General features: G+C 41.3%; 7 protein-coding genes and 2 long non-coding RNA genes across 63 annotated transcripts; 3 read left to right on the forward strand and 6 right to left on the reverse strand.

Annotated features, from left to right (window-relative positions):
* Positions 1–2,409: 2,409 nt before the first annotated feature.
* On the forward strand, positions 2,410–17,898 carry ACADL (acyl-CoA dehydrogenase long chain). Its single transcript, XM_014882010.2, has 11 exons — positions 2,410–2,529; positions 3,924–4,085; positions 6,562–6,699; positions 7,141–7,305; positions 8,218–8,284; positions 9,547–9,711; positions 10,341–10,442; positions 11,717–11,830; positions 13,948–14,075; positions 16,028–16,114; positions 17,230–17,898. Exons 1-11 carry the CDS (start codon positions 2,456–2,458, stop codon positions 17,321–17,323), a joined length of 1,296 nt encoding a protein of 431 aa, XP_014737496.2. The 5' UTR covers positions 2,410–2,455; the 3' UTR covers positions 17,324–17,898.
* Positions 17,899–18,721: 823 nt separating this feature from the next.
* Positions 18,722–79,442, forward strand: KANSL1L (KAT8 regulatory NSL complex subunit 1 like). 5 transcript variants are annotated; one of them, XM_088167684.1, is made up of 16 exons: positions 18,722–21,258; positions 24,555–25,672; positions 39,959–40,100; positions 43,589–43,786; positions 46,450–46,571; positions 50,835–51,036; positions 61,603–61,765; positions 64,620–64,730; positions 65,124–65,258; positions 67,433–67,557; positions 69,050–69,174; positions 70,019–70,073; positions 75,445–75,557; positions 77,032–77,185; positions 77,749–77,993; positions 78,145–79,442. In XM_088167684.1, exons 2-16 carry the CDS (start codon positions 24,585–24,587, stop codon positions 78,251–78,253), a joined length of 3,087 nt encoding a protein of 1,028 aa, XP_088023810.1. In that variant the 5' UTR covers positions 18,722–21,258; positions 24,555–24,584; the 3' UTR covers positions 78,254–79,442. The 5 variants fall into 5 exon arrangements, 4 of the variants coding, with proteins under 4 accessions (XP_088023810.1, XP_088023807.1, XP_088023808.1 ...); XR_015804751.1 differs by having other exon boundaries at positions 18,726–21,258; positions 24,656–25,672; positions 77,749–78,051; XM_088167681.1 differs by having other exon boundaries at positions 18,724–21,258; positions 24,656–25,672; positions 39,962–40,100; positions 77,749–79,442.
* Positions 79,443–83,378: 3,936 nt separating this feature from the next.
* RPE (ribulose-5-phosphate-3-epimerase) lies at positions 83,379–85,877 on the reverse strand. Of its 2 annotated transcripts, none has more exons than XM_014893530.2 (6): positions 85,718–85,877; positions 85,510–85,589; positions 85,291–85,430; positions 84,580–84,714; positions 84,346–84,432; positions 83,379–83,935 (listed from the first exon to the last, which is right to left on the reverse strand). In XM_014893530.2, the coding sequence occupies exons 1-6, from the start codon at positions 85,837–85,839 to the stop codon at positions 83,813–83,815; spliced, it is 687 nt and encodes a 228-aa protein (XP_014749016.1). In that variant the 5' UTR covers positions 85,840–85,877; the 3' UTR covers positions 83,379–83,812. The 2 variants fall into 2 exon arrangements, with proteins under 2 accessions (XP_014749016.1, XP_088023812.1); XM_088167686.1 differs by having other exon boundaries at positions 85,729–85,853.
* Positions 85,878–86,245: 368 nt separating this feature from the next.
* Positions 86,246–214,856, reverse strand: UNC80 (unc-80 subunit of NALCN channel complex). 18 transcript variants are annotated; one of them, XM_088167674.1, is made up of 65 exons: positions 214,313–214,856; positions 213,011–213,059; positions 205,992–206,148; positions 204,793–205,091; positions 202,169–202,292; positions 200,310–200,383; positions 199,670–199,809; positions 194,742–195,003; positions 188,566–188,700; positions 187,236–187,458; positions 186,160–186,300; positions 183,791–184,059; positions 182,794–183,159; positions 181,896–182,042; positions 179,870–180,017; positions 178,375–178,523; positions 175,857–176,023; positions 175,053–175,154; positions 172,139–172,347; positions 171,513–171,619; positions 170,981–171,080; positions 166,637–166,809; positions 161,080–161,292; positions 158,458–158,593; positions 155,623–155,756; positions 153,441–153,606; positions 149,796–150,002; positions 148,183–148,283; positions 145,072–145,269; positions 143,021–143,128; positions 142,169–142,307; positions 140,740–140,921; positions 140,232–140,363; positions 138,936–139,122; positions 137,815–137,943; positions 136,546–136,689; positions 135,085–135,185; positions 133,998–134,084; positions 133,044–133,227; positions 132,339–132,433; positions 131,333–131,422; positions 130,871–130,972; positions 128,976–129,156; positions 127,455–127,723; positions 123,858–123,992; positions 122,498–122,636; positions 120,729–120,825; positions 119,877–120,047; positions 119,537–119,629; positions 117,725–117,760; positions 117,193–117,411; positions 114,278–114,478; positions 111,911–112,034; positions 109,766–109,891; positions 107,803–107,926; positions 106,872–107,078; positions 105,202–105,386; positions 104,230–104,395; positions 102,532–102,711; positions 100,989–101,127; positions 98,866–98,922; positions 92,326–92,407; positions 91,728–91,839; positions 90,437–90,618; positions 86,246–89,404 (listed from the first exon to the last, which is right to left on the reverse strand). In XM_088167674.1, the coding sequence occupies exons 1-65, from the start codon at positions 214,402–214,404 to the stop codon at positions 89,135–89,137; spliced, it is 9,963 nt and encodes a 3,320-aa protein (XP_088023800.1). In that variant the 5' UTR covers positions 214,405–214,856; the 3' UTR covers positions 86,246–89,134. The 18 variants fall into 18 exon arrangements, with proteins under 18 accessions (XP_088023800.1, XP_088023799.1, XP_088023793.1 ...); XM_088167673.1 differs by having other exon boundaries at positions 137,815–137,946; XM_088167667.1 differs by having other exon boundaries at positions 137,815–137,946; positions 158,422–158,593; positions 170,921–171,080; positions 172,133–172,347.
* A 6,616-nt stretch (positions 214,857–221,472) lies between these two features.
* Positions 221,473–446,506, reverse strand: MAP2 (microtubule associated protein 2). Of its 29 annotated transcripts, none has more exons than XM_088167702.1 (16): positions 446,412–446,506; positions 446,186–446,246; positions 398,599–398,657; positions 351,539–351,604; positions 291,731–292,016; positions 271,973–272,086; positions 269,695–269,772; positions 254,114–257,908; positions 253,658–253,864; positions 253,123–253,257; positions 248,930–248,991; positions 243,373–243,526; positions 240,898–241,241; positions 226,989–227,070; positions 226,370–226,482; positions 221,473–225,755 (listed from the first exon to the last, which is right to left on the reverse strand). In XM_088167702.1, the coding sequence occupies exons 5-16, from the start codon at positions 291,990–291,992 to the stop codon at positions 225,540–225,542; spliced, it is 5,562 nt and encodes a 1,853-aa protein (XP_088023828.1). In that variant the 5' UTR covers positions 291,993–292,016; positions 351,539–351,604; positions 398,599–398,657; positions 446,186–446,246; positions 446,412–446,506; the 3' UTR covers positions 221,473–225,539. The 29 variants fall into 29 exon arrangements, with proteins under 29 accessions (XP_088023828.1, XP_088023829.1, XP_088023815.1 ...); XM_088167703.1 differs by lacking the exons at positions 446,186–446,246; positions 446,412–446,506 and adding exons at positions 319,096–319,155; positions 445,848–445,900; XM_088167689.1 differs by lacking the exons at positions 446,186–446,246; positions 446,412–446,506 and adding exons at positions 319,096–319,155; positions 445,848–445,900 and having other exon boundaries at positions 254,114–257,920.
* On the forward strand, positions 310,387–325,908 carry LOC148223143 (uncharacterized). The gene is made up of 3 exons (XR_015804753.1): positions 310,387–312,057; positions 317,015–317,128; positions 325,551–325,908. It is a non-coding gene; the product is annotated as an uncharacterized LOC148223143 (long non-coding RNA).
* A 1,113-nt stretch (positions 446,507–447,619) lies between the features above and the next one.
* Positions 447,620–453,735, reverse strand: LOC148223144 (uncharacterized). The gene is made up of 3 exons (XR_015804752.1): positions 453,535–453,735; positions 451,722–451,978; positions 447,620–448,019 (listed from the first exon to the last, which is right to left on the reverse strand). It is a non-coding gene; the product is annotated as an uncharacterized LOC148223144 (long non-coding RNA).
* A 26,684-nt stretch (positions 453,736–480,419) lies between these two features.
* FRZB (frizzled related protein) lies at positions 480,420–499,561 on the reverse strand. The gene is made up of 6 exons (XM_014892497.2): positions 499,078–499,561; positions 490,295–490,342; positions 486,254–486,319; positions 483,864–484,068; positions 483,569–483,632; positions 480,420–480,537 (listed from the first exon to the last, which is right to left on the reverse strand). Exons 1-6 carry the CDS (start codon positions 499,544–499,546, stop codon positions 480,442–480,444), a joined length of 948 nt encoding a protein of 315 aa, XP_014747983.1. The 5' UTR covers positions 499,547–499,561; the 3' UTR covers positions 480,420–480,441.
* A 12,977-nt stretch (positions 499,562–512,538) lies between these two features.
* Positions 512,539–569,408, reverse strand: NCKAP1 (NCK associated protein 1). 5 transcript variants are annotated; one of them, XM_088167720.1, is made up of 32 exons: positions 569,235–569,369; positions 558,630–558,647; positions 557,397–557,507; positions 547,982–548,068; positions 547,725–547,781; positions 546,578–546,720; positions 546,401–546,491; positions 544,230–544,367; positions 543,539–543,587; positions 542,920–543,076; positions 542,304–542,360; positions 541,684–541,780; positions 541,355–541,461; positions 540,167–540,299; positions 538,901–538,982; positions 538,450–538,508; positions 537,683–537,828; positions 537,035–537,167; positions 535,280–535,399; positions 534,876–535,015; positions 533,575–533,706; positions 531,024–531,242; positions 530,550–530,680; positions 530,062–530,159; positions 526,174–526,267; positions 525,477–525,559; positions 524,938–525,018; positions 521,340–521,433; positions 519,701–519,817; positions 515,920–516,029; positions 514,197–514,286; positions 512,539–513,711 (listed from the first exon to the last, which is right to left on the reverse strand). In XM_088167720.1, exons 1-32 carry the CDS (start codon positions 569,340–569,342, stop codon positions 513,595–513,597), a joined length of 3,399 nt encoding a protein of 1,132 aa, XP_088023846.1. In that variant the 5' UTR covers positions 569,343–569,369; the 3' UTR covers positions 512,539–513,594. The 5 variants fall into 5 exon arrangements, with proteins under 5 accessions (XP_088023846.1, XP_088023845.1, XP_088023848.1 ...); XM_088167719.1 differs by having other exon boundaries at positions 547,982–548,074; XM_088167722.1 differs by lacking the exon at positions 569,235–569,369 and adding an exon at positions 559,008–559,070 and having other exon boundaries at positions 547,982–548,074.
* Positions 569,409–575,426: the final 6,018 nt, after the last annotated feature.

Below are 575,426 nucleotides of genomic sequence, written 5' to 3' on the forward strand. Positions count from 1 at the left end.
CTCTGATATAATAATATGAGATCAGACTCCCAGATGAAAGAACAGGACAGGTTTTCAGGCTGCAACTGGATGCTTCTGTCTGTAAGTACAGACAGATCTGTGTATTGCCAGTGTGTCCCACTGAAAACACTGTCCCTAGTCGAGAGGCATTGCTGCTTCCAGACAGGCTCATCCATAGGAATAGCTATTCCCCTAGTGCCATCTCCTGGCTTAAGGTGTAGGAACGCAGCAGCCGAAAATATTTTTACATATGTTAAAAAGCTTTGCAACAGGTTTAGACTATGGATCAATATAAAAACCACCAACACCACAAGCATTCTTTCAACAGATTTTGTACTCCCAATAAAGTATTAGTTTAGAATTGTGAAGTTTTGAAAAATATCTTCTGGTCCAATCTGCATTGCACTTTGAGACTTGTCAGCATTTGTTTTATTTCTCAACAAACATCAAGGTCCAAAACTTCCTTTTTGTTGATGTGTCATCTTATGACTCCAGATGGTAATTCCTGAAAGCTCCACACCACCACACAGGAAGTGAGGGAAGTATGTAAAACCCCAGTTATGAGAACTGTGTATCATTTTAACCCCATATTTAATGATGTTTGGTAACATACTTTCTAGATATCAGATTAGTTATCAGATCTCTATGCATAGCTAATTATATTATCTTTATCCTTCTCCCCACTTCCAGTGGTTTGCTCTTCCTTAAAGAAATGCCTGCTCTGATATCGAGCCTCCTAAGATGTGATTTGAGTAAAATTTTGCTTTTTTTTTTTTTTCTTTTTTAGTTGTTAATCAGTACAGCTATGAGCATTGCAGTAATTAGAGGAAAGGTAATTCTGGCAGTGGGAGATTGTGACCATTGGCTAATCGACCACCTACTCAAAAGGAAGAACTGCACATGAGGAACAATTTGTATGAGAAATGAGAGATAAAACTAGCAAATAGGGGGTTGAGTACTGATCAATAAAGAGGTTATGTAATAAAATGTATGCCTTTGTCTGTTAAAGTCTGTAAGCAGTGCAAAGCTTTGATGAATGGGGAGCTAGCCTTTGATGGGTTACCACCTAGCTTCCTGCTTTATGCAAATACTTTACTAGAATAAAACAATAGAAATACCTTGCTTCAGTGTGTGAATTGGTGCTGTTCGATGGGCAACATTCAGAACACCTCCATCCTTTGGGAAGGATGATCACAGGGTATAATAATAATAATAATAATAAAATCGATAATCATAAACCACCTAATTTAGAGAACCAGCACGTAAAAAAATAAGAAAATAAAACCACCACAAAACTGTGATAATTGATAAAAGATTCATGTTAATCACAAAAGTATTGGGGTTTGTGTAAACCAGAATACTAAGGTGTGAAGTGAAGCATGGACACTACATAAAGGAACATATATTATTAAATCGTTCTGTTTTAAATCACCTTGTTATGAATATTATGTTTTCCAAATAAGTTGTATCTACTACCAGCTTGCAAAATCAGACTTCCCAATAGCCCTTCCTGCCTTTGTTTGATCAATGCTGCTTATCTCAAGGACCAGACTTCCAGAACTTCTCTGGTGGTTATCTGTGAGACTGCCATCGCCCAGAGGCTTTGTGAATTTGTGTAAGGATGTTTATTTGACCGCCACTGCTTACCTGGCAAAATTATGACATCAAAAAACCAAAAATTATCGATTACAACGAGAAACCACAGTACAAGTAGAGGCTGCAAACCAAGGTTCGGTGGGGTGTGGAGTGGTGTGATCCTCACGTTCCCCAGCGCACTGCTTGCTCTTTCTATATCAAATAAAGCAATCTAAATTTCGTTGAATATCGAGACTTTTGTTTCTCATTTGTAACAAAACCAAAACAACAAACAAAAAACCAAAACAAAACCACACACACACAAAAAAAGCAAGCAAAAAAAAAAAAAAGCAAAACCAAAACAACAAAAAAAGCCCACAAAAAACCCAAAAAACAAAACAACAACAACAAAAAAACCCAACCAAACAAACAAAACTCCCCACGTGCTAAATTCTTTTGGTGGGCAGGTTCTGTGAATCAAGACGCATCGACACCAGGAGGGCCGGGCCCACGAAGGCAAAATGGCGGCAAGGAGCAGCCCTCAGGGGAGGGGGCTCGGCTCCCGCCATGCCGCCCCGGGGAGGGTCAGCTCCTTTCCTGAGGGCTCTGAAGGAGAAGGACGGAGCCCTGGCCCGCAGGGTCGTCCCTCACGCCGGGTGCCACCACACAAGCTGCCTTCAGCGCGCCACCCCTTCGTCCGGCTGTCGCCTTTGCTCCCGTTTTCCTCCGTGACGTGACTGCAAAGCTACACCAAAAAAACATTAATTATACGGACGTTTCAGCGTGCTCCCGCCTCCAGCCCGGAAGACACTGACACCGTAGGTAGGCGGGCGCAGGGATAACTCGCGGGGCGCGCTCCTGTCCCGCCCTGTCCCGTAAGATGGCGACGCGGGCGCTCCGCTTGCGCGGCCTCCTGCGAGCCGCCGGCTGCCGGCCCTTCTCCGCCCAGCCCAGGTGAGCGGGGCCGGCCGCGGGGGGCAGCTCCGGGGCGGGAGGCAGCGATCCCTCAGGGTGGCTGAGCGCCGCTGAGCTCGGCTTCCGTAAGGAGCGGGGTGAATAGCTTAGCCTGAGCTGCTGGGGGCTGTGTGTGTGTGTGTGGAGGGTGGGGATGAGTGTGGTGTGTATATATACGTGTAGCGGGAGCGTTTCGGGCGCTGTATGTGCACGTATGTGTGTGTGTGTGTGGCCGTGCCCTCATCGCAGGAGGCGGCTGGGGCTGGGCGAGCCCCGGGAGCTTCCATCAGCGCATCCATCCCCGTGATCTGCCGACCTTTGCTCCACTTCCCGGCAGCAGCCAGTGCCGTGCTGGCAGCGGGTGACAGCCCGACCTTGCCCGGGCACCGCGTTCCCCCGCCCGGGCTGGGCGGCTGCGGCGAGCAGAAAGGCAGGAATGGGATGGCACCTGCTGCGGACCTTCGGGTTGTCTTTCCCGGGACTGTCGTTGGGAATAAGGGAGCGACATGTTGGATGAAACAAAAGGTTGGGCTTAGATAAAGCTCAACATCATCTTAAAGAGCTTTAAAAATAAGGTGGAGCTCTTGAGAGAGTCGCTGTGTGTCTGGCTTTGAGGGTACAAAATACTAATTTTTTCCAAATATTATTAGAAGTAGAGTCTGTGTTTCAGGGGGATTATCGCACTGGCAGAGCCTGAGTGACTACACGTGGTAATAAATAAAGACTTCTGTCTCTACAGCAGAGCAAATAAGCATAGGCTCAGCTGAGTTCTGTAGGAATACACACAGTTATGTGTGAAGGAACTGAGAGATTAACAAAATAGTTTGAGAAAAGTCAATGCCTTTTCCATGTACTCAGCTCTGTATTTAAAATTTCTGTTTCATGGCAATAAAATAAGAGCAAGTCCAAGAATCCAATGCCAAATATGAGAGGTGAATTTTCATTTCAGCCTTAAAGTAGTATGTCATCCTTGATGTTCCAAACCCCTACAAAAGTGTTGTAACCCCTTCTTTCTCATTTCATAATTATGCTTTCCTTGTGTGGTTTCTACTGCTGACATTTACCACTATTTCAGGGTTTTTTGTTGAAGCATTCTTTTATTTTTACGTACGTTTTCATTAGGATAATTTTATTCTTTTACCTATATATATTTTTTAAAATTTATTTTAAGTGTTAAGGACAAACCAGCCTTGCTTTACCTCCATTAATAGTCCAGTGGAGTGCCGTGTATGTTAGTTCTTTGTATTTATCATGGGTATTGTTTAAACCTAATGGTGTGCCAGAGTTGGGATGTGAGCTGTGTTTAGTAACACGGGAGTTTCCTCCCTTTTTAAAAGGGTTATGCAAATAGGGTGCCTGTGTCCTAACAGATGCATTAATTTGTCTTTTTATAGTCCTCTGCAAACAGAGCAGCAGGGCACAAAGCGCCCGGAACCATCTTCTGCTAAAACTTTGGTTGATATAGGCACTCGGAGGATCTTCTCATCAGACCATGATATCTTCAGGGAGAGTGCCAGGAAGTTCTTTCAGGAAGAAGTGCTGCCTTTTCATGCAGAGTAAGATAACCTCTTAAACATCTTGGTTTGCCAATACTCATTTTTCCCCAAAATGCTTTCTGTGGTGTTACTCTCCATACAACAGGATATAAATGTTATTAGTTTTCACGTGTAAGCTTTCTATTTAAAATTCACTAAATTAAAACAGACCTGTGAAAGAGTTGCATGAAGGAAAATCACACATAATCAAAACTGAATGCATCCTTAGAGCTCCTGTGTGGGCAATCTGGCATTCTCAGCTCAGGCCCATGAGCAGACAAATGCAGTTTACAGTTGCAGCAGCATTTTCCTTCCTCTAAGATTAACTGACACAGATGTTTTTGGGGTAGAGCTGGGGGACAGTTCAGCTCCCAGACTATTGGGAAATAATCACTAAAAAAGGCTTTGATCATGTGTTACTGTCTCTCTTGCAGTGGATTTTGCAGCTACATGCAAGTCCATGTAGCATGGTGAGGTGAATTATGTATTACCAAGAAAGTTCACAAAACATCTTTGTTTGAATTTCTTAATTTTTTGTTTCTTTGGAAATATGTGCATTTTCTGTGCAGAGTAGAAGTGTTGCAGTTCCACTGAACTGGAGCTGGAGGGTGGTTTTAGCCCTTATTTTAGTTGTATCCAATCACATTATAGTGGTAAAAAGGAAAGAAATTAACTCAGGGTATGGTTTTGAACCGAAAGTGTCAAGCTGTATTAGTATCTTAAGCAATTCCTGGTTTACTTGAAGTGAAAACAGCAAGGGATAGTGAAGGGCTTATTCTGAACTTGCTGTGCTAGATGAGAGGATCCTGCCACAGCTCAAGTGTGTATCCACAAATGGCTGAGGTGCCTCGATTGAGTGGCTGGAGCACCATGGCTCTGGAGCAGGAATGAGCAGCAGGAGGCTTACAGCAGGGCTGATGACTGTTTTGTTTTTCTAAATCCTCAAACCACAACCTTATAGTAGTGTGCTCTTCCACTATACAGTCCTATTCTGTCTATATTTTCCCTCATTTTATTTTGTAAGGACTTCCAGGCAAGGTTTGTGTACATGTATTGGCTCTGCTTGAGGTTGTTGAAGATCCTATTTGCCCTCTTGCTGACACAACAATTTCTTAGGGAGGCTGGATCAAAAACTTATGCTCTTGCATCACTTCAGTGGCCAATGAGTCACTCTGTTCTCACACCTTTCAAGCAAACAAGGAGGTTTCAGGCACAGTATATTAGTTGTCTGGGCTGAGGTGAAGAGTGTCAAATACAAATGTAGTATCAGTGAATGTAATTGTGGATTATTGTGAGGAGAAGCAGCTTTCATGCTGAGTGAAGTAAAGACAGGAATGTCCCTGACAGTGGTGATGAGGGGGAAAACAAAGATGGTAAAAAAAAAATTAAAGATTTCCAGTTTAGGAGCAAAAGCTCTGTGAATTAATTAATTACTGGAATGGTATTTAATTAGATTAAATACTGGAACAGTTTGCCCAGAGAAGCTATGGCTGCCCCATCACTGAGAGTGGTCAAGGCTAAGTTAGATGGGGCTTGGAGAAACCTGGGCTAGTGAAAAGTGTCCCTGCACATGGAGGGGGGTCAGAACTGGATGACCTTTAATGTCCCTTCCAATCCAAACCATTCTGTGATTCTGTTTTATATGTAGAATAAGATACTGGATTAACTGCAAGTAAATAGCTATGGTATAGCTCTGCTACACACAGATGTGTCAGAAGAATATCTCTGATATAATCTATTTACCATATAATTTTAAAATTGTGCCTTTTTAAGAAAAAGGCATTTTAAAAAAGAAAACTTGGACATCCAACGTTCTATTGAGTTGCAAACCCCATAAAGAGGCACTAATTTTCCAAGAACAAGTGATTTCTGTGGTGTTAAAGTTTGCAAACTGTCAGCAGATAAGCCTCAACTATTTATTTACACAAACTTGAAAGTACCTTAAAGCAGTAATTTACCAAGATACAGTACTGACTCTAAGAAGTGCACAGGGACAGATTTTTATACAAAACTGACTAATATGATATAATTTGGTTCTGATAAAGCATTTTTCATTGGCACTGAAGTCTTTGGCAAAAGATACTGATGTGTTCTACTCATTTTTATGTGGGTAAATGTGCATTTGTAAATGGAATGTTAGGAGGATAAAGACCTGCCTGTGATTATCCAGATGGTTGGGGCTAAATTGCCTAAATCCCAGTCTGGTGTAAGAGTCATAACAAGTCTTAATGAAATCTTGTTACACGTTGAAAGCAGGAGTTGAAACTTGTTTTACAGTTGGTGTCCCTGTAATGCCAGTGTCATCTGTGGACTTGAAGATTAAAAACTCTGTGATTAAGCCACTGCTTATTGTCTGTGACATATCCTTATCTGTGCACCTTCACACTGTCTGTTGGTGCTCCAGGGTGAAGCAGCAGCTGTGACAGATGAACAGCAGCATGTGGGGGGTTCGGTGGGGGGTTCTGTGCGTGACCCTGGCTTTGTGTCCATTTTGCAGATGGGAGAAGGATGGCCAAGTGAGCAGGGAGCTCTGGGAAAAAGCTGGACAGCAGGGTTTGCTGGGTGTTGCTATTGCTGAAAAACATGGAGGCATTGGAGCAGATATTCTCTCTTCTGCCATCGTCTGGGAGGAGCAGTGAGTACTACATGCTTCAGGAAGAATTTCAATGCTCATGCTGTTTGTGAATGTATTTTTTTTCCCCCATAAGTTATCCTCATTATGGACTACATTTGCTTTCAGAAAATGATGTTATCTTTCCTGTGGAAAGGGTAGTTTACACATATGTAAATCCTTCCTGTTTTAAGTGTTCTGGATCATTGTTTGAGTAACACTGGCTTTGTGACTGGGGGAAGCTTTCTTTTTTTTTTTTTTTTTTTTTTAGCCTGGTAAGTTATTACCCATTTGGCTGTGAAATTAAATTCTATACATAATGGTAAAAGTGCCAGAAGATTTCTGAAACTTCTCTGTAGTGGGATTTTCTTCATTATTGGGTCTGTGTTGTAACTGTGCAAGTTCAGTGTTCAAGTCTTTGGTAGTACTTTTTTCTGAACTTCCCCCCCTCCCATTTTTTTCCAGGATGTATGTTAACTGTACAGGCCCAGGGTTCAGCCTTCATTCAGATATAGTCATGCCCTACATTGCAAACTATGGCTCTGAAGAACAGATTAAACACTTTATCCCCCAAATGGTTACGGGCAAGTGCATTGGAGCTATTGCCATGACAGAACCTGGGGCTGGCAGGTAAGCCAAATACTAAAACAATGGTCTCAACATTATTTGCTGTTGATTTGTCAAGTTGAAAAGCATTCTGAGCCTCCTGGTTAGTTACTTTACAGATTAGACTATCCTACATTATAGGTAAGACTTGAAAAACCTGTTAAAGATTACTTTATTACAGCTTTGTCATTTCAAGACAGTAGCTCAGAATCTATTTCTATATTGTCCCACTCTGAGCAAATATGTTTTTTATTTGCTTTTGCAGTCTGAGTTTATAATTACCAACTTGCTTGTCATATGAACATACTTACAACTTGAAGCATAGTCAGCAGGAAATTACATACCTTGGTAAAGAAGACTTGACCTTACTATTAGCTTTTTCTGAACAGAACACATTGTTTTTCTTTCCTCTGAATCCTTTCAGAGAAATGTCTCTCCTTGCACATGTTTGGAGTAGACACTGCTGATCTGATCTGACCAGTTTCCAAAAGAGAGAGAGACACATGGAGTGCAAAACCTGTGGGTGTCATGTTCCTACAAATGGCAGATGTTGCTCATGGCTTTTCACAAAGCCTCCTGATCAGGATTGAGCCTGTGTAGAGAATGTGGTTTTATCTGGCATTTGCTATGGATGTGTTGTGTTGAGGTGGACGCTGACCTGTTGATGTCAGTGCTTGTATTACACCACCTGCCACAAGCAGAGATGGGGAAATGGGGCCTCATGCTCCTGTATGGTTGCATGGATTTATCATCCTTTTCCACAGTGTGCTTGTGGTTTCTGTTACACTCAGCTATTTCACAATGTCTCACTATTCTTTCACTGAGCCCATGTCTGGATGATATAAAATCTGCCTTATTTTGTACTGGATAGAATTCAAGATACAAATTGCAGCTCCTGGAATGGTTTTTTGAAAGACCTTTTGAATTTCTTTTTAGTGACTTGCAGGGAATACGGACATATGCAAAAAAAGATGGAAGTGACTGGATTCTTAATGGGAGTAAGGTAAGGGCACTGGCATACATACTGCTCATAGGCTTTAGGAACTGAATACATGTAGCTGAATGCAGCAGGATGTTCTCTGCTCTCAGCATCTCCTCCCAATCCTTTTGCTTTTGCTTTGGGATTTTTGTGTGGGTTATGTTTTATGGTGGGATTTTTGTTCCAGTTACTTTTTTCTAATAGGTCTTGAGATATGTCTGTTGCAGGCAATTTACAAACTGATTTATAGGAGGGCTTGTATATTCGTTTTTTTCCCCTAGCTTTCAAATAAGCCTATTAAAAATTATTATTTTTTATTATTAATTATTAATTATTTTCCCTTAAATTGTGAAGGAAAGGGAAAAATGTGCTCTGTAGTATAAGCAGTATGGTTCTTGGTATTGATGTTTAACAATAAAATATATACACTACTGCTGTGAAATCTTCCGTGGCCTGAGTAAAAACTTGTGTTGCCACAATGCAAGCTGTGGAATCTTTATTCAGGAGCTTGCTTGTCTTGTTAGAAAAAAACCCAAAACAGCTGCAATCAGATGCTCTCACTGTGCTGTCAAGCTGTGGCAAAGCAGTTTTTTCATTAAAAAAAAAAAAAAAGAAAAATAAGAAGGCAGAAATAGTGTTGAGGTGGGAGGGTTCAACAGACCATTTTTTGAAAGCTGTGAAACGTTTTAGTCTTCGTTTGTACTGCTGCTGCTTACATCGTACTGATAGAGACTTCTGGTCTTATCAGAATTTCAGTGGTGAGAATGTGTGCAAGCAGATATATATGTATAGGTGCTAAAAAGGTGCTCATGCCACTCAATTGAAGCCAAACAGGACAGAAAGCTTTCTTTTGCTGGACTTAAGATGGATCCATTTGACAGGCTCATCAGCTGCTCTGCAGGCTAATAGTAAGCAGTTCTGACAAAAAGCCATTGATAGTTTTGAGTGTTATGCCTTACTAATTTAATTTCTAGAGGAGAGAACCTCTGTGTTTATTTAATTATCTACATTTGATACCATATTCCTTCTTTATCATGGGACAGACAAAAGAAACAGATCTGTGCATTCTTTAACTTCACACTTCTGCCCCACACAATACTTCTCAAATTAATGTCTGCCTTGTTCCAGAGCACTTAATGTCAAAAGCTTGAAATTCTTCTGGACAATTGAACCTTGCCTTTCAGTTCACCTTTGAAAGTGTCAATGTCATTTTACTTTCTGCTGCTTGGTGATCTCTTCTAACCTCTATGCACCTTGCTTTTTACTGAGTTGCCTTTTTTTCCCAGGTGTTCATCACTAATGGTTGGATGAGCGACGTGGTGATCGTGGTTGCAGTTACAAACCGGGAGGCCCGATCCCCCGCTCATGGGATCAGCCTTTTCCTGGTGGAAAATGGAACAAAAGGTTTCATCAAAGGACGCAAACTGAACAAAATCGGCCTGAAAGCTCAAGTGAGTTCATACAACCTCTCATGCAATAGGCTTGGAGAAAGTCTAAACCCACTTAATGCCTGGAAACTGCTAAATAAATGTAAGATGGAACTGTGGTTCTATTCTAGTTGTTAGAATTCAGAGCACAAACATGCAATCATGTATCCTGATTTTGCCTATGGAAGTCTGAAGCGTGTGATGTGCGAGGAGAGGCTGAGGAAGCTGGATGCATTTACTCTGAAGAAGCCTGGAAGAACAGGACCTTACTGATGTGTTTATCTATAGAGATGGTGGGGCCTGATCCTTCTTTGAAGAGCAGAGTGAAAGGGAGAGTGGCAAAGGAGACAAAGTTACAGTAAGGAAAATTCTTAGCAGGTGTCAGGAAAAATCCACCAGGATACTTGCACAGAGGCTGAGAGGTCCTGGAGCCTTCATCTTTGGAGCTTTGGAAAGTTTAACTAGGCAAGGTCCTCAGCTGATTGTTTTTCTGGAGCTGCTCTGAGTAGGATGTAAGCTAGATGACTTCTGGAGGATCCTTCCAGGCTAAATCTGGGATTTCAAGTTAAAGTGCACAATGGCAAGAAAACAATAGGGAAAATCTAGTTTATTGAGAATGTCACTCTCAACTGTTGCATTCCAAATCCTCTTAGGACACAGCAGAGCTGTTTTTTGAAGATGTGCGGTTGCCAGCCAGTGCCTTGCTTGGAAAAGAGAACAAAGGCTTCTACTATCTGATGGCAGAGCTCCCTCAGGTAAAGGAATGTGAGTGTTTGCTGTCTGCAGGAAGAATACAGACACAGTTCTTGTCATTAGTCCTGAAGTTCATGTATTGTGGTGAGCCACCTGGGTTGCTGAAGTGGGTTACCTTTGTAAAACCCCAAAACATTTCTATGGGTTAAACTCACAGGAGAAATAGCGACCAGATATTCTCAAGAGGTCGAAATTACACATTTTACTGGCAAAATATAGAAAATCAAGGAAATTTGACAAAGGATGTAATGCAACATCCAATTAACATAAAACACCTTAGCATTAACTTAGTCTGTTTAACTTAGCAACCTTTAAACCTGCCCGATGTTACATTACCCAAAACGTTCCATGAAAAGAAAATTAGAAAAAGAAAGGGAGAAAGATAGATAGAAAAAAAATACAGAAAAACACACATATAACTACCAACACTCCTGAGTTCTGGTGATAATGAGGTAGAGACTCCAAGAGGACACTGCAGGGCTGTGATGCTCTAGGGTTGGGCTGGGGCTGGTGGTGTGCAGAGCAGGACCCAGCCTGACCCCCTACCCTCACACATGTATCCCAAAATGTCTTGAGACATCAATCTTTTCCAGTCTCTGACAGTCTTGTGTGCAATGTTTTGTTGATATTGCTGAATTTTTTAACTGAAGCACACAGTGCTAGGTGTAGAATTCTTTGGGCAATGCTGGAAGTTTTGATATCCCACCAGCTCAAAGACAGATGTCTTAATCAACAACCCAGCTATTAAAAACCTGAGAGTAGTGTATTAAAGGGAACATACCACAGATTTCTTGTGCATTTCCTTGTAGTATGGAAGCACTTTGCTTAGTAAATTAAGTATAGCTTGGACATTTCTGGTTCGTTTGGCATTCTCTTTCAAGAAACAAGCAGTGCTGTTCTAGCTTTTCTGCAAGTAAAAACATATTAAAGAACTCTGTTCATATAACAAAGTAAAGAAATTGTTTAGCTGCCAAAATACCTTGCTGGTTTATAACTCAGTTTATGAAATTTTTGGAATTATTTCAGAGGACAAGGAGGCATTTTTTCAAAATATGTCTGTGCTTTTGTCAAAATACTTAAAAGTGAGCTTTAGATAGCAAGGCATTTGTCCTACTCATTAATTTCAGTAATGCATTAAGTCTGTTTTGATATTTTATGTGACTTCTGCTCCCACTCCCTTAATGAACCACACTGAACATCTGTGTCCTAATTGTGCATCTGATGTGGAGAAATGTAGGATTAATTCAACTGGATTCTGTAATTTGTGTTTCAAAAGGAAAGACTGCTAATTGCTGATATGGCTCTTGCTGGCTGTGAATTCATGTTTGAAGAAACAAGGAATTATGTGAAGCAGAGAAAAGCTTTTGGGAAGACAATTGCACATTTGCAGGTGAGTAAGAACTGAGCTGCTTGTGTACAGATTCTAGTGTGTGTTTGAGTCCAGCTGAGTATGTGAAGTAATGACCAAATGAAAATCACTGGGCTGTTTTGAAAGGGTCACTTGGTCATTTTCAAAGCTTTCACTGTTGGGCTGTTGCTGTTTTTTGCCCCTGTGCCCATTGTTCATTTTTGAAATGCAAAAATAGTAATTTTAAAGAAGCACCAGAAAAGCCTTAATGTAGGCATATTATGACTTAGGGAGGTAACGTCCCAGCAGTGCTGCTTCTGAGAGGGAAATAGGTTGGCAGGAAGTATATCAATTCCCTTCTTGATCTTGGGCTTGCATTTTACTGCCAGAGGTTCCTAATCACAGGGTCCTGTCTAAAAATACAAATACACCTGCCTGTAGTTGTCTGTGCCTGAAATCCTGGGGGCTGCCTGTGCAGGTACTGTCTTCCTCTGGACACAGAGCATTGCAGAAAAATGATTTTGGAGAATGTTGGAGCAGGGGACTCCCAGCAGTGACCTTGTTGCCCGAGTGGTGCAGAGGTGCTTCATGAATGTTGTAATGAGATTCCTCAGCCAGCAGCAGCCTGAGTGCTTGTGTGACTGCATGAAAAGCTGTTGGGTCATGCTCTGTGGGCAGAGCTCACTCCTGATGGGGGTAGGTAATTGAGTTTTGAGATGTTTGTGCCTACACTCTTCAGCTGCAGCCATAAAATAGGTGTTGCTTTCCACAGGATTGCTTTACTACAGTTTTCCTGACAATAACATTAACTGTTAGGGCTGAAGGAGGCCAAGCTCCTGCATGTTTGGTTTATAGGATAGAACTGACTCATATGGGCTAAAGATGTTGGCTGCCTCTTTTTTTGATATACTTTTGAAACAATTAACAAAAAAATCCATTTCTACATCTTGACACTTTATTTGTCAAGCTCAAATCTTAGTTGTGAAGAGCATCAGAACTGAAGCTTTCAGAGGTTGGAATGCTAGATATCCTTCAGGGGATTATGATCTACATCTGTTTTTAAAGTTAACTTTCAGGAATCCATAATTCCACATGGAATTTAGTATGTGCACTATGCAACTGAAACACAAAATAACTATATTTTAACTTTTTTTTTTAATGTAGATGGGGGATGCTTCCTATTTGTAGTAGTTTACTGTGCAGAGATCTCCAAAATAATCTCCTTTTTTAGGCTAGGCCACCAGCAGGCCACTTTTAAATTTCATAAAGTATAGTATTTTTGCCAAAATAATGAATTTCTGCATATCTCTTCAATTTCCTTTTTTTGTTGCTGATGACTTGAGTGTGCATATTATAAATAATCCTTTCCAATTAGAGCTCTGCCTAGGGCTAATTCATTTAGCCATGCCACATTACAGCATTTGAAATGAATTCTTTCCTTGTAGTAGTACACTGGTCCAGTATATTTATTGTCAAGGGAAGCAAGATTTTTTTTTTTTTAATACATATTTCTAGAACTGAAATAAGAAAGAACTTTCATTAGTGGGTGATGTTTTTATCACCCTCCCTACCAGAATAACAAGAAGGTGGTCAAATGCCTGCCTGGTCTGGTTTTACATAACCTTCTGATGGATTTTACTTCTTCTATCTAGACCTCTTTTCCAGTGTGACAGAACTCGGTGCTGAAAAGCTTTCTGATGGTTTAAACTTTCTTTTAATTTTTTGCTTCAGTCTCTTTGCATGTGGCTTAAACTCTGAAGAATACATAGAAAAAACATTCAATAGATGGTGAAATGTTATTAATTGGGAAAGTTCATGGCTATACAGAGTAAAAGGATGTTCCCTCACAAGAGGGAGCAGAGTGTGACAGAGCACTCCAGGCCTCCTGCCACATGCTCTCTAGGAATTTGTTTTCCCTTTCTCTTGTGCTTTTTCTCTTAAATTTGTGTTTTGAGTTGACTTTGAGAAGTAAAGAGCAGTAACTTTGTCTAATAAGACAGGTGAATACAAAATTGTCTGGCAAGTATGGTGTGTCTTCTGATGTTTGAAACAGCGATTTCTAACAGCAATTCTTTTGGAAACTGCTGCATTTTCTACTTAAAGTATTAAACTGCACTCTATTTCTTTCCTCTACCCTCTCTATCCACTTCCAAAACAAGACAGTACAGCACAAGTTGGCCGAAATAAAAACGCAGATTTGCGTGGCCCGAGCTTTTATGGACAACTGTTTGCAGCTGCACGCAGACAAACGGCTGGACTCCGCCACAGCCTCCATGGCTAAGTACTGGTACGTGCCTGCTGCCACCTGCAAGTGTCACTTGCAGGATGATGTGGTCGACAAAAATCCAAGTTACTTTGAAAACCAGGGGTGGTTTACCTGATCGATTTCAAAATAAAGGCATACTTTTCAAATAGGCTTCCATTAACAACAAGATCATGCCTCTGCTTTAGCTTTAAGTAAAAGTGAGTGCTCTGTTGGTATTTAGACAAAAATTTGCATTTTATTGTTAGCAATTTGTTGTTGGGTGTTTTTTGGTTTTCTTTGTTGTTTTTTTTAATGGGGTATATGGTTTGCTTTGTTTTTGTTTTTTTTTAAAGCAAAAATTTGGAGCCAAATTTAAATAGATTTGAAGCTCTATGATACTGTTTAGTTAATGTTACTTAACAATAGCTGTTTGGCCTAGCCAGTTTTCAAAGCTATCTGGTTTTGGGAAGAAATAGTTGGCTACAGCTGTAGCTGTAACTGTGACTGAACAGTGTCCTTTATTGTCCAGAACTTCTTCTCCCTCACCCCATACTTGGTGGTGGTATATGTTAGCTTAGTTTTACCAGAGAAAAACAACTGGAAACACCTAAGGCAGTGGTACATGAATTTATAGAGTTTTAGCTTGTTGCAAAGATGGGAGAAAAAAAACCACACGAGACATGAACAAAGAAATGTGTGGAAGAATCACAGGCTTACAGGTTTTACACTTTTCAAAATAAGTGTGGAGGAAATGAGCAGAAATATTTACAATGGAAGGAAGAGTTTTGAGTGGTATTCTTGGCAGTGATTGCCTAGAAGTACCAGGTACAGAAGCAGAGGCATTCAGTTTTGAGGAGGAGGAAACAACTAATGCCAGCTGAGATATGCAGACTCATTTCCTCAACAAATTTCCCTAAACAAGGCTTTTGAAACTCCCTCACTTTCACAGCTGTTTACCATCATGATTTGTTGTGGATTTTCTCTTTCCCCAGTGGAGTCCCTGTGACCCTTCCACTTAAATATTCTAGAAAATGCTTGTATATAGAATTGCTTTATTCTCTAATGTATTAGGAGAGTCTCCCTAGTCTTGAATTTTCCTTCAAACTTTTTGTATAGTCAATGACTTGAGTTAGAGCTTTAAAGGATTTTAAAACCAGGTTTGTGCATCTCTTTTTTTTTCATACCTGGAGAAGTCTGTAGGTTTGTTTTGGTTTGGTTTTTCTTGTGGTGACAGGTTGTGGTACATACCTAAGATAATTTGAGAATATATTTCGGAAAGACAGTTGCAGTAACTCACTGCTGCAGAATTACAGTTGGTACAATAAACTGTAAGGATTTAAATGAATGAAGGGATGGTTTGGGGAAAATGATTCCATTTTTCCAGGAGAAAGCAATTGGCTTGTCATTTTAATTTCTTCTGTTGCCACTGAAAGCTGTATGCTTAGAAAGTGGTTTTTTACATCTCTTCTAACTACAGTTTGAGCTTCCAGTCCAATTTAGGTTTTTTTGCTATTAAATCCATATTTTGCAGTCAACAAATGCTGTTGGAAAATTACAGTGTGTCTTAGAATTGAAGTCTATTGCAGAAAAGGCTATTGGAAAAGTTTATTGCAGAAAATAAATTATGCCCAGGTGATGGCTCTGCTCAAAGAGTATCCTGGTGTGCTGCTAGTGGTAGTGGTGGGGGGAAGCCTGGTTTATTCTTAATTTCTGACAAAGCTGAGGGATTTGACAAGAAAAGAGACTCTATCAACTTGCTTCACAAAAGAATTCTCTTGGCCTGTGAGAAAGGTAAAGAAGCCTGTCTGTTTTGAAACCTTTCCTTTTCTGAAAGCTGTACCATAAAGGGAACAAACCTTTAATGCATTCAATAGAACAGTATTTATTTCTTACTCATCATGTTATGTTTTTGTCCTGTTAACGTATATTTATCTTTTGTAATGTTTTGCAACATCATGTCCTTCTAAAAGCAGATTTTCCTTTTGATCCTTTAGGTGTTCTGATCTCCAAAACAGCGTAGCCACTCAGTGTGTACAAATGCATGGAGGATGGGGGTACATGTGGGAGTATCCAATTGCAAAGTAAGTATAACATTTCAGATTGTATGATGAAAGATCACCAGCAAAGTTAAATGAGGCACTTCCTTTGCATCTGTGTGTTTGGTATTTAGTGTTTAGCAGTGATTCACCATTGCTTTTCCCATCAGGTTTCATTGAAAGGGAATCTACTGTACAGAGGTCTGCAGGAATTGTTTTGATTCTCCAAATAACTCATAAGCTGTCCAGCAATTATTGTCTGGTTTTTTTTCCACAAAAGATAAGTTGGTTTTTTAGAAGAAAAAAACAGAAGCAAAACTATAAAAGTAGAAATGAGGGGAGCTAGTTTGTTTTATCTGAAATTAATTGCATATAGGTAAAGAAAACATGTTGATCAGATACCAATGAGTATCAAATTGTCAAATCAAGAGCATAACTGGCTTCATTCAGCTTTTTTTTTGCCTTTTAAAATAAAAAAGTTATGAGATTTATATGTAGAAAAAGGAATTTGCCATTCCCATTTTTTTTCTGACTTTATAAATTTAGAGACATTTATGGAGCTTTTGTATATATCCTTGTGTATTATCTGTGAAGTTACAGGCCATGTGACACACTAAGTAGGGATTTTGGTGCTGTTTTTTATTTAAAAAATCAAAGAGATGGTAATTTGACAGTAGAAATAGCAAAAACAGAACTGCTGTGCAGTTGTCATAAGTAAGCTAATTTTTTTAACCAAGTAGATTTAGATGTTTTTTAAAATTTTAAATAGATTGAGTATGAAGTGTTGCTTTAAAATAACTTGTTCTTCCATGTTTTCACTGAGTGTAATTTGTGAGTGATCTGCACCATCTTATTAAAGGAAGGCCAGCAGGCTGGGTTTATAGGGCTTTATTTTTTTGTTTAATTAGAGGTAATAGTGGAGACTTTACACTATAAACAATCAAGGAAGATATACTGACCCAGTTCCTGATTGGTGCACAGCACCCTGGAAAGTTGTAATATTCTAGTTAAAGCCTGTTAGAAAACAAGAATTACTTTGTCAATGAGAAGAGTATACATTGAAAAGAGGGATCTAAAGATAAAGTGCTTTTTTTTTTTTTTTATTGTATGTTCATTCTGAGGTGATGTTTGTAATATTTCCTTTTTTTTTCCTCCCTCAGAGCTTTTGTGGATGCCCGTGTTCAGCCAATCTATGGTGGTACCAACGAAATAATGAAAGAACTTATTGCTAGAGACATCGTCAGTGACAAGTAGGGCAGATGCTCACTACTTTGCAGAGTCGTGCAGAATCCTTTTCTATATTAGTATATGGCATAAAAAATCAGACATCAGAATGTAAGTAAAATAAATGCGCTGTATCATCTTCTAAATTTAAAGGAAGTGACACTTAGAGCACATGTTAGTAATAACAGTGTGCTCACATGCAGGATATTTAATATTTAATGAATATGTTATCTTTGTACAACACGGAGTACTCTGGGTGCTGAGAGTTGCAGTAGTGAAAGGCAATTTTATCTCTGGAGCGTTGAGCAGCTTGGTCTTGGGACTTGCACCCATTGTATTGAATCCAAACCTCACTTTTCAGAATCAAATCTCGAGAGAAGCCATATTCTTAACAAATGGACAAAATTAAATATTGATGTAACTTTGAATTTGTACTTCCCCTTGAGAAGCAGAACTTGACACTCTTGCTGTTGTTGCCATACACCTGCTCCCTGTGCAGCAGCCACCTGCTGTGCAGCTTACCTCTGTGTTTACACCTAACCCGGAATGCCTTATTTTAATTACTTTGGTCAAATATAATAATAAAGCATTTCTATGCAATCTCACGCTTGCCTGCGGTTACTTCAAAGCCCGCAGAAAGGGAAACGGGGCTTCTTCCTTTGTGCCCGCGTTCACCCCAGGGCGCTGAGGGGGAGTTCGGAGGGAGGGAATGCGATGCAGGTGCACTCGAAGGCTTTTTATTTGCGATGGTACCTTGGAACGTGTGTGTTCAGGAGGGTTTTTGAGCTCTTTACCCATGCTGGGCTTTAAGAGCTGAACCTGGCCGGAGCGAGTCCCCTCCCCTCCCACACGGCCCGGGCGCGCGGGGTGGGGGGGGAAGGGGAGGGCGGTGTCCTCGCGTCAGGCGGGGCCCCGCCAATGGCGGGCGGCCACGCCCCCAGCCCGAGCCACGCCCCCCGGCGCCCCGGATTGGCCGCGCTCCTCCCCTGAGGAGCGGGGGAGGCCCCGCCCCGCCGCGCTGCGCTTTAGCTGGGCGCGGACTCTTCAAGAGCGGCAGTGTGAGCCGTGGCGGGCGCCGTGTTGTGCGAGGTCGCGGCGGCCGCGGCGGCGGCGGCGCCGCTGCGGAGAAGCCGCCGGACGCGGAGGCAAGCGCGGGGCGCGACGCGGCGGGGGCGCCGTGAGGCGCAGGGGGCACGGAGGGGCCGGGCGGCGGTTGGTTCCCGCGGCGGGAGTGGCGGGTGCGCATGCGCGGGGTGGGGGCGGGGCGGGGGTAACGGTCCGTGCGCGCGGCGGGGCGGGGCCGCTGGCTGTGAGGCGGGGGCGGGGCCCGCGCGCGGGCAGGGGCGGGGCCGCTCCGCGCCCGCCCCGCGTGTCGCACCCGGGATTTAAAGAGCGGATCGGAGCTTCCCTCTGGTAATCGCCCTCTACCTACGGCCGAGTATTCATCCCTTGGCCTCGGAGTGACCCTGGGCGAGGCTTCCCACGCTGCGGGCCGCTTACAGGGCCGGACGCTTCCGATGAAGTAGTTGGCAAAGCTCTGGGGAGCAACTCAGGTCCAGGTCCCTCGAGCTGCCTTGAGATTTCCTCTGTGCTCCTGAGCTAGTTTCCATCCACTTCTTGCAAGCTTCCTGCAAAATTCCTGTAAAATGAAGTATCTCTCCCCACCAAAATGTAGCAGTGAATGAGGTATTCCGTACTTACCCTTCTTTAATGGGAAGCAAATTAAAAACTTGAATTTTCAATTTCCAATTTGCGATGCGAGCCAGTTAAAAAAAAATCTAAATTATTAAAATACGCCTTTTGTCAAAGGGTAAATACATCCTTTTTGTGCTTATTTCAGTACTAGAAATGACACTGGATAAAGCCTGATGGATATACCAGCTCAGAAAGCAGTCTGTGTGTGCCTTAGGACTCTCCTGATACATTGATCCATGGTTTGAAATCCTGGGGAATGTTCTGAGGAGCTTAAATTCCAGTCATCTTAATTAGTGTCATAAGAACTGAGTGAGTCTCATTTAAGACCATGTTTTCTAGCCCTCTCTTCAAAGGCTGAAATTCAGAAGTATCACTGAAATGTTGATATGAAATGAAAAGTATCAGAAACTATTGCAGGTATTTATGTTAGAGACATAGTCACAACCTACTTACAGAGGCACCTGTTGTACTGCAAAAAGCATTTAACATATATTAAAAATTACTTCAGATGGTGCTTTGCAGATATGCTGTTATAGTCTGAACAAGAATTAGTTGATGATGATAATAATAGTAAACTTGGAAATTATATTGATTCTCTGTTCAGAAGCAGATCTGAACAAGGAGGAAAACAAGCCTGTTCAGAGATTTTAATGAGTCATGGATTTTATCATAAATTAATACTAATGAGTCCCACTTGAAGTGCCTCCTTTTTGATGTTTTTTTATGATTGAAACTTTGGGTGGTCTGTCTTAAATGGAGATCTCTTAGTGTTCAAAGAGAGATCCTTTTTGGGGAGGGATGTTGTGCTGTTTTTTGGTGAGGTTTGGGTTTTTTTCCATAGTAGGAGGAAATGATGTTTATATTTTCTGGGTTGTAAAAACACTGGAGTTGCAGTTTTTTCTGGAAAGTTGTTCCTGCACAGTGAGCACTGCTGAACGTGGAGGCTCCCCACATAATCCTGTTTGGGTTTATGGGTTTTTTTCCAATCTATTAATAGAACAAAACACTAGAATGCTTAAATACACATCATGAGTAACTACTCGGCTTTTGAAGTGAAAACAAAAGCTGCCAACTGAAATTATTTTTTTTTTCACTCTTAAAGGCTGGTCCCAGGTGTTTTAAATATGGACTTCTTCCCTTTTTCTTTCATACTCCTAACCAGGACATGCCCAGTGGGACCAATATCTTTTTTATGGTCGTTGCTGCAGACTATTCCATGAGAAAATGCAGACTATGCTATTGAGCTGCTCTTTCTATTCTTAGAAATCGCTATGATCCTGTAGGTTTTCCAAAAATTGGGAGTGGTATTTAAAGCTGAGGGATGCCTCCCAGCAGGCAAGGCTTGAAGAAGCTGCCCAGGGACAGGTCCTGTCCATTGCACTGGGCTGAGGCAGCACTGCAGCAGTGCCTGTCTGCCAGGACACTTTATTTTTGTCCAGTGATTATCAGGAAGGCTGCCCAGGAGGAGCTGGGGATTACAGGACAAACAGCACAAAGCTATAGGAAACCATGTTTTGACAGTTATGTTGCAGTTTGCTTTTGTAGCTGCCCTCTCTTGTGTAGGTTGACTCTAAGAGGCTTTAAAACAGGTTGAAATACAGTATTTTTGAGCATTCTTGCTGAGATTAATTTCGGGTGTTTCACCAGAGGCTGTCTGCTCTCAGGGACTTTGCTTTGCTTTTGAAATGCCATCTAGGCAAGGAATAAACAGTAGAAGTTGGCTTATGTGAAACTGTTAATCTGTGAATAAAGTGGAAACAGCCGTATTAATTTGAAATGTTGTTTGTAGGCTTCTGAGTTTCAAAACAAAAAGAAATAATAAACGTAAAAATCTCCTCCTGGTCTCAAGAAATCTCTTATTAAGAAGAAAATTTCAGGTGTTTATGATGAGGAAAGATGACTCAATTTACAAGGAGAGAAGGCTGCTACAGAGGAGCCTTAAAAAGCCTCATGCAAGTGGAGTTTTATTGTCATTGGAAACGAAAAGATCACAAACAAAAAAATCCACTAAAAGACAAAGCAATCCTCCCCCCAAGCAAAAAAATCCCCCAGAACACTGTCTGCAGTGTTGTGTAACCAAAGTGATAGTGTTATGCAAGGGGGAGAAGAGTCAAAAAGTGAAAGGACCGTAAACAAAAGCTGGGAAGGGAGGGAATGCCACCCTGTGTGCTGGGTTGTAGCTGGGTTCTGCTGTGTTTTTTTTTTAATAGGGTGCTGCCAATCACCAACATGAAGACGCTAGTTTCAGGATTCAGGCAAATTCTGTTGAGGTAAGCCTGGTAGGAAAAGGGTGTAATGAAGAAGTGTCAAGGGAGGAGGAAGAAATGAGGAGAAGCAGAGCAGCAGGAGTCGCTGGGGATTAGGAACCTGTGGCTGCAGTGGTGGCAGGGAGTAGGGTGCAGGTCGGGCTGTGGTAAACTGCAATTGCCAGCTCTGTCCTCCTGGGTAATTAAGGCATTAGGGGAGGATAAACACAAAGTCACTTTAAACGTCAGTTGCTTTACTGTGTGTGTCTGGTACTTGTTTCTTCCCTTCCCCAGTACTTACTTAATGTCAGGTTTTCTTTTTACAGTACTTTTTAGTCTTTCAAGTGGAGTGTTTATTCAGTAGATGAAAAGCAAACTGTTTGCCACTTTAACAGAATTTCAGCTCTTCTGGTTTTGAAACCTCAAGTAATACACAATGAAAAAAAAAAATCTGTGAAATGATTTTCCTATGACAAAAAAGAATGAAAATACTCTTCCAGTATACCATTTACCATATATATACATATACCAAGTACTTGTCTTCCCTCCTTATTTGCTTTTAATTTTTCCCCCTTTGAAGATAGCAGATTTTCTTTGGAAACTCACTTCCAATACGGGTTGAATGAAATAATTTTCGCAGCTTTCTGCCAAAATTAAATAAAATGTGTAAAAATGTAAATTATGTAATTTTTGTCAAGCCAAGTACTTGTACTAATGTTTGTTTATAATTTTTTTTGCAGCTGATGCTTTGTTTTGCTCCTGTACCTATGACATTTTTGTGTGTTTGTTTGCTTGTGTGTGAACTTCTTGGAGAAATGCCAAGGGCTGGGCACTGTGTCAGTACCAGCTTTTTAAAGTTCTTTTCTATGTCACTGTAGTGAGGTGAGCACACCTGAGTGCCTCACATTGTATGACAATTTCCAAGTTGCTGCGTAAGGGGTTAATTGAGTGATTTCCCTTTTCAAAAGCATTTTACTTATTTTTTAGCTACATTGTAGTTTAAGCATACTTGGTCAGGCACTCTAAATTAGTTAGTGATTTGTCAATGCTCTTGAGTTCAGTGTCTGTGCTCCATATGAGGGTACTTTGATTTCTTAACCTCTTTCCCCTAGAAGAGTTAAAAGAAGTCCTCCAGATGAAAAAAAAAATGGATAATGGAATTCATTGTAATTTTGGAAATTTGAGACTGTACCAGAAGGGTATGTGGTATTTGAGGGAATGTGATGGAGTTAAAACACATCACTATAAAGTTTTGTGCTGCCATTTCTTTGAATAACCTCCATATTCATACAGGTATGTGATCCACATATCCAAACTACTTTTTTGCTTGAACAGCTCCACTGTGTGTAGATGTTTCCTGGGTTTCAGGAGTAGCAACCTGTGCCTGTTAAGCCACTCAGACTAAGGGAGGTGGATGGTAAAGTTGGAATATTTATAAATACATTGCTAGGTGCATGTAGATACCAGGCTGATGGTGCTCTTCTTGGAGAGCTTCTTGGAATTCTCAGGGATATGTCAAACACAGGGACTCCTGAGCTCACATTAACCCCACAGAGGAACTGTTCAGTTCTCTGCCCTTATATTTTAGCCATGCTCATTTGCTCTGACTTGCTGTGGTTATTTGCCATTATGTTAGGGTCAGAGAGGCACTGGTGTCTGAATTCATACTCCTTTGGATTTACAAATTCACAGGCTGCTAGCTTTCACAAGAGGAAAGACATGAGTCAGCCAGGTGCTGAGAGCATTGCTGAGTCACCAGAGCCTTTAGGATTCAACAGTGCATCTCCCTGTCTGATCCTAGAATGGGCTCTTCCTGAACTCCTATCCCCTGGGGGGACTTCGTGCTGAGCTCTCCTTTAGGCTGAAGTTACTGGCTTATTTATAAAGGTTAAAATCCTGGGGATTTTAATGGCATCGTTTACTATTAGCAGTAGGACCACCAAACCTGGTCCCAGTGATGCTAGGAGGGTGATGTACAGAGATGAAAACCTTTTGGATGAAGTACACACAAAGCAATGGAAGGTGAATAAAGTGTACAGAGAGTGGTAAGGCAGTACTGGAGCATGTGGCTCTCTGTGTTTTGCTTTATGTTTTGAGGGTTAAAGACAAAGTATCCAAACTGGTATTTCTCAGCTCCCTCGGTTTCCACATCTCACTTTAATGTTTGCACCTTCAGTGTAAAAAACCTGTAGTTATAAACAAGCTAAGGCTTCAGACAGATTATTTACTAAAATCCATATGTGGCAGTCTCAAAATCATTGACCCCTTCTGAGATCTGTGCATTGGAAATTGCTGAGCTAGGCAGTTGCTGTGGAGATCAAGGAAACCGGAGACATGAAAAGGAGGGCAGTGGACGTGCTGCTCAACTAGTGCACTTCACCAGAAGTTACTGTGGCATTACTGTGCTGCACTCACTTTTACTGCTGCTCTCTTAAGCTTTCTGGTTTTGTTTCTGGCTTCTTAATGAAGAGCTGATAGGAACTTATCTTTCAGACTTCTGCAGGTTCAATTAAATCATTCATTGGGTTTATTTAACCATCTCCTAAACAAAGTTGTAAGTACTGTGCAAGTGATTCCTGTGTGGAAAAGATACAGTATGACTTGGCAGCATAGCTGCTGACAAGAAGGGGTGGAGATTGACATTAGTCTTTTGATCCCAAAGTCTGGGAACCTTTTGTTAATTGGCAAGCCACAAGCAAAAGGATTTGTCAAGGAGAATGTCTTTTCTCAATTTGTTATGAAAAATAATCTGTATGTATTATGCAGACAGTGCCTTGTGAATAAAGAGTGGTATACAAAGGCACAGGAAATAATTCTTTTTGGTAGGAGACTTCAGAACTTAGAGTTTTCTGTTTTGAAAGCATTATTCTTGTTGATTGGTTTCTAATGTGTATTTATAAGAATATATAATAGTTAATCAAATGCTTGCTTTATATAGATTTACAGAAAATATGTTTTTTGCAATAATGCCAGTCACAGTCATGTTTTTCAGTTTGGGCAAGGTTAGATGACAGACCTGAACTTTTTGGGTCTTATTTCTCAGGCTGGTAGAATTTAAAATAAAATGAGGTATGAACAGTCATTCCCCTGAGACATAAAGGCTTCCATTGCACATGGAACATCCTCTGAGTGAAATAAAGGAAAAACAGAAGGAGTGTTCTTGTTTGACTTGGGAGGCTACATAGTTTGTGTTCTTTAGATAATATCCTTTTCTACGGAATTTTTGAATGATGTTGAAAGAATGAAATATCTAACTGAGTTGTTGTATTTGTACTGTGTCATGAAAATGAGGAAATTTACATGGCCCATGTTATTTTCAGGTTTGCTGTAAACTGCCTACCGTAGCTATAATGACACCAGCCCTCAGAGAGGCAACAACAAAAGGTCATGGTATCCACTTGTCACCTTCTTTGTCCTCTAGAGCTATGGAGTCTGATACAACTTTGTGCATGGAAAATTCCAGAGCAGTGGAAGAGAAGATAAAAGAGGACTCCATCGCACAGATTACGTGCTCAGTCCTGGGGTTCCCCACTGCTGAGCCCAGCCTCAGGAATGATATCTTCAGTGTGCAGCATTTTGGTTCCCCACCATCCTCCAAGTGCTATCAGTCTGTCTTGTTAATGAGTACAAATTCTGCGTTTAGCAACAAAACTGGTAAGCAAACGAGAGCAGGAGAGCCTGGCTGCTCCAAGATGAGAAAGTCATTACATAATGGTGCTGACACATCATTTGGTCATATTGGTCATTCAGAACCTGAGCAACAGGTCAAAGGGGCAGCGTTTTTAGAGGCCACATCTCCGAACTTGGCGGGAATGCAGAGACTTACAGGTTCAAGCGTAACTGAATCCAGTAATGCAGAAGAAATGCAACTTTTAAATGGTAAATGGTACAAGAAGAATGGGGTTTTGGGTAGGGCTTTGGAAGTCTGCACTGAAACAATAAAAGGGGATTTATTACACCAAATTCTTCACGGGCCTTCAGAAGGGATTTTGAGCTGCACCCAGGAGGAGGTGTACGCTCGCTTACTCCAGTGTGTCACTAAGCAACAAATGGAAATCAGTCGAGCCAAAAGAACTCAGAAGCGTTTACAAATGCTCCTGGCAAAGCATGTTATCAAACACTGTGATCAGCAGCTGAAATGCTTTGTGAAACATCAGCTTCAGAGAATGAAGGTTTTCCATGAGCCAGCTAGATTTTTGAGCAATAGCTCCCTCAGATGCACTGAAGGTTGGCCAGAAAACAACACAACTACTTCGGAGAGTAGTTTGAGTGTGGATGTACAGAACGGAGTTAGCGTTGCACCGGGTGAAATCCGTGGCTTTGCACTTTCTGCTGGAGGGCTGCTGTCTCGTGTGGAGAAGGACCTGGACTCTGATGCAACATGTAGCAGCTCAGATGAAGATGGTGAGGAACAGACTGTAAGAACAACTGTGGAAGCGTAAGTGTTAAATTCCTGGTTAGACTCATGTGCTGCTTACTTAGAAATCAGGATGGAAGGGTCTAGACTTGCAGATTCCATCTTGTGTGAGTAACCTCGCTCAACAGTCTTACTGAAATCAGCAAGACTGACAGTGTGAGCTAGGTTTGGCAAAAAGTAAGAACTTCTCATTAATGCATTTAAGGAGCTTTCCTAGACTGCAGAGAACTAGAGTTTGTACTGCACTCTTACCACTTTGCATTACATCCATACTGCTAATACTAGAATGGTGCTGTAATCAAATAGTGATGGCTGTAAATACTTGGGACCAGAATGAAAATTATTTTAATTTTACTCTGGAGTTATTAAGAATTAGTCAGTATTAGGATCTTGAAATCCACTATGTTGTGATAAAGAGTAAAAATTTAAAATGGTCATCTAATGCAGGTATCAAGCCACCCAGTATTTGGTGGTTGTTATATTTTAAAAGTTTGGTTCTTTAACTTTTAATCTTAAAAATATTTATTTACTTACTGAAGTCACTCTACAACTATGAATGTAGCTAGCAATGGTGTTTTTATTATGGCTGGTATCTTTTTCAGGAAGAACCAGAGGGAAATTCATATCATTAACTAGTAGGGCCTTAAGTTGGCAGAAATCCTGTCAATACAAATTACTATGGCTTTGAAAATCAGTGGTGAGTAAGAGGAGGTAGTAAAATTGCTCTCTGATGATGGTACAACCTTTTTTTCTTTCTTTTTTTTTTTTTTTTTACCTTTACCTTGCTACACTCTTAACACAATATCTTCAGTCAAGAAACTTTAGAAAGCAGTGAAAAGACAGCTGCTTTTCTCTTCCCAAAGCATGTCTTAAGGTTTGTTGGGATATAATAGTCAGGGCTGTGATACATGGAAGAGGGCTGCACACAAATGCAGCAGCTTGGCAGGAGCTTCATGACACCCACATTTCTCATGGGCTCTTAGAGATATTTAGGACAGGGCTTGTATTTACCAGTCTTTCCTTATACCCTCTGCTGTTAGAGAGTGTCTAAAAAAAAGAAATTAAAAAATACTTAAGAACACTTACTTTGCATTCTGCTTCCTGAAAAGCATAATGCTCAGAAGAAATCAAGTAAGCTCTGAAATTGGAAGAGCTTTGCCCTGTTACATGTTTATAGCTTCAGTCCAGCAAGGCTGTATCAAATCTCTGCTGTGTTCTGCTAAGCTCTGTAGGTCTGAAAAACAGAGGAGAAAAGGTTTTCCTTTTCTTTTATGTATTGTCAGAATGGTAAATACTATGTTGTAGTCCAGCAAAGGCATAATGACTTGTCAACTAAGTTAGGAACACCTTAAATATATTTGAGTTTGCAAAATAATTACTCTTTTGATATATTTTAATAAAAAACAACATTAGGCTCTCCCCAGCATAGGAGAATCCACATTCTTCTCCTAACTGATGTACTTGAACTGAGTAGCTCTGGCTCTAGGATTCTTATCTTGGGATTACATGAACTGAAAAAGAAAACTCTTGAGAAATTCTTGATTCTTGAAGGGTGGTGGATAGTGTAAAACTTGGACCAAAGTTCCGTGGTTGTCTTTTTTCTTCCTGCCAGGGACACTTGAATTTCTAACTCTCCTTTGCCAGTCTTTTACCTTTATTCCTTCTTGTGGCTTTTGGTCGTTATCTTTGCACTTAAGGCTTACTCAGTTTACTTTGTTGCACCGATGAAAAAATCCACAGAGGATTATGAAGTTCAAAGCCATCACCTTTGGCTCAGGAAATCCCCAAGCTGGGAGTGCTGGCAGCTGAGGGAACGTTCAGGAGAAGAGCTGCTCCCTCCGTGCCTGCACTCTTGTTAACGTTGTTCTCTCTGCTTTTGCTAAGAGGCAGGAGGACTGGGTAAGATGATCTGTAGTCTGACTCAGTGTGGCCCTTTATTTTGGGTTGTTTATTCTTCTCCCTTTTTTTTATGTCCTTACTGCTGAGCAGTTGTTCAGCAGCAGAGGCCTTGCTACGTTGGCAGGGAAGGAATCCACTGGCGTTTGAGGTGTGCTGCTGGGCCAGAAGCTCAGAGTTAAAAGTACTGCCTGATTTAAGCAAAAGACTTGTCTGTGTGCCTAGGCTGAGGCAATGCTTGAATTAACATTGCAGTGAGGACAGGCTGTCTCTTATTTGGATTTATCATTATCTTCAGCTCAGAATGTTATTCTTCTTCATTTCTCAAACCTTCCTAAGATATGCCTTTGTGGATAAAATGCTGCCCATCTTCTTCTAGGTAACAGAGGTAAATCAGTTATTCACCAGTTCTGCTGGTGAGATTTGCTGTTTCCTGAGCTTGGCCACTTTAAGGCCCTCTGGATTGCCTTTCATCTGGACAAAAGAAACAAAGTTAATATCTATTTTTATTTCTGCTGAGTGGATTTACATGCTTTGAATTGCCTTTCTCTCCGAGGGAATTGGCTGTAAGTGCTTTGCAGAAACAATGGGATCATGTAGGTGAGACAATACTAATTTCCTCACCTGTGTGGAAATTTTTATTTTTCATTGTGAGGGCTTTTACTCTGAATTCCTCTGTGATACTCTTCATAATACTTAACTCTAGATACCATAAGATTCAAGTAATGTAGTGATGAATGGAAAGAATGTTTTGGTTTTGCCCACATCTCAGTATACTGATTGCATTTAACTTGAGGGTATAATCACGCTGATCATTGTTGTGACTGTGGTGTTTTTCATTCTTCTTGGGGGGGAGGAGGTATCAATCCGATTTGCAAGGCAGGGAGGAACCTGCAGTTAGTGTGTCTACGTGAGAGCAGTCTGTTTCCCATCAGGAGGGAGAAGCTGATTCCAGCTCCAGTTCCTCATGCTAGATAAAAACCCTGAGTTATTTTTAGCGTTTTGAACATGTTCAGTCTCATTATCCTGAAAAGAGTTCTTCACAATGAGTATTGACATAAGCTCTTCTGAGCAGTATCTCAATGCTTTGTGGCTCGAGTAAGATTGTCTTTATCCATCTATTTCAATACCTTTGTTGTTCAGTTGCAAATAGCTGTTGTAAGCTATTTAAACCATTGTTCCTGCATTGCACAGATTCTGTCCTCAAGACAAGAAAAATATCCTTGCTCTGCTGGTGAAGGCACTTCACAGTACTTACCAAACTTCTCTAGTTCCTAGAGTAATTGGAAAGGCTCATCTCATTTCAAGAGCTTAATCAAAACATATTTTATTCTTTTGAGTGTCTACTAAAAAGAATTATGAAAACCCAGTTGGCTGTCTTCAGGATCTTTGTCATTTTGCTGCTGTTATCAGCTCATGAATGTCTTTAACCTGTCAGTTTTCATAGCACCACATTTCCAGCAGTAATTTTTGGTGTATTTTAGTAAATTCCATGCTTTGGGCATAGGAAATGCCCCCTGCCCAGGGGATGTGGTAGTCCTTCTCTGTAGTTTCTCAAAGGCAGCTTTTAGGTGCTGCTCTCTGGCTCGCTGTTAGGTGTTGGAAACCAGAGCAGACAGAGTGCCCAAGAAGGCAACACAAAGCTGACCATGAGTAATTCCTTCAGGGATTCATAACTAACTCTTGATATGCAACATGGACAACATTTCACCAGCTGAATTTACTTGAAACTTGTTGATCTTTGTGGTTCATGAAGGTGAAAAATTATACATAGAAATAGTCATAGATTTCAAACAAGGTGAATTGGATGATGATGTGAGCTCACAGTTTTTCAACAACAAAGCTCCTGCTAGGTCAACTCCACATTCTTATTGATGTATTTTGTGTCTATTCATGGTGTAGTAGGAAATACAATGTACCACAAAGAACTCTGATGCTCAGGGGGTCATTTGGGAAACCTTTAAAGTTGCAGAGTTTTTCTTCTATGTACACTACATTTGTGATCTTCCAGAATCAAAAAGATACATCAGTGTGGTTCTTTGAAGAAACAGCTGCTCACTCCATCAAACAGTAATACACATGTCTAATTGATTAGATGGAAAAACTGCTTGCAATAGATTTTTCTGCAAAATAAGTAGCTTTTTCTGCTCATGACAAGTCCTGTGCCTTGTTTTCCCAGTTCTCCTTTCCATATCCAAATGCAATCCTTTTGCATCGTTTGGTGGGATTTTCCCTCTGAAATGTTTTCATTTTCCTCTGACTTCTGAAAGACATGTTTTACTGATTATCCTCCAGCAACCTCAAGCCTGACGAAGACACACTGTTATATTTTTCCATGCCCACAGGGTTTGTTGTGCCTGGAAACCTTTATAATGAATGTGAAGAGATAGTAAATTTTTTTTTCCTTTTTTTTTCCCCCTTTAGATTGCTAGTTGAAAAGAGGAGATGGAAAATCTGCCTTTAGTACAAACATGTGATGGGGAGGAGAGCATTAAGGCAGAGAAAATACAGGAAGGAAGAAAACATTATGACTAGTATCTCCAGATCTAATCTGTTTGTTCTGGATTATTTTCCATTTTTTCCTAGCATTTTTTCTTGTGGCTAACTGAGCAACATCATTGCAATTTTGCAGGCCTGGCTATACACAGCACTGCTAAAGGGATAGAGTTTATTGCAACTCTTTGAGCCACGTTATTAAAGAGAGGCTGTTTGTTTTTGCAAGGTCAGGTCCTAATTTTCCACACTGAGCTGTAATTTCACTTCATACCTGATATGAGAACTGAATTATGAGTTTGGAAAAGGGAGGAAGAGAGTCTGCCAGCATAAAATGCTGCTCTTAGCCATAAACCCCACTTGTTTCCTGGTTTTAAGACCTTTTTAGTTTATAAGTCCAGGAAATGTCTTATTTGCATAGAAGATTAATATGAGGGCTTTTGAATAAGTATAAATTCATTGGTGCAAATAATATGCTGATTTAAGAATATCTTTTTCAAGAACTCCATTTTCTCAATTCTTGGCTCTTATCACTAAGATGTGAGAGGAGAATGAAAGAAAAGATAGCTTTACATTACCTTCTCTTTTAATCTAAGGATACATGTATTATTTCAGAATATATTTAACCTCACTTGGTTGAGTTTCCATAAGATGAATTTATAACTTCTTTAGCGTCCCACATGCAATTCCTATTTTGCTTTAGAGATCTCATGTGCAGCAATATAAACCTGTTGTTGAGCAAAACTTTGTTCTCACAATACCAGAGTAATGCTCTTGTGAGTGGGGATCCTGATTTCTAACCTGTAATTACATTAATATCTTTGCAGCTGCTGAGGGCAGACTGAAAGGTTTTAGTGAAAGGCAGAAGATTTGACAGGTTTTAACCTGCAAGGGAAACTTGGATCTGAGAGTCTCAAATCTTTTAATTTAGATGGGTGTTGAATTCATATTAAATAAAAACTTGGCATTGCTCTTCTTAATAACTTTTTAATACACAGTCAAGATAGTGTAGAATAGCAAATCTAATAAGCAGGCACATGTGTATGCATATATAACCTTGTATGCTTAATTAAATTGGAGACAGGAAGAATTTGGTGTTTGATGTCAAGTGTTGATTAATCAGTGTTTTATGGCTAGCTTTTTTCTTTCACTAAGCTGTAAAATGTGTTTGTTTTAATTAAAAGATTTGTTTATAAACAACAATGAATGTCTTTATAACTTCTTGTAAAGCAAGCTAACATTGATTTAGTGAGAATCTACTTCAAAGGGATACACCCAGTGCCTTTGAAAATCAGCATACGTGGGCCCTGATACAGGAAATAATTTAAGTGCTTTCCTTTTCACATGAAGTAAAGTGTGCATAAAGACTTCCCAAAATAGGAATGCTGTCCTGTAACAGAGTTTCATTCATACTGCTAAATATGGGTTAGGAATGTGATGTTAGATGTTGGATTTAAATATATTGACCTGTACTCTCTTTTTCACTGAAATGGCTGTAAATTATTTTCTTTTCATCCACACACTTTGCCTAGCTCTTGTGAGTCAAAAGAAGTTTTTCGTTCGGGAATTTAAATCAATTCAGTTTTCAGTTAGCAAACTTCTGGTTCCTGATTCTGGTGTTGGAAAAACAAATAAACCTGAAGGTCTGTGTTTGAATATGTGTGTACTGTACACCATGTTGTCGACTTCCCCACCTACCACAGCCCCTGCTGACTCCCCTGGCAGTCCTGGCTGGGACAGTTTTCTCCTTCTCTGTGGGACTCTAACCCCTCTACTGTCAAAAGCTGCTGATTTCCAGTGCATCTGGCATGAGCCTTCCAGGTTCAACTGTTAGTTGTCCAAAATGTCTCAAAAAGAGTATGGTTTTACACATTTTACATTTGAATCTGATCCTATATATGCATATATATATATATATATGTATATACACATACATTATATATATAATATACACTGACTTATAAGATGGAATTGGAGCTTACCCAGTGGTGAATACCATACCCATCTTTTCCTTGTAATAATATCCATACGAATTTTGGGCTAAACTTCAGTGGCTGAACAGCATTGATATGCTTCTGGTGTGCTGTCATAATATTCCATTTGCACAAATCTTTAAAGGAATGTGTTTTGTAAGTTCTGTCTTATTTCATGTTGAGCATAGGCTACCGACATAGCACGACTTGGTTCCTTTTGTGAAGGGCAGTTGTGTAATACTTAGAGAGAATTTCTAGGTCCGTGTTCCTGGTGTTTTGTTGTTAATCTATTGATGTTGTGCCATTTCAAAGGCAAGAAAAGAAGCTTGTTTCTAGGCAGCCCTGCTGTTCTTGAAGTTTCTTTCTCTTCGTTTTAGCACTGCCTGCTACTCTGCTTCACGTTGGACTGATGTGCAGCATGTTGGGGTGCTGGACCATAGAACAGAACCTTAACAATTAATACTGAATACTTCTAACAAAAGCTATTGGCAGGTACTCAATTTACAGCATGTTTGGGGTTTTTTTTTAATTTTATTAAGAGGAAATACTGCTGGTTGTTTACCTTTGGCAGGTTTTTTCCTTCTGGGCAGTTAATATTCTGCCTGACTCCACCTTCACTAACCCATTTGGCCTTTTATAATTAACTCAGCTCTAAAGGATTACATAAACAGAACTGGAGGTGAAGAGCAGCCTACCAGGTTGTGAAGGCAGCCACTGGAAAGAGTCAACACTCTAACAGATCCTTTAAGAAGCTGAATTTTTAATTTATTCTGTCCTCAAATTGAGTTAACAATTCAGTGCAAGTACAACAGTTCAGTTTGCAATATAAAACAGCAGCAGTAGTGTGATCCTTTGGAGGAGCCCTTTAGCAGGCAAATGGTGTCTGTGGCATCTCATCAGTTTGGAAGATGTGATTTCTCAGATGAGGGAGCATATATAGTGCACCAGTGAAATTTTATGAAATATCTCCCTTGCTAGGGTATCTAAGCACAGAGACTTTTCTTTTTCATATTTTTTTCTCTGAATATTGATTTTCCTCTTTTATCCTTCCCACTGTCCCTTCCTGTTTTGTGGAAGATTTAAAAATTTGATTCCATTGCTACTTAATTTTTTCCCCCATGAATTTTCTCAAGAGAAAAATCACAGCTATGGTTAATAATTTCAGGTGTTACTGCATAAAATCCTCAGGCTTGATGGCATAGCAGAAATGTCCAGCTGGATACAATTTTTTGGTTTGGGAAAATAAGAAGTGTTATACATACTGGTATCAACATGCATTATTGGATGCAATTCTGAAAATATTAAATGGCCTCAGTGTGTCAGGGATGGTGGGACCAGGCATGGATTCCAGAAATTATCATAATAAGCAGTTGCTGATGTCTGTAGATGATAGGGAGAACTATAACCCATGTTTTGGGAAACTGTGGAGTGTTTCAGAAGAAAATGTCTGCCAGGTGAAAATTCCTGTTAAACACCAAAGGGGATAGCAACCTGGTAGGATCCAGAAGAATGACTGGCTGCAGATGTTCACAGAGATTGCAAGCGAATTTTAAGCACCAGAGAAATTCCCTTGATTGATTATTTGGAGTAGGAGTAGGGGATGGGGAGTGCATAGCTTGGTTTGGTGTTGGTTATTCCAAAACTGAAGCATGCTTCTCGTGGATAATCTGAGCAAAGGCTCAGCATGACCTGCCACAGTAAATAGTGGGTTTTTTTGTGTAATGTTGATGGGCCAAAATCGTTACAAAACAAAAAAAGTTTGTTTTAATATTTTGTACAATCAGGAATGCATAGAAGAAGTTGCATTCATAAAACAGCACACACTGGTATTTTTAGTTATGTAGTTATTAGGGGTTTAACAGTTAACTGATCCAGGGGAATTAATGCTTCAACAGCAACTGAAGTTAGTTCATTCTGAAAACAAACATTATATAGGTGTGCTGGAAGAATTAGTCCTTGAGACAGCATTTATAGGTCATTTAATAGTTGGACATATTTGTTCAGCTATTACAAGTGTTGGTGGTTTTGGTTGGGAGTGGGCACATACTTTTATCTAAAATACAAGTATATCTGAATTCACCTAATTTGAATATTTTATATTATATAATCTTCTAGTCTTCCTAGGTAATATCTTATTTACTGTCAGTATCTGCAGAGAGAAGAAGAATGGACATGTTGAATTTCTCCACCATGCTGACCAAAGATATCAGGAGCCCTGGGCCCCCATTAGTGGCTTGCAAGAACATACTTGTATGCAGGACAGTTGCTTTTTGGGCTTTACCATGATATGGTCAGAGAACTGAGTGTAGTGCTGGTGTATAAAATTAGGGGCAGGTGAGGAATTTCACCTTCACTTCACTGGAGCTTATCAGCTCCAGTCCTGGAGGGACTCCTACCACACTAGTGTGCTGTGGAGCATTTGTGATACAGTGCCATGTGGAGAATATTTTGTATTTTTGTACAACTGAGCGAGCTTCCCAAGAGAATTGAAGGATGAGTGATTTTTTTTTTCCCCAATGTTTCATGAAGTTCGTGGTGAGTCATATGATGTCTGGATGGAACTTAAAGACTGGAGAAACTTCTGATTTCTTACTGCTTTTCAGTTTCTGGAGATCAGTCCTTCATAAAAACAATAAACTTCTGCCATATTTTCAGTAACTCCCACTAAAGAGAGTGATCAGCTCTTTATCCTGAGGGTAGAGTCACTCCGTGTTTTATGAGCTTCTTGCTCCCAAATACTTCACTGCTATGTGATTGGGCAGTAGGGCTCTGTTAGCCCAGGAGTTCCCAGTGAGAGGAGATGAACCAGCAGGGATGGTAGAGGCCATTTTAGGAATGTATCTTCTGTAAACTGGGTGCCAGAACCATGTGGATTAAACCAAAGGGAACATCACCTAGCAGAAAAAGCAAAATACCCCATGTTGGGAGACTGAGCAGAAATGCAAGGGTGAGGGGATGTCAGGAACAACTGCCCTTCTTATGTTTAATGAAGAATTTTCGAATTGGAGGATATTTTTTCCACCCACACTATGCGAGTGCCTTGTTGTCTGGCTTGTGTGATTTAAGTGTTGTTAGTTGAAAATGTTGGTGTTTTTAAAGCCTTTTGAAAGGTGACTGTGTCATTGCATTGTCCAGTGTTAAAAATGTTGAGTTTTGGTGTGGGTCTGTTTCAAGCATGCTCCTTTCCTGTTTAGCAGGAAGCATCCTGTCATTGTCCCTGTAGACATGTCATGGTAGGGCATGTTACTTGTTCTCGCTGGAACTTACAAAGGTGGAAGGCTTTAGTTTGCTTTCAATTTTCAGCATATAAGATAACTTGTCGAGAATTTTGCCATGGTCACAGAGCTGCACACTCTAAAATACTCTTTTTATGTTCATCATGTATTGCTTTGACCAACCTTCCTGGATACTTACTGTCAATCCCAGATCCTGTGTGTTTTGTGCATTTTAAGCACCACCATGTTTCTTCATCATTTATGAACTGTTTTCAGACTTACTGTTTTGTTTGCTTATAAAAATAAAATATGCCTTTGAGGTTTAAATTCCACCTCTTCTTGTCTCCTGTAACCAAAAAAATCCCAAACCCATGCACAACCTCCAAACAGCAGTGTGTGTAGCTCAGCAATTTTATCTTGGTTAGCAGCTCCCTTTTGCACTCAGATAGGTTGCCTGCATTTGTTTTTTTAGGACAAGCTGATCTTAGCTATTGAGAAAACATAAATCCCACCCAAAACACAATGGAGGCACTGGAAATACTGAGAGTCTTTTGTATTCTGCAGTATTGGTTTGGTTATGTAAAAACATGGTTTGCTCTCAATGTTTCTCTTTGAGGGAAGGTGAGAGTGCTAAGGGTTATGGCTGAAACTTCCTTCCGTTCCAGCAGCAGTACCGACTGTAATAGCAGTACTTAGTGCTCTTTGCTTGCCTCTTCTGTCTCAGCAAAAGCCACTAGGTTTGATGAAATGCTTATACTGCCTCTGCTGTTGCTGATGATCCCCAACTGAACACTTTTCCATACTTTGGGATGCCCTGGTACAGCCTGAATGTCTGTTCCTAGCTACATTTTTGATCATACCTTGTTTGCATTTGTGTCTGTGCCTTGTGCCTTGTTTGTTCTGCTGCATTTCTTTTCTTTCCTTCTCTTTTAAGTCGTGCAGGATTGATCTGTAGACCAACCAAGACAGAAATGCAGGCAGGTATTTTGCATGGAAACAAGCTGCCCCTACTGCAATTCCAGCATGTTTTCCTAGGGCAATTTAAATGAGATGTTGTATTGATACAAAATCCATATTGCTCTATTCTCTTCCAATTCTGATAATCCTCGATGAATGTAGCAGATCAGCTGCCGATTAAGAGTCACTGCAAGAGCAGTAAGTTTATATGCAAATTTAATATTCCACTGTACTGCAGTACTGAACATGAGAAACTTTACCAGTGTAACATGGTTTATGCTGAGTTGCTAGCAGAAGAAAGATTTTGGAATTCCTTTAGAGGATGTATGATCTTAGAGTCAAAAGCGCGGAAACCAAGTAAAGATCCTTTGTGAAAGGAGCACACAGGAAGTGGAACAGACAGAAATATATTTTTTCTTGTTTCATTCCCAACAGAAAACAAGAGCAGGAGCTTCTACTTTAGCACCTGCTTCTGACTTCCTCCTTCAGTGACAGGCCTGGTTATTTTTGTAACTGTGGTTGGGTTTTTGGTGGTTTGGTTTTTCTTCCTTCTCTGGTTTGCAGAATTAATGAATTCTCTGAAGCAACCTTGAAGCAACTTCCTTTTAATGAGTGATTGTTAAGCTCTACTATCTAGCATCCCAGGAACAGATTTACCCAGGTTTGGGTTTTGTTTCAAGGTTGGTTTGGGGTTTTTTTGTTGCAGAAATAGGTTATAATTTGTCACTGGAGCAACCTTTGCAAGCGAGCAGCTCACTTCAGGAAGTTGAGGATAGCTCATAGTGATTTTATCTTCCTTGAGAGTTACAAGCTTTACTAAAAGATTTGTAGAGAAATAGGCTTAGAGGAAAAGATGGTTAAAAATAATGCAAGATCAAACAAGTAGGAATGACAGGGGTGGGAACAGAGTTCAGCAATGCTTCTGTCTCTTACCCTGTCTCCAACATATCAAAACTGGAGAAGGGATGTAGACTTGCTTCAGTCATGCTGCCCCTAAAATTTAAATTAACTGGGAGCAACTCTCTAATCCATGTCACCGTGTAGCTGCCCAAGTCTTTGAGCAAGCACTGGGCATGGAGCACCCTGGGCTAACAAGATGGAGAAGCTAAAATTGCTTCCTTTGGCCTGAGCATAAAATGTTTGTGCTTAGTTTGGTGGAAACCTTTCCTTAGAGTGGGGCCTAAGGACACTGTTACACAGTGTAATTAAATGCTGTTATTTTAATTATATAATAGAATTTAAAGCCTTAAGAAATACTTGCATAGTGTTTTAGAATGAAGCAAAAATGTACTTAATGTGTTTACCAGTGAATGCAGTTGATTCGAGATTCAGTCCTATGTCTGAGGGGAAAAAAAATGCAACCATTTTTTAAAAACAACTTGTGATGTAACTTTGCAGGGGATTCTTGTGTATGTGTATGACAGTAATACACAGAGGTGACAGCATTTAACATTCCTTCTCCTGTCAGCTGTGGTTCCATACTGGTTGTGGATTCCCTTGTGCCACACTGAGTTCATGCAGTGTAGGTGACATAAGACCAGTTCTGTCCATTCGGCCTCTTGTTTCCCAGCTGTGTACAGGACACCTTATTTTCCTTCTCATTTACTTCCCACTCCTCCTCAGTCTGTTTGAGAGTAGATCTCCTTTGTCTCAGACTGCTGCATCTAGTTTGGGAGGTGAATCTGTGTGATTTATTTCCTTTCACTTCGGCTTTCTTTTTACAATGTCCTGGTTTGTGAGGTTTCATCGTTCATTTGTTCAATTGCCTTTTGAGAAAGGAGCAGAAATAAACATGTCAATACTCCTGTTGGGTTTTTCAAAGTTATCCTCTTCATTCCTCTTTAGTTTAGCTTTTTTTTTTTTTTTTTGTTAAAATTATCAACTCAGGGAATTTTATAGACTCATTAAGCAGCTCTTAGGGCTAGCTTTTTGCCAGACCAGGGTCCTGAGACAAGTCTTAACTATTCCAGCCACCACGCTTGTGTGAGCACATTTAATTAAAAACTTGGAATTCAGATTCCCTCCCTTTCCCAGCAAAGTGTATTTTATGACTTTCAGGAGCACAAACATGCAGAAGCTGTTCTTGTCAGGGAGACCTGGTTAAAGCATAAGTAATTGGGACTTTCTACTCTTTGCTGGTAATAATGGGAAGATAAAGAGAAATAAAAAGAGTTCAGAAAAATAGATTTTCACAAGATGACATCATATGCCTTTTTTTCCTAGGAGAAAATTACTCGCAGAATATGTAAAATACAAGTAATTTATAATATATATTTACAGAGTTCTTTGAGTTTCTTTTTGATAGTAATCCACATTGCTTCTTCGTAGAATTTGTATTTAAATAGGACGTTTCAATCACCATAATTTTGTATTTTCATTTTTTCTGTGTATGAGAGAATTTAAGCTGGTGATAAATTATGTGGGAGGATAATTTGTGTTAAAAAGGGATAAGATCTATATATTTTAGAAGTGACCTACCAGAGACTGTGTCTATCCTTACTATTTATGATAGCTAAACTAAACTGAAAGTTCTGAAATTTTGAGTTATATTATGTTTTATAATATTAGCCTTGAAACTTTTAGAATTCTCAAATTTGATGATTCCCAACTCGTTCCAGGACATGTTTAGCATCTTCTGCTGTATTATCTTTCTTTGTTGTTGACACAAAATTCTGCATGAAACAATTACATTTGTATGATGTTCCTATGCCAGTTCATTGGCATCTGCTATTTCTTGTATCTTTTGTGATACTTCAGTGCTCTTCATTGCCTGGAAAGGAGATCATGTATTTTGCATGTGCAAAAGTTGCAGTGTCATCAAGGATCTAGATCCAGTAATTCTCCCAATAACTTGAGGAAAAACACTTACTTGCTAGAAGTTTGATTTTTGTTTTTGAAGTTTTTTAAAATTAGCTGTGGTAAACTACTTGACAGCTTCGTTGGGGAAAAAAACACCAGTTGCTTTCTGTAAATAAATGAACTCAGTTAAATGGTAGGGTAGTAGTAGAAGTTACAAACTAAAATACTGCATTGTCTCATCTGTGTTGCTTAAATTTATAGAATATTAAGATTGTTTGTTACATGGTATGGTTTCCTCATTGATTTGTTTACTATGTAGGTTGAGTAATATTTGCTGATACCAGTGATGAATTTAGCATAGTAAAATTAAGGTGTTGACAATGTCAAGTACCAGGAGGCATATTTTTTTGTTTTGCAAAAAGGATCTATTTTAAAAAGTAGTAAAAGTGATCTGACTAAACTAAACTAACACAGGTATTTATAAAATAGCTTGAATAAACAAAATTTGAACTACTTAGTTGGAGTTTTTTTGGGCAGTGACCTGATATCTAGCTGGTCATTGCTGCATGATGTTTTATTAGATTCCAGTTGTTAGCAAGCAGTATTTGTGAAAGCTTGTGGGAGGAAGTCTGGTGTAAGAGTTTGGATTCTTGTTGGTGGAGTTATTGGAATTCTTTACACATCTGTAATGAGCCTTAACTGATGTAGTTGGGTAGTTTATCCAGCTCTGAGTTTTATAATCCAGAACAAAAAACTAGTTTAGTGTGGGAATAGCCAGTGAGCACGGATTGTACTGGTTTGGGCAAGTTCTATTGCTGCAGAAATAAGCTGATGTGAAACTGGATGGGTATAATCAGATATCTTCTGAAAGCAACTGAGATGCTTGCAACATAAGGCAGAGCAGCTGTCAAAAATGTTCTTGTGCAAATGTGGTTATCTTTATTTTTGGACTAACCAGCATTTTGTCTTCACAGCAGCTATACTTCTGAATGGAAGTGGCTTGCAGACAGAGCTAGAATTGGCAGCCGTTGGACATGGCTTCAAGCCCAGATTTCAGAACTAGAATACAAAATCCAACAACTAACTGACCTTCACAGGCAAATACGTGCCACCAAGGTATTGTGTGTAAGCTCATAAACGGGCTGTTCAAATCATCTTTTGACAGTGTTTCTTGTAATATTTGTGTATGTGGTTCCTTGTTGCTGTTCTTTTTTCTGCCCTAGACTTCTTGTGTCTGTGCAGGCTATGATCTGCAGAGTTTAATGGGAAAGACATCAGGAGCTAAAAACTATTGTACCTTAAAGGCACGAGTACAGGACTGTGATTTGGGATCTCTTACCTTTGTGTCTGTTCTAGTGACTTTGTTAGTGGCTTTCAGGGGCTCAGCACACAGTACTGTATTTATCACTCCCTGTGCAGGAGAGGCAAGATTGCCTTTTCAGGTGGGATGGTTGGTTATTTGTTTTTGTGTTGCAGGCTTTCAGGGTGGGTTTTTTGTTACTTGCAGTGCATGTTTATTCTGAGGATTAGATGGTTAATGTTTGTACAGCACTTTGAACAGGTCAAAGATTAATAATTACTAAAATTCCAATGTGTGTAATTCATGTACTGGTTTTTGTAAATTGAACTGCCTAGACAGTGGGAAAGTGACATTCCTAAAACATTAGTAATCTAGCTATCAATTTAATGGGTTCCTCAGGTCATTCTCACATCAAAGAAGCCAAACTGTGCAAGGTGGTGTGATAGTGAGGGGTTTTAGAGCAAGGCTCTTTGACTCTTCATCAGTGATCCTCATGCAGGTTCTCTGGTGTGTGTTAGGGTCAGATAAACACAACTGAGAGGAGTGAGAAGATGCTTCAGAATTGGTGGCTGAACATGAGACTTAGAGAGAGTTTAAAAGGAGAGGAAAATTACCTCCAAGAGAATTTCCCATCTTCTCCCTTTGCCCCTCAGAGCCCTTCTTTTCATATCTAGCTTGTCCCAGTCAGGTTTTTCTTTACGAAGAAATGAAGAGCCTTTGTTTAAGGGTCTGTGTAAGGAGATTGTATATTTTGGTGAAGTGTGAGAATGCCCATGGTTTGGTGGTGTCCTAAGTACCAGATACATGCACACTCTTATACCCAAAAGTTCTCAGCCTTTATGATGCCTTAGGTCAGATGAGCTACAGAAGATTGAGAAATAAATATCAGAGAAATAAGAGGAAAAACATTATTTTAGTCACGCATTTTCTGTTGATTTGGAGCTAAGTCATCTTCCTGGTAGAGATTTTTAGTGACATTCCTTTCTGAAGCTCCAAGCCCATTTTAGCAGCTGTGGTATTTAGTGTTTGGCATTGTGTCCCATCGTGAAGGCAGGCACCTTTTTCACAGGCAGGCACATTTTCTTCAGATGGGATTTTTTTTTGCGTACGTGTTTATAGTACACCAGTGCAGCAGCTACAGTAGGACATGTGGGCTGATAGAAGAGCTCTTTGTTTTCATTTAGTGGCTGCAAAGGAATTACACAATATCATTAGGATCTGTATGCTGTTTAATGATTTCAGAGTGTTTTTGATGTGCTTTGAGTGGAAAAAAATGTGATTCCTAGCCAGGGAACAATGATTTCAAGCAAAAGGCCACTCCTTGAGCACCGTAGCACAATAGGAAGGGGGATGAGTAACTTGTGGGCTGTTTCCTGGCCTACTACAGAATGTCTTCTCCATCTCTACAGACACAGAAGTAGCACCTCAGGATCTTCTGAGAGTCCTTTCATTAAAAAAAAAAAAATCTGTATCTGCAAAACAAAACAATGACATTTGGGGAGGAAGGCAGTCATTGCCAAAACCTACTGATTGTAGCCCATTAACTTCAAAAAATAAAATTCCATTGGAAGCATGTGTGTGTGCATGTCCCTCTTCTCAACACTTTTAATGTGTGTCCTCCCATTCCTCTGACCTCACAATTTTGGTTTTAGACTTTATAGACTCTCTGTGGTTGTGACCTATGATCGTTTTACTAAAAAGACCTAAAGATTCAAAGTTGTAAAGGAGTTTAAAGCTATTGAAGTAGCTTATCCTTCTGTTGTAGCACACAAAAATTAGTTCTCTACTTGAATTTCCTGGAATTTACTGCCCCTACTATGCTGCTGGTCTGGATTTGTGTCCATCTGCTGTAAATGGAAGAGTGCAGGTGATGATCTATGTGGACACTGACTTGATGGACATTCTCTGTGACCTTTTTAGGCATTAAACCAAGTTTTCAAGCACCTTTGTTTATTTTTAGAGAATATTCTCAGCTTTAAATTTATAATTTAAACAATGGAATAATTGAGGCACAGTGAGACCAAGACAATTTCACTTTTTCTCCTGGTCTCCTCTTTGAAGTCTCTCTGAGACTTGCTTTTCTGTTTTAAGGCCAGTTGTTGTTGAGGCATTATTAAAGGTCTTGCTGAAACTACAGAATCCTTGGTTTTCCACAGCCACAACCTAGGTGAAGTCTGTCTTGCTTTAAGAAGCAGCAATACAGCTTCCTTGTGTTCACATTATGGCAGTCTTCCTTGTTCTTTGGTTGAGTGGAATATTCTCATTAGAAGGACAAATTTGAGGCAGAATTGTAATGATCCCATTCTTTTAATATCTGCTGGATATTTGAGTAACAGTTAGTACTTTAAAGCAAGTAAGTTCTTTCCCTTTTTCTTTGGAAAAAGCCCTGGGGAGGTTTGATAACTGTTTCTGGTATTAAATTTATTTGCTCAAGATAATAACAAACCAAAGAACTATTTGAGGACTGGGTTTGACTGTCACAAGGTTATTTTTGCTTTTATTTTGTTTAACATTTTAAGTTCTTAAACCAACTGATACAGTGTTAGGACTGTGCTAGAGACTTCTATTTTCTCATCTGTCACGTGGAAAGCACAATAGGGGTATTATTCTTCTGGTTCCATTTATGAAACTGTTATTTCCTTACCATATAAAGTTATATTTATCTTATTAGGTGACATTCTAGATGGTACACCACTTCTGATACCATATTTGTGCAGATGGTCTTGAAAAGTAGTGACAGTGCTAGAATATTTAGGATAGTTACTTCTAATTATGAAACTCTAAAAATGCTCACCTTAAAAAAAATCAGTTATTGAATTGTAAAAGGCTTTTGTTTAGAATTGTGTAATTTCTGCTACATAACAGCCTTGAGAAATAGAAGAGAAATAGAGTTCTTTGAAATATCTCCAGCAAAGTTTATCGACTACAAAGACTAAAACCAAGTTCTAATCAAAGGATGATCATTTTTTAAAGAAAAACCTCCTCTTAAATCAGCTGGCAAATTATCATATAACATTCTAATAAGTATGAATTTCTGATTTGAATTTTGGAACAGATGTTTAAGCAGTGGTATAACACTGGAGCTATTGCTGTTACAAGGAGTAGCATAATTGATGCAGTTTTAAAAAAAAAATATGCCTAGAATTTCCATATTTTAGCTGTGAAGTGTATTTAAAATCTAGTCAAGTGCTTGAAAATTGTCAGGAGGATTTAAGAGGAATGTGCCAGGTTTGACTGCCCTTTAAAAATTGTTTAGGAGGGTTAATCTGTTGTCAACCAACTGTGTTCAATTGCTGTTGTCTAGGGGATGGTGGTCTTAGAAGAATTCCCATTTCCAAAAGACATTTTGAAGAAGCAAATACAATTGACAGACCAAGGAGCTTTATTAAACACCACAGGGAATTCCCAAGCTGCCATTGAGAGACAAGATTCTTTGCAGGACCACGACTTTGAAATGTCACCCAGCAGTCCTACTCTGCTTCTACGGAACATAGAAAAACAGGTAAAGTTGTCACTGAAGCCAAATGATTGACTTCAGAAACAGGCAGGTTCCATGGTGATGACTTCCAAAAAGAAAGTTATTTTACAGTCCTGGGATTGGATGGTGATTAATGGAAGGGCTTCAATAACTCCACTGTACACCAGCTTTACAAATTAACCTTTTATTTCTGACGTGTCTGTGTTACCACATCGTTTACCTCCAAGCAGACTCACAACATCCTCTAAGAACCATCCACAAACCTGCTCCTGCTTTACAGTGCCTCAGTGTAGAGTTTCCACTCTAGGTTGTTTCAGGAAATGCTTAATGTGAAATGAAAGAGAACAGCTGACATTGGAGATATATTGCACTTGAAATTAAAGAAAAAAAAAGCCCCAGCAGAATCCAGTTGTTCATTTGCCTTTTCAAACATTGTAGGACTCTGGTTTGTAGCTGAGGAATTCCAGGCACAATGGAGATGTACTTGTGAGCTGGGTTTAGCTTTGCACTGTACAAAATGGCTGTTTCCATGGTTGATTCTATGTAGGCTCCAGCAGGGTTTTCCTTTGCTTGAAAGGATGTGGTAGGATCACATTGCTGAAGGAGATACTGGAAATTTGTTTTTCAGAATGAATTTATTCAATTTGTGTAAAACAAACCTGACAAAGCCACTGTGGGGGATTAATTTGTTGCTCTGCTGCTCTACATAAATTCCTGGTCTTACACACATTTTTTGATAGGGATATAAGTAGTAGCATTAAGTAGTAGTGCCTGTTCCTGAATCTCTATGCCTGTTTTTCTTATTTGATAATCATAATTTCCTGTTCTTAAAATGCTTTCCCCTGGTTGATAAATCTTACCCACCACGGGCAGGAGTGAGGAAGCAATGAAACAGGAAATTTGTATGCTCAGTGCTGACAATTGCATAAGGTAAACCCAAAAAGCATTTTTAGACTGTGATGAATGGCCCCTCTTTTAAGTGGTGGCTTGGAGAATTAAACACACTTTTCAGTAAAACTTTGGATGATTCAAGGGATGGTGGTCTGTTTCCTGGTCCCCAAGTAGCCACAAAGTTGGTCTGAAAATGACTTGGACATCTCACACAGCACATTGGAGTTCCTCCCTTTTACACCACTAAAAGCCTTGGGGTTTAATTTTCTTTTTGACTACAGTTCTGTTCTTAACTCTGAAAGTCTGAGCTACTTGTTCAGTGTCAGGAGCAGCAATGCTGCAGCCTGAGGTACATCTACAGATATTCCCACAGAATTCCTTAGTCCAGTATTAAAGTATTTCTTTGTTAAAAATAAGAAATTTTACATGTGAACCAAAATAAAAGTCATGTAGAATGACAGTGACTAAGGCTGGCAATTTTTATTAATACTCTTTTCAAGTCCTTTTCATAGCTACATATATGTTTGTCCTTGTGTTTTGGAAGTCTGCTGTTTTTTTAATGCTCTTATATTCAGTAGAGACTACTGAATTCTGCTGAGATTTTTAAATCAATCTGCTAACTATTTTACTGATGTCTTGTTTGCTTTGCCCAGTTGTTTTATAATTGACTTGCTATTGCTGTGCTTTAATATCCATCCTTGAATTTTTTATTCTAATGTGACATTTTTACCTGACTACATCACTTAAATATTAACAGAAAATATGTCAGTTGTATTAAAATAAAAAAAAAAACCTTCGTCTTTCTGCATAAATGTAAATGTAAAATCAAAATGTAAGGAAAACTTACTAGATAACCTCTAGCAATTCATGTTTTAAACATTCTTAGTTCTGAATGAAAATCCAGCAAAGTAATGCAAAAGGTTGGATTTTTTTAAAAAAGGAATATGCCATTTCAGATACATTTAATTGCTGTTCAGTGTGCAGAACAGTTTCCTCTAAGCAAGCTATATTTATTGTGAGAATAGCATTTAAGGTCTGACATTTAAAACAAAAAATCATTGTGAAATGTTTTTGGAGTCAGTCCACAATTCATTGCTTTGCAAGGAGTAATTCTTAGTCTTAACAAATTGGCTACATTTGTTTCATTTGTTTGTGGTCAGTTTTGAAAGTCAGGTTTTTTTGCAGGAGGAGGGGGGTGATTGCCTCTTGCTGCTATTTTTGAGGATACCAGATGATCTTATCCATTCTGTCTGTCCTTACAATAGTCCTCAAGTAGTTACACTTCCTTTTATAAAAACATCTTTGTCAAACTCTAGTAAGCAATGAAGAGGATTCTTTTAAGAACAAAAATACTTCCAGTGAACAAAATGTACAATGGAATAGACATTTGACCTTTTTTTTAAACCCAGTTGAAATGCTTGTCAAGTGGCCAGTTAGCAGCTCTAGCTGCAGCTGTTGTAATATCAGCTATAAAATATTCTGCTGTCTTTTTCCTTTTAAAGACCTTTGATTACAATACTAAGATCACTAATGCGTTTGGGGTACAAGTGTATAAACAATGTTCAGGGTTGTGCTGGTTTTTCTTGGTGTTTTATTCGGGTTTTGGTAGAGTTGAACATAATAATTGTGAAAGAAAAACAATGCCAACACAGTTAATCACAGGAAGAAACTAAATATGATTATTCCATGATGTATGGGACTGAAATCCTAAGTAGGAAGAAAGAACTCAGGACCTTTGAGCTATTGAGTCTGGATAAAAGTCTGACTACCACTAATTTTTTGGGGTTTTTTTCCAGAGTGCACAACTAAGCGAAATCATCAGCAGCCTAATTGCTCCACTCAATCTGTCCCCAGCCTCTTCATCTCTTTCATCCAAGACCTGTAAACACAGACAGCTGGTCAATGGCATCTCCTTCAGGTGGGTGACAGTGGGATAGTTTGGTTTTGGGGTTTTTTTTCTGGGAATAACTTCTGGTAAAGTTATCTGTATGGGCCTAATATCATTACAATATTAAGGAAAAGAGAACTGCTTTCTGCAGGCTTCAAGAAAAGTCAAGTCTTGATTGTAAGGTTGAAAACAGGGTTTTGTGTTGTTCCTAAAAATACCATAAATGTATAGTCATTATAACTACATTTAAGTACTGGGAAGATTAATCTGTGAAGTAGTGAAAGAATATAAGAGCACATTTATTGTGATTGTTTAAGTCTTAATGCATTCTGTCATAACAAGTGCAGCTTTATTTCTGGAAAACTGGCAAACTAGATTAGTAGAATACTTAAGCAATGTCATGTGTCTCAGCAGGGGTCAGTGTCAGGGTGGTAACTTCATTAATTTTAAGCAGATCAGTCTTCAGTAAAAGGCCAAGTTTATCTTTGCCACCCACGTTTTGGAGGAGTTTGGAGATACTATTTTTCATTCAAGGTATTTTGTTCTGGATGGACATACCTTCCAAGATGACTGTGGGTTGAAATTAATATTTTAGAAAAATGTTTCTCAGTGCTAGTCCATACTACTTCGTAATTCTATCTTTTATTCAAAGATTTTAAGTACAGTACAGGCTGTAATAAATATTAATTTCAAAACAATTAAGGTAATTGAATTCAGTTACAAATGGTCTAGGTATGTCAGATAATTCTCCTGAGATACTTGTAATGCTATTTTTGAGGATGCTGTTATTCACAGGTCTTAATTAAGATCAGGTGGATGAAGAAACTGTTCCCAACTGGAAGTGGGGTGTTTATGGCAAAGTGTGCAGCAGGACATAATTCCCTGGCTCCTGACTCCAAGAAGAGCTGGCCACAGCATCTGTTTCAGCTTTGCTGCAGAGGCTGCAGCCTCCCCCAAAGAGATTACAGTGAGCAGCTTTTTAGCTGCTGTCTGTTCCACAGTGATTGTGTGATTCTGCCCTAAATGTAAAGATGAAGGGATCCTGGCATGTGATATCCCTGCTCCTGGTGTATCAGTTGTTTACAGAAGGAGAAAATCAGGTGGTTCCTGTCAGATGTGGACTAAAAATAGCCTTGAAACAGGAATTGCTAATAGAGATGGGTATATGGAAGAAGAGAGTAATTTAGGCTGTGTCTTGAATCTGACTTTTTCATGAGGAAGAATTCTGCTTTGAAAAGTCTTTTTAGGAGTATATGAAGTTAACTTCATAGTGAGAGACTCTAATGATGTAATTTCAAGCTAATTCTCTTCTTATTTATTAGTCACTGTCCAAAGTTAGTCTTTCCATTTCAGGAGTAACTCATTGTTTGCTTATGGGTCACTCTCTGAGGTTGGTTGTTTTCTACTCATCACCTAAAAAAGTCTAAAGAAAAATGTTTGGACTTGGAAGGTTTTCTCAGTGCTGTAGCTCCAACCTGGAGTTTGGCAAGTTAGGTGTTGGAAGGGAATCGGAGAGATTTTAGGGCTTTCTAGATGCTGTCTTAAACATGAGTTAAACAGTTAATATTTCACTGCTTATGAAGAGATTTGAAATCTGCCAATAAATACTGTTCATTAAAGATGCATGAAATAAAGTGGCTATCATGAGAATCCTGCAGGGAAATTCACTGCCTCCTACTTCTTGGAGTTTTTTGAGTGTGTTTCAGTTTTTTGGTGGTATTTTGTTGTTGTGGTAGCTGTGTGTTCAATTAATTGAATTAACTTATTAGTTAATAGTTAACTTAATTCTTAGCTCCTTCTCCCTTGCGTTTTCTAGAGTTCATTCTGACTATATTCAGTATTTCAGAAAGCAGAAATCAAAAGGAAAATAAGGGGTTTTTTTTATTTTTGAGAAGGGAAAAACAGATGATAGCAATTTTCACTTAAGTAAGCTCTTGAAATTAGTTGTAGGCTGTTAATGTGAAAAACACAATTTTACATTTTTGAAGTAGGTTTAAGCATGAGATGCTGTGGGGTTGCAGCACAGTTGGTTACATGAGCTGTTCACAGTGGAAGTGGAGGTGCATGGCCAGTTCCTGGTTGACTGAATATGGGCAACCTTGAATTGCCATTTGTCAAGGCCTAATGACATTAGTGCCTTCCTTCTTTTGTGTGCCTTTTCCTTGCTCAGTTGAATTTAGGTGCCAGGATTAGCCCAAAGCATTACATGAAGGTAGATGCTTATAGAAGCAGTTCCCTAAGCTGGTGATAGCCACTTTATTATGCAGGAAGGAAAAATTTAATACTTCAAATAGGACAAATAGTGCCTGTTTGATGGCTTATGGTGCAGGCTTGCATCTGGAAGTAAGGTCAAGAGCAAGAAAGGCAAACCTATGAGCTTTAAAGGAGCATTCTGGCAAAGGAATGACTTTCACATCTGGCCATGGTTCGTTTTGCTCTTCTGTAGAGTCACATTTTGAAAACTGCTCAGACTAAGATCAAACTACATGGGTAACTCAAAGCTTCATTGGGAAACCTTTTGCACAAGTGGCAGGAAAACCCTACTGCCATGTGCTGGAGCTCCAGGCCACGAAGATGAGATGTCTCTTGTGAGACTGAAACTGGAGCAGTGCATTACTGCAAGGCACAGGAGAGTAAATAGAGCAGATGTCAGAGGCTGCAGAGAAATTACCAAGGGCCTCAGCAGACCACCAGAACAAAGGCAGGAATCACAGAAGTTGAAGAGCCAGGCTGAGGAGCTTTTTGTTCTAATTTATCTGTCAAAGTTGTTCCTCACTTAAGAGAGAAGTATGTGGAAATCCACAACTTGAGCTTGGGACCATCTGACTTAAAAAATCTTTTTTGAGAATTCAGAGAGTATTTTAAGAAGTCTTTTCCATGGACTGTAAACTTTGTATTTCTTTCTCAAGCCTTAAAAATGCAGTGTTGATATTAAGAATGTCATGCCCCAGTATTGTCAATATTAAGAATGTCGTGCCCCAGTATTTTGGGCTGTTTCTTGGCACTTACTGGTATGTTCCTTTAAATACTTTGTATAATCCCTGTGTTAATTAGCATGTTGTTTTCATGTGTCTGTGTTGCTTATTGGATTATATTGCTGTGTCAGGAAGACAGCTCAAATTCAATCCTGTGAAGCTTTGTAAAGCTCCAACACAGCATGGGTTGGTGTTTAATCACACTTCCATAACAAGCCCTTTCATTTAATAAAAATGTACTGTTAAAAGAATACCACCTGTCAAAAAAGATTTGTAAGTGGCCTTGTAATAAATTCATTTTCGTATTCTATTGTGTCCCAGCTTTACTAATAAAACTGTGACTTGTCATAACACAAAATAATCATTTGTGCAGATAGATGACCTGTTATGAACCAAGGCCAAAATGCCTTGTGTAGTTGCACTGCTCAGACAGTCCAGAGTTGTGATCAAGGTCTTCACTATTGTGAAAATAAAAGCACACTGGAGTGCTTTCTGCAGCAAGCCTTCAACTTTGCAGGCAGATGTTGCTAGAGCAACAAAATAAAATCAGGAATACCTATAACAGGGAAGTTCATTCTTCCCATTGAGTCACTCCCACCCAAATGGGAGAGTGTTTTAAATTCTTATCTTGTGGTGTTGTCTGTTGTGGTCACCAGACATGCTGTAGGTTGGTGAGAATGGTGTGGGGTTGTTCTACACATACATGCAGGGGCTTCCACTGCTTTTGGCCACGTCTTTGCACTTGATTTTGACTCTCTACTCTTGAAGTTGTAGAGTTCCTAATTTTGATACAAATGCTTCAGAGTGAGTTGCAACCTTATGTTGAATGACCACTGGTTTGTAAAGCTTTACTTAGATTTCAGTGTTGGAGCAAAACCAGAAAATCTTGTAAGTATTAGGACAAAACTCCAGGTCTCCTGTCCATTAGCATGACTGCTGTCTAGAATGGAATGTCAGTATGAAGGGAAATATTAATTGTAACTTGGAACTCATATATGTTAAAAATATTAGAGAGTTCTTGAATTAGTGAAAAACAAAACTCGATATATGCTTGAGGGCTTAACTTCATTTTGACATTTGTTTCCATGAGCAGAAAGGTGAAGAATGATAAACTCCCTTTCATGACATGGAAGTAATTAACTAGCAAACAAAGCACGTACACAGTTGTCTGAAACAGCTTGCTAAAACCTTGTGGTGTTTATAAAATTCTCTTAGAATTAGATAGCTAATGCTAATCAGTGTGTGAAATCTTGGCCTGTGCATGTAGAGCATATCTGACATTTTGTATTTCCTCTCCTCATTTTTCATGAAACTGCAGAGCTTCAGACAATAGAGAGGTATCCTCTTCAAGCAGCTGGCTGCTTGACCATCAGCACATCAAGAAAAGAAGAAGAGAGAGGACAAGACTCAGATCTGTCTCTGTGAATAATGTGAGCACATCTGCCCGAACAAGGCCACTTCATAGTTTCCAGAAGAGGAAACTCTACAGAATGCATGGTGCCTGTCACTGGAATCAGCAGGTAGGCCCTTGCCTCTCTGTTTGGGAGAGAAAACCCAAGAGTCCCACTGCTTGAGCCAGCATGTGTCTTGTGTGGTGTGCCAGAGGAATAATGCACCTTGTTCTGGTTATTGGTTGTGTTCAGTGGCAGTACTGGATGTGTCTGCAGGAGCTCAGAGTTAATGAATTGAGCATAAAAATTAAAGATAGCTCAGAGTCCTGCTTATCAAATCAGTTTGTTCTATGGCTGTTTTTAAAGCCCTCGTACAATCTAAGAGACAATTTGAGAGTGCTTTGAGAGGCCTGACTGCTGAGGAGAGAGGCTACAGTGTAAAGCATCTGCCTCCTTGTTTACAGAATATTTGTTTTAGCTACAGGAAGGTTTACACAGCTGGTGGCACATTATTTTCTAGGAAATCGAATTGCAGTGTCTTAATCTTGTTGCCATTTTTTGCTGTTTCTGATTAGTTATATTGCCTTTTTCATGATACTTAAAGAATGCTTTAAAACTCTTAGAATTTTCTCTGTTAAAGAGGAATTAATATTTTAAAACTGGAAAAAAACACATTGTCTTGTGCAGGGCAAGGCTATCTGCTTGCATCTGATATTAATAGCATATTGCTGGTAAGAATATATAATGAGTTTAGCTGTGGTGCTTAAAGAAACGGTCTAATTTGGGAGCAGAGACAGTATGAACTCATTCTTCAGAGCAGTGCTAATCCCAGGAGGTTTTAATTTCTTGATTTTACTTTGCCTTTTTAAAAGTAAGTGTAGTATTGAGGGAAATCTCCATGTCTCAGCTAGCTGTCTAGGATTTACTAAGTGTGCCAGTGGTCTGGGGAGCAATTTCCCATGCAAGGATGTTCTGTGCTGATTCAGCTTTCTCTGCAAAATGGCAGAGGTGTCCTAGTTTTAGCAAGATCCTTTATTGAAAATCTGTCCAGTTTCTTACTCGTTTGAGTTCCCAGCTTCCTGGCAGTGGGGCTTAAAGACTTGGCAGCCTGCCTGGAAGGTTTGGGCCAGAGGGGATGGGGGTGGTGAGTGAGTCTGGGAGCTCTGCCTTTTCCTAGGTACTTAGCCTTTTCATCTTCCTTGCATTGACCAAGGAGACTGCTGTGCACTTGGACTTGCTGTTTGCCATTCAGTTCTGTCACAGAGCTTGGAGGTCTCGTTCTGTGCTGATGCCACCAGCTGCTTCTTGCAGCTGTGGAGAGAGCCCCTTAGCAAGAGGCTCCAGGACTTTCCCTTCCTCCTTCTTAAACACGAAGGGTTTTCCCTCCGGATGCAGTTTTTAAATAACAGGCCTTTCTGGAAGCCTCTGTCTTGCAGGTTCAAGTATTTCATATTTCTACAAGCACTGCCTATGTCTCTGTGTTCTGAGAAATGGGCCAGAGTTAGTGAAGTTCCAAGAATATCAGTAAAGGCTTGTGGTCAGAAACTCCATGTCTGTAGCCTAACAGCAGGAGTTCAAGGCACAGTTTACATTTTTACCTTCAGCCGAGATATAGAGCTTAGCTGCTCTGCATGCTTGATAGTTTACCTTGACTTGTAGGCTGCAAAGAAAGATTTATAATTAACCTTTGGCTGTAGACTGTAAGCAAAAAGTACATTTTTAGGTTACTAGTTAAGGCTTCGAGTATGGGAGCTGATGTAACTGTGTGTCTTCTCCATGCTTTTGACATCCCTGGTGCCCGGTTAGCTTATATTAACCCAGCTTCAGTGTCTGTACCAAAAGTGCAGAGATGTCCCAAAGACAGTGGGGTAAAACACCTCTGTAGGGAATGCTGTTTGTGCTTATTGCAGCTCTCAGCTCAAATCCTGTGTTTAGACCCTGCTTTTGAATGTTCTTTCCATGAGGAAATTAACCAAGAGGCAGTGTGGAGAACTACACCATGGGCTACAGACAGATTCTGTAGCTCTTGTTCCTTGAGAAAATAAGAAATTATGGCAGCAATCGAGTTGTCAACTTCAGTCATCATGCAAGTGCCAAACTCAATTAAGTTTTGAGAATTAAGGTGAAGCAGAGAACAAAGCCTCTCACACAGTGTTGGCTAAAAACAGAGGATCAGAGATTCTGCTAGGGAACTAAGTGACAAAATTAGACTGGACATTTGTAGCACATTGTGACAATCAAACCTAAATGGATATCGAGGCTTTAAATTAAGAGTCAGCAGCAATGTATCATTTCATTCAAAAAATCTTATTCTAACAGGCCCTGTCACTTTCTTAGTCCTGCACTTGCTACACTTGGTTACCCAGCTGTTGATGAGATTACACATCCTGTAATGGAAGAGTGCTGGCCATCAGCCCAGGCTGGCTTCTGAATTAGGCTGATGTCTAAGGGTAAGGATGCAAAATGGGGAATGGTTTCTAGGATTGATATCTAGTTTTCTGTGAAAATACATTTATATTCCCCAGAGTAATGCAGCAAGTTTCCTCTGGTCTTTCATAGAAATAACTAGTAATATTGAAAATAGTTGGATTTTTAATGTAGCATTAGTGTGCCTTCTCTAGCAAGTGCCTCTCCCATATTTTCTCAAATTTGACATTTTTCTCCTGGTACCACAATCTGTGAGGACCTCAATTTCTTTAAGATCACTGACATGAAAACAAGCTGGGAGTCTTGCAGCAGATGTGGAATTAACAAATTCCAGCTTGCCAAAATCAGAGGAGAAAACTGAATCTTCACTGGTTTGAACAGCCAGTGAGCAGTGCCTGGCAGTGCTGAGGGAAGATGCTGCTCTGCAGAGTAATTTGAGCAAGATGGTGACTAAAGAATTATGACCAGAGAATCACAGCAAAATGCAGACCTCTTTGTGTGGGACATTAAGAAATGCTGGGATAGCCGTGAGGAATTTACACTTGGGTTTTCATTGTGATCACTGGTTGTGGCCTTTGTGCATCTGAAGGGCATTCAGAGTGTCATCCCTCACATCTCTTCAGATCTGTTTGGGAAGCTCGTTTTCCCCCTTCCTCCCCCTAACATCCATGTTAGGAAAAGTAAAGTATGAAACTGTGAATTGCTATGCCATCTGTCGGTTCATAAGGTCACTGGGAAGACAGCCACATTTTTTCTCTTATCTGCTGCCATGCCACATACATTTACAGTGAGTGTGGATGACCTAGAAGCCTCCCGTTGCCTGTGGAAAGATGCCCTGTATTGTCCTCTGCTGTTCCTTTTCTGAAGAGGACTACACCTTCCCCTGCTGTGCTGCTTAAATAATACTTACACAGGGTAGTATCTAAAAGAAAACACAGAAGTCCATGAAACTCTAGAAGACCTTCCAGACTGACAAGACAGGCTGCAGATAAATAAAACAGGATGCAAGGTGTTTGGTTTATATGTCACCGTCCAATATCCTCAGGAAGTTGAAACATCCTTTGGGGACAAATCCGCTTGTCCCCTAATTCAGAACGACTAAGTACCACAAGATGATCCCTGAGTCATCATTTGGCCCTGAAAGCTGTTTTGTATCTTTCTTCTTTATCTAAATAGCTTTGTAAGAGCTTAGGCCGTTTCTTGATTGTGAGTCATGCACAACAAACCCTGGGATTGCAGTCTGTGCTTCAGTCTAGAGGACATGGTTGTAGTGGTGCATTTCTTCAGCATGAGGTTTGAGTGAATGAATGATAAAGCTTGCATGCAGGACAGCACAAAGGAGTAAGCTGCAGGTGTGTTCTAGTAGGAGACAATGTTTGCAGGTGGGAGTTGGAAGTCTTGAGAGTGCTGTGTTCAAAATGTTGGATCTGCCCCTCCTTTGCATCGTTAACAGATGGCAAGTCAAAATCTCAGGGTCATTGTCTTCTCCTGTAAAATGTGTGTTGTGTAGTTTTAATGCTAAGAAAGAAAGCCAAAAGTATCTAAACATTAAAACCTAGGAAGTCTGTAAGTAGCAGATCAGTGTCAGGACTGTAAGAACACAAACACCTATTGAATAATTTCTCAGTGGTTGTTGTATTTATAACTGCCTCCCTCCACCCCCTAGATTCTCCAGTCTAATGCCTTGTGCTTCTGTAAATGCTTTTCCTATTGTAAGGAAAATTGTAGCTCTGTCTCCTGCAATTCTTTTCTCTGCACTTGAAGGAACTAAATCATCTGTGACATACTAAAAGTTTTAAAAGCAGACAAGTCTTGTACTAATCAGAAACTCTCAGAGAGGTTTGCTTTGCTGACATGCCCTCATGTTTTCTTTTTGCTATTTTAGCTGTGTGACTTGCTGCTGCAGGATTTTTTTAATAACAAGGATTGTGTTTTGCCAGTGTATTTTGTTAGTTTCTCATTTAATATCCTAACAAAGGATATTAGTTCCACTTTTTTCAAGTCATGTTTTGCCAAGAGATGTTATGAGGCTATGTAGACTTTTAATCTATAAAAACTTTATACAGCTCTAAGTAAAGGTAAGAGACAATAGAGTAGTGAGATTGGGGTACTGTCAATTTTGTTCCTGTCTGTTCCTTTGCAGAGATGTAGAGCATGGTGGGGTTTTTTAATCTGAAAATTCTCATTGTAATTGTATTCCATCTGCTGGAGAAAGAATTGCTTGGGGGACTGAGGCATGTGGATAAGTCAAATTTCCAAAGGTGCCAGCACCCTGAAAGTTGGGAATTGAGGTACAAAAGCTTACATTTTGGATACCACAAGGAAACAGTTGGTATAATGTTGACAACTCTTGCAGTTGCATATTGCCACATTTTCTTCTCTGCAGTCTCAACTGGGAGTTAAGTAAGAGCAGAAGAATATCTGCTTTCATTTAGTGGTTTGAAAAAAAAAAAGTAAAAAAAAGTGAATGCTTGTCCAGAAAGCTCCAAAGCAGACAGGAGAAAAGTATTTAAATTCTAGGGTATGAGTTTCTTATTTTGTTTTAAATCTCATGCTGGTTCTATGATTTTTGTATTCAGGAGCATTCCCAGTCCATGTCTATTGCCAGTGGTACTTTTTGTTGATGCCACTTGATAAATACATGTGGGTCTTTCCCCAAGTCTTGTTAATTTTCAGGGCTTTGGAAAGAGTGTGTATATATTTTTATTTTTATATACATACACACACACACATATAATTTGTATTATATCCAGCATCCATAGCCTTTATCTTACTTGCTAAATGTATACTATTTGCTAGGGGTCTGTACTGTCTGTACTGGGAGGAAAGAAGTTGCACTGAGTGGAGTCTACTGATTGTCATCCACTTCTTTGGTATCCCTAGATACTGGCTCCACCACCTGCTTCAGCATAGTTTCCTGGAACTGCTGACTTGTGAAAAAATGTTCTTTTGTTGCCAAGTCTCCTGCAAACTGGTTCAATGCAAATGGTGTGGTACCTCTGTGGGTATGTCAGTCTTGTGGTCAGGGAAGGGGAATCCCTTGGTTACCAAATTTGTAAGTGAAAATAATGAAATGGCTACTTTAACCCTGGAAGTTAAAAAAGAAGGCCTTCTGTTAGTTAAATATCAATGAAACTTGAGTGGCAAAAATAGCATTCAGCTATTCTGAATGTGTGACAAGACTTCTGTCTCTGAGGGAGGGAGGCATGAAGGCAGAAGGGACAGAATGGACACCTCTATCTTTGCAAGCCTGGGATACTGTCAGTAGAACTAGAGCCATCCTCTGAGATTTGTGGCAAGCCAGTAAGCCTGTGAATTCTTTTTTTTTTTTTTTTGTCAGAATGGAAAACCTTCATGCTTTCCACAGTCTTGCACCTTCAGTGTAGTGACATTTCTGTAGTGTTTTACTGATCACATCTAATTTCTGCATGGTGTTTTTGAGAAGATATCCCTGTGGATTAACATATCTTTCTTTCTTTTGGTTTAACTGGTCAAAGATTGGGCACTAATGTTGATTTTTCAATTGATTTTCTAGTTTAACAAAACATCTTTGTTTCAGGATGTAGAAGACAGCATGCACTTCTACAGAGCAGGTGAAAGTCCTGTTGGTTTATTGCAGGATTAAAGAAACTAAACTCCATGTATGCTTAGGAGAGGTGGGTGATCTCTGAGAACATTAGAACCTATCACTCCTTGTAAGATACTGACCAAAAAATCTGAATTTGTGACAAGTTAGATGCTGAGTAAGTTTTCATTAGTGTTTTATGAAACTCCCCATTCTCCTCCTGGAAAAAATTGGTCTCTGCCATAGGATCTGCCACTGTATTGACAGCTTTAGAGGGGCCAAGGCAGATGAATTTGTTTACATCCTGGGGCAGCTGGCATTCCTGTACCTGCCATACAGGAAGGTCTGTCCTTTTTACTTCTATGAAAACTTCATCTGGAAGGGAGGGTCTGGCATATGGCAGGGGTGTGTGTCAGCACCATCTGTTGTGCACCTTCCCATGCTGGGATGTCTCAGATGCTTTGCCCACCCTCTCTGCCTTTACCTGTTAATAAGAAAGAAGCTCTTGGAGGCTTCCAGATTAACCTTTCACTGTCTGTGTATTGTGTGTTGCACAAAAACACTCTGCACCTGCACATTGACTTTGTGAAACGCAAGGTTTTGTGGAAGTGGGACACAGCTCTGCTCAGAGCAGGTTGTTGAGTGCAGAAGAAGGAGGCCATGGAGGAGTGGGCTGTCCTTTAGGCAGATGCTAAAGCATTGAGACAAGCAGTTTTATTCCTTTGATCTGTACATAGCACAGGATTAAAAGTTGGTATGTTTGGTGTTCAAGGGGGAGTTGTCAGCCACCCAAACTCTCTTGAGTCCCATCATTAAATCTCTGCAGTTTAGTTGGCTACCCATTTACTGAAGAACAATTTTGAATATTGAGGAAGATAGCTCTTCTTTGATACTGCTGAAAACTTCAGAGAGTGTGTTTGTAGAGAGAATAAATGCTTTTTCCTTGCCTTTTTGGGCTTAATAAGAGTAATCAGGAGCAGATGTGACAGGTATTCACCAGAGTGTATTTTAATTAATTTAACTAACTTACTGGATTCAGACACAGTGGCATAATTGAGCTGTGACTCTCTGTACTGTTACACTTGGGCATGTTTCCAAAAACGGTAGGAGTTTTAGTGATCTGTAGCTGCAACCACAAAATGAGGGTTCACTTCACAGTTTTTAACTGGGAGCACAAACTTTTTTCCTTTCAATTATGGCATGTTTCACAGACTCTCACTTTTTTCTCTGCAGAAGGATGGGATGCCAGTAGAGTTCAGCCTTCTGACCCTTCAAGAATAGAGGCTTGAGCCAATTCTATTTTGTCTAATGCATCAGCCTGTCACAAGCAAGTGCGAATTGTTTTGAATATCAAAATTAATTACTCTCTCTGTTTTCTTTAATCCAGAAAAACAGTACTAAGGGGGAAAAATCCAAGTTCAAAATTCATAATTCTCTAGAAAATTAGAGTCTGTTAGTTGACACCATTCCATTTCATAAGTTTCATAAGTTTAAACCAGAGCTGCTATTTCAGTTGAATATTTAAAGCTTGCACACCCCTCACTTCCTCTTAAATACAGTGAATTTTCTCTAATACAATGAATTTTATGTAATATTATCCTTCATATCTGCTTGAGCTCAGGAAGCATGAGGTTTTGTATTTCAGTAATGAAGAAAAATGTTTCAGGAGATGTACAAGGTGTAGTATAGCAAAGGGAAAGGGAAGATTGATAAGAGTTTTGTAATCTCTCGTGGTTCAGGTTTGCTGTAGGGGCCTGTCTCCTAAAAGCTGTGTGCCATGATATTCCTGTGTCATTGCTGTGGCTGAATGGAAATATATTTGGGCATGTTTTCAGCTGGGTTTTGGTGGATTTTTTTTGTTGCTGTGTTAAAGTTTCAATAATTGACTGCTGTAAAAAGCAGTTGGTTTGTAGATTACATGCTTGCAATGTCAAACAGAATACAGAGTTTAGTTTTCTAATAAACAGTTCTTCCATTTTATTTCAATAAAAGTTGAATCACTTTCTTTGAGTAAAATGCTTTAATTCCAGTGCTAAGGGCTTCTGAAATTTTTTCATTAAAAGTTGATTAAGTCAACATTTCTGAGAAACATCATTTTTTCACCAATTCAGCATTTTCTGGTGGAAGACTACTCCATCAGAAATTTAAACCAGATCTGGTAGCTAGGAACACAGACACTGACAAATTCCTTAGCATTTTTTCCCTAGTAGCTTCACTGGCATTTAAATGAATTTTCTCTTCCTTCTATGAAGTCTGTATTTTCTTTTGGATTACAAACTGGCTTAATGAAAGATTTCATTACTTAGGTGTTGATGCCAGAGCATCCAAGGTACAAATTCAAGCATAAGGTTTTATAATTCCCACCACAGGCAAGTTGAAGAAAAGAATTTTCCATTTACTGATATTGGCAAATGGATTTTAATATAGCTTCAAAATGGATTTTGACTGTGAGGTTGTTAGACCATGTATGCATGGTTTTGAGCTGGCTCAGCTTTAATAATCTGGATGTGTTTGGGGCTAAAGTAAATTAAAGCAATAAAAAGTGAGTAAGGACTAAAGGTGTGGATGTCAGAATGTCTTGGTCTTACCTATATACTTTCTAGGTAATTTTACTGATTAGTTTTGGGGAATTTCTTTTTAAAGAATGAGTGAGAGATATATCTACTGTAATTATCTACTTCTATTAAAAAAAAAAAAAAAGACAGGCAGAAGTGGTGCAGCTTAAAGAGTAGAGATTTAATAAGTTACTTCATTTCTCACACTCAAATATCAAGAGGAAATATGCTTTTGTGCATTTTTGAAAGGCAAGCCAGTGCATTGAGGTAGAGCAGCTACCTAAAAGCTCTTTAAGCTTTAGTGTAATGACCCATATAATGGGAAACATTAAGTTTGCTTTAGCATTTATCCCTCTAGTATTTCCAAACACAGGACCCAGGTCTGCCAACACTTTGTGGATGTTTAAAGTTTAGCAGATGAAGAGTCCCATATATCTGTCACAGGAAAATAGCAGAACATTGTTTTGAAGGAGTCCTGGGCTAGGAAAGAATTCTTTCCAAATTGAAAGCACTTGTGCTTACACCTGTGTATGGAAATCAAGGTGGGTTTCAGACTGTTAATGGTTTCCTGGGGAGGGAAAGTTATGTACAAGAACCTCCCCCCACCATCACTGTGTTCTCTGCTCCAGCATCATAATTTTAATCATAATCATTGATTTTAATAGTTTCTGAGATACAGTACCAGCATAGAGAACTCAGTAAGTGAGAAGAAAGGAAGAGATAGAAAGGGGAACTTCTTAACACAGTGTTTTCTGAGATAATGTGGGTTGTGAATACTGATGCCATGTGGCAGAAGGACTGCTTTACTAAGTGGAGGGTAGATAAAATTGCTGCATCACTAATTCATGAATGGCAGTGCTAAAGTGCAGCCTGGAGTATTTCAGGCAGGAGAAAGAGTTTTCTTGGATTCAGAAAGCAGTACAGAAAATACAAGTAATCTTCTTTGATAGCCTTGCCTTTGATGCTACACATTTCCATAAAAAGTCATGAGAACGTGTCATATTAATTCTTACAGTTTTTTACAGTGGAGCTGTTTCCCAGGGGTTGATAAATGTGATTGTTGGCACACGGATAGGCCGAGACCCCCTAAGTACTCCAGTGTCCCTTTCTCACCCTTCCTATTTGCAAGATCTTACAGCATTTGGCAAAATACCTGAAATTATACAAGGCTTTAAAAATGTCAGTTTCTTTGGGCTTACTACCACAAGTATCCAGTAAGAAAGTAGCTTATGCCACATTATTGCCCTGAAGTACTTTTTGTAGCACATTCTGAAGCACAGACTACTAATTGCTGCTGTGTCATCCCATTTAATTCTTCCCTTCTATCATTCAGAACTCAGTCTATGGCCTGCACTCTGCTGCTTATTCCTGCCCATTTTCACCCTGCCTTTTGCCTCAGTCCTGCTACCTCACATCTACCAGTTCTGTGCCATCCAGCATTTTACCTTCTGTACTTTAACAAGCTTTGCAGCCAAGCAGCTACATTAATCTTTCTTTGCACATCTCCACTTTCTCGTAATTCCTGTTACTAATCAGTTCTTAGTGCATCCCTCTTCGTGTTTATTGCTGTATCTCTTCTTTCTGTTGCTTATCTGATGTTTAAATTATAGCAAGGTAAAGACTTGCCTTTTTGGTTTGTGTAAGTATACAGTGTGCTCAAAATGTTGAGTATAGTTTCTTGCATTGAAATGTGTGTGCTCAAGGTGCCTAGAGATACTGATGCTAAGAATCTTACTAAGGAGATAAATGAATGAGACCCCTCTGTTTAGTCTGGTGCTAGGTTTGTTTGTGCATTTATATCATGCATTTATATCCTGGAATCAAATTTTAAGGGGTGTTTGTTTGCCATCTGATAGATCAAAATAACGATTGAGAACAGTTACATTTTATCTGAAAGCTTTGGCAGCTGTTTCCTGATCCTAATTGAAGGAGCAGTTTGTATTCTTTGTATTGTGCAGTGCTGTCCATATTAAGTGAAGGTAAGTCGTGTTTAGACTATGTGGAGATTGTTGGAATATTCTTCCCATTCACATATTAAAATGTCACTCACTGAGTTGTTGATTTGTTGGTTTTTTTTCCCTCTTCTGGTCTAATTCGAAGGACATGAGTAAAGGAAAAGTTAACCTTTGTTTCTGTGTTTTCTTGCAGACTTTTCCATCTAGAGATTCCTCCTTTCCATATAAAAGTCAGTTGCCATGTGTGGTGCCTGCCTCCAATTTCAGTAGCAGTGAGTACAGCACAGAATCTAAAATCCTAGATTATGTGCAAGAGCTGGACTCTTCCTTCCATCCAGTCTTATCATTTCCTTCAGGTAAGTAATGCCAGGACTCTTAACAGAGTGGTTGTGCTTGTGACAGCTGTAGAGGTTGTGACTAACTTGTCTTTTCAATGATTTTTAAGACTTAGTTCTTTTAACAGAAGACTTCACACTGTCAAAATACATGAGTTTAGACTAAATGAAAATCCTGACTTCATCCTGACTTTTGAAAAACACACCTTCTAGGTTTCTCATACCAGCAATGTGCTTACAGCCTGGAAAGACTGGTCATGAAAAAAGGTGTGCTTGGGTGTTTCATCGTGTGTCTGATTGAGTCAGTGTTAGTCCATTTGCCAACATGCTACCATAACATGGTTGTGTTGTTTTCATAAGTGACTTTCTTTCTCTTTAGGCCCTTTGGACTAGGTCTAAAAAGCTTTATTTAGGTTTTCAAATTATTTTTGTGATAGTCAGCCCTTTTTATTATCTTGGAAGTTTTATGGTTTCTTGTCATCTGATCCTTTAGTCTTTTTGGACAGTGATGTAGATGAAGTTGTCTGGGACTCAGCCCTGAAATTAGTGCAGGTGAAACTTGACAGAATAACAGCCTAAATGCTGTTATCAGCAGAAGAGATTGAATTGTTGTGGGATTTTTTTTTTGTTGTTTTAGGAAAAACCTGTTTCCAGGTAGTTATTGATCAGTACAGGAATTATGCAGTTCTGGGGGGCTTCTTTGCCACAGAATAATTCCAAAGATGAGGCTGAGACTTCCAAGGAACTGCTCAAATCTTTAATCAAACTCATTGTCTTCCTGGAATGACAGTGTAGACACTGCAGCTTTGTATTAGGAAGTCAGGAATTAACTTAATGCTTGGTTTTGGAGAACTTGTCCCTGGTCTGTAGAGAAGACCCAGGTTTGGACATGGAATCCAGAGAAAGCCTCAGCTCTGGCAGTTTGCTTCCCATGTGTGGGTTGAAGAGATTATTGTAGGAGCAGATAGGAGAAATGGGACACTCACTCCAAGAGTGCAGCAGCAAACACCCCAGTCAGCAGAACTCTGTTGTGGACAGAAAAACATCACCTAAATCTTTCTGCTTTTACACAGTCACTTCCCCTGTGACTGTGACAGTGCAGCTGGACCCCAAGGGTTTAGACATCTGTTCAAGGGCAGGCTGTGTCCCTTGTGTTCATTCTTACCTCCTTCTTAAGGGAGACTGGGTGGTGTAGGAAGAACATTGACCTTTTGTTTTCTCAAACAAAGCTTTGGCATCATAAAAAACCTAAAAAGCTTTGGACTGTGCTGTGGCTACTGTTGGACACTTTGCCAGGGTGGAGAAGGAAAACATGTTTTTAGCTTCATTCCAGTATCAAGAATATATTTCTTAAGGAATATTTATATTCTCTTTTCCAGGAGCCTTGCTGATAATAGTTGAGACAGGGAAAAGTACTAGACCTACTGTCTCCTGTTCAAATGCAGCCCTCACATTTGAGGGAGGCTAGATTCGTGCTTTACTTTGTGTACTTTGCTGTCTCTGCCTCCTCATGAACACTAGTCTATTTGACATTTTCTTTCATGTGAAAGTATTACTGTGAATAAATGCATGGTAGAAATTCTCCAATGTGTAGCCTCCTTCAATTTCATGTTTTCTTTGCAGCTTTCTTAGTTATCCCCTTCCAGAGCAATAACTTCTCTTAAAATGCTGCTTGTGCTGTGCCCACATCTTTATATATAAAAATTGTCAGCAGAGTAAAAGAAAATGGTTTTGCATTCATTTTCTCTGTATGTTAAAAATACATTGTTGGCATTTGTTTCATTTTGGAACTCTGGGATTTTGATTTTTTTTTGAACATAACAGCACCTCTTTCAACTTGCACCTTGATAACTGGAAAATTGTAGTTTGTATCTAAGAAGTTTGGGTTTCTGGTATTTCTGCACCTAGGCTGTGGATTGGTTGAAACAAGCACTCCTGCCCTTTTGATTAAGATACAGGATGACATAATAAAACATCTGAGTCACCCAGGTGGTTTCTCAAGTTCAAAAAAACCCCAAAAGACCAACAAGATAAATGTTTTGGTTCTCTCCTTACTTAAATGTTGTGACTAATACACCTTTCAGACTTTCTTTGTTTAACTTGGGAGTAGGAAACACAGCAAAAACCTTAGGGTGTTGTGACAAAACAATCAAATTAGATCCATATCAAATTGAAAAAAATTGTTCTTTTTAATTAACAAAATATGTTGAAAGTTTTTGTCCTGGCATGTCCTGAAGGCACATGAGGCTAAGATTGTGCATAAATTTATGTAGTTTAATGCCCACCCTTGGGGCACTAAACATTGACATTGGCACTTTTTTCCAATTAAATTTTGCTTCATTCTTGTATTTTTTTTTCCAGAAAGGCTTTTCAGAGAGAGGTAGTTCTTGTTTTAAGCCTTCCTGCCTTACAACAGGGTGTAGATTCTTTACCACTTTAAATGTTTTGTGGGCTAATTCTGCATTAGAACTCCTATCAGAAAATGAATTACGTTGCCCTGCTATAGACTTTTCCAGGAAAATAGAGAGGGAATGTACCTTAAAAATACCTATGGGTTCCCAGCAGTAACAAATTCCAAAAGCATTAATAACTTGTACCCAAAAGGCTGAACCAAAACCTCTTCACATTACAGGAGAAGTGCAATGTGTGGTCTCTGTTGTGCTGGGTTTTGTGCAGGAGCTAGTCAAGAGGAAAGACCCCAATCTTATTCTTACTCAATACCCTCCAGAGCTTGTTTCAGTCCTTAGCAATATTGCTCACAGATTGAATGTGATGGGTGAATCAATTCCTAGTGATGATACATAATTTATTGGCTCAGAGGTTGCCATCTCTCCAATACAGATGCTATTCCTTTGCATTTCTATTTTTTTATTAGATGTTCCTCTTCACATATACTTTGAAACATTATTAAGAAGGGATGACATCAAAGGAGAACCTGCTGATACCTCATCTTTGGGAGGGGAGTTTAAAGTATCTGCTGACAATGGTATGTAAAGCAAAATATTTTAGTATTTGCAAGGCTATTTTTTCATTCATTTGTCATTATTTTCTGCCATGAAGAGGCTCAGTTTATGAACTTGTCATAAAGCAGGTTATCAGAGAAGGTAACTGAAAATGGCTTTAGGTGGAAGAGGAATCTTTTCTCACACCACAGTGTCAAGTTCTCCTTAATTGATCACTGAGGTGATCCCACCAGCGCTGTAGGAGGTGACTACAAGTGAGGGGAGTTTGGACCAGGTGCCTGACTGCAGTCCTGTTACTGTTTGGATTCCTGTCAGAAGTTTGGGGCTGTTACAAATAGTTCAGCAGTTGAGATTTCCTGTAAATTGTACCTATGAAAAGTCATTTCTCAACTTGATACATGTTTTTTCTGTTACAGACTATTATCCACATGTTTCTGTCAAACAATGGAGCAGTGGCTGTTTGTCTAATTCCAAATCTCAGTTGGTGTTAGGAACACCTGACCAGCTGTCAGAAGGAAGAAAGAAAAGGCATCTAAGTGAGACAGCAGTAGGTAAGAGAAAAATAGCATTGCAAGAGGCCAGTACACCTTTTAAAATATGTACTGTATGAATATTTCTGGGCTCTGAGAATTAAAAGTTGTCTCCAAAAAGAATACTGTTATGAAATTTATGAAGAAACGGACTTAGAACACCACGAAAATAATTTGCTATTTTAAAGCATAGTAATCATCTTTCTTCTTAAGTGTACATACAGAATGAGACATGCTGTTGTATTTTATTTTTGGAGTACTCTTAAAGGAAATTGCTCAGCAGTTCAACTGTGGTCTTCTAATACTGGGTGTCATTTTTAATACAAAAGGGTTTTTTAACAGTAGTCAGTGAAACAGACATTGCAAAGTTATCTGTTAAGTCATGTGCCCAATGAAACATTTACTATTCCTGGCATCTTTGTCCACTATATTTTATTTCTTGTGTTCTGTCATTTGTGGTCCTGGATCCCTTCCAGGCTTTTAAAAGAATTTGTGGATAGCCAGTTCTTACTGTGTTTTCACCCTTGTTACCTTTTTATTTTAAGCAAATGAATCTCTACTTCAGCACCTGGTAAATTAATAGGAAGTGCCCTAAAAGTTCTGTAAAATAATGTGATAATGTAGGGATAAAAAATACAGTATGCCACAAATGGCACCTTACCTCTCCAGGCTGTTAGAATGTAAAGCCTCACAGATTCTGTTACAGGTTCATTTATGTAACTTCTGGGAAACCTTTGGCAAAATTCTTCTCAATTTGAGAAAAACAAGTCAATGAGCAAGAGGGGAAACCATATTAGTTTAAAATTTCCCTTAGGAAAGAATGAAAAGGTATAAATGATCAGTTAACATTGTAGAAAAATTAACTGCTGGTGCATATCCAGGTGAAACTGATAGTGTAATCTTTCACTAGAGGTGGAGATACAGGAATTACTGCAGGGATGAATTAATAAAAAATTATCATCTAGGATTAAACCCCAAAACCCATAATCCACAACCCCAAAGCAAGACTACCCAAATAATTAGAAAGTTTTAGGAGAGAATAAAATCCCCTTCACACCAGTGATCCTGTTTTCTGTGCCACCTGCTCCCCTGACCACTTATTGCTCCCCAAGAAGTAGATGCTGACAGCTTCTCAGTTTAACTAAGTGTAGTCATGAGCACTGAGATCAACCACTGGAGTTACCTGGGAGCACTAGTAAGAGAGAAAACATCTTGCTATAAACCTTTTGAAGGTACCATTAGATTTCTGACAATAGTATTTTGGTTTTTATAAATGGAACAGATAAAGCAATCTTTTATCATGAGCATCATCCCAGTGCCAGAAAACTGTTCTGTGGTGCATTCATGAGTAGGAGCCCAAGTTCTAGCTTATTAGTGCTATGGGTGTAGTACTGCATATTTATTCCTAATTTGGGCTCTATCTAGGAGAAATTATCCATCAGCCTAATGAACAAAGCCAAAAATAAAAGCTGTGTGCCAGGGAGTTGCAGAACTGCCTGGGAGATGGTAGTTCATGACCTTGACCCAGCTTGTGCAATAGAGTCTTTAGGATCAGTCTTGCCTCTTTTTCCATGTTTTATTCGTTGGTATATTAAGTCTGAGTTCTCCTTTCTTACTGGAAATGAGGTAGAAGGAAAGCAGAACAGGTGGTTTAATTATGAATCCTACTAAATGTTGCTTATACTGGGACTGAATGGGGGTAAACAGGAATTACAGTTTGTCTGGAGCAGTGAATCAGAAGAAGCTGCTGTTGGTTTGGAGATCTAAACTGATTTTGTTTGTTACCCTTGCTACCAGTTTTATCATTTATTAAGGAAGAAACAGTCAGGGAGAACTTGTGAGATGCACTCCAACTAGAGAAGTGCTGCTGGGGAACAGGGGGAATCTAAGACAGATTGCATTTGCTGTGTGTGTAGTCTATGACAACTCCTGAAAAAAAAGTCAGGATTTCCCCATATAAAGCTGATTCCATGAGAAGTAATCCTTCATAGAATAAGAGAGATGAGTTTTGTGAAACAATAATGACAGGATGAATAGCAACTGTTTATTTAGATGGCTTTTTTTAGTATCCAGTAAATTTTAAGTGGCTCACTGTGGGCTTCTAGAAATGACTTTACTATTAGTGTGTGGAAAAATTTCTGCAGTCTAATAACCAACAGCCAGTATGTCTTGTTTATTGCTATATTTTATGACAGGTGAAAGCAGTGCTCAGTTTGAGACATTCTCCTTCCAACATGCAGAGCCCGAGTCCCACAACAACTTTACTCCCACGAGCAGTGTCAGTGCCATGTCTCGGCCCAGCCACAGCTCTTCATCACAGGTAAACCAAAAATGTGTCACTGTCCCCAGGAAATATCAACACAGAGTCATGCAAATTAATAATCCAAGGCCATATGCCTTTTACCTCTGTCACAGTGTCCTATGACAGTGCAGAGCATTTTTACAGTGAATGAAGTGGATTGCATTAACTAATGTATTCCAGATTGAGTATATGGTGTTTCTAAAACAGATACTTGCTTGTAAAAGAATTTTGCAGATCATATAACTGGAGTGTAAGTTTGATTTATTGGCATTGTGCCTTCTTTTTTTTCTAAGTTTCATTAAATGCACTGTGATTTATGTTACCAGTTTTGCACTAGGGAACTTACAACCCTTTTTTTTGGTGCAGCTATATAAAATGGCCTCATGGTGCAAATAGAGTCAGAAAATTTGTTAACTCTCAGTTTCCCTATTTATGCAGAAATATAGTCAAAGTCCCTGGTTATATAATTTGCTGAGGAGCAGCAGAACTTTAGCTCAGTGTACAGAAACACACTGTTTTACTGGAATTAATGGAAAATTCACAACAATATTCAGATTCAGGTGCCATGGTTTTGCTAAGCCTAGTGGTATATGGGATATGTGATATAGTGGTCTATGGTGCTCTGTAATTTGTCATGCTTTAATGCAGAGTTGAGTTTAAATGTGTGTCCCACAGAGTTTAGACAACACACATTCCTTTATTATAAATTTATTTATTATCCCTTGTTATAAATACATATTATAAAATATGTTATAATAAAATCGGCTTTTTGCAAATATTAAAATAAATGCTATATGTATAATGTTAAAATAAGTTTACTATAAAAATACAGGGGTTTTTTCTGCTATTAACAAAACTTAAACATAGTAGTGAAATAGCTAATATATAGTTATACTTAGAATTGAACTGCCTGTTTAGTTAGAATAACATCCAGAAAACATGTGATAAAAACCCTACTACTAATATGCCAAGTATCAGCACCTGCCATCTAAAAAAAATATAAACCAAGGCCCAAACTGAAGGTAATAATAAGAATAAACTAAAACCACAGCCAAAAAACATGCGAGCTCTAAAAAAAAGCCTAAAGACCAGCTACACTAAACAGTTCCTAGAGTATGTAAACTAGTTTGTAAAAAATATTTAAATATGCATAATAGTTTATAAATACACAACAGGCTGATAGAATAAAAAAAGTATTTAAAAAGTGACTCCAGAGATACTTGCAGTGCTCTTGGCTGAATGCCAAACACTCAGCTGTTAACCCTTTGCTTTATTATCTTTGTCTTCTTATTGTCTTTTATTAAACTTTTTAAATTTTACCAGAAAAGTGAACCTGGTTTTTCACACCCCTGAGTTGATCATCCTCAAAGAGCACATAAATGAGCATTTCAGAATACTCTGTTTCCATTAAAGTTCAGGTTTTCTCCTTGGGAAGTTCTAATGTTTCTCTGCTAGCATGTATTTCCTGTGATTTGAGCTGACATGCTCTGGTGTTGATTCTGTTACTCAGCATAACTCCAGGAGGAGGTTGAGAAGTGAGAGCTCCTATGATATAGACAACATTGTTATTCCCATGTCACTGGTGGCACCATCAAAGCTGGAGAAACTACAGTACAAAGAAATCCTTACTCCAAGGTTTGTTCACAACCTCTTCCATTGCAAAGACATGAAAATGAACATGAGAACATTAATTAAGAATATAAGTTACACAGAGTTAGAAAATGTTGTAATATTAAAGATGATCTTCTCATGCACTTGGGTTTTTATCTGTGCATTTCAGTTCATGTGACTGAAGTGGTGGGAAGACTGGACAGCTGATAGCACAGGAGAAATAGTCTGGTATACACAGGGATGTGGGAGATGCACAAGCTGCTAAAAATAGAAGTGGATTTCTATAATCTTTGTAGTAGTTATGGCCTTTAATAACTTTTAATTTAATAATAATAATAATAATAAAATAAGGCTGACAAGCTCTGAACGGGTTTTTGGAGATGGCTGTCTTTTTTTGTGTGTTCACAAGAAAGTAGTGAACTATTTTCTGTGAATTAACAGAAATGTATTTGGCTTTTATTTTTTAAATTTAGCTGTTCTGATACAGTGGAATAAGCTTATTTCTTTCCATACAGTGTAGGCCTTCAATCCATGAATCTAGAGACCTTTTTCTCCTTGGCTTTAGAAAGAGAACATCTTTAGATTTCAAAAACAGGGTGATTGGTCTCCTCTGCTTACTCCAGTGTCTTAGTAGCAATGTTGCCTGAAGTGGTAAATGTACTTGTTCTGTACTTTAAATCCATAATATGTATTTGCTCTTTTATTGTCTTTTAAGTTGAAAAGTATTATTACAACTGTATTGGATATCTTAAAGACTGTTTTAGGAAAAGTAAAGGTTAGATACCTTGTTTGGAAAGGAAAATATAAATTTCAGCAACCTGTTATCAGCACCTTAAACTGAATTTGATTTTCTTTGTCTCATTTCTAGCTGGAGAGTTGTTGAACTTCAGCCTTTAGAAAAATCTCAAACAGATGAAGAAGAGGTAGGCTGAACTTTAATTAATTACAGTAGATACAATATATAATTGGGGTAATTGATACGTACTTTCTGAAAACACTGACTTCATAAAAATCCCAGTAAGTTTCAAGTTTCAAAAATTAAGTATTAAGTATCAGATTGTGAAAATGTGTCTTATCCCTACAGTGGAAGAGAGAAATGCAAGCATACCATTAATATTCCTTGTTCATTGTTTGTGTGGCTCTTGCCCCTTGCTGCTGCACAGTCAGCACTTCCAAAGGCTGTGCCCCCCTGCTCCTGAGCACTGTAATGCTGCCTCTCCCAGTGGGATTGTGTTCTGGGGCCACCAGTGTTGTCCCTCCCTCTCATCCTCTCCTCCCATGGCCAGTTCCCATGGCATGTTGTTCTTCATATGCTGATCAGGCATCTTGCCTGTGGGTCCAGCAAGTTTCCTCAGTTTCCTTTTCTGTGTTTGCTTTCTTGCAGCCCTCTTGTTGGGAACAAACTTTTCTGCATTGTCAGGAACAAAATAACCTTCAGCATTTCCTGCAGGCAGGTTGAGCTAAGTTTGCAAATCATGGGCTAGTTTTGCTTCCTCCAGATGTAAGAATCTACCTTTTTCTTCAGGGAATGTCCATGGACTTTGCAGCTGGGGGGTCCCTTTCTCCCCTAGTCAGAGGTTTGAAGCACTTCCAAACCTCAGGGTGAATGTACCAGCAAGTGTGGTCTCTAGGCTGATTTTCTGTCCTTCCAAACTTCTTGTGGCTTCTTTTCCAGAAACCTGTCAGTTTTGCTGTCCTTTGGACATATTTAATTTCCCTCCAGTCTCTCCCACTATCACCAATTGTAACTGTAGGGCTTGTATTTCTGCCTTTATCCACAATATCTGTTTTTGAGCTGCTATTTGAGAGAAGCTCTAAAGCAGAGGTTTACTTGCCATAGCAGTAGAAAAAGATGGCATTTAGGTAGCAGTGCAGAAGGTTACATTAAAGTCAGAAAACAAATCATTATGTCACTCCCTTGGGGTAGAAAATGTGCTCTCCACAAGGCACAGACTTCCTCAGAGGTTTACTAGGTCTGTAGCTACCTGCTCCATAACCTTACCTTTAGGAGAACATCATGGTCTCAGCTCCTTACTTGGTGTAGTTGCACTTATCTGGCAGCACACTCTTGGGTTGGAAGGAAGAGAAAAGCTAACTTTGTCCCTGCCTTTTCCAGTACAATTGAGAAATTCCTGTGAAATCTGTGGTCAAATTTATGTCACTTCCACCCACTGATTTGTGGGTTAGTACCATCCCAGCTAGCAGGAAACATGCCTGTCCTTTCTTTGTACTCAGAAGGTCAAATTCCACACACAGGAGAACTCTCCTGCAAGGATATTTAATTAAACCGTGTGGAGAATAACTAATAAAGGCAGCAAGGGCACACTGTCCCTTGAGCAGCTACTGTTCATTGCTGTCTTCATCCTGGTGTCTGGGGGGGAGTGAGGAATTTCAGCAGTGATTTGCATTCAGGGCTTCAAGGAACTTGCATGGAATCTGTGGATTTCATGTTTAGATTTCAGATCCCATAGAGATGACTTGTCTCGTGCTTTTAGTGTATTTTGCTGAAGGGACTTCAAGGTCTCTCTCTGAAGTTCATGGGCCAATGTTTGAATTAGTAGCCCACCCAGTACATTTGTGTTTGGCATGACTCTCAATCCTGTATGATTCATCCTCTGGCCAGGAAATAACTTGAGTTAACAATACAGCAGCTTTGCCTCCTGCTGTGGCCCACTGCTTCTGTATCATCTGTCAGCTACTGGGTGGAATGAGGGGGAGAGATGTCAGACAGAGAAAAATTCTAATCATTTTCTTTGTGGAAATTTTTAAATCTTTTCTTTTAGGATGGTGTTAATTAGTTTGGGTGTTTTTCAGAGTACTTAGAAGAGGTGATTGATCATAATTCTTCAGCTTCCTCTAGCTTTGAGCTGAATTATATTTGCTACTAAGTAAGCTTGTAAAAAGACATGAGGAAACAGCACCATTACCTGTTGGCATTTTCTGCACTCATGCTCTGACACTATTGAAATTGCTTCATGTGCTAAAGTCAAGCCAAGCTTCAGTAGGTCATTCATATAACACAAGGGAAGGCAAAACATACTTTCTGCTTTTATATAAAATGTTCTTTTTCTTTATTTGACTGCATAGTAGCCTGTGGTGGTGTTGGAAATTATGTAACTTTAAAAATTTTTTGTGATACTACATAATAGTTTCTTTACTTCTCTGTCCTCTGCATAGCTAAATTTAAAATTTCAGAGTTGTCCTTTTGTCAAGCAGTAGTCAGGGATTTCGGTCACTATATAACTTTTTTTTTCCATCTTAGTTATCATCTTCATCTTTGTCTCCTTCTCTGTCTTCTTCATTTAGAGGGTTTCAGTGCAACAGCCCATATCCCTGCAATAGACCTGCATCCAACATTTACTAAATTACAAATAAATGTGAGGTCCCCAATTTGTCATGCTCCACGTGAGCCACACTTTTGAGGATAGGAGCTCAGCACTTTCTGGGAATCAGACCTATTATTCATTGTGCTTTTGTGAACAAAAAGCTTACCTTTTATGGGTGCATTTTTGTTTCTGGAAATTTTGCCTTATAAGAACAAAATTGGCAATGCAAAAGTTAATCTACTATCTATGTCTGCTCTATTACTTGTTCTAAAAATATTTTCTGGAAATAGAACATTTGAGTTTCCTGGTTTGCATGTATGAATTTGCAGTCTTATTGCTTTAAGGCATGGGAGGGTGTGGTGCAGGTTTTCCTGTTTTGTTTTGGTTTTAATTTGTTTTGTCAGGTTAAAGCTTCTGGAAAGGCACAGTTGTAACGTTTAAGTTTGTTTTGTAGTTGTTTTAATAATGACAAATTCTTTGGAGTAATTCCTTGTGCAGCTAGTTTTGCATAAGTGTTTTCATGGCCTATGACTCAGAGTTTCCTATGGAGCCAAAGAGCGAAACACAGATTTTGTTGTTTTGAGAACCTTTCAGAAATATTCCTGATGCTATTCAACATTAATGCACAGTGTGATGCAGTGTCATGGGGGGATCCAAAGCTTAATTTTCTTTGAGTGAAATCATTAGACATGCCTCCCAAGCAGGCGTTCCCCATAGCCTTTTCTCTCAACATCACTGCCAGATCCACCCACTGAGGAGTGACACTTCTTTTGTCCTTTTTCAAACTAACCTTAGCGAGGAAAACCCACCAAATTTCTCCTGTTACAGAACTTTAAATTAATCTAAAGTTGTTAGAGGAAATGCTGGGGAGTGGCAGAGGCTGTAGTGAACCAAGTATAGACCTTTTATTCTGATGTCATGAAATTTTTATCCATAGAACTGATAGTAATTTTTTAAATAAGAAAATTTACTTTTCAAAAAATAGGGTAAAACTCATTTTAAATAAAGAAGTGGTTAAATATGCTATCACCAGTTGTGGAAAACAAACAAGGCTTATTTCTGTATTTTTCAAAACTCTTCACTTGAAGAGGAATATGGACTTCAATTTTTGAATGGCAACTTAAAAATGAAATCTCTTCCCAGCATGAAAAGTTTTGGCAATTTGCTAAGAAAAATATTTTCAAATTCCTGAGTTTTTCTTTCTAAATTGTCTTTTGTTTCCACTTCAAAGGAAATCTGAGCACAGAAAAATGCTGAATTTTCCCCAAGGGAATAACACTTCAGTAGTTCATAAAATTCTCACTTTCATGCTGTACATCATTGACCTTGGAAAGGCAGAATGTGAACTGAGATGTAGCCCTGTTTGGATCCTTTCCAAGTGACAGAGCTGATGAATTTCAGAGAGAGGAGGAAGCCCATTAAGTTCACTTGAAAGGAAACCAGCAGCTAACAAAGTGGTTTGTGTTTAACATAAATAAATAAAAGCAATGAAGGAGCCTTCAGCAAGGAGTGATGAGATGAGCAAACTAAGCAGCCTGCTTGTCTGAAGGTTCTTGTCCAGTGCTGGCCTGAGGAGGAACTGGGCAGCCACAGTTCTGTGTGATGAGTCCTGTGTCTGATTCCAATCCAAAGGAAGCCTTTGGAATCACAGTGATTGGTTGTGATACTCTGCCATTGTACCCCTAATGGCTGTGAACCACCTCGGTGCTGAGACACTCGATCTGGGGATGGCTTCTACAGAAACACGATGAAGTGGAGCACTGCCAGTGGCACTGTGTCTCTGTGGCACTGCCTGGCACTGCAGTGAGGACCATGCATTTGGTTCTCTGTTTTGTAGGCTCAATTGGAAAATAAATGGTGTTACTTGTACAACTCCACTGAGGATTTTGCTTTAGAAAAAAAAATGCAGTTATTTTCCATGACCTCCCAAATTATTAGTATAATTCTTGTCTGGGATTGATCTGGCAGTGCAGCTTCACAGCTCCTATGACCAAGAATTGTTCTTTCCAAGAATTTCTCAGCTTTTGAGCTGGGACTAGCTGGCATAAAATCCACGGCTGCAGCACTCAAATACTGCTGCCAACCTCAGCTTTTTAGGTGAACTTTGAATGGTTTGGAGCACTTTGAAACAACTGTGAGCTGTACTGGAGGGATCCAGCCAAGAACACCCCCTGCCATCAGGGGAGTGAGGGGGAAGGGCAGCAAAGTGCTGTTTTGGATAAGGAACAAACTTCCTGGTGTGTTCAACTGGTGGTGAACAAACTTTTGCCATCATGGAAACACAGATGGTATTTCCACAGTGAAAGTCAAGTGCAATAGCCTCATCTTGTACCTAAAAAGCTGCTTTACTACAAGCAGGTAAAGTACTTGCATTAGGGCTGCTTTAAGCTGTATTTGCGATCATGCAAACTGTTGGGTAAGAAATAGTATCTTCAAAGCAGAAGCCGTTTTCTGCTTGGTTTCACAGCAGGAATGTGGCACCTCAGGTTCACTGAATTCCTCTCTGTGGAGTTATCAAAGTCCTTGGTGATCTCAAACCTATTTCTCAGTGCTTAAAAGAGCACCTGGCAAATCCTGCTGCCTCCCAGCCTCCTCCTAAAGCAGTCTCTGGAAACTGTTGGTATTTTTCCTTGTCTTTATTATGTACTTTTAACACTGCCTTGATTTGCAAATGAATACTTGTCCTCTAAATTTTCTGCCTCTCACCACAGAGAAAAATGTGTTAGTTGCAGGGAGGGGGTATAACTTCTATATCCATTCAGATCAACCACAGACATGTAAAGAAATAAAAATATGAAATGACAGCATCACCACATGAACGCATGTAAATGTGCCTTTGTAGTGAAAGCATGCATTGTGTTGCCTCTTCTTGTTTGTTGAACAGATCTTTGCAGAATCATTTCTAATACAGTCTGCTGTTGTTTTTAGTGATGCTGATAATGACAGCTGTCCCCGTGTCTGGTTGCAGGTAGAAGATCTGTCAGACAAAGCTTTTTCCCTGCGCCACACCAAGTACGAGGAACGGGAGCGTGCCAGGTGGTCGCTGTGGGAGCAGAGCCGCTGGCCCAGGAGGAACAGCAGGCAGGTGTATTGGCTTTGATCAGAGCCTTCCTATTGAACCTGGTGTGGGTTGTGGTACAGGACTCTCAGAAATGCTGTCACAGACGTTTCAAAATGAGGGCACCATTAATTAACTCATCAGGGACTGTACCAGGTATGTTTAATTAGTGGCTGGTAAGGGAAGGCAATGCTGAGGCATGCATACTTATAGAAATTGGACATGTTAGTGACCTGGCATTACTAAACAATTATCTTCCTTCCTCACTGAACACACAGCTTTGCTAGACTGCCACTCCCGGTTACTATGACTTTAGCCACCCAGTGTATCCCGAGTCCTTCTTCACTCACCTCAGATGAAACTCCACAGCGTTCAGAGATGTGTTACTGAAGGGACCTGGGCTGTGCAATGGGCCTAACACTTAGAAAGTCATCGTGTGAATTCTCACAAGCTTGCCATCCGGTGCAGAACACATCAGATTTAAATAAAACCACTAAAAGTCTTGCAAAAAGTAGTGGATATCAGAAAAAATATCATAAAGCTGCACCTGCAGTTTGGCCGTGAGAAAATGATTCCCATAAATCACATCATAATCTGCCAGGGTAAAAAGCAGCCTATAAATGCTGGGATAACTTTCTCTGCTATTTATCACATGCTTGTGTCTACTCATGTCTGAAAGTGAACTATGACACTAGGAATAAATAGACAAAGATAGCTTTTTTAATGCAGGATAAAAATAGAGCTAAGCCATCTCGAGGAATTTCATTTTAAGCAATTTTGAACATAAAAACTCCCAACTTTAGAAGGTGTACTGAAAATAAAAAGTTCTGTATGTACCCTAATATTGAAACTGTGAACTCCTTGATAAAATCTTAGTGTTGCTTGAATTCAGAAGTAAACTGCTCATGAGCAAGGTCGGGTTCCACCTGGAATTTCAGATGCATGCCACTATTTTATATCTAGTTTAAATTTCTATTAAAAATCAGTTCAAATTATTTAATCTTACTAGATTTTTGATTGCTTTGCACTTGAGTCCAGAGCAGAAGTGGTAAGGGGGAGCCCAAGGACTTGTCTCTCGAGTTGCACTTGGCACAGTGCTGACAGTGCAGTTTGGACCCCACGGGCTCCTGTGGGTGATGCCGCTCTCCCGAGCAGAACAGCCTGTGGCTCACTGATTTCTTATGTCCAAAATCACAGTTCTGGTGAGCATGTGGAGCAAGATGCACAGTGGGATCAGTCAGTAGCTGTCTGCTGCCACAGTGTGCCTGTCCCACCCATTTTTATCCATTTTGTTCCTCCACATAGCACTTTGCTTTGGCTCCAGCCATCAAGGTCAAGAACCACACCAGTTTTCCTCTGCTCCTTTGGTTTAAGCAAGCAGAATGGAGGTAGCATGTATGGAGAAACTGAACACTTTGAAAAGAAAATGTGAACTGCTCATGGCAATGTGAAATGGCAGGGAGTAGCTCTTAAAACTCATTTCTAATTCTGCACTAGGTCTTACAGCAAAAATGCTGATGGTCGACACAGCCAGGACTCGGTGCAGAAAGACCATTGCACTGCTGACCCTGCTCCTGACCCAACCTCGGAAGCACACAGCTCTGTTTGTTCAGGGATGGCACCACTCTGCAGGGAGAGTCAGGAAGAGAAGGTGGGTGCCTCCAATAGCTTCCAGGTCTGGTCAGTTCTTCAGTGACAGCAAAGAAACCTGAAGATACTCTCCTGTCTCACTGATCAGAATCTCAGGCTGTCACCCAAGTTAACGTGCACTGAACTCCTGTTTAGAACAGGAGTAAAAAGTTTAAAAGTTTCATTGCTCAGTGAATGGCATATGTTTTTGAGGCAAATATGGAAGGACTGGGTTCGGGCTGGGGTTTTTTTCAGGGGTGTTGGCCAAAGTTCCAGACAGGCCTGGTCACTAGGGAGTCAGGCATCCTGATGGTCTGGCATTGTGGGTAAGTGTTTCCTTGCCTGTTCAAGGGTAAATCTATTATTAGTTCAAAACCTTATGCAGCCAGCTTACATCTTGGTGCCTGTCAGTGTTGTATTCTTTATCTGAAGAGTCCTGCAAACACTGTAAAGAAAGACACTTGTTTGATACTTGATAGCACATGATTCTGCACATAGTTAATCAGTTCAGACTCAACTGAAATCCCTTTTTATCCTCTACACTCTTTTTTCCACCCTCACTCCTACTCTTCTGCTTCCTTTCAGTCTGGGCTGTGGGAACTTCGAGTTTTTCCACTAAAAGATGAAGAGGTAGAAGCTTTACTGTGCCAAGATCAAGTAACGAATCAGACTGAAATGTCAAGTGCAACTTTCCCCAGCAACTCTCCCTGCACTCCAGGCACACCCACTGCTTTGCCAGACAATGGCTGTCCACCAAGAAAACAATCTACCCAAGAGTCAGAAGACTGCAAAAGCATTTGCCTGGGAAGCAACAGTACAAGGAAACAAAGGTGACAGGGAATAATGTGGTTCATTAAGAAAGCCAATTAATGTGGAGAGAAGTGTAAGGTAAAATCTCTCGTTCACACAGCATATGACAGCACAAATCAAAACCTTTATGTTAGCTGCATATAATATATTTTCTTTCTTGCTTTGTAACAGGCAGGATAAATCCCAAAGACAACACTTTCTTCTTCCTGAACCCCAAGAGAAAGTAATTATTTCAAGCTGGAAGTCTAATATTCCCAATGTCGGGAGTGGGCGCACATAAATTGCTGGCACCATTCACTTTCTGTTGTCATATTGCCACATTTGTCAATAATCATCCTTTTCTGTTTGTTTGTTTTCAAATGCATATCTGGTTCTAGTGGACTCTGGTGCAGCAGGAGATGCTGTCTACCTTATCCAACAACTTCAACTGAACACAGAAAAACTACTTGAAAATAGTGGGGATAAGTGTTAGCTTCAGATTATTTTCCTGGGTGATGTGACCATGGGGCAAAAACCTGTCTTTCAAACCAAGGGATCTGGAAGCCTTGCATCTGGCTTAAGTCATGTAGTCAGCTCTCAGTAGTGCTAGGGCATGTTTCATATTGAAGTCCTCAAGCAATAAAGTAGAAGTAGCCCACTGCATTGCCATAGTCAATGTATCTGACACTCAGAAAGGCTTCAGGCCTGCAGGGAGGGAGAGACAGGAGGAAAGAAGGCTCGAGCCAAATCAGTGACAGCCCATGGAATGTTGTGGCTTGGATCATCTTACTTCCTTAGTCCTTCAGTAGCTAATGAGGCTCATTATACTTTGCTTTAATATGTTAAAGTCTTGTTCCAATTTCTGTACAGTGCCTTTTAAGAGTCTCGTAAGTATGCCAACATTTGGTGACTAGCTGGAAAGGAAAAGATGATTAATGTCTTGAAGAGCAATAAAAAAAAGCCCCAAAGCTTTCCATTGTGATTCTGGGTAGATTTTGCATTTCCCAATGCATTCACAGTGAGAAAACAAAGGCAAGTTGTTTAAACTTGCATCTAAATAGCATAGCTTGGAATGTATCTGCAATCCCAAGAGGTATTAACAAAGATTAAACATTGAATGTAGGTATAATCCATCAACAGGCAGTTTTTCTGTGTAGGACAGTTGAAGGCAATTTAATAGGAGTCTCTGTTTTTCGTGCAGTTTTCTTCCATGTGTAATACCTGGAATGGCACTGGACAGATGACCCAGTTTTAGTGTCAATTTATTTTTTTGGTCAAAATGACAGGCAATACACACTGGGCATATGAAAACAGTTCAGTAAAGTTTCAACACTACAGCCTATTGCTACATTGTAGTTTATTGCACATTCTGATTATTTTTTTAAACACTTTTTTAACACTGGTTTGTCTTAAACTTGAATCTTGCCTCAATGTCTGATACAATAATCTTTGATGCAAGGTTGGTTTTTTAATTAAAAGTTATTTCTATATATGTTGTATAAAGTCTGAATTTGATGGCTTTTTAGAAGTGAAGTAGGAGGAATACTTCCTCTTGGCATAGAGCCCTGCTTGGCCTGCAAACCCACTGCAGCTTTGCTGTGGTACTGATGCTGTGAGGCCAAGGGCCTCCTCAGTGCCTCAGTACAGAGGTGTGTGTTGCCCTCTCTCTTGCCCTGCATGTGCATCTACTTCCAGGAAAAAGTTTCTGAAAGGTCAGTGTCTCACATGTTTTGCAGGTCTTTTCTCCTCAGGAAGCCTGACCTGACCAGCTCTCAAGCAGCTTTGTTGTTAGGTACGGGCTTCCTGTGTTGTCTGATCCCTGGGGCAAAGGGAGGAATTCCTACACTTTAAAAGAGGGGACAGACCAAGTAAACCAGCCAGCCAGGCCAGCTGCCTTCCATGTCCTGAAAATGCTGCCAGGAAGTGGAAATACAATCCAATCTGTTACAGGATGGTTTTTCTTTACTGGAGGGTGGAAACAGAAGGGTGTTAAAAAAGAGGCCAGACTCCTTGTGTCATAGGAGCTGGGTTGTCCCAGTTTGGTCAGCCTGGGGAACTGCAGAGCAGCCCTGCACTGCAGTTCAGGTCCCAGCCGTGGTGCCAAGCCATTGTGTGGCTGCAGGCTCAGCCCTGGTGTGGGCTAAAGCAGCTGCTGGGTACTTTGTCCACTGCAGGGACTGCAGAGGCAGGCAGTGTGCTCTGAGCAAGGGGAACCACATTTGCTGTGTCCTCTCTTGTATGTTCTTGCCAGCCCTTGTGGGACCTTGCTATTGCTTCATGACAGCAATAAAAAGGGTAGTTAGAGAAAGGCTGAGCAGGCACAAGACAGAAGCAAAATGTCTCTTTGGTCATTACCCTAGTCCACTCACAACAGAAATCTTTCCTCCAATAGCTGCCTCAGCTGGTTAGGCCTGTGACAGCAAACTGTGGCTGCTGGAGCACAGTGCCAGTACAGGGCTCTTCCATGCAGGGGTGTGCACAGGGCTCTACCATCGTTGAGCAGGATATGTGTGTGTGGAAGACACTGGAAGAGGGGCCAGGAACAGGCTGCATTGCCCCCATCCCCTGCCCACCTCCAGCATCCTTCCATCTGGCACGGCCAGGTGGGCAGTGCTGTCTCTATGGCAAGTGAGATGGTTCTCAAGAAGCTGCAGACCTGTGTCCTGCCTTCTCTGTCTCCACTCTGTGTCTTGGCTCCAGACTGGGAGGCACCTGATTTTTCATTTGTCCCTCTACTGCAAGCAGCTGCACTGCTGGTTTACTGCCTGCAGCCAATGTCCTGGCACAGCTGGGCTCTCACCTCCAGACATTTCAGTTTTGCATGAATGCTGGTGTAATGAGGCTGTACCTGTTGAGGGAGCAGGCTGAGGCCTCAGGGCCAGGCTCATCCTTGAAGCCATAAAATGTGCAGAATCCCCTACTTGTTTCCATTCCTTTTCAAAGTTTTAAACAGGAAATGAAAGGCCAGACAAACCCCAAGCTCTCTTTGGCTGTTAAGCTATGAAAACAGCTGTTAGTGCTGCTCCTACTGCTGTGGCTGAAGGGTATTACAAAGAGTGACTGTGAAAAACCAACTTAAAACATAATACAGCAAGGCCCCACCCACGCATGAAAGTGGGTGTTTGCAGCTGCACAAAGCCATTTCCCATGTGCTTTATTTACCATGTTCAATTGAGGCATTTTTTAACACCATTTATGCTCTGCTTCCTGCTGCTATGAGGGTTTAAAATGCTTCATCCCTGCATCCAGGACCTTAATGGCATGTAAGTACAAATAAGAATTTTTAAACCTATTAAAACTAAACTCTGTGTGTGTCTCCTGCAGTGTTTTATCTCAGGGCTCTGGGCTGTACCACCCTGTGCAGCACATGTGCAAGCCCAGCATGACTCGGCCCTATCCCAGTTGTTTTCATCCTGTTTTCCAGTTCAGACAGACCTATGCTGTCAGATCACTCTGGACCACTCTAAACCACGAGCCTCAATACAAAAGGCTGTGCTCTCCTTAATTGCTGTAACCTTATCAGAGGATTGCAACATCTAATGGGCCTGAGGTTTATTCAGCCCCGGGGAAACCATGCAAGCAGCTCTCTGCGTTTTCATGTGACGACTCAGATCCAGTCCTGGGACTCAAGGCTTGTTACTGAGTACAGGACAGGCCCCAAACAGATCACTTCTGTAATGGACACAGGTGAGAAACTGGAACAGTCTTAAGCATTAAAGAACAAGAATAATTCATTATTGTGATTCCATGGACATGGCCACTAACAGATTTAACCTTAGATGTGTACAAGCTGTTGCAACAGGAGTCACCTGCATTAACCCACCTGGGTGGGATTCAGACAGAAGCAATAAAGTAATTTTACTTGGTAGGTGTAATGTCTCTCCCACAAGATTCCTAACCCAAGAGTCAATGCAAGTGCAAACCTGCCATCCTTAAAACAATTACAAAATGGCTACAACCTATGAACAGAGAACATACCACAACGTTCCACAAAGCCTAGTACCATCAATTGACTAGCACAGCTAGGATACCACCCCCAAATTAATTAGGAATAAAGAAATAGTTTGATGATGCTTTCAATCCAGCTTATACTCAACTGTAGGTTAGTATATTACAGCTGTGTCCTACTGCTTTCAACAGCATGAAAAGCCAGACTCCACATCCTGAACTAGCATTTTCATTGCAGCTAGTGCCTGTCCAGCCTGCATTTTAGCTACCAGAGCCATGACTGTTTGTCCATGCATACATTAAACTACGCTGGTTCTTTCCAGAAGCATGGATAAGCTACTCTAACACACACCCAACAGCCCTTAGGACTATAGTCTTTCATGGCCAAGCTTGCTTTTGGCAAACCTCTTCTGAACTATCTCTCAGTACAATAGGTCCAGACAATTTCATTTTTCTTGTGCTAGTTACCAAATGGGGTTGCAAGTGGAAACAGGAAGCAGTGTTTGTTCACCTAAACCACAATTAACCGTGCAGAAGAAACATGGCAGCTCAGCTATTTGAGATACTTGTCTAAGTGTGTCTGAACTAGCCTTAGCTCCTCCTGCTTCCTAAGGGCAGTGGCCCTCGCTGTGGGGCACCTCACAGGGCTCAGAAGGGCTGCACCAGCTCTAGCACTGCCCCAGCAGCTGCTGGGTGACACCTGCCCAGTGTTGCTACAAAGAGAACAGACCTGCCTTTCACCCTGTGGAAATGGCCTAGCTGCAGCTGCTGAGCCTCCTGGCCTGGCCCCCCAAGGCAGCAGACTGCAACCCTTCTGTCATTGCAACTCAAAGGGAAAAATACCACACAGAATACCATGAAATATTTAAGAGCCAACAATGCTAATTAGAGCCACGGGAGACAGGTCTACCAAAAAATGGCCTGCTCAGCCTTCCTCTAGAGCACTGTTAACTCACCTTTCATGTGCCAAATCAGGCCAGGCCTGTGGACACAGGAAACTGAAGGACTGATAAGTATTTGGCTCCACAAGCTGTTTTACAGACCCATCTCCAGGCATTTAAATCTACATATCTCATCAGCAGCTACCCTTTCTGTATGTTACCATCTTAATCCTTTACTCACACATATCTGCAAACCAAGGAAATTGTGGCACAAGATAAAGATTTTTACTTATCTGAAGAATATTAAAGCAACATTCTTTGTAGGAATTCCATCACTTCCAGGAATTTGAGACACAGCTGTCTTATCTAGCTATTTGAAAGGTAAGTGAGAAGATATTCCCCACTTTGTGATCTGGTAAAGATGCTTCACTGACTTACCTGATGTTGAATTTTTATAGGCCAAGTACTTCCAATGCAGCAGAGGCAAAGAACAGGAACATTTCTACCACCACTGGCAATTTTTTTAGCCCTCTTAAGCTGTATTTTCCATAACCTTATTTCTAAACCCACTCATTTATGACAGTCAGCTTAAAGAACTTAACACACCAAGGAAGGGGTGTTTAATGCAGTAGTGGAAAAGTTTTGTAGGAATGCACAGATCAAATGACAAAATACAGACAGCAGAAGGCAGTTTGATTAAGAGTCTTCCACAAGAGAGATTCTTGTGGTGATGCTACACTCTTCTAGCAAGCAACAAACTGACTGTAGTTCAATCCAGTCAGCATTAGAGGTCGTGCCACAAAATTAGCCTCCACAAAATCAAGAGACAGGTTCAAACCATTGCATTTCCAACCCTGAAAGACAGCTAGAGTGTTTCTCACTGCTGGCTCGCTTCACTGCAGTGAAGGAATGATTCCTCTGTTCAGCAGCAAGAAGTTTCTGTAGTTGGTGTTCGTTCAGCCCTCACTTATGCACGAGAAAAGGGTTCTCCTGCATGCCCAGAGCCTTGTGGAACACAGCTTGGGCAGGTCTCATCGATCCAGACTGCGCTTCTGGGCTGCTTCTGAACACACATTCCTGAGCAGGTTGATCACAGACCTGGGGTCTGCGCTCTTCATGATGGCGCTGCCAGACACAATCATGTTGGCACCTGCCTGGAAAACATCAAACACTGCTCAGTCACATGCAACAGAGCCACTGCCTACAGCTGGCTTGTAAAGCACTGGAGGTTGTGAATTCTGTGTGTGCAAACAAGTGGGACACAGATGACATACCTCAAAATACAACCCCAAATCAAATCAAGTTCCCCAAATATGTAATTTCTTCATTACATTGCTCCTATTTACACTAACATAAAAGAAACAAACTTCTTTAACTTAGGGGAGGCTTCAATAGCCATTATTTTTAAAAAGGCACAAGATTAGACCTCAAAGAGATTTTGATATCAGATGTGTTTTACAGTTCTCTCTGAAAACTAAAAATTTCTCCTAAGCTTTATTTTCTGGGAGTTGGTTAAGTCTCTTAGCACAGTGACTGAGAACACTGCTCTGCTACAACCTCTTACCTCTGCACACTTATGGATGGTGTCAGGCCCAACTCCTCCATCCACTTCTATATCCAAGGAGGGAAACTGTGTCCTCAGCCACTGAACCTGAAGAATCAGATAAAAAGGTGGGCACTGAGCTTCCATCCTGCAGCTTCTTATGCAATTAAACAAGGTTTATTTACGTTACCACTTTACTCCCTACTGTTAATTAGCTTTCAGCTCAATAAGCAAGGAAAGATAAATATAGTTTACCTTTGGCATCATGTCTTCCATAAATTTCTGTCCTCCGAACCCAGGTTCTACTGTCATCACCAAAGCCATGTCTATCTGATTGGCCCAAGGTGCCAAGTGTTCAACTGTAGTGCCAGGCTTGATGGCCAAGCCAACCTGCATGAAAGGAAGCCAAATCCAAGTGCACCTCAGGATTAGTGCACCTCAGGGCAAGACTGGCCTGAGCTCAATACAGATTCCTAGGAACGTAATTACGCAACTGTGTAATTGCAGGAAGAACAGGCTTCTTCATTAAAAAACCTCCAAGTTTCCGTCACCAAAATTTAAGGCTGACTTCATTCACAGTGTGTTAGGGCTGCATGTGCCAATCCTAGACCACCTGAAGTGGCAAGAATGAGTTTTTCATAAAATCATGGAATCAAAGTATCTTGAGTTGGAAGGGCCTTACAAGGCTCATCAAGGCCAGCTCCTGGCCCTGCACAGACGCCCCACCAATCCCACCCTGTGCCTGAGAGTGGTATCAAAACGCTCCTGGAGCTCTGGCACCTTTGGGGCTGTGCCCATTCCCTGGGGAACCTCTGGGGGAAGAACCTTTTCCTGCTATCCAGCCCAAACCTCCCCTGACACAGCTGCAGGTCGTTCCCTCGGGTGCTATCACTGATCACCACAGAGCACCTGCCTGCAAGGCAGCGTTCAGTTAGTTAAGCGGAGCGCAGCGTGTACTCCCCTCACCTTCATCCCATTCTCCCGAATGTCCTTTATCAGTGCCCCGGGATTGTCTGTCGCTTCTAGATGGAAGGTGTACTGGTTTGCACCGGCGACTGCCATGGGCTTCACCCACTGCTCTGGCGCGGCCACCATCATGTGCATGTCTGGAAGAGGAGAGCGAGCGGGCAAGTGGGGCCGAGTCGCGCCGCCGGACGGGAGCGGCCCGCAGCCCCCGGCCCTTACCGAAGAAGGGCTCCTGGCCCAGCCGCTTGCGCAGGCTCTCCACGACGGGGTGGCCGAAGGTGATGTTCGGGACGAAGTGTCTTGGGGCCGAAGAGAGAGACGCGCCCGCCCACAGGTTACCCCGTGCGGGCCGGGAGGAGCGGGCCGCTCCGCCCGCCCCCCGCGCCCCCGGCCCGGCCCGGCCGCTCCCGCCCGTCCCCGGCGTTACCCGTCCATTACATCCAGGTGCAGGTAGTCGGCCCCGCAGTCCAGCATGCGACTGCACTCGGCGCCCAGCGCCGCCAGGTCGCTGTTGAGGATGGAGGGACCGATCCGACACCCCGACGCCATCGCTGCGGCCGCGGCTGCTGCCGGGACGGAGGGAGGGCCGGGCGGGCCGTGGGAGGGCCGGGGCGGTGCCCCCGCCATCTTGGGGCCGCTGCTCCGCCCCCCGCCCGCCCCCTCGGCACCAAACTGGCGGAAATAATAATAATAATCGCAGTAATAGCCATCGTGTCGCTGGTTTCAAGTTCCCAACGAAGTGTATTTAGTCCCTCCCAAAGCACAGGTGCAGCCCCACGCCGGGCAGAGGCAGCGGCACAGCCTTTGCCGCAGCAGCCCCGCGCCAGGCCCCGAGCAGAGAGGTAAACATTAACCAGCGCTGTCGGCATCCCGGGACAAAACCGCGTATTGAAACCCTTCAGAGCGCCACAGACCGGCCGTGTTACGCAAGAGGCTCAAACACAGAACTCTGTCCTTTGCCGTCGTTCCTTTGTATTTAATCCTCGGGACAACGTTTGCATAAAATGCTGAGGCAACGGGACCGACTGACACGTGGACAAGACAGGCACAGCCGGACATCGCTGAACACGACATGCGCTTAAGGCTCTAACACTATGTAAAGCAGCATCGTATGTCTTCACAGCAGAAACAACGCCAGTTCTGGTACGGAGATACTGGAGGAAAGCACAAACCAGCTAAAGTACTTTGTATGCCACTCATCAGGATGGCATTAAATGCGACTGATACGACAGTAAAACGCATGGGAAGTCAGGCTGACGGGCTGGCCTGTCTGTGCCGTCTCCCAACAATCATTCCACAAAACCCAAGCCAGCTGCCCAGCCACCCGGATAAAACTACATTACAGGTTACGTCATTTATAAGTTGCATTGATGTCTAGTGGGGTAGACATTAAAAAGAGGCATTTTAGTCCTTGCTATGGCTTACTACTGTGGATTCACCTGTGACAGTGGAAACTTGAAAGTTACATACACTGAATTAAATGAAATAAATCACAGTTATTTTGTCATCTCTAGAGTAGAGTACTGTGGGAAGGCCTCTACGTTCCATTAAGGAAGATTCTTCCTCATTTTCTGCAGAAAAGGTCACTCTATAAAGTGCACCATGAATTCTGTAGGTGTTGTGTCCCAGCTGTTTACTCGGCTCATGTCTGAAGCTTTCCAGTGACCAAGCCTACCTTGGGACTTGAAAGTGAAGCTGTGGGTTTTTTTCTCGTTTGTGCGTCAGTGTTAATAATAAAACAACATCTGGAATTCAGCAATTCTTGGAGTGACCTCTGAGCTAGGAGCTAATCTAAAGCAGCATCCTACAGGTAGCTGGCACTGGCTCCAGTGCACTAAGAAGAAAAAAGCAGTACAGCATGTTTTGATCAGCAGAGGAAACAGTTTGTTATCCAGGACATCCTGCAGGGACGTAAGAGAGAGACACTGTCACCTCTCTTACAAGACCAGGTACCCTTTGGAGCTGCATTAGAGCACCACCTGTACGTTATATAGCCCCATATACGTGGGGGATATAGGTGGTGCACTACAAAAATAATTGCTTTTTCAGCCCTGCTGTTCCCAACATATGCTGAGATTCTCCTCTCACCAACAGAGTGGTAGCAGAGCATGCTCAGCACCTGGGAGAAAAATGGCTTTTTGCTCTCTTCAGAGGTTTAACATGAGCGAGTTCCCTGCCCACACTGGTGTGCACAACTCCTGTCAAATGTGAGCATTTGGCACATGCCAGGCAGCACAGCCTAAGGCTCCACAGGCTGAAACCTGCTCTCAGGGGTGCAGTTAATTGTCTTAGCCCCAGGAAAACCTGCGTGCTGCACTAGAGCAGCAAGACAGCCGTCCATAGGGTCTGGCTATTTCAGAGCCAGTGAGGAGAGCTGCAAGTCCGTTCTCTGGAGATGGCTAGAAGGAGATCATTTCCCTCCTTAGTAAGGCTGGTTCATCATGTGTATGTCCAAATTGCAAGCCCTCAGGAGCCAAAGTGGTGGTTAGCACATTTTAGATACTCTCAGGGTGATCCAAAACATTTTCGTCTGCACAATAATGACATGATTATAAACTCCAGTTAGTCTAACATGAGCCAAAAAAGGCAGTGTATGATCCCCAAGGGTATCTTTGGGCATTGCTGATGATTTCATGGTTTGTTTCACAGCTATTTTGCAGTTTGCCTGTCAGCAGCTAATGGCTAAATTCACATTTCAGTGTAATTCCATGATGCTGCAGCAAAACCTCTTAACTCAGCTTTGACTTCAGCTGATCCCCCCAGGGATCTCCACCTTCTATAAATGTTACATACATTTATCTGATATTTGCAGCCATGAACATTACATACATAAAATGGAACTTTTAAAATACAATCTCAGCATGCCAAAAATAGATTCTTTCATCAAGTTTCTGCCCTGCAATATCCATCTTTTGTTTACAATGTACATGTATATTTATATATATAGTAACAGGAAAATACCATATATAAATATTTACTTTAAATCCCTCTACATACATCCAACAGCATCAGGGGAGCAGCTGCTTGGGACCAGAAAGGTCCACACATTCCAGATGCAGTTTCTTGGAGGTTCTTTTTTAAATCTGTGGAGAGGAAGAGCTCACTACATTAAAGCAGGACAGTGTGGGCTGTTTATACCACCTGCAGACCGCTCAGCCCCTGCCCATCTGTGTTTGTGCACAGCACATGCATTCCTTATGGTATATACTGTATTTACTTTTAGGGAGCAAATATTTTTGTAGCACAAGGGCAATATTTTACAAAGTGAAATGGAACTAACAGACAAAAGTAAACTCAACTAAAGTCTGCAGTGCCAAAAAAACCCCTCTAATTGCTTTATGGTGCTTATCGTTGCTCTGCACGTTAGAAACAATGGTCCCAGGCCTGAAAAAAATCAAGCTTTAGGTTGGTACTTTCTGTCAGTATTTTCACTGTTTTCAAGGTGTAAGAGCCTTAGATTCAGCTGCTGTATAGCCCTCCTCTCAAAAACACTACAAAAATAAATCTTGGGCACAGTCTCAGAAGAGACTTCTCTGTCTCACACAGTCCAACAGCCCATTACTCAGTAAGGCTGCTGATCACAGTACATGGCTCTATGGACCACGTTTGCCTACACACCCCTATCCTGAGAGTTCTGTACAAATTCTTGGTTCCTGTGGTCCTGCCCTGAACTGAAAAGAGATCTCACAAATAGAAATGTGCCAGTCTATAGCAACTGGCTGCTAGCTATTTCCTGCTTTTGGATAATAAAGTGCTCTTGTTTTAATTAGTTACTATTTAGCAGGGAACTCTAAGGAAAGGTCCACATTTCCTTCCTCCTCCCACTACTGTACTTCCCTAAGAGTTAAACATGAGATTCATCTAGATCAACATCCGTCTCGCCAAGCTCCACATGCGTGAAGCTGAAGTGAGTAGCCAGCAAAGGATTCTCCATGCCATTGTCCTCGCTGATGTGCAGGACAGTGTCCCCATGCTGCAGCAGGCTGGTGGTCTCCAGGCCAGCGTAGTCCTCGGTGTCAGACAGCTGGGTGGGTGGGGTGCTCTGTGCTGTTGCTGGCCGGGACTCCAAGCCCTCCTCTTTTTCCTTCTCCTCCTCAGCAGAGAGTGCCTCGCTCTGCAGTTGAGGAGAGCTGGTGGTCAGGCTCAGAGAAAGCAGGAGGGAGAGGGGGGGAAAAAGGAAAGAAAGGTCTATAAAGTATTTTTTCATTCAGGTATACGTTTTACCATGAAGAACCAGGCACTTGCAGATTACATTCCTTAAAATTATACCTAACAATATCTTTGTGCTGTGATCAGTGACCAGAAAGGTTATTTGATTTGAGGCATTAACACATCCTCATTTCATCTTTTTTAGCATACGGCTTCAAACAGAGTAGGTTTACATTAGATACTAGGAAAAATTTCTTTATACTGAGGATAGTGAGGCACTGCAAAAGGTTTCCCAGAGAAACCTGTGACTGCCCCATCCCTGGAAGTGTCCAAGGCCAAGCTGGACGGGGCTTGGAGCAACCTGGGATAGTGGAAGGTGTCCCTGCCCATGACAGGGGCTGGAATGAGTCCAAAACATTCTGTAATTCATTCTATGATTCGTAAGACAGAAATCATTCATTTGTTCATGGCAAAGGACATAACCTCAAAATACACTGGGCATATAAAGGTGATCTCAATGTCACTTATGTGTTGAAGGGATGACTGAGATTGTCCCTGCACCATCCTCAGTGGTGTCCAACACAGAAAAATGTTGGACAAGCAATTTCTTTTGCAATGTGATGCTTAAAGAGTCCTGAGGCTTTGATGGATTCCTTCCTTTAGGAGGCATCTCTCGAGGAGCAAGCTGTAAAAACCTGTTGAGGACAGCTTGCCTTGGTGATTAGGTCCAGAAGGACACTGTATGTGATGGGAAGACAGAAAGGGAAGATGCAGAAAATATCTTTACAAATTAAGAATTGTTGCATAGATCTGGAAGGGAATGGCTTTCCAGAAGCAGGGGGTTTGACAGCAAACAGCCTAAAGAACAGACACACATGAGAGTTTGCTGTCTTTACTCCCCTGCCAGCTTCCATCACAGTGCTGCAACGCATCCAGCGCTTCCCCGTGCCTGGGACAGAGCAGGGGAGGGACACAGGGTACAAACCAGTCACGTTACCTGGCTGTGAAGATCAGCTACAACGATGGCAGGTGAGGAGGTCAGCACGGGTTTGCTGAGGGGCTCCTGCTGGCTGCTGGCCTGGGGGCTGCAGCCCAGCTGCTGTGCCGGCGAGTCCACGGCACAGCTTGGGGCTGCCTCGGGCTGGGCTTCAGTGAACGTCACCGACCGCTTCTGCTCTGCTGAAGGGTACAAAGCCCAGAAAAGTGAGGGTTAGAAGTGGGGAAGAAACACACAAGAAAAGAAGAGAGAGAATCCCTGGAGGTTTTAGAACTAAGACAGGATTTGTGGTTCATTCCATCTTTATATAAGCTGTCTAATCGGCATCTAATCTAAAAGTCTTTTACCCTGGGTTTCCACCACAGCCACAGCAAGGCTCTGGGATCTCCTATTCTTCTCATGGCTTGATGAGAAAAATATCACCTATAACATCTTTCCATTCTAGAAGAGTACGCTGAGTTGAATTCCCACATGAATTAGGCATTTCTGCCCTCAAATACAAAAGCAAAACTGGCATGTAAAAAGGTAGGAGAATTGCCTAAGGTTTTGTGGAAAATCTAAGGAAAGAAAGTGCAGCAGATAGCCTCTCATTCCTGCTAACTATGGCCATTAGCCAGGAATAACAGAAGAGCACGGAGTAAAGACAGCTAGACTAAAAACTTAACAGTAGAACTGATATTCCCATTCCTGCTCTTATTTATTTCTGGTAAACTTTTATGTTTCGAACATCTCCAGCAGTGGTGTTGTCCCAGCACACTCCTGCTGAGCACCTAGAAACCCAGAAAGTCCACAAGTAACCTCTGCTCTTGCAGATGTTTCCTCCAAAGCTCACTGCTCACTGCAGATGGTACAGAATACAGCCAGCTGCTCAGCTTGGCAGTGCTGGAAACATATACAGTCCTTAAAGCTCTGTACTGTTAAGCTTATGATGAGACATTTCCTTCTTTCTACTGCTCTCAATAGCATCTTCCAAACTTGCACATCTGGAGATTTTGGATAAGGCATCCTGACTAGAGGAAACCCATGCCCTAAATTCTCCACAACTCTTGGAAACAAGATAATTCATTGTCCATGTCCTGTTTGACCTTGAAAACCTCTGGAGAAACCATCAAACCGTTTTGAGAGGGTGGATTTCTGTTAGACTATCCACGTACTAGGAAAAAATACAAAACTGCTGGGACTTCATTTTAATATAAGCTACTAGCAAGCTACAATTCCTTTAAGGTAAAACCACAGGATTTTCTGCTTTGCAGCGTGGGGTGCTGGTTCTGGAGACGCAGCGGTGCCGTACCGCAGGGTTTGGGCTTTGGCTGGATGCTCCGGCGCGTGGTTGAGAGTCGAGCTCCGTGACGGCTCCGCGGCTCCGTCTGAGTTTTCTGACGTGACAGCAGCGGCCGCCGGAGCTAAACATTGCAAGAGAGAGTTAGGCTGATGTGTGTTCACATATTCCTCTCTGAAAGGAGAACAGATCATCACTGTCTGCACCTCTGGGTGTCCACTCACTCTCCTTTTAGCAGATACGTGTTTTAAGGTTTCCACAGCTCACACATTTCCTTCCTGTGAACGTCTGGGCTTTGTGCCTTTTCAGTTTCAACACTGAATGCAATGCAGTGCAGGCTGCGTAGCCATCATTTAATAATAGTAATAAGAAAAAAGCCTGCAGAGGAATTCAAAACAAAGGGCACCTCCTCTCTTAGGGATTTGCCTGGCTTCACACCTACAATTTGTGCTATGGTTCCTTCTAAGTCAAGGGACTGCTCTAGGATAGCAAAAATTAGGCAGAAGGGACACATCACACCCACACATGGTGTCCAAAGAACCACATCCAAGAAAAGCCACACCAAATCACAGAGCAGGAGAGCAGGTTTGTGTGCTGCCTGTGTCCTCACCTGCCGTAGGCCTCTCTTCCGCCCCAGGGGCTGCTGCAGAAGGAGGTTCTGCTGTCCTGGCTCGCTCTGCACGCTCGCCACCCTGTTAGATGTTGACAGCATTAGGCCAAGCACAGCACACTGCATAACCAGTACGTGTCCTGGCAACTGGGACTAAAATAAATAAACAAGAGATCGACCAACCACTAATGGCACAGTCACTTCAAAGAGCAGCACTATCTTTGAAGGATGGGAGGGGACATGTCTATTGGGTTGTGGCTTCCAGGGCTTAGGAAAGGGTGGGAGGTGGAGTCATGGCATTCACGACTTGGCCACGCACAGGTAGCATCCAAATATAAATAACTGCAGATTTCAGTTTTCAGTCATTGATTGATGCATCCCACTGAGCAGCACTCACTTCTCTGCATCCTTTGCCACATCAGTGAAGGCAGGAACATCAGCTTCCTAGCTCAAAAGCCTTCTTGTTTACTTTTCCTTTTTTCATGGACAATGTTGTAAAAGCTATTTTTTTCCTTCCCAAATAAGACTCCACGGCCTCACTGCAATTTTTTCATCTGGTTTTAATTTCAGTTTAAGTCAACAAACAAAAAACAAAACGCAAAGTGACAAAGGATCCATTCACATAATGGATGCATGAGTTATGTGAACAAGGCCCCACACTCAACACTTGCAGCCTCAAGTCTTTTTGTGACTAACAAACAAAAGAGACAAGTAAACAAACACTAGAGAGAGAGAGAGAGAGAGAGAGAGTGATAAACACAGCTTTTGGGGTTTTAATATATTGGCACAAAATATCTGCAAACCTGCAGTAGAAGAAACTTCAGCAATAAAATATACTCAGCTATGTACCATTCAACCAACTTAATATAAGAATATCACCCTCCCCTCATTTTTATCAAAGCACTGTATTCCTCCAAACACTGGACATTTAGCAGTCACAAAATACTTCAGCTGATAGACTTATGACTACAATAGTCACTAACAGTTAAGATAGACTGCTTTTAACTCAGGCAGCTGCTTTTTTTAAGCCAGACTGGAATCCATTGAGTGACATGTCCTGTTTAAGCAACTTCCAACTATAGCTGGTATACACACTGTTGAAGATTCAGTATTGCAATCCATTTTGTGTTTGGCTTGCATTAATCTAAAGGAAAGCATCATTATTTTCTCTAGATACTTCCCTTGGATCTCCCTGGAGTTTGTCAGTACCACCAAGAGAATGAAGGCTGATCAGCTTAATCACCTGAGCATGCAGGGGTGGAGGAAGAAGACTAATCTAGAGACATGATCAGACAAGACATGGAGAATGGCTGTGAAGAGCTTAAAAAGCTTTGTCTTCTGAGCAGCTCATTCTTCACTTTGGCAGAAGTTACCCATTGTCCTCAAAAGATTTGGTGGAACAGAACATGGAGGGTTTCCTGCTCTGCTTTGGGACTCTTGGGGTTTAGAGTTTTCCTTTGGATTCTTTCTCTAATGGAATTTTGTCCCATCTGTCACTAAGAAACCATAACAGCTGACACTTAGGAGAGACTAGAGAAGTTTCCATGGGAAGGGTGAAGCTGGCCACTCTCTTAAATAGTGGGTTTCTCTTGGAGGGACAGAGATACCCAAGAATTGGGCTGGGGAAAAAGGGGCTGGAGCAGCTCCTAGCCCCCTTGCTCTCTTGGCTTTGAAGGAGGATGGTCGAGCTGCTTCCCTTGTGAGGGAATTCAGTGCTGCCACCCGAGCCCAGCCCTGCCCTGTTTTCTCCTACCCCAGCTGAGCGTTTGCTCATGAGAGCAGTCATTCAACCGGGACCTCACAGAAAATGAGGGACTGGGTTTGTGCTTCTGTTTGGTGCTGTTTGCCTTGTTACACAGATATGTATTAGTAAAGAACTTTCCTTTTCCCATCTTTTTCCCTTAATTTCAAAGTTATAATAATTCAGAGGGAAGGGGGTCATATTCTTCATTCCAAGGGAGGTTCCCACCTCCCTTGGCAGACATCTGTCTTTCAAACCAAGACAGGGGCAAAGTCTGGCTACCTGGTCTGAAAGCCTTATTCCTTCCTCCCTTTCATTTAAACTAAAGCCAGACTTTGCACTGAAGCATATCCACGTGTTTCTATCACTTCTACAGGGGAGACAGTGGGCAGCTTCAAGGAGAGAGACATTTTGGGACCCTGAAGCTGTTTATCTTTTGATTGACAGACTACAGCCTAATAATCCTGGGCATGCCCTCAGCAATCTCACCACAGCTGCACTGCCTTGGAAAAAGAGGAGAAGCTTCAGCAAGCTCAAAGCCAAAAAAACCCCAAGATATATTTGAGTCCTTCCATAGACGTCTTCTGAATTAAATCACCAGTCCCTAGAATATATATCCCAGCTTTTCCATAGGATATTGACATGCTCTACAGACCAAGCATCCTAAACACCACACAAACACCTGCCTAGGGATAGATAAGCAGAGCCTTTAGAGTTACCTCCTCTTAGTAGGAATATGTTCTTCACTCAGTGACTGCACATATAACTGGTAAGTCCAAAAGCATCACATCATTCCTTATGAAAGCAAAGAGACTGCACTTAAATTAGTCTTTATATTTGTGATCTAGACTACCTGAAATTGCTTGGTGAATTTCCTTAATCTTCTGTTTCTAGGATTACATAAAAACGTCTTCTTCTGAATTTATAGAAGTTTTTACAGTGATTCCCATTGTGTGAGTGAAGTAGGAATTAGCTGGAGAAGTTCTTGAAAAAAAAAAGTCTACTGGACTAGCTTTGAGAATACTGTTACAATTTCTGATGAAGGAAAGGTAACTTAGTTCTGTGAGTAAGGAGACGTCTGTAGCAGAAAGACTGCAATTATATTCAGTACAAAACTGTTTACAGTGCTGAAACAAACTCACTTCACATATGATATGAAAACACTTGAAAAAATCGTTAGATAACAGGTGTACATGGACAGTGGAAGGGCACAGAGGCTATACACGAGATGAAAACTATTCCCATGCACTAAAGACAAACAATAGGCAAGCAAAAAAAAGTTGGACTTCGTGTCTTCCTGCTGGAGAATGGGGTTTTCAGCCTGGCTTATAACCTAAGTGAGATAAGTGAGCTGCTGGATGTTTACTTCCAGTACTGAATCTCTATGCAAATTGGTATAATCTGGGGAGATCTTACCAGCTGAAATTGCAGATACCTATTGCAGGGAAATGGTGGACATGAGCTGAGTTCTGCAGAGCTGCCTGTGCACAACACAGTCCTGCTGTGGCTGTCTTTTTGCTCTCTATCCCCACATTTTGAAGAAGGAATAAAGACCACAAATTTGAGATGAGTGACTGAATTTTCAGATATAAGCTTTCTCTTCATGAGGCTTTGTGAGGGTTTCTTTTCACATCAAAGAACAGAACTACTGATCTTGTTTCTGTGAAAATGAGCATGGCAGGCAGAGGGCTGGCTCTGTGCAGCCTGCCCTCCCTCCTTCTCTGTCTCTCCTTGTTTACCAGACCTGACCAGGAATATACTGTTTTTCTGGCAGTCCGTGGGACCCAGCCAAGGAACACCAAATCAAGTGCCTTTTCAGCTGACAGTATATTTCCCCTCCCCATGGCAATGTGATCTATAAGAATAATTTTTCTAAAGGACATCAGCCAGATTTATTTGGGAATAAGAAAAAAGATTTTTTTCCTGCCCAACACAAAGATGCTCTGTCACTCTCTAAATATCTCTGTCAAGAGATTTATTTGCACAGTAATGTTACTCCCATTATATAGGGCAGAGGTCAAAGATCAAACCAACTGAACTTCATGGATGCATGTTGCCAGCACTACAAGGAATGACAGACAATGCAATCACACAGTGGGGGCCAAAACAAACTTTGTCAGGTTGGCAAGTAAAAGAAGTGATGCTCAGGAATTAAAGAAAACCAAACCATGCAGCCAAAAAAATAATTAAAAAAAAAAGAATAATAAGAAGAAAACAAAACAAAGGAAGGAACGAGTTTCAATGTGTATTAAAGAGATGCACGTGCTTGCCACACCATCATGGTAGAGTGTACACACTTTGTGTCCCTAGACATATGAAGAGAAAGTTGGTGGATAAAGGCAGTGGAGAATGGGTTAAACATATTGCATTTCCAGACATATCCCAACCCAGTTAGCATTAAATCTGCTGCTGCAATTGCCCTGGCAATGTGGATTCAATCTGATTTTTCCTGTTAGGAGCCATTAAGCTAGGATAGGCACAAACACTACAGGGAAATGTGTTTGTGCAACAGATTTCCATTACAGTGGCTTCACCTTCTTCCTTTCTGATTTGGGAAAATATCCTGCCCTCTCAGATATACATACATACATATATATATATATATATTAATTACAACAGATCATGATGCTCCTCAGCCCTGTACCCCAAGCTGTCTGAACACTTCAGTGCTGTCCCCTTCCTGCCTTCCCTGCTTTTCTCCAAGGCTGTGTCTAATTGCTATAGAAGAAAGGGAAACAGACTTTCTTGTTTTTGTCACAATTTGTTTAATTTATTTAAGACTCCTACCTTCCATAAGGGTCTAGTCCCTGGTAAATATTGTTTGTTTCTTTATCTCAGGTATGGGTAAACACCAGCTTGTGAATTTAGAAGGTGATCCTAAAAAGTTATCATTGTGCACCAGTCAAAATCAGAGTTATATAAGAGAAACTCAAGCCTGCTTTATTCAGAACTAATGTTCTTGAATGGAAAAACCACTCTGCCCTATAATCCCCACAGCACAATAAGCTTCTGAAACATCTGTTTTGTTGCTGCTGTCAGAGGAGAAATCCAATTTTCACATTGAACAATGCAGTTGAAACATCTTTTCCTCCTCACAGCAAACTAATTTAATCTTTTTAGACATGTTTGCAGTGTCTTCATTCCTGCTTAAGGGTTTGCATCCCTGGTGCTCATCCTTAAGAAATTAGTGCCTGCTCCTTGAAAAGGAGAATAAACCTCAGCAGAACTGACTCCCAAGTGCATCTGCTCACCCATTTGCTTTAGGAGATCTCTGTACCATAGAGCAGGGTGGAGGATAGTGTCCTGCTCCCCTGAGAAAACTTTTGTGCAGCTGATTACATTTCAGGGTTGAAAATAAATTACTGTGTGTGAACGTATTTATTGACTTAGGTGTCTCATAATGCTCAGCCTCACCATTGTTATTAGGAGTGGCTACCCCCTACTTTACAAGATCAGAACATTTCAAAACCAGCACTGATGTAACCAAGTATCAGGTCATTATGGCCTTAGCTCAGATACAGACCTTCCCCTTTATCCTCTTCCTCAGCTGTAGTGAGTTTTTAGTGCTGCTAAAGGGACAACACAAAGTTCTTTGATTGAATGCTTTCTCTTCACTTCTTTAGCTCAGATGACCATGCAGTCCACCTCACTTTGTCCAAAAAAAACAGGTAACAGTGCTCCTGCCTCTGCCAAGAAGCTGATGTCTTTTCCTAAGCCATCACAGACCAGTCTGCCAGAGCAGGGTTCACATACACAAAGGACACCACGTTTCATGGAATGAGCTTGGTGACAGCACTGATGATAAACTCTCCTATTGTCAGCTGAGGAGAGTTTGAACAAACACACACAGCAGCCTGTCCCCATCCCAAAAAGCCACTACCAACATCAAAACCCAAGCTAATGGAACAGAAACCATTCACACAAATGCCTCTCAACATATCCACAGCTTCCATATCCACAGGAATGAAATAGCAAGTTACCCTCCATACGGGGCTGTGCTCTCCTGGGAGGAAACACAGATGCTCCTGGGACTAACAACAGCTCTCCAGCCTCAAGAGGATGGGTTGAGAGGTGGGAGCACAGCAGCAGGGCAGGGAGAATGAATAACATGAGGGATCTGGGTGTTAAAGGTGCAGCCTTCCCTTCTAAATTCAATCCTGATCCATTTGTGTTTGTGAGTAACGAGGAACAGCTCGACCTGAACTCCAGCACTAACAGAGCCACTTCAGATACCTATTTGTGGGGTCCACCTGCAAGATTTTTAAGGTGTCATTTGAGAATTGAAAATGCTTTGCAAAATTAATGAGAACTATTGTAAAGCACCCACAAAACTCTATATTCCACAAGACTTAACCATAATTAGTTTTACCAGTGAATGGTAAAAAAACTCAGATTGATATTAAGTCTTTTGTGCTGACAGCATTGTGAGATGAATGAAAAAACAGATGTCTCCATTTTACATAAGCCTTCAGACTAATGCTTATAACAGGATACATAATGCCTCACAGATCATCTTTCTCATGCCTTTCAAGCAATTGTTAAACAAGGGGAAAACCCCCAGGCCAGCCTGCTGCTTCATTCACTACACCTTTTTCCTTCCCCTTCTCAAAGTTATTGGCAATCAAAGCTGAAAACTGAAGGTGGGTTGCTACACCTTTGACTTGCAGGCCTGAATATTGATGAGCCACAAGAGACAGAGATGGAGAGAGTGACAAAAGGTGAGGGGAAGAGACAGAAGGTTGGAAACGGGCTCGTTTCCCAGCACACACACCGACACACAGGTAGTGTTAACACTGTACCTAGAGAGGCTGCCCTCAGTGGCCAGGCTCGGGGAGTCATCGAGGACATTAGGTTCACTGCAGGAGGGGCAGGGAGATTAAGAATTTAGGGAAAGAAAATGCAAAAAGGAAAAAAAAAAAAAAAAAGAAAAAAAAAAGCATGCGCTCGTTGTCTCTGTTTTCAAGGGAGAAAAATATCAACGGAATAAAAAAGTAAAAAAAGGACGGTAACATTCATTGGTCTCACACGCTCAACAGCACATATATGACTCAGAGGAGCTGAAAGAACATCTGATAACAGGAGCAGTCTCTAGAGAGAGTTTACACTGCATGAAGCCTTCTGCATCTCTGCTGAGATTTAGGGAGCTGAGAAGTTCAACAGGATGTGTTCCTAAAGGAAATAGGGCAGGGAATTGCTTTCAAAGCTATTTTCCTGCAGAGTTTTGATTTATTTCAGTTCTATTTACTTTCAGCTTCATAGAAAGGTTTTTTTCTTTCCCCATGAGCCACTTCTTCCTTGAGGGAGGGCTGATCTATCTCCCATGAGCTATAGACCACTCTCCTTCTGATGCAACTCTAGGGACAAACATCTGGAAAACAAGGTCTCATAGTGCAATGAAACTGTAAATAAACAGCTGGCAAGGCTTTTGGCCAAGGGACACAATTCCAATGCTTTTCTGCAATGCAGCCATCAGGCAGGAGCAGCCTGCTCAGGCCATAGGAAAAACATGAAAGAAAGACAGAAAGAAAGAAAGAAAGTAGTCTGCTGGGTTACCAGCAGGAAAGCAGTAATAATATTACTTAGCATTAATTAGCTTACATTTGTGAGGCAGTCTGAAAGCCCAGAGACCATCCATAACTCAAAGGGCATGATGTTGAGAACTATGATTATGCTTGCTGAGCTGGTCCTTCCCCTACCCCGATGAAAAGTGATTCTCCTGCTATACCATACACTTAAAAAGTAGAGAGTGAAGCTCTGTGTTAATTAAAGTCTTTTTTTTTTTTTTCTCAGCATCATCATGATTTGTGATAGCACAAAGCAAACATTGCTCTCAGTCAGCTCTGGCTCTTATGAAGTTTATGCACTGAAGATGGTAGTGAAGGATTGAGGAAAATGCAGTCTTGCATATTAATTTTTCAAGAAACAAAGGGACTGAATCAACTGAGTTCAAGAGTCAAATAAGTTCCTGTAAGTCCTTTTGTGAAAACTCCTGGATAAAATCTGTGTAACTTCTCTCTTGTAAATCACTTCTCCTATCTCTGCTGGTAGGTACCACAGCTGTTAATTTTCCTTCAGCTATCAAGGTTATTTCTTTAATTCCAAGCAAAAATGGGGAGGGAATAATGTTGTTTGATTTTCCAGGGGTGGTCAAGACATAATGTAGAATATATTCTTTAAAGGTTCAAAGGAAATAACATAAATTAATATGTCCATTGTCAGATATCCTTGGATAACTATGTCACAGACAAATAAAACAACAAACATTGCTTATTTAGAAAAAAAAAATCACATTTAAATGCAAAACTTCTCTCCACATCTTCTAAAGATGTACATTTCCCAACAGGCTCTTTCTCACCATTCCAAGTCAACCAGGAATAAGGCATTCAAAGTTATTTGTATCAACAAGTATTTCAGGTTTAAAATAGTATTAAATCCCATCTTTGAACACAGAGTTTAGTTTCTGTGATGAGCTAGTTACTGTGCCAGGAAGGACAAAGAACACATAGAAGAAAGCAAAGTAAATCAAACTGCCTCTGTCAGTCTTTCCCAGCTTCTCAAGATTCCTCCCCACACCCCTGCACAAACTAGGAATGGTCCCCTGGTTCAATGAGCACCCCAAAATCACATCTCCTTTTGCTATTCAGTGGTAGCAGAGAAAAAGAATAACATGGAATGTTTCTGAAAGTGTTTAAGAGGAAGGTTGCTGTGGATGACAGTTTGTTCTTATGCATCCTACACAACACAGATCACCCTGGAAAATCATTATTTCCAACCCTGCACCCTTGGTCCAACACTATTCCAGGATGAATAAATTTAACATCACTGTGCTGGCACCAATTCCACTACCCCACCTCTCTGATGTACCTGGGCCATTTCTGCTCTGGTTATTATAATGGGAAAGGTGAAAAGCCCTTGTTTTTACCTTTGGCTGGGTAACATGCCCACCTCAGCCTGAGGTGCAGACATGCTGGAGAGATGGCTGGAGAACCTCCTCCTCCCAATGGCACCCATAAGGTATGTTTCTTGTTCACTTACCACACTGGGCATGCTCAAGGAGTCATCTAGAAAGAGAGAAAAAAAAACAGGAAAGGAGAGGAAACAACCACCCAAACCCCACCTGCATCTCGACAAGAGTTGTCCAGAGATAACAGGATGCCAAAGGTGCACCCAGCATTTACTTACCTAGAGCCCAAGCATGCAAATTGGAATATTCTAGTAGATTTTACAGCCACAGTGCAGAAAGACATACACATAAACCTCTGCAGGATGAGAAACCTGACAAACATGTGGCAGGGATTTATGGCTCTCAGGAAAACTTGTTTGTGGAATTCAGCTTCCACTAGGGCTTAATTTCTATTTATAATAAACTCCTTGTTAATATACAGTGTTTCCAGCATAAAAGTTGCAACAGACGTTTTCCTGCTGTGAAATAAAGTGCTGCTATGATCTAGCAAAGCACTGTGACAAAAAAGCCAAAATACCTGACAGCAAAAGGCAGAACTGACGCCCTTCAACACCCTTCAGGACATGCATTTTAAAATGTCACCAAAAATCTGGATAAATTGACTCAAATACATCATACTGCAACAGAACTATGCACACAGCTGGATTGCAATCTGGACTGCTTGAAATTTTTCAGTGCTGTTTCAAATTATATCAAGTATCCAGAAATAAATTACTTTATTGTGGTTTTTGCCACAACAACTTTTAATTACAAGTAAACAAAACAAAGGGGTGGGTTTGTGTAATTTTCTCTCCTCTTTTTGACCTTTTTTTCAATTCTGATGTACTGAAATATTTTACAGCAGTGTTTATCCAAGGCAGGGCTGAGGAAATAATGAAGCAGTTCAGATAGGAAGATGGCACTTAGCGTTCCACACAGTGGGCTCAGAATTAATCTGAGGCTGAAACTGTATTTTGCCACAGTGAGTAAATATCTGAACAATATACAAGCAGTACAGCTCTGGGTGGATTGTACAAAGTTTAAGTGGTGAACCCAGCTAAAATAAAGCTGCAAAGTTTCAGGCTAACTGCTCTTTTCCAAAAGGAAATTCTGCTCTAACTGCACGGACCTTTCTTTGAGCCCCCCATTTTCACTCCTGTTTGCAGGAACAGGATCCTAACTACACAGCCACAGTCCCTGCCCGCTGTGATGATGCCAACGAGAGGCTTGGCTGCCAAATGCCTCGTCAGCTCTGTGACAACTGCACATCAGCTCGGGTCTCGGGCACTAAAAACCTCCCTGTGCCCTTCCCTTTGCCCTGCCACAGCTCAGAAGGCAACGAAGAAATATGTTACAACCCAAACTTTAACACCGTGTACCAACCACACCAGCCGCTCAACCTCATTCTCCTGTGGCCCTTTTATTCCCACTGGGACAGGGGCAACTGTGTTCCCCTCCTGGGCGTCCTCGGGGCATCGAGAAAATCTCTTGAGTGCTGGGGGCTGAGTATCTGGCCACGTACTTTCTTCATCCTCCTCGTCGGTGCGGCTCAGCGTGTCCTGGGACGCCTGCTGGGAGGGCTCGCTGTCCTGCTCCCACACCGTGCCCGTGCCCGTGTTGGAGCGGGACATGGTGGCCAGGCTCAGCCGGTAAGCAGACGTGGAGGTGCCCACCGTGCTCACTGATGTCTTCCCTTGGTAAGCTGCACAAGAAAGGGAGAACCGAAGCCAAGTCACTGATGGCACCGGAAATCAACAGAAAGCCAAGAATTCCTGTCGTGCTGGGCACTCGTGGGGCAAGGGGAGCTTCTCACTCTCTACAACTTCCCAACAGGAGGATGGAGCCAGCTGGAGTTGCCCTCTCCCCTGCCACCAGCGACAAGACAAAAGGAATGGCCTCAAGCTGCACCAGGGGAGGAATTTCTTCATGGAAAGGGTTGCTAAGCATTAGAATGGAGTCACCACCCTTGGAGGTGTCCAGGAACTGGATTTGGGACTTGGTGCCATGGTCTAGTTGACAAGGTGGTGATCAAGGTTGAACTTGATGATCTCAGAGGTCTTTTCCAACCTTAATGATCCTGTGATGCTGTGACAGGGGTGGCAGAGGTGATAAAACGCTAGCAGCTGCCTGCTCATCTCACCTTTCCAAAATCTCTGTTTTACTTATGCAGTGTGATTTTTCACAACTTGTATTTGACAGATCGGCTTCAACATTTAGAAAACAAGGCAAATTATTGCCTAGGAAAAAAGACTGAAGCATTTCCTTTCAAATTTGTTTTCCTTAAGAACAAAGCAGATAAACTGCTTGCCATGTATGAGCAGCAGCTGCCATCTCGTGGCGACAGGAGTGGCCGTCACTGGAAAAAATTCTCCCCATGTGCAGGAGAGAATTCTGAAGTGCCCCATCAGCTCAGGGATGCTGATCTGGATGTCACAGTAAAAAAAAAAAAATCAAAGAGACCAGGAGAAAGGAGGGGGAAGATCTGCTATTGCTGAACAGCCAGAACTTTACAGTGGCAAAGCACAAGCCAGCTGACACAGCAAGAGCCAGCTGCTGGGGAATAGGATTCACATTTGGTGAGAAAATAGGTGCATTTTACAACTAACTTGGACTTCTGTTGGCTGTAGTGGCAAGGCTAAGCATAAGCTGCAGGGTGTGTGTGGATTGCCCATGGGGATCCGTGGGGGATGCAGAGATCCATGCACAGCCCATGGGGATCCACAGGGATGCAGAGATCCACCCACAGCCCGTGGGGATCCACGGGGATGCAGAGATCCACCCACAGTCCATGGGGATCCATGGGGATGCAGAGATCCACCCACAGCCCATGGGGATCCACGGGGATGCAGAGATCCACCCACAGCCCGTGGGGATCCATGGGGATGCAGAGATCCACCCACAGCCCGTGGGGATCCATGGGGATGCAGAGATCCATGCTGGAGGAGAATGCCTGGAGGAGGCTCTGCTCCAGTGGGAGACCAACAACCCAGGTCCTGTGTGAGCACTGGGCTGTCGTTGTAAGCTTTTGTCTCAGGAGAACCAGGGGACATGAGGACATCTGGAGCTCCAAATGTGTTCAGATGTTGGGCATGGATCATATTCCAGAATTTCCCTCTGGCTGACCAAAGCACCTTTCCCGTTTTAGGCAGAAGCCAGCTCTGCCTCACAAGTCACTGTCAAGGCAAGGGGTGATGCCCTGAGCTCTCGCTGCCCTCCTCACCAGACCCACTGTGCACAGCCTCCTTCAGGATCTTCAGCTCGTTGTTGAACTCGGCGATGAGGGAGCTCTTGCAGAGCGGGCGCGGGATGAACCGTCGCTCCAGCTGGTCCGAGATGTGCTGCCGGGCTGTCAGCTCCTCGTGGTTCTCAGCTGGCTGCGCCAGCAGCTGCAAATTTGGGATGCATTAGCATTGCAGGAACATGGTGCTCAGGGAATTGGGACTAGTCTCCAGCCAGCAGGCTTTGTAGGCAAGAGGTTTTGGCCCCATCTATCAGGCTTCCACCTGTCTCTCAGGGGCGATCCTATGTCTGACTGAACAGAGATCAAAGGTTCAGTGGCACACGGAGATGAGGGCTCCCTTATGCTAAGCTCTATCCTCATGATCCTGTCATGAGACAGCTCCTTCCCCCATGACTATTTAGTCTGTTCAAGACACAAGGTAGGCTAAATAAGGTAGAGTACCTTGTGCTAGTCTGCCTGGTAGCCAGCAAGGAGCTGTGATTAACTTAAACCCCAGATGCCTTAGCCTAGCAGCTGCCTGTTCATCCACAAAAGTCCTGCCAGAACCTTCCTCCAAGGGATGGAAAGGGGAGTGGTCCTTCCTGGCTGTTAGAAGGGAGGGCTGCAGAAGAGACATTACTAGATTTCTGCCAACACCCTCCCAGGTTCAGCACATCCACACTCCTTCCAAGTGCTTTGAATATCTTCATCGTAGAATTAACTCCACATGCACTTCCCCATCTGGAGGAACTAAGATTAGCTGTACTCCATGGATCAGAGCTCCTGTTTAGTTTTGGCCAAGAAAAAGCTCTCTGATTTAGTTTTAAAGGGTTCTTAGGCTTACTAACTTCTCAAAGGTCACTCACTACATGTAGTTCTTCCAGAAGTGCTGTTCCTCTGTTCCCAGCTGGGGAACAAGGGCTATCTTGCCTTCAGGGAGTGAGAGATCAGGAGCCAAAGCAGCTGTTTTACCTTGCACTGGATGAAGGGCCGAAGGAGCACAAAGATGGGGATCCGTGTCCGCACGATGAAGTCGAGGAAATCCCACAGGGCCAGCCCTCCCACTTTCCTCAGGGCCATCTCTTTCACTTGCAGGCTCAGCCAGTACCACTGGCTGTCCAGCTGGCGCTCAAAGCAAACAAGGATCACCTTCAGGGCTACAGGGGAACACACAGCAGCAAAGGGCAGTCAGAGATGTCACCAGTGTCCCTCACAAGCACTGGGGGAAGGACAGAGGGGCCACAGTGAGCACAGACCTACACAGGCATGCTTTGCATGTACATGCACATGCATGCCCACACACCTCAGAGGCACAACTGTCTTTTCTATCACTCTCCAAAAAATGGCAGGGAAGGACCAACCAGCCTTCTAGTATTAAAGGCCTCACGATCAGGACTGGCAGTCCCATTTCCTGAGAAATTTTTCTACTTCATACCTAAATTCCTCTGTATTTTCTTGCTCTGGTGTTCCCTCTCCCTTCCCTGCAGAGTTCTTTTGTCTTCTCAGAATCAGGTATTTTGGAAGCAGCTCAGAGAACGAATACAGCCCTGGCTGATCACATAACCTCAAAAATCTCGACCAAGCGTATCCACACAAAGAGTCACCCAGTGAGCACTTATAGGGTGATGACAAGAACCCTTCTAGCAATGCAACTGCATGAGTCATGGTTACACTGCAATTTAAATACAAATATGGTCCAGTAAGCCAAGGGCAGTAATTCACAAGAGCAAGAGCATGGCATTACAAATGGGGATGAACAGCAGTCAAGTTCAAAACAATGCTCTGCATTAAAGTGGGCAGCGATTAACACTTGGCTCACAGGAGACACAAGGAATCTCCCCCTTTCTGTGCTCCCCTGGTCTGATAAAAACAGCAAGGCCTGGGAATTGTTGGGGGAAAGTTGACTACTCCATTTTTCTTAATGGGACGGCCAAGACTTCTCAGCCATTACACATCTGTATCCCGGTTTGTTTGGGGGGGAGGGGATTAAATCAGTGGTGATCTGCCAATTTTTCATCACATTTACTCCATTCCTCAGATACAGGTTAACAAAGACCCAAATATAAATCTTAAATGGCCTCACAAAGCCAGAAACCGAGAGGCTGTTTCTGGACAGGTGCTTTGAGACAAAACTGTTCCTGTATTGGCCCGACTGCCTTCAGCAATGCTGCATCTCCAATTTAATTATTTTTTCTGTCCTTTCACCTGTGGGTGAGATGTGGGATAATACAGTATTGCCTTGCAGCACCCTACAGCAAGCAGAGGGCACACCAGTCAGTGAGGACCATGCGTGGGGCCAGCAGCCAGGCAGGCTACATCACCTCTGACCCTAATAGCCAGGGGGCTGTGATGGTAGGGGTTGATGGGCAGTGTGACTCGCCTTTGTGGCTGCACAGCTGCAGCCTGGCAGTGAGAGAACTGAATGACTTCTACCTGTGCTGCTGTTCCTTCAGCTGCAGCGCAGGCACCGCTGGCGTTGCGATATATCCCAGGGATACTCCTGACTTCACGGGCTGGCCTGGCCTCCTGCTCAGGACAGGGCCTAAAGCAACTCTAGACAGGCCAGTTAGCTCCTGCCTGAGGTGGCTGCCACCTGTTCTAGCCGTGTGTGTGCTCGGCGGGCAGCAGAAGGCATCACTCACCCAGGTAGGCAGCCTGGCTGGTGGATTCTGCCAGCCCTTCGCGCCGCAGGTCCTTGCCCGCGTCGCCCGGCGTGGAGCAGTGGGCAGGGGAGCTCTCCAGCATGAAGTTCTTGCTGCGGGAGGTGCTGATGATGCGAGGTGGCAGGAGGATATTGATAACAGTCTGGAGCAGCAGCAGGACCTCAGGCTGCTCCAGCCAGGGGCTGTCTGAGATGCATTGGGAGGGGAAAGAGAGAGAAAGATCAGCCTACATCCCATCACAGACACTCAAAAGATCCAGACCCCGTTCAGCTCCAAATGGGGGTGCATCTCAAATGTCCCCTAAGCCAAAACTCCGTCCCCCACACCTTGTTATGTTGCTTCTCCTCCTGCAAGCAAAGGCAAAGTTTATTTTAGCACCAGCACGAACACACACAAACACAGAGCTACACAGCACAAAGAAATGTCCCATTCAGTGGTCTCATTTCCTTTTGGCATTCCCCTCTCCCCTTACTCTTCGCTTTCATTTAGGGATTTACCACTGAAGACCCTCTATAGCAGAAAGCAAGGAACAGGATTTGTGCAAGACAAGTAGCACGGGTTGGGAAAACTCTGATCCACATGGGCACACAATTTCTGTGACCTTTGCTCCCCTCTGTGACTTCTGCTACAATAGATTTGTCCTGCCCTGCACTCCAGTTTCAAAAGCAGGAGGACATCTGTGTAAGACCTGACTCAAGAACCAAGGCACAGCTGAAATAAAAAGAAGAAATAATAACTAATCCCAATGGGGCTCTTTTCAGTCTCAGACCCAAAGGGCACTTAGCTGACATACTGCCAGTGACAGAAAACCAAATTAAAAAATAAAAATAAAATACAGAGAGCAGGGAAAGTGCAAACATCAGTTGTCAGAAAAGGGGGAAAAAAATTCTTTTTGTTAAATTAGTCAGACCTTTGCTTCCAGATCCTACTGTGAGCACAAATGGAATCAGTAGGTTTAAAAGCATTCCTTCCCTTCTTTCCTGATTGGTGAATGGGGAGACGACATGGCTTAGGGGGAAATCTTCTTTCAAAGCCTGTGCAGCAATAATAAAAAAGGATTAAATGATTTCATCACAGATCACACAAACAAGTCACTGCAGGGAATGAGGATCCCTGTTCACACAGTACACCACCAGCACTGATGACCTGATTGAATGAGATGCCCTCAGACCACTTAGTCAGGAGTGATGGGAATTCACGGAGTAGCATAGGGATCACCTGCTCGTGTCAGAGCCAAACGTAGCAAGCCCAAACTCCCAACTCCTAGTTCTCATTAACAAAATCAGAAGTATCCCACTGCAGTCAGCTGAGTGTCACTTGTAAGCTCTGCACTGCTGTGAATGGTATCAGCATCTGACACAGGCTATAGAGAACAGAAAAAGGAACAGAGGAAACTGCACAAATGACATTATCTAAATACTCTCCTGCCCGAACATGGAGGCTTTTCCCAAACATGTTTTTGTTCTGCCTCGCTTTGTGCTGCCCTGTCATCCTCCCTAACACAAAGAATGAACTCCTGAAAAACAAACAAAATGCATGTTTACTTCTTGACACACAGCCAAGCTTAAATTGAAAGGTTTTTCACCTTCTTTCAGAGAGGTAATTCAAACGGATGTCACTAGAACCTTTGTTCACTTACAACATCCCAGTTGTTACAGACTTAGCTGTGAAATGCAACTGAACCTTGCAACTCCTCAAGCTTGCAGACCTGGGCTGAGAAATTCTAGGAGAGGTTTTCTGACGGGGTGTGAAGTATTTCTGTTTTGTATTCTGCTGGAAGTATTGGGAATTATGGCTCGTGTTTTTCCTGACGTGTTTGGTTTTCATTACATTTAAGACCACAAACGAGTGAACAGAGAGAAGAGGATAATAAAAGTTCCCCATAATTAAAAAAAATATGCTACCTGTTTAGATTTTTTTAATTGATAATATTTCACAGCAGCTGAAAGTGGCCTTTTGTTTTATTTTGTTTTGATTAGAGAACCATTACCTCAGAGCTGGAAGAAATCTGTTCTCTTTCTGTGTCAGTTTGAACCAAAAAGTTCTTTTGTGCCTCATGCTCTGAGGGACAGCTTTGTGTGTTGATCCCTGTAAGCCTTCCTTCCCAAACTGCTCAGAAATACCTGCCTAAGTATTCAACTGGATGTACCAATGCTTATTTTACAATGCAAGTTGGAGCTAGATAAGTAAATTTGTCACTTCTCTGGTCACCATTCAGACTGATTTCATGCCAGTGGGGAAGGAAAGGGACACTGAGGCAGAAAGACTGTAAAACGTTATAGTGCTGCTATGAGAAAGGAAGAGTGGTGAAATTCTCCAAAAAGTCCTAAACTTTTTTTTTTTTTTTTTTTTTTTTTTTTTTAATTCTGGCAGCAAGGATACCATTGTGTCAGCAGCTGAAAAGCCAAGTTGCCCTGCTTTTTGTGCTGGCACACTGTGTGACCAGCTCAGGTAAGAGCAGAAGAGCACAAAATCCACTCTCATGGTCCCACAGGAAGACAGGAAGGGTTGCATGGATGTAACCCAAGCCAGGGCCCACCTTCCTGTGGCAGAAGTCTTACTCCTTAGATCCTGCAAAGAATCCTAACCTGCTTGTCAGAGCCTTAAACAGCATCCATCAGCCAAACTCCTTGGATTTCAATGGCAGTGTTAAGCTGATGGATGCTTGCTGTGGACTTGGCCCCAACAAATGAATTCTGAGCTCAGTTCAAGCCTTCAGAAAGGATGGAGAATCTACATGTTGCTCCTCCTTAACTTTTGATGCACGTTCCACAGTTTTTGCCCAGCTTTTGCAGAAAGAAAACAGAGCACTGCTGAGTTGGTGTCTCAACCAGGAGCTCTAGAGGCCTGGCCATGGGCCAGGGCAGACACACCTGTATCTGCAATGCTACAAGCCGGACAACAGCTGTGCTGAAGGGCAGAGGTGGCGAGAGATAAGGGCTGAGATGAAGAAGGGGTAATCCATCAGCCACACTGGAGGGTCCTACCACTCCCATCACCTGCAATACAAACAGAGCACATCACCACAGCTGGCTACTTACAGTTTCATCCATGCCATATCCTCCAACGTCAGTGAAATGGAGGTGCCTTTCATTGAGCACTGAGTTGGGGTGAGTCTAGTAGAACCAGCCCCCACAGTGGTCCTTGCAGCAGCTGGGGCCACTGAGGAGACTGTAGGAGTTCTAGCAGGGAAAGGGAGGGGAAAAGAGGGAACCAGCATGGATGGGAGGAGTGCACAGGTACATTTATAAATGTACCCAGTACCAGCCCTGAATGACCAGCACTGGACTGGTGGAACGGCTTAGAGTTGGAGGATATGTCATTTGACAACTGTAACAAATAAAAATCTGTCATCAAAGCAAAAAGTCTGCATTGAAAGTGGACATCCTTTCCCTTCCCTTGCTTGAAAAATAATGTCCTAAGTCTGACCCAAGCCAGGTTTTGTACAATGTTCAGATTCCTCTCAAACACAGCCTGTTTTGGGGAACTCTAAGCATGATTTCTCTCAGCTGACTTACCCCGATGTCTGAAGCAGAGTCACCTGAATGTGACCTGGTTGTCTGGAACTCCTTGAATAATCACCACAAGGAAAGAGCACTTCTAGGGGAGAGTTATTTGTACTGTTTGAGGTGTGTCCCTCAGGAGGAATTAAACCACAGATCTACATATGCCTGTTTCTCACCATGACCAGACACAGCTACGTGATAGGAACAGGGAGAAGGTACCTGGCAGACACCTAAACTTGTGAGAGATAAATGCATGCTTCTTTTCCAAATTCTGCCTGGGGAAAAGGCAGTAAAAGGTTTTTTGCCAAAAAACCAAAAGACAATTTAGAAGGAAAAGAGTCAGAGCCCCTTATTTACATCATTACGGATTATCATTGAGATATTTCCCGGCCTTCCTGGGTGATTGATTTTTGGGCTTCATGGTCTACAACATGATACACCATCCAGTCAGTGCTCCCACAGCTCACAGTGCACCCAGTTCTGACAGCTAAAGGTAAAATACTTGTAGCAGTACAAGTACACGAATGCCAGGTAGCTGCTACCTCGGTTTGGAAGAGGAAGAAGTCTTATGGACTCTGACAGGTTGGAGCTTCCCTGCCCTTGCAGCAATGAATTGACTTGAAGGACAGGAACCTGGCAAAATCTGACATTGCATTTTAGCTAGTGGTCATTGTTTTTAAAGCCCCTCAGAGTACTGGTGGGCCCTGAAATGTTTTTTGTAAGCTGCTGGATAAGGTTTCAACATTTATGCTCTAAGGAGAAAATGTTATAAAACTCAGTAACAATAAAATGCTAATGCAATCTTTTCCCCTTAATTTGTAATTTTGCATCTGGAATGAAAGCATGCTTGTTTGCCCAAGTGTCTGGATGTTAAAGTGGGGCCTTACCCCCAGTGTAACAGCTGCAGAAACACCATGGTCTATCCCTGAGTGATGAGGCAAACTTTTGTCTGTCGTAACACACTTAAGAGCAATAAACTTTACTAAGAGAGAGGGATCTGAATATTGCACAGTGCAAACCTGTAGTAGATCAAGCCAGGGACATTACAAACAGTGGAGTCAATTCACCTTGTAAACCCTTCTGACTATGCAGCCCCCGATGGCCCCTGGCAGAGCAATCAGGGCCCTTCCCCACTGGGGAGGGTAGGTATCCCCAGTGCCCCCCTCTCCCTGCCTCTCCCAGGTGTGTGCAGTCTCCACCACCCCACTCTCCAACTTGCAGCCCTCAGCTCTCAGCTCAGTCTGGCAAAGGTGGATCTTCAAAGTGGTGCGTGGGAAGTAATGGAAAATAAATTGCTTGACCGCTGCTGTCGGTCACTGCATCTCCCCATGCACCACTTCAAAAATGAACCTTCCTATCTCTAGTGTCATCACCTGCAGAGTCCCCTTGTGAGGGGTAAAGGGGACAGGTAAAGTGACAGGAATGGGAATGAACTGTCATCTTCAGTCCAGAGAAATCAACAGCAGGGGAAGGTTTAGCAAAAGTTCATGGGGTTGCCGCTCGGCTACTCACCAGATTGACACAGACATTGATCAGAGACCTAAGGTGAGGCAGGAAGGATATGATAGGCTGCCTCTGAAGTGTCAAACAAACCCCTTCAATCAAACTGCTGGCAGGCTCCCACTCAACCTGGCGCCTGCAATACAACAGTAGGTGCCATTAGCCACGGGCTCCTGCCCCCCACACCAGACGCCCAAACACGGCCACCGACACACAGTGACACCCACAGAGGAGACGTGCCACACAGCCACGATGGCCAGGAGGAGCACAGAGTGTGACAGAGAGAGGACACTTCACCCAGCAGCTCGGGAAGGCACAGAGCCACAGAACCAAAGGTGTTTGAGAGACAAGAAACGCGGCAGAGCTGGCTGGAGCTATGACACAAAGCCTCACAGCAGCAGCAGTGGGGCAGGAGATGCAGAAGAGGAGCCCACACAGTGGCTTCAGGTGTGGGGAAAGGTCTGCTGTGCCAAGCTCCCCTCCATCTCCTGTGCTTGTGGGTGTTCCCACTGACATGGACAGACCCCATCAGCCTGAATGCCCTCGGAGCTCCTCTGCAGCCTGGCTGCTCCACTCGCAGACACTGACTGCCTTAAACTGCCCAGCTGGATAATCTCCACCTCCACCTTGTGCAGGAGGGATGATTCACTCCCCCTCAGCACCAAAGTCCTTCATTCCAGCATCCTTTCTTCCCTGACACTTTGCTTTTTGCGCCAAAACAAAATTTAGAGATTATAGCAGATGCTGAAAGGATTCCCCTTCCTAATCACAAGCAGACAGAGCACAGGTAACATCAAAGTGGTTCACACCCTTCATCTCAGGGCCTGACTCTGCAGCCATTGTGGTTCACAGCCAGCATCTGACTGCATTTACTGGGACAGAAAGACAAAAGGCTGGCACAGCTTGTTCAACCAAGCCTTAAACAACATCCCAGTCAAGCTCTTCAGGTGACTTCTCAGAGCCACATGGGGAATCAAGTGTTCCCTGTACAACTTTTTCTTCAGACCAACATGTATCTCACCTTTGTGCATCCACTGTAACTAAATCCCAGATCAGTGGTTTGTACTTGTTCTTACATGTCCACTGGTTCCAGCAGACGCTGGGTTTGCAGTGGGATGCCCACAGGAGGCAGTGTGTAAGATTCTGATCGTGAGTACCCCAAGGGTTGGCTCCTGGGGTCTGGCACCCAGACCCATCCCCAAGAGACTGCTCGACTCAGTGATGCTTAAATGCAGTTGTTGCATTTGGCCCAGTGGCTTTGCTGTCCTTTTGTCGACAGATGAGTAATTTAAGCCAAGCATAGGTACAGGCATAGAGAGAGAGAATATGAAAGGAATTTTAATTTATGGATGTCCATTCAGCTTACATAAGGAAGAAGGATCTTCAGGAACAGAAACCCCTATCTGCCTTTGAGGCAGAAGAAAGTGTGAGTGGGGAAAGAAGGAATGAATGAGAAGCAGACAAGACATGGCAAAGAATCAAACCAACAGGAGAGGGAAGCACCAGAATTTCTGCCTCTGAATTCCCTACAAGGGTGGAGTTTCTTGAAGCAGGTTAGCCAGAGAAAAGTGATGGATAGTGATGCCAGAAAGAAGAGATCACCTCCCTATTATTTGTTCCATCTTTGATTCCTACTGGGACATAATTCTGATGTTCTCTAACATGATTTGGCTTCTCAGCTGAGACTGCCAATGAAGTGCCATTCAAGCAGTTGAGGACATATGCCCATGAGGGTGACCAAGACCAATGACTCTTTTTACTCCAATCACTGGAAAATTCACAGGTCTGAGTGATTTTATACCACCCAGACTGAATTTGTACCACTGCCTCCAAGCAGGGATGCTCCATAGTCAATACTTCTTGAAGTTGGCAAAGCCTGCATGTACCATAAAGCCACTTTGTGATACACCTGGCTTCCACTAGGCATGGACCTGAAGCAGTTGATGCAGTTCTTTGCCTTTTACTAGGGAGCAATCAGAATCTACTGCACAGCTCCTGACTATTTTTGTCTTTGCAGAGGACATAACAGTATTGCCATGCTAGAAATACTCTTACTGCTGTTCAATTTTCCATTAAAAAACTCACAGCAAAAGTTAATTAAAAGGGCAACGAGATAGGAAAAATCTGAAGACTTCTTTTCAGGAAAGAAAAATTATCTTTCTGAGAGTTCCCTCTTTAGTTGTTAATAACCATACATACCAGAAGACACAACAAAAGCACCAACATAAACACACTTACAGAGCTAAAAACACCTGCAATTTTCTGGTGTGTTGTAAAGGCTCACTGCAACATGACAGCTTGAGGTAGATGACATACCCACACTTCAAGGCTTGCAACACCAGAAACGGACCCCAGAGGGTTTCTAGAGTACCTGCTCACCTCAGGGTAGGCATCTTGTGAATTTTATTGAACATACGGTCCAATCTCTTTAAGATGAGGATCAGGGCAGGTCTCACCGCCTCAGCTGTCCAGTCAGTGATGGGCAGCATCTCCATGATGTAGCGCCGGAGCCCGCGGCTCTCCATCGTCTGCGTGTCGTAGGGAGCCAGCTTCAGCAGGGAATGGGCGATTTCTGCCAGCCTGCAACCACCAGGGGGAGAGAAATACATCGCTCTACAGGCAGGTGCAACACACAGATAGGCACACTACATTTCAGAAGGCTAATATTCCATTATTACAACAGCACGCTGTCTTTATACCCTCTACACAGTTCACACTTTCTTCACTGTTTACAATAGATCAACGTAACGTTGATTGGTGTGAAACCATCTATGCCTGTTTTCCACAAAACTTATTTTTAAAAATACTTCCCCAGCTGCTGGCTTCTTCTTGCTTATCTTCTTCTCTTCTTGGTCTCCAGGCCAACAGCCTTGGTCAGAGAATACTTCTCAAAACAAACCTCATTCATTAACCCTCTGTAGCCCACAGACCAGCTGTGGGTCCTACTATAGAAATAAATACAACTTGCATCTCTACACGCATCCCAATGGACTAGCAGATAAATATTCAGGAGCCTGGTAAAAAGAAAAGGGTGCAAAAGTCAGATGTGCTACTATTTAAATTCTTAGATGTGGTACCAGAGTTCTGTTTTGCTGGAATCACTGTTTATATTTAAGAACATATGAATGGTCTAAATATTATTTTTACATTGACATTAAATGCACCAAGGGAACATAAGCAATCACAGATTTGTGTAGTGAAAACCAAAGTACCTGTGCTGGCAATACGACTACAACATAACAAATGCCTGCAAAATATAGACCCAACATCACCTGTTTGTCTGTAAGTGCTTTAGTTTTGCTCTGTGCTTGTTTTTCAACATTACCACTTTAGGAAGTATCACTGTGTTAAGTATCACAGGTGTTAAATTTTAAAAATAACATATCCATCGGTTTACACAACATATCCTTTGTAGGATTGCTCCCTGCAGTTTTTATTTGTTTCTCCTAAAGCCTCTGCAGATTGTGTTGCTGTTGCTTTTGCCACTCTCCCAGATGGCCTTGTCAATGGCTTTTCTCTGTATTGACTGTGAAATATCATGGCAGCATTTAATTTACACTTGCAGTTTGACAAAAATCTCCTGAAATACTTGGATATTTGTGGTAAGCAAAGACCAGAAATAAAACATGAAACACCAACAGATTTGTATTGGATGATTACAGTACAATCCTATCCATATTGTGGGGGTTTTCTCTGAAATGCATCCAACTCATGGAACATATTGCTATTCTCTTTGTAATCTGCCTAGGAATATCAAGGGTGACAGGTTCCTCAGATTAACCAAAAATGGTATAAAATTGGGTTTTTATCCAGTATATCTTTATTATTCCTTTTAAAAACCTGCTTTGTCCTACTATGAAGTAGGTCTGTTTTCTTAAATGCTGTGAAATTTAAATTATCATATAATGAAGCTTCTTGCTAGCAATATAACACCAGTTCCATGCAATGATATACAAAAATTTCCTTATGCATTATAAAGTGTGAGATCCATTTCATTCAACTTGAAAAATCAATCTCAATTAATCTGCTAGCTTCTTCCTAGCAGAAATAAGCAACCTAGGAAATTCTTATCTTCCTGAAATACTTGGATAAACAGTTGGAGGTACATCTTCCTTTTCAGTGGGTGCAAAAACATCTTTATGACTTTTGCAGACTGAACATTTGACTTTTAAGTGGCTAAAACTGGGTGAGATTAATCCTGTCTGAGGTGACTAGCATATTATCCTGTTTTCTGAAGCCTCTGAAATGGCACCTGTCAGCCTCCCAAGACCATGCCTGTCACATCAGATTCTGATAAATCTGCTCTCTGTGTAGAACTGAGTTTGTCTTAGAGTGGTTAAATCCTGTCAGTCATGTCACTGATACTTATGAATTTATGTAAGGATTGAGATATATTGCTTTTATTTAGAGACAACTATGATTAAGCACTTGAAGTCACAACTCTGATAAAGCAGCTATTTCTAGCACTTTCCAGCAGATGTAAAGGAATCAGAGCATAAGTTATTATCTGCTGTAAATCAATGTCAGTTTTACTGCTATGACCTCTTTTTACTGCTGTAACCTCTGACCACGAGAGTTGAAAAGAGTGCAGTATTTGCCACCTGCTAGTGTAAATGAAAAGCTGACAAAATAATAAGATCTATTCCTTTTTATCCCAGCTATTGCCTCTCAGTAGCAGTTTGTGTTATTTTGTGTTTGCCATGAACAGCAAACTCAGAGAATCAGGTCCAAAATGCTGGGACCATGTGAAACTGGTTTGCTGTGAGCATCCAGCCCACGAGCTGGACTCTGTGCAGCACTTCAAGAAAAGACTTGTGCATCTGCTGCATCCCATGCTGAAGTGCTGGTCCTGTGAATGCCCTCTGTCTCATCATTCCCTGTATTTCAGGCAGTCAGAAAGTGGCTGTTCTGCCTTTCTTGCTGTGAGTTGCTGGCTCAAATGCCACTGGAGAGGATAAAGGTTGTATTCGACCACAGGGGCAGCCCCTCCACCCCTTGCCCTGCAGAGACAGACTGATCTGCTCTGCTCCTTGTTGCCACTTGTCCTGAGACATCAGATGGAGCTGTTTGAGATGGGGGTCAGAATGAGACCAGAGAAAAGCCTAACAAACCTTCTTTACACACAAGCAGAGTCAGTACAATCTAAGGAACATCCAGAACAGCCTCTGCAAGTTTCAGACAAAAACATGCGACCACACAACCAAAAAGCAATTCTATCTGCTATTATGAAAAGGAGCTAAAAGAAAGGAATCCCCCTGAAACTAACAAGTAAAAGCAGAATGCCCGTGGAATACCTCATGTGGGACTTCACATCCAGCAGCTCCAGAGAAGTCACTCGGGGCTCGCCAGCCAGATTCTGCAAAATCTTCAGCCTCGGACCACAGTGCTTGTAAAACTCCGTGCAGATATTCAGCAGTGACTCCCGGGGTCTCCTGAACTCCTCTCTGGCAATTCGTTCATCCAGCTCCTCTCGGGGAAGACCCTGGCCCTCCTCCATTAAGTGAAGGTTCTCCCTGGAGGATACAAAGCAAGACAAAGTGGAGAGTGTTACATGCAGCAGATCATCAGGGATAGATTACAACAACCTCTTCATCTTGTTTTTGCAACAGATGCTTTCCTCTGCAATTGGAAGAAAGGTAGTTGCATCTGCAATTAAGAAACAAAAAAGGGAAGTTATAATCTTCCAAGTCTTGCTAAAAATGTAAATATTTTCTATATGAACTATCCTTGGATACGTTCCCTGAGAAAAGGCTGCCTGTCACAGCAACCGTGTGTGGGAACGGTTCATCACACGTCAGGGGAGACTGGGATAAAATTTTACTGTACCTGATAAAGTGTAGTTTAGCTCCCTGTTCTGGGTACCTGGGAAAACAGAAACAGTGAGGTTGCAAATAGCAACTTAGTAGTGCCTGAACTTGCCTTTCTAAAAGAAGGTGACTCTGTTCTAGCCCAGAGGTTTACGCACCGAGGTCAGGATGGTGTCTTGTGCCACTGGAACAATGCCTGCACATAGTTACTGACCACACTGAACTGCCTTTATCTCCCAACTTCCATCAAAAAACATATTCCTAGAGTTACTGACCTTCTTCTGAAAGGAAAAATTCAGGCTTTAAAACCATAGTTGTCTTTCAAGTGATTTCTCTTATTGATTTTTTAACCCAGTACTCACTCCATTTCACGAAACCAGAGCTCACCAAGTGAAAAGAACACCTCAGAATGGCTTTTTCATTTTATTGTAATTTTCTCTTATTACTTCTTTTTGAGAAAGCATTAATACACACTGAACCACTTGGCTAACGTGTCCAAGGCTCAAACAGTAATCATTCTAACATCATGAGGCTCCTGCTGTTGCTAGCAGATCTCTGTTGCAATGATAAAACAACAAAACAAACAAGTGCAGGAAAACTAGAGCAGTGAAAAATATTTTGGATCAGAGGTTGAATGTGTGATAATTAGAAAAATCTGGAAATGTAAGTCAAGATGCCTGACTCATACTGCACTGGGAAAGTCTACATTGTCTGTCAGCAGATATGTATTAACTGCTCTCCAAAATCAGCAGATAGATAATAAAGTACTATTTTCCATTACATCTCATTTTCCTGAGACTGAGCAATCTCACAAATGAAGTAAATGGCATATGTCCACTTGCATATCTGGTTTATCTGGTGGTTTGTCATGTCTGGAGTTTATCTGCTTCTCAGATCAGGGATTGAAAGTCAAAGCCATGTTTTAACCATGACTGAATAGATTTTAAAGAATAGCAGACTTGGAGTTATCAACCAAGATGTGCACACATGTATAAACTGACATAATAGCCCTTTGATGATCCATTCCAGAAATTGATTTCTAAACTACTAGGAAAACTCCAGAAAAACAAAAATCTTTTGCTAGGCTGCAATTCCCCTTCCAGGTCAGCACAAACAGTCAGGTTTTTAGCACAGTAAGGCATAGTCTTGCCAGGAGACAGCAGGGCTGCCTGCTGCAAAGAAAAAAACTTCACAATCCCAAATGCTTGTGGGCAGATTAAGCCCTTCTCTATAACCAAGTAAATTTTCAGCAGCCTTGTCTAATTTGCAGCAGCCTAACTGGAATGGCCAAGGAGCAGAATTAAAGCTCACTGGTGCCATGTCCTTCTTTATTTCCTTCTTCTGTGAGAAACTTCTTTGGTGTTTTGTTTTGTTGGGTTTTGGAGATTTTTTTTTAAGAAGGGCAAGAATATTTCCAGGCATTCTTTTCACTTCTTTCAAGTTGTCAGCCCCTTAAAACAAGGCCAGAAGGATCTGACCCTTTTGCTGGCCAAGCATGCTCTGCCCACTGGTCACTTTGAAGGAAAAAAGCAGAGAATGAGTGAGCTTCAGCAAGCGGCAAAAAATGAGTAATTTATGATGTGTGTCAAATATTTTGATACCCTTTGTATCAAAGGTCTTCTGTTTAGATACTAGAAATCCTAGTCTTGGGTTATCATCAGAAATGCAGAATGTGCTCTTTTGATGGGGCTGTTTTCTCCCACAGAACAATACCCAGAGCACTCCCTCAGCTGCCTGAGGCCAAGCACCATGAGCAATGAAAGAAAAAAAAAACAAAAAAACAAACCCAAAACTGTTCCAAAAAAAATATAAAAAGAAAGAAAAGCCTTACCTGGTGTTCACGCCTGCTGACATGGTGTGGTTTGCAGTTGTGGTTCCTTTATGGCCTTGGTCACATCGACTCATCTGTGGGGCTGTCATAGGCCTGGCAGAGAGAAGGTGAACAGCACACCAAACATTAAATCTAACAAGCACACAGAAATTCTGTTTTTGCTCTGAAAGTTTGCACTAATTTCTCCAAGTCTGAATCTCAACCATTACTCAAGCTAAGCTGCATGCTGTGGGCTCCTGTGCATTCCCTCTCCCCGCACAGACAACCAGTCTGTGCACTAAAAAAAAAAAAAGCAAATAAAACCAAATGCAGGCTCAGCCCCTTGGCCCACGTGTGTTACCTGGTGAGAACTTCTACACTGTACAAGAGTGCCTGCAAAGAGGTGGCAAGGGCACCCATAGAAGCAATCTCCTCACGAGCTGCTGTCCCAGTGTCCACTTGGGAGGTTTGTCTCTTCAGTTTTTGCAAGTAACAGGGAACCAGGGCTTCCAACACCATCAGCATCTGGAGGCTGGAAAAATAACAATACTTAGGGTTTTTTTATTTTATCATCCCTGAGCTCACGTTAGGTAGAAGCTTAGGTTTCTATCTGAAGACTCTGGATCTGTAACTAAGAGTGTGATTTCATTGCTTCTCACTAGAAATCTTGAGCCAAAGAAACAATTGGATTAGGAACTTCAAGGGGAAGCTAGATGATGTATGAAAAAATAATAACAATAATAATAATAATAATACCCCCTGAACTTTCAGGTATCTTCCAAATATGTCATCCATTTGCTAACAAGCATTTTCTCTTCCAAAGACCCTTTTATTCTCTGATTCCCTCTTGCAAATTAACATTTGTACTTAAATAAGTTTATCTTCCTATTCTCTCCAGCTGCCTGTTTCTTCCCCTCCCTTGCTCCTCTGATGACAGAAACCAACAGGATAAGGGGTGGTCCCCACTGGGAAATATGGATTTCACTGGGAAATATTGCTGCCATCCAGCTGAGTGCTGCACCAGCAGCTGGCAGGATTTGGGGCTGGTGCCCCAGGAAGGGGCACCAGGCAGAGGCTTGGCCTCAGAGAAGCCTCATACTTGGAATTCATTTCTGTATCCTCTGCCTCCATTTGCCAGCCTTGCTTTCACATCCCATACACAGCTTTTGTGCCTTTTCTGAGCCTGCACAAATCAAGACGACAGGACAATAACCTTCTGAATGACTCAGGAGCATAAGCCACCACTGTCACACACAGCTTGATTGCTTCACTGATGGAAAAGGTCAAGTCTTCATTCCCGTAGCAGAAGTCTGAGGGAGTAAAGAATTATGAGGTGATTATCACACAATCATACCAAGTATGAAAGGAGCTAACACACTTCCTTTCCCCCCCTTCCCTGTTGCTTGCTTTTCATGTTAACAACACCCAACAGGCTCTTGGGCAGATGAAAATCTGTCTCTGTAGAAGAAACGTGTGCTGCACTCCTACTGCAACCCTACTGCCCAAGAAGTCAGAAACAGCTCTCAGCAGGTCACTCACTGCTGAGCAAAAGGCTACAGAGTCCTGTTTCAAACATCACCCATCAAAAGCTAAGCCTTAAGCTCATGTAAGGCAAGGACACATGTAAAATTAATGATAATTTTTATGCTCCCCATGATTTTATCTTAGATGCTCCAACCACGCAGAAAGCGATGCTGATGCACCACTGATGACAGCTTTACTTCTCAAAAAATCAAGCCCCTTTTATACTTTTATAAAAGTATAAAAGTGTATATATACTTTTATAAAAGTATACTTTTATATATACTTTTATACTATGGCCACATGGCTGCCACCACAAAAGTGACTGTTTTGCTAGTGATTTCAGAAAAAGGTTTCAAGAGCATTTAAGCCACATACTACAAATATCACTTTGGGCATAATCAGTTCCAGGCACTAAGAAACTAGAAAAAATAATATTTGTAAAAGAATAATATTTTTAATAGAACAATAGTCTTGTTTTCAGAAGTTACTTTGTTATGCATGAGCCCAAGTCAAAATTAAGGTCCTAAAACATGTAAATCATAATTCTGATCTTCATACAGAAGATACCAGATACACAACATACTCATCTACAGTCTCATCATCAACTCATACTTGAGAATTTTCAGAGATGTTTTAATAGCTCTCCACAGAAACCTCCAAGATTTTATACAAATGTTTGGTACAATCCACAAAGAGGAAGAAATATCTTCTGTTTCTGTACCACTTTATATTAAAAACTTTCTAAATGATTGTGAAGCATCATAAAATCCCACTTTATTACAAAGCTTTAAGTCTAAGGCCAGACAGGCTTCACAGTGCATCAAGATAACTAGAATTTAAGAGAAGTACAAATTTGGAAAACAAGTTGAAGATCCTTATAAAAATCAGCAAGAATCACAAAGCAGCCAAATTCTTAAACGCAGAATTGCATAGATAACTATCAAGAGACAGAATGTCCTGGATACACCATACAGCTATATATATTCTGCTTTTTGATAAATCAACACCTTCCCAGCAGTTCAGCACTGCTGGATGTCTGAATTTTACCCAACATCATCTACTGGTCACAGTGTGCCCATGGGAGAGGATGATTTTGTTTCCTGTCCATATGGAGCAGAGCAGAGGATGACACTGGTCTTGTCAGCATCATACAGTTTATTAGGCATCTTTATTCTTCACTCACGTGTGTTAGAATTCAAAACGCCTTCTAGTCTCAGACTAGGAGGCTTAAAGCAGAAAAAGCAGCTATAGAATAAAATTAATTAATAATTCCCCTCCCTGAAGTATCAAAAGAATTATGGTAATAAAGCCAGTCTTAAAAACCCGATGAGGCATAGGAAACAGGTAGGACATTCCTAAAGAAGAGAAGGGCTCTGAAGAAATCATGCTGCATCAAATGTCTGTTAAATCAATAAACATTAAACCAGGATTACTGAATGAAGTGTGCTTTACTGTTACCTAATGACTTGAGAGGCTTTTCAGCTTTCACCAGCTCTAAGATGTCCAAGATGTCTGGAGTATCTCCCTCCAAAGACTGCAGCAGGTCAAACAGGCACTGAGCTGACACTCCTTTGCTGCTTCCATTGTTTGCAGCATCCTGTTCCAACGAGAGACATCCGTGTCATCCCAGGAATGTTTATCTGGAGGCGTGGGCAACCTTTGTGTTCGACAAAGGGTCCTCATGGAGTTCAAGAGCTCGTTGTTTTCCACCTGCAAGCCTTGCCTGACTCAACAGACTGATGCTCCAGCGGGAGCACGACCTGAAAACTGCACACAGATCTTTGCTGCCCTGGGAAGGACAAAGATAGGGGTGCTGACAGTGCCCCACTTCAGATTAACATTCCATTAACATGCCAAAAATGCTAGAACATAATTAATGAGCATTTCAAAACCTGGCTAATCTAGTTTTAGACTTGACTAAACTTGGGGTTAAGCTTTTAATTCCTATTGCTGGATTCTAAGAATGGATTTGCATTTAAAGAGTTGTAAGTCATTACTGTCCTTTTATAATGTATTAATACACAGAAATTTAAAATGAGACCACATTTACTGGCCTGGACAGCAGCAGCCTGCTGTCTCAGCACCCTGCTCCACCAAGTGGTGCAGAAATAAGTCAGGATTTGGTTCTGTGCAGCACCGAGTGTTGTCTCCTTGTGACCTCTGATGGGGGGTGGCTGCATGTTTGTGCTTGCACTACTTTATTAGTGGCTTGTGGGTTTTTTTCCCTTTTGCTTAGGATTAAAGTAAGAGAGAGACAGAACTTTTTGTGTTCGGGTTTAGTTGTTTATTCTAGCTAATAGCTAAAAGTGAGCAAAATGGAGGTGAATTTAGTTAGTTACAAGGTTTTTTAAATGCTAAACAGTCTAATTAGAAGTTAACACCTATATAATTTATACTTTTGACTTAATAACTAAACACTTGTGACCTTCAGTGCAGCACTATTTAACTGAAAACTACTGCTTAAAACTAGGAAGAAGAAGGAACAAAAAGGAGAAAGAGACAAGGCCCAAGAACCTTCATCTTGTCCCGTACCTGTTACTATATTCCAAAAATCCTAAATTTCAAACTTTTCACCACGTGACACCACACACTTCTCTTCAGCTACACACTAAACTACACACAGCTAAAAATCACAGAGCTAGTGATTTTAACTCCATCACTCAGTTTTGGAAGCCTTCTCCAAGGCCTCAAGCCAAAAGCAGCGCTCTTTTGGGGGTCGGTGTCGGAAAGCACAGAAAGCTCAGAGCTCCCAGGCTTCAGGGCTCCACCAGCTGCACACACAGCCTTCCCCTGAGACAAGGGAATGGCTTTTACTCACAGGGAACTCCAGGAGAGGGGCCACGCTGGCAAAGAGCTGCAGGATGAAGGGCTTGCGGTGCAGGACGTAGAACTGGCGGCACGCGAACTCCATGGCCTGCCGCAGCTGGGGGTTGCTCTCGTAGTCAGAGTACACCTGGGACACGGGAAAAGGACAGGCAGGCACTGCTCCAGGGGAAGAATTCACCTCTGGAGCCCAGACTGTATCCACTACAGCACTGGCATCCCCATAGAGAGGTTTGTCTAGCACTCTTTTAAAGATGGGGACTGGATCACCCTCCGTGACAAGGACAAAATGTCCTTAGGAAAAAGGATATCCTGCTTTTCATGATTGGACATTCCTCACGTTATTAGTCCAGTATTTTTTTCCTACATATTGAGGTCTATTCCTTCCCTCTCCTTCCTAGAAGCACTTTACTTGTTAGAAGCCAGTTAGTGCTTTCTTTCTGAATCTTATTTTCCACTTAATCAAATCTTCCAGTCCTTTCTCTCTCATCCCTGTCTTCCTGCAGTCTCTTGAGTTAACTGATGCTTCCTCTGAGCTGGATAGAGCCACCATTTCCAGTCAGGACTGCTGCTGATGAAAGCAGAATTACTCCATGTTTTTCACAAGACACAAATCTGTATAATCACCCCAGACTGGCATTTGAGATATTTTTCTCTTCTGTCCTTCAGCAGAGGGATGCTGTTGGTTCATGTTTGACTTCAGATCTATAACTCCAACATTCTGCCCTACAGAGGTGCCACTAAATCAGTTACTTTCCTTCCCATATTCTGTGGCTGATGGTGTGCTGGTTTGGGTTTTTTTGGGTTTTTTTCAGACTGCATCTCTAGATTGTCGTGATAATTTGTACTCCAACACAGTGACAGTGCCACCCACTTTTAAAATATTTTAAGTTTTTTAGAGTGGCATTTCCTTCAGGTCTGGCCATTGAACCATGCAGAGAATATGCTGCCAGTTTGTGGGATTTGTTTCTCAGTTATGGAAACAGTATGAATTCCCAGGAACAACTTCTCTGTGTGAGACCTCTGCAGCACCCTGGTAGGCTGAGAAAAATAGCATAGCTTACCAGCAACATCTCATTTACCTTAGAAAATAGAAATAATTAACTGTATATGCATAAACAAAAGTGGAAAAACAAAAAGAGCCATGTGGGGAAATGCATCAGGAGCTGAGCTTCAATTAGAGGCTGGATCAAGCCCAGGAGTGGTGAAAGAATTGACCACAAACAAACCAACTGATCTTGGGTGCCTGGCACAGAGAAATCAAAGTCTGTAAAACCAAGCAAGCTCAGAAACACTTGGATTTTCTTTTGGAATTGCTTTTTTACCTCCCAGCGGTGGTATTTTAATTCAGTAGTTGGCAGTAATTGAGGGTGAGGATAAGAAAGAATTACAAACTGATTTTTCTCCATATGAAGTGAAAATGAAGGGAGAATCCTTTGCAGGACTGAATGGTTACTGTCGAGGACTTTAAATTATGATTATGTTATTAGGCTATTTTATTTCAAAATGTCTCATTAATAAACCCATGCACAGCTGACCTGGATCCAATTCATACTTATCAAATCATGTGAGGCAGGATATCAGATTTTCCAGTTACTGCAGAGCTTGTTTAGATAGCTAAGATAATCACTGGTTCTAATTATTGTTCTCTATTAACTATGTGAAAATGAACCTGTATAGGGATTCTTCTTTTCTCTATTTGCATTATAATACTAAATCTCTACTTAGACACTGCCTTTGAGCCCTACAGAAATAACCCTTTCTATCTATAAAGAACTATTTTAAAAATTTCATTTTCAGTAGCTGATTTTTTTTCAAGAATCAGTAGGAAAAGAGATCAATTTGTTCATCTCGAAGAGGAACTCCACCTTTGACATTTCCAATATTTGTCATCACTCACAAGAAAAGACAGCATGCAGTTCTTCATAAACATTTTTGAGTTATTTGCATACTTAAAAAGTGAATATAATTTAGTTTCAATTAGCAAGTATTAAATCCAGATATTTCAACTATTTCCCAAACTTCAGCCATTCCTGAAGTAAAAACCATGGAGAGATGCCCAAAGTCCAGAAAAAAAAGTCCAGAAATTTCACATTTCTCTGTGGAAGTACAGAGAAAGGAAAACAGATATTTATTTACTCAGCACAAAGGAGAACAGAAATTTTTAGTAATTTACTCAAGAAGGAAATAGAAAGCTAATTTGGGCCATCCCACTGTTGCCTTCTTGGGGCACCTAAAAGCTCTCATGAGGACTCAGCAGACCAAAGTTTCCCTGTCAAGTGTCGATTCCATCATGGAATCACAGGATGGTCTGGGGTTTAAGGGACTTTGAAGCCCATCCAGGGGCACCTTCCACTATCCCAGGTTGCTCCAAGCCCTGTTCAACCTGGCCTTGGACACTTCCAGGGATCCAGGGGCAGCCACAGCTGCTCTGGGCAGCCTGTGCCAGGGCCTTCTTGCTAAGGTGTGACCTTGTCTTGGAATAATTTTATGGTATTTGTATCCCCAGTCATCTGTACTATTGGTCTTGAGCATTGAGTTCTGCAGCTTTAAGACTAATTCCAAGAGTAAAGGAAAAGAAGTGCAGAGTTTGTTATCAGAAACTGCACTTACTCCCCTGCATCATTCACACAAACTGTGTTGTCTGCAGTAAAGAACAAGAAAAAACTCTCCTTTGCTCTTAGTTTCTACCTAACTAAAACAAAAAAACCTCCCTAAACTGTAGTTTTTTCCCCCTTTTTCTTGAAATTGTTCAAACTTGCTCTGAACTAAAAACTCCAAAAAACACTGGGAGCTCGCACCTGTAGCCCACCAAACCTAGACTGGGCCTTTCCCAGCACTGAAAGAACTAATTACAAACTAAGTAAATTAGGCTGCAACCCACGAGAGGGACTCTTCTAAATATATCATCTCTTTGAAACAGCAAAAAGTTTCGCTGTTTAGTATTGTTCAGTTTTATGCTAAAAAGTTGTGGTTACTGCACTGCAAAGAGAGAGAAAGGACAGCAACACACACGGACCTTTTTGGGGAAAAAGGCCAACTTTATTGTATGGACATCTCGTATTTAAAGTGTGGCTAGGACAGGACAGTAGTTCATTGGACAATTGGGAAAAACATCCTTGGGAGAGTACTTCAGGATGTATCCCACGGGAAAGACACCAGGTGTTAATCTTTATTATGAATTTCACTCTGTTTTTTATCATGTTATCACCCTGGGAGACTCCTCCCTAACTGAAGCTGCAGTCAGCTTGTCAGCCTGGGAATGGAGCTGAGAGTCAGGAGAAATCCAGGCCTGAAAAGAATTCCCAAGCTGTAATTCCCCAGCTCTCTAAATGTGTGTGCCCACAAAAAGTGCCTGTTAAATACACAAAGTTTATTATAAATAAAGTTTTTGTTCCACTTCTCTCCAAAGAACTATCTCCCCAGACTAGCTGGGGGAGGGACCGCTTAAAAAAAAAAAAAAAAAAAGAAAAAAAAAAAGAAAAAAAGGCAATTTGGAGATTTCCTCCCAGATTTTCCCTGCAGCTGGTGTGTGTGAGCAGTGAGCAGGATGCCGTGGAGGCTGAGCAGCATGCTCCTGGGCGTGGCTCACCTGCAGCATGCTGGGCAGCACCCACTGGTAGCCGCTGAGGGAGAAGAGGTGGTTGAAGTGCACGGCCGTGTTGATGACGGTGGCAGCGTACTGCCTCAGCAGGGCACTGTCCTCAGGGTGCAGGATCAGGGCCCCGTTGAACACGTTCAGGAACAGCATGATCTCGTCCCCCCAAGGGAACTCGCTGGGCATGCCAAGGAACATCTCTTCCAGCAGCTTGATCCACAAGCTTTTCTGGAGGGTATCTAGACCGAAGAGCTCTTTCCCAGCTGCGGGGGAGAAGAGCAACACAGTCAGCTCTGCCCACCACAGCCAGCTCACCTCACTGCAAAGAACCATCCCACAACAAAGACCATCCTTCTGCCTTTTTAAAATTATTTCACCCATCCCGTGTTGCTTTAAGCGCCCGCAGGGCTTGAGCAAACCTATAGTAGGGCTTGAGCAAACCTATAGTAGGACCCACAGCTGGTCTGTAGGTTAGAGAGGGTTAATGAATGAGATTTGTATTCTCTGACCAAGGCCATTGGCCTGGAGACCAAGAAGAGAAGAAGGAGAAGAAGATAAGCAAGAAGAAAACCTGAGATGGGAAAAGTATTTTTAGAAAAGTTTTGTGGAAAACAGAGGTGTAGATGGCTTGACACCAATCTACGTTGTGTTGATCTGTTGTAGCCAATGAACAAAGTGTGAACTGTGTAGAGGGTATAATGACAGTGTGCTGCTGTAATAAATGGAATATTAGCCTTCTGAAATGTAGTGTTTATTTGTGTGTCACACCTGCCCCTACAGCGACACAAGCCTTGACTGAAAGCATTGATATGAAGAATGATAAATATCACACAGCTCATTAATCTGCTGGTTGAACACTCTTCCCTGAAAAAGTGGAAGATCTGAGTTTGTACATGCATCATCTGCCTCACACAGAGGCTGTGCAGATTTATGCTCAGTTTTTATGTTCCAGGTGTCCCACCCATTACAGGAAACTGATGCAGAGTTGCAATAATTCTTCTGAAATCAAGAGCCTTTAGGGCTGGTACAGAACTTGCCAATGCTTACCACCGTGCAACAATGGCCTATTTAACATCAGGCTGGAAACTTTACATAACATTACACTCTACTTTACATTCAGAGCAGTTTCTATGTGGACTGTTTCTTTATCCCTGCTGCAGAATTTGCCCAGCCTCCATTGGATGTCGACTGCTTCCTCGAAGCAGATGGCAAAGGACTTAGAACAATCCTTTTTAGATAGTCTCACACATAATTTTAATACTCAATTAAAACTTATTCTCATCTGGGTCCAAAGCAAGTAGCCCTGTCTGGAGAATTCTAAGAGTGAAGCCCTTTGTGCTGCTGTGCTTACAAACCAACAGCTCTGTATCAGTTTCCCCAGGAGGAGAGCTTCACCAGCTTGCACAAAAGCTGCGAGCCTGTGTGTTTCTGTGTTTCTAAGGCAGGTGAAGCACTCACTGAAACCTTCTGGGCCTTGTGCAGCCCTCCAGGGCAGCTGCCAGAGGAGGATCCTACCTTGGGGATCACTGAAGAGCGAGAACTCGGCATCGATGGCGCTCCGGGGGAAGGAAGGCAGGCGGAGCAGATCCTCCTGGAGCATGGACACGTGGGACTGCTTGTGGGCTGGAGGGATCTTCTGTGTCAGGGAGATCAGGAACAGCACCCGCCCCACCTCCTCCAGCTTGCGGGTGAACACCTGGCAGGGGAAACCAGACAAAGATCCATTAGGCTCAGCCTAATCCCAAAGCTCTTTAAAATGTTTATGCACCTCACCAGGTCGGTTTCTACAGCTTTCTCTGATCAGAGGGATGCTGCACTCACGGCTCAGAGGATCATGGTGAAATGCTCAGGGCTGGTGCTGCACCCTCTCGCTAGAATTTGTGTGACTACTGCTCTCCAGCCCAGGTCTGCAAAGATGGATTGTGCTTGTAAAAATGGTTCTAACAACAGTTTCTATTTTCAACTTTGCCACGGGTTTGTCTGTAGATTAATGGAAGCCCCAAGGTGGTCAGAGAGACCTGTATGTTTGTATTTCCTCTCTTCAAAGTCTTACACTGTGGTCAGCCAGAAGTTAGAATTGCTCTCTACCTTCTGGCTGACATCTGGCCATAGAAAGTAGGTGTATAACTGCAAAAGAGAGGCCAGTAAAACAGAGCAGACCAGATCCCGTGTTACTGAAAAGGAGCAAAGTCTTGCTTGATTGCAGATTATCCCTTCTGCTTTACACCAGCTGGGAAACCAAATTCCATTCTACCAGCCTCCTTGAGAGGAGAACTTGTGACTGGTAGGACTACCCAGGCTAGATATTCTATTTCTGTTTTTATGCTAAAAGAAACCATTAAGGCAGAGTGATATTTAGTTCCAGAAGCAGCTGTCTTTGGAAGCAGTTTTGGGACAGCTCATAGCCACTGGGATGAAGCCAAAACCAAAACTTGAAGCATGTGGTTTCACACATCAAAGATCAGGTGACAAAGATCAGCTTCACAGGTCCTGCCTTGCTGTGGCCTTGCTCTGAAGTGCACCCAGCTCAGAATTGGGTGCTCAATCAATCAACCAAAAAAGCAATGAAAAAAACTTTTCCATGGATTGCTGCTCCATGAGTTACTACAGCGTTGCTTTCTTTGCTGGAGCTGGATGTTTTCCAGCAGCATCTTGCATGACTGCAGAGAGCAAAGCAAATGTGTGACACAAGTTTTATCTTAGACATTTTTTGGGCTCGAAGTGCTCTAAATATAAACATGCTGAAAGCAAAATAATGCCCTGACAAAAATGTGAAGCCCATTTAAATGTTGTTGGATCATAGGGTATTAATTTTAATAGGGTGTATTAAACTAATTTATTTGTGGGACATCTAGAAACAGAGTAATTTTTGTTAGAGAAGCAACCAAGTTGATCCCAAGTAATTTCAGATTTTTATTGACTTTCCACTGACAGGTGCAGCACATGAAATATCATCCCATTCTGTGCCATACACATGAGATGGCATTGACTTTATTTTCCATTATTTTAACAGCTTTACAGCTGCCTTTTATAACCACTCCTGATGATATTCTCCTACTCTCAGTAAGAACACAACCACAATAGCTGGTTTTTGGCTACAAAAACACAACTGCTAACACCAAATACATAATTCCCACACAACCTTTTTTTTTTTTTAATTTTCTGCAAAATGATCCACCTAAAGGAAATTGGCTGGACAGAGTAAGGGAGGGGGGAATTCACATCCCACTCTAATCTCCCTGCAATAATGTACAGTATATATGTGGCCCCAAGGCAGATTTCACACTGATTGCTGCTTCTCCAGCAAAGCTCTTGATCTGCATGCAGCATGAGGGAAAGAGGGGGGAAAAATAATCAATTTCTTTTCAGGGTTTGTTTCTGGGAAGAGATATTTGGTGACAGTAAAATACCTGTTTCTGAATAAGCTCTTGACCCTTTTCTGGATGCATCTGCACCAGGTTGAGCTGGGGAGAAACTGACCTCCGGAAAGGATAAATATCACGGACATAGGTCTGTCAGGAAAGGAAAAAAAGTGATTTTAAACAAATGTAATCACTCAACAGAATGGAAAAAAGGGGCCCTTTAGCCCTTTCTGAAGGGCAGGGGTTTTCAGACAGTGTCAGGCATCACAAAAGAGCACAAACAGAAGAGAAATTTGATCTTTTCTAAGAAAACTAGATATTCTTGCCTTCTGCCTCTCCCCTCTTCTCTCAAATTCCAATCTTTCACCACACACAACTAAAGATGTGATGCCCACAGGACAGAACTCTATTTATAGATGTCTGTTCTCCTTTAGATAACCCTGATGTTTAAAAAGAGGCAAGATGAAAAGTCACAAAAACAAAGTCACACGGGCTTGATCTTTGCCTTACCTTGTTATAATGAATGAGATTCCAACGCTTATCCATTAAAAAATAATGAGAAGACTGAGTTTCAGGTATGTTAAAAAACTCCAAGCACTCCTGAAAAGAAAGACATCAAAATATCCTGTTACTTTTTCATTGTTTTGTACAAATATCACAGCACCTCAAAAAAGAATGTCCATGTAATAATCTATAAAGGCACAAACATGAATGCCTCAGTCAGACTGGCACACTGTTCTGGCTTTAATTATTATTATTTTATAATTTTATGTAGTATATATATTTTTTATATATTATTATTATTATTATTAATTTCCTTTTTTAATCATGAGGTACCTGAGTATGTTTGTGATAATCAAGGCATGCTGGAATCACATTCCTGAAGACTTATCTTGATGTCTTCATATCACACATATTTGTCTGCCTGTATGAGCCATATGGGCCTGGGTATTCACCAAGACTTAGTGATAGATGATATGCAGAGACACTGAAGTTCTAACACTGAGATGGGATTCCCAGTAAAATTTAACATGGTCAGACAAACTGAAGGCTTTTACAAATCTGTTTTCTATGTGGCTCAATTAAAATCATCCAGGAAATATTTTGGCAGAAAGAGAAAGTGACTGCACAGCTCCTGGATACCAAAATATTGTTGTGGCTACTGAACCATCATTTTCACTCTGATCTTGATCAATATCTCGTCTCTAGTGTTGATAAAACCAAACATTTAAATGATTTGTGTATCTATCAAAAGTATACAGCAAACACCCAACAAGCTGCAGTTTCTCCAGGTGTAGTTGCATTTGTGAGGTTTGGGTTTTCTGTGAGTTCAGAGCATTTCTATAATCCTTAAACGTGGGATCCTGGTTTTTGCAGCCACAGGGAGACAGACATGCCTGTGAGCACAATTTCCCTCCTGGCACTGGCACAGGGTGATCAGGCAGAATGGATTGCTGGCAGACAGGTGTGGCAGGTAAATGCAAGCAGTTTGTCCAGCTCAAAATCTCACTCCTACCTTCAGAAGAGCCTCAAACTGTGTGTCCTCGTGGACTGGCAGCTGCGTTGGGATGTCACACTCATTCTGTCCGTGCACAACAAGGGTTTTTGTGCCTAGAGGAAGAAAAGTTTTTGCATTCTCCCTGGCCTCTTTAATTAACTCAATTTCAAGAGGCTGCCCATGGAGGAAGAGTGGTGCTTGGAATTCATTCCTGGACAGGCAGATGGACTGAGTCAGTCCTGTAGTAACCATTAAGTAGTGTTAACATATTCTCAGGGTTCCACAATTTAATGAGAAATTGATCTGTCCTTAAAGGATGGGCTGACTTGAGCAGCCACTGTCAGCTCTGAGGAGGAAACACATGCAAAAGGTCAAATCTGTTTATCTTGTGTCTGACTCAGGATGCCCAGAGTCTGAATGGTAGAGATTTACAGTGATGTCCTGCCAGCTTTTCACAGCCCAACTGGCACAAAGCTCTGGGCTGAAATACTGTTCTAATTCACTTTCCATTTGCTTCTTTTAGAGCTCTTTTGAATTTTGAATCTCAAGGGATTGGCAGTAGAATTTACTGATGGCATACTCAACTGAAAAAAAAAAACTGCCTTGAAATATACAGCCATTTGTAACAGGTCTTTTTCTGACCCAGTTCTGGTGTGTCTTCTTTTTGGTAAAGTGGGCCATAAACTTTGAAGTGAAGGAGATTTAAAGACTTATTTCTTATACCTGGCATTGAGGCAGTCACCAGCAGCTTCACTTCACACTGCTCCTTCTTCATGGTCTGTTTGAGATCCTTGAAGAAGAGTCCTTCAACATAACCCACCACCTCCCAAAGGAAGGTGAGAGTGGCAGAAATGGCATCCATGCCCCATTCACATGGAGTCCGTACAAAATACATGATCAGTCCTACCTGCAGGCAATGAGGAGGAGGAATATCAGGTTATACACACTCCTGACTGTGCAGAGCATTGTATAAACACAGAATAACAGTATTGCTCTATCATTCTTCATTCAGAGGGAGAAACTCATTAAACTTTCATCCTGAAACTTGATCCATATTAAAGGAAAAATCTGCCTGTAATATTCTTCCTTTTTCTAGAGCTCATGAGGATTGGGGCAAAATGTACTCTTGCAGTATAGCTTCAAACACCATTGCAGGTGAGGAAAAGGGAGAATGTCTGCAGTTAGAGACTTCCTATTCTTTCTGCTCTGAAGTGCTGCCATGCAGACAACTCACAAATTACAGGAGACTCCCTGGAGAAGCATACATACACCTTGTCTGCTTCACCTCCTAACATTTATATATGTATGTATAATATTTGTCCATGATCTTGAAAGAAGCTTCTAGATTTGCTCCAAGAGGACTGTCTATTATCAAAGCACTTCCTGAACCTAAATTAAGTAAAATAATTAAAGGTTTGTGGTGCTGGGACGCTTCTGATTTTCTTCAAGCCACTGCCCGAGGTTCAGTTCAGAAATCCATGACAGGTTGCTTAGGGGTTTAATAAAAAGAAAAAGGTTCCTTTTCATCTCTCAAGAAGGCCAGAAGGAAACCTGGTGACTTGCACCTACAACCAGGAGCAAGTATGAGCTATATAAGAAAAATCAAGTGCATTTATTGCACACATGAAAGCAGATGAGAGATTGTGGGCCACACAGTGGAGCCCACAAGCTACTCACCAAGTAATTAAAGAGGATATGAGATGTCTGAGCAGGAAAGTCCCCAATGTTCAGCAAAAGCTTCCTTAGCATATACATCAGCTCATCCTGAAAGAAAAGCAAAAGTGTTTTCTTCCCACCAAAGGGTGAAGAACAAATTTCTCCCTTTTGTCCTTTCTTGCTTTGTTTATTCCCATTTTTCCATAGTCCCTTTTTCAGCTTTGTCTCTCAACACATGAAATAAAACTGTACACCTGTTACTGCTCCCACATATTGCAAAATAAAGCCCAGGGTACAACACCCAGTGTCTTTCCCATTTTATATCACAGAAGCCAGTACTTCCTGCTGCAATTTGTACTGACTGTAACACCACTGATTGTGCACTCCTGTCCCTGTGATCATCCCTGTTGATTATCTCAGATGATCTGTGAAATCTAGTTCATCAACAGGAGCTCACCAGGCTGCAGAGTGGAAGGCATGGGCAGAATTTAACTTCCCTTCTTTTGGAGGCTGTCTGCCTTAAATGTAGACTTTTATTTTTAAATAAAAGCTTTGTGGATGATGGCTGAGAAGTCTCAGGAATAGTAAGTCGACCAACATCTGCTTGCTCAAGGAACAAAAGGACAGCCTTTCCTGACATTTTTCAGGTTTAGTATTCATTTTAGAGTCAGTTCTTAGGCAGTGGCTTGGAAGCTGAAGCCAGTGATACTACTGATATCATACACCAAATATGAAGTGATATGGAAAGTCTCCCTGCCTTCTATATGGTCACAACCAGTGTGTTTTTCTTCCATAAATCTTAGCCACGCTCTTGGAAGCAGTCTAATAAGCCACAGAGATGCCACCCCATCCTTCAGGGAATCTGAGTAGAGTGGCAGGAGTGAAGGCAATAGTGCCTATGCCACGTTCACTAAACCTGCTCAAACTTGGCTTGGAGCAAGTGGGGACAAACCAGCTGTGTCCTGTTTGCATCAGTGGACAAAGATTGGAGCCAAATGATGAGATGCTGCATTATAACAGCAAATGTTCTTCTCCAGTGATGCCCAGAAGTGACTCTGCTGAGCTGCCCTGCTCCAAGGAGCTCTGGCACCTGCAGGGCAGAGGGTACCTGTCGATTGCTGATGGTGAGCTTCTCGAGGAAGTGGCGCAGCACTGTAGAGGGGTCTTCAATCAGGCAGTTCCACAGGACCTGCTGAGCAACAGCACTTACTGCGAGACAGAGAGAAGAAACCAGGTCAGAACCTGAACATCTCTTGGAAAAGCCATGAACTGGTACACTTAAAACACATTTCCTTCCTTCCTTCATTCCATCATATTTTATACTGAAGCACCCCAGACCCCATCTGATGCCCTAGAATTCCTGGTAACCAATGCAGTGATCCCAGTAATAACAATCACAAGTTTAATATTTGAACCTCCTCTAACTGCTGGTGATATGGCAGGAAGCACTTCATGACTGTTTAGGAATGATAAAGAAGTAACTGTTTGGATTCATAACTCCAGATGGGCAAAATCCAACAACTGCAATTGAGAAATAAATTTATGCAGTTTTTTTTTGTTCAGGCACATAAGTTCAATTTCATGGTGATTCACTGAGTGATTTTATCTGGTATTGGTGAACAGCATTAGATAGTCACCATGAAATTGTTGATGATCAACTCCCTGAAGTCCAATTAACTGCATTCCTCTGAAGGTTAACAATAAAGTAGAATTATTCATTATTTTGTTTTCAGTACTCAGATCCTGATCACAAAACCATTCATACATTGTTTAGAGGGCTGGCTACATACAGCTAAAACTGTATATAAAATGTATAAAACTGAATACAAAATGTAATAGGAAGTTCAATGTGCAACTGGCTGACGTGACAAGAGAGAGCTGAAGGAAGCAGAACTGTCCACCATGTATTAACACTTTCGAAAACATAAATACAAGGAAATGAACTATTAATTTGCAAGGACATCACAGACATAACCAAAATGTTCAGGCTGTGTATAGGTGGCTTTCTGCATGTCACAGGAACAAAAAAAATGAGTGGGAAGAGATCTCCAGAGTTCCTAGGTCCAAGCCCTGCTTGGAGCAGGACTGTCACCTACAGGAGGTATGTTAACCACAGCTATGACTAGCCAGGGCTTGATAACCCTTGTGCATGGAGAATCAACAGAAATTATGCTCCTGGTGATTAATTTCCTTCCCAATTTCTAAACTGAACTTCCCAAGTTGTAAACTCTAAGTCAGTTCTTCTAAGTCTTTGCTTCCTTTGAATCATACCAAAGCCCAGCTTCTACAATTACTGCTCAAAGAACATTTGTGTTACACCTCTTTCCATCCTTGTATTCCTCCCCACTAGATTTTTTTTAAGCTTCTCAAGTTCGTTTTGAATTAGGGACATTTTTAGAGCCCTGAAAGGGCAAAAGCCTCTCAAAGCCAAACACAAATTATGTAGAAGATAAAAAGGAAAGACCCTACAAAGATACATTTCTATTGTAACTTTACATTCAAATAGTTCTGAAACTGGTTCTGCCATCCTTAAACAACAAATCCCTCGAAGTTTAATCAAGGTCAATACCAGCTACTCCATCCTCCCGGACTTCTCCATCCTCCATCAGATGGACAATGGGGAGCACTGCTGCACAAATGCACGCAGGAAACACAGCCTGGGGGGGCTGGGGAACGTGGTGGTTCGGGGTGTGCTCAGTAGTGTGTTCTTCATCTGGAGCAGCAAGAAAAAGCAGAGTTAGGAAATACCCTGTACTACTACCCAGGCAGGTTAGATAAAGTACTAAATTTTTTTTTTTTTTGTTAGAATCGGGATTGAAAGCACAAAACATTGTTCAGACTCAGTTGTTTATTAATTCTTATCTATAGTACAGTGAGTGCTACAGCACTTCTAGCCAACAGGCTAAAAATGAAGAAATAGCGATGTATCTCATTCATTCTAAGGTCTTTTAAACCTTGAATTCTTTATTTTAAATTGGTCTTTTATAAGACCAAAAAGGTCTTTTAAGCAGTCCAATTAAAAACTAACACTCATATTATTTTTACTTTTGACCCAATGACCAAACACAAACTGCAGTGCAGCATTTTCCACCCAATTAAACAGTACACCTGAACCCAAGAAGAAGAGGGACAAGAAGAAAGAAAAACCCTTCACCCTAAAACCTCCATCTTGTCCCATACCTATAACTATATTCCAAAACTCCAAATTCCAAACCCTTCACCATGTGAAATTACACTCTATTCACACTACATACCAGTGATTCTAGTTCTATAATTTAATTTTGGAAGCCTTCTCCAAGGCCTCAGGTCAAAAGCAGTTTGTACTCTTTTAAGGGTCAGTGCCTGACAGCACAAAAAATTCAAAACTCCCTATTTTCAAGGTTCCAACAATAAACATTTATGTTAGTGGCTCTACACACAGAACAAAGATCAGAACACTGTTCACTGTTAATTGTGTGAGCATGACAGGTTTACTGCTATCTCCAAGTAGGAATGGAGCCTCCAGCCAATTTCTTGATCAGGAATTTTCACTGTAAATATATAATTTTTCAATTTACATTTCTTTTCTTGTAGGCAACCCAGTTCCTTTTGATAAAATCCTTTTTTTTTTTTCAGCTAGAGTGCTCCCTGTAGCACTAATCTCCAAGCAGAACCTGAGAGGCAAGAGAAAGTACTGTGACAGCAGGGGTGAATAAAATAAATAAGGGCAGTAACTTTATAAAAAGTGGCTCAAGCTTGGGAATATATTTGGCAAAAGGAAATGCTTTTATGGGCTAGCAGGAAAGGCTTCCAGTGAATGAAATCCTAGGAGGGAATCGTCCAAAGTGAAGTCACCCACCTTCTGCACTGACTGCTGAGCGCACTGACCACACGGAGCCACGGCGGAAAGAATAATTCCTGTGGGAAGTGCTGGAGGTGCAGGACGGGCTCACAGACAGACGGCGGGAGGCCAGGTTGGCAACTTCTTCTACTGACAGAGAGAATACAAAATGTCAATCCACATCCAGCTGACAAAAAAAACAAAAACAAAAACTCGGGAGTTTTTTGAAGGGCAGCAATTACAACCAAATCAGAATACTGAGAAGTCAAGTCAGGTAACACTCAGAAGACACAATTTAAAACGATTTTAAAGACCAGTCAGATAGGTAATTTGCCCATGCTTTGGGAAACAGCAGAACATTGGTCCATAGGGTACATTTGCAACAGAGCTGGCCCTATCCTTCTTTTCATCCACTCCCTGTCAACCATCACTGTTGCTGGTGCTTAGTTTTTCTTAAGAACTTGGATTTCTGCTCGCAGGTTTTCCAGTGTGTGCTTAGATCTCACCAACCCTCTGCTCACCTGATGGCACATACCTTGGAATGCCTTTAATGAAGCCTTTGTGCTCTGTAAGCCTGGGCCAGCAAAACTCCTCACCTACAGTCTAAGCTTATTGTGACTCATGTCACATAATTTTGGCTGTCTGAAAGTTTGGTACTGAGCTTGATCTGGTCACCTTTATTTACCATAAAGGTAGGAAAACCCCAGGGGCAATTCAGTATATCCTAAGTTCTGTTTCTTAAGATACATAACTGCCAAAGAGCAATTCCTCCCACCCTTTAATGATTAAAAAGTTTAAGTTCGGGAGGACAGATTTCATTCCTACTGTTGCATATTCTCTTGTGTTAAATCCTCCAAGAAGCTCTGAGATGTTAAATGCTGGCAAGTTGGAGCAGATGGGGTCAGTGCCTTTATCACTCAGAAAGAGCTCAATATATCCAAGGGTTTGTCTCTTTTATTACACCAGTTTTCAAACACACTTTTTCTCAATGACTTGGACTCTTCAACAAATGGGCATGGTTGAGACCTTCCTAACACTGAAAATCAATTTCCCTGGACATCACTGCCCTAAGCAGCGCTCTGTGTTTGTGGGAAACGCTCTCAGGTCCCCGGAATTCAGGTCCTGGTCCCAGGGCACACCTTCTTCTTCCTGCTCAGAGCTTGGTGTACAGGAGGGCTCGTAGCAGGCCTCCTGAGTGATGGGGATGGCAGTGATCAGACTTGCTTCCCGCCCCAGGCGCTTCTTCTCCTCCTCCTGCTGCAGGTTCTTCAGGATGTGCTCAGCTCGCTGATGGGAACGTGACACAGCCCGGGCAGAAAACGACTTCTGTGGGGAAGGAAGAGAGCAGAAACACAGCCTGAAGCTGTTAAGATGCACACAGATTTTCTGACAAAGGCTTCACCTCAGTGAAGTTCAGCAAGCCAGTTTCTAAATATAAACCAGACTAGTGCCAGCTGAACAGAGATTCACCGGGAGACTTCTTGGCAATAAGCCCACAATCAGCTTTGGTGCAAACTTCTCCCAGGAGACACCACATGAACCAGTGCAGACAAAATCATCTCTCAGGCAGCTGAAAAAAGCTTCTCTTGGAGAGAGAGCAGCTGTGTGCTCCTCGGATCTAAGTTAGTGTCTCTCACAGGGATATGAGATGCACTACAGTACTTCAGTGAACAAACAAAAAAGCTTGATGCTCACGTAGAAAATTCTGTGCCCTACACAGACCACACTAGATTTTTTTTTTCCCAGCTGGGAAAGACTATTACTTTTTTATGTTCTTTTTTCTCTTCAGTCAGAGTCAGATTTGAATGCACAAGAAATGGATTTTTGTGTTCGGACTCAGTTGTTTATTAATTCTTATCTATAGTACAGTGAGTGCTACAGCACTTCCAGCTAACAAGCTAAAAATGAAGAAATGGCCATGTATCTTGCTCATTACAAGGTCTTTTAAGGCCTAATTGTCCAATTAAAAACTAACAGTTATATTATTTTTACTTTTCACCCAATGACCAAACACCCATGACCTGCAGTATGGCATTTTCTATTTAATTAAAAACTACTACCTAAACTCAAGAAGAAGAGAGACAAGAAGAAAGAAAATCTCTGCCCTAAAACCTCCATCTTGCCCTCTACCTACTACTATATTCCAAAACCCCACATTCCAAACCCTTCACCATGTGATATTACACACTTCTATTCAAGCTACACACCAGTGATTGTAGTTCTATCATTCAAATCTGGAAGCCTTCTCCAAGGCATCGAGTCAAAAGCAGAGCTCTTTTGGGGGTCACTGCCTGACAGCACAGAAAGTTCAAAACTCCCTGTCTTCAGGGTTCCAACAAAAGACAATCTCAGAGGTTAATTCACATATTTTGGCTTAATTTACCACACACTCCTACAGAGAAAGAACAGTGCTTGCTCTCAGGGTGTGTGCTTACCGACTGATCTTCATTTATAGGATCCTGCACACTCCCACTGCACTGAGGGACCCAGGGAGGGTCAAACATTGGCACAGATGGCATTCCCAGCACGGGAGAAGGCAGAGTGAAGTTTATACTTGGAGGAGGAATCTAAAGAAAACCATGAAAGACATTTTGTTACAGCAAGCTATTATTGTCAATATTGCTAATTAAAGATGAGCTTAAGTACCCAAGACATAAATTAACTCTGCCAATTTTACCCACCTCTGCATCTCACTGGACTGTGACACCATGTATGACACACATCTTCTCTGGTATATCTCCTGACCTAAGTCCCCATTTTATTTTCTATGTTTTATACAGGACTTCTTCTTATCACCTCCCCCACTAGTGAGACTTATACAATCTTTTTTTTTTTTTTTTCCTAAATACAGTTTCAGGAAATGTCACTGCAGTCTGTCATTACACATCTATCTTACAAGGCAAGCTGTAAATGTCATCATGAAGCTTCATGTGACTTATCTACCTTGAAGATCTGCTGTGCTCCTTCTTCCATCCTCGGCCACACTTGATACCTGAACCTCCAGAGCGTGTGAAATTTCAGAATGGCATTCAGTCTTTGCACTGTTTCTGGGTGATGAAATTCGGACATCAGCATGTCAGAAACAGCCTCTGGCACTTTCACAGCACACAGCAGGAACATGGCAGCTGCAGGGAGACAATATCTGATCACCTATGTTTCTCAATAATGTGTTTATTTGGCAAAGAAAAGTGCACAAACCACACCAAAAGAAACCCCATCTTGGCTCCATAAATAGGATCACCAATCTACCAAGCCTAAGGAAAAGTGTATTGCTTCATGAAACCAAGCACACGTGATTCCACCTTTTGGAGCCACACAGCATTACAGCTGAAGCTTCTAAGTTCTTCTGGAAAACCTGCTTTTAAAAATAAATTATGCCTTTGATCTTCTCAGACATGACTTGTTTAAAATAAGAACATCTTTTGAAGTAAATGGACTAATTGTGTTTGGCTTTCAAGAGTTCCACTTTCAAGTGATTTCTGTTGATTAATCAAGGCTGATTTAACAGAATCTCTGCCTGTAACAGAAGCTCTGGAATTGTACATCGTGCTTTACAGTAGCATTAATACTTTGAATCACTAATAAAATATCTCTTCTGACACATTCTGTTTCTTTTTTCCCAGCTGGTCATTAGGTCAGTCATCTTTTGGCCAAGGGATAAATTCCCAACCTAGGTCATTTCCATGGGAGAAGATCCAAGCTCATAGCAGAAAAATTCTTACTACTACTTTGCAACAACATGTATGATTTTATATTTTATTGTAATCGTAATAAATTGTAATAAATTTTATCTCATGTGCAGAATTTCAAAGTACTACTTTCACAGGTATATGATGTCCTAATCCTCTGTCTTAAAGATGCCTTTCAACCATGTGTCATCAGCAATCATCTGTACACTTTAAAACCAAGTGGAAATGGAAAATTGAGATAGTACCATACAATAATAGTATTTAATGAGCAATGCTGCTGTCTCCATGCAACATGAGAATTTTCCTTACAGCATAACAGGAGCTATGACAGTTTCACTCTCGTTCCCTGTGTCAGTTTTTGTATGGTATTCAGCTGGCACTAATATTTCCATGAGGCAGCATACAGAATGCTTTAGTAGACTCTGGACTGACTGAATCACTGCTTCCTCTGCCTACAAACCCAACTGAATACAAATACCAATTCTGATATTCTCCAAACACCCACCACATCCAGGACCTCAGAGAGAGTGCCCTCCTGACCCTTCTCACCACCTCCTTTCCACAGAGCCCCCAAGACACCCTTGGTGGCATTCAGACCTCTCCAGTACAAAACTGCAGAGTCCTGTGATGGACTGTGAGCTGTGCAGCCACAGCAGCCATGCTAAGGGGTGTGGTTCTCCTACCTGCTGCTCCAGCCATGTGCTCATCCACGCTGAGCAGGAGCTCCCAGGCTGCTGGCTGGATGTCCCCATACATCTCCTCTGTGAGGATGGGAGCTGCCTTGATCAGCAGTGACAGAGGGGCAGGGGACAGGCTCATTACCTGCAACAAACCAAGCCACGCCTTAGGGCTGAGCTGTGCAAACTGTCCTCAAGGAAGAGCAACACTCAGTAATTTTACCCTGCTTCTGGTCTGCAAATTACCCACCAATAAGCTCTAGGTTCATCCATTTCAGAAAATGCTCCATAGAGGGCACGTGGCTTTCAACCTACACTAAAACAGTGGTGTTTCCAAGCTGCTTCCTTGAGTCTTTTGCTTGTCCCTCACACCACCAAAACACCAAAAAAGAGGACAGAAGGAAAGCCAAACTCTCCCAAAGTGGAGCACAAACAGCAATACGGGTCCATTAGACTCTCACTAAGAACAGGCTTATAAAGAGGCTGTTGCTTCTTCAGGAGCCTTGAATAAGTAAGAACAAAGAGAATTAATACTGTAAACTGACAGGCTGCAATTATAACATACCCGTGAATTCTCTGTTTTTTTCTATCCTCAGCTTTGGTGCCTATGCCACTGTGGAAAGCCAGAGATGCAGACTGGGATTTAATGGAGCTAAATGTTTAAAGGATTCTTTGACCACGTTTTCTTAAGAGGTTTAAATTTAGTATTACTCAGATTGGGAAAAGATGTAGGGCTGAACTGATTAATATTCAGGAACATGAGCTTGGAGATCCATATATATTTTCCTTCTTTTTGCAGTTTTTTAACCTGGCACCTCTATATCTGCCTCCCTAACTAGCATATGGCTTAATCAGTACCTGATTCCTGATGTACTTTAGCATTCCAGAGTCCTTCTTCCCTTCCAAGTTGATATCGATCACTCTCTTTTTCAGAGAAGGAGTCCTCAAGCATGACTTGTCTGAGCACTGGAAGGAAATACAAAGAAAGTGAAGTTCACACTTATATTTCTCAAAATGTGGAAAAGGAGATTATGTACAAGAGGAATTTCCATGTACTAGAAACCATCTGGTAGCAGAGCTGAAACAAAAAAAAAAAAAACCTTCTTTGCTGGCAACAGGCCAAGTATTAGTGAGACAACACATCTCATTGAATTTTCTTCTATTTTTAACAATAAAATCTTAAGGCAGAAGACAGTAAACCAAATGGAGAATGTGAATATTCGCTGTGTAACCTTCACTGATGCCACACCTATGGATGTAGTTAAGTAGGTTACAGGCAAAAAGTCTGCAGCTTCCCTCTAAAAAATTACCAAAGGAAGCATTCAGTGTACAGAATGATTCCTCTCAGAGAATCATAGATGTGGGAAAATACCTCTAAGATCATCAAGTCAAATCAGTAGTCTAATGCTAAATCCACCTCTAAATAATGTCCTCAATGTGCTACATCATGTCCCCAAAATCCTTACATTTATTAAAGCCCTTCAGGGACAGTGACTCCACTGCCTCAGTGGGCAGTCTGTGCCACAGCTGGACAAACCTTTCAGAGAGGATTTTTTTCCCAATAGTCAATCTAAACCTCCCCTTGTGCAACTTGAGGCCATTTCCATTTCATTTCCATGAAAAAAAGCAAAGATTGTCAACTGCTCTCTGGAAGTGAGGTCTGTGCAAACACCCTGCACGTGTTCATGGGAGACCTCACTGCATCTCGAATTCCTTTCTCCTGCTGTTTCATAAATGCTTTGATGGTTTGATGTATGATGAAATGCATATCTCTGTCTTGAAATTCAAACTTGGAGAGGAAACAAGACACAGAAAATGTTCTTTTGCTGCCTTTCATGAAACACACCAGCTACTCATCTCCTGCCTGCCTTCTGCAGAGGAAATGACTGTCTCTCTTCCTAAATACTTTTCTGTGCTAGAGGAAAAATGTGGGGTTTACAGTTTTCAGTAAAGCTTCTGTTTCACCTGCTCTGTGCTTTCTTCCTTGAAAATATCCTTTAATTTTCTAACTTGACAGGAAACAAACCAACTCTTTCTTGATGAAGAAATATATTGAAGTCTTCTCCTTCATATGCCACTGCCAGGGATGACAACCTCTTTACCCAACTGAAACCCTCCTGACAGTTTCATGAACACTTTTGTTTTCAATGCTACTGCAATGTAGTTGAATGGCTCTGCCATTACAGTTATTCAGGATAACTGTCTGCTGTGGTTTAACTGTTGACACGATTCAGTTGGTGCCTGGGTGGGCACTTTCCTGAAAGCAGAAATGTATCTCCACTGAAGTACACTAAAAGTACACGTTTACAAATAAAAAAAGGCACAAATTTGTCTGAATATCCTGCTGAAATGGCCATTAAAAGGAGACAAACATTAAAGACTAATGTATACAATACATGTATTGTATACATTGTAAACATTATACATGTATATAATACATTATTTATGTATATAATGTGTGTGTGTGTATATATATATATATATATATATATATATATATATACACACTTCTTGGAACAGCTGAGAGCTCAGACCTAAAAGAAATAAGAAGATTTTACAAGAATTTCAAGAGTTACTCTTGCTGACAGACAAGAAAAAACATGAGCAAAGAGAGACAGAATCCACAGGGTAGTAAGTAGAGGCCAGCAAAGAACACTAAAATTAAAGCCAGGTTCTAAGCTTTTAAAAAGATCTTATCAGCAACTAAAATTCATCCCAATCAATACAGATTACATTCCTTACATAATGCTGAATGACTTAATTGCTGGGGTTTTTTTACAGCAAAGCTAAGATTTGGAAAATCTGCATTAATTTTGAACTGCATGAGTACATTACGCACTTTTCAAAGGCGATTACGACGTGTGTGTACAAATCCCAAAACGTTCTGCTTTTTCCATTCCCATACTCACTTCCTTTTGTTTCTTGCCTCTTGCCACGTTGTTCAGAGTGCTGTTTTCCCTGAGGGAGTCCACAGTGTCTCCATAGAGCAGTTTGATGGCCCGGACGAGGCGAGCACAGGACCGGCTGTGATGGAGGTAGCAGTGCGGGTGGCAGTAGTCGATGTGTGTGCATATGAAACTCTGCTGGTTGCACAGCAGGATCATAACCTGGGAATTAAAAAACAAACAGTTACCCATAGGAAATGGAGCTGCACAGGCAGTGATTGGGACAGGCAAGCAAACAGCCTAGCTAGGGAGGTGTGAAGCTCAGCTTTAAAAAGGTGTGTATGTCTGTGTAGGTCTTCACACTTACAAGAGGTCTTCAAACTAGCTGGGCATGGCTAAAGAACCATTAGTGCTAACAAAGCAAAGAAAAAGAGCTGCTGTAAATGTGTATATTGGGCTGGTGGCAAGGTGAAGGCTGAGGAAAAGAGCATCCTCTCAGTTTTCTCACTCTAAAATGAGAGCTTGGGCTGGAAACCATCAACAAGCCAATTGTTACTAAAGCTGCAAGCACACCGTGTTTGGGGGTTCAAGGGGTGCAAAGGGAGTATCTCAGTGTGCTCTTAAGAAGAAATAATCTGTGTCAATTGCTCTGTATATGCTTCCCTCACTGTCATTGGGCAGACCCATCCAGTCCAGCTCTGTGGTAGCTGCTTCAGCTGTTATTTCTACTACTGCAAATGGGGTAACTGCACCACCTAATTAGTGGCTTGTCTCCATTTTCTTCTGTCTTCACTCAGAGTCAGGATTAAAAACATGAAGGAGATGAATTCCTCGTTTTGATTTGGTTGTTTATTAAATCTTATCTAAAGTACAGAGTTTTGCAACACTTCTAGCTACCAGCTAAAAGTGAGCAAAATGGAGTTGAATCCAGCTAGCTACAAGGACTTTTAAAGCTCAAGAGTCCAATAAAGAACTAACACCTGTATTATTTATCCTTTTGACCCAATAACCAAATACCAGTGCCCTGCAGTCCAGCACTATCCAACCAGAAACTACTGCCTGAAACCATGAAGAAGAAGGAAGAAGACAGAAAGGGACAACATCCAAAATCCTCCATCTTGTCTCATACCCATTACTATATTATAAAGCCCCAAATTCCAAACTCTTCACCATGTGAAATTACACACTTCTATTCCAACTACACAGCCATGATTCCAACTCTATCACTCAAATTTGGAAGCCTTCTCCAAGGCTCAAGTCAAAAGCAATGATATCCAGGGGGTCAGTGCCAGAAAGAACAGAAAGTTCAAACCTCCCAGGCTTCTGGGTTCCAACATAGTAGTGTTGCCATATGGCAGCAAGGAGTAGTAACACTTACCTAAAAATAAGGTAAATATTTTGAATTTAGCTATTCTGAGCCCTGCTTTGCTGCAGAAACACTGGTATTAGTCCCTATCCTACTTAATTAAAGAGAGCCTTGGCAAGTCTACACTTGAATGACCACTCTCTGGTGTAACTCAAATGGTTTCTTGCCAGAGGAGCAAAGCTCAGCCCAGCAGCTCTTTGGTCCTCACATTAAACACAAACACTGTAGGTCTTAAGAGGCCTTTATGAATCTTTCTTTTCCCCCCACAATCCAGTGCAGAAGTACCCACAACTACCAAAAGGAAGCTATCCCAATTTCCCATCTACTGTGTCTAGGTCTGTGCAGCTGCAGTCTGCTGCCTCTCTCTCCAGGCTGCCACATCATACTCAACCTTAAAATGTTTAGCTTCTAAAAATGACAGGAGCTTAATCTAAAAAAAATCTGAAAAAAACAAATTGGAACCGGTGATTCTTTTGAAGTTGTTTGCTTGTGACAAGTAAGTAAAGCAGGTTTTTGTTTTGTCTGTAGTTTTAGTGACCATCTACCCACACCTTCTTTCTAACAAATGAAAAAAATAGCATTGCCATGTAATATTGGTACTTGTGTATCATTAAATGTACCACGTGATTTTGCAGATTTTTCTTTCTCCTCTGCAAGCTAATCACATGTAAAGTGAGATAAACATCTCAAGTTTCCTTCAGAATTCATGAGTTTATGCATCCTACCACACTGAGCAAGGGCACCATGATTTATCTTAAGCTCCTAACCAGGGAAATTCCCTTATCCTCTAGTGATGCAGCATCTAATACATACACATATGTCTAACATACTCAGTTTAGTACACTGGAATTTCCAAATGAGGTGTAATCATTCCAAAGCATCAGAGAGAAAACAGGGATTGAGGTCCTAGATTGGAAGACATGGCATTCAAGTTCCCTGCCCTGCCAGCCTCATCTAAAAAAGATGACTATCAATAACTGCTTCTGACATAAAATATTAAGCCTGTTCTTGCCCACACCCCATAGGAATGGGGCAGCTGAGAGCAGTCTGTGTGAAATATCTGGGGGAAAAATGAAGATACCAAGTCTGTACTGACACCTGTCCTTCTCAAAGGCAACTCAGAAGTCAAGAGGGGTGTCTGTGCTCACTCACACACACAGGACACCATCAACCACTGCACAGAGAGTCCACCCAAGGTGTGTGCATGACTCATTGACCATACTGCAGTCCTTGGGCACCAGGGGATAGAGAAGTGCAGACTTGCCCAGCTGACTTCTGGCAAGTCTAAACCACAGGCACAGAGATTGCCCAAAGGGATGCTTTAGATCCTGCATGACCAAACCACACCTGCAGCGTTGTGCTCCCTGTCTGTTGGACAAGGCTCTGTTGGCTTTCACAAGCAGCTTCTAAAATGCCACTTCCCAGAAGCCCAGCTCACAGTGTAGTCCATTCTGTTGCTCCCCCTGAAATACACACTATTGCTCATTGGAGATAAGGTGCTGAGCTAATGTGTTTTTCAGCTGAGGTAGTATGGCTGTCCCTGCACACCTAGGGAGAAAAAAATTAAATATATGAACTAGAGAGAAGGAGACTTAAGTCCATTTTAGAAATGGCAAACACGCAATTTCCAAAGGTCGCAGCTTACTTACGCTCCAGATCCTTTACGCTGTATGGAAAAAGCACAAACTGGGATCTGGTTATTGCCAGATAAAGATTTTTTCCTATTGAAAATCCCATCCTTGAGAGCACTGCTGGCAACTGGTACTTACATGCAGCCAGGACATGTTCCGGTGATAGTTCTCCTCCAGGCCTGTGTTGCTCAGTACCTCAGGTTCAATGCTGGGTTCGCTCGCACTCCAGGGGCTCCCTTCTTCAAAAGAAAAATACCCAAAAGGTTGTTGTTTTTATTGCTCCCCATGGGCTTTAAGACTAGGGACAGCACTTGTAAGCCAGGCCAGCCTTGTGGGAACAGATGAGAGGACACAGAATATGCCACACTGGAAAGAGTGCATTTGGACATCCCTCCCCAGTCCTGTGCTGGCTTGACACTTACAAGAACTATTTGGACTTGACCCTTAGACCATCCTGTCAGTAGCAAACATATATCCCTCCATTTTTTTTTCTTTAATGGAAGGGAAATGGATAATCCAAAACCATCCTAACCAAATTTTTTGCACCATTCAGATGATGCAAATGGCTGGTTTAGTGATCTGCATTGACTGGGCTCTGTGGTTAAAAATATCAACAAAAATCCAACCAGAAGTGGCATCCAACTGGAAATGCCAACAAAGTCCCTGCTAATTGCCCATAGAAACTGCTAATGTCATGGGGATGAAAGGGGAAAAAAATCCTGATTCTGGCACACAAGAACACTTTAGAACTCAGTCAAGGGAGAGATTTCCCTGAGAATTTCACTGACCCCTGTGTTTCCCCTAGCCACTTCATACCCTATGGGCCTCCTATACAACTAATACTAATGATATTAAGAGTTGGCTGGAGATGAATTTTGGTTTACCCCTTTTCTCTTTTTTAGTGAACTGTGACTTGTCAAAGTCGACAGAATTGACAAACCCACTCTCCGTGCTCTCCTACTGAAGCACCTTTCGGGCAACATAAAAATGACCATTAAACTTGGGAGGTTATTTCAGCTCCAAATGTATCCACAACTTTTGCTTAACACCAATAGTGAAGGGAAGCCCTTTAATTCAATTGTGATGGAGATTTCACCGACTAGAATGCACATCTTGTTTCCATAAGATCAATGCGTGGACATCCATCTTTTAAATACTAAGGAAAGCAGCTGTAAGCCACAAAAACTGATGTATGTGCCAGCATGTAGAAATAGAGTATGCAGCACATGAATGTTGTGTTCTGCATATAGGAACAGACGTTTTACATGTCATGCTTGTGGCATCATATCCAACATGGAATATGAAGTAGATGCCTAAATAGATATGTGTGCATATATATATATATATGTATGTATATATATATATAGCCAATTTGTTGCTGTGGACAATAAAGTATCATATATAAATATGAACTCATGCATTCCTTAGAGCTGATTTAGGGGTGCACATGCTGCCCTGAGGACAGCTAGTGTTGAGCTGGCAGGCCAGCATTCCAAGAGCTCGTGCTCCAACACCGTGCTGAACTGACCATCTGTGCACGGAGCCGACACTGCACCCAGGATCTGTGCCATGTTCCTCCCAGGCCCTAGTCCAGGCAGTCCCTGAAGAGAGATCTAGATTTTTATTTTTTTTTTCTTTCCTAGCCTGCAGAGGTGGGGATCCCTTGTCATTTCTAGCTCTGCTGCAATGACATCAGGAGTTTAAGGTCCTTCCTGTGGTCCCCTCCCTTTCCACCCGCTCATCTAAGTTACCTATATCAGTGACAGTGTCCCTGCTGTGGGACAGCTGCAGCTCCTCATTCTCAGACTCTGAGTCCTGCCGTGATAACTTGGTGCTCTTTAGGCTGCCGGCCCGGCGAATGCTGGAAAGGGAACCCCCCTTCTTCACCCGGAAACTGCGGGTTCCTTTAATCTGGAGCAAGCGGGAGCCTCCTCCTATCCTGATCTTCCTGCTGGGAACTGCATTAAAAGAATAAGAGAGGACTTTTTTCCCCTTAATTTTTGCCCCGTTTAAAAAAAGAAAGAGATGCTGGCCCTCCCCACCCTCCCGACCCTTTGCTGCCAGGTCTTCTGCCAAGGAATGTGGGATCAGAGACTGCCTCCAAAGCCAACGCCAATGCAGCTCGATCAATCAGAGAGTAAAGATGCTTCACAAAAGTGGGTTCAACACCTCGTGTCCTGGAGATCTGGTGCATCACCTCAGGCCTTGCCTGTGTTTGGAATCAGCCCTTGCTCCACCACCAGCAAGTAGAGTCGTCTGTGCTAACTGAAACCCAAAACATGGACAAGAAAATCCTGCAATTCACACCAATTTGAATCAATTCCTGCCAGGAAGCAGGATCTGCCCAATGGGTGTAAATTGCAGTTTTCTTGACCAGTCCTTAGAGTTTAGATTAGTGCAGCATCATCTCTTGCTACGGATAGCTGGCTGAATCCCAAGCATGAACAAGCCACCTTGGACAAACCTATTTTCCCATGGGCCTGGGTTCTGTAAACCTCACTGAGCTCTGCAGTAGGATAAATTATTTATTTATACAGCATGTGTGACTGCAAGAGGGGAGTCTGCTTCATGGGGCTAGCACACAAGGCTTCTTTGAAGTAGGATTTGCATAAATCCGTGTTTCTGCATGTTACTCTTCATCATTAGAATGCTTTAGAGGAAACAGAAGCACGTAGATCTTCTCCTTCAGACAAATCAGCAGCTTGCAGGCATTAACAACATCCATTGACACTTGGCATTTTTGATGAGCACACACATGGAATGGTTCAATGTTTAAAGCACCGACTGTTTGCACTTTCATTCTCCTCTTAGTTCAAAGGCAGTACATGGCAGTATGTCAGTCCAAATGTTGCAACACTCAGTCATTTTACTGCAGATCTAACCAGGCAAGGCCACGTGTGATCAATTACCTTTTGGTGTATGGTTGGGAATGAACAGCACAGAGCTTTTTGGGTACCATGGATAAGCAAAATATTTAAATAGAATTGTATTTTGGCTTTGGGATAAAGAAAACACACCTTTACTCCTGAGATTGCCCCCAGCTCCTACAGAATGGAATTCCCACTCCCATTTCCCGTGGCTAGCACCCTGGCCAAAGACAGCTGGATATGTTTTGAGAGCTACCCCTCAGTCCTCACAGTTGGCAGACCACTGTTGACTGACCAAAGAATCTCCCTCCAAGTGACCACGCCAAGTTCCTTAGCAATTGCTACTGCTTGAATAATGTTCAGATCAGCTCCACGAATCCCAGACTGCTTAAGCACTTGTAACTGCATTCCATGAAGTCTGCAGAATCCCATTTTGGCACCCAAAGAGTACATGTGATCATCTGAGAGCCTGCATCTGCCTAGCTCTAGTGTCTGTATTTCAGACCTACCTGGAGCAGATTCTACCCAGTAAACCCGTGGCTTTTGGATAGCTGCTAAGCCATGCCTAGGGGAGCAATGACAGCAAAGTTTTTAACACTCCAGAAAAACGAAGGGAAACAGATTAGTACTCATCAAAGAGTTTGAGATAAAGAAACCTCTCACTGCAGGCAAGCAAAATTTAGTCACATTCACACAACGACATTTTCTTATCTAGGAAAGTGTAGATTATGAAAGATGCCTCTGCATCTGTAGTGTTTGGCCCAGTTGGATTCCCAGAAGAAGGTGCTGTGGCCAAAGAAAAGAACATAATTATTGTGATCTTAAAATATAACATTATCTTGCATTTATTAAGCTTCTAAAATAGTGGAATTACATTTTTGCTAAGGTTTATTAGGATTCAACCTTCCTACCATAGTCACTTTCCCCACGCCTAAAATGCAGTAAAGAGGCAGCTTTAGTAAAGGAAAACTACGTAACAGCTTAGGGAAAAGGGATAATGGAAAGAAAACTCAAATAAAACTGCAAGAAAATGTAGTTTAATGGAGAAAAGGATGCAGAAAGTCAATACTATCTTTGCAAAAAAGCATTACGCCTGTGGCACAGTAACATGCAAAGGAAAAGCTAGGTCAGCATTGCCTCTAACAAAAAGAGGATAGTTAGAGACTTTCCACCAGCATTTTCCAGCAGGACTGCCTGCTTTGAAGGTATTCTCTCACTCAGGTAACATCCCCAGGACTGTTCCCTGAAAAGCTTAAAAGTGGCTTCAAGCAATTGTCATAACTACGCTCAAATAAATACCCCAACCCAAACTTTTTCTATTCTAAATAGGTAGAGACATCTTATCCCACACATCTTAGGCTATCAGGCAGACCATAAGGCTGTGTGTTTTTCTGGGCTGCCAATATCCTGAGAGTGGACAAAATGTGGCTGAGCATCAATTTATCCAGCTCACCTTTCCTAGGTGGGTACCCATCTGTCTGCACAGAAGTAGCTGGCCCACCAGACACACAATTTTGGAGAAACTTTTATACCACATGAATTGTGGAAGCATTTCTAATATTTTCTCCAGTAACTGTGGCAAGGTCACAGCTGAAGACAATACAAACTTCATCCAAAGCTCAGAGAAGTCAACTAAAGCTCCTCTGAATCATTAATAGACATTTCTGAGAGGAAAACCAGCCACAGACCTCACTGTTGTGACACAATCATTAAACATTTACCCCTTTCAAGCAATCAGCAAAATTATCATTCAAACTCCTGGACCTGCAAATTGCTTCTGTGAGACAGAATGTAAATAGTTCTAGGAAAACTTGTAAGAGGGTCATCCAGAGGTATCTGGCAGTTTAGTCTCTAATTGCAAACACACACAATGACTATTTTGTATTGCAACACTTGTACCATCAGATAGAATGTGAGTCTTGCATGAGATGGCTCAGAAATGGAAACGATCTGCTTGCTGTTCTCAGCAAAAACAGTGAGCTTGAAGTTTGCTTGTACAAGTATAGAGTATGTTGGTAACACCAATCTGCTAGCCACCAAAAGCCACACAGTGTATTTTTCATGTGGTAGCAAAGAATTCAAGAGACCAATCACACTGATTTGTTGTGATGCCATGACTTCCAAACAGATTTTCCACAGGAAAATAGCAGTCTTCCCTTCTATCTGTGATTTCCCCAAAATGAAAAACAAACACCACTTTTGATCTTTATTTTTACAGTGAATCAAATAGTGATGCTTCTCTCAGCATCCCACTAAGAGACAGTTTCACACAAGGCTTACTCCTTTTTAGCAATTGTGCAACGCTTTCGATCGGTTTCAGTCATAGCACTGTTTTATAAAATTTAACATCTTTGCTTCTCACATTCATTGTATTGAACCCTGAAGGCCAAAAGCGTCCCAGAAATGATTCAAAGCCACGTGACTTCATGGCTGCCTGCTTTTAAACACAGTCTATGCAAATGAAAACACAAAAACCAAGCGCCACTTCACAAGCCCTGAGAATACAAAAGCCTTATGGTTCTGACAAACCTTTTTTCTCCTCGAAGCCAGCCTCAGATTTGAGGGTGTGGCTGCTGCTGTGTAAGGAATCCTTTGAATCTTCATTTTCATCCAGAACCCCGGCAAAGCTGATCTTTCTCTCATACCTGTGTCGGTCCATCTCAGGGTCCAGACGCATCCTGTAGCTCTCCTGATCCTGCAGCAGAATGCAGACCACACAGATGTGCCAGCAGTATGAGCTCCCACTGCAGCTAGAGAAGCTTCAGGGGGGTTTATTTTAATCACACATAAGCCTTGCAGCAGGCTGAGCCGCCTGCCAGGATGGAAGAGTCCCCAGGTGCTAACACTCCTTGCTGGTTATCATTCCCCAGTGCATTAACACTGGCTGCAGGCTCAGCAGGGGAAACGTAAATCACAGAATCACAGAATTATTAGAATGGGACTTCTGGAGATCATCTAGTCCAACCCTCCTGCCAAGTCAGGGTCACTCAGAGCAGGTGACACAAGAATACATCCAGGTGGGTTTGGAATGTCTCCAGCTGTGAGCAAGATGAGCTTGTGTCTGCTCCATGATCAGTGCTTTGGGTGAAACTTCAGTCACGACCATCAACCCCAGCCCACAGCCCGCACCCTCTCTTGGGAGTTAAACTAGTTCACCAAAACTAAATGTTTCACTTCTTCAAAGCTTCCAAGGCTCTGTTCCTACCTATGGAACAGGTATGCCTACAAACACCAATGGAAGTGAGATCTGCTCTGCTGAAATTCCAGCTATATGGATCATAACGTTATGTACCTGATCTTCAGGGAAAGGAAGCATCACTCCAAAAATACAGACTTAATATTTTAATCTGGATTACTGTTGCCTCTGTTTTTCCCTCTGTACAAAGTTAGAAGCAGCTCTATTGCCATTTTATCTTGAAGACTCTTGCATAATGTGCTCTTAAGGTTTCTTTCACCTATAGCTCACAGAATAATTCCTCCTCCTTGTCTCTCATATACAAGTCTAGAAAGTGATTAATCATTTGCACTTCTAGCTCACATAAAACACTAACTTCTGTTGACCTTCATTAGTTCCATTCTTAGTTCCAAGTCTAACTACTTAATGACATGAATTTTAAACCATGGTATTATCCTGCTTGTGGATGCAGTCATTTATTATGTTGTAATATCATCAATGCATTTAAAGAGGATTTTGCTGAATGTATGTGCTTTTTTAAATCGTCCCTCTTGCATACCTTGGGAATGAGCCACTTCATCAGAGGTCATCTACAGCCTTTGAAATAATTTTCAGAACCTAATTACAATGCTTTCCAGATAAATCAGCCTGTCAAGCATAATTGCCATGACTAAAATTTGATCTGCCATTAACAAAACCCAGGATAGTAAGGCTAAATCCTTCATGTAAATTTAACTTCTCATTTTTTCTTTATAACTTTTCTCCTGATTTCTTAAAGAAATTTGGTTTAAAAGCTGAAAGCATGTCAGCCATTTAATTCTCATCTCATTTCATGCTACCCACTTCTGAAGATGAGGGTCACTGTCAACTCATCAACAGATGACTGTGTGCATGGGTATTTTTTGAAACAACAGTATTACACAGAAGAAAATCCACACAAGAATGAATCACTGAAAATCAGTTTTCATGTGTTCTGCTATTCACAGCATTAGCTGTCACCTAACCAGTTGTTTAGCTTACTGTTTATGCCAGTATTTGCCTGTGCCTCTCTGAGACTCTTGGAGTTGTTTTCTTTTTCTTTCTTTGCTTCTTTTTCCCCATCTCTTTCCTTTCTTTCCCTTTTCCCTGCAGTTCTCTGGGTCTAACCCAAACCAATCTGCAGCTTTAAAGCTCTGGGAAATTCTCTGCAAAGCATTCTGTTCCCTTCCCCTAACAGACCTAATCATCTAGTGAGTACTTGAGCTTCCCATATTCTACCTCCCACACTTCCCAGGTCTCTCACACTCAGTTTTTCATTCCCTCTTCTCTCTTTGGAACCTTTCCTTAACTTCCAGTAGCACACGTTGTGCTTCCATGCTCTCACCTTCCTAATCAACCCATTTCATGTACCCTGACCATCTTCTGTTCATCACACAAAACTGGTCATTTCTCCCTGCAGAGATCCACTGGAGATTTTACCCCTCCCTGCCTCTCATCAGAGCCTGGAATTTGTGATTCTGTGGGCAAAGGCCTCTCCCATGTGTGTGTTCCACTCACCACAAGAGGCTCAGTCCGTGGTCTGGGCATGTAGGGAAAGGTCTCCCGTAGGAATGTGGTTATCTCCAAGAGAAGCTGACAGGCTGCCATTTTTAGTGCAAAAGGACAACAACATTTGGTAGGATTCACAGTGCCTAGGAAAGAATATTTCTATCATAAACAAGGAGTTAATGCAAGACCTGGAGCCAAGAGGTGATGGACATTGTCACATATGGTGCACGATGCAAGCTGCACTGAAAAACAGGAAACCCCACACTTCTGTGCTACTTTTCCTACACTAAAAGAAACAAAATCAATCAAATAACGAACCAGCACATGAAATAATACTAACATGTATATTACATTGACTATATCATATTAATTAGATATTATAGTGTATTATATTGTTTGATATACATTCTATTCTATTCTATTCTAATTTATTCTATTCTATTCTTTATTATATTAGACTGCATTACATTGAAGTAACATGATAGTTGACTATAGTATATATTATAGTATATTATGTGAAAGTTCTAAACTAACAACCTTACAACATTTTGTATACATGTCATTTAAGGCTGTTGCAGGTTAAGAAATAGATATCCTTCTTTTCCTTTTCACTTTTGCATTCAAGTTTGTGGAAAAGAACTACTTTCAAATACAGAAAATTATCTCAAAATAATGGAGTTATGACCAGCTGTTAAAAGAGATGTTTTTCCTATTATTATTAATGACTACCCTGACAACTGAAAAAGATAGCCTCCTTTGAAGTCAGGTTTCTATAATTGTGCAAGCAATCCATGTGCCATATAGAGATGATCAAGGGGAAAAAATCAAACTAATTAATCAAATTTTTCATTCAAATTCTTAACCTAAAACTAAGAGGGAAAGGGAAGAGAGATTATCAAAATTCTTCAAGTTTTGTATCAATTGATACTTCAAGTTTTGTATTGAAACAATCAGATTTAAAACCATACCTTTTGTAACCCATCTGATAAAATTTAAAGCTTAAAAGTATAAAGGATTCTTCGGTGTTTGATAAATTTGAAAAGTACTTTTTAGGATAACAGACAGCAAAAAAGTAAATTAAATAGTTCATTGTGACAACAACTAACCACTAGCCACACCCATTTTTAGTTATTCCTGATATTACCATTTGCATACACTCCAGAGAGATTAGTGTTTTTACTTGATTTTTCTCACTAGGTGTGTGATCTAATTGCTTTTGCAAAGAAAAAGACTGAACCAAACAGGTGAGAAGACACTGCAGGGATCAGATAGAACCAGATCTGTGATGCTTGCCAGATCTGTACACATCACCAGTAATGAATTGTGGACTTCGTGAAGATTAAAACAATCTGAACTATCAAAAGCAAATGAGACATGCAGTGTAATGGAATATCCAACTGCATATTTAATGCTCTTCACTCTACTTCTCATACAGCATATAAAGCAGCTTTTGAAAACTCCCTGCCTACAGCAGGACTACTGATCAGCTATTCTCAGGAGAGCACTTGAGCTTTTGAATGTCTTTCTAGACCAGAAACTGATCTTTCTTTGCTTGTCTCAGGGTACCCTTTTAAAGCATCTCCATATCCCCTTGAGTGCCTGGTATGAGTGGCTGAGCAGGGAAAAGAAATCCCATCCTGCCACCCCATCACTGGAATGCAGTTGTTCATTTTGTGGTGCAGGAGGAGGAATATTTGGTGTGCAGCCTCCTCCTGCTTTGGCTGTATCCTCTAAAGGGATACAGATATAGCCCTTATATATAGATAATACATCCCTTATATATAGATTATATATCCCTTATATACAGATAATATCTCTTATATATAGATAATATACCCAGAACAGCCACCCATGTCCCTGTACCTGCCAGCTCTGGCACACCACACAGTGGCACATGGGAAGGACTAGCTTAGGGCCAAGACCTTCTCCTGAGCTCATTTCTGATAAATGCCATGTCACTCTTCCTGCCAGATTCTCCCTACTCCAAAATGGGCCTTTCTGCAGTGATAAGAAAAAATCCAGAACCACAGGAAGAGAAAGCAGGAGATAAACAGTGCCAGCACACTACATCCAACAACAGTACACACCGACAAGCACCAGTAAACTGCAGCACACATGTATACAAAAATGGTGTCTAAAGAGCACACAATGTTTGCTACCACCTTCACCTACAGCTACAACAGGTTGTGTTTTGACAATTTATTTTGGTTAACAGTGTTTGATATAACTTGCATGCTTATACAGACTTTCAGAATCAGTGATCTGTCACAGCTCTTCCACCCTTATGGCACAAATGTGTGTGGTTACATCATCTTGTCGTTATACAGATTTTTAATTATGCTTTTTTATTTATTATTTCTGCCTAAAAATCTTGACTTCTGTACTGAAGTCAAGATTTAAAAGCTTTTAGCAGAGCTGTGCCAATTCACATCAGGTGAGCTAACCCTTCAATGTTCTGAAAGGGAAAAGTGGATGATTTACACAATTATTTTGGCAGAAATAACTGTGAGTAATGGAGCCTGAACCACTTTTGACACTCAGATGACAGCAAGGCTCAAGAAATAAATTATGACCCTGCTTACAACTGCAGTTTCTGTGTACAGGAATTGCAGCTCACTGCCTGGTTTCCACTTCCCTTTTCCATCCAAGTCTTTCAGTACTGCTACACATCTGTCATGTTTTACGTCCAGGCACAAAAATAACAGGGGAGGAAGCTGGGGTGAAAGTGAGGGACTGGGAAATACAGCTGGGTGGCAAGAAAATGAAAAGAGAAAAAATATTAAGTGCTCCTAAAGCAGAGGTTCTTACAAGCGGGGGTTCTTGTAGTAAAGGGAGTCTCCTTACTGTCATCTAAAAAGTCTTCTTCCTCATCCTCCTTTCTCAGGCGCCTCTTGGTCTCCTCATCATAAATGAGGCCAAGCAGGTTGGCAGGACTCTCACTCTCAGCATGGCACAGCTCATTGAGGCGGACACCAATTGCCTGCAGATGGAGAAAGAGAAGCACAGGAGGTGAGAATTTCAGCCCAGCCAGAATGCCCTGATTTTATTTTTATTGTCATAAGAGGGAAAAGGGATGACATAAGACTAATTGCTATTAAAACTATAATTTATTTCCCCCTTTTTTTCAACAAAAATTTGCAAAGTGTCAAATTTCAGGATGGAAATTTTCATAAATTTAGTTAAACAATAAACCCCTCCAAACTGGCACATAGCAGGCAGAGGAGATTAGGTCATTATAAAGTATTAATCTCTTCCACTTTTCTTTGTTCCTTTGATAAATTTATTCCAGATTTTTGCTAAGTCTTTCCACTGAGAATGTAGTTCTTCTGCTTAAGAAACTATGCTGTGAATTAGGAACCCAGAAACAGTCCTTAATTCCTCCACAAGACAGTTAAATGTCCATGGGAAAGCCTGCTTCCACCTTTAAAGGAGAAACTCCCTGATGCAATTTCCAAAAATGAGGTGAGAATATGGGAAGGTGCAAGAGTAATGATGCACAGAGGGTCTGTGGAAAGAGCAGAGGCAGTCAGATTTCCATCTTACATTCTCCAGAAAGGCACTGATTGTTTCTGGTGGCTGTTTGCCAGCATCACTGTCAGCATGTCAACAGCCCCCACGGTGCTGTCAGCAAACTACAGCTCAGGGTGTGTTGGCAAGGAGATTGCTTTCCTGCCAAGACACTTGAGAGCTCCTTGTCTTGGGTTGCAATATGGGCTGTGGCCAAAAGTTTGTATTCTATCACCATCTGTTAAAACCAGCTGGGGCAGTGTTCTTTATCTTTTCCACAACCCATCCTTCCTCCAGGGAGATATCTCCTGTTAATGGCCATTGAGTCCCAGTGCCTGACTGATAAAATTCCATCATCCCATCGGGTCCCACTGCATGACTGATAAAATTCCATCATCCCATTGGGAGATACTCCACGCAGGGAGAGGAGCCAAGCAGTCCCTACCTAGATAAAAACTGAGATTTGGAACACCAAAGCAGACGTTTTTCCTCACTGGATTCCAGAGGGAAACCAGACCCTTCTACATCATCACTGAACCTTTGGAGGAAAACTGCACCTTCTACAGGAGCACTGCTCCAACAGAACCACATCTGTCACTGCAGGAGGATGCAGCCACCATTTAATGGGACTGCACCAACACCCTGACTGACTGATGGGGTGTCAGGTTGGATTCTGACTCTGTCAGTGTTTTGGGTTTGTTCTCTGTATTACTGTATTTCTATTTTAATTTTCCTAGTAAAGAACTGTTATTCATATTCCCATATATTTGCCTGAGAGCTCCTTAATTTCAAAATTAAAATAATTTGGCAGGAGGGGGTTTATATTTTCCATTTAAAGAGAGGCTCCTGCCTTTCTTAGCAGACATCTTTCTTTCAGTCCAAGACACTCTTAAGAACTGTCTTGATTTTCTTTGCTGCACGTACAGAAAAGTATGGGAAATTTTATCCTGTGTTATCACCACTTTGTGAGGGAAGAGATGTTTTAAATTACAGAATTTTCATCAGCACTGGCCATTTGGCCTCTTTGAGTATCTTTACTGATATGGTCAGCTTTATTTTGATGTTCCCTACAATGTGCTCCACTGAGAAGGACATGTTGGTTTAACCTACAAGAATTCAGGTCAGCAAGGCAGAACATGATTTTTAAATTCCCATAAGCACTGGATTTTATGTCTTTTTTTTATGTGGGTGAGGAGGGCAGGGAGGACGGGAATCATAATGCTCATTGTAAAAATCACTGATTTTTAGAAGAGGTAAGAAGCACAAAGCTCACTTCCAAAATGACATCTGTAACCAGCCAAAGGAACTTCTCCCACTATTTTGAGTTGTGAGAAATGACCTGTACACATGTCAGATGTTCAGCAGTTATATCCTGGGGGCTTTACAAGGAAATTGCAAGTGGCATTCACAGGGCCAGATAAGGCAATTGCCTTGGTCCAATATTTTAAGAGATCACAACCAATTAAAACTTGAAGGATTCAAGTGCCAAACAAGAAGAGACAATTCTTTACATGACTCATCATAGCTCTGTAGAATTCCTTGCCAAAAAATTGTAAGTGCTTACAGTCTGTATGGGTGCAAAGAGAAACTGAATTAGGTACAGCAAAAAGAAACCCATTACTAAATATACAGCACCACACCTAGCTCAAGGAGCCCTAGGCTAAATATATTTGGAAGCAAGAAAAATAGAAAGTAGCACCACACCCCGAATTTTCCCTCTTCCTTAGCCATTCACATAGGACCAGTGCTGGAAGAAGGAGAATGGGCCAAACAGATCCCTGGAGAGAACATGTCCTAGCAAAGTCACTTCCCTGAGGAGAAAGGGTGATCCTGGCAGGCTGTGAAGTACAAGCTGGAAGGAAGTCTCCACCTTACAAGGACTGAAATTCTGCATAGGACCCAATTACCTCTACATTCCACCTTATTTTTAATGTCAGTGGAAGAGAAACAAACACTCACATCTCCCCACTGGTAGAAGAGCTTGGCTGCATTCCACTGCAGCTTCTGGTTCCTTTTGTTGCCCACGATGGGAGAGCGGCCACGGGACAGCCCCTTCTTGGTGATGTTCACATGGTGGCCCTTCATCCACTCGGGCCAGTTGCCGCGATTGCAGCGGTGAACAAAGCGCGCGCACTCGAGGAACAGGGCTGCCCGCGCCACCACGGGGGCCTCCTGAAAGGTTGGCAAAAAGGAGGAAAAAAAAAATCAATATCAATCACCTTAAAAGCAAAAATGCGTTGGGAAAACTCCCCAAACATCATTCTGTGCTTTAAAAAGTTGCTTTGCATGCTTGCCAAGGAGTCACACAGAACGAGCAATCTCTCCATGGAAAGCTGGCACCACAGTCTCTCTCTCTGTCTAAGTCTCACCCCTTGAGCTACTAAAAGCAAGCTCATAAATACTGAACAGCCCTGCTCAGTCCAAACACTAGAGGGGCAGGAAGAAACACAATATAAACTTACTAAGAACATTATACCCCTCTGTAATGCTCTCCTTCAGAAAGCATCTAGCTGCAGAAGCAGAAGAGCACATCTGGCACTGCTACTGCACAAACAAGTCAAGTTTTAGTTTCACCTTTCCTAATAAGGTTGCAGTAAATATAAAATAAATATTGCAGGAGCAAATCACACCATGGCCACACAAATCCTAGAATTTGTCACTTAAGGTTCTGCTGTTGAATCTTGGGGATAAAAGCATAAATGGAGGCTTGCTAGAAACTAGGAAAAGCACTATTTTGCAGTTATCATGAATATCTATATTATTTATTTATTATCAGAAATATATTATTCTGGCATAAATCAACAAAATTTCACTGGCGGAATTTCAATCGCTTTAGCAAGTGTCAGGCAATTCAGTACTGAAATAACAACAGGCAGCTGAGTTTTGAAAGGACTGACTAGCTTCCAGAGGAAAATCCTCCTGTACCTGGTTTGGAAGAATCATTGTAATGGGAGAAGTTATATTGAGTGTATCTTGTATTAAATCACCCAGCAGGACACATGTTAAACCACTAAAGAATGCTTCTGAAACTTTCTGAAATGTTAAAAAAATGGATAATTTTTTTTCCTAAAGGATAGCTTAGACTCAGGAGTAGTTCTTTTTTTCCTAGCAGTCTAAACTGCCAAAATAACATCCTTACAGACATGGAAAGTGACTAAAAAGCAAATGGTTCTCCTAATTTCCATTTCATTTCCCCCTTTCTTCCTGCAATTTTCATAACCAAACTCAGCAGTTTGTAAAACTAAGAATATAACAATGCTGGCTGTTTACCAGCTGGCTTTAAAAGGTTCACTCACAGGGATTTCACAGAGCACAAACAAGTGTTACACACTTTTAGATGCTGATAGCTTTAATGAAGTAATTTAAACAGATCAGCATCTAAAAGATGACAAAGAAGAGCTTGTCAAATGTGGTCTATAAATACTAGACAGGTCCTGAGACCCTGTTGAGATGGTCTGTTGAACAAGAGTGCTTTAATCAAAATTTGAAAACAAGAAATTTTGAACCAATACTCCTTAAGTTTGATTTAAGAAATTATTGATACAACATCCACTTGCAGCTTTTGCTCATATTTTTATGAATGTTGGAGGGGGGAAAAAAAGCAATTTGCTTGAATAGGAAGATTTAAGCTGCCATGATGTTCTGATGCAGAAGGCAGAAATCTGAATGCAGACACTCACTAACCAGAAACAAAACAAATATCTAGCACCTGGAAAAACATAACAAACTACTTGTTGATCACATGCAATATTGAACAGAGAATAGCTGAGGATTTTATTCTTTTATTCTCACAAACTAAAACCTTAACCATGGAGACATATGTGAAGAGATAAAGCTCTAGCCTTGGTCTACTATTGGTTTAGTTTACTAGGAATAAAGTCAAAATTTCTTAGTATTCTGGAATCCTGTAAAGAAACATGTTGTAAACATTATGAAAGCACAAGGATATGTAGGATGGGGGGGCAAAGGGGAGAAGCAGGATTAATTAAAAATCACTGTATTATTTTAAAATCAGTGAAAAGACCTCCTGCAGGAAGGACTTTCTGAACATCATAAGGCACAAGCTCCTGTGATTGCTTACCTGAGGCTCTGAGAAACCTGAAGCAGCAGCAGCAAGAGAGAGATGAAGATGTGACAGAATGAACAGAGATGGATTCACACAACAGAGAAACACATCACAAATGGAGAGAAATTAATCAGGCAGGTGATGTGCAGCTGAAAAGAACACAAGTTACTGTGGTCATTGTCAAAACCTGACACAGCAGCAATACTCTCACAACTCAGTCCATGCCTAGGCAACTGTTCACAAGTCCAGTTTTACGAGACCTACTATGTTGTTTTGCACCTTGAAAATTGTTCTTGCACTGTATAGACTGACATGAATTCACCAGTTTGTTAACAATCCAAGCCATCCAAGTGAAATTTTTCAACAGATAACCTGATTTGTTCTAAAGAGCAAAGGACTTGGGTGGAAGGAACCAAATACAGAATGGATTTGGAATTTCACAGCATCACATTAATTGTTCATGTAAACCTGATTCTGCAGTTTTATGACTACAGAGTACTTACGTCCACTTTTGTTTTCAAGAACAATGAGACTTTTACAACACTAATTAATCAGTGGTAATTTTCCTTGAGTCCCTTCTTAAAGTTCTCATGGCACTTTGAGCAAAAATTCTTTTTTGGCTCTGGTGTCTTCAAGACAGAAAAGAAAGGCACTTAATACCAACAATATACTTTTAACAGATGCCAAAGTAAATTTGAGTACTCTCAAAAGGTTGCTGTGCTACTGGGTAGCTCTGCTTTGTCTAAGCAAAACTAATTCTGACATGGAAGTTTTGTTAGCAGGTATATGAAGACAGGTGGCAAGTAAATTATTAACGAGTGTCTTGGAGAATTGCCTGTTTCAATTAGTTCAGACCTCTCTGATTATATCTACAAAACGGTCAAGTACAGTCCATGACACAGTTCTTTGATTTTGTTCCCTGTCTTTTACTCTGGGACCTGTTTGTAGCAATCTCTGACTTCCTTCCCAATCATAAGCACTTCCACAGAGAAATATTTCTGCCATGGAAACGGGGACATGGGAACAACAGAGTCTGCCTATGACACGGGGTGACATGGAGTCAGCATATTGCACACCTATATATTACTGGTTGTAGCTTTAAAAATTAAAAGTATGAAGGCTGCTTCTAGGAAAATGTGTTAACAGCACAGCCACTAAACCTAAGGCAACACTCATTTTAATACATAAAAAATTATTAGCTCCATAAGGATGCATCATTTGTTTCACTGTTCTATTTTCTTTACATCAGTGTGGCAAACCGGTACAAACACCCAGGCTGATCAAAGATTCCACAGTTGTTGTAAGAACAGAATTTTGCAAACCTGCACGAAAAAGCATGCTTAGAAAAATTATGGAAGGACTGAAACTGGAACTGTTTGCCTTTCATTTTTTAAAGGTTGCCTTAGCAACCAGGCTGGATAAAAGGACTTAAGAAGCTTTTCATTTGCATCAGACCTGATTCAAGCTATTACTTCAAAAGCCTGAAAACAGAAGTTAAAACACCCAGAATGCTTCCTTTTGGGTGTACTCTATTGAAATATAATATGGGAATTTTCCATTGCCATTAACCAATACGATGAGATGACAGGCTGTCATCTTTTAAAATATACACTGCATGTGACTGCCTAACATCTACATATCTCCAATACTTTGTAGACAAAATGCCAACTGAACAGGTACTTAGAGACTCCCAAGGCTATAATTAGAGCAAGGCTTCCTTCATCTTTAGCTGAAGACCTTTTAGAAATTCTAATACCAAAATTGTCTCCATCATTCAGTGGAATAGAGAGTTTTAGTTTGTAAAAGTCAGCTCTGGAAGTCAGACATCTTCAAACAGTTCACTCTGGCTGGGAGTTTCCAGCTGACTTCATGCTTGGGCACAGAGTAAGCTGGTCTGTACCTCGGCATTTGGGAAATTTTAAAATTAGGTAAGACATTTACAGGAAACTGGGACATAATTGCCATAGCCCATGTTATCACCTGATTTATTAGAACACAGAGTAGTGCATCTTCAGAAGGATCCTGGTGACAAACTTGCTAGGAGTGAGCTCTTTCCTGCCCATGCACCTTACACCTGACTAACTCTGTTAGTTCAGAATTTGCAGTGGGGTGACAGCCTGGAAGCCTTGAGGACTGAAGTTGGGTGTCACACCCTCAGCAGGTTGCAAGACACCTCCTGAGCTCACTGCAGCCCTGGCTGGTGAGAGCCACCAGGCTATTCTATCAGCCACTGCATCCACAGCTTCTTCCATCCAGAGGAACAGCAATCTCTGGCAGGAAGCGTGGGTACCAGTGAACGAAACCCGTGTCTGCTGGAAAAATGGGTGAGGACCACTCCAAACAGTGGAGCTAGATGGGAACTGACAACAACAACAGCAACTCCAGACCAACACCAATGCAGACGTGCTTGAACCTGCAGACCGAGTATGCAAGGTTAAGATGAAGATGCAAAGGAGGTGGTGCACAGAGCATACCATCCCTACAGCCATGGAGCAGGCAATGCAGCAAAGGTCAGGGCACAGCACTAGCAGGAAGGCAGAGTCCGTGAGCCTGGCAGCTCCAGCAGTGAGCAAAAAAACTGAATTTGAGCACAAATGGCACAGCAGTCACACAGGTGAGAGGTGGGGCGAAAAGGGATAGAGAGCATGTGGATGCTCTGGGAGCAGTGGCTTTTAATCTTTTTCTCAGCTTGCACACAGCCAAACGCTTATGGAAGGAAGTAGAAAAGCAGCATGCAGAGAAGTTGCTAATATTTGGCTGGTTTTTCATAGTTGCATTTGTCACACTCCTTGCTTGTCACATAAACACCTCACAGAGCCCCACTGGCTCATGAATCACGGGCTGAAGGCCACAGCTTTAGAAATGGGAGGGATTGTTAAAAAAACACAACTGAAAGGATAAGAAGGAAGGAGATACAGGGTATCAGGAAGAAGGGAAGGAACTGTGTCACTTCTTTGATTTGCATTGGCAAATCAGCAATATCCACATTTAAAAGCACGCACACTGATTTAATTTTTATTTCCACTGGCTGGCTCTGGTGACTACTAGTTCAGTGTTGCCTAACGTACTTCTAACTCTGTCAGAACTCGAGAGTGGAATTCCTGCACCTCTCCAAGCAGTTATCCAATCTTCAATCTTTATTCTGCAGATTGACACTAGGAGCAGAAACAGAGTGTCTGTGAGTGAAGTGTGAAGACAACAACACAAGCTTTGCACTGGCAATACTGTAGTTATGGGGAGCCATGTGATATAATAAAAAAGGATCTATTTTGTCTGCAAACTTGCCCACTCACAGATGCTAAAGCCCCAGCTAATGCCACCACCAGCAGCTGGCATTGCTGTGAGGCTTTGCATTCTCTCTGTGGGGCACGAGGAGCATTAGTGAATGACAGTGGACCAGCACAAATGCACATGCTCTCAGCAGGTAACAAGAGACCAAAAATGACTTACAAGATCTAGAGCTGCTGCCAGAATGGAGGCATCAGGGATAGTGCCTGGTTCACAGCAGTTCAGCAGAAACTGAAAGCGCTTCATGCCTTGGCGGATCGCTCCCAGGTTCACAACATTCTTGGATTTTCCTCCTTCTTGTTTGGAGGTCAAGTGATCATCAAAGCTATGGCAACCTAAAGAGGTAGAGAGTACAGAGGGGATGCAGGGAGGGGTAGAGAGAAGGGAACACAGTCTCTCACCAGTTAAAAATGGAGGAACAAAAATCCTGATGAGTACAGTCAGTGTAAATCCCTTCCTCGCCTTGTGTTATCTTGGAGATAACAGGTTCATTTTCACAATATTCATGATTTCCATGAAACAGAGATACAACTAGTCAGATTCTGGTATTGGTCATACTGATATCTGCCCAGAACAGTCCCACCATACTCAGTATGGAAGCCCAGGACCTACTCCAACACAGGTGAACTAGGATGTTGTCTTTACTCCTCACCTCTTTAACACAGATCATCTTGCTTACAGTCTTTTTTTCCTCGATAATCTCCTTACCTTACTTCTCTATTGCCTTTAAATTTAAGTGCAGCATGCATAACCCTTATTCCTCATGGATCATTTTAGTAATAGATCATCTGCTAGGACAGAAAAATCAGTAGTGGATGTGTAGTCTATGTTGAAACCAAGTACTGTCCTTTCTTCAGGCACACATCTAAAATTACCACAAAAGTAAAGATGAAAGTGAGACCAGCCTCAACTCCTAGATATCATCATTCCAGCCTCTCTCCCTTGAAGGGTCTTGTAGGCTTTGGGATGGAAAAGAGTTCCATTCAAAAATGAAGATGGCATTTCACTTTGGGGACAATTTTAAACTCTATGTATAGAGTTCACATCATTAATCAACTAATCTAAATTAGCACTTCTAGTGCAGAAGATCATTATGCAGTTGGCACCCAGAGTTGAGAGAATGGCAGAAAGACAGAGATAAGAAATAAGGAAAGTTGTTTCAAGACCAAAGTGTTTGGTCAAAAAAAAAGGATAGTCAGTTTCTGAGCTTTTTATCTTTGCCCATAATACTCTCCCTGTTTACATCTGAAAGTACAAAAGTTTACAGAACACTGAAGGATAAAGCACTGAAGAAGAGAACACGGAGTAGAGAATTCAAAATTGGTTTTAAACATAGATTATTTGAAAGACAAAGAGTAAAAACATCAGCTCTACAGGACTTTTTGACTATTTCAGTAAAGAAGAATGGCTGATACTCGAAGTTCTTTTGGGCATGCACTCCCTAGAATTACTTGGAAAGCATTTATGTGGCACAAAAAAAGTCACAACCAAAAATGAGAATGTATGTCTTCACTTTTCCCTTGAAGACAGAGGTATATCAAATTTCAAGAGATTTCTTTACAAATTCCTTGTCTCCAGTGAAGCTGTACTTAGTTACCAGCAAACAAAATGTTCCTATGTTGGGAAAATATCCCATTGAAATGGATCAAACAAACTAGAAAGAACAAATAGAACACTTACACATATGAGCAGTCACAAACATCCTTCCAAGTCCTTCTGTTTCCTCATAGCTTTTTATATTTTATCTGAGCCCTCCTGCTATGGCTGTCATAACACTAACTCATTTGAGGTACAAACAAATGTTTCCTATTCAGGGCCCTGTTAAGTCTGTGCCTGTATGAGATACAGAACACGAACTTGCCTAAGGCATGTCCCTAACCCATACTATAAAGAGCCAGCAGAGCTTTTGTCCACCTGAGGTCAGTGGAGCTCGCATTTTGTTGAAAATTTGCAAGACAATTCTTCAGAGGCAGCTGGTGGCTGTCCCTTGTTATGCTCATGCTGGAGTAGCCTTGCTGTGATCAGGGCAGCCCTCACTGCCCTCACTTATGCTGCTCAGGCCTGCAGAAGGTCTCACCCAAAGAGCAGAGACCATTTCCTAATGCAGGAGGACACACAAGCTCCTGTGACCATGAGCTCACCCTTCAGAGCAAACTTGAGCTGCTGTGTCTTGAACACCCTGACAATTTCTGTGGTCACTCACAACATCTTCAGTAAGTGCCCAAAGGAACATTATGGGTCTCATGTAAATGCACTGTAACTGTATACATGTCTATGTGCTTTGCTCTTAGGCAAAAAGATCATTAAAATAAATATTTTTACACATGAATGTGTAAATATGTATGTGTAGATAGATGTATACATATGCACACACACACACGTGTATGCTTACATACATATATATGCATACATACATATATAACACAGAATTTCCAGTGGTCTACATGATAAATCACAATGAAGATTACAGTTCATTAATGATGTCACAAATTATTCTACATTTTATAATTTTTAATGCCATTTATTTCTCCATTATCTATTACCTCTTAAATTTGGTCTACTGTTAAAAAACCCAAAAACACAAGAGGAAACACCACATGGAAAAAACATGAGCAAAGTAATAGCATAACACCATGAATGACAAAAATGAGAAGGCAGAGAGAGGTTCCAATATAATGCTTTAGGATCAGATCTTGAGGGATTTAACATACACCCATTGACATTAAAAGGCTTTTATTCTCTCCTTGTTGAGCACAGAAAAATCGATCATCTGCATGGAAGACAGAGGAGCACTGGAAATTGGAAGACTCAGTGTACTGTTGCTGTCCTGCTGGGTTATAAACTGTCCCACCATGAATTAGCTCTGTCCTAGTTTCAGGAAAAACGTCAGAAAACCTTTACAAACCACCACATGCTCCCACTGATATCACTGTGCACATGCAAGCACACACATACACAGGGCAGGCACAAGTATTTTTGCTAAAGCCACGTGGCTTTCATTGCATATCAGAGATCCTTCTAGACACAGTGACACAACTTCCTTGAGTGTCACACTTTGCCTTATGAACTTCTATTACTCTTGTAAATAGCAAAACATGAAGGTCATCTCACAGGTGCACTGCAGAAACAGCAGTGGCAGTCTGGAAAGTTCTCACTGTCCCCTGGGCCATTTTTTAACCAGTGAGAGCTGGGAGGAAATACGGTGGAAGTATTTCACACCTACTTCAGCACAAAGCAGTGGATGAAGAAATTAATTCCTTCCATTGCTGGGGAATGCTACCAGACTACAACAAGGTGCTGAGCTGATGCATTCTCACAAACTAACAATACTTTCCATCTAGGAGCTGACTGAAAAGCACCACCATTCACCAGTGGCAGGTAATGGACAGTTCACAGTGACAAGATATGCTTATATTTTGCAAGTATCACTTGCCTTAAAAATGCCTTATGTGCATTACACTGCAGGCCTGGGACAGGGGATGGCAAAGTACACACGATGCAATGTCAAAGTGTAATGTCAGAAGAAGACCAAACATAATGCCAGAAAATGTAGCATATTGTAAAACTACAGAAATCATGCTAAAAAATAAAATTGACTCTTTTTTGTGTGTTTTTGGGAATCTGGCTGTGTTGTCTTAAAAAAAAAAGCAACAAAACTTCAAGATACAAGGTTGGCCCCCTGACAAGAAGGATGTGCTTTGAGCTGATGACATGAGCATGTCAATGACTGCATGATATTTTGAAACAGATTATACCATGACCTTGTATTATTCATAAAGGCACTTTCCAGACATTGCTGACTTTGAAAATACATAACAGTTAAATATACTTCTGTGGAAAAGAAAAGGAGTGTTTTTATTATTATGTTGTGTGCTAAGAAAAAGGGACAGCATCCCTAACGAATGGTATGCAGAGACTAGACATGCAAACACAGAAGAAAAGAGATAATTACAACAAGGTTTGTGTAGGGTTTTCCATTTCTGTGCTGATATTTGCTAAAACTGTCAAATAGTTACAAATTGGAAAAACAAAACTAAACAAAAAAACTGATGGAATTGTTGTATTGGACAACAGAAGATTTACACACCTAATTTTGAACTGAGTAAGTGCTTTGAAGCAAGCATTGATTTTTCAAGTGTGTTGACCAAATTTGATTTGATTTTAAAAGCCCAAATGTTGCATTGTATAATTTATTTGGACAGTCTGATTTTTTTAGGAAAAAAATAAAATTTACCAGAGCTTTTTTTCTAAATCAAAATAAAAGAAAGAAGGAAGGGAAAGAAAACAGTTACAAAGACTAAAAAATTGGAGAAGGCTACGATGGAGACAAAAACCATGGAGAAAGCAGGAAAAAAGGGAAAGGGGTAAAATTACAGAAAAGAAACATATTCGAAAAATGATTAAAAAAAGAAAGAAAAAAAGGAGACGAGAACCCTGATTTCTAACCATCTTTTTCTTCTGTGTGATGAAGCTTGGATGGGTGTCTTCGGCAGGTGCGCCATTTACCAAGACGCTTGAAGAAATTCTCCTCTTCATCCCGCCCGTTGTCCAGGCCTCCTCCTGGCCCCCCTCCTTCAGAGAGCTTCACTGCGCTGGTGAACTTCACCTGTGCAGGGACAGAGGGGCTGGTCAGACACAAAAACACACAGAAGGGCTGCGAGGGTCACCGCTGGAGCACAGCTGGGTCTTGCATAGATCTACACAGGCTGAAGCTTTCTGCTTAAAGGATTGATCTCTCTTGAGAGGCTGTGAAAGGACAAAGAAGGAAGGAGAGGTGTGGCCAAAAAATTAAAGTGTGTTGACAGAGCCTGCACTTGCCTCTCAGTGCACCAGGCCAGTACAGTGTAAGTTGAACAAAGTCTTCACCACACGAGGTACAAAAGTCCAGCACCAAATTCCCATGGTTCAACTCTGGAGACTTGTGATAGCATATCATTAGCTGCAAAGTCCATATTGAATAAAAACGTTTCTATGTGCAGCTAAAATCAGCCAGATCCTGCCTTTTTAAGCTCCCTGTAGCCCAGCCTGACACATTTACCTTGGAGCTCTGCCTGATGAAGGAGAGACGGTCGACAGAGCTGATATCCAGGAGATCTTCCACTCCATCAGCCAGGCCAGAGAGGGAGGAGCGCTTCAACCAATTCCCTGTTGCAGAATAAGCCACTCAGTACAAACCTAAACATTCTTTCTAGAATATACTGCTGTTTCTTAGCAATTGCAGTATATTTCTCCACAGTGGCTGCACTAAGGCATGGGAAAATGGGAGAAAAGCATAAGGTTATATTTTCATGTAACATGTACTAACTACCATGCAAGGCCAGGCCCTGGGAATTGTAATGGATATATTCTCTGTCTAATAAATGTTAATTTGGAATATTTCTCATCTACAGACAGGAACAGCACCTGTGAGATTACAGTACTAGAATAGTAATTTAGGGGAAACGTTTCAATAATTTTGACAAAAATATCCCCTAATATCTTTGGCGAATTGCTCACATTTCCCTTTGCATCAGCTCCACATCTGCAAAACAGACAGAGCAGCAAACCACGGCTTCTTTTGGGAGAATATACAGACAACAAGGAACTGTGCTGCAGCTACATCTGTCTGTATTTCTCTGCACATGCAATATGGATGATACAGAACAGAAGGAGACATACATTTACCTATGGGCAGTTTGAGTTTCTTTCGAAGGGAGATTCTTCGGGAGCGAGAGCGGGAGCGCCGGTCCGTGGTGGTTCCAGAGTGAGCAGTGGTGCACTCGGATGTGTCCTGCTCAGACTGACTACTGGTGTCACTCGCTGCACTTTGGGACTTAAACATCTTCCTCCAGAAGTCCTTGCGTCCCAGGTTGGCCCCTTGAATCTGCTCATCGCTGGAACAGAAGGTTGCAAAGTGTGAACTGCATTTCAGCCAAGTCTGAATGCTCAGGGAAATGAGACCTCCTTTCTGCAGCCCCCTCCTAACCTCTCTATTACTTGAGGTTGTTTCATTTTGAATTTCAAATACACTGTTCTTAACGAGACATAAGCCTGACAACATACTCAGTATTGTTCAAGACACAAAATAGCCATCTTTTCTACCCTTGGACGCTTCTCCACTGTGGCAGAACATTATTCCCCCCTCTACCACAGAAAGCTTATCTGCTCTGCTCATCAGCTGGTGCACATGGGTGAGATAACCCAGGCCACACAGATGCCCAAAAGGGGTTCTGGTGCCAAAGAGATGAGACCTGCAGCTGACAGTAAACATCCCTCACCTTGAGGGTGAGATGTAAAGAGATAAGCAAGGAATCATGAGAGACACTTCACTTTACAACTGTAAAAGCTACACAAATTTTAATGGAGGGGGAAGTCTCATACACACTCCCTGGAAACCTGCAGGGCTCTTTCCCCAAGCTTGGATGCATCTTCGTGGTTACTTTTCCAGAAAATGAGAGCAGAAGATTTTCTATGTATGCCCCATCAGCAACTGGATAGTAAGATGCATTGAATCCTAATATATAGTATTTCTCTAGCTGTAATATAGGTACCTTATTATTATAGTGCACTGAATAGTTAATCTACTAGTAGTGTTTCTTTTGTTTATCCTGTGTAATAAGTAACCTGTTGAAGTCTTATGACAGTTAAATTTGTATCTATTAAATAAAGAATTCATTTTCCAATAGATCTAATTGGCCGTTATTAAGAACTTGAGAAGTGAGAGCAATCTGGGGTGTGGGATGCTCCTAAAAAGAGTTACTGCCAGAAATCTGAGTCAAAGGCAGGGCTTGTTTAAGCTCTCCTCTCTAATCATAACAGCCATTGAACAGGTCATTCCAATTTTTACTTTCTACACATGAAAGTAAATCACCTTCTTTACATCAAAATGAACTACATTTGTAAGACCACATTAGTAATTTCTACAAGCATTTGTAGCAGAAAGCTTCAGGACATCATGACAGCCATTTGTGGACCTGCTCATTAAGTACTGGAATTAGGACAACATTTTTTACTATATTCTTGAGATGTCCCATGGCTATGGCAGGGCTCAGAGAGGAACAACTTGCTCCAATCCTGCAGAGCAGTAGAAGGCTTTGTGTTATCCTTGCTGTCTCAGCAACAGTGAGACTTTGTGGGCTCAATTAAGGCAGGAGAACACGTGATGTACAGCTCTGGGCCCTTGTGCAAGTAATGTCTTCATGCAGTGCATCTCAAAGCTCTTTAACAAGACAGACGTGAATTCAGAGTAGTTCAATGACTTGCTCAAAATTACTTGGGGACCGGTGGCCATTTGTAGAATTTTCTAAAATTCTTAACAGTATTGTTAAAGTTTAATTCAATAGCAAATGACAGAATTCTTTGGACATAGATTTCAGTTGTACAATGCTAACAGCAGGTTGATTCCCTGTGCTGAAAAGGGAACTACAGCAATCTTGGGAGACTAGGTGCCCAAGGCAGGTCAGGAATGGGCTGGCTCTCAGTGAAGCATTAATGACCTTTAGCAACAACTTGGAAGTCGAAAATAAATAAAATCATCACCCAGGAGTACAAACAAAGCTTGGAGAACAGGTGTGGTTAAATCTCTGAGGAATTCATGTGCTATTCACAGCTATGGTAGTATGGTACACAATACTGAAAAATCTGCTGCACTGTCATTTGAAAATCTCTGCTGTTTCCCTATGAAAACCAGGATGAGTCCATGTCTTGGGTTGCAAAGCAGGATGTAACCAAAAGTCTGTATTCTACCACCATCTGTTGAAACCAGGTAAGACAATAATCCTTATCTCCGTGGGAGATATCCTCTGCTAATGGGCCATCTGATAAAACCAGCTGGGGCAGTGTTCTTTATCTTTTCCACAACCCATCCTTCCTCCAGGAGATATCTCCTGTTAATGGCCATTGGGTCTCACTGCATGACTGATAAAATTTCATCATCCCATTGGGAGATGCTCCACCCAGGGGGAGGAGCCAAGCCTTTCCTACCTAGATAAAATCTGAGATTTGGAACATCAGAGCGGCCTTTTCCCACTGGATTCCAGAGGAAAACCAGACCCTTCTACATCATCACTGAACCTCTGGAGGAAAACTGCACCTTCTACAGGAGCACTGCTCCAACAGAACCACATCTGTCACTGCAGGAGGATGCAGCCACCATTTAATGGGACTGCACCAACACCCTGACTGACTGATGGAGTGCCAGGTTGGATTCTGACTCTGTCAATGTTTTGTTGTTTTGTATTGCTGTATTTTTTTTTAATGTTAATTTTCCCAGGAAAGAACTGTTATTCCTATTTCCATAACTTTTCCTAAGAGCTCCTTAATTTCAAAATTATAATCATTTGGAGGGAAGAGGTTTACATTTTTCCATTTCAAGAGAGGCTCTTGCCTTCCTCAGCAAACACCTGTCTTTCAAATCAAGACAGTCCAGTTGGCAGCATTGGGAACAGGCATTACCTGGTTGTTTGCAGTAGCTCCCATGTAGACACTCAACAGTTTGTTGCACCATCCAAGCAGGCAAGTCTGCTATCCTGTCCATTTGTACTAACCCCAGAAGGAAGCTGCTGGCACTAAAACATTGAACAATTCAATTTTTACTTACTGTTCTGGAGTCTGCATCGGGCGGCTCGAGACATAACTGCGGCATTCATCAGGGGCAGCTGAGGCCTGGCCCTTGTCAATGATGACACTCCCTGCTTCAGATCTACACAGATAAGATAAATCATCAGCCAGAAGAAATGGATGGCCCATCTCATGGTCATCACACAGAGCTGGAGATGGAAACCTGCAAAGCAGCTTTATTGATGTACCCTCTCCTTAGCAACTTACTGTCTCTATATACATATTACTGTCCAAAAAAGCATCAGCTCTTAACAGCAAAGCCAAGGTTTTCAGGACTTTTTCAACTTTCTTAATCCTTCTTCCATGTCTTATTTTAATAAGACAAATTCCTCAAAGCACTAGAGGAAATTTCTTTTTGATAAAGAAGCATTCAGTATTAGATTTCTTCTGGGACTTGTTTTTGCATGCCAAGGTTCACCTGTCAGAACAACAGGTACACAGCCCAAAGGATGTGATGCATATTAAAAAGTATATCCACAGAGTGTTTAAGGAGTGACATTATGCTTCTTAGTTCTCTTAACCTTTCCATATCCCAGCGTTTCCATGGCACTGTTTTCTTGTGCCTCTTATATGAGCCTGCCAATGCTTTTCTCTGCAAATTTGTTGCAGTCTCAGATCATTAAATTTTAAAAGAGGCTGCTGCCACAGCACAAGTCTGTACATCAAGAACTGACATGCTATAAAGATAAAACAATCCCTTGGGCTTCCAATGTTTGTGTTCAGCACAGATAGTCATGGAGTCATATGCCAGTCAGTCATTTACCTTCTCCCTCCTGATACCCACCTTTTGCTCCCAGGTGGTTTTGGCTCTTGCTCTGTTTCCTCTGTCTTTTTTCCTGGTATTAACTTTTCAGCACTGTCCAGGAGGGCACTGAGGGCCACCCTCCGAAATACATTTCCATGAGCCTCCTTGATAAATTGGACCAGCTGTCGGATATCGCAGTACAAGCCCTGAGGAGCAGGACACCAGGAGAAAGAACAAATTCAGCCTGCAGTTTCTAAAGAAGCAGTGAGAGCCAATGCTTTCTGAGGTACTTCACCAGGCCATTACTTCTCCTCTGGCTGTTGTGTGATCTACTCTTCAGGTGCATGGTTTGTGGTTTTTGGCTGGAAACTCATAGTGCACTCAGAAGAAGCAGATAAGGAGGAGCATTATTATTATGGAACATGATCTGCAATGGGATACAGCAGATGGAGAGGTATCAGGGGCTAAAAGACCTGTGAAATGAGGGAGCTACAAAGATGACTTGAAGTTTGTTTTATACCATTCATCCAGACCACAAACTCAAATGGCACTAAATATCTCAGATGTATGTGAGAGGATGTAGAGTGCAAACAATTGCATGTTTTTTTCAGAACCAGTGGGTGTCTTCAGATTTTTTTCCCCCATTATTTTAGAGCTTCACATCTTATGAAGAGAGAAGAATGACACTCATCCCCCAACCTACCTCCTACAGTCAAGGCCCTTTTTAGTTCTGAACATTCATGCACATCTGTGATGTGCAAATCACCTCTATATCCGAGGGCAAGGGGATGGAGGGAACAGTTTTACAGGGCTTGACTTTTGATCTATGAGCTTTCCTGAAAGACCTTGGATTATGCTGAAAATTCCTAGCAAGGAGCAAAGGAAAACAAAAAAAAAACCCCAACAAATTTACAATTGCACCTGTATCCTGATTAAGGTTTTTTAAAAAGTAAGATATTGACCACAAGATTAACTTTAAAGAATAACAAAACAAATCTGCACACATGTTCTACATGCTGTAGTCTCCATGCAGGCACAATTAACAGTGTTACCCTTAGGGATAAGTTTCATCTCACACAATAAAACAGGGTCTAGAAAGATACACAATTTATAAGAAAAATTTACACTTGGTGCTCCTAATCTAGGTCCAATAATGGGGCATGTTTTTCTGCATGCCACCAAATAATCTTTTATGAGAAACACTCCAAAGGAGGAATATCCATAAGAACTAGAGGATTTGGTTTTCCTTCTCCTACTCCTTTCACCTCACGGAACACTACAACCCCTTTAACTGGACTTCATTGTCTCTACAGCTCTGCTGGTATGATGGAATACAAGAATGTTTCTTGTTTGCTTACATGAAAAATCCTAATTTCTGATAATACAGCAGATGGCCTGACACTGCTAGGGTACACCAGTTTGGAAGAAGAGCTCTCACATCATCCAGTCTACTGACTGCTCTGGGAAGACAGCACATACATGGCAAAAAGCAACACCTTCCTTTCTTCCACCTGTTCAGTAAATTGAATGTTTGTCTAAACCATGGGAAGATCTACCAAGCTTCTCTTCAGTAATTCACATAGTCTGGCACTGGTGGGCCACGTGGTTAATCAAGAGAACTGCCTTTGACTTTGCTGAAAGTTCATTCATGGCAGCTGTGGTCTTAGAATCAGAGAATAATTGAGGTTGGAAATGATGCTAAGATCCTTGAATCCAACCATTAACACAGCACTGTCAAGCCCACCAAAAACCCATGCCTCTGGTTCCACATTTACATATCTTTTAAATCCCTTCAGGGATAGTGATTTCATTACTTCCCTGAGCAGCCTGTTCTAATACCTGACCTCCCCTTCCAGTGAAGAAATTTTTCCTAATATCTAATGTAAACCTCCCCTGATGAACCTTGAGACCATTTCCTTTTGTCCTGTCACTTTTACCTGGGACAAGAGACTAACCCACACCTTGCTACAACCTCCTGTCTGGAAGCTGTGGAGAGCAAGAAGGTCTCCCCTGAGCCTCCTGCTCTCCAGGCTAGGCAACTCCATTTCCCTCAGCTGCTCCTCATAGGATGTGTGCTGCAGAGCCTTTCCCAGCCCCGTTTCCCTTCTCTGGACATGCTGCAGCACCTCTGTGTCCTTCTTCAGTGAGGGGCCCAGCACAGAGCCCAGATTCTGAGCTGCAGCTTCACTAGTGCCCAGTACAGGGAGACAATCACTGCCCTGGACCTGCTGGCTCCACTACTGCTGATACAAACCAGAACTGCTCTTCTTGTTCATTAATCCCTCCAGACTATGCTACTTATTCATTTGGAAAAACACAGAAACTTCTTGAACAGAGAAGAAATTTTCATTGAGACTGCACAACTTCTTTTCTGTCTGAGTTCCCAGGTTCCAAGTTAGACATGCAAAAAGGACATCACATATATTTAATTTTTCAGCTGTGACTGCATCACATGCTACAGGGATTTGGCCAAACTGAATGAATCATTCACTGTAAAGTCTCTCTAGTGACACCCAAGTGAAAAAACAGCTTTGTTAACATGGTATCAAGTGCTTACCAGGTTTTCTGGGCTGTGGAGCTCATGTGTGGTGGATGCACAGCGAGTGATCAGTGACTTGAACATGGCACTCACAATAATACCTTCCACACTTTGGGCTGTAGACTTGTTGTCCACTGTGGTGAAGTTATTCCCAAATCCAGCCTTATCTGTAAAATTCAAGGATAAGCAAGCCATCTTGTTGGGACCAGTTTAAAATACAGGGTGCAAAGACACATGTAAAGGGAGTATGATACACGAGACAAGGACACGTCCCCACCTAATAGCCTTTGCTCAGTTCTCACAATCCCACCCCACAAAAAATATAGCAGAAGCAAAGGGTAAAGTAAATTATAAGTATGAAAGCTTCCCAGAAACAGTTGTATTATGAAAAAGGATTGAAAATATCAGGACAATTCTAGATTTGTTTTATCCACATCTCTCATTTAGAGAAGCGCAGAATAAGGCTTAAAATTTGAAAAAGAACTCCGGTTTTTCCAGTTACCATTCTAAGGGATAAAAGATGTTGGATTAAGCACCAAAGTGACAACACCCATGAAATGAAAGTCTTCTGAACTATAGGAATGCTTTTCTTGGAAGGTGCACAAGGACACCAAGCTTTCAGAAAGACTCAAAAAAGAATTATACATTTACATGAATGACAAAAAACATCCCAGTTTCCTGAGATGAGAGAAAAGACTTCCAAGAGCTGCATGAGCTGCCTTGCTTCAAAGAATAAGCCAGTCAATAATTGAAGAATACTCAGCAAAATGTCTTATGGGAATCTTCTTCAGGAAAGCTGGCTATATAATGTTCTTTGATGCTTTATCTGAAATTCCTGGCATCAAAGACAGGCTAATTAATTAGTCAGACTTCTCCAGTGTTTCAGAGGAGCTATTCCTACTCTGTAAACAGTCACTCTTAACTGTTGTTTCATGCAGTGACCAAGCATAAATGTTTGATTGTTCTAGAACAGAATTTTCCTAACTTAAAAAAAAATCCTCAACCCCCCTCTACACACACACACATGCATGCATATTTCTAGCTGCAGGCATATGCATCTGTGCGTCCATATTCTCATTTATCCAATCCATTCTTGCTGCTTACTGCCTTGTCTGAGGCACCCCAGAGGGTTTTAAAGCTCAATTATATCTCCATTCAGAATAAACTGTGAATTAAACAGGCCATTCCACCTGGTGCCTTGACATGTCATGAAGCAGAAAACTTCCTGATGATGCCTGAGGCATCGTTTAAGGAAAATCTCATCTGGGAAGAGCCATGAACAAGAGGTGGGATGAATCAAAGTGAGCTCTTCAATTTCAGGTGCACAAGATCTCCAGGCAAGATCACTTGGTGGGCAGATCCAAAATGTCCCCACTGGCTAAGGATACAGCTTATATATTCTGAGAACAGCAAATCACATTTTGTGGTTTATAAAGGACAAGAATGTGGCTTTTTTCTGACAGCACCGTTTCAGAACACACAAGTGACAGCTCCTGATGCCAGCTATACTTACTATCAGTGGCTGGCTCCATGCAGAATCCCAGTAAAGCATGCAGGAAATCCACCACGTTATTGAGAGAATCCTTGTTCACATAATCTCTCACAGTCTGCCGGAATTGTGCCTTATCCAGTTTGTACAGCTTCGTGAGGCAGTTCTGGGCCTGAAACAGTGTCCATCAAATCATATCACATCCAAGTATGTGTTCAAGCTTTGCTAGCAAGGTTATTTTGTACTTAGCCAGTGCTCTGCTGTCTCTGATTGCTCCCATAACAAGAGAGGTTCACCTCTGGAGCCAAAAGAAATTCAGCCCAAAAGAGAGTGCACCAGTATGGGTGCCACTGTTTGAGGTGGTGATGAAGCCACTACCAGCTTATCTCAACTCCTCTTTTCCTCTGTCCAGCCCCAAAATAAAATCTTACTGGATGTAAATGAACTGGGAATGTACCACCTCTGTCAATGCTCAGTGGTGGAACAGGTTCTTAGCCTCAGGCATCTGATTTTCACCCTCCAGCTCAGACCCAACCTATTGAATGCACCTAATTATTGCATACCCAATGACCAATTTACATCACACAAAACACTATTAAAAACACTATTATATTAAAAGCTATTAATTGTCAACTTCTTATCACAAAACTATCCATCCTACTGGGACCCCATGCAGCCTGGAGTTAAAATAATCAAAAATATCATCTCTATAGGAAACATGAACTCTCCTGTTATCTACAATAGGGTGCTTAACTTTCCAGTAAACTCAGACATGATTGTCCACACAGTCAACACAAATGGTGCATGCAAAGCAGTTTGGCCAGACAAACACACAGAAAATATAGCAGACTCACACATTTAGTATAATATTTTCCTCAATTCAATGGTCATGATAAGAATCTTGGTTCCAGAAGGCATATTTATTTATACTTAATGTTATGCCTAGGTGTAAATGCTTTGCTGGCTCAGCTCCAAGAGAGAAGTCTGACTGACATTGTGATGAATATGGTACCTGTTAAACCAGTGCTCTGGGCAGAACCTTTCTGCTGTTACCACGGGAACCCTCTCACCTCATCTTGTCCAGTTGTGTCCACTCCTGCAGTACCTGGAAATCTATCTAACACAAGAACACTGCAAGGATACAGAGCAGCCAGTCCATCTCTGAGAAATCAGCCTCAGAGCCCAGAACCTAATTATAGCTCTGTTGGCATGGCTGAAGCTAACCAAAGCCATGGAGAAGGATCTGGTTCACTCACATCCCACGGGATTAGTAACTCTCATTATAGTCATGAAAAATGTTCCCTTCTGCAAGCACACAAGGTGAGGAGGAGGCATGCACTGAGAAGGCCTTTGAAAGGCTCCCATTTAACAGGGAGTTGGACTGATCTCAAAGAGACAAACTCTCCTGGATTAAATCTGATGTCTGGGCTGCATTCTGAGCACTTTCCAATGTCTTAACTGGTGCAGAACCAAAAATGTTAGGAATCAACAGTGATGACCCACCATGTCCTTCAAAGGGTCACGAGTGAGTCTTTCACTTCCTTGCAGAACAACAGAACAAGTACAGTGCAAACACAGTGCACTCCAACCATCAGGAGCTGATGGAGCAGCCCAGCAGCACTCAGTCATAAACACCATCAGGAAAGGTGGACACACTGACACCTCAGACTTTTGGATTTACATAGGCAACCCGAGATAGCTGCACCTCTTGCAAGTAGCACACTCTTTAGGGGGAACTGTCTTGTGAAAAGTTACTAACACCAGCTCACACATGGAATTTGCTCCCATGCATTGTGCCAGCCCATCTGCTGGGGTGGTCAGAAGCACCCTGGGCTCCAGGTGTGCTCTTGGAAAGCCCCAGGGACTGGAAGGCAACGCTACGGCTGAAAATCTGCTACAGCTGGGCTGCAACACCGTCTGTGAGCTGCGACAAAAAGCAACACATTTACTGTCAATACAGGGAAAGCTACAGAGGGGGCAGGCAGCAATCTCAGCAGCTGATGTCAAAAGTACAAGGGGGGGACACTTTAATGAGCTTTAATTCTCTTACATTCTCCCGGAATACCTGGTGTCTCAGGCGATCTCCAGAGAGCCCTCGGTGTCCCTCTCCACAACCATAAGCACAGCCCAAGGACTTCACAATTTTGATCAGCATTGTGAGTGCCAGCCTGTGGGTGCTGACAGATGGGCCTTCATCCTGAGGGTCACAGAGGGAAAGACAGTGTGTAACCCTGGCACAGCCACTGGCATGCTGTCAGCATTTTACTTTTGACAAACTGCCTTCCATTTCCCATCTCATACACTCCACTACTGAGTTGTTACTCTTGAAGTGTTTATTCCAATTATTTTTCAGGTTCAGAGGCCAACCCCCTCCCTTCCAGCTCCCATCAAAAATCATGCTATAAATGTGAAGTGCCTACATGCTACTATGCATACCATTCAGAACTTACTTCAAAAATTTATCCCTGAGAAACAGAGAGCTGGCTTGGCTGAGTAGAAATCCAAGCATCTTTTTAAAATGTCTTAGATATTATGCTACTATAAGTTGCAACTTCAGAGGTCAGCAATATAGCATCTCTTGTCCAGTTCTCATAGCAATAGTGAAAAATTTATGGCTTCTAGTAATCAAATAAAAGAAACTGTGCTCACACACACTGGGTTCCGTTTTTTCTTTACAAGTTATGAATAATAAACCTGAAAAAAAAATCATTGTGATTGAGCATTTCAAACACCTTGTCAAGATACTGAAAATGTCCATGCCAGGCTCAAAAACTCCATTTTTGGCAGCTGCTTCTCTGGAGTAGTTACAGTGCTTGAACTGCTAATCATGTTTCTTCAGCAGAACCTCAAGTGAGCATCAGAGCAAAACAGAAAGGCAATTGCATACATCAACCTTAACAGACATTACAGCACATTTGGAATTGTGTAAGGAGACAAGCAAGACAAACCTTTTCTTCTTTTTTGTCATTCTTCTCATACGGCCCTCCTCCTCCTCCACCACCTCCATCACCTCCACCTCCGCCTCCTCCACCTCCTCCACCACCTCCTTCTTCTTCTCCATCTCCAGCTCCACTAATTGGAGGTGGCCCAAATCCACAAGCTGAGCCAGAAGCAGCTCCTTTAAGCTGGAAGGATCCTTCACTTGGTCTCTTTTCAGGGGCCTCGTTTTCTTTGTTCTCACTCTTCCTCCGAGCTTTCTCCACGCAAGGCACCACGCCAAGCTGCAGTAAGCACTCCACGATGTTCAGTGCCACATCACAAATCCTGGAACTGATGTCGTGGTTCAGAACCAAGTAAACAGCCTTCAGGACCACCTGAGAGAGTCAAACATCACATTTAAAGCCAGAATTACTTACTCTCCTAGTAATATTTAATGCCTGGAAATTCTAGATTCCAGAGACTCGTTACAGCAGGCACAGTACAAACTCTGAAGAAATACTACACAACCCTAAATACCAAAAGTCTACAATCTAGATCAGATGAGAAACCACAGGCTGGGCACAGTCAGGCTGAAAAGGAAACCATGAGATGACATTTGTGAGCCTGAGAACACTGCTTCAGTGCACCAAGAGCTGGCAAATCATTAAGGGGAAAGCAGAAGAAGTGAGGTTTAAGGTGCTATAAGAAAGGTGCTACTCAGTCTTATGGTATTTTATAGGGAATTTGGTGCATGCCCCAGGAAAACACAGCCATTATGTAATACCACTTAGGATTTGACGTGTGCATTCCACATGCACATGCACTCCTTGCAAGGAGTAACGGGAGTTGCAGTTTCTCAGAGGAGACTTTTAGGATATGCACAAATGTGTCTGACTGACCTTTACACACTGCTGAGAGAAGTCATATAAAGAGGTGGAAGAAAAGCCCATCCAAAACCCCTGATCTCAATGGTACAGCTATATTGACAGAAGAGGGGCCTGGCTTTCCTCCTTCCTCGCCAATTACCGAGAGATCCAGCATGCCATTCTTGTGGACAAAGCTGTTGGTTCCATCAATGTGATCCGTGTCCTCCAGGCAGCTGTAATTGATGCAGGAGTCCGTCAGGCTCCGTGGGAGGTTGGCACAGGCGAGTGGCTCGTGGGGCATCTCAGGGATGGGCACCTGGTTGCAAAGCTTCCTCATGTGCTCGCTGAAGAAATCGGCGTAGCCCACGTTGAACGAGGCCAGGGTAGTGTTGAAGGTGGCCACGGTGATGGTGGAGATCTGGGACCTCACTGCAGGCAGGAAAACAGATACCTGTGCATTTCTGTCTCCATACTTACAGAATGGAAGATGTGGGGCTGAGCTTGTCTAAAGGGAGCAGCTCTTAAAGTGGTTTGTAATGCCAAAAGAAATCACAGTTCCTAATTGCTTACCAGGCGTACAGGGATCAAAGGTAAACTCATTGCTTCTTTTGAGACAGTGTAATTTACAACAACCCCAAGCTTGTTCCAGCAGTTCAGTTCTCTGGCAGCTTAAACCGATCTCAGTTAAATGGGCAGTCAAGTAGATGAGGCAACTCAGACGTTCTAAATCTAATCCAAAAGGATTTTTCTCCTTGCATTAATCCAGTGCCTCATCTTAAAAGCATCAGTGCCCCTGCAGGGCAATGAGAAAGGACTCTGTAGCTGAAAGGCAGGGGAGAAGGTAGTGGAACCACAGCACAAATCTGAAACAGCTTTCCAAGTCACATCAATTTGGAACATTTCATCACACCAGCTGAAAAAACCAGTACCTGTCATAGTCTAAGGCATCTCCAGAATGCACAGCAGTCTGATGAGAGAGGTACTGCAGTCTTAAGCTCACAGTGTTCAGAGACAGGAATTTTGAATTGCTCAGGTTAGCAAGCTGGCTATAAGTGCAAATTTTTATCAAGGATGCCTCGTGTTTTTAAAACTCATGCTGATTTCCAGGCCACAGTGTTAGTAATTTCCCGTATATAGTGCTTTGTAAGCAGGTTTATATACCCTCTAGTGTAGAAAGAAACTGGGTGTCCCATAGAGTTGTCATCTGCCAGACAGTACAGTAACAGGGCTAGAGAATAAAAAAGAACCTCTTCCTATGGCTATTAAATATATTCTAATTAATAAACTAATTACATCTAATGCATTTAATAAGCGATGGACTGGTTATATAATGCAAACAGCAACTCTCCAGAGTGGCAATCACATTTCCTGACAGCTTGTGCAGTCCTGCTAGCACTGAACTGGCACTATTAATTAGGAGAAACATTATAAGGCCAACAGCAGTACTGTGAACTAGGCCACAATTTGGTTAATTCCCTAATCAGGAATTGATCAATTCAATTTGCCAGTTTGGTCAATCAATGCCCTGATCAGGACAGGAATTATCTGCTTGTATCAGAGAATTTCTTTCTGGCAAGTGTGACTTGTTAATGGCATTCACTGAAATTTTTATTGTGAATATAACAATAAAGATTGCATTAGGATATTTTGTTCCTGGGCTACTAAATTTGATGATTATCCAAGGGCAGATTTTTTTTTAGTTTCCCTGATTTTTTGCTTAGTTTGTTTCAAAATGGGTAACAAAAATCCATATCCAAATCCTACACAGAAACATAGAATAATTCAGGTTGGAAAAGACCTCTCAGATCATCAAGACCAACCATTTCCCTCTTCAAATCCAGTTTAAAGCTCTTTCAGTGAGCCTTGATAACTCCTGTGCAAAGAGCCTTTTCCCACTTCAGGTCAAGAGTAGTCTGGTGTCATGTAAAGCAACCCATGATCAAAACCCCCAAAATTCTGCCAGTGTCATCAGGTGCAGAGCCAGGTATTGATCTTCTGGTTCTTCCTGTCTTCCCTCATCATTTCCTACCACTGGAAGGCTACAAGAGAACACTGTTTTTCCCCCTCTTACCTTAACTAGTCATCCCAAAACCCTTAAGTCTCTCTTAATCACCCCGGGACTTTTTTTATGCAATTTCATTGCTACCTACCAGAAAAATCAATAATGGATAACAGAAATCCATGTTCACATCATGAAACCATTAAAGATAGCAACACCAAGTTTCTGTTCACACTTTTTTGTTGTAAGGCAAGAAAATCCCAAACCATGGTCATGGCCACCAATTTAAGAATTAATTTTTTAAAAAAGTAACAATTTTAACAATTTAACAATTTAAGAACTGCACCAGATAAACAGGAGCAGTTTGAAACATTTTTCTTCATAGTACAAAAATCCCCCTCAAGAGACGTGGAAACAAAAACCAAAAAATCAGTTAGTCGTGCACTCACACATAGAAACAGTAACACTTCCTTCCACTTTTTGGGGTTGGTTTTTCAGTGAAGCATCTGTCCTGATGTTTTAGATTTTACCTTCTTTGACTGTGTTGTCTCCATGGCTGTTTGAGGGGTCTGGCAGCTCCGAGACCAGCGTGTGATGGGAGTGCGAGTGCCGGGCGCTCAGCCCCTCCATCTCCGTGGCTGTGTCAGAGCTTCCCCTCCTGGTAAACTTTCCTAGGGCAACCACAAGAAATGGATATTTTAGGTACCTTAAAAATTAAGGGATTGGAGTCTGGAAAAATCAAGGCTTCTCATCACACTGTGAAGAAAACCCAACATTATGGTGGGATCCCCCATGTAGGTTCATGGACAAACTCTCTGCAAGGCTCTTCCCCTCAGCACACGCTGATTTAGCTGACACCCACATTTCTTAGCCACCAGCACCTTAAAGAAAATAAGACTGGCCAGCACTGCATGACTGCACCCTTTGGGGCATGTTGTAGGAATTGTTTCTTCTCCTCTTGCTCCCAAAAATAAGTATATTAGGATGAGGAGTGGTAAGACAAAGGAAATTCTTCGAGAATACAAAAAAATTCTGTTTACTGAACTTAGAAACTTGAAGTAGAGAATTTTCAGGTTCAAACACTGCACCTCTGCAATATCAAGACAGTATAAGCCTCACTGAGAAAATATCCTATTTATATTGTATGCAATATGCACTCCAGGAAAACTGTGAATAGAACTTTTTGGCGTACTAATAACATTGTTAATGATATTGATGACACTGCTGCTAATAATTGTCATACCAACAATACCAATGCTGCCTCCCCGAAGATTTCTCTTTTAAAGAAGGGAAGGCAAACACTTTTTGAATCTATTTGAAGCTGCACTTGTGCAATACCTGCTACCACACAGAGAAGTGTATTCAAGTGGAACACAGATCACTGCAGGTTCCCAGCATAGCTATTATTGCAGTAAAGATGGCAGTTTTCAGAGAAAAAGTGATTCAAGGTCCACAGTGAGCAGTTACCAACAGGTGTATAATGCTGCAAACAGAAGCAAGGACACAGGGTGACAAAAGGACTGGATGAAGAAACCACCCCTGCTGTTGTCTGAGTGCTCAGGACAGGAATGGCACGGAGCCCGGGGCAGAGACAGCAATATCTCACCCAGAATGGTGGTCTGCCATCCTCCTCTCTCCATGCCACGCCGGTCCTCCCCAATCCCAGAGAAGCTGCCGAAGGAGAAGGTGCTGCGGGTGGGTGAGACATCCAAGTGGTCCTCGTGGAGGAGGAAGGGCACCCCCATCCTCCTCTGCCTCTTCTTCCCAGCGTGGTGGAACGGGATGGAGCCTTTGCGCTCACGCTCCCTGTCCTCCTTGCGGCTCTTGAACTGCAGGAAGAGGAGCAGACACAGGAGCAGTTAAGAAGCTCTGAGGGCATGGAAAATTGTGGGAAATAGAAAAGGTACAGAACTCTCAGAAAGCTGTGGGAAAGCAAAGCTCAGGATGGAGAAATGGAAGAATGCTGAAGATGCAAGGGCAAGAAACAAGGCTATGAGCTAGAGATAGGCTTCAGGAAAATATGTTAAGCAAGATAGGAGAAATATGTAAGCTTAATAATGAACTTTTAACCATTGTTTCAAGCTGTTACAAACAAGCACTGTTCAAAGCAAGATGTACATGTGACTTTATTAACTGGCCTGAGCAAACACTTGTCAGCTTTTAATTTGATGCTATTGGCTAGAAAGTTGTTAAAAGACTTTGTTACAAAGAGAATTTTGTCTGCTGTGCCAGCAGCTGAAGCTGTTCCATCTCACTTGCTTGGCTCTGTAAAATGAGGCTGATGAAGCTTCAAGTCAGCAGCTCCAGCATTCCCATCCCATTGTTTGTGTACATAGATATATGCAAATATCAGGTAAGAGGAAAAATATCCCAGAAAAGCCCAACAGAAAACAACCACTTGAGGGAAAAAAGGTAACACAGATATATTTCCCAAGTATAACTCTCCACTCTGATTGTTTTATCTTGGCTATTTCCCATGGCAGAATCTAAACTGCATGCTGGGATCCTGTGAGCATTTGAAGGATTTCAGTCTTGCCCTAGGCTGGGATGGATGCCCTTGGATGATTTTATGACATTCTTTGACCTTGAGCATGGAATGTATGGTTGGAAACCCAGAGCTAAGACGAGGTAAAAAAATCAGAACTCACTGAATTAGCTGGAACTACAGTGAGCACTGGCACTCAAAATTCAGCACTATTTGAGTGACCTCTTCTCATGCATTTTCATCATGACAATTACTTGAATAAAGACTTGAATTCAGTATTATGTTCGGGATGTGATAAAAACCAATGGAATAGCATACAGAATCAATCCCAATTAAAAAGGATTATAATCTCACATGAATATATAGTCCAAGCAGACCTTCAGAAGCCACTTAGGAAGACACTGAGGTGCTGAATCATAGGTAAATTAAAGTGCATTTTTCTTTCACTCACCTTTTTGAAGATGTTCATCCCCAGGTCTGTGGAGAGATCTGGAACTGCTGGTCTACGCAAGTTGGTCAGTGAAACCTTGGAAAATGTCTCTGTGCTTAGTGACTTTTCTTCCTCATTACATTTTATTGTAAGATCCTGCAGCTCCCAAAAGAAGACAAGCACAAGGAGAAATAGAGGATAATCAGCTTTAAAAAAGGAGCTACTTCCTAGAGCTGTCAAAGGAGTACTGTAAAGGGAAAAGAACTCCAAATCATTACACAAAAAAAAATTTACACATTTAAAGAAAAATAAATGAATAAACAAAATTTAGAAACTTCCAGAATTATTTACTTTGTCTAACCTTTCAGTCACCAAAGGGAAAAAGTACAGCAGACTATGGAAAGCCTCAGGCATTGCTGTAAGCCTGGCTGACATGTTTGATCCTGATCCCAGGTATGACTCTAAGTAACTGCTGATGTCTTTGGGGTCTTGGTTTACATTGATGAGCAACCATAATGTCTACCCTTTGTAAAGTGTTTCATTTAAAATCTATGCCCTTAATAACATATACTTTTAAATATGTATTTTGGAACTAAACTGCAATAAGAGCATCACTGTCCCTTCAAGAAACTTAATTTTCAGAAAATTTATTTACTCACCAAATAAATCTAAGAGTTCTAAATCAGTACACATCCTTTGCCTGTAATAACAGGGCTCCCCATCCACCATGTTTCATACAAAACTTCCCCCTTTCCTATATCACACAATGTCCCACAACAGCAAAAACCATGAGGCTCACTCACCCCAGCTTCAGCAGAGCTCACTCAGCTCACCTGTGCATTAACCAACACACCCTGTACCTGCCTGCTGCAAAAAAGGAAATTGGCACAAACTCAGCTTCCAGCCATCTGCTCTCAATACAGATCTATTGCCAATCTTCCACGAGATGTTTGTGCAGCTGACCTGACCAAATTCCCTCAGGGTAATTTTCTTCTGCCTAAATATCAGCCTGTTTCCAATGGATTCCTCTTTTTCTTTGCTGTCCCACCAGAAATACTCTGCTGGAAAAGTGGGTGATGTTAAAACACCTTTCTGCTTCCAGTGCAGAGACAGCTATATGCCAGGGATATATGAAGTGACCTCTATGACAGGTTTGGATTCTGCCTAGCCAGACTGCAAATGGCAGAGCCAGCCAGCCTCTGCAGCACACAAGTGTGCACTTTTATGCACAAAATGTCCAGCAGAACCCCGTGACAGTCTTTGCAGCTGAAGTCTAACACCAGTTAGTGTTTGCAATACCAAATACTGGGCATCACACATTTTTCAGACACTTTTCAGACTAATCAAAGACCACCCTTGAATCCTCCCTCTTAATTTGATCAGCACAAGAATGTAGGAGACACACAGCAGCAAGGCTCCTGTTCACCACTGTTTGTAGTACAGGTATGCTTATCTACCCCTTTACATATATGACCAAATATTCAGAGGAGGAGTCACATATAAAATCCAATACACAGTAAATCAGGATTCAACCCTAGCTGCTCTCAACAGTGAGGCCAGCAGCTACTCCATATAGCTTTTGTCTTAGCTTTTATAGCTCTCTGGCCTCTTCTGGCTATAAAACATTTAATGAATTTCTTTTTGATTAAGTATCTTTGTCCACTGGTTTCTAAATCAGTGTTTTAGTAGGTGGTTTATGATCACCAAAGGACAGAGTAGGGCCTACAGAGACACAAGCCATGCAAACAGACAGACAGTCCCAGCTTTGAAATTTGTTCAGGAACAACACCAGAGAAGCAATTACACAATTACCTTAAATCTACAATGTGGTATATGATGCATTTTAATGAATCAATCCTGTCAAAGAGTGATTAAAAACATGGCTATTGTATGCAGTGGACTACATGGCAATTACAATAAGCATAAGATTGAAAGGACAGCAAAATAATTTAGGTTTAGGGGCTGCTCCTCTAGATTTTGTTTTCTGTTGTCTTCCTCCTGCATGACTGTATGTATGGCAGCTCATTAGTGCTCCTCTCAGCTCTCAGGATCTCACACTTGAGACTCTTGGCTTTCCATCAGCACTGCAGTGAGCACTACAGCTGCATTGGTGCTGTGATTAAATTTTCTCTTCTCTCTGCAAAGGAAGTGCAAGACTGGAGCAGCCTGTGAATGTCTGAAGGTTCCATGTCCTACACCTGCCCTGACAGGGAATTCACTGCACACAAGTGTCATACAGCTTTCCTTTATCACTTCTCAAAGGCAGACAGTATTCATTTTATTCACACTCCATCCATCCCCCCTTTCCCCATGCAACAAGGAGTACCAGAATGCTGCACTGAAGCTTTTCTTACTTTGCTATTCAGCTTACTAGGCAACACATGGAGGATAGCCCTCATGTCCTCTCAATCCCCATTGTTTCAGCCCAAGCTTATATCTGAGATGTGATTTTACACACACAGACCCAACAGGAAGTGTGAGAGTTTTGCTGAAACTCAGAGAGGTTCAGGATCATCAGCTGACCAATTACCCTGATAAACTGCAGAACAACAGAAACAATGTTGATGTGCCACAAAAATCTACTGCTCCTTGGCATGATTTGCAGGCAGATGTGTTTTTCTTTACTCAGTTTTTTCCTGCCACTTTATCCTGCTGAAGCACAGCATGACAGTGTTTTTGAGAAGTTACTAATCAACCTTCGAGTAGAAATGATGACACTTGTGTTAGGAATTTCAGATCTAGACTGAAAAAACTGGCTTTAAGCATAACCCTGTGTCAGATGAGCCTGTGAAGGCTCAGCATACAATCCCCTGTGTTAACAGAGGGGACAAATCCCAGCCTTTGGGAGGTGGCATTCTCTGAACGAGCAGAGAGCCTTGTCTGATGAGACTGAATGTAAGAATAGCAGTAAAGTTCCTCCAGTTGGCTGGCATGAACCAGAGCCCAGCTGCTTCTGTGTGCTGCATGGGTTTCAGTCCTCAAAGCTGCAAAGAAGGGGGACATGAGTTGAGAGTTTTGCTGCCTGGAAGACCATTTCACTGCCTCCATCACAGCTGTTCTGCTTAACAAACTGCAAACCCTGGGACAGGATTCTATTTTGGTGAAGCATGGCAAAAATACACTGGACTGACACAGAGCTTACCAAAAGCAGTCAAACCCAGCCTTGGAGAGAAGCATGCCCTGGGAATTGTCCTCACACTAACAGCTACAGTGTGCCCAGTGGAATTGCCAAATGGATTTAACAGGAAAATATTAGAGAAGAGCAATGCACCCTTCTGCAAGGGAAATGGCCTAGAAAAACAAGACATATCCAAGTGTGTGAAAGGAAGGGTTTTACAGAACCAGGGTAACACTGGTGCAGCCAGTGCCTGTGGAAGAATCTCATTCTTAATGCCTCTGTAAAGCACTGACTGCACTCCTTGTTGCACTGAGGGCTAAACTTGCTAACATGCAAACCAACCAGGCTGCTATGAGCAAAAGCAAAGGGTCAGTACATGCATGGAAACAGTGAAACACATCGATTTTTCCTCCAGGAGATGATATTAATTAGGGGATTTTTGTACACACAGAGCAATCCTATAAAATCTTCATGCACAGGTAGATTAAGATTGACTAGTAATTCTCATCACCTGGCCTTAATGGAGCTATGTCAAGCTTTTGCAGGGAACAAACATATAAATTATACTGAAGTATAATACAATTTAAACAATACTGCTGCTGCTGAGCCCTTAGAACCACAAGTAACCACCAGCTCTCATAATAATGGTAAGAATGTCTACAAAGTCCTGAGATCTAAAACTAAACAGTAGTAATATTGACAGTTTATGCTTGTCTTCTAGATTTTGAGCATCTGGAGTCCAATGGAGAAAAGATATTTCACCTTCCTTCCAGTCAAAATCTGTCACAGACCTAAAAGCAGCAATTTTACGAAAAAACACCAAGAATTATGAGATTTCCCACTCAAAAAAAGACATTTGATAGCAAAATGAACAGGTCTTTTATTTGAGTGTGTCATAAAATCGGATGGCAAAAATAGAATCTCTGCTACATTTTGTTAGGCAGTTCCATCAACTAAGTAAATCAGCATTTACAGCTAAAAGCCCACATGACAGGAGAAAAGGACATAACCTAAAAGTAGCACAAATCCACAAGGAGATTAACTGAAACTGCAACAACATTCCCTTTTTATCCCTGGAACAGGTGAGCAACACAAAGTAAAAAAATATTTAAGCTCAAACACAAAGATCTTTACTGCACCAAAGTCAGGAGCACAGGGATCATTGTCCAGCAAGACTTGACACCTATTAGGACAGTTTCTCTACTATGATTTTTTTTTTGGCAAATATAAAAGTTATGCAACAAGAATAACAGCAGAAGAAGGAACAACATAGAGAGCTTTTGCTCACTGCCACGGTTTGCCCAGTCTAATTCAGTACTTTAACACAAGTCTTTGTCTGAAGTGTGCAGTTCCTTTTCTCTCCAGAGAAACACCAGAGAAGCTCAGTGGGTCCTGACCATTATGTGGTAACACAAAGGCATTGGTCACCATTTCTTGTGACAACTGCATTAGTACCCTCTCACATTAAAAACTAATGTTACCAACCTAAATTAATTATCCCAAATCTACACTCCAGCTGTCAGCAGTCACCAGCTCTGACCCTCTGCATCAGATTCTGCCTTCAAAACTCATCATTCTCAGGGTCTCTTTCTGAATCAATGCAAGAGTCTGAGCTCTGTGCAAGGGAGCCAACACCAAAGCTGTGCCCATCACTGCTTGCTCAGCAATCCCTCCACAGCATCACCACAACTGTGGGAATGTTTTCAGAGGAAAATGGACATGGAGTGAACGAGCCAGGAAAGGGATAGGAATGCTTTTATGAGCCTGAGCTAGGCCTGCAGCTTTACCCTTGAAGTCACCTTGAAAGAGAGAGAAGAAGAACAAGAAATCAAAAGGTGAGAAAAGAAGAGCTGAAGGTGACAGGTGAATGCCAAGAAACTCTGAAGCCAATGAAAAATAGAAAAGCCCACGTTTGCCTCATGCAAGAAGGCTTCCACCAATGATAAATTGTGTGGTGGTGTGTAGAGAAATTGTATATCAGGGTTAGAAGAGAGTAATAAAGTGGCATTTGCTTGATTCATATTGAAGCATGCAGGGTAAGAGCCCAAATGAGGGATGCAGGGCTCCAGGAGGCTCTCCAAAATGCTGTTTGTTGTATCCAGATGATACAGCAATTTACAGGTCATGGGTGACAAGAGCCCAGCCCACAGCCTGTCAGCCACAGCTGTGGGTTCGTCTCAAGCATCTCTAGTTTTGGTTACAATGCATTATATAATTTTCATTGCAGAGCATCTTAAAATGTGACAACCAATCAATACTTTTACTATTACCTATAGCCTATCATAATTACTAACAGTACCATATTCATGTTACTATTTGCCAATCTCAAAAAGTTAGTGTGTTACAGTTTAAGCTAGAAGTTGTTTTTCAGTTTTCTCACAGTGGAAAATTTTGAGACCTTTCTTTTTACTTGCAACACAGCATTTCTGTTTGCCTATGAAAATCTTTTTGCTTGGTAAAAACATTTTTTGTTTGAAGTGGATTTATCTTTTGTTCTGAGTCATAAAAACCCCTTCCAACTCATTTTACCCTTTGGCTTCTTAGTTACCTACTAAGACTGGCTCAGCAGTTCTTCTATATCAAAACTTGCTATCATTTCTCTTCCTTCTTCAGATTCTACATTCAAAAATCTTTCTGTTATGTGTGCCTGTATGTTAGGGTATTAACCCTTTGAGGGGTGGCAATAAGACACACAGCAACATGGTTTCTCTCAAGTTAGGAAAAAGACAATTTATTGTAACACTACACTCCTTAAATACACTCAGGACACTAACTCATGACAAAGCACTAGCTTATTGGTCCAGAGAAAGTAACACCTCTTTCCCAGGCTTTTTTCACTTATCCAGCAGGTGTTTATCTTTGTTTTCAATTCTTCTCTTATGTTTCCATTCGAGAAAAACGGGTAGCTTGGGAAAAAACCCTAGCTGAGCCTGAGAAAGCTGGACTGGAAAAATCCTCACAGGAGGATTCTCTGGGCCTGACAGCCACAGTTATGCATACATATCTGTGAGATCTTCCTGCCAACCCCTTCTCTTTCCCAACAGTGCAGTGTCCATTTACCTTCCTCCTGACGGCTTACCTGGGTTTTGTGGGTGTTCACCAGCGAGGGTGCAGCCGCCACCATGGAGCTGCTGCGAGGCCTTGGCAAAGGGGTGATCTCAGGCTCGGGGGGCTTCTCTGGCTTTTCCTGCAGCATCTGCCTCAGCCTCTGCAGGTAGTACATGAGTGACCACTGCGTGCCCTCCTCGGACCAGTGTGGCTGCAGCAGGCAGCGCAGCACGGCCACGTCGAAGTACGTGGCGTAGCGGGACTTCTGGCATGGTGGAATCACCAAGGACACCCTGTTCCAAAAAAAAAAAAAAAAGCCAGCAGAGGGTGGAAATGTTAGTCATCACATCCCTCAGGCCTTCTTAGGTACTCTGCATAAAGAGCTGACTCTTTGGGACTTGTTGGATAGCAGAAACTTGGGGGGGTTTTTTGAGTTTTCTGTGCTTTCTCCCCCAGGAGAAGCCTTTGGAGAAGGTTTTCAAATTTGAGCGATGGAGTTAGAGTCATGGGTGTGTGGTAAACAGAAGTGTGTGGTTTCACATGGTGGAGGGTTTTAAATGTGAGGTTTTTATAATGTAGTAACAGGTATAGGAAAAGAGAAATTTGGGTGGTGTCTCCTTTCTGTGTTCTTCCTCCTTCTTGTTCATGGTTTCAGGCAGTAGCTTGTGCTTGGGCAGTCAGTGTCACACTGAGGGTCACAGGAATTTGGCTATTGGGTTAAAAGTATAAATAATATAGGTATTAATTCTCTGTTATACTGTTTAGCTTTAAGAGACCTTGGAGCAGCTGGATCTCACTCCATTTTGTTCCCTTCTAGCAGGTGGTTAGGAGTGTTGCAGAACTCTCTGTACTTTAGATGAAATTTAATAAACGACCAAGCCCAAACATGAGAAAATTCATCTCCTTCGTGTTTTTTAATCCTGGCTCTGAGTGAAGACAGAAGAAACTTCAGACAAGCCACTAATTAAGTGGTGCAAAATACCTCCCATTACAGGGACTAAGGTACCTAACTGAGAAAAGCATTATTGAAGACACATAACTGGATACTTAACTTTTTTCAGATCCCCAGAGGACTCCAGTACATGCTGTTAAGTGTTTTCTTGGATAGGGGTGCTTTCTTAAACTGTGATATGAAGATAAGCCTCCAGTACCTGTGCTAACTGAATAATTTGTTCAGCAGGAAACAGACAAGCCTTAAGCATCTGCTGTTCTGATACTAGTAATACATATTTAGGAATGGTTTACATTTGCACATATCAGGCTTTACTTAAGAAAAAGCAGGCAAGGCAGCTAAGTTAGTTAACCTTTTAAGCTAATTAGATTGATTCCAATATAAATAAAAGATACAGTTATGAGCATTCTTTGAAGAAGTGTTCTAGAGAAAAGAACCCTTTTAAGCCCTCACTGTCATTTTCTTGCCCTATTAATTTCCCGATGGATTTTAATATGGAATCTCCTAAATATTGTAGAAATTAGTGCATACAAAAGCAAGACATCTGTAGTGAGCTTCAGAAATGAGAATCTAGAAAGCTCAGATTTCAAAGGCATCTATATGTCATGCATAGCCAATCTTTTTGCAATAAGATGCCCCAAACCTTTTATTCCTAATCTTCTATACCACTTTCCTCCCATCAGAGTACAACTGGCCTGATCTACCCTCTGGACAGACACCAGCTGTCAGGAGACAGTCTGTCAGAAAAGAAGAAAGTGAAAGGGAGTCACAGGAATGAGAATCACATGGTAAGAGGAGGTGTGAAATCCTGAGGGAAGTGCAGGAGCTCTGGAAATCTTTTTTTTTTCTTTTTTTTTTTTTGTCTGCTGAATACACATTTTGAATGTTTCCACTCTATATTAGAAACACATCTCTGTGATCTGCTCATTTCTGGGATTCTATAAAAATTAAGAGTACTTTCATGCACTGTATTCTCAGGCATTTGAGAATCATCACAAGAACATCAAGTTGGTGTTTTGCTTTTTGTTAAAAGCCATTTTGATTATCAACCCTGCAAGACAGCATGTGCAAACAGTGTGGACAGGTCATCCCCATCTCCAGCTAGGTACCACCACGTTCTGAACAGATGGGTCCAAGGCCATAGTCCAGAAAAGCCTTAGGGAACAGCAGCAATACTGACCGGTGGTGGGGGAAATAGAAAAGGTATAAAACTCTCAGAAAGCCGTGTGGAAGCAAATCTCAGGATGGAGAAATGCAAGAATGCTGAAGATGCAAGGACAAGAAACAATAGGGCTGTGAGCTGTGTCGAGACAGGCCTAAGGAAAATGTGTTAAGCAAGATAGGAGAAATATGTAAGCTTAATAATGAACTTTTATCCATTGTTTCAAGCTATTACAAACAAGCATTGTTCAAAGCAAGATGTACACGTGGCTTTATTAATTGGCCTGAGCAAACACTTGTCAGCTTTTAATATGATGCTATTGGCTAGAAAGGTGTTAAAAGACTTTGTTACAAAGAGAACTTTGTCTGCTGTGCCAGCAGCTGAAGCTGTTCCATCTCCCTTGCTTGGCTCTGTAAAATGAGGCTGATGATTGTGATGGAATAAAGCTTTGAGACACCTGCTCCAGCATTCCCATCCCATTGTTTGTGTACATAGATATATGTAAATACAAGAAAAAGAAAAAATATCCCAGGAAAGCCAACACAGTGGGACCCGTGAGTGCTGAAGTGACGTGCATGTGCTAAGTGCTTTGCTGGATCCTTGCCCTGTGCCTCCAACAGTCATGGAACTGGCAAAGGAGAAGAAGTTGAACATTGAACACTGGCACCAACTGGAATCATGAACCCTGCTCCATCTTATGAGCAGGTGTCAAGGCTGGGCTTGGATCAGCACATGGATCTGGAGCTCAAACTTGCAGGAGCTGGTTTGCAGCCAGCCCCACAAGCCAATGCTGGAGGCACTTGGCCACTGCAGCCCAGCCTGTGTCAGCATATGCCACACTGTACAAAACACACAGATTCAAAGTTTCTCCCCTAGTGCTGCATTCCAGGTAAAAAGGCTGCAAGTTTGACAACTTCGAAATGAGCTGTCACAAAAAACCTGAAAAACTGAATTAGGAAAGAAAACAGTGTGAAATGGGAATATGCTGTAACATTTTCCCCACAGACCTAATGTGAAGCGTGCTCTTGTCAAAGTTTAGGTTGTGTCACATAGACTTAGCCTGCAAAAACCCAGAAGTATACTCAAAGTATCCCAGCAGAGGAAATTAAACCCAGTATCAATTGAGAAAGGTGATGCTCAGAACCCTGAGCAGTGTATGGGGCTGGGGAGTTTTTCATGCTCCCCTACCTGTGGCACAGGCATGACACAGGCTGGAGCAAGGCATGTTCTCCTTATGAAATATTTGTAACCAAAGTCCTTCCTGCAAAGCCTGTTTCCCAGGCAGCCTGTTCAAGGCAGCAGCTGGGTAAAGGGCTGTGGTTTATTTGCTTCAGGATTAAACTGTGTCTTGTCTATGTGGAGAACTACACTGAGGGGAGGAGTGACACTTAGCAAGGATCAGAACAAGCCATTTGTTTAAACAGCTTCTGAAGAACCAGAAATTAAACTCTGTAGTTCATTTAGAGGAAAATCCAGTGCTAGTATAATCAGCTCGTGGTTGCCTGTGACTGCAGGGGAAGTGGAAATGCAGCCTCCCTTCAACCCCTGCCCAAGGACAAAGGGATACTTTGGCTGGTGGTAAGCAGAGTAAACAACACTTTTTCCACAGTTATCTGTTGCTTGGCAACCAAAGGTCCCCCGTACAGTTTTAACTCATCAATGAGTTCTGCAAATGAGGAGGCATAATGATGCTCTCCCTCTTCAAAGCCTGTCTGAAGCTTCATCCCCATGGCAACCACCAGACCCTGCTTGATAAATTGATCACCTGATTCTGTCTTCTTAAAAGGCTGCTTATTTTTATTACAGCTGTGCACTCTGAGCAGTAGTGTTCACACACAGAAAGGCAGCTCTGTCCCCACCTTCAATTTTGCTGGCTCACATTAACACAAATTAAATACAGATCCAGAACTGACAACAGGCTTGATTAAAAAGCCCAAGGGAAGCTTCCTGATGGGATGAGAGCCTTAACAAAGAGTTTTTTCCTTTGCATCAGTGAAAGGATGCCCTGAGCTCCCATTTGAGAGATCAGAGCTGTTCCGAGCTGATATCAAGAAAATCACTCCATCCTATACTTCTGTCACTGTAATGAAGCCATTTCCTAAAACTGTAGTGTTTTGGATATGACATTTCTCAAAAGAGAAAAGCAACAGGTGTTTCACGTGTTTAAGTGGCACTCCTAAATCCATAGGCACTTAAAAATATAAAATTATAGCCTTCCCTCTCCAAAATCTCTGAAAATACTCGTCAGCTTGATTTATTTATTTTTATGGCACTACTGAGTGTCCAGCACCACTGAAAATCTAGTTCTACCTGAATTTATTAGTGCCAAGTTGGAAATCACAGCCTGAGCTCTACAGGACAAGCTGGAAGCACATCTGCACAGCTGTGCTGCTTTGTTAGTCTGCTTTTTTGGGTCAGTGGTCTAAAGCTAGCTGTCCAGCAGGATGCAAAGGAGGCACAATGAAGGCAATGGAGAGAGGCTTGCAGAAATTCTTTGCTAGGGGGAAAGAAAATCTGGTCAGAAGGAAGCCACATAATACACCAGCTACCTGAAGCTGAATCCAGCCTAGAAGGGGTGAACCTGAAGGTTGTTTTTTGAGCCTTTAATTACAAGAAACCAAAAATCCCACAAAAAACCAAAAAGAAACTGTCCCAATAGGCAGCTAGAGATTTCTCTGAAGAAAGCAGCACTGAGTAACAAGTTCTGCCACCTTTATCATCACCCAGAACTGAGATTTGTTGAATTAAGAATTGGATACAAACATCCAGCACCCTCAGCACGTCCAGACAGAAGTGGATACCACTGAATCACATCAGCCCAAGTTTCTCCTGAAGGGCTTTGTACCTGGGATGTGCAGTACTTCTCTCCTGGGAGGTTTGGGAGGATACACTTCCATCCAAGGAGTTTCCAGGATGACATGCAGAAACAGAAGCCTTTGGAGGTACAGGATCTGGCTGTGTTGTCTCACAGACCACCTGCAGTCCCTTTGGATAGTTGTAAAAAAGAAAATAGGTATATAAACATATTCATCTCTCCCGGGTTAGTTTTATAAGTGCATTTGAGCTTAGACATGACCATTACTGATACCATAATATCATGGAAAATCTGATCAAGCCTGGGGCTTCTCAGTACAAGGCATTGTCCAGGCAAAGGGCATATTGTACATTGCACAGGTCTCTTGCCCAGGAGAATGAATGGGGATAGAAGGGCCTTAAAATCAAGCTCCAACCCTCCTGCCATACACAAGATCAAGCTTCCATCCTATAAGACAGGATAAGGCCAAGGAGATCCAGGTGGATACACCCCATAGCCTTTGGTTCCACTGCAAACAAGGTTGGGAGCCTTGGCTGTGAAGAGCTGTGAATAATTGTAATTTCTGCAGATGGAATGCTTTAGGGTGGCACAGAAAGCTCTCTTTCAATATTTATCCCCCCCCTCCCTCAGCACCTTCCTGAAGCTTGCCCAATGTCAGCACAGGATTTACCTCAGTACGTCCACTGTCCAGGTTAGGGGATTCACAGGTCACACTCCGATTATTGGTGGGAGAACTTCTCTTGGCTGGGAAAAGAATTCAAGCAGGACATTTCAGGAAATGCCTCCTGCACTATAATGTACCTATTATAAAATGTTATAATAAAAGGATAAACCAAAAAAAACCAAAAAAAACAAACAGCATCTATCTGCTGCAAACTTCCTAAGCACTAGTCACAGCCATAAAAAGAAAAGAGGACAGGTTTAATCTTCTTTTTTCTTTGATTGTGTTGTCAACAGCACTGTCTACTGAAAATCTCTGCTTTTTAAAAATTAAATCTGAATATGAATTTCATCCTACATCCACTCATCATCAGTTGTGTTTTCCTGGCAGAGCAGTGCCTTTTATTCTGGAATTCTTCATCCTATTTGTACATGTATTCAAGTCCTTTTCTAGGTTACATCTGTCAAAGTGTATTGTGATTTTCAATCTGCCAAATGCCTTCAGCACAGGAAATACACACAGGATGTTCCACAAAAAGTTGGATCTGTAATACTGCAGCAGACCAGGGGTATCACACAGACTAGGATGGCAAGTCTGGAAATCCTGTTGAAAGCTGTGCAGATATGACTTTGAATCAGACTAACTGCAAACCAAATATTGCAAAGCTTCTTCATTAGATTTTTTAATTTGTTGTTTGAATGAAGATTTAAGTAAATTTGACTTTTTTTTCCCCCAGTTTGATAAAATGCTAAGACAGCAGCATCTTCCTAGACATAAAAGACCCCGTTCCAGTTAGTATTTCTGTCCAGTTGAAAAAACTTTCAAAATATAATGGAGCATTTTCCTTCCAGACTTTACTTCTGAAACTGTTTTTAGGGATTTTCTGACCACAGACAGGCCTATAGAAAAAAATCCAACAGTCAAAGAAAACTTAGGAGTAATTCCCTTTGTTAGTTCCAGGGCTGAAATACTGTATTTTAATTCTAGAAGTTGAAGTAGAGGGATGAAGAGCAAGATGTAAAAGACTGTTGTAAATAATTTGGAAGACCTGAATCTTTTTAATTCTGGACTTTCCCAGTAGGTCTACAAAGTCTTCAGAACAAAATATTACATCCCAAATGACCTCTTATCAGAAAAATCTAATTTAGTGAATTACATTTTCTCTATGGTGAAAATTACAGTTCTATGCTTTTGAGAACTGGAAGCAATGCTACAGCAGCATATCCCACTCACTTCCAATTCACTGCCTTGCAGGAATTATAAAAAAAACTATTGTCTAAAACATAACAGTAAAAGCTTTTTTAGGATTAGGCCAAACAAAAAGACTTAGAAGCCAAAGCACCCAACTCCAATCTCACTATGGCTGAAGCACAAAGGAAAAGCAACCAGTATCCAAAATGAATTTACAACCTAGGCCTTCACTGGACTGCCTTGAAATTATGTTTTCTCATTTCATAATATGCTGGAAATCAAATTTTAGATAGCAGAAGCACCACCTGTGTGCTCTTCACTGTCCATTTTTGTCCAGTGCCAGTTTGGGAAAGATTTCCTTGCTCATGTCAGGCTGCTGTGGGATACTGTCTTCACCCTTCTTAGCAACTAAGGAAGATAAGGCTAACAGAAATAATACCTCTACTGAAAAGTTATTAATTTCCGATTTCTAATGGTTCTCCCATCTCCTATTTAATTATTATGCAATTGATTCTGAGGGGAAATAACCTTAAACCACTCTAAAGTTTAACTAGTTCCTGCAGGATCAACAAATTCCTTCAATACAATGGCTACAGAATGCAAGGGCAGCATCAGGCAAACAAAGGGAAAGGTTCCCCAGATCTCAGGAGCTGCATCACCACAGCAAAGTCACAGACCTGTAATGATGTTCCTGATGGGCTTTACAAGAGCATTGAAGGCAGAAACTTCAGGCTGCCTGTGCTCCCACATGGGCTGCCAAATAACAAGGCCACTAGCCAAGCGGAATGTCAGGTCAGACTCCTGAAAAGAAGAACAGAATGTTGTTCCCAGTCTGTGAAGATTGACATTTCTCCAATGCTCAGACCTTACAAGAAATAAGTGATACCATGTGCAGCTGTCCAGTCAGTAAATGCCAACTCAAGGGCTACTGACAATATCCAGCAGGCTCTACACAGGTCAATTATGGCTAGTAAAAAATCATGGGGAAATTTCAGTCCAAAAGTATACAAAGGTCTTTTTCAAATAAAATATCTATTCTAGTCAATAAATCCTACTTTTCCCTGATCATTACGTTGTAACAGAAAAGGCCATTCCTGTCACAAACTATTCCTTTGAGTTCCACATAACCACTTTATGTTTAGTATCCAAGCTCAACTTCAGGATGTACCCTCTAAGACTTGAACTTCTTCCCCAAAAGAATAATAATATTAAATGTTAAACATTACTTAGAAATTGAGCAGACATGTAACAGATTCCTACGAAGCAGTGCTACACATTACTGTTGTTATCATTAGCATTGTTGGTACCTGAACTCTGTCAATACACACACACACTGGGTACTACTGACACTTGTGCTATTGCTGTTTTGCATATGCAAGCAGCTGAAATCATATAAATTAGTACACAAATAAATCCCAGCAGGATCAAGGTGCAGCTATGCACTTACTGACCTAATGCCAGATCCACATCAGGAGACACAAATGTCAGTATATCCCCAGCTACCCCCATATGGCAAACAAACACGGAAATAGCAGTTTTGGTGCCATAATTACAGGTGCACAGCACCTGTACTCACTGTCCTGTTGAGACAGCCCCATAGATGTCTTGGCAGTGGGAATGGATGATGCAGACAGAGCTAAAGGAATGGCAGGAACTGACTGCATGTAGCTCTCCAGCCCTTCTACTCCCTACCCTCTGTTAGTGCTCTTTCCTAATAATCAACTCACAACCTTGGCTCAAACTGAGCTTGGTTTTAATTACTGTTTTTACTAATAGCAACTTGCAAGACTTTTAGACCTGGTGGCAGTGACGCTGCATTTTCACTTTGCACTGCTTGTGGTGATGTGCCAACACTTCTGCCTACAGCTATGCACTTAAAGAATTACATCCATCGCCAAAGCCTGGTTTAAAAACGTTTCTGCTCAATTCACAAATCCTCCCAGAAGTTAGGAATTCAATATTTTAGGTCTGTCTATGCAAATGTGTCATCTCCCTGTCTGATCAGGCAGTATTCTTCCCCTGAGACTTAAAAGACACTGAGAGGACAAAGCTCACTTAGTGAACCATTTACATGCCTCATTTAACTCCTCTCCTACACTTGGTTTTGATGACAGAAATGTGCATGTTTTAATTGGCTTTTCAATGTTCACCACCACAGTATTCCAGAGATCTCTGAGATCTTCGAGGTAAACTTGAGATGCTGTTATTAACCTCATCTTGAAAACAACATGCCAGAAACACTAATATAGAATATTAGAACTCCAATCTCTAATGACCAAGGTCAACTCCTAGTTTCATTCCATTTATTCAAAGGCAGCCTGCATTTTTTGTGCAGCACTGGGAAGAATTCAGTATTTCTTCCTGTCCTGTAGCCTACAGAAAACCAGTAAACAAGTATGAAAAATCTGGGCTAAATAAATTAAACACTACTGCACAAGAACTCAGTAGCAGCAGTAGAGAAAGAATCTAGTTCTCCAGTCTTGCTTTTACCTTCCTTAATTAAAAAATTATCCTTTATCTCCTGATCCTTTCTAGCTTCTTCAACTGTTGCAGCACAGAAGGCAGGATTAGAACAGACAGCCCCAGCACTTCATGACTTTATGGTCCTTTTTTAGTCCTTTTTTCAAGGACCTACTCTTTTTCCAGGCCTAGCTGGAAACATAAAGGCTAAATGGCAGCCTCCCAGAGGCAGGAGTCAGAGCATGAAGAAAATGTCTTTTCATCACATCACCCTGCAAAGCTGATGCACTCAGCACAAAATGAAGAGAGAAACACCAGCAGACAGGAGGCTGCAGCCTGCTTCACACTTCAGAACAAAAGAATGCTCCACTGCCTTTGCCACTGCCATGCTTGTAACCTGGTAATTAGCATCAAGATGATTAGCAATGACAACAACAAATCCCAGTGGCAGCCCCACGGTGGAACCCCTGAAAATCCAGCAAGGCTTTTCTGAGCAATGGCTGAGAATCACTGGAGCAAGTTAAAGCTCATAATCCTTTCTGCAGTTTTCAGGATCCCACAGACCTCACAGGGGCCACAGATCTTTGCAATTCCCAAAGGCTAAAAATGGCTCACTTTGTATTTTTTTGTCTTTGTGCCTGCCTGATGCTGTGGTGATTGTTCATGTCACTGGAAGGATTTCTTCCCAATGGCTGCAGTATTCTGCCAGCTTGGCAAAATACCTCCAGCAACACCCCAGTGTGCACTGTAAGCTGAATTAAATAACAATCACAAAGGCAGAATCACTCCTTTCCTGCTCAGAGCTGTTTGCACACAAGAACCCCACCAGTGTACCACTTACCCTAATCCTGTGGACCAGGGGAGCAAAGAGGAACACAAACAGCTCTACTGTGGCCATGGAATTCTGGAAGAACTTCCTTCTGTTATTCTCCTCCTCATCAGTGATGGGGCTGGGCCGGGGGTGTCCTGGGGATCCTTGGTTTTCAGCCTGGTGGATAAAGGCACTGCTGCTCCCTCCCCAGCTGGAGCCTCTGTCTCCTCCAAATCTGTCATTGCTGCAGTCCTGGGGAGCCTCCAGCAGCATCCAGTGAAGAGTGTGAAGAAGCTTTGTTTCAGCTACTCCAAGCTTATCCTGATGCCCTGCACGGAAAAATGCATCACAGGATCTCACAGTGTGCCATTCTCACCATCAATGATGCTGTTGAGATTGTTTCACAGCTGCACTGCAGGCTGGACATCCAACCCCCAGGTAAGCATCTGAAAATTAAAATTCTACAACCAAAAGCACCAGCATTCCGTCTCATTTTATTTGAAACCTCCAAAATCAGAAGCCTCCATTTATTTCCCAGCATTTAGAGTCCAGTCTCTGCAATGTCAGCTCAGGGCATGGACAGCAGCATGGACATGGAATGGTCCCAGAAGACACCAACTCAACAGTCCTGTCTGTTTGGCTTTGTTGAATAAGACAAAATGCCAGTGAGCACTGCAAGGTGCTCAAGCTGTGACTTGTTACAGTTCCCTATTGGCATGTCTCAGGAAGCAAATTCCTGCTGAAGTCACTGCTGAAATCAGTACAAAAGTAAGTAAAGTGAGTTGGGTTTGGATCTGCCTCTTTATTGTCTGTTTGACTATCTGCTGAGAGTCACATGCATTGATCTAAATAAAAAGAAAAATAGGAAGAAAACCCCTTAAAAACTGAAGATATCGAAAGTACCTGCAGCACAAGCCTTGAAAGAAATACATATTCCTTCAAGGAATCTATGCCTGCTGGGTGCTTGGGTAAGTTCTATTATTGCTGGGAAATAACTAGCAAAATATTATTGAACTACTGTGACTCTTTAGCTCATCAGACCACTAACTTCACTGGGAAAGATTTCACAGGTTACCCTTCTATCAATGAGACAGACAATCATCCAGAAAGGCAATCCCCAGAAGAAACTAATTAGGATTCCCAGGATTTAGAATTTGTTGGCACCCTGAGCATCAATCTGTCACATTTTAACTGGTAATAATGGAAAACAGCCCCACGTGAGCACTAACCCAGCTTGTTCCTGTTGGAGAGCAGCGTTGCAGTGCAGTGCAGCACATGAGGGAGGGCAGCCTGGACCAGCTCCCAGCGAGAAATGCTCTGGATGGCTTCAGAGAGAGCTGGAGAAAGGCCATGCAGCTTGTTTTCTACTAACACTCTTTCAAAAGACTGAAAGAACAACAACAACAACAAAGTCATCGTGTGTATTTCTGCACATTCCTTCCAGTACATGAACATCCTCTTTTTAAAACCTCTAATTGCACAACTGAAGCAAATCTTCTAAAATTTGTCCTGAAAAATACAGACTGTAACTAAAGCTCAGCAGACGTGTGGACACGCTTGACTAAGAAATTAATGGAGCAGGCAATATCTTTTCTGCAATGTAAGAGAACTGAAGCTGGTACCATCTGTATATCAAGCCAGACTTGCAGCTGTGCTGGGTAAAGCCAGTAATCCTGACTTACAGATGTGCTGGGAGTGCCAGTGATCCTGTTAGAAGCCACAGGAGCTAGGAAAGCCTGAATTTGTGGAGCTGAGTGCTGGATATTCCTAAACACACATGCTCTTTGAGTTCAGTGTAATAAAAAGGGCAAACCACTAAAGGTATATGGGCCTTAGGAAATGTTTTCACACCCTGTCACAAAAAATCGTCGGTGTACAAAATTTTTTGTCGAGCTGTGATGTAATGGTTTTGTGAACATTTACAGAGCTGATGGCTGCAGCAAGTTCATTATTTCTACCTGAAGCAACACAAAATGAGGCTATCTGCTGCTGAAATCCCTAAGGAAGCTCCTTATTGTTAGCTGCCCCAACCCTTTCAATAAATGGCTGCCCTGATCAGATACAAAGATCTCATCATAGCTCACAAGAGCAGTTACATTCCTTCACTGAAGTACCTATAGCAAAGATAATGACAAGGTATGTCTTTGCCATAAACCAGCTTAGCCTCATGGCTACCTATTTGCTCACAAGCTGTTTCACCAATTTTATCAAGCTCTGGGCAAACAAGTAACTCTTGCCCAAGAGATGCTTCAAAGGTCCACATTCATAAAGCTTATCCTGCAACACTAGTCATATATTTTTTTTTTCCTGTAAAATTGAGGGTGTCGTAATTAAATAGACTTAGTTCCAGAGAAGAGCAAAAGCAGCAGGTCAAAGCATGCTCTTCTGAATGAGCAACCACTCCCAAGCATGGCATGATAACCTGTGGCAACAGGCACTCTCCTCCTGCCTGTCCCAGCAGCTGGGCACACTTGTTCTCTCAGTTTGTGGCCCACTCTGCTGGTGTGGGCAGACATGAGCTCCTCTACCAAGAGGCTGGGTGTCCTGATGCAAGCCCAGTGCTGCACTACTGTAGTTTCACAGCATCCAGTTCTGCTCTGGCCAGCACAGAAACACACATCTATCCATTATCCATATCCATATGACTATGCCAACAGGCTGAACCCTGAAATACTGACAGCAACCATCAACAAATATCAGTGTGCAGAAGGTCACCCTGCCCAACTACTAGAAACACCAGTCAGAAAACATAATACACTTTCCTTATGGACTAATGGCTGAAACTGGAGGGTGTTTGCTTTAATACATGGAAAAAACACTGGCTTCTTGAGGAATAGTAAAAACTAATGTGCCATGGATCATGCTATCAGCAATATGTGTTCCTTAGCACAGGAATGGATAACCTGTCTACCAAGGAAGGGATGCTTCAAGTAACCCTTACAGTCATCTCCTGGAGGCCACAGCATCTGAGAGGAAAAGAGTCTCCTGCCATTCAATCCTATCCGTTCAGGAATGGGGACAAAATGAAGGGATGCTGATGGCTTGAAAGCCCAGACACTACAGGGAGCAAAGTACCCATCCTAAGGCCTGGCTATTCTGTTCCAGCCAGGATTCACAGTAGGACACAGAGTGCATTAGTATAAAGACAAGAGAGGTTTAGAATAAGCAGCCCAGTCAAGGGATTATTACAAAACAGAAAGGGGGAACAAAGCAGCAAAGTAGCCCTAGAAGAAGAACGAGAGGTGCTTTGTTACAAATACCACAAAGTTTGAAAGAGCCAGTGAAAAACATGAGGTTTTACTTATTTTTATCAAAAGAGGACAGGGACCACTCCTTAGTCATTGCTTCAGCAACACAATCCTATTTCCACTCATCCATCAGCTCTGGGGCTCATTGAATCCTTCATTCAACCAAGCCAAGTCTCTACACAAGCCAAAAGGAAGGTCAGTACAGAGGTAAGGAGTTCCTACCCATGCTAGTGAGCTGGATTAGCTCCCTGAAAGGCCAGAGCTCCCTGAAAGCACCACAGCTGACCAAGGCTTATTGAATTGAATGATCTCACCTCCAGCACAAAAGCCAAACCATGAGCTCACACTTTAGTAGAGTTGACAAAGCTGTTCAGTTTGCAGGGTAAGGAGAGAAAAAAAAAATCCCTGGGAACACCAACCCTGTTCTGAAGTGTGACAGAAGGCACCTTGTTGCTCCCTGGCTTTCTAGTCAAGGTCTCATTCCCGGGTACTTCAATGGCATCAGGTAGAAAGTTCCCCAGCAATTCCCTTCTGCAAGCTCTGACCCAGTCTGCACACTGCAGAAACTCAAGAGTTTGCAATTATATCTTTAGATTAGGTTTGTATTTATCACAAGATTTTGGGCCACTGAGCCCTTGTGAAGATTTCCCAGTGTGGTTAGCCACCAGATCCTTCTGTTCTTTCCAAGCCTGAGCAGAAACCTTAATATTTCTGTACTACAATGAAAGATTCCCTTCTGGAACAGCTTATGTGATCACAAGCATCTGAGACAGAAGTACTGTATGTTGCCAGAAAAACGCAAACACAAAAGGTTGGAATTGAAATCACTGCATTGAAAGCACTGAATGTCCAGCCTGCTACAGGCACTGCTGCTGTGGATGCACTAAATTGTACATCTAAATTGGCATGTAGAACTAAACTGGCACTAAGCCCCACCCTGGTAACTGCCACAAGCAAACCAACCAGGAACATGAAGTTCTTTGGACAGGTGCTCCTGTGGAATTCACTTTATGGAGTTCTCCATAAAAGTGCAGCTTCTGTCTGTTCCAGACACTCAAGATGCAAGGTCCTGTGCTGCTCCTGGAGAGCCTCTTATGGCTCTACTCTTCCAGGACCTGCTATAGGGAATATACAGACACTGGGGCAGAAGAGTTAATTCTCACCCTGCACGAACTAAACACAAACTGCTGCTACAGCTGAGAGGAGCTCCATGCTTAAATAAGAAGGCTGAGTGAGAATGTCTGAAGAAGCTCCCTGTGAGTGAGTCAGAAGACAGCTACTGTCATGCTATGGGTATGTCTAGATCCACAGCTTGGCTAAGAGAACTTCCTACTTAGAGCAGGCTTGTTCATGCCCACAGCAGCCCCCACGCACCAAAGGCAGATAAAGAACATCTGCCAAGGGGACAGTGGGGGCAGTCAGTGCCTTGGCTGGAGAAACAGCCCCTGTCAGCAGTGCTCTGTGTGTGTTCAGCTCCCTCAGGACCACTTACACAAGCATTTTTCCTTTTAGCCTAGTGGTGACAGCTGTTTTCACGGGGACTGGTGGCCAGCCTTGCCTGGCTGCCTTCCCACTGCTGCTCTTCTGCTTTTACCTTCATCTCCACCAAGAACCAAACACCTTGTGAGCAGGATCAGCCTGTGTGCCACAGCGTGCTCTGTCCTCTACTTCTTGCCTAGGCACCTTCAGGCTATCTGCTCCCATTTCAGCAGCATTCTGGCTGGGCTTGGTCATGGTTTCCTAAAAAGCTTTGCTGGAGTTGTATGAACTTTCCTGCTCTAAGCCCAGGGAAGCTGTACCTGCAGTGAATTGCATGAGGCAGAGGGGGTGACAGAGGGTGCCCAGAGGTTCCCAGAGGTTACCTTGGGCAGCTCAGCACCTCCTGTGACATCCTCTCAGGAGTGCCAAGGAATATCCCTACAGGATTGCCCAGTGCAGGTACAGGAGTGGCAGACACACACACAGAAGGTCAGTGCTTCTTGAACTCAACTTGTGTCCTTGGAGGGGACCTTAACTCCCTGTCCTCCCAAAGCTCATTCTGCATCGTGGAGGAAAGCTGGGACACTGCTGAAGTCACTTCAGGCTGACTGGAAGGAGCTGGAAGTGCTGCCAGTCTGGGGCAGCTCCACTGAGCAAGGAGGAGCTCCCAGAAAGATCCAGGAACCCAGGAGTTCATAGCACAAGGGATGGTGAGCCTCCATTGTTGAATAAACAAAGCAATAGCACACAAAGTCACAAGTAATGAAACACAGATGCCAAACATTTTACTTACAGAAATTCAGTTTTCTGCAACCATGTCCATTGGTTGGATAAAAATAAAGGTGGCCCCTTTCTGAACTTGGTTCCATAGCTATACTTTCATTATCCATAATAACAAAATATGCAATTACATTTTCAAAAAAAAGTGAAACAATAACAGCAAAAAAAAATAAACAAAAAACCCCAAAACAACAACAAAACAACAACAAAACAAACAGACAAACACCAAACCGAAAACCAAACCTCCCCGAAAAATAAAAAACAGAGAAGAGAGAAATTTTGAATTTGCAGGATCCTCCAGAAAACATTTGAGTTCTTCCATGACCAACAGAAACCAGAGCAAAAAAATTTAAGCTTATCCTCGAGTTCCTAACTATCCCCCCCAAAATGTGTCAGCTTTGTCCAGCACTCACATGCCTTCCTGTGAGGTCATTTACAGCTTTGACTCATGCACATTGGATTGGCCTCGTGTCAGGGCAGAACAACTTCAGAATGGGGAGGAGAAAGAACATTAAATCCCTACTGAGGCACAAACATGTTTAGATGTTGCAAGACAATGTATGGGGGAGGGTATTTATCTTCAGGCTGTTATTCATAGACCAACTGGAGTAAAGAGACTCAGGTAAAGAGAAAAATGCAATGAAAGGACCAGTCCTTACCTCAAGGACTTTGGTATAAAGCAAAGCTCAAAGAAGCAATGCAATATGCTCTTGCAGACCAGATGCTGCATTCACTGAATCCCAGACTCCAACATCTGCTTCCTCAATGCACAACATGCAGCAAATTCTACTGCAGCAACTTTAGAGCCAAGAATAATAGAATAATGCACATTGCCAGAAAGTTAACAGCCTATAGGCATGCCCACACAATTCTGGGGAATTATAAAAGAACAGACCATGTAACAGGTCTATAGCATTTTTAGGCACATTACAGGGGTTTTGGATAGTGAGCAGGAGGTTTCAGAAGACAATTTCCAGAAATCCTGTCTCACCCGTGCACTCAACACTCTGCTGCCCCACTGGATAACAGAGAATGTGTTGGTGTGGGCAGACATTCCATACCAGTAGGTAGAGAAAATGGATGAAGCAGAAGGCAGCAAATATGTCAGTTCAGGCTTTAACCCACAAATTCCTCAAAACTAAGTTCCACCTTTGAAAATTTTCTACCATAATTTAATGACTATGTTGAGAACTGGAGAAGAATCAAGCTCTTCATCCAAGAGGTGGAAATGTATTGGATCTTTATGAAATGCCTTTTTTCAGAGCTCCCTTTCTCTTGGCTGAAGCGTGTGGTCAATGCTGTCTTGCAGCTTAGGGGGGTTTTGGGGTGTACTTTGTTTTTTACACTTGGTAAACTCCTGTATGTGCTCACAGAAGAAAGGGGCTTTAGAATCAGCCTCGGGGACCTGATGCCAAGAGCACAGCAGGAAGCAAAGGAAGTTCCAGGCAGGTAGGTACATCATAGGGAGGCACAGAGAAGGAAACTCTGTCCCAAAATTCAAATTCATCCTATGTGGACGTGCTTTTGCATGAGATTGATGCCATTTCAGTTTGTGATTGCTGAAGTCTTTTCAAGCTAACAGTATGGAAAATATAAACAATACCAACAGGCTTTGAACAAATTTTGGGTGCCAAATTTCTCCCTCATCAACCCAGCAGTAACAGGTATGAGCACAGAGGTGAAGCCACAGCCTCACATTAGAGGTGCTCCAAGGATGGCTCCTGCACACAAGGCTCCTGGTAAATGACATAAAACAACATTTCCCAGCCTCTCAACAAGCAGATATTATCAGTGATGATGCTTTTTGCTGCATATGCTAGAACTGAGCATTCTGCTCACCAACACACTGGGCCAGTGCTCCTCTATTTGGTATCTAGCAAAAACTCTGAAAAATTCATGGGTTTCTTAGAAGAAAATGACTCAGCAACAGATAAAGCTTCTCCAGCATAATGCCTAGTGAGAAGGAAGTCAGAAAATTGCTGCAGAGAGACCTAAGAACTTTAAACTATTAAGATACACGTCCAGACCAAATGTTTCCACTCTGTCAAGTTCGGCTGCAACTGACTAATGTACTTTAAGTAATCCAAAGACCAGCAACCATTCAAGGAATTCTGAAATTCTCTAGATACCCATCTTATTTGAACTTGCTTCCTCTTTTTCTTCTTTTTTGCCAGTACCTTGAGACTTTATTTGAAGTACATTTAAAAATAAGAATTATTTGTATCTGCATAACAGCCTCTCCTTAATCATTCTGGTAAGATATGCTCCCTCTAATTTCAAGTAGAAGTGTTTCCCATGCTGCACAATGGTAAAAATATTGTTCAAAGCCTGTTAGTATTTAGATTTTTCCACATTATAAGCTTGAAAAACCTTCAGCAATCGCAAACTGAAATGACATCAATCTCATGCAAAAGCACGTCCACATAGGATGAACTGCAAGGTTAGACCAGACTGTCACAGCTCAGTTTGTCTGTCTTATTTATTTAATTACTACAGCATTACTAATGAATTACTTATTACTAATACCCAAGTAAATTCTTTTTGCTGTGTCTCAAGATGGACATAATATGCAAATTCTCTATATGGGAACAATTTCAAATCCTTCATGTGATAAAAGTACAAGATGAAACTGAATGGACTAAATCCATTTCTGGTGTAAGCTGATCAGCCACTATGGTCAGATTGATTTGCACGAAAAGTTAGTTACTAACAACCATTGAAAAAGAGACACTTGTACATACCACACAGGAAGCTTCATATTGTTTCCCCAGTTTAGGTCTTAAAAATGCACTGAAAGGAAGGAGAAGAAGCATTAGAGACCCAGTACATCAACATGTATTTTTCTTAGTTATTTTTAGGATTCTTCTCATGTCAAAAGATTGTGAAAAGGCTGAGAAACTCAGCATAAAGGAAGACATAAGTTAAAACTATGTTCAGATACCTGTTGATGATGTCTGATAAATGCTGTCACCTTTTCCAGGAGAAAAAGTGCCCACCTCAATATCTCAAGAGGTATTTAATTCAGCCCACAAGTTCCCAGGGATAAAATCTTCCATCAGACAATTTTCAGCCATTTTACCTCAGTGAGAGATTTTGAACATATTCTGTTTAAAATTTGTTAAATATTACTGAACTTTGCCTTGCCTCTATTTTTTTAAGCCAGAGATCAACTTGCCAGCTCTGTATTAAATATTTCCTGCACAGCTGCTGACATGGAAGGCTTATGGTGAAGTGCAGGCCTGTATGTAGAGAACACTCACCCTCTATCATTCTCCTCCAGAATGAGATCAGGGTAAATATTAAAAAAAATAATCAGGTCACCTTATTGCAGAGTATTTCAAATTTTATTTTGAAGGACACTGACTGTGGCATAAGGGGATTTTGTGACTGAGGCCTTAAATCAGAGCCACAACCTTCAAATCTTCCAACCTCCCTCACTGCCCCCACGATGTTTTCAATTTGGAATCCTGCTAGGACAGGAGGCTGACAGGATTCACAAGGAACATAAAGCCCCAGCCATACATTCAGCCAGTCCCTCACACATCTCCAACCCCTCCCTCTCCAGTCCTGTGAAATAAGGGGAGACTTTGACATTATCTGTTTGCATGCTGAGCTTTTCAAAGCATCGATAACACTTCCAGGAAGGCTGCAAATACACAAATACAGAGAGAAGCAAAGCTGCAGGTCTGGTGCAGCACTGATGGATGCTGCTCCTGCTACAAGAACTCTGTGAATTCTCTTAAAAGAGAATGGGGGGGGATGAACGGGATGGGGAGCATGGGACAGGGAGGAAGGGGAAGGTGCACGGAGAAGCAGAGACATGGATGGTTTAAAGTCAAATGGAGAAGCTGCCGCTGGGTTAAGCTGCCTTGAGACCCCCTCTCACACCCGATACACACGGATTGCTCTACACTGGGTACAAAAATCAGGTTTTTTTTCACACTGCAGCCGCAGTGATAACTGCATCCATCCTCCCTGCCACCGCGCAGCAGCCGCTCCGCACTCCCGCTGCCCTGTTGCAGCTGTATCCCAAGCGCTCGTACCTGGTCTGCCTCCAGAGGAAGGTCTGGATGGGCAGGGGGATGCCACGGCCACTCTCCTGCTCCTGGCCCTCGGAGCTTTTCCTTTTCACCATGACGATGCCGAGGACAGCGCTGCAGCCTCAGCGGCCGCGACAGCCGGGATCTCCCATGGCTGCCTCTGCCTCTCCGCAACTCCTCATCCTCACCCTCTCCCCTCCTCCCCCCGCAGCCCACCCAGCCCTCCCTCAGCCCTGCCGGTGCAAAATGGCTGCAGAAGGCAGGCAGGGACGCCGGGGGGGAGAGCGAAGATGTCCGCGTCCTTCAGCTTCCTCCCTCCTTCAGCTTCCTCCCTCCCGGTTCAGCACCTCCCTCTGTGGACAGCTCCCGTGGGTGACACGGGGGGAGGCGGGGACGGGGACACGGAGGCGCCGCCCGCCAAACTTCGCCACCGAACACAGCAAAAACAACGCCAACAACAGCAAAAACACCGCCAGCAACAGCAGCAACAACAGCAACAACCCCGCAGCAACAGGGGGAAGCTGCCCTGAGCACCCCTGGCTCCCTCCCTCTACTCTCCTCCCTCCTTCCGCGAAGGGAAGCGGGTCCTAAACCCTCTCTGAAAGTCAACATTGGTGTTGGGGAGCAAGGGAGCGTTGGGGGTTGTTATTCCACAGATTTTTCTTACTTCTGCTTTTGAAGTGCCAAAGCAGATTTCCTGGTGTTTCCAATTAGGCACCAGATTGATTTGACTAATACATCACATGTCTGAGTCAGGCTTGCTGGAAATATTTTTCAGGCACTGTTAGATTAGCTCTCCTTCTCCACCCAAGGATATCTCAGGTAGATATCTATATATCCTTAGATATCTGAGATATCTAAGGGTAGTATACTGCAACAAATAATCAATATAATAAATGAAATGGAAGACTCAATGCGAGTTCATCCCAATCAGTTTTCACAGAAAAAAAAAAAAGGGTGACATCCTGTTGCTTAAATGAAAATATTGAAGATTTAGAAATATGCTCCAACAAACCAAGGCCATACTTCTCCCTGTCTTTCAATCATCCTACTAAATGTTAGGCACCCAAAGATTCACCAAGATCATTCCTTCCTGGTAGAGGAGCTGAAGAGATGAACATCACCTATTTACTTCCTTAGGGGTACTTTAAGAAGAGGTTTGCTGAAAATCCAGTGCTGCTACTTAGGTAATTTGAATTTACTCCCACTTGAGATAACAATTTTTTCTGGTACCCAAGACAAAAACTTCCTTGCAGTGACTTAGGTCAGTCTTGATCTCCAGTCATGGAGAGCAGGACCTTATGTAACCTACACTTTGCTAAAATCCCCCTCATAAATAAAAGAAATATTAAGACAACTTACTAGAAGGTAAGCTCTTAAATAAAAAATATGCTTGCAACCAAAATGTTTTGTGTAATTAAGACCACTAATCTCCCTGAGCTCTGAAATGCTGAACCAGTTGGCTTTGTTCATATTGTCTGGCTGGGCTCTTTGCTAGCAGTAACTTGTACTGCTGTGCACAGAAATATGGCCTTTTTATTAATAGGATCACCTTGTTCAGACAGGAAAGCTTTTCATTACCATGTTCTTTCCTTCCATTAATCTGTTTGGACATGGACAAAATTATCTTGATTTCTAAAATCTTGTAAGAATACAGAGAGAATACAGGCTTGACTGCTAAATGCAAGATATGTATTAAGTTTACCTGTTCCACATCCCCTCACTTGTCTTCTTGTTTGGGCAGTTTGGAAAGCAAATTTGAGTGTTAATTTCTTCTAGAATGCCTCTCAACAGAACACCATGCAGTAGGAATAATGAACTTACTTTAAAATAATTGGGGTTTTTTCAAGTCCTGTAATGTGCTATGAAATTACTGACTAAAGCTGTAATGTAGCAACAAATCTGAAGTCAATTTTTTTTTTGAGTTTAAGTAATTGTTAAGCAGGAGAATCCCTCTTCTTCCAAGAAAAGTATGAGGCCAAAAATCTTTAATGCTATTTGCAATTAAGGAGAATAAGTGAACTGAGTGTTGAGGCCTGAAGAAGTGCAAGGTCAGTGTCTTCCTGATGGCTGTTGACAATGGCAGTAACTAGCACTCAGAGAGAAGGCTGTGGGCCAGGGATGGTTTATCTGAATGTTGTTTTAAGTGTTGTATAATCTCATACTCAAAATTAATGCCATTTTAGTCAGTGATAATATTTACCTACCTCGAATTTAAGACAATTGCATTCTCTTAGTAACTGGTAAGCACAGTTCAGATGAGTTTGGTTTGATTTTAAATGGGTATCTCCCTTTATTCCTGCTTTCAAGAAGCAGCCACAGTAGTTTCCAGTTTCTCTCTCTAAGCCTAAGCTTATTGCTCCTATGCTTTGCTATGCAACAGGAAACCCAAGAGCAAAAGAGAGCACTGCAGCCTGCTGCAGACTATAGCCAAAATTTCCAAATGATTCTCCTGGTTGCAGGGACACTGGATAAACAGAAAGGGATGAAAGTGTGAACACAAAACCCCTCCAAAAAAAAATAAATAAAAAAACCCCAACAACAACAACAAAAAATCCAAACAAAACCGAAACAAAATAAAACCAAAACAAAAAAGACAAAACCGATTTTTTTTTTAAACAATGGCACTCATCAGTCTCAAACCTATGCAGGTAAACATCATTGCTGCCCTGAACAGAGGCTGTCCTAGAGAGCAGAGAGGCTCACTAGCAGCATTTCACTGAGCTCCAGAGGGGAATCCAAACAGCCTCTTACAGCCTGAAGAAGAGAGGAGTGGAGCACACAGGCAACTGCACATTAGCTCCACATCAGTCAGTGTGAAATGAAGGCTATTTTCTCCCAAGTTTTCATATTCTGCAGGAATTCTTTCTTTTTCCAAATGAGACAGAGAAATGAGACTTCTAGTTGCTTACATAGTGAAGTTTATTTTCTTATCTTCTACAGAAAGCGTGAGGTCTTGTTACAGTTATTGAAAGCATGACCAGAAGTCACAGGACTTATGGTTACAAGATCTTTTAAGGACTATTAACCAATAAAACACTGCCAACAAGGATATTTATATTTCTAATCCAATATTAAGAAATTTTTTTCCAATTACAGTGTGACCTTTCTCAGCCAATCCTGTTCAGACACACAAACCTATTCTGTCACCTTTGCAACTACTTTATTCCTTCTGTATCTTAAACTTTATAACTAAGCTTTTTTCCTACTTAACATGTCTCTGCTTTAAACTTTAAATCTACATTCTTTTAGCACCTAAGCTTGGAAGCTTTTCCCAAGGCCTCAGTTCAAATCCTGTGCTCTTTTCCAGGCTTTGATTTACAGGCCCAAAGTTTTGGGAATTTCTTGCACTCTGAACTCCGACAGTTAACTATCACTCAGAAAGCAGGAGGACATATTAGTACCTCTACCTGGCTTTTTGTTACATCCTTGAAGACTCTTTAGAGAAAACAAATAGCTTTGAAGTCCAGGATTATTTTCCTTACTCTTTCTTTGTGCATAGCCAGAGCCTTGCCCTGTCACAAGCCATTAGCAAGTGGAGGTCGCATAGCCCAGCACTGAGAGGAAATACTAAATCACTACTTGGAATTTTGTTTATGATCACTTTGTAGTAACCGAAAATAGAAATGCAAATTGCAGTTCTAGTCAAGCTTACCATTTGAGTGCAGCACACACCCAGTCACAAAAGACACATAAATATCTTTGTACAGAGGCTTGAAGTTACAGAACTTCTGATGCAAAACAAATCAGAGAGCAAAGGAAACTTTATCAACAGCTGGCTCTGTCACAAGAACTGCAGGCATGAAGATGCAGATCTCAAATCCAGCCAGGCCATGACCAGCACTAAACCCAGGAGGTGGCAAAGGTGCTTCACAGGAAGTTTGACAGTGGCTAGAGACAAGTTTTGTTCTTGCCTTGTTTTGGAGACAATACCCACCACACAAAGGGTACACAAAGCTGAAATAATTTTATCTCTCTAAGTAAAATGAATTGCATGTGCAAGAGAAGAAGAAATTTTACCACCTGGAAGATTTTATTTGTCTCCATACTGAATTTTTGCTGGCAGAAGAGGCTTTCAGATTTGCAGCCAGCATTTGACCACACCTAAATACTAACACTACAGTGGATGCTACAAAGGGAAAGCCCTGCAAATCAGTCCCCTGCCTTCCCTGACAGTGGGGATAGAGAGGAAAGAGGTGGACTCTTCAGAGAGGCCATTACAGTAGGACACCAGTAAAGTGTCCTGAAAACTCACCTGTGCTCTGTCCTCTAGGCTACACTGGCATCTTGGGCTGGCCCAGAAACACAGGTCAGTCTGCCTGCAAAAAGATCAAGACTACTGCAAAAAGTCACTGCTTTCAGAAAGCAGGTGAGGGAAGAGTGGAGAAAGCTCTGCACCACTCCAACAATTCCTAGCCCATGCAGCTGCTCAGCCACAGAAGATGCCCATGACACCATCTACCCATTTCCTCTCTGACTGCAGACAGGAGGAGTCTGACATGCCTCCAGATGACATGATTCTGTTTGATCACTGCTCTACTCATCAGACAGCTATGTTTACAGTCCATCACAGCAGCACTTAGTCTTGATCCAGAAACAGTCAAGGCTGGCAGCACAGCACAGAGTGGGGACACGGAACAGAACCTGAGCATGAAGCCCCCACTTTACACAGGAGTGCTCAGAGCAGGGAACTGCTCAAACCTCACTGCCTTGCACTTGTTTCCATGGTTATGCTCTCAAGTTCCCATCCTCAATCAATCCGTGCCATACACACTACTAAAAATTCACATCTTATTTATCTGAACTCTCTGTGCAGAATCCAGGCTCTCAAGGGCATGTCAAACCACTCTGTTGTGCAGCAGCCTTTCCAAGAGCAAAGCTGCAAACAACTCCTAATCGTAGATTCCAGAGCAGGGAAAAAAACATTTGCCACACCCTTGAGATCTCTTACTTTTCCACTGGCTGCTAGGAGCCTTCTCTCCTGGCTGAACAGACCCATCATGAAGGAAAACCTTTCCTCACTTGGGACAACCAGTCATAGAAGATTAGCACTGATGGATGTCACTCATGCCACCCTTTCCCATAAGGGTCTGTCAGGTAGAAGGAATGTAAAGATTTAGAGAGGCCTAGGAAAGCCTTGCTTTTTCTTTAAAAGCCTTTAAACAGCATGAAAACATTTCAACTAAGGTTCTTCAAAAATCTCCTTCCCAGCTCTTCCAGCTAGCCCTGCTCAAACACAACATAACTGTGTTCAGAAACAAGCATAAATAATCCCTAAAACTGCAAAGATCCTCTAAAATTACAAGTTTTGCTGCTGTTGCTGCATGAATTTGGGCAGGAGTGGATTGCAGTTCAGCTGGATCAGATTCCACAAGAACAGTTAGATATTTAATCCCTTAGCCACATTTAGGTGGAACCAGTTCAGAACAGCACTCATGTATCTGAGAATTCTATTTCAAAACAGAGAAGAAACACGGCCCTCCACATTTAGGCAGGAAGTTACTGCCTTTGCATAAGCAACAAAACATATTCACAGATATTTAACTGCAGTTAGACACATTACAGGCACAGGCAGATAGGACAGGATGTGAGGGAACAAAATTCTGGGGAAGACGTGGGGGGATTATCTGGACAAAACTGGGGGAAAAGAAAAAAAACCTCAGCTTTCACTGTCAGGCTATCATCCCTTGGCTCAGGACTCTCCATGCTCTGGTAGTAGGTGAAAAACTTTTGCTTCTTTTGGGGAAAAAAAGGCAACAAACCTCCTCCCCTCAAACCCTGCCCCATCCAACCTGTTTTACCTTCTTCCCAGAGAAGAAAGCGTGGATCTCTTGTTCCACTGAGTTACCAAACATGTCAGAGAGCTGAGCACCGCCTCCCCAGCATGCTTCTCTGTCCAGAACAAGGCTGCTCACACTAAACCAGGCTTGGGAACCCCTCCACCAGGGCCACACTGTCTTTTAGTCCCAGGAACTGAGACTTCTGCATGGCAAACACCTCTAGGTGGAAGGCTTCTGCCTCTTATTGATGTCTCTGACTCACCTTCGATCATCCTCCTCCAATGCAAGGAACACCCCATGAGCTGAGAGGCACAGCATGGACAGATGCTCTGTACCTCTAACAAACATTGTAGCAGGATTCCTGGGCCTCCTTCCCTCTCAGTAACAAGCAGTTAATCAAGATTTGGTCACAAATTGTAACCATCTCAATGCTCCACAACCACAATCTGCTAGCAAATGATGAAACAGATCACCTACCACATGCTGCTAATGAGACTCAACAATCATAAATGAAATATCAGCTCTTCTTTGTTCACTTTGAAAGGGAGAAACAGGTTCTTAACAGCTGTTCTCAACCATTGTTCCAGCTGTGAATGTTTAAATCATGATTTATATTTTTGTTCTTAGCTTCTTAATCCTTGCCCTTTCCACAGATACGTGATGCATTAGGTCTGCCTTGTACCTAAGCATGCTTAGGAGGGTGCTTCTATTGGCTAATTAATGGCACTTAATCATTCCTTCAGGTTGTTCAACTGCATTTACTTAGGAACATTGCAGCATTGTGTGTGAAGTCCAGCTTGCTGAAGGTTTGGGATACTTAAGGCACTCTACTCGTTGTATTTCCCTTCTATACCACACCCTGTGCCGAGCAGGCACCCAGCACACATTAATCTGCAAACTAACCAAACGTTCTCTGCAGTATTTGTTGCCCAGAGCAGCAGCAGTACTCTCAGTGGTGTGTCACACACAGCAGTACTCTGTCTCAGTACTCTCAGTAGAATGCTGCCCAGAGAAGCTGTGCATCCCCCCAGCCCTATCCATGGAAATGTTGACGGCCAGGTTGGACAGGACTCGGTGGCACCCAGTCTAGTGGAAGGTGTCCCTGACTCCACCACCTCTCTGGCAGCCAATTCCAATGTCCAATCACCCTCTCTGAGAAGAAATCTGCACCCAGCAGGGAGATACTGACCCCTTGCAGAAGAGGATGCAAGCCATAAAAAAATAATCCTTTTGTCTAAAAGTAAAAGCATTAGCTGAACAACACAACTGGATCCAGTGTGACTGCTCCTGGGCAGACTGAGGGCAGTACCAGCAGGTGCTGGTTGCACAGGGTTTGGGTTCAGGAGGAGCTGGATAACAAACACAGGAAGCTAACACCTTCGATTAGATGACAAGCGAGTTTATTTTGCAAAACAATCACTATACAGCAACAAATACAATTGCAAATCGGATTGAAAAACATGAACTACCTACCACCAGCCATTCAAGAAATGCCTCTTTTATGGTAACAGGCTCTAGAATTACCAGAAAAAACACAGGTTTGTAACAGCAGACTGTATTCCTTGATATCCCAGCATACAGCATGTTTACTTGTTGGCTTTTTCTCTTTGCTAAAGTTGAAGTGGCTTTTATACACTTGACTTTTCCCAGTGTGAAACTAATTTACCTTCCTGCAGTGGGAATTGCTGGAGTTGCAGAGGGAGTTGCTTTAACAATCTGACTAGTGAGTGAACTCACAGACACCTAGGCTAGAAATCTACCTGCACTGATTTTCACAGCTAATGTGATCTACTCTTCAAGGCATCTGCCTTTGAAGGGACATATACTTGGGTTTCAAACAGTATTTAGTCCAGCATGGAAAAAACTTCTGCTCATGTGGTAGTCACCACAGGCTGCCTTTTGACTCCCTTTGAGTCACGTATTTAGGCAAACTTAGATGTGTGAGCAGTCGTGATGAGGTTACTACTGTACCATAGCAGAGGGCTCAATGAGTAATTCCACTTACTGCTGTACAGTGAAAATATATATTGCCCTTGTGGGCTCATAATTTCCCTCATCAGGATTAGTTTTTCCTTTACTCTTGCTGGATAGAGGTTTGCTTAACTTTGATTTCTTTCAGTTTGTGGTTACATAGAAACAAAACTCTGCAGATGAAGCAGAAGCACTCTTTCATCTCTACAACTCAATGGATTTTTAAATTTGGGGTGCTCCCCTAGGTACCCAAACAAGGTTTCACCATCTCTTTTGTCTGGATCATCTCTGCTTTGTTACAGAACTGGGTAACCCAACAAACCTGCTGGCTCAACATGCCTGTGGAAAAGAAACACAACAGATGCAGTTTCCAGGAAGCTGGCTCTATCTTCTTTAGTGGGCATTACATATTTACAAACTGTTGTTTTTAAAACAAACACTCTTCTTGAGAAAGTTAAGATTAATATGAGCTTTTCAGTGAACATCTAGAGTCATGTAACATAACTTGTTTTTTTAAATTATTATTTAAAAGCACAAAACTCTTAATTTATTTTCGTCTAACTCCACAGCATTCTAGGATTCTTTCTATGGAAGGATGATAATGATTACAAAGGTCTTTGCTTCAGTCAAAACAAGAAAGCTCATTTTAATGCATGAAATAAATGACTTGGTGTGTTACACCACTCTAACTTTGGACTCATAGGTGGATTAACTAAGCTTAGTTTTCTAGAGTATGCCAATTTTAAAAGCAAAATAAAAACACTTGAGTCTCAGGTTAACACTGTTCCCATGGGATGCTGCTCAGGTTCAGAGAGCAGAGGTTCAGTAGTACCATAGTTTTTCTCCTACACTGGCAAAAGGCATAGAAAGAAAAACCACTGCAAGGCTTATTTATATTAATTGATAGCATAATCAGAGCAATGTGATACAAATACTGACAGTTTTCCTTTCTGTCTGTTGTTTTCCTGAAAAAATGGGAGTTTTTAATGCACCTCACTTGACACTATTTCCATGTGAATTCTTAGGATTACTTTAAGCAGAAGTGTAACAAATACAAGGCAGAAATCAGAATCCTCCAATGGCACTTCGGATGGTTCTAAATTCACTGTCCTTTGTATGAGATAACTGACTTACAAACAATGTTAGGTACTTTATTGTGTGAAAAAGCTTTTTGCAGAGCTGAAATGTCCTATGTGGGGCTGTCAGAAGTTCCTACTCAGTAAAAGTTGGAGAGATTTAACCACTCTGTTTTGCGTTTGTACTGCTGTAGCAGCTTAGCCAAAACCCCACTTTGGTCCACTGACTATTTACTGTCCAATAACTGCATTACTACCCAAATGTAATGATGGGGAATCCTGTGCCATTAATTATTAGAATCTCCACAGACATAAAAATCTCTGTGAGTCTTTTCAGACCAAACCCCAACACACACACATGCACATAAAAATTAAGAAGGAAAAAGAACAGATCAAAAGTTTCCAAAACACATCATTAACCTAATACATAGATCAAGTATAGCTCAACTGACAGTGCAAAGTTCAGTTACGAGGTTTCAAAAGGAAAAGATAAAACAATCTGCAAGAATGTAAACTGGTCGTTTCATAATGTCTCATGTACATAGGGCATCAGTGATTATGTGCTGCTGAGGATCATCCCCATCACCAGTGTTCTCTCAGGTAACTCCACTAGATTGGTTGGTTGTATATCTGCCTTTTTGTGTATCTTTCATGCACGTTTTTTCTTATAATTTTTACAGTCAATATAATCCCACTTTGCTCGGATTTTAAGATGCCCTATTTAATTGATGCATCGCTATGACAACCAGTCTAGGGAGCTCATTTTTATTTATTCATGTATTGTAATTTACAGGCATCTCTGCTGTGACATCACTGTTATCTGAGTGCCTGAGTGTACATGTGAGACATCACTAAAGGAGTGGAAACAACATCTTAATATTTTTTCTGTGTTTCAACTTTAGCAAAAGAAAAACAATAAATCAAACATTCATTGTTATTGTGGGAATCAAAAAAAAAAAGGAAGGAAGGAAAAGAAAGAAAAAGAAAAGAAGAAAAAAGAAAGAAAAGAAAGAAAAAGAAAAGAAAAGAAAGAAGAAAGAAAGAAAGAAAGAAAGAAAGAAAGAAAGAAAGAAAGAAAGAAAGAAAGAAAGAAAGAAAGAAAGAAAGAAAGAAAGAAAGAAAGAAAGAAAGAAAGAAAGAAAGAAAGAAAGAAAGAAAGAAAGAAAGAAAGAAAGAAAGTCAAACTATTGTGGATTTTTAAAAAATCCATAGTCCAAACTCAGCCTTCTTTGGAGACCCTTTTACAAACATCTGAACCCCACAAAAATCATTCCTTTGTGAAGAAAGAGAGGGAAGGGAAGAAGGAAGGAATCCTTTTTCTAGCATCACAGAATAGACTTGCATCTGTCACTAAAACAGGGTCACGGCTTTTAGTTGTTACAGAAAGCAACTTCATGCTACAATTTTCATCTTTTTAAATGTATTCTTATGAATAGGGAAAAAACCCCCTGCTAACATCTACTTTTACATACCTAAAATTGCAACACCAAAGGGTGCAAGAGACACAGATACTGTGAATAAAGAAGTAGAATATTCAAGTATATGAGGAGGGCGTATCACAAATGGCCACAGAGAAATATATATATCTATAATACTGTATCAAACAGATGGAAAGAATGTGAAACTGGTGGTATGCACACAAATCTAGCTGCTTAACCAACTTTCTAATCAGACACAAGTCTGTTGGGGTATGAGTGCTTGCTTTCAGCAGCGTTTTTACATCACTTCCCAAAGCACGATTCAAACGTTTTCAGCTAGTATTTTTAGTTATTAGTTAAATAATTTATTGGCTTTTCAGCTATACACTGACATAATTAACCAGGTTCAAAAAATGTTAATAACTTAATTCAACTTTTGTTCTACTCATTTATACAAAGTAACTTTTTTTTTTTTAAATTAAAGTTGAATTTCCCTATATGCCCTTCCTTCTGGTAAGCAGACTGTTAATTTAACCTATAATAACTTACAATGGGCAACTTTTCTTTTTTATTTCCCCATCTATCAAAAGAACTGTGAAATGAGCAACTTGGGATATTAACAAGGCTCTTCAGAAAGAGGTGGATGGCCTTCAGGCACATGAAAGGTAAAAATGCATTTTATCATACCACAGTACTCCATGCAAGACAGAGCAGAGCAACAATAATTGTCCAATGTAACATACCGCTGTATACCCATATAAAGCCAGTGTCTTCCTGTTGTAAATGGAGGTCAGGCCAATTTCTGCATCTATGGATTTATTTTTTTTTTCTGTTTTTTTTTTAAACTGTATGGTAACTACAAGTCTTGGGATGTAACTTACTTTTAGACATGGTAAAGAATGAACGTAACACCTGCTCTGAGCCCATTCCTGCCAAGAGCTCATGCCTAAATATTATTACTTCATAGAACGCAAAATGAGCGAATTCATAACCCCTGCTTGGCAAGGGCTGCTGTGACATCTTCAGCAAGGGTAGCAAGCTGGGGGGATTCCAGGAGGTTGATGCTCCCAGAGGAGGAGACGTTGCTGAGCCGGCGTGGCGAGGCCATGCTGGACCTGCCCGGGGACTGCGTGATGATCTCGGCGCCGTGATCAACACGGGCCTTGGCGTGCTCTCTGAAGTTCAGCTTCTGGCTGTCAATCTGCTCCAGGAAAGGAAAGAATTGCACACGTTACACATCTCCGTGCAGATCATCATTTTGCTTACTTTTAAAAACTATTAGAAGGATTGAAGCGTCTTCAGTTCTCAGAAAATTGAAGCTGGACATTTTTCCACCTTTTTAATAGCTACTGGTGTACTATCTTACATTCTCTTACCCATTTCTGTCTCTGATGGATGCTTTAAAGAGAAGTAACATTGTTCCTAGCTGTACAAATTTCATCAGCATTATATGGGCACTATAATTTGTTTTCAAAATCTGTATTTTCAAATGTTTGTGGGACTGATCTTATTTGGGGATGTTTTCCTCCTGTTTCACAATGGAGTCCTCATCTCAGATCATACCTGTGCCGTCCAGCAGTCCCAAACAAGGTTTATCTTTAGGGGAAAAGACAGTGCACAAACTACATGGCATTTCACTCTCAGCTTAGATGCCATTCCAAATTTCAAAGGGAACAAATTGGTATGTGAGTGTGCTTGAAAGAGGACAGACAGATGTTTCCTACTCAATTCAGAACCATTGCTGAATTCACAGCTCTAGTAATTTCCCTGGGCCAGGGGCACAGTGGGAGCCTCTTTTGACAGCTGTTCCTTTACCTTGACGTTACCACCACCGGGTACATGGTGGGCATTTTCCAGTGAACCAACTTTAGCCTGAGCTTTTTCTTTGAAATCCAGTTTCACACTCTCAATTTTCACACGCCCACCTCCTACAGAGGAAAAGGAAACACAGATTAAGAAATTGAAACAGTGCAGGGGAGAGTGTGACCTGAAGCACGAGTGCTCTCACATTACTTCCCTTTTAGTTGAGATCTAATGGTTTTGGAGAAGCACAGAGTAATGCTCTTCATGTTCATTAAAATATCAAATCTTCAACATATATTTAAACTGTCAGCAGGTGCTGCAGCCCTACTGATTTTCATGGGATTTAAGCCCACACTTTAGTATTTCACTGACTTAAGCCTGTATTTCAAACTTATGCCAGAATACCAGTCTTTGGCATTATTTATCACCTCTCTAAATTAGGTGGTCTCATACCTTTATGTCTTTATATATTTATTTATTTGGTTAGTTAGTTGTTTAATGTATTTTTATTACTGAAGAGTATTTATTTTCTCCTTGACTATAAAAGAGAATGGTATCATCCATGACTTTGAGTTTAAATAACACTATTAGGTCCTTGCTTTGTCTCATAACTTGGAAATTCCTACAGTACCTGGTTTGTGGTGGATATTCTTGAGCGAGCCACACTTGGAAGTCACATGACTCAAGTCAATCTTCTTGGTTACAATTTGTACCTGTCAAAAGTGCACACATGCACAGATTAGAGGAATGAAGAGAATAAAATTAGAAAAAAAAAAATGCAGCCAAGCCCTGCAGAGAAAGAGTGAGAAGATTCTACACACCACTGGAAAAGGAAAAATGGTTAGTAGAAAACAGACCATGCCACAAAGGAGGAAACTTCCCACCCAGGGAGATGACAGAGCTGGGCTGAACTTTACTATTAGCAAAATGAAGAGGAGGATAAAGGAGATCAGCTTGTGGGTTCTTTCTAAAATGCTTCTGAGCCTCCTCCTTTCAGAGTGGGTGCTCCAAAGCCCTGCACACAGCAGGACCCATCCCATTTGCTTCTGTCTTCTTATGCATCCCAGCAACTAGGATATTTCGGTGACTGTTTTTTTTTCTCTACCATCTGTTTTGTATTTTTCTCCATCTGAATATGGTATGCATTTCCTCAATCCACTATGGAGAGTCTGAGTAATCTACACATGTGCCTGCTGCAGCTGTACCTGAGCAGGCTGAGGTTCAGCCAGCTGGCTCAGTGCTCACTGGAGAGAAGCAGGTCAGGCACCCTCCCTCCTCCTGCCCTGCTGCCAACCACCTTGCAATGGCTTTGCTGAGCCCAGCTTGGCAACAGCCACAGAGTGGCACTCCCATCTTGCTTGCACTCCTAAATAGCTCCAAGACGTGGCCCACAGCCAGAGGCACTGAGCTGGCAGGCCCCAGGAAGTCACAGCGCTCCAGGCCAGACAGGAGCTCCAGGGTAAGTGCAATGCCACTGGTTTGCTCACCACACCAGCACTGGGGGCTGTATTGAACCTGCCAGATCAGACATGCCCACACCAGCAGCTCTTCCCACCTGAGAGGTGATCATTTCCATCAGGACAACTGTAGCCACCTTAAGCTATTCCAGTGTGCCCCATAAAACCAGCAGGTGTCTGGTCAAACCCTGGGCCACCTCAGATTCTTATAGTGGAATAATGCTGTGACTTCAGCACTCAGCATGCTGGCTGATCACATCTCTTCTCTGAGCTTTCTTTGTCCTTCTGTTTTATTTTCCTTCCCTTCTGCTGAATGCACATAACTGAAAGGTTAGCTAGGAAGGACTGGTGCATAGAAAATGCCCAACAGGGAGGCTGGAGTCTCACTGTGAGCTGCAGTCTCTTTCTGGAAATTACTTTCTTGGGCTGCTCTCATGAAAGAAAGGCACTGAACCATTTTGGCTCACGCTGCACTTTCACATGGGCATTTAGAGATAACCCTTCTTTTATCATTTCCTTTCCCTTGTCCAATGTGCTCTGTGGGGAAAGATCAGGAAGCCACCACTGCATACACAGAGCTCACTGGACCACCAGACCAAACTCGCATGTGAAACAGCAGCAAGAAGGAAAGCAGTGCTCAGAGGAAGGGAGACAGAGGGCTCTGGCTGTGTGAGGTGCATCACCACACTAGAAGTGCCTGTTCACAGGGTGTCCATACTACTTACATTTCCTCCCCCTGCAGAATGTTTGATGTTATCTCTGGAACCACACCGGGACTGAATATCGCTAAAATCGATCTTCTTGTTTAAAATCCTAACCTAAAAGGAATTGGAGGTAACTTACTATATACCATACACACACTCAGTTGCTGGTGCAGGATGAGGAAACCAGGGTAATTTGCCTCCTACAGTGATTCCTTCTTCTGACACTTGCATTGAAATGTGAGGAAAATAAACCCTGTCAATCAATCTCTGTGCTAAGTATGCTCACTCAGCATCTGTAAATACATTACACTGCTCTTTTCCTACCTCACAAAGTGGTGGTGAAGTACAAAGGGGAAAGTTCTATACTGGGAGGTATGAGAGGTGGCTTTTCCCTTGAAAAATTTAACTCCATGCTTGCCTGGACTGGGCCTTGTCTTTGGACAGCCACTAGGGTCTATTGAGTGATGTTTAATATTTCTGCTGAACTGGCCACAAGAAGATGGGAACCCTCCTTCCCACAGCTCAGCACTCCAGCCTTTGATGCAGAAATCCCAGATCCAGCCAGCACAGTCACAGGCTGAAATCCTGAGGTATTTCAACCCACCTTCTCCCATACAGGTGTAATAGCAGCTACATACATACAACAGACCTCAGAGTCCTGTGAAAGGGGAGCAACAAAATTACTTAATCTGTAGTCTGAGTTCTCTACTGCTCTCTCTCTTTACTGTCATCTACTATAGGGCAAGGCAGAAAACAACAGCTGCTGGAAACCTAGAGCTGCAATCACTGCTTTTTGATTTCTGGTGCCAGCCAGAAACCGGGTGTACCAGATTTGGGCACAATTACTTTGTAGTGCTTGCAGCACTGTGCTTCTCCCCTGTGCTCTTAGTCTCTTCACACGACAAGGTAAGGTTTTTGATTTTCCCTCAACGATGCCAGCCTCCCTGACACATGCCAGGAGTCCACATTTTTAATGTTATCTTAGCCACAGATGCACTGCAGGCACAGGACAGTGCCTGGAGGCAAACTCTGTCAAGGGCAGACTGTGCTGTCCTGTGCTTGACCCCCATGGCAAAGCAGTTCCTCTGCTTAGCAGAACTCAGGTGCCACCAATAATTGTATTCATCCCAGGGAATGATGTGCAGCTGGATGGCAATTACTAGTGGGCAGGGACTACTGGGTGCACACCTGATTAACACCATTTTCAGATTTATTTCTGAGCAAGAGCAGGGGGTTGTGCTCATCAGTAATAGAGTTTTCAGGTGTGTGAGAAGGTGTTTCTATCCAAGGCTGCACCTGCCTTCTTTGCATCACCATGCAGCATATTCTTTCTCTGGGTTAAATACAAAATCTTTAATCAAGTGTTACACTGGATTTTATTTTTATGCATTAATATACAACAGAAATTCACACTCTTTCCTGTATAGAAAGCCACAGAATTTGGATTACTATCTATGCATGTTGCTCAGTGGCACTTAGAGAGCCTTCACTGACAGAGTACTTAGCACAGCCCTGTTGGCTACTGTTGTAGGTAAACCTACAGTGGCTCACCAATAAAGACACTGGAAATGCACACTGAGGTTCCTCACTGCAGCTTCTCACCACTTTGGGAGCACAAAGCAGCACCAAAATTGCTGAAGCAGTCAGTGGGATGAAGCAGAACCCTGTGAAGGTTCTGCTTCCTGGCTTCAGGTCCTCAAACTGCCCCAGGTTCCCTGATAAATATGAGACAAATCACTCCCTCTGTGTCTCACCTCTTCAGACTACTAAAAGACTATCTGCCCTCTGACAAGGGCATCAGGTTTTGCAGCTTTTGGCTCCTGCAGTGGGGATAACAGCACATTTAGATAGTGAGTTGAATCCTCTGGTACCGAGCACCTGGATTACACCCTTAAACCCAGTAAACTCTCAGAAGAAATGTTCAGAGTCTCACTCTTTGCAGCTAGTATGAAGGAGTTCTTCACAGCAAGCTGTTTCATGGATCATTCTTATTACATATAACAACTAAATCAAACCATTAGAACGTTAAGATTCTTTTTAACTAAAATTTTTGAGTTTAAAGCCAAAACTTGCTTTAACTGATAAAAGATCTGGTCACCTTCAGAAGGGCATCCTCAATAGTCAAACTGATTTCTGTCTTCCCCCCTCCCATCTGCTTATTTGTCCAAGTAAACTAACATAGGCTGAAACAGGAAAGCAAATGCCTTTGGAGTTTTATGCTTGTGCTTTCTCTCAACAGAATGTTTGTTCCAAAATGTACCCCAGTACTATATAAGACACATGTCACATCAGTTACAGAAACACACATCAGATGTGCATTCAGATCTGGTTCTCAGACAGCTTCCATGGGCAAAACAGAAAGCCTCCCTGGCACTTTCTGAGCACATGTCTCAGTGATGGATCAGCAGCATTTCTTAGCTATGGCTACAGGGATTCATTTGTTCTGAAAATGCTGACTTACAGGTCATGGCAAGACCTGTGCACTGGGAGCCTGGAGCTTAAAATGGAGCCAAAGCAAGGTGAAAAGTTGAGAGAGTGCCTTTGATCAAGTGCCTAAAGGTTGATTTGCACTCATAAGTCTGACAGTTCATGAGTCTCATGGCCCATGGACCTGGCTGGCAGATATATAAAGAACAAATCATCTCAATTATCCTCTCTGTCTCACAGGGTGAAATGTGCCCCTGTGTGGCAGGGCCAGCAGGAGACCTATGCATCATTTGTGTCCTGTGCTGAGGGCTGGAGAGAGCTGAGTGACATGCATGCATTCTGCTGGTCATCTGGCACAGGGAGGAACTGAACTGATTCAGGTTTTCCCTGATGATCTCTTTCTCCCTTTCCTGGGACATATCAGTATCCCTGCATGTATTTAAATCATTACCATCCTCAATAATTAAGTGCTCCACAAATTAATGGAGCTTTTTTTTCTGTAGATTAGGGCTTAAACTGCTTAATTCATCCATCCTGTATACTTCAGTAAGCCCTATCCCTTCTAGCCAGCATTTTGTCCCAAGCTTTTTCTGAAGTCTTCTAGACTGGGCAAACAGGCTAATACACAACCAGCCAACTGTTTGTTGTCCCTGATTGTGGAGAAGGGCTGAGTTCACTGCCTTGACCCCAGTGAGGGTGTTCTGCTGAGTCTCTATTCCATACTCTGTCAACAACCATCACTCCATGTGGAGGGACTGCCTGCATTTCTCACCACTGCTCTCTTGCCAGCACTGGCTGAAATTGGCCAGTAAGTTCCAAATGAGTTGAGAAAGGCTGAGATTGCCAGCCAGTCAGTTTGAGTGCAGAAGTGATTTTGTTTAAGGAATCAGACTGCAATCAGGAGAGGGAGCTTACCAGAAAGGGACAGGAACCATTTACACCAAAGAGAAACTTTGGCTTGCAAACAAAGAATGTAAACTGACTATAAATCATTTGAAGCTGGCATCTGGAGGGAAATCTTTCACTATCAGAGCAGGGAACCTTTGGAACTGCCACGTGAGGGAGCACAGCTACAAGAAAATGGTAAACTTTTATGATGGCACTTGATGAAAGGAATTAGATGATGCAGCTGCCTGCAACAGAGGCAGCAAAAACACCATGACTCACCAGGAAGGTTCTCTGTGTTCCAAATGTGTATGTACATCTTGTGTGTGGGTGGAGGTGTGGTAGGGATTCACATATATGCACTTCAATTGTGCTGAAAGTTAAGTAAAAGATCAAGCCTGCTCATGCTCTCATTCAGGAAAGGGAACATTTTGTCTGTGGCAAAATGAAACTGTGGCAGAAACAGGACTGCTTTCTATTCACACTCTCTAGAAATCGCAACAAGATGATGTCGTGACAGAGTGCCTTGCAATCCTTGCTCTGACCTGCCAGTATGAAGTGTGTGCCTTCTCTTCTGATGTGATACTGGTTTGTGCAGGTGTGCTGAAGTCAGTATTTGGGTTAAGACGAAGCTGAGGTTCCTTAGCACTTGTCATAATTACGTGTAATTAAACCACAGTGAGAAATCAAAGCCTTATAGACAATGCAATGTTTATTCTACAAAATCCTATTATACTCGAGAAAACTGGTTTCTGTCTGAAGCTCTGGAAGTCTGACAGGCCTTCCCCTCACTCTGTCTTCTGATGACTCCTTCAGCAATGGTCCAGAACTGAAGCCCAAGGCAGATTCTGTGCCAACATGCACAGAGCATGACCCCAGTGAGTCCCACTGCTTCCAGAGAGTCGCCAGCAGGACTGGGAGAATGCACTCCAACACCCACCTATGCAGTCTGAATGCTACCTGTGAGAGCTCTGGGCAATGTGGAGCATTTATGCATAGCCTATAAAGAAAACAAGCATTGAAGGTATTTTTCTCAGAGTTGATACAGATGAGGCATAAATTGCTCTGTACTCAGCAGAGTTAACTAGTTCTCTTCCTACTCCTTGACTGGCAATCAGAACAGTTGTGGTCCAAGGGAAACATCCACACTAGAGCACAGGGAATAGTTTTAGTTTAAGCTTGCTAGCACAAGAAGGCAGGCTATGAGACCCAATACCTGTGAATCCTCCAGTCAGATATATGCCTCTTGTTAAGCAGAATATGAGTTAGATTTTAAAGACTCCATGTACAACAGTTTGCAGGTCCTCCTCTGCTGGTACTACACCCCTGTGTTCGTGATGAGCAGAAGTTTGTAGAAACACTGAGAGGACGGCAGAGAAATGCCTAAGGGAATTTAGTTCAGTTGTGTTCAGCAGTTTAGTTCACTGCCAAAGACAACACCAATGTCCAAAAGCTGCTTATGAAAGAGAAAGAATTATATTCCATTGCTGCCTAGAATAATTCAGTTCAGCTGCTTTTCACAAGAAGAGGAAAAGCCCCCAACTTAGCAACATCTGGGCAGAGAGTCCATAAACAAACTCCCTTCTATGGCATACTACACTGGTATACATTGAAACAGATATTTGAAGAACAAAAGTTGTGATGCTGATGAAATTACGGGCTCTGAGTATTTTTTCCAAGGAGATGATGGCTTGTGTTCTCCCTGCCTTGCAATTAGGGCCTCTGAGAAGCTCTGCCACAAACACTGCTTAAAGCATTTAAAATACTCCAGCTTGGCTCTGCTTGCTGTTTGAACATGCTGTGGAGCTGTGACACTGGGAAAAGCTTCCAGATTCCTAATAGCTTATCAAAAAGGAACGATTCCTTCTATTTACCACAGCAATTTGACTAAGCCATATCCCAGGAACTAGACATTATTTCAGTGTTTGATCCTCAGGTTAACACAGGCATTTAAGTGAGACAAGAACGGGTCTTGCACAGGAAGTAAGGTTAAGGTTAAAAACTGATTAGAATCAAGAGTTCAAAGTGCTTCCAAATGTATCTGCTGCCAAGGACAGATGATACAGATGATACAGGTCTTCATGCTCCTGGCAGAGGCTAGAGGGAGAGGAAAGGGAGATGGAGGGTATTTATTTGGCCTAGTAAAGTCCTTGAAGAGAAAAACTGTGCCTCAGATTTTCCACACCTACAAGACAGGGCTTGTGATGATGTTCAGCCTTTGCACTCCTGGAATAAGTGGATACACACACCAGCAAGGCTGCCTGTCCAGAAACTAGTGATATTGAAAATAAAAGGCTGTGCTGGACAGAGGCAAAATAATGTGCCATCCTCATCCTGCTCTTAGTAGAGAACAAGCTCTCAACAACAGCAACAACAAAACCCAAGAACAATCAAACTAACAGATTTTGCTAAAATTCAGAGTCTAATACTTAAATTTTAGATACAATAGTTCCTACTTATGGAAAGAGTACTGTTAGCTTCAAATATCAAGTGCTGAGCATCAGGTATCAGTTTCCAAATCAGTTTCTGTATCTTTGAGAAGAGTTTTGAATCACTACATCTGGAATTTCTTTACTCCAGCATAATGGAGACAATTAGGTTGTTCAGTTCAAGCTCAAAATTATTTTGCAGTCATCTCTTCATGTAAGCTGGCTTTTCCAACATTCAGCAGATATGTCCCTTAGCACTTCTTTATTGTTCAAATCCAAATGTCCAACATAACACCTAAGGTTTCTATTCTTTTCTTTCCTGCCATTTCCTCAAAAAACCCCTTCTGAAACTTGCTAGAGACTGGCAGTGATTGCTTAAGTTTTCTAAAATATGAGTCAGGAAGAACATCTAGCTTTTTATCCAGAATAATTCAAGGCTTAACTGTACAGACTGTACTCAGGCAAGCCTTCCTTTAAACAAGTGCAGTCTGAACACAGGAGCTGCAAGATGTTATTTCTGTCCAATCTGCAATTTTCAGCCAAAATTCTAAATTTCATAAACGTAAAAATTACAGGTTTGAGCTCTGACAGTTTTGAAGGTGTACCTGAAACTCCTAATTTCTCCTCACACTTGCAGATTCTTTCTAATTCTCAGTGCAGAACAAATCCCTTCAAATGTCTTGCAAATCTCCAAACCTGGGAATGTACAAAGCGGGCTGACAGAGATTAATTTATTTTACAGCTTTGAATTGTTGAGTTGACAAATGCACAAACTTATTCCAATGAGTGCAGCCAACAATGTGGAAACAATTGCCTCCCAGTCTCTCAGCTACATCATGAAACAACAGCCATGCTCCATGTCAGTCCACACCTCCCTGTACAGCTCATGTGCCTCTGGCTGGGGAAGGCACTGAGTTTAGCCCTTATGAACTCATTTCTATTCATCACTGACCTATGCAGGAACATCCTTTTAACTTGGGCATTAGTGGTTTTCATTCAACTATGTTGTGGACTGGAGAAAAAGCCCACGGTGTGCTGGAAGGAGAGTGGGATCCAGCAACAGCTCAGACTGCACATTTTGTGAAGCCTTGCTCTCCACCATCTTTCTGGACACTCTTCAGCAGCCATTGCAACAACAGTATAGAACTTACAGACTTTCACATTTTGGGCAGTTGTGAGTGCTCATAAGGCAGTGCAAAGACATGTGAAACAGCAGGAGGAATCATAAGATGCCACCTCAAGGGGAAGTTAACTGAGAATTTTGACCTGACTTTCTCCAGGAGGTGCTCAGCCCTGGTGCACCAACCAGAGCTGTCTGTCTGTACTGACTGCTGCCACTGAGGCAAGGAACATGCCAGAAGCCCACTGATCTCTGCAGACAGGGCTGGAAATCATGATGATGGGGGTTCTGGGGTGTGTCTCGGCCGGGAATCTCTCCTGCCATCCTGATGCCTTTTCACTAGTCCTAAAATCACAAGCCAGACACATTTGGGTGATAGAAGGGGTTATCTTTATAAGACCCCTGAGGTACACAATTCGTGGAAAATGCTGAAGATGCACACACAGCATAATCTGTATATATTTTTAATAGGTTTTGAAAATTAGCATATCTGACAAGAATCCCCAGTTAGAAGCACAGTTGGTGAGGTAATCCCCCCAGTTTAACTATTTTTCAAATTCCTCCTCCTCTAGATAGGGACTAAACTGTTTATAAAAATATGTTTCAAAGAGCTGGTCTTGGTTCCCAGGAAGAACCAAGATAGGATAGAAGCCTCAGACCACCAGCTTGGAACCTTTGGGATGTGTTTTCTCTTTTTTCTTATTGGGTAGGGTCGGGAAAAGCACTGGAGATAGGCTACAAAGCTACAAATTTATGTGTGAAGAACACAGAGAATATATAAAAGACAAGGCAAAAAAAATCAATTTGGCATCAATCCAAACTGATTTTGAAGCTAACAAAAGATAGTCATTTGAGCCTCCTCCTCTGCCCACCTCTGAGATGTCTTCCCAGTGCCAGTCTATTTTATCATCTAACACACATGCCTATTCTCCTTGCAAGCATTTCTGTGGTTTTTGGAAAGCATCTGCTGGATAGTGGTGTCATCAATTTGTTCAGACTTTCTGACTCATTACTAATTGCACTTTGTTTTCTATAGTTTAGGGAAGATGGTGAAGTTCTTCCTTAATCTTTCTAAAAACCTTTAAGGAACATTTAATTCTTCAGCATGGCTTAGATATTCCAGTTTTCTATGTGTCATCTTAATTCTTACAAGGTGCCTGGCTGTCACTATAATAAATGGTACTTTAAAGCTTATGCATGTAATTCTATCCTGTGAAGGTCCATTCACTTTGATGAAGCTCTGCTGCTTCACATCCACTGAAATTCTTGCCCTCGGCTGAGTTTTTAAGTATACATTTTAAGAGAAAATAAAGAGAAATCTAGGTTAGTTTTATCCTTGGTTGCTGACCCATGATGCATTATTCCTTTCTTGCCAGGAATGAAAAGACTCAGTTAGTGCACTTTTGTACTCTGATATGGTACCAACCACATTCATAGACAGAATTTCAAAAGGAAAACAAAAAACCTGAACCAAAAAACACAACAAAAAATCAGTCTTGGCATCTGAAACAGATTTCCAACACCCTCTCTGAGCTCCCTTGAGCTGTCTGAGAAATAACAGATGCAAATAGGTTACTTTTGAAAGCACAGCATTTCCTCCACAGCTGATGCAGTGTGAAAATCCATTTGAAGCCCAGCAGAAATACCCATGAGCAAGTTGCCTCTGAGTTTTGCCAGTAATGATATATTTCACCATACTGTACCATAAAGAGAAAAAAGGCTGCCTCACAGAGCAGAGAAGTCCTAATTTTTCTCCATTGCAGAATACCAGTTAAAACATGTTTCAAGCCATATCTATTCCTTGTAGTAGCTTAATGCAGTGCTAACTTAGCTTGTTTCTTCCCCTAATTCATTCTCTTCACACACCACACTCACACAACCCCCACCAGGTGGAATGATTTCTCCCCTTTGTTTCTGTGGCTGGCAAGTCAGAGCTGAAGGAAAATCAGTCTTCTGTGTGATGAGCTTTTGATAAAATTCCAGGCTGAAGCACTGCACTTCTTGATTTATATAGCATTCAAACATCCCCAAGAGCTTCTTCAGTTTTGCACCCCAGCCTCTAGCAGTTTCAGAGTGCAGCTTTATCTAGAACAGCTCAAAATTAAGAGAAGTCCTTGTGCCAGGTTCAAATAGACCACTGGTAAAAGGATATTCTGTCTCCAAATGACACTTCTCGGCTGCCTATCTGTACTCCTTTAGTGATTTGCATGTTATGTTTATGTGCTTAACTTGCCCAGATGTATGCTGGGTTTTTCTCTGCCTTTTTTTCCTGTGGCTATTGCTATCAGCACTTCCAGTTCAGCTTATAAAGAAGTTTTCTATTTGTTTCATGTATCATCACTAAAAGCAAACAGCAGATAACAGCTCATTTCAGCCGGGGTAATATTGCTACCAGACATTAAAGAACTGAGCAGACACAAGGAAATTAAATTAGCTTTCATGTGTTGCTCTCACAATCCCTATAAAATTCAGCTGCAGAAACTGGAAAAGAATTATCCTAAAACCTCTTGTCTAGACTGAGCAACTATGGCATAAAAGAGACATAAAGGAAAAACTTAGTGAGCTTCTCTTTGCCCATCCCACAGCTCAAGTGGCTACATACCACTGCAACTAAAAAATGTTTTAGCTTCAGTGATGTTTTGTTCACCCAGCAGATTTTCCCTGTAATGCCCACAGCAGTGAAATGCCATCCTGTGTCACAATGTGCCATCCTTCACTGCTCAGCAAAGACTCTGAGCAGTTCTTTGGAGCTGCTAAGGAAATTTAGCTGTCTAGGCATGGTATCTACAAAGAAATACAATTTGCTGTGCCCTGGTCCTTGTGTAATTGTTACAGTCCAGGCAGAGTAACAGGGAGGAGGAGGACAGGGTATCATGGTGCTGGTTTTGGGCCCCAAGTCCAACAGCTGGGCCTGTGTGAGGAATGCTAATCCAGAAGCAGAGTCTGAATTTGTGCTGCTGGAGACCATGCACACCACAACCATCTGCTACACAGTGTTTCAAACAGAGTGGAGCTCCTGTGCAAAATAATCACACCTGTCAAAAGAAAGGCACAAGTACCTTTGCTGAGGCATTATCTTCTTGACTTTATAAGTAACTGGCTACTGTCCAAATCCTGGAAAGTACTGAATGTGTTAATTTACTATGAAAACAGGATCAGCACCTTAGAGATGTCTTACTGCTTAAAATATGAACCTGTTCTTTTTCTCTGGAAGACCTACAGCACACACAGGGCTGCAATGTTAAGTTTTGATCCTATTTATTATTTCTTTCTGAGACAGAATTAGGCAAACCTCATTGTTCTGTAAATTCCACTATCAATTGCAATACTAATACACACATATATAAGTATGTGATCTGGAAACACTGTGTAACCCAAATTTCTGGAATGTCCTGTTTTCAGGACAACCAAATGGGGTGCACGCTATTCACCCTGAAGTCCTGTCCCTGGAGGCAGCTGAGAAATGAACCTTTCATGAAGCACTCACATTCCTGTTGTTGTAACTCAGTAAGTTAAAGGGAGCTGAAGACTCTGGGTGTTTTCACCATAGGGCTCTGTCTAGAATCAATACGAAATACACAGGAGCTCCTTACAAAAATTACATCAACATAATTGTTTACACCCACAAGATTGAATTGCCCATATTTTTAGCATAAATGTTGGTAAGCTATATATTTTTTCCTCCTTCTGCCTCTTTGTTGCTAAATCACATAGAGTATCTATCAGGTTACTATTAGTTTTAGAACTCCTTAAATATTAACAGAATGGATGGCTTCCTGCTCTAAGCTAGAACAATTCTTCCAAATGAAAAGAAAAACAAATTGCTTGGACATAATTTTGGCTTTTAATGCCATCTGTGTTAGCATTTCTGCATTTTTCAAAAATGAGAGAAGACTACTCCTGCTCTGGCTTTGGCTCTGCTTGGTAGAGTATCAAGCAGAGACTCTGAAAAGGAAGGTATGAACACCATACCTCAGCAAGATTTATGGTACTTCCTATCTGACTTTCCCTCGGTCTCCAAAAGCTTCTGCTTAGCATGAAAGCCTCCATTTTTATTGCCCCTTCCAAATTTGGTGAGTTCTGTCTGTAATAACAGGGGATTCAGCAAAGGTAAGTGCAAGGTCCTTCACGTGGGTCAATCCCAAGCACAGAGGCTGAACAGAGCATGGATTGAGAGCAGCCCTGCTGAGAAGGACTTGGGGATGCTGGTGGATGAGAGCTGGACAAGAGCCAGCCATGTGCACCTGCATCCCTGAGACCAACCCTGTCCTGGGCTGCATCCAGAGAAGAATGATCCACAGGCTGAGGAGTCTGCCCCTGTGCTCTCATGACCCCTGGAGTACTGTGTCCCCAGTATAGGAAGGACATGGACCTGCTGGAACAAGTCCAGAGGAGGGCCATGAAGATGCTCAGAGGGCTGGAGCACGTCTGCTACAAAGACAGACTGAAAGTGTTGAGATTGTTCTGCCTGGAGTAGAGGAGGCTCTGAGATCCTCCAGTGCCTAAAGGGGCTCCAAGAGAGCTGGAAAGGGACTTTGGACAAGGGCCTGGAGTCACAGCACAAGGGGGAATGGCTCCAAATTGCCAGAGAACAGGATTCAATTAAAAAAAAATTGAGAAGAAATTCTTGATTGTAAAGGTGGTGAGGCACAGGCACAGGTTGCCCAGAGAAGTGGTTGATGCCCCATCCCTGGAAGTGTTCCAGGCCACATGGGAACAGGCTAGAATTAGATATCTTTAGGGTCATCTCCAACCCAAAGCATTCTGAGATCCTTTGATTTTGCCACCCTATACACAGGTTTGCTCTTTAGCTGAAATCACTCCTTATAAAAATGTGCTTCATTGCGTAACTACAAGGCATGAAATTAACTCTTTTTTCAGTGCTTAATCACATCAAGATGTCACTGACTTCTTGTTCTTTCAGTGAGAATAGAAAATCCTGATCTGCCTAACAACACATTCTTATGTTTACATTTATATGCATCCTCCAGTTCATACAGTTTAAGCCCTGTTCCTGCTTATTTGAACTAAGGAGCAAGAAAGCAGTTAAGTCTAATATTTGCCCCCTTCCCCCATGTTGACTGTGGGGTGCATTTACCAGGTTGGAGGCTGCAACCCTAATTAACTTCACCCAACACAATGCATGTCATATAAATGGCACAGGAAAGTGTAATCCTGCTACTTGTTTGAATTAAACAAAACTCTTATTTATTTGTACTGATAAAGACTATGTAAGCAGCAACTGCTGAGACTCAGGCAGAAACGTATCCATGGCATGGAGTGCAAAGTCCTGTTTGAAATTTTTTAATGGATCTCATGCACTGTTAATTTTCATGCAGCAAGATAGTTTCTGAAGATTGTCCTCTTCTTTGCCATTTAACATCACTTAAACAAGGGATCTGGAGAACAGAAGTAGCTTTACAAGACAATCAAAATGTGTCCTACCCCATGCCTATCACAAAGGTGCACACAAAAGAGTAAATAACATATGGATGGACATAAAGAGTGGAATCCTTACCTGCCCTCCTTTAGGCTGGTATTTGATATTATCTGTTGAGCCAATTTTGGACCTGACATTCTTGAGGTCAGGTAAAGGCTGATTAATAACTCGTAGCTGCTTTGGAGTGGCTGGAGATTTAGGAGGAGTGCGAATTATGGCAACTTTTTTCTCAGTAGGTACCAGTATTGCAGATTTGGGGGTCCCAGGAGTGTGGGGAGTTCTGGAGTAACTGGGTGTCCCTGGAGTGCCTGGGGTACGGGAGGCATAGCTTGGTGGTGTCCCTGGAGTGATGGCAGTGGAGCCAGGAGTGGTGGGGGTAGAAGTTCCACTTTTTCCCGTTCTGCTACGAATTGGCTCTGATCCTACATTCAAGGAAAAAAAAAAACAACAAACAGCTTTAGAGCCACAGAAGGACAGCTCTTCTTCCCTTTTTACTCCCAAAACTGCATCCCTATGTGCCAAATGAGACACAGCTCTTAAGATGGCAGTGCTACTGCTGGAACAGCAGCTTGAATGGGTCTCTCTGTTTCTTTGCTAATCAACCTGCCAGGAATTACCTTGCCATGAGAGATTGAGCTAATGCCCCCAGAGGGACTGAGCTCTCCATTCTGTAACACTGGAGTGCTTCCCACAATTACCTCTGCTTCCTGCAAAGCTGGCTAAACAAGGCACATGATCACATTTATTTCCATTTTGGGGAAAGGATGAGAAGCATCCTTGGAATCCAACCTTTGGGACTTGATCCAACCAATTTCAGTGGATCTGGGCAATAAACTAGAACGCAGTAAAAATTTTAATCATATTCCTAAAATAAAAAGCTGTGAGTGCCTGGCTGGTGCTGTTTCTCATACCACTGCTGGTGAACTGCAGATGAACCCCAGGTGGGCATTCAACTGGTGCACAAGCTATAGATCTGTTTTGTGGATGGGTAGGTGTCCTCACATTCAATTGCTGTTTCTCATTAGTGCTGTGAAAGAAAGCCATTACCAGAGGTAACCTTGATAAAAAGTCACATTCTACTTAAGATTTGCACGTAAGTTAAAAAAACTCAATTTTGTAGCAGCTCCATTCAGTGTTTATGGTATTGGCAGTCCTTTTCCCTGGGCACAAAGACTGGTTTAGCTGTGCTTTCTGCAACCAGCTCTGCTCCTAACTCTCAAACATAAATAAACAGAAGCTGAGATATCTCCAAAGTAAAATTTTGCTGAGAATACTTATGGAGAAAAACATCAAAGTAACTCTCAAAACCTGGGAACCCCAATGCTGAATGGGTGCATGTATGATTTCACTATTCAATTGTTCAGAAATTATAAATCTAATGGGCCTCTCAAAAGGATCCAGTGGGACTAAACAAATTTTTATTTAAAATATTTGCTAATCATCCTGTTTATGCAATGATGGTGGCCCAAACCCAATGCACTCCTGGTCCCTGGGGCTCAGGAGACACTCTTTGCTCCACGTGATTCATTAGGCAGACTGAACATACTCCACTCATCTCCCATTTCCCTGAACAGGTTTCTCTCTTTCCAAACCAACCCTAAAGCTACTCACTATACCATCTGAGACAGAAAGGGAATTATTTTATTCCCCATCTCCTTGCAGGTCTGGTGTATTTATTTTTCATTCCTCAGCCCTTCACCACACTGCCAAATGCTTCATGGCCTCTCACTCCTGGTCAGGAGAATGGGCTGGCTGCTGTGGCAGCTGGAGGTCACTCTGCTTTCAAAGGGTCTCTGTTTTACCTTTGGAGCATCACTTTCAAAGGACTTTTTTTGCAGAATTTAATCATCTGTTTCCCTTAAGCTGTCTTAAAAAGGACTGAGATTGCTTTCTAAAGAGAGAAGGCAGAGGAATTCCTATTGGAAGGCAGGAAGCCACATATGGGTTCTAAAACCTGGCTAAAATTTCTGGGGTTATTTAGTAAATTTCTTTGTCCTGTAATTTATTTTGGCTTGTGATTTGATAACTTTGGTCCTCATAAAAGGAACCAAGCTGGTTCACTATCTTAACTGCCCCCAGTGAGTCACTCTGGTAGTTAACATCTCAATTCTCAGCAGAGATTTTACCCTAGGAGTAGAACACAGGGAGATAATTACTGGGAAGCAGCAAATTAATGACTGTAACTATCAGGCCCACTTTTCCAAGATCCATCAGAATATTTCAGGTTGTCTGCTTCAGTTTTGACTCATTATTTCTTGCTGCTATTTGTAAATGCTCTGTGTTAATTTAAATACCTCAGCCAGCTCTGAGCTCCCTGCAAAGGCATTTTCTAATATCAGCTATCAGTCTGGGCAGCAGTCCTTGGTCCCTGTTTTCAGGCATTTGGAATATGAACAAAACCAGCCTGTGGGCTCTCATTTCCAACAGCACACCCCAGACTCACTCCTCTGTGTCAAAGGTAGGGACAATGTGACAAACCTAATGAGGATGGAGACAACCAGAGAAGAAGGAGAAGGTTAATAAGCAAAAAAAAAAAAAAAAAAGTCAACATACGTGTAGTCCGTCGTACTGAAGAGGAAAGAGAAGCTGTGAGGGACAGGGAGTTCTCCTCTCTGTCTCGGTCTCCTGACACACCTCGTCGAGGAGGGAGGATGGAGGAAGGTCTTGGTAGAGATGAACGCTTCTCAGGGCTCTTACTCACTCCATCCTAACAGCAGCACAATAACAAAGGAAGGTTTAGTTGTTAAAACTCACTCTTTTTGATTTCTTCTATCTATACACAGGAGGGGAAACACAATCCTATGGGCCCAGTTTGCTTCTCACACAGGAACCTGAGGGGGTCAGTCACCCTCCATGTTCTGCTTCAGCTCCTTGGTGCTTCTTTACTGCATCAAAACATCATCTCGAGACATAAAGGGATATTCCTGGATCTAAATATGCATAGATCCCACAGTTGGCTCTTAATAAGGAAAAACGTGGGGTTTTTAAGTGCAAGTTGAACATAAAAGAACTCTCTAGAGCTCAAATGTGGAATTCCTATGTGAATTTACCTGCAAAGTAACTGCACTACTGGTGTCCAGAATACACCATACACTAGATTGGTTGGTATTGTGTGATTCTTGCATATTCAAACACTAACCTGTAAACTTCTTATGGAGACAAATGTTTAGCTACAGGTTGTTTTTTCTGTTTTTTTGGTTTTTTGTGTTTTTTTTCCTGAGAGTGGGATTATAAATCCTATTGTTTTAATTCCTTATATAATAAAATGTTTACTTTTTGAAATTAGTGCATACTTTCTCTTTACCAGGGTAAAGTAAAGTCTTCTCTACTATTAAGGCAATGGACACGTATGTTAGAATATTTTTGAGCTTATGGAATGTGCAGCCAAAGACAGACCAGCATAAGCAGACATTCTTCCTAAAGACAAATGATGATGGTCCCAACCAGTAAAAGACACACAAAGTATGGCATTAAACAAAAAAATGTAAGTCAATGGCAAAACCAATTTTTAAATGGAGATAGTTAATTCACCATAATGTAAATTTGAAACACAAGTGAAATGTAAATACAGAGAAGCTGGAATGGATTGCCAAACATCTTTTTTAATTTATACTGCAACTTCGTCACAAAATCCTGTGCATTGACTAAATTTGGTTCCTTGAGCATTTGGATTCTGTCCTATTCTATCACCTACTGCTGGTAATTAGAATTGTACCCTCCTACACTGGAAACTTAATTTGATTTTGAAGAATACTAACAGGTGAAAAATTAAATTTTTTTAAACTTGCATGCTAAATTAGTCCTGCTGTTCTTTACTACCTACCCACTTGCAAATGGCTATAACTTTCTGGCAGTTAATGAAGTAGCATCCATATGATCAACAGAAAGAAGCTGTGTCTTTCTAGTTATAACTTATTTCACTTACATTTCCTCTGGAGTATGTCCATTTTTTTCCATCTTGTAGCCTGCTAAGCAGTTTTCCTGCCACTGGATGTAAATAATCCCACAGAAGCTTCACAGAGCATTACTCAAATTCAGTGGGTAGGTAATGTGTTTCATGGAGATCACCTGTGCATCTCTAGCTCTCTTTACCAACTCTGCTACCTTACCTTAGCATCTGATTTTGAGTCTCTTGGGCCTGCAGAGGAGGGCCGAACAAAATAACTGTCTGTATCGAGAAATGTGGCCCTTTGAGTGGTTAATGAGCAAGCTGAGCTGGGTCTTGGAGGAAGCAATGACTTTGCTCTAGACTTTGAGGCAGGAATCTTTGACAAAGAAGTAGTCTAGTCATGAGAAAACAAACAAAACACAACATGAAGCTGGACAAAAGGAAAATACATGCAACATGGAGCAAAAAAAAATATGCCAAGCTATGAATTAATACTTTTCCTGTGTCTGGTAATGGTCTATGCAGATCTGACAATCATGGAAGTTTCAGCTTTGTGTTGTTTGACTGAAACTGCTGAGGTCTGGACAGAGTTACCAATTCTAGAATCTGCCTTTTTCTGCAGCTGCTATTTTGGTCTTGTGTTATAAGGAAAAAACTGGTGGCATTTAACTGGTACAACTGCTGGTTGGCTGCATTAGAAACAAGTGCAAAGCTACAGGAGCACCAAGGGATCCCAGCCCTTTAAAGCTGAAATACATCCCTCCAGGCTAAAATCAAGAATAAAACAGTGGGAATCTCAGAAGCAAAGTTACACCAGTATTCCCACAACAGCAGGAGGACAAGACAATATTCCTTCTTTTGCCATTGTGTACACCCCAGATACTGCTCTGTGCATTTGAAGTCACTGAGCAGAAATTTCATACATTTATACTGGCAGTATGGAGTCCTGGGATGAGGAAAGCCATATATGGTTGAAAGGCTGACACGGTGTGTTGTTATGAAAAAATACTTGTTTGGTACCAAATAATGACAATATCCCACTGAAAGAACAATTAAACTCCAACAGGACAGACAGAAAATCTCTGTTAATTCTTAGAAGCACCTTACTGCTTTACAAAAAAAGAAATGTCCTTGAAACAGAATATGGCTACTTGCTTAAAAAACACTTTTTTTCTTCCACAGATATAATTGATATTACAAAGAGCAATTGCAAAGGTGTTACCTTGGTATTCCTGATCCTCTCTCTAGTCATGCTAGCATGACATTACACATAGGAGCAATCCCAATGGGCCTGTCATTTTGGGATTTGTACTAAACTTTAGAAGTGAACTTGGCATTTGATCTCAATCAATTGCCTGGACTTTCCCAATGTTCAGAAAAGGTGAGCTGCTTTTAAGTTGTCTTGTTAGAAAATGAGAAAAGAATGGGCTGTCCAGCTCTGACAGGCCTCAGGCTTAGGCTATATAGTCAGCCTATGGAAAAGTCAGCCTGGTGTGCTGAAAGTCATCCATGACACCACCCCATGATTAAGAGTTGCAGAACTGTGTAACAAGCAATTCCAGTCCTACAATATAGCTGAGAGGAGCTCTCTTGGGTGTCATTCTCCAGAACAAGTAGTAAGAGAAGAAATTGGGATGGAAATGCTTTACTAGCAAGAACAAATTCCCATAATGAGTTTTGCAACGTATTTATGCCTCTTTCTTTTTTAATACTTATTTCACTGTCTGAGACCAAACAGAAGAAAACCAGTGAATAATTATTTTAAACAGAAACTACAGAATATGTGTTTCTGTCAAATCAAAGTCTTTTCCACACTTTGACTGGTTTGTCATAGTTCAATTTATGGGTCGCATCTATTTGTGAAACTTTGGATCCTGTTTATAAATCCATGAAGGTATTTATTGATGCTGAAACTCTATGGAAGCAGGGTGTCTATGTTGGGTGGTCCCAAGAAGCAGGCATTCTGCAAGCACCTTTCACCTGCCTTTCTGAACTGGAGATAGAAATTGTTTGAGGCCCAAATCTTCATTCTGTGGTTTTCACCATTTTCAACTTGCATGCAAGGAATTACCCCTATAATGAGACTGCAAAACTCTTACAGATTAAGGTTCTAGTCACAGTGCAAATACTTTTCACTCATACTGCTCAGTGTCCTCTGTGAATACATTAATACAAGGACAACACTGAGAGCTGTCAGATGGGGAAAAGGCATGACCTTGAGCCACTGCACAGCTCTGGTTATCACAGTCTAGAGTCCTTCCATGTTACTTAGGTAACAAGGTACTTTTTAGCATCAGTAATAGCAGCAGAGTCTGCTCAAAGCTGGTTGAGCAAGCAAAGAAACCATGTCTCAATCCCTGCAGGAAAACTCAGACTGTTAGCAATACCTCACCTCTGACCTCTGTTTTAATTTATGTTGCTGGCAAGGTCTGCTGTCCAGAGGACAAAGATCTATGTAGTAATTCTCACTGAAACTCAGGGATTGCTGAAGTGAGGATGCAGAACCCTCATTTTATTTCAAGGTGCTCCTAACACATGGCACAGGTTTTCATCACCTCACTGTGAACTGCAGGTACACAGCTGCTTCCAGCAGATGGAACTGTTTAGCTTTTCCTGAACTTGTCCTGTGTAAACAGCAGTCTGAACATGAATAATAAAACTGACCAGGCTGGATGATCTAACATTACCAGTGGAGAGGAAAAGGCTGAACTTGAAGGACATACAAGCTGAAAACCACGAAGAAGCAAAACAACAAAAACAGGGAGAGATCTTTATAAAAGCAGAGGCAAAGGTAAGACACAGAAGAGAAAATGTCCAAGAAGTGTGTGTGTGTGGCAACTAGAGAGGCAAGGCAACAGGGAGAGAGAGTAAGCAGGGGACAGCTTTCTGATCTGTGCAATAACATGTAGGAAAAGTATACAGAAAGACAATTTCACAGAATGATTTTGCAGTGCTTGTACTAGAGCACTCCATAAACACTGTACATGGGCAAGTATTGGTTTCTCTTGTGCAAGTGTTGATGGTCTGTCAAGAAAAGACAGTAATAAAACATGCTCAGACTCAGCCCAGAAACCTGCCCATATCTTACTCACTGTACTTGTAAAGAAGATCTAATAGTTTCCCAGTTATGAGCTGGAATGGGTCAGACCTGAAAAACCATGGTTCCTCCAAAGCCTCCAATGGGTTATACTGCTCTCAGCACTACCCCAGTTTTTTATGATTCATAAACAACGTGTAGCAATTCATGTGACAAAGCTTTTTGCTCCCCAAAGAATAGAGAGTCTGGTTTAACAAATGAAATAATTCCCCCACGGAATATACTAGGATATATATTAAGAAATTTAGAAATTCTAAAGAAATTCTTAATTGTTAATGATGGGGGATAGTCCTGCTCAGGGTCAGGAGTTGGACTCGATGATCCTGATGGGTCCCTTCCAATTCAACACACTCTATGATAACAGTGACACATATTCTATGATTCTGTGATAACAATGACAACGTGTTGTGCTGCAGATGGGAATTAGCATGTGTCACTGTCATGGAAAAATAATTGCATGGGGAGAGTGAATGGAGGTTGATTTCCTGGGGATTTTGGAGGGATGGGACAGAAACAGTGCAGGGTCAGCAAGGAGCAAGGGAGTCTTTCCCTGAGAGAGCCAGACACAGGAAGCAGAAAAGGCTGTAGAGCAGCAGAAGGCAAGGCAAGGTTGCAATCTGACAGACTGTAACACAGACAGAGGCTATACTGAAAGCACTAAATCACACAAATTCTACTGGCCAGTAACTTCTGCACAGGCACATCCCCTGAAGTACACTGGGCTATGGAATGGTGCACCAGGAGACACCCAGCAGTCCTGGGGGAGGGATTCTGCCTACACTGCACTCAAACAAGCTGGCAATGCAAGTTGGGTGCTGCAGGGAAGGGCCAAGATGTGCAGCTATTCCACAGATTGGCCTGGCTCAAAATGCTAAGCAGACTTCAAATCCTGCAGTTTGGAGTCTGTGTGCCCTCTAGGGATCTGCACACAGTCATCATCTACCATTTGAGACTAGACTTCAAAGGTTATGCAGGAAAGGTGGTTTTAATTATCCTTTTAAATGAATAATGAATATGGTGAACAAATTTTAAATGGAACACACACTTACTGAATTAACACAAAAAGACGTGAAATAAAGGCAAAAGGAGATTATAAAAATGAACAATAAGATGATTTTACTCACTGAGAGCTTTTCCTTTGCTTGTTTAAATACAGCAGGAGCCTGGTTTGTTTCACCACCTGCTGCTGAGAAATCCAAAGAAAGACTTGATAGTTAAAGACAGTAATAATAAGCATTTCCATTTAGTACACTTGTTAGACCAAGTAAATGCCTTGAAACTACTGTGCAAAGCAAGTACTTTGTGAATTACCCTCAGTGAACTGTATGCAGACTTTTACTTGCCTTGAAAATTTTCTGCATTCATCTTACTTGAGGTGAAATGGTATTCCATGTGTTTCGAACAAAATGAAATTTAGTACTCATGTTCCTAAAAGTCGAGAAAGTTCCAGAAATAGCTGACAAATATAAGAGCTTCTGGTCAATCCTCAGACAACTCAGCATCCTGATTTTCAGGAGTGTCCTCTAAAAATCAGGCTCCTTTAAATCATCCATACATTAAAATTTCAAGAGAGGCCTCTATAGTCACCACTTTCAAAGTATTAGCCAACATTCATAATGGAAAGAGAGAGATTCACTGTTGAATTATCATTCTAGTTGTGTCAGCAAGGTCAGTGTGTCATGGTCAACTAGGCTCTCAAGAATTTAGAAATTCAAGTTTTATCTGGGACATCAAGAATATTAATTCAGTATTTCATTTATATGATACAACATGGTTTGAGGTAAGAACTTTCTCTTGGACTTCAAATCCATTCACACTGGTTTTTGAATGGGGAAGCTTTTTGGAAAGCAGGTTATTGGCTTTCCCAATGCTGCTGCTTGGGAAATGATGTGCCACTTAACAACTAGATACAAAATCTTCTGGCACCTGTGCCAGGATGCCCTTGGTAAAAGCAGAAGTAGGACAGCAACCACAAATGACAGCCTTCTGCTATAAACCCAATTGTTTTCCAACTATAAAACCAACCCTAATTCCTCATACAGGAAAGGTCAGGTTAATTTTTCCCTTTTCTAATGCAGCTCCCAGGCATGGTGAGGTTATCCCTGGTTTTCTGTCACACTATCCACTCCAGTCTAAGGAGAGAGAACTTGTGAGGAGGAAAAGAATATGTGACTGCATACTTCAGTTCTTCTGAATTTTTAAGAGAGGTAAGTACAGCAGAGCCTTCCCACATCACACTTTACCACAGCTGTTACTGCTGGTTTGGGTCTGGTTTCCATCTCCTCTAGATAACCACAAAAAGCTTCTTTGCTCCTTCCCCTGGCATTCAACCCTAACCAGTCACCACTGTGAGGTGGAAAAAAAGCTGTGTCACTTGTGCCAATGTGCCTGGTAACAACTACAACTTCTCCATCTGAACACAAGATTTGTACTGTTGGCTTAAATACATAAACAAACATGTTTCAGCTCAGGGGGTAACCCCAAAATTGAAAACAAGAAACAGAACCATATCATGGCTAGGTCACTGTCCTGGCCTTGCCTCCAAAAACACTCTGATAACACAACTGCAATAGCATCTCACAGCCACCAACAAAACACAGGCCAGGCTGGGGGTTTCACTCATGGAGCTACACTGGCCAAGGCAAAGACTTCCCATCTCTCTCATCAGGGTTGGCCATGCAATTTCTTTTTCAAATGGCAAAGACAAGTCTCTGAAAAATCAGTCCCTGTCTCATGGATATGGTGCTGTAAGTTACTGGTTATTTGCCAGTGCTTACCAGTGATGTGGAGATTTTTTTTTTTTTTCAGGTATTGAGGGGCATTAGGGGAAAGACTTGTCTGGGCTATTGTGCAAAACATAAAAGCAAATATTAACTTCTTTTGGTAGACATCTGTATCTTATGACTGGACACGTTTCATTTTGAAGTCATAAATGAAGTGTGGAGATTTTAACTGACTGCAACACACTCAAAGCTCTGTAGACTACACTGCCAAAAACTTTTGGGGAGCTTCATTACTCAGGCATCACTAAAGCTGACAAGACCACTCCAAATAGGATGCACTGACAGTCAAAACTGGCTTCAAGAAATGGTGCTGTATTTCACATAAAAAGAAAGTGGGAGAGAGACAATGACCCTCTAGATTCCAGATCCTGGAGAGTCCTGGATGACACATTCAAGCTCAGGGATATTTAAATTAACAAGTGACCACCTGCACTCTTAGAATATCACACAGCATTGCTTTCTTTCTCATGGTCTCCCCCCATGTCCCATCAGGAAGTATAAAAATGGGAGATAGAGGAAAACAAGGCATATTGTAATTTTTCCAGCACCAACAATGAGTGCGCTGAAACATTCTAAGAAATATTTTTGATCACTTTCTGGTATGGTTCCAGCCCCTCTGCTTTAGAGCTCCAAGTTCAAGCCACATTTCTGAAAGTTTTATGATCAATCTGAGTCTGTCATTTTGGTTCTTCACCTAAGGACTTAAATAAGGGAGGAGTTAAGTAAGGGAGGTAGTTTTTGTAATGTATTTCTACTTTGACTGATACATCTACTTCACTGTGTATTGCAGTGAGAGGAAAAAACCTCTGAGATTTGCAAAGGCAACACGTTTCAGGCACAGGGCAGGTTTCCTTATCCATGTCCACTGGTATGATCAGTTCTCTTTGGGATCCTACAGGTCAGAAGAGCTCAGAGGAGGCAGTGGTAGAGGACCTGAGGGCATGACAGCACTGATCACACAGCTGTAGAAGTGCAGGTGAAGTTGAGAACACTACAAATCCAATGCCTTCCCCCCACCCATGCCCACAGCTTATTGAACCCCCTGGGGCTTTTGAAAGAACAGGTGAATTGGGGGTTGTAACCTCTGAGTTATCAAGCTGTGCTTCAGCAAGCAGCAAGAGACAGCCAGGAGAAATGTTTTAACTCTTTTTAAAAATTCCTCCCTCTTGGGTAGTTCTGATTCAGAGAGCAAGTCAGGCCAGAGACTGCAAACTGAGGAGAAGCCATCAGTGCAACACAGAGGGGACTGAACCAGCCTTCCCTTTGCTGGTTCCATTTCTCCTGAGAGGGGGAAGCAAAAGGATGAGATTCTGTCACAGGAGCAAGGGGATGGGATCCTTAGTTCTGGTGCCTAATGGAACACAGGCAGGATCCAATCCACACTTCATGCAGCAGAGGCATGATACCAAAGCTGCTCCCATGGAGCCACCCCCTTACTGCATTTTCACTGGCCAGACCTCCCTGCTGGGGCTGGGCTACATTCACCACAGGAGTGACTGGTGCAAAACTGCAGGGCAATCACTGCCTAGGGACACTTAATATTGCTTTGCTTATGATGGGTAATGAATCTTCCTGGTAATTTCTAGGCTGGGAGAAGATGCCTATGCACTTCTGCATCGCTGTGCATGGCTCTTCTCTTATTAGCCCTAGTTCCAGGAAACCACAGCATGTGGCTACGTTACACAGAAACAGAAAACCTGGCCTCTTCTAGCAATTTTGTTTTTTCAAGATCTCAATGAAAGTCAAGATGTTCATCCTTCCACTCTGAACTCACAGGAACCATGAATAATATGTGAAAATTCTGGAAGAGTTATTTTGGTCTTCTAAATAATGATACACCTACGAAGTTGTAACAGGAATCATTTCTTTCTTCCTTTCATCTTCCTCTACCAAATATTAAGATTTTTGCTTGGAATGCATTTTGCAGTGTGAGCCCAGATTTCTTCTCTCTCAGCTCCATGCTGCATGTGGCTGGATTCTCCCTGTGGATTTTGACTGTACAGCATAAACATCAGTGACAGATTGGGAATTATCAATGCAGTTAACATCAATAAACAAAATACAAGTCTGAAACACTTCTTATTATGCATGAGAGTAAAAAAGCAGAATAATGGAAATGCATACCATGGTTTAAGTTGCCAACATTTTCCCACCAGAAAAAAAATAAAGCATAATTAAAAATAAAAAAAAAAAAGAAAATAAAAATAAATTAAAAAAAAAAAAAAAAAGATGAATAGAGATTCCTAGAACACCACATTCTAAGCATGATGCCAAGTTACAACCACAGCACTTGGAGGCCCAAGCCATGACAAGCATACATGATCATGGCCTCCATCAAACAAGCAAACAAATACCAGGAAAAAAAAGAATAAAAGAAAAATGGTACAAAACACTAAAAAAAAGCAATACTATTTGTGAAGATTGATACTCTTGGAGGAAAAAAAAAATAGAGAAGCTGCTAGAGCTATGAGATTTACAAAAGAAAATGTCTATGTTTGCCAGCCACATTGCATAACTGAACAGAACGCAGTCACCTGTCTGCTTCCGTTTAACACAGGAGAGATGAGTTGGTCTAGTATATTTGATAGCAGGTTTTAAAATTATTTTCCTGGAGGGAGAGTGGGCCTGAACTTCAGTTTTTTTAGCAAGTTCAGCTTTCTTATACACTGCTATGGACGAAAAGAACACAAAAACACAGAATCAGAAAAAAACCCAGCAAACCATTTTTCTATGCTCAATACACGTCAAGTGCCAGGCCCACTGCCCCACGGCTCCAACCCAAGGCATTGCTTCTGCTGGGGGGACAAATCCTGTTTTTGGAAGAGGGGGAGCACTGGTGCATTGGCTCAGATGCATTACCCAGTGATCAGTGGGGATGTCTACAATGAAACAGGACCAGTGGAGCAGTGAGCCTTTGACATGGCTTCTCACACAATTGTACAACGTCTCATTAAAAAACACTACCGTTAATAATGTCATGGTGCACATAATCTACAACAGAGTAACCAGATAGTATTGTAAAATAGTATGAAAATAAAAAACAAATTGTAATAGGAGTGTGAAATGAACCTTTTTTCCTTCTCACTTCATCTCTGGAGAGTGTGCTAGGTTCCTTTTTAGCTATTTTCCTTTCAGGAGTAGAAATCCTGCCTCTCCCAGTTTTAAAAGGTTTCTCTTTTTTATGCTTATCAAGAGATGATCTTCGCAATTCTCTCTCTGCTTTCTCCTCTTTAGGAACAGTCTCTAACTGTTCAGTCATGATGCTCCTATCATCATCTGTAGGATCAGAGGAAATTACAACAACAAACAAAAGATTAGTAACAAATGTTAGCAGTACTTCAGAGGAGCAGGGAAAAAATAGTTGAAGATAGAGCAGATGATTAATTTTTAAAAAAGCAAACTATTTTTACCATTTTTCTGAAACATGCTGAGATTACTATAATAACTGTAATAATTTTGCTTTTCAATCATTAGGATTTGGAAGCCAAAATATTCAATAGACAAAACAGAAAGGATAATGCACACCTTGAGTGTCTGCCCAGAGACTGTCTGTGTCCATGATGGAGTCATCAATTGTTGTTTCATCTTTGTAATCATCACACGTCTCTGTTTTGTAGTTAGTGAGCAGGATTTCTTCTCTCTGGGGTGAAGCAGGAGCCTCTCGGGAGCCTTCCTTGGGCTCAACTTCCACTTCTTCAACATCCAGCTCCTCTTCAGCCTGGGAGTCTCCTGTTTCAATGTCCTCCTGCTGAGTAGCAGCAAAGCGCACACTGTGAGAAGCAGATTCACCCTCATCAACTGTTGTCTGCACCACTGTGATAAAGTCATCCTCCACTGTCACCACTGACTCAATAATGCCTTTCAGTTCAGGCAGTGCTTCTGGGCTACCCTTGGCTCCCATTTCTTCTGCAGCAGGCTTGCCAAAGTCTGGGGGCATTTCTGATACAAGATGCTCTTTATCCTCTTCTTTTGCTTCTTGCCCTGCTTCCACCTCTTCTTCCTCATACTCTTCCCCTTTCGGGGCCCCAGCTGCCAGTAGTTCACATGGCAGCAGCTTTTGGGTTTCCACAGGTTTCACAGCTGCATCAGGAGTCTCTTCAGCTCCTTCAGTAAGCTGTGGTATGCTCTCCATCTGAATCTCAGCAGGCTCCTCCCGGAGAGGCTCAGCTTTTGGAAAGAGGAGCTCCGCAGAAGCCTCCTTAGCTGGTAACTGTGTAGGCATCTCTTCCCCAGACACAGGAGGTTTTGGATGTTCTGCTTTGATATCCTCTGGTTTCACAGATTCTCCATTCAAACTTTCTTGGGCTTGATCATGCTCTCCACTAGATTCATAAGATTCCTCTTTATCAACTGCCTCTTGATGTACCAGATCTGGCTTAGTTACTTTTTCCTTAATTTCTGTTTCTGACAGTTTGGTGCTGTCCTTCACATAACTAGGCTCAGTCTTGGAAAGTATATCTGTATCCTTTGCTTCTCTGGAGAAGATGGTCTCCTCTTTCTGCTGAGTGTCTTTGGGTTCAGGCTCTGCTCTTTTAAGAGAGGCTTTATCCATCCCTAAAGGAAGTGAAACAACCTCACTAATCTTAGTGTCTAACTTACTCTGATATTCTTGGTCAGCTCTCCTTGCAGCCACCTCCATATCGTGCTTAATAGCATTGTAATCTGGTTTAACTGGGGCTTCTATCTCAGCTATTTCAGGAACAACACTAAGAGTCTTCTCCTTCTCCATCATCAAACAAACAGAATCCTTTTCTGTTGCTAGCTCTGAAGCAGAAATTCTGTCATACATTGTATCAGCAGGTAAATGAACTTTACTAGCCACACTTTCTTCCTTCCTTTCTAACATTGCCTCAGCTCTTGTCTTCTCTGGTTCTGCTCCTTTAATGGGACAGACTTCTTTAGAGTCAACTTGTTCTTCACTTTTTTCTAGCACAGTATCCAGTTTGTCTTTTTTCTCCTCCTCAAAGTCCCTCACTAGAACAGACTCACCATGCTGACCTAAGTCTTTTTCATTGAGGAAGTCTTCTTTTGACTTTTCAGCAGCTGCCAGCTTCACTTCTATTAAAGACAAGTCAGGAGCGAGGCCACGTCTCAGTTTTTCATCTGTGCCTTCGTAGAAGGGACAGGTTTCACTTGTTAAATTCTCACTGTCCTGAACTGGAGAAGGGAGTGGTACTGTGTACTTATTGAAAACACAGTAGCCCAAGTCTTCCAGCTGACTTTCAGCTTTTAGAATGACGTGGTTTTCATTTGTTACAGGTGGCAGGGCTGTGCTGCTGTCTTCTACAACAGTGTCAGAAGGAACTGACTTCTTCTGTGCCACCTCAGCATCTGCACTCACAGAGGCTAATCTAGATCTCGTCCCTGCCAAGTCTAACATTTCAGGCAGGTCAGGAGCCAGGACAGCCCCATTTTTGTAGTAATCTTTGGCCTGGAAAGATGGTTCAGGCAAGGTCTCAGGCTGGACTTTTTCTTCTACCGTTACTTTTTCTTCTTCTTCTTCTTCTTCTTCTTGTTCTTCTATGTGCTCATCTTCCTCTCTACTCTCAATGGGGAAGCAGGGGGCTTTTTCCAATGCTGGTGTGGTTGCTGGCAAGTAGTCATCACCTTCATCCATACTTCCACTAGTGTTCGTTAGAATATCTGAAGCAAGGGGAGAAAGATCATGTGCACGACCAAAACTAAATCCTAGGGCTATTGAATCCAGACAGGACATGGGCAAGTTAATAGACATACTTCTCTGCTCAATTGCAGATCTCCCCCCAAGTCCCAGGCTCCTGCTCAGAGTCAGGTCATCTTTATTTTTACTGTGAAGTTCTCTCTTATCCCCATAGACTTTGGGGTCAATAGTGAACATTCTTTCTGTTGGAGAACTCGGTTCTTCAGAAGTGTCTGGTACATAGCTCTGAGCCAGGGTACTGTACCCCATTTCACGAGTATGCATATTCTGCTGCTGATTGAATTCTTCCTCTTCCTCCCCTTCTTCATCTTCAGGTATTAGACGACCTCTCTGATAGGGCTCATATTTACTCTCTTTAGTGTCACTCAGCTCATAGTAATCACTGCTTTGTTTCAGACCATCTGCTTTGAAGGCTTCCTCTTTCAGAGCAGAGGTTTCAAAATACTTGGACATTCCTGACTGATCCTCTTCTTCTTTCATTTGATGAGGAGTTGAAACACTTGTCTTAGCCTCCTCAGTATCTTTTTTAACATCTTTCTCTTGAGAAGCTTCAAGAGTAGGAGTCTTCTCAGTGGTTAAACCTGGTGCCTCAGGAGCTTTCTCTGTTACTCTGGATAACTGAGCAGCATCAGGGTGCTCTATTGTTTTCTCAGGGGTCAGTTCATGACTTGGCTTAGCTGGAGGCACCTGTGTGCTTTGCTGTGCCTCCTTTTTCACATCTGCTGCTGCTGAGAACCCACTTTGGTCTGTTTCTTTTTCTGCTTTGAGAGTGTCAGGTGACTTTTTAGCTTCACCATCCTTTTGAAAGTCTGTTTTGTCTAGGGAAAGTGTCTTAACTTCTGATTTTGTGGTAATTTTACCATCATCTAATATTCGAGCCTCTCCTTTATCAAAGAAGTCATACCTTCCTTCCTCATCACTCTCATCCTTAGTCATGTCCTTTTCCTCTCCCCATGGAGGGATTTTTGGGGTGCTTGGAGTTTTCAATCCATCTACAGCAATTGCTGAGACTTCTGGTAGAGAAAATGTCCTGTCTCTGTGGATGTGTCCATCCTTACTGAGATCTTTGGCAAACAGTTGGTCAGTGGGTTCCTGATGCATTTTGAAACTGTCTTTGAATGAAAGCTCCTGGGGGAGAGCAGGAGATGGGCCTGAAGGAAGTTCACTTTTGGCTGCTTCTGCCTTGGGTAATAGAAAACTTTCACCTTGGCTGATGGCACCACCTTGGATATCTTTGAGGTTGTCTGGAAATTTGGTAGCCATAGCTTGGTCGGTTGATGAGGGCACACCTGCAGTCCTTTCTTCCAGCCTGCTCTCTTCAGGCAATGGAGGTGACAAGGGCTCTTGCTCTTGAGGTGCAGGAGGCTTAGCAGCAGGTTCTGCAAAACTGGCTTCCTCTTTCTTCTGCAAATCAGTCTTCAACATCCATTCTGATGGAGGTGAAAGCATTTTTTCTTTGTCTTTGCTCTCTGAATCCTTTTGATCTGCAGCCTCTGTTTTTGCTGACTGTGGGACTAAGGCATCATATTTAGGTTGCTCAACAGTCTTACTGTCTTTCCCAGATTCACGTTGCTTTGTGTCTAATGGTTCTGCTGCAAAAGGGCATGTGCCCTCCTGGACACGGAATTCCATCTTCGTAGCTGCAAGTAAATCTGAAGCAGTTTGTTTGGGTTTTATAGCAAAATTATTTAAAGCACTTACAGGCAGGCAGTCATGTTGCTTAGAACATTGTGGTATGAATGATGGAATGGAAAGGGAGAAAGGTATGAGCATGCAGCAAGGCATCCACCTAGAAATCTGCTTTAAAGTATTAAATACTAGTTTCCTTTCAATATATAGGGTTTTATAAGGAAAATGTGAGTTGTACACATATAAATGTGAGCACTGAAATGAGATGATTTCATGTATATTCTTCATCTTCATGATATGTATACAACAGCAAAACCACAAATAACCTCACTTCATTAGAAGCTTGCTGGACTCTGTAGCTTATGTTAGTTTTGTGTTAGTGAAGTCTGCAACTTTAAAGGAATCAACAGTACCTTTGTGTGTTGCTGATATTTAAAACATACATAGTTATACATTTCTATGTACTTTTATACATTTTTGTTCTACATGCAGCCTAAACTAGAGATAATGCCTGCAAAGGGTATTGCGAGTTTCAGAAGAGGCTGTTTTTTTTAACTGTACCAACTTTTAACACTCACTCTTTGTCAAATGAACAAAATCTCACTGGTGTCACCAAACCAGCACATGGAAATCAGCAACAGACCTATTAATACTCCCAGACCTTGAAGGTCTGGTCTTCAAAATGGCCAGTCACCTACAGCTGTAGCTGAAGTCAGAGAATGCTTCTGTGACTCTAGATCAGGCCCTAATTAAGTTAATTTGAAACTAAAAAGGCTACTCTTATACTTTGCCGCTTTATTTTCAGAGTAATACCTTGTTAAACTTTTTTTAATACCCATCTGTTAATCATTAACAGATTGATATATTTTAATGTCCCCTGGAAGGTAATGCTTCCTATCTCATTGAAGTCTTCCTATAATGGAAAATACAAAGAGAAAGACTTCAGAATATAGCATACCTTTCTGCACTAATCTGTAAAACAGATCTTATAAGTTTTCTCTAAAGCTTGTGACAACTAGCATTGGGCCAACTCTGAATTTCCTCAGATCTGAAGTCCATGGAGCCATCTTTTTGCTTTGATTAATCTGTTTTTGGAACAACTAGTATCAAAGTATGTTAATACAGAGTCTAAAAAGCAAGTGCCATTCTAAAATCTACAGGTAACCAAACTAGAACTCTACACCTACAGTAATTTTGTTCCTTTGTATTTTTACATTTGGTGACTGACTTGCAACCCCCATGAAGTATAAAGCATGGGCATTGGGCTGCTGTCATCTTTGTTTCACAGAAATTAAATAGCTAGATACTGCTTTTCTCCATGTATCCTACTATCCAATGGCATCAAAGCATATTCTCACTGCCAGAGGAATTCAGTGTTCTTCAGCTGGGCCATTTAGAACACTAAATGCTCCTAAATGCAGCATTCCTTAGCCAGGTATGGAGTGGGTACATCACTACCCCACACAAGATGTCTTTGCACCTTGTTCCACTGGCTGAAGAGAAATACCATTAAAAGAAAAGCACTGAAGCCTAGTTCTTAGGTACTGAAAGATGACTGCAGTAAATACTTTGTTCAGAGACTAAGTCTAAACTTCACCCAGTGCACCCAGTCCTAACCTTCACTTTGAAGGCAAACATCCCAGTGGAAGTGATGGAAACTTTGCCTAAGAAGGGCACTCCAGCAGGGTTAAACATTTGCACTAAGGTGACACACACAAAAAATAAAGAGTTCTGGCAATGACTGAGGGGTCATTGGGGTGGATTGCAATGGATGACAAGGGTATGATATAAGAAGCAATAGCTTTAAGGAAGCTAAACCAGAATGCACTGAAGCACACACATAAAAACCAAACCAACCAAACAAAAAACCTGCACACTGCAAATGAAAACATTTCTGCAGTTTAAGCATCTTTATGTCATACTCAAAGGTGGCAAATCTGCTGTTTGAAAGAAATGCAGATGAACCTCTGCACCAAAAAGAAAAAAAAGTACATAGATTAGCAATGTGACTGGCAAACACATCTGAGATGGGGAAAAAAGGTTTACACAGAGGAATAAGCTTAGCTGCAAAGCATATTTTATCATGGCAAAGTAAAAAACTCAGGAATCAGCCCAGCGGTGGGAAACCATGTTGTCATACAGCACCTACACAATCATATTATCCACTACACAATAACAAGAGCAGTCATACTAATAAATGGGAAAAACAGAAAATGAAGCAGGTTTGGAAAGCACTGGAGAAAGCTGGAGAAGGATTTGCTGGCAGCAAACACATGCAAGCCTAGGGAGGACACACCTTCCCCAGCCAAGGAAGGAGGTGTGTCTTTCAGGAGTGCTCCCACCACAAAGGTCACACTCTGTCTGCTGGATGCCACACTTGGCACTTTGTCTTCGTGACACACTGAACCAGAATCCGAGGGACCCTCACAGGGGCCCTTTGCCTGCTCCAAAGGCCTAAGGGGCCTGTGCTCATTCCCCACTGGCTTCCCAGGAAGAGCAGCAGGTTTCACTTCCACAGCCATCGGACTCTTTACTGGTTCTTCTTCTTGGGGATGGAAAAAACAGGTGACATCAACACCAACAGTAAACACCAAGCCCACAGCTGAACAGGATTGCTTTTACATAACCCTTTCAGGACTGCATTTACATAACCCTTTCAGCTCAATATTTTGATATAAGTCTGTAAATGACTGCCAGTACCCAGTTCATTTTAGCCACCAAGGAACTGAATTTCCCTTAGGGGAAAAAAACAAACCAAAAGCCTGCTTCCCCCCAGACAAGCATGTTTATGCTGTAAGATGAGAGCTGAAAGTGTTTTACAGGCACACCTCTCCCAAGGATGATACTGGGTCAAACAGTTATTGGAAATGGAGATGGAATGGAATGATGGATTGCTCTGACAACACTAATGCATCAATAAGCTCAAAGTACACTGACATTTTCTAATAAATGTGCTGCTTAGTCCAGTACAAGACATTCAACTGAGGTGGAGGAAGGTATGAGGCATTGATTTCTTTCCACAGACCTTGGTAATACAGACTGCTGAATGCCAGCAAGTCAACCTACTGAATGAATCCTGGATTTGGCAAAATACTGAGAACTTTCATAGCATTAACAGGCCTTATGCATGGCTAATAATTAATGGTTTTTGCAATATATCTGCCAAGATTCCTACATTGAATGGATTTATAAACTATTTCTCCCCTACGCTGTCTGACATCTGAGATCTGTATGTGAAAATCACTATTTTAACACAAGGACTCCTCATTTTCTTTTCTGTTTCCCCACTTATCTCGAGGCTCCTCATCATCAATTAAGTCAAAGAAACCAATGAATGCAATATAACTATTTGTTCATCCAAATTTCTAAAACATACCACTCAGCCTACAGGCTGTTAGGATCAGCATAGTAGAATGAAGAACAGTCTTTGCTTGTGCCATGGCAGAAGAATTATTAGAAAAATATCCATTCCAGGCTTGTACTCCTGCCACTGCTACTCAGACAAAAATTACTGTGCACTATTAGGATTCCCTCTGGTAAAAAGTTAGGATTAAGTGTGAATCCTTTGATTCAGCACCATACTCAAGGAGCTGACCAGCACCCATGCTGCAGGAAACCTGATGACATCCCTGAGTTTAAAATGTGTCTCATGATGAAGTACTTGGCTGAATCAGGCCTAGAACCAAGCAGTTTCAAATCTGGAAGTGGCTATATCCAGCCTCTTGGAATTACAAGGGCTTCGTTTTTCTCCTGAGATTGGCCCAGTGAAAATCAATCATCCATTTCAGCTCCGTCCTTTAAAGAGTGATTTAAGCTACATAAACACTATTTGAGGCTGAGAAAATATCACTGTCTAAAGAAAAACACATGATTAATAACATAAAATAGTTAAGGTTAGATATTGTATCTTAAATGAACAGAAGCCAGAAGATTCAGAATCAGACCTGGACCAATGCCTGAGCATTGCAGAAATACTTGCACATGGGCAGACTGTAAAAGCAGCCTTGCAGGACAAGTCTCCAGCTACAAAAGATCCTGACTTGAATAACTTGCTTGACTTCTCTTTTTTCTGATTTTATGTACTTTTATATGTGATTCTCTCTCAATTAAAAAAATGCTAAGGAAAGACTCTTATTTTACCCTGAGCAATACTCCATCATTTCCTGAAACCCTTTACATAGGCCACATGAATAAAAATAATTACTCAAACTAGAAAGTTATCCCTGAATTAACAAAAAGATCATATAGCGTTTCTTTGTGCAGCAGACTCTTATGCCAAACAGACTGGTGGGCAGCAAGGACAGCTGTTCCACACAATAGTCTCAGTTGGAAGGGACCCATAAGGATCATCAAGTCCAACTCTGAAGTGAGTGACCTGTTCAGGGTTTGAATCTTGGCATTTTAGCACCATGCTCTCACCAGCTGAGAGGATCTCAGGCTCTCATGATGCCCATTTCCTCTCGTGACCCAGCTTATTGGTTTTTTTTCTCACCCACATAGATGTTCTGAGATCTTACACTTTTACCAGAGGCAGATGATATGACTGAAAAGGAAGCTGCCCATGAACTCACCAGGCTGTTATGTACAGCTATAGGTACACAGCTAAGGTAAGGCTACACCTGTGATTCTTCTATCTCCCTACCTTTGGTTAGACATGCTGCCATGAACAATCTTCAATTATCAATGCTGATCTCTTACTGAAGCTGTAATAGAATTAGGCTGTTCATTCTGTAATTATCCTGTTAATTCTGAACAACTCTGGTTTTCTTAAAATGAGCCAGTGACCAGTTTCAGGGAGACAGCTCCATCCTCCTTAGACACAAACCTTTAGAGGATCTGGCACTGTTTTTAAATTCAGCTTGCAAGAATGAATGCTGTGAAATGAAACATCATTTATTTCACCTCTGAGAAGTCAGCTGTTCTGTTAGTCACTGAAAAAGATTACTTTTACATAGCCCCTACTGATAAAATACTACTTGCTGATGTGCTCAGGTTATGGAAACAGGAGGTACAGAGAGCCTTTTTTCCCTCCACGTTTGCAGTCAGCTGGCACAATGCAAATAGAGTGTGGCCACAAAACAACTGGAAATCAAACTTACTTACTTCACCTGATGGAGAATTAAAGTCCTGCCAGGGCTACCTTTCGTATAGACATATTTTTACCCCATTGTGTAAACAATTGATTTACTTTCAGTAACAATATTTTGGCCTACTCTGTGTACTGTTCTTGGCAGTATTTCTCTGGCACAAAGAACAAATTAACTTCCAGTTCTTTTAACTAGCTGCTCCTTTTGCTTCTGCTATAAGCCAGGCCTGAAGAACAAGAGCCCTGATTTAAGTGGGAATTACACTGACCCCAAAGTTGCTCATGCTGCAACTTTACCTAGACATGGAGAGACTCTTGGAGGGGCATCACTTCCATCTGGGGAGAAAATCCAACTAAGTTTCTCTCCCCAGAAGGCAGCAATCCCAGGCACATAAAGAATGGAATGCATGGCAGGTGAGTAGAGGGGAAGAGGAACCAAACGGGACCATGCTCAGTTCACCTTCATCATGGCCCAACAAGACCTCTGTGCTCTTCACTGTGGCACTGGGGTGTGTACTAGAGCCAGTCCACTCTGAGCTGAACAAAGGGTGTTCATAGTACTCCTCATCCGAATTGCAGGGCTCCTCCTGGGGCACAGACACTGAAATGGAGGGGGTCAGGTGCCTACGCCCCTCCCTGCTGGGGCAGGGCTGGAGCAGCCCCACCTTATCCTCCGCCCCTGCATCTACAAACAGACACACAGACAAAGGCTGCAGGACAGACAGACAGACAGACAGACAGACACAGGAAAAATAAACGAAGATGGGCACATGCTCTAGCAGCACCAGCCCCTGTGTCATGCTGCAGGGGATGACACCAGCCAGGCTATGGGTTAATGCAGGATGGAGGAATGAGGCAGTTGTGCATTTTAACACATGGACCATGTACTTGGCCCTTTCTACTGGTTTTACCAATCCTAGGAGTAAGTGAATTTCAAAATTACACACTAATCACTTACAACACATGCTGTGCACAAACCACACCTCACAACTCACACTATACCTACATGTATTATACACCTCACTGTACTAAAAGCCTCTGAAGTGTCCTGACTTATGTATTCCTCATAGTCAATAGATTTAGTACTCAAAAGTGTAAAATTTAAAAAGTTTTTTAATTAAAAAAGAAAACCAGCTTATGTTTTGGCCAGTGGTGGGGAATTTTTCATTGTATCTGTTTCAAAATTCCCCACTTTTCTTTTTCTGATAAATAAATCGCATTTGAACAACAACAAAAAAAAAAACCCTCCCCAAATAGCCAACTACCTTTTTTTTTCCCCTGATAAAGGCCACAAAATGCTGCTCACAGCAGTCTCTGTTAGTCCTATATTTTATGCTGTTGTGTCATGTTTCCATGGGTGAACTAGCTCCCACCTCGGTGATTGCTAATGCTTTGGAATGACAAGTTTATTTCCATCACTGTAGCCTTGCAGAAAATCACATTAGTGGGACTACACCAGCTACTGACAAGTACAGGGAGGGGCAGTTTGAGTTGTTTTTGCAAGACAAAGAAAAATAACAATACCCAGTGAAAATGCCTGGTCTACCACCTCATCCATACGAGCCTAGAGGGGAGACTGGGAACTCCTGTAGGCTGAGGAGTCCTCTCATCACAAATAAAGCTATGAAAAACTAAACATCTAGTGCTAGAGAAAAGATGTTTAAGTCCATTCTCAGTGTATGACAACTGGTAGTCTGATGAACTCTGATTCACGGGGTGCCTTAAGCAGCTGCAAGTCAAAGTCCATACTTTGTGTCCCTGATCTTTCTAAAGGCAATTTTAACTCACAGGATTTCCCCCAGAGCCCCAAGAACTTTCACTTAGATCCAAAACACTAAGTCAGAAAGCAAGGCTTTAACACAGGCAGGGTTAACAGATCTCTGTGAGACACCAAAACAAGATGGTTCAAGAGTGCTACACTAACTGTGATAAGGCAAGCCTTGGAAACAATCTTGATCCAAAACAATCCCATTTATAAGAGCTCTAAGTCAAAGGTTCTTTCTGGCAGACAACAGTAGGTTTTAAGCTTCTTTCTATAGTACATCATGACAAAATAACCTCTGTGTCTTTACAAAAAGCTCTTCTGCTTTCTCAAGTAACTGGCAGCAAGTGTCCTGTAATGTCATGGCATGGATTTCTTCTGTCTGGGAAAGGATTGCTGCAGGAGGAACTCATTCAAGCTCAGTCATCTCCCAAAAGGAAGAAAAAGTAGCAAGGAGTATCAATATTAGCAGCTTCTATATGTATCACAGCCCTGCAAAAGAAAGATGGTTCATGTTTAAGACTGGTGCCAGCACTGAGGTTGGCTGGGACACAAAGACCACAAGTGGAACTCAGTCAGAAGAACTGTATTCACAGTCAGGAGAGCTGTATTCACAGTCAGGAGAGCTGTATTCACAGCTTCTTCAGGAACAAAGAGTGCCTGAACCACCGATAGTTTGGCTGTTTCTCTTCTGTAGTGGAATCCAACCCCCATATTCAGGGAGTTTTGCAATACTAAGAGAGGCAGGTGTAGAAAGATAACCTGCCAAGCCACTTCTGCCAAGCAGGAAGCTCTGCAGAGCACTGCAATAGGAAATGTTAAGCACAGCGTTGTGCCCAAACTTCCCATTTTTCCCTAGTACTTAAGAGCCAGAAGCAAGGTTGCAGGGAATCATCTCAATCTACTTGCAGTGCAGAACCTGTGGATTTCTTCTGCAGAAAAAAATAAGAAATCCCCAGAAACATCTACAAAATTCTGTAACAGATTTGAGGGGGCTCAGAGTTTGCAAAAGGCAAATTACAGTTCAGAGCATGAGAGACCAGGAATCAACTCAGTCCTAAATCCAAGAAAGTTCAAAATTTCGACTCCCCCTTCTCTGCAGGGTGCCCTCACACCAGCCCATGAATTACTGAAGACAAGAGCTGAATGAGCAGAAACATTTTCCAGCTCTCCAGCTGGAACTGGGACAACATGAAGAAAAGAAGGGAAGGTTGATACAGTCAAGAAGCTGAACACAGAGAAGGAAGATGTGCAGAAGAGGAAGTTCTCCTTCCAGCTTTACCTTTATTTATCCAGGGGCCCTTCAAAAGCAAAATGCATCGACAAGAGGACTTCTCTATACTGTTGCAAACAAGGCTGAAAATCCCTTCTTTATAGGCTCTGAATAGATTGCAGGCAAGAAAACAGAGGCCTTGCCTCTGCTCCTTAAAACTGCAGCAACTGACAGCAGTAAAAAAATGCTTAATACATGCTATTGGGATGGTCTAAAATCACCAGGAGTGCAAAGCCTGGCACTGGTCGGGGCTGTTACATCGGTGGCTATTTTACAGATTTACGTTGTTTTTTTATCAGTTTGAATAAAGATATTTTCAGAATTAGCACAGATAATTTCATTAACAAGATAATGATGTCTTCTAAGCAGGCTATGCTTTTATTTCAGCAACAAGAAAAATCCTTTGTTATTATAGTCCCTTCTAATCTTTTCAATTTCAAAGCATGGGAAAATCCCTAATGCATTTTAAAGTCCAAGATTAAAATCACTTCTCGCAAAGGCTAATTCTGCTTTACTTTCCTTGTGTATTTTGAGAATGCCTTCCAAGAAGTAATTTTCACCATCAACAGATCCATTTTCACACAACACTTGATTCTTTTCAGTTTACAAAACATTCTTATTTGGTATAGAAAGGCTAACCTGCCTACTCCAAAGTGGAAGACAGTCCATCAGAGGCACTCTTCTATCCTCTAATGTTTAATTTTTTTTACATGAAGACGTTGTTGACCGTCATCAAAAGGCACAGAACAAAAAAGAAATACCAAGAAATGAGAATATTACATCAGTCCTGCATGACCAGATACAACTGATAAAAGGATTTGAGGGTGCTAGGGAGAATTAATTTCCCGAACAAAATGATGTTATTATAATTTAAATAAATATAATAATTTCAATAAGGCAAATCAGTTCTCTTACCTTCTGCAGCAGTAAAAAGGGACAGGTTCATTTGAATATTTTCCTGCAGCCAAATCAAAGAAACCTACATCCAACCGACTCCTTTCTCTCATGAAATAAACCTGACCCACAAACCTCTCTGCTCTGTCTTTCCTACCTTTTTTTTTTTCTTTTAATTTGTGTTTGCTGCATGGCTGGCCACATCCACCTTTGTCAGTCTACAACAGTGATTTCCTTCCTACACTGACTGAAGAAGTCTCTTGGATTCAAAGCAATGTGGCACATGCTGACAAGTGCATTAGGAAAAGCTTCTAGGAGAAGGGGAAAAAAAGGTCTGAGGCAGATACACCAAGTGCTCACCTTTTTTGTTCAATAAATTAATAAACAGTATTTTACTAAGCAGAAAGACAGACAATGTAAAGATGCATGAGGATGGATAGCCAGATGGTATAGGGAACTGGAGGTTTAAACAAGTACAGTAAAACTGGGTCAGACCCCACTGAGGCAAACTCTTCTGAATGGAAACTTTGCCTGAATAAAATTGACAGGTCTGGCTCACTCAGGTCAGCAAAAATTGAACTTACCCACAGAAAATAAGGACCATATCCTCCAATACAGAACAGAGCACAAGATTTTTACTACTATTTTTACTATACTGAACTGACAACGCTGATACTTAGGGAAAAAGCAACATAATAAATTTCTGGTGAAATTATGTCCAAGTTCTTTCTGTTGCTTCAAACAACTCTACTGTGAGTTCCTGTTTGAGAGCCAGAGATAAACAAGAAGCTTCCAGCACAGTTCATTAAAGACTCAGGACATTCTATCCATACTTCCCTTACAAACTGGCCATCTGCTCTTAAAAATGAAGCACTGAATCAAAATCTTCCATGCTGTGGAAAAGTTTCTTTTGACTAATGTTAAAGAAAATGATTTGAAAGTTATTAAAAACCATGACGTTGTGTAAATCATGGAAACATCTTCCAAACACTGTCCTTTCAGTCCTTGTAACCACCTCTGCAGAGTAAGTGGTATTATATTAATTCAATTCTACATGCCAGGAAAGAGAAAACCAACAATGTTAAGTGATTGCTGAGTCATTTGCACAGTTGGGAATTGCAGTCTGGCAGTAGGTAATAACCTCAAGTTGTAGAGTGCTTTGCCACCTTCCTGTGCTAGTACAACTAGAAAAATGCTTTCCATTTGCTATGGGGCCCATCTACAACCTCCTGTCAATTAACAAATATAAGTACTTTATAAAATCCTAAAATACATGCAGTTATACAGCTGATAAAAGCAACACACAAAGCCAAACCTAAACCTGAGGCTAATGGAAGAACCTTGACATGGGCCTGAAGCAGAGGAACAAGTCCTTTATCATGATATGAAAAATCAAAAAGCATATACAGGAGTAACCAAGTGAGTTATATATTTAAAAATAGTGATAAAGCTCTAGTAACAATTCTAAAAATCTTTGCTAATGCTTTACCAGTTCTCTTTGCAGTTCACAGATTTGGTTGCCCTTACCTCTGTGTGATGAGTCTAGGAACTGTTGTATTATTTTTTAAACACACAACAGGCAGATGTTTTTTAAAAACAGCAACAATCAATTATTCTAGTTCTTTATAACTGTTACTAACCACACCAAATAGGCCCTTCCAGCAGAGCAGACTGACAAATGTTGTTGTTAACACAGTCTGTAATTTCATTGTGTCAAAAATGACTGCGTGATGGAACATGCCTAATTGCAGTGTCCCCATAAACTGAGTCAGAGTATGCTAGCATGCGAAACAGCAAAATTCATAGAGGCTCTGTGTTAAAATACCAACGAAGTTTGTTCAGCAGATGATAGGAAATTATTTTCATGCACTTATGTAACAAAAAAGAAAGAGAAAATGCTGAAAGAAAATCCAAGAAGTAAATGGACACACAAAAATGTCACTGACATGGCAGAGTTCGGCTGACAGTCCCCTGGAGATTCTGAACCCAAATCCTTCCTTCTTATGCCCATGATTCAGCTCAGTTTGAGCACACTGCTGCCTCCCTGTCCTGTTGGCCCTGATGCAGCAGTCGTCTTCTGTAGAACAAAGCATTCCTGCACACGCCTACACTGCGGCAGCTTCGCTGGGATTTAAGCCTCTGCTTAACATTAAGCCAGCTTCAGTTCTTTGCTGGAGGAGATTTCAGCAGGAGGAAAATGCAGTGATCACAGGCTACTGAAACTGAACACTCGTGCAGAACAGAATAGAAATTTGCTCTGTAAGACTAGAATGTGACTGCTGCACTCTGTGTACAGAACTGCCAATACATGCAGGCACTGGAGTGTGAATTACAGGTCAAGGGCCAAAGAAATGATCCAGCTCTGAATCTCTTTGCTTTCATGCATTTAAGATTGCAAACCAAAAGGAAATGGTAATTTTAATACTGCAGCCAAACACATCTCAAGAAACAGAAGATGACCTATACTTAATTGTGGTTTTGGTATGGACCACACTGGAGCAGCAGACACCTTGGCTCATATTGCATACAAAAGACAAAACAGTGAGCAACACTATTTCTTTTTCTTTAGCATGGATGTACTTAGCATATTCCTCAGCTACCTCTGTGCATGTGTCTACCTCATCCATGCACTGCAGTTGGTTTGCAGATGGGGAGTTATTGCTGAGAATGCCTTATCTTTTCACTTGAGAAGTATCTCCATTCTCTGATTCCCCCATCCTTAAGATTCATGTCTCATCCCTCTGCTGAGAGCTCTGCACTGCAATGTCCAGGAGACCCTTACCTTCCTCCAGAACTCCAGTCTGCTCAGAAGCTGGTGATGGAGGTGGGGAAGGAGGCAGGTTGGCTGATTCTTCAACTGCTAGAAATCAAACAGTGAAAATGAGATACAGTCATTAATTCCAGGAAGACCAATACACAATATAAACTGCAGCCAGCCCGTTCTGCCCAGCTGAGGAATCATCTGATGGGGACTCATGCCTGCTGGATTTTTAGACAGACTCTTGCAAAATACATGAACTTCTGAAATTATAATAAAAGGATTTATTCTTCTGTTGTTGATTTGTTTTCTAATAGTATGGATTATTTACAAAATTCTGGTTATAGAGCACAATATAAGAATCAAATATAAGATACTCTTTTAAATCAGTATTGCCCCTTAAAAAGTGTTCAGTCATCCAAGGCAACAACGAAAAAGCGTATGAGCACAGAGGTATTATAAATTCACACCAACTATCAGAAACTGGCATCCAGTCAGAAAAAAAACTCTATTCTGCACACTTTTTTTTCTTTTGCTGAGTTCAAGGTTAATCACAGAACACATGCAAATATGGCCTGTCTAAAAGATATCAGTACAGGGAACTTATATGAGCTTTGACATAACAGTGATTCAGCTGAGCAAGGCACGGTGAAAACTTAGATGCACTTGGACTGGGATTTATATTCATTCCCAGTCATGAGACCAGATACTGAAAACAAATGATTTTTTTTTTCAATTACTTCAATTTAAGTATGATGAAATCCTAAACAAGCTTCTCAAATGAACTCAGCATAACCTCTGCATTTGATCTCATACTAATCACTTTGAGAAATTTTTTCTTTAAAAACAGATCTAAGGCTTAACCAGAAAAAAAAACAAAAAACAAAAACCCAAACAAATCTGTTTTAACAGGTCTGTCTTATCAAAATCACCTTTCAACATGCAGATCTTAGTTTACTGCTCAGGGCTTCTTTCCCAGCACAGACAGGCCACTTTCAAAGCCCCGAAAGAATTTTCCAGGCTTCCTCCTATTGATTTCAGTGTGATTTGGAAAAGACCATATGTGACTTGTCCTTAAGATGTGCTGTCCTGGGACAGAGTATTTATAAACTCATCACAGTGCATCTGACCACAGATGTAACACCAACAGTTGTTAATTGAAGACATACTTCTAACAATGTCTTTTAAATTACTTATCTGACTAGATGGAACCGAATACCCCTTTTACCTCTCCCAGGCCTGAGTGATTTGGAGAATTGGGGTCTTCCATGTAAAATTGAGTCTCTGCAAAGAAGGGAATTACCAAGCAACACATCTCCCTGCTGCAGTTCTAAGTTAGTTCAACGAAGCAAAAAACCGTGGGAACCGAATTTCCAACAAGTATTCTAAATTACTCATTGACTTTAATTCATTCCTAGGCAAGGGCCAAGCACTGCACCAAAGCAGGCAGATTGCCTGTGGGGAAAACACTGCAGGCATTGTTTGGATTTAATCACAATGAACATGCACTGAGCAGAATCTATCCCAGGACAGGCTTGCAAGACTTCCTTACCTCAAGATGGAGTTAGTCCTTTCTCTGGCCTTTGGTGTACATGTTTTTGAGCTACTGCAGAAGTTCTCTGGCAAGGAGCAAGCACTTTAGGTACAAATGGTTGTATACCTACCTTCTTCTATAGATAGATACGCACACACACGTGTACTTCAGAGATATTACACAAAGGAGGATGGAGACACAGCATGGACCAATGGCATTGTTACCCTTTCCAGTACAGACCGATGGCATTTGCTTTTACCGTGTTACTCCTTGTTCCACAATCTGCCCTCACTCTGCCTGGTGCTCTCAACCTGGTGTGCCCCATTCCTTTCTGCTTCATGTGGAGGTGCTCCCCCTCCATCTACTTGAGCAGCTACCACTTGACCAGCCAAGCCTCACTTTCTTTTCATATGTCACTCTATCTTTTCCTTTTCCATGTTGTACGTGGCTGAACACAAACAGTCCCAACCCACACCACGACAGAACCCTACCACCAAACACACTCAGGGCTGAGCTACTCTGCAGTCAGAAAGAAGGTGGAGAATTGCTGTTAGAGCAAACAGGGAATGAGACAGTCACAAGGCCATGAAGAACCGAGAATACAAGGATCCTGCCATAATCCTGTGGTTCCAGCATTGATCCAGTGGTGGCTGTGGTTTACCCACAACCATAATCAATGTGAATACACAGCTGGAACTGCATTTTTTAATATACATACAGACATTTGCAGACACAAGGATACCTGGAACATTCTTTGTCTCATTTTACCTAAAGGTAGTGATCCAGGCTGATCTTTGTGCTGGGCTTCTTTTTCCTGTTCACCTTTCAGGACCGCTACAGCTTCAGCTGTTACTACTTGTACTATCCTTGCAGACACTTCTTCTGTGGCAGTAGCAAAGTCAGAAAAAAAGAAAGAAAAGCATGCTAATCAGAATAGTGTTTTAAAATCACAACGATTAGCTTAAGCAATAAAAAATTAGAGGCTGACTTAATCCATTTTTAAAAGATAATCCTTTTTTCCCTGAAATATAAGGAAATCATTAAAAATAAAAGGACCAGATATTCCAAAGGTTTCAGTGGAAAATGCCAAGTATTTATAAAAATCAGGAGCTTGCTCTAAGCAAGATGCACAAAGCATCATTATTAAATGTTCTTGCTATTAGGGACAATGTGCAGCAACTGCAATATTTTAAGACTATCATCTATTAAATGGCTAGAAAAATTTCTGTAGGTATTGTTTTGCAAACAGGGGTAGAATGGGCAGCTGAGTCATGTAATTTCTTGACATTTAATATACGAAGTTAGCTGCATTCCAACATGCCCTTTGGAGGCTAATTCCGCCTCAGCAGCACACAGTGTGCATTAAAGGCATTTCCCAGACAGCCATCTCTGCTCATGAGGGACTTGAAGGGCCAAATAACATTTCTGCATGATTAAAATCAATACTTCACCTTCCTCACCCCTTTTAAGACTGCCACAAAAAGCTTTATTTAAACAGTAGGTCTGAGTACCATGCAGAGAATAAGATATTTCTGGTGGAATGGGCTCCTTGCTTCTGGCCCCCAGCATGCTCTGTGCATGGAGCTGGCTCAGGCACTGCATGTTTGATAGAGCTGGGTGCCACAGAACCCACGATTTGCTCTTCCCCACTGCCCACGAGGTGTACAACACCTGAGAACTGCCTGCTCTGGTGAGCAGAAAGTTGTAGTAGGTCTACTCAAGGAATATTCACTCCAAAATGAGAAATTGTCTCAGCTCGATTCCAGACCCACTCAAAGGTGCAGTGAAATGTCATCAGCCACAGAGCTGCATGGGGAAGCAACCAGAAAAATTTCCTCTCCTCTGGAAGTTCAGGTACCTTTGATATAACAAATCAAGATCTTAAGGGCTGGTCCAGCAGAATTCAGAGAGCAAAGAGTTTGTGGTCCTTATCTGTATGAGTCTGCTCTCCCTTAGTCATTAATCAATGTATTTCTCTCTCTCAGCCAAACTCCGTGGAAATAAACCTCTCCCCTCTCCAGCTATATCCAAGTGCTGTCTGAGAACTGTTTCCAATACAGATGGAGGTGACCCCTAGGGAAGGCCACAGGCTGCACAGTCACAATCCACCAACTGCACAGCTGGGCACACCTGGGAACAGAGCAAAACTTTAGTGCTCCTTGCGTGGAGACAGAGGTTTGTAATGGCACCATGTCAATGCACTCTGCTCCTGCCAGAGCCCCCATTAATCACCATCCTGAGGGCAGGAATAAAATCTCTGTTCACCCATTACTGCATCCTTCAGGCAAGAATTGGCTGGGAAGGGCAAGTAGGTTTAAATCAATGACCTACATGTAACTTCACAGCAACCACTCTGACAAGGGACTGTCCATTAGATTAATAATGGTTTATTTTCACAGAGTAACTTACAGAATTCCCTTGTATTTTTAATGTGAAGCTATTCCTCTTCATTTGTCCTTTAGAAAATCCAGTTGTTTTTTCCAAAAAAACCCACATGTGTGAATTACCACAGCCATATTTGTCCAAAACTAAAGTGCTAGGTTAAACTTTCTTTTACACAAACTACTTAATGAGATATTAAAAATCTCCACCCACTGGCAAAGAACATTCCTAATTGTTGGTGTTTATACCTTACAATTCACTGCACTCCTGGCTGGTCACCTGGAGGGCAGTGACTGCAACAGTTCCATCTGCTGCTGCCAACAGCAAAATTAGATGGATGAATACACCAGAAGAACTAGCAAGCAATGAAAAAAACAAGCTGACTTGGAAAACATGAATTTGAAAAAACATTTAAAATACATGAATATAAACTTGAGGAAAAATTCAGATTAGAAATCTAAAGATGCTGCTTTCCTACTGTCAGGGGTGAGAAGTTCTGGCAGCCTTCCACATTGGAGGAAACAAATCAACTGTTTTTTGAGATGAGGCTGTGTATGATACAGATGCCTGCTGGAGGAGGAGACCACGAATAGCAGCTCCAGTTCTGTTCTTCTATTCAACAACACATCCCTAGTATGAGATGGAACTCCCCTCTGTGGTTAAGTAAATCAAATTGAGCTCCATAACCCCATCAATCAAGTCATGCATGTGACCAGTCCTATAGATCAAAGAACAGGAATATTGATTTAAAGCCCAGCAATCTTCCCAGCTGCCTTTCAGGGGCCTGTACGTCATTTGGGGGCTTTGCACCTCATTTTGGGCTGCTCCACACCTGCTGGATGCTGGGGGTGCTTCTTGGTTCCTTCCTCTCGTGAGAAACACAAAACAGGCACTTCCCAGACCCTCCCAGACTCTCACACGGTGCTGCTGCTGCAGACCAGTGGACTGGGCACAAATCTGGAATCCTTACAGGTCCTGACAGCTCCCTGTGCTGTGAGGCACACACAGCCTGCAAAACACAAGCTGGGAAAACCTGGGAGAATGAACCTGCAGCTGGGCTCATCCTCCCCCTGCAGCCACACGGGGCCTCCCCACACCACGGTGTGCTGCAGCACCTTCCATGGGCTTGGACACAAACTGCTCTTCCAGAAAGCATCCTTTGATATCTGCTATATCCCTGTTCAGATTTTGCTTTTTCAGAGCAGGAAAGAGCAGCACCCTGACAGCTCTGGTGAGCATAGAGGACAGCAGAGAGCTTCACTGAGAGCCACGGCTACAGAAAACCCTGCACCAATTCCTGCCACTACTCCACATCTGAAGGATGTCACACATGCCCCTCCCGCCAAAATTTCCACCAAGCAACTAATCGCAACATCATGGACAAAAGCAACACCATCAAGACTATACTATTATCTCAGATGAACAAATCAAGACTCAGTGAGGAAGACTGTTAAAAGCATCAATTTTTGAAGCTTATGTTCACATGAAAATTGTAATGAAAGGCTCCAATTTCTGATATAGAATATGCAAACGTGTATCAGGTTTATTACCTTGGAGCATATCCAAAGGAAATCCCCTTGGTCAACTGCTTTCCATCAGCCAAGCTACTTAACCCTTCTCCCAGCAGGGTTAAGACAAATCATTAAAAACTGCCTCCTTTGTAATAGAATTTATACTTATTCCCATCCAGCCTGGTTCTCTAGTACAAATGGGCTCTACAAGCCCAGAAGACAGTTCTCACCCTTTCAGCTCTCCTCCTGATTTAATTTGCTTGGGACAAAGATAATGTTCCACAGGGAGCTATGTTGGAGGGTGAAAGGTTGTCTCCTGATAAATAGAAATTTCTATTTCAGGCTAGGCAAAATAAGTAAATAAAAATACAAATGGCCTCTGGGCTTGTGGTTTTTGCTCAGTTTGTTTTGTTTGGCAGTGTTCTTTAATCAAGAAAGGCTTACTTGTGAACACTCTGCTGATGGATATTTTGGGTGACACAGGGGGCATGGGCAGTTCATCAGACGAGCAGTGCTTTTGCCATACATGACTGCTGCAAAAGGACAGACTTTTCTGTACTAATGGACACTATAAATAGAAGATCCAGTGGGTAAGTCAAATCATCACAGGGCTGCTATTGAGACTTTTCATAGTTTTCCTTATGGTTCAGTTAAAGTTCAAGGCAGCCTAATGATAAAGAACAGACATACAAAAACTCAAAGCAAAACAGAATAAAAAAACCAAAACAAAACAAAAAAAGGAAAATTAGGCAGCTTGGATGCTGTGAATGCTGGGCTATGTACTCATTAGACATGGTTTTGCTTGTAGACATTTATTTTCCCTCTCTCTGAACAGACAGACTCTCTGACTCTACTTCATGCCACGGAAATGGCACTAACATACAAGTTACAACAAATAGCGTTTACAACAAGTAGATTTATTTATCAAAAGCAATAAGGAGCATGGCTTTATGTTAGACTCCAGCAGAACAAAGAACAGCAACATGCTTTTCCTTTGCATTTTGTAGAGATACTGCTCCTTTTCACCAAGATGTCAGCTGTCCATGATACAGGAACTTCACAGCTTGATTCCAGGGAATACAGTACTCTAAAGTACAGGTAGTCCTTGAATGGGATGTCCATAACAGAGAGAAGACATAGTGAAAACCCCCAGCATGATCTCTCCAAAGCCCTGACAGGGAGCAGGCTGAGGGGAGAGGCTGGGAGCTGACATAGCAGGACAGAAGTTCTGCTGCTCCCTCAAAGGTCATTTCAGACCACGCTGAAGTCCAACAGGTTTGCCAGGTCAGCTCTGCCCAGCTGCTGCTAGTGCCACAGCTGTTCTGGGACAGGGACAGAGGACAGAGGACTGTGCCCTGCTGAGAGGACAGAGCACTGTCTGGGGCACTACAGTAATTTAAACCAATGTCAAAGTTAAAACTCAAACAAATTAAGCGCTCTGCACTCCTGGTTTTGGAAGTCAGCCCAATTCTTCTACAAACCCCAGCACACCAAACCAGGAGATCTAGAATCTCCATGTCCCATAGATAACTGAGGGACACAAACCCTTTCCAGAGTACTAAGATGCACAGAGGATGCTGAACCAGCTGCTGATGGGGAGCCACACAGCCTTCCCTCTTGGCTGTGTTCAGAAGGTTTGCTGCCTCCAAAGGCTGCTGCCCTCCTCACAAGCACAACCCAGGGCTGTCCCATTCCCACCCCAGCCACTCTAGCATGGAGCATTACACCAAAACAGGCATCATCCTGCTCCCTCCTGATCCCCGAGGGCCAGAGACTTCTGGCCTTCCCGGACAAAGACTCAGACAGGGGCTGGTAAATGAGGTTATATGCCAAAGACTGGCTACAGCATGATCCAGTATCTGGGATCAGATCCTGTACAAGGCCAAGATGTATTTTCAAAGCTCTCCTCCATTCCTTATTGATCCTGCTGCATTTGTCAACGGACTGCAGATGTCTCCACTGGCACATTACCTACAATACTTCTATTTCCCATGACAGCTTTCCATTCCATTAGCTTTTATAACATACATGTTTACCAGCCCCAGAGACAGATATACAGATGGTGGCAAGAGTCTTTTAAAAGGTGTCTGAGCTTTCAGGTCCTGACATAAAAATTTCCACAAAATAGTTTTAAAAAATAGTTTTTAAAAGAACCTGCAACTATAAATAGCAAAAATCAGGTCTGTGAGACATCTCCACAGTGATGTGTGATATCTGTTCTTTACATGCCCTTTTAATGGTTGTCCTTCAGCCTCTACCACTTTTTCCTCTTCCAGCCTACTGCAACCTCAGACTCAACTCATGGAGAAGCTGAGTTTGCTATGAACACCTTCTTGGGTGAAACTGTTCAGCTGTTTGTTTCTGACAGCTTTCATCCACCAGTGCCTTTTATCTTCTCTCCCCTATCCCTCTGTGCAATGCTGTATGATTATTCTGAGGACTGGTTTTGACAGGAGGCACTGCCTGTGGGCAGGGCTCCCAGCCTCTCCCTGCCTCACAGGTATGTGACTGGCATTGATGCCAGGATCCTGCTGGCAGAGAACTGGGAGCAGGTACAGCTTGCCTGCTCGTCACCTCATGTGACAGGGTCACTGATTTCTCAGGCCACAGTTGCTCCAGTCACATCAGAGTTTGTCTCCTCAGCTCTCCTCCTTCCTGCCTGTAGTCACCTGTGTTTCATTACTGCCATTCAGCAAGATTACTCAGCCCACTTATCTGTTGCTTCTTCCCACCTTGAGAACCAATCTCACAGCAACAGGGACAGCACCTCCTAATATGAAAATGCAGGACAGTCTTCTCACAGTAGAGCAGCATCACCCCTTCCTCCTTCTGGCAGCAGCCCTACCCAATGCCACTAGGGTGGCAGCAAGACCTTGAGTTTCCTGTGGCCACAGAAGACGCCACCTGGTCTCTGTAAAGCATAACTTGTTTAAGGCATAAACAAAATTTAACATGCTTGAACTGCATGGCACAAGAAATGCTCCAGGAGAAAATCAAAGAAAAGGGATGATAAGAAGGAGGGACAGAAAGAAGGAAACTGCAAATTGTGTCAAAACTTCACACACAATCTTAGGGTTACCTGTCAAATACCTACCAAGAAAAAACAGTGGGTTCAGTTAAAGTAAAGGGTAATTAATGTTCCTAGAGCACTGAAGCAAAAGAAGAGACTATTAAAGAAAGCTGCAATGAAATGGAAAAGACAAAATAATATGTTTCATTAATTTTGCTACATTTTAGGGAAAGAACACAGGCAGAGCACAGCAAAAGGATCAGCTACATGTATACTTGCAGAATTGTGAAAACAAAGCAATTTCAGTCAAGATGTCCCTGTCAAAATCCTCAGTGGGATTCAGAGCAGTTTCCAAGGTAACCAGCACTAATTGTTGGCACAGTGGCATCCAGTCAACAACAAAAGCACAAAGCAACCTGCACTGCCTTGTGAGGCAAAACACCCCACATATTCCTGCAGAAAGAAAAGATACAAAATGGCTATTTGCTATCTTTGACTATTTGAAAAGCAAAACAAGACCTATGGATTTTTCCCCCCTCGGGTTCTGCAATTCTGAGTGCAGCTGGGCTATAAACCAAATAGCAATTCGATTTGTTTAGAGGCATTAGCCAGTCCCCTAAGGACAGGTCCTGCATTCATGCACAGCTCTCCTGGAAGCTGGTGGATGACTTGTTTCAGTCAAGACTACTAAAATGTTGGGGGGAAAAAAGCTGCAGGCATCACCCAGTGACATTTGAGGTGGAAAAACCAAAGACACATCTTGGACTTGATCTCTGGGATCATGACAACTCTAAATACTGCCTTTTTGCATGAAGATTAAAAGACAAATGCACAACAGCAACCAAAATATTATGGATAAGTTATACAAAACCCCAAAAATGCCAACAGATTAGTGCTTGAGACTGAAAAGCCATAATGGAGCTTTACAGAATTCAAATACTGGCTTTCAAACGGCTTTTGTGAGTGCAAATATTTTGTTGTAAGTAGGTCCTTGATCTGGATGTTGGCAATATTAACAATAATTGGCAGGAGGTATGAAGGCAAATAATATGAACATCAGCTTTTAAATTAAATGCAGCCACAACACAACTGACAAGCATCATTTCCCTAATAAACTCGTTGACTTTAAGCTACTGCAGCATCCGTGAGGATAGTGACAGATTAATTTAATCACCAGGATTCACCAGCTAACCAATAGAACGGGCCAGAAAAGGTCTGTGTTTTGGGAAAGGAAGAGCTTTGATGGTTTAATGCACTGGATTCCCAAGGTATGAACATTCAGATTACTGCTGGGGAAAGATGTATTGCAGTCACTGTGTGAGAAGGGCAGGAACACGTGAGCTACAGCTGAGTACCTGGCACAGCAGCTCCATACCCTGGTGAGCCCCACTGCAAATGCATTACACCTCTGTGGTTTGGGGTATCCAACAGCCCCTCCTATGTTGTCCTTAAACTCTAGATTGTAAATCTGAACTACCATCTCCTTAACACCTTTGAACTTGATGATTCTATGATTCTTGTGCTATCAGCTTTATATCAGAATAAATCTGGCACACAGTTGGGGTCCTGGCTGCAGCTGAGCAGTGCTGGCCCGCTGTGCTCTGGTACAAACACAAGGCTGGAGGGTGGCTTTCCTGGGCACCCTCAGCTGAAGGAAGCAGCAGGGAAGCTCAGGCTGCCTGTCCTTGGATTGCTTCCACGTGTGTTCTGTGTGTGTTTCAGTTCCCCTGCTCTGCCTGCATTTTCCTGAGCACTTTCTTCAGTGGGAGAGTTGTTGGACACATAGTCCAAATTTCCAAGGCACACAGTGCAAAATCTAAAGTGACTCATGCTAGGAGCCAGGAGCCATTCTGAAAGCTCCAGTGGGCCCCTCCTCTGGCTCCCTAGCACATTTATTAGGCAGAGGCCTCTGCCACGCTGTCAAGCAGCTGTAGAACAAAACACCAAGGGACCAGTCCCCTCCTCAGCCCCCCTTGAAATATGTAAGTCTGTTAAAAAGGAGTCATACCAATGTCAGTAGAATAACGCAACGCCTTAAAAATGAGCCCTCATTACTGCAATACTTGTTTCCTGTGCATCCCCTGTGCCTCCCATCTTCTTACATCTACTGCCTGGAACAAAATATTTACTGTCAGCATTTCCCAGCCAAATCAGAGGTGGGAAAAGCTATCAGTTCCGTTTCGTCTGATGCATGGGCAACACAATTTAGAGCAATATTGAAGCTGACAACACCAAACCCTCAGCCACAGCAATGCAGTGATATCCCACTGCCTTTCCTGGGACTTGGTATCAGCTCAATACAACACCTGCACATACAAAGCAGCTATACCTATCTTTCCCCAAAAGTATTAATTCCCTAGGACTCACACAGAAAAAAACACTTGGGCTCCAAAACAAAGAACCAGATATTTAATCCTTTGAATGTGAGTAAATACACATAATGGATAAGTCACTTTTAAATCAATATTAGTTTTGGACTTGAGTACAAGTTAACACGTTAAACAAACCGACTTTCAAGAACCTCTACAGAAGTCAATGAAGCATCAGCCACCTACAGAAGGAGGTGATGCATCCCTTAAGGTTCATTTTTAGCTCCTTTTGGGATGATTTTAAACACTTTTTACAGTGCTTTCTCTGATCTTTTTTAAAAAGGATTCACAGTATGCTACATAAACTTTGCTGGATTTAACATTAACCTGTGCACATATTGTGTGGGATTTAGTCATGCCTGATCAGGAGGACTGAAGATCAACCTGTTAATTCCAACAGAATGCTGGTTTAACCCATCAGGGGATATTTAACAAATAAAATGCAGCAATGCTATGCCCTACTCACCTTAGTGCTCATGCTGTTGGTCCAGCCCAGCTCTGCATGGCTGATCTCTTCTAAGCCCTGCTTTCCAGTCCAGCCCACACCTGTACCAAGGCAGGTGTGTTTCTCCCCCCAACAGAGCAATGGTGCTGCATCCTTCCAAAGGAGGATGTACAAGTGTCCCCAGGCAGACTGAACCTGGCCTGTGTCGTGCACAGATTAATCCAGTCCCACAGAAGCTGTGCTGTGGATGGACTTTCAGAGCAGTTCTCAGCCAGGGTCAGCAGTTCTCCCATCTCTCCCCCTCTTTTCTGGCACTGCCCCGGCTGAAGGGAGCCTTGCCTCTGTCCAGGACTCATTCCTGAATGCTCACACAGACTGCTCCCATTCACTGCCTGCCCACTCCTGGAGAACTATCGGCTCACACCTCTGTGTGTGCAGTGTGATTAGGCAAGAGAAGAGAAATGTGCACCTACTCTTGAAGAAGGAAAATGTGAGAGATGCACATCAAAGCCCTCAGTGCATCTTCAGTGCCTATCAGTGCACTGGCACAGGGTGCCCACAGAAGCTGTGGCTGCCCCATCCCTGGAAGTGTTCAAGCCCAGGTTGGACAGGGCTTGGAGCAACCTGTCCCTGGACATCTGGACATGGCATGGGAATTAGATGAGCTTTAAGGTCCCTTCCCACCCAAACCATTTTATGGTTCAGTGACCTTCTCAACTACCTCTTCCACTTTTGCCAAAGCTGTCTTCTCTGGGCACCTAAATACCTTCAAGCTTCTGCAGCCATAGTGCTGGAAACATCCAGCTGCTGAGGGGAGAGCTGAGACCAGGACTGGAGGCACTGCAGCCTCCATCCAAGAGAGCTGCATTCAGAGGTTGAGCTCCTTAGTGTACTGAAAATGTGGAGCAGCTGTGGAAATTCCAGGCCACAGAAGAGCTACACTGGATGGCTGGCATAAAGCTGGAAGCACATATGGAGAACAAGATTAAAAAAAGGTAGAGACAACCTAAGTGAGAAAGGAGAAAGAGAAGGAAGAGCTGACAGAGCAATCACTGAGAAGGATGACATATTCTTAAATGCAGAGAAAGGATGACAGGGAAAGGAAAGAGAAAGAAACTCATACACAAGAACAGCTAGGGATTAGTTTCAGCCCACTAACAACCTGTGCAGGCTGTTACCCTAGGTGAGGCACATATTCTGAATTTGGAGTAAAAAAGCAACAGTCATCACTGAATCCTATTCCCTCTTCTGATATGTGGTGCAAGGCTGTGGATGAAAACAGATTTAGTACCTGAGCAAGACTGCCACATCTACACAGCACTGGCAGCTGATACAGAGGGACAGAAGTATCTGTCTGCCCAGATGCATGGGCAGAGAACCAGACTGTAAATCATTTTTATCCTAACTGCCATATCCTGTATGGGTTGCTGGAAGCTCTACCAAACTGATCATGTATCACTATGAATTAGTCTCAAGGAGAGAAATAGAAACAAAAAGCAAAGCACCTGGGGTTAATTTTCCCCTCCCAAAATACACAGTGCCTCCCAATGGAACTGATTCCCATGAACTATTCAATCAGTCCTGAGTGAAATGACTCTCTGGGAAGCAGCTAAGAGGTTTTCCTGCCTCAGAGCTAATGATATCTCTCAGTTATTTTCCATATGCTGCACGCAACTAAAACTAAAGTTTTGAACAGTTATTTTCCATACACAGGAGAAGGGCTCACTCCCATATCTAATGTACACAGCTGCGGTGCCTTGAGTTTCCTGCACTTTTTGCATGTCATGAGGAATGCCTCATTACTAACAAAACCCCAAGAAACAACCAAAACTGCATTTCTAAATCATCACTTCAGAAGAGGTTTTCCAAGCACCACTTACTGTGCTCTGTAGTCAGTCTGTGAAGCAGCAGAGAAAACGTAAATGTTTTGCTCAGAATCTCCCGAAGAACAAACGACAGTGTAAACACCATCACACAGACAGCTCACTTTGAGTCTTGTCTTTGAATCTCCAGATCACCCATTGGGAGGGACAGGCACTGGATCATCAGTGCTCATCTGTTTTGCACTGATTTCCAACTCTTCAGCTGGCAAAGGCAAGTAAATCTGAATTATCATTAGAAGGACTGAATTTAAAGTGAGCAGTTAATCTACCAGTAGCAACTCCACAGAACAAAAAACCCTAACCAAAACACTAGTACACACTAAGTTCTGCTGTCCTTACCCAGGATATGGATACAGCAAGAGAAGAAATTACTTCTTCTCTATACTGTAACCTCACAGATTAAAACAGCATGAAAGACAAAGACAGGGGATTGTCCCTTGCTTCCTTCTACTATTTCCTTTGAGTTTCTCACTCAAATTAAACCCAGATTGCCTTTGCTTTCCAATTTTAATACAGAGTAGCTCATCATGGTTAGTCAAATCCAGGAATCTGCATATATATACCTCTCTCATACTTGTAGTTTGCCCAGAAAATATACCCCGAAGTAATATTTTATTTTCATTTCCATGGAAGTGGAGGTGTCACTCACAGTGCAGGTGGCACCTCAGCGAGGAGGCACCTACAGAGTAAGGTCCCAATCACACAGTGCTTGCAGTCTCTTCCTTATCTCCCCTAACCTTGAGAAACAAATGCTAGAGGAAAAGAGGAAAAAAACCTAAATCCTCCTTTCCTTTGTCAGCCAGCCTGACTGAGGCTCACAGACGTCACAGGGAGCCTGTGCACTCCTGAATGCTAAATAATCTCCTAGGCTACATACTTTCTCTCAGCGGAGCTTAAAAAGAGATTTCACTTTGAGCAGGGCCATGTTGGCATGGCAACGGGGGAAAAAAGGAATCAGCAAGCCTGGCACTCCTTGCCAGGAGCAGCAGACTTTTTGTGAGTCTCATTTTTGTGAGAGATGTGATGGTACCTACCTCCTCTCCATCAAAAGTTAAACCCGTGCCCAGTGGGTGAGGAAGGGCTGATGCCCACCCTGTGCTGGCATGACCTGCCCCCATCAGACAGATATGAGGACTCCTTGTCCTGGGCTTTCCTTAACCTGAGCTGGAAAAGTGCATCAACCTTACACCTGAGCTTCCACAATGGAAAACCAGGAGGAAAGGGTTTGTGAAGAGCAGGGCTGAGCAGGTTAATGACTGCCTTCATGACACAGGAACTTGTAAATGGGACCAGTAATGCTCACCAGCACATCCCATACCATCACCTAAGAACCTGCTGCTTCTCTCTCAAGGTGACTTTGGAGAAGAAGATGCCATTTCAGCTCTGCCTGGAACAAGAATAGCTGTGTGCCTGCAAAACAAGGCTCTGTTGTTTAGTAATGAACCTTCTTCCAAATCTTTCTGCCCTCAGACCAAAACTGGAATGAAAGATTACATGCTGGCACAGTCCCCAGTAATTCCACCTCGCAGCTGCTCGGTGCCAAATATTGCCCAGTGTTCCTGAATGTCCTTTATGATGCCATCATGGTGATGGGGACATCTCTACTCCTCTCAAGGGGCAGAGCTGAGCCCAGCCCAGAGGGCAGAAGCCTGTGGGGTGGTGGCACACAGTCCTGCACTGTGCTGGACCACCTGTCCATGGCTCTGCACAGACCTCCTGGCTGGCCAGGGTAGCTCTCTCCACCCTTCTGCCTTTTCTCCTGACTTTCACAAGTCCTGTCTACTTTATGTAATTCATAAATGCACGAGCTGTCTCCTACCACACACTTCATAAACTGAAAAGGACTCCAGCAGAACAGGCCACAAATTAGAATGTGTCTTGTGGGCACAATTGCTCCACCAGTCACTCAGCTAATGCCACTGCTGGATGGTCGAGATCTGACCAACAGAAACAGAGAAGTCTGCATTTACAGCCCTCATTAGAACAGGTATTTAAACATAGATGGTGGGGAGGGAGGGCACAGGCAAACATAAAAAGCAGAGACAAGGTAAAAATGAAACTCCCAGAATGCATTTGATATTTGACATTTTCAGCAGCAATAACTCTCCTGGCTACAGCAGTCCCCCAAGAAGGGCTGCAGATGTTTCCAAAAGGCAACTTCAACAACCAGAGCTCATGGTATACAGTCTGAAGTGGCTGGAACACGTTATGAAAGATGCTTCTTCCATATCCCAGCCTTGTTGTTCCCTGTTACATCTCGGAGGTTATAGATGATGTCTTCTGGGAGCACTGACAGCACCAAGTGCGTGCTGGTTGCCAAGCCAACACGCTCCCAGGCGCTCTGCTCTCACTGCTTAAGGAAGCACAGCTGCCTTTGCAACGCTTGTATTGGAAACACCAAAGTGAATTGAAACACCAACAGGGAGCCCAAAGGAAATGGCTGGCTGATGCCTTCTCTTGGCCAGAGGCAGCACTGATGTGGCACCATGCAGCAGTTGGCTCTAATGGTGTTACTGCACCTGGGTTGAGATATGGTTTTCAAAAGCAAATCTGAACCACACACTCCCAGAGGAATTTGGGGATAAAAAAAGACTGATGGCTGATGTTCTCTACGTGTCTGACTCCCAGCCATGGGAACCAACAGCCCCTGCACACCAGGTTATCTCACCCTGCTCTTTCAGGCAGTAATTTTTGCATTCTGCCCACAGTTGTGCCAGGCCCTCCAGCTCCTACCAATACATGTCAATCACTGACTGATTTCTGAGGCCCTAAGAGGAGGTGGGAGGGCAGAGCCAGCCCCTTAGAGAGGTTATGACTGGACAAAAAATGATGTCTTACTGGATTGACTGATAGGGCTAGCCACAGAAAAAACCACAGAGACTGGTCTATAAAGTAGTTACTGAATATTTTAGAGCCAGGGAGAGAATAGCTATGGGTAGGGAATGTGAAAAGATGGAATTTCTATGTTCTTTATTCCTGGTCCTCTGCAGGAGAACAACTGAGAGGAACCTTTATACCAAGGTTAACAGAGAATATAAAACCCCCAGCATTTTCTACAAGTGCCCCAGAGAGGTTCTGTTGCCCCCACCTACACTGTCTTCAACAACATACTTTGAATACATCTATAATATTCCAAAAACATGTCCCAGAAAATGACACTAAACACAGAGAAGAAAAGTTTCAGATGCCTTGTATGTTTGCCTGTATCTAAACTGGCAGAGATGATGGTGTACAGTAATTACTGTCACATTTCCTGGGCAAAGGGAGGGAGATCAAAATGCCTAATTAACAGCTTCTTTCCCATGGGAGCCATCAATGACATAGTAAGATAATTTCTTCCAGCTCTGTAAAATAAATAACAGAAATGGGACAAGCACTCACATTCAACTCTGAATGTCATTGATTTTACATCCTTCTGTGCATTTTGTCTGCACTGCTCAAGACATGCTGCTTGCTGAAAATGCACGTCTGACAACAAGGCTGGGAGGCTCCTTTGGGAAACAGAGCTTCAGGGAGCTTACTGGGGGGGGCTTATCAGCTCCACAAGGACTTGGGCAGCAGCAGGACAGCCAGTGCAAACAGCCAAATGAAAAGGAAAGCTCTGACAAAAGCAGTCCTGTTGGAAAGACCAAAAATGCCTCTATACAAAGAAGGGCTGTTTGTATGTCTGCTGCCAGTGCCATCAGAATATTACCACTTGTATGGTGAGAGAGAGAGAAAGGAAAAGGAGATTGAATGGGATGTCATCAGAGGAAGGAACAAACCACTAGCACACCATGGGACCAGGCTATGACTCTCAGTGCATTTCAGCCTGGAGAGGCTGCTGCATTTAGTGACCCCAAACAGGGAGCTGCCATTCTGCTCCACTGCAGCTCCAGCCTAGCTGAGAGGGGCTGAGGGCCCCCCCCAGCCTGCACAACCAAGCACCATGGCGATTTTCTAACAGTGCTGTGCTGATGAGGGCTGTGAACAACATCCTCTCTACCTGGAGACTGGCTACTTCAAGGCAAGGCTATGGAAGACACTGGGATACAGCCTGTTTCCTTGACACACAGCAGGGGGCTGAAACAAGCACAATTCCTGCCTTCAGCACGGTGGTTTGGTTTTTATGCATAGCTAACCTAAAGGGACTCTGCTCAAGAACTACTTGCTAAGACAGGGCAGTCTTTCAGGCTCGCATTCCCTGCACCTTATAGAAATATGCTTGTTTAAAAGATATTCTTTTGGTCAGAGGATGGTCAGAGGAATATGTCTGTTCCAGATACCCATTTAGTCCAGCTTTACAAAGGGCTGAATTAGGATAAATTACATTCCAAGTTGTAATGTGGTTTGTCCCTTCCCAGTTTTGTCTTCAGTTGTCTCCTGCTGTCTGAATTCCTTCCTTTCTGGGGTACTATCTGCCATCACACAAAAGCTGGTTTGTCTCTGGATCAGCAGATAAAACTGGACCTTTTCCTATTGTCCTTAGCTTATCTTACAATTTGCCTTTTTTCCCTGTCTCTTCCCACCCCTGGTTTGCTCCTTCATAGCCTCCATCTCACCAGCTCTCCTGCTGCTGAGTGTGTTTCCCCACCTTCCTCAGCCCCTTCCTTCTTCCTCAGATCAATACTGCCACTTCATTCCTCCTCACAGCTCTAGGGCTCCTCTTTCTGGTTCACTTACAGACTGGCACACACCAGTGTCTGCATTCCCCAGCCCCTCTCATGGATCTGTCATGGGCTCCCTCTCACCCACCTTCCTCCTGACTCCAGAGACAAAAGTGCCCAGCCTGGAGTGGGATTGCTGTGCCATGTCAGGGAACTGGCCACAGCTCACCACAGTCCCTTTGCATCCCACATGGTTTGGGTTCCCTGCCAAATAATGAAGGGCTACATTTTGTCACTCTGGTATGACATGTTACTGTCCTTAATACTGTCTGACACCAGGACACAGACACTGTCCTGAGGCTCTGGTAATAGGATTTCAGGAAATGCTTTCCTTTCATCTGTCAAAAAAATAACTCATCAAATAATAATGTGGGTAATCCCAACCCCCTCCAATTACAAACCTGAATTTGGCATATAACGAAGAAAGCACTTATTCAGTTGAGTCACTGTATATAAAGACATATTGTAGAAGATGCTTCACAGTGTTCACCACTATTATCCCTAGTTATATAAATTTGACTGGTTAGTTACTGCATTGCTGAAAAAAAACAGATGCATTTTAAGTGCAAAAAGCCAAACCTCTGTAGCTTGATGTTCTTGCAATTCAAATGAAATGGATTATGTTGAATTGCTGGTTACCAGAGAATGCTGCAGTGCATCTGTAGTCCTCCTCACAGCTTCCTCTCAGTTAGCTGACCACAACTTTCCAGTGGGCAAAGAAAAGGCTGCCACTCCTGTATTTCATTGCAAGTCAGGCACATCCTGTTAGTCTACCACTGGGTGCAATCCAAAGCTTTCCTTGTCAGCCCACTTCAGATGAGTTTCTGAGGATTATGTCCCTTTGCATCACACATTTCACATGACAGGAAAATGTTTGGCTCGACAAAACCAAAAGGTCTTATTCTCCACTTTTAATAATTCCAAGGTCTTCACCAGAGATGCTGTGTGTGTACAAGTGAGAAGGGATGGGGAGAGGCACGAAGCAGGGAGAACAAATCAAAACTCTGTTATCTCAGGCTGTGGGATGCTGCAGACTGCACCAAATGCAAGGTGTCTCCAGGAGCACCTCCAGAACAGTGTGGGATTTGTGTCTGGCAGAAGCACAGGGCTCAGCTGCTCTGCCAGGGGTAGCCCAAGTATATATATAAGAATTTATATCCACAAAATGCATACAAAAAGAAATAGGTGCTTTACCACCCACATTTATATCACACCCCTAATAGCTTCCTGTGGGCTTTGCCAAAAAACCCAGTCTGTTCTCTTGCACGTATCTGCCTTTGACTTGGGTGGCTTCTGGATCAGGCCCTGAGGCTGCCCTGTCCACAGCTCTGTGCCCTCTCCCACGTTCCTATCGGTCTGTTTGAAAGGAGGGCATTGATGTGTTTCCATAATGCAGCCATTACCAGCACAACGCTGAGACAGATCAATCAAAGGCAATACAACAGCCAGATTCAGAGGATTCCAAAAACTGAGGTCAGATTCAGTAAATCTTAAACACTGACAGAGAGAGAGAGAGAGACATATATACACAAAGGCAAATTCTAACTGTGCAAATCTGAAAATGTCACTAGTAGTGATGGATTGGATGCTTTTTGGGAAGAACTGTTACTTCCTCCCCCGTTACCATCCCTTGCCTCTGCATCAGTGTGGACATAAGGTGTCTGTCCTGGTGGCCTTATCCTAACTTCTCCCTTAACACACACCCCTCTGATTTTACAGCACCTATGAATGAGTGTCCTGCTTTGCTGTGCCTTGGAGGGTCAATTGCCCTGATACAGAACACCTCTCTCTAGGAGAGGGCTGTTTTGTGGCTAAATCCCAGCTCCCAGGTCAGTCAGATACAGCAACCCTTCCTTAGGGGAAACAGCTCAAAATGCACCAGGGACTGGTGATGGACAGCTGCCTGGAAATCCCTCTTTAAACTAGTGCAGTGCTGCACGTAAGGTTGTTGCAGTTGCTGGGGATTTACAGACTCCAACATGAAGGCTGAGAAGCCAAAGATTTTCCTAGGTTGCAATGCTGGACTTGTGCCAGAGAAAATAAAATCCCTGTAAATCTACTCAAACCCACAGCATGGCTTAATTATCTCCATCGACCGTGGCTTCCTGTGCATTTTCTCCTCAGGTGTTTGGAGTCAGTAAGCTACTACAAATGATTAAATGGTTCACATTATTGATAATTATGTGTATTGGAGGTTTAAAAACCCTACCAGATGCAATACCCCACTGAAGCTACAAGCACACAAACACAGCAAAACTAAATTTTGTTGCAAGTAGCAACCCTGATTTCAAGACCAAATTCTGAACTGAACACCAACAATCTATAAGTCCTGCCCCACATTGCATTAAGCACATCCAGCTAGTAAAAGCTAGTTAGAAGTGACAATACACATTCTGGTCCCTTTCTATTAGTACAGTTAGCTGCTAACTGGTTTCTCCTTCAAAAAGAGAAAAAATATTGAAAGAAATGTATCTTAAGTATCCTATGAAGGTTTACCTTACACTGATTAAATGTGGGCTTAGCCAGTGCTTGAGTGTGCAGTGCACAAGTTTCCAAAGAGCTAGGAATTCAGGCATGAAGGTAAGCAGTTCCAGAGACTTTTCCAGTGTTCAAGGACAAAGATATCATGAGATAAGCTATATTAAGACTACCAAACAAAAGCTGTACATATTGACAGTAAGTGTCCACACCAGAGATCTTAAGAGTCTGGCCAGACAGTGAAAAAACTGCAGGGAAGGAGGAAATGAGGCCACGAAGTGGTGACTGAAGCAAACTTCACCTGGATCAAGAGTAATCTTGTTCTCTCAGCAAATGTGTTCCCAGCACTACTGCATGCCCTAGAAAATGCTCCCTCATTTTGTCTTGTTCTGCTTTTGACCACTTGCCTCGAAAAGCAACAGGAAAAAGCACTACTGTAATGCCTGCTGATGGCCAGCAGTGGTTTTCTTCCTCCTGTCACCCATTAGCTGCAAACTCCATTAAATGTTTGCAGCAGCACTCAGAATCAGAGCTTGAGAGCTCAAGAAAAGCATTTCTCCCCTCCCTTTTTAAGGATAGGAAATTCCTCTTCATCCTGTAAAGTTATCCCCACTTTTCTGTATGTATGGGGGGACTTGTCCAACATGGGGTGACAAATCTGTGGCAAAGATGAGAAACACACTGAGTCTCCTCACTGCTAAGAACTACAGCATCTCACCTCTCCTGCTTATTTGCTGGCTAAACACAGAATAAAACTGGGTTACAGCAATGAGACAAGACCTCGTTATCATCCCCCCAGTTATCAACACTGTGTTCACCTGAATGTTCACACATGATTTCTTTTACCTTGGCCAAAATTTGAAAGCCAACCTGCAAGAAGAGACTGAAAATATATGCACATTTACTTTTAGCAGAGATCTCCATTTCCAGCACAATTGCTTATGAAATGACTGTATGGTCCAGGAGCCTTAAAATTCTCCAGCCACCGAGAAATTATGGATAGCATCTCCAAATGCTGTCAACAGCCAAAAAAACATTGCTAGAAAGATCTCTTTAGCATGCATGAATGGATGCATCAAGGGCAGTTGTGTCTATACAAGAGAAATTCTTCTTGCACTGTGCTTTTGGGGTTTGGAGTGGGAACTCTGCACAAAGATAATTAGCATTTACTTCTAAAACAGGAAACTTGCTTTGCATATTTCATTTTGACACAGTCACACTTTCTTTTTTCTGCAAATAACAAGCTGAATTCTAAAAACCTTACATAGTTTACAAATAGACTAAGTCCCACTGAGCATCCAGTGAAATATGGCTGGGTAAGGATGAATAAATGCTGATACTGAATTGTGGTGTTCCCAGCCAGAATGAGCAATGCATTATTTTGCAAATAGTACATGGTTTCAAGAAGGTCTTGTTACTTGTGAGCAATAACAGGAGAATCCATCCTTCTTGCACACACAAATGCACAACACTTGGGCAGTTTCCTACTTCCTCACAGCCCCGAGCAGCTGCTCTGTTGCCACATCCCTAGATGGGTAACCCTGTCTCATTTTACAAAGAAGCCTCTCTATTTCCTGAAGGCTTCTCAGAGCATTGCCCAGAATCCTGAGTACATATCACCTGTGTAAGCCTGGGTGAAGATGCAGCCTTTGCAGTGAAGAGCTAGTGCCCTTCCAAAGCACATCCACTCCCACATCAGCTCCCCCATGGCATGCTTGAGTCCACCTAACATTTCCTCTTGGAGAAATAGCCAGGGGTCTGCAGAGCCCTGTGCTCTGCAGCAGGGCAGTGAGGTGCATTACCTGCAGTCTCCCTGTTTCCTGATGACAACTCTCCGTTGATCCCATTCTCTTTGGTCTGAGCATACGTCCCTGGCTGCTCATGGCTGCCCAGCCTCAGCTCCTCATCCTCTCGGTACGGAAATCCATTGGCACTTCTGACCAGTCCAGCACTTGCTCCACCCTGATCCTTAATTTCAGGTGAATGTGGGTGTGAAGAAGCCTCTGTTAGCTGACCTGAAGTCCAGTGTGGTGCCTTGGCTTCATCTTTCCTATCCTCAGCCATGGCTCCTTGCCTTCAGCGCTTGGCCTGTAATGACATGAGCAGGAGAGATCAGTTCCAAGTGGGTGAATGTGTCCCTGACCGACAGCACAAGCATGGCACCAGCAGTGCTGCTGGTAAATTCAAGTCCAGCAGAGGAAAGAAGCATCTCTGTGTGTTTGTTCTAGCCGTGGGTGAACTGATTTAAACCCAAAAGAAACCACCGGCAGTAAAAATTATGGGTCGAGTCAAATATTAGCACCATTTTCTTGATGGCTGCCCATTCATTAATCTGATTTTAATGCATTCATTACAGTTAAAATATCAACCCAATTAACAAGAAGTGAATCTGTCATCACAGGGCCACGACCTGTTCCCAGGGCAAAAAAGGAAGAATGCCACAACTGCTACAAGTGAAGCTGCTGCTGCAGTTGCACCCAGGGGGTCCTGTCAGGCACAGCAGCACAAGGTGACATGGCCTCTCCAGCACATGTGATCTGCCACTTGTCATGACAGAAGCCAAGTCTGGGAATGTGCACTGGGTTCCTGAGCACCCATGGTGTTTGATCCCACTTAAATGCACTCTTACTTGCTGTTATGTGAATATTCACACACATTTGTCCAACCATTTTGGCCAACACAGTCCATGGGGAACAGTTTGCTTCTCACACAAGCATTTGCATTCTCTTTTGACTATCAGTATTTGTACAGAAATATTTGCTACTTCATACATCTTTCGCTTCAGTTAGTTAGCTCTCATTTTTCCACTCCAAGGAAAGAAACCACACCATAAGCCACAGCACTTGGCTGTTCCTCACAGATAAATGCAACAGTAGCTCCTCAAGATGTAAACCTAGGAAGGCAATCAATCATAATCATGCTTTGATGATACAGTAGCCTTTGGAGAGGAGAAGGCAACCTGCCCTGAGTTAGCTACTTCAAACTGCAAACCAGCAGGCTTTTCCAAAAGCACTGCCACCTCTTTTTTTTCCCTGGGAGAAAAAACCATAAAAGCAGTGAGCTGAATGCAGTCAACCAGCCACAAAGCACAGAGGTCGAGCAGTCTAGAAAAGGCAGCCCAAACTGGATAGTGCATATATTCTACAGATATTTAACAAAAAACAAAACAGAAAAAGAGACGAGTTTCCATAATGTCAGGTCAGTTTGAAGAAAATTTCTAAACATGAGAAAAGGCTATTTGCCAGATAATCATTCATAATTGATAATTTGACCACTTTCTGATCAGAGATTATAATTTAACAATAATGGCTTTCAGAGTTCTTTTTTAAAACCATGGTGAATCACAAAATTAGATTTCATTCACAATATATGACTCAAACTGGAGTTCCATATCAAAAAGGTCTAAAAACTCTTTTGTCTCATGGTGAAATCATGTTGCAGAGAAAGTGCTCTGCCCGCTCTCACCCTGACCCAGCATCATTCCCTGCAGGCAACTAAGTGCATAAAGACTGAAGGAGCTGGTGAAACTTGCAGGCCAGGTTTTCCTCTGAGCTGCAATGAAAATGATGGGATGAGCAGTATCACAAAGGAAGGAGACATGCCTCAGTCAACCACAGGTGAGGAAAGAATAAACACACTCTACATCCCTTTGCTTTCCCCACCTCCCTCACCCCAATGGCAGAGTCAACAGGGAGACATTCTGCATGTACAGCAGAGCTTTAAAGCAGCCATCTCACATCATACCAGCACAGCTGATGGCATCATTACAAAGAATAGCCCAAGATGGGCAAAAAAAACCCCTCCTACAAACAAAAAAAAATACACCTCTGCCTCTAGATCTGTTTACTGCATGATTCTAGAGAACATTTTCTGATCAGAGCCTTTCCAAAGCATGAGGCCATGGGACAATGTCTCCCTTTTTACAGGAATGAACAGCACACATTCAAAGCCACCAACACTTGGGATATGAGGACAGAACAAATCCTGTTCTGGGGGAGAAAAACGGAGACAATTCTCATTTATGTCCCTTGGGGAAGCTCAGGAAAAAAACACAAAAAACCAGAAAAAACAACCAAAGAAAAAGCCTGAGCCCTAACTCAAGGCTTCCCTCACGAGCCCAGTGTGCTTTGAAGCTGAAAGCAAACCCAGGAGCGGGATGAACCTGCCCACCAACTCTACCAGTTCAGTCCCTGGGTCATCCAAGAGAGGAGCCCAGAGCCACAGCAGGACAGAGAGGGTTATGGAAGAGTCAAGTGTGGGGAAAGTGGCTCTGAAAATCACTGGGACAAATGTAATGGTAACATTCCACCATCAGAGTTTGGTAGCTATTATCCCTAAGTATCCTCCCTGGTCCCAAGTAGACACTCCCTGCTTCACTTGAAGCTCTTGAGGAAGAATATTCACATCCTCACAATGGACTGTGTCACAGAAGTCCCCAGTGAAAATAACAAAAGTGCTTTTATCTTTAAAAATAAATACAGTGGGCAGACTTCAATGCCAGCTGCGTGTATCTGGAGGCAGAATTTGGCTCAGTATTTATAAAAGATGGTTACAGAGTAAAGCATGGATGAATTCATTCTTGTCTCTCTGTTATTCATCAAGTGCTCTCAGGGTTTATAATGGTAGGAAAGAAACAGCAAGTGAGTCACACAATGCATCTTTGTACTCAGCAATTTAGCAATGACTATCTGCTGTGTGCTGTGATTCATCCACAGCTTGGGTTAAAACCCAGAATACACAGGTGTGCTTTGCACCATCAAGTGACTTGTTTTTCTTTCATTTCATTAGCATACAATGGAATTAAATTAATCAGGTAATGTAAATATTGACAGAAATACCGAAGACAATATAGCAGAATTTAAATAGTTATAGCTATGTAACCTGGAATAATTTGGACAACCTAGGGAAACATTGTGCTTCAGGGAAGCAAACAGTCCCTCTTTTTACCATGAGTTTCTTATTCTTTGCATAAGCTGCAATGAAGGCTTTCAAAAAAAGACAGATAAGAAGGCACAGCCAGTCCTCTAAAACGTCATGTTGCTTTAGTTAAAATTGATTTGGATCTTTTATGAGCTTTTCTTTGCTAACCATTACAACAGAACTGTTTTATCAGGGAATACACAGCAGCAACCTTACAGCATATTCTCACTCCTTGTCTAAGCTTAGTGGTGGTGAGGGGGTGACCAAGGCAGCTGCTTGAGCACAGCAGAAGGAGCAGTGGAGCTCACAGACAGCAACAGCCTTGGCTGCACCCACCAGCACAGCCCCTTACTGCAGAGCCATGCCCACAAGCCATGGGGCAGGCTGTGGTAGCCCCACAGCACAGGACTGTGCTAACACTCCTCCCTCAGCATGTTCCTCACCTTGAAGTCTGACCATAGTCACCCATGCAAATCTCAGTATTTCCCACTGGGGTGGGAAATGTCCCCTCCTTCAGAGGTGAAGTAGGTGCTGTTGAGCACCACAGGTCACATCAGTCATACTGACCCATGCCCCTGGGCCATGCACAGCCCTCCCAAAAAGGCTTTTCTTGTCCTTTTTGTGACACAGAGGACGCTACTGAAGCCATTGCTTGTCTGGAGAGATCATGCTCCACTGGCAGCAGTGATGCAGCAGTGAAGAGATACTTCACAGACCTTAGGTTCACGTCTTATAAGTCAGGCAGTGCACTGAGGGGACAGCTTTATGGAACTGAACTGGACATCTTGTCTTCTGAACTAATAACCTGGAGGAGAAATGATGATAAAAATGAACCCTCCCAGCTTTTTCAGCCATTTGGGAACTGTACATAGACAGAAAATACTTAAACACAGAGGGACAAATCTCGTGGGGGATATGTGGTCTGACCTTGCAGTTACCTCCTCCTTTTGCAGGCACTCTACATATATTTGTTAAACCATATGCTCTTCCATGTGACACCAGCTCCTGCCATGGCTGGGCTGAACCAAGCTCTGAACTCTATGCACAACAAATCACCCACAGTAATACAGCATGAGGCCATGATATGCAAAACCCAAGATAATGCTGATTTAAATTTCCTGTCATGCCACCTGTCCAGAATCATCTTAGTATTATATTAATACTGCTTTTGCACATAAACGGATGAATTTTCTACAAATTTCTTACTTTTTAAGACAACAGAATTAGGCCATTACTGAAGACTTGCAAAGCCTGCCTTCCTGCTTCAAGCCACGTTTTCACCTGCTCTTGTATCTATAAGCCCATTCAGAGTAAAATGAGGATATTTAATTTCAGGGAAGCTAATTACTGAACTAAGAGAAACAGCCACCTGGATACGTGGAGGAAGAGCTACAATTCTAGTTCAGGCCAAAATTATCACTGGGGGTTCCTGAAGGGCAAGACAACACACTCATAAAAAAAAAAGAAAAACAAACCCTGGCAGGGTGTATGGCCTCAGAAGAAGATGGGATGTGCCTTCAGGACCAAATCCTGCTTCCCAGAGGGCAATTTAACTCAGAGGCACCAGAGCACTGACTCAGCTGCATCCAAGTCCAGAGCCAGGAGAGGGAGGGGATTGCTCCACAGACCCAGGCTGGAGTGCACAGATATGGATAATGACCTCAGGTATCCAGGGCTTCCAGAACTCCTCAGCTAGACTGACTAGAAGAGATTTTTAAAAGAAATTTAAGAAATTCAGAGAATGTCTTTCAGAGAAAAGAAATAAATCAGGTGACATGTTCGTAATTTTTTGCAGAAAGAAGGGTACCAAGAATTAAAGAAGAAATTAAGATATCTTCAAAATGAGTTACGCTCTACACAAATAGGGTGCAATCGAACTTACACTAGTAAATAACACAACAAAAGAAATTTCATGACTACACACAGCAAATGGCTAACACGGATGATGGATCTAAATATTAAATACTAGGCACAGTGATTTAAAAGGTCTCAATGGAATTTGTCAGTAAATTTAACTTACTAACAACTTACATCTAGAAGAGTCAAGGAAAGCAGGGAGCCAGAAGGTGGGAAATTTAGATGGACAAGTTCCAATAACCTCCTGCCACCCTCAAAAGCTCAGGCTGTAGTATATAGTACACAAACCTTACCAATGCTGTTGTCTTCATGGACTCTCCACATACCCACAAAACAAGAAGGCAAATTTTTGGATGCCATTTCACTCCTGCATTTCAGCTAAAATACATTTCTCAAATAATGTGATTATTTTCAGATGTGAGTGATGTGCTTCACACTGCTCCAACAGAATGACAGAACACAGCAGGGATAGGGAGAAAGTCTCATAGTGTCTGATGGGGATCACGTCAGCTTCCTAAGAGGAACATGCAGTCATGGTCCAGGAGCCACAAAACAATTAACCAAAGCTACACTTGATGCTAAATGTCAAAGTGCTGTAATTGCAGTAATATGGAATATTATTAGAGAGAATTATACATTCTCTCCATGGGAGCCATTTTACTCCTCTAGTCAAATAAGTGATGAACAAATTTCTCTGATGTTTTAGAACAAATATGATTTATTTCTTCCTTGTCCACTGCTTGATTTATTAGCTTTCAGCTAGATCCGTCTTTCTTGACAACAGGAGCAAGATTGTCCCCTTAAACACCACCTTGCATCCCTTAAAAATGCAGGCAGTGTTCATCTCCTCACACTTGTACTAGCATTTGGTGGGTTTTAAAGGCTTTTGCATTTCCACACTGCAAACAGTTAGCCCATAGCCACATATTCTTTGTAGACAATCCTTTTGATTGTACCTTGGATTACAAAATGGATGAAAAATGGACCAGAGACTGAACAAAGGAAGCTTATTGTGGGAAGATGAAGAAAAACCACAATCTGCATCCCTGTCAGAGCTGAGAATGAGGGATGGCTGCAGCCTCAAAAGCAGTGGATCACACCTGCAGCACTGGCACAGCAGAGGCAAGTCTCTGATCCATCCTATGCAGTGTCCAGGCCTGTGACAGCAGATTTAAACTCTTCTCAGAGTTCCCAGCAGCTGAGCTGAACACCAACAGAGCCAGGCAGGTGGGAAGGGTGGGTCACCCCACTGCAGAAATTGCCCAGGTCCTAAAGAAAGGGGAATGCTTTCACTTTGAAAAATGTTTATCTGACCAAGCCCTGCTCTGTGCTGAGCTGCAAACCCTGCTCAGCCAGGTGGGGCACCCATGTGCTGTACAGAAGGGATGAGATTCAGTATGTTGCATTTCCACTGGCAGGAAGCACGTCTGTCCCAGTGCAGAACACAGGCACAGGTACAAGAATGAGCCTTTCAGTTGTTACTCCTTCCTCCCTTGGGAAGGTGTTCATTTCTCTGGGCTGCTAAAAGCACCTCTCAGCTGACTCCTCTTGGATGCTTCCCCTCTGAGACATTCTTGTCCAGCCTGGAGGGCTGCTCTCACTCCCATGCTCAGGGACCATATATCAACTTGCTCAAACTCCAGAAATGTAAAACTGCATGTCCTTCTCTCTTGAAATGGTGACATCATGGTACTAGCAGCTTGTGACTGAAAAAAACCCCAATTAAAAAATCTACTAGAGCTCACTTATACATAAGAAGAATCCCTGTACACCCCTTCTTGCTTCAACACCAACCCTTTTCAACAAACCCTTGCACTCCTATCTATCATAATTGCTTCCTGCAGGATACAGGAAAGGCATTTTAGCTGGTGAGGGAGATGGTAACCATAACAACAGCACCATGACAACTACAAGTGATATCTGAAATATGAAATATAGCAAGAACTTATTACTGATAAATTTGGTGCACAATAAGGATGGGAAAAGCACCAAAGAAGCCATAGCAGTTAGTGCAGGTGCCAACACAAAAAAACACAAATGTCCCCGGATTAAACTGCACACAGTCCTGCACATCCTAAGATGAGGCACCATGACAGCCCTGTCTTCTGACCAGGAAACACAGAAGGCAGTCTCTGCTCAATCCTACTTGAGATCTTTCCTGTCTTTAGGGAGCAGGAGGGACTGAAGGATGGAAGAAGTGCTTCTGGGAAGCCAGGAACTTTCCTGGCAGCTCCCAAATTTCTCAGTGGGGCTTTTTGTTCCCACGAGAGTCATTGAAACAAGGCCTGAACAAGAACAGGGCTCCCCTCAGGGGAGCATCTCTGAGTCAGACACACTGCATTGACTTTTCCACCAAGCACAGTTTCAATGGGCACCATAGACTTCAGAGAAGGCACTGCAGTTGGCAGGCTTGTGTGAAACAGGAGGCTCTGCAGCCCTTAGCCAGCAGCCATCTAAACAACCTGTGCCAAGGCTCTGATTTCATTCTGGCAGAGAAAAGGATCCACCAACATTTGTGGCTACATCAGCTTTTTCACCCCCTGTGCAGAAGGCACATTAAAACCCACCACAAACAAACAGCACTAGCTCCAAGGGCTGTGGCAGATGAAGTCATTTGGGATGTGATCAGACAGGGAAACATTCAAAGCCATGGCCCTCTTAGGGCTTCTCACAGGAAATTCAGCTCACTGGTTTGCTACAAGGGATTGCTCAGGGTAGGTGCACCAAGCAGTGGGTCCTTTCCCAGTTCAAACACTTTGTCACCGTCTGTCTTTCCTCTTCTAGCCCCCTTGTGTTCTTTAAAACACTGCAATAATCTAGCTGGAAAATAAACCTTTCTTCATGGTATCTTCAACCTTCAGAGATGTTCAGGTCTGTACTGAATGCTTAATGAAATAAACACTCAACAACCCAGTTCTTACTTGTACTTTTAGAGTCTGCTTTTTCCTACCAAAATAATTACAAAAGATTTGTCCCATTTCTTACAAAAAATTCTTCAAAAAGCTAAGAAAAACAGAGAAAACCTTTGGTGATTTTGAAGGCAAAAGATGATTCAGATTGCACCCAGGAAATCTGACTCCAAAAGAAGAATTTTTTTTCGTATTTCACTCTTACCACAGTCACTTCAAACCTCAGTAAGAATATAGTTGAAGATCCATGACAACACCATAGCTGAGCTGGAGGATGGACTATATAAGAGTACTCAAAATCCTATTTAAAGAGGAAAATTTGGTCAGGGAAAAAGTATACAATGTGATATAGCCATTGCAGGGTAGGGAAAACAAGGTAGAACTACAAGAAATACTCACTAAGACATCACACTGTCAATGCTACCAACATTCCACAAGTTTGGCCAGCTAAAACCTTGGCTGGCTAATAGAAATGAATATTGAATGTTTGGTTCCTCTCCCCACTGCCTCACTTCCATTATAACCTTCAGTGCTTATAAAAACCTGAGACAAAGCCATCATCATCTTATTTATTGCACAGGTACAGAAAGTGTTTACAGCACACACTGAGCAGTACAGTCATCTAATTCTCACCCTTACATTTTCAAAACTGTTTTTTGAAGAAGTGTCAGTCAAACTGGGTATTTGCCACAGACCCTGCAAACAGGCTACATAACTTTGTGCTTTCTTTGCTCTCTAGTTACAATTGATCAGCACTTGTATTTGGACAGGGGCTGGTAAAGGCAACTCACAAAAAGACTGGAGTGAAAATCTTAAGGGTTTCTTTTCCCCACACTGACCTTACTAAGACACATTGATTTGATGCTGCATCTCTTCTCTCAAGAGCTTCCAGGATGGATGACAGCTCACATTAGGCAGTGAGAAATTAATTAATTATGCTAATATATTACTTGCATATTCTCCACATAGGACAGGTCTATGCTCTTGTCAACTGTAGGTGAGCTGTTCTTCATGCAGGTGAGGCAAATTGGACCATTCAGTAGATGTGATACAAACCTGTCTGCTACGCAAAAACGCACACAACAAAATCTCATTTATGCAGAATAAAACACTTTAACTACACTGGTACATCTTTGCCTTCTCTGTACACATAACTTATTGACATAGCCCTCATTTCTTCTGGTTTCACCAAGATCTCATCAAGCATGACACATTTACACATGATCTCGACTTTATTCAGCAAGCTTTTAATTATAAAAAAAAAATAAATGCTGCCTCTATAAATGTGTCTGCACATTTTGATTTCTCAAAGGTCTTACTACCTTTGAAAACTAATTCTACCCCTGCTATAACACAATCTTTCAAAAAACCCAGATTCTATCTTTGGCAACACCATCGTGTCAGCTACTACAAATGGTAAAACATATGTCCTGGGCTAATTTCTGGCAGATTCTTCCCTCTAAATATATTCAGAGGAACCAGACTACAGTAGAATTCTGAAACACAGCTCTCTGCACCCTCTCCAAGGCCACGAACCCAAAAGGGGATCCAGGGATGGAGTTCCTGATCCAGTGCCATCCTAACTTAATTCTGTCCTTCCATATGCTGAATTAAAGGAATATGGTCATTTGTTGTATAACTGAACAAGCATCATAAAGATGATGAAGATGCTAAAATGAAGTATGAAGGGGATAACAGCAAAGATCTTCAAGCTGCTCCAGTTTGGGTAAAAAGTTTTGCTTGTGTGAAAGAAGTTTCCTCCCCAAGGCAAGGGCAGCAGATTATTCTTTTGCTGAGAGTGCTTTGAGCTTCTCTTCCTAACATTCAGACACACCAGGCAATCATGCCAGGCATACAGTAAAGTGAAAGCACAACACTGTCTACCACACAGTGGTACATTGTTTATTCACCCTGAAAAAGAGCATCAGGCAAAAGAAAGCTGGTGCCCAGGTCCCTCCACCCAGACTCACTGAAGCAGCTTTGATTCTCAGTTTCATGGTCAGGAAACCTTAGAGAGCCCAGGAACCCATTACAGCCAACAGGAGTCAAAGCTTTTAGCTGCAGCACAGAGCTTCTAATTGTAAACAAATAATTAGAAATAAGGAGACAAAGCATTGGAAAACTGACCAGGAAAGAGGTTATTCACAAACTCAGCTTGCTTCTATATTAACAACAAACTTGTCACGGATTAGTTAGTGCTAGAATTTTCTTTCCTAGGGAATGCCTGAGTAATGTTTGTTGTACTGCAAAACCTTGGTCAAAAGTGGTAAGATTATTTCATCCCTTCATACTATTTTCTAACTAATGATGTTACAAATAAAGAACTTCATTTAAATGAAATATACCCTTATACTTTGTATGACTTAAAAATATGCTGTCCACCCACACTCAGCCACCCACTTGTATGACCAATAACTGTATAGCCTGGCAAATAAAATAATCTATCCCTATCTCGAAATGAGAATACCCAGAAATCTTCTGTGCTCCAAATGCTCTAGACAGCAAAATCACAATATTTGGGATATAGTTTTATCATGTGGTAGGTTTATCCTGCCAAATCTTTACTCAACCAACCTACAAAAGAAAATAAAGCAGAAAGTCACTCTCTAGCCTGTTCAGGCAAAGAGACAAGAGGGCAGGGAGGACAGAGACAGAATTGAAGGAACTTGGAGCCACAGGAGCTGATTTTGCAGCTCTTGCTTTCAGAGGAAGCTTTTCCTTCAAAAGTGTTTCAGTTAAGCTCTTGCACTGTGCCCTGAAAGAGGGGTATATATGTCTCAGCCTTTAACTACAGTGTTATTCTTAAAGTTTAGTTTTTAATTCCTTGTGTTTTTGAACTCAGAAAATTAAGGTATCTAAAGCATGAGCAGGAAGCAAGTCACTGAGTCACCCAGCCTTCCTGAAATCTTCATTGCAGGATTTTCTGCCACAGCAAAGACCTATTCCAGAGACTCATTTCCTCCCTAAGCTCCTGTGGGTGTGTGCAACTACCTGATTCTTGCAAGGCTGAATTTAACCTTGTCCTGCTGCCATCCCTTTTCTTGCCACGCAGTGCCAAGGAGCTGATGAATATTAAGTCAGTGGCATGCTCCAGGGATAAGATGCAAAGTGAAGGGGCAGGGAGTAGGGAAAGGTAAGAAAGTTGCTTTGGATAAAGAAACTACGTGCAAAGAATGGTGAGATGTGACTGACAAACACACACACACTGAGGAAAAGGTCTGGGAAAACCCCAGCCAACCTGGATCCTGGATTCATCTTTAATTTCTCTGTACATTTCCTTTTGCAAAGTCTGTCAGCAGCACTAAGGCTGGTGTTTGTTTAGGATGCCTGAAAACGTTAATTATTAATCACAAATGAAATAAAGTAGACCTGGAAAAGGTGCAGAGAGCTCAACAAGGATGATAAAAGACCTAGAGAAGCTTCTGTGAAACGAATGACTAGACATACTAACTCTTCATCCTGGGAAAGAAAGGAATGGGATAAATATTTACAAAAACACACGCAAGTGTGCAGGGAGAAGACAAGCAGAGAAGAGAAAACAAACAATCCTCTCTCCACAAAGAGCTACAGCACATCAAACAGAACTCACTGGTGACAGGCTCCCTGCAAAAAAATACAGCAGCGATTCTTCCCACTCTATGGACTTACACTGTGTAGCAGGTGATGCATGATGGAATTTTACACAGGTTCAAAAGCAAATTGCTGAATTTTCCTTTCTTTGTTTTTCCCATGGTTTCTCAGTCTGAGAGCCTTTTTGGAGAAAGCAGTGTTTGTGCCACACAAATAATATGTAGCTCTAATGTGGATTAGTGGCTTTGTTTGCTATTTTAATATTGACTTTAAATAATTACGCTGTTTCTTGTCATTCATTTTTAAAGGCCATTAATGTGAGGAAATGTCACATACCCTCTCTGAGCATCACAGTGTTTAACAGCTTCTAATGAAAAAGCACTGTATGACACAGACTATTGCTCTGCAAATGGAAAGCACCTGATTAGGCAGCCTCTAGCAAATGAACAGCTTTGTTGGTCTGGTAAGTTTTTAACTGAAACACAACATTAAATCCCACATATCCCTCTGCTGATGCAGCAAAAGAGGTTCTGCAGCTTCTTGCTACTTGCAGGGAGCTGGTTTACTACATGAAGAAAGGGGGTGCCCATTTTCAACTCATTCTGTGGAATCAATTTGATCACATCATGTTAAAAATCCAGAGACAGCACTGAGGTGACTACAGTGACACAGAGGGAATTATTAGGTGGGGGATATCACCAGGAAGATCAGCTGAATAAAATGTTCTGCAGCAGGGGTGCTGCTGGAGAGGAACAGCACATGAACAGCAAGGAAGACAAATGTTCCTTCTAGAAAAAGGTCATGTATCCAGAGCACTACTTGTAAGAGGTCTGATGAGACAGAGTGTGTAAATGTTTTATAGCTGAGAGGCTCAAAGTCGTGTATGCTTTCTTTTTCATGTAGGGCAAGCAGTCTGGAACACATGTCCCACCAATGACCTCGACTCTGGCCCAGAGGGGCTGTCTCTGGTCGAAAAGATGATTCATTCACTCTGCCAGAAGGGCTGAATGAATAGGCAGTATTCAGACTGCAGAACACTTATCACTTGGGATTCCCTCAGAATTTAGGTCTGACATGACTGGGACCGTAACCACACGCTTTTGTTCCTAGCTCCTCGAACAGAAATGTCTCCTTGCATTCTTCAGTGGTTCACACAAATCATGGCGATTTTTACAGCTCGCTAATTATTGCTGCTAGACTTCTGCAGGGCTTCATGTTGAAAAATAGTGTATTTCTGAAAGCTCAGGGCACAAAACTTACAGAATAAATCACTGTCTATCAGGCAGCAATAAAATCCAGCCACGGCAGCCCCTTGAATATACACACCAGGTAGTGTTTAACTTTGTTTAGGAATAGAAAGTTTTGCTCTGCTTTTGTTGATAGGGCAAACTAAAAACTGCCTATAATGTAAAAGGAGCAAAACAAGCAACTGTCACCAATCACACTTTGTCTAGAGGTGTGTCAACATCTATCACACATACAGAGCTATCTGAAATGCCATTAGTGTTTCACAGCTACACCTCAGGAGTTGAGCTGTCAAAGAAGGGAAGGATAACTGCATAATCCTAACTGGGTCTCCTTCTGCATATATAGGCTACTGCAAAACAAATTTTATTCTTCCCATTCCCTCTGTTTAGATTATCTGAGTATCAACTGCACCAGCTGCCCAGCCATTGCCACATCTCTCAGCAAGCCAGTGCTGAGTAACAGGGTGCAAGATACTTGTCCCAGATCCAGTCTCAAAGGCACAAAATCACCTGAATTTACTCAGCCTGAGCCCTGACAGGATTTGTCCTGGGCAGTGCCCGGACTATAGCACAAAAAGTCATACTGAGGTTCCTAACAGCCCGTGCAACAGACCCCACGCAGAACATCAGGACACCTTTTTCTGAAGTCCAGAGACCTTCCACACCTCCAAAAATTATCAGAAGCAATAAACCACCATTGCCTTCTCTGTACCTAGACTTGCACCATGTGAAACCATGTGAAAACACCTTCAAAACTGTAAGAAGGCAATAAATTCAGTAAGATGCAAACCAACTGCACTGGAGGCATTTTTCTAGGGCAGAGGATTGAAGTATTTTCCAGCATCACTGGGTACCCTACATAAGCACTGACAAAGACCAAGAAATTATGAAAATCTTTTTTTTTTTTTTTACAGAATACTTATTTATTATAAAAATAATTACTTTGCTGCTGTCCTTTTAGCTGTTACCAGTTTGAAACACTATACATGAGTGGGGCTGCAGCACAAACTAGAATAATGAAATCCTAAAAGCTCCTTTTCCTGAAGCACTGCTAGGATCAAACCCTTACAGTGTGCATGCCAATTGGCAAAGATTTTCAGAGAGGATTTACTCTGGTGCTTTGTCAGTGCTGTGAATATTTTTAAAAGTCAGGAATTTTTTTTAAGCAAATTTTTGCAGTCCTCAAGACATTTCAATTTTCCTCAAATTTCTGATCAATTTAGAAGGCTTTACTTGTGAAGTGCATATTGTTAACATCAGGATATTGTTAACAGTGGATATTGTTAATACCCACTTCGCTATATCTGACATAAAGCCCATGATCAGTGAAAAAAAAATTACCATTTAAAAAATACAGCTGATGTTTCAGACATCAACCATTCAAATGATACACTTCTTTGAAGAAGGCAGTGCACTTCACTTTGTTGTACCACTTCCAAGGAGCATTGCTCATAACCACCTGCAGCTTCTGAAATGCAGGTGGCATTTTTCCCTTAGCCACAGCAAGGGAACTACTCAGGTATGCTTTTAAATAGAAGGCTTCTATCAATACTAAATGAACACAAAGGTGACAGGAAGTTACTGTATAATCAGTTCTTTCCATAAAGTTAATATTTCATTGCTCTCTCTGTTCCCTAGCATGAAAGCCAACATGGCTCTATTTTCTTTGGCTCTTGACCTTGTACTGCTTTTTTTCTACTGATTTACCTGTTCAAAACCCCAGGAGGCTTTAATGTGAAAGATTTCCAAAGACAACAAGAAGATTTATGCACTGTCCAAAGCTCTCCTTATCACACCAGAATAATCTTCTGATTAATCTTCGGCCAGAAAGGTACAGAAAGAGCTCACATTAGGGACAATCAGTGCAGCATTCATAGTCTTCTGCTCAAATTCCCAGACAAGTATGGTATAAAAAACAATCAGAGAAAATACTCTAAAGGCATGCTTACTCCACCGCTTCTTACAATCTAGATTAAAAAAATTTATTGCAATTTAATTCCCAACATTTGTTTTTCAGCATTTCAGCAAGTGCCAGGCAGGACACATGATCACAAGAACAGGGGCAGCAGCAAAGCCCAGTGCTGCAGCCATGGTATAGAATATACATTAAGGCCCCTGGACATCCCCATCTCTGCAAATCACTGTGAAGTGTTAATGCAAAGCCAAATTAGGTATGGAAGGGCAGAACTGGACTCTTATACAATAAAATGAATAGCCAGTCCCTCGGTAGGAAGAAGTCTAAGCACTCAACATGTTCTTGAGAGGAAGGAAGAGCTGAGCAGCCCAGCCTCGAGGCAAAAAACAGATCAGTACCTGTGTGGAAAGCAAGGGAGACAAGGAGAGCTTTCTTCTCCATAGCCAAGATGTCCCTATCCTTAGCCAACCCCAAAGTGCAGCATCCTGTCTTACTGGCAATCCTCATGTTTCTGAAAATTCTACTTTCAACACTTTTCTGAAGGTGTGGGCTTGGTCCTACCAACAGAGCCAGGCATGTCTGTTGGGAAATCACCAATATGCATCAACAATCCCTGATATACAGATCCTGAGACAAGGATGTAGTTCTGCAAGTAAGCCAGGCAAGGATATTTGGGGTGTTACACTATTAAATCCTTCAATCCTTCACTGTTCGTGTCCTGTAAGTAGGCTGTAATAACAAAACAAAACAAAGCAAACAAAAACAAAACAAAAACAAATCCACCAAACCACACCACAAAAAAAATGGAACTTCATGTATTTAAGAGCTGGAGATACCGAGTACATCTTCTCATTGTAAATCAAGTTTTCTTCCTCAGCAGCTAAGAGTGAGCTGTATCTTACATTTTCTAACACCCCCACAGGATTACTGACCTGCATTACCTTGGTCACTGCCTATTTGCAGGACTGAAAATCCATGGCAGTAGAAAATTACTGGATGCAGTACAGCATCAAACACAACACATTTACATCACATGTGGCAAAGCACTAAGACACAACTGACTTTATGAGTTAGCATGTTTTAGTCATGTAATGTTTTCAAGATCAATTCATTAACAGGAGGTTAGGCACTCAAATCAGATCCTTCATGATTTCATTTTAACCCCTTCTTGCTCCTTTTCTCTGCATCTTTTCCTACATGCAAAAACACATACATACAGAATTCCAGGATTTCTCAAGGATTTTCACGTGTGCTTTGACAGGGGCTCATGTTTGCAATACTGAATCAAAACATCAGTCAATAAAACTGCCTCCCTCAGGAATTACAAATATGGCATAACTGTGATGCCAGAACATATCTAAAAGAATGAAATAGCAACGTAAGGAGTACATTACACACGACATTAATTGCATCCTCTTTACAGAGAGGACAACAATGGAACCTGGTAAAAAGATGATAAATGTTTTCTGCATTTAGCAACATCTGCTTCCATTTTACTTCCCTTGTCATCTCTGCGCCAGAAACCCTGAAATAACCAGCATCACTGCAGTTGTAATGACTTGAACACCCACCTCAATCACACACAGAAAAAAGCCTAATTTTGTAGGCTTTTGTGCTTTTAAATTATGTTTGTTACCATGAGAACTCGATTAAAATGCCACCCACTATCTTGCAGAAAGGGGGTAAAAACAACAACAAAACAAAACCAAACAAAAAAAAAAAATCTACTTTTAATCAGTGGTAGTACACTTGCTGCATTGCAGCATTCTCACAAGCTCCCCAGCCTTCTGCAGTAAGAGGCAGCAGAGACATCCAGAGAGATCTATTTTGCTCTATACTTTATTCAGGAAAAAATTTAGCTGACAGTTCGGTTGCTGTCCAGTACTTTTATACAACATTCCATTCGAGGAGGATAAAGCATACATACATATTCTGCACCATAACATAAGGTCTGATTTGAAAACCAGACAATTACACGTATATTAAATGTGAGGGCAACTCTGACATCCACCCAGGAACAAAAAGGGTTTTTGTTGACATCTAAGACAAATCAGTTATGAAACCCTCTACTATAAAACCCTCTCCTTTCCCCTTCATCCTACCAATTTGTTAGCTTTATAAATTTATGCTGATTTTTATGAATATTTACTTCTAGAAACTCAAGTGATAGCACTGCATCTTCTAGGCTTGTTTGGTTGGGGTTTTTTTTGCTTTTTAATTTACAGCCTAACGTTTGGATTAATGGACATGGACACTGCATTCTTGCAGCCTGACTAGAAGCCAGAGTTTGCACCTCAAGCCTTCAGCCATGTCAAATCAGATAATTAGACTGTGGCTGAAACAAAAGCCAGTAACAAACCACACCAAGCAGCTTGGTCAGCAGTGTGTGTGTTAAATGCCACAACTGGTGCAGGCTGTAGGAACAGCCTGCAGGCAGTGGTGGGCAAGAAAGGGGGAAGAATTTCACACCTCTGATCAGAACAACTTACTAGGAATTTACTCAAAAAAGAGTCATGTCACAGAGCTCTTTCTTCAAAGACATATCTACTCCTCCATAGGACAGAAATCATTGCTATTGTAATTAAGAGACCAGCCAAACTGTATCTCATTGAAGGTGAGAACAGAATAAATTTCCCCATGAAAGATCAATCACCCTCTCCACAATGCTGTCCATATTGGAGCTAATTTAGGCCTCCTTTAGGCTTCAAAAGCAGCAGTTTCATCAGGAAAAATCTATTGGCCAGAGAGAGATGGCATGAACATGAACTATGCCAGAAACCCTGGATACCACCTTCTCAAAAGGAAAATGTAAACTGAGTTGAGGGGGGATAAAATAGACCTTTAATTTAGCTTCAGTGGAGCAGGCAGGTCTCCCAGTCCTTCACTTGCACCTTTAAACAACATTAACAGTTGCTCTCTCCATTTTGAATGTTGTGTAATGCGTGTGCTTGCAGCTGAACTTTCACTGTCATAAGTTAAGCACCGCAGATGATGAAGGGTTCCACCAGAGGAAGAAACAAACCTATGCACCAGCAGCAGGGGATAGCCTAAAAGGCAGAGATGTCCTATCCAAATCACACAGGCTGCATGGGAAGGTTGTACCACCTAGGCTGGGGGAAGCACAAACATCTTCCAGTGGAAGCTCTCAGCCATGCAATAAAATACAAGTGTATTTGCTTGAACTTATAACATCAGATGTGGAGAGTGTCATAACCCCTGCAGGCAAGATCCTAAAAGAGACGTTTTAGATCGCTGTCAGTCATATTTTGGGGAAGAATTTTAAGGAGCCTCTATCACAGATAATTTCACTGAGGTCAAAACAACTACCATGACTTACTCCACCTCCAAATCTGTACCCACTGTCTGCCTGGAGCTCCCATGTCAACCCCTTCCTGCTCCTGCACAAGTTCAGAACTGACTCCCACCAACTCCCATGGGCTGTACACACCACACAGGCAAAACATGAGCAAAGCTCGGCCCTGTACACTCAGAAGACCATGGGTATAAAACACTGAGGGTGAGACGTGGTGCAAAGAGACATGAGGGCTGAGCTGATGACAGAACAGTCAGAATGACATTAGCCATGGCTAAGCTCTGTGCAGGCCACTTTCATACTGATGAGCCACACCACAGTTTGTGCCAGTTTAGGCCAGCAGAACCAGCTCAGACTGCCTCTTGGCTCAGTGGCATCATTTTCTATTGCTTTTCCTCCTCTCCTTCTCTCTTTCTTTCTGTTAGTTGCAGTGACTCTGGGATCATGCCTCCATAGAGTTGCAAATAAGAGAAGAATAATGCTTATGATAATCCAAACCTCCCACTGACAAAAAACCACTATGTTTAAGAAAAAGCTTGACTTATCCTTCATAGGCATGGATTTACCAGGAGATTAGCAACATTAGAAACTTTAAATACAGAGATTTCCATCTTACTATCCATAGACTGCTAAAACCATGACTGTCGTATGTCTTCTATGGATTATTGTTAATTTTTTATTTTCTGGTAATTTGTCTTCTTCCATTAGGCATTACCTGCACAGAATTTGCTAAAGTTCATCAAGGGATGAAGAATTTCATGCTCCAATGGAAGCGCCTTCAAGATTATTGCACTCAAAACCAGGTTTTCTTCCTCATACAATTGTGCTGTAATACAGATATTCCTACAATCACAAAGATCTTTAGAAAGGCAGAGTAGTTTTATGGTTAAGGCACTGAGATCCAAGATTAGAATAAGTCCAGGACTCTGCTGCTTACCTGGCACTATTACCTCGAATTTATGAATAAACAAGCCCATGCCTCACTTCTCCCTGCTCTAAAATATATTATGATATTCACATGGTGTGTAACTTGCCTATTTGTGCTTCAAACCCTTCAAGGTCTCTTCCACATGTGCAAGGATGCTCTGGCTCCCAACCATGCAGGTTTCAGAAAGTTTTGCTCAAGGAAGGGCATTTACCAGACACAGCATCAGCCTGAAGGCAGCACGACAAACTTGAAGCCATAAAAAGGAGATTCAAAAGGAAGGACTGCAACACTGGTCACTGACACCAGAGCCTGAGAGCCCTCCAGAGCAAACGGGGGAAACAGAGGGGTCTGAGGCACTGTGCCCCTGCTTGACAGCTCTAGGGACAGGGGGCTGCCATGAACTCTGGCTGAAAGAGAACCTGATCCCTTAAAACTCTCCATCATCAGCCAGGACTGATAGAACAGCCACCGTTTAAAATTTGGATGTGAAGCCTCTGATGAAGGTTGCAGCTTACAAACCACATTAAGGAGTCCCTGCTGTTAGAATTATCATAAAAACAAACAAAAATGCAGGCTCTTATTTCAACTCCATAGGGCTGCTGGCCTGACCAACTGGCTTGTCTCTAAAGGACTTGTTTCACAGATACTCTACAGCACTTCCCACATCTTTCCTCCAGGAATCTATATCAAGCTGGCTGCATTTCTTCTTCTGATGGACGCTCATTTCTAAAAATACTTGTACAAAGAACTGTCTTTGGTAGGAATTAAAAAATGTGACACAATGTAGTGCCAGAATTCATTTAAGAAAACATAAAGCACAAGGTATGCATCAAGTCCCTGATACCAATCTGCCTCCATTTATACATAACAGGTCCTTCAGATTTCTCCCTGATGTTAAATCAGTATTGTAAATTGCTTGGTTGATTCTGCCAGTCACCTTAGGTTAAGATAAATGAACACACAAGCAACCCACAAATTCCTTAATTCTCTTACACTACTTGTGCTCCTTTTTCCTGTCTCTGCCTGTCTGCTGTGTTTATCCACACTCATAATTGTCAATCACACTGGCCAATTTCTACCATGTTTGACAGAAGGTTCTAAGCTCCTACCTACCACCTTAGGAAATCCACAGATGGATAAAAGAGAGAGAGGATGAATGCCTCTACAAAGGAATAAAACAATGAGAAGAGCTCAGACTGTATTTCTCCTGTCTGGCAGTATCCTGGTGGTCTACTCAGTGGATGTGGAGCTCACATGCGGCCATAGCATGCACTCTTTCTGGCTGAACTAACTGTCTAAGCACAGACAGGTTAAGGATGAAACAGGTGCTGGCTAACCTACAGAGAGAGAGTAGTCACTGCAGACAGGACACACAAAGTTGCTGAGAAAATGCAAAGAAAGTCAGGAAATCCCAAAGATCCAAGAAGTAAATGGAGATAACTCAGTGAAGAACGAGGAAAAACAACACAGGTAAGGCAAAGTGGGTAAGAAAGGAATAATCAAATGCTGGGAATCTGAAAGATCACAGTAAAGCATGAGAATCTTCCACAGAGAATCAACTAGTGGTACATGGCACCACAGGAAGGGAATACAGGGGCTGGAGAGGTGAGGTAGAGATCCTATGTAGAGTAGTGATAAACACCACAAGCCCTAAGCAGAGAACCAACACTGGATACCACCTCACACTGACAAATAATACCCATCGTTTTTATTTAAAAAACAGTTCACTTGGCAACACCATTTCCAGCACTGAGCTGAACTCAAAGCAAGACAAAGTCCTGACCTCAAGCATTTCTAAGTACAAATTTACTTTGTAAGGTCTAGATACATTTCAGACTGCAAGAGAAGGCACTTTCATGATTTACCAAATCTTCCTCACTAAGGCCAGAAAGAAATAGGTTTTCTCATCTTTACTTGATGGTTCTACTGAGAGCTGGAAGCCAGTTTTCTGAACATTCAGAACCTAGAGGAAAAAAGAGCCAGTAGGGTTGTCCAAGTCTATTCTAAAGCCAATATTTACATTAGTTTTAAATGGAGCTGAATATTTTGTCCATTTCTGTTACTTATTACAGTGAACAATATGCAAAAATAGAGCTGCATTATTAACTAGACTTTTTCTGTACTTGGGAAAACAACATTCCCAACTGAAAACATACTGAAACAGCAGAGACAAACAAGAGGTGAAGCTGACCTCCTGTATTTTACAACTCACTATACACTGGAGTTTAAATTGAAACACTCCCCAAGTAAAATAGGATTTGATCCCTTGTAGGCTGCATATCCTATGAGGACACAATTTCCCAGCATGAACTAAGGAGTCTCTAAGGTACTAATTACACTGGCAAACACAGTCTCACCAGTGTGTCCTTTCTGGCTGCTCACAGCTCCATGCCTCTGTGGAGATTTGACCGTAAGCTCCTTGGGGTCTGGAACAATTCTGCTGTTTGAGCACACAGCATCTAACACAACAATGATCTAATCCAGACTTGGACACCTAGTTACTAATATTATGATAGCTACAGCAATGAATCATGTAGCATTAAGAAGAATCACAGCAAAAGCTGTTGTACACAGTATTTAGTTCTCAGGCATGCCACCATTAACCTTAGACTCAAAATCCTTTTGTGTCTAGTTCTGTTTTCAGCACAGAGCGGATGTTCTTATGATTTTTAGCAGCCAAACTGATGCAAGAGTAATTGTATAAAAAAGAAAAACATTTTTTCTTGCCCCAAAGAAGTTACAACTGAAATAAGAATATCAGGGAGCTGTCATTAAGTGTACACTGCAGGAAACTCATAGAGTTGCAGGTATGGGCAACAATAGGAATTAGTCATACTCCTGATCAAAGTGCCTTGCAATTTACCCCAGATTTCCCACACAGACATGGCAAAAGGCAGAACAACCAGCAATCTTTCAGTAATCTTTCAGTAAAGTCTTCTGATGTAAAACTCAAAGATGATTATTTGGAAAACAACAGAGACAAGCCATGGGAGGATCTCACTTTTCACATCAAGACCTCACTTGAACATTAATTGCACGGTGTATTATACCCTCCTCCCTTTGTAATTATTACAGCTGTCCAAAATGTCATGGCTGGACTGAATTATAACTTCCTGCTTCAGAAGGGACCAAAGTCTCAGAGGGATTAAAATGAGAGAAAAAAAAAATACTCATCATAAGGATGATAACTATAGTATTTTTTGGTCAGAAGGGTCTTATCAACTATACTGGAAAAAACATTAGGATTCAAACATCTGTTCTTCTCATAAGTGTCATTCCTCAATACAAACGAATCTGTGCCTCTCAAACTTCTCTCATGGAGAATGCTCACAGCACTTCCATTATTCCCACTATCTCTTTCCAAAGCACGTTGACTATCTCAAGTGCTTAACTACACTTAAAGAAGGCTAAACTCTGAGTGTCAGGTTCCCTAACACTGAACTTACAAGCTGCATTGCTCAGGAACCTGTGACTTGCATTATGAAGCTATTTACAGGTATTAAGTGTGAATGGAATCATTTTCCCCCATGACTGCTTTGCAGGCAGCACTGACTTCCAGCTCCCCCCTCAGTGAGAGTCACAAGCACCTCCCTGCGTGCTGCATCCTTGTCCTGACACCAGCCAGAACCGGGAAAGTTCTCTGTTTCTCCACAGGAAAGTTCAAGAGAACATGGCAGGAGGACTAAGGTGCTTTTAGACAGCAGTAGGGTTTGCTGTGAAGATGAACAAGGGACATGTGGTCTGTCAGACCACTGGAGGAGACAGGTGATACAAGGCCTTTCCGACCAGTCACACCTGACAGAAAGTGCAGACACAGAGCTGCCCTGCAGTTCCTGTGAAAGAAGGGCTGACATGCACCACTCAGCAAGGACTTTTGAAAACTGAAACTGTAATTTTTACAAGTGTGAGCAATTTCTTTTTCATATAGCTGTAAAGCTATAATCCTTAGCAAGATGATTAGTTTTCAAAAGGATGTTCACAGCAAAAATTCAACCACTTTTAGAAGAGATGAGCTTCTATTCCATGGTGTTTTCTTTCCCTCCACATCATCCAGGGGACAAAACTCATAGTTGTGAGAACTCAGCATTAGCACACTGAACTGGTTCCTGAGCTACAGGAGGGATTATGCTGACCTGACTGCTGGAGATGCAGGAATAATTGCAGTAAGTGTTCACAAAACCAAAATGCAGCTCAGCAACTCACCGTCACTTGCTTAATTTTGCTCCTCTATAAAGTCACTAAAGTACTGCACAGAAATTGAAAAGTTCTGTGTTGGGGTTGGCTGCTAATCCTAACAAAGGAATCAAGCATCAACTGCAATACATAGGACAACCATTATTTCCCTTCCTTAAAATTAAACTCTGTGGCTCATCACAACTGAAGGGAAAGGAAGGATGACATTTCCTTCTTCCTCTCCCCTCCTGGTCTCTCTGGCCCACCTCTTGCATCCAGAGTTGGGAAGAGGCTTACTGAAAAGCTGCAGCAAGTCAGGTCACCTGTCTGTCATTTTCTGCCTGAATTGCTTTGCTTCTTGGCTGTAAACAGGTTTTAAGCATCTACTAGTGACTCAGTCTGTTACACAGCAGTATTACTAACACCACCACCGTCATCATCATGATTTGACAGTAACAGAGGACATTCTGTGTCCTTCCCACTGCTTCATGATCGTGTCTGAATCCTTTCAAAATGTAGCAAATTCTACTTTTGATAGCTCACAAATACAAGTAACAGAATATTCAAAGCAGCTTGTGTTCAAATCAAGTGTTTGCAAATGAATCAATGTACAATGTAATGGCTATTAGACAATCAGAAGAAAGGAGAGAAGTTGATTACACAAGTGATGACAGCCCTCCTTTCAAATGAGGAATGAGGTAGATTGATGCTAAGTGATGAACACAAAGGAGGAAATCCCAAAGGCTAGTTTGGTATAAGGACCTTTGTAAGTTTCTTGCAAGTGAGACTGTAGAACAACCTACTGGTTGGTAGGAGACTCTTTTTAAAAGGAAGGCTGATGAAGGAACAGATGCCACACTGACTGTGACAGTAAGTGTGCCAAGAGCCTCTTTCAGCCCCATGTCATCCCACCCAGGTGGGGATGCCACACTGCAGCCCTCCCAAAGCCAAGCAGGAGACACTCAACGTGCATGGGAAAAGAGAAGACAATGCCAATAACACCACTGAGCTCTACCTTGCACTCTGCCCACTTGCCAACTTTCCCTAGTGCTACAACAATCACTGCAAAACAAACCAACCCAAAGTAAGCAAAATAAAACACAAGAACATCTCTAGAATTTTTTACTCTTCAGAAATCAAGCCAACATTTCTTCTGTAGCTACTACAAGAAACTCATCTAGTAAGTATCAATTCATGTTTTTTCTAAAAACTGTTCTAATCATTCCTCACTGACATCTTTCTGTATAATGTTAACTTTCAATCATTAATGAGGGAAATTTCTAACCCCAAAATACAAGCTATGGTGTACATATGCTCTGTACAAAGTTCATCTAAGATGAGCCTGTATCCCAAGAGGCTCCAGCCTAATTGAACAAAGCATCAATACACAAATGTTCTCCCTGAGTATACTGCATGCTCAACTTGACCTCCTGCTGCCCTCAAGGCTCTGTTCTGGATGGCTGCTGCCAAGCTCCATCCCCATCTATGTGCCTCCCCTTCTGAGCATTAGTAGGTTCACAGTAGAAAAAGAAATTCAAACAATGCTTACACTCAAAATTTTACTCAGAATTTCCTATAATCTCAATGTAACAGAGCTTTACAAAGGTGGTAAAAGTTCTCCTCTCCTGCTTAGAAACAGCCCCAGATGAGCAATGGTCTTGGCACCTTCATGTTTTGGGGTCCCTTCAGAGGGACAGCTCACACACAGAAAAGCTCGTGTCAGAAGGAGATGTTGAGTTTGTTCACAATGCACAGGGAATCACAGGGCCCAGTGACCAGCATGAAAAGTCACTGCAGCAGTCCCAGAAGCATCAAAAGCAAAACCACAGTATCAGAGAATGCTGCAACTCTTCTAAAGCTGAGTCCTCAGCTCCAAATGCTGCAAACACGCTGCACTGACATCCCAGCTCAGAGGAACATGAGCTTTTTCACCCGTTCCTGATGCCTTCTGTGCCACCTTCCTGGTTCTGTCACCCCTCCTCCCCACCCAGCAGCCCAGCCTTGGGGGATGCTCTTACACATAGTGAAACACATCTCCTTTTGCTGTCACAACTTTCCCTGTCACACACCTGTGACACGTTATTTCCACTGCTAATTCTCACTGTTACTTTTAGTCACACAGAGGCAAAGGACACAGGAGAGACAGCAATGCTCACAAGATCTTATACCTGTATTTTATCTCCTAATCACCAATGCAGCAAAGAAGAAAATGCTAGTTCTGATGTATGATTGTTTCTCTCTCTTTTCATTTCAGACTTGCCAACTTCTTAAACTGTCTGTGGCCTCTGAGCAGCATCAAGAGGCTATGGAGCACTCCATGAATATACTCCTTATTTCAAGAGCAGTAATTTAGGTCTGTCAGTTAAGGGTGAGATCTGCAGAGACAATTTAAGCTTTTCACAGCAGACAATTGAGAACTTACTTTATTGCCAGTGGAATGTTATCAATATGAAATGGCAGGTGCAATAAAACTGCCTGTTACTTTAAGTCTTACAGGCTAATCTAATCCTTCATTTAGTACTTGCACTGCTGCAAGGGTATTCTGAGGCCATGGGAAAATTCCTGAAGCGTGCAGGATCACTGCTTATGGTCCTCCTCCTGCCTGGCAGAGGCTGGCAGGAGCCTGCAGGGTGCTGGACGTGCTGGCAGCCTCCAGGAGCAAATGCCAGGGCTGTGGTGGCTCCTGCCCTTCCACAGTTTGAAGCCCAGAAGGCGAATGGCTCCTTCCCAAAGTGCTGGGCTGTCTGTGCTGTGCTTTCCACGAGGAGGAGTAGCACTGAAATTCTGTGAAACAACAAGAAGCACCTTAACCCTCAGGCACATCATGTGTCTCAGACACAGGAGAGGCTGGCACATGCACACTTTATGTGCCTCCACAGCCCACGTCAGCCCTGTGGTGCCATAGTTTGTGAGAGAGAAAAGTTCACATATACAAAGTCACCTGCCTTGCACCTGTGTGTCTGCTTTTTACAGCCTACAAATGCACAGAGCCAAATCTGATTCTCTATTTCAACTTCCTTCAAATTCATAAATCCAGGAGAGACTGCATGCAGAAGTAAACTAGTGAGTGGCTGGAAAATTGACAGATTTACAGGCTTATAATAGCTCTAGTCTAAAATCAGCCTTGTACCCAATAGATACACATACAAGTGCCCATGGGCATGTCCACACAAATCCCACACCAGACATTATTACCTTTTTTCATCCTGTAGTATCAGCTTGCCTTCCTTTAAATCTGTGCTTGATCCCTCCATAATTTCACAGTTAAGTATCCTGGCAGCCTCAGAAGCGTGGCAGTGACTACTCAAGAAGAATACCAGAGATTGATTTTGCTACTGTTCAAGTATGATCTCACAGAAATGTGCCCTAAACTGCCATAATCCAGTTCCTTCCTTTTTATCAGTGACAAAGCAGAGTAGGTACTTTTACCACCTGAATAAAACTTTCATGCTCATGTATGTGTGTCGCTGGCTGGGTTTTTGGGGTCCCTTTTGGGATCCCTGAGACCGTTTCTGCAGCCCTAAGTGACAGACCAAGTTCCCGAGCCTTGCCCAGATAGAAATTTGGCTCACAGTGAGCTCTCAGACCAGCGAGGTAAAGAGACCAGCATATGCAGAAAGGCACAAATCCATCGTTTATTCTATGATAAATATATGAAATATGCTATATTTCTTCCTTATGCAGTTCTTCAATCAAACTGTGTTCCCATTTGCTGGAGTTCAGTATTCCGTCTTTAGCATTTTAAACTCATATTTGTAAAAACAGCAACTATGTTCACTTGAAAATCAAACTGAAAAGAATGCATGTGCATACAAGAAATACTGACAAAACAAGTATCTGCTCATCTACATGACACAGGTTTTCTCTAATGCTTACTTTTATTCTTCTGTGACAAGAGTCTCCTGAATGTTTTCTCCTTCCAAAATGCAAAAAAAGTGAATTTCTTTGATCTAAACCAATAATTTCTGATTCTGGAGATCTGGAATCATTGTGCTTGTGATTACTCTGCCAAATCATTCTCATATTTTCTGTGGCACAGCTCAGTGCAGCAGCAGGATGACAAACCAGAGCAGAGTGCAGGGGCACTATCACCTCTCTCAGATGCTCTGCCTTTGTACCATCACCATCTTAGGCCCTTTCCACCCAGGGCTGTAAGCAAGTTCTTGCTAACTCAAAAAGCAAGACAGCTGCTTTGTTAATGGATACTGTGACTCCTATTGCAAAAACAGGAAGTAGCCGCAGAAAAATTAAGTGTTCCAGGAGCTAGAGAAATTTTCTCTAGTTTGTTGAAGCAGCCTGCTTGTTAAACCATGCTAATGACTTAAAAGGTCATACCTGGGGAGGCAGATGACAGAATGCTGCGTCTGATTGTTAAACAAAGGAAACCCTCTGTTCCTACAAAGAAATAGAAAAATATGCTCACTATTTAGCATAAACTCAACACTGTAAGGGACTACAAAATGTCCTTACATCTTATGTGTACATTTCTGTCCAAGCCTTTTTCTCTCAGCTTTATTTCCCAAGACTCATTAATTCACATTCCTTGTTATGTTCAGCCTGCTTTGGGACCACCAAGGAGCTGCTTAATCCCTAGGCCAGCCCTAAAAAAAGCTGGCACTGGCTCCACAAATCTGTCCATCAGTGAAGGCAAATGAAGCACAGCACAATTCCAGCCACTTGAAGAACTGTCAGAGCTGCTATATGCAGAGACTCTACTGCAGGGCAATCCCAAGCAGGAATGAGGAAAGTGGTTGCTAAGATGCACAGAAAGCAATGGAAGAAGAGTAAGAGTCCCTCACTGACTTTCCAGTATGACACCTGAAACAGCCGAAGATACCAAGGCAGGGAACTACTACAATTTCTTCTTTAAACTGTTTTTCTTGCCCAAGTTGTAGCAGAGGGTCTTAAGTTTAGCTGGATAAGCAGCAAAGGTTACCACAGATGTTAGTGCCCTTTCTGTGACCCTCTTTAATCAGAGAGAAATGTCTGGGCAGTAAATGTAGTTAGCTTGCTGAATTAGCCTCTGCATGCCCCACCATACATCCTCTCTCCTTTCTCTAAGTCTTTGGCCAGAGGACACTGGGGAAAACATTGCAGGTGCAAGCAGCAGACAGAAACCCAAGTGGCTCCAGTCAGGGCAAAAGGGGTCTCCTCACCACATGTCCTTGAGTATCCCCAAGTATTACAGAGCCAGCTAGTACTATCACTTATATTTAAGGCTGTAGCTTCTCATGGCCAAGACACTTGTAACTTTTCTGACTTCAGTTGTTCAGAAATTAATTCCCTGTATAGGGTATCTGAGTCAAGTTAATTATTCTGTTTGAGAGTTCACTGTTTTAAAGCTTCATCAAGAACAGGGTGGGCACTCACAGGAATTAGAGCAGTAAGAAATACATAACTAAACCAAATTAAAAAGAAGGATAGAAGGCAATGACAAAAAGTAAAATGTAAATATGAAATCAGAGAGAATCATAATGCATACTTAAATAGGCAAGTAACCTTAAGCTAGAGAGCAGTTCAGTTTTTTTTTGTTTTGTGGACTGTCATCCTTTGTCACTGAATTAGTCACCTTGTCTGTACCACATCACTGGCATGGGGTTGTGCTAACTACTTTCCATCAGTTTGCCCAGTTAACATCCAACAAGAACAGAAAGATTTTGCTGCCCTAAAGGGGGAAGGTTTCTTATGGTCCTGGCAGCAAATAAATGAAAAATTTGAAATTGAATAAATTCCACCTTGCTGCAGAGGCTGTCAGCTGAGTGCACCATTCACTTACAAGCAATAATTAGTTACAGTCAATGAGCTATGTGGAAATGAGGCTCCAGCCAGCACCAACTCCACCAACCCACAGGACAAAGATGAATGTTTAAATAAGCTAATTAAATTTTCTCTGGCTCAGCAGAAAGATCAAGGTTCTTGACAGCCGAGGGTTCAGCACGTGGCAGCCCAAGAGCCCTCTGATGTGTCACCACTGCAACATCAGGACACAGAGTCAGAACCAGAGGAGGTGGAACACCTCTCCTGGGAGGGGCAAGCACAGGAGACAGAGGCATTCAACAGCGACATTAACAGAATGGAGACACCTGCTACTTGTATGCCAGATGGTCAGATGGCATTTTAACCAAAGAGAAACTCGGCTTTGCACTTTCATTATCTATTCTACCACCATTAAACACTCCTGTCCCAGTAGTCTGAACTGAAACCTCACTCACCTCTCTGCTGAAGGTTCACTGCAATAAATGTGATTTCAGCCACCAACAGAATACTAGAAATACCAGACAATCAAAATACAGACGAAGCAGGCAGTATATTTGCTGCCCCACGAATTTGCTGAATCCAGGCTGTTATCACCATTTCTACCTCTTGCTGACAGGGAAGAAAATGAGATGATTCAAAGGTTCTTCTGCTACAGAACAGAAGAGATACCCACCCACACAGAGATGCCCACAATTCCTCGTTCAGGGCATTTGAACAAAAAGCAAGAAGTTAACATTTAAGTGCCACATCAGAATGTGGCACCACATATATCAATGAGGTTTTCAACTTCCTGTAAGCATCTTCTAATAATCACAGTGCAGAATGTATTAGGAAGGGTTTCTTTTTGTTTCTATTTCTCCCAAATCCTGTTGCTTGAGACAGAAATCCAGAAGAATCTGTCCCAATAATGAATTACTTGAAACTGTCAGTGTCTTTAGAAAAGCTTTGTGCTCTGATGAAGGGACATGCTGGCTTATTAATGCCCCAGAGCCAGGAGATGGCACTTTGGCTGCTCCAATGACACTTCCACAAGGGACAGGGCACAAAGCAGATGAGCTGGGTTTTATCACTCCTAATGCGAAGCTGTGATTAATATCTTCCATCTTGGATATGGAAATCTATGTCAGGACACACAAGCTTGTGTGAAGTGAAGAAAACTTCAAGTCTTGTCCCCAAACACAGCCGGGCAATGCATTCAGCACATTTTCTTTCACTGAAGTACATCAGACATTCTCTGTTGATGAACACTAACAAAGGCTGGACAGCTCTAGGCTGGATGCACTGTGACCTAGCATCAAACAGCCAAGGAAAGCTGCTCATTCTGGCTCTGCCATTTGTCTGTGGATCAAGCATGCTACTTCCTCTGCTGTATCCATTAGGGACTGTCTTTGCTTCTTTTTGGTAAATGCTTTGGCTTCTACCTACAGAAACTGATAGAACACCCCCAGTGTGCATATATATACACATGCACAACAGAAGACTGAGGTTCTATTTTATTCACAAGGTATTTGTAACTATTCTTGATTAATGTGCACTTACTCCTACTTATAGAACTCTCAATCCTGAACTATGGACAGCATTGATAAATTCATACATTGTACTAATTTAAAAAAATATATCTGTCTTTTTCAGGAGCTGCTTTTCCTTTCTCGTTTGAGGGTTTGTGTTTGCTCAAATACTTCTGTATGACCTACCCAACAACACACCTGCTCTGTAGAGTCACTTGTAATGAAAATTGTAAGAACTAAGTGCACTCTTTTCCTAAGCTGCTCCACTTGTTCTCCTGAGAAAGGAGCTGTGCTGTTACCCTGATGGGTCACAGCCCATCCACCCGAGGCCCTAACTCTGCCTTGCAGATACCAGCTTCACTGATCTGCCTGCAGAAATGCACATTTAGGGTTATAAACTCTTCAGTCTGGAAGCTTGCCTTTTGCTATATATACCTCAAGAGCAAAATACCTGCTATGGTAAAAGTCTAAATTGCCACAAATTATTTTTCAGGATTCAGTGCTTTGCCCAACAATGCTGTAAATGGATCCAATCTATTAGTACCAAACCTTTCCCCACAGCTTCTTCCTTTTACACTATATTCTCCTCCTCCTTCCTACTTTCCAAGTACCCCATGCCTTCCCCTTGGCAGCAGAGGCTTAAAATAACAGACATATTTCAAAGGGATGCAAAAAAAACATATTCTGGTTATCTGCAGGGCAGAATTGACTACACATTTATTATGATTCTGTTTCCAAAGCGCTAGGGAATGAAGGTCAAATATATCTGAACTTCACTAGGGTTGATGCAGAGAGCAAATATCTTTAAATCACTTCAGCTAAAGGAGGCAAACCAGAGGCCAGATTGTGGTGCTGTAAATTACTGACCATCAGCAGAAGTCAGCAGCGGCTTACCTTGGCTATAGATGTGGCCCTGAAATTCAGAAAGGACTGCAGTAGATGTTGCCTCAACTTGAAAATCAAGACTCCAGAGCCACACTGAGGAAAAACCTCTACTGAAATATTCACCACCAGTTTGAGTTGGCTTTGGGCAGCACATAACTCAGTACTTTTCTTACTCCTGGAACATGTTGCTTCTGAAAGCCACCTTAGCAGTACAGATGTACTCCCTTTTGAGCAAGCTGATTTATAAAAGGTTTTTATTATGCAAAAACAAGCAATGCTGATCATACCATCACAAATTTATTTATTCCAAAAACTACTGCACTGCATCTTTGCTAAAATGATTGGATTACTCCTAACACTTCTTAATTCCCATTGCTTGTCTGGTGACTCATTTTCACTAAAACATCCACACCAAATCTTTCAATAGTTAAAAGAAGAATTTTAAACCCTGCAAATTGAGAAAGATGCATTCATGGGGAAAAGCATCTTGGAGTTGCTGCTGCCAGTCTAAGCAGCTCAGAGTCATGAAGGCAGAGGAGACAAAGTCTGGCTTGGGTATGACTTTGAGGAGATGGGGAAGATGAAAAGCTGTCTCAGCATCCAAGAATCTTGGCTAAATGGGGCCTGAAATACACAGCAGACACTGTTCAATTATTTATAGAAATCAAGGTTAGCAGTGTCAGCACATCTGGCCTGAGAGGAAACAGTTTCCTGACCCTCTGATGCAGAAGTAACTTGGCTACATTAGTGGCTGCCACTAAGAAAGGATTAAAGAATGGAAACAGAGAAGGACAAGGAAAGCAAAGGATAAAATGAGCATGTCAATATTTTCACAGCTTATATTCAGCAGCCCAGCTAGAACCCCAAAGGGGTTTTTTTCAGGAACCTCAGAGACAGAGATGACTGCTACATTTGATGGAAACATATGGTGTCTGGGTTTTACAAATGATGTTTCTAATAGTTTCTCTGATTTTGTAACTAGTAGGGAAGGAAATTGTTCTGGTGACAATTACCACTGAGGCATTTTGTTGTGTTTACTGGCACAGACCTGTCATTAACACTCCACTTCTCTTAACCACGACTTACTTCCCCTGTAGTTACTCATTGAACATAGGTCTGGGGGCTGTTTTCCTGCTCTTGTCAAGTTGAATTTTAATACATAATGCTTGAAAGATGTACCACCTGCTATTTTATATCTACAATTTATTGTATATTGAGTTCCTATAAATTCTTATGATAGCTTAAAAGACTTGCAAGATGGATTGCTGGCCTATTTTTTTTCTCAGTGTGTCAGCAAAGCAGAGAAAGTCCCTGAGCTGTTCTTGTCACCCACTTTGGCCACAGCTCAGGCCATCTCCCTCCCCTGAAGGATCTTAGCTCGAGAAGAAAGGCTGCTAATGAAGATGCTGGCATAGCAATATTCTACAGTCTTCACATTTACTTCAGGAGGTCCCAGCTATTTCAGACTCCCATGGAAATGGTTGCATGGGCACAAGTTATATCTTCATATGATGGAGAGGAAAAGCCCACTGGAGATTCTGGACAGGGACTGTTTAATAATTATTTAGTGAAACAGAAAGCACCAACCCTACAAATTGGTATCCAAGAGAAAATACTTATTTAAGATCTGGGACTGAGAAATCTTCCACCTATTAGGGACACACCATCCTCACCTCAATATCACACACACAGAAGACATGTTTAATATTTTCCATACTTTGGTCCAACACCACAAATAAGACCTCCCGTTGGAAGCTGGAGACTTTTAAATTTGGGACTTACATTCCCCCTACCTCTCAGAGCCAAGACAATGAAAAACACCACTAGGAAGTTTTAGGAAGTTATTACTATTTCATTTTTTTTTTTCAGTGAACAGCAAAAAAAAAAAACCCGAAAAGAATAACCTACTTCAGGATACAGATATTGTACTATATACATCTTATTAAACTCTGCTTTTAACCTGTCTTTGGACTAATAGCACTTTCTAAAACAACCCCTAGCCCTGAGTTAGCTCATGGATGCAAATCCAAGAGTGTGTGTTGAAATCAGGCTGTTCCCAGGCAGAGCTCTTGCAAGGAATAAAGTCAGGATGTGCCAAGATTGCAAAGGGCTTTCATTCATGAGTGACAGATACAATCAACAGAGAAAATCAGCCACTGCCTTTCATCTCCTTACAAACACCTTGACAGCCAAGCTGCTGCAAACCAGCAAGTACAAGAGTCTTCCCCTCAGTCATCACAGTAATTCAGAGGGAGGAAAAAGGCAGGGAGGAGAGGATGGAAAAAGAGGACCTGAGGAGCTGGGATGAAGTGTCAGGACAAAGCATTACAATGAGACTGACAGCTGGCCAGAGCCAATTCAGCTTTGCTGAGCGTGGATTTAAGGATGCTGCACATCTGGACAAGCCAGGCATGAGCACACACTAGAGACTGGCCTCGGGTCTGTGCTGCCCCACTGCAGGGACACACTTCAGCTCAGCAGCACTAAGGCTTTTTCTCAGCTGCTGCTGTTGAGACCCATCCTCCCAGAGCTCGAGGACACTCAGTGCAGAAGGAAAGCAGCACATGCTGCTCTGTGCTAAGATCATTGCTGCTTTGGCCCCGTTATCCAAAATTAAAGGTGTGTTTCCTTTCCCTACAGCATCCAGGACTGTGGCACAGCTATAGCCCATGCATGGGGTGGAGGTGAACAGACAAGCAGATGAAAAAGCCACCTTCCAAAGGACAGCACAGGAGCCTTGCATGTTACTGACAGGGCTGGGCAAGTCTTATAATCCAGGAAAAAATCAAGGGCGTATGAAACAGTGTTAGAAAGCAAGAACTGCTGTACTGGTTTGGGTCCATCCTCTTGCTTGAGTATTCTTTTCTGACACATCAGTTCTGTTTATCCTGTAGATTTTCCTGTGATATACTAGTCAGCTAGAAAATGTCCTCAGTACGTGCTATAACCCAAGAGTCAACTTGGTATATCAGAGATGTGATGGAAATACAAAATAAGACACAATAAAATATATCACTTTTTTTTTTCTTACCACTTATGTGATAATATGCAATTTAAGGGTGTCAATAAAACTTCAGATGATTCTCTTGAAAGAGTAAAAATCCCTTTGACAGGATTGTAGACTGAAAGACTTTCTGTTGGCAACAAAGCAGGTTACTGTCTGAGACAGGACCAAAATCAAGTTTTCTCAGCTCCTGCATCTAATGATAAGGTTGAACACACTCTCCCAGTATAGCCATGATGTAACAACAGTGTGTAGCTCTATAATCCTGCAGTAACCAAGTGCAGCCTTTTCCCACTGTGCCAGTTAAAATGGCAAGGGAATAGCAATGGTTCAGGATGCACAGCTGCTCTGGGACTGCAGGGAGAAGCCACATTAGCCTATGGCTAGTACATGGGTTTCTGTCATCAGCTGGCTCTATGTTATCTCTACTTTCAGGTGCACTGAAGTTAACTTTGAGGAGTCAAGAGCAAGCTGTGCTGTGCAGTACCCTGGAAACTGAGCTTAATGTGTGAATTTTTGCACTGATATGGATATCCTTGAGATTAGAAGGCCCAAAGCACCACATTAAGTAAGGAAGGCACACAGAAGCCATCCTCAAAGGCATGGCTCCAATGTCACAGCTTATGTGCCACCAAGCCATCCAAAATAAACACAAATGGCATAAAAACATTGCCTGATGACCTCCACCTGGGAGCAAACATGACAGGGGATGCAGTACAGGTTAGCCAGTGTTCTCCAGCTTTTTTAAGAAATTTTTGTACCATACTTTGGATTTCTGCTTTTTCCTTCTCCCCAGTTTAGAGCATTACAGCCAAGCAGTACTGGTGCAGTACCAAACCCATCCCATGGCACATTCTGGAAGTTTTACTGGCACTGTTTTGGAAAGAACCACAGGATCATATGAGCTTTGCTCAGTATCATAGTGAGAAGCCCATTTAACACGTATTCCTGTAATACATGCACTTCCTATAACATAATACAAAAATCTCCCAGAGGCTTTAAACCTGTTCTTTCTTAAGTAATTTCTAAACCACTGATCTCCATTAGCAATCTGAAATGCACAAGTTGCCTGTCACAGGGCGATGGGGAATTAAGTAAAACAGAGTCTTTCAGTAGCTGAAAACAGGAAGCTTTTTGCTTGCTTCCCTGCCATCATTCCTCCAAGCCTGCCTGAAGGTGTGCACCTTGGAAGTCCCTAGAAATGCCCACCACCACTCACAGCACATCCAAGCTAAATCTGAAACACCAGCATCACTTGATTTTCTGCTTGACCAAAGTCAGCACTCACAAAAGCAGTGTCTCTCCCAGGCCAGGACTGTGAAGCCACTTCACCATAAAATTCCTCTTAGCATGTATCCTGCTTTGTGGAAAAACTAGTAACCCACTGATGACTTATGCAAATAAGCAATGCTCTATGCCAGAGACAATATGACACCAGAATCAGGCAGGAAGAGATGTTTCCACTGTGAAACAGGACCCGCCAGTACTCACATTATCACTCCCAGAACACAGGATGGCTGGCACCAGCACATCCACATCCAGCATTGCTCCCTTCAGTGTTTTCCCTTCACTCCACATGTCTTCTCTCTCATCCTTGCTCAACTCTTAAGAGCAGCAAACTCAAAATGACATTTGCCTATCATCAGGCATTTGGTAAGAAATATCCATTTCATTTTAAGGTGACTGACACTTACGGAACATGGGTCCCACAAGTGCCACAGTCATGTCAGTCACAGAAGTGTGACAGCAGGAAAACTGTCCAGATAGGCTACAGTATGAGAGCTCCCCAGTCCTTAAGAGCCTCATTCCCCAAGCCTGGATTCCCTAAAAAGATCCCCAAGCTCTGACTTTTGTATCTAATAAAGAAACAAAGAAAATAGTGGCAAAACCTCTTCTCCTGCTGCCCCAGTTTCATGAAAGCCTGTGTCTATTTGCAGTATAGTATCAGTGAGTTCTGCTGATAAGTATTCAGGCACAGATATCTTACTGTATGTAGGTAATCAATTTGTAAATAGAATGTTTGGATTGGGAAGAGAGATGCCATAAAAGAGAATTTCAAGCTGGGGTAGAGGGTCCAAAACAGACTGTGGGTGCCCCCTGAGAGGCTGTAAAGGCCAGGCTCAAATCTTCTCTCCAAAACAATTTCTAGTGACAAAGTTTACACCATTATATTCAGCAAATAAAACACCCTCCATTTATATAATTCATAAGGAGTCTGGAGCCCAGTTCACAGCAGAAATCTCCAATCTCCATCCTCCTGGGACCCCACAAACATACATTGCCCAGCTCACCCTGCACAGGCTCTGCAGGATCCCACCACACTCCTCAATTGAGGTTGGGGCTCATGGGAATTTGCAAGTGTATCCTGTCATTAATCCATTCTGCCTGTCTGCTCTTACAAGAAATCCTCATTTATTTTCAGGGCTCTTTCCACATACAATGCAGGCAGCAGAGCTGGAATAAAACAATGAATGTGCCCATAAATACAGTTAAAGACAGAAGTCTTCCTGTAATCATTTGACTGTTAACTTTTTTCCTCCTAACACATTTTTTATTAATTACATTACTTTCTTACTTCTAAAAAAATTTGAGCTAATCCAAACAGAATGAATTTTTTCTTCCACTTTCAGAATGTCTAAAAAATACATTTTTAAATCAGAAAAAGGGGAAGGAATCTCCAGGAACATGAAGCTTTTGAAGTTAATCCTTTCCCACAAAGAAGTTAGCATTAGATATAGATATTTTTTCCTGTTAAAAAAAACTGTTTGAGTACATAGATTCCATTAAGCTCAACTTCCTACTTCAATATCAACTCCAAACCTAATTCTGGGAAACAAGATAAAATAAACTGACCAGCTTTCATCTGGGAGATGAGTTTGCTGTAAGGCCTCTCCCCAGTAATGTATATACTCAAAACACTTGTTTATTTGAAAATTGTGTCGTTCTTGGGAAACTAAATGTTCTGTATTTAATATCTTAACTCATAAAAGCCCAATTCAGCAGAATCTATGTTACTAAGAAATAGGGCAAGTGAGGTCAAGATGATGACCAGAGTGCCCGTAAAGAATTCTGTCCTTACTGAAGTTTAGGGTTTTAGAAAAATAGGAGTGTTTTTCTTTCAGAGCACTCATTTCAGAGAGCTTTGTTTACTTTAATAAAATACTCCACATCTTTCACAAAGTTTAAAATAACTAGAAGCTGCCAGAAGTGGAAAACCACTATACTGTGAGTTCAGGAGGAACTGTTGTGCTTTTTTTTCCCCACACACTTAAAAAATAACACAAACTCGTAACTACTTTTGTTATGAAGCCAGAGCTGTGTATAGGCTCCTGCAGCAGCTTGAGGGCTCAAACATCCTTACAGAAATCAGTCTCACCTCCTTTTTCACAGTGAAGTACTCAGTTCAGCTGAGCCTGGAGCTGCAGGGCAGCAGCTTTTAGATCTGCAAATCTAAAGGCAACTTTCTGCAAACTACAAAGGCTTTGAGCATCAGGTGGCATGGGCAGGTGAACACTGATCTGTTGAGGTTTCACCTCCCCACAGGCTTTGCCATCCCAGGGTGCTGTGCCATGGGGATTCAGCAATCAGCAATTCAGATCCCGCTTGATCCTGACAATTCTCAACACCTAACTAATTAACAGCTGATAACATTGTGACATAAGACTCAGGCAAGATGGAGCAGTGAAATAAATACCGGGGGAAGTTGAAAGGGTCCTGGTGTGCTCTTAAATCCCCATTGTAATATCCCCTTTCCTGTGAAAATCCTGGTGTCAGCGACTGGACAAAATCAGACAAATTCACAAGGAACACTAATAGCCAGCACTGCAGGAGGCACAGATTATATTGCCAGCCAAAATGTTCACAAAATACTCCTCCTCCTAATTTTCTATCACCCTTTCTCTGATAATTCCATTTATTAGCAGTTCTAAAGTGTGTTCCACTACTACACTTTAATTTGCTTTTGATTAAGCAAGCAGGCAATGCTAAGGAGATGAGAAAACATGGGGTAATACAATAGAAAGCATTAAGATGCCTTATTTACTCCCCCAAAAAAACTGTATGGTGCAACTGAAAACACTTAGCAAGTGGAAGCCAACAAGAAAAGCTGGACAAATACAGATTCCTAACTTGGAACTAAATCCCCATAAAGAAAATTACTATTCTCTCTCAGCACCACATGCTTCTGATTTTATCAAAGTGCATTCAAATAACAACGTTTTACCCTAAGAAGACCAATCTTGGGAAAGGATTTGCATGGTGAAAAGCTGTACTTCACTTGCTGGAGACTATATAAGTACCAGGCTGCATCAGTTACTCACAGTGCCATGCTTTCTCCAACAAAAGCAAATACTGATTGCAACACTTTTGACCTTAAAATTATGGACTTTATGCACCACAGCAAAGCCATTAACTCCTAACACCTGTTGGAACAATTTTTAAAATAAGTGTTCTGTTCCCGAATTCGTGTAGCAAACTTGCCTCTTTTTTAGAGCTAGTATGTAAAACTTGTGGATTTTTCAAAGCAGAAGGCCGTTAATCAGAAGCACGTAAGAGCTTCCTTAAAACCCTATGCTCTCTTACAGAAATACCTTAATAAATATTAAGGGAAGTGTCTGAAATCAAAGATTACTGATCCATTTGAGCACAAGAGCTGCAGCCTTCTGTAACAGAGGATTTGGGATACTTTAGCACAATGATGAGTCATACACAGTGGGAAGACTTAAAGAAACCTCAGTTATATAGAGACCAGCATTTCTGCCCTCCTGGAAGATAGTTTTTTTACATTCCAAATGCACACTTTCAATTCACACATTTGAAAATGGTTTCCAAGATCTGCAGACAACATTAAGAGCTGTTTAAAACAAAAAGCTGTTTTAAAAACATTTGTGGAAAAAACACAATAAGGAGCATCTCAATTTCTGCACCGATGCATTTGCTAACAAAATTCACGCTATTTTGAGGCTATTACAATTTATAATCCCTATAGCTCAAAAATTATTTCCATAAATGTGAAGACATAATAGATCTCCTTAAAAGAAGAGGATGATCACACTGCTCAACATGATGCCAGAAGTTAAGGTTTTACTTTTAACTTCAGAACTGTTGTGCCCTTTACATCACATGCAGGAGGATATGACAACACTTGGCAGTTCTCAGTCCAAAGTTCAGGGATTGATCCTGGGTGAGCACCTGGCAGGTAATGAGCTCTGCTGAGGGAAAGCTTCTGTGCTAGAGAAACAGCAGCAAGGTGTGTGATGCATCAAAATCTTCTCAGCCAGGAGGAACAGCAAATTTCCATGGCTGTTGTGCAAAGGCAGAAAGCTCCATACACTCCCACAGCTGAAGGAGGCAGCTTTTCCTGCACACATCAAAGGTGCCACCAGATGCCAGCAACAAATTAACCAGGCAGTGGCTGCCAGATACTACAGCCACAGATTCCCTTTGTTGAGGGCACAGACACACAGAGTGTTGGAGAACCACTGCTGGCGTCAGCTCATACAGCCCTGTGCAGACTGAGCACAGGCTGAGCCCCATCTCACTTATGGGACCTCATGGAGCCAAAACAACTCACCTGTTTCTGGCTGTCTTTTTGTACCTCAGGACCAGAGACTGAGGCACCCAAACTCTGAGAAAAAGGTTCTCCTTTCAAGCACAGGGCCTGAAAGACTTCATTTTTTCAGCAGACTGCCTTTGAGTTCTGTATCCCACAGCTCTATCAGCTCTAAAATGTTGGAGCAAGTCTAGAGGAGGGACACCAAGTTGATTAGAGGGCTGGAGCACCTCTCCTGTGAGGAAAGGCTGAAAGAATTGTTCAGCCTCAAAGAAAGAAGGCTTTGGGATGACCTAACTGCAGTACCTGAAAGGAGCCAACAAGAAAGACTATCTATAAGAGCATCGAGTGAGAGAAAAGGGGGAATGGCTTCAAACTGACATAGCAAAGGTTTAGATTGGATATTAGGGAAAAATTTTTACTAAGGGTACGGTGAGGCACTGGAACAAGTTAGTTGCCCAGAGAAGTTGTTGATGCCCCATCCTTGGAAGAGTTCAAGGCCAGGTTGGATAGGACTTGGAGCAACCTGATCTAGCAGAAGGTGTCCCTGCTCATGGCAGAGGAGGCTGGAACTTCATAGTCTTTAAGGTCCCTTCCAACCCAAACAGTTCTGTGCTTCTATGGTTCTAATGAGCAGAGCAAGCACCAACAACCTTATATGACCTGATTCTATTTATTTCTAGTTTATACTCAAATGTCAAGTACATTCTTAACTCATGTAGGATGTGGCCAGCAGTGGGACCCCTTAAAAGGAGGCAGTGCCCATACTGAGTAAAGGTATTGATCCTTGAACAGTTTGTATCCCAATAGAGGCAAACAGAAGGGAGAAAAGGAAACCCAAGATGTTCCTATGTACCTGTATTTATGATGCAGAGTCTCTCTGTAATAATCAAACAACTTGGCCTTCAGCATCAGTGCAGAATATGTTCAGATGCAAGTTATACAACAGGAAAGCTATCATTGTTCTTCCATAACCTGATTCCCATTCCCCAGCTGTTCCACTATTGCCTGCTCCCTGCCTCTGATTTTTGAGGTTTTTATGTGGAATCATTTCAAAAACAGATAAGAACTGTGTTGTATTGTGTTATTGTCCCCATTAAAAAAAAAAAGATTATGAATTGAGGCTAAGTAAGATAAAATGCCTTGCCTGAAAAAATGCACAGGCTCTACAGTACACCAGGAAAGCACATGCAAGATTTTTGGAGTTTCAATCCAAGCTTAAGTGACAGAATCATTGTTCCTGCTTAGCTAAGGGCTGCAGTCTTTATATGCAGTAAACAGATCATACGGGCCATAGGCCTGAAGTTTATCTTAAGCTCCTTTAAAAGCACTGCTCACTATTCAAAGGAAAACGTGTGACCTTTGTGACATCTCTCTGGAAGGAGCTTTCATGTCTGCTGCTCTGAGATGATTAGAAGACACAGTATTTTGGATGCAAACTAAGAAATCCCAGTGCTTGTGCTGCTTCTTATTCTAAGGCATTAAGACACAGATTTCTCTGGGTTTTGTAGGAATTAGGGAAATACATAAAAACAGGAAATGAGCAATGAAGTGGCAGGGAGCTTTGCCTGGCTCCTCCTTCCACTTCTCTTTTCAGATGCTGAAGGACACTCTTCAGCTCCATATTGATCACAAAACATTGACTGGAGATTAAAGAAAGAAACAGTCAAACTAGAGGTATGGAAGGAATGAAAACCTTGCTCGGTTACCTATTACAAATGGACAGCCACTCCTTATTCCACCTTTCCTTCTGGGCACACACTAGGGCATTTCTTGAACAGCACCCTCTTCACCAAAAGCAAAGCACACCTACTGCCTCATCACACTGGCCATGGCATGGTATGTTTTCTCCTTCCTGCTGGATGAGGACCCAGCTGGGTAAGGAGGGAGAATGTCAGGTGACATATATGCTGTACTCCCTCCTTTGGGAGGTGGTCTCCTCAGTTCTAAGTGTGTTTTGCAGAAGATGCTCTAAGACTATGGGAACGGGACTGGGTTTGATCTTCCAAAGAAAGGGCGATTCCCTATCCAGTGATGACATCACTGGATATAGAAGAATACAACTGTACCCTACTAATTCAACTACACCTATCACTTGCACTTCTCTGTGCTCACCTGGCCAGTGCTCTATCTCTTCCTGAAGAGGCATATTGTTACCAGATCTGGCTCGGCTCAAAACAAGCACAGTGGTCTAAATGGCACAACTTTAGACTCTATCAGATGAGAGTGTGGCCTTAAAGCATAAGCTTGTTTAGGTAGAACTCAATATTTGGCCATCAATACAATACTTGTTTAAAGCAACAGAACTGTCAGTTCTCCTGGAAACTAAAAGGCACCTGAACTGAGCCTCCTTGAAGGAAATCAGACAGTATTGGCCTTTATTAAGGTTTCATTCCTTCAAGACCCTTGCATCCACATGTTTCATGCCAATTTTTTTGTAGCCTCTTAATACTGAGCTGGACCATTTCCCAGAAAACATATGCCATGTGAAGAAGCTCACCCCTGCAAACTAATTAAAACAGTTTTTGAAATGAATTGCCTCTTGGCTGAGCATATTTTTTTAAAGCTGTATTTTGCTCTCCTTATTGACTGTCATGGTCTTTAATGCAAGACCCCAGGCATGGTGGCATTAACCCAGAATGGCTTGAGGGAATCTACAGTCTTCCCTCTTTTGGCCAAAGAGCCCACAGGGCATGTGCTCTAAGCTGTGTCGCATCCCAGTTTAATGATGGGGATATTGGGAGACAAGAATCAGGGTTGAGACAGAAAAGTTCAAAGGCCTCCTATCAACAATTAAGTGTACTCTGACTTACAAAGGCAGAGCTACAACATGGTGCTCTTCACTCAGGAGAAAAAAAAGGCATTTGATAGGAGAAGCTGCCACCAACATAACATTACCTAAAATGTGTGTCTGAACTCTGTAGAGACATATGGTGTCCCAGCAACAGGCTCCACCAGAAGTAAATATGAACACAACTCATCCTGAACATGTGTGACAGCGGGGCCATAAAGTCTGCGAAACCAAAGACAGAATTAATCCCCTGTAACCCAGTATATGTGCTCAGTGTCACAAAATAAATAATCGATTTTCCTCAATTAGAATGCATCCTCCTGCTGTCACACAACCTCTACTTGGCAACTGTGCAGTTGGGTGAAAACAACCCCTTACGTATCAGTAACTAGTGCATAAAATTTTGCCATATTCTAGTATCTCAATGGCTCACTCTGTAAAGTTAGCCAGGGTATTTTCAATTCAGATGGATATACGAGATGGTGTACTTTACTCATCACCAGTAATAGCTTGAAAAGACCAAGAGGATTTAACCAATTCACCCAAACTTCCAAAAAAATGAAATGAAGAAATGCCAAAATAAAGACTGAGCACATTCTTGGTATGAAAGCAACTGCTAATGCAAGAAAATAATACTACACAACAGTTTACTGTATTTCTATGTATTACATACATATGTATGTGCACTTGTAATATATTTGCTTCAGTTCTTTTCAGTTAACAGCCTATGAAGAAGCAGTCTCACTAACACTACTCCACAAGACTATTTAATGCTAAGAGACTAATGGGTGCTTAGATGCCTTGAGGGGTTGGAAGAGAGCACCTATTCTTTTGGATAAACTGCATGTTGTGAATTACTTGTTCCAGTCTTGTTATTCCTAAGGAAAATGAGGTAACTAGTTAAAATAAACCAACAATCCACCCTAATCTTGCAAGTTACAGACCAAAAAAACTTGCAAAAGATACTTAATTACTGGAACTAAAAACTGAACTACACTACACAAGAGGCCAAATCTACAAATGCTGTGAGCTCAAAACTTGTGCCCAATTTTCAGCCTTCCCCCAACAACTGAAAAGGTGCCTCAATGGCAAATAACAATTTTTAACATGTTATGAAATACTGAAACACACACAAGGAAGCTAAAAGCCATCCCCAGAGTCTACACGATCTTGATTGCAGATGCTTTAACGTACTATTTGCAACCAGTCAATAAAACCATACAAATTTGTTTGAATAGAAAAGTGAAAGGATTTCAGTGTAAATTTAAGTTCTAATGTTGAGCCCACACAGCCATGTGTTGCTATTAAACCACTTGTAAGTAACAATTTATATTTTAAAGGGCTTTTTTGGTATTTTCCCCCACCATTCTTACCTTTAACATTCAGCCAGATCCATCATAATTTCTGTGTAAGTATTCATTATAATTATGTAACTATGTGAATTAAAGCACCTTATTTTGTATACATATACCACACACTCAAACACCTCTACATTCACACCCAACTGCACCTTAGCTATACCTTGGCTGATTAATAATGTATGGATCATTATAGTAATTTACTCCACTGAAAATGATCAACCAAGGTTGATTTTTCATTTTCAGATGTAAGGATTGTATTACAGTACTATCTGTGGCAGTCGTGAGCACTTTAGAGGAAATGGCAGTTTGGAAACTAAAGCAAGCCAAAGCTCTCCCACCTCAATTTAAGTGAATAATTAGAAGGTGAATTTTAGTCGTTAATATTAAACAACAGATTGTCCCATCCTGCCAACATGATTAATGTCACTTTTCAGCATAATGCCAACCTCTGGCAAAAGACTCTGTGGTGACAATTCCAATTAACTTTCCTCATCTTTATCTCACCTGTCACCTGTTAAAAAAAGCGTGTTCACTCCATCTCCTCCCTGAACAAACCTGGCTGCAGTTGAGGTGAAGTGGTGTTCTAAGTCAAGCAGGTCACGCCATCCAAGCTCCACTTTGTACAAGTCATCTGAGCTGGCATCTGACTTGCCTTCCTCCCCAGCTGCCTTGTGCCCTGCTGACAGCCTGCCTCTCCTTCCCTTAGCAGGGGGAGGGAACCCTAAAAGCCACTGTCTTCATCTACAAACTTCAGCAGAAAAGACCCCCACCAGCAAGAGCAGCCCTTCTCATGTCAGTACCTAAATTTGCCCAGTACACTCTTCACTGATCAAAGCAGGTCCTTAGGGGACCAATCCAAAACCCATTGAAGCTGATGGAAGTTTTCACCTGAGTTTCATCAGGCTTTGAACCATGTTCTCTTGACAGTATCACACACCTCTCACAAGTAACACAGAGAGAAAAGGGGGAGAATCTGTTTAATGTAATCCTATGTTTCCCTACGCTTAAGAAAAGGGTGGTCAAAAGGTTCATTCTGTTACATCAGGAGTGTTTAGGACCCAAGAGATGGTTTCAGAAGTCCATCCCAAGCTGGTTTACAGCCGTGGTGCACAGTGCAATGACACCTACCAGCTGAAGAGACAGTGGCAACATGGGCTATGTCCTCACAGAAAGCATCCATCCTGGATGCTGTCACGCAGAGGCAGCTGAGTATTTGCCACGATGAACATCACCTCCAATCCCTAGCCCTTTGCCATGGAGTGAGCTCCCTCCCAAAAGGGAACTCATATGGCAAACCTGAAACCACATAAACCATCATATCCTATGATACCACACACAGGATACATATCCTATGTGATACCACATAGGTGTCACATAACATCAAAATCTCTACAGACCTAACAGTCAGATTGACTGAGAAGGGATGTGGTCCCAGAGTGAAGAAAACTTCAGTCTTTCTTGGGCATGCAACAAAGAAAGTACACACTTGTTTAATTATCCAGAGCCTCTTAATACACCTATGGGTCAAATGGTACAGGTTTTGCATACAGACAAACATTTAAGAGCTGACTGCACACAAACATACACGTTTATGGCAAGATTAGATGACTCGAGAAAGGGGAAGGTGAAATTAATTTATTGAAGTGCTGAATCAGTTGTTAGATGTCAGCTTTCTGACCGAGTGTAGAGAAGAGTAATAGGAAGTTCATTGTCCTGAGTCCAGGAGCATTTCTCTTTTTGTGGCCTTCAGAGTCAATAACTGGGTCTTTATTAGGCCAGGAAACAACTAAAACCAGGTCTTCTGATTGCTCTGTCTTGGAATAATCAAACAGGATTCAGGTACCCACAGGAGTTTCATACAATATATGCTGTACGGTGAATCTTAGGCCCTAACAACAAGTTTCACTTATGATGACTTTCAAGCAGTTAAAATGTTCATTTCTGGTATTTCAAATACCAAAATAAAAGCATTTGCCATTTCTGACTGGCCTAGCTTAGCAAATACCAATGCCCTGCCATGCTACAGACCACAGGGTTTTGTTTGCTGCAAAAACCCAAGCACTGTCATTTAGCTCTTTGCACTTACCCCACCCACACAGCAACGCCTTCAACTTGTGAATCCTTCTGCATGATCTACATCCACTCCTGGCAAGTGACTAACCCAGTCACCCCAATTTCAAGATATGTACAGGCTTTAGATATCTACCTCATGGCCTCCAGAAACACGTGTTTTCTAGGTAAGAAAAAGCAACGTAGTCTGGTGTAAGAGCAGGAATTCAGTTATTCAACCCAAATTAACAGAGAAATCAGTGGAAGACCTAGGAGAAAACTGTGTTAATGCCAGCAATTTTGTCTACCAGCTTCTAGAGAACTCAAGTAGAGCTAACCCATCACATAAACTACTTAAAGTTTATGGGCTGCTTCTTCACCTCCAATCTTCTCCTCTCCCCCTTGCCAGAAACTGCAACTGATACCAAGTAAGTGAGGATTACCAGTTGCATGACTGGAGCCTAAAAAGACAAAAACCAAAACTGAAATACTAAAGTGGGGAAAACCCCATAGGCATGACAACCCCAGGTGTAGTCAGCAAACATGCAATTGTGCCTATTTCTCCAGCCACTAAGGAAACACGGCAGCAGGTTCCCACAGCAGTGCTGACACAACCATGCTGCAAGCTCTGGGAACAGCTGTCTTCCAACCTGAACATTTTACATATACAGTACAATGTGCTGCAGGGTCAAGGCTTTAACCTGAGGGTATTTATTTGCTCCAATCTATTTTTTTACCCTTTAAGGGTAGCAATTGCTCCACTGCTTTGAACTTAAAAACTACAACGAGTGAAAGTGAAGTAATATATTTTCCTAAGTGCAATTGTGTTGTGTGTCAGTGTCCCCACTCCAGTTTCCCAGCTCTCAAATTGTTTTATTCAGTGTGTCTAACCATCTACAGTTCCTTATGTTTTCTTTTACAATGGCCCAAACAACTTGTAGTTGCTCCTTAGTTTTGCTTAAGTGTCAATGTAGCAGCCCCACACTCCTTCCTCCTCCCATCCTAAATGCCAACAGTACTCAGGATGGTTAAGGCAGGAGGAACCACTGCAACAGAACAATACCAAAGCCACACAGGTGACCAGTTTCAACAGGAATTCAAAACAGAATAGGATCTTTCTAGTCCCCTTCCTCCTTTGCCAGATTTCTTTTTGTTTGACTAGGTTGGTTTTTTTCCCCAAGTTTTGGCTTAAGTTTTGCAGATAGATGCTTCCCCCTCCAAGCAGCAAGGGACCCTGACACAGAGTAGCTGTGACCACAAGCACCCAAAAGGAAATATTCTCTTGGTCATTCCCTTGCTGGAATTTGATATTGTCAACTACCTCTACCACTGACTCAACAGCCCAGGCACAGCATTCCACGACAATAACCCCTTTAGGATATATTAAGAATGGATCCATGCAGAGCTTACTGGGGCGCTTTTTGTAGAAGTTCTACAGATGTCAATGGGACAAAGACTGGAAATGGGCAAAAAGAGGCCAACACATTTCTGCAAAGACCTTAAAATTCAGGTGTCTATTAACTCATTCATGTACCAACCACCTCCCAACTTCACCTCTAGTGAAGGAAGCAAGGTCCTGAGAGTTTTGTTGTATTTCACAGCCCAGAGGACTCGCTCCTCCCTCTCACCCTGTCAGCACAGAAACCTGTGTAGGATTTTGCTACAGAAAGAGCTAAGACTCCATTCAATTTTTAGTTCACAGATGTGCACTGGAAGGTGACAGTGTTAAGCACCCAAAGACAATTCAATCATCTCTGCACAAGCACAGGGGTCCCCACAGCCCTCAGGAACACAACAGTGAGGACACTTCCAACAGCAACAGGGGAACATTAACTTGCCTAGGCTTAACCTCTGTCTGAGGACAACAAGCACCTTCAGAAATCTTCCAGAAAATTCCTTCTTTCTTCCAAGTATTAAAACTCTAATGACAGGTTGCCAAAGAGAAGAATATCACTTCACTTGGGCACTTCCAATGCTTGCAACCTTTTAAGAAGTTTTCATTGTTGATGTTGAAAACACTTGGAAAGAACAGATGGGTAAAACATGAACTGCAGAGTGACTCCTATTCCCACTCACATGCAGTGCTGCAGGTCTCCTGCAGCTGCTGCATGGAACTGGATCTGGAGGTGGGCCAGAGATACCCAGACCTTCAGTCTGCTTCCTACTGCCATGCCAATACTGGAATCAGCCATCAGCACATGAGCCACTACCACCTCCTGACAGCAGGCAAGCAGACTGACTGGGATATGAACTGGCACAACAAACAACATCTACAGTGCATTCACATTTGCCATCACATTTTTATTACTGTTAGCCCACTTGAAATCTCCTTCAAACCTCTTAACTCTTGCTAACAAATTTTTTACAGAGTTCCCCAAAGCATTCTCCACACTCAACACTTGTTCTTCTTGAAATCCTGCTTTTTTTCCCCCTTCCTAATATAAAAAATATCATAACATGCATTTTGGTTTTAATGCTTAATGCTCTAGCTATTGTTTAGACGGCCACTGTCTTCTGTTTAAAGCAAAGTGCCTTATTAAAGTGCTGTGATTAATCAGGATGATAAATGCTGCACTGAGGTCCCTGCTATCAATCACATTTCTTGTGCAGAAAGGCATTCACACCAAAACAGGGGGAAAACAGGGCTCATTTACCACTATTGTAGTAAGATTATTTTCTGCTAAAGAAGTGGCAGCCTCTTTATTCAATAATGAATGCAGACTGACCAGCAGTTTAGAGACCTAGTAAGATATGGTTAAAGATGATAATAAAACAAAGTTACCATGTGTGAAATAGGACAGATGGCAGCCACACAATAGCCATCAAGTCTATTTAAACATATAAGTAGTTTTCCTATGCCCAGCCCAGCTCTAGACGTGCTGATTCAAAGGCTGGCTCTTGTTCCACAGAGCCCTCTAACCTAAAACAGGTGCAGAGGTCATGGGGTTTCCTTCCATGCTCTCATTTAGCAATTCACCCATTCTCTCCATCAAGCACAACATAAGCAGAGCCTGGGACAGATGCTCCTGCCCAGCAGTGATAAGCTACGCCTCTGTGCCTTGCAAACACGTGCTTCAGACCCAGGGACAAAACAGCACAGCTCTGGGAAAGGCAGGGGCACATTGTGTTGGAAATGTGGCAGGCAGCTTGGCAAGCCCAGCTTTTCATTGGGGTTCTGAGACAAGCTGCTATAGATAGCAGAAGGACAAAAAAAAAATATTTAAAAGCACGTTTCACTTCAGAGATACAAACTTTCTGCAGACAGAATTGATGACATATATAGGGCAAAAGGACCAGAAAACCAGTGTCAGCTGGGGTAGCCAGAGCCAGGGGGCTGCAGTGAATATTGATTGACATGGATTGGTGAAAGACTTAATTCTGCTAAGTAGCCAAGGGGCTCAAGTCCAAGGCCAATTCCTGCTGTGGGGGAGCATTTTACCAAAAGCAAAAGATGCTGATGAGCCTGACAAACCAATATCCAGAGACAACTAAAAAATTGCAAGGGGCACATTGGAGGGGCTGGTGAGAGCCACTCAATCAAGAGATATCTCAGCAAGTTTCTGTGATGTCTGACGGGCCCTTCCCCTACAGACAGCACAAGACTGGGGCTTTTAATATTGTAAGGATTACTTTAATCCATAGGCTTAACCTTCCTACAGCAAACCTGCAGAGACAGTGCCACTGTCTGTGCTGCCAGGCAGCCCATCAACCATAGCCCTACCAGTCAGCACTTCAGGCATGGTCAGCAGCTGTTGTTTCCTGCAGGAGTTGAGGGTCCCTGCTCCCCACTTCACTGCCATCTTGCACTACTTCATCTTTATAGATACTCAACTCCTGATGATCTCTGCAAACAGGATTGCTGGGAAATGAATGCGAGTTCGGTTCTCATAAACACTCATGGCTGTAAATCCTCAAAGGCCTTGTCATAATATATGACTTTCTCACAATATAGTTTATTACTCAATTATTTCTTTGTCTTAAGAAGAAAGGAGTGAAGCTGCAAGAAAGCGTATTAGCACCATAACATGAAGGCAAAGGTGGTGTAAGAGCCTAATAATAACAGAAAGGCTTCAAAAAGTGCTTTGTCATTATGACTGCTTAACACCTGAACGGCTTCAAAAAGTGCTTCATCATTATCTCTGCTTATCATAATCACTCTTTAACCTCTGAAAACTATATGTGGTAATGGACCATTGAGGCCCATAAAAGGAAGGCAGAACTGATGCAAAGCGTGGAGGGGAAAGCGAGGGGCAGAACCCCTGACCTTTGCCTTTTCCCAGCCCACCACCCCCATCATCTGCTGCGAGACACCCTGAGGCCTGCAGGACACTGTCCTTTTGGGGAGAACCCCTAATCCTGCACCCCTGAACCAAAGTGAGCTGTAGAACCCCGACCCTGCCCCTGCCACTGGACCAAGGTTCGGCCACAGCACCGCTCCTGCATCCCAAGAGGATGGGCTCCTGCATCCCAGCCAAATTGCCCCAGAGACTGGGGAAGGCAGAGACGACACTTCAAACAGTAGGGGGGAAAAAAGAAAAAAAAAAAAAAAAAGAAAAAAGAAAAAAGAAAAATCTGTTCTGCTCTCCCCACCCCCTCTCAGCAGCACCAAAGGTAGCACAGTGTGGTGATGACTTATACAATGCTATTTAAAGCAACCTTGGCTTTTTTCCTAACTTTTCTCTTTCTTTCTCTTTGCCTCTCTTACTATTAAATAAAAAGATATCATTTTTTTGGCATCAACATTTAATCTTGTTTGGTTTTAATCTCGATTTTGGGAGCATTTTGAACCTTCAAAGTTCTTTCTGTTTTTTACACAGAGACTTGGCTTCCTTTGCTCTTCTGGGTTTAAACCTGCTCGTAACAGGTGGTAACATATTTTTGACAAAATGCACATGAACAGTTTGGATGTTTCATTACATTTACTAAACTATTCAAGCAGAAATACATGTGCAAAGGAGATGCTCACATCTGGGATTATCCTGCACTGCAAGCCTTGTCTAAGGTTTTTCAAGCCAACAGTCAATTCCATAATTGCTACACTAGGCCCAGTAAGAATATTTCTTAAATTATTTTAACAATTTTAGCTCAGCAACAATATTTCAGAACACCTAAATAACCTTTCTGCCTGACAAGATAGAAACAATCATCTCCCCTCTGACAGATGCAGAAAGTAAAAAAAAAACCAAAACAAAACCAAAAAAAACCAAAACCACACAAAAAAACCCTAAAACATCCCAAACACTGGGATTTTATAAACTGAGTGAAATTCTAGGTGAGTGAAAGAAGATACACTATTTTCTTTCCCTCCTGACACCATGGTTTTATATACATTTCTGTATTACATTTGATTATGCACATATATACACTCAGGACAAATTCATATTTGGTTACAGAAAGAAGCTTATTTGTTCCAGAAATTAGTTTGTCCACAGTATTTTACTGCAACAGATCTCATAAAAAATATTTCTAATTCCAGAACTCCTTCATTGATATTAGATAGAAGAGTTTGGTTTGGTATTTCTCATGCCTATTTGGACACCGTAGAAAGGAATTTTATAGGTTACAACAGTGTTATTACAAGAGCTATTTGTAATAAAGAGAGTTCCAGAAAATGTAAACACAAACACTAACAAAATGTAGGTGAACATGTGGACACAGATGCAATGATTCGACTGCATCCCCACTACTTTTCTCCAGTCTTCATGACAGATTGATATTTTAGGGGGAAAATCATAAATATTTTTCAAAGCCATTCACCATGGCTCAATACTTATATTTGGCCTGCTGAGCTCAGATTAACTTTTAACATATGAAGAACAATAACAACGAACATGTTTTGGGTTGCACAGGCAGGAAGTATTTTGTAGCACAGTCACAGTCCCATCAAATCACAATCCAACAGGTAACTGAGGTGGCTTTGGTGCTCCAGACATCTCTGAGGCTGAACCACAATCCTCTGCCAAGCTGCCTATAAAGGATATCCACAGCAGCCCTAAGCTTCTGTGTCCCCTTTTTCAAACAGCAGCAAAAGTTGGAGGAGTTTTTTTCTGCACAGATTTCTTTACAACTGAGAGAAGAAAAAATGAACGTGACCTTCAGCAAAAGGCACAGATGTGTCCCTCGTGCTTGTGCAGGAGAGCTGGAGTCCCAGCAGCAGTGTGACACAGCTGAGCAGGAGCAGTAGCTTTCTGCTCTTGTTCCCTCCATTCAATATGCTAAGTAAGATTAAACATGCTGTGTTTCCTACAGACACACAAAATGAGAAATGACAGCACACAAACAAAGGTAGGCTCTAGGCTTTGCTCAATCTGTAAATATCATTCTGAGGTACAAGTTACAGGACAACAACACTGAAAATAAAAGGACTTCACCACAATAACAATATGCCCACTCAAACACTTCCAAGAATCCAGCCTAGCCAGTTCCATGTACTAAGGGCCATCCCACCACATTGAACTAACAGGTTCATGAAGATCAAAATCTCTGACTACTCTGCTCTTACACCTACCCACCCACCCACTCCAAGAGTTGCAAAACACAACACTTATGGGACACGGCAGAATTAATGGGAACCAACAGATGTGCATCAGTTCAGAATGATAGTGGCAGGCAACCACAGAAAACTCTGCCTTTGTTTCGTTTGTTTTATTTTCTTTTGATTTTTGTTTCTTTGGGGATTTTTATTCTTTAGTGAGTTCTTTCAGGGAGTTATTTATGGTTTGCAAACTATGAGCTGTATGGATGCCTTACTTGTGTCGTGCAGCACGGTTTCCATCTCTTTTGTTCTATAATTAATCACTAAAGTGCTCAAGTTTCCCCCTTGTAATGCACACGTTGGTATTTAAAGTTTTTACACACACTAGCTAGTATACAATTGTAATACTACTTTTAGTAGTTGTATACATTAGTCTTGAATTTACCTTTCCATAATTACTTCCACAAGTGTTTGGTGAAAGACATGTTTACTAATGGACACTAAATACCCTGAACCTAAGAGTGAGCTCATTCATTCAGACCTTCAAGGGCATTTGTTTTAGGGAAGGTTGTTGCAGTGAGCAGTTCTGCCCATGCCTCATTCTGACTTTACAAGTATTGCTCTTCTTATTACTCATTATGTAACACCACCACTACAAATAATGGCACCATTTCTTTCTTTAATGATTGTTAATATGCTTAACTGTACTGCAGCCACGTTTGATGGCAACTTTCCAAGAAGAGGACTCAATTCTCCTAGGCACTGCACTTCCACCCAAGAAACCAAGCTTCTGCTCAGGGGGACACATCAAGAGCAGCTCTGAGTACAGTGAGCCCACAGCAACAGGTGCTGAGCACAAATCTATGTGGACCCCAGTAGGTTCTGGAAAGAGAGGTTGGCCCTTTTTGTGTATGCACAGGATATATATGGGATATAGGGGGATCACAGAATTTTAAATCTTAGCTTTTGATCTTTTCTGAGGGCATTCAGCAAATTACTGAGGTTCTCAATTTGTAGCTTTAATTTCTATTTTATTATGTGTATTAAAAAAAAAATCAGTGCTATCCTGACTCATTCTTTGGCTTTGAATATTCCTTCAGTTTTATCATCATTTTGCTAAATCCAAGAAAAGATTACTCAAATGTTGTCTTGTCATTTAAAGATGCAGAGATACGTGTAGGAGCTGTACACTAGCTCTAGCAGAGTATGTATTATGAGTAAGGAGCTCACTGCACTTGTTTCACTTAAAAGTAAAATATGTGTGTTTCCAATTTCTTATAAATTTTGAAAAGACACGGGATCAACAGTCGGACTACACTCGACTTTGCCAGAAGCCTGGGGAAGCCACTGGAGCAGAATGTCATTGGGTCAGGGATCTGTCCCCACTGGATAGCTGACCAGGAGTGGGGCAGAGCACCTCTGTGGGTGGCCAGGATTACACCTGGCTGTAGCTCCAGCATGAGGAGCTACAGCCAGGTAGGGGCTTTAGTGAGATTATGGTGGCCTGGCAACACAGATTTGCTGGCATCCACTCGAAATGCAGCAACAACCAAGCCCAGATTTAATTAGCATTTATCAATACAGGTATCAGCCATCTTGATTCATCATAAACTTGGCTTATACTCCATCACCAGCATGGAGGAGTCTAATGCCAATTCATCTGCCAGGCCACCATAATTTCACTAAAAAGTGCTGAGAAGGGGTTTAGATCCATGCAAGTAAATCCACCCTTAAACAGATTTCAGTTAAACTGTTGCAATTATGGAAATCCTAAAGCAGATAGTTCTGTCCTAAATTACAGAATGTTAGTGGATTTGTCCCTTCTCTAAGCCCTGCCAGAGACAACTTCAAGTAGACTATGACTGCAGACAGGGTTTTTATCTCTCTGACTGCAGACAGAGACAAAGACAAGCTGGAGCTACCAGTAAGCTTGTCTTCTGGTGTGCTCAGGGCTGGGACAATGCAGCAGTGCTGAATCCCAATAGGGCAGGCTGGTTTCCAGGGCTAGACTGCCCAAAGGCAGAGTCTGATCAATCCCCATGTTGTTACAGCCCTGTGTGGTCCACTTGTGCTGCCCTTTCTCCATTATTCCTCAGCCTCAAGTACTTTTAAAAACGGGGAGGAGAGGGGGGTGTGGGTGTAGAAAATCCACCCGGGCAAGAGAGACTTCTAAGCCTGTGAAACTCCAAATCTGCTCCACTGACATCTTAAATTGAAAATTATCAGCTCAGAAATGCCACTAAAAACCCTCCCATGCTCAGAGAAGATGCAGAATACAGTTGCAGGAGAGCAGCAGTGCTGCCAGAAGCTCATGTGGGAGCTGAGAGCACACTGACCAACAGCACAGCCCAGCAGCACAGGGATGTACAGGGCAGATGAACACTGCTCCTGGCACTACAGAGCAGGAAGAACTAGGGGCTTTCTCCAGAGCAAAAACCAGACACCAGTTCAGCAGAATCTCCTCTCTGCTGTACTAGCTATGCTTGGGCTGTGCTGCCTGTACTTGCAGTCGGCAGGGATTCGTCAAGGAACTTTCACAGATGTGCTGTGACCTTGTTTCCACATCTGCACCTCAAACCTGAAATAGAGGTTTGAGACTGTGCAAGTCCCTAGAGCTGTCCCCATGTACCTTTTTATCCCCAGCCAAATTCAGGGCTATGAACTCTAACATAAGATCAAGCTTCTCAGTACCAAATGCTACCATGCTGAGGAGCAGCAGAGTGCTCAGGTCCCTTTGGGAATGTGGAAGGAAGCAACTTGGCAACCACAGACAGAGGCAACTAGATAATACAGGGACTTTTATCCTGTCACTTAATACACACCTCTGATCTTTCCCCCATTGCTCCCTATTCCTGTCTCCAGCAGTCATGAACCCCTTCCCCTTGACAATGAAAAGGCTAAGAAAGGCACCTCCCTACATGTCATTTATTTTCTTTTAGCCAATTAAAGCATACATTTGCATTTTTAAGCAAAATATACACACCAAATGAGAAAAAGCAGAGATAAATGCAGTTTACTAACCATATACACTGAAAAAATCACCTTATCACAAGAACCAGGATGACTCAGAAAATAAATGTAAATAGCTTCTGTGATTTAGCACCAACTGACACCCAATGTATTAAAATAAATTGCCCATGATTTCTCGCAAGTTCCATGCTAATGCACTCTGTAAAAGGTCAGTGAAAGCAGCAGCAGTGCATAACTATCTAGAGGCTTCACTTGGTGGCAAATAATGGAATGAATTGTCCCCTGATTAGGATGGGAAAAGGAAGTTAATCTGCACCTCCAGCCTTTCAGGGAATGTTCCAGGGTTGTAAAGCATGAGTCAGCAGCATTGCTGCTATAGTTTTTTCCTAGCATGCTACTGGCAACACAGACTCTGCCTTTCACAGCTTTGGTATGCCAGCTAAGTGTCCATCAGGAAACAGCCATTCTTTTGTAGGAAATGAGACAGATTAATTGATTCCTATTTATTCATTAACATCTTAAATGCCATCACTGACCTCTATGATCACAATGTAATTTGATACAGGAAAGAAGAAGAAGAAAGAGTTAAGTTGATGAGTGAAGCTGGGAGAAATCAAGTCTTAGTAAATGTATTTTAACATTTTTATTGCTACTGATAGTGCAGTAATACCACAAACACCTTTGTGACCACAGCCAAAACAAAACCCACCATCCTAAGTGTCATGATCAAATTTCACAGCTTCCTGTAACCGAAGATCTCAATCATTTTGCAAAGCTGATGACTACTTCTCCTGAGAAATACATTGGCATTTCTTTGTCTGTTTTAGAGACAAAGAAAATAAGGAAGAGAAAGAGGACACGAACTTTCAGGAATTAACCTGGCAGTTTACAGGCATTCAGGCCTGCACCTAACCAGGTGCACCTTCTTCCTCCAGCTGAGGCCATGTCAGCCCAGCTCCTGGTCCAGCTCATCCTCCACTGTATTCTTGTGCTTTAATGATTACTTTCTGGACAGGTTACACAGGGTCCTTTATAACATTACCAAACTTCTGCTGCCTAACTATCCCTAGCTTTTAATATTTAATGTAGCTTGACAGAGAATTAAGGACAGAAGCTTTTCTTCCTAGTAATGAAAAACAAAATTAAATTGAATTCTTCCTTTAATTGAAGAAAGCACTGCCATAACATCACCACTCAATGCCTCTGACCTTCCCAACATGCACACAATGGCCAGTCAGCAGCCAGAGCAGCTCTAGAGCACATCCTGCTGCACATGGACACACAGAAACTGGAACAGTGGAAGCTCTAGCACAGGAAAGGACACAAGATGCAAACACATATGAAAGAACTTTCATCAGGATTTATTAGCTCCAGTCATAGTCACTAAAAGTTTCATGTAGATTATGTTCTTTGCAGATAGTAACTTTGAGTGCCTTGACCAATTTCAGCCTGTTTTGCTACAGAGATAACTGCCTTCCTACGAGTCCCATGAAAACTGACATTCTAGTAGGAAAAGAAGACCCTGCAAGTGACCCTGCTCACATTGCAGCTGGAACAAATTCCGTAATATAGGACCCTTATTTGCCACCAAACGATTTGCTTAGAAGACAGCCTTTCTGATCAGTAAAACAGCAGGAAAATCATCACAGAGAATTGCTCATCAAGCACAAGACATAAATCAAAGTCAGCACCATTCATTCCAATGCTCAAACCACTACTTGTTTCATGTAATCATGGGACAAGACAACATTAATCCTGGTGATCTAACCCTAACCCAGATGGGGAGGATGTTGAGCCTCAGACTAGAACAGCCATCAAGCAAATGGCCTCCTCACCTGCTCTGTGAGGATCACTAAGAGCAGGGGTAAAACACAGAAGACAATCTCAGGGCAGGGGCAGACCTGGAGGCCCAGGTTCCATGATGAGGCTACTCCCTGCAGGAGAGCCCTGGGCAGAACTGGCACCACATGCTCCTTCTGGATGCTTTTGGTGCATTTGGTCACCACGTCATGCTTTTAATTGAAGGTGAGTGCCAAACATCACGTCATGCTGGCTGTAAGCCTTGGAGTCCACACACTGTAATCCAGCACACCTCACTGCTGCTGCACACTCTGGCTTCTTGTATCAGCTAACAAAATGCTTTCCTTTGGATATTCCAAGCCAACTTAGGCTATTCCTGTGGCCACAGGATTTTTAAGTCCTGTCAATCTAGAATTAATTCTCTTCTTAGAGCCTCAATTCCCCTTACCTCTTCATCAAGAAAATTATATTGTTTGAAATAATTTCCATTTCTGCCAGTATAAGGTCTCATCTTCTTCTTTGTAGCCCAAAGGAATGATTTGTAACATGAATCTTAAAAGCCCAGATAAAAGGAGGAGGCCAAAATGACAGAAGTAAAAGAAATGTATATGTATTTGTATACGTAGTAAAAAATCCGGTCTCCACCAACAGCTGACGCCCTTTCTTTGTTTTTAGGATACCACAGAGGAGTGATAAGATGCTGTGCACAGGAGATAAGAGACATTTCCACAGCAGATGAAAACCTGCTGGGATCTGAAGGGATCACGATGTCAAAAAACTGGACTCTTTATCCACCAATACTATAAAAACTAGGCAGTTCTACCTGTCTGCTACCAATGCTACAATTTCTATTTGGGAGAGATCCTTCCTTTCCCCTTCCCTAATGCTGCAGCAAAACCTTGGATTCTGACACAAGCCCAGCAAGCAATATTAGTCCTTGAGACAGAGTTTGCAAATCACTAATGAAATCAGAATGAGACCGCAGTTTGGCTTGTTGCCTTGAACAATGGAAGTGAATTTAAAAGTAGAGGGAAGAAAAGGAACTTGCTCTTAGCTAAAATCAAATAGCTGAACGCATTTTTCACAAATTAAAGCATTTTAAACACTATTTACTACAGGCTTTTCTATTTCAATGAGTCTACTGATAACTGATACCAGGAGGAAATAGCATTAAATGCAGCTAAGATAAACTAACAAGTTAAGAATTCCTTTCAAGAATATTATTCAGCCAGAAAAATCTATTAGGTAAAAAGCTTCTGCCGAAGAGAGAAAAACTACAAGAGTCAAGAGAATGGAAAGATGTGTAGAAGAGGAGAACAAAGACAAGAATTGTATGTAAGAAAACAGGAGAGAGGATATCTGGAAAAATTCACAATGCTTTCCCTCAGGAAACAGTTTCTATCAACCAGTCCTAGAAATTAATTTCATTATATTGATTATTCACCACCTTTCTGAGGCATGCTTTGCTGTTAGCAGTGGCCCACACCTTTGCCAGTGCCCAGGTTCTGCCTTGGGATTCCTGCCTGCCTGGGGACCCACAATGGCCATTTCAGGAGTCCAGGCTTTCTCAAAGAGTGAACCATAACCTCCTTTCCAGAAGAAATTCTGTGGGGTTTTTTTCAGGTTTTTAAAATGTCCTCTGAAACTTCAGACTAAAGACATATGAATGTTGTGATTGCACACATTCCCTCCAGGTCTAAATGCAGACCTAATAAGTATGATCACCTGTAGGTCACCATAACAGAGAAGAACACCATAAAGTCTGCTTTGGTAGATGTTGGGTGAGAGCTGGCACCTGAGAAGTTCATTCCAGATGGATGTACCTTCTCCTCTCGCCATCAAGGTGAAGGGAGCAGATTTTCAATCCCGCCTAGATTTTGTTGGGTTTTTTTTCTTGAGCACAATCCTCACTGCAAATCAATGAAGTCTGTATTCCTTAACTACCTAACACACCTGGAAGTCCAATACAAAGTAACTCAAGAGATTTTATTCTGTAAGCCCTTTACATGGGCAAGGGCTTAAAGTAACCACAGAAAAAAGGTACTAGGGGAAGAGGACCATAAACTGCTACTCCTGGGAATTAGCAATGATATTGTCAAAAACACTCAGCTTGTTTTCCTCCTTTTGGTACGCAGCCATAATTTCTGAAGTGCCAGTGCTATGTCAAAAAGCCATCAGACAGCTGCTCACCCAGCACTGACAGGCTGCTGGAACCATGAGCTGCTTTCCTGGGAGAGATTTCACCTGCTTGGAACAAGCCTGCTAGCTTAACCCTGTCCTTGCTGATGCTAAAATCAGTATTAGGATGACCCCAAATGTGGTATGACAGGAGGCAGCTTGCACCCTCACTATGCTAACACAAGACAATAGACAAGCATTCAGGTTTGTATCTCACCCTTTGGCAGCTGCAGCCAAAAAGACTAATTAGTTACCTAGAGCATAGGCTTACACATCAAAAATAACTTCAGTGCCTGGCACAACAATTTGAAAATCTCTGCAAAGCCGACAAAAACAAAAAAAAACCCAAAAACTGCTATTGTTTAAATCAAAAAGGAAAAACAAAATAACAAAGAGCAGCCCACACCCTGTACCACAATCATTCTCACATTCAAAGAGAGGCATCCTACCTTTCCGATCTTTGAACAAGAAGATTCCAATCAGCACGCTGCGTCCGAGACTATACACTGAAGAATCTGCTAATACAAAACAAAGGGAGGGGCAAAAAAAAACCCTGAAAACACTTATTTTTTGCTGGAAAACAGTTTTTAGCTATGAGAAAAGTTTTTCTTCTCTCATACAAAGACAAAAATGCATAAACATATCCATACAGTCATCTGTGTATGAAGGTGTGTCTGCATATAAGCACACACTATGCATGCATCAATGTATCTATAAACAAATCCACAGAAGTTTATTACCTATTCATTTTAATTCATCCAGGGTGCACTGCTACAGATTTTAATCTACAGCAGACAAAATCCAAAAAGCTTCAGCATAAAGGCATAACTCTCTCAAATTCTCAACAAGCAAACAAAGCTGACATTTTTTAAATAAAATCATTACCAGCTCATATGCTGCCATACCACAAAAGCCTATCCTTAAATTGCTGCATAATCATTCTCCCGGAGTGTTGTTATCCATCGGTTCGCTGCCTATCTCCAGACAGACGCAGTCTGCAAGCCACCAGCTTGTATCTACCATGTGTACGTCAGGAAAAGGAAAACTGCAAATAAGGAGAAGTCCCCGCAGTGGTGAGAAGGAATAGAGGGTGAGTGGGAGAGGAAGAGGGAGTTCACTGGCCACAGAAATTTCGAGAACGACGACAAGCCAGCCAGCTCCGCCATCATCCACTTACAATAGGATGCTGCACCTCGCGGCGGCTGAAGCAGTTTGTCAAGGGCTTGCTGGTATCAAATGCCTGACAGGCATTTTAATTGCATCCAACCAAGTGTGTCCCCAGGAATCGGGCCTTTAATCCTATGAATATCATCAACTGGTTTCTTTTGTGCTGCTGCCAGACACACACAAGCCTGCACTGCACACAGGCAGCGGCGCGCCCGCGTTCTGCCGTGATGCTGATCCAAATCCCAAACAGGGTTTATGGATGGTACGTGATAAAAAGGAGGTCTGGAGGGATTCAGCATTTTCTGCTTTTCGCTCTCCCCCTTTTATTTTTCTGTCTAGTGCTGTTCATGTGTTGGAACCAGCTTGACTGTGCTATTTGAGCCTTGCATTTGCTTATTCACACCAAGGGGAAATAAAACCGGGGAAAATGCAGAAGTGCTGCAGGACTGTAGGGGCAAGCGAGGACCTTGCAGGACCAATATAAGAGTATAACAGGGGCTCACAGCACAGTTCAGCTCAGAAACAAGTTCTTTGTGAAGTGAGAACTTCAGTTTTACTGCCACAATTCAGTTGTTGTGTCTGCTTTGATATCATCTCCTTATTCCAAGATTTTCTTCAGGACAATATTAACCTCAGCAGGAAAAGTAACCTGTGAATTCAGAAATCACCCTGTGTGCTGTGAGGAGCTGGGGTGCTAAACAGCTCAGCTGGGGGGAAATAGTAAAGAAGGGCTAGAGAAACATAAATGAATTTTTTGAAAGAATATGAGAAAAATTAAAGTATGAACTGCTCTGTTTTTTTAAGCATTTTGATGTGTAATAAAACAGCATACACAGCAAAGGGGCAGTCAGTCAGGAGTAACCAATAAGCCCAGCTTAAGGACTGAAGACAAGCTGAAATTTCCCTGCACTCAGGACATGCAAGTCAACCAGGCTCACTTTCCAGCAGTAAGCTGGTGTTTCTCAGTCCCCGTGACAGCGGAGCACTTGACAGAGAAAGCTTTCAACAGGAAAATGAAACATCTCCCTACCACAAAATTTGGGACAGGTCCAACAAACCCCATTTACCTTTGAGCGGACCAAGGGGCTTACAGGACGGAGTAAGAAATTTCCCATTGATTTCCAGAGGTTGATTTCCAAAATTCTGGGGGTAGAGGGCTGCAAAGGGAATCAATTCCTTTCTGCCTTCCCCCATAACCACAGGATGACTTCACACATCCATCAACCGTTGCATCAAACAGAAATTCCACCCTCACTGCTATAAACAGATCACAGTAACTAAAAAGCATCTGTCCTGAGCTGACAGTTTTTCCCCACTCTCTTAACCACCACAGCAGTGAGGAGGATGAGGAAATGGAGGAAGGTAGGCTGCATGGGACAAGGATGACAGTGGAGCAAGTACCACAGGGTGACAAAAAAGGCCTTTTGGAAGGAACGGAAAAAAACAAGCAAGAGTTGCACTGGCGCAATTCTTAGCCCTTTCCTCTGAAAAAGCCTCCTGTGACTCATGGGAAGGGGTGCCTGCTGCTGCCAAACCTCCCACTGCAGAGATCATCCTCTGAAGAAACCACAGAAACCCTAAATCCTGCCTCGTCTTCCTCAGCTCCACCATTTACCACTTGGTGCTCGCTCACAGCCTTGCTACGATCTCTCCCTCACTTCTACAGCTCCCCTTCACTAGCCAAAGCAACCAGGAGCTCTGGGAGGTCCCAGCAAAAACATTGTGAAGCTGGGATGGTGGAAGAGTAAGTCCTGAAAGCTGTCCTGTAATCTCTCTCAGAGGTTCTAGCAGAACTCACGTGGCTCACAAGGGATGGGTACACATTGCCAGCCTGTATGGGAAGCCCTGGAGCCTAGGGATGAATCTTCAACCAGCTACCCAAATCACCTTCAGCCTGCCCATGCAAGCATTTCCAGAGACACAACCTGCTCAAACTGCCCATGGCAAATAGTTTCATCTTAAGATACTGCAACTAAAAACCATCTTAATCATCAAGTTTGTTCTGGCTGCCCTGCAATGCGTGTTTTCATGCCTATAAAAATACTTCTGACAGGACAAAAGGCATAGGAGGAGATAGGGATGAAGAGCCTAATCTAGACAGATGCTGGAACACAGAGAACACAGCCCTGTCTAATATTTAACCTCATGTTTATATGGCTTACTCACAGAAGTAGGAAACTCATCACATCAAATCAATGCATCCCAAAACAATGAAAATACAAACATAAGGGAGTCTACAAGTCAAAATCCTGAAAATTATTAAATTACATTTTCAGTATTGTACTTCTCAAAGAGGAGTAAAGACATTTGCAATCTCAGTAAAGGAGGTGGTGAGACTGTGACTGAGGCCTGATCTAAACTCTAAATTATTTTGCTGGTTCAGGTGGGTTTTATTTCATTATCACATTCACACAAAATAATGAATTTCATTACTGTCCAGCTGCAAACTGGGCCCCTTTGTGCAAGACGCTGGGCAAAACAGAAGACAGCTGCCATTATAAATTAGAAGAGCCAAACCCCTAAACAGATAATGGTAGTGTTCTCCTCATTTTCAGGATAATGAGGGGGTGGGGGGAAGAAAGAACAATCATCAGTTTGGGCTTTCCCAAGGTCACACACGACCTCTATTCCCAAACAAAGCAAGGTGCTTCCACAACCTCAGCCTAAGATCTTTCTACCCAAATCACTGCTGAAGCCTTGCAACCAGTGTTTAACAAAGGATTTGTGGGTTGGTTGCTACTTTTTTAGCAAAGACTGGATGAACATTTTATGCAATGCCTAAAATAGTTTCCAATATCATCAGTGATGTAGATTAAGAGGCATAGGTCTACTGAACAGGAACTGCACCACTCTGGTAAAAATAGCCCTGGAACAGGGAATTTTCTTTTTATTCATTATTGTGTTAGAACTTGAAACAGGGATGACTGCCTTCTGGAGTGCTTGAGAGGAAACAAATGCTTCACCAGACTCTAAATATTGTCTGATCTCCTGCAGTAGTAATAAACGTCAGACTAGCTATTTTACCATCCATTTGAGGGAAAAAATTGCTTTTATTTTTTTCTCCTTCTCAAGGCAGGGGAAAAACAAAATAGAAGAGCATTTATTATTCTAGAAAAACACATGCAGTTTAGCACAGTAGCTCTTTCAGAAGGGCTATGTAGTGAGGAAGGCAATAAGGCTGGAGTCACTGTCTTCCTCTCTGGTTACTGAGAAAACAGAGGATCGATGTGGAGAAGTTATGAAAAGGCACAGGCTGAGTTAGCAGCCTCTGTGGGTAACAAGGATTTCAAGGCAGGTTAGGAGGTTTCAGGATGCAGGAAGACAGAGCCTGGCTTTGTTTTCAGTCTTCTCAAAGCACAAGCATGCATGAGCTGATCTGCCCACCTCATGGAGCCAGCCCAGGGCCCTTGCAATCACATTATTTCCTTTACACTAGGGGTGCCACCAGCTTTGTATCCACGGCAGATCCCACCATCTTTGCAGGACTTTGTGTCCTTCCTCCCAAGCTACCAGTAGAACAGGTCTGTACTGGTGACATTACACTTTCCCAGTATTCATCCAAAGTCATCCCCTCATGCTGACCATCATGGCCAGCTCTCCTGCAGCCACTGACACACCAGCTGATACAACATGGGGTTCTGTGCATCATGATTATATAAACAAGTCTTCAAATTCTAGACATATATTATGGCCTCTCTCTCTCCTACTTCAGCTTATTTGTTTTAAATGTGTCAGACAGATACTTTCAGGCATGATCTCTCTTTTGTGAATCCTAGCTGACTCTCCTCAACTAAATAACCGATATGTGGAATATCTAGAAAAGGATTTTCTATTTCTCTCTGTGCCAGCATGTCACTAAAATCAAGCTGGAAGATGTAAGATTTTCAAATACTCCCAAGTCTGTTTTTCAGAACACCCAATACTGCACTAAACCCTTTGAAGCTACCAAATTCTTTGGCTTTCTGAGGAAATCCTTCGTTTCTAGCTTAGAGACCAGCGAGAACAAAAAATAAGAAAGCAAAATTCATTAAATGTGTTTCTTAGTCCATAAACCTTGTATATATACATGGCAGAGATACTAGCGACAGCTGCAATGCAAGCTTTTGTATAGTTACCCCAAAATAAACCATCCCTTCTGTCCTGGGTACTGCATGTGAGGGGAACAGCTTGTTCAGCCTACTGTGTCTGGGGTGCTAGTGACACTGACAGCTGGGCAAAAACAAACACCCCAACCTCAAAATCCATCCACAAAGGAAAAGCAAAGAGATGAGTGAGCAATCACACGCCAAATTTTGACACGGCAGAAGCAAACCTCCATCTCAGGGAATCCCTGAAACATTATAAAGACATCTCATGTGTCTCAACTGGTACAGCCTAAAAGTGCCTTGTGATTGCACTGCTCCTGGAAGGCCATCTGAATTTCCAGTTGATTCCCTGTGTTTTCCCCAGTATCAGAAGCTACTGACAGCAGTCAACAGTGGGAGGCTCAAAGACTGTATGAGTGAACACACAGCCTTGCCCTGATGGGTGTTCACGTGACAAGCTGTGCATCAAAGAGAAACACCAACTGCTTCTCCATCCCATCACATGGTTTATGACTAAGAAAATACTGCAGAAAGAATCTGTACCACTTGTTTTCACCTGCTCTCTCTCCTGGCCTACCAGTGGGGTGATGAGTCAAGACAAAATCTTGCTTACTGTAAAATACCACAGCTACTGTAATAGAATTTATAAATATATCAGTTTGTACTTCACTTAATCAGGTAGCCTAACACTTTTAAATTAAGTGTCATGTCATGATTTTTAACAGAAGCCTTAGCTACTATTCTATATTAAATTTTTAAATAAAATATTCTAAACTAATGAATCATTTGTTGAAGCAGATTTTGCAAAACAGGCAATTAAAACATAAACAAAGCTGGCATGGTCTTAAAGCCATACAAAGCAGTAACTGCAATGCAAAATACACAGATTTAGCTGTTTGTCTAATCATAGGGTTTGGGTAGTATTTCAATTCAAATATCATTTATATTTAGGAAAACAATTTTTTCAGTCAATGGGATGTTGGTATATAGTTAATATATATTAACTGAAAATACTTATATGTTCAGTACTGAAAATAGAGGTTTGCCTGAAGCAGGCTGGTATCTGTTAACCCTTTCAATGAAAAGGTATTTGCTCCTTAACTTAAAGATCAGTCTTTTCTCAGAAATATATTGTCTAGCAGCTAAATACTGCCTTCCTAAAAGCTTCCAGATGATTATTTTCTCTTATGTCCATACTTTCCTTCAAGAATTTTTTTTTAATATGGTTAGCTCAGCTAACTGCTGTTCCTCGACAGCAAAACCAACCAGACAGGCAGTAGAAATTGCAGGAACGTAGAAACATGTAGCACAATTGGTTTGAACAGCTTCTCACTTAGCAACACTTGATGTAAGGAAGGCAGTCAGGCAGAAACCCATGGAAGAGCTCCGGGCAGCTGAGCCGTGAGGAGGGGAAGCAGCTCTCTGCTCACCTCAGAGACAGACAACAAAAGCAGCCTTATGAGAAGGCTGCTGGCTCTCAGCCTGACCCACATGGGCTCGGATGTGGCACTGCCAGAATGATGTAACAGCTTATCCCCTCTTCACATGGACAGCCAGGCTGAGCCTGTCCAATACCTGCCCTTCCCAGACTGCAGATTTCCAGTAAAACCAACCACAGCTCACAGCCATTCCGACCTCTAAGACAAAGCCCTGCTAAAACCCTGCCCTTCCTTGACTCCACTGCACCTGGATCAGAATTTGTATTTATGCACACTCAGGTAGCATTTCAGACAAGGGTAAGGAGGGCTGGAGGTGTGCACTGCACCTTACAGATACTGTCTTTGCAGAGCACCCCTTTGCAATGGTTTTTCAATGGATTCTGACTATCACATTTACTGTGAAATGAACACAGCAGTTACTGTAGGCTAATTTATTAGCTACTTATGATTGATTCTTGTTTTTATCATCATAAAAGCAGACTTCCTGTGGTTAACACAATTATTACAATTCCCTCTTTGCTTACACACATTTAAGTCAGCCACTGCTCCACTGAATCCACGGCACTTACCACATCAAGACTAAAATGGGTTTAATGACTGGAGACTTGGACTAGATAACTTAAACATAGCCTTCATTCACCCTGGTCTCACAGTATTGTCCACAATAATTTTTAAGCTGTTTGGACATGTAAATTACTTCTCTCATCTGAACCAGGTAGTTGCCCCAAGGGTGAAAGGCAGTAGCTATTTCACAGCACTCACACTGTCCATGAGCTCAGGGTACAATGTGAAAGGTGTCACATCCAATCACCATCACCAGGAAGATTTTTGGGAAGTGTAATGTGATTATAGTCAAATCTAGTTTATCAGAATGGGGTGGAAAACATGGAAGTCATTAGACAAAAGGGATTTGAGGATAAATGAAGGACTTTGGAACTTATCTCATATACCTCAAGGGACATGACCTTCTTTTAGATGAAGTAGTACTTTGATCCATGGCATTTTAGATTACATGCCCAAAGGGCAGTATGGCCAGTAAGTGAGGAAATTTCTCCTGCTGTTTCAGTGGCTAGCACACAACATCTTGCTACTATAAGCCACCCAGACCCTGGTTTACACTGGTTTCAAAGGATGGTACTTTACAATTAAAGGATGGTTTATCAGAGAAGTGATGCCACAGCAATTCTAGGGCACCAAGGAGAATATGATCTAGATTTAACAGGGGGAAAGGCAGAGGGGAGGATGGAGAAAGGAGTTGCCAGTCTTGGCTCCTTTACCATCCTGCCTAAGTTTCTTTGAAGACTTCCATTCAGTTTGGCAGGGAACAGAAGCATGCACAGCTCAAAAGATAAAGGGTCTAATGTTCTGTGCAAGGCTCTAGAGATACACATAACTAGAAAGGAAAGGCAGAATTCAGAGAGTTTAGCAGCTTTAACAACAAACTCTACAAGTACATAGGAAGAGTGTGCTAAGCTTTTTAAGAGCCTGAATATTCAAATAAAAATCATACAGAAATCAGTGACAAATCCCATATAAATCAGGAAAAGCAAAACTATGGGAATATAATCAGAAGAGCTAAGGAACAAACTAAATTATGATTAGCCAGGAACATAAAAGGCAACAAAATAAGAATCAACGTGATCTGAAATGCAGACAGGATAAGTCAGGGTTCAGCAGAGAGGCATAACAAAGGTGATGCACAGAAGGCTACAACTCAGCATACTCAACACTGTTCAATTTTCACAAGACCAACAGTGAGCAAATAGTGAATATGATTGTTTTAAATAGAAGCAGAACTTCAGGTTAGAATAGGAAAGAGCAACTTAAGAAACACTCAAAACAAGGCCGATGCAGCTTAGAAAGTTGTGTAGATCCTCCCTGACTCAAGAAGAGTATTTCAGACTTCAGAACAGATCAGACAAGAGTCTGCTTTATCTTCACAAACATATTCCCAAACACTACACTCTCTCTTGAAAGATGTCTTGAAGCTGTGGAAAATTATAAACCATTAAGTTAAATGCCATCTTTGCAAAGATTTTGTAAAAAACAAACCAAGTGGTTTACAAGTACCTAAATACCTACAGAGCAAGAGCACAACTTAAAAAATACTTCTGGCAACATCAGTTTGTCAATAACAAATGTCAACAAATTCATCTCACCACTCCTGATTTTGCTTTTATAAAATTTAGGTTTCACCCCAAATTAGGATGAGTTTGGCACAGGAAAGCATCTTCCAAAACCAAGATCATTGCAGCATACTGCACAGAAGCTCCCAGATCTAAAAGCAGGAAATCAAGAAAAAAAAAGGACTGAACAGCATATTGAGAGACACTGCCTCAAACACATAACTAGACAAATCAGGAGTAAACAGTCACAGCAGTTTGACAGGAAAAGGATTACTGTGGGCATAAAAAGACAAACTACAGTTTTATTTATCCTAATAGGGATGCTATGCCTAAAACACTGGGATAATTATTCCATTTTCCTTGGTGTTAGTGTCTCAGCTGGAGAAATGCCAAAATGTGGGGTTTGCACAGTAAGACAGATACTGGCAAACTGGGGAGAGTCCAGATAAGCAAAGGGAGAGTTTGGGAAAACATTCTTCTAATCTTTCTTTGTAAAGCACATGTTTTCAGATAGGTTTCTCTAAAGTTCAGAATTCCAAATAATTCAGTTTAGAAAACCCAAGTAGTAACAAAAATCTTTCAGATAATACAATTTTGAAGATAAAGGAAGAAAACAATTACACTCTAAATCAATGGGGGGGTGGGTGAGGGAGATCAAGGAAGGAGGAATAAAAGAGTAATTCACTGGGCTTATTAAAAACAAATATCTATCTGTGTGTGGTAACTAAAATCCCTGCTACTGAGCAAAGTTAAACTATTTATTTTTATACAAAGAGCACCAAGAGCAGTGCCTGGACAGGCTGGCATCCTCCAGACTTCCACCTGGTCCGTAGGGCACAACTGGTTCAGATAAAGGTGTCTGACCACTTATTGACACACTGTAAAGACTGTAAAATAAAGATGTTCCCAGCACTTGCAAGAAGGCTCCCTACCTCTTTTTAGAAGGTTTCAAAAATAAAGTTAGTCTGTGGGGTACAATGGCTCCTATATTTGAGAAAAAAAACCCATGCAATGATTCAGAATCTATGAGTGAGAAACCAGAAGAACAGCACTATTAAGAAAGACCTCAGAAGGAACGAAGAGGAGAGAATAAATGGAATAACTAATACACATTTGCTCCAAGGTTCTCTCTGCACCAATTGGCAAAAAGAATACAACTGCATCATTAATAATTGAAGGAACTTGAAGACAAAGAGATTTTCATCCAACGTTAAAGAGATGAAAGACGGCTGTAATGAGAATTCTGATGATGGAATCATTTGTGGAGGGACTGGGAAGGAGGAGGTTATATTTTAAAGAAATGATTCCTTTGTGAGACAAGAGCAAGCATTCTCATCATTACCAATGCAGACAGACACATCTGAAAGACCTTATTCAGCTGATGGTGTCACCAAACACCCTTCTGGACACAAGCTCTCCACTAACAGTACTAAACAAGCATAGGAGACTGCTGTAACAAAATATAAAGTGTCACTTGTTTATTCTCTTTAGCCTCATAAATCATTAAAGGATGAATATTAACAAGCATCCAGTTTTCTGTGCCTTTCTTAAGTGATGATTCTCTGCACATAGCTGATGGGAGCTTTGAGCTTTTGGAAGTTGGCCCTGCAGACCAAATGAGGACCAACATCAGTAGCAAAACATGGGAGGGTATCCCTTCTTAGGAGCTGAATCTTGTACAGGGCAATTTCTACTGACACCTTCTAAAGGCCCATCAGCAGTGGAGTCAGGCACACACACTCATGCCAGCCTCTAGTTCAAGGCCTGGAGTTTTGCACAAGACAGTTTCTGAGCAAACGAACTGTGCTAAGAGACAAACAAACAGGACATTAATTTTACTGGCTTGCTGCCATATTTGAGGGGAAAGATGTTAATTAAACTCTGTAAGACCAAAATGCATTACTTTCCTCATGAAGGATAAAAAGCTACAATTTCAAAAACAGAAAGAAGATCAGACTAGATAAATTTCTTAAGAGGAGGGAAAGTCAAAAACAAAGAAACAAAGAGGGAAAAAAACCCCAAAATCAAACAACCAAAAACCCCATAAAACCAAAGCACAATTCCGCATCATTTACAGAAAGGACTAGACTAGGATCCTACCGTGAACAAAAGCTCACATTAATCAGGGTAACCAACTCCAAATTAACTACTGATCCCCTAAAGCTATCCTTGCAAACCTTCCCAAGCCCCAGTGTGGGGCTTGTGGCGCTGCAAACCACAAAGGCCTTTTCAGATTTACACTGTAACATCATCACTCACCACAGCTAAGTCAATGAGAAGCAACCAGCCCACTTTTCTGCAAGAAGGTATGACAGAAAATACAACAGAGCATGGCTCAACCTGTCTGAAGCCCCACCTGAACAGAAGCCATGAACTGGAGGGTATCTTCCTGCAACCCTTCACATGTTAGTGGGACTTCTTCCCACACAAAGATTGTATTTTCTGGTCTGCTGGCTTTGCTCAAGTCATCTTCTGCATGCCCTGAACATCCCCAGTGGCATTAGCAGGATGGCTGGAGCTGTAGCAGCCACTCACCCAGGTGAGTGAGGCAGAATGGATCCCTCAGATCCCCTTCTTGGCTGTAGCCTGTCTGCAGGTACACAGAGCCACAAAAGCCCAATAAACAGAATCTAGCTTATCAGGAAACTGGGCTTATTCTGTATTATTTTTTAGCTGCTGGGGATCCTGTTAGAGATGTTTCCCTCATAAAGTCTCACCTTTGTAAGCCCTGCATTTTGGCTGCTATGCTATTTTCTTGAGTCTCCCTGGGAGTCTCCCTTTGCAGAACTCACACTCCACCTGTGGCTCAGCAGCATTCTAGGGAGCAGAAAGGAAGCTCCAAGGGCCATTCCCCCCTCTAACCTCAGTACAGCAAGACTCTCCCAAAGACATAGGCTTACCTCCTACAAACTGACCTCAGATTATAAGCAAACCCCAAATCAACTCAAATACAAAATCAACTCTTCATAGCAGAAGTCGCAATTTCCTAATTATTTTGTACTACCTTCATTAATCATTTTTACTTTCTGGAATCGAACAAACCTCAGAACTGGCAAAACCATCCATGAACATTTCATTGCTTACACTCTCTCATAAATCTTCTGCCTGACAGAGCTTTCATAGGACAAGGGATTAGTGAAAAAGGAATACGATTTCATTATCGAACTTGTACTCTATTCATTGCATGTATGAGGTTTTTAAGAGACTGCATGTTGATTTGGAAACTACCAATCCTCTCTTTGACTTAATCTCTTGTTCTTTCATATTCAGAGACAAAATTTTGGAGAACAGAAAAAGAAATATTTATTGCACGTCTTAACAAAAGGAACCATGAAAAGTCATTAATAACTCAACAGCTTTACTAATAAAAATACACAGGGCCAAGCCAAAATAACCAGCCTTCAGCAGGCTGGTGACAAAACCAATACCTGCTGCAGAGAGACCTGCAGGTCAAGAGTCAGAAAATTCACATCTGGTAAAGCTGCCTGATCCTTTATTAACTTGTGATACTACTCCAGGATATTTCAATTTTTTGCTACAAGATGTCATCCGTTAAGCTATAAGAACTCTATTCAAATTCATGCTAAGTGTTTCTCAAAGACCATTCACTGATGACATCTGAGTGCTGAGCTCTAACCACAGCAGTGCTTGTCAACACACTTTTCTTCCAGCCCTTTTTATTCCCCCAGGAGATTGTAGTTGGTGATCCTTGCTGGCTTCCAGCTGCTGCCCCCACTTAGTCTAGCAGGAGGGGACCCCGATGAAACCAACTTTCTCAGATTTTCTTTTACCACTGTTCCTCAATCTTACATGCATAGATCTCTACTCCTATCTCTTCTTCAGCCTCTCCTGAGGGCAGGTTTCAACACTAAAGAGGCAAATTACTCAAAGAGCACATGCCAAGGTTCAGTGAAAGACACTGGTTGGACCACAGGGCTCTTCTTTGCCTTACATCTTTGGAGAGTCTTAAGAGCATCTCATCAGCAAAAAAAATCTCTGCACATATCCACTCCTATACTGAGTGTCACACAGACCAGCTGTTTCCACTGTGGTGGTTTTGTTTGGCCTGGTTTTTGGTAGCAGGGCGGCCACAGAGATGAATTTTGTGAGAAGCTGCTGGAAGCTTCCACCATATCCAGCAGAGCCAATCCCTGATGGCTCTGAAGATGGACCTGCTGCTGGCCAAGGCTGGGCCAGTTAGAGAGCTTGGTAACCCCTCTGTGATAACTGATTTCAGAAGAATATCTAAACAAAGTGGGGCACAGTTTTTCTTCTATCCAGAGAAGAGGAGGAGGTGAAAAGGTGAGGGAAACAACATGGCAACACCAGGGGCAGCGTTGAAGGAGGGGCAGGAGGCTCTGCAGGTGCTGGAGCTGAGATTCCTCTGCAGCCTGTGGTGAGACCATGGTGAAGCAGCTGTGTCCTCAGCCCATGGGGATCCATGGGGATGCAGAGATCCATGCACAGCCCGTGGGGATCCATGGGGATGCAGAGATCCACCCACAGCCCATGGGGATCCATGGGGATGCAGAGATACACCCACAGCCCATGGGGATCCATGGGGGATGCAGAGATCCATGCACAGCCCGTGGGGATCCATGGGGATGCAGAGATCCATGCACAGCCCATGGGGATCCATGGGGGATGCAGAGATCCATGAACAGCCCATGGGGATCCATGGGGATGCCTCTAGAGATCCACCCACAGCCCGTGGGGATCCACGGGGATGCAGAGATCCATGCACAGCCTATGGGGAAGGTGCCTGTGCTGGAGCAGGTGGATGCCTGGAGGAGGCTCTGCTCCAGTAGGAGACCTGGTGGAGAGAGAGGGCCCTTGATTTGCTTCCAGGCTGGAGTAGCCTGACCTTGGAGGGCTGCACCCTGTGGAAGAGTGACCCACACCCCAGCAGTTTGGAGAGGACAGTTTGCCCATGGGAGGGGCTCACCTTGCAGCAGTTTTGGCAGGACTGCTGCTCATGAGAGTGAATTCCTGTTGGAGAAGTTCATGGAGAACTGTCTCCTATGGGAGGGACCCCACAGTCTCATGGGGGAAGGACTCCTCTCCCAGAGCAGCAGAAGAAAACCTCAGGTGACAAACTGACCAAAACCCTCATGCCCTGTCCCCCTGCACTGTCAGTGGGAAAGGAAGGAGGGGTTGGGGGGAAAAAGGTGTTTTGAAGGGCTTCTTTTACTTCTCATTATGCTCCTCTGACTCTGTGGGTAATAAATTCACTTTGTATCTTTAAGTTGAGCCTGTTTTGCCCTTGGAGTGTTATCTCCCTGTCCTTATCTCAGCTCCTGAGCCCTTCATTAATTTTTTTTCTCTCCTCTGCCCACCTGTGGCAGAGGAGGGTGAGCAACTTCCGTGTGTGCCTGGCATTTGGTCAGTGTCAAACCAGGACACTCACCTTTCCCAAAATCCAAAATACTTTGTTACTCTAGAGATTAACAGGAAGTATCAACCATAAAACACTGTAAATATTTAGAAGCATTAAAACCTTTTGGGGAAGAAAAATGAAAAAGGCATAAGTTTAGCTTATCCTCTGATGTCTGCTTCTAGAGGCCCTTCCTAGGGGTCACACCTGATGCTTTCAGGTAAGAAAACATCGTTTTCTCTTGAGATATTTAGGATAATTATGAAATGTTCCTGTGTAATAAATACAGGAGCAAATGTAAGCAAATTTAAAATTAGACAAATGTGTAATACACACATTGCTAACACTCCATTTTTTCCACCTTTTTTCCCTTGTTGTTCAACCTGTTTGCTGAAATTTGTAAAATTCTCTGACTTTGGCTTTCATCCAGCTCTTAGCATACCTTCAAGCCTTTTTCCTTGTCTCTTTTCATTTCCCTGAACAAGGGAGAAACCAAGTGTGGGAACATTCTCTATATTAAGCTATATTTTATTAATAAGCATAAACACATGCATTGGTTCAGATGGACTCCAACGTACAGCCAAGACAGAAATAACTAGAAACTATTTTATTTTGTAATGCCTTGGTAGAAATTATTTTACACTTCAATAACTTGAAAAACAAGTCACTGTGACCAGAAAATGCTTTCTACCCTGCAACATGTGATCAGCAGACAAATGGAAGGCAGAGTGCAAAGGCAGGTATCAGTTGAAGATAAAAAGTCTCCTGACTGCATGCCCCTAATATCCAGGTGCTTGCCATTTGATAGAGAACTTGGAGAGTAAGAGAAACTAAAGAGCTTAAGGGTTTTTTTTTTATTATTTGTGCTTTCATTTTATTTTTATTCAACTATCACTCTACATGTTGCTATTTAATTTCTGTGGCTCAAGGTTTTGCCCCTTTAAAAGACCAAAAGATTCTCTCATCCTGAACTAATCTTTCATTCTTGAAAAGCACTGGACTGAATCTCCTTATTTCCCCTGGGTATACCCAGGGTAGTGACAGCTGATCCTTGCCTATGGTGCCCAGTCAATTATTCTTATTTTCCTTCTGAAGCCCACAAAGACTCTACAGTACTGAAAGCTCTCCCAGTGTGAGGGCATCTGCTAAGAAATGAGACAAAATAATGGGTGGGAGGAGGAAAGGGGCTGTAAGGCACCAAGTAGCTCACTGCAACCAGAGGCAACAGCTCAGCCCAACTCCTGCATCTCTGCCCTGACTTCCAGAAACTGGTGAGAAAGTATTTCTCCAACCGAGCTTTACTACACATTTGGCCTCTCTTACCCAGTAGGTATTGTATTGTATCGTTTCCATTTTGTCTACACAGCAGCAGCTTGAGACCTCAGTTCCAAATCAGAGCCAGAGTATGAGGTCCTACATTGACTTGTACCACCTTACTATTGGCACGTGTGAATGCAGATGGACCACACCTGCCAGCTGCAGGTGACGTGATGTCTCAGCAGGGATCTGCTGAGGCACTTTCAGCTGGTATTGCATGACATTGCATGAGGAATCCTCTGAGAACAGCACAGTGGTGTGGCTGCCCCAAGATCCTTCCTCACACCTCCCAATCCATGTAGAAGGGGAGCAGGAAAGAATGCAAAGAGGATGCAGCTTGAAAATTGAGAGCAAATGGTGTATGGACTGGCCCTAGAACTAATACACACAAAAAAATCCAATTAAACAAATTCTTTATAAGCAAAGAGCAGTGGGGTCTGTACAGCTCATATTGAAATAAACCAAGAATCTCCCTATCAGTCTCTCTAAGTGAAAGAAAGCAAAACCCCTGGGTTCAGCCAGGTGTCTTCAAAGCTAAAGACTACCTCAAAGAATCCGATAAGATAAGAAAAATAGAAAAGAAAAAAGGATTTTGTTATAAATGAGAGACAAAAGTCTCGATATTCAGCAGAATTTTAGATTGTTTTATTTGATATAGAAAGAGCAAGCAGTGCGCTGGGGAACGTGAGGGGTCACCGCCCACTCCACGCTCCACCCAACCTTGGTTTGCAGCCTCTTCTTATACTGTGGGTTCTCGTTGTTCACAAATTCACAAAGCCTTTGGGTGATAATCAGTCACAGATTGCCATCCGGTCCTTGTAGGTGACCACCAGGTAAGTTCTGGAGGTCTGGTCTTTGTAGATAACCACCAGAGAAGTTCTGGGAGTCTGGTTTTTGGGGTAAGCAGTATTTATTAGACAAAGGCAGGAAGGGCTTTTTGGGAAGTCCGATTTCGCAAGCTGGTAGCCGATACAACTTATTTGAAAAACATAACATAATATAACATAATGTAATGTAACATAATACAACATAATATAACATAACAAGGTGATTTTAAACAGAATTATTTAATCATATAATTTCCTTTATCTAGTGTCCATGCTTCACTTCAGAGCTTAGTATTCTGGTTTATGCAAACCCCAATGCTTTTGTGATTAACACGAATCTTTTATCAATTGTCACAATTTTAAATAAAATACTTGCCTTACATGAAGATTCAGAGAATTTACATTATACAAAGTGAAGCCCAGCCATACACACAAGGTCCTGCTGGAAGCCTGGCTGCTCTCAGGGAAGAGCTGATCTGAGCAAAGGCTGACCTTAGGGACCAGAGCTTGGGAAGAGACGGGAGGGGCCCCTCATCTTCCCGAGGAGATCCCAGCAGGAGCAGAGGCTCCAACTGAAAAGCCCAGCTTTGGCAAACATGGGATACACATACAGAGCAAAGCCCAAGCTGACAAACAGGCTCACTCAACTGCTGGCTGTTCATTAAGCACGCTGCCATCTGCTTTACTCTATCCTTCCAGGGCTGGTGCAGCAAGGAGGAAAACAGCCTGTCTGCCATACTCCTGCTGTGGAGCACAGCAAGAGCAGGCTGCTCCGTGCAGAGAGAAGACTGCCCCTTCCCCAAAAACACCTGAGTGGAAGGGGCCAGGGACACAACTGAGGGAACAAGATCAGAAAATAGCTGAGGAAAGCAGCTAGGTGACTTGGTGACCCATCACAGGCTCAGCACCGATGCTGTCAATAAAAGGTAGCAAGGAAACTGCAGAGTCAGGACTGAAGTGGGATTTCACCATGGGCAGAACTCCCATTATCCCAGGTGTAACCAGAGTGCTGCCCAAGCTGCATGTGCTTACTGGCATGCTCCAGCCATCTTAGCAGGAGGAGGGAACCCCCCATTCCTGCAACTTCGCAGGATACACAACCACTGCTTCCAGGGACAATCCTCCTTTTTATGTAAGTTATTCCTAGACTGAAACTACTCTGAAATGAAAATACTAAGTACATTTGAGGCCAGATTCCTGGAAAATTTTGTTTACTGATTTCAGAGCTGTCTGGCTTCAAACAAGAAGACACAACAACGTTTGAAAGGGTGTCTTGAGGTTGTCACCAAATGCAACACAGCCACAAGCTATAGGACTGCTCACTGAACACGTGCACATCTCATGTGGTTTTGGGAATGCCAATATTAGATCACTTATCCCATCCCACCACTGATGCCATCCTGTCACCCATTGTGGTTGGTAATGCCTCAGCACAGCTCTTTGGAATCAAGTGCTAGAGAACTTCATATATATATGTGTGTGTGTTGTGTATATATATCCAGACACAGAGCACATAACTGTGAAACACCCCATCTGCTCACGTTACAACATTTTAAACACATGCAATTAACTGAACTGAAATGGCATAAGGATCAGTCCGTGTCTTTTTCCCTGACTCCTACTATTTCCACCTTCCTCTCACCCTAACATATGGGAATGCCATATGAATTACTGAATGGATCATGCTAAAACTGGAGCCTGCAAAATCTATTTTTAATTCAGATTATGAGGGGATATTGTCAGTCCGTGGTACAGCATTGTTTGCCTTACAAGTTTGGTCTGTTACTACTTCTGGCAAGCCCCACTTCCAGTACTGACATCTCCAAACTCTTCCATATTTTTCCTTGGTGTTCTGAAATAAAACTCAGTTTCTTTGAGAGTTCTTTGGTGGGAACTTTGCAGGAACAGCAGGTCAGGAGAGAGTGAGCACACTGCAGTTTTTCCAGCACGCTGCTGCCCTTCTGAAGTACCCATGAGATGCCCAGTTTTCCCTGTCAAAGTGGCCAAGGTATTTATTAATCAATCATGTTTAGTTACCCTGAACTTTCACAAAATGTCGTGGAGGCACACATACCATGTGCTGTCCCAGGAGATGGACAGAGAAGTGTCTATAGGGGTTGTTTTTGTCCTCTGGTACAAACTGGGAAGGTATACAGCTTTTTCACCCACTCTTGAAAGCCCCTCCACCCTAAGGAGCCAAAAAAATAACGTCAAAGTCTTAGCAGGAAATATAATTGGAACAACTTGATTTGTTTATATGATGCAAAGCTAGGGAGATGTACACTAGAGATTCATCAGCAGACAGACACAAAAATACAAAATCTCTTTACAAGGCCAGAGCAAGTTTTGCTAGGCATTTTAAAGCCAAGGCAGGTCAGGTCCACCAGTTATTATTGCTCTAAGCAGCTCACAACATCAGTGTTAGCATACATTACCTGAAATTGCAATGATTATCAAGAACACCATTTTTCCCTACCCTTGAAAATCAATTAAACCTCATCTTTACAGCCAAATGCACCATCAGCAATGCAGACTCATCCAAAACCAATACCAAATAAAAACCTTCAGGTGAGATTACAAAGGACTAGAGGGAACACTGCCAAAAGAAAGTGATTTCTGCATAGTAACTTCTTTCCTTTTAACCCATACAGGCTCATCAGAATTGGGCTCCATTGGAAGCTTTTTCTTCTATAATGAATTTAACAAGACAAATACACATACACAGAGGATCATGTGGATGCAGTTTCTAACTGATTCCAGAAATTATGTTCATATTTGTATATTAGATTTTACCTCAGAAAGCACAAGTCCTGCCTAGGCAAAATAGGATGCTGGGACCTATCCAGCATTTCCAGCTGTGGCTGGAGACAAACAAGCCAGGGATTCACAAAGTTCCCAGTAGTTAAGAAAGGGAAGCTGGGTGCACTGAAGCAGCTTTAAAAATGTTTAACAAAGCAGAAACTGGAACTGATGTGTCATAAACTACTATCAACTACCATGAAACTGTTACTTCATTTTAATGTGCCACAAATCTAAGCCAGCCTCTTCAGGGTACCACCATTTCACAAGAAGAGGCAGCTCAGAGTCTCACACTTAAAATACTTTCACATATTTCTTTTGCCCTCGATGAAAAAGAAATTCCCACTCATTCATTCCTGGTTACTCTCTGCAGGACTAAAACTTCAGAAATGTTCTCATGGTTTTAGCTGTGACAGTAAAATTTGTTGGCAAGGCTGTGCTTTCTTGCATATCAGGATTTTACTCTGTACAGGCAAACTCCCTTTCCATCACTCAGCACCAGAGATTTTATTTCATTTTTCCTAATGTAACAATAGATCAAGGGATCTGAAACATTTTAGAGCATGACTAGAATATGTAATGGATTAGACACCCATGTAAAGGAACAGAGACCCTGTGCTCCACAAAAAAAAACAAAACAGGTTTCTACTCTTCCTTCTTCAGAGAAAATCAGAAAGAAGCAGACACCTATTTCTTATGGTCAATGTGGCCAAACTTAATAGGGAAGGAAGCCCAAGTTGAGATATAACCACCAGAAAAAGCCAGTAAGAAATTAAACCTTCAAGAAGCAGTAGTGCTGGGGAAAGGCAGCATGCCTGAGATGGAGCTCAAGGGGAAAGACAGCTCAGCTTCAGTGACCAAGGCACTGCCCTCACATGACAGCCGAGCCCTTGATCTGGTCAGGTGGAGCTCCCCCATCCCATATGTTCCTCTGGCTCAGAGTGTGACACACTTTGCCTTTCCTTCAGCAGGGGGAAGACAGGGAGTGGGAAGGGGGCAAATTAATTCAGAAGCTCTTGGCAGGCATGTAAGTAAAAAAAATAAAGATAGAAGTTACGTCGAGCAAGCCCTGCGCTGCCAAATGAAGTCATGTGTGGCATAGTTCTGACTTGAGTACATTTTTTAAGTCTTTATTGTTGTTGTTATTTTTATTATTAGCATTTGGCAAAAGGAGACAGGAAATACCTTGCTGGAGATGTCTGCTCCCAGCACAAGCCAGTTTGGAATGCTGAATAGCTTACCCTGAAAAAAAGAGAGAACCAACTATTTTCAGCCCCAACTTAGACTATTATTTACGTAAGCAGCATTGCAACTATTTTAGTTTTGTTTCTATTTTATAAGATTTTATACGATGAGAAAAAACCTTCCCAAGAAAAGTTCACTTTTCTCCTCCTCTTAACTATGCATGGTCTCAGGGGGAGGGGGAAATTTGCACACATATGCACTTGTGAAAGTGGAGTTCAATTTCACAGGAAAGAGCCTCTGTTCAGTTAAAAGCCTTATAAAGAAATGAATCCTGAAAGAATCCTGCCTTTCAGATATGTAAACACAAAACCAGAATACACTGGCTTATCTGTGAAGTGAAATACATGGTTCCACTGGAGGATATAAGTAACTCCCAGTCAAGCCAAGGGTTGACTGACTGACATGAAAGACTTGCTCCCTGCAGCAGCAGAACGTATGGTCTAAGAGGGAATCAAATTTGGAAGGAATCTGTTTTTAACTCCTCGCTGAAAAAGTAGTTTAAGCATAAGGAGGCTGCAAAACTATGTTGCTTACAAAACATAGGCTCAGTTAAGCAATACATAGAACATCAAATTCATGGAACACTAAGCAAGCCACCTAAAAATCTCTTGCTTGAAGTGAAAGCCAAAAATACAGCTCTCTTCTCTGATAGAGTACATCTCTCCATCTGTTTGCTGCTTCAGGTCAGATTAAATACTGCAGCTCCCTAGAAAGCTAAATAAACTTTACCTAAAGGCACCCTCAAAACACTGACATGTGACTCTGGCTGGCTTTATTCCTTCTCTCCAGAGTTTGTAGCCACAGAGTCCTGTGCCACTGCTGAGAATCTTACCACACTCCCTGAGGCAGCGCCTCCTCACACCAGGCTCTTGTGCCAAGTGCTCTGTCTTCTTCACGTTATTGAAAAACAGTTGGATGCTTATCACGGGTGGACTCCAGGACCAGATTCTTTCATTTCTGCAAGTTAAGTTTTTTTCAGAAGCTTGACTGCCAGCAGATATAAGCTCTACACTTATGTTTCACCCAGACTGATTGGGGTCCCATTTGCACAATCACATACAAAGCAGCACCTCTGTACTCTGAGGGGAGTACAAAGTGTGTTTACAGTCAAACAACTTTTAATCCAACAGCCTGATGCCAATGTTGTGAATCAACATAACAAAAATTCAGATAAATAAAATTACTGCGGGTGTTCCATTCTCATGCTGGTAGAAAATCTGGACTCCAAGTCCTTGGCTTCAAAGTGCAGGACTTGTCATCTGAAATGATGGAATGTCTCTACAGCTGCTTGTACTGGTATACCTTTGACTCAGTCTGCATGAGACACCAGCACTCTCCACTCATGATTTTATATAAGCCAACATTCAATTTAACTCACTCTTCGAGTTTGCAAAGACGTGTGTTAACTTTCTTTCTAACTACTACTGAAAGCTAATGGCTGTTTACATCGCTGCCTGAAAGAGTATTTCATAACACACTAGATGACTAAAAAACCAACCTCCTTCTCCAAGAAGGGCATCAACATATCCATAGCTTTGAATGCAAAATTAAATCTTACTGAAAATTGCTCTTACTTAACTAAGACTTTAGCAGATGAGAGCACTATAATGGATAAGGAACATGAACTAAACTTGTTAAGGAAGATACCCAAAACAGTTTCTTAAATACCCTGTACAAATAGCTGCTTCAGAAAACACATGTTATGCACATGTTATTTCAGAGATATTGTAAAGCACATTATGTGCTTTACAAGGCTACATGTCCAAATTGGCTCTATTCTAATGTTTTATGGACCAAATAAAATTTGTCATTCACTCTTACACCACCATAAATTCATGGCAGAAACACAATGCTGATAACCAGCCATTTATAAATTGCTCTTTCATATCCTGGCCTCACCTACCTGTTTTCTTATAACCATGAATGACAGAAAATGCAGGTGTATGCTCTGTGTGGAAGCAGGAACTGTTAGGTTTATAGCCATTATTAAAACAAATGAGAAGCCAGTGAATGGACCAAGGGAATCTGATGTGTCATAATACCAACCATACTGCATTTATCTCCTGTGGTTAGGATAAAGATAAAACTTGAAATTACTACAGCTACACAGTTCTTCAAGAAGAAATAGGGCAAGAGAAGCCACAAGTGAGCAGCAGCCAAGCACAAGCTGATTGATGACACCAGTAACCCTTTAACCTGTATTGTCATGATCTGGTGTCAGCCCACCAAATTACTTGGGAGTACTTGCTAAATAAATGTGAATCACTTTGTTGCAGCTGCCTTTTTCACTTTACACTTAGGTGTGCCAGCTGTGCAGCTGCACTAGCATGCAAAACAGCCCCCAGAGCTTGCTCACCCAAGACACACACGCTTCCTTTCACTTACAGAAGATACAGTTTGCTCTCAAGGCCCGGACTGTCACAAGCTCACAGTGATGTGGCCTCGGCCATACACACATGCACCAGCAGCCTTCAACCGACAGAAGTCACCACCATAAGAAGCACAGTGAGGTGGCCCTGTGATTCCCTCTCCTGTCTCCCCAGAGCCCTGCACAGGACCAGGAGAACTCTGTGTGAAATTCACATACAAAAAGTAAACTACTAGGGAGTGCAAAGTAGCTTGTTTGCTTGCTTAACTTCCTGTTCAATCACTATCCTGTACCTCTCTAGTAGACTGAGGTCTATATAAACAAACCATAAATATCAGAAGGATTGCAGCCTGGTGCAAAACTCCTAATGCCCAAGTGGAGGTTGGTTTGCTATATTGCAGACGGGATGTACTCATATTAGAGAAAGACAAGCCTCCCAATGGTAAACAAGTGCCACTAAAGCCTGTGTCAGGCTGCTGGACAAACAGCAGATCATCACTGCTTACAGCACTCTGGGGTGGTGCAAAATACCATATTTCTTCCTAGACTGAATGCAGTTCTTCCCTTTTTTAACTCTTCCACCTCTCACTGTCTCTCTAAGCTGAAAAATAAAAACTTCAGTTTGACAGAACTACAAAGACACAAACACATTATTCATAATCCAGAAAACCCATTTTCTGAATTAGAAGCACCCAAAGGCTGAATTCTCCAAGGCAACTTGCTCAGAGTACTCGATGTGCCAGAAATAAAGCTGACGGGGCAGAAAAACCCCTTGGATTTAAGCAATTGGTTGCTGAGCCACTGAACCGAGCACAGCTGAGGATGGGACTTCAGGACATGACTAGACACATCTTAATTTCACTTGTGCTTCAGCAGCATCCTCCTCCTCACCTGCGTGAGCACATCACGGCTGCCAAGGCCAATGCAGCCCTTCCATGACCACCACAGACCAACAGCCATTTCTCTGGGTGGATTATCTGCAGTTCATTCCCTTTGGCTATCCAGTTTGCTGCAGCAGCAAAAATAACTATACTTCAATAAAGCAAGACCGATGCAGAAAGACTAAATTAACAGAAGTTCGGAGAACAGCAGAGATTAAAGTATCATATTCAAATAGTCACAAGATTACTGTGCAAACCAGAGAATTTAGATTTAAAAATCTAAATAGTATTGGAGGAACTTTCTATCAGTAAGGACAATGAATCAAAAGTTAAGCAGCAGTAGCACCACTCTATGCATTGCATCTCTGAACTACAGCAAAGGGCCTGGGGAACAAGCTGTAAATTCTGGCTAACCAACTTCCTTAACCCACCAAATAATTTTATTTGCAATTTTGGCAGCTCCCAACACAGCTGCTTCCCCCCTCCATTGCTGTGATTTTCAATTTAATGCAGCATCATTTTGTCCTGCTACATTTCCTCTGAGCTAATATCTTGCTTTCAGGGGCAGCACAGAGCATGTCTGCTGGATGGTAACCTTCCACTTTGCAAGACGTGCAATGCACCACTTTATGCACACTGCAGGAAGTTTTAATTCAGGAACAATCCCATTAACATCTTCTAGGCACTAGCTGGGTTGTTTGGTGAGAAAAAGCAGCTAGGAGAACATCAGAAAAACAGTATATATGCCATTTCTTCAAGCAGCAGGGTGCTATTAGATAACGAAGTCTTGTCTCCCTTGCACTGCCTGTCTGTAGTAAAAAGGCTGGAGGCAGCTCTGTGCCGGTGTCACCCCAGCAGGCAGTAGAAAGGACACACCAAAGGTAGCTCCACACTGGGAGAGCACAGATGCACTTTGATGGTGGGGAAGAAGAACCACCACTTTGTTTTCCCAGGGTCACTGCAGTCTCTGCAAGATCTCCATAAGGGATCCCAGCTAGGTCACGTTCAGAGGCGCCGTCTGTCCCTGTTCCTGCAGCTCTGCTCCTTACATAAGGCACATCCCAAGCCACACAGAGAAGCCCTTTAACACACTGGCATCCTATCCAACCCTTTTCCCACTAAAGACTTTAATGAGGGCTGTTTTCAAGTAAGGTTAGGAGGAAAACAATTACCTTTTTTATTTGTATGAACACAGAAAATAATTGAGCAGAGTACAGAGGGGTGGGCAGGAAGGAAAGAAAATGCATGGCCTTTTCCCTCCACTTGCATATAACTTTGCATATAATATGCAAAGTTATATAATATGCATATAACTGCATATAATACTGGGGTCAATACTTAAGTTCAAGGGATACACAGTATCTGAATGGGAAAAACAGGAAAAGAAAGTGCAAGAATAAAAACATTCACAAACCTTCAGCTCTTCTTCTAGCCTGTTTAGGGGATTTATCTGGGTTTTGCAACCCCTACCCCTCCAAATCAAAGAGAAACTGCAATGAAGCTGAAATATTTTGTTCATTGACAAAATTTTTATTTCGTGGAATGTCTCACATTGAACCAGGCAGACCAATGTGAAAAACATTCTTGTAGTGAGTGTGGAATTACAATTTACTCAAAGAGGAATGGCTCGATTTGCCTTCTACATATCAAAGCTTGGCACAGCTTACACGTGTCACTAAAAACCCAGCTATACAACCACAAACAAACTCATAATAGTGCTCAGTTACTCTGCAGACATGATTACATCTTAGGATTTTATGTTCTTTATAAACCCTGTACAATTACAGCTTCTCCCATTCTAGCCAGGACCAGGCTTCTTCCCAACAGCCCTTTGTGAAAGGTTACACCTATTAAGCCAAACCTCATTACGGCTTATTTTGATTGCAACAGTATTTAGGAAACAGCTGAGAATGGGTCTGCCTTGTACCACACACAGCAAGAATATTTATATAGATAAATAGGTGTTATACAGAATTGATGGTTTTGTGAAAAATGAGCAGTAAAAGCATATCACAAACAGATTTTATAGTAACTCCAGGACTCTTTTGTAGTAGGGTAAGAATAAAAACACTGCTTTGCCTGAAGCTATACACATTTTTTTTTCATTTGGTGGAAACTTGTGCAGCAAAAAAAAAATATCAGATTCTGAAAATGCAAGTATTACTGAAAGACAGTGGAAGATCTCTGTCCCAGTCAGTCTACTATCAGTCACCATTAAATATCAAAGGGAGATGAAAACAAAGTTCTTCATTTACATGCTGTAAAATACACGGTTTCTCTACACAAGACTCCTACTTTAAATACTGCTACTTCTGATGAAAGCAGTAGATTATTTTAAACAATGTGGGTTAAAGAGCAAAACCCTAGATGTAGTCACAGTTAACATTTTATACCAGGAATGTTCTGTTTGTTGTAAAGTATCTCTCACGTTTAAAATACAAGTAAAACAAAGTGCACAATTCCATTAACATCTGTAAGTGATGTTAAAAGACAAGTACCTCAGTGTGTTTAGTATGTTTGAAAATTGTTGTAAAGGATGGATCATAAACATGATTTTGAATGAAAATACTTTCTTCCATTTTAATATTTTTTATAAAATTCTGTGTAAATGAAGAGATTCATTACCTCAAAAGGATGGATTGTCTGTGGAATTCTGTTCCCCTTCCCCCCTAGACTGGTTTTATAATTAAAATAAGTTTTAAGGCTGATTAAATTATCCAAATACTTATACTATATACCCAAGTTCCGCCATGCACCCCCTCAGGCCCCCCCAAAAAACCCCAAACCAAAACTAAACCCAGAAATAATTTTGGTGGTTATTTTTTCCATGGTAAAGTATGCATGAACATAATAGCAATAACATGCTTTCTTTCTTTCATACAATTCTTACAGCTGCTGACACTGCACGAGGACTCCTTCATCCTCACTTCACTGGAAGTTTCTACAGCATCCTTAGGGATAAAATCCTTAAACACTGAGTTTACAGAGCATTTAAGCATCTGTATAACTTTAAGCACTTGGGCTATCCATCCTCACTGAGAGCACTTAAGCACTTAGACTAAATCATGCGCTTGGTGGCATCGCTGACTCCAGGCTTTAGTGTTAAGTCTTTACAGACTATCCAGCTTCCATAGTGCAACCGAAATACAGAACCAGAACTTCCAGAAGTTACACATCAAAACTTGTTTTGCTTTTACTGCATGGTTACCACATGCAGCATGTATATCCTATTTGTGCAGTACATAAAAAACCCTGATTGGGATCAGCTGTTGGCAGGGGTCAACAACTTGCTTAAATGTATGTGTTTCAAGTGACAGGGAGCCTCTGAAAAACAGCAGTAAGTAAACTGTGAATACTCTTCAGAAAGAGGGCAGGACTGAGCAGAATGAATGTGGCATTAGGTTCACCATTATGTACCTGAATCTCTGCAAACAGCAATGCCACTTTGCCTCTCCTATACTTCTCAATTATAGATTACTCCTGGGCTTGCTCTAGTTTATTGGCTCATGTCACCATGGCAACACATCTGAAGTTATAAGATGCTTATCCCTCTCCCTTACCTTCCCTTCAGCCAACTTGACATTTGGCATTTATTTAGAAGCCTCCTCCACATGCTGAGCTACTACAGCTGCTCCAGCCAGCAAGGCCCTGAATTTTACCCTCTACAGGTCCCAAGGTAAATAGACTATATGATTTACTTTGGCATTGAGCACTGTATGCAATCTGAGCTGTGTGTCAACTATTTGTCAGTTTTCACAACAAACCCACTAGTCATCGGCAGGTTTGCTGGCTGATTTAGTTCCTTCTGGTCCCATTCATCTAATCATCAAACAAAATAGTCCTTAATTAAAAGGAAAAAAAAAAAGTTTCTGAATTCCTAGGCACAAACCTTTGGTATATTGACCTTTTATTGTCTAAGTCTGGAAACTTAATTACGGTCCTAAACAAAAACTTACTTCACCAGTTTTAGTGCTACTTCCTTCCCTAGATGAGCAATGGCAACATCGCTGTTTATTAACTTAGAAATGCTGTACACAAGAGAGCAAGATGTTTCTCTTTCAGAGCCATGCAGTTTTTGTGTAGACAGAAGAAAAAGCTAACTAGGACACAACAGAGCATTGGCTGAAGAGAAAACTGAGCCAGAAAGACACGGAGGCAAGACCAAGCTGTCTTCAGAGAGTCCCAGAGGAACAGAAGACACTGAGCACACAGCTACACCATCACTTAAGAGCCTGCTGTCAAGGCTGGATTTACCCACATTGTAAGACCCTGGCTGATGATGAGAGGATAGTTCACCTCAAGCTCTCTGGATGAAGGGATTAGTAATGTTCAGCATGTTAGTCACAGGCCCAGACTATTAATGGGATATAGGCAGCTTTGACATGGGAAAGGTAAAGCAAGCCACTGACAGCCCACCAGCAGACTGGAGAAGATGGCTCCACCTAAGCACACTTCAGATGCTTCGACCTAAATATAAAACCGAGCTCTGGCATGCCACAGTGAGGCCTGATGTGCTAGACCCTGCATTTTATTTCACATTGCAAAATCAATCAGAGCTAAGAGAGGTGCAAGAACTACCATAAAAAGGCAACAGTTTCCTGGACCATAATGATGAAACATGAACAGCTGAGATCGGGGCCCAGCAGAGGGAGAAGGAGAGGGCAAGGAGGAATTTGAGATGAGGTAACTTTACAGACTGGAAATGTCCCAAATGAAACACACAGTCAGAAAACTAAGGAGAGCAAAAAGTAAGCTACTCCAATAAAAGCATAAGTCCTTGTGCATTCCCAGAACAGAACCACCAACTCAACCCCAGTGCACAAGCAGGGTTGCATGTGCTCATAGCAGGAACTCTTACTACAGGAGACAGCTAAACAGCAGCTTCGGTTCAGTTTAATAAGAAGCACAATTTAAAAACCCACAATCTTGCATGTTAATTGGTTAGGTCAGTGGGTGTTAGTCCTTTCCCACACGAAAACAGCAATTTTCACCTTCATTACAAATCATATGATAATCTCTGGCTTTGCACAGCCCTCAGCTAAACTCATACCTCATCTCAAACTTGGCTCTACTTGGATACATTCCTCAGGGGTACCCTAAAAGCATTTTCTGCTACACAGAAGACAATGAGCAAATGAGTCAACACACACACTGGGTGTGAACTTGTGCTGCTCTTGACTGCCTATTCATTTCTCTAAGTGTAAGTCAGGAACAACCCCACTGCTGTCAACTGAATTACATCAAAGAAAGAAAGCACACACAGCCTTCTAAATGAAAGAGGCAGTATCAGGTCTCATAGCTTGTATAAAACACATCATGTCATTAAATATTGAGCAAAACATGGGTGTTTCATGTCCTATTTAAACCATACTTGCTATCCTACTACAAGAACACCACAGAAAAAGGGATATAAGTCTCCCATACAAATGCAAACCTACCTGTTTTCTGAAATACTGTTAAAACTTGCACTAAATGCACATACCCCTTGCATTAAGGAGAAAAAGAAACTGAAAGGAAATAGAAAAAAAATGGAAAAGGATACAAGACAAAGTCCAAGATGCACAGCAGATAGATCTCAATAGAGCACCTGCTTTAGCAGAAAAGTCTCCAGCAAATAAACGACCAGCAAAGCCACTCCTTTGCCAAGTACCCCACACATGCTGGGAAAGCAGGGATGTGACTCACATCGCAGCTGAGAAACTCAGCTCCTCACACAGGTATCATCAACGTGTTCCTTGCTCTGAGACCGAGAACCAGATGGAGTGGTCCCTTGCTGCTGAAACTTTCCTTGCTCTCCTGTCTGGAAAGTGTCTCAAAGCCTGTCTTGTTTTGCATGAGAAGAGGACAAGAGAGATACCTCGGTGACTTGAAGGGTAGAAACAAAAGGTATGACTCAGTATTACTAAACTGGAAGGACAGCTGCCTAAAGGCCAGAAACTGTGCAGATAAAACCAACCATTTGGGTGAGCCTTTGTGCCATCACTTCCATAATGGTTTTCTGCTTTTGAAAGGAGCTTTGTAGAATGCAATTACTCAAGGCCTTTGATGTTTCCTCATGAGCTAAACCACCACTAGGACAGCCCTGGAAGTATTGGCACAAATTTGTTTTCACCTACAGAAGCACAAAACCTCTTTTTGTCCTCTGCTAATTCTCAAGTTCCTAAAGAATCAGCTTTTACTGCCTGGTCCACACCTGCACACGCAGACATCTCCTGGACTGCTCCTGTATGCTTCACCTAGAGTGCTCATTCCTCTGTCTCATCGAGAAAATTTAAAATCAGAGTGGGGAGCAGGGCAGAATTCTACAGCTCAAATCATCCTAAATTCAGACACGGAATCGGTGTGTTTCCAAAGATGGGGATAATAGCGTGCAGTTCAATTTTGTAAGGAAAAACAGAAGTTGCACAGATGAATGTGTATACACCCTAAGCATGTTCCACCCAAAGCTTCAAGTGTTTCAGCTGCAACTGGAAGGAACTTTTCAATTTCCTTTTATGTGATGTGTTGCTGAACAGCTGTAAACTCCCTTTTCTTGTGGTATAAACATGCTTTTTCTCCAGAGAGATGCAATCTGGGTTACACGAGAGATATGTTTTTCCAAAAGTAACATACTTCCTTATGCTCTCAATGCACCACGTGGATGATACTTGGGATAAAAGCATTACCACGTTGGAATTACCAAAGCTTCCTACAGTCTTGTACCATCCTCAAATATAGTGGACTCCAGACAATGTAATAGATCATCTCCATTTAAAATATTTTCTTGCACATTTTGTTCCATTCACTCAGCAGTTTCACTGACCATGAGACTTATCTTCTTAGGACAGGAGCTGAGTTCACAAACATCTCTTCAAGATGAAGGATGTTTAAGCAGACAGACAGCAAAACAGCCATATTCATATCTCAGGCTTTGGGCCACAACCTAGGAAAAATCTCTCATGTAAGAAAATAACTTTAATCATACACACAGTCCTCAAGAATCTAAACTTGAAAATTAAGACTGTATTTCACTATTTTTCTGGAGGGAAGATGCCTATGATTTCCTAAAGTGATGGGAAATAGAAGCATTCCAAGACAACTGCATCAATGTTATCATTTAAAGTTCATGTTTCTCAGTTTGGCACTTCAAAAAATACCATTTAACAGTCTACTTGCAGGACTTCCAGTACCACTGATTCAAGGTCTTCCAGTCATTCATGATTATTTGAATGTGAAATGAAAACAGAATAAAAACACAACAGAAGCAAACACCTTTGGAATGGAAAAATAACAAAGAGCCTCTCCTGTTATTAAAGATATTTTCCAATCCCACCAACATATTTGTTCCTAGAAAGAAGAGAATTAGGCCCTTCGACCCAATGGTAATTTGCAAAATAGTTCATGGAAGATAATAAATATAGAAAGGCACAGCAATTCAGAACAGAAATGTCACCTTGCTAGTAACTATTGTTTCTCTATCAAATAGGTTCATTAGTGAGGATGATTCACAGCAAACATCACATACCCAATAGTATTTAGCTGAAGTAATGCTGCAATTGTCAGGAATAACATGTAATAACCAGATGATTTCCTGCAACAAAATGTAAGTCCAATGCTATTGCTGTGGAGGCTGCAGCTGTGTCCAATGAAGACACTCTTCCTGTCCCCCAGTAATGTCTCAAAGCAATAGTGACACCTTGTCAAGAGGGCAGAAGTCACACCTCCTCTCAAATCTGCCAATGATGACTTGTCATTGTGGCAAAAAAAACTGGCCAACATCGTATTTTTAAAAAAAGGCCATTTCAGCAGATGCTTTTCCGAATATATTTCTTAAAAATACATGAAAGCATTTGTTCACTGAAAACTAACAAGTGTCACAATGGCTCTAAGGATCAGTATCCAGAAACTGCAGGAAAAACCAAAAGGCAATTTTCCCAATACTTCCCATTTCCAAAAACAGAGAACCAGATATGCTCATCCTAGAGGAGTCAGGTTAACATTTAAAACATAACCAATAACCATTCAACACACAAATGTAATGGGAGGAAAATCCAACTATTGCTAGATCTGACTTGTACAAACTGTACTTCAGATTCCAAATGACTCCTGAGACTAAGTTCTCCATGTCTTTTGTCAGCTGTTACTCCCTATGGGAAAGCAGGTGTACTCATCTTCCTAACTAAATATCTAATCACCTTACTGCAGGGCATCTCTGCAAGTGCCAACATACACATTCACTGTTCCTTTATTAGGAAACCCACCCTTTGCCCCGTGAGTACATTGCATTTTTCTGGCTTTCTGCTTGCAGAATGTGCAGCTTTCTTGATCCAGTCCAGAAATGAGATTTACAAAGTTGAGGGGAAAAAGCACTCCAAAGCTGAGACTATCATGTGTGAAACAGCAACTGTCACAGCATTGCCCTGCCTTTCTCCTTTGGCACTCCTAAGAACCTGGCTATCAGAATGCCTTCCAAGCCCAACTTCTATCATCATAGACTCTTATCTCCCTCTCCTGCTTGATGTTAACTGTTTTTTGAAAGATTCACAGATTTCTAAGTCTTGGGAAAAAAAGTTCAAACAGACCCGAGACTGGTTTTAAACATACACAACTTGCAGTACAACATTTCTATAACTGCAGCCAGGATTTCCAATCAGATTAGCAGAAAATGACTGTTCTGAACTACTCCCCTCTCACATCTCTACCCTCCTGTGCTTTTACCCATTTAATTTGCTCACTCTCTCCATACATTCAGACCTCCTTCACTAACACCAGGCTGGGCAGCGCCAGACTCCTCTTGCACTCTCAGTGTAAGTCTCCTCAGCTTTATTTACGAGATAATTATCAGGCCTGCTACTGTAACTGCTTCTGTGCCCCTAGATCCTTATGTGACATCAGCCTAAGTCAGGAACAAAATGCTTTTGGCTACAGTAATACCGAATTACATGGACCTGGCTTTAGCTCAACCAACACAGGCAAATGTTCACTCTCTTCTGCTCTCATGCACTGATGCTGACTTTATGATTTGGCTCAAAAGCTTTAATTCAAGCTAATCAGAAGACATGTTACCTTTGGAGCTTTGTTGGTACCTTCTGGAACTGTAGCCTGTCTGCATGTAAGAATCATGATAGTGCCAAACAGATAGTTTTTTTTTTCTTAAGAAAAAATAAATTAGGGGGGAGGGGAAAAAAAAAAAAAGAAAAAGGCAGTAAAAATAGATCTGGCTGGAGACCAGAGACCACAAAAACTGGCTTACAGGAAATTGTCCTCATCAGTTACTAGATAGAAATTTTTTCCCACATATTGCCTGGATCAGGCAGGGACAGGATGGTTTTACACTCACTCCAAAAGGCATGTTATCACAGGACAACCTAACTTGCAATCTTATATGGCTGGGAAGAAAGGGAACAGAGAGCTGTCTCTTTCAGGACCACACCAGCAAAGCATAAAGAATTCCAGAAGATGCTTTGTCCACTTTGTTCATTTGCATTAGCAAGTTTCAGTTACTGAGTTTTAAAATAAAAATATTAAAATGTTTCAGTCAACATAAGGCATCAAAACAACATCAACGAAGCATTAACAGGAACACCATGAAACAGAGGTGCAGAGCCCCTGACTTCAGTGGCTCCACTCATATAGGAGAGCATTATTCATAACACCTCATTCAGGTCTTTACATGCTCTTTCCTTGCAGAAGTATTACATCTATTTTCACTACTCTAATCTATTGTACCCCTCTAATTGAGCTTAAAAGCATATTACTTAACCAGGTCCACAGCTACAGGCAAAGCCTTTTAATACAAAGATTTCCTAACCTGCCAATATGAGTGCTTTCATCATAGAATGAGGAAATGTTTGCACAAACGTGGCTGCTGTTGCAGGGTGTTGTTGTTGGTCTAAGCCATGAATGAACAAACAGCTAAATCTCCTCCCAAACAGCTTTTGTGATGTGCAATCATAATGACAATTTGGCTGTATCATCTGGCTTGCACTTCAGGCAGCTTTTACTAGTTACTCCTCAGTGCTCTGCAGGCAGTAGACCATAGGCTTCTCAAATTATGCCAACTCTTCTCTGAAAGCTTTTGTTTATGAAACCAGTCTTCCCAACAGCAACACTACTAATGCACATCTGAGGACAGCAGAATTGCTGCATGGTTCTGCAGCATGCTAAATGTATTGTTACATTGCTTGAGGTCACCCAGGAAATCAATAGCAGAACTGGGCTTGAAGCACAGCCTGCCTGAAACCCACTCACCCCTTCTACCGGCCACGGGACCAAGATTCACAGAGATATTACACTGTGCTCTGCACCACAATGTTCAAAGCCAGTCATGGTCACAGATAATATGCACAGCAAGCTGAGAATCAATCCTGATACTACACTAACACAGAACAAGAAAATCTAGGACTTTTTTTCTACCACTTGCTGAGCTTCCATGACCTCATTGAGCCAATTTTTCAGGCTGGTTCTACTATTTCTATTACGTGACTCTAAACTGTCATTCCTAGAAAATCCATCCATCAGCTTTTCTAGGAATTCAGTAACTCCCCCATCCCCAGCACCTTTTTTCTGTACTTGTTAAGGACCATATTCTGCTCCCCACACAAATACTAACTAGCACCTTCTTCCCCTAACACTCCCACTGCTGTCCTGCAAATCAGATGCTGCAGCAGAGTTTGGCTCTCACACAGCCAGCACAACAGTGAGGCACCTGCAGCAATGCTAAATTACACAGGTTTGCTGGGCTGCAGACATGAGTGTGAAGACCAAAATTTCCCCTCCAGCAAGGGCTGGTCTGGGGAAGAAGTTATATGAAACTGCAAATTTAAACATGTAACTCATAAAACGTCTGGTCTAGGAGGTGTAGGTGAGTTGGTGAGACTTCCTACCTGAATGTAGAGGTATGTGGCAGTGCTGTCAGCTCCTGGTGCTCACTCTCAGAATTACATAATAGTCAAAAATTACAGTAATTCAGAAGTTAGATTTTAAAATAATTTTTATGCCTAGTTTAGACCCTTCAAAATACAATCATGCAACAACTGCTCCTACAGCACTCTAACAAGTATCTTGTTCCACTTGTTATTTTAAAAGAAAAACATTTCAAAGAAGTATCCTGTAACATGTAGAACTGTGTATTTCCCAAGTACTTGTCATGAAATTGATATTGAAAACTCAGGAAAAAGAACTCAGGTTATACTCATGTTTAATAACAGAAACCCATCTTCCAACAGCCAACTAAAAGAAAAAGAGATCTGTAAGTTTACTAGAAGACAAATTAAGACGATTAAGACACTGTCTCTCCCTTTATTCACCTGTAGCATTCAATACCTGAAACCAACGATGTTCACACTCCATGAAGACATGCTCTTACAAAATGTGGGGCTGAATAGTGCCTCTCTCCACTGAAGAGTCTTTAAAACAATTTTACACCCTGGTCATCAAGACGCAGGTCAGGGGCTCCTCCAGACCCCCACAAGGCTCATGTCTGCTAGACTCCCCCTTACCTGGGGAGACAAGTTATGTCCTGTATCATACACAGCTACAGAGTACTGCAAAGTATGAAAACTGTAAAAAAAGGTGGTCATGACAGAACTCTGAAGTTTTTCACCAACTCTTTATGATGTCTTATGTTTTAGCTTTCATATTTTCCAGATTCTGTACATTACTATATAACTCTGAACTTCATATAAAGTGTTAGCAAGTTCTCTTCACAGTTTAGTTAGACAAAACAATCCTTTTGCAGCCCAAGAACCAAGGACATCATTACAGCTTCAGGCCCAAAAAGTGCAAACAGCAGCAAATTGAGGAGAGCAAACTGGGAGGATGGGACTTCATAACCTGGAGCTGTAATTGGACAATTAACCCCAATATGTACACGGACCAAAACTGACAAAAGTGTGAAAACTCATGATCCATTGTCCATCTTGGGTGTTGCCTTTGCCAGGTTCTTGTACTGCCCAAGGTGTGTCCTTTGAAAGCCTTTTAATAAATATCCACTTTATTCCTTTAACATTGTCTAGCCTCTATTCTACGTAGCCTCTCAAGGCAGCATTTATATGCAGACCACAGTGTGCTAACTTCATCACAACAAATTCCTATGAATTCAAACAAGCACATAAGGCACAGCCAGTCATTGTCAGCCCTGTTCTCCTTGTCAAGGACAACACCAAAATACATCACCTCTGCAATCACATCTCCAGAGAGCTCTGGCACTGCCCCTGCCCTGTCCTACGGCATGGCTCATTTACCTGGCTCTGAGCACTGACCTTTTGGCCGTTTTTATTTCCTAGCTGCTGCACTCCCTGCAGCTCACACCATCCCCGAGCTAACCTCATCATGGTAAATAGTCACAGCCTGTTCTCTGCACTCAGGCAATGTTTTCATCTGCACTGCTTCATTTGGCCTAGCTTTCCTAGATTTTGTTATTCCTGCCTGAATAAGCTATTTCTATATCTCTACATGACTTTTCTTTCCAAGTTCTTATATCTATGAAATGTCTTTTCCACTCCATCTCCTTTCAGCACCTAGGAAGCATACAAAGACCTCAGCAGCTAACCTGTTACAGATAAAAACATCCCTGGCTATTTACTAATTTGTTTCAAAGCAGAATGCTGCAATGATCTCTGCTTAGCCCTGAGGAGCAGAAGAAAGGTCATATCTTCTACAGTTTTCCTGCTGATAATCCAAGCAGTCTTTCCTTCTCAATTTGCAATCAGAGCTCAGAAATTCTGTGGTTTAAAAGCATGGCCTAGCACAACGTAGCACAACCACATTACACAAAACCAAGAGGAGACACACAATCAGAGGGGCTCTGTGGAGAGACACAATGCCCCATAAAATACACGGGCTGTGTGTCTCTGAAATAGAAAATGTGCATGGGGGCAAGAGCAGTGCCCATTTCCCAACAACTCACCAATAATCCCTGATCCACTGCTCACTGGTGGAGAAGAAAGTCTGCAGCAATACTGGTTAATCAAGGGGAAATTAGAAAACATCTCCAGAGGGCAAGATTTAAACAGGAGAATTAAAGACAGCTGTAAGACAAAGTGATGAATGTAACAGCTCCCATGCAAAGAGTCTACTGGCATATGTATTGAGACACACCGAATTCACATAAAACTTTAAATCCTAAGTAGCATACTTGTAGAGGAAATCAATCAGAGCTGAAGAAAATAGCCTTTCTAGAAAATGCAAGCACTGACATTTTATAGGCTGTTTGTTAGGATTTCACAGCTAAAATATTTCGTTCAATATGCCTGGAAAACAGCAATGTGACCAGACCAGGTCGCAAACCCATTCATTAACACAGCATCATTTTTGCTTATACCATGCTCCAAAGAGTCTATTGTCACACTCACAGGGTAGATAACAGCCTTCTAAGATCTCCTGCCCTTGTGAAAGTTGGTATGAAAAACACTCTGTGGGCTTACATCCCCCTTCATTACGTCTGCACCTGCAAATGCAAAACTCAAGACTTTCACCCCATTTCTCTGTGTCTTTCTGATTCCACGCATGCCATTACTGAACTTACACCTGAATTCCAACTTCCAACTGCTGCATATAGCTAATTACAGAGCAAATCCTGCTTCCTGATGAAGGTAGGCACAGTCTAATAGAGGCAGAGCAGTGTCTGTTCTGCACTGACTGAGAAGAACACACTGATCACCCCCTTAACCTCACAGCCAGGGCTCAGCCTGCACTGACCTGGCTGCAGGGCTGGGTCATGTTTCACACTGACAGAAGGTTCTGCCATCCCCTGCTACGGCTACAAAGGGCTCTGTGCAAGAGGGAAACCACAGGATCTGGGGATGGGCCAGCAATATTTTCAGACCTGTAAAGTTAATCTTAGGCTTTCCTGCTCAAAGACTCTCAACTGATACAGAAATATACCCAATGCTTTTTTTAAAACTTCTGGTCCAAGTCTCAGTCATACCACTTAATCTAAATGTCCTTCTCTTTTTTTCTCTCCCCTTGAAAGAGCAAGTTTTATCCACAAAGTCATGCACTTTAAAAATGCCCTGAAACCACGAATCACAGTTGCTGTGCCCAGACACATGATTCATAACCACAATAAACTTGTTTGAGGCTTGCCTACTCTCTTCTGCATTGACACTAATTCTAAAGACAAGGTGCAGATTGCTTCTCCTGCAAATATACTCTGTAACCTTGAAGAGACCTGGGTAACCTTCAGCCTCAGCTTCATTCCTTAGCTGCCTAAAGAGATTACTGTTTAAAAAAGACTGCATCTACTACATCAGTGGCCAGCATCCATGATCCATCCTATGAATACTGCTCCCAAAGAGGAGTGCTTGCATTTTCAAAACTCATCTTCTCAATAAGAAATACAGGAAATGGTTCCATACACAAGAGCATCACCCTTCTGCCAGTCAGGTCTTTCCACAGCCATGAGGACTCAAGAGGAGGAAGGGTGAGTGAAGTCAGCATAAAGGAAACCGACCTCCTGCTCCTGACTTCTAGCTAAAAAATATCAAACTTGGACCCTACTTCAAAAGAAATTACCTGCTACACTGCTTGCCCAGGTAACCTGCAGGGTCTAAATGGCACATTCTCCATGAAACCCACAGGTATCCTCTACTATCATCACCTCAAAATGAAGGGATGGGACCACAATGTGCTAGAGACGATTTATTGCTCCAATTCACATCAGCCTCAAGCTGTGAGATTTAGAGAAGCAAGAATTCGGCCATAGCTCAAAAACTAGTCACGAGTTTCTTTTTTACAAGGCCATATATAACATTTTAATCCAACAGAAATTTGCTATGAAGTTTATTTTGTTTTTCTAACCTATTACCTTTACTTAATTCTACGGTATTGCGTATACTTTTATCCAATAAGCTATTGCTACATGTACACACATGTGCTTTTATTATGCTCCTATTATAACACTCAAGCTCCTAGTCTACTCTATACAATTACATTAATACACTATAAAATTCTTTACCATCTTATCTAATTCAGTTTCTTACTTACTTAAGGCATATTTTTGCTGACAACTATAGAAACATAAGCCTATAATTTTTCTGCTTAATATCTGCATACTTCTATTTTTACATCAATCCAAGCTTCTTCCAAGGCTGCAAATCAAGCCCTTCAGTATCTGTGGAAGTTTCTACCTTTCTGTTTCCCACAGTCCTCCAACTCAGAAGCCTCTCCTAGAATGGCTCAGTTGAACATGAACCTTCTTGCCTCAGCAAACGGGCTGCAAGGCCCACCCACCTTTACACCAGCTGCCTTCATTGCAACCATCTGATACAGAACAGTTTGAGGGTCCACGAGTGGTGTCCCTCCCACTAGCAGGGAGCTGGGTCTGGGCATCTCCTATTTCTCTTTTGACTGCTCCCTGGCCTTTCCAGCCAGGAGTAACACAAGCACTCAAGCAGTTTGAGTTCATCCATCAGGTCCTAGCACGGAACTGGGTAGGATGACTGGCAAGCTGCTTCTGTTTGCACATCTGGTTTTATCATTTTCCTGAATGAGAGCTTTGCATCAGTACAGTAGCCAAGAAAACACAGAGCTACTTCAGCTGACATGCAGCAGAATGCAGTTTCCTAACCTCTTTTCCTTCAAATGATTGCAGTTGCCCCAAAGAACACAGTGAAAGCAGTATTTTCCCACAGGCATGAATAGATTACAGCACTTCTCTGAACTGCAAATTTTTCTATTCTTAGTTAATGATTAGCAGTGCTGTAGGAACAGACCAAACACTTCAAACTCAGCTCCTGATTTTGTTCTGAAATATCCTTTGCATGTAAGTTCCTCTCCCCAGTACTGCACTTATTAAAACAGAATCATTTTTGTCTATTCACTGAGACACCAGAGAACAATTTTAAACAAAGGGAGGGAATTGCCCATGATGAGCAGAAACAAAAAAAGCCAAGTTCTTGCACTACAGTACTTTTGTGAGACTTGCTTCTTCCATCTCACATGGTAACAGATGAACACTGAGAGCAATTTCCCATCTTGTTCTTTCAGCACATGAACACCTTATAAATCCCAAGACGTAGAAGACACACAGAAGTCTTTTTTTTATTTCTTTTCGTTTTATAACTACAGGGCATAGTTACGACACTCATGCTACTTCCCACTCTGTCCTTGAAGGAATTAAAGGCAAATCATGTAAAAAACCACAAAAGATACTGGGGAAAGCACATCTGTGTAAACACATTTGTGTAAATACAGGACATCTTTCAGGTGTCTGGCTGGCTGGTACAGAATCTGGGGACATTCTTTCCAGAATGGCTTGGTTTTAGTAATTTGTTTTCCTAAATGGTTTATTTACATAAGACTCTGAGACACCTGACAGCAGGCAAAAAGCAGCAGCACCAGCAGGTGCTGCGCTGGTCTCAGGTCCCAACGCTGATTATCAGAAGCAGAGATGCTGGTCCCAAGGAATACTTAGTGCCTTCTCAGGGCCCCCAACTCTTCTCACAGTTCCAGCACCACCTCCTCTGCTGTGCACAAAAGACACCTTTTTTTCATTCCCAGAAAGGGCCTGCCATGGGATGGCAGCCTGGGCCTTCTGCTGCCCATACAGCATGCAACAGGGCTGCTCAGGAGCAAACATGCCAGACTCTGCTGGCATAGTTTCTCATGGAATCAGGAAGGCCAAACTTGCCACAAGGAATAGGTTAATGCCACAGAAAGTAAGCAGAAGTCGTGGAGTCGTGCTGATGTGTGACATCTTCCCAAACCTCAGCACTGAAGCAAAGATGAGGTTCCTCAAAGCTGAGTCCTTGCACCAATACCATATCTGGCTGTTTGAAACTTAGTCAGCATTACACTCCCAAACAATTTGACCAGCCTGACCAAAAAGAAAGCAAACTCTCCACCATATGCTCACTATTATTGCCAAGGTACAAGACCAGTAAATGAGAAAGGCATAAGACTTTCCTGTTGCTATGCTACAGATGTTGTTAAGTATCTTCATGGTGTATTTCTGAGACTCAAGACCCTGGTTTTGCTGGCTGTAACTGCATGTGGGTGCAAGTCTATTGAAATCAATGGAACACTAAGCAACTTCAGAGATAAAAAAAGCATCTGGCCTTGTTGCTTCAAGCCTTCTAGAACAAATACAACGTGCACAATTGCATTCTGACATGAAGAGCTTGAGTACCACAATCCTTAGCTTCAGCTCTTGCTTATTATGAAAATGCATAGCTGTCAATACAAAACACTGGCAGAATCAGTCAGAATTGTATTTAGAAGTCCATGCTTTCTAGCTCAGCTCCCATAGCCCACATATGAAACTTGCCTTTGAATTTGCCTGAAAAAAGCATCAGCTTTTCATCCAAAGCAATAGTTTCCTACCTGATGGGTTACAGCCCACATTTTTCTCCTTCTGAGCACAGTGAAAAGTGTCTCAGAGGCATGTACCCCTGGTCTAATTAGAAACAAAACAATTTTACACACATATCTGTTATTGTTTGCACTATGAAGCTATTTCTCAGCTGTTAGGTCAGGATAAGCTGCTAATTAAGATGTACAGCAGAAAAAGGCACTTTGGTGGAAGAAACAAAAAAATCACTGCATGAAGCTCTGGAATCTGATCCCAACTGGGTCACAGACTTGCCTACTTATTGCCTGCAGATAACATTAATATCTTAACATTCCTCATTTCCTCAGATGCAAACTGGAAATACCTTCCTAATGAAGTTACTTTGTGCTTCGAGACTGGATCTCCAAGAATGCTCCTTCTTCACTGCCCCAGCTATGGAACAAAATGCCTGCACAAAGGAGTAACATGGCATTTTTCTGGCTTCTAAACTTGCTCACCTTATGATGAGGAGGCCAAAGACACAGAGCTGTACACTGTATATTGTGGAGAACAGGGGCTTACCTCTAACCACAGTCTGGGATGAGTTCACACTCATTTGTGACTCCTGCACCTTTACCTCCCATCCCACCTCCACAGTAAGAATTTTTGTGCAGGCACTATTCCCTGACTGCTGTTTTTCTAAACCAGGTCCAGAAGCCTTTCTCAAAGGTAAACATTTAACCACACAGACCCTCACCACCCACCTGGCTTCTAAGCCTGCTACACATATTTCCATTGCCTTTTCTGTAGAAAGATCATTATTTAGTTCAGCAGGTACCTCAAGGAAAAAAATAATTAACAGAAGCTTACAAAGCTCTGGATTACAAATGCAGCACCATTGTGATGCATTCAATTTCCCCTATCTCTGAGATTCTGATTCAAATATTTAGAAAGAGCAGTCTGAAGGTGACAGCTCTGTCAAACACACATGAATCATTTGAATTCTTGCCCACAGTTCCACACCACAACTAAATCTTTCCTAAGAATGCACTAAAAACTAAGGATTGAGGTTGTCACATTTTCATTCCCACCATTCCCATTGACTCGTATTCAGATGATGGGTCTTTGGAAGCTCAGCTCAAAGCAGCCACAACAATAAAGTGTGAGAAAAGTGCATTTGTATCAATGTCTGGCAATGTAAAGCACCACATTTTACAGCATTTGGATTACAAACCTATGTGATGGAGAAACACAGCAAAGCATAAGCAGCCTGTGTGTCAGCAGTAAATACAACAACTAGATATTATATTACATATTATATTATTTATTTTTATATATTGACATATATATAGTAAAAAGGAAAATCAGTTCCAAGCAAAACCAGTAGAGTTTCACATTAAAGTTTTGAAGTCAGTAACTCCTGTCTTGATACATTGCTCAGACAAATGAAGTGAGTCTACAGTCCACCTTTAAAAGTCTGAAAATCAAGAATTTGGTGAATGGCTTCCCATTAATATCATATGCTTCCAAGGTGAGAAGATAGCCAAAAGAAATAACTGCATCACCTTTATATGATGAGGCATGTTTATGCCTGCAGCATTTAAGAACTGGAAGAAAAATAACTGATTCTTCCTGTGACTGTAATCTCTTTTTCCTCAGGATGTCAACCCTTTTTTCTTACAGACCTGACCACACCAGAAAATCTGACATTGCCTTTAGGCAGAGTTTCAGTGAGACACTTTATGCAGCCCTATCAGATTGAATAGCTTTAACCTTGGCTCTGTTATTACTGGAACCAGTAGGGAAAAAAAAAAAAAAAACAAATATGAGTGACTTTATGGAAGAAAGCCTTTTGGCATATAAACTGCTAAATGGTAATGTGTTCAGAAACCTGTAAAGACATAAGAAATGGAGATAAAAATCTATGAACAGGATATGAGTTGGGGCTCTAAGCAACAGAAGAGCTTCTACCTACAAGTGCTACACACTGTGAAATGCTCTCTTCCTCACCAATAATAAAAGACACTGAAGATGTAAAGGCACTATAGCTACTCTTTTCAAGGGCTGTAAGTGAAGCAAATCTTGTAGATAAGGATAGTATCTCCTACACCTGGGGGGCAAGGAGAAAAAACACACACCAAAAAACCTTTCAGGAATAGAAACTTTTATCCAGGTCTTCACCATTCACCTGCAAACTTACTTATTTTTCCTGCTGTATCAAATAATCTCATAGAAGATGTTTTCTATCTCCAAAGAGACTTACCTTGTTTAATTTAAACCTTTCAGGTTAGTATTAAAGGGCATGACATTTCTAAAAAGTATTCTAAGGGCCTACGAGCTCGTATAGCAATTTATTCCACATAAATGAATGGCATCTCAGAGTGTCTGAAAAATAAGCATTAAGTAGAAGCAGATGCTTGCAGTTCTACAATATGCTGTTCCCTTTTAAAAAATAAGTTGTGCACCACCTGTTCCTTCCAGTTTTCTTTTTTTTTTTTTTCTGAAGACATTGCTGGCAATGGAATTAGCCATTAAAAAACAACCCACAAACATTGACTTGGTTAACTAATTAGCACTCAGGAGCTGCTGGCATCAGTAAGAACAGCTTTCTCAGATACTCCCTCCATAAATACTTTGCTAGCCTCTGGGTTTCACATCTGGTGTTTGGTAGAATGGTAACCCAGGCATTTGTTATTACTTAGAAAACTGCATATGTCATATGTAATCTCAGAGAATGAAAAGTGAAGTGGCCCTTAAAAGAACACCTATTTCTTACATTCATAATCTCAGGCTTCAGATTATTTCAGCAAGTGGAATTTGGACATGTAACCCAAATGCCCAGATGCACTCTCTGAGAGAGAACTAAAGCAATAACCCACTTCTGCTGCTGTGCAGTAACATACTTGTGATGACTTCAGCAGAGCCATGGCAATAAGAAATCTGGTCCATTAGACTTCATACAACAAGCACACCTGGTTCAGAGTCATATGGGTGCCAGCTGGTTTGTCTGAAAAAATTCTATGAGCACCACCTTCATTCAGCACCTCCCACTTTTTTTCCTCCCTGATACAGGACTTAGGGCTCCCCTGGTTCCCATCCTACCCACAAGCTTTTGAGGAAGAAGACATCACACCAACATCTTTCCTGCTTTTCGCCCTGTGAATACAGGGAGCATCACACAGTTCTGCAAGACCACAAGCTGGGGCAGGTTGATGCCACAGTTTGATGGCCTCCAGCCTGAACTGCTGGATGCAGCCCAGGTCAGGTGTTTTTCTAACTCAGTAGAATAGTGCCTGGACTACAGCCCTCCTATTGCCCAGGGCTTACAGGATTGCCCACTGAGAGTGCAAGACAGCGTGCTGCACATCCCAGCAAAGCACTGCTGGGGGCAAACACCAAAGCAGAACTCTTCGTGGAGAAACTCCCTCTCCCTCTGCCCCACACCCCACTGCAGGGCTCCTTCTTACAAGAGAACTTGGAACAACAAGACAAGGAGCACTTCCAATCAATTGGAATGCTGGTAGGTCCTTTTTAGGGTAAGCTGAAGTTGCTTATGACTTCCACAAGGCTTAGTCTAAATAGCTTCTTCCTCATGTGATTCTTTCTCAAAGAGATTCTCTCCAAAGGATGTTGGATGTAATGTCAATGCCTTCAACAGGTAAGTCTGGGTTTTGTTTTTTTTTTAATTTTAGCAAAAGGAGAGTATCATACAGAAATCCTATCACAGAGAAAGAAGTAGGGTTCGAGGATAACATCCTGCTGTTTGACCATGAAGACTGTTCTCACTCCTCTGTACCACATATGACATTGCTTTCCTCAGGAACCTCTGTTGTGGGAGCAATCTGAACTGTTGAATCCCTTCATACTTTCTGTTCCTAGCAGTTGAATAGAAGGAAATGGTAATGGTGTTACAGATGAGCAGTTCTGCAAAACAACTTGCGGTGCATAATCTTACACTGGGAACTAGAGAACCAGTATACCCTAGTACAATGAAACTTAGATTTCTCCAAGAGATCAGATGCCTTATTACAATTTTTTATTTGCTGGGCTACAGCAGATCACTTGTACAAGAGAAAACAGCCCAGAAGAGCAGCAATTTAAAGACAGAGTACCAAAGACTCCACAGTGTAAGTGGTGATGCCAGTTCTTGTACATTTTAAAAACATAAAGGCAAATGTTCAGCTAGCTCTCTGTTTATAGGGCTTCTAAGAATACCAGCTCACTCATTTCTCTCATTCTACATATTCTAAATTCTTCTAGATTCAATTCTAGAGAAGTTCTTCAGAAAATGGCTCGATTGCACATGACCTTCCCAGTTCCCTGAGATGCTCATCTACAGTCTCTGCTCTCTGCAGGAGGTGAGCCGGGTAAGCACACTGCTTGCAAGCAGTAATGACATAAAAGGGCCTAATGTTAGACCAAGCAATGCAGGTTTTCAGGCTTTTGATAGAATTCTCTTCTGTTTTTTCTTCACACTACAGAGAAATTCACCATGAAGAAGTACAGGCTTTGGTACAATTACATACACTTACGTTGTTCCTGTGAAATATTCTGGTAAGAAATAAAACCATCATTTGCTTGCCTTTTTTCCCAGGTTCTCACTAAAACACAATAGTTTTGCTTGCATTTAATATTTTCTTTTGAGGATTGGAGTTTTATTGCCCTTCAAGTGTGAAAATTTATGTAATATTTATGTTCAATACATGCCTAAGCTTGCAGAGACAAGCCTGAGACAAACAGTCTTGTTTTCATTCCTTTGTGCAGGATACACTGCTGTCTGATGAGCAAAGAAGGTGCTTTGGGGCAGTTCAGAAAGTGATGCAACAGTGAGACCAATAAATAGATGAAGAGCTTCTCTGTGCCATTATATGGGTTGTGTACAAGCCTAAGAGAGGGTTATAAGGAACACTATCAAGACAAAAAAAAAAGAGAGAACCGAGCATGATCTGCATGTGCCTTAGATTCACATGGAGAAGACAAAGAGAAGAACAAAACCTAATAAAATTGAAAAAGTTTGATGTGTTTGAACAGCTTTGGTGCAGGACTGCTTCTCTAGTCTGTACTATGTGTTCAGCTTAACAAAATGAGATTTAGACAACTCATGATTTAATTACAAGAAGGCCTTTTGCTCTTCATTTATGCAAGAACACAGCTTCTATTGATAAACTGAGCAATTCAAATGCAGCTGAAAGTACCAATATTCTAGGCACTGGAAGAATTGGATTACTACTCAATCCTATGAGCAGACAGGAGTTTACCTACCCCTTTCAGCTGAAGCTCACCAGCCTGCTCTGAATTTCCTGGTTACACACATCATCTGTGATAAATCTTTGGTAAGAATCCTGCTACAAAGACTACTGAAGTGCAGACCAGCACCAGTGAAGTGAAATGGAGAATGAACTCTTCTCAACTTCGTTGCTGCTCTTTGCAAAGAACACCCACCAAACAGCTTTGTCTACACTTCTGGCTCAGATCATCAATCACTCCCTCCTATTAAAGTTTTTGGATTTGGCCTTATAGCTTTGAAATACTTACCTCTTCCTGACCATTTAACTTTTTGCCTAATGATTCAAGTTCAATGACATGCAGAGCTGACAAGGAACAGATAAAAGAAACCTCATGCACTCACTGAAATCAAAGTTAGACCTCTTTTCTGACTGGATAAGGATTAACACCATGAGCAGGGCCCCTGGCAGTTTCCACTCAAGAACAATGACAAGAGGAACCTTGCTGATAAATTCTCACATCTCACCTGATTCTCTCACTGCAAGACAGGAGGCTTACATGACTGTGGCAATTTTTTAAAACATCTTAAGAAATACAAGTGATACATCTGCACTGCAGCCCATTGCAGCTATAATGCAGTATTTCAGTGCTGGTGACAAGAAACACACTCTGAAATATCCAACAAAGAGATTGCTGCTCTGCACTGAAATACCTCTACTCACTCGCTGGTTGTGGACACATACTCCAGAAACACTCATGCCTTCACACAAAGGAAAAAACTACGACCTCCAAGAGAGAAATGTGAGGCTGCAGTAAGAGCAGCGATGTTGTGACCAGAAACCACCCCGTGTTGCAAATTTGCCTATCTTATAAACAACCTCAATAAAACATTTAAACAAAACAGAGCAACAAATCCTCAGACAAGGTGAGCATGTGGTGACTAACACACAAGTAATCAGCACATATTGCAGGGAACTTTTTTTGCTAACTCTAAATTTAAAGTGTGAAAAGAAAAAATGCCACGTCACAGCTTGTGCTCAGCAGCAGCAGTTTTTGGATAGCTCAACTCTCAATGACAAAAAGACATTTCCTAGAGAAAAGACACCTACACAAAAAAGTTAGCAAAAACTCCAATGTATTTTTATTTTCATTTGTTTCCACCTCTGTGCATGAACACCTTCACCGTGCAGCACATTAAATGTATGTATTTTCTTTGTTTAAAACACTATTACAATATATAACTCACGTACATGCAGGCATAGGAGGAGTCCTGACAAAGTATCTGGGTTTGTTTGAACAAGCCCAGAGATTCATTAGGCAATCCATCCCAATAAAGCCAAGATGCACAGCATTTCCAGAGCCCTGGAATGACTGATATGAGGCCAACAAAAGCAGAAGACCCACCTTGTGGTGTTCTTGTCACCTTGTCAGTCACAGGATATTTTATTTCAGGTTTCCACAATCTGAAACAAAACAAAACCTCTCAGTTAGTGGCAGCTGTTAAAGGGAAAAGCTTTTATTTTATTATATGAATTAAAGACTCATAAATTGCAACATGTTAATGAGAAAATGCCTTCCTTCTCTGTTTTTAGTAACATGTGCAAAGTTACATCAAATGCTCTTTTCCAGTGACTAGATCTTCTCTTGCCATTACAGCTTACATCCCTTGATTTGCATCAGACCATGTCTTACCAAAGAGCCCAGGCCTTCAGAATGCCTGTTTTGTATAGAGTGAATAAACATGGAAAAGCTGATTCCTCTGAAGCACAGACTACACTATTGTGTCTGTTAGGATCAGAGTTTCATAGAAACAATTAAATCCCTTCCTTCTTTACAGAAAGAAGATGATCTGAACACAGAAGACCTTTCATGTATCTAGATTCACTGGGAATGATTTGCCAAAAATTAGAAAAGACCCTAACAGCAACAGCCCTGAGTACAAGGAGTCAGCAAACAAACAACATAGACAATACAACCTAATTTACCAAAAGCTTCCTTGCTGCCAGGAATCCCACTGCACAGTAGCAAATTATGTGCTTACAAGCTGAAGACCAGACTGATGGGACCTTTGAATTCAGTATCAGGTAATGAAGTATCATGTACCACAGAAAATCTGCAACAGGGAAGTGCTGCTGAGCAGTCACAGAGAATTCTCTGGTGCTACACTTGTTCTACTGCAGGGCCCTGGGAAAGTCCTTAACTGCCTTGTGCTTGAGTCAGTAAACATATCTTACAATGGGTATAATATCATTACAATGGCATAAATGAGAACTAATTACTGCTTTGCAGATCCTGGGAATGGCTAGGGAAGAGAGAAGCACCTATAAACTGCAAATCGTTGGCATTTACAAATTGCATTGAACTGCCTGAGAAGGAAGTACAGACTTCCCTACCAAGCTTCAAGTCAAGAGCCAACAAATGGACCCTTTTCCAGCCAATCATCTTCAATCAGCATGAGCCCCACCTGCAGAACTAACTTCTGCTAAAATGTGGGTAACAAAACTCACAGCTGGACAAAGCTATTTAAGCTACTCCTTGCTTCACAGGGGAGAGACAGGGAGAAGATAAATGTCAGCAGGAATAAAAACACCTTGTATTTTTAATGAACTTTGATATGTGTCCCTGTACCCATAAGAGTAGGGGTTGCCACTGAAAGCAATGGGAGTCTCATCTCTGACTTTACCAAAACCGGAGAAGAAAATTATTTACTTTCACAGAAAGGTAGAGAAGGACAGATTCAATGTCTTGCCAAAGTTAACAGAAAGCAGTGGCTGAATCATGAGCAGAAAGCAAGGACCCACTCCTCCCTCCTTCTTTTAAGTATGGGGCAACTTTCCCTAAGCAGAAAAAGACTTAAGTCTATACAGCACACTGCTATCATAACTGAGGATGAAGATGGAGATGTAACCAGGAGAATAGAAAGAATGAAGTCAAGCTCAACTATTTCTTCTTTCCTCTCAACACCAGCAAATGAAAAGTCAGTTCTTACAATACACTGGCCAGGCATGGATCTTATTATCTTAGGTTAATTCTGTATGTCTGAGAAGAAAATGAGCTGTAAGCCGGTTAGACTTACTAAGTGATATTTGTGTAAGGTATCACCCCCAGGTGCAGAGTCATGCACCAAAGATTGCGCATTCTTTAGGAAGATGCTACTTGTCATCTTCCTCTAAATAAACCAAAACTTATGAAAGTGTAAAGACTCTTTACACTTTACACTCCTGACCAGGATCCATCTTGGATTTGATCTGGGTGTAGCCCTGGCCAGGCTTTTGCACTGCCCAAGGTGTATCCTTTCAGTAAATACCTGTTTTATCCCTTTTGATCTGTCTAGTCTCTGTTCCAGGTCAGCCTTTCCAGGCATCACAGACACTGTTAGTAATGGTCAGCAAAATACAACCATGTAAAAACTCATACATAATATTCCCCTCTTGAGCAAAACCTCATTCAGCACCCTACAGTCTCTGAGGAGCTCCCAGTTCATATCCAAACCAAGAGACAAGGAGGAATGGATCCCTTTTCTCAAGCTTCTGATGAGCAAATGGACAAGCACACAACCCTGGCACCTCCAGCAAGCAAAATTTCCAATATTTTTACAGCTTGGTCCACAATTATTTACTCCTTAGAGACTCCAGACTCACCCTACTATCTGTGGTCATAATAAATGGGAAACAGACTTGTTGCTAAAATGCCCATGAAACACCAATCAGACACCTATTTACACTCCTGCTACGGTTACACTCAGTTAACTCCGCTTTAAAAACATCCAGATTTTCCAAATCACAGCACTGACTCATGCAGCCTGTGGTGAGCAGGGGACATATTCTGGAAAAGACTACTAATAAAATACCATGCCAACTGCTTGACTCAGAGAAAACATGACTAGCACTGCGACATGTTGGCATTTTGACTTCTGAATACTTGCTGGATGATAAAATCAGGAGCTGTCTTTAAAGTCTACACTGAACAAAACTATCTATCCCTTTCCTGTAACTACACTGGCATTTGCTAATTCTGTCAGCTTTTATGTGAAGTTGGTGTTCCTGCAAGGAGTCACACTGACATCTCAGGTTACCAAAGTCTTTCACTAACTGCCTTCCAGTAACATCCAACAGGAAAATAAAGTTGCCTACTATTTTCCATCTTTCAGTATACACCTGCCCCAAGAGATGAGCATGTGCTATTATGACAGCTGAGCTTATCCAAAAAATTCATTGGCATAACTGCATACATCTTCCAACACCCTGGAGACGGTTCACCTGTTCACTTCAGAAGATGGACTTGGTTTGGCTAAAATGGAGAAACAGCTTGGAAATCTGAAGGTGGAAGATGGATTGGGTAATGGTGATCATGAAATGATAACATCAGCCATTCAAATATAATGAAGGAACAAGTAGAGCAGATTAAGGACAGTGAATCTCAAAGAAAAAAGATAGATTTTAAGCAACTCCACACAGGTCAGTAAGGTTTCCTAGGAGGACAAAAAAGTGCTGAAAAGTGCTGGAGGTGGAATAAAAATACAGAGAAAACCTATTTTACAGTAAAACAAAGGTGGTACATCAACTGACTACAGTGCTGACCAGAGAAAGATGTTTAAAGAAGGGATTCACGTAGGAAAGTCAACTTAAGCTGATGAAATCTTACGAAAATATTTTTAGCAATAAAAAACCCCAACCAACAGACTGAAACCAACCACACACTAATAGATGAAACCACTGACACCGTAAACTCACAGGAAATGAGGGAAGACCTAAAGCACTGCCTGAAAGCAAGCACAGAACCACCAACCACTATAAAAAGGGAAGATGATAACCACACGGGGAATTGGAGACCTGTCAGCCTAACTCAGACTCCCAAAATAAACTGTGAATTAGTTATAAATATCTGAAAGACAGATGGCCCACATAAGCAAATCTACTTCTGTAAAGAACCAACCAAAACAAACTGGTCTGACCTTGCTTTCTGTTACAATACAGCATATTTACAGGAAAAGGACAGCACATATATCCTATATTCTTAAGGGGAGGGAAGGGGCAGTGCTGGAATGTTCAGGGGGTTAGAGTTAGTGAGCCTCAGGCTCACTTCTTTGCAATGCTTTGTGTGAGCAGCCAGAAAAAAACATTGAGCTGAGAGAATTTACAAGTATTTCATCACATCCAAAATCATCCAAAATCAATGCCATGAAACTCACTGATGCAGCAGTGCTGCTGCAGAGCCAGCAAAAAGGAAATGTTTCCACATACAGCTTCATCCACCAACATCTTATTTGAGACCCAACAGGCTGAGCCCAGGTACACAACACTGCTCGGCCAGAGCTGGGAGGGCAAACCCAGCATTCCTCTCTGCTGTGCTGGCTCTTAGGTGGAGGCAGGTCACACCCCAAAATAATAGCAAAGAGAACAATTGAATATTCAGCTTCCACTGAAGAGGTGGTTCCTAATAGGCTCTTCTGTCAGAGCCATCAACCTCATACTGCTAACTGGTGTCTGACACACAGACATGTCTTAGCCCAGGAGATAATCCTACAAAGTATAAAGCTAGCAGTTGTTCAACGTCTGAAAGATTTGCAAAGGCGATTTAGGCTAATCTAACTAAATTAGGAACCCTCTGAAGCTGTCAGTTATCTTTGCTGGACAGTCAAAAAGAATCAGGTAAACAGGATGGGGATCTCAGGGAACCAAGATCTGCATTGTATCTCTTGCAATTTCTTCCATCCTTCTGCATGTACCCTTCTTTGATCTTCTCACTGAAGGTAATGGACAGTCCAAGATTGAAAATTTTGGTTTTTCGCCCACCTGCATGTGATGAAGATGAGCTGCAGGAGCTGTGGCTGCAGTCTGAAGGCCTTGGCCCTGAAACTCAGCTAAATGACATTTTGGACTGGGGTTCACATTTGAAGCCTACTGGTTCAGCATCCTGCCCACTGCAATCTGTGTGAACGAAGAACAGAATAATCTTCCATTCTTAAAAAGACAGAAATTTTAATGCTCACTTTATCTCTAATTGACCTAAGACCATTCCTCATTTGCTATGGCACTTTTTGATAGTGTCTCTTACCACTTCTAGTGAAATGGAAAGTCTAATGAGTTCTAAAACCCCCAGAATATTTGAGATTGTTTACACATGAGAAATGATCTGTGGCTCAGAACTGAAGTGGCAGTAACATAACAGATTTGTAGGGCACCTTCCCTGCTGTGCAAAAACGGAGCAGATACACATTCAACACTTTTAATGGAAGCCCAGAGCATATTCTTCCAGGAGCACACACCCTTTCAACTTTAATCTGCCAGTTTCAGGGACAGGAATCCACAAAAAAGTACACTGAGCACTGTCGGTATTTCTGCAGCAAGAGATTCTGTTTGGCTTTCTAGATGATCCTGCTATCCATTTTTTTAATGTTTGAACACATTTTCAAGGGTGCAACTCAAAAACACTGCAAGGGTACCAACAGTGCAAGAAAACATGTAACAAAAAACAAATTCTGTCTTCAAGAAAGATCAATGTTGTTAGCATTCCTCCTGTTCAACTAATTCCCTTATTCTCATGACAAAGTACTTCTGTTAGTATGAGCCTGCAAATTTTTAATTGTTCCCCATTCTCATTCACAGGCAATGTCTTCCTCATAGCAGTTCTGATTTCCAGGAGTTTATTCAGTTTATCCAATTGCAAGTAACATTAAACCATATCCTTTCATTATCTGCTCTTAAAAGTTTTTCAATTTATTCGCATCAACACTGTAACAGTTAACATGGTCAGAAGCTTTCTGTGAGGAAAAGAATTGCCTGAAACTTTTTTCTTCTTCCATCAGATTTCATACTTAAAAGCCTGGCTCCTAGCTGGGACAGATCAGCACAGCTCTATCAGAATTCCAGGAAATGCCATCAGTTTACAGGAGTTAAGGATCCATCTTGGACACTTATGTCAGGAAACCACAAAGTGTGTTATTCTTTTCTCCATAGTGATGAAAATATACTTGAGAAGTATCTTTGCTTTCTTTTGCTGAGAATCTACATGTTCCTAAAAAAATCCTCAAGCATTTCTTCTGTTAGTCTCACATGTGGTCCTGAGCCCACAAAATCAATTGAAGCTTCACCACTGACCACCACTTTCCAACCACATCACCACACTCAGCCCTGCCAATCACAACTTTTCAAGAGGAAGTGCTAAATAAACAGTCTGCCTTCTCATTTACAGGCTCCTACTATTTTAATGTCCAAACACCTCCTAGCCTATAATCTTCACCTTCCCAATTTCTAGTATCATACAGCAAAGGATTAGTTATTCCAGTACAGAAGGGTAACTGAGGCACAGAGAAATTTATTTATTGCAATTTCCCTATAAAATCTTTGGAAGCATTTACAGACCTCAAATCAGATAACATCCATCACAGTCTCAGCTGATGCTAAGAGTTCTCATCAAGCAGGCTCATGGCAGCTACACAACTTTGAAAAGCCTAGGACCAGCACTAGTTAAGGTTTAATAGTTAAAAAAACCCTCTCTTTCAATACCACCATAGGCAGCTTCCTTTCAACAAACAGCAAATCAAAGAACAAAATGCAATGGTTCAGTAATACAGAGAAGAGTGACACTTTCAAAACTCAAGTTCAATATAAGGCATTCATATCAGAAATCAGTGAGAATTCTTCAGGAGTTTCTACATGTCACACACATGAAGGATTATTTTGGAGAATTTTATTTTAATTAGATAACAAATTAATTCAATTTGTGGTAACCTAGGCTTTTAATACTGAAATAGGGTGATATACAAATCTTGAATAAAGTAAAAAGTCTCTGCCACCCCAGAAAAGAAAAAGTTGAAGAATCAACTTTTCTGAGCATTTTAAACTCTAGTTTCTTGATGCACAGTTTAGACAAGTGTTTCATTCCTGGCCTCTAACATGGTTCTGGTAACCAACCCCCTTCTCCACACCCAAATTACTCACACAGGGCCAGAGCAGAGTGCTGACAACTCCACAGTGACCCCAAGCAGCTTCCACTGGATACCTACACGTAAAGTTATTCGGACTTCAAATGATTTTTTTCACCTCTACAGTGGAAGTGCTCACCCATCCACTGCAGGGCTCGGAAATACTAATTCCTAAAGGGAAGATAATATAAGAATGACTGATACAGAAAACTCAGTCGTTTCAGGGCAGTCTTACACAGTTTGCAGAAAACAGAAAGAATTAAGACATGTTCTGAAAATAGGGGAGAAAAGCAAAAGCACCGAGTAGCTGCTCCCTAATAGAGGAACATGCACTTAATAATGAGGTAGGAGTTCTGCAGAAACAAACAATAATGTGATCCCATAATTAAAGACTGCTTTGTAATATGTATGCAGAAGGCTGCCACAGAGACTGCACACCCTTTTTTCCAGTGTTTCCTGAAATAAGCCATTTGACATAGCAATGTTAAAAGGCTCCTTTCACAGCATTTTTCAGTCTGTGATACATCAAATGATGTGACCGAGGTCGAGTGCATTAAGAATCTGTGTAACATTTTGTGCTGCAACATGACAAAAGAGGCACTGTCTGAGCTGCAAGGGCTGACCAGCACCCAGTCCATTTCTATAGCCATACTAGAAACACATGGGGAAGCATACAGAAATTGGAATTCATTTAAAAGATTTTAAGTAAATAGGGTCTTGTCTCGGTTTGAAAGACAGGTGTCTGCTAAGGTAGGAGCCTCCCTTGGAGTGGAAAATGTAAACCCCTTCCCTCTGACTGTGGCCACTCTTTTGTTTTACTTAAATATCTGTAAGTACCTAGTAGTTAGTTTCCTAGCAACTTATGGGAAAAAATTCTAGAAGTAAAAAAGAAAGAAACCTAACCCTCAACAGGTGTTTAAATTCCGAATAAAACACATAAATATCAAGTCCTTGGTGGCAGTCCTAGACCATATTGAAAGAGAGTGGCATCACAGAAACAGCACATTGACGACACCACCCACTAAAAAGGTTAATAGGAGAAGGCAAGGACGCACAGTAGGGCTGTGTGCCTTACCAGAGAGACCTCCATTACAAGTTACAATGGAAAACTTATTCAAATCTGGCTTAGAAATCCCGTGTTTTAAAGATTTATTAACTTTTAATTAGTAGACACAAACATCACTCTAGTTCTAAATAATCCTTCCTTTGGAAGTGACATTATCTCTATTGTATTTCAGTGAAGGAAGAATGCACTTTCTTTTATTAAAAGGGATGACACTCAGTAACACAATTAATAAGTAGCTTTGAATGTTATCTTCTTTTGAAACCCTCTATTCAGGATTGGAACACCCTAATTATAGGTGCTGAGCAAAGAGCTTGTCTAGGTGCATTTCAAGATGCTACATATATAATTCATCTTAAGCTTTTTTTTAAAATAGAGATTTTCAAAGGTTCAAGGAGCTTTCAAAATGGGGAGTTTGATTTAACAGGGACTGGTCACTCAAAGCAGATACTCAGAAAACTGCTCCAATGGCCCCAAGATGGCCACTGTGGCAACTATTCTATGAGCAAAAAAAAGCAAACTGGGCTCTAGCACAGCGAGATGTGATTCTTGAAAAAGTAGTCCCTCCACCACTAAAACAGCCTTGCTAACCTCAGTGGGTCTTGTCACATAGCCACTTGTAAAATCAAGACATACCAAGCACAGGGCTGAAGGGATCCCATGCAACATTTCCACTAACACTTTTTGGTTCTGGAATAATCTCTTTGACAGCCTATCTTTTCCAAAAGATGCAAGGAAAGCACTTGTGAGCAGGAAAGCACAGCTACAGCATTAAATAAATTAGAATACACTTGCCAAATTCTAGACTACATGTTGGGTTAAGACAGGGAAGGTGTCGTACAGAGCGTGCAATGTTAACCTAACCACACAGGTCACTTGAAGTCATTATAACCAGGATCCATATGAACAAGAGCAGACTGTTTATAAGGTGCACAAGTTCTAGAACTCAGTATCTGGGTGTGCATGGATAGATGGGTGGATGTGTTTGCATGTATATGTCTATATATATATACACACACACACACAATGACTATGTAAACTATTTTTTTTAAGAAGGTAAGAATGGAAAGTGGGTGGAAAAGGAAAGGAAAAGGAAAGTTAACCAGGACACAAACATCTAAAGAGCAAATATATTAAAAATTAAACATCCTATTCAATTACATTACGTTCTAAAATTGTTTTCTGAATACTGGCTTCTACAAGCACAAGACTGCCACTGAATGAGAATTACTGCTTCCACTCTGAGAAGAAACCAAGAGCACCACTGATTTGAGCCTTCTGTTGTGTCAATTGATAGGGGAAAGGCACGGAGCCATGGATTTCTTTTTTTTTAATCCTATAGCATAGTAAGTCTGACACCAAGCCCCTCTGCAGTGGCTGAAGGGCACACTGTCTCAGGAAAAAGCCTTGTGCTGGCTGCCAACGACTAAATCAAGCTAATCAGCAATGTGCAAAGCATGCTGATGTTGACACTTCAAGGATCACAAAATATTCAGTTCTACTCATTAATCCTTTAATTCTGGTTCCCATCAATCAAAGAGCCCACTCTAATTACAGGTTTCAAAAAGCACCAGTAAGATCATTAACAGAGCAGTGCAGAGGACAGCACAACAAGAAAAGGACTTCAGATGCCAAATCCTTTCTATGCAAAGCCTGGTGTCTGCAATTTCCTCAGAAGCATCAATGTCAAACCACAGGCAGAACTACCTGCATGTGGTAAGCCAACAAGCTGCAAGAGCACACTGCAAGCATAAATCACTTCCTAGGTGCTACAGCAGTCCCTAAAGTTAGGTACATACACCTCACACTACAAGGGCTGAGAACTCTCCTGCTGACTATCTGGACACTGGACGTTTGTGCCTTGGGCACAGTTCTGCTGCTTGGTCTATGTCCAGCAGCTCACTCTGCTGAATAGAGCCCAGAAATCACAGGAGCTGCAGAAAACATGATTTAATGACTCTGCAGTCTCACTGCCCACTTCTTCACTTGAAGCTAATTTTTCTCTGCTGTATAGAGTGAGCTTGCACTTCTTCAGAAAAAGAATTCGCTCTTCTTACTGGTAAGTCACATCATCCAATTTCCAGTTTCTATCTGCACTATACTAGCTTTACATTTTACACTTTCCCTCCCTTTCACCATTCTCAATGAACTGTGCAGCCTTTTGCAATCTCTCAGCAGACAAATCAATTCCTACTATCATCCTTTCAACCAGTCTTCTTGAGTGACATTAGTGAGACAAACAGGGGCTTTGGGGAGCTGTACACTTTTGGTAAAGACTAACTGAGGCAGACACTCTCTAGGACATGAAGTCAAGAACCTTCAGGGTGACAAATTGCTTGAAAATTAAACAGAGCAAATAAATATAGGCTCTTCTGTCCAAGTGTTAGGATTTTTCCCACTTCCTCCCTTCATGTGTTAAGTGTGAGATCTTACCCAGACACACAGAACTCAGGAATACTGTAGAATTTATGGCCCCTGCATAAAAACATGGAATACATCAGGAAGCACATGTGCCTGATATGGGTGTTTACTCCACTTTATGTCAGTGCTTAAAATCAGCTGTCTTTAGCTAGGATAGTCAGTGCTCAAGTACCTATCATCATCCACGTGGACAAACTACACTATCCCAAGACTTCTCCCTCAGCATTCCCTTCTCAGCAGGTTGCTCTGCACATTTTTCTCTGATTTCCCACTATCTTCTTGCAATCCTCAAGTACCTTTCCTCTACACCACCTGAATATTAGCAGTGCACTGGTATAAGGCCAGCTACTTTTGTCCTTGTCAGCACTTTTTTTCTGGTTACCCTCTTCAAAAGACATAGAATATTAGAAGGTGTGCTTTTTTTTTGAGAGGTGATTAGGAATTTGTATTCTGTGGTCTGTACATGCTACCGTGTTTTCAGAAATTCCTCCCTTAAAGCTCAGAAGTCCTAAGAATTGGTGTAACCTCAGCCATTACCTTGGAAAGCAAGTGCAATTTTATCAATTTATTTTCTGATCTGACAGGAAAATAAATGCTTTAATGTATTCCCTATATGCCATGTTAAAGCAGGTCTTCTCTAAAGAAATCCTTGTAGCAGCTTACTGAATAATTCACCTGATTTCAGAGCTAGGGATAGAATATGTAGGTGAGTATTTTAAGTGATGGCTAGTAACCAGAACCGGTGTCCTGGCCAGGTGTGAATGGCAAAAGCAAAGCTGTCAGTTCATGTCATTAGAGTTAACACTGTGTAAGATGATGTGGATAGTTTCCTTGTAAAGATAAAACATGGAAATTAATAAAATCCTGAGCAACCCTTGGGGTTTTTGATTTACTCATCTCTTATTCTTACCATGACAGTGCCCCCTCGCCCCTGCACAAAGCACTCAGGGGAAGGCAGCTCTCTCTTGGAGCAATAGCCTCTGAAAGAAAACAAAACTGAAAAAGTGTTTGCAGCCTGGCTAATCCTGTAATCAAATAAACTTTTAACAGCTCTCTGGTGGTATGTAATACTGGTAGAAATCGTGCAGCTTTTGTGAAAAACTGTTAATTCTGCTTTTCTTCTGCCATTTTGTGGATAATTCTATTTTTTTCTCCACCTCGCAAGAAAAAGACTTCAGTCTTTCTTGACAATACTTTTACAAATTTTAAAGCCTCAATCTTCCAATTAAAAGAATGTTGTACTGGTGATATTTATCTCATTAAGGTATTTAACACAACAAAAAATGCCATTGCATTTCATTCTCATTGCAAATACCTCACCATGAGTTTCCAGAGCCTTGCCCTTCTACTAAATTAGAAGATCCATGCCAAGGAACCAAACTTTCAAATTAGCTAATTTTGCAGGAAAGCATACACACATTAATTATGCTGTATAATGGGAGGAAGAGAAGCCTATAAATTCTATATGCAATTTCCAAAAGACAAATTGTATTCAGCATTAAACATTTAGATAACAGCTAAGGAAAAATAATCAGAATAACTGAAGTTGATCACTTAAATTGCATTTTTCAAGGGGAAATAAAGAATTTTCATATTATGTTCTGTTTGACAATAACATAACCTTCAATGTTGTTTTCCAGCAAAAAAGGCACAATTCTGTTCATTATTAATTTAAAAACAACATCTGTGCTTGCAAGTATCCTTGTGAAAAAGTGTACAATATATTCCTTTTGCAGACGCCATGGGAAAAAGAAAATTAAGTATCTCAGTATTTTCCTGCTGTAACAAAGAAGGCTAATTAACAGAGCTGCCTTGGCAGTCGTCATAAAAATATTACCTCTTCTGTGTTCTTCAGAACAGGCTTACTGCCCATTTACATATTTAAAACTTTTAAGCAAATACAAAAGCATGAATTTTTTAATAAATCTAATTTTATCATGATTAATGAAACAACCATGGGAACACACTCTTTTTCAATTATGTCTTACCTGCAGATTAAAACAGGTAATGTCTTGGAAAAATATATTAGATAAAAACAGCAAAAAGCTTTCCATTTTGAGTCAAGTCTCCTTTATCCTTCAGGGTCACCTGATTTCCTTTGACCAGACGCTGAAACATTTGGAATTTCAAACTGTTTGCAAACAGTGTGCAAGTAGTTCAGGAGAAACAACGGGGAAAAAAAAATTAAAAATTTCTTTTAAATTCCAGTAGTGAAAGCTTCTCATCCTTTGCAATGTTAGCTTATATCATTCAAGCCATCCTCATTATGGTACATAAAATTAAAATTAATTTCTGCGACAATGCTATATGATAATATTTAATGAAGATATTCACTAGAACCTGCTCTGCAGAAAGAATAATTTATATTACTACATAAATAATAAAATACTATTTCTGAACCTTGTCCATCAGAATCAAACGTTTCAGATTCTTTTCTAAATTACCACCTGTAATAACATGACAAACTCTGAAAACATTCCCAACCATTTCAGTTTTGTGCAGATCAGATGTAGATCTTTGTTTTCTAGTTTATATTCCATTCCTGGCAATTATTCCATAGATCTCAAGTTTCCCTAATGGAAATCCCTCCCTTTCTTTTCTTAAACATATCAGAGTTTTAAAAGGAGATTCTATGTTCAATACATTACAGGAATTTCCTTTGCAAATAGCAGCCTTCTGGGGAAAGGCATTTTATACACTTCTGTTCTTTTCACTTTGTTTTGAGGCCACTGAATTCACCATAAAGAGATGTTTGACAACTGTCATGGCCTCTACCCCAAAGGAATGGTTTAAAACTATAAAACATGACAGTACTTTGGTTGGTATTTTTTTCCCTATGAAAATTGTCAGTTTCTTACACAGTAGCATAATATAAAGGAAAAGATCTCCAGGCAGTACAATGGTACCTTCTTTTTTATGCCATCTCTATCAGGTTGGCAATAGATGAGCACAAAGCAGGGCACTCCACCCACACAATGCAGCAGAAAGAACCAGATATTCCTCAAAGGAACCACTGAAGAGCTGGGAACCTGATCACAGTTCTCCTTTCCATTCTCAAATGAGAAGCAATATAAGGAAAGATAAGACATCTCTCAGAAGTTCATTTATCTTATATTTTATGCATTTAAGTGCTACTTCTTTTATGTTCTGTGCTTTTCTGCAACACACAGGGGTTCTGCCTCTATCATATGCCATAGTCTCAGTGCTTGGGACACCTGGGATATTCTACTTAGTAGTCATTTCTTGATCCTTCCATCATTTTCCCATCAGCACAGCCACTCAGCCATTCAGGCAGCCACAATTTGTTACAGCATTTTATTTCCACCTATTGCCGAATCATCAAAATGATACTTCAAAAGGACACAACTGAAATATTTCAAAGGAACAACAGATGCTTGAGAAGACAAAATAAACAGAGGTGGTGGCAGAATGCCACACCACCATTCCTCAGGACCCTGGTGAGAAATGAACTGTGTACTGCAAATGCCCTATATTTCAGCCACTGGTTCCACCTTAAAATAGTCTTCCCAGCACATTACTCTTTAAGAAGTTTGATTTCAGTTTAGTTATTTCAGAGAACGCCTCAAAATGTACCAGTACAAACTGTTTCAACTCTCAATTCCCAAAAATGACTGACATTGACGTTTGTCTGGCCTTCTTCTCATACATGCAGCATACACCTCCAAAACAAAAACAAAAAAAACGAAAAGAAAAACTAACAAAAAAAAAACAAAAAAAACCACACAAAAAAAAAAACAGAGCAGAGCTACTGCAACATAATCTATGTTGGCACCTACAAGACCTCAAAGGTCGTGTCTGGAATGCAACCCAGCATTCAGAGCCCTCACCACAACTGTACCCAGCTACCTCACTGCCACCAAGTCACTCTGGCAGAATCCAAAGGTGGCTACTCTGACCACAAGGACCAGAAACCCGTTTGATATCCCAGCAGCTCTACAGCTGCAATAGTGCAACATTTGTTCACAACCTAATTGTCTTCACCTCTCCATTTATATGCTCACTTCTGGGTCTTGGACAACATCACAGAACAATGTAGGTACATATGATCACCCACGTGGATTTTATATATAAAACAAGGACTAAACTTGTCGTCCCAGTACCCAGGTGCAATTCAGTTCCTATTTCATACAGCACAGCTCCAACACTTGCTTTAATTCTTTAAGAGAACTTCAGTCTATCAAAAATATAGTTCTCTCTTAAAGCAAACAGACCATCAAAATAGCATGTCCAATTTAACTTGCAAAATCCCAAATCCAGTTTTACAACTGATTTTAAATGCATCTGTCATCCAGTGGGCAACATCTGCTGCATATTGCTGGGCTCTGCTTCCACTGTACAGGAAGGGAGTCTGTCACTGCTGATGCCAGCTTTGGAACTGGGCTGGTTTTCGATCAGAAGGTGGTTTTGGTCAACACAACCCACGTGGCATGTGCACAAGTAAAATTAGCTGTGGAAGTGCAAAGCAAAGCCCAGCAACAGCTGGGCACAGTCAAGCACACAACTTTTCACTAGCCCTCCCTGCAAACCTGACTGCTCATCTAGCTCCCACTGTCACGAAAACAATGACAAGGGGATTAAATCACAGATGTCTCACTGCCTTTCTCTCTCCACCCTTCAAACATAATTATCAGGCTGGTCTGATTTACATTTTTTTAAAAAAGCATCCCTGTTTGCCAGCATATACTGTGTCTGCTGATGTCAACAATTTCAGGCAAGTCCATGATTTAAAGATCACGGAAAACTCAATGCAGTGTTTAAAGGGGAAAGTGTTCTCCTTTCCAAATGCAGATAAAATATAAACTGGTTTAGACAGTTAAAAAGTACTATTATCCAAAGTTCTGCATTTTCAACCCTTCTGACAGCAAGACCAGCTCAGGGGAGATTCCACTTTCTGCAGCCCTTGAAAGGCAAATGATGTCCAGGTTGGGGGCAATAGAGAGCAGATACTTTACTGATGTGTGGGGACAGCAGGGCATAGCTGTAACTCTGGATGAATCACTGTTCAGGTCTCCCCCATCCCTGTCCTACTCTGATGTCCAGAACAGTATCTTGCCACAAGTAATTATACTGCCTATAGCAGTCTGCCCTGCAGCACACAGACAGTTTCTACTACAGCACAAATAATTATATAGCAAGAGAACTTAGCTCCAGCATCCCTTAAGCCACATGAAAACTTAAGTCCCAATTTCAAGAATCACAAACGTTTCTCAGCCTTGCTGCAACCCCACAGACTCCACTTGACAACTCTCCGCACACACCGATTTGGCTGAATTAAAAAAGAGAAAGCTCTGCTTTAGGAGCTAAACATCTTCAAGTTCAGCAAGAAAAACAGTAAATAAATACATACCCTGGGACACATCAGAACATACCCTAAATACTGATCAAGTTTGGAGCTTGCTGTCCTCAGTGATGTTCTGTCCTGAATTAACTGCTGAAATCTAGACTGATTTTATTCTCTGTTCTTTTGGCTTACAGACAATTCTGACAGCCCCGTTAATGTTGTTTTGTTTATCTCTTCCTCATGACTTCTCATCTGGACAAATACTTATTTTTGGTTCTTTTTAATTGTGTATGCGGTTTTCATTACCACCAGAAGGCACTTCAGAAGGATTAACAATAATTTCTGTACTAATTTGATGGACACTGTGCTTTGTTCTCCTGTTTAGAAATGAGAAGAAAAGTACTGATTCATGATCATCAACTGTACCTCAGGTTTCTCACAGGAATTGTATTATTGCCTCATTTACAACAATATTTCCACCCTTAAACCCAACTGGCTTCATGGATTATGGCTCCAAGAAGATCAGAATAGCAGAGGCCCAAAGAAAATTACTGATCTGCTTGTACAATGAATCATCTCACAAACCTGGGATGTATATTGGTCGCAGTTCTGTCAGTCCTATTCAAGAACATCAAAAGCTAAAAATATGTTTATCAGCAGAATGTATGTTTACGTGTGTAGTCACACAGTTTATTTAAGGTATCAGTAATATTCTAAAAGACTGCAAATCTAAGCAATCAGTAGTTCTACAGGGCATTTCTGTAATAAACACTAATATTTTCAGACTCTTACCCAGTATGGGGGAAGAAACTTGTCATTCAGTCAGCCCTAAATAACGATTTTTAAACATATAAGCAGCATGTCTGGCTCTGTAGTGGCAGCAATAATATACTTAGTATTTCAGCCCTTTAGAACATATTTAATTGTGCAAGCAAACACAAATCCTACAGCCAATGAGTTCCACTCACTGTTTATTATTTCCTGCACAAACCTCACCCATAGTACAAAGGCAGTGAAACAAAGCTACCATACCGGACTAAGCAATTATCAGCAGGAAAGCAGTAGCAAACCAGGAACATCAATACAGAAAATGAAGGATTATTTCATGCAAATGCAATTAATTTATATCATGGCACAAAAAATTATTCTTTGTTTACCATTTATAGACTGTTTTTACTGGCTGTAGTACACTGTTCTTTTTGTATCTTAATATAATAATGGAAATAAACTTATCATCTTGTTAAGAAAAGGTTAGTGGTATGCAAAAACTTCAAGTATGAAAATAAAATGCCATCAGACAATTTTTTTCATACTAGACATGACATGAAGCCACAGATGAAATCAGGACCTCATGCTGCATCAGAAATACTGTAAAAACTTCTAAAGAGTTTCTGATTTAAAGACACCAAACACACCCCCAAGGGGAGCAGCACAGCTCCCAGCTCTTACTGCACGGAGGTGAAGGCTGAGATCCTGGTACACAACCACCTCCCAAACCTCCCAGTTCCTTCTCCCAGCACAAGCAAATCACACACCACAGCTGCTGGCTGGGGCAATACCCAAATACATACTGAGGAAACTACAAGGTATGTATTTTTGATACTGACCAAAGCAATGTTAGCAGGATAAGAAAGACCACAGGGGAGAACTAATTAAATCTCTCTACCCAGACAGAGATGTTTTCATTTTCTTGTTGTTGGTTTGGCTGGCTCTGGTTTGCTTCTTAAAGGTTTCTTTGTTTGTGTGTGATCCATCTACTAAATACAAATGCAAAAGTCTTATCAAGCTTTACTGTGTAGTAGTAACACTGGGACAGCAGAAACAAACAAATATTTTACTCCCAAAGAATATACTATTACTGAGAAAAGTAAAGTGGTCCTAGCTCAGTTCCAGTAGTTTAAGCAAACAGCCCCTGAGCTGTTAAACAACATAGTGCCTTACAGGCAATGGTGCCTGTGAGACCTCAAAAACAAAGTTTAGATCTCCTACTCCATCACCAACTCCATCACTTTCTCATTCATCAACACAGATGGAAAGCAAATGTATCTAGAGAATTATCACTGCAACACTTCTCCAAGACAGAGAAGCAATGATAGTTGTTCAGGAAATACATTATGGTAGATTATCTTATACTTTATTTTGCAGTGCATGTGAAGCTTTCAGCACCAGAGAAATTATACTGAATAATTTTGTCTGATCTGAACCTACCAGATAAAATGTCAGGGTCAGTGAAATTCTGCTGTTAAAGTGATGGTCACACAAATACCATGTTCATATGCCATATTCATTTGCTACAGGATACTGTGCAGGGCTCAGATCTGGCAGAGAGCCCAAGCACAGTAATGCACTGGAATGAAGAGATCATTGTGAAAGCAATAAATCCTAATAATAGTCTGATACTAACCACCAATGAAAGGTGCTGTTTATCTCAAACACTTTTTAAGAGCTTCTGAAAGATGTTTCCAGTCGTTAAAGAAAGACATTTTTTAGTCTAAGCATTTCCATAACAGATTCCCAAGATGGTACTGAGACACAAACCAGAAGCTGTATTGCTCCTGTTTTTCTCCCAGGTTCATTCACTTTTCACATCCTACCTCATAAAAGTCAGTCTTAACCAGGCAGAAGACATTTAACCTTGGCATAAGTTATAAGAACAGCCAGCAGCTTGATCTCAGTAAAAACATTTGTTACCCACAGACTAGCCAGGAGAAGGAAAAAAGCAACCGACCATCAGTGGACACATTCTGATGCTTAGACAGAATAGCTGCTGTGTAGAATCTGCAGTTTTGGCCATGAGTTGTCCATGGGCCATGTGGTTGCTCAGAAGCAGAACTGTTAAGTGTTGCAAACAAAATCACCCAGTTCCTATCCCTGCTACGATTTTCCAATGACCCATTTGGGCTGCTGTGCCCTCTCTCTTCAGGAAAAGCAGTTCAGCTCTTTCCCTGGCACTGACTCTCTGCCAGGCCAGGAACATCACATAGAGGAGTTCCTTTTAATAAACAGCTAGGGTATACAAATCTAGGAGTGGAAAAAACCTAGTCTGCTTCAGAAAGCTACTCTGCTAGTTTTGTACATCTGCTGATGTTTCTTTGCTGTTCTTCACAACTCCACCACATCTACACAAAATTATTGTTCAACAGCTTACAGCAAACCTTCCAAACCAGAACGGCTGCAGAGCATGAGCTGGTATTGGAGGAGGACTTGCACACCTGCTTTACTGTATCTGTAACACTCCAAGTCAATGCTAGAACTCAACCCATGAGTCACACAAGAGCTGACTACTCTCATCTGATCCTCCTCATCAGTTTCCATTCAAGAGGCCACAGTCTTCACACAGATCCAGAATCACAGAATGACACAAGCTGGAAGGACCTCTTGAGGTCTCTTGTCTACACACCCATCCCAGGCAGTTCACCTAGACATCATCCAGCTGAGCTTCAAAATACCTCCAGAACTGAAGAGTCTACAACTCCTCACGGTCTCTGTTCCAGTGTTCCACCCTCATGATACAAAAGGGTTTTTTATATCTCCCTGGAATTTACCCTGTTTCAACTTTATCCTTTGCCCTGGCTCCTTCATCATGCACTTCAAGAAAAGTTTGGCAGCACCTTTTCTACACTCTCCCTACCCACAAGGTAGCTGAAGGTAGCACTGAAACTCCTGAATAACCTTCCCTCTTAGCAGATGAAAGAAAAAAGTTTCCCTCTCTCCTCAAGCCTCATTGTCCCTTAATCACCCACTAGATTCATTCCAGCACATCTGGTTTTACACCAGAGAACCTCAAACTGGCTATAATATACCCTGCTCATACTCAGCTGTGATTCCAGAGCTCACCTGTCTGAAGGGTGGATTGTAGCACGTTTCAGCCAAATGCATCTGTGCACAACTGAGACAGGAAAGCACTACAGCTCTGCAGAGTGGCACTCCCAAAGACAGACATAAGATGCTTCTCAGAAATTCTGATTTCCTTCATCAATCCTTTGCTCTTAACTTACTTTGCAGTGAGATCTCTGCTCCCAGTGTGAAGCATTTTGGAGATTCAATGCTTTTCCTCTGTCTTGAAAGCAAGAAACACCCTGATGCAGTGTATTACATCTGAACAAAAGCATTTTATGCATACAACCCCAGCTTAGAGCTAAATCTTACTAGGAAATAACACAGTAGCACATTATACTACTGTTAAGGCATTTCCCAGAAATGCAGTGGTAATGTGGAGTTCAGGTCTATCCACACTGCTTGCTGTGACAGACTGTATTCCTCACACAAAAAGGAGTAAGCATTTAAACTCTCAGTGATGGAACACCCTACCAAGAAGAAAATACAATAAAACTTCACTAAGTGACTCAGAAAACTGAGCCTGAGTGAAAGGCAAAACCCTCACTAGCTTCTGAAAACAAACTTGAGTTTCTGTGCAGCAAGAGCATCTCAACGACTGGAGAGGTTGGTCTAGTGTCATGCCATCTATTTAGCTATATAAAAGTCTGGAAAAGGAACACATTTTAGCTGTTTATGATCCCTCGCTTGAAGTGACTGGAACTCTCTAAAAATAAAGTATCTAATTAAGCAGCCAGAATATCTTTAAACAAATCACTGTCATCTTTTGGTCAGACAGTGAAACCTAAGAACTTCATCTGACTCTATCAAACTTTTCAGGACAACCACTCAAACCTGCACAGTTAAACTATGCAGCTGCTGCCAGCAAGCATCTCATCCCTGAACAGGGGCAAGTCAAGGCTAAATCTTGCAGGGAAGGCCTTGTAATCAGAGAAGGTACAAATTACAGGAAAAATTCCTAACCTACCAGTAAGAAATTAAATGACCCATCCAGTTATGAATCAGCACTGGTCTATGGCAGCAGAGAATGCCCTTGATTGTCACACAGACCAGGTAATCCAAGCCAGCAAGGGCAAAGCCCTGAAAGTACTCTGTCTACAAAGCAGAGGAACACATCTTCCTCCAGTTACAGGTTGGACCAAACCATTTTGTTTTCAATTCACCCACTCATCCCACCAGTTTTCCCAACTCTTTTGATCTTCCTTCCCAAGATGTCATGAAACTGAAAAAGGACCAAGCATTAGCTGAAGTGGCTGCTTGCAGGTGCTGCTAGTTCCTATGACCACAATCACTTCCAAAGGCTCAAATGCAAACACTCGCTCTAAACAAAGAGCTGGTTTTCAATTGCAACAAATATTTTTTTAAAATAAACACAAAGCTGGCCTTCCCATACTGCCTACGAAAGAAAATGCATTGGTAGCTCTCCAGTTACCACTCCCCATCCATCATAAACACACTATCTCCTTCTGGGGCTGCCTCCCCACAACCTGTGATTCCAGCTACTCCCAAGAATTTGTTGAACCAAGCTAAGTTAGCACAGTTACTCAGTTCAGCAACCTGGAGCACAGTTATCTCATCAGTGGCTGAAGCAGTAACGTCTGCCACAAGCACATGTGCTCCAAGAAGACGACAAACAAAAAAATATTACTTTGGGAGGTGCCACAGCATTGCCTATCTGTGCTATCTTTTCCCAGGCCTCACTCTCTGCTGCTTCACCCAACCCTTATGCAAATAGCCTGCATGAAATTCCATGATGGTGCAATCCAGCTGCTGACAGACAAAGGCAGGTCCCAAGATCCACTATCCACGCAGCTGACCTCTTCAGTGGCAGCATCAGCAAAGATGCCAAGGTCTGAATGCTCACACACGTCAAATGGAAACAGATGCTCACCCTCCAGGAATTGACTTATTGATGGAAAAATATCAGTGCATGAATTCATTAAAACCTATTCCTCCATCTTTGAGGCCTGATGAATAATGCAAACAAGGATTCACAACTGACTTACCACAAAAAAACTCTGAGATCTATTATTTACAGAGGATTGTTTCAGCAACTCCACCCCAAAGTGCTAGGCTGGAGTCTCCAGGTCAGCCTCTGTACAGGGTAGTATCTCAAATGTTGCACTCAAGCTGCATGTTTCCTATTCCTGTTTCTCTGTGCTTCCAGGACTATTCATCCAGCTTCCAGAACAGTGAAAAAATTCATTTTCAAAACAGAAACATGTAAATTAAGTCTTCATATTAAATTCGTATTTGTTTTCCCTTCAGGAAACTCTGCACTCAGCATGCCAGACACTATTGCTAATTTACCCACCAAATTCACTCAAAGAGAATTATTGCAATGCAGACTGGAATGACTTCCTGGAAATCACTGGGGTTTTGTGCAAGGCATTGGCTCTCCTCAAGGCAAAGGAAGAAGGGGGAATGGAGAGCCCACTCACAGACAGAGCCACTGTGGAGTCACAGTTTCCCAGAGCAATCCACTTCTTTCCAAAGCACTCCAGTGGAACCAGAATGGCTCTTCCAAGAGTGTACTGCAGGATGAGGATCTGTATCCATGAACATGCATCCCTATGGCACTGCAGCCACAGCATGCTGCATGATGGAGAAGCTGGCCCTCACTAACAGCCACGGCACGCAAGGACACCACTTTAAGCATACCTGTGACTCTAGAGGGACAGACAGATGCATGCCAGGACTTACCAACACCACCCAGGAACCTCACTTCCCAGCACTTCAGCAGAGCTAGAATCTGGAGACACACATATTGTTTGCAACTACAGGATAGCTAAGCATGCTTTATTAAAAAAATAGTAAGCCAAACCACCACCACCAACAACAACAAAAAAAGGCATTTTAAAACTCCAAAATTGAATCTCTCCTTTTGAGGTGGCAGTTCTCACCACAAAGATCCAACCCCAGATGATAGACTGCCAGGAATTTTTTTATCTGACATAATCTAAATATAATAATTCATTTTTGTTATGATACAGTTTAAAAAATCTACTCAGGAGAATATATCTGAAGCCAACTTTCAATTGGCAAATTTTTCTTTTGTTTTTTTTTAACTGACAAGTTATTATTATCCTGTAATCCCTAAAGATACTATGATGGAAACACAGTCTTAACTACAGAAAAATAATATTCTGGTATTTGAGCACACTTCGTTTTTTTGGTTGATACCAGATGTTAAAGTAGTTATTATACCTGATTTCTTAAAGTTGCATATCCTTTATCAGAAAAATACTCGTCTCCAAGAACAAAACAAAAAGTTCCTGTGTCAGCTGTTCTTCACCACTACAGCCACCTGATCCAGGAGACAAACCATGACTTTTCTGGTTTTAGGCACTAAATCAACTTTTATTAAAAGAACTTTCTTCATTTAGAGCAGCAAACCTATTGCTATAGAATGCTTCTTTTCATGGTGTTGACAGCAGACATGAGAACTGGGGGTGAAAAAAGAGAAGGAGTAATTGCAAGTTCATTAGATAACCTGAACATAATGCAAACACACTGAAGATAAATTTAATGAACATCAGGAAAAGTAAACTGAGCAACAAGTTCCCCTCATATTCTCTTTCTCTCAAAACAAAAAACTTAATTATGACTACTACTCATGAGCTGAAATAATGACACGTTTTTTGAGAACAAACATTGTCCCTGTACTCAAGACCTAAGAGCTTTTATCTTCTTTGGTCTTACACTGCATGGAGAGAATTAGGACATCAACATCAAGGCCAAAGTCCTCTGGGACAACTGGGAAGAGGACAACAGGTTCCTCAAGGCAGGTGGCACCTGGGCAGCCTGAATGTCCACCTCACACAGCTCCATGCCAGCCACTGAGCTGCTCAGAAGGAACACCTTTAACTTGGATTACATATGAGGGAACACATGACATGGGCAGCAGCCAGCCCTCATGGGCTGCACATGATTTATTGGGCCTGTGTACAAAGAAATTCAGGATTTGTGTGCATCCCAATTCCCACTACATTTCACTCAGATCCCTCTGAAAATATCAGCCTTATAGGTTTTGGCCCCTACATCCACACTTGCAAGCACATGGAAGGCAACAGATCACATAAGAGCCAAACATTTGCACTCATTTTCTTTGGGGACCTAGATTTTTCAGACAAGCACGAAAGATCTCATGCTCTCCTACAATCTAAACTACAAACTGTAGTTGACACCACAGATCTAATGAACTTGGAGACATACCGCCTTACGATATATCACAAATGAGTAGAAATTTTTGTTTTGAAAGACAATTAACAAAGATATCTCCTGCAGCATTAGTTACAGTGAGAAGAACAAAGAAGAGCATGTTGGAAGAGCATCATAGAGAGCTGGCACACAAATGCATAAAAGGAGATTGCTATTCTCAGAAGGAAGCTGAGAGTCCCAGCTGTACCTGTGTTCCAATCAGCCGCTTCGTGAACTTTTGTCACTAGAGAAGGTTTTCTGAAAAAATAAATACGTGCTCTGATTAAGTAAATTGTGAGGAGTTAATTTGCAATACCACAGTCCCCAAGGGACTCGAGGGCCAATCTCTCTAGTGTTTCATCTACAGTAATTTAATAATTTACATTGTAAGACCTATGGCCTACAATGAAGATATTAGAACAAACTTTGAGTAATTATTCACTCTAGTGCCACTGATTGAAAGGCACTGCTAGGCCAATTTAAGCAAACAAGACCTGGCAGTCCCACTAGCTGATCCAGTGATTAGTACAACTGGCTGTTTTCACTGCTGGGATCAACAGCTCCACTGCTAACAGCTTCCACCAGCTAGCAGGCTCAGGTCAGCCTTGCAAAAAGAGGCAAAACCAAGCATGTTCCTCCATTCACATTCCAATTCGCTAAAAGTCACTGCACAATTTAAATCTTTGCTCTCACAAACAGAGACATGCAATATCAAGTGAGCCTCACAGATTCCCATATTTCTGCTATTCTAAACACTGTGTCCTCTGCTCCACTTAGGGCTAGATTTTTTCATTTGTTTTCTTCCAGCATCTCCTGGATTGCTTAGGATTTTTGGGTTTTGATTGCCTGGAACTGAGTTGGTCATTATTACTATTTCAAGTAATGTTGCCCCAGCTCTGCAGCATCTCAGAGCTCTGAACAGCAAAGCACTCTTTTAATGCAGAGTTCACTTGACAGTAAGATTAATAAAAATACACAACATCTTTAGAGGGCCATCTTGTATCAGCCTAACAAGAGGATCAGAATGGAGAGCAAACAGTGCCATGAATCCAGGCAGTTCTAAGCCTCTTCTCCTACAAATCACAGTGAAGAGCCACTAAAGAGTCTCCACTTCCAGGCCACACTGTGCACTGCCAAATATTTTAAAAGTCGCTGTCCTCTCTTAAAAAACTCAAAATTACCTGAACACTATTTACACATCTGTCATAATTAATCATCTACACATAGAATCTCTTGAAAAAATGTATCTTCTTTAGATTTGGTTACATAAAGAAAACATTATATTGGGTCAACATATTTGTTGTAAAACAAATGGTTTATGTAGGTTGGTGACAAGCATCCCTCACCACATAAGGTATAAATCTAAGTGTGACAATTAACTTGTCTCCAACCACTACAAGAAATAAGGTTTTATCAAGGATGAAAAGGAGTTGCATAATTGCTAAAAACTTTTTCCACAGAGACAAATCTCAAATGATGGATGTTTGTGCTAATTTTCAAGTTTTCCACCTATATATCATCAAATATAAGGCAAAAAATATTTCGCTTATAGGTGAAAGACTGTAACTTCAATGCTTTGATGCAGAACACCTGAGCTCTCTTTTCACAGCAACTGTGAGTATGAGTAATTTAGCTGGAAATTGTGAGAAAGTGATGAATGACTTGTAGAGTTCTCCAACAGGTTTTCTATGCATCTGCTCCAGTTGATAAAATACAACTTATGTAACTAGGACAAGGCAGTTGAGCAATAAAGACAGCACAGGAAATGCCATTTCTGCCGTTAACCAAAATACTCGTGGCATTTACATTCTCAGAGAACCATTGGGAAAGTCTGTTCCTTTTTTTCTTTCTTTCTTAAGAACACAAGTGTTTATAAAAATCAGTAACACCTTTTTTTTTTCCACCCACATGGACTTGGCCGCATATCCCAATATTTTGTTACGTCAGCTTCAAGTAACCTGCACTGCCTTGCTTCAAGGCCTCAAGAAAACCAAAACAATTAAAACTACACACTGACTTAAGACCTGTCTCTTCTCCTCTATGTGCCCTGTGCTCAAAGAGAGACTTGGTTCCCCCCACTAAATCTGGCCCCAATCCAGATGCTGATTGGAGCTGGCTTATGGGATTAATGTCCATGATATGAACTAATGTACATTTATGAATCAGGGAGTCTGTATGGGTACCTGGACAGTGCATGGTGTTATCACCAGTGCATCTGGGAAGAGTGTTAGGGTTTTAAGAACCTGCACCAAAATAATACTGTTGAGATGAAAACCATGAAGAAAATAACAAAATCACCCAGACATCCTTGGAGGACAGAGGGACCATGAAGTGCTCTTTCTCCTAAAAGGCAGCAGTTTCCTGCCTGCCCACATAGTTCAGGAGGCTGGGCAGAGGAGGTGGCTGCCTTTTCTATAACCAGCTGTCAGTCCAGCCAAAGAGACACACACAAACACCTACCTCAGACAGGAGTCCAGGAGCACAGAACACAGGCAAAGTGCTCAGTTCAAGCATGCCTTTCCTCTCTAGATCCCTTGGCATCCACAGAGCTCTCCCTGTGTACTTAGGAGTCAGTTTCAGAGTATACTGAAACCTGTGTTTTTTATAATACACCTACAATTCTGAAATTTGTATCCACAGTTTTCTCCTCACACAGGCTGTTCTGACCAAAGGGTGAGTTTTGCCCCAAAGGCTTGGCAGCTCTGAGGACAGTGCCACAGCAGAGTATGTACTGTTCAAAGAGAAGGAAAGAGAATAACCACGCTTTAGATGCTAATTCTGCAAGAGTGTAAAAGCACAGACTCCTTGTTATCCCTAATGAACAGGCTGGCATTGATGCTACAACATACCTGATTTTTGCTAATGGAGAAGAGCCTCAATCACAAGTGGAGAAAAACACTCAAAACCAGATTTTTGTCTTTGACTGGAAAACGCCAAAATGAAACTTTGATACAGTAACTAAAAATTATCTAATGTCCAACAATTAGTAATTCAGGTGCAGATTTCACTTATACCTGAAAGAGTAAATCCTGATTAGTGGTGTTTAAGCAGGTGACCTTCCATTGACACATGAAGATTTATAAAGCATCCTAGCTGTTTTACTGCAACATAACTCTCATAAAAAGATTTCCAGAGATTACGGTCCAGGCTTAACTGTTGAACTATCAACAGTAGAATACCATATAAAGAAAGAGTGAATAAAAATGTTGGTGGTTACCTTTGAAACGCTGAAGTTTCAGACCCAGCACAAACTAATCTCTCCCTCTCTGATGCTTCAATGAGTACAGAACAAAACCCATGTGAATGCCCACCTGTATGCGTATTCACACACCTATGTTTTAAGATTAATTTGCCAACTTATGTTCATGGTCTAAACAGGCAGGAAGTCTCCCTCATCCTTCCCAAAAGTCACCATACAATTACATCATAATGTACGAGCGACACTGAAGGACCTGTAATTTCTCCCTTTTAAGAAGATCTAAAGCTGTCAGGTCGTTGATTTTGTTATACGTTGTCCTTGTTCTGCAAGGAATCCCTTCATAAATCCCAATACATCAGTAATTATTCTATAATTTTTAGCAAGGTTTCTATGCTCTCACTTGTAGGACAGTCTAGAGAATTAGGGAAAAATCACTAACGATCTCAGCCAAGTTACTACTGTCCCTCCCACAAGCTTTGTAGAGAATAAATGAAAGCAATGGGCTTGTTATAAAATGGATGCTGAATATAAAGCAGACTTTAATTCTTCTGAGCATTCTAGGTGAAGAATGTCTCAGTAGGAGACAACAACTCCCCAACAATATTTAATCTCCCTTAGAAGCTCTTTCAATGGAAGATGGTAATTAATAATACATACCTCTTTTCAGTGAATCAAACAGGCTCCAGATTACACATCATCGCTTTTCTATCCTGTATTCCTGCTCTCCTATTGAACTCACAGTGGAATAGCAGACCCAATCTGATAACCAGGGCCCTTCGTAAAGTCCTGCATGGCAGCTCCTTTCCTTAAGAAGAGTAAAGCTGGAAATGAAGAACCTGAGCCTCACAACCAGAACTGACATCAGCCTCTCCTGCAACAGGAAGCGGAACACAGAACCTTCCCCTTGACAGAACAGGAAACAAAACCTATTTATTCCATCTAATGTTCTCACAGTTATGATCCATACAACCAAGCAACTGAGGGAAAAGGACTAAGGGGCATACTAATCAATATATACTGTAGAAATCATCATAGAATATCTAATTTAGAAATCAAGCATGGCAAGTAGGGTAAAAGAGGAATCTAATAAGATTATTTAATAGTTCTTTTTTTGTCAATTGATCATAAAGATTGTTATAATATGAACTTTCATATTTCAAAAGACATGTACAGGATATTCTATCATTCTTTATATTTGTCAATACAGCACTACATTGTTCTTCCCATATAAGTCATTGCTTCATAGGAAAAGTTTCCTATTCATAGTTTTTCTGTATGTGCAGGAGCTATTATCCTGGCATGTGAATGTAGGTTGCAGAAGGGTTTAGTGATTCATGTACATCAGTGCAAAACTGAATGATGTAGTGTTGATTGCAGGTAAAAACATATTTCACTTGAAAACTGTCCAGGTGGCAGCTCTCATGTATTGGCAGTCATGTCCCTACTGTTGTCACTGTTTCTGTTTAACACAATCCAAGTATTAGACTCCAGTAGTATTTGTGTATTAAGTTACATTCAGCTCAGTTGAGTCATATATGTTCACACAAAGACATCCACATGCATAAACAGTTTTATGAGTAAGGATGTACATTGAAAAGTTTACTGGAAATCAATAAAAGGATCATTGCTGGTCAGTATGGAATATCCTTGGGGAACTTCACAGCAATGCAAATCAGTTCTGTAAGAAAATTTTAATATCTTTAGCACTTTGAGGGGAAAAAAAGACTTCCTGAAGATTTTTTCTAAGCAACAGATGGCATTATGAAGCAGGAATAATTCTCTAGTAAAAGGCTGAGTTGGTTTACAACTTCCACAGAAATTCTACAAAATTGTCAGATTTGAGATTGGGTACTCGCAGCAAACCATCTTTATTTTAGTCTCTTCCCCAAATGGAAAAGAAAAAAAAATTAAATCCCTGAGTCATAGCTCAAGATTCACAAATACAGGACTTAAAGCAGACCATTATATGACTCCAGGAAACTGCAGGAAATATCTAAGCTATTTGCTTAGAATAAGTGACACCATTAGCCAAGCTAGGCATTTTCCAGTATCTCAAGCAATATTTTATAAAGATGCACTTTTCCCTCTGACTAACAGCATGATTTCACCAGTTGTCGCCATAAAAAAATCTACATGGCAAAACCAAAATTGAACAACATCTTTTTCAGTATGGAAAAAGGAAACATCTGCTTTGCTTTCTGCCTCCCTAGTTAATATATTAAGCCAGACAATGTGAAAAAGCACTATTTTAAAGCACTGCTATAATATTATTTATGCCTCTGAGCCATCAAAGTAAATATCAATGTACAGAATCACAATTAAATCACACAAGGTCACTTCATAACACTATTTAAAAGCCAGGCTGAAAGATTTTTCTAGATTGAAAAATTATGTCGGCCTTAGCCATAAAACTCAAAACCATTTACGATCTCTTTAGACCATGAATGTCTGTATGATGCATCTCAATGTCAGTACTTCATGACATTCCCTAGCAAAAGCAATATTGGAAACAATAATTACTACTATTAATTGGTTATAAGTTTGAAGTCTTGAAACTGTTTTGTCATTAACATCCCCTACACCACCACAAGTCTTCAGGGGGAAAAAAGATAAGACAGAGCAGAGAGCCCTAAGCACCTTTACAGAGACTTTTACAGATCTTTACAACATTCTCAACAGCTGATTTAGCGTGAAAGCAGGTGCCAAAACCCCAACACCAAGAATAACAAACACCACAGTAAGTCAGCTTCCAGCTGGGAATGAGTCCCAGCCTGCTTCCCCAGGCTCATTCCAACCAAAACTCTGTTTCATACATGCTCAGGCCTCCAGCAAGTTCCACAGGTGTTAGAACTAACTCAAACTCCCTGACAAAAACGAGGTTATTGTGCCCGTGTTACCACTTCCAATGTTTCTGCAAAATACAGTTCTTTCAAAGACTGACCCAAGCCCAGCAGAGACAAAGTAAAGATTGCTAGCTAAGGCAAGCCACCTTGCACCCCAATTCACGGATGTCTTTAGCACTTTGGGAGGCTCATGGTAGCCCCCACTAAGGCAAGACATCCCATGACTTCTCCATTCCAACTCTGCAAAATGCAACTCAAAATACAGAAAGACCCATACCACAACCTTCTGCTCATTTTAATACTAATGCATTACTGGAGCAGTAATTCTGCACATTTGGAAGTACAGGTCTTCATCAGATTTACACACCATTAGCAGCAGGATTCCTGGGGAAAAAGAACTCGTGTTCTGTTTTTTGTCCCAACTTTGGAGAGCACCAACACAATACCCTAATTGCTAATCATCTCCTCCCTCATTCACTGCTCAAACACGGAAAAAACCTGCATATTCCCAAAACCAAAGCTGCCTGTATCAGACATTGTCTAAAGGAAGTACCCTAATTATGCCTAATTTAGGATGTACATTTTAATTTCAACTTCAAGACAGCTGGGCTCTTCTCAAGGGAAAACCAAGAGCAGCACAGTAAATCCTTCAGGCACACTCCCCCTCTGCTTTTCTTTCCAAGCTGTTGCTGTGGGGTTTTCACTGGTTAAAAACACCATCAACACACGCTGAAAGAATATTTTTGCCTCTCTGGATAGCAAACTATTAGTGTAAGGACTGCCCAACCTGGGGGAGTAGCTTTCAAGAACTGCAAAGTTTTATTTTTCCTCTCCTGAGGGTAAAATAAATGCCATATAGCCTTTCAGATTCAGAGAGATAAGGAAATTAAAAGCTTGACTGATTAACTTGATCCACCCTTTCATGACAGTTGTTCAGTATTTATGTGGCTGCCCCATACCATGTGGTAGAGTACCATTGGCTTGTTTTTAATAAAATACAAACACTTCAGTTGCATAATGAAAGTTAAGATTGTCTTTAACAAGGATCTCAGCTGTAGAACCTACCCCCCATAGGACATAGACCTAAAAACTGAAGCAATACATAAAACAAGGTTTTTTAGGTAGGTTCCTCAGAACTCACTGCATTAAATTCACAATAAGCTTTGATATCAATGCTACCAAGTAATTAAACTGGTGTTCCAATCCTAAGTGTTTTCAAGTTGTGCTTACAAACATTTTAACGTGAAACTGGCAAAGAGAGACACTCTCTGCAAAGAGCTGCTCAAAAGAAGACACAGGATAAAAGCCAGCAATGCTCTTAGTGTTGCATTAATATCATGAGAACGAAAGTAATGAACAACTTATTTAAGCTTCCTGAAGATGCTCCAAAGCGTTTGTAAGAAAAGTAATCTGCATTACAAGGCCCCTAGACTAGCAAAGCATCTTTGGCATGTGTTATTCTCCCAAGGTAGTTAAAGACCTTTCAAGGCAGGAGCAGGGTGAGCTACAAGGCCATATCAACCAGTCCTGGATTCAGCAAGAGCTGGGAAATCTGAGCCACTTATTCACAGAGCAGCTCCCTCAAGAAAAGGCATCTCCCAGTGCAGCTGTGAGACAGCCAAAACACACCCATGCACTTCAGTACTGCCATGCCTCTTTTTACCTGCTGGAGTAAGCAGATGAGTATTGAGGATGTCGGAGGGAAGAGCAGTTTCCTCTTGCTCACTTCTGTGCAACCACACAGGCTCAGCCTGAATTCCTGACCCCCACATGCCACCAACTGATGCCAAGTGGTCAACAACACAAAAAGTGTTGCTGCGTACTGTTCAACCCAGATTTCTATTTCCCTACTAATATTCTTAAAATTCACCTGAAAAGTTAAAAACCTTGAGTCTGCCCTTTTGGGACTGCAGCCAATTTAATGGGAAAAACACAAAACAAAATTAAACGTAGGTAAAATGTAAAGTGCAAGATACTGTACCAGGCTTATACAAATCACAGTGCAAACCACACAGCCCTATTCTACTAATTGTCTAAGTAACCTTCATCTGTTGCACACATGAATATTCAGAGGGAAGTACCTAACGCCAGCTGCCCTCAGGAAGTACAATAATGCCAGTTGCACATTACTGCCATTGCTCACAGATCTGCCATCTCTAGCCCACCTGTCACCACCCTGGGTGGCTTTGTGCCTCTGACTGGAGTGCATGGGCTACTTTGTCAGTCACCTAGAAAATATCACCCTAGTATTCCAGCCCTAACATTTCAAGTACCTCTAATTCAGCTTTCAGCTCAGTTCTTTGTCTTCTAAAAATAACTCATGTTTAATTGCAACTGGCTACAATTTTCTAATTCTTTGTGACCCCAAACCTCTAAATCTATTACCCAGAGACAGCCAAAGTAATCCTTAATGAAGGTGTGGGTACAATGAAGCATGCTAGGGGCCATCTGGTTGCCAGGTGTTTCCTGGCTTAGCTTTTCTTCACAATACACATCACTCCTCCTCCCCTAATTCCGTGAAAGGCAATTTCTACCTCAGGAAAAGTCCTTCATTTAAGACACAGACAAGGGCTTTATTGCAAGCAAGTGAGCTGTAGCACAGCAAAGTTCGAGCCCAAAACAGAAAGCCTAGAAGGGCTGTTTATTACCACACATATCTCCCTGTGAGTATCACCCAAAGACTGTGCCAGGACTATTTCTGATTCTTAACAGGAAATGCAACATTTTCACTGTGATCCTATGCTTGCGTCCTTCATAAGAAAAAAAATTAAATTCCAAGGTAAGAGCAGTTTGTACAACAGTACCATTTACATTGAAAACATGTGATTTAAAATGTACTAAGCAAGGTTGACAACCAGGGTAATTTGATTTCTTTCAGGGAGCAACTCAACCTATCAGTGTGGTTATATCCTGTTAACTTTATTTTCAAAATGGAGCATTTAAGTTCTTTAAAATCCCTGTCTTTAAGACACGTAAAAGCCTTCCAGCTTACAGACACACATTCCTGCCCCTCCCATTCACCAATGCTCTGGAACAATTTAGAGAGCTGCACTGGTAGAAAGTAATTTTTGTACAGCATTAGCATTGTCCCAGCTGAACTTACTGAGCCAGCTTCCCACAGGGTCAGGCAAGGACCAGGCATCATAGGAGCAAACAGGCACAAGTCCCCCACAGAACCAGCTGGGATAAGCCCTGGCTGCCAAGAGACCATATCCCAACTACTCAGTAGGAAAGGACGGCTTCTCCTGGCTCCCACTACTGTGCTAAGATTCAGTTTGCATAGAGCATCTCACATTTCAGCCTTGTGACAACTACATGCACACTCATTGGTGGGGATACTGAGAAATTTAATGTGAGAAACAAGCCGGTTTTATACACATCAAGACACAGAAGAAGAAGTGAAGAAGAAATACTGGATTTCCTCACTAAGTGACCTAACACGTCCACATCAGCAGCACACTTTAATGTGAGGCGCCTCTCACAGCCTATAGCTCAGTTCTGTCTTATCTCTCTCTACATCCCCCCACTTTTTTGTTTTCAAACTGTACTACCCTAACTTTTTCCAGTGCTTGATCCACCAAACAAACAAGAATCACAAAACAAACCACTCCCAACATTAGAACATGTTTAACCCATGGCCCAAAGCAAACAAGCTCCATTCATCATGTTCCCTCAGTTTCCCATCAAGCTGATGATGAAGCCAGAGCAAGCAAGGCTGGTCTCTGGTACTCATCGTGGACTGGAACCTGCGGAAACACATGCATGTCCTCCCCCCAGGTTATCAACTGAAAGGATCCTTCCCATTTTCCATTTTCAAGGTTCTTAATAAGTACTTGAGCTTTTTCTAAGCGAGCCTGTGATCCACTAAAATGGTGTTGGATGGGGGCAACGTCATTCTGAACACAATTCAAAAAAATAAGGACATCTAAGGCTTTTTTCGGTCTTTAGTGGGGAGTACATCCCATCCTTACACTCCCCCTTTTTTGTTTTAACAACGTGGACTTGAGAGTCCTATGGGCACGTTCAACAATAGCTTGACCCATAGGGGAATGTGGAATACCCGTGACACAGCACAACCTCACAAATTAAAAAAATCATCCATCTGTTTGCATGTATAGGCTGGCCCATTATCAGTCTTTAAGGAGACAGGTACTCCAAGGGCTGCAAAAGCAGACAAAAAAATGATGCTGAATGTCTTTCACACATTCGCCTGTATGGGTGGAAGCAAAAATACATGTGGAAAAGTTATCAATCATAACATGAACGTATGTCAACCTACCAAATTGAGGAAAATGTGTTCCACTGGTTTGCCAGATCTCTAGAGCTTGAAGTGTTACATTTTCACATCACTGTTTTCAACAAAACCCAAAGGCTAGGGTGAGGAAGTAAAGTACATGTGCCTTTCCAACTACTTAGCATTTTATAATTTATCTCCTTCACATCACTCACTTGAGTCTGCCCAGGTTCTCCACAAGATAATATGACTTCACAAGAGCTTATTTTCCCCCTGAACAGGCAGACAGATCAAAACACCCAATAACTGGTGCCATCCTTCCCATGATTGGAGACAGTGATTTAACAGACAGAACCTCAGGAAACTACTTAAAATTACAAGGGAATGTTTCTGCCTACGGACAGGAACTAAAAATATGCAATATAGAAAAGAGTTAATGGTTTTGTATAATTTTAGCTTGAAAGGACAACTTTCAAATCAGTGTCATTACAGGAGCATCCATTACAAAAAGCAGAATCAAAAGGATCAGGGAGAAAACATCCTCCAGTTCTCCTTCCACAGCCCCTTCAAGCTCATGATTAGAACCTTGTGTTTCGCTCGATGGCGGTGCAGAAGGGGCCAGTATGACTGTGGAGGCAGCACAAGTGTCCTTCTTTTTCTGGTCTCTGGGTGCCACGTGTGCCATGAGCGCCTCAGATACTGTCCACATGGACACAAAAAAGTTCTGCCAGTGCTCTGCCACCTCACGTAACTTGGTACCACAAAGCATCCCCTGAAGTGCCCCATGTCCAAGGGTGAAAAACACTGGTGCTATTTAGAGTCAGACCACGGACTTTAGCCCGTAACAACAGCCTGTTCAAATCTGCAGATTCAATTTTCCTGATATGTTTTTTCAAAATCAGTCGCATCATCTCTGGGACATCCTTTTGTTCCTGGGATACATCACTCCCCATAGTTCTCAGCTGCTTACCCTCCATCCTTCAGAAAGGTCAACAGGCACCACGGGCTTCATTTTAGCCCCCAGGCTTTGTTTCAGCCCCCTGCAAAGTTCAGCTGAGCGTTGTCACTGGTGCAGCCACTAGTTGCCAATTTAAGTCCCAGTTCGGCTGCCATTTGTGACAACTAATAGCACAGACTCAACAGCACTTGTCTGGCAGGCTCCTCTCCGCAGAGCATCTGCCACATCACATCTCTCCCGCCAAGGTCAGGCAGACACGAGCTTCTCTCTGCTGCCATGGCATTCGGCAGGCGCGTCTCACAGCCCGTAGCTCAGTCCCATCTTATCTCTCTCTTCTGCACAGGCCAAAGCCAGAAAACATTTACTTGAGTACTTGCAGTAGTGAGTTCTCAGGAATGTTTCAGACTGGTTATGTACGAGTAACAGGGTCAGTGGGTATGCACAGTATTTCTCAAACATGGCAGGGAAAACTCATTTTTACAGCAAAGACAAAAGCCCTTGTTACTCCTTCCAGGGTATGGAAAAGAAGTCTGTGATGGGGAACTCTAAAGTCAGGATACTCCTGCTGCACTTGGGAGTTAGCTGGTTATGAAATGGAAACAGCTGCTGCTCAGACACACACAGGGCAAAAATGCCTACTCCACCCAGCAGCCAGGAATCTGCTTTGCTGGTCTTTGGCACCCAAGAGTACCCCAAAGAGCCACTGCCCCAGCAGTCCTTGGCACAGACTACAGGCAGCCTAGGCCTTCACTGCCTATGGGGATATGACAGGCCCTGATCCATTTACTGGTGGATACAGATTCAAAGCTAAATTTCGCCCAGAAAATTGCAACACAAGCCATTTTCAAGCCAAGAAAAGCTTCTCTGGTTCTACTGTGGATCAAGACCGAAACAAACAGGACAACCTAAAACCAACACCAACACTTGCACCTGTTATGGGCACACCAGCAGCTCTCACCACTACCCCAGAGCCCCACCAAGCTCATATGCACTGTTCATCCCACAGTTGTCTTACCCATGATCCCAAGATCCTCAGAAAATAAGCAACATGTCATTACAAAACAAAATCCAGCAGAAGAATATCACATGTTCTTTTTCCACATTTTCATCAATACTGCAGGTTTCATAGTTATGTGAAATTCTGCTCAGACCTATGTTTCAATACAAAATGAGTGATTAAACTGAAAGGTCACAAACTTAAAGTGATAAATGAAGAGAGACCTACATTGGAAGGGGAAATTGCCCAGCACCAGTGCCAGTTGTGAAGGCTTTTCGGGTTCAGCTACAAAGTAAATCCATCACAGAAAGGGAAATATTAACAAGTGACTAGAGATATAATACCTTTATTCTTGAGGCACACTTACTTGCTTGTTCATTTTGCTATCTGTATATTTTAATATCTTTTAAAATGCAAGTTTCTGCTAGAAATTATTTTCACAAGATTCAAAACATTCTTCAAACAGCTATTCATTTGCTTAATGACACAGATATGGGGCAGGGCTTATTTATTAATCTAGGAGGATTACACTTCAATCTAGATCAACCTTTGCCTGCAGGTAAGAGCAGTAGGGCAGATAAATCCACCAGATTTTCCAACTGCAAAGGCATGAAAGGAACAGAATCCTAAAGAAAATGATGTCGTGCTTGAATGGGGAAAAGAGGTGAATATAAGGAGATAGCCACTTCTTTTTTATCTGTTGTTGAACAGCTGCTGGAAAAGGTAAATTCTATTCCTACTGACCTGTCAGCTCTGAACCTACCTCTAATAGCTGAAACAAGTCACCATAGCTAGTTTTTCAAGTGAAAATACAGAACGTTTCTCTGATCTCTTTTTTTCCCCTCTTTTAATGTGCCCACTGATGACTTTTTTACACGGAGGAAAGCTCATTTTTCACTTACTTTCCCTCTCTATTAGGCAAGCAAGAAAGAGGCACCAAAACACTGCTACAGAAAACACAAACACACAGTACAGGTAAAATATTCATTCTCTCCCCATCCCAGGATATAGACAAATCACTTATTCCACTGCACACTGGAATAAGCAGTGTCATTGAGACTGATCTTGCAATAACTTAAAATGCAGAAGAAAATTCCATCCCCTTCAGAAAAAAAATTTACAGCTTTTACCAGTATATAAAACAAATTAGAAACAAAAATAACTCAAATCTTCCAAGTAACTGAAACTTCAGTACTTAGATCCACATGAGTTTGGCACAGCAGTAATCACCTGGTGCCAACAAGAGAGGTGTTTCATGGTAATGGCCAAATCTGCAATACAGTGTCTGTAAGGAAGTCTTTCTGACTTTGGTAGTAAACATGGCTTCATGTCCTGAAGTATGGAATACATTAGTTTTGCTCAGTATTTTTTTCCAAGTATTTATTCCCTCCTCCTGCTTGTAATAGGTGGTAAAAGAATTCAGTCCTAAAATACTTAAGTTAAAGGGTAAACAAGTTACTTTAAGTACAGCTTGCACATTCACCCTGTTGCTCTGTTCCCATCACTGGAATAAAACAGAAAATTCACGACACCACCCAAAAAAAGGAGTATCTACCTTAAACCAGCCAGTAGCGTTTTTATCTGCTGGCTCAGAGAGGTACATGCTTTCCACCAATTAAATATTGTCATTGTCAGTACCTTTTAAAAAATAAATTAACTACAGTGAAGGACTACTCTCTAAGTAGCAGTGTACAAATATATGTCTGCTAAAACACAAAAAGCAGAATCAAGTTCATAGAAAAAGATTCCAAAGCATCGAATAAGGCATTGTTTCAGCAGATACTACTTACCTACTATAAGTGTCACAAATACAACCCTGAGATTATAGTACAGGGTTCAAAGACTACTGAGTCCAGGTGAATCAAAGGACAGAAGTCCCCATAATTATAGCTCCTCAGTGCACATCAAGCAACACTGGCAGCACTTTCACAAGTCAGCACCCACCCAAAAGTCAGTTTCTGAACAGACTCATGGAAAGGCCTGATTGGCTGTGCCTATGGAAACTGAATGTGTCTATTGGTAATTACAGGTAATGATGCAGGTCAGTGCAGGCATCCTGATACCAGCATTACCATCTAAATAAACACACATTCCAGCTTCTGATGTATCAATATCATAAATATGGTAAAATGAGAAATGTGTTTCTAATTTCCAAGTGCCTGTAATTATCAATTAAAGCTTTGCAACAAATTATTAATTCCATTTATTGCTAAGTGATGATGCAAGTGTACAGTGGACCAAAACAAGTGAAGGAAAAAAAAATCCTAAGTGAATTCAGCTTTTTTTTGGTCAGAGAGAAGTAACAGAGGTCATTCTAAGTGCATACAGTTGGACTTTTGTTTCCTAAATGCATTCCACAAAAAACATTCTCAACTATTCGTATTGAAAGGTACATTTACAAGAATCTTTAATACTGCATTCAAAATACTACTAATGTTTTATGCAACACCAGTAGCACACCATTAAAAATTATCTAAACTAAAAGACTGTAAGTATTATCTATAAATCACTTCCGCTATTTTTGGCAAACTGTGGAGTATAAAACTATATATTATAATTTGCAATTATACAAAATACCTTTTTTAAAAAGTTTAAACATAAATTTATTATATGCTGTAGCAGACAGCACTGGGTAATAAATGCTTAGATTCAATATTCTGCTGAGTTTTATTCAGAAGCACAACCAGCTCTCTACAGCCTGAAAAGCTTACCTTTGCAGAACAACATGGAATGAAAGCTTATTTACCACACTCTATCCTTTGCTGTTCAGAATGAATCAGGTTATTAAGCATTCCACGCACACACACAGGGGTTTGTTTGCTTTGCCTTTTTTTTTTTTTTAATTACTCATGTTGAAGGTTAGGATTTTTCTTTCTTTCACTCAGAGACTTTTGTCCTATTTGTTGCCTAAGAGATGACAACGATTAGTACTTAAGAGGCAAAAAAAGTGGCCAAGCTGGGGGGAAGGGTGCAGCTGGCTACTCCTACCTGGGGTTTTTTTTCTCTTAGGAAGGGCAAAGATACCATGAGATCTTGGGTGAAGGGATGAGGGGCTGGGCTCAGCTCCTCACTCAGTTTTAGATCAGGGGGAATGGTCAAGTTGCTGTTACAATGGGGAGAATTCATTGCTGCCATGGACTCTAGCCACCATACTGCTTCTTCTTTACTGTGGGTGAGCCTTTGCTCGTAAGAGCAGCTGGGAAATGGGATTTTAGTTACACCTGATGGCACTGGAAAGGCCTCTCACCATCTACTCGGGTGCCTCAAGGGAAAACCTGGGACCCTGAGTCGCTCCCCACTCTGAGGGAGCCTCTCACGGCTACTTGCAGAACCCAGCCCAACTGTCTTCTGCTGTGGCTTTGGGTTTTTCACTACATTTTACCCCAATATCTGTGTCTGCTCAACCTCTCACAGTTCCTGCTAGGGCTGTGGAGTTTCTGCTGTGCTTTGTTTGCCACTCCAGGGTGTGCTGCTCCAAGGTTCTGTCACAGCTCCTTTCACATCCTGAGGGGCAGCGGGACTGACCGCCCCTGCGGGCTGGTAAAGGAAACCCCTCTTCCCCCTCTGCCGCTGGTTTGCTCCAAGTGAGGAGCCACAGCGCCCCCTGCAGGCCTGGAGGAATGACCGCACTGCCCTGCCCGGCCGGGAGCCCCCAGCGCCCCTGCTGGCCGTGACCGGAACTGCAGCAAGGGGAAAGGGCCTGTGGCGAGAGAGGCTGGGACTGGGTTTGTGCTTCTGTTTGGTGTTCCTGCTGCTGGTGCTGTTTGTTTGCCTCGTTATACGTGTATATATTAGTAAAGAACTGTTATTCCTTTTTGCTTTACTTCAGAGTTGTAATAATTTGGAGGCAAAGGGGTTGTAGTAACTACGTTGAGATGGACTGGACTGACACCATCATCAGTCCTTTATTAAAAACTTTTCATGCCTTCTTTCAGTGGACTTCTTTCAGGCAACTCTGACTCCTTTCCTCCCAGACAGCTCTGCAGAGCACTGACTCCTCTCCTCTCTGCAAATTTCCTTCTTCCTTCGGCACGACTGGCTAAACCCAACCTGTCCCTTTCCCAGCTGCCTAACCCTCAAAAAACATCTTCTTACCTTATCTATCCCTTGCACAGCCACATGTCCCTTCCTCCTCACAGCACAGCCAGCAGACTCCATCCCAAACTGCAGCATACTCTGGATCTCCAACTCCACTTTACTCTTGACCAGCTACCCCACTCTTTTATAAAACACCCATCCTCATTGGGCAGGCAAGGCTGTCTCCACCTCTCAGCAATCAGTACAGCTGTAATTCATTGAGGAAAATTGCCTTCTGCACTATCCTTACAAACTAGCTTCCCACAGGTTTGTGCTTCTGTTGGTGTTGTTTGCCCTGTTATACATGTATATATTAGTAAAGAACTGTTAATCCTTTTCCCACATCTTTGCCTGAAAGCCTCTTCAATTTCAAAGTTGTAATAATTTGGAGGGAAGGGGGTCACACTTCCTGCTCCAAGGGATGTTTCAGTCTTCCTTGGGAGACACCTGTCTTTCAAACCAAGACAACTCTCTCACAAATTTGCCAACTTTCCTTTTACTACTTCAAGGAATATATTTTATCTCCCCTCAAAAAAGAAACACACAGCTTCCTTCCACCTGATTTATATGTTTATTTTTCATTTTCCTGGAAGAGATTTTCTTTATAGAACATCAAATCAATAATGTTGCAAAAGATAGAGGATGGACACGTCCTTCCAGACACAGCCACAAGCCTCAGTCTTCTCTGGACTCCTGGCAACACAGACACTGTCTCCAGGTATATTCTGAGCATGCTGTAAGGAGCCTTTGGCCCAAACACTGCCCTAAGTGAATCAGTGCAAATCAAGTACAAATCTGGAGGAGCTGACACTCTTACTTCAGAAATACCCCTTCTATTCTTGTGGCTACCTCCCTGCACTATGTATTTTGTAATACAGGTAGCAGGGGAGCTCTGAAGGAAGATATAGTATTGAAGCAGCTTAGGACAATCACATCTGCCTTCATCTCTGATGCCCTCCCAGACCAAGTTACAGGTTGATGAGAAGGATGGGATATGAATGACAAACCATCCAGACCACCCCTTGAGCAAGGTCTATTCTCCTCCTTTGCAAATCATCCAGCTCCACCCCTGCACGTCTCCTTGCTGAGCCCCTGGATTGGTTTTTTTTTAGCCTCCTTGAAAAATCGTCTAATTGCTGATGGAAATAAAAGCTAGTATTAGTTTCAGCATACTCAAGGCAGAAGAATGCCTAAACACATGACTAGAGCCTTGCTGCAAACAGGCAGGGCAGCCTGCCTGCCCGGCACACCCTGTAACCCAGCCTGCAAGAGGAGCAGCCCAACACCTGAGAGTACACCAGGCACCAGTAGCCAGAGATGTGTCAGCAGGAGTCTTCTGTCAGCAGAAACCTACACATGAGCATACAGCTGCTGGTCATCAAGCCAGTCACAGTACTTCAAACAAAAGGAGAAGCTTTGCTGTCTGAGCAGTACCACGTGGTCAGAAGAGGAAGGGATGCCTAGGCACACCTGAGACATCACACCGAAGCAGCTGCAAAAATCGGGCAGGGGCATTAAACGATTCTTTGTTCAACAATCAGCCAGGGGACAGTAAAAGCATGTTAACATTAGCAAGCGTTAGCAGTAGGCTCTGGCACAGCCTATGGGTCTGCTCCAAGTCCCTATGAGGGGATCAGAGCTATCTGCTCAGACCTGGTGGTCACAGAGGGGTTGCTGTGGAAAACAGAGTAACATGGCATGAGAAGATCTGGTTAGCTAAAACAAGCTGACCAGATTTCCAGCTAACCAGAACTGAAATCCATGCTTGAACCCTCCTTAAAGCCAAAGGGTTTTGAAGAAACAATTTCAGCCCATTTCACAGCAGACAAAGAAAAAATGCTTTCCCCACAGTCCCTCTGAGACTCTGAACCTTCCCAGAGAAAAGTGTCCTTGCACTTAATGTCTGCCACCTTGCAATTGCACTTGCTGCACAACCTATTCAGGTATCTTCTACACAAAGTGAGGAGAACAAAGAGAGGAGCTTAGGTGTACCTCAAACTCAGCTGAGACTCCTCCAGGCACAGTCTGGACAACACCGTGGTTGAGACACATAGGGAAGGAGGCCAATCCATCTTTGCTCACAGCCAGCAGACACAGGGTTCTGACCAGCAGTGAAGCACAAAGGCCACCTTTCAATGTCTACATCATTTTCCACTGTTCATCTTTGGATCAAATTTGGACCAATGCAGGAGTTTTCAAAAGCACATCCCAAACCATGTTCAGAACCTTCATAGTATGTTTTCATTTTGAGACATTTCCTAGCTTTGTTCATCCAAGATCAGAACCTCAGGAAAAGTGGCAAGTTTTGTATAGCCAAGCAGTTGTTCTAAGAGATAATCTATGTTCCTAAAGATAGAACTGACAATTCCTAGTTTTAAACCAGAAACCAGCCCTTATCATTCTCTCCAGAAAACAAAGTAAAAACACAGGGTTAATTGAATCAATAGGTCCTACAATTAAATGCTGCCAAGTTAGCTGCCATGATTGGACTACTGGGTTTGGTTTGTTTGGGGTGGGGTTGTGTTGTTTAACCAGAGGTTGCATATACTTTAAATACAGCTAATTTTGCAAACAGCTATTGAAATGTAGTCTAAAACTCTCTCAGGGAATAAAATGACAAGTTTCACAGAGAGAAAAGTAACCTTTCATAGACTCAACTCACTGGAAACTACTGCACTCTGTCTTAGAGCTACTAGAAGTAGTAGCTCTAAAAGAAAGAAAATCTAAAAGAAAAGAAGTCTTCCTACTTCTTGCTGGGGACTTGACACAAGACAAGAAATATTCCTCAGTTTCTCATACCCATGAGTGCCAAGTCTAAATGAAGGGGCAAAATTTGCTAGAGGACCTTAATTCTACCTGCAAATCCATAACTTAAGAATTGTCAGGTGTAAGCTGATTATTTTCCTGATGACAAAAAGTACCCCAGATTTTCAATAACCAGAAGGCAGAGCTGCAAATGGCATTATTATCTCTTTCCAGATGGTGCAAGCCAGGTACAGATTCAATAAACACATCACAGTATTCTGATTTTCACCACTTAACACTGCTGGTTGTAATAAGTCCATTGTCTCCCTTATACTATATGAAACATATATATATTTTATCTGGAAGCATCATGTGCTAAAATAAATAAATGTTTATGTGGTGTAATAAACAGTCTCATTACATCACAGAGAGTTAGAAAAATGGGTACTTTAAAAACGCTGAAACAGCATATCCTAACACTGGTCAAGCCTATCAGCCAGCACTCACCTGTCTCACAGACTGCAGAAAACAAAGAGAATTGACCAAGCCACAACTTTTCACCGTAATTCCTTTCAAAGTGGCACCCTAACAGAGACACACGACACTGAATACAAACACGAACACTCTGAAACTGATGTGTGTTATCCCTTCCCACCACCTCCCCATCAAGACAAAAGAACAAAGATCAGTTTCATCTGCGAGACTGCTGTAGGGAAAAACAGCAGTGAGTGTAAAACCATAAGGATTAGCTCATCTTTTCTCCTTAATACAACAGCAAACAATTAGTGTTAAAGTAAAATGGGTCAATCAAGACCTCAAATCTTCTTAACAGCTAGTACAGTAACCCATGTGGCCACAACAATCCAAATTAACCCCATGGATACATCAGTTCTTTCCTCCGATGCCTAGAAAGCAATTGCAAATGTCACACTGAACGTCCATGTAAAACACCCTTGTATAGTTTAGTAGCAAAACCTGTAACTAAACCTTCCCATGAAATAAAAGCTTTTTCCTTTACTGAGGCAGGCAGCTTAAACCATCTGTGTTTGCCAGCACCAATCCTCTAAATCAGCTCCACCCCATGGAAATAAGTCTCATGCTGTTTTTTCTTATTAACTGAGATGCAGTACAGAAGTGTTGCTAATAAGCACACCTGTACATGAAGCAGAAGGATGGAAGCAAAAGAACCAACCCTAAATATGTCAAGACCCACCCATACTCTGCCTTAGCATGTGCACCTGTGTGTTTGGGAAGAGATAAGCCATGTAATGATGTCAGAGAACACTGCATATTTCCAAGCTTTCTCTGGAAGTACTTGCCATCTCTAAATATCATCAAAGGGTTTACAACACTGAGCCCACATACCATGAATTTATCCTCTTTCTCTTTTTAGAAAAAAATTCCCTTTTCTGTAAAAACATGCTTAATTTTTAACCATGCTTACAGCTGATTTTTAAGCACAATTAAGCATGTGTTGGAACTGAATAAATATGGATGGAACAAAACAAGCAACCTTGAGTCTTAAGGAACAATTTTACCTATCAGCACATGCATACTTTTATTTCTTCATCAAGTGCACACACGGACTTAAAGACAGCACAAAACCAAAATAGCTAGATCATCAGATAACTCAGTTTAGAAAGGACCTTGGGAAGTCACCTAGTCTTAGGACCCCTATCACACCTCTCCAAATTTCTGGTCATTATTTGTGTGCAGGCTAAGCTCAACACTCCCTAATCCCTTCCTAGTCAAGGTTTCAGTTCAACTTCAAGTGTCCTGCAGCCAGAAATGCCTCTTCCGAAAACCAAATAAAGACAAGGGGTGGATTTTTTTTCTTTGACTGTGAGCCAGAAGTTTTACCAGATCAGTTCTCAGCATAGGCACTGCCTGCACTGTAGGCAAAAGATCCGTAAGAACTCTGGCTTTAGGAGCCAGCAGAGCTTTTATTTTCCTTTCTTAAGCTGATTATCATTTGTCCACCATGGCAGACCAGATTTCAGATCTTTCATATGCTGCAGATGTGTTACAAGCTCTGCCAGTGCTTTTGTAGAGACATTAGTAATCAAAAGGTGACTTTCAGAAAGCCATCGTCATAAAGTCCTCACAACCTATATTCTTTTTGACTTCTTCTTCCAACCCCATTAAGAAAACAAATCTGTCTCCAACACATGTGCACGACATGCCACATTGGGAGGTGAAACTGAAACAGCCCAGCAGAATCTGCAGTGGGCTTCACCCCTGTTTCTGTGGTTAGATATTTCTAGCAACTTCCACAGACAGTTGTTAAGTGAGCACCGTGCCAGAGCCAGAGGGGCCAGAGCCCACTCTGTCAGTACACATAGCAAATGTTTCCTCTGTGAATTTAGGTATATGATTTAGGAAAGGGTAACTTGTACAGAAAGGAGCATGACATAGACTAAAGGGAAAGGTATGCTTCTGGAAAAAACATCTAGCAACAAGGGAATTCTTAACCCACAGACTGCAGCAATTCATTTAGGGACTATTGTGATCAGATCGCTCCTGCCTAGGCACAGCGCCTCAGGGGTCATTAAATTACAACTATTTCTTTATTACCCAAACATATTAAAGTACACAACTAAGTGGGTATGATATAACATACCATAACAATTACATCAGACCTCTAAATCAAGGCTGCAAATGCTGCTTTATGTAACAAACTGCATTATAAGCATAATGACCTACCCTCCAGTGTGCGAAAACCCTCCACAGAAGAACAGCAACTTTTAATTCTCAGGATGACAGCTCTTTGGCTTCTCTCAAACACCCACAGGAAACGTGCAATATGGGTGTAACAAACTGAAAAGCTCTATTAACAAAATCCTGTCCCTCGATAAGATAGGAAGAGATAGAGTTTATGGCACTGTGCTCCACTGCTGAGATCACCCCTCTTCCTAGAGCCCTATGCCAGGGCTCACCTTCGTGTTTCATTACCATGCAGAATGGCTTCACTAAGCCATTGGGGTTATTTTCAGTGAGTTCCTTTAGCTCACCTGTAAATCAACAGGAAACCGGTACCACATGAGGTGCTGCCCACTGCTGACTGCACCATCAGCGTCTTGCAAATGAAACAGACAGGAATTTGGCAGTCCCCAGTCCTAGGCGCTACATGGGTGAGTTTGGGCTCTGTTATACATTTATCATGCTTTCAGAACATCAGCTGGATTAATGAACAACCACCCACAAACTGAACTGGGCTGCCTTTACGCTAACTGAAGAGAGTCTGTAGCACGCTCAGGGAAAGTGCCCAGTCTTTCAGGGTTCATGAATCACTTTTTCATGATCTATGACGTAATGCAGGGGCAACTTCACTATGTCGTGCCCTCTCAGCACATTCTCTTCCCAGGCAAGGGCTGAGATGCTGTCATTACACCAGCCAGCCAGGGGTGAAGCAAAAGAAGCTGTAGAAAATAAATACATTCTGCAGCTGAGCCTCTTCTTGGGTCTATCAGCTATGAGACTGGTAGTCTAGATAACCCTGCTAGTCCAAACCAGCATAGGTGAAAAGAAACAGGTTCTTTCAGGGAGAGAAAAACAAAGGTTTATGGAGAAAATAGGAAGAAACAGAACCAAAAGAATATGTGATTCAATCTCACATGGAAGAACCCTTCTGAAAACAAAAGGGACAGGTTTTCTGAACAATAAGCAGCACAAATGCTGGACAGCAAGCGATTTTTCGAGGAAGGATGGAGTGTGATTTATTGACATGACCACAGAGACATGACAAATGATGAAAATTGATGCTAGAGACCTAGAATAAGCAAGACTTACAACATATGTGTGCAGTACACCCCATTCTACTGCATGACTCTACGTTAATGCTCGCAAGTGAAAACCTACAAGTCTGTCTCTCAGGAAGAATCGTGAAATGTACCAAAAACACAAGAGAATATTTTTATTCGGAGGAAACTGAAAGTTCCTGCTTAACCGGAGGAAATTAACCATGTCAGTATCTTCCCTGCAGAGAGCAATTCTCCCGGCATGCGGCACACCCCCTTCTTTCCCGAAGGTGTTCCGCAGAGCACATTTTATCCGAGGGGCAGGTCGGGGTGTCTGGGATGGCTATCGGATGAGCACAGGGCAGGTGAAGGCGAGTTTTATCGCTGGGTTTGTCTGGAGGGTCGGTGCAGCACCGCGGCAGCGCAGCACACGCCTACGGCTCCTACCTGCAGCCATCCGAGCCAGCCACATTTTACATCATTTTCTCTTACATAAAAAGGCATTGTTCGCCGCCGGGCTCCCGTGCACGGCCGCTTCCTCCCTGATCTATGCAATACAGGGAATCATTTTTCTGGCAGTGTTTTTTTTCTTGTTTTTCTTTTTCCCCTCCTTCCCGATGCAAATTAACAGCGCTTACAGCCCTCGCCTCACACAACGCTCTTTGTTCAGCCGCGCAGATCCCCTTAGAGAAGCTTAGGGGTGGGGGCAGAAGAGGACAGAGGTTCACATCCTGCGGACGGGTTTCACAGCCCGGCGATGCTCAGAGCCCTCGCCGGCAGCCGCCCCCGCGAAGGTGACACGGGCGTGACCGCGGGGCCGCCCCGCTCGCTCCGCTTTCACCTCCGCCAGGTCTACCCGCGGACAACTCCGTTCTGGGTCCGGGGCTGAAGGGCCCAGAGAAGGGATGGAAGCTCGGAGGGAGGGAGGGAGGGAGCACCGGCGGGACCGGGGCCGCACGAGCCCCCCAAAAAAAGAGCTCGCGACAGCCGCAAGGCGGGAAGGGCGCGCGGCTCTCCCCCCCCTCCCCATTCCCTGCACTCCGCATCGGCCGCCGCCCCTCCCGTCCCTCCTCCTCCTTCTCCTTCCCCGACGGGGCTCGGCACGGCCCTTACCTGAGCGCCACGGCGGCTGCCGGCACCGGCGGGCACGCAGAGGAACGCGGGCTAACCCGGCTGAAGCCGCCGACCCGCCCCGGCGCTCTCGGGGCTGTCGCCGGGACGCGGCCGCCTGCGCGCCGCGAGCCCCCGGGACCCGCCCCCGGCCCCGCCCCGGCCCCGCCGCCGCTCCCGCAGGGCCCCCGCGCCTCTGGAGGTGGAGGAGCGGCCCCTCGCTGCCGCCCCGCCCCGCCCCGGCCCCTGCATTGCAGAGACATCGAGGCTCTCCGGTACCGGCCCGCTGTGGCCGTGGGCAGCCCTGCCCTGCTCCTGGTAAAGCACCGAAAGCCCGTCACCTGATTTCATTTGGGTCTTCCGACGGTGCAAGTCCAGCTCAGTCTAATCCCTCCTTTTCCTCTGGAGAAAGAGAGCAAATAACAGTGAGACCGGTGAGAGAACGCGTTTACAACACCCTCAGACACCGCGCCGCTGCTCACTTCCACGCTGCTGTCCTAGGGCCGGGCTTTCCAGCCATTTCCTGGAATATTGCAATAAAAGATGTGCTATTGCTTTGTCGCTTACCACATTCTCGAGCTGAACTGTGCCCCTCAGGATGTCCATGACAGTTGCTACACTCCGAAGTCATTCCTCCCACAGTACCACTACAGCATCAGCTCATCCCACCTGTTATAGCCACAACCACATCATTTCAATCAGCCTGTGCTGGAGATGAAAGAGTAAAATGCTGCCTTTTCTTACCTCTTCTATTTCCTAAGCAAATTTTAGTTTGTTGAAGACTGCAAAAGTCAGTCTGTCAGAATCTTAATCAAAAATTCCAACTATGTCACGTATGTATTAGTCCCTTATAATGTTTTGAAGATACTGTATTTTGCTTCCATGGAGATAAATATCTTTATATTTGGGAACCTAGATGGCACACTGTTGCCCATACTGCAGTAGAAAAACTTTAAACACTTATTTCAGTTTGGTTGCATTTTGCTGCATCACTGTGAGCAAGTTATCTACATGTTTTCCAAAATGCCACTAATTTTAGGTGGTCAGCTTGATTTCAAGCATGATTTTCAGGAGTACTGAGCACTTGTTCTCTTCATGGACTTTAGCAGGTTATCTAGAAGATTTCATATCTGTAATTTGGGCCATATGTGTCTTAGACTGAGGAGTCAGAACGCAGTTCAGGAAAGCCTTGGTCCCACCCTTGCTTCTGTTTCTTCATAAAGAAATTGACATCCCTCAGCAACTACTACATATAGTCCATCTTAAGGGTATGTCAGTGTTAATGAAGTGGCTTGGGAAGGCGAAATTACTTTGTTAAGTATTTTAATGTATTTGTAAATCAGGAATTTTTCATTTAAAAAGAGTGCAGACGGCAAACATTTCTTCCAGTACTTTTCCTGAGCCCTCCTCAAGCTGTTTGAGAGAACTTCACACCACTGCTCTTTTCTCACATTTCGTCTGTAAATCAGTGCCATGCAAAGGGAGCAGGTTGATTTTTTTTTTCATGTTCTCTGCTTGTTACTCACCATCAGTGATGTACATCCTTCCAGAGGAGATGCTTTCAGAGGAAATGGATTTGCTGCAGTCAGTCTTTCTCCCAGGCTGCCAGGAGGAAAGACACCGATTCAGGGCATAAGGAATGTGCACCGGTGTGTGCAGTACTCTGAAAACCAGCCGTGCCTTTCTCCTGCTGTTTTTTGGGTTTTTTCTGTGCCTTTCATTGGAGGCCTTGGCATCCATGCAATTGATGGAGTTTTCCCCAGCAGCACAGGAGCTTTGCCCTTCCTCTCACCACCTAGATAATGTGAACTCAGGCTTAACATAAAGCCTAATCAGAAGTAGCCCTGAGAGGGAATGAGCAGTTGACTTGATCAAGGAGAAAAAGTTAAACTTCATCCAAATGGTAATTAGATTAATTTATTTCAAAAAGGGGGAAGGGGGAGAAAGGACAGCCTATACTTTCATTGGAAAACAAATACTGCCATGGGTATCACGGAAAAGATATTTTAATGGAAAGACACGTGTACAATACACTGTGCACTGTCCATAAACATTCCTAGAGATCAGAGGGCTGGTGTAACTAACCAGAGACATGCTCAGAATATTCCATGTGTGACGAAAAATCAAGCCTCTAGCTCAGATGCAGTACAGCAGCAGGCTCTTTTCAGCAGCAGCCTGCAGAGAGAGAGAGAGAGAGAGAGAGAGAGAAGGTGTCTTGGAAGTTAGTCATTCAGTTGCATCTCTCCTTTAAACAATCATCAAAGATGATGAAAAATGAGCACAGAAAAAATGGCAGTCACCATTTTCCCTGAGATAATTATCTAGTCAAATTACACTATACTTCACATGAAATATTCAGCAGCAGTGTTGACGCTAGATGTTTTAATACGGGAAAAAAAATGTTTTAATTCATGTTACAGATATTAAAATGCATGCACGTATTTTTGTTAGAAATATTCATGCAGAAATCAGAAAGCATCATTGCACTAAGCGATAGTGGGGAAAGATTTTTTATATAAAGGGAAAAAAATTTTGCATCACCTCATAAACCATGAGCTTTATAGTAAAGCTTTGAGATACTGAATTATGGATCTCTGTATGGAAGTCTGGTAAGTCAAATATAGAGGATTTTTGCCTGCCTGCTAAAAGAAAAAGGAATGTCATGGCCTATAGCTCTCTTTAGAACAGATTAATTAGAAATTGTGTCTGGGAAAAGATGTTTAAAAAGGAATTTCTTTCTCACCATGTAGTTAAGCAACAATTCCCCACTGCTTCCCTCGGAGTTTATTGGGATGCAGTAGTGGCAACTTAGGTATTTGGCATCACTTCAGACCAGGGAAGGAAACATTTAATTTCTCAAAAACACAATGACTCAAGCCTTGGCGCCAATGTCACCACATTAGCTGAGCAATCAGAGCAGTCAGGACAAAGTCAGCTCTTATTTATTGATGATGGGAAGAGCTGCGAGCACCAGCGAGATTAATGAAACAAAGCAGTATTGCTACGGTCCCCTTGCACATCTCTCTCAGGGGCATATTTGCAGTCTGTGGGCACGTTGAGCAGTTTTTTTCCCCTCCTTCCTCCTTGGAAACACCTAGATTAAGGTGACCGGGAAAGATGGGGCTCCCACCTCGGCATTTTTGCTGCGATGTTTTCATGGGTTGGAAAACTCTAGGGTCCCTCTAGTGCCCAACAGAGGCAATGGGGGGGAAAGCGAGCTGAAGAGCTCCTTCAAATGCTTATCAACGACTAAGCAGAATAAAAGCTTCCACTGAAAATAGAATGGACTTATCCCTGGCTTTGCATCACAAACTATGTTCAATTCTTTTCCTGTTTCTGACAAGAAACTCAACTGTATCTCATCAGCTCATACAGTAACATTTCCTTGTGAAAGCCTTCCCTTTTCTGCCTGTCTCCCATTTGATTACATTTACCATTCAAAGATTATTTGGAGATCCTACCTGTTTGTAAATGTAAATGTCTCAGGTGCTACAGGAAAGCTTTAAGCAAAGGTGAGATCTGTCCCAGTGGAAGGACTTGTACAAGAGCAATGCTGCCTTTGTCGATTTAGTTATCTTTGGTCTTTTTTGTGCAAGGGACTCTAAGTACCCATGTGAATTATGATGGAAGAATTAGCTTCAGGGAGCTACACTCTAATTTGCTAAATGCTTTTGATGTCAAAAGCCAGTCTGTGCATTAGAAGTAGAATAATTTGAAAGCAGAGAGAGGGTAAAAAATACTTGGGCCACCAAGCTGCAAGGAGATAAGAATTACAGTAGAGAATGCCATTACATCAGACACCTTCATTTCTCACTGCTGGGATTGAAAGGAAAGAGTCCCCAATGAATCAGTGTGAAAAATGGACAACAGTGGTCCCTTACAGGATTCATGGCTATGTGCAGAGCTTCTTCCTCTGTCATTTACCTAATCCAGCTACGTTTTCCTGTCAGCTCTTGAAGCTCTGTGAAATTTTGGTTATGGGTCTGATTCCTCTGCTAAAGAGAAGAAAGCTGAGTGTCAGACTTGTGACATCTCGCAGAACATTTTTTACATGCATTCAGAATGAAGCAAGGGGAGTACTGATCCCTGCACATTTCAGCTGTAGACAGTTCTTAACCTAAACCAACTTTCGCTGCTTTAACCCATTTTCTGGGGCACAGAACAATAGTTCATCTATTAAATTTCCATCTGAACTAGAAGAAAAAAACCCAAACTCTCTAAGAAAATAAGTTTTGTTGCTCTTGATATTTTCTAGTTAAAGAATGATGATTGCAAGTAGGTTTCAGGTTGGGTTACTTTTTTTGCCATCTCTAGCTTCTCACTATGACAAGCATTGAGTTCTTTATCTTATGTATCTTGAAAATTGAGGGAATAAAACTAATGCACCATTCAGCCTCACCAGGTCTTCAAATGAAAAAAAAAAAAAAATTAAAAACTCATTGCCTACTTACAGGACCAAACAGAAGATGAATAGAACACACAGTACGTTTTATGTAGTGAAATCTCTTTGTACATTGGATCTCTAAGCAAAACTACATGGAAAATTTGCTTTTCAGAATAAATATGATGTGTAAGTTACTGAATAGTCAAACTGGTCAGAATACAAGGAATATACTATTTTTGAGATTTAATTTCCTGTTCTAGGGCAAAGTCTGAATTGTTCCAACAGTAGCTACTGAGGATTAAAGACCTTGGAAAGAATCTGTGAGATGCTTGCACATGGAAGCTCATCAGTTCTCTGATGCACTGATAGCTTGTTTTATTAAGGTGGAATTTTGATAAAGCTTTTTAATATGATTCTCCTGTTACATTCAAACTGGTAGATGTTACTGCGTTTTCCAAGCCTGAAGCTTAAATCATCAGTTGAAAACAAATTAGCCTAATCAAGTTAACACCACAAATGGGGCAACATAATTCATCTTAGGTTTGGGCTTTGCATTTATTTTCACCTTTCTATGAATGAAATACTGATGTTACTTCTTAAGAGAAGGGAAACATTACAGACAAATCTAGGAGCTATTTTCCCACCACAACAGTGACTGGAGGTTAAGCATGTATGTACTTGAGCTGTTTCCCATTACCAAACTCCAAACTCAGGCTTGTGCTCAGCTTTTGTGTGAGCAACAAATACAGTTGTCCAGTTTAGGTTTGAGAATGGCCCTAGCCTGATGGATAAGCACACCCACCACACCTTAATGGAGCAGCAATACTCCCCTGATTTGAGGAAGGTGGTCCTGAATGCCTGAAGAGTGCCTGTTGGTTTTCTGTATTATAAAACTGCTCCTTAGCCAGGGCCATCACCAGCATGAGACTCTTAACAGTGTCTATCAGTGCCCACACGAGTCACCCATCCTGAATTACAGATGTTTTTGCAGGCTCGGTCTAGTGAACTGATACATGTTCTGCAACCAGCTCAGCTGCAATGCAGCTGAGCACCTGAATGTTATCTCCTGAAAGCAGATCTGAACAAACCACAGGTTCAGTGAAGATCAGTGCCTGTAAACATTCTAGCATAGTCTCCGCCATGCCAGCAGATGGATAAACTTCAATAAAAATATTTCCAAAAAACGGTTGGTTGATCTTATTTAATCCGTCATCACTATAGGTAACCAGTAATTCATGCAACATGATGGGTCAATTCACCACTCAGCCTAGCACTCACACAACCATTTCTCTCAGTTGGATTGACATAGATAATTTCTTTTTCAATTTCACCTGTGAATTTTGTCATTTGAAAAGCCTGTACTCCAACTCAGTTCAAAGAGGAAAGTTAACAGTGTTGCTTGGGGTGCTCATTCCCATAAGATACCTCAGCCAGTGATCTAAATGCAAAAAAACCCCAAAGCAAATAAACATTGAAAGAAGGATTACTTCTACCTTGAATCTTGCATTCTGACAAAGGAGCTGCGAGAAAGATGTAAAGCACATTATAATCAAGGAGCTGATGGGTGGAAAAGGAAGTGTTTCAGATGATTGTGACACCTATAAACATCCATTGTATGAAGCAAGTTCTTGTCATCGCTTGGTATTTCTGATTTTTGAGGCGTCTGCAGATGCTTGCGCAGGCTGGTGTGTTGCCATGGATACCGCGGTGTGCCGAGGCTTTTAGCAAACGGACTGATCTGTTTGTGTACCTCCAGAGTGAAAAGAAAGAAAAATCCCGTCATGTGTGTGGCTGCTAGCAAAGGGAGCCTGACAGTGAAATGAAATGACTCTGCATAATGGTTTTCAGAACCTCCTCCTCTTGGAAATGATGGGGTAGGAAAGAGATGGAAGGTAATGAAGAAAAGGAGTGAGGAGAGCTGTCAAGTGTTTCGTAAAACCCCTTCTGCACAGCTCAAGGCAAGGTCCTTGCATGATAACATCAGCTGTACAGTCAAGAAAAATCAATATGAGGTTTTAATAATTCAGTTTCCTAATGGCCTGGCACTTTGGCTTTTTGCAAGACAGGAAGAACAACAACAAGGATAAAAGGCAAAAAGGAGCGATCAACAGACAGTGTAACACAGCAGAATAATTTGCTTTGACTGATACCCTGGGACCAAGCAACAGGTGTGTATTATGAAACTAATATTTAGCTGGTATTCAAGTAATGCCTTTATCTGGGCACAACTCCACTGCTAAGTGAGAGGCAAAACAGGTTTACATGTGACAGGCAAGCAAATACACAGGAAACCAAGTAAAAAACCTGGGCAGTGTTCCAAACTTTGACTCTTTTCTTGGTGTTAGAACAACCCAATAAACTGCACATACACATGGCACAAGTATATGAGCTTGTATATACACGCTCACAAGTCCCTATGAGCTGAATTTCCATACATTAATGCAGTATCTTATTGGGCAACAACACAACATTGTCCCACTTGATCACAAGTTTGGGGGTTTTGCCCTGCTGTTTGAAAGGGATCACATCACCATGTATTTCACCAAGAACTTTCCTTGCTTTTGAGTTTAGGGGTCAAAAAGCACTGACACTTTCACAGGAGGGGTTTGTTGCTCATTACTTACATATATGCTTAAGCTGCTAACAAGAAATAATAACAATGTGAAATCATCCTTGGTGCATGTTTTCCCAGCAGCATTGTGTCACCATATATGAACCAGAAATCCATCACACAATATTTTATAGTGAACTCCTCTCCTCTTAGCTGATCAGGTTTTGTTCATATAATTTCTGTGTCTTAAAACATGGGGAAAAGAGTTGACTCCTTCTATGGTCAGCTATGGTGTCTCCTCAACCTCACATCTGCAATGCAAACACCAAGAGCAATCTTTGGAGACAAGATAAAAAAAAAACCAAAACTGCAATCCTTGCCCTTCCCACAGGTCCCCTTGGTCTGGCATCAAACTGGAGATGTAGGCAGGAGCTTGGTTGCTTTTGAGCTATGGACCAACACAACCAGTCACTCCAATGAAGCTCTTAAGCACAAAGCCTCTCCTTGAGACTTTGCTCTGGGGATGGTCCAGCACTGTCCAGCTGATGGCTCTTATCTCTGTTTCCTGTTGGTGACTCACACTGAAGGCAGCTGAACCTCAAGAAAATCATTCCCCAGGCTACCTCTCCATACAAGCCACAGTCACCACAAAGCTGAAGTATGAGTCCTGCTAGATGCTGCTGGAGGTTCAGAGAAACCTTCTTTTGCATGCAGATGAACTGTTACTAAATTCAGCTGTTGAGCTGAGCACTCACCTCTAGACTGTTAATTGATGCTCCTGGAAGCACAGCACAGTGTCTTTCATGTAGCTGTTGTGGGAACTAAAGATGGGATCTGGGCAATTGGTGTCACTCATTTTCATGAGGCTGCAAAAATACGGTTCCAGTTCGTGACGTTATAAATTAAGTCCCTTACACAAACTGCCAGGGAAGAGCTGAAAGGTATTGCTGCTGTGGATGCAGATCAGTAATAAAGCATGGCAGCTACAGCTAGCTCTGCAGTTCACATTGATACTGCATTGCATAACCTGACTCCAGCAACTAGGACCTAACTCTGACAATCACAGTTTTCCCTTACAGAAACCCCAAAGGAGCTCCTCTCCTATCCTATTTCCCTCTTTCAAGGACCTTCATTTAGCAGTTTCTCCCCAAACACACCTTCCTTAAAATCAGTGTCTCTGCAGCTTGCAAACAAGCCAGATTTAGCAAAATCCAAGCTATGAGCAACCAGAGCTGTGTGAGTTAAAGTTAACAGTCATGGTCACTAAAACCTCAGAATTCAGGACAAGTAATATTCCTGCACATACATTGATGAGCATCCTTTGGGTCTTGTCATGTTTGAATATGTGCCCACTCTGCTATCATTGGGCTCTTATTATTAGTCTTGTAGCTAAGCAACAGATGGGCAGTCCAGATGATGTGGCAAGGGCAAGCTATCCTGCAGAAATGTGGCAATTCAGAAGGAAAGTAATACTTTGAAGCTTGGGAGAGCCTCTGTGGCCCTCAGTGTGCTTCAGAATAATGCCAAAAGAACTCAAAGTCTGCCAGTGAGGTTAGGGCAACGGGTCTACACTCATTGTGACTGGGAAACAAACCTGAAAAAAATATCTGCATGGCAGGAAATTCAAGGCCTTCCATTTGCTGCAGAAAGAAAAGTGGAAGGGCATCAGCAAGATTAAAGAAATATATCTGGGTACGTTTTTCTAACATTCTAACAAATCTGGTCCTAGGACAGCCACACCTGGCTTGGAGGCTAAAATGGAATCATGACAAAGAATTAATAAAACCCCTCTATTAACATTAATGTTTAGGAGAAAGCTGCCCCTTCTAGGGTTCCTGGGCTGAGAATCAGACTGTAATTCTGTCATTTGGGTCTGGGAAAATTGTCTGCATGGTGGCTACCTTCACCCTAATGTGAGCCACTTGGTAAAGCCCTGACTCTAAGCACAAACATCAGTCCCAGTGGTGCTTTTTGGTCTGAGCCAGGCTTTGATCCCAGCCTGGTAAAGCTGTAAAGACCTGCAGGCACTTTGGTGGCCAAAAGCATGGAAATTCACTTTATTTTTCATTACATAGAGCTCTGAGGTAGGACTAAAATGCCATTTGGCAGCTTTCCTGAAGCAAAGTACATGCACCATCAAATATAACTGCAGCACTGAGCTATTGGAGCTGCTGCTGCCCAACAGGCAAGCGTGCCTCTCCTCTAAAGCATCTTCACTCTGCTCTTAAAAACCACTTGCAGACATTTATGAATCAATGCCACACTAGTGCCCTAGGAAATGGCTGGCTGGAGAGGCAGAAGCAGTACTAAGATGCCAGGCTGGAAGCAAAGGGCACTGAGCCACCATCTTATCCTCCAAAGCTGCTGGGAGGCCAAAGACACAAAAGTGTGTCAGGCAGCCTGTGCCCACCTGCTGGGAGCTCATTTCTTAGTCATTTCTATTCATTTCTGTCTCCTTTTCAGATGAGCACATCAGGGCTGCACAGAAACTTGGTGGCAGGTGCAGAAACAGAGGATTCTGATCTGACACCATGTTTCACACTTTCTAGAGTGCGTTTTTGTTCCTTTCACCTTCCCAGGCATTAATTTCATTGTTAATTCTTGCTGTGTGAAATCACATCTTCCCATTATAGGAAAAACGCTAAAGCTCAAGTTTTAAGCCCCCATTTAGGAACTGGCACTATTGTCAATGACAGGGCAGCTCTCCCTACTTTCAGTCAGGATTTACACAGGATCTACACCAGCCTTAGGCTATTTTATGCCTAGTAGGAGGCACCTTTATTGGAACAGATCTGCAGAACTCACTGGCAGAAGACTCTGTGAAGGTGAAAAGCTATCACGGACTAAAAGAAGGCAGAGACAAAATCGTGGGCACTGGCACCTGCTGAAGGCACAGGGTCAGAGCACTCACTCCCTGCAGTGCCATGAGCAGCACCTCTGTAAGTTCTCTCTGGTCTCATACTCTTTCCCAAAGCATTCAGTACTTTCCATTGTATTAACCATCTGCTGGTCTAAAACAGCCACAGTAATTCTTTTGTTAGGGAGAAGACTATTAAAAAATACTGTAATATTGTAATTTAAAAAATTTTAAAAAATGTGCATCAAGTTTAGCTATTTCTCAAAAAGTCTTTTCAACTCAGAGCCTCTGAGCAGAAACAAAAGGGCATTTTTGTGATGAGTGTGGAACACTCTTGGCTCATCTCACAAAGTGAACTGAAGCCATAAGGTGTGACGTGATCTAATTTTAGAATTATCATCTAAGACTCCAAATTTATTTTATTAAAGAGAGCTATAACTAAATTTTGATGCCATTAGATAATGCAATTAAATATTGGCTTGCTTGCAGGTCTCTGTATTTTGCCACAGATAAAAAAGACTGTATCTACAAATGGATGTCTTCTCAGATTTTCTTCCACAGGATATTTAACAGATACTGACGTATGAAATAAATCCTTAAAATCTAAACCAAAATCTTTTAATCTACAGAAGAAAAGTGAAGAAAGTTGTGTCTTGATATGGGAACCTACTGAATGTTCGCTACTCTGTGAACTCTACAAATTTTAAACCCTTCCAGGTAAGTGAAAAATAATTCATTTAAGCTTTCTGCCATTTTTAGACAAGACAATAAATAACACTGCATGAGGCTTCCTAGGAAATAAAAATACTGTGGAAGTGGATTAAATATTGCTATATCATCATTCAAATCCCATTCATATGGCCTATCCAACTGAAAAAAAAAAACAACATTGTATTTAGTGTAGTCTCAGTAGTTTGATTTTGGGTTCAAAAGTTATAGCTGAGCAATATGAGGGCAGTTTGAGGCAAAATGTTTGGGATCCATCGGAGGTTCAGAATTTGATGGCCACAATTTGAAAATTACACTTTCCCTAACTCACAAGAAACCACCCCGGCATAACTTGGTTCTTACAGCAGCCAGGAAAAACAATCAGCTCCTGGACTTTTATACCACAGGTAAGGTCTGGAATGATTTTCTCAGTTCACTGCAAGAATACCTTATGGAAGAAAAGCACAGCAGTATTAAAGATCCATGAGAGGTGATATTTTTTACACAGAATGGCTCAATATTTGCATCAATATTAATGTGTGAGCCAACATACAGATCTGACTACAAACACTGTGCTTTAAAAATAAACAAAAGCACAATACACCATGCTATTAATAAATAATGGCTATAACAATATTGTAAAACACAGGCTATTTAATTTACTTTTCTAAGAGCTAGTTCACATAGGATGCTTTCATAGAGAAACATTAACAATTATTTCTATTTGTTGATGTAAATCTAAAGAGAAAAGCTCAGCCACCTTGTAGTTTGCAAATATTAAAGACAAAAACCACCAGCTTTGCCTATGTCCTGGAGGGAGAAAGCGAGGAAAAAAGGGAAAGAAAGGAAAAGGTAATTTAGTGGAAATGAGTTCACTAGGCTTTTAGGTTATGCTTGGGTTTCTTTCGTGTCTTCCTGTAGATGATGTAGGTATTACTGGTAGCCACATTCTTCAAAGAGAAATTTTGGATAAGCCCAGGAAAAGAAATGCAAGGCTCAAAGCAGAATCACAGGTGTTGTGACCTGATTTTTTCTACAAAAACAAGCAAATAATGTGTGTGCATGTTTGTATGGCAGATTCATTCTAGAAAGTACAGTTTCCTGTTACCATCAGGACCAAATTAAACGTTAATTTAATGCAACTGTTTTCTTGATCAAATATATTGGTCCTGTCTGACCTCTCAATTAATGTATATTAAGAGTTGTCTTAGAGAAGACCAAGCATGTAGCTGAAAGCTGCAGATTCAGGATAAGAAAAGTGCCCAGAACAAGCTAACTCACCAGCAGCATGGACATTATTTCCAGAAAAAAGCTGGAAGTCCTGTGGTCCAGGCTAGCCCCCCCCGCTCCCCCCAGTTCAGTCAGAGCTCCAAGTCTGCCAGTGAGATTTAAGTTCTTGTGCTATGGAAGTGCTTTTGAACATTTTATCCATAAAACCTTTTTTTTCTCCCCTCCCATATATTTCAGGGCAGAAAATGAATCCCAATAATTTCATTAGGTAAAAATGAGTTCCTGTTACCCAAAGGATGCTGGCTCACTCACATGGGCAGGGGAGTGTTCAGCCTTCATGTCCTGGGCATTGGAGGAATGAGTGAGTGGCTGCCAGTGGCATTTTGAGGTAGCTTACCTTGATTTCTCAGATTGCTACAGAAATTCATGATTATATAAGGTGACTCCAGGCTCAGTTAGATTCCAATTTCTCAGTACCTTCCATTTCCTTCATTAAATATATGTGTATATATATGCATACAAATGTATTAAAAAATGAATCTGACTGCAAGAGCTTAGTAAAACTGATTAAATGGCTCCCATTGGCTTCCTTGGGCACTGGTTCAAAATACTAATCTGATCATCATTATGGCTCAAATCCAGCATGGTTGTTAAGTACACATCTAACTGAAAGCACCTGAACAGTCCTGTTATGATGATTCATGGATTTAAAAATAGAAATATGTTTAAATGCTCTCTCGAACTCAGGTCTAAATGAAATCAATACATGCCATGGCTCCTCTTCATGAAATATTAAGGCAAGATACATAATTTACTATGCTCTGTGTATGCAAATGTATTTAGCACTGATGATTCTGTAATAGATCTATACATAATTTAAACTATATAGTATCCACTTGGTGCATGGAGGGGGGAGAAATCTTCGTTAAACCCCAGACAGCACATTGTTTGGTGATGTGGGGATTTAATTTATTCTTATTCTGTGCATGTCTGCATAATAAATCTCTGCACACATGTTCAGAAGTCCTTTTCCAGAGGGAAAAGAAAAATCACAGCCTGACGTGAGGCTGTGGGAGGAGATCCTTCTGCTGAAGGACAGAACTTCAAGTGAGCACCCAAGCCAGGGTGCCCAAGCCACTGCAAGGGCCACCAGTCACCCCTCAGGACTATCCCTCAGCAGCAAAGCTAAGAAATTCCTCATTATATTTAGCGGTGTATTGTCCTGAGAAACCCAAAATGTTAATTGTATTCCATATCTATCTGTGCTCAAACTTATTTCAGTCTATTTAACTTTGTAACCAATGATTATTTACTGTCATCTTTTGCTTGTTGCTATTTCATTTTTTTAATAAACTGTTATTTTTTCACTTATATCTACTCATATTCATTTCTACTTATTGGTGGAAAGGAAGGTAAAACTTCAAACTAAGGGGAGGTAGCTCATTTTAGAGTATCCCCCTTAAATTGTCTTAAACCAAGACATTCATTCAGCTGGACAGGAAAAAATGCAGACTGTGGTAGTAAAGCCTACCTTATTTATTCACTGACAGGGATAGTCATGGTTACTATTGGTCTCTAAGCCATTATTTCAGTTCTAGATCTTGTTCACCAATGACATCCTGCTCTGTGGGCCTTACAGTAATATAAAAAGGACTCACAGAGAGAAGCATTCAAGAGAACATTTAAATATATTTATACACAGAACTGCAATTTTACTCTGCTATGCACAGGCTCTAATTAGAGATATGAATTGAATTTATTATTAGCAAAATCAGAGCAGGATAATGAGAAGTAAAATAAACCCTTAAAACACCTCTCCCCCACCCTCCTACCCCAGTGGTGCAGGGAGACAGGAATTGGGGTTGTGCTAAGCTCATCACCTGTGGTTTCTCCTGCTGCTCAGGGAGAGGAGTCGTTCCCCTGCTCCACCATGGGGTTCCTCCCCCAGGAGAGTTCTCTGTGAACTTCTCCACCATGAGTCCATCCCATGCCCAACATCATCTTCAGATTGCTGCAGCGTGGGCCATTCTCCCATGGGATGCAGTCCTTCAAGGACAGGCTGCTCCAGAGTGGGCTCCTTTCTCCATGGGTCTCCCACAGGGTCACAGCCTCCTCTCAGGCATCCCCTGCTCTGGTGTGGGGTTCCTCCAGGGCTGTGCATGGATCTCTGCATCCCCCATGGATCCCCATGGGCTGTGGGTGGATCTCTGCATCCCCATGGATCCCCATGGGCTGTGGGTGGATCTCTGCATCCCCATGGATCCCCATGGGCTGAGGACACAGCTGCTTCACCATGGTCTCACCACAGGCTGCAGAGGAATCTCAGCTCCAGCACCTGCAGAGCCTCCTGCCCCTCCTTCAATGCTGCCCCTGGTGTTGCCATGTTGTTTCCCTCACCTTTTCACCTCCTCCTCTTCTCTGGATAGAAGAAAAACTGTGTCCCACTTTGTTTTGATATTCTTCTGAAATCAGTTATCACAGAGGGGTCACCAAGCTCTCTAACTGGCCCAGCCTTGGCCAGCAGCAGGTCCATCTTCAGAGCCATCAGGGATTGGCTCTGCTGGATATGGTGGAAGCTTCCAGCAGCTTCTCACAAAATTCATCTCTGTGGCCGCCCAGCTACCAAAAACCAGGCCAAGCAAAACCAACAAACTTAGATTCATCTATTTTCTTTATGTCTTTAAGTGTGAGGGAAACAAAACAAGATTAAAATTGCCAATTTTGCTCCAATTTTGAGTTCCAGCCAATACAACTGCAACTTCCCATGACTTCTGGTAGATAATGATTACACAGGCAAAATTACCTGAAGAGTTTCAGAAAAAAAAAAAAACAACTAAATTTTTATGCTACAGTGGATTTGATGAAAACATTTCATCTGTAGAATCAGGGGATATAATATTTGGAACTGCTATCTGTATTCACCAAATTGCTAACAGCAAAGAGTTAATACTTCACCCGTGAATTCTCCATGCCAATCATTTACTAAGCATGCAATCACAATTGGCAGAGAACAAGCCTCCCATGTAGTTGCTTGGTTGGAAAGTCACTGGGAATTTGTCTGGAAGTCAGGAGGCACATACCTGCAGGTGAGAGCTGTGCTGTGAGCCAGGCTCTGCTCCTACATGAGGCCACCTCCCCAACTACAAGAGACACAAGCTCACAGCCCAACAGTCAACAGGATTAAAACTTGGAAAAATAACAACAAACCTGAGGCTGCTAAACATGTAGATCAGAAAGGTACGAGGAGTAGGAAAGCCTTTGTTGTACTCGTGCCAAAGGGTTTTTTTGTTCTGTGGATGCTGGGGCACTATACTGAAGTCATGCTTGGTTTGTGTTGCCCATCTCCATCCATCTCAGCCTGAGATTGATAAGACGAAGTGAAGAGTTCCCACATCCTGAGCAAGCCAAAATAAGTCTCAGATTTCTTTGCTGAGCCCCCATAGCCCAATTTGAGTCTGGTTTCCATGTACGTGCACAGATAAGCTTCACCAAACTCACTGTTCACACAGCTGGATGCTGTATTACAAAACATTCTGTAAAATAAGAGCTAAGAAACCTTTCTCTTCTCTTTTTTTTCTTCCCCTCTAAAGAAGTTATTTTTAAGTGCTGCCAAGAGTTCTGTTAGTTCAATAAAAATAAAATGCCCTTGTCCTGTGCAGCTGCAGAGACTTGGTGACAGATGGCGCCACATGAATATGAATTTGGTTTTTAAATAGCTACATTAAATATTTAAGATTACATTTCCTACACACGAAGTGCACCTGAGCAGCGTCAGTATTTTTATTACTTCTTACACATCATAAATAATATATTAGAAATAAAGTTCAGGAAAACAATGTATTGAGATGTCACAAAACAGAAAAGGGTATATTCTCTGTTACTCAGCTCTCTGGGTAAATCTCCCTTAGAGCTGCAAGTTGCTCCCACCCTTAGCCAATAGCTGAGGGGTGGAAGCTAAAGGAGGTGGTTGCAGGTAACACACTGGTCAGTTAATTTCCTGAGCACCATCTGCAGAGAATGTTTTCTAACAGTTAAGCAGCTTTAGTAAATACAGTAAATATTTACACAGCACTGGCAAGTGTAATAACAGCAGTGGTAAATTTCCATCTGATCACTGCTCTGGTCCTTGCTGGGGATGGTCAGCTGGCAAGGCAGCCTCTGGAGGAGAGGACATCCTCAAAGCACAGGCAGAAGGGAGAGAACCACATAAACAGAATGGAGAACGTAGAGTGAAGAAGGCATTCAAAGCACATCAGTGAAAAGACTGGAATTAAAGTTTGCAGAGACCCACAATAACATGAAATTTGTAGAGCAACAGTAAAAAGGCAAAGCTCAGTGTTTTGTTTGAACAAGTATCATCTTCCTTACTCCTAATTGGGAGTGTTCAAAGCCAGACTGGTTGGGACTTTGGATAAGCTGTCCCTGCCCATGGCAGGGGTTGTGGAATGAGGTGATATTTAAGGTCCCTTCCATCCCAACGCATTCTGTGATTCTGTGACTAATCTGTGGCGAGTAAAAGTTCCTACTGACTCATTGTAATGTTCTCTGCATCTCTCACACCTGTTCATATACCAGATCCTTAAAGAGCAATTGTGAACACATGATTTTACCTGATTTTTTCCTGTTAGGGCTAGTAACATCCGTGGTTGCCTGAAACCAGCCTCTGACCTGCTGGATTATCTTCACAGCTGGGACCCCTCTAGAAAGTGCATGGTGATAATGTGTGTTGAGAATGCCTGCTCAGGGGAAAGGGAAACAAGGGACAACAAGGGCTGAGAGAAGAACACTAAAATGTAAGACATAAGATTTTGTAAAATATAAGCTGTGACCAGGAGAGATTTTCTTCATTCTCCACGTGTGGATTAAATAAATACAAACATTTTCTCTGGTTATTTAGAGAAATTGTAGCACACAGAGACAGCTTGAAGAGTGGGAAGCTCAGTCATGAGTCCACTGTCAGTGTCTTCCTATCCCTCTTCTCACTGCATTCATACACACTTCATCCTGGTCAGTGCCAAGAGCTTCCCTCTGAGCTTTTCTTTGGATCAGCATTATGCAATGACAGCTGGTAGGGCCCCACCTGCCAGCTGGACCCTGCAAACTTTCACCCCTCCTCTTCCTCCTGTCGGTGAATGTCCATCCCCACCTCTTCACAGCTTTCAGCAGTGACGTGAGAGAGCTCCTAGAGAATTTTTCTTGTAGAAATGAGTTGGGGATAATTTCTATGGCATTAATTGCATTATTAAGTATGCAAAACCACATTTAATAATACGCTTGTTCCAGTTAATCTCCTACTATCAGCTCAACCCTCAAAATATTTGAACTCTAGCTGTGAGGTTTATATGGGCTAAACAGTAATTAGAAAGTTTAATAAGCACCAAGGGAAGCTTCCTGAGCTGTTCTGCATTTCTTCTTTCAGGTCAAATAAAATCTGTTATTCTTCTTCTAAAAGGAATTTGATATTTCCTAAAACTCAATAAACTGTTGGGAATATTAAAGTGGGTTAAAATGCTAACTGTATTGGGGAGGAAAAAACACTTTCCAAAGCTCACTTTTTGACTGTTTGGTTGGTTTGGTTTTTTGTTTGTTTTTTGTTCTGAAGAGGTTTTGAGAAGTGTTAAAGAATTTAGAGAAGTATTTTTACAAAAGTCACATCTAAAAACATGGTGGGAAAAAGTACTCTAGGAGATGGAGCTTGCAGCTATGCATCCCCAATGGAATGATGCTCACATTGGGGTATGCAGAGTTCAGAGCTGCATCTTCCCCAGATTCAGTACCTGACATCCTTCACAGGACAAGAATTAGACCAAGAGAGTCACATTAAGAAGATATATTCATCCACCCTTCAGAGTCCTGATGAACTTGACAGAAAACCAACCATGAAAACGTCACCAAACCCCAATGAATAAATATTTCAGTGCTTCAATTTAATGAAACAATTTTGCACTAGAACAAACAAGAAAATTACCCCTTATACACACAGACTTTAGCATTTGTTTGCTATAGATAAACTCTTGGAATGGGTCTGGTTGGGATGGACAGGGAAGTGGCTTCACCTGCATATGCAGAGAGCATCAAGCTCTGAGCCTGGGAAGCACCTTGCTAGGAGACAGAGTACTTGAGAGACAATCAGGTTTGTGGAAGCTCAGGAAATACATTGAAAACTACTACAAAGTTGTTAATTGCATGTCATAACATATCCATACCTTTGTCTCTTCATTTAGATCCATCACTTTAAATTGTAGGTGTAGCTACAGGCAAGCAAGTGAAGGAAATTTAAAACAGTAATATCAGGTTTTTAGAAGTAGATATTTCAAGCAAAATTCTAAATAGCCTGTGCTCAGTATATTTCTTTTTTTCATGTATCTGTGTCATGCCTTGAGGGTGAAGCTATTCCAGCAGCTCAATGCAGAATTCATCTGGAAAATGCTGGAAGGAAGTCTTAGACTGGAAGTACTGGTTTTCCTCATCCTCCCTAGCTCCTGTTATTTGTCTGCATAATTTCATCTTATCTTAAAAGTATTAATGTGCCCATTATATCTTCTATCACCATTTAAATAGCTGGAATTCCAAGCAGTAGTCATATTTTAAAAAATACTGCTTTCTTGCCTGAATAAATAAGGAAGTCTGTAGATCTTCAGCAGCTGCTCAGTGTCAAATTCCTCTTGCCACATGTCATTCCTCAGCACTAAAGATAAAATCCACTAAAGCTCCATTAATTGCTGCTGCCCTTGAGCCATCACAACGTTGTCTCAGGCTGTATTTTTGGATAAAGCAGGAGGGAAGGGTGCTGCTTTCACAGCTCTCCAGTGCATTGAATTCATGGAATGGAATCACTTACACCTAATCATAGTGATGAACCCCACCACTCCACTGCTTTAGAAGAACAATCCAGTTTTTTGTTTGCTTTACTTTTGGGAGAGAGGGAAGCTTCAAGGCTCGCCTAGAGTGTCAGAAACTCAAGAAAAACGTTTTTCTATGTGACTCTTGGCCTGGAAGAAATTATTTATTTCAATTTCACTTGCCATACAAAGATACTCACAAATGTATTTTAATTCATTCACTGTTTGCTTCAGAGGTAGTTAAACTGCAGCATTAAGACGAGCTATAGCTTTTTGTAGAAGATAATAACATGTATGTCAGATAATTATCATAATTATCAGAAGATCATAACATATACATCAGATATAAGGAAAACTATTTTCATCACAAGGATGGTCTAACACTGGAGAAGACCACGGAATCTCCATCCTTGAAGATATGTAAAACTCCAGTGTAGAAGTTCCTGAGCAGCCTGATTTAAGAAGATTCATACGAATTACTCTATATTTTCATTTTGTTTTTCTATATTTCTGTTCATGTCAGACATTTGTAGAAGTTCCAAAAACCATAACAGAATGTAGTTGTTGTCTGTCCAGCCAGTGATCCACAGGCTGCAGAGCACCAGCAGCTTCAGAGCAGCTACTGCAGCCAGACTCACAGAAGTGTTCCATTTCTGATGGAAGAGGTACACAAGGGGGTTCTCCTTCCAGAAAAATAATTCACAAAATCACTAACTGCTCTGGTTAGCCAAATCTGGTGTTTCCCATTAGGTATCTGTACTGCAATTCTGCATCTGGTAAGGCTGCAGCAGCTAATGGAGCTGCTAAGGTTCTGAGAACGAGAAAAGGCCAAAATCACAGAATGGTTTTGGTTGGAAAGGACCTGAATGATCATTCAGTTCCAACACCCTTGCTGTGAGTGGGAATACCTTCTACTAGACTGGGTTGCTGAAAGCCACATCCAACCTGGCCTTGAACACCTCCATAAGATAGGCTGAACTTCCAAATACAGATTGTAAACTAGGTTTTGAAGCATTCTCAGAGGACAACACCTACACAATCCAACTCTTTCCTGTATTTTGTGCTTTGAAGAAAAATGGAGATGGAGGCACCTTATGTTTAGAGGCAGAAAGATGATGAAAAGAGGGATGGATGGGTATGAGAAATGGATATTTACTTAGGAGGCATTGCTTAGCCCCTCTCATATTTCCTGCAAGAGATTTTTGCAATTGTAGGGGTTTTGCTGCAAAATTAAATGACCCACACACCCATGGAATTTCAGTAAGCATGATAAAATCAAAAGGAGAAAAAAATTGTCCAGATGCTGTTAGAAAGCGACCTGTGTGCTCTACTCTCACTCTGCAGCACTGCCTACAGCAAATGAGATCTAGAGCCCTTGCTGGAGTGTGATAGATATCAAATCAGTGCCTGCTAAAATCATGGAGATTATTTTGGGAGGTATTGAAAAACACCTGAAAGACAATGCAGTCATTTGTCACAGCCAGCACAGCTTCATGAGAAGCTGCTTATCAAACTTGATTTCCTGTTATGACAAGGTAGCCCACCTGGTGGATCAAGGGAAACCACTTGATGTAATCGTCTTGGATTTTACATAAAGCTTTCCATCTCTGCCAGGATCCTTCTGGATAAAATGTCCAGCATTCAGCTGGATAAACACATCAAGGGATGGATGAGTAGCTGGCTCAAGGGTCAGGAACAAAGGGTGGTGGTGGATAGGGTGACATCAGACTGGCAACCTGTCACTACTGGGGTTCTGCAGCACTCCATCCTCAGCCCTGTGCTCTTCAACATCCTCATAAATGCCTTAGAAACAGGACTGGAAGGGATACTAAGCAAATTCACAGATGAAACAAAACTGGGAGGAGATGCTCACTCCCTCAAAGGCAGGCAGGCCCTGCAGAGAGACCTCTACAGATTAGAGGACTGGGCCATCACCAACCAGGTGAAGTGCCAGATTCTGTACCTGGGATGGGGCAACCCTGGATGTACGGACAGACTGGGGAATTTGATGCTGGGAAGCATCACACCACAGGATGTGACCTGGGGGTCCTGGTTGAAAGAAAGATGAGTCAGCAGTGTCCTGGCAGCCAGAAGGGCCAGCTGTGTCCTAGGGGCATCAGGTCGAGTGATGGAAGAGATTGTCCTGCTCTGCACTGGGGCAGCCTCACCTGGAATATTGTGTGCAGCTTTGCATCCTTCAGCACAATATATGAAAGATATTAAGCTGCTGGCAAACGTTCAAGGGAGGGTAACAAAGAAGTACCTGGAGAGTACCTTGGAGCCTTATGAGGAGTGCATGAAGAGCACTTGGTCTGTTCAGCCTGGAGGAGACTGAGGGCCAGATATTGGACTCAATCCAATCCTTGTGGGATCCCTTCCAATGTGCCATATTCTGTGATTCTGTGAAATACACAGAGCATTAATCTACAAATTTTAGTTTCTTGCAGGCTCCACTCCCTTAGAAGCATTTGCTATGTGCTGGTATTTAGTCCTTCATGTATTCCACCTCTTGCACCTTAACACTTCTATTAAACTAGGTAACAAGATAATTAAGCACCAAAGAGGTCAGAACTGCCATTTTGGATACCTTCCTGAGCCAACCTAGTGGAGCATGATGGAAAAAGAAAATAAGGTGCTTTGCAAGGCAAGGTGTTTGCAAATTTCTGAAGTCACCCTATTTTGGTACTCAAGAGCTGGCTTTCTGCATTCTTTACAAGCTGCCACTGTAAGGGGATATATCTGCATTATTTTTGAAAGAATGAAAGAAATGAGGAATGAGAAGCTTTTGGGATTTGGAATTTCCCAATTCACTGAACTGTTTAAAAATCCTTGGCTTCCAGTCAACTCCTGTTCTCATGGTAAAATCAAGAAAGTGAAATTTTAAAAGTTAATCCATTTCTTACACAAACTTAATGGCAACAACAACAATAAATTAAAAATTAACTTCAAGTTGAAAAGGACTTTTGCTCTGAAACACTTATCCACTCTACTGAACTCATGATTCCTTTCAGTAAGAATATTTTGTGGTTTGCTCTGTCCCCATAAATAACATATCAACAGTGTTACAATGCTAGAGCTTGGTAGGAAACACTTCTATTAGCCAATACATTTCTTCAAGACTACAAAAATTCCCCTTTTCAATGTTGGGACAAATTCCTTTTGCAACTTTTTTTCCCCATGACAAACTGCAAGGCAGGGAAAAGCCCCTGGGAACAGGCTCCTAGCAGGGCCATCAGGGTGAAGAGCACTCAGTGTGGGTTTTTCTTCTCCCTTCCCCACCTCTTTCCAGCCCTGCATGTTGAGAGCCAGAGGTCTGTATGCCTGATGAAATATTCCCATCTGGATGACTCAAGCAGGAAGATTTGGCTGTACTCCCATTGAGTTAGTCAAATAATACAGCTCTGACATCTTCTCTGGAGAATGAATCACACATGTGGGATCAGGCAGCCACTCAGATGTGCAAAAGGAAGCACAAAGGTGTTCTCCCTGAAAAACTGCCACCCAACTAAGCCCTTAATTTATAGCATAACCCACAGTCTTCCCCTCGTATCTAAAGGGCAGATCTTTTAATGAGGTTATTTGGGAAAGTACAGTTAGCATATTTTTAGCCTCTATGACAAAAAGCAGATATGTTTTCTTAACAAGTGCTCTCTCATCAACCTGACATGCTATAACCACAAAGACCAACTTGTCCTCAAAACCACTTTGAGTCAGAGAGAGCCTCCACACAAGTTACATCAAGGCTTTCAAAATCATACTAAAAGAAGCAAGATAAACAGCATCTCATAAGACCTTGGAAAATGTGATGCACTTACATGCTAATTTCCCTGCTGAAGAGAATACAACACGGAATTAATAGTTTAAGTGCATTCTTAACCAATGTATTACTCAATTTGTTTAAAAGTTGCATTTCTTTTATGCATCCTGTCGACAATTTTTGAGAAGGAGAAATCCATGGATGTTTCTGGGAGTTAAGACAGGGGAAACCCTTGTCCTTTCTATACATCTAAGAGTCCTAATATTCCCAGTATGACCAACTTTATTTAAAACAAAACAAACCAACCAAATAAAAACCACACAGAAAAAACCCACAGAACACCAATGGGGCACAGCATTAAAAAACCTTCTACTTCAAAAAACATCCTGGAAAACTCAACCCCACTATTCCATGAATATCATGAACATCAACAAGTGACAACTGTAATCAAGAAGACAGAGGAAGAATAGATACTAACAGTATATTAAAAACCATCATTTTACTTGGCTCAGGTGAAACTTATTCACCTTGTAGCTCACAATCTGTAACACAGACATGTGATATCCTGAGAAAAGTTAAGAAGGTGGCTTTGGATAAAACTGGAGACCTTGTGTTATCCCCTTTCTTTCACTAAATAATGAATGTTATTGACACTTTGCATTAAACAGATAAAATTTGATTCCCAGCTCTAGGCACCAAGGCTTATGAAACAGAACCATTTGACCCATGGCATTCTTAACTACTTCATACCATCATTTCCTACTCTGCTCTGAATTTTAAAGAGCTTGCAGACTACCTAAAGACATTTTTTTTAGCCTTTACAGACATAAGTGTGAACTTAAAGGTTTTTTATTTTAACAAAGATAGTCATTATCATCCATCTTTGCTTGGCCCCTTACCCACTTTATTTTTTCCAACAACATATTTTATCACAGTCCTGCCACTGTATTCATCACATCACTAGGATATCCTGCCTCAAAACTAAAGAGAACTGTTATTAACTAAGCTATGATTGTAATAAGAGCTCCTGACATTTATTTAGTTCCTTTAGACCCTGATCTGAAACTCACCTAAGTAATATGAGCCTAAAACACCTTAAACTGCAGCCTCTGGATCAAAGTGTTGGTACAAGTTGTGGGAGTGCAATGTCAAACATGCTAGAGAATTTAATGCCCATCAGGTCCCAAAATAAATCCTCATATTAATTTCCCAGTTTCAATGCTACCTATCCCCGTTGATCCACTTTTACTCAAGTTTTCTCTGGAGGGAGAAAAGAATTTGTTATTAAGTAAAGCTATGGCCAAAGATCAAATTTTTCTAAAATTATTTCAAATAGTCTTGAATTTTTTGAAGATCAAGCTTATAATCATCTGATGTACTGGGAAACACACCAAGAAAACACAGTCCTCCTTCAACCACTTTGCACTAATTTTTTGTAGTTTCATTGCACAGACAATCTCTACTTTGTCCCTCGTTCTGCACCTTACAAAGCATCCAGTTTTCAACAATTCACACTAAATTAACATCCCTTTTTTGCATCCTGCAGCTCTTACAATAGGACTTACACAACCAGCAATCTACTAAAGGCAAACTCCTACATGAAAACCTTCAGCACAACTCTCTACCATCAACACATTCCTATGAGAATTTTATATTGTTTCTAAGATTCCCACCCAAAAAACCCATCTGGAAACAAAGATTCACTATCACAGTAACAGCTAAAACTCCCCAAAATAATCCCTGCAAAGTTAAAACCAGGACTGCATTGTGATTTTGTTGGTATGTGTTAATGCAGAGCTGGGTTTGAAAGTTCCTAAGGGTACACTTTGCAATTTCGTGTGGCATTTGCTGAAAAAACAGTATTTGCACTCAGAGAAGGGCACATAGAGAACCTTGTTTAAAAGAGCCAGAGGAAAGTTGTTCTTCACTGCTCTGCTGAGGGGAATTAGGGAGATCTGTACACTCCAGGGAATACCTTCTGCTCCATGCAGGATATCTGCTTGCATTGCTAACCTGAAGACCCCTGCCCAAAACAGACACCTGGCTTGGAAAAGGTACAAAAACTATTTTTTCAAATGCAAATTCAGCATATTCAGTAATTTAGCCACTAAAGTAATGAGTAGCATGAAATTAGAGCAAACCCTTCAGCTGACCCTGTTAAGGTGGCCCAGCTCTGGTGCTCACACACAGATCCTTTGGCAATGAATACAGCTCTCACCAGCAGTGAGAGCTTTAAAAATCAGATTTTTAAATAATTTTAAAAAAGAAAAACCAAGACACCACACAGCTGCTGGCCAAACCTGCTGCCTTTTTATGAAACTAGAACTGGCTCTTATTTCTGGGTAACTTTCAGGAATTACATTTGCAAGGTTGATAAGATGGCATTTCTCTAGCAGAAGACTCTCATTCCTGCAGTCCTTTACCCCTGATTAAAGCACATGGCCCAAACACACCATAAAAAGACAAACAAACAGAAACTAAATAGGTGTAGTCCATCCCAAGGCAAGACAATAGTTTTTGTGTTATTGCACAGGTAAAGCCCAGTCATGCCATATTTCACCAAACTCCTTTAATTACTCCTTTTCCTCCCCTGGCTACCAGGAGGGCCAGTATTGGGCCACAGCTGGTGGCATTTGATATTTCACTGCTCCCACAGCTGGAGTCCTGCCTTCACTTTTGGGCATAACTTTAATTGGTCATGATACTTTGGAGGCAATTACAGCTAGAAGTTTTTTTGGTTTTTTTTTAAGAATCATTGACAGGCACATTCTTCATCTCTCAGTGTGAAAATGGATGTGAAACAACAGTTGACATACTAAAAAAAAAAAGTAGGTAACTTAAAGAAAGCCTATGCTTCAGGAAGATTCCAATTTTTAATATCTTTGAGAGAATTTTATGGCCTGGGAGTTGATGTAAGGAGTTTGTAGGTTCCTGGTCACACAGCTGCTGCTCAGTGAGGCCTGGTCCAGGAATGGTGCAGGCAGTGGGACACATTCTGGAGGTCCAGAATAGAAAACCAGAGTAGCAGTTTTCCATACCCCTCTTTTATAGGCTCTCAAGGCAAGGAAATGCAGAGCATCTAAACCCACAGGCAGAACATTGCTTTTAAAAACCTTGCTTGTAATTGTTAAGACAGCCTGAAAATATGGAAAAGCAGTATTTCAATGGCTCTGTTGTCACTGCAGAGGCATGGAAAATACTTCTCACACTGAGTAATGCTCACCATTCACAACAATTTGCTGTTTAATTAAGAATTTGAAGTATGGTCAAGATACTGCAATCTAACCCCTTCCTTGATGGCAGAGCTGCCTTCTGTGGCTATATCAGTGTACAGGAGAAACTCCCACTTTGTTAAAGCTCTGCCTTGTGTGGATGGAGGAGAAAACATCACTGCCTACACTGAAGGTACAAAGCCCTGTGTGTGGCATGGATAAAGGAAACTCTCCAGACTGAATGACTGAATTACCTGTATTTTATGGCAGGTGTTAGGAATCACAGGTTAACAAAACAATGTTGGCACAAGCCAGCATACCTCATTAAATCTATAATGAAAATATAACATTAGTATTTTAGCAAACTGTTGTCTTGGTATTTTAAATACATTCAAGCTAAAAAAGCAAACTTTTTCCCTTAAAAAGAAAGTTGTTCATAAATAGCACTGAACAGAGAGGTTCCTAAATTGACACCTGGGAAGCCAGGTGAGAGAACATCAGTTAAGTTTGCCTACCAGAAAGGAATATTCATCCAGAAAAGGTATCTGATTTTCTGATATTCCAATAGAATGCTCTCTCATTACCCAGTTACATTGCAGAGGAAGGGGTGAGGATGTAACACTTTGACCCTTTTTTTGACCCTTTTCCAGCCTCTGTTTTTTCTTGACTGATATTTTCTTCTCACTGACCTTTTTTTTTGTGTTTTATTCTTTTGCAGCCTCTACTTTTTTTCTCTCCAGTTTTCTTTGTTACTGTACTTCCTTTCTGGCCTCCTTCTCATTTTTAGCCTCCACTTTTTCCCCCTCCCCCCTCTACCTTCTATACTGAACCTTCTGGTTCTTTTTCAGTCTCCCATTCTTCTTTGTCCCTCTACCCCTTTAGGGCCTCACCTTTACATCAAGCCTCCACTCTATTTAATGGTTTCTCCTTATTCCTCCACTCTTCATTAGAACTCTCAGACTCAATTTCACAAAAAGATTTTGTTGGTGTCCCACAGTACTTTAGCCTCTCCCCAAGTTTCAGCCTCCACGTTTTTGCCCTCCAGTCTTCCCCACTTCTTTGGCTTCCCATTCCTTTTCAACCTGCACTCTTTCCAGGCCTCTACTCCCACTGCTTTTCAGCCTCTCACAAGAAAAAATGTGCTAAAATCATGGACTGAAATGCAGCTGGAAAACACTAACTTTTTTTTTTTCTGCTTTTTCTCAAGTAGTGTGTTAAGAACATCCTGTGCCGTGTTCTGTGCTCCAGAAGAAACTGTCCACGTTGGGCAATGGGTTACCCAGTACTTAGTATTTAGGTGTCAGCCAAAAGGTTCCTCACACCAAGGCATTTAAGGCTGCCCAATTCTTTTAATAAGACTCAGCTTTCCATTTCCAATCTGTAATTCTGCACCAAAACATTTAGGAAATGCACAGTTGCACAGCCTGAAGTATTAAATATCAGCTGTTTGGGGGCTGGAGTTGTTTTGTTCGCCTCTGATTTCAGACAGAGTCAATTCTAGCAAAGCTAGGGAGGAATACTTCATCCACCCACACAGGCAAGGAAAAGCCAGACCTTTGTCTCAGCAGCTCCAGCACTTGAATTTCTTGGCACTCTGGGATGGTGTGAGAAATCTTATGTTAAATCATGAGGCTGCCACAGGGTCGACACTGCACCAAGAACTCTTGGGCATTTCAGTTTAAGTTCTCCATAGAGAGGCTAAATTTCCCTTTAACTGATGTCCACAGACCCCCTTGAAAGGGGATGTGAGGCAGTGGGAGGAAGCCAAATGTCCCTGGTAGCCATCAGCTGGTGGCAGCAGGCTTGGCTCTGGCTGCAGGAATGGGAACAATGAGCGGAAGAAAGGGAGATAAGCAGCCAGGAAACACACAGGGCACAGCGGAGCACAAAGCCACACGAAAAGCAGAGAGGGAGAGCTGCAAGGCAAAAAAGCAAACTAGCATCCAGTTTGGAACAGGAGGGATGCCTGTATCAGAAAGGGAGCCCTCAGGAAATGTCAGAGTGGGAGTGCAAGGGGTAAGGGTTCCATGGGGCCAGGGGCAGCAGGAAAAGCACACTGGCAAAGGGGAGCCTCTTGGTGAAGTCCCTGGGCCAGTGGAGACTGGTGCCTGGGATGGAAGAGCCTGGTTATCCCATCACTCAGACAATCTCCCAGAGGGAAATGCTGGAAAAACCTGGAATTATGCATGTAGAACCTGTTGACCAATGTCTATTTTCAGATACTCAGTCTGGGATCAAAAAAACAAAAAAGGTGGTGCAGGTTTTCCTAGCTCAGCAAAGCAAAGAGAGGGCCAGAAGGAGCCATGCCAGCTGGGACAGAAACAGGTCCATATGGAGGACAAAGACAATTTTCCAAATGGATCATATAGGATAAAGTGATCAAAATCTTCTGACCTATTCCAAGCCCTAGATAACTGCATGGGAAGGTCAGATTTGCAGTGTCCAGCACTCAAAATTCAGCAAGTCCTAATACTGGATGTGCTGATGACACATGGATCCAGCACCCCTGTTCACCCGTGACAGTCTGATGCTGCCTTTAGTTACACAGTAACATATCTGGACCTGTCACAGTGCACTGCCTGGCAAAGGGAACAAGAGCAGAGCCACAAGTAATTCCTTTCTGCTGCTCTTGTCCTGCAACTCCTTTTCTATCCCTCCCCTATTACCACTCCTTGAACCTTCCAAGCCCTGAAGCAGGTGAGGGGCAGCTGGCTGGCCCAGAGCACCCCACCAGCCAGGGGAGGTTTAGTTCAGAGCCAGTAATCTCTCCTGCATGACAAGGCTTATCTGGGCTCCACATTTAAGCTGCTCTGCGAAGGAAGCAGTGACCTGGTTTGCCATCCCCAACCTGGATTGCAGCAGTGGGCTCAGTCAGTGCTGATGTGGAGTCTTTCCCGTGGGTTTCACAGCATAACCCAGGCCCATTTGTAAAAAATTACTCAGCCTCAAGATTTCCTATGTCCTCATCTGCCCTACCTTGTAACCAAAGAGAAGCTGCCCACCAAAGCAGCTGCTGCTCCTAAGGTGACTTTAGGTAATTCTGCATCCACACACGTTTCTCCTGAAAAGCTGAGGTGTAGCAAATGTCCAGGCAGCCTTGTGTGAGGCAGTTCCAGGTTTGGAGCACAGGCAGGCGCTTTCCAGAGGCTGAGAAGTGTGGGAAGAACAGGCACTAAATAACTAAATAAGCTCAGGATGCAGGGACTGCAATCCCTCGTGTGGCAAGTCAGAGGGGCAGCCAAATACATCTCACCCAACAACCCTATAGGGAAAAAAAGCTGTGCTTTCCCCCTGTCTTCCTACAAAACAAAGAGAACAAGAACATTTGGACAAAGATGTCAAGCCCAAGCACTTTTGCAGCTGACCTCCATGCTAGTGGTGCTGCCAGTGATGCTGGACCAGTTTGCTGGCTGTGTTTTGGTGTCACCCTCCCCAGTGCTGTGGCACAGCAACCACTCAGGAAGGCATCTTATGCATAAGGTTCTGCTGTTTACCCTAAGGAAAGGGCAACTGCACAGCTGCTGCACAGGTGCACAGCTCACATGCAGCAAGACAGCAATCATCACCTGAGCCTGCATCTACCCAAGCTCCAACAGCACTGTCCAAAGTGAGTAATAATCAAATATCCTGTACCATGTTTTACCCCTCCTTGCATGACAAAATGACTTATTGAGATTTCTCCTGCAGGACAGGGAGTTGTTGGACTGTCCAACAGACAGGACTTTTTTAAAAAAATTACACATTATGCTGCTGTGCCAGGCAATGGGGAAGCAAGTCTAGGGTGTCACTCAGGGGAGGTATTGCATCCCATCTTCCATACTATGCCAAACTGATGCTTCTCTCAGACTCTGTATGCTAGACTGTTACAAAAAAAGAAAACTCTGATTCCAGTTTAGTCCTGAAACCCTGATCTACTGAACTGTGCTCTTCTCACTGGCACTTTTCTCTGTGCTCTTCTCAAAATGTGCAAGTTGTTCTCACCCTATAGACTAATTATTGGTTCAGTGGAAGGAAATAAACTCCAAAATAAAAATTCCCAGGCTGAAATCAAGCTCTGTTATTTTCATGGCACTGCTAACATGTCCAGAGCAGATTTATTAAAGCCACGAGTGAACCCTGCCAGAAATTAAGGACATTGCTTGTGAATAAGCAACTTTGGTGTTTATTCCTCCTGCCTCTTCATCTGCTGAGCTGCACCAGAGAAGCAACTTGTCAGGCTAATTATTCACAGAGATTTTAAGCTGCATATTTTCTCTCTGGACTAATCTAACCCAGATATGGGAAAGGCATGGTTTTAATTAACCCTTCTATACATCCCATGATACTTGGTCACATGTGCATGTGTAGGTATGCACATCATGTGCATCACCCAGTAAAATAACCACATTATACACCATTAACAAGCTGGCTATCATATGCTGTTCTGTTTGCCCTTTTTCTATAGGATTTTAGTGCTGCCTCCAAAAAAAACCGGTTCTGAAATGAAACAAGGAAATACTCTGAATGACGACAGAGCACTTTTTTCATAGCTACGAAATTAATGGACTGACCAAATAGCTTCACTGCAGGTAAAGAGGCAAGACTAAAAGCTATATACTGTCTCTATACTGTTCAATAAGATCTTGGGAAACAGAGTGAAATCAACCTTCCTTCCAGCATATGGAAAGCCATATAAAAGGGACACACCATCAGAGCCCACACTAGAAGCCTCGGTGCAGCCAGTGCTCTGAAGCAATTCAAGTCTTTTTTTCCTGAAACAAGTGACAGAGCTGGACTCCAGGGAGGGCAGAGCCCTGCATGAACTGCAGAAATCACTTACCAGCATTGCACTGAGCAGCACAGGATATGACAGAAACAGCTGCTTCTTGTCCCTGGTGACACCCCAGGTCAGGCTCTGCTCCCAGACTGTACACCTTTCCTTTTCTTCATCCTCACACAACATTATTTTTCCTTTGGCTTTAGCTATGGGGATTGAAAGATGAACTGGGAGTATCTTACTTTAAGAGAGGAACGAAGTAGATACTGGATGGGAAGCAGAACTTCTATAATTTAATAAAACACTACCTGTCAGCATACACTGACCCAGCTTGAGTGCAGGACCTGGGAATATGAGGCAAAGCTCCACCCAACTTAGGCAAGATTTAAAAAGCACCATGTTTTCACACCACTGACTCTAGTTCTAAATTGCATGGGATGTTCAGGTGAAAGGAATGAAAGGGATGTGTCTTTACAAAGGAACTGTGGGCCTGCTGGTAGACAAAGCCAGATACTGATAGGTGAAAGAAGCAATGGGAGGGACCATAAATTCCAGAGGAATTCCTCTGATTCCACTAAAAAATTGACAGAGATTGTGAAAGCTGTGCTAAATTCCTGGACTTGGAGAAAAAGAAGAGAGACACAAAGAAAAGGTGGATCTGTATTAAGTGATTCAGGAAGTTTGTACCTCTCAAGTAACTCAGCTAGTGGGCAAAGAGAGAGGGAAATGCTGGGAAATTGGGATAAAAAGAAGGCTGCATCCACCAGCAATTCGAGAGACCCCATGGGAAATGCCCCATGGCCTCTCCCTTTGTTCAAATAAAATTACAGGACTCCTCTGTCTCATTTTTGGACGTAAACCTCTGACATCAATGAAATCATTTTCCTGACACAGGGAATATCAAACAGAGACCTAATTAATTACAAACCTTACTTTCTTCCAAAGGCTTTGAGAGTGAGGACAGGAGGACAGTAGTAAACATGATAACTCAGAAGTTTGCTTTTCTTGGCTTTTCGTGTGGCAGATTTTCCTTCTCACATTAACTGATATTCTCTGAGTACTTAAACAAACAGAGAAAACAATCCAAAGCCCAACAATTAAATAGGATTGACAGCGTGCTTCATAGGGCTTGCTGATGCAGTGATGATGCTCACCTTGCTGTACTTACTGTGACCACCACAGGCAGAGCTGGCAGTGCTGGTGGCACGTGTGGAAAACACAGGAACCAGGAAAGAGCGTGGATGAGAATAGAAGCACCCAGCTACAATGTCCAAAATGCATCACAGACATATTTTCAAATGGGAACACTGCTCTTTTCCCTTGCTGTACCCCTATGATGGTTCCTGGGGGCTCTTCCATCAGGCAAACATTGTAGTAGACACTCCATTTCCTCAGCAGCTGAGCAACATGACTTTGGACAAACCCAGCTTTTAGAACATACGTACCTTTGTGTTTACAGAAATTAATAAAACTGGAGGAACAAAATCCAGTACAAATTGAAGTAAAGCCACATCCCAAGTGGATGTCTTTGAAAACACTGAGGGCTGTGTGCTTTTACAGAAGAATGGGCTATATAGTGCATTTTTGAAGGTTTAAGGTAGGATCAATCAAAATGTTCACAAAAAGGGCAGAAACAGATTTCCTGAGGAAGAAGCAAGAAAATCATGTACAACTACGTTAAATTAATAAGACTATAATTTAAATCAAGTCACTTTAAAACACCAGTGGAGTAGTCTAGCTTGTCACAAAGCCCTCACAGATGTGGTAAAGCAGTAAGTGCAGCTTTAGAGCAACAGAACATTTTAGTGTTGAAATGCTCCAGGCCACAAAAGAGATGTGTGAGAGATAGTGCTCAAAGTTATTGAAATAATTGATATTGTGCCATCATTGGTCCCTGGATGTCATTTGAACCAGCACAAGTGAGTGTGGGTGGTGCTGCAGAGGCTCAGTCACCAAAATGACTGCAATGGGGTAAAAGCAGTGTCAGAGTATATAAAAGGCTCCTCAGTTAATCAAGGGATGGCAAAAAATGCCTCTTGCCTCTTCCAAGGAGCCCATCATGCAACCCTCATTCTTCATGTGCTAATGAAAAATGCTTAATTCCTCTGGAAAAACTGCAATCTGGTGGCTTCCAGTTAGGGAAATGTTTTCACTGTAACATCATCATGACACGTGTGACTGTTACAAATGCTGCTCATTTTTCTCTGACTGAGGTATAAAGTTCAGCACTGTGCTCTGCTCTGGCCATTTTTAATGGGACTAGAGTCAGTATGGGGTTGGAACTGGATTCAATAAAGGTGGCTGTTAATCACAGAGAAATGGTATGGGACAGGCCATCTTCAGAAGTGGTGGCTACCAAAGGGTGAACTCCCAACTGTCTGGGGATTTTCTACATCTTTAACAGGGTTTTATGATTGCACAATTCCTTTCACAGCAGAGCACAACATGATGAGTGCAGACCCTGCAATTCCAGCACTCAGTGACTTCAGTGGGTGCTTTGGGGTAAATAATGAGGTTTTTAACATTATTTAACTAGCTATTCACAGCTTTAAAAATTGTTATTTACCAACTGAGTAGAAACACTTGTTAAAGTCACCATCCCTGAGGTCTTCAAGAAAAAACTGGACATGGCACTTAGTGCTCTGCTCTTGTTGACATGGTGGAGATTAATCAAAGGTTGGAATTGATGATCCTGGAGGTCTTTTCCAAAATAAATAATTCTGTGATCTGTCTGATTCTGAGAAAATACTGAGGATTTAATACCTGAAGGATTAATAACTTTCTGCCAGCTTTCAGAACCAACCTTTCCCCTAAATTATCCCTGTATTTTCAATTACAAACAGAAATTTGAGTGTTGCAGGATGTTGTTCTTTTTCAGCTTTCTTGGTACCTAGCCCAATGGAAAAATCTGTCCCAACACTGCTGGTTATTAACTGAAGTCTTAAACCAGAATTATTATATTATTCCCAAATACTTCTGTCCTACTTATCATCATCATATTTTCAAACCACCCAACAACTCAACAGTGCTTTCTTACTGAAAGGCAGCCCTAGTGTACTAAAGACAGCACTGACAGCTAGAACACAACAGACATTTGCTCTTTACAAGTAGAGCCAGTTCCCCTCTGCAGACTATGCCAAAGAGGATTGTTCTTTGATGACCCCATTTTAATTTATTTTAAGCATGGGAGAGTAGAAAAACAAAGATAATTTTGAATATGTTGGCACCATCTGCAAAGAATTGCATTAAAGCACAAAAACTATGGTTTTTTTGGTTTTTATATTTTCAGGAATAGTATCAGCAATATGATGTTGGTTCAGAAGTCAGGTAAGGTCTGTGCTGGCGACTACAATTCTTTTATTGGACATATGTTACTGAGCATTGAACACTTGTTCATGTAGGCAAGGATTTATGAATAACACCACAAAATCAAAAGGCTAAACTGCAGACCTGTACTGAGAAGCAGGCCTGGTGAGGCTGTCTACTCCTATAACTCAGCTGAGAAAAGGGGGGGAAAAAACTGCCATTATAAGAGAAGAAGCATGTTATAAATTATAGGTTACAGAACTAGACAATCTTTCCTTCAAGGTCCAAAGCACTGGAAAACCCAGGTTCCCTGTGTACATGAACACTGTGTTTGTTGCAGGAAATATTTCAAGTTAGACTCTGCCTTATACAAGTTGTTTATCTGTAAGAATAAAAGTGTAGTGACTCAAAAAATTCTCTTAACAAAAAATGTTTATGTATTTCAGAATTATATTTCAGAATAAAAAATGATACAGTTAAACCCAGATAACAACCTACCCAAAACAGAGCAAACAGTGACCAAGAAAGAGTGAACAGGGAAAGCCAGCGTGAGTCATGACTTTAAGCAATGATCTTTGCCAGATTTCGTTCCTGCTTGCATCAGAATTTTCTCCCAAAGAAGATTCAGGAGATAAAATGGTAATCTTCATCTCATAAGGGCAGTTTTCTACAGTTCTTAGTAACAGAAAAAAAAAAAAAAAATACATTTCCAGAACTTGCACATATCCAAAAAAGAAAAAAGGCGGAAACCCAAGAGGGAGAACAAAAAACTAACAAAAGCTAAAACACGATCTGGTAGTAAACAATAGAATATAACGTGCAATAGTGCAATTTCTCCTCGGCTGCTCCAGCAGTGAAGTCTCGGTGGCCAGTCCCCTGCGTGTCCCCGTGCAGGTGGCAGGCGGCAGGTGACAGGTGGCAGGTGGCAGGCGGCAGGCGACAGGTGGCAGGTGGCAGGCGGCAGGCGACAGGTGACAGGTGACAGGTGGCAGCTCTAGGTGCGCACCTGCCGGGCACCGCCAGCCCTCGCCGCCGCCTCGCCGGCCTCGCCCTTCCCCTTGCCCACGTGCCGCAGCTTCTGGTCCCAGCGCTGCAGGGGGAAAGGCAGACAAGTTACCCGGTAAAACACAGTGAACTCTTCCAATAGGGAGTGCAGGGATTGAGTCAGAGCCTCTGGATGGATTGAGGGATGTTAAGCCACTCACACATAAAGCAGAGGTGTAAAGTTTAAGTTTCAGAACAAGCAAGCAAGTAAGCAAGAATTAAGTGCTTTAGAGCATGGAGGTTTCAGATAGCTCAGATACCAATGTAGAAGGCCAAAAAACATAGTCCTAGACACCAGTGTTGAAAATAAGCTTCCATAGAGGAACATAGTTTTATACATCATAAAACTACAGTAAGAATATTGCTTACATTTTTCAGATAGAACAAATGCATAGTTTATGCATAAGCTGGCGTTAACTAATAGGTTAGAAAGAAATGGTTCGAGTTAGTGTTTTTAGCTTGTTGGGTAATTTGTGTGTAAGAATCTATGCACTGGGGAGAGATTTGCTTTTGCTCTTGCTCCTGCTCCCTCACTTTTCTTCTCTCCTCACTGCCATCATCAGAAGAATCACCTTGACAGGAGCAGCTTCTGCCTCTGACTTGGACTTTACTGCTATTTAGGACTCTAAACCAAAACTTTAGCATGGACTTTAATGCTTGTGACTCTGTGCCTTTTGAGACTGATGTGCCTTTGCAATCAACAACTTTATAGCAACTGAGAGCTGCTCAGCTCTTTACAGAAAACAACCTGACAGGGAGGTTACAGAACCACGTGTTCACAACCAGCAGCAAAAGCAGAAAAGCCAATTGCTGTTTCCACCATTGTCACCCTGCACTGGGCTCAACAGTGCAATGAGAGCCTGTTGGGAAAAGGTTTCCCTATTTAAATGACTTCTAAACTAAACTTTAACTCAATTTCCTGGCTTTCTTGTAGGGCTATGAAAGGTTTGATACAAGGCATAATGGCTTCAGCACAAGGGGGACTCACCTTCAAAATAATAACATTTAAATGAAGCTGCTCATGCAGTCTAGGGGAAGCAAGATGAAAAAACAATCAAGGGATTTTTGTTAACTTAAAAAAACTATTATTATTTATTTCCTCTTATTTTTGCAGGCAACAGACATCACAGTTAAAAAACAAAAAAAAAAAAGCAAAGACATAATAAATATAGCTGGTACAACTGTTGATGCTCTTGGGAATGAAGATGATGATGATAAGTGGGTGGTGACGTGGCTGGGTCCTCAACACCCCCAGGGCAGGTGCAAGGGCAGAGGCAGCAGGTTACAGACAACAAGGAAGTAAATGAGAAAGTATCTGTGTTCCCCAAAAAAATTCCAACAAGTGAGGTTACCACCCAAGAACTGAGAGTGAGCAGAAGTCAGCCCATGGCAGCAATGTGATATTTTCTCTGCAGCACTGGATTTCCTAGGATTCTGCCAAATCAAACAATAACTCGAAACAAGATCCCTCTCTGTATCTTTTCACTCCTGTAATCTCCACTGATGTGAGAAATGTGCAAAGATAATCTTGCTTTTATAAACACAACAGTGTTTTCCTGCCAGTGACCCTTACACTCATGAAGAAAGTGCTGAGTGTAAGAGAAGACTGGTTTGCACAGGCACAACAATTATGGCAAATGAATGGCTGAGAAATTGTGTCAAAATAAGAATATTCTGTGTAAAGTGACACTCCTAACAATGTCCAAACCACTGATACTTTGCAGCACATGGAAACATAAAAAGGTAATCCTTCCAGAACTTGGAAGGCATTAGAAAACATTTAAGTAAGAAAAAAAAACAGAATATATTTTCATATGGAGAGTTGGGGTTGCTCAGCCTGGAGAAGGGTCCAGGGAGATCACAGAGTACCTTCCAGTACCTAAAGGGCCTAACAAGAGAGATGGAGAAGGACTTTTTACAAGAGCATGTAATTATAGGGAATAAAACAGAGAGTACAATGGAACTGATAAAGGGACCTGATATCTTAGGCCTGATGGAGCAGAAACTGTGGGAGAGACAGACACAGATAAATGCTCCCTGGGCAAGAAGTGACCAAGAAACATGTTGGGAAGCTTTTGTAGATAATGTTTTAAACTTTAAGATAATATTACCAAGTGATGTAATGACATAAAGAATGTGTAACCATAGAATCCTATATAAGTGTCATACAAATAAAACCTAATATAAACCTCTTCTATACTCAATAAAATTGGCTTCTGATTTTCTTGGATGTCTCCTTCTCTCCATTGCTGATGTGTAATGACAAGAGGTAATGGCTTTAAAGTGACAGAGATTAGATTAAAATTAGATTAGATTAGATAAAATAGATGAAGAAATTCTTGGCTGTGAGGGTGGTGATGCCCTGGCAAAGTTTGCCCAGAGAAGCTGTGGCTGCCCCACCCCTGGAAGTGTTCAAGGCCAGGCTGGACAGGTCTTGGAGCAACCTGGGACAGTGGAAGGTGTCCCTGCCCATGGAGGGGGTGGGACAAGATGGGCTTTGAGGTTCCTTCCAACCCAAACCATTCCATGATTCCATAATGCATGACTTGTGTTTGAGCTCATGGCTTCCACTATGCCATGGCATGACTTCCCTATCAGGTTCCTCCCTCAGCCGAGCCAGGAAGATGAATTTAAAATAGTTTCTAATCCACAAAATTTGGTGAGAGCAGAACTCTATTTAAAGAATATTAAATCTTAAAAGTATAATCTTGACTTAGTCTGAAAAACATTTGTAAAACCCTCTGGTCTGTTTGGGTTTTTTTATTTCATATCACAACCTCAACTAAGCAGGCATGTGTTGTGGAATGCACAGCTTGCCTACAGATTTAAAAAACTCCTACTATTTGCTTTTTTGAGACAGAGGTTTTGACTGCTGCTACACTGGGATACTTTGGGGAAATTCAATGTATCCCTTTAATTTACTCAGCATCCAATTCTAAGTAATACAGAAGGTTAGTTTTTAGTAAGTGATACTAATTAAGAAGAAGAAACTGGCATTTTCTTCCCTTATTTTGAAAAGATAGGTAGATGTTTTATGGCACCCACAACATTTGACTTCTGGTGAGGTATTTTCTTACCTTTATTTTTTTACCAAGACGTTCCTTCCACTTCTCAGCTATGGAGCCTTCCACCAAGAGTAACCTACACAACAGAGACAACCAGTTACTCCATCAAGAGGCCACGCAACCCAACACACACAACACTGAGACCTCTGTGCCTGCAGAGAGCCCTGCCCTCCCTGAGTACCATGAAGGACATGTACAGACACCCACACCAAGTTTTCCTTCCTTTTGGCTCTGACACTCAGCCTCGTGACAGAGGAACAGTGAAAACAGATGTTGCTGTTTGCAAGGATACCACAGGAAGGGTCACCTGGAGCGCTCCTTGTCCTCGTAGCCCATGATGATGTATTCTTCATTGGCACTGAGCAGTGGGCACAGGCAGCCAGAATTCGTGTGAAGGTTTACAGTGTCCTTTGGAATGTTCACTAGGGAAGATTTCAGGATCTCCTTTACTTCCACTACTGCAGTGACATCGTGACATTTAGTCTTCACCTCCTTCACTTTAGCCCGAATGACTGGGGAAAAGTCAAAAAGAGCCTTGTTAGAAGCAGCAGATAATGGAGGTCACTCCCAAGCTGTTCTTGGTGACCTCTCTGAACTGCTGCAATGTCTCTGCCTCCATCTGGTCCCTTCAGTACTTCACCCTCCACCAAGGAGGTCCAGGTAGCTCCATCTGTCTCTCAATAATATGGCCAGGAGCAGGAGTTATGCACCAGTTCAATTTACATCCTGTTTAAGTTGGCCTTTGACTTCCTTCCTTCCTTTCTTCTTCACCCTTTCCATATTAAATATATTAAATCTATTTCTTGTATGCTCTCCCTTGAGCTGTGGCTGTTCCCTCTTTGACCACCTGCAGTACAGATGAGCAAACTTTATCACTCTGAACCTTACAGAAAAAGTGAATGAGCATTAAAACTTCTCATATCACTACTTCTGCTGGATGATAGGCCCTTACCTTTTCTATTCTCTCCAGTGACCCAGCACTAATCTGCTCTGCTCTTCATGAACTTCAAATGCTCCTGATCTTGACCCAATGACCTCTCCAATTGTTTCCTCTCTTGCCCTTTCTTTTTGCCTTAAGTTGCACAGGAGGAAAGGTTGCCTTTCAAAGGCAAAGCTTTTCATTCTCTCTTGGTGACCAGTGAACTGACACCACATGCAAATGCAAAGCCAACCCAGAGGTCATGCTCTAGAGAATGGCACATCACTCACAGCCTGCAAACAAGAATCCCTTTCCACACCACAAATAGGAGGTACCCCAAATTCCAAATGTCTCCTATATGAAAAAGGTAATATAGAAGAAAGAAAACCATGGACTTACACATTTCCTCACTTCACATGCATGGCCCATAACAACTGTTAACCAGCACGTATTGCAGATACATTAAATACAGTTGCCAACAAACACTAACTTGTGCATCTAGTATGCACAATCTACCCTAAATGATCCCCTTTCTCAAAACCTTTTAAGATCTCAAAATAAAATATTGCTTTAGCATGGAGATACTTCAAATGCCTTTTTGAAATATTTAATTTCAAAAGCTTGAGAAAATGGACAGGAGCATGCTCAATGACTCTGCCATATGTGGTTTCTGACTAGAGATGAGTCACTCTAATTTTTTTATAAACAAATCCATCAAAACAACAAAAAACTGACTAGTGACCAAAAAAGTGTTTGAATACAATGATAATTTTATAGCTTTTAACAGCAACTATTTTTAAAAGAAGATTGTCTGACTCTAGTTTTATATATGTGTAATCCCAATAAACATGATACAATCGCCACCATTTAAATAAAGCCTTAAAATTCACTGAACCTAAGGCTCTTCACCTGATTAATGGGAAAAAGGAAGTGCTGCATATAAGTAAAGCTTTATGAAATAAGGGCCTTGTTACCTTTGTAAAATCATGGCTCAGGCTGCTACTTCAGCTAAGCAGAAAAGGACTGTGGGAAAGTGACTCAGTTGAATTACGGGTAGAAAAACAAATTATACAACTATTACATGTTCACATCATGGTGTATGGTGGTTGGTTGACTTATGTTTATGATTTAAAACTATGTAACTGATCAAGGCCTGGCTTTTGCAATAAGGAAGGGCCAAGTGTTCAGTTCCTGTGATATGTATTCAGTGGCTTCATTGGCCTAATTTGCTTGAAACAAAGAGTCTGAAGAAAAACATGAGCCTGGAGCTGTGATATGCCCAAAGAGCAGGACATGTGCATTTTTGCAGGTGTTATTGACAGCATAACACAGCTGGCAAGATGCTCATTGCTGGCTTTGATAGACCAGAAGGAAAAGAACCTGTCAGATCTCATGGAGAGCTAGTGGGCATGAAAGCCACTAAAAACATCCCCTTCTACAAAATCTGAGTATATTGGAACTCACAGGAGCAGTTCAGGCACAGCAGGACACAATGTCATTTTTGTTGCATGGCTGTTCACTCTAGAGAAGTACATGAACCCCAAATGCCTGCACCAAAACTGAACCAACTCAACAAAGATACCCTTGTACTAACACATTAAGCTAATCCCCTTCATCCTTCTAATTTGGAAATGTTTCAGACGACACCTTTGTCCTGTAATAAGTCATACTGGGTTACCATCAGTAACTGTGAACTTTTTAGGCTCTTTAAATGAAAACTTTCCCCCTCCTGCAGCCTTAAAACAACATCTGGGAGCTGGCCATGCAGCTGTTCTCACCGTAGTTGTAGTTGTTGCGTAGGTAAGTCTTCTGCGTGGCTTTTACAGGCTTGCACTTGCAGCGGTCTGCAGAAACAGAAAGTTTTGTTTAGAGAGAAAAGAGCATGTATTCAGTGACAAATCTTCCCAAAACCTTCAGCTCACACCTGACAAAAATTTCAGTGAAAACACAGGGCATTTCTGGTCTGTTCTGCTGGGAGATGTGGGACTTAAATGTTTTTCAGGAGAAAACCTGACATACTGAAATAAAAAAAAAAAAACAAACCACAACAACAAAGACACACAGGCTTTGAGTCTGAAGTGACAACATCATCATTTTAAGCCAATTCAAGGTTTCAATTCTGTGCTCACAGGTGCTGTAATTCCATCCTTGCAATGCTGTTCTCTCTTGTGTACTAGACTTAAGGAATTCCCTCCTTTCTGTTCCTTTTATCATGCAAACCATAACAGAGACACAGAAAGAAAATACTATGGCAGTGCATGATTGACCATTTTTTTAAATATTGTGTATCTCAGGTTAGTTTAGCAAACTGGGATATTCTGGCCAGCAGGCATTCACAGGATAGTTGGCATTGGAAGGGACCTTTAAAGGCCATCCAGGGACATCCTCAACTAAATCAGGTTGCTGAGAGGTCCATCCAATTCACCACTAGGAGTTGTGTAAATTTTACACAGTTTTAATATGACCCAGAAGCCCAAGTTTAATGAAAATAGAGAAATTCTTAGCCCCTGTGGGCAGAGGGATAGCCTTCAAAAAACAACACAAATGAGCACTGTCAGAGCAGCATTCCCAGAGGTGCAGATGCCAGACAGCTGGGAACTGTGACAGAGGTAAAAACATTTTCATTAGTGCCTAGGGTATGCTAATGCTGGAACTCCAGACCCAGAGTGGTATTCATTAACACCACTGGCATTTCAGGGCTGGCTGTTCTACTGCAAATATTTACTTATTTTACACTAGTGTCTAAGCATGGCTTGGTGGAGTAATTTCACACAGCAGATCCCAGTATTACACATGCATGGCCATCTATTTTGACATTTGATTTGGCACAAATGGAAGCAGATTTAATGCAGCTTATTTCTATACACCATCACTCTAAATATCAATGCCTATAAGCTAGTGATTTAGTTAAATTCAACATGAAGAGTCTGAAATAGAACTTTTATTTGCTATATAAGATTACTGCATATTAAAAAAATTTAAAGGGAGATGGAATCATATGGTTACCAACTTCTCAAATCATTATTTATTTTCCATTGGAAGAATTTTTGTAGTTGAAAATACAAAAAAATATACAGGAGAGAGAAAACATTTCAAAAGAAAAGTATATTATTTTCTTGAATTTCAAATACATCCTGAAGAATCTATATATAGAGTCCTACAGACTTTAACATTTCTAGGCATTTGTGTTAAAATAACAAAAGCAGAGAAGGGAAGTGATTTTTGGCTTCCCTTCTGCCTTTGTGAGCTCATGGATACTGTAGGCCAAATCACAGCTCCCTTTATAAGCTGCCTTGAAACAGAGCATAAAAGATCTGCTCCTGTGACCCTTGCTCACACAGGCACCTCAGCACTCAAGTCCAACAACATTTTAAATTTACATTTAAAAGAACTGTACAAAATGCTGCATTACTCCTAATTACAATTCAGAGATACAGAAACTAACACAAAAGTCATTTGCCAAGGTCAGTTCTAAAGTCAGAGCCAGAACCAATTCCTGGTACAGTGATTTTCAAAGGAAGGCAAATGTTGACCTTGCCCCAGGGAGCAGGAACACCCAGAAAAGGTGGCTATAAAAATGTACTGCATAGCCTGATGCTGAGAGAAAATCCCATCCTACCTGACAGCCTCCTCAGGAGCTGCCAGAATTACCAGAAAAGCTCTGAGACCACCACAGTGGTGTGTCCCAAGCAGAGACAGGCAGCTGAGGTTCCCACTGGCTTTCACTGAGATCACAGCTAGCTATTAAAATTTCTTTTCAAGTAAATAAGGGACTATCAACTGATCAAAATCTCTGTCTGAAAACTTCACTCTGTAAATGCCAAAAGACATAGACTACATGGGAGAATGGTTTTCCCCATGGATTGCTACCAAGAAATACGTGTGTCCTCTTAAATATATGTGCCATGATCAAAAACCTGGCTGTAATACTGACCTGTACAAGCACTCAAAACTGGCAAACACTTCCCAGATAAACAAAGGACAAAAAAAAACACTCTAGAAAATTTTCTAAGACACTTGAGGAGGATGGGATGAAGCAGAAAACAATGTAGTTCACTCCCACAGAGGTAAAATGGTGTCCCAAAAAAGCCCCGTGCAGAATTGGAGGGAAGGCTTTGCCTGCAGACACTGCCATGGAAAAAGAAGTGGCTCAAATAGGGATAACCCATGAGTTCTGTTCCCTGTGACCATGCACAGCAGCACAAGCAGTAAGATGCAGAAACCACAAAGCTGAGAATGGGATTTTTTTAAAAAATACATCAGTTTGCTACTTGCAAAACAAACAAAAAGTCTCTATTTACAATGGCAAAACCACAGATTTACTTAACTGAACGTAAAAATAAAGCCATTTTGAAACATGGGCTTTTAGGTGGCCCAATTGTGTTTGTCAGTTCACACAGATGTAGCACATTGAACAAGAAATCATGTATGTACAGTAGAAGGCAGTGATAGCAGCAGATATTGCATCAGCAATTTTTCTGTGCATCATTATCCTACTTCCTACGGAATTCTTTTAGGTGTGGGATCTTAAAAAAAGAACCTATGGGATTTTTTTAGGTCTGGTTTTGCTTTCACCATTGAAAAGCATCACAACAATATGCAACAAAATGACTGAAATTTCCTCTTCCACTGCAGGGTCAGTCACTGGAATTGCAGGCCTTCTACATGCCTATGAATATAAAAATATGCTCCATAGTTTTGATATAAAGTGACACCGAGAGCACACAGCTTTGCTTTCACACTCAAAGGGAAGCTTGTATGCTCTTTGTAGAGTCCACACTGAGCATGAAATCCCTAATTTCTCAATGCCACACAACTGAAAATAGCTTCAAACAACGAAGTCACTAACATTAGTAACAAATATCTTTAGCAAGTCTTCCAGACGTGGTCTCATGCTCAAGACAATTTAAAGTAAAGGTTGTTAAGGGGCTTGCTTTTATGGGTTTTTTAAACTGTATTATAAACTGGGCATTATTAATACCTTTTTGCAATTTGGTCACAGAGCTTACTGCTGAAATTATATATACAGGTATCTAATGAGAGGTTCAACAACCATGCTTTGGTGTTTATATTCTGGAAGTGAACATCAGTGCTCACTGCAGCTCATCAGCACCTCTGCAGAAGGAAAGACACAGAGGTCAATGCTAGGCTTCCAAGTCTCAACTTCTTGACAAAGACCTAAGAGGAGAATTTTGGATGGAATCATAACAAAATCCAAGGAAATCTACACTCATTGGCTTGCTTGAGCAAAAGATTCACATTCCTGTAATTATTATTCCATAATTATTATATACCATCCTAGGCTTTGCTGCTTTGCATTGGCAAGCAGTGGTAATGCTCAAGGGGTTTGATTCAGTTTGATACAGTTCCAGCAAAACCAAAACAGAAATAAAAAGCAACAGGAGACTTGTTGGGATAAAACCAGCCTCAGAAGGTGCTATCCCCAACCTCCTCAGGCTAATGTGAGTATTGCCATTATCTACAAAGAGTACTGAATTTAATTTGAAAACTTTAAGGTCGGAATGAAGCATTATCTTCGCTGGTTTTGCCCAGGGAAAAAAAAATCAATGTAATGATTACTCTCCCTGCTCAAGACAAAACTTTTAATAAGATCAGCACAGCCCTTTTGCTTTGATGGACATTTTGAGGCTGACCAGCCCCAAATCCAACCTGCCCATGGAATGCAAGAGCACAATCTACAGCATTCTCAGTCAAGACTAAGTATTTAAGTATTTATTGCTTAGTAGCCCTCTTAATTAAATATTTAAAGGATTTGAAAGTCCACAGCTTATTATACAGCTTTATAAAAATGTACTTACCAATGCCAGCACCTCTGCAGTTGCCATTATTAGAATCCATAGGGAAATCTGGCATGGATATGTAAAATATGTAAAGAAATGTTAGTATTTTTAATATTGGATTATTTCACTACACATATATTACAACATTTTCTCTAACATTTAGTACATGGAAACTTAATAACTTTACTAATAAACAGTTTGTAATATTCTAGAGGTCAGTCCACTAAAGTTGACACAATGTCTTACCCAAATTTCACATTAATCCAGCATATCATGTTAAATGCTGAAGCAGACTAAATATCCCATTTCCATTGCTACAGGCTGGCAGGTTTCAGACAAGGGTTGACATTTATGGCATGAATTTTGATCACCTACAGAAAACATGTGTAGTGTTTGCATTTAATTAGATGATGAAGGAGAAATTACTTTTGGGGATTTTTTTTTGGTTACTGAGGAAATCAAATCAACCAACCATAATCATACTGTGGAAGTAAATGCCAAAATAAATGTTTCAGACCTTCCCCTCAGTTTAAAAACATACTGATTACTCTGAAGGACAGATAAGGAACAGAAGTTTAAAAAGGCACTATGCCCAAAGAACTGCTTTCAGACACATTTGTAAGTGGAGTGTGTCCCACATTAGTAAAATTCATAATTTCAAACCTACTTACTAAATCACACAATTTAATGGGTTTATACATATATTTCATCATGAAAAACAAGTATGTTAATGCATATAACCCTGAATGAGCTAAGGACAAAATAAATGCAGGAAGAACAAGAATTGGGAGAGAGGCAGGACACTTTATTAGAATGGCACATAAAATGGAAAAACAAATGAGCTTTCAAAGAAAAAGCCAGTCTGTAATTTTGCACACTTAGTCATTTATGCTGCTCTTCCAATTCTGGAATCTGGAATCCTGCAATCATCTTTCTTGGATTCTTACATAATCATGGGGGCAAGGCCACTGCTTTTACAATGCAGAACAAATGCAAAAAAAGCTCCTCTCCTGCAGCCTGAGCTTCCAGCATTTGCTGTAAAACAGCCCAGGACACTCATGATACTCATATTTATGATCACTTTAGATGTGTGGATTAAATTTTAAGGACCGGGATCATTATTTAATCACAAATCCTGTAAATACCTGCTTACAAGAAAAGTAATATTACTTAGCTAACCTTCTAATTTTGCCATCCTTAAAAAAAATAAAGTAAAATCTCCACTTAATGAATACTTATACTACTTAAGCAACATGAAACTTCATTTACTTAAATGAGGATGCAACTAAATCACAGTCAGGGCAAGAGTAAAACTGAAAAACAACTAACTCCATCACATAATAATTAACTTTAAAAAAAATTGAGACTTCAGGAATAATTGTTCTAATCAACATAAAGAGCAAAGGGTATAGGAAATAGCATAGAAAGATTGAATAGATGCTCTTTTATATTCAGTATCTTGTTGCTAATAAAACATCACATCCATTTCCTTGCAAAGAAAGTTCCAAACTCCCACAGGATCTTAGTTTACACAAAAAACCCAACATTTTTATGGAGCCACTCTGATCTTTGCAATCAAGTGCTTCCATAGAAGAACCTCTGAATCTTCACCATGCTCTCTTATAACAAGTCAAACTATACCAGCTGGTTTTTACTTACATGTTTGATTTTGATTATTCACCTGAGTTATTATCAATGCATTAAGAATGCATTTTATATTGTATCAAATGCATTCTAGTATTCCAGGATGTGATGAAAGAGGAATTGAAATGGCTTCTCTCTTGCAAATGGCAAACAAAAGGATAACCACACTTCTCATTCTTCCTCTCCTGGGCCAATTATCTTGCTCATTCAGCCAAGCTATAGCTTTAAATCTACAATTCCTTCTGATATGGTGAAAGCATAGAGAGCACTCAGGTCTATGGGCTGATAATCCTCCCATCTGCTGCAACTACAGACAAAAAAACCCTCCAGCCACCAGCCAGAGAGAGGTAGCCATAAAGGCTTCTCTGTGTACCCAGGACTGATGTTTCACCACTCTGGGCATCCCAACCCCTCTCCAGATCCACTGCTCCTCCCACTCACTTGCCTTGGCCACATTCTCAGGTTTTCTTGGAGGCCATCTGCATATGACCAAGCCAACTTCTCTGGGTTTTTATGTGGCCCAGCAAGCTAAAATTCCTACCAAAACAGTTATTTCAGGGATAGTTTGTTCATACCTTCAAAGCACATTCCCCATTCCATCAAAATTGTTACTGGGGACAGAAAAAAATCTTCACCATGGAGAAGAGAATTATCAGATTGAATGTTTACCATCTTCCATCCATAGAAGGAAAAAGAAGCCCTGAAGTGCTCTGTCCCTACCTAAACCAAGGCTGAACCCAAGCAGATGTGGCATCACGGTGCTTGAGCAAACCTAGCCCAATGCACACTGAAATTACAACTCAAAATAAACCAGGGCCCAGTAAAGGGGTCACAGCCTTCCCTGGCCCATGTGGACTGTGATGCTCATGGGTGCTGGCTGAGGAAATGTCCTTTGAGCTCACACCAACACTTTATACAGCCAGCATAAATCTGGTCCTGCCAACAAGCATGGAACTAACCTGCTCTAGGCCAGATATTCCCATACACTCCTAGGACACATCTTATTTTTAACCAAATCACAACACATCTCCTAATTCTGCCCTGCCAGGTCACCTGTCCTACCCCAACCCAGTAATACCCAACAAAGCAGCTGTGAGTGCAGCCAAAGTAATTGAGCCAGAGTAATTCAGACTCTGTGCAAAGCAGCCATCAGTGGAAGTGCCTCCTGTTTCTGTGCCTGCACAAAGGCAGCAGTGCAGCCCTGTGGTCAGGACGTGGTGTCCATGGATGTGCAGAGGAGGGATGAACAGGCACCCACACATCAGTTCATGGCTCATCTCCAGACTTGGGAGGGCTTGGGCCAGGCAAGTTCTGACCTTGCCTCGATGCTTATCCTTTCCAGTGCACTCATGTCTACTCAGGGCTGGCTGGTTCCTCCAGAGGGACAGGAGCATGGGTTTATGGAAAAGACTGGAGATCTCTGCCACTGGATGACATCTGCCAGGAAAGCCTCCTCATTTCTCTGACCCTGTCCCCAGGTAAGCTCGTACAGTCTGGTCCCTGCTTACCTACCAGACAGGAGACTGCAAGAGGGTCCAGGCCACCCATCTTAGGTGGGTGTGAGCACCCACCCAGCCCCTGTGAAATCCCTCTCCCCAGCAGCCTGATGGACAGGGGCCTCTCCCGACCAGGAGATGCTCAGGACTGCTGAGACCTCTAGGTGTCATGCAGACGGAGGGGGAAAAAAAGCTATTTAAAAAAACCCTGACAACTGACATCCTATTGCTCCATTTCTCTTCATGGGCAAACCCTCTGCCAGGTTCTGTCTATGCAAAGGAATCTTTCTGAAATAAATACCTGTCAGTGATGATTAGCAGGATTGCCAAAGAGGGGAATACTATCAAGAGGTCCAACCCAAAAGTTCCCTATTCAATTTTGTTTAGGAGCAAGGGACAAAAAAAATCCAAACTCTTTTTTCCAATATGTCATCTTAATTAATTGCTTTTCAGAGGGATTCTATATTAAAAAAACCAAAACAAAACACTGAGATCTAAATAAAAGCCACTTACACAGTAAGTGTGCAAAATGACAATGTCTGCAATCACAGATTTGGAGGAGAGGTTTGAAAAAGAGAAACAACTTGGTAATACCTACTTTTGAGCAAACATCTTTCCTATACCGCTGTTTAAATAAATAAAAATGTTAAAAGGCAGAGGAAGGCCAAAAGTAATACAATCCTGGTTGTCATTATGGTTAAAGAACATAGCTATTACTGAAGCCACTCCAGGCACCGTGCTCCAAAGAACTAAACCACAGCCAGTGGCTGCTGCTTGGGTACCTTCTTGAGACTGAGATATCTGTGAGCCCCATTCATGAGGGAACCCTTCCACAGTGCATGAATTCATTGTCATTTACTTCAGCTCCTAACACAGCGAGGATCTTTGCTAAGTTGGTTGTAAAAACATGCAAGGAAAATCCAAGTGTTAGGAAAATTGATGCTAGTTAATATTTAATACAAAGAACTCAAACTCCAAGTTGTAGAGCAGCCAGCAACATGGCTGCTCCAAATAACAAATTCCTCATAACAAATCCCACCAGGTTTTGATGACATTTAATGGCCCAGGTATTGACTAAATGCTTAGACGGTAAAATCTCAGCCTACAAAGGCAGCTGAACTCTAGTGAGCACCTGATACCATTAGGGGTATCTTCATTACTATAATTTAAATTCACTTATTAACTTCTCCTGTCCTGTTTCAGGCTTGAAGCTTGCAATAACTTTTGTTATTTAACCGAGAAATGAGGCTGCTCCCAAGTTTTTTTCAGCAAAGACCTAAACAAATCCCAACTTTATAAAAAATAACCTGGGCAAGACTGCTCATCCTCAACAGAGTCTGTAACACTCCCCGAGCACCATCAAGTACATCAACTGCTCTAAGTAGATCTAGGCAAAGACTGAGTCAGAACAAATTTGATCTGGAGCTTGGAAACCACTGTTTTGGAAATTAAGTTAATAATATATAAGAAATAAGCATGAGAAATGGCTTGTTCACTTGTCTTTTAAGCCTGCAATGCCAAATTAACATAATGGGTTACTAAGAACTCATCCAAGCAGACAAGGAGGACTTGGGCAACATGGAGAAATCATGGCTTCACATATATTTAGGAAAATAGGTGTCCATCATGTGAATAATCTGTAATTTTCTTTAATGTTTAAGAGATGGTGTTGTTTTAAAAAAAAGATTTCAAAGTTCTCCTTAGACATCTTATGATAGTTTGGGTGTTAACTACACATGGTTGATACCTTGTGATGTGGCTTCCCTTTTCTCCAACATCTTATTAACAGGCCAACATGCCTTCAAGCTATATTCTTATGTAAATAAGATATGGTGAGACAACCTGCCTGACAAATCTATCTTCCAACATGCACAGTACCCATCACACTGCTCTGGTTTTGTTGCTAGTTCCCTCTTCAAAACAGGAATAAACATTTCACTTGAGACATAAACATTCTGCTAGGATATATGTGGAAGATGCCTTTTTAGTCAGCATCCCAACGCCAACACTGGCCACTTATTACCTGCAAAAAAGACAGGTCCTGCCTCTGAAATTCTAGATTTGAGGCAATTTTGTCTCTCAGCAGTTCCTCCTGCTTCACAGACCCTAGAAGGTTTGACAGGGTCCTGAATGAGAGAAGCAGATCATCTGATAGACTGAAGGAAGAATAAGTATATGCAGGTGAAGACTGAAATATATGAACTCCCAGAGATGTAAGACAGCTTGTACCAATGTCTGCAAGCAGAACCACTTTCACCTCTAAAAAGCACAGGACAGGGATGTGGGATAAATGCCATAGGAGACTTCAAACATTAGCATGCACTAATCTGACATCTGACACCTGGGGTGTTAATGTATTGCCAAGATGCTCTTTCATCCTCCATCCTGGATGATGATTTGTTGGATCCTCCACAAAAAGGCAAAATATTCAGCACCACACTCACCTCCAGGACACCCACACCATGCCTGCAGCATCCCTCTGTTTTCTGGCTGCAAAGGAATCCGGAGGTTTCCCAAAGAGAATGAAAAATGGAGAAACATCCACTTTCCTACATTACACTTCTTTTAAGCCAATCTCTGTACCTTGAGGAACTTAAGACCTCCCCATCAGGACTCCCACTCAGGTTATGGAGACCAGCACAAGCCCGGGGGGTGTGCTATTCCTCTAACTGAGTCCAAACCACAGCATTGTTGTCAGCTTTCTCCATCACAGACATTGCAGCAGCTGCTTCACCCCCTTCACCCTGTCAGCAGCCCCTTGGTGCTGGGAGTGCCCAGATTTCTCACCACCTGAACTCAAATGGAAGAAGGTCCTAGATTCCACACCTGGGATAGACTTTACCTCAACAGCTGAAAGTGAACTTCTTAGTGAGATTTATCACAGATCTTACCAACCATAGTTCCTCCATATTTGCAACAGTCACAGGCTACTGGGATGCAGGGAATATAACTGGTGGAAATTGGGCTTGTGGACCCAGCCCCTGCTCTGACAAGGACAAACACTGACTACATCATCCTTAAGGCTGCTCCCTTATGGAAGGGATAAGACAAACATTCTAATGTTCACCAGCAATAATGCAGAAACCTCAAGAGGAAAGGAAACAGTAGAGCCCTGTTACAGGTAGCAAAAGAATGAAAGCAAAAACAAGTTTTCACTTCTGAAGAATAGAAAAAGCCCCTTCTACAACAGAAAGCCATGAAACAATGGATTATGTTTCTGCCTGCTCTATTAGATGTAGTTTACAGATAGCAGAAGGGGCAAGAATGCTTAGGAGATAAATGAAAGCAAATAAGAGCAGGTATTCTGCACACTACTCTCATCAGGCAGTTGGTTATTCGTGTCTTTTACTGAGGTGCAATTTTTTATTTGGAGAATTGGATTTTAAAGTGTTCACCTTACCTCTCCCTAGAACAGGAATCCTTCCCTCTGCTTTCTAAAAGAACAGTTTTATTCCCTCAAGAAGGATTCTTTCAGTCTGGTGCATAATGCACCAGTTCAAAATATTCAGCCCAGAAATGAGAATGTCATCAGGTTCTCATTCACTGAAAGAGAGTTTTCATGGATCTGGCCCTGGAATCCCTCAAAGAGGTTATTGTACTGCTGAGGTCCTCAGAAATAGGTAACTCGGGGGCGATTTCAGCCAAGCTTCCTCCCTCCAGATTTGAATGTGATTGCTTTCAAATCGCTGCAGACCTGCCAAACCTTGCTCATGCTGCAGCCATTTTTAAGGTGGTTTTGAAAGCACCTCAATGCTGCAGAGAAAGGTGCTTGGTGTTCAAAACCACATCTCCCCAAAACTACCCCAGCAGGACTGCAGCCCTCAGAGAGAAGCAGCTGATGGCAAAAATAGATGGTTGCATTCATGGGCTGGGGAAAAAGAAGGAAACAGCAAGAAGGAAGCAGTGAGAAGTTAGAAATAGCAGTAATGACTGGAGATACCATGGTATGGAGGTTTCAAGAGGTGCAGAGGGTAAGAGAATAGAGTCAGGGATGGAGTAGGGTTTGTCTGGCCTGTAAATAAATGGAGATGGAGAGAGCAGCTTACCTGGGCAGGCTGAGCTGGGGAGCACGGTCAGGAAACTGAAGCGTGATATTTTGTTAGGAGAAGAAAACAGGAATTACAGCGTTTGGCATTACTGGCAGTGGGATACATAAAGCATTTGGTAGTGGGACAGAAGCACAGTAAAACACTGTGCTGAGCACAGCATGAAAAATTCCCCTTTCATTCCCAGGCCACTGCTGGGGGAGGACAGAGAGATGAGATCCACTGCCCGGCAGTGAGCTCCCATAACCCAGCACTGCAGCTGTAGGCACTGAAGGAGACAGGCAGCAGCACAAGCTTGTGGGGTGCACGGGTGCTGCTCTGCTCTGACCCCTCTGCTCTGCTCTCCCACCCCAGCTCTGCTCTGCAACTCCTCTGATGGAGCAGTCTGGCAGAGCCACCAGCACTGAAACTTTGCATCGAAGAAAATGGCAGCCTGGTTCCACTCGCAGCAAATGCTTTCATGAAAACACACAGGAACTGTAGTCACTTTGTAAAAGGTCATAGCTCACTCGTGATAAGCACCCACGAGCTTGCTTTAATTGCCTGTTCAATAGCTCCCTGTATTCAGTATTTCTGTGCTGCTCAGTTTAGCACTTTGGAGCAGTGTCCTGCCAACTCCTCCAGCCCAAAGGCAGCTGTGACAAGAGCAGGATCCCTGAGCCACAGCAGGTTTGTAGCTCGGTGGTGGCCTGAACACTCAGCAGTCCTCACCTAACTGTGCAGAGATGCTCCTGCCTCTGACAGGACTGCTGGAAGGCAGGCAGCCAGCAGCAGCCATCCTGTGGGATCACAGGGAGCTCAGCTGGAGAAACAGGATGCAGTGAGAAAGCTGAGCAGCTCCAAGAGCCCCTGTGAGGCCACAGGGGTCACAGCCACCACCAGGGCTGTACTAGAGTTGACATGGGTGCAGCAGGCAGCATTTGGCTCTCTTCAGGGATGTTGGGAACCAAACACAACGGAAGGCTGCACTTCACTACTCTCCTCACCTGGTATAATTCTAGAGCCCAGGGATCTGCTGGCAAACCTGTGCTGAAACCTGTAACCTCTCAAATGAGCATGTTTTCTCCCCTCCAGGTGTGCATGTGCCACCACCGGCACAGGAAGCGGGTGGGGACATCCCGGTCCCCCAGCTCCTGCCTGGGGCTCCTGCGGGCACAGATCTTTCCCCGGTCCGTGGAGTGGGAGGGGAGCAACCTGCTGTGGGAGGGAGCGGCTGGAGAGGAGCAGAGATGAACCGGGAGGGGGAAGGGGAGCCGGCAGCCTGGGGGCTGCCCCTCACTTGGGTGGCTCTCCATCCTCTGCCGATGGATCACGGCAGAGCGGAGTGGAAACGCTTCCCGTTCGCGTGGAACGAGGGCTGCAGCTCCCACGCTCACAGAACGGCGGCGGGGCTGTCACTTGTCACACACACTCCGTGCCCAACAGCAAAACTTTTCCAGCGGCAGCGACGCGGCCGCTACAGGCAGAGAAAAGACAGCAGGAGAGCGGAGGGCAGAGCAGAGAGAAGCCGAGGGCTGCGGGAGGGGAGGCAGGGCTGCGGGGCCGGCCGTGCTGCCCTCCCCGCCCGCCCCCATTGTCCCTGTCCCCGCGCCGGGGCCGGTCCCCGCGCACTCACCCGCGCCCTCGGCGGTGACGATGGCCTCCGGGGAGATGCACACGCCGCGGTCGTACACGGGCAGCTCGTCGCAGGCCAGGCTGTCGGGCCAGGCGTGGCTGTAGCGGACCAGCACGGGCTCGCAGCCGGCGCGGGCGCGCTCGCACACGGACTTGCAGGGCTTGATGGGCTCGTGCTGGAAGTCGATGGTGCAGATGGGCGCGTACATGGCGCACAGGAAGAAGAGCAGGTCGGGGCTGCAGTTGGTGCCCAGCAGCCCCTCGAACTGCTCCATGGCCAGCACGGCGTTGGCCTGCGTGCTGTGGTGCAGGTGGTTCGGCATCTTGGTCATGTTCCAGGGCAGCGGCTTGCAGAGCGGGATGCGCACGGGCTCGCAGGCCGCCCCCTGCCCCGGCGGCGGCCGCCCCAGCAGCAGCAGCAGCCCGGCCAGGGCCAGCACGGGCACCGGCAGCGGCAGGGCCCGCCACATGCCGCCCGCCCCGACGGTGAGCAGGGGCCGAGCGGGCAGAGCGCGGCGCGGGGGCGGCTCCGCCCGGCTCGGCTCGGCCCGGCCCTGCCCGGCCCCTCCGCGCTGCCCCCGCGGGTCCCGCCTCTCTCCGCCCGTCCCGCAGCCCGGCCCCGAACAAAGGAGAGCCCTGCGCGAGGCCGGCGGAGGAGCTCTTGCTGGGAAGGACGGGAGAGAGAAATTTGCCTCGTCCTCGCCTTAAGTTCTCCCCGAAGTGAAAACCTTACTGATTTCAGGCCAATCGCTCGGAGATACATTCATATAGTTTCAGGAAAGACCTTTTTTTTTAACTTATTTTTGTGCAAGTGCTTAAGCAAGAGGTACACACGAAAAGCACAGAGCGATGGGTGAGCAGTTTTAGAAGAGAGTAATAATGTTAAGAGGCTTAAAAACGAGGGAGATTCGGGTGAGCAGCTGGGGATGCTCTCTTTTCAGGTTAAAAAAACAAATTTGAAGAGGCCAGATACTATTTAAGATACCTCGCAAAACAGTGGCACAATAAAGGGAGTTCTGACTTTATCTGAAAAAATGCGCCTAGATATAATCATAGAATCACAGAACAGTTTGTGTTGGAAAGGACCTTAAAGACCATGTAGTTCCAGCGCCCTGCCATGGACGGGGACACCTTCCACTAGACCAGGTGGCACTGAGAAAACAAGCTGACATTTATTAGCTGAATAAATTCTTTCCAGTTCTAAATGTATGAGCAACTGCTCGATCATGCATTTATTATTCCAGTTTCTGCCCCTAAATCAAACCTGTGAGTAGAAACACACCTACCACAAGCCAATGCTCAGAAACCAGACCAAAAATGTGAACAAGCTGTGAAAGCAACCATGGATACAGACTCACAAACACAGGGTCCTAAGCCTAGAAAGGCTTTGCTGCAGTTTTTAGTTTTATGACTGCAGATGAAACCTTGATCCCTTTAACTCAGCTGCTACTGTCCTGGTTCCAGCAAAGGCACATGCCAAGCAAACAAGGAGCTGTGATATGGCCAGTGGAGTAAAGGTACCTTTTATTTGCCCACCTCCACAAGGGCTAATTTCAAGGACCAAAACCTCGTTCCCTGCACTCCTAGAAGTAAATTTGGGCCTCAAAGGGAGGCAGAAATGTTCACATACATGTGCATGTGACAGCCTTAGGAACCATCAGTCAGGCTGCCCATGACCCTGCACCTGCATCCAGGCTTGCAAAATAGCCATGAAGGCAAGCAAAGGGAAGCTTGCTCATCCACGGGGGAATTAGAGACAGAACTGTTTTTACTCCTCTTCTTAGCTCTTCAATTTTAGTCATAGCAAAGCCTCAGGCTTGAGTTTTCCCTAGCAGTGTAAAACAATACATATTTTAAAAACATGTGTTGTAATAAAAACCTTACCCAGCTGGTTGGGAACTGGATACATTAGGACCTTACCTGACAGCTGTGTGAGAGCCTTGCATCCCTGAGAGTGAGTCCTGCAAAATGAGGCAGAGCAATGCAAAGTGCTTATTGACATGAATGAGCATACTTTTCTACTTCAATATGAAATTCTCCTGTCTCTGTATTTCATTTCTGGAATTTTTTTTCAGGTTGATAATTACACAAAACAGCTTTAAAAATATTTTCTGTGCTTTGCAGGAAAAACTACTGATAATAGTGAATATTCCTATGCCTGCAATAAGGCTATCAAGTCCATAAGTTTAATTTTTTTAGCCCCAAGTCTACATGACCTACATTAGAGGACCTTGTACTTCTTTATTTAAACAGTAAAATTCCTGAAAATCCTTTCAGAACAGCAAATGCTGGCATCCCCACGAGATCACAAACATTAACACACATTCCTATGCAACCTGGCTTCACATGTGGCAGTGCTGGTGTGAAGATCGCTCCCATACATTCAGCTGGCAGAGCATTGCCCACTGCCCTGCTCTGCTGGCAAGCTCCTGGTGCAGCTGGGAGAGAATCCTGGGTGCCTGGGAAAGAATGGGCTGCTGGCAGGACTGGGGACTGCTGGCCCACTGGGCTGTCTGCATTCATTACCTCTTAATGCTTCCACTATAAATCACCTTATACAAGGTGGTAAAAATTCACCTCTGGCTGCAACTAGGCAATCTGATTACCGACCTGAAACATTGCTATTTCAGCTAGATATTTACACCCCCACTGTCTGCCAACTTATTTTCTGTTCTACAGAAGCACTATGGCCAGTCTTGACACCTTTTTAAACAGACCAAGAGTATGGTAAAGCAGAAAAAGAGACAGTGAAGAGGAGGCTGTGGTTTCATGCTATCAAAATGCAGCTACGGTGCTCTGCAGGTAGTTACACTAGGAGGAAAATAAAATGGATAGAGGAAAAGAGCAAACTACCAACCTACTCTGTCTTCAGGTGCAGTTGCTGCACATTACCAATACTGCTAATTGGAACTATAATAGGTGCACACACTGAAAATGGTGATTAGAGAGTTTTTATGTTAGCTGAGAAACCATGTGCTGTGGTATATGAAATTTTCCACTAGTCTCAAAATACAAAGTAGCTTTTACTCTAGGTGCTACCACAGTGCTGTCAGGAATTTCACCCCCTTCTCTCCCACCACTTTCTGGAGATTTATGAAGAAAAAAAATCTATTTCTACAGCTTCCATCAACAAGGGCAGTGCTAAAACTCTGGGGCTGGCTTGTGACAACAATCAAATTCCTTATCTTGAACAACTCCAAAAGGCTTAGTCAATTATGGTATCATCATTCTATCAGCTTGATGTCATGCATGACCAGCAAGAATTTCTTAATAAAAGTATGCCCAGGCAGCAGACTGAGATCAGCATTGCATGCCTGTGAGTTTCGTGGTAGACTTTGGGGGGTTGGTACAAACCTATATATTTAAGAATAATAAAACAGCCCATAGTATCACACAAAGTTATTTCCTAGAATAAACAAGAACTCTGTGGGGTTGAGGCCGAGGGGAGGGATTTGCCTCTAGAGTACCTCATACAAAAATTAAAGAAAAAGGTGTTGGTGGTTTTATTATCATCATCATCATTAATTATTATTACTATTATTATTCCCCACAAGAATCATGGTGCCGTACAACAGTGCATAGCGCCTGGATTCCAATTTACTCATCCATAATCCCGTTTAAAAAAACCCAACTTGGTTGCCTTGGAATACCACGAGGATGGGTTTCAGCAGGAGATGTCAGGATAACCCTCACAGCTCTGGGGATACAGAAACAGAGCAGAATGAGGAAGGCTGCAGAGAAGATGAAAAAGGATTGTTTTGTTGGTGCACCTTTCCCCAAAAGGAAGCTGAGTAAGGAACTGCTTCCAGACACCTGGCATTAATTTATTTCTTCATTTTGTTTTCCCTTACACGGTATCTATTCTTCCCCCCCTTCTTTTTCTCTTGCAGGAGGGCAGATAAACAGCACGAAGCTTAAGAAGCAAGAGATTCTGAGTTTCTGAGATGCTTTGATGTCCAGCTCCACTGTTAGAGCTGTCCATTAGGAAAACTTAATGGCTTGAAATACAGAAATACATGTATTTCAAACTTAAGCTGGAACAACTACGTTACTAAATAGAAATATAGAAATATGACCTCATTAAAAAATAAAACTGAAATCTGAAGCTTTCTTTGCAATACTAAGAAATACATACAGGTTTGGTCAGGATTAATATATTGCAGTCAAGGCAGCACCAAGTGTATTTGTTAACAACAGTTTTATCCCAGTCCCAAGTGTATTTGTTAGCATCACTTCTATCCTTTAGAGATAAGAAACATCCCCATATACACACCCTAGTATTTCACCTCTGTAACCAAGGGGTGCTTATAGGCCAGAGGAGGCACAGGAAGGATGAAGGACCAGCTTAAATCATGTCCCACCTACTCTGGCTCAGGGCAGAGTTCAGCAGATGAACAAATCTGTATTTACATTTCTAAGAGAAGAGAGACTAAGTACATACTGTGGATGCATTTAATTCCATAGTCTACAAGTGGTTGAGAAATGAGGATGTGTCTAAAACAAACTAGAAGTGATAGGACAAAAGGGAATGGCTTCAAACTGAAAGAGAGCAGGTTTAGGCTGATATTGGAAGGAATTCTTGGCTGTGAGGGTGGTGAGGCCTGGTACAGGTTTGTCAAAGAAGCTGTGGCTGCCCCAGGTGTGGTCCAAGACCACATTGGAAGAGGCATGGAGAAACCTGGGCTAATGGAAGGTGTCCCTGCCCATGGCAGGGGGTGGAATGAGATTATATTTAAGGTCCCTTCCAACCCAAACCATTGTATGGTTCCATGAATTTCAGAAAGGGAAAATCAGAGATGAGGAAAAAATGCAGAACAAGGGTGTTATTCTTCCTAGTCTAACAACTGCCCTGCAGATGCAGCAGCCTGTGTGCAGGCATATTTGTATTTTAGACACCATACACTTCATTAGCACTGGAGAGAACAGCCTGCATTAGGCTGTAAGCTCTAGGTGACATATAATAAACTTCCAGTTTGCATGTTCTGCCAGACCCTTCAGACCAGTGACCTGTGGCAGTGTTCAGAGAAGACACAAGCTCACTCTGGCTGCTGTTTATAAACCAAGAGTGTTCTTTATGGTCTTGGTTTATGGAATGGCCTGCCCATTCCAGCTGAAAAAAAGGTGCAGGCATGACTGTATCTATTCAGGACATTCCCAAGAGTAAAACTAGCTGAGAAAAATACTTCTTTAGAACAGGTTTTTAATGTCCTGAATCTTTCTTTGGCAATCTCAGGATTACATGTGATTTAATTTGCTTATATACACTGCCTGAGAAAAACAAACACAAAGCTACAAACCAAAAACAACCATGCAACTCACTGAAAACTAAACCCTAAAATGCTTCTTACATGCCTGTTACTAAAACCATAAAATCATTGACTTACAGAGTCATAAAAATGGGATTTATTGTATATTTCCTGTTTCAGCCAGGGTCTTGTTACAACTCCCTCAGGTAGATAAAACACAGGGGACTATTAACTTATTCTAATAATCTTTCAGGCTTCTCCATGGATGGTGTGGAAGTAGCAAAGAAGAAAATGTTCTTTTAATGCAGTCTTTCAGACTGGAATATTTGGGCTGTTTTTATTAGACAGATCGTTATTAACTATCCCTTGCTCTTGGGGTCTGCATGCCTTCTAGATCTTCTTTCTAGTAATATTTGCTCAAATTGCCAGTGTTCCTGAACTCCCAGGAAAAAAAAACAAACAACCTATTTGCCCAGTGTTTTGCATCCATGTTATGGGTAAAATTAGTAGTATGACTAGGAAAATATGCTGCTTTAACTTTAAACAACAGTAAGCTTAAGTGACATGCATTTTAAAGAGAGCATTATGCTAATTCTGTATTACAGGCTTGAAATCTATCCCCAGAGACACATACTCACATATCTCTCCCACAGTCTCATTCTGCAGATTGATTTTGTTTGCTGCTTAGGATATTTCCCAGATTTTTTTGGTCATGTCAGGGTTTACAGCTTCTCAATATTGAAATTTGCTACCTGCAATGCTGATTTTCCACCTGGACATTGAAAATTGGATTAGTGTTTTTGTGAGAAATCACTGCCAGATTTATTGCAAGTTGTATGTGCTTCTCAAGGCACTAAGCCATGCTGAAGGGACTTAGAGCAGAAGACAGAAAGCTGAACCTCCTGATGTGTCTCAGTAACCTTCCCCCAAATCCTCCCAGCTCATTTTCATTGTAAAACATTGTGCAGATGTGAGCAAAGAGATTCTGGTGGAACAGAAATGCTCCTGTTCCTTGTGTAGTTGAATTAGAACGTCAACAGCTTTCCTGACCCCTTGGTTTAGCACCAAGAGTGCAGTCACTTAAAGCAAGGGATGCAACTGCCATTTTTTAATTTGGGAGAGCACATCTTAAATTCAGAGGCAATAAAAGCACAGTCAGTTGCTCAGTACCTAAGCTCCTGGACTTCAAACTGGGAAATCATTTGCATGTGTTTCAGAGCAAAGCAGCTCCATTTGCACTTAATTCCACTGTTCCTCATCTGTGTTAATACACCGATTCACCAGGACAAAGATGAACAACCATCTACAGTGATTTAACAGCACTGATTGACATGTAATTAGCGACCCAAGGCAGTTGTTGCTCCACTGGTTGTCCTGCTGCTGCATGGGAGGGAACACAAAAGAGGATGCTTGGCTGCTTTGCTTGCCAGCATACAGGTTTTTTTCTTTTTATTTTTTGGTTTAAACTTCTGCTCAAGTGTTTATGACTCTGAGATAGCACCCGTGGTAGCATTATGTACAGAACATTCGATTGCAATATGCATTCAATTTGTTACTCTAATGTGACAAATTGCTATACTCTATTACAATGACCAGGCAGATAATAAAAAATACATCCTTCTCTCCCACTGTGGGCCACGACAGAGACACAACTGTATCCACTGAACCTTCTCCAAGTTATAATTGCTTCCAGATGGAGTGTTTAAGACAAAAAAACCCCAAACCCACAGAGGTCTATAATACTCTACACATTACACAGCATTTCTAGTCTGGCCCCTGCAGAAATAACTTGAGAGGCCCAGCTTAAAGGCCATAACCGCTCCAAATTTAATTTCATTAAGCCATAAATTTACTATTTCAGATTTACAGCCTCTCTTGTTGCATGGCCTGAGCCTGCCTCTGCTGCTGCTCACCCAGATTTATTAGCAGTGCCCAGCAGTATTAAGTACCAAATCACAGCCATGCCTAAAAATAAGCCCTGCACAGTTGAGTTTTGCAGTACCAGCCTAATATCACCAGGTGCTGAAACTCAGACTCATGGCTAATTTCAGTGGGAGCTGACTGGGTTTGATGCACCAAGGATCAAGTAATACCTATAAATAGAAGCCAGCCCAGTTTCTGTGTATTTTTTTACTCATGCTTTTAGCCATTGGGATCTTTAAGGATTCACTGTGGAAACCACAGCAAATTTGGGACAAGAATCACCTTTCCTGAGAACTTCTAACACACTTGCTGAGCCATACAACCAGCAGATGCTCCAGCAAGCTGAAAACTATGAAATCTAGCCCTATAAAAACAATTCCATGTTAAAAGGTAACCCACGTAGAAGTTCTTAGTCCTCCTTAGATTAAGGTTCCCAATTACTTTACCTGTATGCCTCACTTGCCTGGTGCTCTGTCAGACCCTTGCACAGCTGACATTAGTAGCTCTTGGGTGCTTATTTTTAATTTCACAACTCAGTTTCTCATGCCATCTCTGATTTACTGAAAAGCTTTAAAACTGGGGAGAGCTGCTGAGGCTGTAGCTGCTGCTGTGACTCTGTCAGGGTGTTTCATATTTTGCACAGTTCATTTGTATTTCTGTGAGAAATAGCAATGAAAGTAGAAAATAGAAAGATACCCCAAAATTAAGGAAGAGCAGGTGATCTATGAGCATAAATCCACACAATGTTTCAGTGTGAAGCCATTATACATTAACATATTCCACAACCTAGTCTAAAATAAGTGTCCAATCTCTTAGAAAATCTTATTTTTCTGCAGAAGCCTTTCCTTGACCACCAGATCTTTTAGACCCTTGCAGCAGTCCACAGCATGTCTAATGATTTACAGTCCCTTTGAAGTATGCACCAGGCTATGCTGAAGCCCTATCCCCCTCAAAACAGTGATTTGGGGGTTATTTTGGGAACTCTGGGACTTTATGTTCTGTATCCCACACACCCTTTACTCGTGGCAGAAAAAAAGTCAGAGCCACTAAATTATTACTATGCTTATTTTTCTCCAGTTATATCCTGATGATATGAAGATTTTTTAACTAAGAATTTTTTAAAAGGTTAAATAATAGGGTGACAGTGTTGAGAAAAAATGTTTTAAAGTTGCTTAGTTCTCCACTCAACAAAGTTCCATAGCTCAGCTAATACCAAGGGAAAAAGCTAGTGGCATTTTTCTAGGAATTATTTATAGGTTTTAAGTGTGGCCATTCTGCTGTCCCTCCCCTACTATTGCTTTCACAAGATCCATAAAACTAACCTTCCAACAAGCTTTTCTCAGGGTAGAGTGTGTTGTTTGGGTTTGTTTTCCCCCCCCTCACCTTTATAGAATCTTTGTTCTTACAACAATGCTGCATTTACCCCCTCCCTGAAGCCACAGGCTTGCTTAGTAAAATTGGAAACACAAATCCTTTTGTAGCAATGTAGCTCACATGCATACACACAAACATAAACTTGATACACAAGCTTTTCTAAGTCACAAAGCATTGATTTTACCTGCTCACTAAGGATGAAATACCCAATCCTCTGTTTGCAGGGCTGTCAGCCACCATGCTGGAATCATTAGAATACAAATTTAGAAAAAAGCCATTTTTCCAGTACCATGGGTTTTTTTTTTACTGGGAGCTTTCCTTAGGAAGAAAGCAGCAGGAGTTTTATCTGCTTTGCATCTCAGTTCCAATGCTTTTGCAAACTACCCTCGCAGCCCCATCCCACTTGGTTCAACCAGGATAGTTTTAAAATGGGGCCATTTTCAGAGGTTATCACAGCCTTTAATTTCCCTCTCCTCTGCACACCAGTGTCATGGGGACCATAACAGCATGTACTTAGAAGCTGGAGTCCAGGCACCTCAGTGTGATGCCAGAGGCTGTGCCTGTAACTCACCTGCAAAATTACAATATTGATATGCAATTACTCTTTTGCTGCTTGCATCCTCTGCTGGTAACTGGGATTTAGAGAAGCTTTGATGTGATGTTGGTTTTATATACTCCAGGACTCTCCTTGAGAGGCATGTGATACCTATGGCAACTGTGTTAAATGTCATCTCTGCCAGCAAAATCCACGAGACTGTGTTCACTTTACCATGTGGAGAGAGATTTGAAACAAATGAACTCTGATCCCAATGCCCCTTAGCAAAGGACTGTGACCACCTCCAACCAGTGCCTGGGGCACCATGGATTAACCAGCAAACAATTAGCATCATATGATAAAATTCAAATGCATTGTAACTTCCGTGTTGCTAGTTTGAGTTTTTGCTAGATAAAAGTCCATGTGTTTTCTTAGCACTCGAACAAAAATTGTTATGGAAACAGCAGTGCAATTGTTCCCCTAATAAAGTTACCTCTAAAGCAAGTGCCACAGGCTCAGCCCATTTCTAAGCCCTTTGAAGTGATTTGTTATGCAAAATAAGAAACTGCTGAGATGAACTCTTTCACTTACCTGATTTCACTGTAACACTCATCATCATTCCTGACATCTTCCAGTTTAGACATATATGGAACTAAATCCAAACAGCACATACCACCTTTAGTGTTTCAAGGCAAACAGGCATGAGAGAGATGGTCCTGTCCAGTCCTACTGATTTTGTCTTGGCAAACACAAGCTCATGGTAAGACACCTCAAAGTTTTACACTTGCAAGGATCCTTTATTTACAAATAGTCCTAAGGCTGGATAAGTTTGCTTCGTGTGCAGAATGGAATAAAGAGGATACACCAGCTGAAATTTTTAAATACAATTCTGAAGTCTGTGAGATACAATATAGATTTGATCCACAAAATGTCCAGTGGCTTCAGTCACAAATAGGCATCAGTCACTGAGCAATGTCTTTCCCAACTTCTCTGATGGCTCTGTGATAAGCATTTTCCCCTCTTACCTTCCTTTTCTTTTCATTCCTCTTCTGTATTACCATAATTGACAGTCTTAGTTTACAATGTATTTGTTGAGATACTCCTCTTTCCTTTGTGTGACTATGCAAGGAATGGTTTCATTGTTGCTGAGATGGTTTCCTTGCTATTGTTAAAAAGATAGTTGAATTTGTATTAAGAAGTAATACTGCTTTTGTCCAACACCAGACTTCTGTTCCCTGCACTGGCTGCCCATTGAGATTCCCTGAATTTCAGACTCAAAGGTTAATGACAAGGGCAGAGAAGGGAAGAAGAGTTTGCAGGTACCTGCAATACGGTCTTTCCTATGCCCTGGTAGGCACATGATGTGAGTACTGACAAGAGAGGAAAGTGGTGGTTAGTGGGAAATAAACTGGATTCATGAATTTCAACTGGGGCTGAAACAGCTGTAACAGCTTTGCAGCTCACATCTCTCTTCACACAGGTGTCAGTATATTTTTGTTGCTTACCTTCAGTTTTTATAAGAAGGCACTTCATAATATTACTGTGATCACGAGCAGGGCAACAATCTTAAAGTCTATGTGAGAAATTATTCAAACCACCCTTACTTCATGCAAAGCTCAATAGAGGCTTTTCATTCTGAATTTAATACTCACAATTTCTCTTCCTGAATTGTGTAAGACACACTGACACTATATCCAGTGAACAGGTCGTTTTGACCCAGGAGTGCTAGGGAAAGGATGACTAATAGCAAATGAATATGGTTTTGGACAGAGATCAGGGGGACATTTAGATTTTGTTATGAGTTAGTACAAATATTTAGAGACTTTGTAACATGACAAATAGCAAAAGCATATAAGGAGTGGTCAATTCAAGTAAAAAAGTTTGGTCATTTCAGGAGAAGGTTTATCATTAAAATTATTTTTTAAAATTTACTTACAGAAGAATACAAGCGTTATTTGACAACACTGAAAACCCTTCCTGTCCATGAAACCAATTCTTGTATATGTGCAGCTGCCATTTCAATTACCTTGCTATGGACAGCCAGCTGTGTCCATGTTTCAGGGCTACCACAAGGACTGAAATGGAAGCAGTTGCCTGTATCCTTCCAGTCCTTAGTTTATCAGCCCCACTGAGTAGTGAATAGAACTCCAATAAATTACTTCTATTGTATCCAAAATGCAGTATGGTGTTAAAAGATGCTTGAATTTGGATGTGAGACCAATTTGAAACCTATGTCTAAAAAAAACTCTTTCACTGACTGAACAGGATAATTTGCTACACCTGAAGTCCTAGCTTTGAGTGTCACTCAGCATGAGGGAGAAATTCACAAAAAAAAAAAAATTACTGCATTAGTTCAGACATACCTGAACTTTAAGAATTTATAAGTTACTAGTGAATAACTGAGGGTTCACTTTTTAGTATGAATCACAATGCTGAATCTCAGGACCAGGGAAGCTTTCGGAAAAAATACAGTTTAGAGACCAAGTATATTTACTTATGGTCCGAAATTCTTGAATCTGGAATGAATAAGTTCTGAAGTAAAACGAGCCCATGATGACCTGCTGAAGAAGGCTCATATCTTTCTTCAAATCACTGGCCTTGTTCCAACATTTTTCTGGGGAGAATGCCTTTCTCCAGTGTATGAAAAGTGGTACAGTCAGTCCAAGTGTTACCAATTCTTTTTCCCATATAGAAAACAAATTACTACAGCAAAAAAAGGTTTAGGAGTAGCCCTTGCTTTCAATGGTAACCTTTTGTGCTGGCAGACAGATCTTTTTAAATTATAAAAATAGTTCTGTGGGCAGCAACAGGACATTCTTCTTCTGCACTGTTTCTCACATGAGGCAAAACCCTCCCCCATGAATTAGACATTTGATCCAAAGTGGCTCCATATGGGGCCAAGCCAGCCCAGCCATCTGTGCTTCGTTCTCCAGGAATTACAAACACATCTTGTTTGTAATGGCACAAAAGGCCACCTGAGGTGACTCGATACACAGTGGCAAGTGTTGAACTTACCAAGTGGTGGACATGGTCTTGCAGGTTCCAGAGGAAAAACCAAACCCCTTCTCTATCTTCCTTCCCAACAAACTTGGCTCATCAGGCTTTTGACAGATTGTGCAGTGCATGGACACAGGTTACCTTGGTGGACCAGGCCTGATGTGCTCTGCCTTCCATGAGCAGGCTGAACCCTAAATAGTTCTGTGGTAGCTCAGCTGAAACCAGGAACAACAGAAAATACAGCAAACAACACAACAAGGAAACCCTTCCAGCCCTGCCCAAATCCAACCAACACATGGATGGGTCCACATGGTTCTTCCCCAACTTTTCCCTTGTGTGGTTTGTTCTGAGCTTGCCCAAGTAGTTAAAAAGCAGCAGTGTAGTTAAAAAGGCATCAGCTCAGGGATTTGTGTGCCAGACACCACATGGAAGGACTCCCACAGAAACTACCATGTCTAAAAGGTCCATGCCTAAATCTACCCCAACTGTGTCAGAAGCAGCTTCTTGAAGAGGTACCACACTCATTACCTATTTGTTTACCTGTTTTCCAGATTTAGTTCAGTGGAAATCTGGGATCTGAGGCAAATGGACACGTACAATTCTTTTGTATTTAAAATATTAAAAGGCATAAAATAAATTTTTTCTTAAACTTGAGTTTTTCAAGAATCCATCTTGAAAATAGGCATTGTTTTCCCACAAAAGGCTACATCATAATCATAATCAAAATCTTAATTGAAATCAGAACATTTGAATGTATTAGACTATAAATATTACAGATTAACTCGTAAATCTTGCATTCAACCTAATTGCTTTATGAACAAACTTCTTCATTATGGCACTAACTTATCAATTTAAAAACACTTCCATAGTTACAACATAAAATGCATCATTAGGAAAAATATAGATGTACTGTCTTATTTCCTTAGGACAATTTTATTCCAGTACTTTTTTCCTCTGGACAGAGGAAGCTATTGTAACTGAGCACACAACAGCTCTTTCATAACTGAAAAAGTTACCAGCATGCACAGAAGTTGCACCAAGAACAGGGGCTCTATACAATGTCCAGAGCCTGTTGAGGAACACACAGCTTTTATACATCAGGGATTACAGAGCACAACCATCTGGTCAGCTTTCAGGCTAAATGAGCCCATGCTATCCTGCAAGGCCAATTTGCATGACTGATAAAAAAGGGACTATTATACATCTGCCTCAGTCATGTCTGATGTTATGGTTTTAGCAACATTCCCCCGTTTTAGGATTATTTCAAGTTTCATACTTTAACAATATGTTTATTTCTGTGGGTACAACTGGCATCACTACATACTATATAAATGCTTTTCTTGCTTTATTATGTAAAAATAAGATTTAAAGGATAATGGCACTAAACTGACATTTTTAACATTGTTTTTAATTCCTTCTTCCAACTTTTTACAAGATTCACTATCGCAAAAGGCAAAAGGTGAAGGATTAAAAGAAGTCTTCACATAAAAGCTCTAAGGATTGATATTTAATGAACTGTGAGATGTAAATCAATGCACAACAGCACAGTTAAAGCTTAAAATACTAGGATAACATTTATATTAAAAATAATTCACCTACAGATAATACAGTCTAGTGTTTATTGTATGTTATGGAAGGTACACTTGAATTTCAAAAATTTAAAACATATAAAAAGTGGTTAAGGGCTAACATTTTATCAATATATGATAAATGTGTAAGAATGTTTATTATACAGCAGGGTACAATGGTAGTGTTAATGCCAACAGGGCACCACAGAAGTTAGTTTAAAAAAAATTTCCACTATGCTTTATACAAACACCACCACTTGCAGTTGTTTAAGAGTATTGGGAGAGGATCACTGTCTGTAGGATAAGCAGTCCTATAACATTTTTAATGTTAGATAGTGTCATAGTACGTAGATCGGTGAACGTTTCAAAATAAAACTAGAAATGCTGTAATTACTTCACAGAAATGCACATCCAATATTTGTTTTCAATAAGAACAATAGGTACAAGTTTATAACTCTCCCTATTTGAAATAATTTACACACAGATGAAGGCTACTCTATCTAAAATAATCACTACATACATTTTTCTTCTTGGAAATAAACAAGCAATTTTTGTTTTGCATGATCAATATCAAAAAACATATAGCAGAAGTAGTATTTTTAAAACATAATTGATGCTCTAAAGTTAAAAAAAAAAATTAAAAAAAGAAAAGAATGAGAAAAAAATTTCCGTAAGTGTGCAACCTAAAATCAACCAAGCTTATATTGTAGTACAACCATATTAAGAAACCACTGTTTAGGAATACAACGTTATGGAAAAAGTTTATAATTCACAAAACTGTTCATCAGGCCATAGAGTAAAATAGCTCCACAGTTTACAGATAAAACTGAGGCCACACAGATGCGTGCTATGTCTTATCTCCAGTGAGTAGATGCTTAGGCAGAGGATGTAACACTTTGTTTGTAGACAGCATGGTATGCATTTCTCAGCAAGACATAAGGGAAACAAGACTCCAAGAGATCCATTGTCAGGAATGGAGACTCCTGCACAATCTGAAAAATACCAGAAGCACAAGGTTTTGCAGAGCACCTTCTACTGATAATCTATTTCATACAGATCCTTCCAGCCTGCATCACAACACCACTAACACATTTCACAGTGAAAACAAATTGCACCAAGTTTATAGTAGTGTTTCTCCCTATATTTAAACTCATTGTTTCTCAAAGCAAGTATTTTGCTTTCCAATATAAATAGACATCTTCCAAAAGATACTGAATACTGAGAGGAAATCCTCTGAGCAGAGAAGATTTTCTCCTACACACTGAGCACTGCTTCTTAAACATATGCTATGTACTAAGCAAACAATGAAAATTATCTGCAATGTGATACAATATTCTAAGCAATAAAGGATGATGGCAATAATATGAGCATGTTGGGGGAATGAAAAAAAAAATACTGACATTAGAATGCCAGGAAGAACAACATAAAGATTATTCCCATGGTTTGGGAGCTACAAATAAAATACACAAATGCTCACCATGTCTAGTAGTAGGTAAACAGATTCTCGGTTTCTTGTAGTAGTTTTGTCTGTCTCCTGGCCAATCTTCAGTAGACTGGATGATGCAAGCTATAGGAAATGAGTATTTCAAAGTAATAAATAAAACAAAGCATTGATGAGCTTCTGCTATTTTGTTACACAAAGCCAGTGGACTCTGCATTGTACTAATAATGACAAAGGAAAGCAAGTAATCCTGAGCACATGAACCATCTCTTGATACACCATGTTTTCATGCCTTGCAGAAATCTGAAAAAAATTCCTTCCAACTTTCAGATGTACAGTCATCATTGTGGCAATGGCAACATGCCTAAACCACATGCTTACCAGAAAAGGATTTTAAATTAAAATACTAACTTGAAAAATCTAACTCAATATTCTTCTTGAAAAAGCTGTCATGATTCAATTCTTAATATGAAATCAGTATGTATATTTCAAAAGATACATAGTACATTCTCATCAGCATTAAAGAACTTCCTAAGTTTTTTTCACATTTAATTAACTTGGACAGGAAAGCAGATCATCTTCAGTAGCAATTTTCTTCTCAAGAGAAATATTTTTCTTTCAGACTAACAGTAAGTGTTAAAAAAGAAAGATTAACAAAATATCTGAACCATCAAGTCATAGTCTGTGCAGTAAAAGCAGTGTCTGAAAGCAGTCTATAAACACTGAAAGAATGCAAACCTCATACCAAAAGTGTTTTTATCACATGAAACTATACTGGTTTTCTTCACTTGTCAAATGTATGCAACTTGATACAACCATTTCTCTTTCATGTTTTACATCCAGCAGTTGCATTAGACAAGGTCAATGGCCATAGAGTTTTTTTCTGTTTTACAAAATGCAATGAATTTCCACAAGTGAAAGATTCGTTAAGAAAAAAAGTTCCTGTGAACTTCTAGTTACAAAAAGTTACCTAAAATAAAGAGGGAGGGGCTTTTTCTCTACACATTTTAATGCCAAACAGAAAAAATCAAAACCCACTCAAAATCAATAGTAATTTTTAAAAATTAAAGTGATGTTGCTGTTTTTACCTTTAGCTTCCTTCAAGTACTAGCTAATTAAGAGCCATTTAAAAATTTTATTTCTACTCAAGTAGCACATCAAAATATATTTAAAACATGTCACCATGACCTAGAAACTTGATTTTTTTCCTAAGCATCACTAAAGATTTCAGTAGCTTTCATTTTTAACCTATTCTGAGGCATTAAAATTTTTCTCTTCCCAAGTACCCCTGCAATATGCTGCTACCTGGCTGTTCATGTTTAAGAAAGGCAGGCATGTCAAAAGGTACAACACAAAAGCCACTCTGAAGTTTATCTTACTTTTTCAAAGAAGGTAACTAAATGAAGTATCCACAACTACAGTATCATGGGAAAAAAATCAGCTAGATAGAATTTTGATTTTATATGCAGTGCACATTTTTTTCCCAGTCACGGGCCACACAATGTGAGAAATGGTATGTGCTAAAATACTAAAGATTGTACTAAAAAAAAAATGACACTTGCACTGATTTGCTCCTCTAACTTTCCAACACACAAGCCTTTATAAAGAGCTACTGCAAAATTTGATCTATGTATAGACTTGTATATAGAAGCATATAGAAAATATTCTTTGTGCATCAATACAGACTTCTATGAAGTCAATAGCATTGCATCCCAATTTAACAGTACATTTTAACAAGTAGGAATAAAGTTATACATACAGCCAAAAATTCTTTGAGACGGTCTTCAATGCTTCCCTTGTGGATGGTGAATAAAGCTGCAGCAATCTGATTGATAGCTTTTGCCAAGCAATGGATGTTGTTGCAATGCCCTAAACAAAAACATACTTAAATCACCTCAGCACCATGTTGGAAAAGACAATATTCTTTGGAAAATATCACCAAAGACTAAAGAGACTTGTGACAATGAAAGAAGAAGTTTTAGTATCTTACACAATGGGAGGGAGGTACCCTTCCACACTGAACTTGTTATCAGCAAAGTCACCAGAAGTACAGTTCTGCCTTCCAATTCCTAATGGTCACAACAACCTGAGAAACAACCTGGGGCTTTTAGAAGCAAGGGATATATTGGAAATTTAATTGGTTTCTACCAAACTTGAGAGTTTTAACGCTTGACTAGGCCAAAAAGACAGGATTTTCACAAGCTAATTGATGATTTTTCTCCCTCTGTGTAAATTAACATCTCATGCCCTTTGAGACAGTATTCCTCAAAGAAATCTACAGGTACTCAAGAAAAAACTTGTTTCATTGCTGATTCTCATGTGTACCATTGTCCTGGTCAATCTTGTCTAAAATTCACTCAGGCTTCAGAGCCCTGGAAGGTGGTTAAATGACACCAGTTTTCACAGAGAGAACTGCTCCTCAGTAAACCTGACATTTCTTCCAGGCAAATTAAGTCAAATATACCACTTTACAACAAAATCAATGTACACTTGGGCAAGTATCTTAGGCAAGTGTGAGCACATGAAAAGGAGGTGGTCTTTGAAGGAGTTAACAAGTATTCAAGCATGCAAACATGCTGATTCTTATTTTTGACCATTGGTGAGCAATGAGCCCATCTTTTACCATTACTCCAAGTTGATGCCTGAACAGTGAGGTCAGCTGGACCCCATCACTCCACCTGAGAAAAATCCATTTTTTCTCCATGTGTATCACTATTGTTACTTAAATTACTTTTAGCTGTCATTTTATTGCTCAGTTTACTCAGTATCATACCTCTGCAGCTCTTCACTCCTCTAATACCCTCAACAACTTCACATGATACATAAATTTTCTCACCTCACTCTTCAGCCCCCCCATCCAGGTGCAGGTCCCAGTGAAGATCCCTGAGGATCTCCTTCAGCAGGGCCCCTGGTTTTGATACTCCAACTTTGTCTCCTATTTTTATATGAGCATCAGTCAAGAAAATCTGTTCTGCTTAATTCTGATTGAAATATGCATTTGTCTTTGAAGAGGCTCATTTTATTCAGGAGATTTCATTTTTATGTCTCAGGCTGTAGAAAAAGCATCAACAAGGGAATTGTTGATGCAATAGAACTGTTGTCTTCCAACTCACAACAGGTTTCAAATATTCAGAAAAGAACTCTTGCAGAACAGGATTCTATTTTATCCTCTAGTTGACAACTTAGACCTCTAGCCTGGTGTTTGACTAGCAGCTCAGATTCTGTACTGGAAGCAAAAGTAAAGATCTGTTAGACTTTGAGCCTTTATCTGGTACAAGAGGAAGAAACAGATTTGATCTTGAAGCAGACAGAGGAACACAGACATTGCTACAGCTGTCCAAGCACTTGTCTGTATTTGGGAGATATGTCTTGCCAGATTAGAAAGCTGAAACTCTTTCAAATCTGTGACTCGTTGATGGATTAATTCAGGATTTATCCAGGGAATTTACTTCATAAAGCAGAATTTATTAAGTTCACATTCTGGAAATACCATTTATATTAAGTGTTTCAAGCCAGATGTTCTACAATAAGGGTAGAACACAAGAAAAAGTAGTATTATGCAAGGAAGGCAGGAATGACAAAGGCTATTCTGTTTGTTCAGTTATTTTTGTAGAGCTAACATATTTTATGTATACTTTTTGCTAGATTTTGCTTTCAATAAAAGAGCCCACACAGTAAAAAATTATATAATACACAGGCCACATCTCACAGAACCAGTAGCAACTCCTAATATGGGCTTGAGTACAAGATGTAACTTTTCTCTCCAGTCACAGTTTCATGCCATCTATGAACTGTAAGAGCTCACTTTGAAACAAGGCTTTGCCTGACTTCATCTTAAGAGTTATTTAATATAAATGAAACCACATAAACCGGAATATTGATATAAATGATATAAAACAGACAGAAGATTATCTGCTTATCTTCAACAGAAGAATTATCTGTTGTTTCAGCCTGCTAAAAACATGATAACTAAGAGGGTCTTGGGAAGAGAGGAAGGTTGAGGAAGGCAAACCCACCTGAACATTAAACTGCTGGAGAACCTCTAGCTAGCCTGACATATTCTTAATTTGCAGAGGGAGAAATGTGAAAATATAATCACCAGTAAAACATTTAGTACTGGCAAGCCATACAGGTTTTGAGACTCCAGAGTGGGTAAGTGAAGGAGAAACTGGTAGCAGGAAGTGCTTCTAGAGGATTTCTTTTACAAAACTGTAACTATAGGTAATTTTGAAGAGATCTGATCTTACATATACATAAACAAGTTCATTTGGACTGTCTTCAAACAAGGAAGTTTCTACCTGTGCACCTCACCAATCACATTATGTATTCCCTGCTCTCACCTATATTCCAAGATTTTTATTCAAGTTTCATGACTTGGAAAAAGCTTGCAAAGAGCAACAGAAATACTAAGAGAGCACGAATAATAGGAAACAATTCTGCAGGTAACAGATTGTTCTTCCCATTCATCAGAAAAAGCTTTTAACTTGAAAATTCTTTACTTTTCAAATCAATATTCAAGTTGTACTCATACATCAGATTTATCTAACATTTTCCACAACTGGAGAAGTCTACATTATCTGTCTTAAAATGAAACTTGAGTCAACACATCCCTAATAATTCAAAACTGAAGAAAAGGCTGATTAACCCCATGTAAAACAACAATCCTGGGTCTCTAAAAACATTATTTGCATACTACATTATGTCATAGAGAAAACTTTCAAAATTTTTGGTAGTTTCCTGGTACTTTAAATATTCAGAAGCCAGTTTACACTTACTTTGTGAGTGACAATTTTGAGCAAATTTAAAATAACACAAGGTTAAAAACTAATTAGAGAAAATATGCATCCCAGTGAAGGGAAGCAGTATAAACATGGTCTATTATGTGAGTCATGTTACACATTACAAAGGAAATAGCTTGAAAGGTGACTTTTATATGTGTTGGAACAGTACTGTCTGTCTTTTTCCAACTTAAAAGGAGAAAGAAAATTCTGGATTACATGCAAAGAATTTTGTTGAGGCAAATATGATTTTTTTTAAATAAGAAAATTGAACTATTGTGTAGGAAATAATTCTGTTCACCACTTACACCCTCCAGATTCTGTTCTCAAAACTTTATGCTTGGCAATACGAACAGAGTATTAAATATAGAAAGGACACCTTGAATGACTGGCCCAAGGCCAATGTAAAAATTACTAAAACATTAATATTTACTAGAATATATTCTATTGGATAGGAAGTCCCACACTAGTTAATGCAGAATGTGTGCTTGAATGACTCCACGTTAGGGCAAGATTGCCCCCTGCAGTGTCTGAACTGCTCTGAAAATTTAAAGTACCAAACTAATTTTTCATAGAATGTTATCTCACACAAAAGTAAATGCTTTTTAAAGTACTTTCAGAAGAACTTGCCCGAATTAAGGCTGACAGATTTTTAAATTTCTTCACTATAAAATATAATTAAAAGGCAAATGTATTCAAGACACTACTAGGACTATTGTGAAGACAGCATTCCCAGCAAATATTGAGCTGACTCTACATTACCTTCGATGGCAGGGCTGTACTGAGACATCACATTGCTAGCCAAAGTAGGCAAGGAGACAGCCACGAAGACCATTAGAAGGCAAGCAATTTTATATTCTTCTTCTGGACTAATGTTTTCTAAAAGCAAAAATAATAAAGTTCTCTAATTAAAGAGGTAATCTTGAAATATTCCCTTTCAGCTGCAGGCAGATTAGAATGTAAAATGTTTGACTAAATTGAAATTTAAAGCAAAATCAAAGTCAGTATTTGTGTTGTGAAAAGAGGAATATTAATGTCAGTCCTGCCAAAAGAAACAGAGTAGAAGCTGCAAAATGTCCAGTCTGTTACCTAGGATAATAAAAAGAAACCACTGCCATGATATTACTTCTAATGATTTAGTCACTAAGTCTTTTATAAGGTGAGCAGAATAGCAATCTTTTCATGCTGGTATAAATCCAATTATTGCTCTAAGGTAAGAAGAGCTTTTCTTGCACTCTCCCTTTGGCAAATGAGCAGAAGGTGATGGTGCACTCATGTCAATTCACTTTGTGCTTACAAAAATAGCAGCTGCATCACAAACTGAGATCAGTTTTAAAAAAGTCAACAATTGGTAACATACAGAACTTATCTCTATGAAAACTGAATAAAAGCAAAATATTTCAAACTCCAAATGTAACAATCAAAATACCAGATCGTAAACCATTACATGCAGAGAATATACAGAAATTCTCCTTGCTGACCTAGCTTAAACATTTCATAGCTGTACTACAATGAAAATAATCTATTTAAAATGCCATTTTAGATACCTAACAAAAATATACTTCTGTATATTTTACATACACTGTCGATAGAACAAATGCACTTCGAGTTTCTTTTTTCTAAGTGCACAGAGAAATTGTGCTTGGAACTTAAATTCTAATACTGAAATGCCCCTCTCTCAACCACTATTGAAGTAAGGAAAAACAACTTAGGTAGCACTTAAAAAATTCATGGTCTCATTCTAACATTAGCTATCCATAACATATAGGGGTAAAAAAGTAATGAAATGCTCATTAAGGAAGACAGGAAAAAAACCTGAAGACCATGAAAAAACACTTAAGAGTCTTAACTCACGTCTTTGAACCTGCCAGAATAAACAAAACTGAAAAGCTTAGACAGCGGTGCCTTAAAGCAATGAAGAGGAAGCATGATCAATGTCAGTTCTCTAACATGTTTATTTTACTGCTTTCCCTTGTAAACTTCATGTTAACAGTTGTAGGACACACTGGCAACAAAGTATTGTGAAATTCATGAGCTGCATTCAGCTCCTAATGCTTACTTAGGTGACAGATTTGTTACATACCTGTGCAACAGAACTGATCAAGTTGTTCACAAGACACTCTTATTGTCATTGTTCTTAAATTACAGCAGTGCTCACCACCAAATTCCTTCTACATCTACCTGTTATCCTTTTCTAGGTCAGCACTTCCATTCATGCATATTTGAAAAGATTCTCAGGCTAACACCAATAAACAGCAGGCACAAGTAACTCGTCCTCTTCTGCCATTTATGAAGTTTATTGAAGGAATACAAAGGAGTCGATATTCAAGTTTCCTCCCAGCAGTTTAAACATTTCTTTTCTTTTTTAAACATTTATATTTTTGAAGTTGGAACTTCTTACCTGATTTTTGGGAAGACAGTGCTACAACCAAGGCAGGATCAATCTCACAAGGCAATCCAGCAGCTGATGACAGTTCATATACATTCATTGCCACCTGAGGACCAGAAGAAAGACAACACAAATACTTTAATGTAAAGATGATGAAGCACAGTTTTTGGTGTGACGAGTTTGAGGCACTAAGGAATTTCAGAGATTTGGCAAATGTTAGACAGAGACTGTAGATTTTGTTTGCTTCTAACCTCCACTGAGCAGCTGTGCCTGCACTTTGTGCACCAGATGGTAATTCTGTGGTGTCAAGCCAAACAAACCTCATACTTTCCCACATTACCTCCAAACCAACACCCTGACTTCCAATTAGCTGTTTCTACATCTTTCTTTAATGTTCAAAAGAACACTGATGTATCTTCTCTACCAAATCTAAAATATCAGCTAACATCTACAAATACAGCATTTTTAAACAAAACCCAAAAGTCACAATCTGGTGAAATAAAGTAATGGAGAAACCTTACAAGATGCAAATGTTATACAGATTCAGTGTTCACTGACTCCAGCCACCAAAAATTACAGTTTAAGTGGCCACAGCACTTGGAGGAACTAAGAACATTTTGAAATCTATTCCATTTCCCAGTCCACCCCACGATGTCTCTTTTGTTCCCATCAACAAGCATTCAACACTGTTGTTTTCTCTTTCCATTTACTACTACAACTAAGTTTCTTAAACCATAGTTCAGATGACTCTCTGCAAAAGCAGGTCTACATCAAATAAAAATGAATACAGGAAACCAGCAGTGTCTTAGTGCCATTATATTTGGGAAGTTTTACACTTTTCCCATGTAGAGTTGAGCAGCTCCATTAAGTGAATATTGTGCAGAATCTCCTTGTGAGCACTGCCTGAGGGGAAGCTTTGGTATGAAAAGCATAAAATGGTGTTTGCACAGTCCTGCATGAAAAGAATTACAGAGCATATGGACAGGGCATGGTTCTAAAGAATCCCAGAATGGTCAGCATTAGAAGGGACCTTAAAGCCATGCCCATTCCACTCCCTGCTATAGTCAGGGACATCTTCCATTATCCCAGGTTGCTCCAAGCTCTGTTCAACCTGGCCTTGGACACCTCAGGGATGGGGCAGCCACAGCTTCTCTGGGCAACCTGTGCCAGGACTCTCCACCCTCACAGTTAAGAACTTTTTCATAATATCTAATTTTAACCCACTCTCTGTCATCTTAAAGCCATTCCCTTCTGTCCTGTCACTACATGCACAGTGGAACAAATGTAAGCCTATTTCTAAAAGCCTGTATAGACAGCTCAAGAATTTAATATTAAAAATATTAAAAATAAAAGGAGACGATATCCCCATTTTGAAAGTCACCCCAAATCATAAGTTTTGGGAATAGTAAAATAAAAATAGTATTTCATAGCAAGTATTAATTTCATCAACAGCTTTAAAACTATTCATACTCTGCTTGGTAAATTCAGTACATAGGAAATTACTATGTTATTATGCCCTAAAATATGCCCAATAATGCAACTGTTACAATCCACTATATAAAAACCTTGTGAAGATCTGTCTCTTAATATGCCTTTCAGAAAAAAACAGTTTGCCTTATTGTCCCAAAAGAAGACTTTGTTACCTACAGTTGCTCAGCTGTATGTGACAGGGCCAGGAGAAAGCTCAGAGAACGAGCTGCTAATTGTCCCCAGGGCTTAATTATTAGCAGACTCCTAGAACATTCCTGGCTCCTCCAACAAGATGTTTCAAGACAAAGCTCTGGCAGAGTTGTGGGGGAATACATGACAAGTTTCCAGTATTGACAACAGGCACTATGGACAAATTACCCAGGTCTGCTCCTCCATGCAGTCCTCCAACATTATCCAGACATGCTATGAACTCTCTAACAAGTCTACATGGCATCACATCACACCAGCAGACACGACATCTACAGTCATGTCTGTACCATCATCTACCAGCAGAGTGGAGTACACCCACAGAGGTCAGAATTTATTTCTGACACTTTTAACTAAAAAAAAAAACCACCACACACCAGGACACAAAATAGTTATATTTAAGAATCAAATGAGAACTACAGCAGAGACAGAGAAGGCCAACAGCCAAATATTATGTGAAGCAGAAGGCAAATAGGTAGTGCTATGTGGCAAGAGCCAGACAGCAGCCCTCAGCGGGGTTTTATTTTGCTTTTTTTCCATGCAATTATTCCATGGACTGTAAATTACTCTGCTGACCTCCAGAGAAGAAGCAGCAATTACTACACTTTCTCACATCTGCTGATACTAATGAATTCAGTGATATCTTTGGAGATCCACTAAACTGTTTCAAAGGATCTGTTATCATCAACTTAAAAACATTAATTGTAAAATACTGTCTTCAATGGTTACTGTTGCAGCCTTTATCCCACCTTGCTTTTTAACACTCCTTTGATACCAGAGGGTGTAGGATGCTTCCTGAAAAGATCAAGCAAAGTAAGCAGTGAACTTCCCATCTCATCTCTTCTGGATGCTGACTCCTCAAGTTCAATAAAGAATTGAACGTGATGCTCTGGTGATCAATGATTTTCTCCGCAATTACAGGTGGCAATTTTAGAAAGGCTTTGCTTGAGAAGTGCAAATGCAATTTTTCCATCATTTTGATACAATTTTTATCATGAGCTTGTATATTTGAAGTTAATTTTCCATAGCAATTCCACAGAACTCCTCTGTTGTGGTATGAATTTCAATGTTTTCTGGGACATCAGACATTCATGGCTGGTTTATCAGCATTGCAAGTTTGAAAGAGCATGTGATTATATTTTGGAATTAAACAGCATACATGTAAAATTTCAGTAATTTTAACTGAAAATGAGCCAGAATATAACTGCTGAACTGTGTCTTCTGAAATCATGAAGCTCACATCAACTTTTAAAAGGAGGAGGATGTTAATGTTATTTAATGAATTTTCATACACAGAGAACTTGCTTACTTTCCTCAAAGAGTTAACAGCAAAATGTGAACTTCAGAGATAACAACATATCCTGGCCCTTAAAAACCATACTTTGCTCAAGAGCAGGTTTCTAAAAGTTGTTTCTGGAAAAGTCAGATGCACATTGTATATCCCAGTGCACATTCTCTGCAAATCAAACTGCTGCAATACCATGAAGCAGCTGAAATATTCACAGACTCCAAGCTGCAATAAGAAATTTAAAAGCCTGCTAGACTTCAGCTGCTGTGCATACATGTCCAGAAGCCACATGATGTGCCAACAAGGGTTTCTGGATGGAAACATACTCTCATTCAGAAGAAAGGTACCTTATTTAAGCTGTTAACTTTTTTTTCCTCAGGGATTTCATACAGAGTCCTTGAAATATTTAGTTTTACCAGTTGTACTGCTCACAGTGTGAAGCAGCTCAGCATTCTCCCCCTTGTCATGTTTTAACACTTGATAAATTGCGTTAAGTCCATGAAAGTTCTCCAATGTGACCACAGGCAGATAGAGTCCTTACTCTATCAGTTGGCTGTGATTTTTTTCCCCAGGATATTAGGAGGCTGCAGATCCACAATTACTAAGCTCTAAAACAACTCTATCACCCTTTCAGCCAAATATTACCTTCATGTCAGTCTCTCTTGGAATGTGATCTTTGAAGTCCTCAATGGAACTTACAAGGAAAGGAATGTGGTAGGATAAGACCTAAGAGATACAAATACATACAAAACGACAAAAATTACTTCCCATGTTAATTATCAGTTAGACACTACCATTATTTTACTGGGCTTATTTTCTTTCCTCGTGGGTTTTTATCTTGAACATTTTTACTTGTTTGTAGATTTAAGACATCAAAGCCTAATAAATGTTTGCAACAAAGAAGTGAAATAAAAGCCTTTAAAATGAGTAAACACAGAAAACATGATCTAAACTAAATTTGATGTTCTAATCTAACAGTTCTCTGAACAGTACTCAAAAAATAGATTCCCTCACCCCAAGTTGCAATTTGAAGTTCAGTGTTGAACTGAGTATTGCCATTTCACCCACATGTTGTCAACCTTTTAAGAGCTAGCACTCCTGAACAGTTAAGCTTCAAATATCCTATCATTCCATGAAGTTAAATACAATGAAAATTATCCAGAACATATTCAGTTCTTTCTTACATCTCTAAGTGCTTCCTGTGCCAATGACCGAAAAGACAAGATAACACCAATAATTGTCATCCTCTTCAAAACACTGTCAACAGCTGAAAAGAGAACAATGAACCAAGTGTTATTGTTAATAAGATCAATTCTTCAAATAAGAGAAACAAAATATTTAACAAAATATTGAAAACAACATGGTACTGAAAAAAAGCCATTCCTTAAAAGAGCCAAAATAACCAGTGCTAAAGCAGGTTTTTATAGCTGAATCCACAATGGGATTTTCAATAGAAGACTATCATCACATTTACCACTTCCAGGAATGAAACCTAATATACACAGCTGACAGTACTGGATGCTAGCACTGGCTCTGTGCTTTCTTGAGGACAAAAATGTCTCTTTACTGTAATTGGTTTTTGTTTCACATTCTAAAGCTATGTACTAGGCTTCCATATTACTGCTGCTACATCTCCATATTATCATCCCTGAAATGATGCTCAAAACTCATCACTAATATTGTGCCTGTGCACTAAGTAACACTGAAATCTCACATAAGAAGACTGGAAAAGTTTGAAATGATCCATCAGTTTATGTGAGCTCACATACATTTTGCTGCTTATGGATAGTCAATACAGAGAAATTAATTTTTCCCATTTTCTTTACAAAGACATCTAAAAAATAACTCTGTATCTTTAGTAGGATCTTGTTGGGTACCCACATGATAATCTTTTAAATAGTGCTGCCATCTGGTCTGGTTTGTCAAAGCTGGTCCTCATTTGTGTTAGAACTTCAACATTCTCCACCACAAGTTTCTATAAAGAAGCAAAGATTCATGTCAGCTATAAGTTTCAGCATGTTAACTGGATAAATGCCTGATTTAGGATATTTCAACTTGGCAGAAAAGCAACTAACCCCATGGAATATAGATGTATCCACTGTGTTCCTAATGGGACTACAATATCAATATTGTCATCAGTCACTACTATACACAACAGCAAGCTCTGAATCAAAAAGCAGAGGATTAGACACCCCTTGGAACATGATTTTTGTATTGAGCAATGTGTACCACATCTTAAAGCACAGGAATGTAACTCCATAAAAATCAGACAATAGGTCCTTGTGCCACTCAGCTTTTTAGAAGAAAAGTATACATATTACAATAAAAATATAAATTCACAAAGTAATCAGTTCTTTTGGATTGCTGCTTTCACTATGCTGAAATTTAATGTTGGTAAAATTGAAAAATGGAATCAAGAGTGGAAATCAGATTGTTAAAGCTTGGTACAGTTTACTTGAAATTTTCTTCCACTATAATATGAAAAAGCAAAGACATTCCTCCAAGTCCTAACACCTTATCCTGAAACAAACTCAAGTGCAGTAGTTTTCATTTCAGTTTGGCCAAAAAGAAAGAAAATGTGTCTGTTTCTAATTTTTAACCGCTCTCATATATGCAACTTGTAAAATTAGAGTACATGTAATAACTTTCCTGAAATCATTCTCCAAATATTTATCAGATTAAAATTTACATTATAGAGATTGCATAATCATAGCTCTAAAATGCCAGATCCAAATTTCCTGCTAGCTGAGGAACTCAGGCTGTGCCAAGCTGTATTTTTAAACTCTCTTCAAGCAAAAAATAGGTAGTTTATCCTTACAAAAATATTTTTGCAGTCTCAGTGCTAAGTACCCTATTTCTGAAAGGGAAAAGTGATTGTCTCTGTTTATGTAGATGACAATCAATAGCTAGGAAAATGTAGACCTTGTGTTCTTCTGAACATTGAAGTGTTTTTCCTTCTGTTTAAAGGACACTTCAATTAATGTATTGTATACTAAATGAAATCACCATAAAAAAGAACTGAAGGATAGAGGGAGAAACAAAAATATTCTGAATTGGGGGTGGTCTTCCAAAGTGATTATTAATGGTTTTATTTTTCAAGTAGGTGCATTCCAATCCATCTTAATTTCCAGAGGAGGCAGCAGGAAAAATTAATATTCATCAAACATGTAGGCCACTATAATTTGGAACACGATTATACATATTTCATAAAATCTAAGAGGCATACCTGCAGGAATCTGCTGCTAAGGATCCCTTTCAATGCCTAAGCTTTTTATATATTTTTCATACATTTGCAGCTTTCTAGATTGCTAATGCATGGTTGTAGATCCAGTACTTTTCCTAACCTTTCCCCCTAGATTTTAGAACACTAAGTTAACCATGTCACATATTCCTGAAAATACTGTTTAGTCTCGTTGTCAGAACAACAAGAACAACATTTTTGGTTTTCCAACGAGAATCTGAGAAGTCATAACAAGAAGTAGGGCAAAGAAGCCCTTGGACCAACTCGGGCAACCAAATCTCCTACTGGATACACCTGTTAGATACCCTACTTAATTAGCCTCATAAAATTATAGAAATCCAGTGGCAATCCCATCACCACTGGGACACCAGGATGCTCCCAATAAAGGTCTGCTTTTTACTTCACTATTTTAACACTGTTGCAAGGAGTTTTTCTCTCTTAATTATAGGCAACACTTCTAACCCAAATCATTCAGTTACTATGAGTGGAGTGCACATGTGAAGGGACATGACATAATTCTATTCTATGGCAGAGAGCCAAAGCAAGACTGGTTTGCACTGAAATCAGTGGATGGGCAATTTTAAACCATTCAATGTATCAGAACTCTGCATTTTACTTTAAATTCCTCACAGCTCTCCAAAATGCAAGACTGAAGGCAATAGCCCACACACATTGTTACTCAGTCAAGTTTTCAGCTCTACAAGAATAACCAGCATATTAATTTAAGATTAAAAAGGAGTAGGCTGAAATAGTTTTCAAATTGTGGCTTAAATGAGGCAATCTTTCCCTTCTTGCCCCAATCTTAAACTTCAGATATAAAACTGACACCTGGTCCACCTTTGCAGAAGGCAAAGCATGTTGAACCCTACTTGTAATAAATTCCCCATTCTCTCCTCTTGTTGTTTTCTTCCCCCAAACACAGATGCTTCTCAGGGCTCTCTTGAGAAGCCAATGATCTCAGCCAAAGAGAGGAACATTTTATTACTTTGATTTTTCCTCCAAAAATGTGGTCATGCACATGTGAATCTACATCACCCTCTACTTACCCTCAGCAGTATCAGAAAACAACAGATTTCAGACACAATTTAAAGTTGCTTTTTAAAAAATGCTCACACCTCCAACTGTGTGATTGTGCTGATTTTGAGGAAATATGATGACTCCTCAGTAAGTGTACAAATAGTACAGCAACGAACACCTTCCAAGAGCCTTTGTGCTTCCCTTGCAACGTGACAGGTGTCACTCTGTGCACAGTGAGGAGTTAAACCACACCATTCTCACCTGGAAAGACTCATGCTCTAAGTCAAAAGTTGGTATGGGCATAAGGAATCCATTACCCTGGCAGGCTGGGCACTCAGGTCAGGGCTGCTGCATGCACTCAGCCCAGCTTGGAAAGCATAAGCAGCTCCTCTCCTTAAGCTCTGACAATGAATAAAAGGCTTCAAACCTTTTTATCATACTTCTCAGCCTTTCAGCAGCACTGCAAATTGAGGTGTTTGCAAAGAAAATAAATCCTTGAAAGTGTAACAGGATTTGTTAAAACCACACACTCCTAAAGGTCTGGTAGGCTAATAATAAATTGTTATTGAAGAAAGAAAGGAAGTTCCTTATATCTCTTAGGTATTCATGTACTTTTACAAAAATAGTTACAAAACATTCCTTAGTTTAATCAGTGGTTAAATAACTGAAAATTAGGAGATGTAATAACAACTTGGAATTAAATTTGGAAGTGACATTAAAAGAATAAGTCATATAAAAAAAAAATCTAGGCCAATTAGTATCATTTTAATAGTATCACTATCCAGAGAAAGTAGTATATGTTATTACATTTATTAAAACTTCTTTCCAGAAGGAATTACACAGGTACCAAGTGGTTCCCTTGTCACTGTTTGCTGTTTTGAATATACATGAAATGAACTTCCTTGACATGCCCCCATTACCAAATTTTTTCACTGCATCAGATTCATTATTTGTTTGTAGTGCAGTAGATATGAGGTTCACTTATCAGAACAGACATTTATAATAAATGGTTACTGTTGAGCCAGAGGGAAAGACACGTAAAAATGAGGAAAACTAACAAAGAAAAGGACCCAAAGTCTTTCATCCATGTAAACTAAACAACACACACATACAGACATTGTTAAGAAATAAGTCCTTAGAGATTACAAAAATTGATTTGAGATTGTCCTGCAACATTTGGATAGCAAACAGTCTTGGGTAAGGACTTCACAAATACCTGGAGATCTTTCTTTTCCCACTGATGATAAAATAGGGTTGACTTCTAACTTAGGGTATCTAACACAGAAATGAAGAGTCTGCATAAAGTCCTGCACATTCAATGCTGAAGAATGCAGGATACACACATACTACCTGTGCAAGCTTACTACAAAAGAAGAGTAAAATTCACAGCTTTATCAGTTTGTTTGACATAGTCATTTTAAAAAGATGGCATGCCCAAACATAGGTATTAAATATTTTAAGAGAAGCTTAACCAGAAAACTGCCTTCCCACCCATGAGTTTCCAAGGTTACCTTAAGCTCAGCAACCTGTGAAGAGATGTGCCACATCAGACTTTCACTCAAGAACTTCATGCCATATGGTCCCAGAAGTTCAGAAAGGGCTCTCATTTCTGAGAAATAAAAAAACCTGTTATACTTCAAATATTTCATCTTCATTTCTTGCAGTCCATCATGTATCTAGCATGTATCTAGTATTTTAGGTGCAAAAATATTTTACCCCAAAGTATAATTTTAAAGACAAGAATTTTTATGGCAGTAAACTGAACACATAATATACCCATCTCTTTAGCTTAAATGCAATGCTACTTTGACCAAAAATAGGAAAAGTGAGACAAGAGACAGCATGAATAAAACTAAAATACTACTGAAGGCTAACAATTGTTAACTCTGAGATTTAGCTGTTATTTCAGTAACAGTTGCTCTTAGAGCTGCTGTTCCAATTACTCAAGCAATACAGTAACTGTCTTTCACAAATATGGAGTAGAAGCAGCAAAATTTACCTGATATATCAGAGTATTCCTCAGCATTAAATGTCAGTTCATTTTCTGTAGGCAAATTCACAAATGCCTTCATAGCAGGGAAATAGGCTATGTGACCATTGCTGACTTGCCGTAGCAAAGTTTCCAAATACCTTATCAGAAAGGGGAAATGGTTTAGATGAAAAGCCACATATTCATGGATACCCTCTACAGAGAAGTACAGTTCTGTGACAAGGGACAGTAAAGCCCATACACTGAAGCTTTATTTTCATAGTTCAACTCATGTCTGCATTTTACTCTGTATCTCATCCCTATAAAAAGTACAAGAAGTTTGCAAACTTCAAGTTGCTTTGAACAGGTACAGGGAGAAGTAAACATGTTGGAAACTTAAGAAAATATTTTAAATAACTCTACTTCTCCAATTCCAGATTTTTCATTAAACAACAACAACAAAAAATCTCTAAAAAACTTGTAACAAGCATTCATAATACTTACCAATTTGTGTACAGACTGGTGATGGTTGGCTCACCATGACTGTCTAAATGCTGGGTTTGCTGAAGCAGAACATTGTTAAACACTCGTGTAATGTCAATCTGTACATAATTTTCTATTGACTGGAGGACTGTCATATAGGCTCTTACACTGGTCAACAGCTCTGATGGCTTTGCAATCTCTTGTGTTGCTTGATTATACATAGTCATTCCAACAATTGACCTTGGAAAAAAAAGGATTGGAAACAAATTCATTTCTTAGTAATATTCAACAAAGATGCAGCTATAAAAATGATCTTATAACCACAGATTTTCATAGAATCATAGACTGGCCTGGGTTGGAAGGGACCTTAAAGACCAGCCAGTTTGACCCCTCCTGCCATGGGCAGGGACATCTTCCACTAGATCAGGCTGCTCAAAAGCTCCATCCAACCTGGCCTGAAACACTTTCAAGCATGGAAAATACTAATTTTATTTGAACACTCCTCAAATCCACAACTATTAAATTCTGATCAATGCACATACTACACAAGCACTTGTAAAACCATTTTGGATTCCAAAGACAATTGTATCTGTGGTTCCAGTAAAGATTTCATGAGACTAAGAATACTCACCAATTACTTTTTAAATAAAGCTTTTTTCCCTACATATATATGTATGAGCAATCCACACTGTGCAAAGCTTATGTACCAACTACTTTGGCAAATAAATTAATGTTGAAGGCTTTTAAAATGCAGAACTTCTGGGAAATACAAGAGCAATCATGTACTGAAGTGTTCAAAGCATACTAAGACAAAAAATTACTTGACCAAAACTGCTGTTATAGTTTGAAATATCTTTTAAAAAACCACATGGCTATAGTGTGGTATGGATTGAAAAATATATCCAACATATAAGTAAATAAACAGAAATCCCATTATGAAAAATACATCTCCCTTTAGCTAACATAGTGATTTCTATCTTTAATCAAGGGGCTAAGAAATGGCAGGACATACTTTAATTTGTTCAAATTCTCACTATAAATAAAACCAGGCTTCTAATAACAGATGTTCCTAGGCTAGCTTTCAAGCTAGAACAGAACTGTACAAGGAACTGCATATTCCATTTTAACATACCTGGACATGGACCTTACCCAGTATGTCACTGGAACCAGGTCCTCAAACAAAATCTATCAGGGGATCCTGAAAAGCAGTCTTAGTAAACAAATACTTGTTGTAGTGTTTAAGTTTATAATGGTCTCAGATTTTAAGAGCTAAGCTTTTAAGTAATATGTACTTTTCAAAGACAGAACAGTAATTAAAAAAAATAATCTGTAGATCATGACCTTCATCACAGGTAAATGAGATGAGTTATTCTGGAGGAGAACACATTTAGAGTAACTTTTTTGTTGGTGCTTGGACATATGTAAATAAGCATTTTCAATAGTTTGCCTCTGAGCCAGTCTCTTATTTTAAAATAAATTCAAAATTGATACATTAACAAGATTAAGATTAAGAATAAGATTAAGTGGCATAATAATAAGCTCCAGTCCAATCACATGTGACACAGAGGAGCTTAAAACAGTAAAAAATCCCTAACAGTGAGACACTAACACTGCAAGCCTCTGAAATAAATGCCATTTGAAGGTCTGAAAAATAATTATAAATTGAATATCTATTCTGCTCAGCTAACAAGTTTCACTTCTTTCATGAAGCAATAAAAAGGAAAGCAGTCCCTGAAAATAATGTGCCTGTTGCTGCAGCCACAATCCACAAGCTGGTCTCCCCCAAAATTAAAACAATAAGCACAAGTGACCAACACCAGCCTAAGTTCATAAACCCAAAGAGCTGACTTCTTAAAATACCATGATCTTCATTTTTTGCTCCTTATGTTACTGATTAAATGCTCCAGTGACCTAATATTAGGTCTTGATGATTAAACTTAATCCTGATGATTAAGCCTTATACCCTTGCTTGAAATATATAACCAGTAATCTTTGATATAAAACAGTAGGACAGATGTCTGATTTAATATGAAGTCTTCTCCATAATTTGCCCATTTCTGTAAAAAATTATGGGAAGATCAAGGTAAGAACAGACAGGAATATCAAACATCAACACTTAAAAAAAAAAAAAGTAACTGCACATATTCTCAGTTGGCTTTGTCAGATCTTGACTTCCGATTTTTAGACTTCTTGACTCCTTTCAGCAAGGCAGTGGACTCAAATATTTAAAAACACTCCAGCATTGTGCAAAAGAATGGTGGGAAATATATGTCTTCATACATGCCTAAAAACAGCCATCACCAGCTCCTACAAAATCCACAAGATTGGGAATGCAGGATCTGACTGTTAAATAGATGATACGGATTTCAACATATTTTAGTTTAAAACAGGAATTGACTATTGTGTATGTCTGCACATGTAACATGATAATCATTAGCTGGGACTCTACTCATGGTTTTCACAATCCACCTCTTAAACCTAGTTTAATGTAGTAAGTACACAATATTTCCAACATAAACTAACAGAGGCTTATCTTGTGTATCAATGCTTCTAACTGTACAATATTTCTTACTTGGTAAAGCGGATTTCCAGGTGAGATGTCAAATATTCTCTTGGGGTAAATGTGTGCTCCCAAACCACCATGTTTGGTACATAATTGATTGAGAAGCAGAGCTCAGAAAGTGCAGTATGCAGTTTGTCCAGGCTTTAAGAATAGACAAGAAATAAAAAAAAATTAATGTAACAGAAGTGTACATTATCATGGAAGGCACATACTGAATGAATAATGCCTCAAAAGCAGGTACAAGTCTAGCTCTTCATTATTATGCTCTGCTTTGAGACATTTTTCTAGCATATTTAAAAACCGATATTTTGGCCAAGAACACATCCTACAACTACATACTGACCTGCATTGCATATACATACAGTGATGTAAGATATATTTTTAATACATATATATAGAGATATATGTATTTTTTTTACCACCCCCAAAAAGAATTGACATTTAAGGGATTTTTCCCAAATTGAACTAAACAATACAAATAACGTTTCCCAGCAGGCAGTAATAAAAACGCAAAAATATTGGGGAACAAATCTTAAACTAAGTTCTTTTCCAGAAATTTCTCTAATCTTCACAGTTCACTGCTACAACTGTAGCAAAACCACTTCCTCCCCCCTTCAGCACTGTGTGAATTTAGGAACTCCCAATCACACACTTTCCTTTTTTTTAGCTTTCTTCCTTTTCATACTTTTATCACACTACCATCCTGATCTCTGATCTCTCCTTGCACCTATCTTATTATTAATTTTATGAGTCCTACCCTCTAATCTCTTACATCCCAAACTGTATTTATTAACCTTTCACCTTACCTATTACCAGGTGGGTTTTTTGGTTTTGCTATTGATTTACTGGTGCTTTCAATTTTTCTATAGCCACTAACAAGGAAACCTTCCTGGTTCAGGCACTGGAGCCACAAACTCCATGTCAGCCACCAGCTTTACAGCAGCAAGAACTTCCTGTCCAGCCTGTCCTTAAGAGTGCTAAAGCAATGTAGAATTGAAGATGCCACCCACTAATTGGGCTCACAGGTTAATATAACTATTCAGGAAGCCTAGCTACAGCACAGGGATTAGTTCTGCTCAGGAAAGGAAACATCCAAGGGGATAAATTCAAGTGACAAACATTCGTATTACCTAAGTAACAAAATCCAGTTTCTATACAAACCATAGAAGTATTGTAAGCTCACAAACTGCAAAACTGTCAAATTTACAGCCAATTAAATTTATTCAAACAAATTAAGCAAGACACATTCAATATGTAAAACACATTTTGACTTGGTATTCAAGGTGAAAAGAAGAGAAGAAGCAGCTTACTTTGTCACAACCAATCTGTTTTTCCTCATGCTTTCTACTCCTGGTTTCTCCCTTTCAGGTTCTCCTTTCTTTCCAGTCTGTTTTTTTGACTTCTTGTTCACTGCTTGACTGATGGTTTTGGCACAATGTTTTGGCAACAACTAGTAAACAAAAAGAAATAGCCCCTCTAAATTAAAATCCTTCTTTTTAGCACACTTCATCACACAAATAACACATTCTTCCTTTGACTAAATTCCAGTATTAAAAATTCTTGCTCAAATTGCCTTCAATTTTATAAACAGAAAGTTTACCCAAAATACAGAGGGAAAAAAGCAAACAAAATATCTAGAAAGTTGAATGGAGAAACTCTCAAAGGAGAATTAAACTACAAAGGAGAATTAAAGTTAGAATACAACCACACTCACCTGATCACTCAGTGTACATTGTTCTGTGCAAATGTCTGTGATAAGATTTCGAGCCTGCTTAGCCATTTCATCCAAGAACATGTTACACAAGGAAAGACTACGATCTCCAATATGATGTCGCTGTTAAAAAAGGAGAAAAGGAAGCAGGATTTTCAGTTTCCCATCAGTCCTACAGTACTGCAGAGAACAGTTTACTCATCAGATAATTAGGATATGGGAAATAATAAATTAATTAGTCCTCAATCTTGACTCTAGGGTATTTTTATCTTTGTGGAAGCAATTTGAACCATGAAATTTTCAAAATCACCATTAAAAATATTTTTTGTAAAAAGAGGCAAAAAAAATTTTGAAGAAGTAGGTTTTCACATTTAATTTTCGACCAAATCTACTTTAATGTGTCAAATATTCCAAGGTCTCTGTGAATGTCATCTTCATTTATATATGCCAATACTAAGTCTAGGGGGAAAAGAGCAGGCAACTCAAGCTATAGAGAAAGCAGTGTTCTTCAGATCACTGAAAAAGTCAATAATGAAGCCTTGCTGCATTAATTTCTGGATTCTGTTCCTTTGTCACTGGATCTGCACAAGCACAGTCTCTGTCTTGCTGAAATCCTCCTTTCACCACTGATGTTTACTTTCTATCAGCCACACTATGACACACTGTACACAGCACAGCAAAGATTATTTTTCCAAAATTATAATGGTTACCAGGGCATACAATTCAGATATTGAATTTCAAGTTTTGCTGGCTGTGACAAAATGTGCTTGCTGCAGCTGAATGCACAGTAACTAGTGTCCAGTGGACTTTGGCTACTGATTTCTTACTGTTACTATAACTGTTCTCAAAGATGTCTCTTGTCCTGAAGGGTTAAGCTTTCCTGGAAACTTTTTAATGCTTGTCTAATATAAATAGCATTGGCAGCTACTTAAAGCAAAGCATACAAGGAAAATACCTATATAGATGTATATTGTAATGAAGTTAGCAGAAAAGAATTTTATGTTTAAATAAGAAAACCCCATACTGTGTATATTACAATAAATCTTCTTCAACTAATTGTTTCAGATGAGCACTGTTATGAATGAAAACAACATTTTCATGAGCACTACATAAAAATGGCCAAGTTGACTCGCAGCCTAATTCCAAAGTCAATGAACATACAGGAAATGTACTAAAGGATTTATGCTCTTACAACAAAAATAGAAAGAATTTCCTCAGATTCAAACTGCTTCCTTTAACAAAGAGTCCATTTCTTCAAGCAACATAGTATTTTTTCAATTCTAACTCTAACCAACAAGGTTTCCATTACCCAGTTCTAACCAAAGTAAATGCCTTCATTCCACTGTGTATCACTTATTTTTTTGTTTTCTTACTGAAGAGAACTGTAACAAGCCATACAAAACCCTCAACTTCCTACTTCCTTCTCCTAACTATGAGTTTATAAACCATTTAACAAGAAAACTGTTGCTTCTATCGGATTTATCAGCATATTAGTCTGAAAAGTTATCTAATTTTTGTACCCTAGCTAATCCCTCTTTAAAGCAAAGACCAAAAAGCTTCCACACCTCAGAAAAGGATTCAGATATTAATGCATGTAAGTCATGTAACAAGATATCTACTTGTTTTACCTTCAATTTTACATTTTTAGCACTCTCTCTAAAATATTAAATTGCCATAACAAACACCTTCCTGCAGTGTTCAGATCTAGTTCACTCTACGTTGAATAAGAGATAAAAATAAGTAAAATTTAAAAATTACCTCTTCAGGGCATAGTTCATGGGTGCAGCTCATAAAGTGAGTACAAAGCAGTGGGAATGCAATTGAGTATCTTGATTGAGAGGGAAGCTCCAAACACTGCTGAAACATCTTCTCAAAAGCACGACTATAAAAACTGAACAGAATTAATCAGTTATTAATCAGACATTCAAATATATATATTTTTCTGCAAATAAGGTTTACTTCACACAAATCAAATGTGACCATAAACACATTTTGTATACCAAAACTGCCCCATGCTTTCATCATTTCTGTTCGATTTCTGCATTCACTTCTAATGCATTTTATTTGCACATCTATTTTACATTATTATTATTATTATTATTATCATCATTGTACTTTTATTCTAATGTTTGCCACACAGGCACTGTAAAAACTTGCACTTTTTGCCAAAAAGTATTAAGGAAAAATCTACTAGTGATTCCTGATCAGTTATATGACTGCTTGGAGAGTATCTCTGACAGATGTTTGTAAATACCTTTTTCAAACCAATTCTGCTAGAAACCAAAAATTCCAATCGATTCTTCCACTGCTCTCTCTCCCTACAGTGTTCTATTTAAAAATTACACTTGCAAGGACAAAGTAAAAAATAAATAATAAAAAACTTGTACAGTCAGGTTAGTAGCATACCAAAAGATGGAAAGATCTGAGGTTTCAACCAACATCTCCACCAAAGAATCTACCATTTTTGTGTGGAAAATGATTGTGTTCATCATTTTTCCTAGTTCTCTATGGTCTGCAAGACCAAGCGAAGCTTTGGAAACGCTGGTGTAGGCCTGAAAAGACAATAAAAGTTATTTGTTTAATCTGCTTTCTCATATGTTATATTTGCTTTTTCCTGTGTTATATCTGCTTTTAATCTGCTTTTGTGTAAACCCCATTGCTATTGTTCAACACCAATATTAAATACCGTTTGTACTATGCACAGGACATCTGCATAATTAAAATGCAGGGATTCTTCTCCTTCCACTAGAGCTTAAAAAAAGCAAACTGCCTTTGAGTGAAGTCTCTAAACAACCACTGAATATGGCACTAATTCAGACAAACTGCAGAACAAATGTCTGAGCAAAACACAAACTTGTAAGCTCTCCCTTACCAGTGTAGGCACTCTGAATCACACTCTGCACACCCACCAAACAGCTCTGCCTCAACACATTCTATTTCTGAACTGTTATAAACACCCCATGGGATGATTTGCAAAAAGTACCCAAAGCAGACAAAGTTATATCATAACACAGCAAATTATCTGTTAAAGTATTTGTTTGATTTTAAGAGTAGATTATTTTTAGATAGACTGTCACCCATTTGCAGTGTGAGAGTAATTTAGAACAGTAGTAATCTTTGAAACATTTTGGTTTTAAGTTTGTGAAATGTCATGCATATTTACCAATTCTTACCTGCAATCTAAACCAATCTAACCTCATTCCTCTGAAGTCAAATACCTCTCCATCTTCAACTGCATCAGGGAAAATATAGAACAGAAAACCCTTAGAAAATTATAACAAACTCAGATATACTATAATCAGACCTTCTAAAAACCTCAAAGTAGTAAAGAATTATTTGGGTAATGAACCTCATGTTTTTACCCAAGAATTTTGATTCCAGCAAAAGGAATTACAATATCAAGATGAAAATATGTATGTTTTCTATATTAAAAGGTAGGATTACGACCCAACAGCACCCTTTGAAAAAGGAACACACCACCAGAAGCAGATAGAAAAATGAAAGAGAAACAAGGGAACAAATGCAGTTTATCTCCTTCTACTGATTACATGAAATAAAAGTGATGAAACTTTTCAGAGGAATCTGCCAGTCTGTTACCAATTTTCCAAGATCATTTAAACTTACCTTGTTTCACACTTAGTGAAGTCATTGTGTTTACAAAAGAGGACATGATGATTGATTCATCCTCTGGGCACACTGAAAGATTCTAAAATAAATGGTGTTGCTATTATTATTACTTTAAACTTGGTTTACGAAACAATGTCAATATCCATGCTCCATTTATCAGTTATACTCAGAAATGTTCAAAAACCTACAAGAGGTAACTTAATCAATGAAATATTTCAAATAGTGATATTTAATAGCTTTCACTTTTTAATTCATTGGTTGTTGACAAATACCTAGGAAAGATTGCTTCCAAACCAATATCAGCTTGAAATGGGAAAATTTGTCAGGATTTTGGAGTCCACATCAGCACCATTTTACCTTCAAAAAAAAACCCTCTCTCATTTTTTTAATTAAAAATTCGAATTAATTTTACTAAACATTCAAATTTTACAAAATGCAACAAATCTTTTTCGTTTTAGCCACTAATAGGACCACACTTCTGATAAGTAGTGCAATGCAGAAGTTTCCCATAATTCCAGCAATAATTGACATTGAAAACTAAAGGCTGAAAAAAATCCAAATTACTACACCATCACTTGGCTAATCTGGTGCTTGATAGCTGTTATGAATTAATGGCAACTAAAATTCCATTTTCCCCCCCTTGTTTCAGTTTGGGTTCTATCTAGTGGGGTCACTAGGGAATAAAACCAAAGCACTTCAGAAAGTTTATCATTTCTTGGTTGAGCTAAATAAGAAAAGGTTTCTACACTCCTTCAGTGACAGTACCTGTTTCAAACACAGCTCCAAACATAAGAGTGCTTCATAATATTAATATATAAATAGTGAAGTATAAATTCATACCACTCTTAATGGTATGAAGCTGTGTCAGGGGAGGTTTAGGTTGGGTATTAGGAAAAGGTTCCTCCCTCAGAGAGTGGCTGGGCACTAAAAGCAGGATCCCCAGGGAATGGTCACAGCCCCAGGCTGCCAGGGCTCAAGGAGCATTGGGACAATGCTCTCAGGCACAAGGTGGGATTGGTGGGGTGAACTCTGCAGGGCCAGGACCTTGATGAGCCCTGTGGGTCCCCTCCAACTTGGGATATTCTGTGACTCTATACAGGAACCATAAGTACAATTCTAAATCCCAGAATTAAACAGGAAGTTAATCTGTTTTATTCCACAAAGTTCATCAAAATCCACAAACTGGGATGCATTTTATGATGCCATTTTGGACAAAAAGTCTTTGTTTAAATTTGAGAACACACAACCATGATGTTGCCATACCTGCACGAGCTCGTTTAAGACCACTGCATCAAAACCAGAGAGATACTGTACATAATATCTCTGCATCACTGGTCCATATTTTCGTACGTGTGCCCTGAGCTCCTCCATGTAGAATATTAGCTCAGCTATGTGCCTAGACAAAAAGACAAGGAAAAGCTTACAAATATCACTCAAAATACTTAAACAAATTTCTGTCAGTGGCATGCTTCTCAAGGGGATTTTCTCCAATACCTGGCTTTTAAAACAATTATCAATAGCTAATTCTACATGAAAATATTTGTTAATGTTGTAAAAGGAGCTTACATCGGTAATTTTCTCTGCAAGGTCAAATCCACTCAACAGGACACAAATTAGCAGGATACCACCATAGTAATCCTCAAAGGTTTGTATAATTATTGAGTTGTTTTTCTGAATAAAAACCCCTTCTGTACAGCTTAATTTGAAAAAATGTTTCTTTCAAAAAGCGTTTAAACCTGAAAAATACAAGTTTAACAGCTGCTTTTCTGGGTTTTTTTCCAAGCCATGAGGATGGTTAAATACTTGCACAAGTTGTTTCAGAGAGGCTCTGGAACCTCCATCTTTCCTTAGCACCTAAATCCAGTGGAGAGAATCTAAGATTTTCCCGCTCCAGCTCTGTAAATGGCCTTGTCATTGTTACTTGTTTAAAATCCTGTAGTCTTTCAGTTCAATCTTGTGTCCAATAATATTGAGAAATCTCCTGCCTATCCAAGCTTGTAAGATCTTGTAATCATATTTCTCATTTTTACCATCTGTTTATGGTGCAACTAATGCTGTATTATATAAATCAAGCTCAGCTGATTTAAAAGACAGTTTTGCTACAAGAGACGTTCTACAAATCAACAAATAAAGCTTTTTGAAAATTTTCTTGCCTCCTTCATTGATTTGATCAATGCAAAAAATCAGAGAAGACACGAAAAAGCTTTATTTTGGCCTATTCAAAGTCAAAAAACCAAAACATTTTTATTTTATAAATGAACTTTCATTGATGTGCTCCAATTTCTAAGACAGTATTTTTAGCTTTCTGTTTTGATGGGACACTTAATATTCCCAAGTAAAAATTTTCTGAGCATTCCCAGCTGCTCCATTTAGACATGCTTTTCTGAGATTCAAATTTATTTTGTCTGTGAAATTCTAGTATTGAAGTTATTGCATTAAAAATGAACGTACTTATCTATGAAATCATCTGCACTCTTCTTTGGCATATTATCTGCATGACGAAGAAGCCAAATAATTTCATCACGAGCAAAGGATAATGCCATAAATACAAAAAGTGCCTGAAAAACAAAAATTGTTCACAAGCTTAGCAATATACAAAACAGCTGAATAGTTTGTGCTCTCAAGAGGCAACTAGTCTCTAAAACCCAAGAATTTAAACAACTAAGTAAATTTTCTCAGAGTGAAGAGATTTTTTCCCCCCAAAGAAAATAAATACTGGATTTACCATTGAGAAACACACTGGTTTTTGCACAAATGCAAAATATAAAAGTTGAAATTACCTTAGGACCCAAGAGGCCTGGCTGATCAGACAAGACAGTGGCTAATTCTTTGAGTGCAGAACGTAAAAACTTGCGTCTCTCCCTATGCATTGAACCCCTGTATCAAAAGAACATACATGATCCACTGTGCCACCCACAGAATACTTGATTTTCAAAAGCATTTAAAACCAAACATAAGCAGATTGCATTATATCAACTTCAAAAGTTCACAATTTTGGAGAACGTGGTTCAAAAAATTGGCATTCTCATCCCCAACACTGTATATTCTGGAAGTATCAATAAATTTAAACCCCAAGTTCTATGCCCCCCCTCTCTGTGATGTGTTATTTGACTACATTAAAACATTTCTACTTAATCTGCATTCACATTTTGTAATCAGACAAAACATAACTAGTGAATAAACTAAATGCTTCCATCCTGATAATTTGAAAAACTTGGGAAGTTAAATCAGTAATGACATTAAGCAAATCCAGATTTAAAAGAACAAGCAATAAATGATCCCATTTGAAAATGCAGGACTAACTCAGCATTTGACAAATTCTATTTGTACAATCTTTATGATTTTGTTTTAAGGAAAACCAATCCTAACATCTGTCAGAAAAACTTTTGAAGACACTTACGCATGTGAAACAGCAGCTTCTTTGCACTCTCTGATGTCATTAATACGCTTGTTGTAGCTGCAAGTAAAAACCAAGCAGGTATGGTATAAGAATCAGTAGCACATTTTAGAAAGAATTGAGTGGGACTTGAGAGGAACTACAATGTTATAGCAAGCAGGATACAGCAGAAAACCAGCTCCTGGGAAGAGATAAATGCCAAAACTAGATATCCAAACCAAAAATACTTTCAACTGAAGTGTTCCTGGTGTTTGCTGGTAGAGGTCTCCACTTTGTTTCTGAGATTTCATGTAATGTACTGCAGAAACAGTGGCAGCACGATGCAATTTTTCAAGCAAACTCCACATTGGTAACATCATTTCCTTTCAGTAAATCAAGGTTTGTGGGTGAGATCATTAATCTTACAGATTTGCCATTTTAGAGACTGACTCACCAGGCTTTCAGAACTGAGATAAAAAAAGGTGTGGTGGTTATGAAATCAGGTCCCTAAAACTTATGCATTAAAGATATCCTGATATCAAGATACCAAGCAAAAATGTTTGTGTACCTAAGCAGAAGTAATATGTTTGAAACAGTTCAAGAAATTTTTAGCAGAAATTCTGAAAGAACAAAAACTTACCCTCTTATGTTTACAAACAAATCTTCTGCAGCTTTGTGAATATGGAACACCTCATCTCGAAACAGAGCCAAGCAAGAGCTGCTTTGAAGTGCAAGTTTCCAAAGATTCAAAGCTGTAGCATCACTATTTAGGATTCCATGGCACAAAATAAATCCAACTTCAAAAGTTCACATTGATGTATGTCACAAATCAGATGCACAAAGACAGAACAGTGAGATGATTATGTATTTTGTCTTAAATAGTTTGCATAGATCATTATTAAACTCTTCAGTGGATAACATTTTCTAATATATAAAAAATACCTCCCCACTTCTAATGGAGGTAGTTTTACAATATTTTTTGTGAAATTAATTACTTAATGCTGATACTACTTGACTATTTTCATCAGAATTACTGAAGCCCTCACTTCCAGTCAGTCTGGAACAAACTGATGACACACCATTCCAGCAGCACATGCTGAATTCTAGCTTCACTGCATGTTAGTACAAATGAAATTTAATCAAGCTCTCTAGAATCTTATTTGAATACAAAAGCTATTGTACAGCACAGAAAGCAAGTAGTCTTTTAAATGTTAATCAATTTAATACAACCATGAGCTGTTTCAGAATACTTTACTCACAAATGATCCATTTTTCCATTGCATCCAGAGATAGGTATTCACATGGCATCTGTTAAAAAAAACAGTAATTTGTGGCACACTAGTTATAAGTATTTCTTAGCAAAAAGGGACAAACAAAGCCTTAAATACTGATGAATCATAGAAGGCTGCTGACCACTATCAGTGATTGTGTTTCAGCACTTCAGAAACTGAGGGTTAGAATATTAAGTGAGCTTCCATACCCTCCAACAACTTGAACAAATTTTGACAAATATTTTTTCAATAAACATTGCATTTAACAATATTTAAGAATTAAAAACTTTTGATGGATATTAACCATGACTTGACAGGTGTTAAAGCTTTAATTGTTTTCAGAAAGAGAACCATTCATATCACAACTGAGGCAGCAAGTGCAAACACAAATTTTAAAGGTTCTGATTTCCAGTCTCCTGGCTTGCAAACACCTGAGAGGGTACACAGGATCCCTCCCTTCTACAACTGCAGAAATTAACGCTGCTTCCCTTCACCTTCTGGTCAACAAATTAGTGAAACTGAAGGCATGAGTTAATGCAAAAGAAACTTTACTTAATGAGAGAAAACTTTTCCCCTGTACTAATCAGCATATTTACTTCTCTGAGGTAATCCAACAGACAACTATTTTAGAGAAAACCTTAATTAACTCTATCATAGAATGTCAATTAAAAGACCATACTGTGTCAGACTGTGCAGGATTAAGCATTGTACTGGGGGCACTGATGAGGCTCAGGAGTTGTGCATTTCTCCACTGGTCAGCTGAGAGATTTCGTCGAGGATAGACCATCTGGAGTGAAATCAGAGCATCTGAAAGGGACTAGAAAGAAGGCTAATGATTAGTTTGAATGGCTAGTACTATTTCATAAGTAGAGCTGTTTCCTCAGCATTATTATTAACAGTCATCAAAATATTTTAGTGAACTAGTTTTGAAATTAAACATAAGGTTAAATCCCATTGCAACTAGTTTATTTAACATATAAAAGACTATTCCAGGCTAGAGGACGGATGCAAAGAAGCAAGACAGTTTGATTTCTATTATTTTTAGTTACGATTACAAAATTCTGAGTTCAGAACAAGAGGACGTGGAAAAAAAAAAGGCACAAAAGCCCTCTCACATACAACTGGAAGTTGTTCATTATTTATTCAAGCATCCCAGTTGTTGTATGTACTGTCCCTTCCTCTATGGCTTTCTCTATGGCAGCAAACTAGAATTGTTTTGAGCAGATAATGTCTGCAGGAATATCTCTGTAGCAAATTAAGCTTATCCAGGCAAGTGTATCCTAAGCCTTTTCCCTGACTTTTGTACCAATCACTGATACTTGAACGAATCCTCAGGGAGCCAGATCTGACCTGAGAGCAGAGAAGGTCACTCAGGCAAAAACAAGCAAAACATCTGCTGAAGCTAATGTAAAGGACTAAACAACTGTCTGGTTTGCTGCAAAGCAGTGCGATTGCAGAATGACAACTTAAGTGTGCAGTTCCACTTCTGTTCCCAAGAATATGTTTTTGTAGCATGGCGCCTGAAAAGATCACTGACCCCAATTTATACTTCTAGCACAGAGTAAGCACAGGAGCAAAAATCACACTGAAAGGCATCTTTACAAATGTTTCAATGGGAAGGACTGATCCACTATGACATACCAGAGCATAAACAAAGATCATAGTGAGAAGTAAAGAATCTTTGCTAAAATGTGCACCAGAAAAGATTACTTCTAAATGAGATCCTTAGCTAAGTAAGTCTTAACAAGACAGGAATCATGCAAAGTGTAACAACAGTAAGATTACAGACAAGTTAGAAGTATTGGAAACTATTTCACTTCAGAGCACTTAGGAAAGTAGCTAGAAAACTCTGAACTTCAGTGACAGTACTGAAAAGTTTAAAGAAATCGAGAAAAATCTCAAGAAAACTACAGAGGGAAAACACAACCAGTACCTAAACTTCAAAACAGGTAAAGAAAAATCCAAACCTTAAAAACTTTAGACTCTAATAACTTAGCATTTAACTTAAGCTACTGCCAAAATTCCAAAGTAAGTTGCAATTGTTAGGCAATTAATTTGCAAGCACCTAGAAAGTAACATCCTTATAATAGTCGGTCAGTCCTGATCAGAGAAACCTAGTTTACTTTGACAGAACAGCAAATCTACTGAACAAATGGGAAATGATAAAACAGGATATACTTTGACTTTGGTAAGGCTTCTGTAACTTTTCCAAGGTATTCTTACATGAAAATACATCCTAGATAAAGCATCACAGGAACTGCAACACAACCAATTGTGTAAGAAAAGAAACTTAGAAACATCTGCACAGAAAGGACTAAAGGAATTGAGCTGCTTTAACTCACTGAAGGCAACTTAGCAGAGTGTCAGCTTTTGAGTACAGGAGCTACTCTTAAAGAGGCAGTGGTGATCTCCAGGATTCCAGTTTAAGGACAATCCAAAGCAAAACCCCTCGGGTTACAAAATAGAAAATCACATTCATCTAGAACAGCAATCCAGCAAAACAACCAACTTCACAGAAACATTGTCAATCTCTTTAATTTCAAGCTACAAGCCTCCACAAAACACAGAAGTAACTATTCTCAGATGATCCACAACTGATTTTTAATCAATTTCTAATCCTTGGTGATAAATAGCACCTTACTAATGGGTCTTACCATTCCTATATGTCCTGTATGGTTGTGCTTTTTAATAGGGTATCAATCCCCAGCCCTTGAGATTCAATGTAAGCAGAAATCTCATGTAAAATTTATACCAAATGGCCTTCAACAAAACAAACTATTGCATATTTACTTTTTACCTCTTTTTCTCCCAATTAAGGTTACTGCATGCCTGTGAAAAGAAGTTACTTACTTTACTGTGAGGTACAAATTCCTCCATCATTTTCTTTAAAGGATTTTCATAATCCACAATCATCTGGCCAAGGCGTGGATATTCTCTGTCACTAAAAGCAACAACAAACAATTCATTGAGGTGTAACCATTGCTGTCAGAAACATTAAACACATCTTTTATACAACACATTTTTTACCTTGCTCCATGTGTCATTTCATGGGCATAGTTATACAATCCAATGATAGCCTTCCTTTCTTCAATTCGGGACAGCAGGATCATTAGAGTTGTGTAGGTTATAATCAAATCTAGGTAATTCTTTGTTAAATCAAAGTTTACAGTCTAGAAATGAAAAATAGTAAATTATCATTTAGAGACGTTTACAAACAAGCATAAAACATTTTTCCTTATGTTTCCACCAATTTTCAGCATTTTTAAATACAATAGGCTGTCTTTTGAACAAAGTTCTTGTCCTGGTGGCATACAACTCTGTATAATCTTAATTTATTCATTCGGAGTCCCAGAACTGTTTGCACTCATGAAAGCAAAGCATCCAAATAAATCCTTCCAGGCTAAAGTGTCATAGATTACCTGACAGATAGGAAAACTTTTCTTGTTCACAAGGCAGTCAGCAGTGCCTTGCCTATAAACTGCATTTTAATAAGACCCTATTGTAAAAGACTAGCACATATCCTACTGGCCTTGTAACATCAATCCACAGATTAAATATCTGTTCCTTTTTCATATTATGAATCTAAGTTTGTCAAACTTAGAATAACGACAAAAACTAACAAGGTGACATTAAGAAAGTTGAAAAGGTGTTGGAGGTTTTCTTCTGGGGTTTTGGGGGCTTTTTTCCTATGTTTTGGGGTTTTTTTGGGGGGGGGTTGTTTGTTTGGTTTTTTCTGTTTGGGATTTTTTTGGGGTTTTTTTTTGGGGGGGGGCGGTGATGGTTTTGTTTTAAATATATGGCTTTTAGATGCTTTTGTAGTGGCTTTAGTTAACTCCAAAAGTGACCTCCTCACACAGGTGAACACCAGCAATAGCCTTGTGAGTCTCACAAGGTATAAGCATACAGATCACTAGGAATTAATCTGCAGATGCAATAAATCAAAAATTACAGAAAAAAATTTATATCTGGTAACAATACTGTTACTACTGTCCATAAGAAGCCTACTGAGAAAGGTCTTTCTATCATAAAACTTAGAAATCTGAACCCTGTATCATTTATATTTCTCTTGCATTTATAACTAGAGATGCAATGTTTCTTGGACTATCAAAAGCAAGTCCTCCTCCCCACATGACTGAATAGAAGCGTTTTTGAAAGTTTAAACCAAGAAACTTACAATATCAAAGAAGACCTGGCAGACATCAATAGTGTTTAGCAGCTCACAGACATGGTCCTTGAAAAACAAAGGAATAATTTAGTTTAAGAATATATAATTAAATCATATCACTACAATTAATGATGGAGCTTCATTTTTCTTTTCCATTCAAAGAACAGAGCTTCAAGTTCAGCTGCTTCATTATATAGTGTTATTTCATGAATAAAATTACAGAAACCTAATACGACACAACAATTTACACATTTGTAATACTTTACCTTAAATTCCATAACATCAACAAATGTGAAGTAGTATAATGCCAGGTTCTTCAAAATCTCTGATTTTTCTTTCTGGAGCTGAGCAAGCTGTTGCTAAAAGAGAAACATAAACATGCACATTGTTCTTAGAAGATCTTGAGAAGACAGCTGAAAAGTAATACCTGTGAAGCGCAGAGTAACCACCAGGCTATGCAAAGAAGCTGTAATGGTTTTCTAAGACTGAGGTTCTGTGTGTGTCAAATACACACAGAGTTCTCAGCACTCATCATTTTAACAGCTGCCAACTACATTTTGAAGATAAAAGTTACATTAGTACACATTAGTACCAGAGTCATGTTGTTTAGCTCAGCTAGAGATGAAAATGGTAGTTAGGAAAAGTGTTGTTACCATATGTATAATTTGCAAAAGCAGAACAGTACATGAGCACAAATCAGTATGCCAAAACCAAAATAATTAAGTTACTTGAGGTGGAAGAAAATAAGGTGGCAGGTTACAAACTTTACTACAGAAAAACATTGTGCTTTTAAATTCTGAACTTACCAAAAAGAATATCCAGGCAAAGCCACGTTAAGCATGCAAAATAAAATGTAGATACAAACATAAAATACAGTAACGGTTCTTTGACCAGTTCCATATAAACACAATAATACATTCAAACAAAAGCAACAAAATAAAGAAACATAAAAGAAGCAAAACACTAGCATTAGACACTTGTGGATAAAATGGAAGAGGCAAATGTGAATACAGAAGTAAAATAATTCACATGGATTTTTTTTTATATATATTTTAAACAGACAATGAAATACCATTTATTTTCTGAAGGAACCAGATTGATCACTTAGACAATTAAGAACACAAAAAAGCAGCTGTCAGTGAACAGTCAGTCATTCTGTTTATCTATGTATGACAGTCAGCACTGCAAACATCCAAATATTCAACTGGCAATATCCAGTTACAAATTACATCCCCTTCCTGAGACAGGAATTGAAATGAGTTAAAGCAGTCAAAATAGGAAAAAGTGCCCTCCAAAAATCTGCAAGGTTTTTAAATTAAAGATGATCAAGTTAAACAACATATTTTTCTCAAAAAGAGCGATCTATTACAAGACAGATTAAAAAGTTGCTTCAAATTAGCTTATTTTCATGAGAGGTTAAGAACTGAATATGCTTCTTCAGCTCACTCTCTTTTATAAAGCTGTGCTCTGTAGTCTCAGTTTTATGTAAAGCACCAAAATTCCTCTAAATTCATAAAACAAACTGCCTGGATCACAACTAGGTATCATATGTAAATTAAGTTTTGCTTCTCTTCTCTGAATTTTTAGCAGTGATGATTTTTTCAGAAGTCTTGAGCTGTAACACTTGCATTATTGCCATAGAAGACAGGAATGGACAGTTATGAGCAAATCAGCATGGCTACACTGTAAAATACTCCTGCCTACTCTGAAACCACTGCAAAGGATTGGACTTTGAATGCCTGCCCATGTATTATTTAAGTCTCTTTCACATAGGCATCAGCCAAGGCTTAATTGCAAGAGGTGCAAGTACATGTTCTTATTTTGTAACTTGTCCTGATACATTTCATGCACGGAGAAATAGTTTATTTCCATTTAATCTGCTGCTGCACAAAAATCTGTTTTCAAATCCTATGACTTGTATTTTGATCCCCAGCATGAAGATTAAAGCTATACTTTTTCCAATATATAGCTTTAACTTCAACTGCCTTGAGCTAAGAAAATGAAGCATGCAGCATCATCACACACAGATTGCAGAGCTCCAGTATGTCTGTACACATTCAGACCACCTGGAACCACTCCAGAGGAAAAGTCTGCTTTGTACTTTCAGGACTGCTTCATCAGTCAACAGTTCTTACACAATAAAAACTCAGTTAAAATGTGTGGTTCTCGTTTTGCACCCCGGCCCTAGAACTTCAAGCATTTCTTGCCACTTTGTAGAAGACTAAGGAGAAATAAGAGGTTTTTTTCTATGCGACCAATACAAGTGTGAACCAGATCAATCTGAAAAGTCTTCCAAGAATTTTCAGGAACAGACAACAGGGTGTGACCCACAATTAAGATTATTTATAGTGCAGAGAAAACACAAAACCAGAACTCACTATTACTGCACACCTCCCTAAGAAGATTTTTTCCACTGCAATCCTAACTCATAATAAGCAAGGTGCAATGCTAAAGGAGACTCAAGATTATAGGCTGCTGTACACTACACCTAGTTTTGGTATAACAAATAGCAACTGAATGGTCACTCCTGCAGGACATTCAATTTCAAGCCACAATATGTGAAATGGGGAGATACTACAAAAAGGGAGATGGTGCTGGAAACTATTACAAAAGAAATAATAATTTTTCAGAAATTCTGTGAAGCTGTACAGATTGTAGGGAGGGATTTGCCACACTCAGCTAAGGATTATGGAATCATTGCTGTGCATTCTTATCTTGTTACCTATATTCCCAGAAATATTTCCACTTTAGTGATGCTAAAACTTTCCTAGAGAGTGAAGATTATTCTTTGAACACCGAGTGTTGAAGGGGTCAGTAAATTTTTATTTAAAATAGTTGTACCAAAATAAAAGCAATTGTTATATCACTATGGGGCAAAAAGTTCAATTGACAGAGCACAGCCTGATCAGTGATGTTTAGAATAACATCTTACAAGCATGCAGTGTCTTGGGTGTTTATTTGCTTTTTTTATCATTCAAGAATGTGGGTGTAGCCCTTTGCACAACGACAGCATTAAAACTTTCCATTACTAATTTCCTAACATCTGTTTAGAAGTTGCTGGTACTATATTGATTTGTACTTGTTTTGAGGCTTTTTTCCTTAGCATGCAATTCATTATTGAAAATTGTAAATAACCAACAAAAGTAGGTATATCCTAAAATAGGATACACTTAAGGAATAATTCCTTAAACATCAAAATATTATTTTTACTATAGCTGACTATGCCTTGTAGAACGGTTAGCTGCAAGTGGTTTATTTATTCCTAGAAAATTTGAAGTACAAATTGTACCAAAAGTATTTTTGTTGAATGAGGTGAATTAGATTTAAGACCTATGAAAACTTGGAAAAATTTCAGCATAATATGGCAAGACCAAAAAAACTCTCAAATAATTAATCTGAGATTATTTCTTTTGTCTATTAACAAAATATCACACCTCTGATCATGTTTGAATATTATTTATAAATAAGAAAGAGTGAAGCTAACACTGTGTGAATATATTACCTACATGAGAAGGAACTGATCTTTAACTTGTTCCTTTCCTTCTTTATATTAAATCCCAAAGATCCTTACAAAGTCAATTATGTAAACAGAGAAAGTACATTAAAAGAAGCAAAATAAAAATCAGAAAGTGCAAGACAGCCTCACTTAAAGCTTATATGGATACAATATTATAAATTCTGACTATTGAATTTCTGGAGAGAGGTAAATCATCACTGCCAGTACTCTTATTGTCATTTATTATACTCACTATGCTTGTCACCTATAGAGCCTTTAGATGAACATCTGAAAAACTCAATTAATTTGAACGAAGTTCTGTGTCTACAAAATCCATAGCAAAACAGCAGGGAAAGATAGAAGCATCTAATAAAATGAAAAAAAACCAGTTTTAAATTCTGTAAATTAACTCTAGAATGATGGATGTGTCCTTGGTTTTCTTCTTTCCAATTAAAAGCAGTTTCTTTGCTGCATATAAAAACATAAAATAGAATATTTAACATGTTCACCAACTACTGTATGTCTACCACAAAATCTACTTCAGTTTATTTTTAAGTTTCCAGCACTAAGTTAACAGTTTGAAAAGAAAGCAGCCACCTGTGATGCCCCATAATTGTTACCATTCCCAGAGAATTAATAATGGCAGAAACTGGAGCAGGGAGGCTTCTCTTTAAAATCTGATCTAACTCTCAGCTGTAAGAGTTTCACCATTCTCTCACTTGCGTTGCAACTTTTAAATTTTGCAATTTTAATTTGTTTTATTTTTTTTATAATTTTAAATTTGTACATTTTGATTTTTTAATTTTAAAATTGTAATTTTAACAATATTTTTACAGCTCCCACAATTTTTTAATGTCATCTCAGTGGGGTTTTTTTTGTTTATTTTCTTGTTTTTTAAAGGCTGAGCTTTTAAATTGTCAATCATTAAAGCAAAGAGTTTTATGTGATGAAGGAGAGGGTAAAGTGTTACACACATTTGCTCCTCTGCAGGTATTGCAGCCACTATGAGCAAGATTGATTTATCTTGGCAAGTGACTTATATGGACTTACATGACTTACAGCAGTGTTCTACAATGATTTACTACAAATAATGATAAAAATTTACAGCATTTGGATGGTATTCTATCTCAAATTCAGGCCCAGTCAAAGGTCAAACCAAGGAAATAAACTTTGTAGCTGACAGCACTTAGTATTTTGAAAAAATTATGTTAAATTATGAGAATTCTGTTTGGTGAAACATTTTGAAGAGATTTCAGGATTTCACATGACCTCTTAGAATTGCTATGAAAAAAATGCTCATTTACAAATGACTGTTAGAGTGAAAAACTTTATATACTGTATTCTGTTATATAGGATATGTAATTTTAAGTCAGTCTTACACCTGTAACAACTGAAGACATCAGGAAAGCTACTGCATACAAAAGCAGAACAATAAGTGTGGTAGTATCAGAGCAAGGCATTAGCTAAGCAATTTCAATTTTGAATGACTTTAGTAAAAATATAGATAAAATTTTATTATTTGTAGATATTTTGCATTTTCTTGTAAAATATGAAATAATAGTGAAATAGTGACTAGTGAAATAAACTACCATTAATATATTCTATTCTCAAGCATAAGACAATTGTTCAAAGAAAGCTGAACAGAGAATAATTGCTCATCATCTGACTTTACCCATGCAGGGGGAACATCCATAACCTAAACTGCTGCCTCAATGACTTCTGCAAAATTTACCTCTTTTGTGGTCCTTTACCACCATCAGCTCCCTGAGCAAGAACAGAGCTGGAAAAGCAGCTGGGCATGGCACCCCCTTACCTGGAAAAGGTTTTAATCTTCATGGAAAAGGCCACTTAAGTTTTATGGTAGCATTTGGGGAGTTGGGGGTTTTTGCTTAAGCAAGCTGGAAGTTACCTGAAAAGTCAAATCTCCCATGCAAGAGATCTAACACTCCAGAAAGGCACAGAAAAATATTAACATTTACTGAATATGGGGATAATTTAAGTTAGACTTAAGAAAACAGCTGTGATAGCTTTAATGACCATATAATTTCCTCAAAAATAAATGACTAGTGAAAAGGGATTATCAATACATGAGGCAGCAGAGCCGAGACCCTGAAGTTGTTTTTCCAGAGATGACAATTTCCAAATTATCTTCACTAGTGCTATGAAAATTATAGTACTAAATGCTTTATTAGAAACAAGCAAATAAATTCTATTTTCCTTGATGAACTATACCAACTGCAGGGGCCAAAAAAAATTTTGAAAATCAGGTTATGATTTGTATTTAGTGTTGTGGAAAAGACTAATTACTGAAAGCACCTATCACAAATTAAAAATCAAGACTGGTTATAAAGTGTAGGTTTTAGCTTTTTCAATAGAAGAAAGCATTTAATAAAATCACGCATTAATGACTTCTAATGAGCTTTAGCCAAGGAGGTTCAGACACTCTGTGCCCACAACACCTCTCCCATATCCATGTAATTTGTTATGTAACCAGCTCATTATGAAGTGAAACTGTGAAAGACACAGGAGGTAAACCAAACACACTGGGATCTAAAAGAGAAAAGGTAAAAACTTGAAAAAGTAAAGTGAACTCATTCAAAACTCTAGATCCTAACTCTGGTAGACTGGAAAGGCTCACACTGCTTGTGCTCTGCTCCCAAGTGATCTTATTTCCAGTCCCCACAGACACAACACAGAAAATTAGGCAATACAAAACAGATTGAATTGATATGAACAATACTGAGAACATACCTACTAGATGATGAAGACTAGGAAGATCTGGAAAACAGATCTTTTCCTCACTAACTGTACACTTAGAAACTTCAAAGTGATGCTTCACTGGTCTGCTTTGTGCTAAGCAATGACTGAATCTCAATTTTTCCAAGAGACATGTAAAAATGTATGTTTTTCTACAAGGAAATTGCTGAGGAACAAATCAAGAAGAACATATGTTCAAGAAAGAAGGCAGATAGTCTCACTACTTGTCATATGCAGTGTTTGGGAAAGCAGAAGGAGAGGCTACAACTTCACCACACAAAAACATGGAGCATTACCTATGCAGGCAGCAGATTTATCAAATCCTACTCACAATCTAAAAAAATTTCTGGCCTCTCTGCATCTCCAGTTTCCCATTGTGAAGTATTTTATTTTGGTTTAAAAAGACATTAAGTATTAGCATTGGCTGAGAAAAGAACAACTTTTAGGTCCTACAACATTTTTTTTAGTTCAGTACACACTCTTCTGATTTCTCTGTGACAAGAACCTTGCCTGTACACCCTTTATAATAGGATGAAGTCTAAATAGTCATCACAAAAATCAGGCTGCTTCTGCATTCCTTACTTTGGAATCTTCCTTCTGAAGCTAGGCCAGGAAGTTCAGTAACAATAAATGCTATTCTGAGTCAATACAAGCACAATCAGATCACAGACCTGACCAAAAACAGTGATGCCATAAAGTTTTTGGAAGCCATCTGCAGCTTAGAAGGCTTTTTCAAAACAAAGATTTAGTAAATTTTAAAATAAATAAATAAATTTATAAATAAATAAAATTTATAAATAGTAAAGCTCCCCCAAACACAGAAGAAACTTCCTTTTCAAACAGGACTCTATCTATCTACCTTGTTTCTCACATTCTGAATCCTTCAAGTTTTTGCTTTTATACATTCCTTCCTTTGCAGGTTATTTCATACAGTGTGCAGCAATACTACCCTGGTGGCCTATTTCATTAACACTTTAAGAGCCTGGTCTTCAAACTGCACAATTTCAAGATGATGTGATTGACAATGCAAAAGAAAGGGCAAGTCTAAACTTCACAGGGACTGCCAATGAATGATGGGAGAGAGAGTTATGAACTCATAAGGTGCAGATTTATCTATAATTAATCCTTTGGAAGATGAACTACTCCATTTAATTTTCCAGCCTGGTCAGCAAGGATGCATCAGTCACATCATTGAGCTGCCCACAAACTTTCACTCTCAGTACAATACTGAAAATCAGCAACTGTCAGATATTGCTCTGATGACTCAGTATGTCAAACACTGAAGGAGGAACAGAACCAGGAACTCTGTTTTCTGTGGAAAAGGGTGTAAAAGATAGCAACAGCAAATGGAACAGAATTACTTGTTTCAACAGAATGAAAATTCATGCTTTTCAAGATCATCTGATTACAGCAAACACTGCCATATTCTTTAAAAAAATTGTTGCTCATTACTAAAACGCAACACTGTAGATGACAATACCTGAGAAAAAAAACAGTTAAAATAGGTCAAAAAAACTTGAAAAAGCTGGCATTACCTATTCTCTAAAACTGAATGCAAGCTTGTTTGGCACCATCACCACTGACATAAAAAGCATAGGTACACAGTGTTAGGCAGTGGCAACTGCTGCACTCCAACATACAAAATCCAAAACCCCTTCCTGAAAGGGTGTCCTGGAATTTTCACTGTAAGGAGGAAACACTACTTATGATTTCTTAGCCACTTCCACTGCAGTAATCCTTTGTGATATTTCTTTAATCAATGTGTCTCTGTTCCAATTAGCTTCTTGCTCTTTCAAATCTCTGATCACACCTTTTTTTTTTTGGGAGTTACAGCACTCTATGGGAAACACCTGTAAAAAACTAAGGGAAATGCCATAGGCTCTGACTACAGGACAGAAACCCCAGCTGCCAGTTGCTAGAGCTCAAAATCCTACTTTAAAATATGCTCATACATAAGGAGGGTAGGCTTTTGTCAACTCTGCTTAATGAACACAGGCCTGGCTGGCTCATAGTAAATAAACACACGGCAGTGACAAAACATTATGAGTGTGTCCTATTTTTAAAACTGTGATTGTCAAAATACAGCAAGTTTTCTTTGATCTCTTTCCATAAACTTCACAGCACCAAATCCTTAAATATCTATCATTAGTTAAGCTCCAAATTCACAATCATCTAATGGAAGACATTTAAATCATACATGTAACTGTACGTAAGAAAATTCTATGCATATTATCTTTTAATAGTTGATCTGCCACCCAAGCTTAGACAGTAGGGAAGCATTTTCCAAACATGGTTTAACAGATTTATTATTTTTACATAAATTTGATGAAGAACTTCCATATTTGTTACTAACACAATCAAATTCAACACAAAGATGAGCAATATTAAAGAGTACAAAGCATGTACAAGTTTTAGAGTGAAAAGGCACATTGTTAATGAAATTGTTTCCTCCATAAGGTAAAGTTTTTTTCTGGTTTCTTTGGGTTTTTTCTCCGTTGGTATTATTGGAGACATTACATACAAATTTGAGAAGGTAATGTAAAAGAAACTAATTATTCTCACTGCTATCACCACTACCATTCTGCAGAAACCTGAATGCTTAAGGCAAGCCTAAACTTCCCAAGCACACAGGCACACACTTGCATGCAGGGAACATGCAAACCCAACACCTACCTCCACTTCCCACCTTTGGAAAGAAATATAAGCAGGTAAAACAAACATTTAATGGGCCCTTGTCTTTCAGATAGAATCAGGGAAACAAGTGTACATCACCTGCCAAAATGCCTGCCTCTAGCCTAATAATTACCTAAAAAAAGCCTTCAAAGTCAAATTCAGCAATACTGAGTCACTCAAAGGCAAAACATAATTTACTTCTGTGACTGAACTCACTGTATGAGGAGGAAACAATTATATTTCCATGTTTTTGTACTTCACAATGCTTCTCCTTATGTACTAAAGCATTCTTTACTCCCACAAAGACTGACTCCATAGGCAAGGGCACCTGTAAGGTACAAACACTTCTTCCCACATTGCAGCCAGGTGTTTTTTACTCATCTGCTGGTTAGGACACACCACAAATAAAGTTATGCAACTTTCATCTTCTGCAATCAGTCTGGTCACCAGGAATTTCTCCTTTTAAAGTACAGCGTGATTTTCCCAAGGATTTCTTCCCATTGACAATTCTTTGAAATGGAATAGAAGAGAGCAGGCAAAAAGAAAACCAGGAAGAGTTCTATCCTAACAAAATCCATCCAGAATTACAGTATAATATTCTCTCCTTAAAGATAGCTCCTTTAAGTATCCTGTCAGACATTTGAATCAACATCTATATTCCAATTGCAACTGTCAGCATCAGATGCTTTATTATAAAACAGACTGTGATGAAAGGGTAGAGAGAAAAATAGTTATATGGCCACTTGATTACTTACATTGTTGTTGCGTGTTTCTACTGCTGGAAACTTCCTGACTATGAATTTGACAGCAGACTCCAGGTTTTTGTCAATAAGGTAGGATGGTTTGGCTTTGGGGTCACCACATGCCTATAAAAAAATACAACACAAAATGAAGTAGAAACATAATCATCCGTGTAAAGCTAAGTGATAGTTGCAAATCTGAAGACAAACTAGAAAGATTCCTCTTTTTGTTTGTTTGCTTTTAGTGAGCAGGTGATAAAATGAAAGGCAAAGTGCAGGGACTGTCACAGCTGAAATATGCAATGGGAAACAGTACAGAGATGCTCTTCTACTGAAAAAGATGCATGGAAGTATCAAAGCAGTTAGTGCAGAACAGCAGTGAGGGAAAAAACTCAGTCCTAAAAGAAGGAGAAAAAAAATGTTTCCTTTTAATGCTATTCCTGGTTTGAGGTAGTATTGTATTCATCTGGATTTAACAAACTGTTAGAAAACTCGATTATGTCATCATCTGTGGAGGACAGTGCTGGGCACATTAAATGATTAAACTATCCTTTGTGAAACAAAACTAAACACCCCACCAGCAATCTGCATTTAATTTTTTTTCCAGTTGTTAAGTGTAAGACAATTTTCCATCCCACAATCGAACCAACAATATTTGCCTTGCATAGTTTATTTCCTTAAGCTAGGAATTGAAGTTTTACTCATGTTCTTTATTCCTACAGCAGCATAGGCTGAGCTTTAAAAGCAGCAATTATAAAGTTTCAGTAGATTTTGATGTGAAGTCACAGCTAAGTGTTAGGTCTCTCAACTTACAGAGATGATCAGAACAGCTTTTCTGGACAGACACCTGAGGAAGCACCTCCTGTTGCCAGCTGCAGTGCATGCTGTCAGACACTACTTCTCTGCTACTCTGAGCCTTGCAGTACCATTGCGTTTGGAGTAACAGACTAAAAGCAGCATTACTTACATGACACAATATGAGCTCAAACTGCATTTCTCTCAAATATTCACTTAGTTTTATTTTTCCTCAGAGGAGTTTGCAAAGGAGTTTCACGTCTCATGCAAAACTAAATTACATGCTAGGCGTTTCTAGGCAACAGAGTGAACTCGAATGACAACTCATTGAAAAACTTTTCCACATTGATTTCTATGACCGAGTTGTGGACTGTAGAGACAGAAGTCATGGAGTATGAGACCGATTCTGAAAGCGGGCAAGCGGGCAAAGGGAAGGTGAAAAGCTTTGCAAACCTTCCAAACTTGTCCTTGCTGGGAAAGCAGTGTAATAAAAAGAGAGAAAAATTACATATAAACAAGTTACTCTTAAATTCTAAAGTATTACATTTATGTGAACTAATACACTATTACCTACATCCAAGAGAACATTACAACCATCTGTTACTCTAGTCAGCACACTTTCTACTGGATGTTGATTATTCTAATTCTCACAAACAACTTTACACTTAATAGAATTTTACTATTGTGCAAAGCACTGTGAATATACTGAGACATGTAACTACTAATAGTACTTCCAAACTAAGTTCAGGTAGAGTGGGGAAAAAAGTTAACAAACATCACATGCAACTACAGGGGAAAAAAAGGAGAGAAACTCAGTGAAGTTTTACATACCTGAAAAAGAAACGGTAGCCAAGAAAAAAAAACAAAACAAAGAGTCATTATTGAAAGTTTCTAAAACACCTACCAGTAGTACATGACCATCATGATGTATACTCATGTACTATTCTGATATCAAAACACTCACATTTGCTACATTTCCCACAAAGGCACTAAACTTTATTACAGTATCATATCTATAATCCAAGAGGAATTTATAATGAAGATAAATTCAGCAACATCCACAGTATGTTAGATATTAAATTGTTGCTTCAATCTCCTCAGAGCAGCAAACCACACATGCCAAGAAAAGCTATTCTCTACGCACCTTAAAGTCTATATGATTCAAAATTACAAACTATACTGTAAATAGGCATTAAATGTTAAACATAGAGCTTCAAATTGATGAAGTTTTAATTAACTCCGTGTCATGGGCATCAGAACCTTTGTCAAATTAGTCCAATTTGTTGTTCTTGCTGCAAAACATGTAATTTTCTCTGCTAGGATTACTAAGAAAACAAGTTAACTTACACATATTTGTGCCCTGTGTACTGTTACTGCCCTATTAAATTCCAATATGGTTGCTGTTATTTAAGAGACAAGAAATCTGCCACTGTTGACTTCATAAATTTTTCAGTCTGAATTCAAACACTCCTTCCACATACACTCATTCTTCCTAGAAACAGATGTTTTCCTTCCTATAAATCAGCTCTCCAAAACGTTTACTAAAATTTATGTTCTACCCGAGCCCTTACACACACACTCACAAGGGAACAGAGATGTGAAAACATCAACATGAACATCCTCCTGTGGCTTCAGGAACTCAGCCCCCAGAAAAGACAAGTGTTATCCTCAGACTAACTGGCAATCCTCTCAATATATGTGAATATGCTCCTTTTTTGCTTCTTCCCATCCTTTATTAGCTGTCATCATACCTGAAGCAACTGTAACTCTTCCTACTAATAAACTACTCTAGACTGATCAATAAATAAGAAAATTCCTGCAAGATGCTAGAAGCATCCCTCACACACACCACAATTCCAGCTTCTAGAAAGCTGCACAAGCCTGCCTAGATAGAGTGAATTGAAAGAGGGTCACTGAACAAGTGGGTAAATGTTTTTTGCTTCACTCTCCCATGTTCCACAGCAGCTCAGCTCCTTTCTAAGAACTGCTATTCACAGATTACTAATTGTTGTTGCATCAATAGTTTTCATCCATACAGTTACCTGCATTCAGCATCCCAGGTAAAATAGTTTCCATAAATTTAAACTCTCCCAAAATGCTGAATAGACTTCAAACTCCCTATAGTTTACTCTATAAAGCACAAAAGAATGAACATACAAACCTCAATCCTAGCACTTTTGCACAAGCATAAAAGTGGGGTAAGGCACATAAAGAGAATTTTCTTCTAAAAATAACAAAGACGTTGAGGGCAATAGCCTTAAAATGGAGATAAGAAATGTAGTTTTTGCTTTTAATACTTGTATTAGTCAATACAAAATCTTTTGTGAGTACTGTAATGGGTAGGAACATTGTGGTAGAACACATAAAGGCCATTTGCCCATATACAGCTCTTTAGTATTCACACAGAATTCTGAGCACCACACAAAACCAGTAGCCCTTTCTCAGCCTCAGATACCACTTTTTTTCCCCCATGTGGGTTACAATAACCATTCCTCAATTCATTTCTTGTTAGGAAAAACCTCACAATCCAGAATTATCACAATTTTGAGCACTAAAAAGAAATTCATGAATTAAAAATGTTCTTACTAGTGCAGCATTCATAGAACACAGTTCTGAAGCTATGGAATTCCAGCTGCTTCAACCCCAAAATATTCTACTCAAAGAATCTCCCAGAAGTCAACTCTGAGTTCCTTTGTATATTACTAAACAGCTGATAAGCAGCTATGCTGAAAAAGATCATGCAAAGTTATGGTTAGAAACTAATCTACATATTAAAAAAAAAAAAAAAAAATGGACTCAGATGCTGGATTTCCTTCAAGTTACACAGCATTTCTTTCCAAAGATTTTTAGAATGGTACCCTGCTATGATAAGCTCTCAACTAAGTAAAGTCATTCTGTGCAACTACCAATAAGAACAATATGATTCCTATAGCTAAGAAGTTCACTATTCACAATACTGATTTGCTGTCACAAGCACAGTTGTCAAGCTTCAGAGAGATCAGTCTACATGCTTCACTAGGCCATGTATTTTGAATTAAAGCAGCATTTTCCTACCCACCCTAGTGAGATAAATAATTATATTATTATTAAAATTCAGATTCTCTTCCTCACTTGAGGCTATTAGGGTCTTCTATACTAATTTCACTTTGAAAATTAAGACTACTACATATCTATACTTTCTATGATGTACTCATTCAGAAGCAGCTGACAAGAAAACAGTCAACTACAAAAATCTGCTTAAAATCTGTATCTAAGATAAGTGGCTTCTAAACAGAAAAACAGAATCCAGTTCAACTGCTTTGGGCCCAAAATACACCAACACTAATGTACAGCAAAGAGACCTCCTGCCCCAATACTGTTACAGCTCTCACTGCAAAAATATAAGGTGAAGATTTTACTTCCTACTTGAGGGCAGAGGATGTTGAAGGAGAAGAAAAAAACATCAATCAACAAAATTACTACATACATGCAGCTGAAGTGAATAAATGAAGTTTATGTTCAGGTACAATCACTGTCAGTAGTCAGTGCCCCAAACTTGCATTTGAAACCCCTGAACTTCACTCATGCCACTCATTCACATCAACCTGTTTTAAGAACACTGGGAAGTATCACATGAATTACATGGCTTAGGATGGTAAAAAAATAAAGCCTAAATATTTACTGTATTATGGAAAAACCTATTATTTATTTTCTCTTTTTTTTTTGTTAAACCCAACCTATTCCAAATTAACAGCAGAGCTGTCTCCCAATAAAAGAGAAACAGGGCCATTTGAATTAAAAAGTTTGTATTTTCATTCCCCAAACCTCCTACATCAGCAGATTATCATAAACCATACTTTGCAGCAATTTAACATGTTTATTACTTCAAGAGATCTTGATTTGCTGTTACTGCAGAGTAGAGATAAAACACTGCTAAGTACAGTTCCACTTGACTGTGACAACATACACTGAAGTAATCTCAGTCAACAAATCACCTTTAAGTTTCATTTACAAAAGAATCTGCACTAAAAAAACTGTGAATTTAACAAGGAAACTGATGGACTTTCAACGACAGTAAAAACTATGCCATTCCCCGAGTTAGTAACTTGGATTAGTAAACAGAAATACTTTCAGGATGCCTCAGACTCAAAAATAGGAAAAGCTCCTGTATGTCCCATTTACAGTTTACTACAGCACTTTCTCTTGACAGGCCAGAAAAAAAACCTGCTTTGTAAAACTGTTGTAAGAGCTGCTGGCATTAAAGACTTCATGCTAAAACATCTCTAAGTTTGCATACCTGGTTTCTAGCTGTGCATCCTGCAAATTATACTAAATATAAAAGTCAAAGAAACATTCAAAGAGACATTTTCACCATTAATTATATTTTTGTAGGATAAAACCTATTATATAATCTTTGTTTCTGCCATGCATTTAAAACAATTAAGATTATGAACTCACAATCTCTAATTCTGAAAAAGCAAAACTGCTGAGAAGGAAAGAGAGGTGAATAAACAATACAGAGCTGCTTTGAATACCTTTAATATCTCTGATTAAGCCTACCACAACTACTTGCCTGTATTTTAGATTGTGGAAGTCTAAGTTCATTATTAAACAGGCTGGTCCCAGATAAGTTTTGTGACTAAAGCCTTGTCCCTTTTAAAGTCTACCCAACAAGATGCAAGAATTAGTTGGTCACACATGGACAAATTATTATAGTATAGTTTAATACTTTTGATGGCTAAAATTTCACTATGCTACACCAGCATAGCTAGGGTGACTTTATACTAAGCAAATTACATTCCTTAGGCTCATAGTTACATAAATGATACTTGATGAAAAGTAAAACCTGTATCTTGATACAAATTATGTTAATAGTATCAATCAAGATTTGGAAGCAGAAGAAAGTCTCTATGTAACTACTTTTTTCAGAGTCTCTAAAAGCCTCAGACATATCCAAAATACAGCACAATATTATTAGAAATTTAACACCTGTTGCACTTTTTATTAACTAGGGTTCCAGATTTGACAGATAATGTACTTTCATATCAATTCAAAACTACAATTAAATGTGTTACAGTCAGTCCAGTGTTTCTTAGATCTAACCAAGACATCTTCCCTGTGTTTACTCATTATTTGATGCGTGTTGGACCCCAATATACACCTTACTTTAAATCCTAGTGTATCACTAATAAGAAATTCAACTGAGTAAAATGGAAATTCATGCGAAATCAGAAGAAAAAGCTAGAAAGGACCACAAGAAATTGCCTACCTACCTCTTCTGTTCCAAGGTAGGATCAACTGTATCTGTATTATCCTGGGATATGTCTGCCAAAACTTTACTTACAGGTCTCAAACAGGCTACATACAAAAACATTCTCATAGTCTTTTCAAATATTAAATTCAGTTTTCCAATATTTAATTTAATCCATCACTTCTTGATCTCTGATGGTCATACTGGATGGCAAAAACTATCCCCCATCTCTCTACTGCAGTTGTAAATATTTACCAATCAGTATTACTTATAAGCCGACTTGAAAAAACATTCCCATTTTTTTAATGTGTGCAATTTTCTGCACCACTTGTCCTTATTATGCTGCTCTGAACTTTCTCCATTTTGCCCATATCTTCCTTGAAAAGAGTGGTCAATCAGATATGTTTTCAATGAATCTCAATGAAGAAGATGTAGAGCAAAAGGATTACTTACTTTTCCTTTAGATTTTCTTCCTCATGCATTTATATGACCTCATGGCATCCCTGATTTTTTACAGTGAAACTTACCTGGTTCTTGTTTGCCCTGGGATGTCCCTAATCTTTTCCAGATATTTTCTCCAGACTTGATATCTCATTGCTTCTCATTTTGTCCTTTAAACTCCACTAAGCACAAAGTAGATTACAATCATACTTGCTCAGCCACCTCCAAGCCTATTAGGCCATACCTACAATTTCTAAGCTCAAGCTGAATTTCAATTAGATACTTATCCCAATTTCCTACATATAAATTTATTAAGCACGCTGAAGCCATCATCTAGGTTGTTGAAACAAAGAGTGACTGGAACCAGAGGTAACACACACCCCAACAAGACCCTGTTGATCCCCATCTGACAATGAGATTTTTCACAATCACTCCCTAATACGGTGATCCATCTGCTTTCATCATCAGTTTCATCCAGACTGAATTTCCTTAGATTATTCATGAGAACAATCAGATGAGGTCACATCAGCAGCCTTGCTAAAGTCAACATGTAAAGTATCTTCTAAGAGTGACCCATGACCACGTGAATGAATGAAATATACTGGGTTTGACATTGTCTGTAAAACAATAAATTCACACCTGTGGCACCTGTTTAAGGATTTGGTTCTAGTAATCAAATATGGGGCAAGTGAAGCACAAAAGATTTAAAAAAAAATAAACAGAAGTTTCACTGCCACAAAACTTTTCCTTAGTGCAGTTTATAAAATAACATCTTAGAAGAAGCAAGGCAATGAGAAAGCCTTGTCTATTCTGAACCTCAAAGGGGAACTGTTATTACTTTTTAGGTGTATCTCCTCTGCACACAACTTTAAAAATCTCTTGCAACTTTAAAACTCTAGCAACTAAAACTGGATTTGGCTTTGTGTTAACACAAAATGAACATCAATTGCCGGGGGCAAGGTAACTTGTATTTGTAAGCCAAGAAACAAAGCATGATAATTCTGGGCATCTATTCTTGATGCAAAAGGAAAAATCCACTCTGTATATTTTAGAAGATATCATGGGACATTTTTATTTTATTACCAAGTCTTTCTGTTTCTTTACAAATTTTTGTTTTTCTGAGTAAAAAAAAAGTATGATCCGATATCACCAGGTAGTGTTTGCTTCCTGAGCAAAGGAATTTGTTTTTTAATTGCCAGCACTGTCAGTTTGTTTGAGGTTTCCTCCTCTGCTAATCAATAAGACAGTACTATAAGCCATTCCCCCAAGATGACAGACACAAACACATACTGCCATTTTAACCTGCAAAGAACTGCTGACACCTGTGGAAGCAATCCTGCCCCACCCTGAGACATTTCCCAGTGACCTGAAGACATTACCTGACACTGTCTGCTCAACACCGACCTTACAATTCAAAACTAAATGACTGGTGAGCTTTTCCTCCCAGCTCAAAGGTCTGCACTCCAGCACAGAGCTCTGTGTCCAAGGGTGATCTAATCCTACACCAATCCAAACTTGAGAGCTCTGCAGATTGGAAACTTCCCCATGGTCTTCCAGGCACCTCAAATCTCTTCACTGCTTCCTGAAGAACCACTCAAGTGCCAGAGCAAAACTGTGCACTTTATTGACTGGTTCTATTAATAAAATAATCTACTAACTTTTACAACTTTTAAATTTAAGTACTAACATCCTCAATATAGGTAAAAATCTCCACTATTACATCTTTAAAGAAAATATAAAGTCAGCTAAAGCCTCTGCAAACAGTTATTAAGTTCCTTATCTATGACCTCAGTTTGATTATTTAGTTCACATCTAAGAATTGGTTCAAAATTCTCATTTTCAGATACTATGTAATCAAATTAGGAAAGAATTTGTTTTGTTAATGGCATTTAAAAAACATCTTGTGAACAAACATAAAACCTATACTGTGAAGAACAACAGAACACCACTAGTAAAGCAATTCATGCTAAATAACAGACTCATCATATTTGATTAACATATACTCTAAATAATTCAAAACCTTAACTTTCATCCCTCGCAGTTCTGTTGAGTGTAGTATTACTTCAACGCTCATGAAAATCAGACCTCCTTGATCTGCTGTGGCTAAATCTCTATTTCAGGTATTTCAAGATCAAATCTCTTACTATAAACACATCCTGGTATCCAAGGGCTTTATAAACAAACAAAAGACAGGCCCACAAAAAAGATTATTCTCTGCTACCACCACTCCCAAACAAAACAGTTGGCAGTAATGGCAGCATTGACACAAAGCTTACCAACACAAGACTTGGTCTGCTCTGGAAGGTAACCATGAAATCCAAGCTCCACCTGGGCCAGGATGGCATGAAAAAACCCTGCTGTCTTTGATTTATAGAGGTGGAGTTGTAGGCAAGTAATGACAAAAGTTACAGGGTAGACAATAACCTAGATAACCGTGGATAAATTCTTAAAAAAACAGAAGCAACAAACTAAGAGAGAAACCATAAGGGTAAGAGCTCCAAGTTCACTACCAATACTGGTCCCAATACAAAAGACAGCTGAAAGCAGCAAGCAAAAAGCCATCCTTCAAACCAACAACAGCAACAAAAATCCACCTCCTTACAGGGTGGAAATATAAGTTCTGTCTCATCATCCACTATTACTTTAGTAACTTCACTTTTCCTAATTTCCATGTCACTCTCAGAGGCAGAAAAAAACATATAGTCAGATGCCCTGTTTTAAAAACAACAAACTTTTAACTGTTTCAAAAGACAACAGCGGCACAGAAGGTCAGTAAACAGGAAACTATGAACTATTATCAGCACAACAGCAACAAAATTGAAATTTGTATAGGAAGAAGAAATATAAAGAATCATTGCTTCTAACTGCTTTTAACAACTTCTGTGATTCTTTGGGAAGTAAAATTTTCCTGCTTTGTTTCTAACAGTTGAGAGAACTCTTAATCCTTGAAAATGTGTGCTCTCTAGACAGCATGCACAGCAATCTCTACTGCTGTTACATACATTTCAACCTCTCACTTCCTCTTATTAAAAAAAAGTCTTAACCATTTCCTCTAACCGCAAACCCACATATTGTGTGCGGTTTTCTAGTAGCTTGAGTTTCGGTATCATCTTCAACAGACGTAGCTATGACAGAATCGTAAACAGCAGTTTAATTGACAGCTTAAAGAGAGGGGGAAAAAAAGAAATAAACAAAACTAAAAAGTGTTCCAGGCAGTCAGTGATGCTGCAGCTGGGCTGAAGAGAGACTCACAATAAAATACAATAATCAGTCCCAAGGCTTCTGGGCTCACCATCTGAGCTAGCCAGTTCCCCCTGTCAAGCAGCACTGACTGCAGCTGAAGAAAACTACTATTTGAATTCACAAATCCTTGCATGAATACACAAGGGTTGTGCCCGGGACATCTCCATATTTGCAAAACTACACATGACACAATAATCAAGCCACTTGGTCACGCCTACTCTCCCTCTCTGTATGCAAGATCTAGCAATTTTGGACTCGGTTCTTGGCATTTGCAGGAAAAAGTGGTGTCACTCCCTGTGCTGATGCTCCCCTACAGAGAAGCCTGTCCACCTGCATCACTTCCTAGACATGAATAACAGCAGAGGCTACCACCATATGGGCCAACATGCTCAGGATTCTGCCATCCAAACATGCCAAGAAGAAACATGTCTGTAGGCACTGGGTAATTTAACAGGAGTAAATGGCCCTGTATCAGAACACTGGGAATTAAAACAGAGCCCAGACTTACAATAGCTAAGGCAGAGCTATCAAGACAAGGTTTAATTTCTTCAGTCCTGTTTCCAGCCTTGCAAAGCAGGGCTGTGCTCAGGAGGAATTCCCCTTGCTAATTTTTCACCTGGGATATTTCTCTCAAAGCACAACAAGCGCACACACACACAACTTCCTCGTTTTGATGGTTTTCCCCATAAACTGTGAATTTCTGTCTGTTAGAAGTGCAACTGTATTGTTACAATTATTAAACTGAAGTGATTTTCCAATGTACAAAACTACAGACTAAAAGGAAACTTTCAGAAAGACAGGAATTTGCAATTATCTAGTCAGAATGCCTTATTTATGTCAGTGAAGAAGATTTGCAGAAACATTCAAGTGCACATCAAATAGTGAAATGGCTTTGGATGAACACTGACTTTTAAATACTTCAATCACTTCGTTTGTTTCTTTTTTTCCCCTGAAAAAACCCACCTTCATTAAAATCCATATTGCACTAGGTAGACCTTACTTCTGGCCTCCCATTTGAGAAAAAAACTTTGACAAAACACTTCCCTTGCCTCGGATCAGTCAAGCAGGGTCACTCCTGGCAGAAGCCAGAAATCAGAGGACCAAGTAAGCACCTAGAACTCTCAGACTCTCCTTGCCATTGCAGCTGAACCCAGCAGGGAAACAGCACTGAAATTTTAATGTGCTGAACCCACAAAGGTGCGCCTGCTGCTCGAAGGCAATAACTAGCATTTTCTGTGAAATAAGAAAACGTCTCAAATAATCGTGTTCGAGGCAAAGCAGTAAAATCCTATCTAATATTTATTAATGGAAGTGGGTTGAGGGGCCATATATTTTCAGACGATATATCACTCCTTAGGAAAATAAAGCTGGGAAGGATACAAGCATCCAGCGCAGGGGTTGGAACTAGACGATCTTCAAGGTCCCCTTCCAACCCAAATAATTTTATGATTCTGTGGCTATGAACTACATTCTTTCCTACAGGAAAGCACAACGATTACCCCCAGAAGAGGAATTGTCCGATCACGAAGGCGTGCCCCATCCTTCTCTCAACACCCAGACCTACAGCTTCCTGCACCGCCGAGCCACCTCAGCCAGGCCGACACCGATCCACTTCCCCCGGCAGCCGGGGAGCTGCTCCAGCACCCACGCCAGCTCCATCTCACACCGAGAGCTGCTAAGCAACCGCGCTCCCCGAACTTATCGACATTAAACTCACTAATTTTACCCCAAACCCCTTTTCCCCGTTCGGCAGGGACAGGTTTTGGCGCGGGAAAAGCCCCGCGGCGCTGCCCACTCGCGGCTCGTGTGAGTCACGCACGGCAGCGGGGCGGCAGCGGCTCCGGGGGCTGCGCCGGGACCAGGCCCCGCTCCTGCGGGCGCCGCCAACACCGGCCCGGCCTCCTCCGCTCCTTCATCCTTCTCTGCCGGTATCGATGCGGCACCTAAAGCCCCGGCCCCCCCCTTGCCGGGCCGGGCGGCGGCGGTGCGGCTCCCGCCCAGCCTCCCGGGCCCCGCCGCTAGGCCGCAGCGCAGCCGGCACCGCCGCAAGCCCAGCGGAGCGCCAGCCCGAGCGGCGCAGAGGATCGCGCCGGGGCGGTTCCCCGTTCACACCACCCCCCTATCTCCGCCGGGGCCCCCCGCACCTTCTTGATGTTGTAGAGCCGGGTGAGCATGCCGACGCCGCGGTCGTTAAGGATGGTGAGCTTCTCCGCCAGCTTCTGCTGGCTGGGCTGCAGAACGGCCCGCGACATCCTGGCCCCGCAGTGCCCCCTCCGCCGCTCGCAGCCCCGCGGCCGCCGGCCTGGCCCGGCCCGGCGCTCCCGTCCAGCCGGCGCGGCGCTCGCTGCCTCCGCGGGGCGTGGGCACGGTCACGTGGGGCGGCGCTCGGGCGCCCCCGGCGGGCGGGCGGCGGAAGCGCCGGGCGCGGGGCTCGGCCCGGGGCCCGCGGGTGTGGGGGTGCGGAGCGGCGTGTGAGGGGCTTCGGGTGTTTCTAATGTCCATTTTTCTTCAAGGTTTGCACGGAATAAAGATACGCATGCCCCATACCTGGGTGGAGATTTGGGCAGTCTGGTCTACTGGAAGCTGTCCCTGTGCCTGGCACGGAGTAGGAACGAGATGGTCTTCACAGTCCTTTCCAAACCAAGCCATCCTGTCAGTCTATAACAGACCCAGGTTTTTTACCTTAATCGACTTCACTTTTTAAATTTAATCAACTCCATTTTTTTACTTAAACAATACAAGTCCTAAACTTTGGCCACAATGACTCCATGCAGCTCTACAGATTGGGGGGCAGAGTTGCAGGAAATCTTCTCAGTGGAAAAGCCCTGAGGGGTGATGATGACCAGCAGCTTACCCTGCGCCAGCGTGCCGTGAACCTGAGCCAGCCCAGGGGAACAAGAAGGACAATGGCAGCTGGCTGTGTCAGAAATAGGGCCAGGGAAGTTACCATGCCTCTGTACTTGGTACACATCTCAGGCGCTGTGTCCAGTTCTGGGCCCCTCAGCTCGGGAAAGAGGTGCTGAAACTTGTCCAGCGAAGGGCAAGGAAGCTGGTGAAGCTTCTTGCTCCTGTTCCTTCGAGGGGCAGCTGAGGGAGCTGGAGTTGTTTAGTCTGGAGGAGAAGAGACTCCAGGGGGACCCAAATGCCCTCCAGAACTCCCTGACGAGAGGAGGTGGGGGCCATTCTCTTCTGCCATGCCGGTGAGAGGATGAGAGGAAATAGCCTTAAAATGAGACAGGGATATTCAGATTAGACATCAGAAAACTTTTTTCACCGTTTAGGTGGCCAGGCATTGGAACAGGTTGCTCAGGAAGTGGTGGAGTCACCACCCCTGGAGATGTTTAAGAGGCATCTGGATCTGGCACTGGGTGGTTTAGGAGTTACAGTGGCAGTGCTGGATCGACTGTTGGACTGGATCATATTAAAGGTCTATTCCAACCTTGATGATCCTATGATTTTTTATTTTTACTTAACCAACTGAAATGAAGAACTGGGGCCCAGCAGAACGCTGCACAGAGCGATACTGACACACTGTCACTGTTGGTGAGCCTTGTTTTCTGAGAGCACTTCCACCAGCAGCAGAGCATCACACCTCCCCTGGGAAGTGGGAAGAACCCGGGGATACCCATGGAGGTGCTGCCAGTGGCCCCTCCACCCCACTCATGAGGCTGTCACCATCCCCCTGTGCTGCTGCTCTAGACCAATGTACAGCAAATTCAGAGAAACACCATATCACCAACTAGATGAGTCACATTGCTTTTTTTTTTTTTTTTCTTCACTTGAAGCCACAGGAATTAAAAGCATATTTTTATGGAATGGTGAGATTTCTGTGCTGTGAATGTCAACTACAGACCTCCAGGGGACTATCCCTTATTGTAATGTCTTAGGGAGATGACTTCAGCACTGAGAGGCCAGCACAACCAGCTGGGATGCAGGGATTCCCAGTCGAGGAATGAGAGACAGGCTTAAGAATTAGCCTTCTAATTTGACCTTTTTTTAACACCATCTGTGCCTTTTTTTGCATATTAATACTTGTATTTAATTTTCAGTTTACATTTTTGCATTAGAAATCAGAATCAGAGTCTCTGTCTTTCAGAGATTTTAAACTAATGTATTTCAGAAAGCATAGAAATTAATGTGAGAAGCCTGATTGTAGTTAAAGTGTTAGTGACCTCTCTCTTCACTTTAGATATTACAAGACAATTTATGGTTCAGAATAAACTAGGAAGCAAGAACTTAGAGTTCCAGTATTAAGTCAGCTATTGATTCATTCATTGGCCTTTATCAGATGATTTTGTTTCTTAGCTTTGTGTCCAAAAGTCAGGAGTACCTAGCAACAATGCTGTAATGATTAATTAGGTTAGACCTGTTAGACCTGACTTTCCATTACTGGACTCTATGGAAAACATCAGAAATATTCAAATTGCTATTTAAATTTATAAAGCATATATGCTATGTGATTTAATGTGATTTAATTAATAATATCTATAGTAACATTTTACACAAAGCATCTGCCTTCCATTACAAATTATTTTTTAAAGTATCAAATGTAATATTTCTAGTTGAAACAAAGATTTTTCTCATGTAGTTGCACTGAAAATAAGAATCATAGAATGGTTCAGGTTGGAAGGAACCTTAAAGATCATCTCATTCCAAACCCCTGCCATGAGCAGGGACACTTTCTACTAGACTAGGAACTCTGTTCAACCTGGCCTTGAACACTTGCAGGGATGGAGAATCCACAATCTTTCTGAACAGCCTGTTCCTCTCCTGTTGCCTCAACACTTCCACAGTAAATAATTTCCCTATAATATCTGTTCTAAACTTAACCTCCTTCTGCTAAAAGCCATTTAAGAACAAATACTACTACTTTTTTTGTTCTTTACCCACACCTAACACAAAAGCATCCCATTTTTAATTTCATATTCATTTATTTTTCGGCCATATTAGATGTTCTAGAAGTTTCAAACAGTAACAATCACAGAATTTGTAATTTATATATAGCTAAACAAGTGGAATGACATCACCGAGCCAATACATGGTGAGTTTTTGTGTGTTGCATTGAAAGATGAATTATACTGGAATTAGTAGAAAAACCACAGATCACATTGGAGTCAGAGAGTCAGAGCTACTTGGTTTGATAAGGCTTGTGCTTAAGAGAGTTCACTAGAAAACTCTCAAACTCTGTTTTTAAACTCTCACATTGTTCATCAGCCTGTTTACAAGATCCTATTATAAAGAGCACCTTGACTTACTACAGCTTTTTTTAATGTAATTAGTGCCAATTTAGCTGTATTTCTTGAAAACATACCAAATATTGGAATAGGGAAAGGATCAATATCAGTAAAGAATAATTTCTGACACAAAAAATTTTTACTACTATGCAGTCATACAGACCTAATACTAGAGAGATGATCTGAATTATCACTGTAATGTGGTTACACACAGACTTTTAACAATGCTCTTGGTCAATGTCAATGTGTGTACTTAAGCACTCCACAGTTTTGTCACCAATTTTAATGGGAACAGTATTAAGCCCATGTTGTCATATTACTTTTGCTGCAGCTTTATGCAGAAACTTCAGGAGTACAGGTAGATTTTCCAGCAGCATGATTTATTGTATATTAGACTATAAAAGTATCTGCACCACACAATCTGCATTCACCAATCTAGCAGCAAGCAAAACAATAACATGGAAATACAAGTTTTGTCAGTAACAGTGCAGCTCTTACAAGTGTGGCAAAATTAAATGAGCAAGAGAGTAAGGCTAAGAATTATTTTTAAAACAAAACTTCTATTTGCTCAATGATTTATTAATGATTAAGATTTAAACAGCTTTCTATATTTATTCCAAAAGCACAAGTTTAGGGCAAGTTTGAAACAGCACTTCAGATTTAGGTCAAGCTCAGCTCTGGTGCTTTTAAAAATCTTTTTTAATCCTTTTAAAACCCCGTTCAGTACAGAGTTTAATTTGCTAATCACTGTGGGGCTTTCAGACAGTAATGAAAATCATAAAACTATTTGGGTTGGAAGGGACCTTAAGGATTAGCACGTCCCAAACCCCTGCCATGGGCAGGAAACACCTTCCACTAGATGAGGTTGCTCAGAGCTCCATCCAACCTGGCCTTGAACACTCCAGTGATGGGGGATCTACAGCTTCTTTGGGCAGCCTGTTCCAGTGCCTCACCACCCTCCCACTACAGAATTTCTTATGTATCTAATCTAAATTTCCTTTATTTCAATTTGAACCCATTCCCTCTTGTCCTATCACTACAGTTCCCGAGGTGGAGTCTTTCTCCAGCTTCCCTGTAGACCCTTCAGATACTGGATGGCTGCTACAAGGTCTCTGTGCAGCCTTCCCTTCTCCAGGCCAAACAATACACTATATACTTTTATACTTTTATACACTTTATACTTTTCTAGCATTGCTATTTTAAAACCTGTAGTGGGCAATTTACTACTGCAGAGTGGGTTATGTTGCTGCCTAAGTCTTTGCTACACTTACAACTTACATGTCTGTAGTAGTATTTATGGTTTTTTTCCTCTCCTGTCTGTTTTTCCTTAGTTCAGCTTCTGGCTTGGATTTTCATGTGAAATGGCCGTGTGCTGGCCAGGATTTTCAGTGAAATGGCAGTCATCAACTTCATTCTCCATGAGCAAAGTAGCACAGCCCACTGCATGACTTCTTCCCCTTTGGCCAACTGAAGTCAAGAAGAAATTTTTACAGACTTGTCTTGTTCAATATTTCCTTTCCAGGTAGAAAATATTCAAAACAGAAAGACAAACTGTAATTTTAACAGACCACAATTTTTTAATGGTCACCATAACCCCAATAATTTGGGTCATGTCTTAGTATTTACTTGTTAATAATACATAAGTATTTATTATATTATTAAACTTGCTTGTAAAGGCACACAAGCTGAATAGGTTACTATACAAAGGCTATAATATTGTTGAGAGACCCTAAAAACATAGGTAGCATTGAAAAACACAATTGCCTTTATCAGACAGACTTTTAATCTTATGTAAAGAAGCATCAAGTTCAAAGGACCTATCATTCTCACTAAACCGAGCTGACAGATTCATTATATTTCAATCTATAATTTTCCTGATGAATCCAAACCTTTTTCATTATTTAATTCATGATAAACCCAGCATGACTGCAACTTACCATGTTCTCTTCTTTCCTTCCTTTAAAAGTATTTGGGCATTATTTTAATCTATTCTCCCATTAAAATGCAAGCTCACACATGTGCCAGGTCCCTGTTCAGTTATATGTGTGGGGGCATCCTTCTAGCTGAGGTTGTATATGAACACAGCAGTCACTCAGAGATACAAACTTTGAACTTAAAAAAACATAAATGTGGTAGAGGGAGAACATAAAAGAGGTGTGCAAAGCCATTTTGAAACAGATTATGAATACCATAGCAGGAATTTTTTCATGAAGTGCAGACACCTGCCAGTTTCAGAATGCACAAGCACTCCTGCTCATACTGGAGGGACAAGTATGACAACTCTGCTCCAGGATTACTAGCCCAACGCTGTGTAAATGAGTATGGATCAGTAGAGAAGCAGGCTGCTACCAAGATTTGAGAGCCAGGTTTCTCACTGTGTCCATGACTAACCCATGATGCTTAACTGGCTAATCGAATGTCAGCCTGCTGGCTACAAAAGTCTGGGACTGCAAGAAGGAATTTGTTTACATGTGAGTTTTCAGCATGGCTAAACAGAGTGAGCTTAGAGGGCATTGGTGGGCTAAGATTTGTCCTGTTCCAGCCTGAGGCACTGCTTACTTTTAGAGCAGAAGAGGAATCAGGATCCAACTGTTCCGTTTCAGGGTTAGAATTAACAATTAACTCCTGCAGAAACCATTGAAAAAGTTATCAAACTTTTCTGACTGGCTGTGAAACAAAGTTTAGGAGGGCTGTCAGAGTGAGCTACGCAACTAAATTAAGTTCTTGAATGGATACAGTTGAAGACTTTATATTAGTTTTCTAAGGAGGTATTAGATTGCCAGCTTTAAAAATTTCCTGGCAAATACTGAAATCAGAAAGAAAGCTGGATTAGGAATCCACCTGGATTAGAAAGGGCATTTTATTCACAGTTTCCCTACAGGCTGAAGAGTTATGATCAAATATTTGTCACAAAGATGAGCTAGCCTATGCTAACTGCCCACTGACTAGAATAAACCACAAGTTTGCAAAGAACAATCTCTGACTTCTTTAAAACTGGGATGTATTCAAAATGTTGTGCACTGATGCTGGAATACAGATGGCAAAGCCCTTTTATGGTGTTCCAGCACACAGGAAAACTGTAGGGCTTCTAATTGGGTTTAC

Source organism: Sturnus vulgaris, chromosome 7 (genome assembly GCF_052056855.1).
Source record: "Sturnus vulgaris isolate bStuVul1 chromosome 7, bStuVul1.hap1, whole genome shotgun sequence".
NCBI classification, from domain to species: domain Eukaryota; kingdom Metazoa; phylum Chordata; class Aves; order Passeriformes; family Sturnidae; genus Sturnus; species Sturnus vulgaris.

Coding starts and splice junctions, on each gene's coding strand:
- ACADL (XM_014882010.2), top strand. CDS start 2,456: ATGGCGACGCGGGCGCTCCGCTTGCGCGGCCTCCTGCGAGCCGCCGGC. Junction 7,306..8,217: donor ACAGAACCTGGGGCTGGCAG/GTAAGCCAAATA, acceptor ATTTCTTTTTAG/TGACTTGCAGGGAATACGGA. Junction 9,712..10,340: donor AAATCGGCCTGAAAGCTCAA/GTGAGTTCATAC, acceptor AAATCCTCTTAG/GACACAGCAGAGCTGTTTTT.
- KANSL1L (XM_088167684.1), top strand. CDS start 24,585: ATGACACCAGCCCTCAGAGAGGCAACAACAAAAGGTCATGGTATCCAC. Junction 64,731..65,123: donor TAAAGTATCTGCTGACAATG/GTATGTAAAGCA, acceptor TTTCTGTTACAG/ACTATTATCCACATGTTTCT. Junction 65,259..67,432: donor TCTAAGTGAGACAGCAGTAG/GTAAGAGAAAAA, acceptor ATTTTATGACAG/GTGAAAGCAGTGCTCAGTTT.
- RPE (XM_014893530.2), bottom strand. CDS start 85,839: ATGGCGTCGGGGTGTCGGATCGGTCCCTCCATCCTCAACAGCGACCTG. Junction 85,590..85,717: donor CACCTGGATGTAATGGACGG/GTAACGCCGGGG, acceptor TTCGGCCCCAAG/ACACTTCGTCCCGAACATCA. Junction 85,431..85,509: donor GGGCCAGGAGCCCTTCTTCG/GTAAGGGCCGGG, acceptor CTCCTCTTCCAG/ACATGCACATGATGGTGGCC.
- UNC80 (XM_088167663.1), bottom strand. CDS start 214,404: ATGGTGAAAAGGAAAAGCTCCGAGGGCCAGGAGCAGGAGAGTGGCCGT. Junction 180,018..181,895: donor ACCAGGTATTCCGGGAGAAT/GTAAGAGAATTA, acceptor ACACTGTTTCAG/GCCCAGAACTGCCTCACGAA. Junction 101,128..102,531: donor CGACGAGGAGGATGAAGAAA/GTACGTGGCCAG, acceptor CTCTCTTTCTAG/ATGACTCCTTGAGCATGCCC.
- MAP2 (XM_088167717.1), bottom strand. CDS start 291,992: ATGGCTGAGGATAGGAAAGATGAAGCCAAGGCACCACACTGGACTTCA. Junction 253,865..254,113: donor TCTCTGGGCAGACACTCAAG/GTGTGCATTATC, acceptor CTGATCCTACAG/ATGATGATAGGAGCATCATG. Junction 226,483..226,988: donor GAATATCCACCACAAACCAG/GTACTGTAGGAA, acceptor TTTCCTCTGTAG/GAGGTGGGCGTGTGAAAATT.
- FRZB (XM_014892497.2), bottom strand. CDS start 499,546: ATGTGGCGGGCCCTGCCGCTGCCGGTGCCCGTGCTGGCCCTGGCCGGG. Junction 490,343..499,077: donor CGTCACCGCCGAGGGCGCGG/GTGAGTGCGCGG, acceptor TATCCATGCCAG/ATTTCCCTATGGATTCTAAT. Junction 484,069..486,253: donor ACGCAACAACTACAACTACG/GTGAGAACAGCT, acceptor ACTTTTCCCCAG/TCATTCGGGCTAAAGTGAAG.
- NCKAP1 (XM_088167719.1), bottom strand. CDS start 569,342: ATGTCGCGGGCCGTTCTGCAGCCCAGCCAGCAGAAGCTGGCGGAGAAG. Junction 548,075..557,396: donor TAGAAACACGCAACAACAAT/GTAAGTAATCAA, acceptor TTTCTCTTTTAG/CAACAGCTTGCTCAGCTCCA. Junction 546,721..547,724: donor GCCAGGTCTTCTTTGATATT/GTAAGTTTCTTG, acceptor TTTCATTTCTAG/ACTGTAAACTTTGATTTAAC.